This window comes from Filicampus tigris, chromosome 13 (genome assembly GCF_054856515.1).
Source record: "Filicampus tigris isolate MCC_2025a chromosome 13, RoL_Ftig_1.0, whole genome shotgun sequence".
In the NCBI taxonomy this organism is placed as follows: domain Eukaryota; kingdom Metazoa; phylum Chordata; class Actinopteri; order Syngnathiformes; family Syngnathidae; genus Filicampus; species Filicampus tigris.
The window spans coordinates 579,186-1,141,010 of NC_141229.1; the positions used below are offsets into that span (position 1 = coordinate 579,186).

The following is a 561,825-nucleotide window of genomic DNA, read 5'->3' on the forward strand; positions in this document are numbered from 1 at the left end:
ACTTCCTGATGGTTGCTTATTGCATACAAGTGCAAATAAGTCCAGGTGAGGCAGGCAGCCCCTCCCTCCCTGACTGTGTGTACGAACGAGCGCGCGGGTTCACGTTGGCATCATTTTCTTCGGATGTAGCAAGAGTCAAATATACCGTGCGGTGGAGCGCACGTACAATGATGCATATTTAAGCATTCCTACCGCGCATTTCAACTTTCGTTTCCAGACTGATTCGCGTCACCTTCAAAGTGACATTACCAAAACGCACCCTTTCCAAGTGGGATTTGCAATTGTTGGGCACATCGATCAATATCCCGAGACCAACACTGCGACTGTAACCACAGCTCGCAGATTTGTGAACCCTGGTGACTCTGATGTCACGATCGTGATCTTGAGCCACTTGGGCCACTCGATTGCTTTGCCCACCCCACAGTCCACTCTATAAAGGTGCTCCAGTGTATAGCCGTGTCCAGATTTTCTATCGACACATCTCGTTTACAGATGCGTGTCCGAGTCTGTAGCTATGCTTGTTTTTCAAAGTGCTCTATGAATAAAGTTGAGTTGATTCAGTCGACAATGTGGTCCAGTCAAATAGGCGTGTCGAGTCCAGTCACAAGCTCTGCGTGTGTGTCAAGTGCACACATGACATTAAGGAAGTGCAGACAATGGGGGTGTCAACATCCCAAAGAAAAAAGGCACACTCGGGAGGTCATGAGGTCCTAAGTGAGTGTTCGAAACATGTGCACGTGTACTGACAGATATGTGTTGACTTTCTTTTTTTTTTCTAAAGTGTTTTTACAGCTGCGAGTGGCAGATGGACTTTGACAAGACATCGTGGTCACGTGACTCCACCCTACACACCAAAGGCCTATTGAAAAGCATCCGATCAAGCGCGTTTGCGCCGAGTAATAGGTACGAATGCGTTTGCAATGTACAATTGGACCTAGCAAAGACTTGGCACACGTTCGGCGGTACGTGCGGCATGCACGAGCTTCGTCAACACGCCGGCCATGCCCCTTGCACATTTGATGCCTCTTTGCTTTCAACTTGTCCGACGCTTATTTGCGGAAGTCCGGCGAGGACCGACGCGATCCGAGCGAACTTTGGAGATTTCTCCAAAGCTGACACGGCTTTTTGTCTTTTCAACACATCCGAGTTGTACATCGTTCGACTGGCTGTTACGACTCGGGCGTGTTGACTTGTGCTCCCGTTAGCCTTGTGACGACGACGACGACGACGATCGGCCCCGGGGGCGCTTCCGCTCCCAAAGCAGCAAAATGGGCCCGGCGGCCCGAGTGTTGCGCTGTGCCTCACCTGATGAAGGTGGTCTTGCCGGTGGAGTACTGGCCCACCAGCAGCACCATGGGCTTGCTCTGGAAGTCGGCCGGCTCCAGGGCGGGCGAGTGGAAGTCGTGGAAGAGGTAAGTCTCCTCGAGCGGCAGCAGCTTCTTGCTGTAGAGGCTCTGCAGCCCTTCGGTGACCGTCTGGTACATCTCGCCCTCCTTGTTGCGGCCGCCCTGCTCTTGCTTCACCCAACTGAACATCGCCAGCACAAGCACGAGCGGATACAAAGGCTGAGAGAAAAAAAGGAGAAGACCACGCGCAACGGGCTACAACTTCCCTCCTCTTCTTGGGCTTTGAGGCTGCCGGCTGCGAGGACAACTCGTCGGGCTGACCGGGCCACCTGTGGACACGCGTGCTCGCGCGAACACTGCCGCCTCTGTACGGACGCTCTGCCCACGCGCACGCGCACGCACACGCGCGCCTACCTGCGGGAGGGGCAAACGGCTCCACGGCGTCCCCGCCCATCTCCTTCGCAGCCGGCCGAAAACATCGAGTGTGGAAGTCCGGGTTTGAAAATGCTCACATGTTGCCTCCGAACAGATGCGCAACTAGACGTGCGTCGCCGTTGGAAACGCATTCGTCAACATAAAAGAAATAAATTTAAAAAATAAAACATATTCGTCAATATGGCACTTCGGACATCATTCGGAAACGTCGCCACTTGTTGAAAGAGACTTCGGCGCCCCCTTCAGGTCAAAAACGTGGAGACGCACTTTTAGAGTCGACGCAGATAATACGCGCATGGCTACGCAAGGTGTGCGCACGTACTTGGCGCTCATTGCGTGTGAAATTACCTGTCAATACTTTGTCATACTTGTTTTTTTTATATGGAAAAATGTCATTTTCGTTTTCAAATGTTTAGTCAGGTACGGATTGTGTGTACGCAATGCATCGTAATTGTGATTCATGTGCAGTTTGTTAATTTTCCTATATTTAACCGCGTAGTGCTAATGTTATAACAGTGCATAATATTACAGTCGCTTACAATAATGTTAAATGACATTTTAGATATATAAAACAGAAACACCTCCCAACAAAATGCATCGTATAGTCCAGGTCTAGTCACTGAACAATATAACCCACAAAATAAAAAAAGAGTATTTTTTTAAGAGTAGGATTGGGTTTTAACGTGCACATATGCCTGTCTCCGATAAGAAGATAACAACATGCATGTTGGCAGAGTGGTACTGCGCCGCTGTAGTATGGCGTCCGACTTTAATACCAAGCAATAAAGAATCAAAGGAACAGACATGCAATACAGTAGCAACACAGTCAGAGCACATATCTTTAACAGTGCACTATGCAAAGTATATTCCTTGTTTTTGAAGCAAAAAGTTGAGGACTACTGCAAGGACTGTTAAGTACTCGATGCTGCCGTTGGTATGATTTTCCCATTTTCGACGTAGAAAACCGCCTGAGTCCGAAAACTTTGGAAAAAAAATATTGTTTTTAAATAAAAATGAAGGAACACTTTATTTTACCTCCTTATTTCACATTTTCACTTGTTGCATTAGCACAAACATAAACAAAATAACACAGAACAATTCATGTTAAAACACTCTTCAAATATATTTTATGTTTTATTGCAAGCACCAAGTATGTTATACATTTTTCTGTCCACACGATAGCGTAGTCGAGGAAATGAATCATCTTGAAGCCCCTACGCGTGTGCGAAGTATTTCCCTGCAGGGCTTGACTGCTTTATGGGGCTTCATTTTGCCATCACTAGTTGAAACACCTCACAGACGAGCGCCAACGTTGCTTTCGGGTTTGTCCTTTCCATAAAACAACATTACCGCTCGTTCGCCGCCGTCACTGGTTAAGTAGCAGAACTTTCATTACAGCGCGATTAAGTACACGTTTTCTGTTCATTGAATTAGAGATAAATTATTTATCATTCAATAATTCATAAATATATATTTTTTCTTTACTGCACATACTGCAAAATTACGTAGTCTGTTGTTGTTATCCTTTCGGCTTGTCCCCTCAAATGTATTAAATTCTTTGTTGTTATTTTCCTCAAAAAGGAACCTGACATGCATTTCCTCTTGTTTACTTTTCACAATAAAACACAGCGAATATGAACGACAAACTGCCGCCTAAATGTTGGTTGTCGGCGGCGCGATAAAGAGACGATTATTTATCAAATATAAAAAGATACACATTCAACAGAAATGCACTACAACAGATAGAGCTAGCAAGAGGAAAAAACTCCCGTCCTCCGAGCGAAGCGGCGGAAGCGGAAATGATGTCATCTTACTTTGAAAGAGCGAAATTTCAAAAGTATTGGCCGTCCAAAAAAAGAAAAAAGCAAGACACGAGAAGGCAACAAAACGACACCAAAAATGACTACAAACTTCCGAATTCCGCCCTGAGCCTTGAAGTAGGTCCACTAACACTTATTCCATGGACATTTTTGTCTCGGTTTGGATTTTGGTGGCTGCAACTTTTGCCCGTTTACTCTCGTTAAAAGAAAGGATGGTCGTAACTGGATGCAGTCAATGAATGTTGAGAAGCAGTCAATGAAAATATTTCGCATGTGTTTTGCTCTAAAATGCTGTTTTAGCCTACAACTTCGATACTGCATTTAGTTTGATACTCTAAATGGATATTCTTACCTCTTGGTTTAGCTTTGATTAGCTATAAGTGTTTACTTCCATTGATGCATAACATTGAATTTTATTCCGGGTTTTTGTCTATTTGCGGCAGCCTTTGTAATGTTTTTTCCATGAATGATTTTTTTGTTGTTGTTTTTTGCCTGCACAGCATCAGACTTGTGTTTTCAACCCATGTGTGAACTCTGACCCCGGAGTAGAACAACATGAAGAAGAAATCGAGGCGCTCGCAGGAAGTGGTCACCGGCCCCAAAATGGTGGTCCAGCGTGAGTATGGAAAGAGGGACCAAAATATCAATTATGAACGACAACAACAGCAAGCACAACATCTCAGTTTAGTTTCAGAGGTGGCATCTTGAGAGGAGAGAACAAAGAAAACAATAACAAATGAAAAAAAAGGGATGACGAGAGCCTCTGCTAAGTTTGACAGGTGGCAGACAAAGTGAGCAACAAAAAGCGCCTTGATGTTGTGCTGATTTATGTTTGACTTAATTTTGTACTGTTTTTTTTGTGTGGTTTTTTTTTCAACTTAATTTTGTTCTTGCTTTTACTTGGACTTAATGTGTGCTCTTTATTTTACGCTTGATTTTAAATTCAGTGTATTTTAATTTTTATTAGATATTTTGCTTTTTTTCATCATGGCCAAAGTCAAATTATAATTCTCTTATTTGGCTTTTGCCTCGATTTTATGCTGCGTTTCACTTTATTTTACGTTTGACTTTGCTTTTTGACTTTTTATTTTTTTACTTAAGCTCGCTTGACTTTTGACTTGGATTTTATATTGACCAGATTTGACTTTACTTCCCTCTTTCACTTTTGCTGTCATTTTTACTCTTCATTAAATTCTGACGTGATTTATTTATTTATTTTTGGAGGCAGTATGTTTGTCTCTTTTTTCATTTGAATTATGACTTTGTGTTGTACTGTTTTTCGCCAAACATTGTTGCCTCTTTTACTTTTTACTTGTTTTATATTTTTTGATTGACTGATTTTTGCATTCAATATGTTTGACTTGATTTGATTTTTGCCCGGATTGTGATATTCAGTCAGTTTGATTCGATCCCCCCCCCCCCCCCCTTACTTTTGTTCCCTCTTTGACCTTGGACTTGATGTTTTTCTCTTCATTGGATTTGACGTTGCGTTTGACTTGATTTTGTGTCGCGTCCCCCAGGTTGCGTTCTGTGCCGAAGCAGTGAGGACGACCCCGCCTTGTTTGGGGACAAACTCACTCTGCAGGAGGACAACATCTGTGTGCACTACTTCTGCTTGGTCAGCATCACGTTGCATTTGCTCTTCATTCATTTCTAGACAAAGACGTCCTGGCGTGAAGGAAGACCTCGGATGAGACTTTTGACTTGATGCGCTTCTCCTTCTCCTTCCAGCTGACGTCGTGCGGCGTTTACCAGCGAGGCAAAGACAGCGAAGGCGTGTTGGGCTTCCTGGTGGACGACATCAAGCAGGAGATTCGCCGCTCGGCGCGATTGGTGGGTTTGGTTTGCCGTGCGCCAAATGCCCCGCTCACGCCGATTTGCCGCCGCTCTTCCAGACGTGCTGCGCGTGCAAGAAGAAAGGCGCCTGCGTGGGCTGCTGCGTGAAAAGCTGCCGAAAAACGGTTCACTTCCCGTGCGGACGCAACAACGGCTTCGTTTCGCAGTTTACTGGAAACTTCCCGTGAGTCTGGCGTCATCGCACGTCGGCGAGCAAAATGCGCTTGTCGTCCATCCGGTGTGTGTGCGTGCGTGCGTGCGCGCAGGTCTTACTGTCCCGACCACAGCCCCTCTCAGTCTGCGTGCGTGAGCTCCAACCTGAGCCTGCCTCAGTCGTGCTCGGTGTGCTTGGACGCCATCGACGGCGACCTGTCCTACGGCGTCCTCAAGTGTCCCTTCTGTCGCGCCAGCTGGTTCCACAGAGACTGTGTGCAGGTAACACCACTCTAGGGCTGTTGTCAGCTTTCTCACGTAGACATTGATGAAAAGCACACAAAATAAGGAGATGAAGGGAGGCACTCACTTTGAATTGTCGGCTTGCAAGGAGAACGGAGAAGAAGTGTACAATACAATTCTTGAATGCGCTCTAAAACAGTCTCTCCGGTTTGCCTTTAAACATTTTCTTGCTGTGTACCCCAAAAAATAAATGATCGTTTGAATAATCGTGACTTCAATTATTAGCCAAATAATCATGATGATGATATTTTTTTCATAATAGAGAATGTGTGTGTGTGCGCGTGCGTGTGCGTGCGCGTCAGCGGCAGGCACACAGCGCTGGTCTCTTCTTCTTCAGATGCACGCTGTGTAACAACAAGGACGTGTACCAGCAGGAGATGTTACGCATGGGCATCTACATCCCCGAGAGGTACACCACACTACACAACACAACACAGCAAAAGTAAACGGCCAACAGCAACATAACAGACAAGCTAGCACAAAAGAGAGAAACACAAAGGGAAAATAGCGGCGAGCAACATACTTCAAGACAAGCTAAGACAAAGAGAGGAGCCACAACAAGGGACAGCACCATCAAAGGCAGAACACAAGGCTGGCAACGCAGCGACGGACAACGTCGTTGAAAAAGAGGCACGGCGTTGAAAAAGAGGCAACGCAACGTAACACGAGTTGTCGTCGTCGTCGTCGTTGTGCTGCAGAGATGCGTCGTGGGAGTTGGAGGCCGACGCCTACGCCGACCTGCTGGAGGTCTACATGCACTGCGACGCCCGCGCCTGCGTCTGCGCCAACGGACGCGCGCACTCCGCCAAGACCGGGTGAGTGAGGCAGGAGGCGGCTCGCTCCAAACATCAAAAGATCCGCCCGCCCGTCCGCTCGCTCGCTCGCCCGCCCGCCCGCCCGCCAGCAGTCTTAAAGCCGCCGTCGTCTCCCTCCGCCGCGCTCAGGTGGTTTGCGCTGATCCGATGTCTGCTGTGCGGCTCCAGAGGGACGCACAGGAGGTGCTCGGGGCTGCGGGTGGACGCCGCCGACTGGGCCTGCCCCGAATGCGCAAAGTCCACCCTCGGAAAAGGTGACAAAAGCTGCTACTCCGTTCACATTGACCCCATATGACCCCTTTCGTACTGACATCTTCCCCTTTTTCCTACTCCTTTCACACATGAGATACAGACAGTATGTGTTTATCCCCGCTTCTCACTCAAATAACACTCGGTGAAATACTACCCTTGGTCTTTGCTCGCACGACAATGTACCCGTGTCACACCGACGTGTGACCCTTTCACACTAATCGAAACTATAATACAGTACCCCTTTGACACTCAGACTGAAATTCAGCCCCTTAACAAGCAAATGTGAGCCTTTTGGCACTCAAATGGAGCCATTTGACAGCGACGTGTGACATTTAACAAACCCGCAACTCGCAACTGATCATGCTGGCGTGCCGTATAGCCTTGGGCAAGCACGTACATTTCTTGCACATTGACACGTCGTACCTCTTTAACACCGATACTTAGCCCTTTGACAAAGACGTGAAGACGCTCCTCTTTGGCACGCACGTATTCACCCTTTCACATCAACTGACAACGAGCTCCTTTCACCTGACATGGCACTGTTTCGACATTGACATACACCCCTTTCTTTCACCCCGACACTGACCTCTTTCATGCCACCCCTCTGACACTGACTTTTGGCTATGAGAAGTGCCGCTTTCTCTCCGATATGTGAGCGTCCCTTTCATAGCTGATGACTCATTTCACACTGCCATCCATGCGCACGCCTTTTACCCCCTTGACACCTTTTCACACGGGCGCCAATGTCGCCCGTTTCACGCCGTCATGTGGCCTCGTCTGCGTTTGTGTCCGACAGCCTCCCGCGTGGCCCCGAGGAGGGCCGCCGCGTCCAAGCGGCGCCTCCCCGCGGCCGTCAGCTGCAAAAAGCCGTCGCGCGCGTCTCCCGAGGGGCTCCTGCGGGCCGAGCTCCGGGTGGAGGCGGTCGGGGAGGGGGCCGTCGGAGTGCGCCTGCTGCCCGGCGACGTCGCACACCCGCGGTGACTCCGCAAGTCTTTCAACTCAAAGACTGCAAGACTCAACAAAACGGTGCCGTCAACACGCATATTTGGGGTGTAGCTTTTTTTTGGGGTTTTTTTGCCCCGGCCTCCATAATCTCCTGACAAACTTTCTTGCTAATGGAAGTTGAAGTACTTTGAGGAGTTTCGTTGGGACAAAAGCGGTCCTTAGGGATAAAAGTAGTCCTTTGCCACCATCCTCTGGTATCTATCGGCAATTACAACTGTGTGTTTGAATTGTTGAATTTCTGTTTTCCTGTCTCGTCTGACTTGTTTAGAAGTAGGTGTGTGTTTACGCCAGTAGTTTGGAAAGCAGGAAAGGCAGACCTCAAAATCAGTGTTCTCGTACTGGCCTGGGGCAAAATAATTTGCAAGAAATATTAGGCCCGACCGGTGGACGCTAAAACAAACACACGCCTCCCTTTCTTAACTTTGGGCCAGTTGAAAGCACTCATATGAATATGACATCTTATGAATCTGATGTTCCTACGTCTTTTTTTTTTTTTTTCACCGAAATGTGTAGGATGACTGGAATCTTCTTTTTCGTTTTACTTTTAAAACAAAAATAAGACCATTGATGTACTTTTTGAAGAATAACAGTTTATTTTCGAGAATAAGATGCTGCATCAAAAGAATAAGGTTAAAACATGACTTTCCCCACTTGCTAAATAAATGTGACTTCAATATCAGAATTTAACAACTTTATCTTGGAAAAATACTACTTTATTCTTTGAAGATAATCTCTTTTCAATGTAATACACTACATCTTTGGTCTTTTAAAAAGTACTTTTCTTTTTTTTTTAACTTTATTCTCATAACCATTGTCTTTGTTATTGTAACATTACATTTTTCCCCAGAATCAGCATTTTTTTTTTTTTTCATTTCTATTTTCTACAGCATTTTAAAAAATTTGGTTCTATGTCGATTTCTCTTTTCGGGTCTTTTTCCAAGTTAGTGTGTTTGAACTTGTTTCCATTTTGCATGTGATTTTGAAGCTCTTTGTAACTGCGTGCTTCAAAAAGTTCTTTTCAAATAAATCTTTCCTTGCCGATAAAGTTTGAGATTTCCGCCAAGGACCACAGGAGGGATTCATTCTGTCTGACGTTTCTTTTTCAAAGTGCTTATAATTACGTCATGTCCTCATCCAGTCAAGTGGCACATTATGTATATTGTGTATTTGTATAATATACCTTTTTTTTTTTTAAATGCCGGCAAAGGGTCGTTCACCCAAAAGTCAGCGGAGTGATATATCTCTGTAGTTTCTCGCGATGGTTTTGGCAAACGGCGTCAGAGTGACGCCTCTGTGCCTTTTTGCGTCTTTGTGCTGACACGTCATCGAAGGGCCACAACATCCAACATGGCGGCGTCGGTCCGTGACAAACAGACAGGTCTGTGCGCCTTCCAATGCCTCGTTTTCACATCACTTGAGACTCATCCTTCGTCTGCAGCCGCCGTCGCACTTTTGACATTCAAACTGCCAAGCAGGACGGACGCCAAATTTGAACGAGCCTTCGGCCTCGTTTGTTGTGGGAATTCGCTTCTGTTAGCTGTGGCGCTCCTGGTTTCGCATTGACGTTTCGTCTCCAAAGAGTTGAAATGGCCAAGACTGGAGCGAAACTTTGAGGATGAAAGTGAAAGCAGAAAATGCCGCTTTTGCTCGTCGCACGGGTCCCCAGAGGTCGCCCGCGTCCCCTAGTTGCACATTGGACGACAGCAAGGCTCGACAAAACGGAAGTCATGGCGCCTCATCAACGCAAACATTTCACTTGATTCCGTGTTTTTGCCGATTTCCTCCAAATCCCATGTCAATTTAAATGCTTTATTTTTTCAATCGGTGTGTAATTCCTGCCTCCCGAGCTGCCAATCGCGACGCAGCTGGACTGAGCCTCGAGTCAGCTGACCAGTTGCTTCTGCAGATAGCGAAATTTAGATGACGAAAGTTGTTGGGGCAAACGTCAAGTGATTGCGGCGTATTTCTACCCGTTGAACGGTTTTGGGGAGCGCGCTCAGTCTGGTGTCTGTGAACGGCACTTCATTTTCGTTCACCAGTGGCAGCTTTGGTGGGACTTGCGGGAGAAAAGCCGCCTCAACGCGCGTTCAACGACTCTTCCTATGTAGGATGATAAAGGCCGTTTGGGGCCACGGAGACGGTCAGTGTCGCGTGCGTCATCAAGGTGAAGCCACCGGCAGCGGTCTTGCGTTGCCACGAACGTCAATACTGTACATTGATTTTCCCCGCGACGTTTTCACGACATTTTCTGTATCTACCGCGAAAACGCCACAATGTTGCACCAGCAAGCCCGGGCGAAGCTCTACATTCTCATTTCATCGGTAAGAATGGAATGATAAACTTTCTCTCTTGAGGTCTATTTCGGAGTGCGACTCCCAAGATTGGTCTGCATCACCTTGTCCGAACCATGAAAGAAAAGTCCGTCAGGGGAAAAAAATAGCTGTGAAATGAAAACCTAACTAGAGTCAGTCACAATTCACAATCCTGACATAATAGACTGTGAATGGTCAATGCAGCAGTGACGTTTATAGTATCGATGCGAATTTCCTTAATCGATTTGATTTCGATTCGCAAGAGTTCAATTGCATTCGTTTCAATTCAATCTAATTATTTATTTCTCCACATATATACATGAAATGATGCAGAAACAGTAATTACTCAATGATTTAGTTGTTTTTTTTAATGAAAGTAACACATCAGTGTTGCTACCGAATTTTACCTCATCACACAGCTTTGCTCTTGTCCAGTTCATCTCGCTTACCACTCACTTTAAATCCAAAGCGTTTCTACCCTTCTGCCTTCAATTTAGCTGAGGTTTTCAAACTTATACGATACAATGCAATTGTATTTATATAGCGCATTTCGTAACGAAGCACATGTATGTCCCTTGAAATGAATATCCTCAATCATTCCCTCTGACGCCAGCCGTCACTGTCGGCACACTGTGCAAGGTGAATGTGTTGTTGTGACCTTTGTGCTCCAGTGGCTCTGAGGCGCATGTTGAACTTCAACACCCCTCCTGTGAAGAACGCCACATCCGAGCCTGTATGGAAGGTAAACGAGACTTTCTTTGAAAGAAATCTGTGACTACGCTGCATTTAGAACAAAATAGTTGAGCCCTGCTTTTGAGCCCTGAGGTGCGCATATGAGTTGCCCTGTTTGTAGCTGTCTCCCTGCTGCCAACGGACGCCATCGTCGGAAGCAGGATGTGACGTATGATTTTCTTGTTGGTGACCTCTGCTGGCGCCGATGCCATTTCCAGTAGGGAGCCACTTTGGCCAAAATAACCCCCTAAAGTGACGTGAAATGTTCATTTGAAAATGTCGTCGTTGCAGCGTTTCAACAAAGAAAGTGCCATTTTGCCGGATTTTCTTGATTTTGCGTTCATAGTTGCCGGGGCAACTTTGCGAAATCCTGGAGGGACTGGTCATTATCCTAAGCACTACATTTGTTTACAGCAAGAAATCATACATGAATGTATACATTTGCAGCTTTTTAAATTGTATTTTATAATAACACATTTGATCCATTTTGTTTGGTCCAATCGGAAGGTACTTGCTGATTTATTTGTCTTTGTATTTTTGACTTTGAAACATTTTCTTGTTTTGCACCCAAAAAGAATGATCGTTTGAATAATCCTGATTTCAATGATTACCAGATTGACCGTGGTTCATTTTCTTTTTTCATAATCGAGCGGCCCTGCATCTTACGGTATTTTGAAACGGTTAATATGGAGACGAGTGCATAGGAAGCATCCCGATTTTTGTTGTTTATTTGTGCGTTTGCTAGGTGTTGATCTACGACCGCTTCGGTCAGGACATCATCTCGCCTCTGCTGTCCGTCAAAGAGCTGCGAGACATGGGCATCACGCTGCACCTGTGAGATGCGCGCGGAGCCATTTTACGAAATACTTGCGCTGAAATGTTGACCCCCCACCCTGCGTCGATGACGCGCGGTTGCCTTTGTGCCTTCAGGCTGCTCCACTCGGACCGAGATCCCATTCCCGACGTGCCGGCCATCTACTTCGTCATGCCCTCGGAGGAGAACATCGACAGGATGTGTCAGGTGCTCGCATCTCCTTTGATTAGTCACCGCGTGACTCAAGTTGCGCGGCGCAGACTTTTTTTTTCCTGTGGCGCTCGCCATTCGCTCCATGAATTGCCTCATCTATTCTCTCCTTGGTGACGCATTCACTTTATACCTCACATTCATTATTATTCATTCTTATATTATATTATATTATAATTATGTTCTTATTATAATATATTATAGGACATTAGATGTTATTTTAAATAAGATGATTTCTATTGGCAAAGACTAGACCAGAACAGTTTTGAGCATGTTCTCATCCACGAAAAGCAATTCATATGGTAGCCGGTGAAAAATTGGCATACTTGCTTTTTTTTGTTTCGTTGATGTTGTTGTTGTTATTGTTTAAAAACCTGTCCTCTTTTTTTTGTTGTTTTTTTTATGAAAGTCCCATTTCGGCTGAGGTTAAAGCACTAAAAGTTTTCTGTCTGAAGCATATTGCTCATGGTAAGTAAAAAAAAAGTGCCATGTGTCCTGTAGGTGGCGCCAAAGACAAGACTTGTCAGTCAACTCTGGCGTGCAAATCAATTTTGCCATACAAAGGAATTGAAATACTGCAAATCAAAAAGTGATGTCTGCAGATTTTGACGTGTGTGTCTGTGTGTGTGTGTGTGTGGCGCGTGCAGGACCTGAGGAACCAACTGTACGAATCTTACTACCTGAACTTCATCTCGGCCATCAGTCGAAGCAAACTGGAGGACATCGCCAGCGCCGCCTTGGCTGCTAACGCTGTCAGCCAAATCACCAAGGTTGCCATGGTTACCATCCATTCCACTTAGCTGGGTCCCTCAAACTATATTACTTAGGATGAAAAAACATGCAGTATAGCGTTTGTGTGGTTTTTATTCCGACCCCCCCCATCGTATTTCAATGGGTGCCCTCTGAAAGGGTTTTGAAATATGCGTGCTGACGTAAGCAATGTTATTTGTGTTTGTTTGCACTACTTTATATCTAGCACAGAACATGCTCCTCAAATAACTCTATTTTGCAAAGGGATTGGCTTGATACCCTGCTCCCAATTGGACCGTCTTTGTGACTAGCGTGCGTGCGTGCGTGCGTGTTTCAGGTGTACGACCAGTACCTGAACTTCATCACGCTAGAGGACGACATGTTCATCCTGTGCCATCAAAACAAGGAGCTCATCTCCTACCACGGTGACTTTTCTCTCGCGGCCGCGCTCGCGTGAGCGCCGCGCCGACCACCGTTGACGTTTGGCGCCCTTTTGCCGTGTGTCCCCGCAGCCATCAACAAGGGAGACGTGCAGGACGCCGACATGGAGGCCATCATGGACACCGTCGTGGACAGTCTCTTCTGCTTCTTGGTCACTCTGGGTGCGTGCCTGCCCGCTAGCTCCTCGCTAGCTAGCATTTCTTTGCGCTTGGCTGACCGTTGCTCTTGTGTGTTTGCGCAGGCGCCGTGCCCATCATCCGGTGTCCCCGTGGCAACGCGGCCGAGATGGTTGCCGTGGTGAGGCGACTGGCGCCGCGCACGCTTTCGCCCCTTTGGCGGTCGGCGGACCGGGAGAAAACCCGCTCAGGCGCGCTTTTCTCCGGGTACCCCGACAAACTCCAGCCCAGATTCCAACCTCTAATCTCTCGGGTCCTGCGATGAGCCCATATTTCCCGGAACCTGCGACCGGTCTTGTACGCTTGTGGACAATCGGGGTGTAGTCGCTCGCAAGGAAACTTACTGAGTAAATATTACGGGTGTAACAAAAACCGCTTTGAAGCGGGAAACCCTTTTGTCATTTAAAAAGTGCGAGCGCATCGACTCCTTCCACTTTGAAATGTATCCAATCGTCTTTTTATTGGAGGGATACAGTGTATCTGGGAAATTGCAATCGGCACATCGACAGTACTGACAAATTCATTCAAATGTGTGACGAATACCAACCAACAAGTCGTTTGAACCGAGCCATACGACATTCAGTCGAATCGTCATCTCGCTGAGTCGAACCGAAGAGCGACTCGTTCCACTTTGGAATCGAACCGTCCTTGAATCCTTTTGCAGCTAACGTATTGAAAAGCGAAAAGCCTATGGGATGGTCCTTTGGTGGAGGGATGCGCACCCCTAGCAAATTTGTTTTTGGATGGTTACACAACTGGGACCAAGTGACCAGAACTCTGCTGCGGGCTCACCTGAGTTCATTCTACCATATATAAGGGGGGGGACCCTTTTTGGGGAAAATGAGCCCCAACCAATTTAAGGAACAGATGCAGACACTGCATGCTAACCGTCAAGCTGCCTCGTCTGAACAAGGTTAGAATAGTTGAACATAGTTTTTATTTCGTTTTCCTTTTTAATTTGATGTACAACCCCCATCACAGTTTTTGGGGGGTGTGGTTGTGGATCGGATGAATGGCAAGTCCAAGTAACCCTCGCGGCCACCGTGTCTCGCAGAAGCTGGACAAGAAGCTGCGTGAAAACCTGCGCGACGCCAGGAACAGCCTGTTCACGGGAGACAACATGGCCGCCGGGCAGTTCAGGTAAGCGGCGCTGGCGCGCGCACTTGCGCAAGGGCCTTGAGCAGCGTGCGGTGGCGGCGTGGTGACGGCGTGGTGACTTCTCCCGCGCGCAGCTTCCAGAGGCCGCTATTCGTCCTGGCCGACCGCAACATGGACATGGCCACGCCCCTTCACCACACCTGGACCTATCAGGCGCTCATCCACGACGTCATGGTGAGCTGCCAGTCAAATGGCCCAAAGACTATTTGCTTTTAATTAGTTACATGTATTGTCCTGATTAAGATTATTTACTAACATTGATCAAATGAAATAGTTTACATTTAATTTTTTATGTCTTGATTGAGTCATTGGTCATTTAATTATAATTGCATTTGATCCTCAACAATCAGACTGAATTATTCAAATGTTTTTAGGGTTGTTGTTTTTTTTCATTTATTTCATTTTATAATGGTTAGTTTACTTATAGTAAATAATACAAAAAGTAGTCAAATGTGCGTTTAACCATTTTTAGTTCATTTTATGAAGTAATTGCTCAATTAATTATAATAAAAGTACGAGATGGGGCAGAATTATTTCATTATTCAAATCAACTCTTTTATTTCTCTTTTGTTTAGCTCATGAAATATCCGGTTTGTTTTGGCAAAATGATCAATTTTGCATTTTCCTTTATTTCACTCCATAATTGATCAATTATTATTAAATGTGTTTTTTTTTTTTTAATTTGATTTAACCTTTATTTTGAATAAATATTAGCTAAATACATAAATACACTTGGATAGATCAAAAGCGGAATCCATTCAATTGTAAATGCTAGAAAAAAGATAGTTAAGAGTTATTTTGTTCTTGATATAAAATCATTTGTTTTTAAATGTATTTTTATTCATTTATCTCATTATGGGTTAGTTTGTTGCAAATAATAGGAATATTTGTACAATATACCAGTCCATTTAGTAATTTTGTATTCATTGATTGTTGGGCCGGCCAGGACTTCCACCTCAACAGGGTGATGCTGGAGGAAGGCGCGGGGGCCGAGGCGTCGCCCGCCGGCGCCAGACCCAAAAAGAAGAGCCGGCGCACGTACGACCTGACGGCCGCCGACAGGTTCTGGCAGAGACACAAGGGCAGGTGAGTGTCCGGAGCGCCGGCCGGAGCGCCGCCGGCGTTTCTGAGCGCGTGTCCGCATCGGCAGCCCCTTCCCGGAGGTGGCCGAGTCGGTCCAGGAGGAGCTGGACGCCTACCGGGCGCAGGAGGACGAGGTCAAACGTCTCAAGAGCATCATGGTGAGAAAGGCAGACGCCGGCGTGGCCGTCAAACCCTCTCTGAGCCCTCCGTCTGCGGGCAGGGCCTGGAGGGCGAGGACGAGGGCGCCATCAGCATGCTGTCCGACAACACCGCCAAGCTCACCTCGGCCGTCAGGTGCGTAGCGTAGCCTCCTTGCTGCCAAGACGCTCGTAAATCAACTTTCCCCGTTGGAACGTCTCGACGTCCCTTGCGGACTCCCAAAAAGCACCGGCGAAACGTGTAAGAAACAAAAAACAGGACACAATACCACCGTTTTTGTCACAGTCTTTTTTGTTTTGCTTCAATTCCGTGGCCATTGTGCTACTTGCCTAGGCCACCAGTAGGCCTCCATACTACTCGCGGACTTGATGATGAAGCAAAGAAGACTGTCGCAGCGGGGTTGCATCGGACGATTGACCCCTATCGCGATCGGCCTTTTTTAAAAAGCCGCCGGCCTATCATCATAATTCCATTTCAAACGCTGTTAACTTCAAGGAAGTATTTATTTCAAGTTTCAGGTCACTTTGGAGATTCTACGGACCATGGGAACACTACACGCATTTTGCTTTGATTTGAAATCAAACAGAGAGAAGGGAAATGTGCGCATTTCTGTCATTTAGAAATTTTGGAGAACTTTATGTACTGTAGAAGACTGTAGTGAGCTAGTTTCAGTTTTCATTTAGTCACTTTGTGCACACTTTTTTACGACAAAGATGTCTATTGGCAAACTTTAATGATGATAATAATAAATATCAACATTATGTAAATCTGAAAAATTGTTCAATAAACGCGCGTAAAGGGGAAGTCAACCCAAAGGGTTTTTTTTTTTGTTTTGTTTTCTTACCAATATGCAGGCCCACTAGTTGAAAGAAGGCATTCTGATGAATATTGCGTTTGTGGAATAAGACTTAATCCAGCCACTTGGAGCCATCTCCAGCCATTTTGTCACTTCTGTCCACGGAAAATGACAACAAACTGCTCGGGTAACCACCAATCGCGGCTCGGCTTCAGACGACAGGTCAGCCGGGATCGGCCGGTACCTGAGCCCTGAGCAATTGCGATGTCGTTTTCAGTCGACAGAAGTGCCAAAATGGCCGCCCCCACCCGAGATGTCTTCAAATGGCTGGACACGCAGACGGTGCAAATGCCTCAGCATTTGCTAGGCCTTTTATGCTTGCAATGTGTTTTGCGCAGTTCTCTGCCCGAACTTCTGGAGAAGAAACGTCTGATCGACCTGCACACCAACGTGGCCACGGCCGTGCTGGACCACATCAAGGTACAAACTGGCACCCGGAACGCGCGCGGGCCACTTACGCGAGCGTCGCGGAAGGGCTCTGGCCTGCAGCGAAACGCGTCCGCCAAGTGTGCCACGTCGTGGCGCCCGCCTCACGTTTGAGATCGCAAGTCAGGCCCAGAGGCTTTGCGTGCCCCCAACTTGTTGGGACGTTACTTTGCAAATCGTGTTCCAACCGGGATGTCACCATATCCAAATGTCGCCAACCTCACGATATTGTGGGGAGGGTGGCGAGCAGATTGCCCCCCCCCCCCCCCCGCCCCCTCACGTCTGGCGGCGTCCTCGCTGACGCGGCCTGGACTAATGTGCCGCCGCCACATTTTGTTGCTCGTCAGTCGGCGGGACGCCGACAACATGTGCCGTCTTCTCACCTGTCCTTTTAGAGTCGGAAGCTGGATGTTTACTTTGAGTATGAAGAGAAACTGATGAGCAAGTCCACTTTGGACAAATCTCTACTGGACATCATCAGCGACCCGGACGGTACGCGCCGCGCACGCACGCACGCACGAGCACGCACGGCCATCCTTTGATACCGCTTTTGATGCCTTGCTGGGTTTTTTTTTTTGCGACTTGTCAGCGGGGACTCCCGAAGACAAGATGCGCCTCTTCCTCATCTTCTACATCACAGCTCAGCAGCCGCCTTCGGAGGTAACGCGTCTGCGTTTGCACGTGCACGTGTGTCTGTGTAACTAGACGTAACGACTTTTTTGTCCATGTCCATCTGGTGTGTGTTTGGGTCTGGCACTCCTTTTGTCTGTGTGTGTGTGTGTGTGTGTGCGCACGTATCTGTTTATGGGCGTGTGTGAGGGCTGCACATTATATGGAACAAATATCATCAGAAAGACACGCAATCACTTTGTTGTGGAATTGTCTGCGTTTATCTGAATTTGAGCAGTCAGGCGCAAACTTGCGTCCGCATGGCCACCCGATCGTTGGACGTGAGGCAGGGGAATTGCAATTCGCGAGCGAAGGACACATTGAGCTTGCTCATTTTGCTGCACGGAAAAAAATAGCATTCTCTCGTTTGATAATGAAAATGAGGGCTGCTCAATTATGAAAAAATTACGGACCGCCATTATTTTGGTAATAATTGATGGACCTCAAGACAAATCGATTTCTTTCTCGGTTCCTTTTGGACCGCCAAAAATTCATCTAATGACTTATTCTAAAATGAAAAGGTGCAAATTCTAAAATGAAAAGGTGCAAACGTATCAATTGAAGTATGATTTCCTCGCGCAAACAGCGCATTGGAAATGAAGGCACATTAACAATGTTTTTTTACGACGATGCCAATTTTGTGAGCGTCGAGTGTAATAATGCTCATTGGAATTGAATTTGGATGAGTTGCGCGGCCCTACTAGAAATGTCCTTTCTTTGGCTGGATGTTAAATATGGACATCACTAAAGTCACCCTCCGTATCGCTTGTTTTTCCGATATGGCGTCTGGCTGGCGTCAGTGTTGTTGCGTGTGACTGTCTGTCTTTTTGTGCGCTTGTGTAAAAGCCGCAAGAGTGCGCACGGTCTCGGTCTCGGTCTCGCCTCCGAGTGACGCTGATGACCATCGCAGGCCCGTCGGCGGCGGACGTGGGCCAGCCGCGAGCGAGAGCCGCCTTGTAAATCTGGCGGACGGACGGCCGCTTCCGGGCCAAAGCTTTGCTAAGCGCAGCGGAATGTGGCACGCGTAGCCGCGCGTCGTCACCGTTTGCCCACCTTTTCCAAGTACGCAAATGAGCGAGCGCGACGTTGTGTCTTTGTTTTGTGCCCGCCCGCAGTCGGACTTGGAGCAGTACAAAACGGCCCTGCGGGACGCCGGCTGCGACCTGTCGCCTCTCACCTACATCAAACAGTGGAAGTGAGTCGCGCGAGTGAGCGTTTATGGACGTGTGCTGTGTGGCAAGTATGGAATCCCATTTCATACGTTTCCAGGTCCGGCCAAGTTTGTCAAATGGAAAGTATCGTATGGAAAAAAAACAATCCAGGACTGTTACTACAGCTCTGTTTGATACAAACAAAACAAAAATGATGAATTGCTGGGGGGAAAAAAAAAAAAGATCCCATATTTTTCAGGCCTTAAGGCAAATCGGATTGCAAGGTGCGGGTCTATTTTTCAAAATCAGGGCAAACAGCAAAACAATGAAATCAGAGAAAATCAAAGCGTATTCAGAAAAGCTCAAAGCCTGAGACAACCCAAAAGTCTTCAGGGCCTTTTTAAAAGAGTCTGAGGCTTTTTTGGAAGTGTGCCTTGCAGTCCCCAAAAATACTCTGTGTGTATGTGTGCGTGTATTATACATTATATATGAAATCGAGATGTATAATAATAAAAAGGCTACACATCAAGTACTGTGAGGACAGAAATGAGCCAATTTCAAACAATACAAAGTGATTTGACGGAGGCCTTGATTTGCTGACTCCGACACTTTTGATGAATGCGACGCTGCTGAGGAATTGAGAATGGGGGGGGCGTAATGAAGGGACAGAAGCGGCACAAAGAATTCACCGCGTACAGGAGGAAGATGAAATCTCCTCAAGAAAACAACAAAATGGATCTGATTTTGCTCTGCAATCAGCAACGTTCGCTCACCTTTTATACCTTCCATAAAAGAAAATAAGGAATTTGGACATCTCAAATGGCAAGCAGCCTGATGATGAGTATGACTTTTAAAAACACGTGTGCGCGTGTAATGGTGCGCGTGTGCGCTTTGCATCCTTTCTCCATGTGGCCGCATGGAAATAAAGTTAAAGTTTCCCCAGAGGCGACGTAAAGATGTCGAAGATAATCCGAGCAAGGACGAGTTTGTGGGCGGAGATTTAGAGCGGACGACCTCGCGCGTCCTCACTCGGACGCGTCCTCAGAAAACCTCGCTCTCAGAAAGCCTCTCAAGGCTCTGTCCTTGGGGTTATTGATGCTTTCGGGGCTACCTGCTAACAGGGAGCGCTAATGCTAGCGCTCGTTCTGATAGGTTTTTTGGTTCGCTTCAGAAGTGCAACTATTAATCGACGGTCAAGTTAATCAGCAACTATTTTGATTGGCAATTAATACTCTAGTGATCTTAAATTCACATTAAGGATGTAACAAATCATTGGACATCAATTTAAAACTGCTTAGAATATGCAATGATGTAAAAAAAAAAATTAAAGAATCGAGATGGAAATTTTGATCACAAAAGGATTTGCAATGATAACCGACAAATCTATTGTACGCTTGCGGTATTTAACTTCATATTTAGTTCTGCCACTATCGAGACCAAAATGTAGCCCAATAGTCGCAATTATTATTTGAGTTTCAATTTTTTTTTGTAAAGTTCCCAAAAGGTACTGCTTGTAACAAGGACAAACGCGCATGACGCGCTTTGTATTTTTGTCCCGGTGCGCAGGGCCTTTACCAAGATGGCCGGCGCTCCCGCCAACTACGGCAACAGCGGAGTGAAGCCCATGGGGTACGTTGGCCTTCTTCAAATAACAACAAGCATATTGAACCTGATTGCCGGCCTGACCTTGTCCTCCCGTTCTTCCTCCCGCCTCTTCTGACCCGCGATCCCCCCTGGCCCGCTCGCCCCCACTCAGTCTGTTTTCCCGCGTGATGAATAGCGGCTCTCAGCTGGTAATGGAGGGAGTGAAGAACTTGGTGCTCAAGCAGCACGTGAGTCGAGCCTGACAGACAAGCAAAACACCTGCGCAAGTCGTTTACACTCTGCCGCCGCCGCCGCTGCCGCTGCTGCTGCTTCTTTTTTCCGTTTGCGACCTTTGTTCTTCTTCAAAGTGGAAACTGGCCCACTGGCGTCTGCGCGCATTTGTCGTAAAAATGTCAAAAGCTGAGAACAGCGCGATGATGTCAGCTTTTCAGACGGTTTCATGTGATCACCTTGACGTCTCGTCAATGGCAAATACTTGGGGGGGAAGAAATGCTCTTGTATAAAATGTTCTTTTTTTTTTTTTTTTTCAAACTACATTTTGTCTTTTTCTTCGTTTTGTTTATTCAGTGACAAAGGATCTTTCGCAGATCTTTCGAGTGTTTTCATGAGATAAAAAGGCACGGAAGAAATGGCTGTCATTGAAAAGATCGCATTTTTTTAAGTAGTGTTTTTAAAATGAAAAAAAAAAATGTTTTCCAAATTGTAATTTGTTGAATGTGTGAAGATAAAAGATTTGATTGAAGACTTTTTTTTTTAATTGGGCAGGGCAAAAAAGCTCCAACTGTGGATTTCAAGAAAAGCAATATTGTTAGTTTTTTTTTGAAGAATAGTTTTTTTTTTTGAAGAAGAAGAAGAAGAAGAAAAATAATATGTCGAGAAAAAAAGCTTTTTAAAAAAGATGGAAAGTTGCAACTTTATTCCAACAAAATTGTATTTCATGAGCAAAAAAAAATCAAATCAAATTATTCCAGGAAAAAAGAATGTTTCCAGCTCAAAGTCTTAATTTCTATTAGTTGAAATGTTACGCCAGTAAAATCTTTGCTTTCTTCATTTTTGGCGGGGAAAAGTTGTTCTTAACGTTGTTTTGTGATTTCCAGAACCTTCCAGTCACTCGAGTTCTCGACAACCTGATGGAGATGAAGTCGCACGCTGTGAGTGTAACACGCACACAAACACGCGCACGCACACACAAAAGTGTTGTTGTTGAAAGGAGGACACGGGGCAAAGAATTTGGACCGAGGATGAAAGAATTTCCTTCACTACGAATGTGTACGTGCGTGTGTCGTTTTTTTTCTGCTTGACTTCCTGTGCTCATGCTAATCCATGCTAGCATAGCATTGTGGGAGGCTCCGCCTCCTGGCTCGCAATCATTTCAATCGCGCCATCTTTTATTTTGGTTCCCATCCAGGAAACGGACGACTATCGCTACTTTGACCCCAAGATGCTGCGCGGCAGCGAAAGGTAGCACACGCGCAAGCGCTTCCTCTTTGCGTCACAGTGATGTCATGTCGCCGTTGTGTCTCCCTCAGTTCCATTCCCAGGAACAAGAACCCTTTTCAGGAGGTGAGACCATCAATTGCTTACTTCATCGATTGGGCAATTAATAGACCGAGTAAATCGTAAATGCTTTGCCGTTGTTGTTAGCGGGCACATGAAAAATAAGGAAAAGTGGGGGGGTGACAAGAGCACTATTTTTCAAGAAAAAAATAAGTTGCATGGAAACAAGACAGTATAACAATTTTCAAAGTAAATGTACAGGAACATAAAAGTAAAAACTCCTGAAAAAAGTTGTAAAAATTCAGAGAAAAAGTCAAAATGTTTAAAAAAAACAAAGGTTAAGCAATTCTAGTTTTGTAAAAATAAATAAATTCATTAGTTAATCATAATTTCTGAAATGAAAAAAAATTAAGTGGTAGAAAAGAAAAAATTGAGAAGTATTTTTAAAGGGGGAAAAAAGCTCTATAAAGAAAAATATAGTACGTATTCATTCATTCATAGTAAAATTGTAAAGTAAAAATGCAGTACAAAAATGTATTACATTTTTTTTGTTTTTTTTTACAAAACTAAAAGGTTTGCTTTTAACCACATTTTGAACTGTTCTGTGACTTTTTTCAAATTTTTGAAAATGGCAAAAATGAAATTGCTGTCGAATGAATCTGGCCTAGTTGGTGACTGTGTTGTTGTTTTTGTTGTTGTTGAGGCCATCGTCTTTGTGGTGGGCGGAGGAAACTACATCGAGTACCAGAACTTGGTGGACTACACAAAAGTACGTCACCTCATGGCCGCGACCGCTTCTCTCAGCGCACACGCGCGCCAACCACTCATTCTACTGCTCTGTGTGTGTGTGTGTGTGTGTGTGTGTGTGTCTGTGTGCGTGTGCGCGCGTCAGTCAAAAGCAGGCAAGAAGATCATTTACGGCTGCAGTGAATTGTTCAACGCCTCGCAATTCATCAAGCAGGTGAGTCGCAGCTTTCCTCACCATGTTTTGATGGGCAAGGCTCCTGAAATAGCCTGAACATGGGTGTGCGCGTGTGTTTGCGTGCGCGTGTGTTTGCAGCTTTCCCAGTTGGGCCAAAAGTGAGGCGACAGACACCGAAGAACATTTTTTATCGTGTGAGGATAAGCCCTTCAAGAGAATTGTTGAAAGGGTGAATGGATGAATGGGTGTTTTCTGTCAGCATAAATACAGATGAATTTGAAATACAAAAGAACTTGACCAACTTTTGTTTTTTTAAACTCTGTATGCTCTGGAATGATGTGAGGAACCCCCATCTGTCAATCACATTCAGCCCCCCCCTCCCGCCAGCTATTTACCAATGTGTGGAAATAAATTTGTTTGCGTCACATCAAGTTCAAACATGTCATTGTTTGTTGCACACAAGCACGCCAAGCACGTGACTCTTATTTTATATATTACACAACATTACATTTGCAAAAATGATCCGATTTAATAATCCCGTTAATCCGGGCTCAGTGTCAGACATGTTGTTGTTGTAACCTCGTGACCCCGCCGCGCCACTCGTCAGAGGAGGCCGCCAAATGGCTGCAAGCCAGCCGGCTAGCTAGCGTTAGCATGTTGACGAGGAGGAGGAGGAGGAGGCCGGCTTCCCTTTCATTGCCAGTTTTCATTTCCCGACGAAGACCAAGATGAAGACGCGTCCACGTCCTGCTGACCGGGGTGAACTTCCCGTCCTGGAACCACATGACAGACATTCCTGGTTTTGGTCTCGGTTGGAGACGCAGCAGGGGCAAATTCTCCTGCCTCCGCAACAACATCCTGTCTCGTGTTGATGATGTCATCGCGCCAAATGTCATCTGCGCCATCACAAGAAGCACAGCTCAAGAAAAAAAATTGTTTTAGTGTAATTGGACAAGAATTAAAAGTAATTTTAATCTAAAACGCTTTTCGTACTTAAAAGGAAAATGAGAACAAAAATTATGTGGAGAAATTTTTTTTCCATTTTGCGAAGTCCTGTTAAAAACAATCATAATCTTTCCAGAGTAAAAACGACGAGTGCACGTGCGTGTGTTTGTAAATTGGAAAGTGTAGTGGGCGGAGTTACAGCATCGTCCAATGAAAAGCAAGAGCAGGGAAGCTGGCGTGCTAATAAATCGTTAGCCGAGTCGCATCGTTGCCTACTTTTTTTTTTTTTTTTTTTTCTGGCCAAACAAGAAAAATAACAAGAAGTTGATCAAAGAAGCGTCCAGTCGCCTGCGTTGACTTTTTGTGTATTTTGGGGAACTGACGACTGCCGACCTGGAAACACGCCAAGACAACAAAACACAACTTTTCATTTTTTTGTATTGATATTGTGACAGCAAAATATAGAGCCCTTTTTGTGTGTTTTTTTTTTTCTTTTTGAAGTTTACGTCGATGATTTGCTTTCAACATCATTTTTTTTCTCATCTTGACTTGAAGACGTTGAACAAGTTGAGCCGTTGTTTTTCTTTGTGTGAAAGGCCAGCCTACGTGCGCGCGCGCGCGCGCGCTCGCTCGCTCGCTCGCTCGCTCTTATTTAAGGGCCCAGTCAGGCTGTCCTCTTCATCGTGCTCTTCATCTTGCCAGGATTCTCATCCCCTCGTGGACTTTTTGGGGGATTTCAAACACACAAAGCGGTGAGTGCCATGTTTTCCTTTCTTGCTTTTCGAGGCGTTGGAGTGTGACGAATGTTTGTCGTTTGTCATGTTGTGATCGCGTCGGAGGTGCCTTCTCGCTCGGCTGCTTCATTTGCATATCATTTGCATATCAAGTGACGGAGAAGAGGACGGCTCCTTAGCCTCAAGTCTGACTCGATGTTTTGCACTTGAGTCAGCAGCAGATGTGACATTTGTCCTGAGCGGCGTTTTTGCCTCTTTGTTTTTGTTTGTTTGCTTTCCAGGCGGCGGCGGCGGCGGCGGTCCTGATGTTTGTGCTCCTTCTCAGCGGTACCTGGCACTTGAAGTGGACTCAGGACTGCGTCCTCTTGCGCTGTCTGTCCTGCACCCTGGCCTCCAGTCTTCTTCTCTACGACTTGTCTTGCGAAGCTCTTTCCACACTTGAGCGGACTGTTCTCCTCCACTGCGCTCTCCTTTGTTCGACTTTGCTCTGTCCTGTCCCGTTCCACGCTGCTTCCATCCTATTCTGTTCTGCTCGCTTCTGCTATTGTCCGTTTTGCTCCTTCCCACCCTGCGATGGTTTGCTCGACTCTGTCCAATTCCGGCCGTGCATGATCGACTCCTTTGCGCTCAGTCACATTCGCCACTCTCGCCCGTTCGCTCGGTCCTCTTCAATTCTCCTTTGCGTCGATCACATTCGCTTGGGCGGACGATTGTCCCATTCCTTTTGTGACTTTGTCCCGCAGGTGTTTTCTTCCTGATGTCGTGGCGGCCTTGCGAAAGCTCGGGTGCGTGCGCCGCTCGCCTCGTTCGTTTGCCGAGCGTGTTTTGCCGTGGCTTTGACGTTGCCGTGTGGTGCCGTGCTTCCCGCCGGTCGCGTAGCAGGGCGGCCGGCGCTGGCCTGCGACACCCGCGGCGCCGAGCTGAACCCGGCGGCGGCGGCGGCGGGCGGCGTCCTGGTGTCGTGTCCGCCCGACTGCGCCCGACGCACAGCCTCCGTCTTCGGCAGCCGCGTCTACGCCGCCGTCTCGTCCGTTTGCGGCGCCGCGCTGCACAGGTAAAAGTTTTGGCTGGGTGCTGCATGAGTGCATGGGGTGGAGTGCGAACAAATGAATTTTCTGTCCTGCGTCTGGAGAGCGTTTCATTGGCGCACGCGAGCCGCCTTGCCGTCCTGCGGCGTGACGCGGCGTGACGTACTTGTGTGCAGCGGCGCCGTGGGAGCCGGCGGCGGCGAGGTGCTGGTGAAGCATCTGGCGGGACGACGCCACTACGTGGGCTCGCTGGCCCACGGCGTCCGCTCGCAGGGCCTGTCGCGCTGGAGCGCCTCCTTCAGCCTCAGCGGTAGGCGTCGCCGGGCCGCGCTTGCGTCCTGTCGCAGGGCGCCAGAGAGCACCCGACAATGGGTTTTTTTCTTAGCCCGACGTTGTTTCTCACGCGTGTGCTGCAGAGCCTGAGGGCCAAGGACCGCAAGAGCTGATCCGCGACTCCGGCACCACCACCAGGCCGGCCAAGAAAGCTGTCAAGAAGATGTCTGGGAAAAAAGTTGGGAACAAAGGTATCCTTGTCCTGTCCTTTTACGTCTTGTCCCGTACCATCCCAGCTTGCCTCCTGCCATGCGCCCCATTTTGTCCTGGCACATCTGTGCCCTCTTGCGTCCAGTCCTGTCCCTCTTGTCCTGTCCTTCCCATCCCATGTTCCCATGCTGTCTCACCATGCCCCGTCCCATCCCGTGCCTTCTCCTCCCCGTGCCATCCTGTCCTGCCGCGTCCCGTCCAACCCTTTGATCTCCGGCGCCTGTCCCCTCCAGTCCCGTCCTGTCCGCCCTCAGCCTCTTTTGTCGCTTCCTTTCCCATCCTGCCCCCTTTCCATTGCGTCCCATCCTTGCGATATCTTGCCCCGTCCTGTCTGATCCCGTCCTGTGCCATCCAGACTGCCAGATGGACATCGCGGTGGTGATGGACAGCAGCTCCAACTTGGGGCGGCGGCGCTTCAACCTGCAGAAGAACTTTGTCACCAAGCTGGTGGCCATGTTGAAAGTGGGCGTCAACGGACCCCGCGTTGGCCTCGTCCAGGCCAGGTCGCACGCACGAACATGGCGACGCTCGGTCCCCGCACGTATCGCTGTGCCGGTGGTCAGCCGCCGTTTAAAAGCTCACAGCTTCTGTTGCGGCCGGCCACTTTTATGATCCACACTTGTGAAATAACACATTAGCTCAAAATATTATGACATGTGATTAGGTATTAATGATGTCTCTCTCTCTCTATATATATGTGTATAGTGTATATACTGTATATACTGTATATCTCGATATATATGTATGTATGTACATGTGTGTGTGTGTGTGTGTGTGTGCGCAGTGACATTCCCAAGACAGAATTCCTGCTCAGCAACTACACACAACCCAAAGAGCTTCAGTTTGCCATCAAAGAGCTCACACACCTGGGAGGGGACACCAACACAGGTGCTATTTCCGTCGTCACTGCGGCCGGCTGGCCGGCCGGCTCGCTGGCTCCTAACTTCCCTTTGTGGATAGTTGCCAAGAAGTCTCCACGAAAGCCACGGCGTTTGTGTTGAGCGTGCGTGCGTGCGTCCGCAGGCAAGGCCATCGCGCACGCTGCCGAGACGCTGTTCACGCAGCGGAGCGGCGCCCGCCGCGGTCGCCCTCGCGTCATGCTGGTGCTGATCGACGGCTGGCCGTCGGACGAGGTGGCGCCGGCGGCCGCCGCCGCCCGGCGCTCCGGCGTCAACGTCTTCCTGGCGGCCGTCACCAAGCCCGCCCCCGACGAGCTCCCCGCCGTGCCCGACCGCGACTTCGCCAAGAAGGTCGGCGGACTCGCCGCTCGAGCGGGTCCCCGCCGCGCCCGGGCCCGCCCTGGTCACCAGTCGGTCACGGCTTTGTTTCAGGCGGTGTGCAAAGACAACGGCTTCTTCGGCTATCAGATGTCCAGCTGGTTCGGGACCACCAAACACGTCAAACCTCTGGCGCAGAGACTCTGCTCGCCGGACGGACTTCTGTGCAGTACGACACTTTGGCGACAGCCGTAATCGCGCAACTGCCGCACGCCACGCAACCAAACAAAACTCCATTCAAATGCCGCGCTCTCATCATTCCAGACATCTGAACTCCGTTCCGACATGCGATCAACACGCCCGCCAAACGCCGCCGTTCTTTTTTTTGTTTTGTTTCGTTTGTTTGTTTTGCCCGCCGCAGGTCGTACGTGTTACAATTCGGCCAACATCGGTTTCCTGATCGACGGCTCGTCCAGCGTGGGCGATGCCAACTTCCGGACGGTCCTGGACTTCCTGGCCGCCGTCGCCGGCAACTTCGACATCTCCGACGCCGGCGCTCACGTGGGTGAGCGCGCCGTTCCGGCCCACGCGCGGCCGTCTTAGCTTGCCGCTTGGATACGTGGATCCCCCTGCGGCCTTTCCGCCCCATTTTCTCCCCCATTGCTCGCGGCGCTGACCTCTGTCCGCTCTGCCGCGCGGCGTCCAGGCGCCGTTCAGTTCACGTACGACCAGCGTCTGGAGTTCGGCCTGCGGGAGCACGCCAGCAAAGATGGCGTCCTGGCCGCCCTGAGGGCCGTCCCCTACATGAGCGGCGGCACGGCCACGGGGAGCGCCATCACCTACGCCGCGCAAAACCTCTTCAGGTGACGCCCGCCGATCGGCGCCCGCGATGGGTCGCGCTCCGACTCCCGCGTGATCGGCTTCTCCCGCGGCAGGCCGACGGCGGCCGGACGCAACTTCCTGATCGTGGTGACTGACGGCCAATCGTACGACGACGTGGGCGGGCCCTCGCTGGCGGCCCGGAACCAAGGTGTGTGTGTGTGTGTGTGTGTGTGTGTGTGTGTGTGTGTGTGTGTGTGTGTGTGTTTGGGGGGGGGGGGGTGCATGCCCTATATGTCCACACAGAGGTTGGTCAATAGAGGGCGCTAGAGTGCCACGCAAATAACAAACATTTTCCAAATGTATGCAGCCCATATCTGATTTGAGATGAGCAAGATGAATCGATTACAGTAAATGATGAGTGGCAATGTTTCCTTCATGTCTTTTGCTCTGATTTTTCTGGCGCGTTTCCGCTCCTGGGCAGCAGCTGTTTATTATCATTATCATAACATTTCAATATTTTGGGGGAAAATGGATGATTTTGAATAATATTTAGGATTACGCATGGTGTTGTGTTGAACTGGTATATTGTTATTGTTTTTTTCACAAGTGTGCCGTTTGTCTGGTTTGCTCCGCCCATGCTAGGCATCAGCATGTTTGCGGTGGGCGTGGCCTGGGCGCCCATGGGCGACCTGCGCTCGATGGCGTCGGAGCCCAAAGACGAGCACGTCTTCTTCAGCCGACACTTCGGCGGCCTGGAGGACCTCGTCGACGACGTCGTCCGTGCAATTTGTCGCAACTTCGATGTCAACAACTGAAACGCACGCGCTGTACATACCCCGTGACATCATCGCCGAGTCACCGCATGTAGTGAAGCGATTGACAGGCGATTGGCACATTTGAACACATTTTTTTAATCCCTTATTTCATATTTTAAACTTCAGCAGTGTGTGGCGATCTATTGATATATTTGTTCTTCTATATTTATTTTTACTTGTTTACAAATAAAAACTTTTTTTTTTATAACATTTTTATTGACAGAATATTCAATTTTACAATTTAATAACATTTCCTTTGTCAATATAATGATGAACAATGAATGGCAACAGACAAAAAAATATGTACAAACAATCAGAAGTCCCAGTGCAATTGCATCCTAAAAAAAATGTTGACAGACTGCAAAGAAACCTTTACTTTTCATGTTTTCTACAAACTTAAAAGACTCAATGTAACAATCAATATCAATAATATAAAAAACTTAAAACATGGAGTAAATGTCAAGAATTTGGCTTTGTGAATCTGAACTTTCCCTAACAGAAAAACGTGTCAGTCACGCAAGAATGAATCCAAAACTCTGCTGCCCTCTTGTGGACAAACTCAATCAGGGATCGTCAAAAGAGTGTCAATAGGATTGATTGGTCTGCAACCCAGTGGCGGAGCTAGACTTTTATCCTTGCGGTGGCCGGGGGGGGGGGGGGGGGGGGCAAGGCTATTTCAGGGGGTCCACACACTAGAACAATACATTTGTTTCTCGACTTATCAATTGCAATCGTGTGTCAAATGTTGAAATGTACAGACTAAGCACACAGGAGATAAGATTTATGTATATATAATTTGCAGTTTATCAACGATGCAGAAATGTAAAACAATTTGGCAACAATTTTTCAATTATGCAAAAACCCCCCATGTATAGTAAGGTGTTTTTTGGTGAAAAAAAACTGACCATGTACAGTAAGGTGTTTTTTTGTGAAAAAAACGGCCGTGTATAGTATGGCGTTTTTTGGTGAAAAAAAACGGCCATGTGTAGTAAGGCGTTTTTTGGTGGAAAAAACGGCCATGTATAGTAAGGCGTTTTTTTGAAAAAATACGACCATGGTATGGCATTTTTTTCAAAAAAACGACCATATAGAGTAAGGCGTTTTCTGTGAAAAAAAAAACGACCATATATAGTCAAACGTTTTTTGTGAAAAAAACAACCATGTATATAGTAAGGCTTTTTTTTTTTTTTTTTTTTTTTTTTTAAATACGACCATGTATAGTAAGGCGTTTTTTTCAACAAAAAACAGACCATGTATATAGTAAGGCGTTTTGTTGTGGAAAAAAAACCCCGATCATTTATAGTAAGGCGTTTTTTGTGAAAAAATGACCATGTATAGTAAATGTTTTTTGTGAAAAAACGGCCATGTATAGTAAGGCGTTTTTTTTTTGTTTTTTTTAATACGACCATGTAGATAGAGTAAGGCGTTTTTCAACAAAAAAGAAAAAATTAATTAAATAATAATGACCATGTATAGAAAGGCTTTTTGGGGTAAAAAAGGACCATGTCTGGCCCTTCCCTTTGGAATGACCTCCCATTGGATGTTAGGCAAGCCCCCTCTCTGTCCATTTTTAAAACCCGTTTGAGGACACATTTCTATTCTTTGGCTTTTAGTCCGACCTGAAACTGACAAATTTTGGGCGGTTTTCCGTTGATGATTGTATATAGTGTTTTATGTTATTGATTTGACTTTGTTTTGAATTTATTGATTGACAGCCGAAACAAAAACGTGTGAGGCCATAGACACAAAACGCGCATTTTAGCTGTCATTTACAAGCTGCAGATCTGTATAGCACTAAACAGATCTGCAAAGCATGCTGGGAGGCTGATGCGCTACAATATAAATAGCAACCCCAATGAATTAAATAATAATAATAATAATATTGAACGGCTGTTGGAAGCTAGACGCCATGAGTCTTCTCTCCTTAGTTTTGCGGTCTCGGACCGGAAGTCAGTTGAAGTCAGCACCAAGATGGCGGACGGCGTCCGCAGCGGTCGCCATGGAAACGAGACGCAAACATTCCAGACAAGAGCGCGTGGACGAGGTAAGCTGACGAACAAGCGCGTGTAAAAAACATTTTCGTCATTATTTTTGACATTTGAAACATTTGACTGCCAGTTGCAATTGTGTCGTTCATCACATTGATTAGGCACACAAAGTTCCCACATTCCCACCAAAGGCTCTAAAATATTATTTTATTCCTTAAAGATAGATAGACCAATTTAGATTGTGTTTAATCCTTTTTCCGCTCCCCCAGTAATTGATAAAGATAGTAATATAGTAGTAATAATAATACAGTAATTGAAGTTCACACAGTACATGCATAACCCGGTACACTAACACAGTACATACGACTGTATATACTGAACTGTATGGCCATCTTACTATATGACTCTTTTATTATTATACTCATATACAATTATACTCAAAGTCTGTGATATAATATAATATAATATAATATAATATAATATAATATAATATAATATGCTGACATCAAATCTCGATTGAACATTCTTGCTAAATGAATCAAATTGAGCATTGCAAGTTTCTTATTAGACAAATAAAGTGCTCACGCAAGCATAATGGGAAAAAAATAAAAATCCATTTGTGAATAATTTGTCGTGCAGCTTTCCAAGGAGGACGAGGAAGAGGAAGATGCCCAGGAAGGCGAAGAAAGGAGGTGGGGTGTCGGAGGAGGAGGGGGAGGAGCTACCGCTGCGACGTCATCGAGCCAAACAACAACAACAGGAAGTGAACAGGAAGAGGGAGGAGCTTCTCACAGTCTTCCTCACGGTAGGAGGGGGGGAGGAGGAGGAGGATTCCGGTGTCATGACGTCATTCTCGCGATGACGTCAGGACATGAAAATGTTCATTCAATGAGATGGACCATGATGATGATGATGATGATGATGATGATGATGTCACGATGTGAGAACGATGATGCCATGAAATGAGACGGCGATACCTGAGAACGCTGATGTCATGAGATGACAATGCGAGGATGACGTCGTGACCATGAGGCATCGTCACGGAAATGAAATGAGCTCACGTGAGCATAAGAATGAGATCATGTCACGCCATGACGCCTTTGTCCAAAATACATGATGACGTCACGAGCGCGAGGCCGCTCTTCACGCGATGACCGCTCGATTATTGAACGCAAGGCCCTGAAGTGGGCGTGTCTGTGGCCACAGGTCAAAGTTCAGCGGGAGGAGCAAAACTCGCGCGTCAATCACGCGAAGCTGGACCGGGCCTGGCGCGCCATCCTACGCCGGGCGCGCTCGCAACAGTTGCGCCATGACATCATCATCTTGAGACAGACCTTCGAGCGACAGCTGGACGGACTGGACGATGTCATCCAGGTGTTAGCGTGCTAGCGGCTAGCCACATAAAACATGTGTGTCACTTCCTGTTTGTCTCTCGCGACACTCGTTTGCCTCACATCTCTTGGTTTGTTGCGTCTTACGTGTCCGGCTTGATTTCTCGCCACTCTTCCTGCTTCTTTATGTCACTTCCTGATACTGAACACCTCACTTCCTCTTTCCTTCTTGCGTGACTTCTTGTTTGTTGCTTGCATGGCTTCCTGTCTTCCCGTTTCTTCCTCTTTGTTTTGTAAAGCACTTTCTTTTTGTTTCTTGCATCTCCTTTCTCCCTTGCCCTCCTTTTTGTCTCTCGCGTCACTTTCCTCTTTTCTCACGCCACTTCCTGTTTTTTGTGGTAGAGCTTATCAGGTGACCTCGAGGAGGCGGAGCGCCAGAGTTGCCGCGTGCGTCGTCTTCACCTTCACCACGTCGAGCGTTTGCGGACTTTGCTGGACGAGCGCGTGGCATTTGTGCGGCACGGCTGGGAGCAGAGTCTGCAAAACATCGGACGAGGCTTTGCGGAAGAGAGGTGGGTGGGCGTCGCCCCCCGCGGCATCGCCTTCACGCAAACACTCGTGACCAAAATCGTTCAGCATACACGTCATTGTTGTGATGACGTGCTGGGCGGCACGGTGGATGAGCGCTTCATTAGCGGGTCTGCATTACAGTTGCGGGTGCGACCGTGTTCCCTTTGACAACGGCGCAAACGCCCCTTTCTATCTGCGCCCGTCCAGCAAAATGCCAAAAGGGAAAAAAAAACCCAGCAAAAACAAAATGCTCAGTTCAAATAACGCTAACATGCCGTAGCAACGACATGGTGGCGCAGTCCCAGCATCAGCGCCGGCGCTGCGAGGATGCGGCACTCGTGTTTTTGCGGCGGCACAAGCAAGTTATGCGCGAAGTGCACGCCGCGTACGGCGACATCATAGCGGCCCGGCGCGACGCTCAGCGGGAACGGGTACGTCAGCGAACGCAAACTCCCAACGCCTTCTTTGTTTTGGGCGGCGAATCTTAGAGGCGTTGTTGTTGCGTCCCGCCGCCAGGTGGCGGCGCTGCGCAACGCCGACGAGGAGAAGCTGGAAGAGAAACGGCGTCAGAAGCAGGAAGCGCAACAGGAAGCGGAGCAGACGTGCCGCCCGGCCCATCTTCTGATGTCCAGAAACCAAAAAGTGATCGACGACACCTGCGAGGACGTGACGAGAGTGCGCAAGCTGCAGGTGAGGCCTCGCCGAGCGTTTTGGAGCGGGAGCGGCGCCGCGTACCTCACATGAGCCGCCCCGGGCCGCCGTCTGGTGTCCAGGCCGCCGTCGGCCAGCTGCGCGTCAAGCTGAGCGCCTTCCAGGCGCAAACGGCGTCCGAGGTGGACGCGCTGAGCAAGGCGAGCGATGAGCTAGCGGCGGAGACGCGCCGCCTTGGCCGCCACCTGAGTGAAGCTCGCCGGGCGTCCAGGAATCGTCTGACCGTCCTGGCGCTCCGGACGGACGCCGCCGCACGCAAGTTGAAGGCGGTTGTGGCCAAGGTGGGCGGAGTCTTGTCGCCGCGGTCACAGAGAGGGCGGCGACGTCGCTGACAAATGTTTCGTCCGCAGGGTGAGAAAGTTCTGCAAGCCGGCTCTTTGTGCGGCAAGAAAGACGACGCAAAGACTTCTTGGCCACACGGGGGCGACGCCGAGCGGCTGGCAGCAACTCGACCGACCAAGGTTGCAGTGAAGGGTTCCAAACTAGGGTTTGAAACGAGGGAGAGGGTTTGAAAAGCAGAGTATCAAATGAGAATTGGGGTTTAACGGTGGGCTTTCAAACTATGTTTAAGGGTCCATAGTAGGGTTTCGATTGGGGTTCCAAACTAGGGTTTGGGCTTCAAAGTAGGGTTTCAAACTGCGGTTAGGGTTTTAAAGTAAGGTTTCAAACTAGGGTTAGGGTTTCAAAGTACCCCAATCAAAGAAACCCTACCCTAGTTTGACACTCTTCTTTGAAACCCTAACCCTACTTTGAAACCCTAACCCTACTTTGAAACCCTACTTGGAAACGAGAACCCTAGTTTGAAACCCTACTTTGAAACCCTAACCCTACTTTGAAACCATATCCCTAACTTTGAAACCCTAACCCTACTTTGAAAACCTACTTTGAAACCCTAACCCTACTGTGAAACCCTAACCCTAGTTTGGAACCCTAGTTTGAAACCCTAACCCTAATTTGAAAACCTACTTTGAAACCCTAACCCTACTTTGAAACCCTACTTTGAAACGAGAACCCTAGTTTGAAACCCTACTTTGAAACCCTAACCCTACTTTGAAACCCTAGTTTGAAACCCTAACCCTAATTTGAAAACCTACTTTGAAACCCTATCCCTACTTTGAAACCCTACTTTGAAACGAAAACCCTAGTTTGAAACCCTACTTTGAAACCCTAACCCTACTTTGAAACCATAAACCTACTTTGAAACCCTAGTTTGAAACCCTAACCCTAGTTTGAAACCATACTTTGAAACCCTAACCCTACTTTGAAACCCTACTTGGAAACCCTAACCCTACTTTGGAACCCTAGCTTGAAACCCTAACCCTAATTTGAAAACCTACTTTGAAACGCTAACCCTACCTTGAAACCCTAACCCTACTTTGAAACCATAACCCTAACTTTGAAACCCTAACCCTAGCTTGAAACCCAACTTTGAAACCCTAACCCTAGTTTGAAACCCTTCTTTGAAACCACAACCCTAGTTTGAAACCCTACTTTGAAACCCTAACCCTAGTTTGAAACCCTAATCCGAGTTTGAAACCCTACTTTGAAACCCTAACCCTACTTTGAAACCCTACTTTGAAACCCTAACCCTACTTTTGAAACCCTAACCCCTAGTTTGGAACCCTACTTTGAAATCCTAACCCTACTTTGGAACCCTAGCTTGAAACCCTAACCCTAATTTGAAAATCTACTTTGAAACGCTAACCCTACTTTGAAACCCTAACCCTACTGTGAAACCATAACCCTAACTTTGAAACCCTAACCCTAGTTCGAAACCCTACTTTGAAACCCTAACCCTAGTTTGACACCAAACTCTGAAACCCTAACCCTAGTTTGACACCCAACTCTGAAACCCTAACCCTAGTTTGACACCCAACTTTGAAACCCTAACCCTAGTTTGAAACCCTAACCCTAGTTTGAAACCCTACTTTGAAACCAGAACCCTAGTTTGAAACCCTACTTTGAAACCAGAACCCTAGTTTGAAACCCTACTTTGAAACCAGAACCCTAATTCGAAACCCTACTTTGAAACCCTAACCCTAGTTTGGAACCCTACTTTGAAATCCTAACCCTACTTTGAAAACCTACTTGGAAACCCTAACCCTAATTTGAAAACCTATTTTGAAACCCTAACCCTACTTTGAAACCCTACTTTGAAACGAGAACCCTAGTTTGAAACCCTACTTTGAAACCCTAACCCTACTTTGAAACCCTAACCCTAATTTGAAAACCTACTTTGAAACCCTAAACCTACTTTGAAACCCTAAACCTACTTTGAAACAAGAACCCTAGTTTGAAACCCTACTTTGAAACCCTAACCCTACTTTGAAACCATAACCCTAACTTTGAAACCCTAACCCTAGTTTGAAACCCAACTTTGAAACCCTAACACTAGTTTGAAACCCTTCTTTGAAACCACAACCCTAGTTTGAAACCCTACTTTGAAACCCTAACCCTAGTTTGAAACCCTAACCCTAGTTTGAAACCCTAATCCGAGTTTGAAACCCTACTTTGAAACCCTAACCCGAGTTTGAAACCCTACTTTGAAACCCTAACCCTACTTTGAAACCCAACTTTGAAACCCTAACACTAGTTTGAAACCCTTCTTTGAAACCACAACCCTAGTTTGAAACCCTACTTTGAAACCCTAACCCTAGTTTGAAACCCTAACCCTAGTTTGAAACCCTAATCCGAGTTTGAAACCCTACTTTGAAACCCTAACCCGAGTTTGAAACCCTACTTTGAAACCCTAACCCTACTTTGAAACCCTAACCCTACTTTGAAACCCTACTTTGAAACGAGAACCCTAGTTTGAAACCCTACTTTGAAACCCTAACCCTACTTTGAAACCCTAACCCTAATTTGAAAACCTACTTTGAAACCCTAAACCTACTTTGAAACAAGAACCCTAGTTTGAAACCCTACTTTGAAACCCTAACCCTACTTTGAAACCATAACCCTAACTTTGAAACCCTAACCATAGTTTGAAACCCAACTTTGAAACCCTAACACTAGTTTGAAACCCTTCTTTGAAACCACAACCCTAGTTTGAAACCCTACTTTGAAACCCTAACCCTAGTTTGAAACCCTAATCCGAGTTTGAAACCCTACTTTGAAACCCTAACCCTACTTTGAAACCCTACTTGGAAACCCTAACCCTACTTTGGAACCCTAGCTTGAAACCCTAACCCTAATTTGAAAACCTACTTTGAAACGCTAACCCTACCTTGAAACCCTAACCCTACTTTGAAACCATAACCCTAACTTTGAAACCCTAACCCTAGTTTGAAACCCAACTTTGAAACCCTAACCCTAGTTTGAAACCCTTCTTTGAAACCACAACCCTAGTTTGAAACCCTACTTTGAAACCCTAACCCTAGTTTGAAACCCTAATCCGAGTTTGAAACCCTACTTTGAAACCCTAACCCGAGTTTGAAACCCTACTTTGAAACCCTAACCCTACTTTGAAACCCTAACCCTACTTTGAAACCCTAACCCTACTTTGAAACGAAAACCCTAGTTTGAAAACCTATTTTGAAACCCTAACCCTACTTTGAAACCCTACTTTGAAACGAGAACCCTAGTTTGAAACCCTACTTTGAAACCCTAACCCTACTTTGAAACCATAACCCTAACTTTGAAACCCTAACCCTAGTTTGAAACCCAACTTTGAAACCCTAACACTAGTTTGAAACCCTTCTTTGAAACCACAACCCTAGTTTGAAACCCTACTTTGAAACCCTAACCCTAGTTTGAAACCCTAATCCGAGTTTGAAACCCTACTTTGAAACCCTAACCCTACTTTGAAACCCTACTTGGAAACCCTAACCCTACTTTGGAACCCTAGCTTGAAACCCTAACCCTAATTTGAAAACCTACTTTGAAACGCTAACCCTACCTTGAAACCCTAACCCTACTTTGAAACCATAACCCTAACTTTGAAACCCTAACCCTAGTTTGAAACCCAACTTTGAAACCCTAACCCTAGTTTGAAACCCTTCTTTGAAACCACAACCCTAGTTTGAAACCCTACTTTGAAACCCTAACCCTAGTTTGAAACCCTAATCCGAGTTTGAAACCCTACTTTGAAACCCTAACCCTACTTTGAAACCCTACTTTGAAACCCTAACCCTACTTTGAAACCCTAACCCTACTTTGAAACCCTAACCCTACTTTGAAACCCTACTTTGAAACGAAAACCCTAGTTTGAAAACCTATTTTGAAACCCTAACCCTACTTTGAAACGAGAACCCTAGTTTGAAACCCTACTTTGAAACCCTAACCCTACTTTGAAACCATAACCCTAACTTTGAAACCCTAACCCTAGTTTGAAACCCAACTTTGAAACCCTAACACTAGTTTGAAACCCTTCTTTGAAACCACAACCCTAGTTTGAAACCCTACTTTGAAACCCTAACCCTAGTTTGAAACCCTAATCCGAGTTTGAAACCCTACTTTGAAACCCTAACCCTACTTTGAAACCCTACTTGGAAACCCTAACCCTACTTTGGAACCCTAGCTTGAAACCCTAACCCTAATTTGAAAACCTACTTTGAAACGCTAACCCTACCTTGAAACCCTAACCCTACTTTGAAACCATAACCTTAACTTTGAAACCCTAACCCTAGTTTGAAACCCAACTTTGAAACCCTAACCCTAGTTTGAAACCCTTCTTTGAAACCACAACCCTAGTTTGAAACCCTACTTTGAAACCCTAACCCTAGTTTGAAACCCTAATCCGAGTTTGAAACCCTACTTTGAAACCCTAACCCTACTTTGAAACCCTAACCCTACTTTTGAAACCCTAACCCCTAGTTTGGAACCCTACTTTGAAATCCTAACCCTACTTTGGAACCCTAGCTTGAAACCCTAACCCTAATTTGAAAATCTACTTTGAAACGCTAACCCTACTTTGAAACCCTAACCCTAGTTCGAAACCCTACTTTGAAACCCTAACCCTAGTTTGACACCAAACTCTGAAACCCTAACCCTAGTTTGACACCCAACTCTGAAACCCTAACCCTAGTTTGACACCCAACTTTGAAACCCTAACCCTAGTTTGAAACCCTAACCCTAGTTTGAAACCCTACTTTGAAACCAGAACCCTAATTCGAAACCCTACTTTGAAACCCTAACCCTAGTTTGGAACCCTACTTTGAAATCCTAACCCTACTTTGAAAACCTACTTGGAAACCCTAACCCTAATTTGAAAACCTATTTTGAAACCCTAACCCTACTTTGAAACCCTACTTTGAAACGAGAACCCTAGTTTGAAACCCTACTTTGAAACCCTAACCCTACTTTGAAACCCTAACCCTAATTTGAAAACCTACTTTGAAACCCTAAACCTACTTTGAAACAAGAACCCTAGTTTGAAACCCTACTTTGAAACCCTAACCCTACTTTGAAACCATAACCCTAACTTTGAAACCCTAACCCTAGTTTGAAACCCAACTTTGAAACCCTAACACTAGTTTGAAACCCTAACCCTACTTCGAAACCATAACCCTAACTTTGAAACCCTAACCCTAGTTTGAAACCCAACTTTGAAACCCTAACACTAGTTTGAAACCCTTCTTTGAAACCACAACCCTAGTTTGAAACCCTACTTTGAAACCCTAACCCTAGTTTGAAACCCTAATCCGAGTTTGAAACCCTACTTTGAAATCCTAACCCTACTTTGGAACCCTAGCTTGAAACCCTAACCCTAATTTGAAAATCTACTTTGAAACGCTAACCCTACTTTGAAACCCTAACCCTACTGTGAAACCATAACCCTAACTTTGAAACCCTAACCCTAGTTCGAAACCCTACTTTGAAACCCTAACCCTAGTTTGACACCAAACTCTGAAACCCTAACCCTAGTTTGACACCCAACTCTGAAACCCTAACCCTAGTTTGACACCCAACTTTGAAACCCTAACCCTAGTTTGAAACCCTAACCCTAGTTTGAAACCCTACTTTGAAACCAGAACCCTAATTCGAAACCCTACTTTGAAACCCTAACCCTAGTTTGGAACCCTACTTTGAAATCCTAACCCTACTTTGAAAACCTACTTGGAAACCCTAACCCTAATTTGAAAACCTATTTTGAAACCCTAACCCTACTTTGAAACCCTACTTTGAAACGAGAACCCTAGTTTGAAACCCTACTTTGAAACCCTAACCCTACTTTGAAACCCTAACCCTAATTTGAAAACCTACTTTGAAACCCTAAACCTACTTTGAAACAAGAACCCTAGTTTGAAACCCTACTTTGAAACCCTAACCCTACTTTGAAACCATAACCCTAACTTTGAAACCCTAACCCTAGTTTGAAACCCAACTTTGAAACCCTAACACTAGTTTGAAACCCTAACCCTACTTCGAAACCATAACCCTAACTTTGAAAACCTAACCCTAGTTTGAAACCCAACTTTGAAACCCTAACACTAGTTTGAAACCCTTCTTTGAAACCACAACCCTAGTTTGAAACCCTACTTTGAAACCCTAACCCTAGTTTGAAACCCTAATCCGAGTTTGAAACCCTACTTTGAAACCCTAACCCTAGTTTGGAACCCTAGCTTGAAACCCTAACCTTAATTTGAAAACCTACTTTGAAACGCTAACCCTACTTTGAAACCCTAACCCTACTGTGAAACCATAACCCTAACTTTGAAACCCTAACCCTAGTTCGAAACCCTACTTTGAAACCCTAACCCTAGTTTGACACCAAACTCTGAAACCCTAACCCTAGTTTGACACCCAACTTTGAAACCCTTACCCTAGTTTGAAACCCTACTTTGAAACCAGAACCCTAGTTTGAAACCCTAGTTTGAAACCAGAACCCTAGTTTGAAACCAGAACCCTAGTTTGAAACCCTACTTTGAAACCAGAACCCTAATTTGAAATCCTACTTTGAAACCCTAACCCTAGTTTGGAACCCTACTTTGAAATCCTAACCCTACTTTGAAAACCTACTTGGAAACCCTAACCCTACTTTGAAACGGGAACCCTAGTTTGAAACCCTACTTTGAAACCCTAACTCTACTGTGAAACCATAACCCTAACTTTGAAACCCTAACCCTAGTTTGAGCTGGGTTAGGGTTTCAAACTCGGGTTAGGGTTTCAAAGACGGGTTAGGCTTTCAAAGTAGGGTTTTTAATCCAGGGTTGCCATTCAAATCGAGGTTAGCTCGGTTCTAAGTCTCCGCCGCATTCGGCTTCATATTTGACGCCGCGTAACGTCGGGCATCGGGGCGGGATGTTCCATCACTTCCAATTTTGCTCTTTTTGCATCACGCGACGCCGTCGACTTGACGTTTGCGCGCAGACGTTTGCCCAAGTGGATGGTCTGATCGGCCGCCTCAACGGGGCTCTGCTGCGGCGAGACGCGCTGGACCGACGTCTCGAGGAGCTGCGGCGTGACAACCGGCAGCTCAGACTTGAGCTCGAGCTCCGCCTGGGCGCCTGTGAGGCGCCGGGCCGAGGCCCCGCCCTCCCCGCCGTCACGGCCGCCGGCCCCGCCCTCGGCCCGCCGCGTCGTCACAAAGTCCTAACGGGTGAGGCCGCCGGGCGCCTTTTACTTTGCCGCCGCTACTTCCTGTCAATGAAATCAAACGGCAGTTGGAAGACTAGAAAAAATACTTTTTTTATTGTGGCAATCATGCAGGACTCCAACAGGAAGTGGTAACGCGCCGCGTGGTTCGACGTCAGCTGCTCAGCACACCATCCGTCCCTCCGGTTCAAAAACAACAACAAGCCAATGGGGAGGCCTCTGATTGGACGCTCATGGAGTCTTTACTTCCTTAGAAGGAAATCAATCATTGGTGACAATGGCGGCAGTGAGCCACAGGGCGTGGCTTCCGGCACCCCCAACCCCCCCCTGCAGAATTGTTGGAAAAATAAATACAAATTTCAATGAGTTGGCAGTTATTTCCTTGAGACTCCTCCCCCTCCTTCCAGCTTTCATGATGTTATCACAGGAACAGGAAGCAAGCAGACTTTAACAACCCGCCGTCGCCGATGCTGTCGCGGGACGCTCGCCCCACCGCTCGGTGACGGCGCTCAGGCGCGCGTCCTCGCGACTGGCCGGCCACCGGTTCAGGGCGCAGTCCACCTTTCGCCCCGAGTCAGCTGGGGTCGGCTCCACCTCTCGCCCTCCCCCGGCCCCGCACAGCATGAAACGCGCTTTGACATCATCGGTGACGGAACGGAGACTTCTGATTGGCCGGCTGCCCCTGAGGTGGGCGGGGTCACGTGACCGCCCGCCGTCAAAAGCAATCAGAATCATCATTTTAGTTCCGTCGGCTTTTGCCAATGAAGGGGGACCCCCGATTGGCAGGGCCGGAGACCCCTATCCTGTCTCGACCAATCAGGATCAATCTGGTTTGATCGGGTCAGAACTGATCATCCGTTTAAAACAAAAAACTTTTCTTTTTTTTTGCCCACGTGTTCCGGAAGTTTGGCGAAAAAAGCTCGCCGCCGTCGTTGTCGGTAAAGAGAGGCCGAGGACCGCCTGCCGACGGCAGCGTCCGATTAGACGACAAACAGCCCGTCGGTGGGATGGGTGGCGTGGGGGGGATGGGCTTTAGTGTCACGCGGACCGATGATGTCATCGGTCAACGGCGCGCGGCGGCCGTTCGGCGTCGCCCCGGCGAGGGTCGCCTGCGGGTGGGGGGGGAGGTGGATGGGGGTGGAATAGGGGGCGGGGTCGGGGGTCTCATCAAGCGTCCGGCCTACACGTAAACCCTGGCGAGGGCGTCGGCTCCGGCCGAGGCGATGTAGGCCTTGGAGGGGTGAAAGGTCACGTCGTAGATGGCCTCGTCGCTCTTCTTGCGGTGCGCCGTGATCTCCTGCACGCACGTCTTGGAGTCCAAATTCCACAAGCGAAGCGAGCAGTCGTGACCTGAAAGCAAAGCGCGGCCGTCAATCCGCCGGCCGCGCCCGCTGGGCCCGCGAGCCGCGCCCACTTTGGCGAGCACTTACTGCCAGACAGCAAGTAGATCCCGTTGGGATCCACCGCCAGGCTGGTGACGGCGTCCAGGTGGGCCACCATGGCGTGGATCGCCTTACCTGCTCAAACACACAAACGTGCGCCGCAGACACACGAGCAACACGCGCACACATCGTATAAACACAAATGCACACGGACACACACGCACAGTATAGTGACACAAATACAAAAATATACAAACGTGCACGTACGCACCAACATGACAAGAGCACGCGTGTGCACACACACACACACACAGTATGTACACTCTCGAGCTGCAACTAACGATTATTTTCATCAACGATTCATCTGTTGAGTATGTGGTCAATTAATTGAAGATTGGGATTGAAAGAAATTTGGATTTTCCCGACCGGCAGGAAACGCAATCACTTTTGTATGATCGGGCGCGCGCGCGCTCGCTCGCTCGCCTCGCCGCCGTCGCCTCGCCGCCGTCGCCGATGGCCTTTGCGGCACCGCGGCAGAGGACCAAACAAACGGGAGAGGCGTTCCTGGCGAGCGGCTGAAGCGGCCGGCGGGATTTGGACAAGTTCAGCTCTCTCAATCCCCAATCCTCCAGCAAAAGGAAATTAGGCGCTACTGGACGGTGGACGAGCTGGCGATGAAGGCTCGCACCTCCGACATTGGCTCACCTGACTTGTTGTCGAAGAACTTGATGTTTCTGTCCTCGTGCGCCGTGATGCTGACGGCCAGCGTGGGATGACTCACCACCTTGTAGATGTGATGGCAGCCGGGACGGCCTGCGCGCCACACCGACGCCTCGCGTCACATCAAAAGGGCCTCGGCGCGGCCCCGGCGCGGCCCCGGCGCGGCAACGCTAACGCTTGCGGACGCTTACTTGCTTGGCCCTTGAGCACCAGCGCGCTCTGGGACGTCTCCAGGTCGTAGAGCACCACGTCGCCGCTGTCGAAGGACGCCACCATGTGGGCGGGCTCGCAGCCGTTGAAGTCCACCGACGTGGGGACGCCGTGCTCTGCGCGCGCACACGTGGCGGGTTAGCGGCGGGTTCGGGCGAACGGGCGGCGGCGGCGGCGGCGCTGCTGACCCGCGGCGGCGTTGAAAGTGCTGACGCAGGGCTTCTCCTCCCGAGGGTTCCACAGTTTGATGGTCCCGTCGGCCGAGCAGGACAGGAGGCGGTCCTTGACGCCGCTGTAGGCCAACGCCCACACGGCGTCCGTGTGGCCCGTCCACGTCCCGGCCAGCGCGCTGCCGTCTGCCGATCGGGGGGGGGGGGGGGGGGGGGAAGCGTCGCGCTTGAAAGGTGTCGGAGCCTCTCCCACCGAGTCGGCCCGTACGCGACCCGACTCCCCAAGAAGCGCGTTTGCGCCGTACCGTAGGTGTCGTAGGGGTCCACGTCGGAGCCGGGAACGTTCCACCACTGGATGGTGGCGTCCACGCCGCCGCTGAAGCACTGCTCGCCGCCGGGCGTGACGGCCAGCGACAGCACGGGGCCGCTAGAGGGACACACGGCAAGGTCAGGCTCGCGAGCGGTCCGGGACGGCGGCGGGCGGGCGGGCGGGCGGGCGCCATACGTACGCGTGGGCTCTGAACGTGTAGACCGGCTCCACATCCAACGAGGCGCTTCTGCACAAACAAAGGTGGGGTCACATGACACGCCGCAACCAATCACGCCGTCACCACTCGGGATGGAACCATTCACTCAAGCTCCGATTCGATTTTCAGTTCCCGATTTTTGATTCCTTTTTTTTTTTTTTTTTAAATGGCTCCCATGCGCATGTGTGGCGCCGCAGCCATCCGCAAAAAAAAAAAATGCCAGGACACGCCCTAAAATGAGGTTTGAATTACAGGTGTCCAAATGCATCCGTGATCAAATTCATCACCGACTATTTGAAACATCAAGTGATGGTTTGGATTGCCTCGAAATTGTCCAAATGCTCAGATTTCAACAGTCATGAATTATTCTCACCTGTTTGTAGTCTTTTGTGAAAGCAGACAGATTTTTTTGGTCCGTCGAATCAAATGAAGACATTTGCAAGCATCCGCTTTTACTTTGGGAAAACGACGCTAAAAAGCCGTTTCAAAAAGGTGGGCCAGCACAACATTCATGTTGCCTGCTTTATTGTTGTTGTGTTTTAATCAATGCCAAATAAACTACAAGACTTGGCTAATAAACAGCAAATGCTTTTGAAATACACTTTCATGCAAAACAAAATTCTATCCGATATTTTTTACTTTGAAACATTTTCTTGCTTTGTACCCCAAAAATAAAAGCTGGTTTGAATCACGGCGATTTCTATGATCATGGAGCATTGCGATAAAACGGCGTGAAAAACGCGGCGCAAAATGCCGCTTGCGGTCACGACGACGCGGCGTGGCAGCCAGCAGAGCACTCAGTGACACACGTTTTCCCAGAAGGTCAAGTGAAGCGCGAGGGCGCCAAACGCGGGCGGACAAGGCCGGGTTACTTTTTGGCGGCGGCGCTCTTGGTGAGGTTCCACAGCTTGAGCGTGTGGTCCTCGGACACGGTGAGCAGGCACGGCTCGGCCGGGTGGAAGGCCAGCGCCCGCACGCCGTCAAAGTGGCTGCGCAGCGTGTACTTGGGGTTCCACGTCTTACGGAAGGGCGACTCCTGACTGGACGCCAGCTGTGGGGGGGAGGAGTCAAGTCAGATGTGAAGAAATACACACTACACACACACACACACACGCCGGGGTCAAAAACAACAAATCCATCAGATGACTGAGCGCACGACACTTCCATTTTGGAGCGTGGATGTCAGGGGGAGCGCATTTTGTTGCCCGGGCTGTTCCCCGTCACTCACGTCGTAGCTGAAGTCGACGTCGTCGTTGGTGACGCTGAGGTCGGCCAGGTCGCCCAATCCCAGCGCGCTCTCCAGGACGCGGTCGGCCCCGCCCATCAGGAAGTTCTTCCCGCCGCCGCCGGCCGCGAAGGGCAGCGGCTCGGCTGCGCGTGACAAAAGGGGGCCGGCCTTAGCGCCGGCAGGCGTCGCATTGGTTGGAGGGCCGACGGCCGAAGCGCGGCTCACCCCACTCCGTCCCGTCTCCGGAGCTGCGCGCCTCGCCGGCGCCTTCGCCGTCCTCCGCCGTCACCAGGAAGTCAAACTCCTTCAGCGCCTCCTCCGTGTCGGCGTCGTCCTCCTCCGACGCCAGGCCCTCGTTGCCCACCTGAGGACCGAGACCCACGTGAGCGCCGGCCGAGGAAGAGTGACAGAGGGAGGACGGACGTGAACATGAGGAACCGAGGAGGAGGATGACCACGGAAAGGACAAGGATGAAGGTCAGGGGAGGAGGAAGATGAGGATGACGATGAGGAAGAGGAACAGATGGAAGATGACGAAGATGACGAAGCCGACCTTGTTTTTGTGTTTTGCGCGATGTTTGACGTCATGGCCGATGCGGTCCATCAGCTCCTCGTCGTCGTCGCCGTCGTCGTCGTCATCGCCGTCGTCGTCGTCGTCGTCGCTGTCCTCGGCGTTCTCCAGGAAGTTGAACGTCTCCAGAACGTCACCGGGACTCCTGCGCGCGCGCACACACACACATGAAGCGCGGCGGTGGCGGCGGTGGCGGCGGTGGCGGCGGTGGCGGCGGCGACGGCGGCGGCGGCAGCGGCAGCGGCAGCGGCGGTGGCGGCAGAGGCGGGGGGCGGCGGCTACCGTTGGGCGTCCTTGCGACCGTCGTCGCCGTTGATGAGCTGCTGCAGGTCCTTCTTCTTCTTCTTCTTGTCCAGCGAGCCGTTGGGCTCCGCCGCCAAGCCCAGCAGCGAGCGCACACGCTGCGTGCGCACGTCCAAGATGGTGTCCGTGTAGCCCACTTCCTGCAGGTACCTGCGCGAGCGCACGCACACGCACGCACGCATGAGCGCTCCCCGCCGATGTCACCACCTGATGATGTCATTCGTCCTACTGTCTCAGCAGCTGCCGTCCCTGTTTCCACGTCAGCTGACTGTTGGTGGGAAGCGCCGACACCTCCGACGAGTCTTTGGCGTCTGTGACGCAAACAAATGACACACGATGCAGGGACACGAGAAAAACCGACACTCTCCCGTAAACACACGCAGGGACAGAAACACACGCACACAATACGTAAGACACAAACTAGGCCCGGCCGATATTCTGCGTTTTGACGATAATGGATCGATTTCAAACGGTGTTGAAATCAAAAGAAAGATCTGCGCAAGTTGGACTTTTCTGTCATTTTGGACAACTGTCGAAAACCACGCCGAGCTTTTCTTTCAGTTTTCATTGAACTTTTGAAGACGGGCTGACAACCCCGAGTGCTCCCTCAACTTATGGCTAGAATTCGATGCATTTGGTAAAAAAGCGCATAGAGCTAATAATAACAATTTGAAACAAATCGACTTTATCTGCAAATCTGAAAAGAAAAATTCTATAAACATGTGCTTAAGACATTCAACAACGTTAACAATTTTAATTTTCTTTTTTACTGAAAATGATTATGGGCTCCACATACCAGTTATCGGCCTTCTTGACTACTAATTGGTATCGACACTGAACAAAACATAGCCAGCGCAAACGGAAAAACAAGTGAACACAAACGCCACACATTGACACAAATACACAAAGGCGCACGCGAATGCGTGAAAGCAAACAGACACCACACCCGCTTAACATCGGAAGGCAAGGCAAGCACGTAACCACGACAACCAGAAAGCGAGGGGGCGGGGTCGAGAGAGGTCACCTGACTCAAAGCTGGGCATCTTCAAGTCGCCTTGATTCAACTCGGTTCCGTATTTCAACTTGTGATACTTGGCCCTGTGGAACGCCAACATGCACACAGTCACACAACGCCACGCTACGCTACGCTAATCGGCCTAATCACGCACGCGCGCACCTCTCTTGCTTGAGAGCGTACTCCAACATCTTGATTCTTCTGACCAGGTCATTCTTCAAGTTCTCCTGACCTTTCCGCTCACCCTGCAGGAACGCAATCCTTGCCTGAAAAACACACAGCTGATGATCATCTCACACACACTCACACACATGCGCGCGTCAGTGTGACTGCAGCTGCTTCGGAAAGACGACACTAACGGCGGTTATTTATAAACACGCGCGCACACGCACGGGTGCCCATAGCAACAGGTGGACCGAGGGGCAAAGCAGAGGTGGGCCGGTTGCCATGGCGACCGGCTAAACACACAGGGAGCGAGCACGTGCCGCCCGCCGCGGGGGGATTTTTGCGTCGTGGCTCCTCCCGCTCATCGGATTGGTTATTCGATTAATCGTTGGCGTCCGCACCTCAACTATGCAGATCACGATATAAATATCTCCCAACAGTCATTTGGGAACAGAGAATTAGTCAGTGATCCCCAACACGGGCAGTTATTGAGTTGGACTCCATTAGATATATCAGCTGTAATTCCATTAATCGTTTCATCCCTCAAGTATTGTCTCCTACTGTATATATATATTTTTTTAATCATATAGCAGTTGGTAAGTGAAGAAAAACAAAAAGCAATCAATAAATCAATAACCAATCCCTATTCACTACATTGAGACGATTAGGAAGATTTTAAGGTCCATAGTCCACTCAATCAAACATCCCATATATTGTGAAGCAAGGAGCCCTTTGCAATGTACGTATTTTTTTAATGTGAGTATCAATGCATCACTGAATGAAAAAATCGTCACACTTGACTAATGGGAATGTAGTAATTGATATTTCCATTCGTAAATCATACAACGAAAATGTTTTGGAGTGAGTGACGCTTTGCCTGTCAGACAGGCCCAGCTGTTGCTCGGTTAGCGGCTAGGCTAGGCTAGGCTAGGCTAGCTCGGAGCTGGCGTGACGAACCAAAATGGTTTCGCATGTACAAATACCAGGACATTCCTCCACAACATTCGCGTCTCGTTGGAAATAAGTCAAACTCGAAGCCGCGCCGACGACGTGGAGACGTCCCAAGTTGAACGCCTTGACACATTCCGTGTTGAGTGTGGGGACGGGACGTCAAGCTAAAGGCTAACGCGGCTAATCTCCGGAGGAGCGAACAAGCTAACGGTGACCCAGCGCGTAGCATGTTATTTCAAGATTTCATTTTAATTTCGAGTTTGGTCGTCGCGTGATGTTTAACCCGTAGATGTGTATAGAAACATATATACATATATATGTATGTTGAAAAAATGTTTTTAATACATGGTGTCGTTCAAGTCGACACTTGTTATTCGTGGCCTGACCGTGACCCAACGACTTAATACGTTCAATAAATAGCACAGATCCAATGTATATCTCAAGGTATTTTCATGTCTTAGATATTGATAAAGGCTGAAGTAGTCGCTGGCCTACTTGGTGAGTGTTGTCACATTAGTGAGAGTAGTGTCACTACTATTATTAGTTCATGATGTTGACACGGGCTCCATTGAATGGACGTCAGCGGCGCCCCGGCCAGTGGTCGCGTCTACTTGTCCGCCCGACCCAGCGTGGCTCACCTGCAGCTCGGCCCGCTCCACCTCCCAGTGGGCCCGCTCCATCTCGAAACGAGCCCACTCGTGTTGAATGTAGTGCAGGATGCCCGGGATGGTGTACTGTTGCTGGGGCCGCGGCAAGTCGTCGCTTTGCTGCGGCCCCAGCGTAGTCCCTCCGCCTCCGCCGATGGCCGGGTGAGCTCCTTCGGCGCCCCCCGGCTGGAACTGCTGCTGCTGCGGCTGCTGCGGCTGCTGCGGCTGCTGCGGCTGCTGCTGCTGCGGCGGCGGAGGTCCGACGGAGGCTCCTCCGCCGGGGTGCTCGTCCATGTCGGCCTTGCTGGAAAGTATCCGCCAAGAGAAGCAAATCCCCGCAGCGTGTCCGGCTCGAATCCGTGGGCCAACCCCGGCTCGGCTCGCTGGCCCCCGGAGGACTGCGGAGAGGTGAGTGCGGCTTATGACGGAGCTGCTGACTGAGTAGAGCTAACCGGCCGCCATTACTGAGCGGACGGAGAGGGGCCTGTCGCGGTGCATGCCGGGAACGCAACTGCCATCGAGCCTTGTTCAGGGACGCAAGAAACAAAACGGACATCGCGGTGCTCCCGAACCTCAACAAGCGATCGTCGGGGATTCGGGTGTCTCTGAATTCACTCACGATTTTAAAACACCATGTATATCTATGAGATTTTTTTTATCTTATAGGTTTTTTTTTTTTTTCAAATTATTTTAGGGTGGGGGCTGGTTAACCGTAAGTCGATGAACATATGGATGCCAAATTTCTTACTGTGCGTATGCCATGAACGCATCGCAATAGAGCTAGCTTGGCACGCGCTGAAGCTTCGGCTTGTTGTGCGAGCAAAATAGTCAACATTTTAGCGGAGTAATTTACACTATAACCGATCCCTATTCGTAGTACAAACTATCGAATGTCTATTCTGGAACACGTTAAAAGGAACTCGGTACAAGCTCGATTGTTGCCGTTTTTGGACTCAGCTGACGAAACACATGTAGCTGCTAAGATACCAGCTGACCGCAAGTTGAGAGTATTTGTGGAATTATTGGACGAAAGTGTCAATAATTATAAAGCATTTCACTGAAAAAAGGACGCAGTCAGACCCATAATTTGTTATTAGAACCAAGGCAATGTCGTACCTTATGCTTTTTATTCAAACGCTTTATTTTTAAGCTGGAGAACTATATGCATAAGCACTAGAACTATACAATTGTAATGGTGCAGTATTTCAAAAATGAATATAGACTAACAAAGAAAATAGCAAAACTACATGAAACGTCACTTCCGGTTATATGTCATCAGGTGACATCACGGTAAATGTCAGAAGGCTTCAGCTAATCAGCGTTGAGCATGATCACCTTTGTCCTGATGGTGAACCGCCAGGGTCAGACCCGACTCTGCAGGTACTACCAACCCGTCAACATGAGTCGCAGGACGGCATTGGAGGCCAACGTCGTCCGCGCCTGCCTGAGCCGCAGCCGAGACCAGGTGATCTTTCTGCCCACAATTTGCACTCAGCTGATGCCAAATCACTGCTTAGCTATAACTCCTGTGGTGTAATATGATATTTTTTTTTGGGGGGCAGATAATAAGGAATATATGCCTGGGAGTAGTTATATGTACTCTCTACGGGTATTGCCGCACCGTTTTTGTTCGATGCTAACAGTTCGCATGTCAGTGGCATCTTGCATTGTTTTTTAGTTTTTTAGTGTTACGCTAAGCGGACTTTCCTGAGGGAACTCTAAAGTTGCTTTAAATACACGTCATTCTCTTGATAGTTTTTTTTTTAAGGCATAAAAAAGTAGTATTGAAGAGGATTTGAAATTCAGTGACACTGGTCAGTACAAATGATTGACCAATCTAAAGTGTTGAAAATGGCTTGCTTGTCTTTCATGATGCAATGTTGATGGTTGAACAAACTTAAAGTGATGATTTTGGAGGTAGGAGGATTCCGCTCAACGTCAGCGATGTGTAATATAATTAAAAATTATATTTAGTAACATTTATGAATTAAGGGTTGGATTCAGCAACAGGTGGAATGTTTTCTGAAACATCATAGCTATAAATCACAGCACATAGTAGAATCCATGTTGAGGAAGCTTTTATTGGTCAAACTTAAAAAGCCAAAATGGCTTTCCATTTGCTTTCCATCTGAAAAACAATGTGCCCGAAAAATAAATAAAATCAGCATCGAAATACCTTTAGGGACATAAAGGCAATGTGATGTTAACCATTGTAATCTTCAGCAAAAACGTTGCAGTGCCAAACAAAATGGAGTGCTGCCATCTAGTGGTCAACAGTATAAATACACCAAAAGACACAGAAGGCGGGGCAAAATTGAGTTACCTCTGGCTGGATTTTTGGACTTGTGGTCACCTCTCGTCTGTTCTGAATGTTTTAACGCGGCCGTCTTTCCCAGTGTTCCTTCGTGGAGTACAAAGACTTGAAAGTGGTTTTCCGCCAGTACGCCGCCCTCTACATCGCTGTGGGCGTCACCGAGGACGAGGTGGGCCGCCCTCAACTTCACGCGTTGGCCTAGCTTGACCTTGACTCATATGCTCACATGCCTTAGCCTAGCTTAGCACAAGGACTGATGGTTTTTCCGTCTCCCGCAGAACGAGTTGTCCATCTACGAGCTAGTCCAGAACTTTGTGGAGGTTCTCGACAAATACTTCAGCCGCGTGGTGAGTTGGAAAAGATGACATCATACCCGAAGGTGGAGCTGTGGTTTTCCACTTTCTGTTTTTGTGTTCTCCCCTAACAGAGTGAACTGGATGTATCCTTTCTGATCACGTGACCTCAAAGTCGCCCATCAAAAGGGTTTGTGCGCTCCTTGAGTCGCTGGCATCGCAGATCATGTTCAACTTGGACCGCGTTCACATCATCCTGGACGAGATGATCCAGAACGGACGCATCGTGGAGACCAACAAGAGCAACATCCTGGCTCCGATCAACGCCCTGGACAAGATGGCCGACGGCTGACGCCAAAAGGAGATGAGGGGGAATTCTTTTCCCCCCTTTTCATCGTAGACACTTTTGACGTCTGTGCGTCGCTTTTGAAAATGACAAATATTGGATCTCTGTCCTTCTCTCTGTGCCGGCGTCGTATATAGACAAGCAGAATTAAGGCACAATTAACCTGTGGAGTCACAAAAATGTCACACTGTTTACTAAACTTGTGAGCAATTGGGGACAAGATCATTATGTCACAAGTTTTTCTGTTCAACATCTATTTTGTTTGCATTTACTGTAATTAATAAATGACCCTTTTATTGTAACATGGGGATGATGCTTTCTAAATGTTTTTTATTACGGTTGCTTTGTAAAGGCAAACGTAACTGAGCACAAAAGATTGCACGCATAAAATGTGTAGAAACTGAACCCCCCCCCCCCCAAGTGAGGCCAAAATATACTCAAATTTGGACATGAAGGCATGAAATAGCAGTTTGTTGTTTTCATATAATAGGCATGAACAACTTGGATGTGTGGGTAAGCAAATGCAGCACACCTTTGGTTTTCTACTTGCGCTCCCAGCTGCCCAGGAAGGATCACTTGAATTTTGTGGCCACAAATGACGATTTTGGACCGCATCAATATTATGGCACACAATTTAATTGCTGCCACGGTCAATCACACTGAAAGCACTCAAATGTAAAGACTAAAATGTAAAACATTAAAGTATACCAAGGCTGCCTGTTACTTTGCAAACATTTTAATGATCCTTTTTTTTTGTCGGAGCAAACACATTTTTGAAAATATTTGTTTAGCTCAAACTGCAACTTGAGTTAAATAAATGTTTATAATATACAAAGAAAATACAGGATTTTTTTTTTTTGTTTTCGTTTCCCCCTCACACACAAACAAAAGAATGGACGAGCAGTGTTTGTGTCTCTGGAAAGAACCAGCACGCACGCACGCACGAAGCAATCAAACGCTAAAAACAAAAGCCCCCCCCCAAAAAAACCCCCAAAAATGTGTTCGCGGGACAACACGCACACAGCGGGTGAATGAGGACAACGGTGGGAAGGCGGCGGGGTCATGCGGGTCATCAGTTGAGGTGGAAGCCCTTCTCCATGGTGGCGGCCAGCAGACGTTCCCTCATGATGTCCTCGGACGAGTACTCGGGAAGCTTCAGGTAGTGAACGCACGTGTTGACCGACGGGTAGCTGGAGTCCGTGGCGTCCACCTGAGGGCAAAGGCGGACACGCCGCGGACCGGTGAGTTCCCGCGGAGCGGCCGGAGCTTTTCGCCGCTTACCTTCCTGACGATGGTGAGGCGGGGGTGCAGGTTGGCCAGGCCTCCGGGGGGCAGCGTGGAGCAGCCGGTGGTGAACTGCAGGAAGGCTTTCCTCTCGTCCGACGACATGCCGCACAGGACGCGCACAAAGCGCAGGAAGCCGGCGCTGAAGGCGGCAAAAACGACAAAGTATGAAACCTTCGCAACCGAGCGACGACCGCGACCATGAGGGCGTTGTTGGCACCTGTCTCTGGTGTAGCCCAGCTTTGGCTCAGTGTAGTTGATGATGTCATCAGACGTCCACGAAGGCGATTGGTTGCCGCATAGGATCATCTGAACTTCTTTGTGGCTGAACGAGCTCAACTTGTCCATGGGGAAAACGCCGTTGAAACCCTCTGATGGCAACGCAGCACAACACCGACAAATGAACAACTCACTGACTAAATAAGCAAGTCAATCATGAAGTAGGAAATTGGCAAAGTAAGCAGAGCTAAGTATCCCGCTAGTTCAAGTAACTAGCCAGCTACTAAATGACCAACAAAAAACAAACCCTCACCAACTTGCGACAAAAAGAAGGATCTAAGGCACAAACTACGTCACTAAATGACTAACTAAGCAACTACATAGGCCACCAAGAAATATGTACAAAACAAAGTAACTACGGGTAAAAGCAAGGGAGTAACTAACCAAGCAGGCATGGGCCAATATGAGATTGACAGTATGGCGACCACGAGCAAAAATATCCCGACCGTATACGACCATATTAAAGTAACTGCTCTAAAATGCTTTTTCCTCCCCCTCGATATACGGGAAAATAAAAGCAGCATTTTTTCAAAACAAACTATCGAACATGTTAAGATGAAATAAATAACTTCATGTTAACACTCTTCTTCTGTTGTAATTCTTAGTAAGTCACAGTGTCTCCTCACTGGTGGGCTATTTTTAGAGCGGGCTACTCATGTTGACCTTGGGGCTAACTAGTAGCCGCTGGCACCATTTTGACTCAAGAGTGCAACAAGGCACCCGCGTGTGCACAATGTCTCTGTTGTCTTTCTCCCCGCTCCTCCTCCTCCTCCTCCTTCTCCTCCGTGCATAAATGCTCAATGCTCGCCGAGAATGGGAAAACCGAGTCAATTCACTTCAAAGAAACGCCAGGTTAGCTAGCTAGCTAACAACAAACCTTAGCCACTTAATTACCAAACTACGAAATATTTGGAAGTCAATAATTACATAACTCAGTAAGTAACCAAATAATCAATGAAGTTGGTAGTTGAATTAGTGTGTGTGTGTGTGTGTGTGTGTACCTCTGAAGGCCTCCATCTGTTTCTGGATGCCCGTGTGCATGCAGAAGTCAAACATTAACTCCACGTAGTCCTCAGCATTCTCCATGGTCACCATCTACACAAACAAGCGCGCGCCGTTAGCATGATGATCAGCGTTACCGTGGAAACCGGGAAGCCACCAGCGTTTACCTCGTCGTCTCCGTTGGGTTTGAGGTCCACGGCGGAGAAGCCGTGAACTTTGGAAGAAGGACAGAACTGGAAGTTCAACCTGCGTGGGTCAGGACACAGGAGTTAGGCCACAATTTTGACGGACAAAGGTCAGCTAGCCTAATGCTAACACACAACGGAACACGCCATCGATGGGCTAGCGCGGTAGTCCTGACCCGTTCAGCAACAAATCTTTTTTGGGGGGGGGGTTAGACGATTTGAGAAAGCAGCGAGTCAAGATTTGAGGGCGTGTGCACCAATCAGAAGTGGTCTTACTCACCCGAGATCTTCGATGCTGAGAGGGGGTCCGGAGCCCAAGGGGTTCCGGAGCATCAGGTCCTGCAGTCGCGTGTTCTTCTCGTCCTCGGACAGAACTTTACTGGTCAGGATCTGCCGTCTTTTCACCGCCAGGTCCTTGACCTCCTTCAAGAAGCTGGCCCTGTGATTGGTTGAAGGGAGGATGTTGCTCTTAGGCCTTATATTGTGATTATGCACAAAATCATCTTCAATTGCAAATCTGATATAATAAAAAAAATAATAAATAAATAAATAAAAAAAAAGCTACCATATTTTCCGGTCTATAAACCGCTACTTTTCTCCGAGGTTTTGAACCATGCGGCTTAGTCGGGTGCGGCTATTCAGTGGATTTTTCTTCCGTCGCTCTAACCGGAAGTACAAGACAGTGGTACCTCTACTTACGAACGTCTCTTCATATGAAATTTTTCAAGTTACGAAACGCCTCAACAGGAAAATATTGCCTCTTACGAATACAATTTCAAGATACGAAAGGTAAAAATACAATTATGGGCCGCCACTCGCAGCTCCGGAGTTTCCTGAACGCAACATATTCATAGCTGCTCTGCCATTGGCTAGCCTAGCATCTTCCTGGCATCCCAGTGGCTAAGAGGGACCGTATGTGTCTATGTGTGCAGATAGACATGTGATAGATATGTCTATGCAGCGTCCTCGTCAGTCGAGTCGCCTCTCGGGCGTTCCGATAGTTTGACGTGAATTGGAAACGAGGAAAAGAAAAAAAAAAAAGGAGAAAATCGTTTTGTTTTTGTACATACAAACAAAGCAAGAGATAATAGAAAAGTATGAAAGGGGGATGCGTTTGGTTGATCTCGCCAAAGAATAACAGGCGAGGGCGCTATGCATTAGATTAGGAATTAGTAAAAAAAAAAAAAAAAAATGAGCTCATATAAAAAAAAAAAAAAAAAAAAAAAAATCAAGAAATCACAGCATCCCACAATCAGAAAAAATGTTGATTGTTTGCAAATGTCTTATTTGGATTCAACACGAGTATGATTGATGAATCAATCTGTTTTCACGGAGGACGACAAATTGGAGAATGATTACTGTTGCGAGGCTCAAGTCAGAGCGTTTGGGCAATTTTAAATTCAACAAGGTCAAAACGATTCATTAATCAATGAATTCATTAAAATAGTTGCCGTGTGACTTTTTTTTCTTCTTCTTCTTTCTGAAAATGACATCGCAACCGCTCGAGGCTCAGGTAACCACCGATCACGGCTCAGCTTCAGAAAACGGCTCGGCCGCGATGGGTCGTTACCTGAGCCCAGAGCGTGCAAACATCATCTTGAAAAAAAATCATGTTTGGGTCGACTTCCCCTTTCAGCGAAATCAAGGCCAAAGTCACACAAGTGTCGTCGTACTCATGCTGGCTGCGTGCAGCCGAGCGAGCCTGATTCGGCCAGTTTGACGGCGTGCCTAGCGCCGCACGAGCGGCGCTTGTTTGGCTTGTGGCGGAAATGCAAAAGGCCAGGTGACCTGTGCGGGTTGACCAGCTGGAAGTCGTCCCAGGTGAGGATGCCGTGGTACCAGGCGGGCGGTTTGGGCTTGGGCGGGTCCATGATGAACTCCGACTTGGAGTCGTCGTCGTCGTCGAAGCTCCCCACGGAGAAGGTCTCCTGGCTCTCCTCGGTGGACGCCTCCGAGCGCACGTCCGACGGCGGCGAGCGCTCCGGGTCGGCGGCGCCGCCCTGCGGCGAGTAGAGCAGCTTGCTCATGTTGGACTTGATGTCGCCCATGCAGAGCAGCTTGAAGAAGGGCCGCGAGATGGGCAGGTCCACCAGCCGGTTGTCTTGGATGCACTTGGCCAGGAAGACGCCCAGGAAGCGGAAGAGCTTGCCGATGCGCTCCAGCTCCTCGCTGTCCTGCGGGAACGGCGCCGGGAAGAGGCCGCACGAACGCTGCACGTAGTAGCCCGGCGGCTTCAGCCCGCCGCCCAGGTCCACCTGCCGCGAGGCCACGGCGACACGCTTAGCGGCGCGGGATCGGCACGGCGGGCCAATGCGTTTGTGCGAGACAGTGAATGTGTACAAAGTTTGACATCAATAGTTCCTTGAAGTTAGCACTGTTTTCAATGGATTTGGCCATCAGATTTGGGAAAAACGATATTGGGCAGAATGCAGACTACGGGTGGGTGCGTGCATGCGTGCGCGCGCTGGCGAGCTGACCTGTCTGGACTCGTCATCGGGGAAGTCGTCGTCGCACAACCAGATTCCCAAGGAGGTGGTCTGGAATTGGGCCGCCACCAAAGCGTAGAACTCCAAGGTGGGTCCCAGACCGGTGCCCTCCTCTCCCTGGAACTCCACCTGGACAACGCACGCAGGTGCGTCAAATGCGGAAGGCGCACGCGGGCGAGTTTGGGCTCACCTCCAGCACGGACTTCCTGTCGGCGTGAATCTGCATGACGGCCTCGGCCCACTCCATCATGGCGTCCCCTCGGGGCACCTTGACGCGCTCGTGCTTGAGGCGGCCCACGCGGAAGTCGCTGGGGTCGTCCCTGCGCACCGTGGCGGACGCCCGCGACCGCTCCATGGTGGCCTCGCGACGGTTCTGCAGCCACACGATGGCCCTAAGCCAGCAAAAAAATGAAAAGAAATTGCGTGAGGCACCTTTACAACGGCAGGCGGGCAGGTTGACAGGCGCGTGAGTGAATGTTACATTTCACACAAAACGTGCTCTTCCTTTTGCAACGCAATGTGATTTTTCAAGTTGACCTCCTCCTCCCACACACTCACAGTCCAACTTGAAAAGATTCTGCATCGAGGGCATCGTGACTGCCAAAGTCGGGCTGCGCAATTCATCGAAATTCAGTTACAATGACGATTGGTACACTCCACAATTACAACATTGGCGTCAGTGTCAATGGTAGTAGTAAATGGGCTGTCACTTTTCTACCGCGCTTTTCTACCTCGGGGACTCAAAGCGCTTTACACCGTACCTCATCTACCTCCTGATGACGCAGCATCAGGAGCAACTGGGGCCTCAGTATCTTGCTCAAGGATACTTGGACATGGTCACAATGGCCGGGGATCGATCCCACAACCTCCGGGTTGGGAAACGGCCACCCTACCACTGAGCCACGCCGCCCCCTAAAAAAAAGGATCATTATGCATTTCTATCCAGGCTCAACTTTGCTGAGCCTGACGGTTTCCATGATTTCCAAAATAAGGCCAACTCCCCTACTACCCGACCCCCCGTTTCAATTCAATGCACAGCGTTTGCACCCAGCACTTCAGCAGCGACATGCGGCTTCCGCGCAAAGGGCATCCCGCGGTTGTCGTTGGCACGGCGCGCCGACGCAAATGGGTCTTATTGCGATTGCGGCGCCAGGGTCTCACCTGGAGGCTCCGAAGGCAGTGCAGGTGAAGAAGAGCTGTCGGGTCTCGAAGGGGATGAGGAAAGGACACTTGGCGGTGAGGCGCTCGCACCAGTCGGGCAGCGCGCCGCTGGCCAGCGCCAGAGGCTCCTCGATCTGCTGCAGGATCTTGGTGGTGATCTTCTTGCTGGTGAACTCCTCCGCCGCCGCGTTGAACTGCAGCTCGTCGGCGTCTGCGCACGCAAAGTCACGGCCGCCGCCGCCGCGTTTAGGTTGCAGACGCTCTTCACCTTTCCCGCCGGTGAACATTTTGCCGCGGACCGGATCGGATTCTCGGCCGACAGCGAGTCGCCTAATGCCGTTTTAAAAGCTTTCGATTGTACGTGGGAAATAATGACGTTTCCAAATTCATTATAGACAAAATATTCCCTTTTTACCGCTGAAAACTGCAACATTAGGAAAGTTACCCTGGATGTTGTGCCCTTCAAATACTAAATTGAGGCCAAAATACTCATTTGTGTACGAAGGTGTAAGGTTGCGAAATACTACACCAAGTCGCGTCCCCCAAAATTCGAAGGGGTGGCCACCAAATGCGAAATTGCGGCCGCAGTATACTAAGCGGCGGTGAGCAAATAGCAGGTTGTGCGCACAAAGTACACGTTTGGGCGCCCACCTTCTTGCAGCGTGCGGGCGTTGTAGGCGGCGTCCCCCCCGATGATGTAGAGGATGCGCAGCAGCTGCAGCACGTCCTCCACGCCGCAGGCGTTGTGAGCCGAGCCCGCCTTGGCCTGCGCCGCCTCCCGGCCGCAGCCCAGGATGTCGCCGCTGCGCTCGCTCGGCGAGGCGCCGGGACTCAGGCCGCCGCCGCCGCGCTCGCACAAGTCCTGAACGCAAAGCGCCACAGCGGGAATTCACAGTTTGGAACTTGGAACTCCGTGGCCAAGCGCACACGCACTCTCCACTTCAATCAAGTGACATGCCGTTTACACTTTACAGCCGCCAACGACAGCAAAAATCAATCAATAAAACTTACACCACCGTCACCATTTCATTGTTGGACTCGGGTGGGGTTGTTAAAAAGAAAAAATTGGACCAAGTAATACTCACAAAAGCTCATTTGTGGACCGCAACTAACAGTTAATTCAATCATCGAATCCGTGCATTATTTTGACGATGAGTTCAACTAGATAAAATGGGATTTAAATTTGACACTGCAGAAAAAAAAAAGCACAAAGAATGATGACGGTCCATACGTCAGAGGTTCTCCAGCCACGAACTGAAAGCTAGGCCGGCTGCTATTTTTCAAGCGACTAGACAAACACTCACGACAAAAACAAAAAAGGTAAGCGGAGCTGCAATGCTAGCGCCACCCAAAAATATTATTCACAGCTGCTTCCTTTTTTTCTTCTGAAAGAAATTGAGGGAGGCGGCGTGTGGAAATTACCGTCTTGTCGCTTTCCTTCTCCTTGTCGGCGTCCTTCAGCTCCCTGTACATGATCCTGACGCAACGACAAACAATGAGGACGCGCGGGGCGCACGGGCCACGGGAAGCCGGCTTACGGCGCTCTCACGTGTAGGTGGGCTCCCAGATGCGCCGCAGCTTGTCGGTCTTGACGGCGCCGTTGCACGAGAGCTGCAGCAGCCGCTGCACGTAGTAGAAGATGGTGGACTTGTAGCTGGCCAGAGGAAGTTCCACCTCGCGCGCCGTGCCCAGACCCGCCACCTGCGCCCACGAGACGGCTTGAGCGGGGCCGTCCTGTCCGAGCCACCCGAGCGGCCTGTGACGAGGCCTTACCTTGAGGGTGAGGGCCAAGTGAGGGGAAGGAGCGCACTCCACCTCCTCCAGCACCTCCGAGCGAGGGGCTCCTGAAAGCCACACGTCCGTTAACGCAGACGCATTCCGCTCGCACGTTTGCCCGGAGCCGAGCGCAGAAAAGCTGCTTTTTGTCAAAAACAAATGGGACTGGTCCAAGGGGTTTTCCCTTTTGCTGTCGTGACACCTTAAAACGGACCTTTTTCTTTTTTTCCCCACCTACCACAACACATCCTCGGTTTCTTTTTTTTTCTTCTTCTTCAAATTCACTATCATCAACAACAACAACAACAACACAGCCACAGAGGAGCACGAGTGCCCGTTATGACTCGCATCCTCGGTTTCAATCTCAAATTTCCAAACGAGTTCCAGCACGCCGGCTCTTCTCTCCCTTCCCGGTCATCGCGACGTGACGAGATTGGCGTCCTAATCTTTGGCTTTTTGTGGGATGCTCTTACCCGGCGGGGGGATCTCCAGGTCGGTGGTCTGCTGCACGTTGGTTCTTCCGGGCCGCGGGTCAAAGGCGGGAACCAAAGCCGAAAACTGCCTCTTGAGGACAAAGTCGTCGTCCCAGGTCCTCCTGCGACCGCCCTTGGTCTCGTACTCCTCCTCCTCCTGCGGGACGGCGGCGGAGCACACTTACTTCCTGTTTGCTAGATCACTTCCCGTTTTTTTCCGTACCAGGACCTCCTCGTACTCCTGGTCCTCCTGATTGTCATCCTCGTTCTCGTCGTCGTCGTCGTCGGGCTCCGGGAGGTCCTCCTCGTCCTCCAGTTCGGCCAATAGCGTGTTAGCGCGGCAGCTGTCCAGGAAGTCTGCACAAAAAGATGCATTTAATCCAAAGAAATTTTGAATTATTATTTTTTTTTTCCCCTTAAAGTACGACGGAGGGAGTCTTTGAAATTTCATAACACCTCATATTAGGAAAAAAAGCAATTTTGTCGGACGTCATGTACGATTCACTCAAACCATGATTCGATTCGATTATCATCATTTCGAGATTACAATTTTTGTTCAAATCTCTTCTTCTTAGCAAAATGAATGACACATTTTATGACAAAAATGTCTGCATTTTGTCCTTGTTACAAAACAGTCACTTTTTTTTTTTTAACTTTACAAAAAACAAACTGGAAAATGAACAAATAATTATGACTGTCAACATTTTTGTCTGGTCAGCGTTTCGTTAGTGCCGGAACTGAAAATAAATACATGTACAACAGATTCGACGGTTACCACTATAAATCCTTTTGCGACCCATTCTTTTCTTTTTTTTTTACATCGATGCATATTTCAAGCAGTTTAACGCAAATTTTATTCATCGGCACATCCCTAGCAAAGGCCGATGCTAGCGGGCTAATGCGGCTAAGTGCCCCACGAACTACATGTATAACAAGTGCAAGTAGAAAAAATGTACTTGATTAGCGCAGTGTTGACAAGAACATCAATGAGCCACAAGGAGTGAGACGCTAACTGGGCTCTCATTTTGCTGGACTGCTGCCCGACTAGACACAAACGTGAGACCACCTTATTGATTGCCTTTACATTACATTTAGTCTTCGATACATTTGTAATATTAGATGATATCAAATATGTTGGGAAGAAAGCAAGCCTTTTTTCTATGAACACACTCTCTAGGTACAGCTACACAACGTGAAAAATGTTGCGTTTTTCCTAGATCCTTGCACAATATGGGGCGATTCTGGAATAAAAAAAGTGTAAATGTCATGACAGCAGTGTCAGAATACTGGAACGATGTTCTTAGTGTGTAATGACTATGGATTTTAACCGTTGAGAAAGGCTCAATAATCCCCAAATTCTTTTTCAATTCTAGTAGAAATATTTCATGGGCATTTGTGGAGGCTTTATTGGCGTCGCCTTCTACAACTATTTTAAACGTCGGTCTCAAGAAAAAGCTCCAGTTTTGAACTAGCATCGGTGACAAGCGAACAGTTGCCGTGCCAACATTCGGCAAATGGCGGATTAGGCCGCAATAATAATAATAATGATGATGATGATGATAATCATTCCTAGCCCGACTGACCGTAGAGCGAGAACTCTGCCTCCTGCCCCGTGTCGCTCTCGCTGGACGTGGACGTGAGGCTGGCGGTCAGGGTGTTGCTGAGCATCTGTCCCACTGACAGGCCGGTGGTTGCCGTGGCGACATTGTTGCTGCTGGTGACGATGGACGTGGACATGGTGACGGTGGAGGTGGTGCCGGTGGTGGTGAGGTTGGGGAAGCTCTGGGCGCCCATGAGGGGAGACGCTGGCGACAAACACCACAGACATTGGCGGAACTGTTGGCATCGTAAGAATCCCGAGCCCCCTTCACGTTTCGCAAACAATTCAAAGTCAGCCATTTAGGACGTCTTTCGACAGTCAGCGAACGAAACGTTTCAACTCGTCCTTGCGCATCTTTCAACTCATTCCGACCTACAAGCGTTCAGCTCATTTAAAGCATATTAGGAACCATTTTGCAGCATTCCACTAACTCACAGAAAATGTCCAAGCTATTCATTGAGTCCTTCTGCATTTCTTGACAAATTCAAATCATTCAGCTTATTCAGTAGATGCTTTCAAAATTCCCACGTTTCCAAAGAGAGCGGGGCGATTTTGCTTAAAAATTAAATCCCACATTCTTTTCACCCAAAATTCGATTTACGACTCCCCCCCCCCCCCCCCCCCCCTCAAAACAACTTTTGCTTCTATTTGATCCATGAACTCCATTTAACTAGTTTTTAAATCGTCCGCAACAAATAATGCGGATTTTTAAAAAAAAAAAACTAATTTCTACAGTAAATTCCTCAAATGAATTGATATCTTGGACCTACTCCTTCCACATTTCTCAAATGCTAAAAACGTCAACATGGACAAAAAGACCTCATTTATCCAGAAGTTCCTCATTTTTCGTCAAAACTTTCCCAACATTTTAACCACTCCCCTTTCAAAGCGTTCCGCTCGTTCTTGATAAGGAACTACTGAGAGTAGACATAGACCGTCTAGTCTTTCTCAGGGCCGATACCAATAATTAGTAGTCAAGTGGGGCGATGATATTCGTTTTTGGCAAAAAGGAAAATATTGGCGTGAAAAAATAAAAACAAATTTAAACTCTTAGGTTTGTTGAGAGATCTTTAAGCGTATGATTGAACAATTTTTAATTTCTGAATGTTGATCTTTTTTTAACGATGTTTGCCAATATCCATCTTTGTTAACAAATTCGAACAAAAAGGAATTGCGCAGGGTCGTCAGCATGTCTTCAAAAGTGACATGAAAACTGAAACAATAGCTCCCTATGGTTTTCTACAGTCACTAAAGTCCTCCAAAATTTCAAAACGACGGACGTGTTCAAATTTCACTTCTCTTTGTTTTGATATCAAACAAAAACAAAAAGTGCATAGCGTTCCCTGGGCCAGTAGAATCTCTTATCAAGTTCACCAAAAATCGAAATACATAGGTCCTTGAAGTTAACAGTTTCAAATTCATTTATTATGGGCCATCAGATTTTTTTAAAAAGGCAGCCGCCGATATCCGTCAAAACGCTGAACATCGAAGCGGATAATCTGCCCGGTCGATGAATCGGTCTATCCCAAATGAGAGTTGCGCATTGTTATCCACTTTGAGGTGTTTTACACCTCCACACGTAAATGAAGAGAGGTTTTGCATATTTACGTCCCCTTCCGCATTTGGTGGCCTATTCAAATCATTCCTACGTCAAGCCGTGCAACTCCGTCTTTGCGCATTCCGACGCTCCCCCTGACAAAACGCAATTGCCACGCCGTCGGCATCGGCGACTTACTTGCTGTGCTGAGGACGTTGCGGCCCAGCGTGTTGGTGTTGTTGTCGCTGCTGCTGCGACTCAGGTTCATGTTGTTGGTGGCGTTGGTGCGCGACATGTTGGGCGCGCGGCGCACGAAGGACTCCATGAGGCTGGCCTCGCGCGACGACAGGTTGGGCACGCTGGCGCTGGAGCTCATGGGGGCGCCGGCCGCCAGCAGCGAGCTGACCGACAGGCGGGCGTTGGCGGCCGAGCACAGGGGCCGCTGGGAGGGCGCGTCCTTGCCTGGGGACTCGGAGACGGAGCTGACGTCGGGCGAGCTCACGCTGACCAGGCCCATGGAGATGGCCGCCGGGTCGCTCGAATCTTTGGCGTCGGCGCCCGCCGCGGAGGGGGCGGCGCCGCCCTCGGCCGGCGCCGCCGCCGCGGGTTCCTGCCGCTGGCCCTCGGAGCCGGCCCCGCCTACTGCGACGCCGCCCGCCCCGCAGCCTTGGTCCGGGAGCAGCCCCTCGGCCCGCTTGTCCGGCCGCGCCCCGGCGGCGGGCGGGCCGAGGGAGGAGCCCGGGCTGATGTCCGAGGAGGAGGCCACGCTGCACACGGAGCTGTTGCTGCCCTTGCGGCTGGACGAGCCGGCCGCGCTTAGCGACGAGGCCCCGCCCTTGTCTGGACAGTTATTTTTCACCAGACTGCTCCACGAGGACGGCGCGGACGCGGCGGCGCCGCTGGCTGCCGGGGTCGGGGAGGGTCCCAGCGCGGCCAAGGCGGGGCCTGAAACAGCGGATGAGACAGGTTTGGGTGACGGCGCTGAGGCAGCCGACTCAGGGTCGTACCCTGGAGCAAGCTTGAGGTCAAACTTCCCTTCGGCGCCCATACGGTAAGAGTTTGAGCCGCCGGCATCCCAGGTTACATCAATCCAGCCTGGATGGACAGAGACATAGGAGGACACGCACGCATGGATGTCAGAGACCCGGCAGAGACGGCGAGAGAGAGAGAGAGAGAGAGAGAGAGAGAGAGAGAGCGAGAGTGAGAGAGAGTGCGAGAGAAAAAGGGAAAGAGAGAGAGAGAGAGAGAGAGAAAAAGAGGAAAAAGGCGGATACGGCCAACAAACAGCACCGGACCACGGCGCCGGCCTATTAAGACCACTAACATAGACATACGCGTACGCCCGACTCAACCGTTGGCATTCTGAATTTCAGATGTGACCGATTTGCCCACAAAATTATTATTATTATTATTATTATGATATTACAAGTCAATTTTAGTTGAAAAAGCCACAACTGAAAAAAGTGCCTTGAGATACGAGTGACCTGACTTGAGAGTTTGCCAACATTCAAGCCGACTATGGCCCTATTTTTGGACAGTTGGGTGGTGTTATTTTTTGCATTCATATTTGCATCTGTGGTTATAATAACCAGAAACTAGTGTCTACATTTACTGCATCAGAGTCATTTTTTATGACCCATAATGGCAAGGACGAGAGAAAGTGTGTTACGGTTTGTTCGCAGCATGCCACAAAGTCAACAAATTGTATTGGCAAAACGATATGAATGCCAACTGCAAGCAAAAGTCCTTTTTGTGGCCCGAGTGCAAACCGCTCGCCAGATGGCTTCACGGCGTCATCTTCAACCATCGTGCCACACCCAACATGGCGTCGTCGACGTGCGCGCGTCTATGGGTGTGGCCTTAAACCAACGAGCGGCTCAAGCGCCATTTGGGTCCGGTGGCAAGGAACATGTCAACAAACACAGCGAGCGGGAGACATTTCAAGTCATCATCATCATCATCATCCTCCCTGACAGTGAGCAAGAAGAGAAGCCTCCAGAGACAAGCGCAGCGGGCGCGCCGTTGGCTCGTTCCAGCACATGACCTCAACAGCCAATCAGCGTTTTTTTGTTGTTGTTTTTGTTTGTTTGTTTGTTTGTTTACGGCTTTGCAAACGCATGCCAAACCTTGATCGGCGCCCGTCTTACCGTTGTGGGCCTCCCCGGTGACGGTGCCCTCGCCGGCCGGGTTTCCGTCTTGGTCGCGCCACTTCCAGTCGATGCCGCGCACCACCCGCGCGCCCGGCACAATGTACTTCATCACCTGAGAGCGGAAGAGGCGGCGCTGCCGGCGCAGGTTGGCCTCGGCTTCCTTCACGGCTTTGCCTGCGGGGTTCACCGGTTAATTGACGGACGCGGCGCGACGCGGCGGCCAAGTCGACGGCGCTCGTTTCGGGGCGCGAGCGGGCCTGTTTGTGCGCTCACCTAGTTGGTCCTCGCAAACGGCGGCGACGGTGCCGTAGAGCTCCAGCCCCGACAAGGACAAGTAGTGCGTCTGGGCGCTGGCGTTCTTGCCCATCTGCTTGATGCGGATGTGCCTCCAGCCCTGCTTCTCGTCTTTGGACGGGTCCAGAGGCCACGTGGCCGTCGACCTGAACGCGGGCCACCACAAACGGGTCACTGAGACGGCTCGCGGCGAGGCGGCGGTGGCCGGCGGCGGCGGCCGAGAATGCCCACCCGGGTTCATTGAGGCTGCAGTCGTCCACGTGTGTGTAAAGCGTGCTCCAGTTCTGCCCGTCCTTGGATACCTGGAAGAGCCAGTTCCTCAAGGCCGAGCGCCCGTAACCCCTGGACGAGCACAAAGGAGCGGGTGATGAGGAGCGCCGGTCGGCGGCGCGGGTTTGGAACCCGGAGCAGCTTTTCATCCGGGATGAACATGGCCACATTCGTCTTTCCCTCAATTCTGACTAGAAAACCGCGGCCGAGCTCGACTGAGGGATGCTCTCGGTCGGGTGACGGGCGGTGCCTGGCTTCCTTCCTTCCTTCAACTGGCGTTCACACCAAGGAGCCAATCTTTGGCTCATCAGACCAAAGAATTTCTCATGGCCGGAGAGGCCAACAGGTGCTTTTGGGACTGCCGTGCGCCTTTCCAAATCATGGCCAATCAACGGAATCGACCAGAAGCTGTGGCAACCTCTCAAGGATGATCAGTGGAAACACCCAAGTTCAATTATGAGCTTTATGTGCATGTGACTTCTTAGCTTTGGTTTTCTTTCTCCTTCATTTTCAAAAATGTCTCTTTTCTCTTGCAAACATTGTCATTAAGGGCTGTCTGTCACGTGCAGCATGTTGAGGAAAAAATGAAAGTGTCATTTTGGTAGGAGGCCGTACCGTAGCAAAAAGTGCATCTCTGAATGCTTGAGATTCTCAAGGTTGACTTTTTCGGTTTCAAAGCTTTGATATCGATTCTAGAGCCGCGATTATCTTCATGGCTGGCTGATTTGAGTAATCAATCAGAATGAATGAACCATTCCTTTCAATGGGGAAAAATGATGATTATTATTATTTTTTTAATTTAGTGGAAAAAACAGACGAGCGGCGCCAGCGTTTAAAAGGCGCGTTGGAGTTCCCGCCCGCATTCGGTCTGTCCGCGTACCTGGCGTGCCTCAAGGTGTAGGCCGAGGGGATGACCCAGAGGCCGAGGTCGACGGCGAACCAGGCGTTCTTGTCGTCGTTGGTGTGACAGTTGAGGGCGGAGCTGTCCCGGCTGAGGATGTCCTCCAGACGGCCGTAAGGCAGGTTGCGCCCTTCCGACGACGTCACCACCACCAGACCGTAGGCGGCGGGGTTGACCCACTCGTAGGCCGTCCTGAAGGCCGGCGGGTCGGCTTAGCGAGGGCCCGTGCGCGAGAGCCAGCCGAGGCGGCCGCGCCCACTTACTTGGCGTTGGTTCCCACCCAGTAGATGATGCCGTTCTCGTCAAAGTCGTGCTGGTGTCTGAAGGTGAAGGTCTGGCCTTCCCTCAGCTTCCTGACGAAGACGAAGGAGGAGCGCTCAAAGTCGTACCACTGCTTGGCCACCTGCGCTCACGCCGGGGAGGAGAGCGAAATCAGAGTCGCGCAAGGCGGCGCCCGGCGGCGAGGGCGGCGGCGGCGGCGTCGGGCTGACCATCTTGAGCAGGTACTGCTCCAAAGACTCCACGGTGGCCAGAGGTTCCATCTTCAACATGCGGCCCGTCCGGTCGATGAGGGCCGTCTCGCCCGGCGCTCGCTCCAGGCGGAAGCGCAACCTCCTCGTCAGGATCTGCAAAGACGGCCCATTACCACGACGGCAAGGATTCAAAGTGCGGCCGCTGAGCCGGCGCCACCCACCTGCAGGTTGTAGGAGGAACCGGGGGTGTCGTACAGGTGCAGGGGAAGACGCTCGATGGACTCCAGCACGGCGATCAGCTTGCGGATTAAGGCCACGGCCGGTCGGCTGCGTGCGGACACAGACGCGCGTGACTTGGCCCGAGGCGCCGCGTTGGCCTCAAACGACGACGACGACGACGTCCTTACCTTTCGTCGTCTTCATTCTCGCTGAAAGCCGCCTTGAAGACGTTGATCCTCTCCATTAAAGGCTTGCAATCGGGTTTCGGGTCCACGTCGACGCTCTGGACGACAACAGCACAGCCGTCAGTAGGGGCGTCGACGAATACAGCTTACGCAATTCATCCAAATTCAACTAAGATTATTGGTTACAAAATTGACATTGTAAAAAAAAAAAAGATTATTAATATGCAGTTTTATCCAACACACTTGCACTTTTGCAAACCCTACTTGAATCGATACATTTGCACTTTTTTTTTTTTACATTTGGTAATAAGTCATTTGATACATTTTGTTGAGTCCAAAAGAAACGCACACAAGTAGTGTTTCCCAAAAATGTATTGGGCTTTACCTTGAAACATTGTCTTGTTTTGTACCCCAAAATAAATGATTGATTGAATAATTGTATAATAATTATTCCCAAAATAATTGTGATTCATATTTTTCTGCATAATCGAGTCGCCCTAGGTTACACTAAACCAGTTTAAGTTTAAATATCTATTTTGTAAATGTTTTGTTATAGGCAAAGTTGCAGCAACTGCTGCCATTGGCACTTTTTGAAATTTGTGTTGACACACTATCGTTAACCGGGTTGCCACTTTAATAAAAGTCAAAGTGGGAAATGTAAATCCTTGCTCTTTCTTGAGTTCTGCAATTGTTTTTTTTTTAAAAAGGCCCCAGTCTTTGAGCCAATGTAGTGATGCATCCGAATCTAATCAAATGGTGAGGAACGGACACGCCCCCCGTCACCGTGTGTGCGTGTGCGCGACTGACGTTGTTGAGCACAGTGAAGAGGGCCTGAACCAGGCCGCTGCTGCACATCTCGTAGGGCGAAATGGTGTTCTCGTCTTTGAGCACCACAATCAGGTTCTCCAGGGCCGTCTTCATCAGGTCCCTCCACGTGTTCTCGCCTTCGACGCACTGACACACACACACCCGCGCGCGCGCGCACGCTGCATGAGCACGTCCATCGCGGGGAGCGGCCGAGGGCGTCGGGCACCTGTCTGTTGGTGTGCAGCTCCCAGGAGGACTCGAGTTGCGTGGCGATGTTTCGCAGGGTGACCACCACGCCCCTGGGCATGCTCTCCACCGCCTTGAAGTGGTCGTCGTACAGCTCCCGCGCCACGCTCTTGACTTTCTGCTTGGTCTTCTCCAGCTTGGACTTGAGCTTGCGACCCCGCTTGCCCGTCCAACCCGTCACAAACTCGGAGCCTGCGCCAAAGGCCGAGCAAGTTAGAGGAGGAGCCCCTCACGTCGGCTTTTGCGTTGCACAGCGCGTTCGCATTCAGAATGCTGAAGTTCGTGGTTTGGCTCAAGTGATTGCCATTCGCCAATCGTTCAAAATGAAGGTGCGTGTTCATATTCAATTTCCACACTTCTTACAACCACTGAAATATTGAACAGTTCAGATCATTCCTCACCCTAAAGCGTCAAGCCCGCAAATAGAGGCGTCTCAAATGACCCCATTTTTTTGGGGGGTTACCGACTCAAGTGTTACTGTTCAACGCATTCCTCGTACGCCATAAAGTCCAACATTTACAAAACACAAGGATTCGTACATTTTGTACTGAATCCATGTCATTGCCAAGGTCCAGCTCATTCCCATTCCCCAAATTTCACAATAAAAGTCCCAAATGAAGACATTTTCTTTCTCATCCAATTCAATTGGCCCAATTCAACCCATTCCAACTCTCTGGCACCCACCCACACAAATGGCATCTTCCCGTTCTGCAAGGCGACGGCTTCCGTCGGATTGGATCGGATCGGCCGGCCAAAACGCGGGCCCTTTGAAATTCTCCTCACCTAGAGACGTCTCGGCGGTGAAGGAGTGTTTGGTCCCCCGGTTGGACTCGAAGACGAAGCCCGGCAGGTCCTCCTTCAAGATGGTGGCCTGCTGGCCGTCCGAGTTGTGGATGGCCATCTCGCCGTCCTTCAGGCACGTCAGCGACCAGTTGCCCACCGTCAGCTTGGCGGGCCCCAAACTGGACAGGACGGGCTGGCTGGACGTGACGGGCTTCACTTGACTCCTGGCGCGCTGAAGCTTCTCCAGGAACTCGCTGCGAGACTCTGGAAAGGCAGGCGCTTCAAAGATCAAATCGCTCAAGCGGCCGGCTTGCGGGCGGGCGAGCGGCCGGTCGGGCGGGCGGGCGGCCGGTCGGGCGTTACCGGAGCTGTCCGAGCCGCCCTCGGGGCTGCCGCTGGAGTACATGGTGGCCAGCTTCCCGTCCAGGATGAAGCGGAACCAGCCGTTGGAGCCGTTGGACAGCTCCAGGGCGGCGGCGTCCGACCAGATGTACAGGCAGTCCCGCCCCCTGATGATGGACCAGTCCCGCCAGTGGTAGGGCTTTCCTTGCAGGATCTCCCGGGCGTCCTCCTGGGCTTCCTCCTCCTTTGCGCACACACTTGCGAGTCAAATTCGGACTATGCAAATTACTAGTCGAGCAATCTGCGCAGAACGAACCAAATGTGCATTGGGATGAAATCGACACGAAGCGTCACATCGATTAGCACCTCGTTAGAGACGGAGCGATACGCTTTTTCAGGGCCGATTGCGATTATTGGTCGTCACGGGGGTCGACAGAAAGGAAAAGATTTATTGACTGCCAATATACATCTTTGTTGTATAATTCTACGAGAAAAGGGGAGCTCGCGGAGCCATCAGCAGGTCTTCAAAAGGAAAACAGGAAAATGTCAACAAAAGCTCCATATCGTTTTGTACAGTAACGCAAGTTTCACAATGACAGAAATGTTCAAATTTCATTGATCCTTGTTTCGATTTCAAACAAAAATAAAAAAAGGGCAAAGTGTTCCCAAGGTCGGTAGATTCTCTTACAAAGTCAATCAATAGTCCCTTGAAGTTGACACAGTTTTAAAGGGATTCAACATCGGTTGTTGCAAAAAAGCCGAGGGCGATATTCGTCAAAACGGGGCCCGGACGATAACGGGGTCCATACCCACCCTGAATCGCAAAAGAATCTTAAAAAGGGCTTGGCGAGCCCACGGTGGACAAATCAAAATGGAAAAAAAAAAAAAAACGGAATGGAAAAGTGCTGCTTGACTTTTCTTGTCGAAAAGCAAAGTAGTGAAAAGTCTCCGAGGCTACCGGCTGCCGCACCTTCTCGGGTTTGAGCTCGTCCTCGTTCTCGTCGTCCGAGGCGGGTCCGGCCAGCGTGGACACCTTGTTGATGACGCCCAGGCGGGCCAGCTGGTCCAGGAAGACGTCGCCTCCTTTGTCCACCAGGTCTCGGATGATCTGCAGCGCCAGCAGGTGGCCGTCGTCGTCGTCCTGGGCGGAGAAAGGCGCGTTTGATTGCGGCCCGCTCCGAGCCGGCCGCCGGATGCGGCGAATGCGGCTACCTCCTGGTCCAGCACGGTGGCGCTGATCTCCACCAGAACCGTGGGCAGGTTGTGGCCCGCCTCGCCGTCGCACACTTCCTTCAGCAGCGACTGGCCGCTGTAGTGGACCATCTTCCGGATCAGGGCCAGACTGGCTTTCCTGAAGCAAACAAGCACTCGAGTGAGGGAACGAACACACCGACAAGTCGGGTGAAGGCGTGAGTGGCCGAGCGGATGAGTGACGAAAAGCGTACAACGTAAATGCACGAGCGTGAGATTCAGTTGATGACAGAAGGGATAAGTGGACAAACGCGTGAATTCGGCGATTGAAAGCGCCAGGCAAATGAGTGAGCATCAAACGTGAGATGAGTGAAAGCGTCAAGGATGTGTGAACACGAGAGAATGCATGAAAGAGCGAGAGTCGCCAATGAGGAAGTGATGCCGTGAGTGAAGACGCGCATGCCTGAAAGTAAGCGTCACCTAATGGAAGGCAGCATGGTTTGCTGGAAGGTTTGTGCAAAAACAGGCAGCAGTCTCTTCAGGTAGATGGGCGCCATTTCGGGGTCTCCTTTGGGCTCGCCTCCTTCCTCCTCCTCCTTGTTGACGTCTTTCTTCTTCTTGTCGTCGCTCTTGTTGACCGGACACATCCAGTCACCTGATCACGCACGCACGCACGCCAGTGTTCATTTCTTTGAAGTGATTTTTCCTCACCATGGGGTTATCATGAGCTTTTTGCACGACGTGACAATGAGGCACTCTAAAGGAGCTTGGCCAATTTGCCCCCCTCCTTGCGCTCCCATCTTTTGGATGCTCCATGTGCACACACTCACAGACAACGAGGCACACTACCCGTTAGGGGTGTAACAATTCACTCAAGCCCCGATTTGATTTTCAGTTCCCCATTTCCATTCCATTTTTTAAAAGGTTTTTAGCAAAAATGAATGACTCGTTTTAAAACCCAATTTTTTTTCATTTCAACATCTGCATTTTGTCCTTGTTACAAACAGAAACCTTTTCTAACTTTACCCCCCCCAAAAACCCTTGAAAATTAACTAGAAATTTTGACCGTTTACACTTTTGACCCACCAGTGTTTTGTTAAAGCCAGAACTTAACTAAAATTTAAAAAAATGTGCAATAGGTTTTACTGTTATTACCAATCCTTTTGCGATCAAAATTTCAATACCGATTCTTTCATTTTTTTAAAAGGATGCACATTCCAAGCAGTTTAAGATCAATCGTTACATCCCCACTATCCATGCAAAAGGGAAGAGCTTAAAAAAACTGTGCGCTATATCATTGCATTGGAGAACTAAATCAATCAATCTCATCCTTTTTTTTGTGTGCACATTTTCACATGTACACGGAAGTGACCAATTTACGGTAGATTTGGGCAACCCGACGCGTGAAACGTATTCAAGTCCTTCTAGATTTGACAGTGACGGATTTTGCCAAGAAAGGTTTTTGGGCAGGCGGCGACGTCGTCAACACTGACCAGGAGACTGCAGTATGGCCACCACCTCGCTGTGGCCCCGCTCCCTGGCCTTGTCCAGGGGGGTCTTTCCGTCCTCGTCCCTCAGGTCAGGATTGGCGCCGTGACGCAGCAGAGTCTGCGCACGCACGCACGCACCATTTAGATCAGCGGCTGTTGACCGCCAGCGGCGCTCATTACCTTAGCGACTTGCGGCCGTCCGAAACAGGCGGCGTAGTGCAGCGAAGACGACCTCTGTCCTCGGTTGACATCGGCGCCGCGCTCGCACAGAAACTCCACCTGACAGAGACCAAGGCCGGCGGGATCAACGGCGGGCTCCTCGGAACTCTTGCGCTCAACTCCAGCCGTCGCTTACCATTTCCTGCGTGCCGAAGGCAGACGCCCAGTTGAGGAGGGTCTGGCCCACGTCGTCCATGAAGTTCACCTCGAAGGCTGCCAAAGGAAAGAGGGAGTCGGTCCTGCGCCAATACTGGCACCCGCGCGCCTGTCAAGTCCTGATCCATAATTGGCTCACCTCCCGTGTCGATGGCGTCGATGAGCGCGTCCGTGTCTTTGCTGCGTATGCAGTCGATGAGCTGTCGGTGGGATCGTTCTCCCGAGCTGTCCAGGCGGCGCAGGCAGGGGATGCGGCTGGAGGAGCCCGCCGTGGACTTGGGCAGCGCCTTGCGGCCCTCGAACAGGAGCACCAGCAGCAGGTCCACCAGACGCATGGTGTCCAGCACGCAGCGCTCGTCCCCACCCAGGGCGCACTCCATGGAGTTGGGCAGCGCCGAGCGGAGCAGGTCCTGCCGGGAGGGGGCGGGGCTAGCATCAAAAGAGGCCAAAGGGCTCCGAGCGAGCGGAGCGCGACCGGGACGTACGTGCGTGACGAGCGGCGAGCCTCGGCACAGCGTGGACAGCAGGCTGACGATGGTGGACACCTGGTTGCTGAGCTTGGAGTCGGGGGCGGAGGGGGCGGCGCCGGCCGACGGGCGGCCGGGCTTGCAGGCGGAGGAGGGGCCCGGCGCGGCGCCGCCCGCCGCCGCCATGCGTGACAGCAGCTCCTCCGTCAGGCCGTGTTTGGCCAGGGGGGCCGGGTCCACGCCGCGCCGCGTGAAGCGGTCGGCCAGCGAGGCGAAGCAGCGCAGGGCGCCGTCCGACACCTGAACGCCGGCAAAGGCCGTTTTCACACAGACGCAAAATACGCACGCAATCTTTGCACATTTCTTTCCTTACTCAAATCAAAGTACTTGCACTTGGGAGCCATTTTATTTCTCTTTTTTTTCGGTTTTGTCTTGCTGCGAGTTGCGCCGAAGAGCGCCCTGCGGCGGCGGCGGCGGCGTTACCTGGTGGTCTTCGTGCTTGAGGAGGCTGGACAGAGACTCCACGCAGGTCTCGAGGGAGGCGTCCTGGGGCTCCATCTTGCCGCAGAGGCGCGACACCACGGCCATGGCCGAGTGCAGCGTGTCCTTGTGCACCAGGTGGCCGCTGTCCCGGATGAAGCTCAGCACGCAGTTCAGGCCGCCCGCCTCGAACACGGCGCCCGACTCCCTGGTGCAGATCAACTCCAGGACCTGGTGAGCGCACACATGCACTTTGCCGCTACGGATGGACTGGAGTGAGCGGCGCAAGCGCCCAAACTTAGCAATGCAGACCACTGCGTAATTTCCTTTCTTGTACCGCCAAAACATGGCATGATTGTCAAGGAAGACGACGGGGAAGCTCGCGATGATAAATGGTCCCGACCACTGAGTGCGGCCACGCATTTCGGCCGGCGACAGACTCTCCACGCGTTGCTTTCGAGCCACGGATGAAATGAGAAATATTTGCCATGTCATCGCGTTTTATTGAGTACAATATTATGGAGTGACATTTTTCTTTGGTAAAGGACACATTCCATTAAAACAACCTTGGTTGTATTTCTCTGGAGAAGGCCGATAGTTAATGCACGAAAGAAAAAAAAATAATAATAAATAAATAAATTATATATATATATATATATATATATATATATATATATATATATATATATATATATATATATATATATATATATATATATATATATATATTATATATATATATAAATATGTATATAAAGTATAAAGTAATTTATAAAAAATAAAGTCTGAAGAGATGAGTCTGAAAAGACAGTATGTGGGGGTGCACTGTCTTACGATTCCCAAAAAATGATTATTATATTTCTTCACATTCAAACGTTTTTTCGGACGTGGCGTTTTTACGGCTCAAATGTTGCCAGCTCACCTTGACACACTGCTCGGCCAGGTCCCTGCTGGTCCTGTTGTTGAGCTCCACCACCACCAGGCGGTTGCACAGCGCTTTAATGGCGCCGTCCACGCCCACGATCCTGCGCGTGCACTCGGCCGACACGTCCAGGTAGTACGTGATGGCCCGAGCCGTCACCTCCAGAACGTTGTCCGGGGCGCTCTCGTCCAGGAAGATCTTGCACAGGGCCGGGAGGAAGGTGCGCGGGGGGCACCTGAACAAACGCAGCGCGCGTGCCCGTTAGCAAGGTCGCCCGCGCACGCCACGGGTAGGACCCCAAGGGTTCTCCAATTGTACGCGTCGCCTCCCCGCGTTAAGACGGACGGACGAGACTTACGTTTCGAAGCATCGGTCCACGTTGTCGGACATGAGCAGCAGCATGCAGAGCTGCTCCAGCGCGATGAGCTGCATGTCGCGCTCGTCGCCCTGACCCATCTGGAGCCACTCCAGCAGGGTGTCGGGGTCCACGTCCGCCATGGCGCCTCGCCGCTGAAAGGCAAACCACCAAACAAGCGCGCACAAAACACACGCGTGGGCTTTGCGCAATCATTTCAAAACAAATAAATACACTTGGAACGGTGATGTCATTTTCAGTCGACAGAAGTGACAAAATGGCCGCCCCCTGAGATGGCAAAAAACGGGGCTTTTACTGCTTCGCTCGTATTCCACAAACGCAACATTAATCCGAATGCCTTGTCTCAACTAGTGGGCCTGCAAAGAACATATTCTTGAAAAAAAGATGTTTGGGTTGACTTCACCTTTAACAACAACAACCCCAAAAAAAGGGACAATTCACATGAATTTTTTCTATAAAATAAGAATAATAAAAAAATAAAATAAAATGTTTTTCAATTTGAAAAAGTGAGCTGCCCACTGACCTGGACGGCCGTTGGCTACGCGGTGCGGCTCTCGGCCAATCAGTGCTCGCGGTGGTCTCGCTGTTTGGGATTCATCCAAGCAACCAGGAAGGGGCGGCAAGCGGCTCTCGCGGGGGATCGCGGCACATCAAGCGCACGCCTCTGGCCGAGACACACAAACATTCCATCGGCATCGAAAGGTGTCGCAGGCTTTTATTGCGGCCGGCAAATCAGCAGTGGCGCGTGCTGGCAGTTCAGGATGGCGGCTTAGTTGATTGCGGGCCAATTACACGCTAATGCCCGGAAGAGCAGCAACAAAAACAGATCCGCTTACCATAAGCCCCCCCCCCCCCCAACTAGCAGATGCCAACCTTTTATTTTCCTCTTTCATTTGATCTGAAAATATACCCTTGATGGATCCCCCCCCCCAAAAAAAAGGTATGGATGAATGATTTTCAAGTCATCTTTAACCTGGCCTGGCAGAAACCATGACGAGGCAAGCGAAGCCAAGGACTGGTTACAAAGAAAATTGCAAGTTTGGTAACCCAACAATGACTATGATTTTGAGTATGTTTTTTGCGATTGGAGTCAAATGACTCGGGGAGACGTCTGTTTTGCCCCACACTCATGAAGGTTTTTGGTGGCAAATATCCAACACGTTAGATACTCAAGATTGTCGTTCCCGACTCATTTTGGCCCAGATGATCAGGACAAATCCACCCTTCACACACCTCAGACAGAAGTGATAATGTGGCATTTGGTGTCCTTGATCGGGAAGTGGCAGCATACAGGCGAAAAGAGCCTGGATTGTCTTTGTGTGCGTAACGAGGCCAAGACTTGCCCAAAGCCAGAACTCGCAGGGACCAGGACAAGATTAAGACATTTGGGAGTCGAGTCAGTGCTCTTGAGGCTCATTTCCGTTGCCTGATTGTGTGTTCAGCACCATTTCCAATATCAACTTTTGGAAAATACAGCAAGATCAAGACAGTTCTGAAAGTTTGAAACTCCGAGCCAAGAAAAAGGTCACACCTCAACTCTCACAAATTGGTGCAGTTTCACCAATGTCACCGACTGGTGACTTGGACATCGTTTGTCTCAGGAAAATGATACTTGATCTTGAAGAGATCTAGGTGACAGTGCTGGTCTCGTGGAAACAATTACGCTTACAAGCTTATATCTACTTCCAGAAAGCTGCAGGACAACTTGCTCAAGTGCCCTGAGCGAATCAACTTTGATGATGATGATGATGATGATGAGCTTATGAATTCCACAGCAGCCACGCAAAGCCACCAGCCGCAGAAACTGAGCTAGTAGTGCTGGCAGATTAACATCATGTCCCAATAGCCCCATGAGACGTGACTATTGGTCACAAACAAGGTCCAGCGGTGTAGTTTTAGCATGTTAGCATCTCGGCCCCCTGGGCCACTAGCACCAACAAACAACAACAACATAATGTCAAAATGGGCAATGTCACGCCGCTTAACTAAACCCCGGGTAGTGGAAAACACTCGAAAAGGCCGACGAAGACGATAGGACACGTTTGGAATGTGTTTCCACGCATATTTGAGGGGCGAATTGCCTTGTGTCAGCCGGTTAGCTCATGGCTAACACCAAGCTAGCTTAGCCAGCACTGAGCTGACTTAACAATTTTCTACACTGCCACGGAAAATTCATCGTATTCGTGATTAAAATCCACGCTCGTGTTTTACCGAAGCCGCGGCCGTCGCCGAGGACGACAGTGGCCGCCACGAGTCCCGCTCGGCCGTAGCGGTCACCCCCAACAAGCCGCAAGACGACAACACGCGCGGCCTCACACTCGAGCCTCGGGCCTCGAGTTCCAAGAGAGCCGACAGGCCGCGACGCAGCCGCGGGATAGCAGACACGAGCCGACCCGGTCCGGGATGAACACTCACCCTGGCTTTTCTTGGCGTGTGTGTGTGTGTGTGTGAGGGGGCGGAGGGGATGGAGGGTGGGGGCGTGGGTTCTTCGCTCGTGCCGCGGGGAAAGAAAAGTATCACGGACACCCGTGGGTCGCGTCCATTTCCAGCGAGGTGGTCCAAAGAGGTCAGAGTGGACCGCGGGCCGGAAAACAACACGCTAAAAACACGCAAGTTCACGCGCGCCAACACACGCGCACCGGGAAGAAATGGAGTGGAGCCCACGGGCGGTGTGACGTTCAGGTACCGCCTCTCCGCTCGGAAATCCCATAGACGTAAACGGCCGTCGGCGTTCAATCTGTTTTCATTTTTATCAATTGTTCCGAGGCATGTATTTGTCGTATTGCCTTTCAAATGCCAACTATTGGTATTTGCGTGACATTGTGTAAACATTTAGCATTACGTTTTCTAATTTGGGGGTGGGAATGAACTGGTTTGGATTGATAATCATTAAAAACGCATCTTACTTCCAAGAGGCGTTACTTCATTATTATTAGCATGTATATTTTGTTGGGTAAAGTATCACATCCACAAATGTACATTTCTAAAATCAATCACGTCGTTAAAATCATTTTTGATTAAAGTTTATAATTATTTCAGGTCTCTTAATAACAAATCAGAAATGTAGTAATTGAGATCCATTTAGAAATATTGAACAAAAAGGTCTGACAGTTGTCTTTTTTTTTTTTTTATATATAATAGAAAACATTTTTTATCTGTCGTCTTGGGGTTTCTTTTGTGTTTTTTAGTCATATAAATGTCATTCATTGTAATCTATTTTTTACTTTAATAATGTGCAAGCTATGTAAAGTGTAATGACAGAGGTCTGTACATTTATCAGTTACAAAATAATCCCAGAAAGGGAGGAAAATATCTTCTTTCCAGTAAGTTTTCACCTTTCAATTCTCTATAGTGTAACAAAAATAGTTTGTCCGGCGTCATGTTGAGGTTCGGAATGGGCGAGTACCGTTAACCAGGTAGCGTTATCGGTGCCAATACCAGCCTAATTTAAGGTACTGGCACTTGTGGAGGCTGACGATACCAGCCACGGATACTTCAAGCTAACAAAATCCGACATCAAGTAAGCCCTCCTCAGCAGTAGGTAGCTAGCACTATATTACGGCAGTTTGACACATCAGAGAATCCTCATCTGCTCCAGAAAGAAAGGCCTTTGTGCACAATTTTGTGTCAATGTGTTAAATTACATTCTACACACAGTATCAAAAGGTACCCGCGGTTTCGGTACTCGGTGACTAATCAAAGTGAATACTCATATTGTTATCAGTCTGTAAAAAAAGCGGTATGGAACGTCCCTAGTTAGAGTCATAATTGATCATAAAATACAGTAGTTATCATTAACCTCATTGTATATTATCTAAAGAATACTTAACCGTCCTATCGATAAAAAAATACCAATATGCTTGCTAAAATTTGACTCCACCTTCAAATGAAGGACGCGGATTTGCAAAAAGGAAGGCATATTGTGAAACGACAGCTTTACCAAGCGAGAAGTTTCATCGACGGCGCGTAAATTCCGTTTTCACCAGACGGTGACGTCTGGAAAGTTGTCAAAGTGATCAGACACCAAACTCCCAGAGTCAAATATTTCCTCGGTTGTTTTATCTTCCCACTTTATTTCAGCCCGGTGCAAAAAAATAGCTGTTTCTTGAAGTAATTGATTGAAAGGTCAAGTTTACATTTTGTACACAAGGATGTCCAGTACGCATATGATGGAAAACTTTTCAGAAGACAAAGACCACACACAATAACAGAGATCTCAACTTATGGTGATGATTTTTCATTTGTGTCGAAAAGTGCCGAGGGCGAAATGCTCCTTGCGGGCCGCCGTACGACGGCCATCGGCCACTTGTTGCTTAATGTTGCAGTACATGTTTTGCAAGTCCACTAGTTGTGTTGTAAAAGTCCCAACGGACAAACTGTGTGCTGTCCGCAGATTTAACACGCTCATGGGAAAAACACTTCAAAGAATACAAATGGACAGTTTTCTGAAGCGTGCGCGTCTTCATGGCCAGTCCTTCACGGGGTAATCAAACTTTGCCATCATGCTCCGCCCACGTCACGGCGCAGGTAGACAAGCTCGGGCATTAACCGAGCCTCGGCCACCTTTCTCGTACGCTCGCTTCCGAGACTGGGTCTCGTTTGGGCAAATGCCCTAGTAGGACTTTGTCAAAGTACGAGCACTGGAATTGGACCAAAAATGATTTGAGCGCAGCACGGATCCTTGCGACATTTTCCATGCGTCCTATCACGATAGACACGTCCACCCAATATTGTGTGGATTGGCAAAGCCGAGGCCGCGGCTAGTTTTTTTCTTCTATCCTTCCAGGGGCGCTAATGAGTTGGAGAGCCCTAAATGTACACGTGTAACCGGTGGTGGCCTCGCCCCATCTGTCGCCACATCTCCAGCTTGGAGTTGGCGAGTTTCCGAGCGTGTCAAAGCGTCTTGCACAAGGCAAGACGGGAGGGGGCCCGGCCCGGCCCGACCCGCCTCACAGGAAGTTGGTTTTGAGCGTGATGCTGGGCGCCGACTTGGCCGCGCCACGAGCGTCCGCGCTAGCTTTAGCGCTGTCCCGGCTTCCCTTGAGGGCGGCTTCCAGGCGGGACTTGAGGCGAGGAGACGTCGACACCAGAGACCTGACGCGGGAAACAAAGGAGAGTTTGGCCTTTTGCTTTGTGCTAACACAGCGGCCTCGGACAGGGAGCAGCGACGAAAGCGCGGTGCGCGTTGTCGCGTTTGGTCCCGAGATTCGGCCACAACTTCAAAATAACGAACGTTGCGAAGAACGCGAATGAGATCTGAGCGATTTCTGCGACTGTATGGGAAGGCGCCAGGCCACCTGAAAACGGCCGAGTGTTGGGGTCCCAAACGCATGAGGTCCTTGAGCGCCGCCTGGTGGAGCGAGCGAGACGGCGCGGGGGCCGAGCTCAGCGCGTTCTCGTCCAACAGGAAGGAGATGAGCAGAGGCAACAAGATGGCAACCAGCGGAGCACCTGGCGGCACAACAAAGGCCATCTTTGGAAACAATTGGATTCCACTCCACATCGGGTTTCGTACAAGAGAGGACCGACACAGTGGCCTCCAAGCACGTCAGCAAAAACAAAGCATCATTCACTCATACGTACATGGGGAATTTGAATTATTGCGGACCACATAGCAGAGACGGAATGTGCGGACCAAACGACGCGCTTGCGCCAAGCGTCACTGCCGACCGATTGCCTTTGTGGATGGCTGCAGCGCCGCACTCGCGCACGCAGACAAGCGTGGGAGCCATTTTAACAGAAGACAATGGAATCATAAACCGGGACGTGAAAATCGAATGGAATTGGGGCTTGAATGGTTACTTCCCTGATATATTGCGCACACTGAAATGTGTTTTAACTAAGCCATGTCGAGGCTAGCTCGCATTTGGAGGCTACGTGGCGGCCCGAGACGCTGACGGCCATATTGCCGTTCATGCCAGAGCCCGGATGAATCCAAGGCAGTCTTCGCGGCGGTGTACAGGGAGCTTTGTTGAGTGGACTATCCACAGTAGTTGACTGAAACGGCTCATTCAATGGCGCCGAATCACTACGCATTGTATTTTTTAACTGGACTAAACAGTCGACTCTGGGACAAAAACAATACTCGCGCGCACTATCAAAGGATTTTGATGAAGTCGAATCATCGGTTCAATGACAAATCCTTTTGGAACACTACTCGGGTGCCGCCAGGCGGTGACAAATGAATTGAAATTGAAGCGGAGACAAGTCATCGCCATTCTCGTTTGCCCTCCGGCGCCGCAAACTTACGCCGGGCCGCCTCGGCCGCCTGCACCAGAGCCTCGAACGCGGCCACGCCCGCCAGGATCGCCCGCAGCTCCTCCGGACTTTGAGGCCGGCGCCGCCCGGCCTTCTGTCGAGCGAGAGAGCGCACGTTCCGGCTTGAAGACCAAAAATCCTCGGGGCCGGCAACCCCGCCCGCAGGCGTACCTGAAGGAATCTGAGCAGCGGCGGCGCCAGCGTGCGGATAAGCGGCACGGAAACTTCCGGCGGCGCCCTGAAGAGCGACGACAGCAGCTGGAAACATCGACAGGACACCTGGACAAAAAAAACAAACAAACAAAAGTCGGCGCTTCTGAGGGAAAGACTTTAACCTCGTAAAAATGAGGCATTAAAAAAAAAAATCACGTTTATGAGAGTAAGGCAGTAAAATATAGTATGTTCATAAGAGTCGGGCTTCCACGGGTTTTGTAAGCGCTCAATGAGGGTTGCCCTGACGTTGGGGTCCTCGCGGTCCATGGCGGCGTCAAAGCGCTGCAGGGTGAGGGCGCGCAGAGCCGGCGCCGCGGCGCACACGTCCGGCCCGGCGTCCAGCAGGAAGAGCGTCAGCGCCGTCAGGAGGGTGGCCTCGTCCGCCGCGCGCCACCCTGAGTGCCACGCGTGCAAAATCAGCCGCCGCCGCCGTCGCGCACGCGCGGGTGGGACGGACGCGCGCGGGCACCTGCGTCCCACATGTCCAGCAGCGTGCCGAGAGCCGAGCGCAGGATGCTCGTCCAGGCGGCGGCGCTTTTCTCCTGGCGACTCGGCGATGACGCCAACACCGTCTTGAGGGCCAGCAGCGCCGCCCCGACGCCCGCCTCCAGAGCCTCCGGGAGGGGACGCGCGGGGAGTTCACACTTCTCTGCAAAGCGCACACACACTCCACGTGTTACTCTTGCCAGTCAATTTTGCGTGTGTCATCAGTGTGTTTTTGTTCACCTGTAGATGCATGTTAGCAGGTCCCCAGTGTGTGTGTGTCACCCATGTCTTTGTGTGCATGTGTTGCCTTCCCAGTTAGCTTGTGCTTGTGTGTTAGTTTGCAGCACGTGTGTGTGTGTGTGTGTGTGTGTGGCCATATATATGCGTGTGCGTACAACAGTAAATGCAGTCGAGTACATTTGACTCCGAAAAAGACGCTTTGGCCCCAGTCAAAAGAGGGTTGGAAAAGAATCTTATTCAGAGTCAATGTCACACAGGAACACATTTGGAGAGTTATTTACTTGGGGAAAAAAACGACACTTGAGAAATTTGACGTCAATTTGACAAGGCGGGTTTTGGAGTCTCGCACGGTAGCACTCGATTCCAAGAAGTGACACAAGGCTTGAGGAAGGTAGCGACGCGCTTCAGGTTAGGAAACGGCCAATGGACCGCATGAGCCTTGTCACACCTACTGTGAGCTCGCCGGTTACTGCTGTGACACCCGCGCGGCCCCCGCCTCCCCCTCCCGCCCCAATAGTTTGTGTGACTTAAAAAAAAAATCAAATAAACTCACACAGTGCAAGCAAAACAGACTCAAAAAGTCTCCTTGTAAAACTGACCTGGAATTTCTGAGCGAAAACAACTCGTTTTGTTTTTTTTCCACGTCAATAAGTCTCCAAATGTTTTTCCGTGTAAAATTAACTCTGAATCTGATTGTGTGCATTTGACTCGTCTTTTTGGAGTCAAACCTACTCTCCCAAATTGACCGCACAGGTAGGTGTGCGTACTACTAGCACGTGTGTCTCAAATTGTCTTTGTCTACATGGAGGCAGTGCATGCGCGTGTAGCGGGTGCGCTACCGTGGTGCTCGCTGGGTTGCGCGACCATCTCCCTGAGCACCCCCAGCAGCAGGTAGAGGATGGTGGGCAGGACGGACACGCTTCCTGCGCGACAAGCGGCAACTCAAACGGCATCGTACGCATGGCGAGCGTTCCATCGGCGCGAGCGCGCGTGCGTTTGTCACCTTCGGGCGAGCAGACGGACGGCAGCTGCGAGAGGACGCGCAAGGCCGACGACACCAGGTGACAGTCGCTGTCGCTCAGACGCCGCCGCGCGGCGCCGCCGGGACCTGCGGGCGCGCAAAACGCGCACGTAAACCAAAAACGCGTACACGTGCGCGCAAACATAGCGACGGAACAAGAAAACACGCACAAAAGCACAAATGGCACACAAACGTGGACGGGAACACAGACGCAAGCTAGGGCTGCTCGATTATGGGAAAAATGTGATTATTTTGCTAATCGTTGAAATCACGATTATTCAAACAATCATTTCTTTTTGGGGACAAAACAAGAAAAATGTTTAAACGTTAACAATCTCAAGTCGAGCTGGTTCCTCTTGGATCCAACTGAATTTATAAAATTAGTTAGTCTGGAATAAAAACAAAATGTAGAAGATTCTCTTGTGTAAACAAACCCAGTGCATTGGATAAGAAACAATACGTATGATGGTTTTTTTTTTTACAATGATGCCACTGGTGGAGTGTAATTGAATTTCAATAAATGGCACAGCCCTAACGCACGCATGACATAACGTACATAACATACACAGATGAACAAAAACACACACGCAGACAACACAAACACACACACACACACTAGATTACAAAGAGCAGGACCAAGCAAAACACACACACGCTTTAGATACAACAAGGACAAGAAAGCGCACACGCACAGGCGCCGCCGGCCAGTTTGGGGCTGAGGGCGGGCATCTTCCTGAGCAGCACGCCGAGGCAGATCTCCAGCGCCCCCAACACCAGCGAGCGCCCCGGCACCAGGCCGCCCGTGTCCCGGCCCTCGCCGAACTCCGGCAAGGTCTCCTTCTCCGACGCGCCGTCGTCGGCTGGGGGGCCGAGGAGGGTGGGGTCAGAGCAGAGGGGCCTTTTTTTAAAATGTATTTTTTTTTATTCCGCCACGCACGAGCGGCCGAGGCGGGCCCCACCTTCGGCGCTGCGCCGCTTCTCCCGGACGCGCTCCTGCGTCGCCGTCACGATCTGGCCCAGCAAGTCCAGCGTGGCCGCCTGGACGCAGGCCGACTCTCGGGTGACCGCCAGCCTGCGGAGCACGCTCAGCAGCTCCACGCTCAGCGGCTAGACGGGCGCACGCACGCCAAACGGTCGGTCGGTCGGTCGGCCGGCAGGCGCGCGGCGCGGCGCGGCGCAATCGCGACGGGCTGACCTGGTCGCTTGCGACCTTGGCTCGGGCCCAGGGGACGTCCAGCAGCGCCTGCAGCGCTTGCAGACAGCAAGTGATGTTTTCCATCTGCTCCTCCGAGTGAGCCGAGCACAGGAAATGCACGCTGAGGCCTGCCGCAAACACACGCGCGCATGGCGGGGTGGGCGGGTGAGTGCGCGGCCAGCGCGGGCAGCGCGGCCAGCAGGTCAGTCCTGCCGCTCTTACCCAGGATGAGGTGCAAGCGCTCCGTGTTGACCTCCTCCGGACTCTTGGCGGCGGCGGCGGCGTCGGGCGAGCCGCTGCGCCCCATGGAGGTGGGCGTGACCGGGCGGGACAGGCTGGCGGGGACGTCGTCGCATGTCACGAAGCCTGAGGATGCGCAAAGCGTGGCCGGCGCGCACACGCGGACGTTCATGGGAGGAGAGAGGAGAAGGAAGAGGCGCGGGGATGACGAGGGGTGAGGGGTGAGGAGGAGGAGGTGGGAGGCTGGAAGGAGGCCAAGGCCAAGGGGAAGAGAGGAGTCTTGAGGAGGAGCGGAACAAGGGAAGGGGGAGGAGCAAGACGAAAGGGGGGAAAGAGGGGGAGGGAGGCGAAAGGAGAATAAAGGGGAGGAGTGATGCGAAGGAGGAAGGAAGAGGCAGGAGTGGAGGAGGCGCAGGAGGGAGGAAGTGGGACAAGGAGGAGCTCGGAGTGAGGAGCGAAGAAGTGTGGGAGGGAGGGAGGGAGGAAGGAAGGAAGACGAGGAAGAGGAGCGATGAGGAGGCCGGCGGAGGAGAAGGACCTGTGCCGCGCAGCCAGAGCGCGGTGGCGTGCAGTATGGAGGGCCAGGCGCAGGCGTAGTGAACGGTGGCCCGCTTGGCCGTCTCCGCAGTGTAGAAGGACCCTCCTGGGGCAAGCGGAGGAGAAGGCGTCAAACGTGAGCACCCGGGGCCTCCTGCTCCTCCGCCCTCGAGCGCCAAACCTGCCGCAGGTGCCGGCGAGTCGTCCCGGGCCAGCGTCAGCGCGCTGTAGTCCTGCAGCGCCGCCAGCCACAGGCGGCTCAACTTGGGCAGATCCGACTGGAGCAGGGCCAGGAGGCCCGCCCCTCCCGACCGGGAGGGGCCCTCGGGGTCCGCCCCTCCCGACCGGGAGGCGCCCTCGGGGCCCGCCTCGGCTCGGCTCCCGCGGACGGCCGCCGCGTAAACCTGAGAGGAGCGCGGTTAGACCGGGCCCGGCCGAAGGGCCGGCCGCCTCGGCCGGCTCACCTGCGCCCAGGCCTTGAGGAGCGCCAGGGTTTCCATGGCGACCGCGGCCTCGTTGTAGAGCCGCGCGCGGGCCGGGCTTCCCGCCTGGACCTTGGCCAGCGGGGACGCCAGCAGCCGGTGCACGCGCCGCACGTCGCGCGGCTCGCTCAGCGCCCCGCTGGAGATCCACGCGCCGCACACCTGCGCGCAAGACCGGGAGTGGGGAGGTGGGGCGAGAATGAGCAGAGGAAGCCGAGGAAGGGGCGGCGCAAGAGCAGAAGGGGAGCGCCAAGAGTGAGCGAGGGGAGAAAGCCGAGGATGGCTGTCAAACGGGGAGGAGGAAGGAGGCAGAGGAGTAAAAGGAAGAGGAGGAGGATGAAAAAGGAGGAGACGAATTGGGGAAGCGGAGGACGGGTGAGAAACAATGAGCGAGAGGAGAAGGAGCGAGAAAGAGGAGTAAAAGGAAGAGAAATGAGGAAGAGGAGAAGGGAGCGCGGCGTCGGCGACCTGACAGGCCTCGGCGGTGACACTGGGAGGCGCGTCGGCGGCGAAGGCCGGTCTGAGAGCGGCTGCGACCTGCAAAGACACTCGGGCTGACTGGGACAGCCAGGTGGTGGTGGCCCCGCCCCCTCCCCGCCCCGCCCCGCCCCGCGACATTACGTTGGCCCGGTACTGCTCGAGGAGGGCGTGGCCGGGGAAGTCGGGCTCGCCCGCGTCCTTGAAGGGCGCGATGACGACGAGCAGCGCGCGCAGGCCGGCCAGACGCAGACGCTCGCCGGGGTCGGTGGCCGCCATGAAGGCCACGCCCACCAGGTCGCCCAGGTGCAGCACCAGCCAGTCTGAGCCCGCAAAAGGACAACGTCAGCCGGCAAACGGGCCCGGTCGATTGGTGCCATTCCTTTTGAATGGAGGGGACGGAATTTGAATGGAGGAGTTTGGGCTTTCTTTGAATTTTGGACTTTCAACTGGAAATATTGAAACACGGTCGTTTCAAAAGAGTTTCAATTCAGGAGATTGATTTGGAAAGTGGGAGATTCCTGAGTTGACATTTTTGACAAGTTTTTTTCACCATCAAAAGACACAAGTCTTCCACGGCGTTCTCACCGGTGGCGTCGTGCCGGCGTCTCTCCTGCGCCAAGGCCAGGTCAAAGTGGGCGGGGTCGCCCCTCTGGCACTGCGCCACCATGCGACACACGCACTCCACGGCGAAGCGGCGCGTGGAGCGGCGCAGCGCCGCAAACGGGCCCGCCGACCGCGCCCCCGCCCGGAAGGCCGACGAGTCGTCGGCGTCGGCGCCGGGCTCCGCCTCCTCCTCCTCCTCCTCCTCCCCGTCCTCTTGGGCCACCTCCGCGCCGGCGCTCCCATCTGCCACGAGCCCAACAAACAGGAAAGCTCCACCAAGCTCGCATTGACCACATTTTCTTTTGCGTACGTTTTCTCTCCTTTTCCCGTGGGAGTTGTTACTGTTGTGGGTGTGGACAGTCAAGCCATTTTGGGAGCCTAACCGCACTGATCCAAATGTGTCAATGTGCATGCTAGTGCCGCGCAATTCACCGGGGGAGGCAGCCAGGACGTCCTTGCAGAGCTTGAGCCAGCGTCCCAGCATGCCGGCGGCGACGCCGGACGCCATCATGTGGATCAAGGTCTCCTGGATGTCCCGCCGCAGCGCCGGCTCCCGCTCCTGGTCCAGCAGGGAGAAGAGCGCCGCCTCCAGGCCCGCCTCCTTGATGGTGATGTCTGCACCACAGGTCAAATGTCACTTCTACAAGTATTTCAATTTACTTGAGTGAAATGGCGGAATTAATGTGTAAGAAAAATACAAGTATATTTCGACTCAAAGACTGTTCTAATAGCCTCCTTTGATCCTTGGGCACGAAACAAACTCGTGAATGATATGCTAAAGACGTACAACCAAGGCAGTCTTTGAGTTTGCAAAGTGTGCAAATTATTGTGGATTTCTCCCAGCGAGCCGTCGAGCAACTTTTTCGAGTCAAACGACGGCAAAGTCCGTCTTTGCGACAGTGACTCTCCTCAAAGCTTGGCTGCAAAGTGAGCCGAGGTCAGCCGCCACAGTCAATAAAACAGAGTTAACTGAGTTCATTTTCATTCATTTCATGTTTTTCTGTGTTATAAAATCTCAGTCAACGCTTTAACTTTGACAGCCCTAATGATATATATATTGTATATATGAATGTGTGTGTGTGTTATAAACTAAATAGCAGAAGGGAATAAGGTGACGCGTGCGCGTGTGTTCTGACCCAGTTGCGTGTGGTGGCGTCTCCGCGTTTCCTTGAGCTGCGTCGCGGCGAGCCGGCACACCTCCAGCGCCTCCCGCTGGACCAGCTGCCTCAGGCACGCCACTGCCGCCCGACGCAGGCACAGGTGCGGGCCGCACAGGTTGGCCTGGTGCGCGCACACGGCAGGTTGGTCGGGGTTACTTTTTCGACACACGAGAACGATACATTTGCACCCTTTGGACGTTTTCGTTTGATCATTTCATCAATTTTGTTTGGTCCAAAAGGAACTGACTTCTTTATATTTTTTACGCTGAAACTAGTGCTGTCAAGCGATTCGAATTTTTTAAAGTAATTCATCGGTAAAGCTTCCCTAATTGAGCAGGATTTTTCAGCTGCAATTTTTTTACGAAGCTTGGAACTGATATTTACCTGAGTAAAATCTTGGGGAAAAATAAAAGTGTGTTTTGAGACTGTTCTAGTAGCTTTTGTCTCATCCTTGAATATGATTCTTTGCCTGTAATATACAACAGTCGCACTAAAAGATGTACAACTAATACGGCGCTTGAGTTTGGCTTTGCAAAGTGCACTAATCATTTTGGATTTGTCCACTGAGCCGTCAAGCAACTTTGTCAAGTCAAAACTACGGCAAAGTCCGTCCGTCTTTGCGACGGTGACTCTGCTCCTCGTTGGGCTGCAAAGTGAGCCGAGGTCAGCTGCCACGGGAAGTCAGTAAAACACAGTTAATGGAGTTCTTTTTTTTTTTTAATCCCTTCAAAAATTGAAATTCATCTCCATTGTGAACGCTTTGACTTTGACAGCCCTAGTTGAAATAATTTCTCGTTTTGTACCCAAAAGTAAATGATCGCTTGAATAATCGTGATGTCAATTACCACCGAAATAATCCCGATTCATATTTTTGTCATAATGGAGCAGCCCGAACGGCCGTCTTCCTCTCAAATGAACATCCCTCCCCCGACGTAGCCGAGCAACATGAAATTTGCAAAACGTGTCTCGTTGGGATTAGGCCCACAAAGAAAGCGTCCAGAACCCAAGAGCAAAAAAGACAAAGGAAGCGTTTACACAGAGTGCAGGCACGAGGCTGGCCATGTGGACGTGCTGCGGGCAGAACATGTGCAGCTGCTGCAGGCAGGAAATGGCGTTGGTCTGAACCAGACAGTGGGGCGTGGCCCGCATGGCGCCGCAGGCCAGCAGACAGGTGGAGCGCAGCGCCGCCGCACGGGAGCCCTCGCCTGAGCGACAGCAGACGCAACGCAACGTGGACAGCTAGCTGGCTGCGGCGGGCGGGCGGGCCGGCGGACGACGGAGCGGGCGGGCGGCCGGCCGGCCGGGCCGGCTGTCCTACCTTGCAGGTCTGGGCCCAGGCAGGCCAGGAGGGCGTGCAGGCAGCGGCCCAGGCTGCCCTGCACCTCGGGGTGGGTGGGCGCGGCCAAGAGCAACAGGCGCAGCACCATGGCGACCGAGGGCTCGGCGTGGGCGCGGTACAGACCGCGCGACAGGTCCACCAGCAGGGACAGACCGTGCAGGGACCACGTCTGACCGCAAATACAAACAAACAAAAAAGCACAGGTGTCGACGTGACCCACTCGGGCGCCGTACCTGCGTGAAAGTACCTCGACGATAGCGGGGCAAAAACGTCAAGCGGTCGAATAACAGCTGACAACTTTGAGTTTGAATCATTCAAAAAATGACTGCAAGGACACTCATGAGAAAACGTTTTTACAAACACTTTCGAACAATTGAAAATGAAACATCTCAAATCAAACGTGCAAGACCGCAAGGAATCCTAAAAAACAGTCAAGGAAGCCCTGCGTTTAAAATCGAAATGTTCTTGTATTAAAGTGGAAGTCAAGACAACTATATCGTCGGCAAGTAGGCGTGTGCCCACCTGAACCTCAGGTGAGGTGGCGTCCTGACTCAGCGTGAAGATGACTCCCAGACACGCAGACAGATGCTGAGGCGAGCCCACGCCTCCCACGTAGCGGTGCACGGCCCCCAGGGCCAGAGCGCAGCCGCCGCGTGACGCCGCGTCCCGAGCGCCCTTCAACCTGGAGGCGCCGCGCCCACGCCGTGAGCTTACTGAGGGCGGAATGGCGCGCAAGCGGCTCCTACCTGTCCAAGCAGAGCAGCGAGACGGAGACGGTGAAGCCGGCGTCCCCGACCGCCTGCGCGAGCCGCGCCAGCCCCTCGGCCGCTGCGCAGCGCAGGGCGGCGCGGCGGCTGTCCAGCGCCCCCAGCAGGAGAGACATCGCCGGGACACGGGCGTCCTCTGAGCACAAACAACCCTGGATGGTGCTTGGGTCCTCGAAAAAAAACAACAAAAAAAACAATCAAGAGAATGCAGTAATAGCGCAAATAAAGGACATGTAAAGAATTCAACTGGTTTTGCCACATTTCTTGTGGAGAAAAACCGCTATGTTTTTTTTCAGGGCCGATACCGATACAGATTATTAGTAGTCAAGGATGTTTTATTTTCAGTAAAAAGGAAAATATTGGTATCAAAATGTAAAAAAATGAATACAACTCAACTAAACTTAACTTTGATGAAACGTCTTAAAGGATGTATTTATTGAGCAATTTGTCCGGTTTGCATAATGATGATTTAAAAAAAAATATTACAGCAAATTGTTGACAATATCATTATTATTATAATACACTGTACATCTTTGTTATCAAATTCTAGCCAAAAGTTCAGGGAGCACAGCATGTCAGCATGTCTTGAAAAGTTCAATGAAAACGGAAACAATTGCTCCATTTGGTTTGCGACACTAAAAACGTTCACATATTTTCGTTTTGATTTTTAAATTGATTTCTTATCGGTCGTCAGATTTTAAAAAAAGGCCGATGCCGATATTCGTCAAAACGGCAACTATCGGCCCGGCCGATAAGTCGTCCCTCCCTGATTTTTTGCTTGAATTCGGTGGACATTGCGCTGCACCTTCTGCTGCACATGCGTGGCCGCAAGTGGGCAAGATGATGTTAACATACAGTAGTACGCTCCTCCGTCAGTCGCAGTAACATTTGTCATTTTCTTGCAGAGGATAAAGAATATAGTCCCGTCAGTATTGGTAATATTTTTTGTACAAAGTGTTGCTCCTCCTTTTGTGTTGAAAAATCCATTACTTAAAGGGTTGTAAGTTAGAACACTGATGCTATTTGTTCGCCTGCCTAGGGGATTTTGCCTTGTTTGTTAGCATTAAGCTAAATGGACTTACCGAAGGCAAAGAAAGCCACACGTTTTGTTTTTAAAATACACCAGTGCCGTTGTTTGATGTTCATTTTGAGCCTAAACTTCAGCTCGTATCTCAAGCGTATGGACTCGGAAAACGGTGTAGTACCTTGAGCAGACTACAGAGGGCAGCGCAGACTTGCGTCTGGACCACGTGCCGTCGTTGACTCTTGAGCTGCTTCAGCGTCTCCGCAAACTGTTCCAGAATCTTCACCCTGGCGCGCACGTGATGCATCACACCCAAAAGGGATCCGTGTTACGTTGGACGAGGACGTGAGGCAGACAAACAAACCTCTGGGCGGAGATGATGTGCGGGAAGACGAGTCCGAAGAGGCGACAGGCGGCGGCGGTCAGGGCGGCGGCGGCGGGAGGGAGAGGGGCGGGAGCCTCGTCGCCTCGCTCGCAGAGAGCCAACGGGTCGTCGTCCAGGGATCCTTCCGTGGCGTAAATCTGCGGCACGTCATGGCGTCAACATAAAACGCTGCAAAGTTTGGCGGGCGTCAAAGGTTTTGCGTCTCGAGTATTCTACCGAGTGTCCCGGTGCTAAACGCTGAGCCCACAGCAGAGAAGTGGAGGTGCGACTCCCTCAATTGATTTATTATCGGCCATCAGATTTTAAAAAAAAACAAACAAAAGAAAGGCAGTTACCGATATCGGTCCAAATACTGAATAACGGCACCGATAATCGGCCCGGCCGATAATCGGGTGACGTCCGTATCACACGGTGAGCAGAACAGAAAAAGGGCCAAACAAAGCGTTTGTTCCGGGTGAAAGAAAAGAGTCCATTGTTTGTTTCGGCGCCGTGTTTCTCGGATGTTCCTTGCAAAACGCCTCACCTGATCCTCGACGCATCTGCGGTTGCTTTGGTGGAGGGCGGGGCCGAGCAGCGGCAGGTCGTCGCGGTGACAGAGGGACGGCAGGAAGGTGAGCTCCAAACACGGCCGGTTGAGGTTCTCCGGGGCCAGCAGATCCGACAGCAGCTGGTTCATCACCAAACCCAAACTCTCTGGCAAACACGCAAAGAGCCCGTGACGTTCGAGTGCGAGACGACGACGGCGGCGGCGGCGGCGAGACGGCAAGACGGCGGCGCCACCTCGGTAGACGTGCGGCGGCAGCGCGGCCAGCAGCTGGTACACTCGCAGTCGGTAAAGCGGCGCCCGCGCCGCCAGGCGGGAGCCGTGCGAGCCCGCCAGGACGGGAAGCCTGCAGACAGCGGCGGAGGGTCAGTGTTGCTTCCGGCTCCGACTCGCTTTGGGTTGGGTTGACGAGCCGAGGCGGACCGACTTGGGGAGGAGGCCGACGGCGCACGCGACCGGCGTGAGGAGGTGGGCCGTGACGTCATCCGTCAACACGTCCTTGCAGTGAAGCAGCAGCTTCTTCATGCCTGATCTCACACACGCACGCACGCACGCACGCACTCGTTCGACGTGCCGCCAACAACAACGTGTGCGCGCGCCCGCGCCACGGTTATGATGGTGACCAAGGCAGTGGTAAAACGTCTAGCGCTTTTCTACCGTGGGTGCTGAAAAGCACTTCGCCCACCTACCGATGACACTGCATCAGGAGCAACCGGGGGTTGAGTATCTTGCGAAAGGATAATTGGACATGATCACAATGTCTCTTCCGCTGAGCCATGCCGCCCCCCGATAGTCAACTCCATTGTTACATTTTCCTTATTACCCTGACTAAAATGAGGACTTTTTGCCGACTAAAACAAAAAGACAACGAAACAAAATGACGTCTCCTTGCACTAAAATGCTCGGCTAGAACTTGACTGAATAAAAACTGGATGAGGTTGACTGAATGGGACGAAAATCAACAGGTGTGATTGAAACTGGACTAAAACTGAGACTCAACTTATTATATACCGAACCCATCCATTACCTGCTGTTTTAAACAGCAAAGTTGCTGCCGTGTTAAAAGGCACCGTTAGGAAAGAATCTGTTCCGGTACATACATGTACATTTACAGTTAAAAAAACTTAAACTGTAAATATTTCAACATAGATAGGTGCGGCTTATACGTGTTCTTTTTCCTTTTTTTAAGTAGAGTGGGTGCGGCTTATAGTCCGGAAAACCCTTTTCCCAAAAATGACAAATAATAAACGTGCTCTAAAAAAAAAAAGTCAAAACGAAATAAAAGTGCCATTATATTATGTTATTCCAATGAAATATTCCAAGCCACGATAACCCTGGTTATGTGTGTGTGTGTTTACATGCAGCGCGTCCAATCACTGACCGGCGAGCGCCCCGGCTCGGCCCTCCAGCGTCACCTTCCACGTAAAGTAGTCCCCTCGCCTCAGCTCCATCTCCTGCTCCCGCAGGGAGGCGGGAAAGACGCAGCGCCACAGGAGGAGGAGGCGCGGGAGGTGCTCGAGCACAACGGCTGGCCCTGAACACGCACAAAGGCAACGCGTTTACATCATCGTACCTGCAGGCGCCAAACTATTTCAAACAAACGGACGCAGCGTCTCCGTTATGAAAACAAATATTCGGCACCAACGTTTTGGTAATAACTGAAATCACGGTGATACAAACGCTCATTTGTTTTGGGCTACAACAAAAGAAAATGCGTAAACGTAAAAAATGTAACGACACAGTTCTCTGAAACACTCTAATGATGCAAGTTCCAAACAAAAGCTCAAAAACTAGTTGTTACAAAATTTAAAAAGGTGCAAACGTAGCAATTCAAACGGTCGCACGAGAGCTCGTTTAAAAAGGACGGACAAAGCAAAGGCGGAGGTAGCCTTTCGTCCGTCCCTCTACTCGTCCCTAACCAGGTCCAATCACAACTCGGCCGTTTTCTGAAGCTGAGCGGTGATCGGTCGATACCTGAGCCCCGAGCAACTGCGACGTCATTTTCAGTCCACAGAAGTGAGAAAGTGGCCGGATTTTGCCGCTTAACTCTTCTTGACTTCTCCTTTAAAAGCTCTCATTTTTAAAAGGTTTTTTTTCTCTCCGATTTTAGTTTGAGTAACTTCCTTCATTTGAATAGCTTTTGCAAAGTTCTCCGCAATCACCTTCAAACACGTTTCAAATGTACGGAGCGGCAAATTCCCTTGACGGCCCCTTTTGGGCGATGCACACGCACGGTTTGTCTGACCTTTGCGCGACTTGCCCATCGAATAAAAGAATCAACAGATCAAGTCAATGTCATGCAAAGTCCAGTTCCAAGTGACGTGCGCCAGCTACCCAGAGTGCAGAAGGAGGCGACGAGCAGCCAGCCGGCCTGCGTCCTTTGCAGGGAGATGCGACTGTTCTGGGAGGCCGAACGCAGCAGGTCCTCAGCCAGATCCAACACCAGCTACGCACGCACACGCAGGCAGGCAATTTAGAGCGCCGCGCCGCGCCGCGCCCGCGTGGCCGACTCGACCCGGCGGCGACCTACCCTGCCCTTGGCGTGCGGGATTCCCAGGGGGCAGTGCTGCACGGCGGCCACCAGGGCGGCCACGGCGGCCGCGTAGCCGGACACGGCCTCGGGGCAAGACTTGAGCGCCGCCAGACGCTCGGCGCAGCGATCCAGCAGCGGCGAGCACTGGCACGGCATGGCCGCGGCGACGCAACGCAGGCACCAGGCGGCGGCCAGGCGGACCGAAGACGTCGGGTGGAGGAGGAGCGACGTCGCCGAGTCCAGGAGGCCTGCGGGCACACGCAAACGCAATCGTACACCGCAAGGGTCCGAAACCTGCGACATTGAGATACAAGTGAGCCGCCTCGCAACTTTTCAGAAACAAGCCGTCGTGCTGTCGGCTTTTTTTTTTTGTTTTGTTTTTTTGGTCTCGGCCTGCAAACAAATATGGTGTACCGCTGATGATTTGGGCTCCCGCAAAGAAATGAACCGGATCGGTGGCCATATTTGTGTGGCAGAAGAAGGTTCGGTCAAGCGGTCGTCAGCCAACCGCTAGGGGGCGATCACACGGATAAGGCTTCCTTAAGCTGCCTAAATAACAAGCGAGCTAATAGCGTTTGGATTCAGAAGTAGGGATGCAACAATGAATGGAAAATCGATTCAAAATCAATTATTAATCGAATACTCTATTGGAATGGAATCCGGCCATCTCAGCGCTCACAAGACCTATGCGGCAACACGGAACAACACACAACATTTGAATATACTCATTTTGAGTGCTCAAAAAGCATGTCTTTCCATTTTTTTCCATTCCAGATGCATAGCACATTTGGAACGTGCCAATCAAACGACACACACATCATTGCGCATCGCGTGTGTGGATGGCTGCCGCAGCACACTAGCGCGCCGACGAGCATGGTGGCCATTCATACAAAAAAAAAAAAAAGACTCAAATTGAAAATTGGGAACTAAAGCACGGTAGGTGTTTTTTTAAAAATCCAATCGAAAATCGGGAACTGAAAATCGAATCGAGGCTTGAGTGAATCATTCCAGCTCTATTCGGCAGCAAAACTCACTGGCATCATCAAAGCACAAACATGACACCCGACTTTTCTAAGAGCGTGCGTGCGCGCGTGCCAGACCTGTGCTGCCGTCAGTCAAGAGGGGCGCGGCCGTGGAGCCCAAGCCTTGGATGAGCGCTCCCAACTCCACAAGGCAGCAGACCAACACGTGTTGACCGGAGGTGACGTCCGCACAGCCCACCGTGGCCTCCGAGCTGCCATCGGCCGCTGCGCCGTCTTCACACACAAGCGCACACTTTTGGCATTCATTGAATTGAGCAGTTCAACACATTTGAGTTGGTCACGGTTGTTTTTACGGAGCCTCGAAAGTGACATGGGGGGAGGAACCAAAATATCTTTTCAGAGCTTGTTTGGTAGCGGGGGAAAAATGTAAATTCAAAAAAGGAAAATCCCAGAAGAGCAAAAATAAATTGCTCACTTGATTTTAGATTTATTTTTAACCCATTTTCAATGATTTGGTGGAGAAACTTGCCAATTTGCTGCTTAGTGCCCTTTCTGATTCATCCTGAAAGGCCAAATGATACAACAGTGTTGCTTTGGCGCAATTGTGGCTGCCAAGGAACTATGTTGAAGTGAGAGGAGGAGCTGAAGCCCTGCCCCAAATAAAACTAGTGCTGTGGCGCATCTCTATGCCATTACAAAGCTTTTTTTGGCTTGGTTGATCACGTGCGTTTTTTCCCTCTTGCAAGTCGAGCGATAACCAGGCCGGCCGGCGTCCCATATCCTCACCGAAAGCGTGCTTGTGCGCCGCCACGGTGGCGCACAGGTGTCTGGCGGCGTTGGCCTGCGCCTTCTCGCCGAGGAGCGAACCCAGCGTGCTCCTCAGGATGAAGGAGACGCAGCGGCGGGTGACGGCGGCGTCGCCCGGCGTGGGCGACGCCCTCACGTTGGACGCCAGCGACGTCAGCAACGGCAGGAGAGACGCAAAGTTGGCCTCCAGCCAGGCGCCGCCCATCACCGACACGAAGACCACGCACGCCTGCGGCGGAGGAGGACGATGACTTTTCCAGCGAGCACCTCCGGGAGGAAGGGCGGAAAAGGACGGGCGTTGCCGCGGCGACGCACCTGCGTGACGCCGATGCGGACCTCCCTGCTCACAGAGCTGGTCCCCTTCAGCATGTCGCCGCTGGCCCGCAGGAAGCCGGCGCCGCCCCTCACGAAGCCCACCGACAGCACATCCGTGACCTCCTCCAGGGCGCTGCGGCCTCGGGCGCTCTGTTTGGGGGCTGCTGGGTGGAAAGAACACAAAAAAAAAATCCCAATCCAAGTTGCTATTTTGGGAATGCCCACCTATTCACTATGCAGCAGTGCCTTGAGACACGAATCAAAGGAAAAAAATCAAAAAAGCAAATCCCCCTCCCAGTGTAATGGGCCCAGCGGATAATCGCTATGTCGCTAATTGCAATATTGCAAAAAAATGGCCATCGGGGATGATGGCGAGCTCATGGACGTACCGCCGTGTTTTTTGGGCTCCAGCGCCGCCGCCATCAAAGTCCCCAGCAGCTCGGCGACGGCCAGGCGGGCGTCGCGGTCGGAGCCCTCGAAGGCCCGGAAGCACAGCGTGGCGGCGTTCTCCAGCTCGCCGCTCCACAGGAACGCCGCCTCGCGCTGCAGCTCCAGCAAGCACTGCCGGAAAGGACGGCGGCGTTTTTAAGGCCGCCCGCGCCGGACGTCGGCACGCGGCGCTCACCTTGGCGGCGGCGCATCGCACCGCCATGGAGCGGTCCGTCAGGCAGGTCCTGGCCGCCTTGTAGACGTCGCGGTGACCCGAGACGGCGTCCGCGCCCAGACCTCGCAGCATCCTCTCCAGCGACCTCATGATCTCGTAGCGGCCTTGGGACTGGCGGCAAGCATTTTGGGAGGGCAACATTTGACAAACCGTGGCGACATACGGCCTGACCCCGTCTGTCGGCTCAACTCTTGGCCATGAAAACAAACCGTAAAAAAAAAAAACACAGACAACCGCCGTTGATTGGGAGTAGGGACGGGCCGGGCCGAGAATCGGTATTGGGACCAATATACCAAAATTGGCCTTTTTGAAAAATCTGACGGCCGATAATGAACCCATTTAAAACCGTTAACTTCAAGGAACTATTTATTCAGAATTTCAGTTCACTTTTTAAGTGGGCCTACTAAGCCTGGCAACATTAGGCCAGTACACTCACCTCGGCGTGCTTGAGGGCTTTCAGTAGGTTGGCCAGCGTGTCCTTGAAGAGGCTGCCCAGCATGCGGCCCAGCTGCTCGAAAATGGCGCCGAGGCACGCCACGGCCGCCCTGACGCACACACAAAGACGTGACAACGTCTGACGGAAAGACGTGCGCCGCATTCTGCCGCGCCGCGCCTCACAGTCTGTTGGGGAGCGCCGACGGCGAGTCGTCCTTGACGCGGACGACGTCGTTGCAGCTCTCCACCAGTAAGCTGGACGGGACGGGATCCCCCAGGCCAAAGAGCAGCGCCAGGCAGCGGGCCAGCAGCCGGCGGGCGGGCGGGCCGGGCGAGCCCACCAGAACGCCCGAGAGTTGCTCCACCAGGCGGCGCTGGTTCTGTTTGATGACGGCCTGCGTCACGGGAGACTTTGTCAACGTCTAAAACAGCTGACATTCACTTCGTATGGACCTCAATGCTTGCTTTTGACACGTGCTGGCGTTACCACACACCTCGTCATCTGAATGCGTGAACCCGCTACGGCTACGTGAAGGCGTAAATGGCGCTTAAATTGTTCTGCCTCTGAATGGCAGCATGAAAGGAAGGGTCTAGGGTAGGGATATAACGATGAATGAAAAATCGATTCAAAACAATTAATCGAAAAATAGATTTGAATGGAACTCTGACATCCGAGCACTCACAAGCCCTATACAGCAACGCCTAACAAAACACAACATACCTAGGTCATTAGAATATACTCCAAAATTTAGAGCCGAAAAACACACAATGATAAATTGATAATGGGTGAGGGGTATCAGTTACTGATTTGGTCCATAACATCAGTCAGATGTTTACAAATGTCTTATTTGGATCTTCAACACAAAGGTAATAAGTCTGCTTTCATTGAGGACGACAGAAATTGGACAATATCTACTGTTGAGACACTGAAACTTTTGTGGATTTGGACAATTTTCAGCTCAACAGGGTCTCGAAACAATAAATCGAGAACTATACGAAAAATATGAATTTCTGACATTGAGTAAGACCTCCTCGCCAATAGTTGGCACTACACTGTGGCGGTTTGACGTGTCATCGTGCGTGTCAGAAATCTGATCCTGCCCTTTTTTTGCACCGTTCCTGTAATGGAACAAGTTACCACCCTACTTGGATGGCCTGTGAGTCTGGTGTTCAACTTCCTATTTGCGCTCCGAGAAGAAGTTGCACTCACCCTGTCGCTGGAGGGGAGGAGCTTCTTCAGGCGGCTGAGCCAATCAAAGATGAACTCTGCTCGCTGATGTTCACTCAGCTGACTGCATGCGTCTTCATCGAGCAGGAGACTGTGGACGCTCGCCATCCTTTTCTTCTTCCGCTTCCGCCGAGAGCAGCAGCCAGCAGCCTAACAAAGAGCCTTCCTGCCTACATTTCCCACAATTCAGCACACACGGCGACTTGATGTCAACAATTGGACTTCTTTCACGGCGAGTTGGCCTCAACGCCTCATGTTGCAAGTTAATTCAGTTTTCCATCCATCGGCAGCATAAAAAAATTCATCGTCTCTATTTTGACATCATCATTTATGAGATTTAAATAACGTCAAAGTCTCAGGCCAAGCGGATTGACTGTGGGCACATCTCCATTCCACTCATTCATGTCTGATTAACAACAAAATGGACGCACAAACGTGTCACTAAATCTTCTCTAAACTCTGTCGGTAGTGGACACAAACACACAACTGAACAGGACAACTTTTGTCAACTTCTTCGAACGGACAAGCGCAACTAGGGTATGTTAGCATCGAACGGCTAACCGGGCGAGCTAAGGACCAAAAGTTTTCACACAAACAACAAAAAGAAAAGAAGAAACGAAGATGTGAAATTACCTGCGGGTTTTAATAAAATTTATACAATCCCCACGTAGGTGGTGCACAAACGTTCGAAATGAACACTTCTGTTTATTTCTCGTTGTTTTGACGTTGCCGTTGGCTAAAAGAGGGGCGGAAGTAGCTTGAACTGGAGCATCTACAACTTCCGGATTCGTTTTGCCCCTTCAAATTAAAACTTTGAGTTTAAGTTGGAAAGCCCTCGAAACATGAAAGAATAAAATATAATACAGCACTACTACGAATAAATACAGCACTACTACGAATCAATGTTAGGTGTTGTAACTTGTGTTTGTTTTGGAGTGTGTACATACATAACTGATTTATTAAAAAAAAGTCACTTTGACCGTATTTCATTTTCTTTATTTTGTCATTTAAAAAAGTGGACCCGCAGAAATGAAGTCAATTACCAAATTTGCTTGTGTACATGCATCATATCGCGTGCGTACATAATTCATTCATCCATAAAACCTCAAACTTGAAAACATTTTGTTGAAAGAAACATTACACAAGTATATGAATTACTTGAAGTCCCTTCTTTCATTTTAATATTTAAGCAAATACTTTGCAGGTAATGTAAAAATGTATCATAATTGCAGTCAAGTTCAGTCCTGCCGAATTTCTAAAGACCATAACTCCAGCAACAGCATATATGGCAAAAGTGAACCATTTGGGTTGAACAACTGACCAGTCAATTTATAGAAATTATTTAAGAAAACAACATTTAGGGCAACATAAGGACTTAGTTCCCATAAATAATGTCCTTATAATCACAAATATTAACATCACCCTTTGTTAATGTGGTCGCTTCGAGCTCAGGGATTGTAATCGATAGCCGAACAGATGCGAGCGCGACCTGAGAAGCTTCTCGAACTTTCTACCGTCGTCTATTGGTTCCGATGCAGCCAAACGAGCTGACAGTCGGGTCAGTGAGACTCGATGAGCGGACGGTCTAGGGCGGGGACCGCAGCTAGCTGCTAGCAGCTAATTAGGCTACATCCACAACTCGAGCGGTGGCTAGCGCTAGCAGCTAAAGCTACATCCGGGAACTTGTGCGTTGGCTAACGTTTGCAGCTAAAGCAGCAGCTAATACTAACAGCTAAAGCTAAGCTAAGGCGGGGAAGAGGGCTGGCGGGCTAGCCATGTTCGGCTGCTTGGTGGCCGGCCGCCTGGTGCAGACCGACGCGGCCCAGGTGGCCTCGGACAAATTTGTCTTCAACCTGCCGGACTACGACAGCGTGAACCACGTGGTGGTGTTCATGTTGGGCACCGTGCCGTTCCCTGACGGCATGGGCGGCGCGGTCTACTTCTCCTTCCCGGACCCCGCGAGCGGCGGGCCGGTGTGGCAGCTGTTGGGCTTCATCGCCAACGACAAGCCGAGCGCCATCTTCAAGATCTCGGGCTTGACGGCGGGCCAGAGCCGTAGCGGGGCGCATCCCTTCGGCGGCGTGGCCTTGGCCGAGCCCTCGGTGGCGCAGGTCGGCGTGTCGGTGGAGCCGCTGGAGCAGCTGGCGCAGCAGACGCCGGTGTCCGGGGTGGCAGCGTCCACCGCGGACACGCTGCGACTGTTCACGCAGAAGATGCTGGACAGTTTGTACAACTTCGCGTCATCGTTCGCCGTGACGCAGGCGCAGATGACGCCCAACCCCAGCGAGACCTTCGTGCCGTCCAGCTGCATCCTCAAGTGGTACGACAACTTCCAGAGGCGCATGAGCCAGAATCCCAACTTTTGGAAGAACTGAACAGACGGACCGGTTTTCGCTCGCTCGCTCTCGTTGAAGGACAACTTGGAGACATCCCAATCTAGCGAAATCTCGTTCCATCCATCCAGTACCGGGTCGCGGGCGTGCTGGAGCCTATCCCGGCTGTCTTCGGGCGGTAGGCGGAGTAGACCCTGAAGTGGTTGCCAGGGCAACGTGTTCAACTTATTGTGCCAAAAGAAGTCTAGCAAGCTGAAAGACGGTTGTACTTTCCACATGTATAAATTCAGAGTTATAATCTGGATGATGAGATTGTTCAAATGTTTGGTGCAGCGGCCCATTTGAAATGGCTTTGTTTCATTGTAGTTTGTTTGCAAAGATTAAATAAATCTATTTTGACGGCTTTCATCTTGGCTGTTTCACACTTCATTTTTTAAAATGAAGCCCCTGAAGGCAAGTCTCTGAATTCACTTAACAGGGTCTTTTAAAGAACTGCCCCCACCCCCACCTATAAAGTAGGTGTATAGTCTGCTTTAAAATGTATCTGGAGTCAGATGATTTTATTTCGTGCAACCAATTGACAAAATAAAATTGGGTAAGTAATGCACAGTATTTTTTTCAGTCCATGTTGGCTTTCACTAAATGCTGGATCAAACCAACTCCAATTCTGGGATGTTTCAACTCCCATTTTTCTCGTCCCTCCGATTGGTCAAAGATGTTGAGCGCCATCTTCAACTGCCTCTCTCCTTCCTCAAGATAATTGCGGACGTGCTAACCAGTCGTCCACCGTGCCGCCACTATTAAAACCGTTGGATTCAAAATATCATAGAAACTTGGGTCAAATTCAGCCAAGTAGTCATGTACACTCGTAACTGCCTGGGTAAAAAAAAATGAGACTGACCCGACTTGGGTGAATTTGACCCAATTTTGGATGGTTGTTGAATAATTATGAAATTCTGTCCTTATTTGTCCCACTTTATGTCGACTAAATTATGCTTGATCTTTTTTTAATTATGATTTATTTCACTTTGAAATGAAAGAGTAGACGCCATCCAAAGTGTTTCGTTATTCCCTCGTCGTGTTCGCCTTTCTCGTCCTTTCAGCAGCATCGGCGCTCCAAGTGCGTCGTTAATTGCTCCTAATTAGTCGAGGTGTAGACAAGCTACGCTAAACTACGCTACGCGCTCGGACTCCGGCCGATCGCAACTCAAGAGTCGACCGTGGCTGACTTTTGCTCCAAGTCGGGACGTCCCCGGCGCGGTCGTGCATCATACAATTGACCGAAAGGACAATACTTTACTGTGACGTTAATTTCACACTTTGAACTCTTACATGGCGACTTGAATCAAATGTGATTTAGATTTTTCAAACCCCATTTAGCAGCGCTTGAAGGAGCAATGAAAATGCAGCAAATCCAGAAATAATCCAATATTGTGATACTGACCGATGGATGCCAGAATGAGTATTGCAATTAATATTAAAATGAAGATTATTTATTGAAACGAGTAAGTACTGAAGAACATGGAAATGAAAAAAATACTGAAATAAATAGGCCCTACTCCATGTCAGATTTAATTTGTCTGGCAGTTGGGTATCTTTTAATATACGGTAGAGCTTCACACGCATCATCCTTGTTTGAAATAATGCAGAACTACTGTGCGTGTGCAGGCAAGTGCCAAAATGAAAAAAAGGGCAACTATAAAAGTAAATAATGAAATGAATGCTGCCATACCTCATGACATATTTATTAGATATGTATTTAATTTAGGCACTCTTGGTTCTCCATGCTAAGAGGTCAAGCACAGCTGCTTTGGTCATGTTTGTTTGTTTTTTTTAATTTCCAGGTCAGTGCGAGTGTGACACAGGCTGGCTGGACAACGTGTTTTTTTTTTTACATTGTAGTGTAATAACAAAATAACAAACTAAAATTACAATTACGGTATATATACATCGAAATGAAATAAGGGACAATGTCCACATCTAATAGTGAAAATGTCCTTTGCTTTTGTATGACTCTCACGGCCAATTGGACGGGACACTGTCGCGGCCAATGGGACGGGATACTTCCTGGATAGCAAAAATTTTAATCATACTACTCATATAATCGTATCTTATTCTAACAGGATTTGTTTCCCAAACGAAAATTGATCATGGCTGCCACTGTATGACATGTGAAATATGTGAAATCACAAAGTTAAATACGTTGAACTTCTGAATGAACCACAAGAATGAAGCTCCAGAATGCACAGGAATGAAGCGCCAGAGTTTTGTTGGAATGAATGAGCAAGTTTTCTCTATTTACACTTATTTATCCATGATAGTAATCTTAGTAGTTTGCCTTTGACTGCGTCTCCATTTCAATCCAATAAACAGCATTACAAAAGTGTGCTGCGGCTTACTTGCCATTTTTGTGTACAGTGACCCAATTAGTAGAAGCTAACGAGCCATTGCTAATATGCGCTAAGCCTGAAGCTCCGCTTATAATTTGGTTTTTGACATTGTGTTGTTACTGTGATGTCAATCTGGCAAAATTGAGGTGGAATTTTCCAAAACTAGAGATTCACTTAATTTTACACTCGAGAGCCAACTATTTGCCGACGAGTGAATTTTCCAAGCTCCAAGCAAACGGCACACAAGGTAGCAGTACAGAGTGTTCTCCAGAGGTTTGGAGCCGGAGTGAAGTGGAAAACACTGCAACAATGGAAGGAAATCCCCACAGAGACCGAGCGCTTGAGAGTCAGCAGTGGTGGACGCTAACATTTATGAACCAGCTTCAAACTTTTGTCTCTTTAGGACGCAATTTTTATGAAGGGAAGCTAGCTAGAACAGCATCGGATAAAACAAACAAGTCAGAGCGGAGAGGGGGGACATTGATTCCTCCAGAAGGGTATCGATCCGGAGGAAATGATGGCAAAGGGAAACAACGCTACGTAGATAAGCTATGCTAATTTTAAAAGGGGGGAAGGAAGCATGACTGCAAAGTTTCCTCCAGACCGACTGGACGCAGTTGTGCAAGAAGCAGAAGCCGCTGGGGGGAAACGCTTGGAAAGATGGCACATAATGAAACTCATCCCTTTCTGGAAATTCTCAAATCCTTTAATACAGGTGAGCGTCGCTGCTGCTGCTGCTTGTGTTTTTCATCTAACACCTCATTGTTGAACACTTTTGCAAATAGTTATTTGGAGGATGGCTGGCTGGATGTTGACCTCAATGACCATGCGGTTCTTACTGCTTCGTCTAGCAGCTACTGTAGTTGTAAATATATTTTTAAACTCTCTGATGTTTGGTACACCAAATATTCACAGGTTTGTTTTTTTTTTTAACAGAATTAGAAGAAAACACCTTTATTCTTTTTTTTAAACTCCTGTTATGTTGCAGGTGAAATAAAGATTTTTTTTCAATGTTGAGTCATTTGTTTAGGTAAACCCAAAAAGTTTTTGGTGAATTTAGTACCATTTTATTTCATCAAGCGGTTGCACAAAATAACATTTTTCAGAAGACATCTACTTGAATAGTCCAAATGTGGCTCGGATGGGCTGCAAAAATATATTGAAAAAAAAAATCACAGCTAGCAAACCCTGCGAAACCCACACAGCAGCAGAGGTGACTGAAGGTTTTATGTAAGATGCCAACTATAGCGGCAGCGTCACAATAGTCGAAAGACGGGTGGTGGTAGGTGACGTGGGCTGTATACGCCGTTTACAAATTTAAAAATCATTTCAAAATAATCATAAAAAGGAGAAAAACAAAACAAATAGGCGGCAAGTCATTTCATGTGGGCAACTGTGCAGCTTCCAACACAGCCTGCCATTTTCAGTGTTCATTTGTATTTTCGACTGACTTTGCGGCCTCCATTTACAGTCAGCTTCATAAACACGCTGCTGACAAAAGTAGCAGAATCAATTGGGAATGATCTGATCATATTCGGCCAAACACTTCAGAACTCATTGGACAGCGCTTCACAGTGTAGATGGACAATATCAGCTGGACATTCCGGCTAGCTGACGGAGCGGTCCGTCTATCCGCCTATAACGGACGTCCATTTTGCCGGTGATGAACGGGAAATAAAAAAAAATTTAAAAAAAGATGGATTCAGCATAAGCGGAAGTGGATTATTGCCCGTCTATAGCCTGACATTGATGGTTATTGTTTCGTTTGATGCAGATCACTTTGCTGCTTGATTTGTGTATTTGACATCAGGCATGTTTTTGGTCAGCTAATAGCATGCCGCGTGACGTCAGGGCCACACCATAGACTCTTGCCAATAATGGATGCGCGCTCGCGGACGACTCCTGTTAGTGCTGCTTGTATTCTGCCCGTTATCTCCGAAAGAAAGATGAGGCGTAAACATTGCTGCTATGGAACTTGCAGAAGCAACTCCAGACACTACCACCATCCACATGTGAAGGATGCATTCTTTATTCTTTTCCCCGAGCCAAAAACTCAGAGGGATGAATGTGAACGATGGCTCAACTTGCGCGGATGTCCAAGTTTAACGGCAACTTTGGTTGGGGGCCGGCCAAATGGTTTTACAGACGACAATCCGGCCTATCCCTTGCTTTTTTTTTTTTTTTTTTTTTTGGGCATGTGAGGGCTTGTAAAGCTCTTGAACAGAATGATGTAGATACACAAAATAACTGCATAATAGTGTCCATCTGTTCGAATACGGCGTTTTTTGGGGGGAGGCGGGGTTAAATGGATAGATGCATAGGCGGATCAAAATTGGGCAATAGTCGGTCGCAGTCTGTAGTCAGAAACGCCAACGGAATTCCGTTTAAAGTCAAAGGGGAACCGCCCCGTAGGCGGGTTCTGTTTTATTCCGGCCGAACAAAATGGCGGATAAACGGACGGCGGAGGGGTACCCCGCTTCTAGGCAGAAGGCGAATTTTTAGAAAAGCTGCCCAGCTCTGGACAATACCCCAAAGCATCCTACGAAAGCAACCGTTTAAAGAAAAAAATCTGCGTTGGTTCCGATTTTTGATGAATCCACGACTTAACCAATTCCGCCTAAGATTCTGTTGCACTGTCTTGGGTTATCCAGGCGACATGATCCTGGCCTTCTGCTTGTCGGTGCTGGTGGGCCTGCTTCTGGGCGCCCTGGTCTACGTCCTGCTGACGTGGGCGTCCCGCCGGCGAGCCAGCGCCCGCATCACCCGACGCTGCCGCAAGAAACGCGGCAAATCCTCCCGCTCCCAAATCCCGCCGGACGGCCAGCTGGGCCTCTACCGGAGCACTTTCCTCAGCGTCTACCGCCAGCCCTCGCTGGAGCCGGTGGGACCTCTGGGGAGCAAACCGGGACCCGAGACGTCCACGTTTCGACCTCTGCCCAGGAAAGGCAGTCTGGAGATGGGAGAGGACACCCGGCGGGTCAGCCCGCCCGAGGACTCGGCCGAGTCGGCGGCCCTGGTTCCGAACAAGCGCCACTCCTTCTGGCTGGGCGGCAACGGACTCAAGGGCTTCCTGCCCTCGCAGACGCCGCCGCCTGCCTACAACAGCATCATCCACGCTTTCCAAGAGTCGCGCACTTGAAGCCGGCCACGGCAAACCCAAGCGGTCAAGACTTTGGCGATTCTATTATCCAAAGTGTTGCTTTCAAGACCCCGCGATGCTCAATCCAGAGATTTGTTTTCGAAATGCAGCAGTTTTACAGCAGAGGGACCTGACGCAAACCGAACAGCATGTTTTTATGAACAGCTTCCGCTAGCTTAATGCTAACCGTTAGCATCGATTTGACAAACAAAAAACAACAGATATTTGAAGACAATTGTTGGAGCGACACGTGTAGAGTGATCACATAAAATCCACGGGCATGTATTCTTTATCCCCCACGAAAAACGACCAATATTACAGCAAGTAGTAGCAGGAGAAGAAATCTTCATTCATTTCAATGAGGAAAGATGACTTGAGATATGGATGTTTTGAAGGTGGACGAATGCAACTTGTATCCCAAGGCACAATTGTATGCTATACATGTATAAAGATCATTTCTGAAAACGTGCGCAATGACTGACAACTATGTTAGTGCTCACTTGTGGCGTTCAACTGTTTTTCACCATTTCAAGTTTCCCAGATTTTGGGGGCGTGGCCAAAATGGCGCCCAGTGACGCACTTCGGCATGCGGCAAGAATCGCTCAGGGTTGCTCGAAATGCCGTCAGATTTTGAAGGCGTACTGTTCAACGTATTCGCAATTGAATAGTGAAAAATTCCACACGCGTGAGTTTTTAACACTTGGCATGCACGAGGGCAGGCAAATACTGTATGTTGCCGGTCAATTTTGACCAGGGCAAAGAATATCGTGTCTGCAACACAGGATGTATTCATACCCTGTCTGACATTACACGAGTGAGTTATCCTTCATCAAATGTTCCGGAGAAAAGGGGAAGAGTATTTTTATGAGCTACATTGAGTGTAGTAGGCGCCGATGTCAAGGCACATTATTGATTATGTAGGATCATTCTGCAGTTCTCTTTTTGGACCATTTCCAGATTCATCATTTCTACACTTTTCTGGACTGTTTCAATTTCCGTCTTGAAGACTGTCACTACTGTCCCACAACAACAACGACAAGTCTGGAGAAGATCACACGATTGCTGACTGAATTAGTCCAAAATTCAAAATGAACAAAGTGAACTTACAAAGCCATCCCCCAAATCATCTCAATGTGTCCAAAATAGCAGCGCAGATCAAAGGTTTGCGGTCTGCATAGTGAGTCGAATGTCAGAGAAGCTGAAGCCCCCCACTGAACTTTAGCAACAACTTTTCCTTCTGTATCATTCAAAACCGGAGGATGTGCCAAGTGGGATACGTTGGCTCTGTCTTTACTTCCTTCAATTCGTTTTCACCAGCGGTTGCCAGTTGTGTGACATCGTTCCCCTTCTGTAAACCAAACTCCAATTAAAAATGCTGTCTAACTAGATTGAACCTGCAGGCAAAAAGCGCACCCCATGCACTCGCATTTGCATGCCATTTTTCGACTCAACTTGCAATTCGGCGCGCTTTGAACGCGTCTACCTGCCTGATGGCAACCCGCTCGGGAAGCAACCCCCCAGCAGCCCCCCCCCCCCTCGTGCAGCAAACGGAGGAGCGGACTGCAAGGCGACACGCTCGCTGCAGCCGTGCAGCGCCTGGGTCGGCATCGTCCGCATCACCACACCGGTACGTGCGACTGCGTCGAGCTTGTCCTTTGAATGCACATTTCCAGCCTTGAAGCGAAATGGCGCTCGTCTTTTTGGGGTCTATTTTTGCAGCGTTAGCCGATCCCGCTATTTTTTTTTTTTTCTCCCCTACTCACTGAAAACACGAATGCACGGAATTGCTCCCAATGATTTTTTGCACACGTAGGAGGTGAAAGTGATGATCTGCATTCTTTGGGCTGTGTGATGATGTCAGAATGGGATGAACAGGCAGGCTGTGTTGGTAGGCATGGAGACGGGCCAATTCTGTCAATGCGGGGCTGCTGTTGCATAGAGACACATTTATATATATATATTTTTAAAAAAACAGTGACTCAAGGTTGATGCTGCGGAATGACGATTATTCAACACGAGCGACATCCCTGTAGGCTGTTTGCTGTTCTCCCCCCCCCCCCCCTCTTATCTAATAAGTGTCCATTGCAACAGGAGAGAGAGACATGGGATGGGCCAGTGGCGTCAAACTCTGAGCTGAACGGTCACCAAGCCCAAGTGTAGAGCGGAAAGTCAGAAAGAGAAAGAGAAAGGCAGCACATCGCATGCAGCGTCCACCTTGAAGGCTTTTCATCTGAATGGAAACATGGACGCCTTCCACGGAGGCTTTTTGACTCAACATGTCCAGAAGCTATGAGGTAGGTGATTGGCACGCTATTCTGCAAGCATCGTCGCCGCACAGTCGCCTGGATCCAGCCCGAAAAACAAAATTGACTCAAGCACAGGCTCGGCATTGCCCGCATTGTCGGTTGAATACGTCAGAGAACAACAGCATTCAGCCGGTTCTGCGTAAGGTTATGCGGCTGTCGTCGGTTGGGGTTTCAAATTAGGGAAAAAAAAAAAACCCACTCTAAAAACATCCATCCATCCATTATCGATAGCGCTTCTCCTCACAAGGGTCGCGGGGCGTGCTGGAGCCTATCCCAGCTGTCTTTGGGCAGTAGGCGGGGGACACCCTGAATTGGTTGCCAGCCAATCGCAGGGCACACAAAGACAAACATCCGCCCTCACAATCACACCTAGGGGCAATTTAGAGAGTCCAATCAACTTACCATGCATGTTTTCGGAACTCTAAAAACAGTTGGGTTAAAAATAACCCAATTTGTGGCAAAAGTGGACCGATCCGCTACAACGTTTTTGCTGAAAACGACCCAAAAAATGGGTCTATTTGTACAAAACAACCACCCAAAATTGGGCTGTTTTGTACGAAAAAAACAAAACAAAAACAAAAACAAGAAGGTGGGTCAAATTGACCCGATTTGTGGATCGCTCCGTTTTTGACTTGACCCAAGTGCTTGACTTGAAAGCTAACCCTTGTTTGAAATCCCAACGCAGAAGTGAAACCCAAATTTGAAACCACAACGTTGGCTTCAAACTCTAAATCAAAAGCCTAACCACTGTTAGACCAAACCTATCCCTAGTTTGAGAGGCCAACCATTGCTTGAAACCCCGAGCATGGCTTCAATCCTCCAATAGAATTTCTAACCCTTGTTTGAAACCCAAGCCTTGGCTTCAAAGCCAAATTTGACAGCCTAAGTAAGCCGTGCTGGAAAGCCACGGCTAAGCGCGGCTTCGGAGACCCGAGCGGTCAATTGTGAGGCAGCTGTAGCGTTGTCCGTCGCAAGTGTGCCTAACGAAGTGTCCAGTGAGGCCGGCCTTAACCATCGGGGCCTTGGGCGGCGTGTCTCCGTGCAGCCGGGCCACTCAGTAGGGATGTTGGCGGCCGTGGAACACGGTCCCATCCTGTGCAGCGACTCCAACATCCTGTGCCTGTCGTGGAAGGGCCGCGTGCCCAAGAGCGAGAAGGACAAGCCCGTGTGCCGCCGGCGCTACTACGAGGAGGGATGGCTGGCCACGGGCAACGGCCGCGGCGTGGTGGGCGTCACCTTCACCTCCAGCCACTGCCGCCGGGACAGGAGCACCCCGCAGAGGATCAACTTCAACCTCAGGGGACACAACAGCGAGGTACGACCGAGGCGCGCTCGGCCTTCTGCCGTGAAAGCACCCGCCGAACGGCCTGCGAGCCGGCATAGAGGAAAAGGGTCACGGCGACCGGCAAAAATGAACAAGCAGAGGGCTAGCGCTGACGGAAAAGTGCGATGATAACCGTGGAACATATAAATGGAACGAAATTGACAAAACCCAACGGCGGGTACCAAATGAACAAAAACGGTAGCAAAATGATGGGTAGCAAAAAATGACGAGAACCGTGGAACAAAAGAATCGACAATAAGCATGAAACAGAAAAGGTAGCACGCCATCCGAATGACGACAAAGAGGAAAAGTGTGAGACGAAGCATAGAGCGAGAAAAATGAACAAAAAGGTTGGAGTAACGGCAAAGCTGTGACAAGAACCATCGAACGGGAGCCTGCCGAATGCATGGGCAAACGCGAGGACAGGGAATGACCTCATCCCCCACAGCAGACGCTAGGCTAAATAGCATGCGTGTGGGCTAACGAGCCCAAAGTGTCCGTTTGCGGCCGCAGGTGGTGCTGGTGCGCTGGAACGAGCCCTTCCAGAAGTTGGCCACGTGTGACATGGAAGGAGGAATTTTCGTGTGGATCCAGTACGAGGGAAGGTGGTCGGTGGAGCTGGTCAACGACAGGGGGGCCCAGGCAAGTGGCTCGCTTCGGCCGCGGGGACCTCGCGCGCTCGGGTTTTGGGTCCAAAACGGAAGCGCCGGTCAACCCTCTGCTGCGGGCAAAAGTTCCGCGGCCACGGGTCGCGCAGCTTTCTGCTCTGGTCCACGTTCAGCGCAAATGTTGACTCAGGTCAAAATTCCCGCCTCAAATGTCGACAAAGATTTGTCGCTACACAAGGCCTTTTTTCAACTTTTTGCTCCAGACAAAAGTTCCAGCGCCAGGGAGCAGCTTGACAAAAGGTCAATGGCGACGTGACCGACGACCGTGCGTCAACATTTGCGTCCGATATTCCGCTTGCAAAAAGTGGAATTCCTTGGTTGACACTTTTGCACCCTCATGGTTTGCTTTGCGCTCCTGGGCTTCGGCAGAGGTGCCATCGGTCCAATGTCAACATCGGATGTGGTGACTGACCTCCTCAACGTTGCCTCAATGTCGGGCTTGTTTGGCCGCCGCAGGTCAGCGACTTCACGTGGTCCCACGACGGCACTCAGGCGCTCATCGCCTACCGCGACGGTTTCGTGCTGGTGGGCTCGGTCAGCGGGCAGCGCCACTGGTCCTCGGAGATCAACCTGGAGAGCCAGATCACGTGCGGCATCTGGACGCCCGACGACCAGCAGGTGCGCGTGCGCGCGCGCGCGCCTCTCATGCGCTCTCACATGACATTGGCAAAAGCCAAACGCTCTCCAAAGCGCCGGAATGCTCCCACACTAACATCTCACCCAAAAGCCGAAGCACTCTCACACGCCAATACGGAAATGCTCTTTCGCATGCGCGCAACTAAACTGCTCTCACGCGCCCACACTAGTACTGAGATGCTCTCACGCACATACACCGCCGCTGAAAGGCTCTCACATTACGACCGAAATGTTCTCACACATGCTACTCCTGAAATGCTCTTACACTGCTATTGAAATGCTCACATACATACTACTCAAAATCTTCTCCCACGCTACCGAAATGCTCTCCCACATTGGTCAAACGCTCTCACACATACGTACGACCGGGTACCCTGGAGCTGTCCCAACACGGGAGGCGCGTTGCAGGTGTTGTTCGGCACGGCCGACGGCCAGGTGATCGTGATGGACTGCCACGGCCGCATGCTGGCGCACGTGCTGCTGCACGAATCCGACGGCATCGTGGGCATGTCCTGGAACTGCCCCGACTTCCTGGTGGAGGACAGCACCGAGAGTGACACCGACTCCGACGACAACTTCCCGCCTTTAGGTGCCCGCCCGCCCGCCCGCCCGCCCGACCGACCCTTAGCGCTTGATCCCCGTAGACTTAGTGAAGCAGCATGCGGCTTCATCGTAAGTCGTCTTCCCGCAAGCGACGGCATTTGCGATGGCGCCGCCGTCCTGGCCGGTCGCGTCGCGCGCATCCCACTAACATCGAGTGTGGCTTGATGTCGATGCGTTTAGTGCGGCGAGTCAAGCCCTTGTTGACGGTCACCTTCTTATCGGGGGAAATCAGCTTGATGAACAACTACGATGACCTGTCCCCCGCCGTCATCCGCTCGCGCTTGAAAGGTACGTACGACCACATCGGAGCACCACGCATCACTTTTCTTCCACAATTTCTGCCCTTTCCCGCCTTATTCCAAAATACAACCCAAACGGCCCGACTGGCGACTTTTGAAATTCAAGCGATCGTTTGGCCGATTAAAAAAGACCCCGAAAAATTGGACTTAAGATCCGAGTGTTGCACGGTGGCGGTTTGAACGGACGCAGCAAGCATCACGAGGCGGGGTTTGTAGCCGTCGCGCGCATCTACGCATTGGTCTTCATTTATGTCTGGAAGATTGTCACACTGCCCCCGGTGGCCGCATCAGGAGCAGCGCAATGAATTGAACGGACGCAGCAAGCATCACGAGGCGGAAAGGGATTCTTCCCTTTTGATTCCGATTAATTCACTTCTATCAATATGATACGAAAATGTCATGTTATGACTATTAGGAAAGTGGGACGGGTGGAATTTGAAAAGTTTTCTTCCTTCCTCCCCACTCCTTTTTTGCACAGCACGCGTGAAGCTTGTTTCGTTGCTGCTAGTGTGCACGGTGATGGCGTTTGGTCGCTTTTGCTTTGTTTGTTACAAATGCGTCTTTGCTGCTGTTGAGCTTCTTTGTTTTGGCCCGCTCCAAAACAAACAAGGAAAAACAAATCAACTTATTCCGTCGTCGTTTGATGAAGTCCCGTCTTATCAAGTGCCATTTTCCTGAGCGCGTTCCTTCATTTGAATGGGGAAAGACTTGTTTTTCATTTTGTTCACGTCAATAAAGGCTTTTGTATGTACAGTATGTACTGACTGTGTTGTTGAATTGTGAGGGATTTCATCCATTTTGTTCTCCGGCTGGAGCATGGAAAGTGGAAGAAGGGAAGCGACTTTGGGGACGCGCTCAATGTTTGACTTGGAATGTGCTGTTTTTCTTTGCCTCCCCGCTGACGTTTGAAGACGTGGAGGCGCAGTGGTGCTCGCAGGGCGACCTCCTGGCCGTGGCCGGCATGGAGCGACACGGGCTGCCTTCCGACGCCGGCGTGAGCAGGAACGCTCTGGTTAAGTTCTACAACGTGCAAGGGGAACACATCTACACTCTGGAAACGCCCGCGCAGGTAGCAAAGTTGCGCACCTTTGCACTCCCTTTTAGCTCGCAAGTTCTTGGACGCCACGGTTTACACGCAAGCCCAGCCCGTGAAAACTCTGCTGCTAATCAAAACAGCAGCGCCTATTTAGCCTGTAGGGATGTCGGCGCCTTGGCAGTGAGCAGAAATGGATGTCTTGCACCAGTGAGCAGAAATGGAGCATTGAAGTTGTTGAACCCTGGTGCTTTCAGAGGCCCATCACCACCATCTGCTGGGGCCACCGGGACTCGCGGCTGTTCCTGGCGTGCGGGCCGGCGCTCTACGTGGTGCGCGTGGAGCACCGCGTGGCCAGCCTACAGCTGCTGTGCCAACAGGGCATCGCCAGTGCCCTGCGCGAGGAGAAGGACGTGGGCAAGCTCAACATGCCCTCGCTGCTCTGCTCCTACGTCACCAGCGCCTTCATCCCCACCATCAAGGTGCCGGCCCACGACGAGTGCCCGACCACCGCATTATTTGTGCAAATCGCGTCTGCGCCTCGGCTCGCTAAAGGGCGGTCGGGATTGCGGGGTTTTTAAACATTTTTTTTTTGCCCTAGCCCCCGATTCCGGACCCCAACAACATCCGAGACTTTGTCAGCTACCCCACGACGGGCAACGAGCGGCTGCACTGCACCATGAAGCGGGCGGAGGACAGCCCCGAGGCGGGCGGCCCCTGCTACACCCTCTACTTGGAGTACCTGGGCGGGCTGGTGCCCATCCTGAAGGGCCGGCGCATCAGCAAATTGAGGCCCGAGTTTGTCATCATGGACCCCAAAACTGACAGCAAAGCCGGTGAGTAGGGCACACGTGACTAAAAGCGCGCTGGATTTCCTTTTAGGAAATCGATAGGAAACAGCCATAGGTTAGCCCATTTTTATTTTTCAAATTCACTACTCGGCGTTGTAATTGTTTACAAGAACAAAATTGTTCAGGTGTAACGAGACGCACACCTTGGGATCAAAAATAACCCCATTATGGGTCAAAAAGGGTCACTTTGACCTAACTTTGTTTTGTTTTGCATGCAACAACCCCCAAATGGGAATGGAAGAAATCCCCCAAATTGACCCAAGTAGTGTTGGACTTGGGCCCTTTTTGATCCATATTTGGGTTGTTTTTAACCTAACTGTTGTTAGAGTGATATTTGTTGTTGTTGCTTTGATGTTCTTTTTGCTTTGGAACTGCCCTGTCCTCTTTGCTCAGACTTTCTTCTTGTTACGTTATCAAGACTGACCTGAACTGTGGCAAGGGAAGACTGCGGTTCTTTAGACCTCCTTTGTGTTCCTTTGTGACCTCCTGGATGAATTGTCGCCGCGCTCTTGGGGTCATTTGCGTAGGCCGGCCACGCCTGGGAGGGTTCATGTTTTTTCCATTTGAGGAAAATGGCTCTCACTGTGCTGCGCCAGAGCAAAGAAAGCTTTAGAAACGGCGTTGGGACTTGTGCTTGCAGACTCGTCTGTTCTTGAATGTCCCCATTCGGTGGCAACCTTTTCAGCCCTTTAGGCCGACTTCATTTTTGTCAAACCGGTTGTGTTGAAGTGATTTCTTGATTGAACAGGTCTGGAGGGTGGGTGCGGTCAGTGAAAATGAACTCAGCTTTCTGAAAAAAAAGAAATTAGCCAGTTAATTCATGATTTAACAAGCAGGGCAAGTTTTCTTGAGTTCTCTCTCTCTCTATCTGTCATATATATATATATATATATATATATATATATATATATATATATATATATATATATATATATATATATATATATATATATATATATATATATATATATATAAATAAAATATATGAAAAACAATACTCTCATTAAATGTCATTTTGTGCCAAGGACAACGAATGTGACGTGGATGTGCCCGGTTGCCTGGCAACCTTACAGCCATGCCAAAGCAAGGCTCTGAGAACTTGAAAGCTTGAATGTCAGCTCAGCGGAAGACTAAAAAATGTTTGAAAGGCTATGCACGTTCTCTCTTCACACTGCCTGTCATTGACCTTGCACAGCAACAAGCTTACTCATGATGCCTTAACTACTTTTGAAAAAAAAAACAAAAAAATGTGGCGGTTCCCCCTTAGAGGAGGTGTGCGTCAACCCCATGATCTCGTACGCCGACAGCTGCAACTGCTCCGACTCCAGCGACGTGGAGCTGAGCGACGAATGGGTCGGCAAGAAGTCACCCAAGTTCTCCCGGGGAAACAGGTGGGCCTAACTACAAGGCACGTATACGTACGCTGTAACTGAACCCTGACGTGAATTACGACTACTGGGCCTAAGTTGAAGTTTTCAACGGTGATCTGGGGCATTCACGAGTTGCAAAGATAGCAAAGCCCGGAGCGAGTAGGAAAGTTTGACATTGATGAGATAACGGAAAGTTCAAAATAAGAATAAGAATAAGAATGCCTTTATTGATCCCACAGTGGGGAAATTTTCATTCCATTCTGTTTGCTCCACAGAATGAACCTGGAACCGCGCAAATCTCCTAAAGTGTCCCGCGCCCACCAGGAGGGCCAGCGCTCACCGCGCTTACCGTCCAAAAAGCCTCTGGTTCGATCCCCCAGCCTGACGCGCCGGGAGTTTTCCATGGACGGTCTCACCGAGGTATCACACGCGCTACCTGGCTGCGCATAGCAACAACAACAAAAAAGTACTAGGGCTGCTCAGTTTACGACCGAGTTCCGTCCTGAATTGGTAGAGATTTGTAAAGAAGCAACGCGTTTTTAGATGACCAAAAGAGAGTATGGAAAAACGTATCTGCGGGGTTTTCCCCCACCGGTCTCTTTGTTAGCAGGTAAAATGCTAACTGGGTCTGGAGAGTGACGGGACCGCCTTTTAAAGCTTGCTTTGACAGTCTTTTGAGTCCGTACGGTTTTCCTCAATGACGCCGCACACCACATACCACGCGCGTACACACCTGGACATTGTAGGGAGCACATACGCACATGTGGCGGCTACACGCGACACGCTATGCCGAAATGCTTCCGAATGCCTTTGTATTGTTGTGCGTTACTCTCCTCTCAGGTCTCCTCTTAATCAGGTGAAATGCATGCTCTTTAGAATGGCGGCTGACTGAAAGCGTCCACGTCTTCCCCGTCTGTTGTTTTGTTCGCTGTGCTCTGCAGCACAGTTACTTGGCTCAGGTCACATCCAACATCTGGGGGACCAAGTTCAAAATCGTGGGACTGGCTGCGTTCTTGCCCGCCAATCTCGGCGCAGGTAAGTGTCGTAAAAATGCTACGCAACTTTTTGCTTCAAGCTTAAACGGAGCCACTACAGCACTTCGGTTCGTCGACCGAGTAAACGCTAACGGTGTGAACTGTGAACTGTAAACTGTAAATGATGATGCGCCAATGACGTGATTGTGTTTTGATTCGCATTGGTTTCATGCCATTTGAAAGTACGTTTTGTTGGATTGACTTCCAAAATAACATTGCCGCAGTAGCCTTGATGTTTGGTAGCGAGCGGCTGAGCAGTACTTTACTTGTTCACGGAGTATATGCGATGAAAGCACGCGGCAGTTGCCCTCCGTTTCATGAGCAATCTCAAGGATGGACTTATCGCATAGCGTGTCTATCCATCTACTTAGCACAAGATGGCAACCAGTTAGCCAACGTGCTCGAGTCTTGATGCGTTTGTGTGTGTGTTTCAGTCATCTACAAGACAAGTCTGCTTCATTTGCAACCACGGCAGATGACCATTTACCTCCCGGAGGTGCGCAAGATATCGCATGACTTCATGAGCCTGCCCGTGTTCAACCCCAACGTGTTCAGCGAGGACGAGGACGACTTGCCAGGTTTATCATGTATCAATACCCGATCGGTCTTTTCCGTGCGAAAAGCAGAGGTGGCAAAAGAACTCGTACTCTGAATTGAAGTAGAAGTACAGATACTTGTGTGAAAAAAGACAAGTGCTGATTCAACTGGTAAAAAGTAAATACTGTAAGCACTAACCCTGAAAGATCCGTACCAAAACAAAGTCTTTGTACGCGGTCACTTCCACTAACAGTCTTCTCCCCCCGTGAAGTGATGGGCTCATCGTCGGGAGACAACCCGCCCTGCACCGCCAACATTCCCATCGCTCCCATCCACAGCCCGGCGCAGGCCATGTCGCCCACTCAGAGCATCGGCCTGGTTCAGTCCCTCCTGGCCAATCAGAACATTCAGCTTGATGTCCTCACCAACCCCACGACCAATGCGGCGGCATCTGTCTCCGTTCCCGTTTCCGACCACAGCCGAGACCCCCCGGTTGCCGCAGCGTATCCCGTCCCGGCCAGATACCCAAACCCCGGGCAGGTGATGTTCAACGGGCTGGAGATGGGTCCGCTTCTGCCCGGTACGCTACCTCCCCCGCCTCCGCCTCACCATCTCCCGCCGCAGCCGCGGTCCCAGCCGCCTCGCCAACAGCAGCTGCAGTCCAGGCAGCAGCAGCAACCCTCGCAGGCCCATCAGCAGCAACGCCACCATCTTCAGCAGCAGCAGCTTCAGCAGCAGCAGCAGCTTCAGCAGCAGCAGCTTCAGCAGCAGCAGCTTCAGCAGCAGCAGCAGCAGCAGCAGCAGCAGCAGCAGCAGCAGCCTTCGCATCAGCAGCAGCACCAGGTCCAGCAGCACCAACAGATGCCACAGAACCCAGCCCCGGTGGCGGCGGGGGGCCACCCGTTTCAGCAGCAGCAACAGATCCAGCAGCAGCAGCAACAAATGCAGATGCAGCATGAACAAATGCAACAGCAGCAGCAGCAGATGCAGCAACAGCAGCAGCAGATCCGCCAGCAGATTCAGGAGATGAGACAGCAACAGCAGCAGCTCCAGCAGCAGCACCAGCAGATCCAGCAGCAGCACCAACAAATGCAGAGGCAGCACCAGCAGATGCAGCAGCAGCTGAAGATGCAAATGACGCTGCCCCCGGCGCCCACCGGCTACCCCGCCATTTCCCTACAGCAGATACGTCTCCTGCCTCCGCTTCCTCCGCCGCCCACCGCCGAGCCCGGACTGGATCGAGAGCACATGTTGAAGCCAAGCCTGCCCCGGACTTTACCCCCTTCCTTTAGTACCAGAGATGGTGGATCTGTGGAGATTCAGGTGAGGAAGGTGAACCCTCCTCCTCCGTACCCGGGTACGGTGGCGTCTGCGGCGGCCACGGTGGAAGCCACGGCCCAAACACTGGTCGCCAACTGCGACGGCCCCAGCATCCTGGCTGCCGACACCTGCCTGAAGAAAGAGGACTTTTTGCTTCAGCCGGTGACCATACAGTACCCGACGCCTCTCGGGTACGAAAGGATCACGACGTTCGACAGCAGCGGGAACGTGGAGGAAGTCTGCCGCCCCCGAAGGCGCCTCATCCGCAACCAAAACGCGTACACTGCCCACGGCTCGGCCACATTGAAGGTAACCTCCTCGGAGAATAAAAAGATTCATCTTCCCTACAGTTCGGCAACACTCAGCCGTCTGTCGGTCCCGCGGTACTCCATACCGAGCGGCGACCCGCCCCCTTATCCTGATCCGGCCAATCAAGTGCCAGCTACCCTCGCTCCTCCACCACAGAGATTGGAAAGCAGTCTGATCCATGCCACGCTGCGCCGCGACCGCCGCGACATGACGCTCAAAGTCCCTGCCATGATGGACAGCTCCAGGACGCTTCCCACCAAGGCCAAGATGAACAGCACGTTGGGTTTGACCTACCAGCAGAGGTCGCCCACAGCATTGTACACGTGCACGCAGTGCAGCAGCAACAGCAGCAGCAGCACCAGTGTTAGCGTTAGCGGCGGTGGCACATCCAGTAGCGGCATTGCGGGCGGAACGGTGGTCAGGCAGGACTTCCCCCCGGGGAAAGGAGCACACCATAGCACAATCATTGTGCACTCCAAAAGTGCCTCCCAGTCGTCCTACAGTCTCCTGGCTTCCATGGACACCAGCCGCCACAGAACCGTGTATGTCAACTCCGCTTTCACAGAGGACGAGACTCTGAGCCAGCACTGTCACCTGGACAAAGCCGTCCGGCAGATGACCCTCGGTGACGTCGGCCTCGCAGCAAGACGCCCCCCGCCTTACCAGTGGGACGCCTCTGCCGCGGAGGAGTTCTGGCTTGCCCCAGAACAAACAATGCTGGCTCCCCCGCCGCCACCTCACAAACCCCCTCCTCTCATCCTGGGCCAGGCCCAGCACTTGGACGTGACGCGGCTACCGTTCGTCCTTGCGACGAAGCCCCCGTCCAGTCCCGGCACCGGCACACTCACGTTCCCATCTGGCTACCAGATATCCCTCTCTCCCTTCCCTCCCGGTGTGGGCCACAGTAGACCCCCCATGCAGACCTTACAGAACCCCCCACCTCAATGTGCTCCAGGCGAAGTGGTTCTTCCCGTTCCGTTTGCTCAGCAGGACTCCAACTTGGTTTTATCGACAGGGTACTCCACAAGTCTGGCTAACTTGGCATGCTGCCCCCTGCCCCCGATGTACCCAGGGTCCAGCTCCTGCGCCGGGCTTCAGCTGCACGCTGTCAACCTGCATCCCTGGAACCCGTACCCCTGCCCGCCACCCATGCAGGACCCCCCCGCACCCCCTCTTCCAACCAAAACTCATCAGATATTAGAGAAGCCCATTCTCTCGCCGCCCCCTCCGACTGCACCGCCACCGCCACCCCCTCTGCCTCCACCACCGCCACCCTCAGAGTTACCCCCCTCTAAATGCGCCGCAGAGGATCTGCCGGAGTCTGGCAACAGCTTTCCGGAGCCATCGTCCCTCAACGAAAGTCCTGCGGCGCAGGAGTCGGACCGCTTCAACAAAAAAAGCCGCAAGAGACTGGACAGCCGAGCCGAGGAGGCCAACGTGTCCTCGGTGTCTCGAAAGGACGGTCGCGCGCTGTCGGATTTCAACTCTCTGATCGCCAGCCCGCGACTGGGCAGCAGAGAAAAGAAAAAACCCAAGGGAGCCCGGGAGCAGCTCAACAGGACCAAGAAGATGAGCCGGGCTGCCAATGAATTCCAGGACAGCTCCGAGAGTGAGCCGGAGCTTTTTATTAGCGGTGACGAACTGATGAACCAGAACCAGAGCAGCAAGAAGAGCTGGAAGAACAAGCGTAGCCTTCGCATGGCCAGCGAGCTGGAGGAGATCAAGTGCCGCAAGGCCAACGAACGGGAGGACCGCAGTTTAGGCAGCCAGGGCTTCGTCTATGTGATGGCCAACAAGCAGCCTCTGTGGAACGAAGCTACGCAGGTTTACCAGCTGGACTTTGGAGGACGGGTCACGCAGGAGTCTGCTAAAAACTTCCAGATTGAGCTTGATGGCCGACAGGTAATTTGACGGATGGATGGATGGATGGATGGAACTCATAGCTGGTAGAATCTAGAATCTAGAATCTAGGTAGAATTTTTTTACACCTCTGCTCCTTGGTCCAGAGATCCAGGTTTCATTCTCTGTCTACCTGCTACGGCGGCTATATTTCCCTCCCACATTCCAAACATCCATGTGAGGCTAACTAAAGGCTCTAATTGCACCATAGGTTTGGATGTGGGTGGGAAGAGTCTTCTATGAACCTCGCATGCATATTTTGCTGATTTGAGGAAAACAGAGGAGTTTTTGGGAAGGAGAACGCAGATTCAAACTTGGATCTCCCGACTTTGTGGCAGCCTTGCTAACCATACATAATTGTAATGCCAACGACTGTGTGTCATCTATTTTGCAAAGTGTGATGGATGAGGCACATTCTTGACCTTGATTTAATGTGAAAGTTGGAAAAGTTACTAGTGGTGACATTTGCTTATTTATGTACATCCTGACAATTATTTTTGTAAAAAACAAAAAAAAAAAAAAAAAACCACATTTTTAGGTGATGCAGTTCGGACGCATCGACGGGAACGCCTACATCCTGGATTTCCAGTATCCCTTCTCGGCCGTGCAGGCGTTTGCCGTGGCCTTGGCCAACGTGACTCAACGGCTGAAGTGACATTTTGGGGGGGGGGGGGGGGGGGTTGAATGGCACTGGCGCATTCTTACAGTATTTGTTGTTCCAGCAGCTTTTTGGGCCATTTATCACCATTTCCCATTGTTACATTTATGACATGAGCACTTTGACCCGGTACGATGAATGTTCGAAATATTCTATGAAAACAAGCCTCCCTATGAAAATAAGCTACATTTGAACTAACCGCACCTTCTGAATGGAATTATAGTAAAGTTGAATTATAGATAGGCCAACTATAGCCGGAGTATTACAAATTCCACACTGAGATGCAATGGCATTGTTTGGGTATCTTATGAAAGAAAATGTGAAGTTTTATCAAGAACGCAAATATATGAAGTAGATGTTTTTTTGTGTTTCACCATTGTCCACACACTATGATGATGATGAATGTATTAACGAGTGTCAGAGTTTTTTTCGTATATTTTTCTCGATACATGTTACTTCTACAAAGTGGTGCACACCCTTATTAGTGGAATCCGGAAATTGTTACTATTCGTCTTTTGGGGGGCCTTAACATGCTCAAAAACATTTTTACAAGTGTGTGTATCCTGGTGAAATTGTTTAGAGGTCCCTGAAGGGGGTTCGCCCCCATCCAGAGACTCACTCAGTAGCGCCCCCTTGACTTGAACAGTTTGAAAAAACACTCCCTGACACCAGTTTCAAAAATGGACACAATATTTGGTGGACATGTCTCTCATATCTGTTTTGGCGAAAAAACAGGACTTGTACTTCGAGGAACTCCTACACTGAAAAAATGGTGTGTTGAATTTACTCAATTTCATTTCATCAGGTGGGTGCACAAAATAAAATCATCTGGATCCAGATGATTTTATTTCATGCAACCCCTTGACGAAATGAAATTGAGTAAATTCAACAAAAAAATGTTTTTTGGTGTGTACTCGGAAATTTGCACGAATAAGCCCCAATAAGACCCAAGCAGGTTTTCTAGGCGTTAAATTACCATTCAACCACAATTTTTTGGTTTGTTATTTTGTGCTTACACCATGTAATAATGATCGTAATTGCTCGCAAGCTTTAATTTGAATCATTTCCAACCATGCGTAAAGTTTTCACGTAAAAAAAAGAAAAAAAAATGGACAAAAACCAAGAAGTGGCTTTATGTTGTCATTTTTGGCCGGGTGCTTTTGAGGCTACTTGAAATATTCTATTTGAATGTGTCAATCAGTGCTATTTGTCTGCTACCAACCGCAAAATAAGATCACATGCTGCAGGTTTTTTTTTCAAGTACAGTGTTCCCCCTCGATTCGACCCCGTACAAAGGGGTTCATAATGCCTATAGATTTTTTTTCCCCTATTAGACAATGCTTAAAAAAAAAAAAAAAAAATCAGTGAATAGATGAATATGTGGTGGAGCACTGTACAGTTTTTCCGCATTCATTTATACTTTTGCACTGACAAAGGTTTATTGATGATGTCAGCAAAGAAACATTACAACAGGATTCAACATCAGATACTCATGCATTTTGGAGATAAACTGTTAGATCCGGTGCTTAATGTACAAAAAAAACTCATGTGATCATCACCTCGAAAAATTTCTATTTAATGTCATGCTGCTCTATAGATTTCTGTGACTGTGTGTGTGGTAGTGATCTGCAATATCGATTTATGATGTGTTGTTAAGTTTTATTTCTCCTCTTAATTTGTGTTAAAAAAAAAAAAACATATGAGATGTGACCATAGATTTACATTTGACATGGACCCATAGGCTGGAAAAAATAAAAGCAATCAATAATTAAGTAAATAAAAGATTTATTCCAAAAGTTTCACATTCCACTTTGTCTTATTAGATTTCCAAATCTAAATGCTGGAGCATTCCAAACCTTCCATTCCAAAAAGGAAATGTTTGTATGGTTGCGTTTATATTCAGGTATTATTTTTTACAGAATGTTTTTAATCTTTTTTATATGGAATTTAACTTAATTCATTACCTTTTAAATTAATGTAGTCTTCATTTGTATAATTATATAACACCACTTCAGAAATATAATCACATTGATGCACATTCATTTATTTATACATGAAAAACCCCTTAAGGAATGAATAACTGTTAAAAACTAGTAATGACCAAGGTAGTTTTGCAAAATTGGAAGAAAAAAAAGGGGAAAATGTTTAAATGCTTGTTTTTCATTGTAGATTGATTAAATCTCATTACTATGACATTATTTTTTTTGTTTATTTAATTCATTTGAAAAGATTATCAGTAATTAATATATTCACCGATTTCTATTTTTATTCATAACACAAAATATTTCAAATACATATTTCATTCACCTATTTGAAGTACTTTGTTCAAACGTATTAGTTTTATTTCAGAATGCATTTTTAAACATTGTATATAACATAACAATATACTTCATAATGAATTTAAAATGAAAGAAAATGAACAACTGTCAGCCCAAAAGACCACTGAATTGAAAACAACGTACGTTCACCTTTAATGTGAAGTCGCCATGCCCTTTTAGTTTGAAAGCGCTCCCGGAAACAGCCGCTGAGTGTGTTGTGTCTTAACTTAGGAAGTAGAAATAAATCAAGTGATATTGAACGTGGGCGTGCGAGTTTGCGTGTGTGCTTGTGAATGTCAGCCAAAGTCCCGTTTGTTTCTCTTTTTGAACATCGCAACACTCGGACACCAACCCGCTGGAAATCGTTCACAAAAGGACGAGAATGCAGTCTGAAGCGGAAGCTGACTGTCAACCACAAGGTTGGTTACTTTTACAGAAGGCAATCTAATAAGGGGCAGCGTGGTGATTATTAGCGCCGCATAGTTTTGAGTTTGCAGAGCCAATCCGGCTTTAATACAAAAACATCAGTGGCATTTATTGTCCACAGTTTGAAATTCTTGCAAAAGATTCAAGTTATTGCAAGAACAAAAAAGGACTATTTTAAAATGTGTGTGTGTGTGGGGGGGGGATAAGTTATATTATGACAACAATAAAGTTGGATATCATAAATTCCTTTGTATTTGCATATTCACCGATTAGTGTTGGCACCTATGCTGCGGTATTCACTGGAGAAAAAAAAACCCTCTCCTGCTCGCTGTTTTTGTGGTCAGGCCAAAGACGGTCATCCCTCGCCATATCGCAAATCACATTTTGTGGTTTCAAAGAATCGCGGATTTTCAAATTGCAGATAGCTAATTTTATAGTGCGGATTTTCACTAGCCAGCACCTGTACAAGATGACACAATTATGAGACAAAGTTAGCTAATTTGACATAGTTTCTTACCGCTAATTAGAACATTTTGACACAGCTGCCGTGCACTGGAACGTAACCATCACAATTAACGGGGGAGTACTGCATTACTTTAGCGCCATCTGGTGAAATCATGGAGTTGTTAGGTTTAATTCATTGATAGATTGTGGCTGTTTTTGTCTGCGTTTGAGATGTCCTGTTTTGCTGGCAGTCATTTAATGCATATTAGGATTGCATAGGTTGACAAATGATGGGAACATTTTTTTAAGTAGACGACTACGCAACGGAAGCCCTTTTATTTAATGCGTCATTCGTCCTAGTGAAGTTTAGTCGGACTCGCCGACGGACGGCCGTTTAAAATTAGAGGCGGACCGGCTTATAGATGGGTACTATTAACCCCCCCGGAAAAAAGGCGAATGACAGACGACGAAAGGGTGCCCACCATGCAGACGGATGACGAATAAGGGACGCCCAATTTGTAGCAAAATGCCCAACTCTGGGCGGGCGTGTGCTCGAGGCTTCATTGTCTAAATAAAGAAGCGTGTGCACGCTACTGAGTCATTGCGGGAGAAGAAAGTAGAACAAAAATTGGAGATGAGGAGCTCTAGCTAGTGGCTCGAAAGGGATCAGCAGTCATCCGTTGTCTGGACTTGGTTTGGATTCTGGGCAAGTGATGTTAAACGAGCTACTGTAAGAGCATATTTTGTCAGTTAGCATTTGGTAAATTTGATTTCATTTAAATTTCTGGAATTAGATTTTTTTCCCCCCTGATAATTTGATCCAATTAATTGTGCAGCCCTAATATACAAGCTTGAAAATGTTCTTTGAAAAAAGAGGAATCGAGGGAGCCTACGGCAAGGATGACAAAGCAGCAGACCCTCACCTTGATATCCATGGCGTCCGTCAACTTCAGCTCCATGATCTGCTACTCCATTCTGGGACCCTTCTTCCCCATCGAGGTAAATGGTACAGAAAGGCTCTCTGAACTCTCCCAAGCCTAACCGCAACCCCAACCCCAAACTATTGAAACTTAAAAAAATATATTTGTTTATATTATATTTATATTGAATTATACAAAACGTAACTTTAAATTACTGTAAAGAAACAATTCAATTATGAAAAAAAGTCCAAATCTATTTGTAACAAATGTCCAATAATTTATTTAAAGGGAAATTGCATTTTGAGCACCCGCTCCGTGGCGCCCACCCAGGCGGGCGAGGGCTAAGCTAATTGCTGGAGAAAATTGCACATAATTTTGCCTGAGCACCGTGATTGGCCACCACAACGTGACCCTGCGCAGGATGTGCGTCAGTCACATACTACAAATGTGGAATGTGGAGTAGATCTCAAAGATTACCGTGCACTGAAGTAATGGAGTACTCGTGCTCGGCGGAGGCAATTACCGCTAATACACATGTGAGACGCATGATAAAAGCTCCCGGTGTATTGCTCTTTTATTCCCCTCGCTGGACACCGCGGCATGGCAGGAGGTCAGTTGGGGCTACAGTCAAATGGATGGATGTGTGCGTGTCACTCTGGTCGGTCAAGGGCCTGAAACGAGCTTAACTCATTCACTGCCAGACATTGTCAGACCCTCTTTTACCCTAACGTTTGAAAAAAAAATTCCTGGGATTGAATGGCTGGACTGTGAAAAAAGACATTTGTCAATGGCAGTGAATGAGGAAAGTAATTAACAGAGACTGCGTTTGTATTCAAGTGGGTAAAAAAGGTGCCTCGATAGAACGTAATAATACGCACTCTCAAATGAAAATGAAAACAAAGAGAATTACATGTTCATTGAAAACAGCCAAACAACTTTGCCACTGCTAGCTTGACGCGAAGACATAATGGAATACGCAACAGACTGGCTAACAATTAGCATCATATCATCGCTGTGTTTATAACATTGGATATTTGAAAGCAAAGGTGCAGCAGGACGTGTAGGAAGGCGATGTGACAATACTCACAGGTTTGTATTCTTTATCCTGCCCCGGTCGGCACAGCAGGAGGAGCAGCATAGTGAATTTTTGCATCTGATAAAGATGCCCAAAGTGATTGTCGTCCATACGATGACTCACACCTTGAAAAAAGGTAAGTCGGGTCATTTGTATCTGGAGGCACCACTGTACCTTTTTCAGGAATCTGTATCTGGATTTTGAAATTTGATAGACTAACGGTGTAAGAAATGAACGATTTAGAAAAAGAATGCAATGGTTATTTTTTTCCCCCCTCGGTATTGCAATTTCAATTGAACTTATTCACTGCCATCGACAAATTGACTTGTCTTTTCACAGTCCAGCCATTCTATCCTTTGAAATTATTTATATTTTTTAAAAAAAAATTTTCAAACGTTAGGGTGAAAGAGGGTCTGAAAATGTCTGGCACAGAATGAGTTAATACGCGATTACTTTTTTCAAGGCCTTCTTCGCATATGCTTTTTTAACTAAAGACAAGCAACACATTCATTGTATGTTAAACAAATGGCAAACAAACCACTTAATATGACTTATCGGTGTAGCTTTGTTGTGACCCAAGTACAAATTGATAAAACGACAATTAGAGAATGAGCTCCAACGACACATTTCAGGCTCTGAATCGTTTGCGGAATTGATTTAAATGAATATTTGTGGCCAGGCAGAAAAGAAAGGCGCATCTCAGACAGTGGTGGGCGTCATATTCGGCTGCTACGCTGTGAGCAATCTGATTGGCTCGTTGATCCTGGGCCGATATGTAAGTACAACATGTCCCCGCCGCCGCCCCCCCCCGCATGTAATGCGTATGATTGGATGCGCATTCAGTACATGCACGCTTATTGTAATGCGTCTTCATGTTTTTTGTCTCTCTATCAGATCGTTCAAATCGGTGCAAAAATGATGCTCATCGTGGGACTGTTTGTGTCGTCAGGCTGCACCATTCTCTTTGGGTGACGATTGCTTTTCAGTCGGAATTCGTATCGGATTAAAACGGGGGTTCTCAACATTTTGAATCCAGCGAGTTCTTTTTTCTTCAAGGAAAAAAAGTCATTATCTTTGAGGAAAAAATACATTTTTGGGGGATAAAAAGTTGTTGTTTAAAAAAAAAAATAATAATAATAAAAACGTAAAGTAATAAAGTTTGGGGAGGATAAAAAGTCAATCTTTCGAGAATTGCGTACTTAAAAAGTTGCAATGTTGACAAAGAAATAAGTTCTTTTTTGCATGCAGTCATATTTTTCCAAATTAAAGTTGTAATGCTATCAATAACTTGAGACCCCTTGGTTTAGTATGTTTGTTTCAATATTGTTAGCCAAGTAGCACAATTGCTCAAGTCATTTTTAACTTTGTTACCAAATCAATCAAAAATGGAAATGTCCTTGCTCGAAACGGTTTCTTCTTGTTTTCCAGACATGTTCAAATATGACTTAGGCAATTATGCTATGGATATGTAGGTATGCATTTTTCTTTCAATGATATGACTTCATTTATTCCAAATGAGTTTGCGGTCTCCCACCAGAGCCCAGTTTGAGAAGCGCTACCTTAAAGGACTGCTATTATTTCTCTTGGCAGGCTGCTGGACAGAGTTCCCGCCGGTCCCGTTTTTATCGCCTTGTGCATCATCGTGCGGTCGGTGGACGCGGCCGGCTTCGCCGCCGCCATGACCTCTTCCTTTGCCCTCTCGGCCAAAGTATTCCCAAACAATGTGGCCACTGTTTTGGTGAGTGTGGACGACCCTTTGTCTTAGTCTGGCATGTTGTTTACACTGCGCGATCACGAGCGCTAAGGTTTCAGAGCTGCTGTTGCATTCCCCGTCAGCTGCTGCCTTGGGAAACGCTCACGAGTGGAAGCATGTAAGCGCTACTGTGTGACGCACTAACCAGTCGTGTCTGATCAATAGACAAGCTATTATGGGGAAGCAGTAATGACTACGCAACAGTTTGAGCTTAGAAATGAAAAATTCACACCATCAGCAACATTTGGAAGGCTTCAAAAGCAGCAGCAGCAGCAGCAACTCATTTAGCCAGCTAGCCAGCTGGCTCTGATCAGTAGTGAAATCTGTGATAGTTGAATTGCTGCAGTGTGCAGCCAGCGCGCCACAAAGTTTGTCATATTTCAGTTTATATGGTAGCTTGTTCAACCAGCAAGCTCGTCAGGTCTGATCAATTGGGAATAGGTGATGTGAAAGCAGCGACGACCCAACAAAGTTAGCGCGTTAAAAATCCATGTGATCACCAAACTTCATAAGGCTTCAATGTCGCAAGCAACCTGTTTAGCCAGAAAACTGGTCAAAAAAGTAAGAATATTTTTTAATATCAGCATAAAAAAAACAAACTTTTAGGGACCCATGAAGCCGTTTCTCAAAATGTTCTGTTGCGCAGTTTAATTGGTTGATTTATATTTAGTAAGTAAAATACAAATGTGGCGTGTATGTTTGTTACATAGTTACGTTATTTACCGTTCATAAAATAAACAATACACTTCATTTTAAAATGGAATTTTTCATTTGTTGTAAGTCAAATTTTGAAAACTTGCAAAAAAGTTATACATTTAACATGTTTAATTGGTTAATTTATTGTAAATGATTAAATATTAGTAAAACATTTGATTAAATTGTGTAATTCAATTCAATAAACTAATACAATAACCATTTAAAATAATTAAATGGTTGCTCTATGTAGTAAAAACAAAAACAGTTGTAGGTATCCATTTAATTTTATTTAATTTGTTATAAATGAACTATACATATTTAATCTATAAAATAAGAAAAAATGCATATATATTTATACACATGTACACACCTCCTTTGCATGATTTCTGACTTCTGACCACATTTGAACTCTTGGGGTTGCGCTGTTGTCTTCCTGGTGTTTCAGCGAGAATGTCGGCTGCCGCTCTTTTCCTTGCAGGGAAGTTTGGAAGTGTTTACGGGCCTGGGCCTCATCCTGGGACCGCCGGTAGGAGGCTGGTTCTACCAGTCCTTCGGATACGAGGTTCCCTTCATGGTGCTCGGCTGTTTCCTGTTGATCATGGTGCCGCTCAACATCTACATCCTTCCCTCCATCGGTATAACGTTTGAGCGGATCCCGCGCTATATTGCTTTCTAGTTTAGCTAGCAAACTAGTCGGGTCTCATCAATATGGACTCAGGTGGTGGTGGCCACACAAGTTTAGCCTTAAAGCGGAGGTCAACCCAAACATATTTTTTTTCAAGGATATGTTCCTAGCAGGCCCACTAATTGAAACACGGCGTTCTGATTAATTTTGCGTTTGTGGAATAGAAATTAAGCATAAAAATGCACTCGTTTCTAGCCATCTCTGGGGGCGGCCATTTTGTCTTCCGTCGACTGAAAATGACATCACAACGACCAATCACGGCTGACCTGTTTTTTGAATCTGAGCCATGATTGGTCGTTGTGAGCAGTTGTGATGTCATTTTCAGTCGACGGAAGACAAAATGGCTGCCCCCAGAGATGGCTAAAAATGAGTGGATTAACACTTAATTCGCAAATGCAATATTTATCAGAATGCCCTGTTTCAACTAGTGGGCTTGCATAGAACATATTCTTGAAAAAGATATGTTCGCGTTGACTTCCCTTTTAAGAGTGTTGAAAATGTACCCGGCTTCAATTGATACAGCGGCCTGTTTAGCCAGCAAACTAGTCAGGTCTGATCAGAAGGGAATCCGTGGTGGGAAAGCATGGATGACATAAAGTGAGACATCATAACGTAAGAAATCCACACGATCTATTCAAATCACAAGCCTCCAATTTTTCACAGCAACCTGTTTAGCCAGCAAACTTGTTGGGTCTGATCAATAGGGACTCATAACTGCCTGCTACTTCTCAGACGCCGCTTCCTCAAAGAGCTCCTTCTTGAGACTTCTCAAAAACTTGAAAATCATCCTGCTCTGCTACGTCATCTTCACCCTGAGCTCGGGTCTGGGCTTCCTGGACGCCACCTTGTCCCTGTACGCCATAGAAAAGTTCCAACTGTCCACCGGCTACGTGGGTCTGATCATGCTGGGTCTGTCCTTCCCGTACTCGCTGGGCTCCCCGCTGATAGGTTTCTTCACAGATAAATACCCCGTGAGTATTAAAAGCCAGCTTTGCTCACAAGTCTTCCTTTTAAGCATCCATCCTTCACCTCTAGGCATCCAGGAGCTGGTTCATGGTGATCGGAGGCGTGGCCACGGCCGCCAGCTTCCTGTTGCTAGGGCCCGCCCCTTTCTTTAACATACCAAGGTACTTTGCATCTGTGTGGAAATGCAACTCTACTCTGAATCAAAGCTTTACGCAGCAGCATTTTGAGCCAACTGGAGATGTTTAATGGAGGCCTGGCTGACTCCAAAATAAAGTGCATTACAGTAATTGTACTCCGAGGATGCATTTCAACCTGCCACTAGCAATTGTTAGGCTGGAAATGCTAACGGTGCTACAATGAGCTGCGTAATTCCGCACAGCACCCAAGACATGGAAATGCTAGTTTTCCTAGCAGCGATTATGATTACAAATGATTCGAGAACTTTGACTTTTGATTGAGATGACAAAATTGAGCTTGTCTTTGGAAAAAAAAAAAAAAATAGCACAATGAAAATATGGAAATGCAAGCTTTACTAGCATTGATAACAACTGTGCTTTGACATCCTCCAAAAGATGTAGCTGATTAGCATACCAAAAATAACACGAGGTAAAACCCGCTGCTAAACAAGATTATGCAAAATCCACATGGCCTCTTTCGGTTCTTAAGTTATATGAACAGGTTACTCTTAGATAAAACCAAAATACAAACATTTTTTTTAGTTACTGTTCTGTTTTGTTTATTTGTCATTTATTTGCACTAACTGCACAAATATTACAGTAGTCATCCCGATCCGATCGTGTGATCGGAAATCTGGGCCGATTACCTGATTTTCAGCTGATCGTATCGGCTGTAAAAGATCCGATTTTTGATGTCGCAAAATTTCTAAAATCAAGAATAAAATATTTCATTAATATATATATATATATATATAAAGCAACTACGGTTTGACCTCCTCCAAAAGCTGCATCTGATTAGCGTACCAAACAAAGACTTCCACAAAGGAGGCCAAAACCTGCTGCTAAACAAGATTATGCAAAAGCCCCATGGCCTCTTTTGATTCTTATGACAACAAGTTACTGTTAGACAAAAATCAATAGACGTCCTGTTTTTTTGTTGACTTTTTTTGTAACAACTGTGCAAATATTCCAGTCGTATAATTCCATTAAGACCATGTATGCATGATGTACCTTGCATGCAACATTTTAGTCTTCTAATTGTATTCCCTCTTCAATGCTGCTCCATTGATTACTAACACAAGAGTATGTGAGTGAATGTAATCCTCCATCTCCATTCTCAGGCAACTCTGGCTGCTGGTTGTTATGCTGGGGGTAATCGGCTTTTCCCTGGCCATGACCGCCATCCCCATATTCCCAGAGGTCATCAAGTGCGCCTAGTGAGTGTCGAGGGCATCATCTGCAAAACTCGAGAGAGTTCCTTGTTTGATTGCCTTGTTCCTTCCCTCGTGCAGCGACAACGGTTTCGAGGAGGGACTGAGCACTCTGGGAATGGTGTCGGGGTTGTTCGGAGCCGTTTGGTGTACAGGGTGAGTCGGGCCTGATCAGAGCATTAGAAATACATGACGGGCAAAAATCGTAAAGCTTCGATTTATAAAGTTTTGATCATTAGAGAAAAAAAAAAAGATGTAAGGTGCAGTAGCTGCGCAACAGTGTCAGAGCATTAACAATCCATATGATCGTCACAATTCGTAATGCTTCAATTTATACGGAACAGTAGCCTGATTAGCCAGCAAACTAGTCGCGTCAGATGAATAGGAAAAAGTTAAGACATCAGGCAATGAAAGATCCCCGTGCTCTCTAAGGCTTCAATTTACATAAGAGCCTACGTATTTAGAAAGTACTGTATACTAGTATCCAGGATGGCAAAGCAACGACTACACAAAAATGTTCAAAGTCAGAGCGTCAAGAGTTTATATGATCGGCAAAATTCCTCTGGCTTTCATTTCTACAGCAGTCTGTTTTACCAGAAAAGTGGTCAGGTCTGATCAATAGGGAACCTGTGGCGAGGAAGCAGCGACTACACAACAAAGTCCGACATCCAAACATTAAAATCCATGATTGCAAAATTCATAAAGCAGCCTGTTTAGCCAGCTAACTCGTCGTCGGGTTTAATCCAAAACGTCCTGGTGTAAAAAGTGTGCTTGTGCCCCGTTTCCAGGATGTTTTACGGGCCCACCATGGGTGGCGTCATCACACAGCGGCTGAGCTTCGAGTGGGCAGCCGCCATCCAAGGAGGCTTGGCCTTCCTGGGAGTAAGTTGAAGCAGTGTGGTCTTTTGATTTATTTCTTTTAACGGCCCCTCCTTTGCAGTTCATGAGACAACCTTGAAACACGTATTTGCTGAGCTTTGTTAAAATAAAGTCGCACATTTAAAGTGTGTGATATGACTTTCCATTGGTTGATGGTGTGGCGCAATGTGTTCTCAGGCTTTCCTGCTGGCGCTCTATTACACCTGGCATCGAACAATGCCGCAAAGGTAAACAACACACTTCAACATTACAGTATATTGTATTAGGAAATACTATCAACTGCATTAAACCCTCATAAATAAAACCTTGTTTGCATGTCTGTTTTTTTTTTTTTTTTTTGCTCTCCAGGATTCCCGACAAGAGGCAACAAATGGATGAAAGACGTCCACTCTTGGATGAATAAAATCCCCGTAAAATACTTGAGTAACAGTATTTCATGAGATATTCCCAGCATGTGTGAAACAGGGTTACCTACTATTCATCAGCAGATGAATGTCACATTACAAACACTAAATGTTCTGATTACTTATCAGGACACAATTGTTATGTACAATTTCAAGGCAATGCATCTTGGGATTTTTTTGTTAAGTAAATAAATCTTGTACATATGTACATAAATGCCAAGCAGTCAGTCGGCTCCATTGTACCTTTATGTACAGAGCATCAAAAAAGTATTGGCAGTTGGAATACTTTCTGGATGCACTGTGAAAGACAACAAAGGCAACTCAAATGATAGTAAAACGTTTAATACTGTATTTAGAAAAAGATCAACTCTGACATATATAAACTTTTTGTAACAATATTTTTTGGTCCCTGAAATGTCTAAGTAATACATGTGTAGAGTGCAACCTCCAAAGTAGAGCGACTTGAAACTGTCAAGATGCGTGATTTCATGTGCTGGCTGAACTCCACAAGTGATAACAACCATAGAACAGGAAATAGACCTTATTGCCACATTGAAAAGATGCTCTGGGGGCTCAGTGCAATACAATCAATTCATTATAAATGACATTTTTTTAATTACATGACTTTTACCAAGCACATGCTAACCTTAATAGCATGAAAATCATTAAGTTTCAATTACCTATGTATATGAGAAGACAAATTCATTTTAGCTGTACTATACACCTTCTAAAGTTAAAATTCCAAAATTTCGTTGCTCTACATTATTTCCTACGGGGGGGAATTGTTTTGAAATCAGAACAGTGCATTGTGTAGCTCTTTAGAACTGCCACTGTCCAGAAATTCAGCCCCTATGTATAATAAATAATGTCAACATGGTTGACCTTTTCAGACATTTAATACAAAAATAATAGAAAAAAAGTGATTGTCTTCTTTACAAAATCATGACAAAAAAAGTACCGTCATGGGTCGAGTCGCACAGCAACACTGAGCCGCTTAGTCGGTTTCTTCGGGAGTGGACGTCGAGCTGGTCGGACTTTGTCGGCCGACTCTGTTTCGACATCCGGGTCGGAAAACGTGGCCTGAGAGGACGCTGGCAGTGGTGGTGGAAGCCTTTTCACATTCTTTTTGACTTTCTTTTTCTTTTTAAGTCTGTACCAAGAGGAACATGTAGGAATTAATAGGGCTAGACCAGTATGGATTTTTTTCGTTTTTTGCCGATTCTACGATTTGGAAGAATAAAATCCTGATAACCGATTAATTGGCCGATAAATTATAAAAACTATAATGAATGAAACGCACACCTTTTTTGGGGGGGTCGGGGGGGGTGTCCCTTAAAGCTTACAACAAATATATACGGTCTATTACAAGCAGAACATTTGACTGTTTTACAATACTTTTTAAAGTATTTGTTTTCATTAACATCGTCAGTGCTAATACGCATCAATGAGTCAACGCATACGACATTAATATAATCCAAAGTATTGTGAGTTTCGTTCTAATATTTTCAGACTATGATTGATATTTACAAGTATGCAGGGTAGGCTGCAAGTGTGCGTATTGGGATTGGGCCTCTCTGCTTTCACAGCCTGGTCCATCACTCAAATCTGTGCCCCAAGCAACAACAAATCACTATTGTTCCTCACCGTGAAAAATACACTAAAGACGGACTACAGAGGAAAGACGAATTAAATACATGGGCTTCCGACTATGCTTAGTTGGTCTATTTTAAAATGTTTCCCGTCGTCCGTCACAGGTGGATGGACTGACTGGTCCGTCAGATAGACGGATTGCCCAGCTCTGGTGGTTTGCGTTGGTGCTACAACTGCACCGCATCATTACCGAGAGCTGTTTTGAATCATGTGCATACATAATACAAAAGAAAGGAGCCTTTAAAAGCAATACGGTACTTACTTGGCTTCCACCAACTCTGGCTCGGTGTCGGTTAGGGTATGCTCAGAGAGAAACCGAAGTTCCCCAGAAGGAGTCATTGCAGTGGAAATCTTGGATTTGCACAGGACGACACATTTATTAACGATTAAGTTCCATTTTGAAAGGTTAAATAATACCTTCATTTTGGGGAGGAAAAAGAAAGACAGTTTAACCTATACACGACAGATGCATAAAAAGAAAAGTTTTTAAAATACAGCATGAGCCTCCACTAAATGATTGCTGTGTCATCTGCGATCAAGAGCTGCCATCTTGTGGCTTCTACTTCTACGAGGACACCACAAAGCCCGCAGAGGCTGTTTGACGAGGATTCAACAAAAATGCAACATAGCATCAAGTACGCTGTGAAATCAACTCACCCTGGTCGGAGTCGTCCTCTCCACGGCTGCGTCTCCCACCGCTGCCTCTTCGCCAGAGTCTCCTATGAGCGCAAAATAGCTCAACATTGTCATGAAAGTGCATCACCAGAAAACAATACCATATAACAGCGTTTATTGGGGGGGGATATGTTCCACATCCACCCACAATCCATGAAAATACACATTTTTAAATGATATTTTAACCCCTGCCACACTCCTTAGAGCACACTGTAAATGAGTTTCAACCCCGAAAAAAATGCAAGAATAAAAGGTCCACAAAATACGGTACGTTTTTTTTTTTTTTTTAAATAAATATGGCCGCTCTGTATCACAGACCTATTGTGGGTCGGTACACAAGATATCACCCCCAATAAAGGGGATCCCCTGTAGCGGAACAACACCGTATACGACGTACTCTGATCTGCGACGTAGGCGACGAGAAAGTAGCCCTGCTGCCCGTCCGCCAGGCTCCCGAACCACCAATTGTCATTATCCTTGTAGAGCACGCGGATGGCGTCGCCGCGCCGCAATGTCAGCTCGTCCGAGCGGTTGGCCTTGTAGTCGTACAGCGAGACCACCTACGAGAGAGCCACATGGCAGGTGATCGCCACAGAGCAAGAGTCGTCTTGCATTAGTAGCACAAGTCACAGTGGACGCTTACCACATGCTGAGACGAGTCCGCCGGAGGCTCATAGCTAGGAAGAGACTGTGGAATGATAACTATTAAGCAGGACATATTATGCAAAATACATTTTTAAATGGTGTTATGCAAATACAATAAAGCTCCCACTGATTTGCAATTCACAAGAATATTTATATGCCACTGTATCAAAAACGTAATAAGAATGGCTAAAAGGGTAGTAGTAAATAGTACATGCCGGCGTCCTCGCACTTCCGATTTTTAACTGAAATAACCTCGTAAGCCACTTACTATATTTTCAGGGGTAATGTCGTAAAATGAGTTTGAAATGAATTTAAAGTGTTCAGGCGCTCACAGTTTGTTTCAACTCTGAATATAATATTACTTGCAAATTTTCACTATTCGTTCTTTGCCGCTGTCTGATTTTATGACGTACTTCCTTCTGGGGTGCAAAAATCTTTAGACATTGACTCTTTTTTTTGACAAATTGACAAGTGCCGTCGCTACTCTTCAACACAATAGATAGGACCAAGGTGCGGCGCATTCCAGTGCCCCAAACTGGCCGTCAATCAGCGACAGCTGGATGTGACATCGACTACACGGTGGGAGGGTTGTTCTCAGTTCTCAGCGTGGAATTTTGCAGAGTAAATCTTCAGTGATCTGCCAATTCCTCAAAATGTGATGTAGCAGTCCGGCTAATTTACATAATAAGGAACCCAAACAGAGTTTGTGCTTCCATGTCTTGGCAGCTAGAGTTCGAAAACATTCGCTGGAGTTCGAAAACATTCGCCATTTTCAAGCCTTATCTGGACAACACGGAAACACTGTCATGTCAAAGGCAAAAGTTAACGGAATTGCTGTGTCGTTGGATGCTCAGATTAGCGTACGAGTATTGCTGCTCGCCATTGTTGGCCCCACGAGAGAAAAATGACTGAAAATGAAACATGCCACAGACATGTTGCAACTGTTTTAACTGTTAGCTTCCAGACCCAACCATAATAGGTAATAATCTGCCCGTTTCCTTTCAAATGGCATCCTCACCGTCTGAAGCCTGAACGATGACGTCCCCTTTCGATGGAGCCCGACTGGACTGAAGCCGCCCAAGAGAGGAGGGAGCGAGGCGTTGGATTTGATCTAAGGGTGGAAGGGGGGGGGGGTCATGAGTTCCATAGAGAATGTGCTGCTATTTAGATAACGCACTTGACCTTGATTGATGGCCGGGATTTTATACTCTTACCAGCCACTAATACCATGTTGTAAAATAAATAGTTTTGACAGTGTCAATCACAACAGTGCAACCTCATTAAAATTGTGTGTCCCTAATGAAGTGGCCAGTGAGTGGGCAGCATGTCGTAGCCTTCACAATGGACTACAAGGGGTTAGGAAGTAAAAATGAAAATATGTACCGTGCTGACGTCTGAAAACAGGCTCCTTCCTGTCACTGGGAGACAGAAAATAAAAATGTAAGTAATTATTCACATAAAACAAGGGATGATGAAAGTAAACCAGGGATTTTCAGAATGTGGGTCCAGGGAACCATTAAAACAGATATTATGAGAACAAAGTCATATTTTATTAAGAAAAAAAAACAAGTTTAACCTTTATAAGAACAAAGACGTCCAAGTATTTTGCCGGGGTAAAAGGTCATAATCTTATGAGAATGAAGTCATATTCTCCCGTATCTCAGGTAAAGTTGTAATCTTATGATTTTGAAGTCAAAGGCAAGCAAGTCATATTTTATTAAGTGAATTGTAATATTGTGATATTACGTCTTATTATGGAAAAGATTACTTTAGTTATTGTATTTCTTCCCTAAAAAATACTTCTCCAAAAAGTAGGTCTTTAATCAAGTCATACACTCTTTGCTTTCAAAAAAACATTTGAATTCATGCAGGCATGTCAGATTTATGCGATGGTTCTGTCACCAACATATACAGTAAGAGCTTTTTAAATGGCTTAAAGTTAAGGTAGGGTATGTTTTCTTTATTGGATCGCCTGTTCTCACTTGTAGGTACGGTAAATGCCGGTACTTTTTTTTTAATGATACCACATAATTATATTGTAATTCTGCAGCCCCCGAGGGGTCTCGTTTTAAGATCCACCAAAGTAAGGAGTACCTGGTTCAAAAGATGAAGACCTGCGATTTGGATCCTTCCAACAAACAAAAAAACAACAACAACAGAGTAACATTATACGTTACAAAGTCTGAAACGGGGGAAGGAAGAGGTTGTTCTGTATATTTACAAGGACGGAATCCATCTGCTCTTTGACTCGCTGCATTTTCAAAGCCAGTCTAGTCGCTTGGCTCAACTGGTCCATGGAGAGGGAGGCCGGCGTGCTGTGAAGAGGCTCAGGCGTGTTTGACGCCGGCCTGAGCTCCTTCGTGCCCAGCGCATCCAATTGGGACACTGTAAGTGAAAAAAGTTGAGTGTGTGGGAGGGTGATGGGGAAAGAAAAAGTAGCAGCCTGGGTAAGGGCTGGACAACTACTCGGTTCGAATGATTAATGGGAGGCGATCGCATAGTCAATCGTTCTGAACATTGCCCACAAAAATGGTGCTTGTTTATGTTATGTATCGACATGTTGACAACTTTTGACCCACGGTGTGCGCTGCAATTATATTGTTGTACATTGATGTTGTTAATGTTAATTCTCAAAGTAACATATGTTGACGCACTTATTTTCACATTGGCTGCATAGAGAAACATTTCTTTCTATTACAGGGAACACCACCTAGTCCTGATTGGCTATTCTATTGTCACCTATTTGCGTTTTAAAATAAAATACAGAGTGAATTTCTTTGAAGGCCATAAGCGGCCAGTTGTACCTTTGCGGTCATGCAGGTACAGTTGCACGGGCTGGCCCTCCCCAAAAGCGCAGAAGGCCACCATGTTCTCGTGAGGGTGGAAAGACACGCCGCGCAAGGCCGAGCTGTAGCAAAGCTCCGAGTACACCGCCACCTGGTCGCCGGATTCGGCGTTCCAAACGTACGCCATTCCGTCCTCGCTGCCCGAGTAGATAAAGTTGCCACACGGCGTGAAGGTGCTGTTGATCCTCTCTCGCTGGTTGGTGGCTCCCGTGTACTTTTTCATGGTCATACTGAGACAAAAAAACAAAAACCTTACTGCTGTTACTGTAAGAGCGACTAGCAGAGGGTCCTGACTAGCAGGCAGCCTAAGTGGGCTGCATGGGAATGCAAACATAAACATTACAACAATGATTTCAACAACATGCAATGATAACGCGAAATAACAATGTTCATATTTCTCAACAGGTAATCTGCAGCAATTTACTTGAGTATGTATAATATTTATTATGGCATCTATTTTTTCCATTCTCTGTTAACACAAGAGAATTCATATTTGTGTTGGGTGGTTATTGTATTATTATACAGTGTTCCCTCGCTACTTTGCGGTTCGGCATTGCAGATTCACTCTATCGCAGCTTTTCATAATGTAAATCCTCACGAAAATAAAATGAAAAATAATTAAAAAAAAAAAAAAAAAAAAGCTCAACCTCTCGCAGAAATTCACTTATTGCATGGGGGCCTGTGACGTATCACCCACGAAAAGTGAGGGAACACTATTTTATTATCAAAATAAAGACAATAATTTTAAACCAAATTAGCAACCAACTCAGAGAGGAAATTTCTAAAACGTCGCATTATGATTACGTTTCCATGATTTATTTGCAAAAATAATACAAATATTATTAATCAATAAACTATAAAAATACTTTTGTACAAATAAAGGCCTGCCCCAAAACACACCCAGTATTCTCTACAGTTAAGTAACGTTAAGACCATCCTGCCACTAGATGATTCAATATTAGAACTGAGCACATTTTATATTACTTCATCTACAATTGAACCAGATTCTTCTTAGTACTTTTGTTAATACTGATATATTACTGTCAGTTTTGGTGTATTATGAATCGTTATCAAGGACATTGTTTGCGTGCCCATCCCCTGCTGCAGTTTATGATCCTTACACTGTCGAGTGACAAAGGGTGTTGACAAAACCAAATGCTAAACTTACATTCTCAAATCCAAGTTCCTGAGGACGTTGTCTTTGGCATGAATGAGGAGGCAGCGCCCGTTTGGATGCACCTGCAGCATGTTGATAGGGATGCCCTTGAGGTCTGCCTCGATGTGAATCTGTAAAACGACCACGTGAAGCGTTGAGCACACACGCTGCAATCACGGCTGGGCGATTCATTGATTTGTAAAATCTAAAAAAAGATGTCAATGTATTTTTAAGGATGTTTTTTTTAACCTCTCTCTGTAGTTCAAAACTCATCTCCACTGATGAGCGTTGCTTACACTAACGACATAGCTATAAACAGAAGAGCTATGGTAGTCTACAAAAGCAGCGTTGCCAACTTACCATGTGATGGGAACATTTAGCTACTTTTCCGACCACTTTTGCACTTAACTATTTTCCCCCAAAAGGGGCTAGCGACTTTAGGTAAAAGTCAACATGACCAGAATCATTTTAAATTGTTCTCAGCATGACAAGAAAATATGCCAATGTCAGGTTGTCTACAACTCCACATGAAAAAACAAAGACAGCGAGAGCGCTGGCAAGAGACAAATGAACCAGTCGAGCCGCGCATTTTACGGCTCATTTTATGGCTCATTTTATGCTGTTTAAGTGTTCATTAAAAGGTTATGTTTAAATACATGCTTTGACAAAAGGGACATTTTTCCAAGAGGAAGTATTTATTTATTTTTATTTTTTTTACATTAGCCGTAAAAAAAAAAAAAATAAAATAAAAAAAAAAAACAACAACAACAACAAAAACATCCATTTCTATGAAAGGGAAATTGATGCAAGTTAACGAGCAGGAAAAACACATTCTGGGAAAAAAAGATTTCAAAGCTGCTTTTGAATCAGCAGAAATAAAGCAAATCAAGCTGAGAAGGGAAAGAGGTAAAACTTTTTTTTTCTATATGCAAAGAGGAGGAAAAACAATCAAAATGGGAACTAGGATTTTTGGGTGAAATAATTAAGACATTTTATTTTAAAGGCTCACCACCCAGGCCTGTCTGAACAAAGGCGTGGTGCATTTATTACCTTCTCCACACACCAGTCACGCCAAGGCTGCTGCTCGCCATCGCTTACTGAAGTCTTCCACATGATGACACTTCCCGTGTTGTCTGCCGAAAACATCCTGTGTCCTGGAATTTTGCAGAAACAAACATCATTTAGGGTTGAATTGAATAGATCATTTTATGTTTGTAAGCTAAAGACGTCGGGTTATTTCCAGGTGGTAGAAAAGTGACTGACGACCTGAACTGAAACACTGACAAAAACGTGTTGCGCCGGCAGATATATCATACATTATATATATTTTTTTCCCCTAAGGCAGAGATGGCCAACTGGTGGGCCGCACTCTGAGTGTGACATCATGGTGAAACATTCTCTACCTCCTGCGTCAAAGCAAATGGAGTTGATGAAAGCGCCGTGGGCTTCAAACTCGCGCAGTAGCAGGCCGTTGATGTCGTCAACATCGAGCCTCCACGCTCGGACCACGCAGTCGTAGCCGCCGCTGATCACCAGATGCTGCGCCGCCGGGTGGTACCGGGCCGTGTACACGAACGACGGGTGCGGTAGAACCTTCCGTGCGGTCGGGAGGAACTGCTCCACATCCCACTCCCTGCAAAACCAAGTAACAGTACCAAGGTGTATTATAGGGACATGTCCATGGTTTGATTTAATAGTGGCCTCTGGTCTAATAGACATCATACTTCAATTAACCGCCAGTGTGTACACAACACACCTCAACACTTAAACACCTCACCTCAAAAGACGCATTTCCACAAAATAGTGGCCTTACCTCCTATAGACATTGTGTGACAATGTCGTCCATTTGAAAAAAACAGACACCTCAAATAACAAAATATTTTCTCAAATAGCAGTCATCCCTTGAATAGATGTAAAGCTTCAATTAATTGCTGAAGAAATAAACACCACATCAAAAAAAAAAAAAAAAATTCTCATCACTCCTCAAAATCATCCTGATGGATGCCATGTAACAATTAGTCAATGGGTGTGTCATCCATTTTGACATCTTACTCTTATGGATGCTCTGCTTTAATTGCTGGCCAAGCAGCAACCTCTGCTTATTTCCTCAAATAGTGGCTTTCGCTCTCTAATACAAGTAGATGCCATGCCCCAATTAGTTGCTGGGTGAACCTTATAAAAACATCTCACCCTAAATAATCAAATTTCCATATGTGGTGGCCGTCTCTCCTACTTACAAAAACTCCTCACCTCAAAAAATAATATTTCCTCAAATGGCGGCAGTCCTTCTTAAGAGATGCCGGATGTGTCCTCTACGCAAGACAAAGAATGGCCTCCTCAAATATTGTTCACATAAGTAAATTTCGTGTGAGCATCGCACCTGACGGTTCCATCGGAGGAGACGGACAAAAGACGTCTGTCGTCAGCGGACCAGCAGAGTTCGTAGACGATTTTCAGGTGGCCGCTGAAGGCGGCCAAGGCTTTCCCAGAGGGAATCTCAAACACTGCAACACAAACGACATTTATTATGTAAGTGAAGATTAAGGTAAATACAGATGAGGTTCTTGTGCGGCCTGTCACTCACCTACAACAGGGAACAAATCTCTGTCGGCACATGCGGTGGCGAGAAGCGTCCCGGCGTGAGAGAAGAGCACCGTCAAGCAGCCCATTTGTCCTCCACGGAACACCAGTACAGGCTTGTTGGGAATCCGACACACCTTTAAAATAAAGCCCGGAATTTAACCCTGGACACCCAAAACGTTTTTTAGAAACAACAATCAACAGCAATTTGCAAATGTGTAATTTTTCAGTAGAACACGTGCTCTTTCTGTAGTGCCCTAAGATGGCGCCCAAATGTCCTGCTCCATCTAAGGCTAACATTTCCCTTTGGGGTCACCATTTAGGTCTTAAACTATTATTACTGGCATTTCAAAAAAAAAAACATTTGAGGGTGCGTCTACTATTGGCAAACTTTGTATATTTGCTTCGGGTCCTGGTCCCTAACCACCACAAATTGCGAGGGTCCACCGTATTCTTGACACTGACCTGGCCGGGAATTCTGCTCCATTTGAACGCTGGAGCGCTCTTCCCTTCCGCATGTGTCGGGGATGTCCTCTTGGTGGCGCCGTCCTGCAGCTCGCTGAAGGAGGTGCTTCCTCGCTCCTCCTGCAGCGCCATCATGGAACGCACGCTGGGGTCCACCTAAATGTATTTCAGAAACAATGACCACGAGGGATGCGTTTCATTTTTCCGTAAATGGCTGACACAAGCATAGGGTGGCTATTTTTGTCTTCTTACGCGCTGAGGAAGTCTGATGCCTTTCACTGTGACGTAGAGGGTGGACGTGTATTTAACACGCGGGTAATGCCGCCACCACTCCACCACTTCTATGGTGCGAGGCTGCCTCTTGGCCGACGTTGGCGGGCAGTAGAGCTGCAGGCGGATTTTGCTGCCGGTGTTCAGCACGCCATTGGCGCCAACTGGCTAAAGGTTAAAAAGAATAAAACGAAAAAAATATATAAGCAAAAAGAGGCATATGCTGCATTTTTTTTTACAGTTAAGAGCATGTGTGCACAAACGTTTGTACTCAAGGGTCATGTTTTTAAAAACGTTAACATCTTATTTTGTAGGGTAGCCTTTGAACTTCCTGTTCAACTTATTGAAGTCGTGCGGGTGGAAGTATGCAGTGCATAACAGTAGCAGATAATCAATGGCACTTTGGACTCTCGAAGTGAGTGAGTGTGTGACCGTCAAGTTGGAACATTTGTGAGATCCACCCATATGCAACGTCACACCAAAGACCCAACTAATTGTATACAAGCAACTAAAAATCAACTTTCCACGACAAATTCCAAGAGCAAAGAGGAGTTGAAGAAAGTACCTTCAGGAAGGCCCAGGCAATCTTTCTGAATCCTCGCTCATGGATCTCAACATCAACATTGGCTTTGGCTTCCTCCATGGTTAGAAAGTCCAGGATCTTGGAAGGAAGGGAGGGAGGAAGTAAAGATGGAAAGAAGGCAACCAATTATCACCTGAAAAAAAGGCTCTGAAGTTTTACGTGTGGAGGAGCATTTTGTGTATGCTTCACCTCAAAGAAGAGGACCACTTTTGGTCTCTCAGGGTCCCGCCTGACAAAGTGCGCGAAGGGCTCGTTGAAGATGATCTGCTCCTTCCACTCGGGGACGACTGACTTGTTCTTCTTGAAGTCGAAGGGCTGAGTCATGATGGGAAGGATGTGGTCCACGGTGTCTCGCTCGTAAAACGACGACACGGGACGATGGCTGAAGGGTAAACATAGTGTTACATTTCCATCATTGTGTTAATATAAAGGGCAGTTCAGAATATTACACAACATGACGTGAAATGTTGATTTTTATTCTATACTTGACAATTTATTCGAAAATTTAAAAAAATGGAAAATCAGGTGAACGTGTTCACAGCCTTTGCCAAGAAGCTCAAAATTGGTCTCAGGTGTATTGCGTTTCCACTGACCATCCTTGAGATGCTTTTTCCATATTAATTAGAGTCCACATGTTGTACATTGTTGATTAGACATGATTTGGCATTAGACATGGAAGGCACGTAAAAGTCTATATAAGGTTTTATTATGAATACATTTGCAAAATTTGCAGAGCACACTTTAACATATCTGGAGGGATCTGAAAATGGCTGTGCACCAGGGTGATAATAGTTTGGGATTTTAAAAAAATTAGAGTTTGTTTTTACTTTGTTTTGACGGCTGTGGCGTGTAATAATCGTAATTAAATTTGGTTTAATTGCACAGCCCGGTGCACTATGTACCTTAACTAAATGGGACCCTTTCTTACCTGTCTTTCTTCTTGACGTACTGGCCTGTGATGTCATCCACCACGTGGACCTTCACCATTGGATGCGAGATGCGCAAGTCCGTCTTGAGGCCATCTGTTCGGTGCACGTACACCCCCAACACCAGGCCGTCATTTTCATCGGGCTCGGGCTTCTTTGGCACCTCACTGGCGTTCCATTCCCCCGACGCTGAAAAGATTGGACAAAACTATGTCAGCAGTGTCCACAATATTAGGTACATGAAAATGCGTGTCAAAGATGTGATGGTTCATTGAGCGAATGGCAAACGCCATGTAAAAAAGCCACACAAGAAAAAGCGAGAAGCAAACTTTTTCTGCTTAAAAAAAAGAGAGTATACACTTTCTTTTGGTAGGTTATATTGCTACAGAAAACAATATATTCTGTGGGTCTAGAAAGATTTGAATGAGACGCATATGGTCCGGGTGCCTCCTGGACACCTCCCTGATCACGTGTTCCGAGCTCAGCCTGGGAACTCCTTGGGGATTTCCCTCGAAAGAACATGACAAAGTGGCTGGGGAGCGGGAATATAAAATGTACTATTTACTTGACTTTGTCCTCTTCTGCTTCTTCTTCCTCCTCTCCTTGGAAGCACTTTCCACATCACCGTCCTGTTCATGCTCCCTGATGGACAGAAGCTCAAATAATCAAAAAATGTATATGAAATATCAAAAGAGCAACATTTATCAAAGTAAAATGATTAAAACTCACCCAACATCCGACTCGGTGGCAGCAGATTTCAATTTCTTCTTTTTCTTCTTCCCTACGTCCTCACTCAAGTGTGTCTCTTCGTCCTCTGGCGCCATCTGCTGCTGGTACTCCTGCAGCAGCTCCTCGCCGTCCTTGTCGTCAGCTGACTTGGTGTCATCTTTCCGTTTGCCCTTCTTACTCCCACGTCCCGCCTCCTTCTGTACGCCATCGGCTTCCGAGCCGGCGACTTTGTCGGGCAAAGGCCGGCTGGGAAGCTCCCTCTTAGTCTTCCTCTTGGCTTTCGATGGTGGGGCGTCCTCTTCGTTGACGTTTGGGGCTGTTTCACTCTCTCTGCTGTCGCGCTGCTGATGATGTGCGTCGTCGTCATCGGACTCCCCGCCCTTCTTGAGACGGAGGTTCTTGAGAGTCTCAAGCTGGAGAGAAGGAAAATAATTTGTTAAGCATTTTCTGGAAGAATAGACCACCAATGTCAGGGGGAAAAAGGCAGCAGCCTCGAGGGGGGAAAAAAATACAGGGACCTAGTACTGACAGGAATAGTGAATACTTGACCAAATAAAGGCCTATAATTGCCAATAGGTTCCACAAGATGATGGCAAACCACTATTATTATCTAAATGAAATTTCTCAAATAACTACAACATAGTTCCTTGGCACCACGATGCTGGAAATCACTACTTTTCTCTAAATTAAGTTCCTCAATTTATTCCAACATAGTTCCTTGGCACCAAGATGTGGTAAAACACTACTTTTGTCTAAATGAAACTCCATAATTTGATTTGACATTGTTCGTTGGCACCAAGATGGCGCCAAAGTACAATAATTGTATTGCTTTGGGATCATACTTTGTTGTGTAGTTACAGTTTGAACTATCAATCCATGAAATTCTAAACGGGTCTAGGACGGCATCAGTTACTTGCCGATTTTTTTATACCCGCATCAGGACTCGGTCCCGCACCTTTGTATGCCTGTATATCAAACGCATTGTCACTCGTTATCAAAGTTCAACTTAACTGTTCAGTTGTTTTTACCATTTTACGAACGTTGACTTCTTTTCACACCGTCTGATGAGCAAACAGCAGACAAATACACGAGGAAAACGAATTACCACAATGCTCTCTTTGTTTTCTGTGTGTTTCTTCTTGGACTTTTTCTTATTTGGCTTCTCAAACGTTTCATCCAATCCATCCTGGGTCGCTGTCCAGGTACTCTCGCCTGTAATTACGTGAATGTAGCACATTCAGACACAACATAACAGATTAATTCTAGTATGTTAACATGGACTCTGATCTTTAAAATGTGTGTATAGCAATTTGTTGACTGTATGCACTATGCCTCCAAAAGTCTGTTTTTTCACCTTAGTGTGAAATGGTATGACAGAGAACATCTAACAGAGAAGTATCAAAGGTGGTACACCAACAAGACTGAATCGTAGGAATAAACAATGGAGGCGACCGCAAGACTGTCTTAACATGAAAGTGTTTGTTTACAAGCGGTGCCATCGAGAATGCGAAAGCTTTTGTTTGCTACACGGAAATACGTGTCACGTCACAATGACGCGACATTATGAACTTGTACACTTGGAAATAGAAATCATTTTGGGAAGCCCCACAAAATATTATAAAAAACAATATATAAATTATCAAAACTTACCTGCAGGCATCACCGAAGTCTGTCATTTAGCTAGCTACGTTAGCGTGCTAACGTTAGCGTAGCTTTACCGGGAGGGACGTCATACGTATGGTCAAAAGCTTGTCCCTTTTGGCGCTCAAACGAGCTCCCGGTGAACTCTGACCCAGCTGACGTCCAAAGTCGGTCAAAAATACATTTTGAATATTAAGATAAAAAAAAACCACGACAACATGCGTAAAGAAGGAAAGCCCGCGCGCGGAACTGCCCGTCAGTGATTCTTGGGTTCAGTCGAATCAATCAGTGCATTTACAACACCGTTTACCGTCACTAAACTATAGCATACGAAGGGGTTCCGAGGCCGTTTCGCTTTTCCCACCCCTCCACAACCTCGACAACACTCAGTATCTGTTTTATCGGCGTGACGTTCCGGTACTTTCCCCCGTCTACGTGAGGTTTATTCGGCCAAAAGTAACGCATCATCATAAGCAAAACACTTTAGCGTTGACATGGCTGCGCGAGCGTCGCGTTGCCTTTCTTCTTCGTCTTGTGTTTTTCTTCCTCCTCGTCCTCCTTTCTGTACTACTGTCCCCAGCAGGACTCGAAATGTAACTACAAGTCAAACTACACAAGCTACTGTTGCCAGGCCTGTGGTTTTCAAACGTTACGATGCTGTCGAACAGGTATTAATTTAACGATTGACTCTAAAAAGACACATGGGTATCTGTTTAAAAGTGATAAGTATTCTATTTGTACCTATTTTGACCATTTTACTCCTCATTTTTTGGCCATAATCAGGTTTGGATGGTGACTACGGAAATAATCATACCAGGTTCCTTTTTTTTTGGTTTGAAGGTTAAAAGGTGGCAAAGCAGTGGTCATATGACATACAATACAGGCAGGCATCTCATTTAGTGAATTTAATATAATTTACAGTCAACAAAAACATAAACAAATATAGCATAAGTTGTACAGTTTCTTTAAACCAATTTGCTAACAAGTGACAAAAACTTAACATCATTAAATATTGATTTGTTTTATACGCTTTCATGTAACAAGAATAAAATACCGTGGGCCACCTTGATAAAGATTGCATATATTATTATTATGCAAAGCCACTGCTACTTGTGCAAAAATACATCACTTAAAAATAGCAAAGTCTTTGGGTACTACTTTAGGTTCTTTAGCAGCTTGTAAATGTGTGTTTGCTCATACTACAGGCAGGATTGTATGTTATCGTTCTAACTGCACAAAAAGCGCTTCTACAGCAACAAGGACCAAAAAGTGTTTTATGATACACAGGAGACCACAGTGGTCACGACTGTTATGTGAAATCTCGTGAGGGGAAAAAGATACTGTAATTCTGCTGTGCTGAATTGATCCTTCAAAGACACTTTCCTTGAAATCACACATAGAAGAGGTTGTCTGTTATCGCTCCTCAGAGTATGGTGTCTTCCGTGCTTGTCTGTGACGTTGCAGCTCATATGACTTCTGAGGATAAACAACAGCATGGAGATAAAAACAGAACCAGCAATGAATGAGAGAAATTCATAATTAATCACCCCAGAAGAAGGCTAAAGTTTGAGTTATGGTCATGGTTAAAGGGTTTGAGGTTAGATTTAGGTTTAGGAGTCAGGTTTCAAGTCAGGATCAATCGATAGGTTTTGGATTATGGTAATGTTTAAACAGTTTGGGGTTACAGTAGGTTTAGTATTAGGAAAAAGGTTTGCGCTCAGAGTCAAAGGTTAGGTTTTGGGTTATGGTAATGATTAGAGGATTTGGGGTTAGGGAGTTGTGTCTAGGTTAGGGTGATGGTTAGGGCTTAATTTTTGGGTTAACTAGTTAGTTATGTTTTGATTGGAGGCAAGGTTTAGGGGTTTGGTTCAGAGCCATAGTTTGGGGTTAAGTGTTTAGGAGGTTCAGTTAAGAAGAGTAAAGTTTAGATTTTGGGTCAGGGGTTAAACCCACATTCACACGAGCAAAGACTATTAAAAAACATTTCTGTCTTTGGATCTTCTCCCGTAGTCTCACCTGCACGTTGGTGTGTCTGGACGTCTTCCAGACCCGTGAGAGTCCGGAGAGACCTGCGCTCTTTGAAGGCCACCACAGGCACCATCTCATCATTGGCGTCCCTGTCACCCATGACCGTCTGTGAAGGCCTGGAACCCGCCGGCGGCTTGACGGCATCCTGCACAGGAGCCTCATTGTTCTCCTTCGGTAAGATGCTCACCGTCCCTGATTTCTGCGGGTACAAATGAAAGTAATCAGGCGGTTTGGGACAACGAGCTGCAATGTTTGCGTGTCACAAGACCCTGCTGGGCAAGTCTTACCGTGTCAGGAGAAACTGTTCTTCTGGTTCTCCGCATGATCTCCTCCAGTCGCTGCAGGGGGCCAAAGAGCGTTGAGGGTCTTATGGTTGCATTTGGAATAACATTCAATCTCTTTGTCAAGACAGATAGGCTTGTATAATTAACAGGCTTAGCTCAGACAGTAAGGACTTTCTTTCGGTACCAAAGGTTGCCAGGTTCAGGTACCACCAAGGTGTTGAACCTCCAACTGCGGAGGGTGGATGTATTTTAATACTACCACAACTACTACCACTGCTACTACTACTAATGATACCAATAAAAACAACAATAACTGTTGTCCTCATGCTTGCTTTTGTTTTCTCCTGGTACTTACTTTGGCCTCCTCCTACATTCCCAAAAACAAGCTTCTTAGGTAAATTGAAGACTCTAAATTGTCAATAGGTGTTTATGATATTGTGAATGGTTATTGAAATTGAAAAAAATAATCACCTTTTTCCTAACTTGGCGTTCTGCTTCCTCTTTCTGTGCGAGCAGCTCACGCTCCTTCTGAACCTGGGCCTCTTTCTCCCGTTGTTTGGCTTGTTCCTCTTCCCTCTGTAGCCATCATAGTGTAGTTTTAATCAGATGCGAGTAAGTCAAATATGGGCAAGTCAAAAGGAAATCTAAAGTAACCTTCAAGTTTCAAGCAAGTCCCAAATTGCTGTGGAAAAAAAATCAAGCAATTAGGACCTGGCTGGCCAGCAAATAGTGAAGATCTGCATATTGTTGATGCCTATTTAAATAATAACCCCCCCCCCCGAGAAAAAAAGGAAAAACATCTGTGAATATGCAAATCCACAGGTGCTGAACCGCAAATATGCGGGAGTCGACTGCATTATAGAACGGTCACAGAGTTACAACTAACCGTGAAGCAAAAGACTTAATACTCACAAATTTAAGTTTCATTTTTACTTCATTTAAAAAAAAAGTAGGTACAGTTCAAATTAACGTTGGACCCCTTCAAATAAGAGTTAATCAGGGTTAGAACCCGGATTTTGTGCCAACCCCTTGATGTTAGGGATAGGGTTGGACCCCCTATAGGCTTGTTGTACTAGGCCTGTTTTGGGTTTAACGGTTAGGGTTAGATGATCTCCAGGGATGTTGGGTATGTTTATGCCGCCCACCTGCTTGTGCAGAAGAGCCGCTTCACGCATGGCCTGAGCTCTCTCCTCCTCTGCCCGCCGATGCTCCTCTTCCTCGCGTTTTTGCTTTTCAGCAATCAGACGCTCGGTCTCAGCCTGCTGCCGGGCTCGCTCCATGGCCCTGCGGCGCTCCAGGTCCTCGCGACTGCGCCTGGACATTGAGGCCAGGGGAAATTAATCGCATGGGTCAGGACTGAGGCTCCAGTTCAGCGCTTACCTTTCAGCTTCAGCCGCTGCCAAGCTCTCCTGCTCCTCTAGCTCCCTGAGCAGCCGAGCCTCTCGCCTCCTCTCGGCCAACAAGTGAGAGGCCACCTCTGGGTCGGTAGTACCATTCGAGGGCCTCAGCAGGGGTTCGGGGGGAGGAGAAAGCATCTGGGAGGGACCTGATGTGAAAAAATACAACCTCTGTCATTATCATCACATCTCATTCAACCCGAGTCCTGGTCTGAGGTCCACAAGCCTGATCAGGGGTCCAATCCTCCTTGAGCTAGGAATTTGACCCTAAAACGGGGGATTAACTAAATTCAACCTTAACCTCAACCCCATAACCTATTTAATGAAAAATTCCGGATTTATTTGCAAGTATCTTGGAGCCACCTAATGAGGGAATGCAATCTCTGTCATCATCACATCTCATACAAAATCCAAGTCCCTTGTTGGAACTCACTGCCATCTCCCGCAGTTCTGCGCTCAACTTCCGCCTCGGAGTTCGGAGTTTCAAGCGAATCCTCCATTTTGTCTCCAGTGGAGGCCCTAGCAGGCCTGGAGTTGCCCGGTGACAGGGCAGAATTGCAAATTGGAACGTCCTCTTCGGGAACCGACTCGAGGTCCAGTTGAAGAGGGATAGATTGCCGCCGGCTCGATCGCCTGTGAGCCCTTCCAAAGGAGATTAAAAGATGTTTCGCGTTGTCGTGGCGTTACATAATTTGTGTTCACCTACCGTTCTGGAGAGGGCGACGGTGCTGTTCTGCTCGTTTTAGTTGCAGCGTTGAGGTTTGGAGGTGAACGACCTTGCGGACCCTTGTTTGGAGTCCTCTTGTTAGCGTTGTGTGGTGTAGTTGCTTTGGGCTAAACAAAAAATAGTAATGACATGTAAAAAGACTGATATTCCTGCACATAAACTAAGAACTATCTATGTCTATCAAAATGTTAACTTTTCTTAATCAAAACTTATAGTTCATATCAAAATGCCACCTGTACACTGCCAGTGCTTCTTCTCTGGCTGTGGCTGGGACTCAGATGTGGTGGTGGCCTCTGGCTCTGGGGTCTCAGGTTATGGCTTCTCTGGATCGGAGGTCTCTGGATCTGGGGTTTCTGGTTCTGGAGTCTCTGGACTTGGGGTTTCGGGACCTGCGCTTTCTGTTCCTGTGGTCTCTGGTTCTGAAGTTTCTGGGCTCTCTGAATCGGAGGTCTCTGAATCTGGGGTTTCTGGTTCTGGAGTCTCTGGACTTGGGGTTTCTGGACCTGAGCTTTCTGTTCCTGTGGTCTCTGGTTCTGAAGTTTCTGGTTCTGGGGTGTTTGGTTTGGGGTTTTCTGAATCTGGGGTCTGTGGTCCTGGAGCTTCTGCGGGGTACTGCTTGGGCTGGTACTGGTCGTGGAGTAAAACGAAACTGCACGGTGACAAATATGAACAACTGAGCCCGGGTTCATTGCCATTACCGTTGGGAATGTGCAGCAATTGTTAGAAGGAACAAGAGTGGACAGAATGGGAATGTGTGTGAGGAGAACGGGAAAAGAAAAGCATTAGTCATCAAAAAGCGCAGAAGAAGTTAGGGTATTTTGTTTTAGCAAGCCATTCCCGTGATGCAGTGCATGCAGCTGGGGTCAGTACCTTCTTCTCCCGACTGACCGACAGCACTCTTGCTCCGGGCCAGATAAGAGCTGGTGGGGGTTAGCAGGCGACTCACCAGGTTCTTCTCCCATGCGCTGAGCACTATGTGACGTGGAGCTAATGTGTGGATGGAGCAGCGTGGAGTTCAAGATCAGACGTGCCAGGAAAAGTTAAGCCACATCAGAATAGAAAGTTTAAAAACGCAAGAACACACACACTATGTTGGATTCCTGTGTTACCGTTTTTAGCGGGCTTCCTGGTTCTCACGTTTTGGCTGAAACTTTGTTGGGCTCTTTGGCTCTTTTCCTGGGTCCGGCGCACAGCAGATTCATTTCGCTCCTTATATTTGGAAAAAGACGGTCACCTCCTTATAGTATGGACTGTATGTACAGTATTACTTACAGTAATCCCCGCTATACCCCAGTTCACGCTTTGCGGTCCCGCGGGACCGCAGGTTTTTTATACGCGATGATTTTAGACTGTTTGCAAAATATTTATCAGTTAGTCATTACCCTTAAACTCTCTCACTCTTACTTATAGTGTAATGAATTATAAAATCTATTTGCAGATTTGAAGTTATCGCCAGGGGGTGTATGTGGCGGTTTGGAACATAGTTTTCATGATGGAGGGGGTTTACTATAAATTAGCCTCATTGTTATTGTACAGGTGTGCCTTATGTGGGTCTAATAAAAGGTAACAAGATATCCACTTGGTGTAACCCTAAACTAACCATAAGATCGTGTTCTTACCCATCTATCCCTGAACCATAAATCTAGGGTTCAATCATTAATTAGTGGCCTCATCCTCACCATAAAATCAAGGCTCCAACCCACTAATTTAAACCTCAACCCTATCTCCCTATTTAATCGGGGGCCTAACATAAATGATGAGTTTCACCCGAACCCTTGCCCTGAACCAGGCCGATAAACAACCCTAATCAGGAGTCTATAACTACCAAAATACGGGGTTTAACCCAAAATCAGGGGTTTTACTCAGACAACTACTCCAATCCTATGTGTAAATGACATCTAACCCCTTGGGTTGTAGGATTATGTTTATGATAAAAATGGGAATTTGAGAATGGCAACATGCAAGGTTTTCAACTCAAAGAGACGTCCCTGACACTACATCACTGATGACTGGGAAGCTATGCTAACTTCACACTTTAGCTCACGAACAGCTGCTCAAACACTAACTAAGCTTCATGTCTGTTATGTGTTTTATTGAGAAGACAAAAGTACCATCATACAAGGGCAATACATTGACTTGTTTTGAAACCAACTAAAGGAAGTACAACTATGCCGTGCAAGGCGGCTAATGTGGGAATATATGATATGACTAAGCAAGTTTGCTTGGCTCGCTTATCCCAAGTTATGACTTGACTGGACTTGCATGAAATTTGTGGGGACTGTCACTTGACTTGAGTTGCTAAATCTTTACCACGGTAATTTAGGACAAGAGTCAAGGCCATGATTTGCATATGATTGTGACTTCACTCGCTTTTAAAGAACTCACTTTCTCCTCCTTGAGATGCTGCTGTCGCTTCTCCTCCACGGCAGCGCGCCTCCTGTCTTCCTTGAGTTTTTGCGCCTGAAGCTTCTTCTGGCGCTCCTGGAGCTGCTGCTCATAGTGAATCTTGGCCCGCTGCTCCCGCTCATACCTGCTGTGCACCCGTGAGGCTTGATTTGGGAACCACAAATGTAGAAATGGAGCCACTCACTTTCTCATAGTCGCATATACAAGGGCTTATCCGAAGCAAGCGGCCACATACCAAGTAACCTTTGTTGCTCCTCTCTCCTTTCCCGAGCAGCTTTAAGCCTCTCGTCCACATTTGTTCCACTAGCCGCTACAGTGACACAAGGACAACATTTTCCAGAGAAAAAAAAAATCCATCACTGCTGCTTCAAAACAGGGCTGGCGTATCTTTTCCCTATTTCATTTTTTAGTGAAAGGGTTAAACCACTGGACTAACCCTAACCTTAAATCAGGTGCCTAAGCCTTACCCGAAACCAGGGAACTTGTCCTAAACCAAAATTGGGGGTCCGACTCTCTAATACAGAAGACTATACAAAATCAAGGGACTAAACCAGTTGTCCTCAATCCTGTTCCACAAGGTCCGCTGTCCTGACAGTTTTTCATCCCTCCTTGCTGCAACACACCTGATTCAAAGGATCAAGAGGGGACAGATGGAAAAGAGGCAGGACAGCAGACCTTGAGCAACTGGATTGAAGACCCCTGGACTAAACCCTAACTGTAAATCAAGGCGCTAAGCCTTACCCCACATGAAAGGACTAATCGAGGAGTCCAACCCTAAGACTAAATCAGTGGTCAAACCCTAAATCAGAGGACTAATGCTAACAATTTTCACAGACTAGAAACTAAAAGTCAGAAGGACGTTTTAGAGTTTTACTGGGGTCACAGCGCGCTCCCGTCATTTCGATCATTTTGTGTAAGGTGGTCATCTCAGCTGTTTTAGATCAGTCTTTCCCTAGTCTTGGCGCTACAACCATATCAAACGTTTGATATTAGCACAAGTTTTCCGGTCTTTGTGGTGACGCGACACAACCAACAGCCAATAGGTGAGCTGTAACAAAACAGGAAACACGAGATCACGATCAAAACAGGAATCACGAGAACGGCATAGACAAACACCGGCGAAAATGTGACCGCTCGGGAGAACACGATCATCCAGAAAGAGGAGCGGATTGTCGAGCTTTGGTCAGAACAGCTCAGCCTCTTCGTTGTCCGGTCTACCATTTTGTAGCTTGATGGGAAGACATTGCACTGTGGGAAAATATGCCCAAAAAATCTAGTTGTAGTCTTGTAAATAGTGACCTTGAAAAATTGACAGTCTTTGTAAAATCTCTGTCTGAGACTAGGCTGTGACTAAAGACTCAAACTATTCTTGAAATGTGACCAGGTGGTAGATGATAGTTTTCCAAGGTTCCTTTCCAAATCTTCTCTGTCTTCTGCTATACAGGAAGCGCTACCCTCACCAGGGCTCTGGATTGAGACCAATTAGGGATCCCGGCACCATGATACTTTTGGGGAGAATATCTTGCTCTAAAGAGATGTTTTATTGGGGCGGGCCTAGGTTAGTGACTTATGCCCATCAGAAATAGAATGGAAATAGCTGCAGATGATAAGAAAACTTCTTGAATGTTAAGTTTCAAAAGTCATAACCAACACTGACACAGCACGACAAGTACTATTTCTTTTGAATAAGTTAGCAGTCCTGTAGAATTGTGATTCAAATAAATCAACTTATGATGACAAGATTGTTAGTTAACATTCACCATTCAATGTAGCAATTTTCTTTATAAAAAAAAAAAAGTATACCTGTAACACTGTGGTGTTTACTGTGATGCAGTGGAAAATGGAAAGTGGGTGCAAACAAAAAAACAAAAAAAGTTGGGCGCACCAGTGCAACCAATGTCTGAACCTAATCCATTACAAACCTGAACCAAAACCCTAGTCAGTGGTCTAACCCTCACCCTAAATTAGGGGATTAACTCTGGACCAGGGGACTAATCTTAACTCATCTGTTGACTATTCCCAAAAGAGTTTCGAAGGGAATTCAGCATCGGACCCCCGAAAGTGGCCTGGAATCACATGAGTGCCTTGTTGAAGGTGCTCTAACGCCCGCCTGCTGTTATTTACTGTGCCGATGCAATCACGCAGGGGAGCTCTGGCGATGGAGCATCCTGCATGCATGTACAGCACTGTGCAAAAAAGCCTCAGGCCATCACTTAGGTTGGACGCTATGCCATCGTCAAGCCCAGTCGTTTGTGGGTTCATTTTTCAACCAAGCGAAAAATGGCGACAGTCTGACATCATCATCTGGAGTCACGCAAGCTTGTTTGGACTCACCTTCTCGCGCCGTCCTCCCCACCGGACCCTGCCACGCACAAGTGATGCTCCTCTGCGCAGGCATGCTGGCTATGGAGCCTAGCATACCGACGCTGGCTGGAGCTTCACACGCCTCCTCTGCTTCCTCCTCCTCCTCCTCCTCCTCCTCTCTTCTTCCTCCTCCTTTCAATTTCTATTTGAAGGAGCCCGGGGGTCCGACGCTGCCCCGCTGCATCAGCTGCTTGGCCATCAGCGGGCCGAACAGAGCTCCTCTTCTTCCACTTGAGAGATATACTACTGGACCGCGGTTATAAAAAGGCCTTCCTCCTCCCTGGTGTGCTGCTCTGCTTTACTTTCACTCAGCGAGGACGAAAAGGGGGGGTGGGAAAAAAAAGGCTGTGTCACTTTAATAACTGATGAGGCTGGAAATGGCCACAGGGATGCAGTGTTTCCCCTCGTCTGCAACGTCATGGACGTTACCATGACAACAGAGATTCGATGACGTCAGCGGCTCAGCTGATGAAGCGGACAGATGTGTCGTTGTTGTTGTTTTTACCCATGATTCTTCTAGGCTCTATTTAAATACTTGTCGTCTGATTAGATCCAATACAAGAACTGGATTTTGTTTTCATTTTATTTTCTGATACATACGTTTGACTCCTCCTGAAAATGTAAAAGGTGAAGTCAACCCCAAAATTTTCTTTACACTCAAATGTTCTACGCAGGCTCATCAGTCTAAACACGGCAACATGATTGATATTGTGTTTGCGGAATATGAGTAAAATTCACCCGTTTTTGTCCATCTCAGGGCGCGGCCATTTTGTCACTTGCTATCAACTGAAAATGGCATCACGGTTGCTCACGGCTCAGATAACGACCGATCATGGCTCAGCTTCAGAAAACAGGTCAGCCGTGATTTGTTTTTACCTGAGCCCTCAAAGTGCTCAGTCACTTTAAATGACATAAAAACAACAAAGAGATGTGAAGTGAAATAGTAGTAATATTGTATGTTTAGATTCATTTCATTTTTCATTTGAATTGTTACATTCATTATTTTATTTTAGATATCATTTGAATTTTTTGATCATTTAAAAAAATATTCCATAATATTTTTTAAGTGTTTAATTGATTAAATTATGATTATTGGCGCGGCACGGTGGGGGACTGGTTAGCACGTCTGCCTCACAGTTCGGAGGTCGTGGGTTCGATGCCGGCTTCGGCCTCCCTGTGTGGAGTTTGCATGTTCTCCCCCGTGCCTGCCTGTGTGGCTTTTCTCCGGGTACTCCGGTTTCTTCCCACATTCCAAAAACATCCATGGTAAATTGATTGGACTCTCTAAATTGCCCCTAGGTGTGATTGTGTGTGCGGATGTTTGTTTGTCTCTGTGTGCCCTGCGATTGGCTGGCAACCAATTCAGGGTGTCACCCGCCTACTGCCCGAAGACAGCTGGGATAGGCTCCAGCATGCCCTTGTGAGGAGAAGCGGTAGATAATGGATGGATGGATGGATGGATGATTATTGACTTATAAAATATTCTTCTAAAAAATTCTTTATTTTTCGCCATCCATTTTCTGCGGTGCTTATCTTCTTCAGGGTCGCGGGTGATGTGGAGCCCATCCCAGCTGACATTGGGCGAGAGGCAGGGAACACCCTGGACTAGTCGCCAGCCAATCACATATTGACAACCATTCACATTCACACCCATGGACAATTTAGCATGTTCATGTGCTAACCACAACCCCACTGTGCTGCTCTGTATTCAAACAAGATGACCACGATATGAGATTGGATTGTGCAAGTGTACCTAATGAAGTGACTTTTTTTCCTCCACACACACAGATTTGACCAAATCCATCCTGGGTTGAGTTCACCTCAGGTCAGCTGCGCCTACCATGGATGGCGGTTTTGAAATGTGTCGACACCTGACACCGTGGCGGTCATGTGGCCTACACGGAATCAGTGGAGCACGAATAAAGGAGCCCTGGACTTAAGGTAAGATTGCACGCTTGGTATTAAGTCATGAAGGTCTCGGTCCAACCATGAGTGATCAGTTAAAAAAAAACAGAACAGCACAAATTAACGACTTAAAAACACAGTAGTGGGAAGTAACAAAAAATAAAAATAAACATTAGAATGTGGAAGTGTTCAGAATAAACCACTTTATTCAAAGCTAAGAGTTACAATTTCAAAGTGCACTGATTTAACGCCAAATAAAGTTGAACATTTCTCAGTTGTTTGGTCTTACTTCCCCGCTTTAAAATATGTCTTTTCTTTTTTTCTTCAATTACCTTGGTCTTAGGGTCACAGATGGTGTAGGGGTTCACACGCCTGAGTTGTGTGCGAGCAGCGTGGGATCGGTTCCCGCTCATTGGCGGCCATTTTGTCACTTCGCTCGTTACCTAAGCCCCGAGCAGTTGTGATGTCATTTTCAGTCGATAGAAGCGACAACATGGCCGCCGCCTGAGATGGCTAAAAAGGGCTGGATTTTGCTGCTTGACTCATATTTCACAAACGCAATAATCATCAGAATGTTTCAGCTATGTGTAGGATGACTTCCCTTTTTTAATAAATAGAATAAGAATATAATTGATTTCATTATTTTTTGGCATTCAAATTGATTACCAAATATTTTTTACGTACTTAGTTGAACTTTCATTCTTGAACTGATAAATGTTTTCGTTATAAACTCTTTAAATGAAGTACCTTGTTTTTGCGTGGTAGTCTTGTTCAAGGCCATCAAGTGAAACGTCTACTTTAATCAATTCAGGGACAAGCCATATTGTCATCCAAGCATCAATCTTAATGTAACTTGGCCTACGCTTCTCCTTCATGAGCGAAGGCAGGACAGCCTTTGTTGACAGCTGCCTTCACTGTTGAGCGCCATTGAACAAAGTAATTAAGAGCACAATCCCTCAAGAGTGTCGACGCTCTCCTGGAAGCATCACAAGCTAGCAGCATGTATGTATACATAAATGACAACTATTAAATAGGATCATTAGATGTTCAGAAGCAGTGATGACACTATATACCCGGTGTGAGCATGACAATAATAATAATTGTGCATTTGTGTGTCAGTGACTGACTGACTGGCTGGCTAGCTGGCTATGAGTGTAACGTGTGAATAATTGACTGATGTTTCACTGGACACCAGCAACTTAAGACTCAACGTGCATGTGTAATTGATGAGATGATGACTTGGACCCAGGCCGCCTTCAACGCGGGCTCCCATGTGTAACTCTATCACCAATTTTTCCTTTTACACTCTCGTTGGACTTTTCCACCATTTCCTTTGTGTGTACAATGTTCCATTATTTTCATCCCTTTCTTTAGTGTTGATGGACTATGACACCACAGAGGCCAGTGCACATTCAATTTGTCCCCAAATTCCCTTTCTAAAACATCTTTCATTCTTTCAAAAAAATCTTCCCAACTTTAGCTTACATCCCTAAAACTTGAGAGCGACCATGGGTGTATGTAAGTGTTTAATATATGACTTGTCCAGGGCTCCAGACTGCCCCTAAATGGCCACTTTTCCCCCCTAAAATTTCAGACTTTGGATTTAATCTTATACTTGCACGTGTGTGACTAATACATTTGTTGATTTATGTTTTTTTTAATTTTGGAATGTTTTTGCGTTGCTGACAAACCTCGGCTCCGCGCTTCCGTCCATTTATGCGGAATATTGTGAAAATGAGTAGACATGTGACTTTGCAAGTCAATTTGTGATTCATGTTCGCCTCTAAATTTTCTACTTGCCCCTCCTACAATTTCAGGTAAGGGGCCGGCTCCGAGTAAACCAAAAAATATTCTGGAGCCCTGCTTGTATTTATTGATGCGTGATGGTGTTGAATACTTTGACTGATAGCCTTCACCGTCACAATTCTTCTAATATTGCTATTTTGCCACCGGGCTCTTGTCAAGTCGTCTTTTGTGTGAGCGGCGCGTGCCGATTGGTCACTCGGCAGCTCCAAGTTATAGTTAAAAGTGTCGAGTTCGGCACTCATGCACTATTCATCGTGCGCGTATCGCATCTCTCCGAGACTACTTGTCAAGCTCATTCCTATTGCGGATTGCCTTGTGTCAAAAACCTCCAAAATGTTCATGTAGACTTATTTTTTTATTTTTTATTTCTTACTTCATTTCAGGGGAACGCTAAAGTCTTGGAAGGGAATCTCCGTGTCGACTAAGCATCACTGCATTAACTGGTATGTATCGTCCATACACTTGACCTACGACTCCAAAACATGTAGGGAGATGGGCAATGTGTTTTATTCCATAACTGGGTTATCTTCAGGTCATTTAGTACATTAAGCAGTCTACAAAGTGCGCATTAATTCATAGTGTCCATGGTTATTTTGTATCATTGTTTTTTTTTATTTCACAATGCATGTGAAATGTATCCTCTGTAATGATCACATGAACTCATTTGAATAATTAAAAGGCCTTTTCACGTCCGGAGAAGGGCGCGGCAACCCTACAATGGCATTTTTGTAGAACGGGTTTCCAAACTGAGACTTTGTCTTGCGGGCAACTTTTTGGGGTCCCCGGTTGCTGTTATAATGATTGGCAAAGTTTTTTTTTTAATGACTATGTCTGTTGTTATTTTTTAATCATCATCTTATGTTCTAATCCAGTGGTTTGCTCTCCAGCGAGTACCACCTAAAAATTCCCTTGGCTCTCCAAATCCCACCAAAATGGCCAGCATAGATCCAAGTAATCTTCAAAAACGAGGCAGAAGTTTTAGTCCTAAAGAAAGTATCTTTCGTAATATTGTAAACCAGTGTCACATTATGGACAATTGGAACATCATATACATATGACAATACTATATGTGATAATATATGTGCTTGGATACTGTATTGTACTGCTTAATACAATGCAAATTCGGTTCAAATGTATATCTCATGTAAATAAAAATGACAATGTTTAAAGATTAAATGCAATTGAATTGTCTTGTTGTAAATTCAAGTGAACTGAGTAAGGCTGCCCCCCCTTTAATTTGCGAGTAAAACTTTGAGATACGAGTGCTAGATGTTGGCAGCAAACTTGATTCATCTCATTTGAAAACGAGTGTCACTATATTGTACAAGTCTGAAAAAAAGAGACTTCAAACTCTGGGCGTTTCCTGCCAAATCAAACATTAAACAGAGGATTACACCTGTATTTAAAGCAAACGCATGACTTTGAATGTCAACTAGGTTAATGCTAACACACACTGAAAAGGGCCATAGACAGGCTAACAAATAGCATGAATAGTCACGGTTAAGGTATGTAACTCTTTGAGCAGCGGACATTTGAACACAAACGGTGAAACAATCCATGTCGCCGGGCAATATGACTCGCCAGGATGTATTTGTCATGTATGTTTGGTTGTATGGTCTGTCGGTTGTTTTGGTACACCTATCACACTTTGAGAATCACTGTTCTAAAAGATGGACATTTCCGTCAAAACCAGGTAAAGTGCAGGGTTTGAATCATGAAGCGCGGTAAGCACCGTGGACACAAGCAGGACAAGAATGGAGGTATGGACCAATGAGAATGAAAATGGCAGCTTTGAGCGCGCGCACACACTAATCAACGTGGTTGTTTTTGTTTAGATGAGCCGGCTATCCTGGAGACACCCAACCTGGACCACCAGGCCGCATTCATGGGCGGACGCTTCGACCCGGACGCCGTCTCGCTGGCCTCGGTCACCGCCGTCACCAGCAACGTGTCCAACAAGAGGTCCAAGTACACTTTGAACCTTCTGGCTTCATACTGGACATTTTTGTCCGCCTCGCTTCCTTTTTTTTTGAGAACCATTTTATCTGTGTTGAAGCAAACGGAATGAAGCTTCCCACGGGTGGGGATTTTTTCTTTTGTTTTTTTACATTTCCATTTTATGCTTTTGAAGTCAATCTGATGCAGCAATCTCATGTTGACATGGTATAATTCACCTTTTGGCTCTATTGTGACCTCATTTGGCCAATTAAAAGCCAGCCCAAAATGGCCACGCACGAGCTGATAGGTTAGTAAAATTGAACAAAGCGGAGAAACGCAAATAAACACCAGTACGCAAGCAAACGTAAAATATACTGTACGAATTGTTCTGTTGACCGAGCTCAATGATACACAGGTCCAAACCTGACATCAAGATGGAGCCCAGTTCAGGACGGCCTGTGGACTACCAAGTAAGACTAAGGATAACTTATGGGCTAGACAATATTAAAGCCTTAACATAAAATCTTTTTTTTTTTTTTTGGTGTGTGTGTGTGTGCGCAAAGATCCAATTTCTCATTCACCTTTGGACATTGCGTCCCGACTCCGCGATTGTGTTTTGATTTGCGTCTGATTGCAGGTGAGCGTGACCGTGATCGAGGCCCGGCAGCTGGTGGGTCTCAACATGGACCCCATGGTGTGCGTGGAGATCGGGGAAGAGAAGAAGTACACGTCCATGAAGGAGTCCACCAACTGTCCCTATTACAACGAGGCCAGTTGAGCTGTTTTATTTTTAGACGTACAATGAATACATACCTGCTCACATGTTAAAAAAACAAAACAACTTTTTAGGGGGGATAACTCTGTAAAGAGGGCTCATGGAAATTTCTACCCTGGGGAAAAACAATATACATATCCCGTTTATATATAAGAAGCCATCGGCCGTTTACTTGCCCCACCCTGCTAATCGGACCTGCCGCGTTACAGCCGCGTGACACGCGGAGATCCGTGTAAACATCACGTGATCTATCGAGATGGAGTTATCTATTTAGCACAGTATTTGCAATTGTTTTCACACTTAAAGCAGCATCTTGATAAAAAATGAATCAATACATACATACCAATGAAATACGAGTTAGAATACAGATCCGAACGTAAAAATGCCTTGCGATCAATAAGTAAACAACTCATACTAATGATATCTCGTGGCAAAATGAATACAACTTTGATATGCTAACATTTCGATTTTCATTTTGCAGTATTTTGTCTTTGACTTCCACGTGCCTCCGGATGTGATGTTTGACAAGATTCTCAAGTTGTCTGTAAGTGCTTTTTCGTCACTGGTTTGCTTATTGGGGAGACAAAAATATGAAAATGTCAAACGTTTTCATTCTATCATCTCCAACAGGTCATCCACTCCAAAAACCTCCTGCGAAGCGGAACGCTGGTGGGCACTTTTAAAATGGACGTCGGCACCATTTACTCCCAACCAGGTGATTCAGTGAAGGAAAAATGATCGATATTTCTTTTATTCTTATTATGGCGATTTGTTGTTGAGATCTGACTAAATGAAGCTCCTCTTCTCACTTCAACATACAGTAGTTCCCTGACCTTAAGATGGCGCCACAGCAATATTTTTTTCTCTTGTCCTCTTTGCTTATTCAGAGCATCAGTTCAGCCACAAATGGGCCCTGCTGTCCGACCCGGACGACATCACGGCCGGGTGCAAAGGTTACGTCAAGTGCGACGTGGCCGTGGTGGCCAAGGGGGACACCATCAAGACCCCGCACAAAGCCGGCGAGTCGGACGAGGACGACATCGAGGGGTAAGCTCATCAAATCAACTACGTACGGAATTTTCCGTGCCGCGTTCCGGCTGACCATGTCGTGTGTGTGTGTGTGTGTGTGTGTGTGTGTATTTGATTTTTCTCGCGGCCAGCAACTTGCTGATCCCGGAGGGGGTCCCGGCGGAGCGCCAGTGGGCCCGCTACTACCTGAAGGTGTACAGGGCCGAGGGGCTGCCCAGGATGAACACCAGCATCATGGCCAACGTCAAGAAGGCCTTCATCGGGGAGAATAAAGACCTGGTGGACCCCTACGTGCAAGTGCAGTTTGCCGGCCAGAAGGTACCACGCTCGGCGGGGAGAAAAAGTTGTATATTTTTGAGGAATTCATGACTTTTTTTTTATAAAATAATTCCCAACTTTTTTTTTTTTTTTAAGTTGCATGTTTGAGGATTAAAAAGTTGTTCAAAAGTGTTTTCAAGAAAAAAACCAAAATCTGTCATTTTTGCGAATCAAAATATGACTTAAAAACAAACTTTCTATGTTATGTTGGCTTGAACCCCAAAGTTGAAACCCCAACCTTTGCTTGAAAGCATGATTTGAAACCTTAACCCTTATCTTGAGACCCCATCTTAAAACCTTGAAACTCCAATTGAAAAAGTCTTGAAAAGCCAAATGTACAACTCTAACCCGGCGGGTTTGTGGCCCAAATGTGAACTTCAAACTTGAACCTTAGCTTGAGACCCCAGTTTGAAACCCTCATTTGAAACCTTAAACCCAGAGCAACGAACTTGAAACTTCAACCTTGGCTTGAGAACCAAACTGGAAACTTTAAGCTTTGTTGAACGCCTCATTTGAACCCTTCCCATGCCTGAAGCCTAACTTGAAACTTGAATCCTGGGTCCATACTCTCATTTCATTTGAAACTTGAAATTTGAAGCCTAATTTGAAACCCTAACTTTAGCCCGAAAGCCTAACCCTGGCTTGAAAGCCTAACCCTGGCTTGAATCCCTCCCGCCCCGGATGTCACGATCACGTCAGACAGTATAGTATGCCCAGGCAGCCCAACACGTTCCCATTTGACTGAAAGCCAAAGAGACAAGCCAAGCGTGTTCCCAGGGTAAGACGTCGGTTCAGAAGAGCTGCTACGAGCCCATCTGGAACGAGCAGATCGTGTTCACCGAGATGTTCCCGCCGCTGTGCAAGCGCATGAAGATCCAAATCCGAGACTCGGACAAAGTCAACGACGTGGCCATGGGGACACACTTCCTGGATTTGAGGAAGATCTCCAACGACGGCGACAAAGGTGAGGGCCGCCAGCTGGCGTTTTGGCCACAAAGCGGCCAGAACGCCAAACTCAAGCAATCGATCATTTCTTCCCTAATTTCAAACCCCAATGATTGCTTGAAACGAACGCTAACCCTGGCTGAGTTCAAACTTAACTCGAACTAACTAACTAACTCTAAAGTCTTATTGAAAACCCTAGCCTTGACTTGAAACCCTAACCTCAGCTTGAAACCCAAACCATGGCTTGAAACCCTACTCTGAAACCCCAATCTTGACTCCAAAACATCCTTTGTAACCCCGACTTTGACTTAAAACCCCAATTCTGGCTCGAAACGTTCATTTTGGAACCCTAACCTTAACTTGAAAGCCCAATTCAAAACCCTAAATCTGCTTGAAAGCCTAATTTGAAACCCCAACCTTTGCTTGAAACTCTATTGTGAAACCCTAATCCTCCTCTTGAACAGTAATAATATCTTAAAACCCAAACCTTTGCTGCTGCTGCTGTTAGGGCCAACAATGGCTTGACACCTCGAATCTCTAAATTGGAACCATAACCCTGTCTTAAAGCCCTAATTTGATACACTAACCTAACACAGACTTGAAACCCTAACCCTGGTTTGCCACTCTCACTTGAAAGGCTGCCTTTTTTTCTTTCAAAAGCTAGCCTTTGCTTGAAACGCTAAGCCAGACTTGAAGCCCTCCCTAACTTGAAACTCAAACTTGAGAGTCTAATTTGAAAGTCTGTCTTGAAACGTTCATTTGAAAGCCCACGCACCCCAGGCTTTGAAACCTTCACCTTTTGCTTGAAAGCCCGTCTCAGGCGCGAATCGCTAACTTCAAACCGTGAGCATTTGGTTGAAAGTCTCATTTCGAAGCATTGGCCTGACTTGCAACCCCACCGGCTTGCAGGCTTCCTCCCCACGCTGGGCCCCGCCTGGGTCAACATGTACGGCTCCACGCGCACCTACACGCTGATGGACGAGTACCAGGAGCTGAACGAAGGTCTGGGCGAGGGCGTGTCCTTCAGGGCGCGCCTGCTCATCAGCCTGTCGGTGGACATCCTGGACCCGTCCTCGCCCGAAACCTCCAGCTCCACCGAGGTGCAGCTGGAGGGCATCCCCAACATCTCGGAGGTGCGCGGCGCTACCTCGACTTTCAAGTTTTGTCCAGGTCTTTTTTTTTTTTTTTTTTGCATAGCCACGATTTCGGTGACGAGCGGGCTTCAAATACGCCGCCGCTTGAGTGAAGCGGAACAAAGGAACGATTTGAAGCGCAGTGATGTTCTCCTTTGTGGGCAAGGAGAGCCACAGACGCCGATGCAGTTTCAGCCGTTTCTTGACTGAGACAAGAAGTCAAACAACTTGGATACAAAATGACCGCCAGTTTGTGTGTAATTGCGTGAATCTGAACCTTTTGTGTGTATTTTCACTGCGTTATTTGGAATGATTTGGCATTTTCGCATCGCCCTTATTGCCGCATTATGCGCTTGTATGTTTGACAGAACGCGACGGGGAAGATTGAGGAATTCTTCCTGTTTGGCTCCTTCCTGGAGGCCACCATGATTGACAGGAAGATTGGTGACAAGCCCATCAACTTCGAGGTCACCATAGGTACTCTGTTAATTAGCCTCATTTCAGGCAATTTTTATTTATTGCAATTTTATTTTAGTGCATTTTATCTCACTGTTTGTAACAATAATGAACCAACTGTAGTTTACTGGTACTCAATGTCATTTCATGCTATTTTTCTTTTTGGTACACATTGCACATGTGTTTTGGTCATGTAATTTACTTCAATTTCAAATAACTGAAATCTTTTTCTTTTTTTTTTAACTCCCGGATTTTCTAAATTTCGTTGTTTTTTTTTTAAGGTCACTTGCTCCCTGGTGAAAAAAATATGTAGGAACAATATGCTGAATGAAATCCTTTTAACTCAACTTTATTCACGGAGTCCTTAAAAACAACAAGAACTAACTGAAGCAAAGTGCTGTACATAAATAAAAGGAAAACAATTAAAAGCAATAAAACACAAAGAAGTTAAAAAGAATAACGCTAATAATGACAATAAATAGCTGACTAATGAAATGATGCTTTTTCATCTAAATACACCTTTATATTAAGTCATAAAGCCATTCGGTAAAAGAGAACTCCTGCAGATTACACCAATTGAATGGAATGAAAAAATGTAGTGTTGTTGATGGTCAATGTGTGTCCCACCGGGCAACTTGTGGAATTCTAAAATGAAACAAATTGTATTTATTTTACGTCACTTCTTCTCAAACACAAAATTGACTTCCGTGTATCCGGTTCTTATGCTTACCAGCAGCTACTTTTAGAGTTTTCAAAGTCATAAAGAGAGATTTCTAGAGTCGATTCCTCTTCTCACTAATGAAGTTCAATGAATGAAATTCTTTGACTTTCCACTGGAACAAAAAGTCAATTCAACTCAGTTCATCCCAACGCAGTCGATGTGGCACTTTAGTTGAAAAAAAGGAGCTATGCTTCCCGGCATGTTCCCGAACGCCCCGCTGCCGCTCCTCAGGTTACTACGGCGACGAGCTGGACGGCGTCAACCAGCCCAAATCCGGAGGGAAGAAGAAGGCCGACGGCGAGGAGGAGACAGAACTCATCCGCGACTCCAGCGAGGACGAGATGGACGACGACGGCGACCTGGCGTCCGTGGCGACCACCCCGCCCATGAAACCCGTCGTCACTGACCGGTCGGTCGGCAGCAAATAACCTTTTGACTACACTAGCGCTTCTGAGCCTAACCTTTGCTTGAGACCCTAATCTTGGCTTGAAACCCTCATTTGAAATGCCACCCTTTGCTCCAAACCCTTCATCTGGGCTTGAAACCTTTGTTTGAAACCCAAAGTAGAACCCCCCCCCCCACACCTATTGATTGGAACCCTAACCAAGACTTGAAACCGTAACCTTGGCTTGAAATCTTACATTGAGAACCTTTGCCCAAAAGCCCAAATTGAAATCCTAACCATGTCTTGAAACCCTAATTTGACACCCATCCCTATGTTTGAAAGTCTAACTCGAAAGCTCAATTCCAAACTTGAAGCTTTGCGAGAAACGCTAGCCCTGTCTTGAAACCCGAATATGCTTTCCAACCCGAAAGCCTAACATGTACCTCTGTGTTGAATTTTCCGCCTTCCAGCAACTACTTCCACTTGCCGTACTTTGAGCGCAAGCCGTGCATTTACATCAAGAGTTGGTGGCAGGACCAGAGGCGGCGGCTGTACAACGCCAACATCATCGACAACATCGCCCACAAACTGGCAAGCGGCGCCGTCGGCCACCTCGGCCACAAGAGATCTTTTGACACGCTGGCGCTTTTGTTGTCGTCGCAGGAGGAAGGCTTGAACGACGTGCAAGAGATCATCAAGACGGAAAAGGCCTATCCCGAGCGCAGGCTGAGGGGCGTCCTGGAGGAGCTCGGTCACAGATGCAGGTCCGCACATACGCAAAATCGCCGCCAACACTGCCCACAGAAGAAAAGAAGAAAAAATGAGTCCGTGAGTTCAGCGCAGAACTTTTGTCCTTCCAGTCAGTTCCTGGTGCTGGCGAACACGGACCAGAACCTGTCGGGCAAAACCAAACTGGACAGGGAGCGGCTGAAGCTGTGCATGGCCGAAGTGGTACTGGACTTTTTTTTTCTATTCGCTTTCATTCCACCTCATTTTGGTTTCGTCAAATGACAAAATGACATTTCAATTCAACGCAATTTGGATTCATTCGGAAATGACATCAAAAGTCACATGACTGACATCAAATTGTATTGGAATGTTGGTGTATTCCAGTTGAATTTTTGTTTTGGGGTTATTTCAATTGAATTTAATTCATTTCATTGAATTAAACTATAATTTCAAGTTAGATTATTCAGTTCTATCACATTTATGTTTAACGTACTGGCAAGTGCAATTTGAATTTCGATTGTTGAATCAATTTGATCAATTGGGGTTTTTTGGTTTGTTGTTTTTAAACCAACTGATTGAAAATGATGGACTGATGTGAAATGGATTTAAATGTGATTCAATTGAAATTTGGAGAATGTTATGTTAAATCACATTTGAGTTGAGTCTATCTCAATACTAATGTGAATTTGGATGAATTGTATTCACCCATCCGTTTTCTCCCGCGTTTAAATGTAATTTATGAAATTGTGGCTGGAATTGAGATTTCAAAACAAATTTTGATTTAAAACGAATGTAAATTGAATTGATTTCAATGACACTCTTAATTTTGGGAGGAGGATCACTTGCCGTCATATTTCAATTGAATTTAACGAACTAAATTCCATGTAAATGCAATTTCACGTCATCGAATTGAACCCAATTTTCAATGATTGAACGTCACAGAGTGTGTGAGACTTTGAGTGTAGCAAAGGCGCAGGGAGATAAAAGCCGCGTTAACGGTCAACCTTTGCCGTGGCAGGAGGCCATCGGCCAGCAGGCCAAAGCCATGCGCTCTCAGGTGAAGAAGAGCACGGTGCGAGAGAAGGTCAAGCTGACGCAGCACGTCCTCCAAAAGCTGCGATTCCTGGCAGATGAGGTAAGACGCGTGACCGTTACACAAAGGACACTTTGTTACGCTGGAGCCCAGACAAAATGACCATTCGAAGACGCCCCAAAAAAAGAACTCATTTTTTCACCAAAATCAACTCACTCCAAATTTGAATCTTATTGAGGTACCATGCATATTTTACCATTCAATTCAAAGTGCCTTACATAAAACATTAAAAGCATTCCGTAAAGAGAAAAAAGCAAGTCATATTTAAATCAGCTAAAATAATTTGATTAAAATGATTAAAAGCGAGCATCGGTCTTGAGAGTTAAGGAGAGATTCATGAGAATGCCGCCGTAAAGAATCAGGATTTTAAATGAACTGACACATAATAAGCAAATGCTGCTTCATTTACACAATCGACCACCCGAGGGGTCTGGATGCTTCATCTGAAACGGAAACTTTATTTCACTGGACCCCCGGACCCGTAGTCAAGGTGGAAGGATTTGGGAACAGTTCCAAACGGCAGTCCGGCTTCTGCCAACAACAACAAATTGTAAAGGAAAAAGCCTGCTAGAACAGCTGTAGTGGATTTGGGGCTAATCAGAGGCACTCACACTTGATATCCGAGTATAAGTAGAATGAAAAAGAATCTGGTTAATGTAGTGGAGCAAGAGTCCACATTTGCGTCCCAACGTTTGGTGTTGCGAGTTACGTTCCGGAGACGGCAATTGAGGGTGCGATGCGTCCCGGCAGCCTCAACACAGCGTCCCGGACGTTTTCATTTGGATGATCAGCAACGGCAAGCGCATCGCGTACGCTCGCGTTCCCTCCAAGGACATCTTGTACTCCGGCATGGACGAGGAGCGGGGGAAGGACTGCGGCAAAGTCAAAACCATCTTCCTGCGGGTGCGCTACGCACACACACACACACGCACACACACCTACACACCTACATTGTTTTCATAAATAATTGTTTCATGATTAATTGAATGTATAGTCTAATATTTAATATGATGTATTATTACATTCTTTTACCACTGCATTGTTTTTACAATTTTTAAAAAAATTTATATTTGCTTCATTCCTTTTTGGTTTTTTTTGTTGGTCCTCTTCAAGATCCCGGGTAAGCGCGGTTTTGGCCCCGCGGGCTGGACCGTGCAGTCTAAGATTGAGATTTACTTGTGGTTGGGTCTGAACCGCCAACGTAAGGACTACCTGTGCGGACTTCCCAACGGATTCGAGGAGAATCGGCTCTCCAAAGGGCCCGGCGTGGCCCTCTCGCCGCCCTTCAGCCTCACATACATGAGTACGACGCCTCCGCGTTTTTTCTCCACATTTTCTCATGCGACAGCCTCATTTTCATTGAATCATTGTTTTCCATTGTTTTCCATTAAAGACTGCAGCAAGCGTGTGGAGCAGGGTGGCATGGCCACTTTAGAGCGCCTCGTCACGGCATTATTAGCGTTGCAATTGCCATAAAAAAATCTTTGTTTGCTTTTGAATTCTGAAAAAATGTGAATAAGCGCCGGTGTAGAATTAAGAAAAACGATGGAGGGGCTGAGGCGAATAACACTGGTTAGGTTGAAAAAAAAAAAAAAAAGCTGTGAGTAGTAGTTCGTAGAAGCAGGATTTGATTTTTCCCTTTTTTGAAGTCAGTTGACCGCTAGATGGCACTGAATTCGACACATTGGAACAACTGCCTCTGTGGCGTGTCAAATTTATTAGACATTCAATTGTCGCTTTTTCAAGGACTTTAAATAAAAATAAAAAGTTTATTTCTCAGGGCATTGAATGGATGGCAACTGGACCGCTCTCTTTCAAGACATTTTGCCTCTCATCCGAAAAGGCTTCAATAAGCCCGACAAAGAAATGAGCAGGATGAATGAGAATATCACAAATACAACACCATTTTTCAAATAGAATGTTACACTATGTCAAGTTTATTTGTGTGTGTGTGTGTGTGTACAGTGAAGCAAATCTTCCAGCTGAGGGTGCACATGTATCAAGCTCGCAGCCTCTTTGCTGCCGACAGCACCGGGCTCTCGGATCCCTTTGCGCGCGTCTTCTTCTCCACGCAAAGCCAAGTCACTGAGGTGAGCATGTATCCAAATGAGACGGCGAATTCCGTGACACCAACGGTGTCACCAACCTTTTCGAAGCAAAGAGCGACTTTTTGGCTGCTGATTTGTGCGAAGAGCTATACCGGTTTGATACACACTTCTGAAATCGCAAATTTGCCGAGCTTACGTGTAATCATGTTATCATTATTATACCACGTTATTCTTAGGGCTGAGGAAAAAATCGGCTAACTGCTCAGTCCATCGCCAAAATTGATTGTCAAAACAATTCTGCCTTGAAACGAGAGGCGGGGTGATTAGCCAAGTAATTGACGATAGGCTAATCAACATCTAAAAAGATCACTAGTTAGTGGTAGCCCTATTTCTAAATGACATTCATTTATGAGAAGACTCTGATCATGATCATTATTTCTCACAATAATTAGGAAAGGCGCCAGACAGCGCCCCCATTGTACTTAGATGAAAAAGAGAAACATAAGGGGAGAGAAAAAAAATTCATGTCCCTAAGTATGTTCCTATAAGGGGGGGGGCACAGTATGGGTTTGGAAAAAACAAACCAACAAACAGACAAAAAAAGCCTCTTTAACCCTGCAAGAAAATGCGTGTCCTGTCACTGCTGAGCCATTTTTCGAGCAAGCCCGCAGGCTCCTCGTGTGGTCCTTGGGGGCGACTACCTTGGTGACCCCAGCTGTAAGAATTTGCATTTGACCTCCCTTACGATCAAAGTCAGCCAACGTCCTCACTCGACACAATGATTCAGTCGTAATGTGTTGCACAGAAGCTAAGTACAAATTCTACCCGAATAAATGTTTCAAAACAACAAGTTGGAGCGGATGAAATTTGAACTGTGCTAAAACGACTGTAGTCGGTTTGCAAAATAGTTTCGGCCACTGTGCCGATTTGATTGAGCGATTCTGGATGTTTGGCACAGGTGCTGCCGGAGACGCTGTGCCCGACGTGGGATCAGCTGCTGCTCTTTGACAACGTGGAATTGTTTGGCGAGGCCAGCGAGCTGCGAGACGACCCTCCCATTATCGTCATCGAGCTCTACGATCAAGACACGGTGGTGAGACTTGCTCTTTTGCTTTCATGACTTCGAAAGATCCGAGTCACCCGGAAGGCACATTTACAGACACTTCATGAGGTACGCACCCGCGAGATTTGACAGCTTCAATGACATGAGAACTCCCCCCCCCTCCCCCAACTGCTCGGAATACATCGAGACTAGATTTGAATCTAGTCGAACTGTACGTCATCATTGCTTGAATTTTGCCGCGTTGTTGAGCTACGCTCGAATCGCGGCTTCGAATGCTTTGACCCTCCTTTGTAGCCCAACAATTGATGAAATATTTTTCTGTCATTTTTGCCGGGCAGGCGTCACTTTCATTTTCCTTTCGGCTTTTGGTTTATCGTTTTGATTTGAATTTCTTTTGTAGGTATTTATTTTTCTTTTGAATTTGATTTCAATTGCCTTTTACAAAAATCACAAATATTGATTTGGGATTCAATTTAGTTGTACTTTGTTTTTGTGTTGTATTAAATATGTATTGTATGATATATAGGGATGGGCGAGTAGCGATAGCGGCCTTATTTCAAGGTACCAGTACTCGGCTGTTTTCTCATCAGGAACTAGAAATGAGAATAATAGAAATTTGCCATTAATTTCATGCAATTTGAAGGAAAATTGCTATATTGGGATATATAAGTCTTTCTTTAAAATGATCGTGGTCATTGGTCATTGATTTATGGGGAAAATATTATGTATCAAAAGTACTAGGGGTATCGGTACTTGCTATCGGTATCAGTGACTACTCAAAAATTGAGTACTAGTACCGGTACTGGTCTTGAAAAAAAGTGGCATCGAAAATCCCTAAATAAATATTTAGTCGGTTTTGATTTTATTGAAATTGTTTTTGGAAGTTGTTTTTATAAAATGAAACTAAAAAGAAAAATTCAATAGAAAGTAAAAAGAAAAATTCAATCAAATGTAAAAAAGAAATATATTTGATTTAAAAATCACACAAAGTAATGAAATGGAAAAATTACAATAAAAGTTTAAAATGAATGAAAAGAATGTTCTTCTGCTCAGATGCACAAGTCTACCCAATGAAGTGTCACGTAGCAGTTAACTGTTCAACGTGTTGAGCTTTTTTCGATGTTGTGGCGATGACGTCATGTTTGCACTTGTTTTGCATCACTGTAGCCAAGCATTTGCATTTTGCTGATTGCTGCTTTTCACGTTTGCTTTCCGACAATGACGCGATTGTTTGGGACGACCCTTTTGGATAAGTAGAGTGTGAGACGTCTTGATGTCGTGACACTGAATTCAACGTGTCGTTTGACAAAAGGCATGCAAGAGGAATAAGAAGCACACCGAGTGACAAAGCAGTCCTGGACTCACTTGTGCCTGTTGCATTCCTTTGAGGGAATTTTGTGTTGTTGTTGTTGTTGTTGTTGTTGTTGTTTTCCCCTGTATGTTGACCAAAGAGAGTCCTTATAACCACTAACTGCAAGAGAGGTCATCACACCCATTAAGGCGAAACAATGTGTTGGCAGCCGTTTAACTGTTTTGCAGTTCACTGGTTATTTTTTTAACCTGCTCCCCCACCCCCTTGATGTTGGAAATAATCACAAAATGGCAGCTTCAAACCAAAACGGCTGACTGCCTGTGTCCTTCCAATCATGACTTTTTTATGAGTTTACTGGTGGTAGACATGTCTTCCAAATTTGAGGTAGCTATCTTAATCTGGGTTCAGAATTTTGAAATAATATCTATTGTGGTGCATTATTGCTCGGTGCGTCTTTTCAGGGGTGGCTTCTTCTTTTTTGCCTCAATCATTGTTATTGAAGTCTTTGACTGGTTCTGCCAGGGTAAAGCCGACTTCATGGGCAGAACTTTCGCCAAGCCAGTGGTGAAGATGGCCGAGGAGCACTACGGACCTCCGCGCTTCCCGCCTCAGCTGGAGTACTACCAGATTTACCGAGGGAACGGCATGGCCGGAGAGATGCTGGCCGCCTTCGAGCTGCTGCAGGTCAGACAGCAACTGAATGCCACCCCAAATCTGCTCACGTAACTGACCTTTGTTCCCAGGCAAGAAATGTCACAACAACAAAGCGTGTTCTCATCACAATTTCCGCAGATTTTGTGCAAAAAGTATGCATTGTACAAGTCATTGCACATTTTCTCACTGTAGAATGAAAACAAAATACTAATAAAAAACATTAACATCATATCAAAAAATAGTATGGCAAAAGTGGATCGTTTTTTTTCTTGTTTTTAAACACGTTTTTATAATTAAATGGAATAATATTTCCTGCCCCTAACTGCAAAAAATACAAATACAAATAAAAATGTAATCTTTGGGGATTGGCATTTCCACTGCAGTATGTCTGCCATGTTTCAAAGTGGATTTTTTTAAAAATTGTTTTGCTTGTTGCTTGTCAAATTTCACAGAGCTTATTTCTAACTCTGCTACAGACCAGTGGAAAAATTGCCTGCAAAAGTGGCAAAAATACATCTGGCATTTTCTAATTTCTCCCCCAAAATATTGTAGGAGGGCCATGTTCTTTTCTTGTTTTTATTATATATTTGTATACATTTTTATGGGAAGCAATTTCTTAGAGATAAAGATACAATCCAAGCTGGTACTTTTCTTCTTAATTGTTTAAAAAATGTTTTGAATTGTTTTGAGCCTTTTTTGACTGTTTTTTCTTTTTGTCAGATTGGCCCTAACGGCAAAGCTGACCTCCCGCCCATTGACGGTCCTGCAGATACGGAGCGTGGCCCGCTGCTTCCCGTTCCCATGGGAATCAGACCTGTTCTCAGCAAGTACAGAATTGAGGTATGCCAAATTAGTAAATGGACATATTTGCGGGCGTTTGATTGGAACTTAGGGAATTGATGTCGTCCATTCAGGCAGCTGCTCTTGTGCTCTTTCTAATAAATGAAGTCGGGTACCGATTTGTAAGCTATTATGACTATTTTCATCAGGGGCGTCTGCTCGTTTTTTCTCTATGAGTGGCAGGATTTGGTGATTTTGGTCCCTCATGTTATTGACTGCGTGACTGTATTGTGACTGGTTTCCCTGTGCTCCTCCAGGTCTTATTCTGGGGATTGAGGGACCTGAAGAGGGTCAACCTGGCTCAGGTGGACCGGCCCCGCGTGGACGTGGAATGCGCCGGGAAGGGCGTCCAGTCGGCCCTCATCCCCAACTACAAGAAGAACCCCAACTTCAGCACGCTTGTCAAGTGCTTTGAAGTCGTACGTTCTTGGCCTGCAGCGTTCAAAATGTTGGGACATAGCATGTTAGCGAGGGAGCGATTCGAGATAGATAGCTGAAGAAAGACATTCCAAATATTACAAGAAGAAAAAAAAATCCGACTTTTCTGAGATTAAAGTCGTAAATCTGAGTCATACTCTTTTGAGATGAATGTTAAAATGGCAAGAGAATAGTCATAAATCTACATGAAATACTCGTAACGTTAGAGAATAACATTGAAATGTTAAGAGAATAAAGTCATACATCCACATTCAAAGGTATCAGTTACAGAGAATAACGTTGAAATGTTAAGATCATAAAGTCACAAATCTGTTCAAGTCAATTTTCCGAGAGCCGTGTTCAGTAGTGATGAGAATAGTCATCAAGCAACGTTAAAAAATGTCATTTGTCTCGTGTCGTTTTGGAGATATTTGGGGGGGAGGAAGTTGGAAAATTACGAGAATCAAGTCACAAATAAAAAGTCAAACATTTTGGAGAAAACCGTTGAAATGTTCTGCGAATGAAGTCAAGAAATCAGTGCTTCAAAAAGTCATTATTTTCTGCAACTAAGGTTGAACTATGAAAGAATAAAGCCATAAATCAAGCTACCGGTATGAGCCAAACATAGGAAGACTCTGGTCTATAAAAGTGTGACCCTGCATAATGTGCATGCAAAGTATTGCACATTGAAAGTCCTACTTTACCAATTGAGTACAAATTGGCGGGTATAAATAATGGATAACAACGTAAACCCTACCAAGCGTGATCATCTCGTGCTGTGTAATCCCCGTTTTGTGTCTGCCAGGATTTGCCAGAGAACGAGCTGCTTCACCCGCCTCTCAACATCCGCGTGGTGGACTGCAGGGCGTTTGGCCGCTACACCCTGGTGGGCTCCAACGCCGTCACCAGCCTCAGGAAGTTCATCTACAGGCCCTCCGACAAGCGGGCCAACAACTGGTCCGCCGCAGGTACGTTTGGAGCCAGCCAGCCAACACAGATGCATGGGATTGCTCCCATTCCCGGACAAGTCATATTGAGCGGCCACTTGTTGCTAGGCAGATTTCATACTGCTCCGTCATCATTGCCCCAGAGACGGATGCAATATTTGCATCTTTGCGAGTCACGCCCGCTTGGCTGTTTGGCAGCCAATTGAAGGAGTCCGACAATTTCTGTTTTTGCGTTAACTGTTAAATCCTGCTCTGTATTTACGTAGTATGAATACAGCTGATATAATAAATGGCACCGTCTTTGTCTTTCAGAGGAAATCATCGTGGTCAACATGCAACCTGAGCCCAATTTTAAGAAGGTGGACACAGTGGTCAAATTAGATTCGGTAAGTTTACACTTTTGTTTGACCTTATTTTTTTACTTTTTGTGAAAAAATAACTTGACATCTTAAAGTCTTCATTTTCTGAGTACAATGTTGAAATGTTTAGAGACCTCGTCATAAATCTACAGTGTATTAAAATTGGCGTCATTTTTCAGACAGCGGCGTTAAACTGTTCAAAGAATAAAGTCCTACATCTGCGTTAAAAAGTCACAGTTTTCCAAGAAGGTTTGAATATTGCAATAATATTCATCAATCAGCGTCAAAGGTCTTCATATTCAGTTGAAATAGTATGGGAATTAAGTCAATGTGAATAAGTCATTTTGGAGAACAATGTTGAAGAGCATTAAGTCAAAAGAAATGTGGTGGTAAAAAGTCATCATGTTCCAAGAATTGCATTCAAATGAATCAAAGCTATCAAAAGCCAATCGTGTGAAGGCGCTGTAATATCATGTTGAATCATGGATAATGTCCTGTGTTTTTTTGTAGTGCTCCGACGCCGTGGTGAAGGTTGAGGTAAGTCAAGTGCTGCCCTTGCGTTATGGTTTGTACGTTAAATATGTAAACGCATGCGTGTAAAATGCAAGTAACTGTTGAACGAATGCGTTCCCGGCACAAAAGGATGACGACAAGGATGCGAAAGGGAGAAAGAAGAAGAGGAAGAAGGGCGACGAGATGGAAGATGACGGCCTGGACGAGAGCATGCTGGACTGGTGGTCCAAGTATTTTGCCTCCATTGAAACCCTGGCGGAGGTAGCACATGATTTCAGATGGATTCTTTGTTGGACACGAGTGCCATTTCAGGCCTTTATTCAGTCTTGATTCGTCTTAGGCGCTAAAGGCTCAAGAGGGGGCGCTGTCGGGTCCAGAAGACAAAGAGGACGCAGAGCTGCTGGCAGATGGTGGAGGTACAAAGAAGTCGAATTCATTCAAACCTACTCCAGTAGACAGTCAAAAGCAGCATTAGGTTTTGTTTTGTTCTTTTTAACTCTACTCCTCCTATTTGGATGAGAGGCAGCAGCTTTTCTCACTTCTACGTGTCATGAAGTGAACATTATTGGACCGCAAACAATTGTTGAGAGCATCTGAAAAAATAGGTCCAATAATTCAAAGTTGTAACTACGAGAATAAAGTTGCAATATTTCAAGAATAAAGCCATCAGTCAACATTTAAAAAAAAAATCTTCATCTTATGAGACTAAAGTTGAGTCTGGTAAAGCAACCGCAATATTAGTGGTCAAATGTTACAAGGACAACATTTTAAATCTGAAGAATTAAGATGGAATATTATGAGAATACGGTTGTATAATGAATATGTAAAAAGATGCAAGATGTAACTCTGCCTTCCTTGTTTCAGTAGCGAGCGGGCCTTTGCCACACTCCCACAATGCATCCAATGTGTGTCGCGATGCTGACATGAACCCGAATCTCACGCATGTGGGCCAACTTTTGTTTGCGCCCTTAACGCGCAACCGTATGCCGCCATGAAAGTTGTCAGTTTGCAAAATTGGGACACGCTTCGTTTTGGGGAATGCAGTTGAACCTCCAAATAGGATCCCAAAATAATTGTAGTAGGAGTCCTGAAAAAAACCAAACCCAGAGTACAATTCACAATGGTGAGACAGAGCTTTGCAATTTGTTGTCAAGCTCAAAAGCAAGACACTGTGCACTGTGTGCAGAGACAACGGCACTTGACAATGATGTCGTCATCCGCATCAAGATGGAGTCCTGCATTTGCCACATGTCGACCAAGATTATTCACATAAATGCTCAATAAAAGTGGACCTAACACAGAACCCTGCAGAGCAGAACATCCTGTCCAATACACTGTGACTGATTGCTACCCTTAACAGGGCACACCAAAAAATGACCCAGGCCTGAACTGAAAGTGGAAATCTGCCATTTTCGTTTGGAAGCAGCCATTTTGGGTGAATTGCAGGCCTTGAGCAACTCTTACTAGGGAGCTGGACCCTAATCGGAAGCACATATCACAGATGGGCGACACTAAACGGTCAAAACGCTTTTTTGTCGTTGCCATCGAACGTGCGTGTCAAAGTTTGCTGATCGTTTGGAGGATTTGCCATGAGAAAAATATCGCGGCCTCGACTTTGGGGGTTCCTCTGTGAGCATTCCAAACCAAGCGGCTACAGTCAATTGGTCAACGGTCGCCGACAACTTTCATGCTGGAATTCATGTCACGGGTGCTGTGCTCCCTTTTTCCCTCTCCCTTTCTCCTCATTCACTCTTCACGCCGAACTCAGACATCAAACCTGACGACTCTCCTGTAAAAGGCAGCAGGAGGGCCAAAGGCAAGAAGGACAAGAAGAAGGCCACCGTCGACCCGGCCGAGAAGAAAAAGCCAAAGCTGGACGAGCTCAAAGTAGGAACCGCAGACGCAGCGCCGTCTGACGAAACTCTTTTTTGTTTGTTTGTTTGTTTGTTTGAAGTCTTCTTGCATTTGTCTCCCAAGGTGTATCCCAAAGAGCTGGAGAGCGAGTTTGACAACTTTGAGGACTGGCTGCACAGTTTCAACCTGTTCAGGGGAAAAGGCGGCGACGACGACAACCAGAACGGCTCGGACGAAGACAGGATTGTTGGCAAATTCAAAGTAAGCTCGTTTGGAAACAACTTCTTCTCTTTGTGACAACATCTTCAACTGGACAAAAAAAGAGAGCCGGCACATCGTTTCTGTAACTGCTCATTCACGATTACCTACTAGTGCTGAACATCATTGTTAGTTTAAAACGGGGCCTTTATATTATGACACAAAAAGCAATCAGGAGTTGAGCTGCAAAAGAGAGTTTTATGAGCGGAAGGCTGCAATATTGCCAGAAAAAGCAGACGTAATGATGAAAAGAAAGACATAACGTGGAAAATATTTCAATATTACGCAAACAAACTTTAGCAAATTGAAAAAGATGTACTTTGTGGAAATGTTGTCATGTGACATTATAATAATGTCTGTGAAATCAGTCAACTAATCCTGAGAATAAAGCCCGAAAGGAATGTGGCAAAAGTGGCAATTTCACAATCATCAAGTCAAACTTTTACGGAAGTAGTGAAAAAAGTTGTAATTGCAAGAACAAAGTGTCAGTATTCCAAGAATGAATTGGTGCAGACACAATCAAGCACAAGTTGCGTCTCTTGGTTCCTTCTTAGTTGGAATACTTTGAGTCTGATCAAAATCGCAGCAAATTGTTCAGATTTTTGGGGGTTTGTATTTTGTGAAAGGGCTCGCTGTGCATGTACAAAGTGTCGGACGAGCTGCCCCCAGACTTGGACTCCAGCATGGGCATGTTCCAGAATATCCCGCACAACGATCCCATCAACGTCCTGGTGCGGGTTTACATCATCAGGGTAAGGCGGCAACCACACTAATTGTTAGCGCTAGCATGCTGACGCAGCGCCACACAGTGCGTGTCCGCCGCACAGTTCCGAGGTTCACGGTTTGAATCTCGCTTGGGTGACCACTCTTGTTTGGGTCGCTGAATACTCCAAATTGTCAACAGGTGTGAATGCGGGTCACTTTTTAGAGTGGCTTTGTTATTTTTTATTTGTATTATTTTTATACGACTATTTGACCTTCCGTCAGTAAGACCGAAAAAACAAAAATTCAACATAAACCTCGGTGGGTGGCTACAGAGCAAATAAATTTTTTTTAAAAAAACTCTCTGGTGGCAGGCGACCGATCTTCACCCGGCGGACATCAACGGCAAAGCCGATCCATACATCGCCATCAAACTGGGCAAGAATGAAGTGAAGGATAAGGAGAACTACATCTCCAAGCAGCTCAATCCGCTCTTTGGAAAGTAAGGACAAAAGCCGTGTGACGTGCAAACCACCCTTCTTGTGTGGCTCACTCTTTGGTCGGGCAAGGTCCTTCGACATGGAGGCCACGTTCCCCATGGACTCCACCCTCACCGTGTCCATCTACGACTGGGACCTGGTGGGCACCGACGACCTGATCGGCGAGACCAAGCTGGACCTGGAGAACCGCTTCTACAGCAAGCACAGGGCCACCTGCGGCGTCACCGCCAGCTACGCCACGTAAGCCGCGCCGCCACGGCCACAAGCAATTGACGGCATACGCACTTACCGTTTTGCCAGAGTCGCGCCACTCTTCCATACGGGCAGACGGCGCGGCTGCGCGTCAGCGCCGTATCCTGATTTTCGTGCCAACGCAAGCCTCCATGCGCTTGTTTGGAGATGCGGTTCATCTCCCTGCGCCGCGCTGAGCGTTCCGCAGTATGGAGGGTGTTTCCTTTGACATGCCCCCAGTACACCTGACAATTTGGTGGCTGAAAGTAGACTGCACTTTATGCCTGCTACAACCGCATCTAACCATTGGCACAGTATTTTGCTTCATTTGATGAAGGTGCGGGCAGGTGCCTTCTGAAATCCGCAGATTCATTCAATTCATTGAATGCATTATTCTTATTATCATCTAATTGGATTTTCTTCAAAGTCAACCCACTGGCCATGCCAAAGAAAAAATACCAAAGCTGAGTCTAGCCCGCCCCTGCGTAGATTCACACCGTGCCTCGCGCCAGACGTAACATACAGTCCGGAGTGTTTGTGCTCCGTAGGCACGGTTACAACATCTGGAGGGACCCCATGAAGCCCAGCCACATCCTGGCCAAGCTGTGCAAGGACGGCAAAGTGGACGGGCCTCACTACGGGCCGGGCGGGCGGGTCAAAGTGGACAACCGCGTCTTCATGGCGTCCACCGAGATCGAGGATGAAAACGGTGAGGCTTCCTCTTTTTTTGCCGAGGAAATGCTGAAGACCAAGAAACGTCGTTGCGCTCAGGTCTGAAGAAGCAGACCAACGAGCACCTGGCGCTGACCGCGCTCAAGCACTGGGAGGAAATACCGCGGGCCGGCTGCAAGTTGGTGCCGGAGCACGTCGAGACCAGGCCGCTCCTGCATCCGGACAAACCGGGAATTGAACAAGTAAGCCATCGCTCATCTCACATCGTGAACAGTTTTCGGCGCCTTTTGCTCATCGATGACCGTTGCGCTCAATTTGCATCCTCAGGGCAGAATTGAGATGTGGGTGGACATGTTCCCCAAGGACATGACGCCACCTGGTCCCGCCCTGGACATTGCACCCAGGAAACCAAAGAAGTACGGAACAAGCGGACTTACCTTTATTTTGTAATACTCACCCGGCAGTCATTTAGCTGATTTTTTATTTATTTTTTACTCCAAATTGATTAATTCAGGTTAGTTCTCTTTCATTCAGTTACCGCATTAAATGTCAGATTAATTTACGGTAAATCTTCAAATGAATTCTACATTTACATCTTGATTTTCTCATTAGTTGTATTGTATTATAAATACAAAAAGATACCATTTCAAATCGTTCCATTTAAGGTGTCTTCATTTCGTTTCTTTACTCATTGTTTAAATCATTATAATTCAAGTATAAATCATTTTGAAAAGGGGACTACTGCATCTATACAGCATGTATACTGTCACTCCAATGAGTGTACCTGACTTGTCTTCGAAAAGGCTTTGTCAATGCATCTTGAGGCGTCCATTGAAGTCATTTTGGTTCCGCTTCAGGTTTGAGCTGCGGGTCATCATTTGGAACACGGATGAAGTGGTCCTGGAGGACGACGACATCTTCACCGGAGAGAAATCCAGCGACATATTCGTCAGAGGGTAAAACTACCACTGAGCACCGTGGGGTTTTTTTAGGGGGGGGAGGAGTATTGACTTGTTTTCCTCGTGTCCAGCTGGCTCAAAGGGCAGCAGGAGGACAAGCAGGACACGGACGTCCACTACCACTCCATCACCGGCGAGGGCAACTTCAACTGGCGCTTCATCTACCCCTTCGACTACCTGATGGCCGAGGAGAAGATCGTCATCTCCAAGAAGGAGTCCATGTTCGCCTGGGACGAGACCGAGTACAAGATCCCGGCGCGCCTCAACCTGCAAGTGTGGGACGCCGACCACTTCTCTGCCGACGACTTCCTCGGTAATCTCTGCTCAACTGTCTTCTTCTTCCGCGATGAACCAAAAATGGGAAACTATGAAAAAACAAATGGCTTAAAGAAAGGAAAGTTACCAAAGAAACACGAGTTACTACTTCTTTGTTTGAAATGAATGCAGTCTATTTCAAAGGATTCTTTATCTTGAGTTGGGCGGATTGAATATGGAAGGAAAGAAGGGAGGGAGGCAAAAGAAAGGAAGAAATGACAGAAAGGAAGGAAGGCACTAACAAAAGGTTGGAAAGAAGGACCCAAACATAGAAAGGATGGAACCAAGGACGGAAGAAAGCAAAGAGAAGGGACAAAAGGGAGGACATATTAAGACAGGCTAGAGAGAGAAGTAAGGAGAGTAAGAGTGAAATTTAAAAAAAGAGGAGGGAAGTAAGGATGAAAGGAAAGAAAAAAGACTGATGGAAGGAATAAAGGCGTTATAACCTTTGTATTGTGTTGGGGTCAAAATTGACGCATTTTTCAAATCAATTCTGGGGTCAATTTGAACCCAACACAATACAATTGCCGGAGGAAGGAAGTAGGAGAAAGAGCGAGAGGTCGACAAAAGAAGGACGGGATGACAGAAGGTTGACAGAAGGAAGAGAGAGTGGTGAAGTCCAAGAGCCACAATTGCAAAGGAGTCTTGACCTTTAGTTGGGTCCCTCCTGCGGTTAACCTCCGCCGACCTTTGTCTGCCTCCCCTCGAGCCGTTTGCCATCCCGGGCCCGCAACACGTTCAACCCATGCTAACAGGTGCGATCGAGCTGGACCTGAACCGTTTCCCGCGCGGCGCCAAGACGGCCAAGCAGTGCACCCTGCAGATGGTGACCAACGAGGCCGACATGCCCACCGTGTCCATCTTCAAGCAGAAGAGGATCAAAGGATGGTGGCCTTTTGTGGCCCGCAACGAGGACGACGAGTTTGAACTCACGGTAGGTTCACAGCTGCCGCTGCCAACAAAGCGGGTGTGGATCGCATCATCTCGGTCCTCTGACTCAAGTCGGTCAAACAAAATCATCTGATTCTGCGGCCTTCGTGTGAGTCACCATATTGAGCCGATTCAACGGAACCATCCAGGTCCGCCGCGATTGAGGTGTTTGCAACTCGGCCGATTCGGCCGCGTTACCAGTAAATTCTGGGAGCCAAATCCTCGGATTCTGCCGTGTTCCTCCCAGTCTGTTAACTCGAGTCATTCACCCGATTCCCCTGAAGCATCCAAATCTGCTGTCTTTCCAGTGACTCCGCTAACTGGAGTCAGTGGACCAAATCATCCGAGTCAGCGGTATTCCCGTTGAGGCCGCTGACCTGAATTCAGAAACCAACTCACCTGAGTCGGCATGGTTTCTATTGATCTGCCGACTGCAATTGCTGAACCCGAATCATCGGAGCGCACGGTGTTTCCATTGATTCCGCGAATGCGAGTCAGTGTCCCAAATCGATAGATTGCGGGGCGTTTCCAGTGATTCTTGATCGGATTCATCTCAATCGTTCATCTCAGTCAACAGATTCAAATGAATCATCTGAGTCTGCAATGTTTCTATGAGTCTGTGTACGCGAGGGCCCATTTCAACGGAATCATCCGACTCTGCGCTTTGTCGCGTCAAATCACCCGAGCCTGAGATTTTTCTTCTGGTGAATAAGTTCACTCGAGTCAGTGAGTCCTCAGTGTTTTAGTCTGCTAACATGAGCCTGAATCATTGGCTCGTCCAAGTCTGTGCGTGTTTGCAATTTTTCTCACATGAGCCATGTTTGTATTTGTCTTTCCAGGGCAAAGTGGAGGCAGAGCTTCACCTTCTGACCGGCGAAGAGGCGGAGAAATGCCCGGCCGGCGAAGGACGCAACGAGCCCGAGCCTCTGGAGAAGCCCAAGTACGAAGGAGCTTCTCTTTTGTCACCAAGCAACCTGTTGTGGTCTCGCCTCACTGTAAATAGACAACTCAAATGGTCTACGGCACAGGTTTCAAACTCTGGTCTTCGAGGGCTGCGTACCCGCGTGTTTTACATGTTTCCCTCCTCCCGCGCACCTGATTCAAATGCTCAGGACCATTCTCCGGCTTCTTCCTTGCTCTACAATGAAATCAACAGCATAAACAGTACAAATAACGAGAGTCTGCCATCAAATCATAATGAGTCCAATTTTGTGTCGCATAACAAAAGCACGAGAACATATTCAAGGAATCGTTCTCGGAATCGTAGGCATACCATTTGGCAGAGGTGGGCATTTTACTCAGGTTTGCCAATCCGTCAACCGTCAGCTGCCTGGCTACACGTAGTCTTTCGTCATCCGTCTATTTTCAAGCCGAAACAAACTGGAACTGTCTGTCGGTCAGTCCAAGTCCGTCATGTTATTTTAACCGCTCTTCCGTCAGTAAACATTGTCAAACCAGAAAAAAAAAAAGGCCATCCATCTATCAAGCCATCCCTTATCTGAACGGATTTGATTCCAATGGTTAACGGAGTGCACTATGTGCATCATAATAATGTGTCGGCTTATCTGCCCAAACAGCTATTCAGTCCCTTTTTTTTCCGTTTCCTGTCAGCAAAACGGACAAACGAACCGGTCCGTTGGTCAGACGGAATGCCCGCCTCTGCCATTTTGGCCGCAACAAAGAGTTCACTTTGTTAGGAATTGGTTAGGAACTGATCGGACCTGGTTAGGATTCTTTTTACTGTCTGTTTGGTGGAGGCTAACGGCCGGCCGGCTGGCCATCCGCTTTGTCTTGCATTGTTGGTATGATGCTGATATGGTGTATAATATGCGTGAATAATACCTATAATACGATTGGTATGGTATACCGGTTCGATATGATGGTTATGGTGTGATAGGATACAAACGCAATATTCAGTATGATACGACACCATGCGGTATGCTGTCCCTAATCATCTACACGGCGGGGCCAAAATATAAGAAGCGCCGCTCAGGTACACTTCAATGCCGATAATACGATACGCTACAAGGTGCAATGGAGTTGGTCAAAATGTGATATGAGACAATGCGATGTGTGTTTTCTGTTCCCGCAGCCGTCCCGACACCAGCCTTCTGTGGTTCCTCACTCCCTTCAAAGCCGTTAAACACTTGGTGTGCACGCAGTACAAGTGGCTGGCCATCAAGATTGTCACGGCCCTCCTGACGCTGGCCCTGCTGGCCATTTTCCTCTATAGCATGCCGGGTTACATGGTCAAGAAAATGCTGGGAGCCTGACAACCTCGAGAAAAAAAACAAAAACAAAAAAACAAAGGTTCCGGCAGTTTTCACTTCTAACCCGCTGGCCGCTAGCTGCCTCTTTCACCCCTCCTCCCTCCCTCCTTCTTCACCCCTTCGTGATTATGTCCCCGGCGTTCTAAACATGACGGAAAGGAGTCAGTAACACGAGATACTATCATGCCATACAATATGGTATGATATCAAATGATGTCTTTTATATGACACCTTAAATACAGTACATTACGGTATGATTCAACACTGAAAATATGGTTTGCTACAGTATAGTGCGATATGATATGATACAATACAATTTGATAAGGCATGATGCAATACGATATAAAACACAATTGAAAGAAGCGAGTCCCCCGAGGAAACTCTAGTATAAGCTCAGACGGGGATGGGATTCAAACCCACGCTTGAAGAGCACAACGGATGAGTAGGCCATCGCCTTAACCTCTCGTCCTTTTACTGTCCGTTTGGCAAGGGCTATGGCCGACTTGTCACGTGGGATGTTGGAACGTTTTGCTAATGTGTGCTGAGTTGTAATCGATACAAGACATGATAGGTATAATACGCCGTGATATTTTTGGTACGATACAGTTGTCGTGACACAAGACGATACGATGCTATCTGACACGAGTTGCTAAACTGCACTATGATGTAATCTACGATACAATACCGTACGTGACGATATTTCCCGTACCTGTTAAAATTATACAAGAATTTAAAGCTAAACCTCGACGAGGATGGGATTTGAACCCATGCGTGCAGAGCACAACGGATTAGCAGTCCGTCGCCTTAACCTCTCGGCCACCTCGTCCTGTACAATGGTGCCATGTGCGGCTAAAACAAGCCATGCGACGAAAATTGACCACGCTAAAATTGCCGTGCCACAAGACGATGCGATGCTGCACGACATGAGGCGCTACAGGATGTGACGTTATGACGTGTACTGTACATGTTAGTATTCGAAAACATGCGTCCAGAGCACTGCTTTAGCAATCCAGCACCTTAACCTCTTTGCCACCTCGTCCTGTACAATGGTGCCATGTGCGGCTAAAACAAGCCATGCGACGAAAATTGACCACGCTAAAATTGCCGTGCCACAAGACGATGCGATGCTACACGACATGAGGCGCTACAGGATGTGACGTTATGACGTATACTGTACATGTTAGTATTCGAAAACATGCGTCCAGAGCACAGTGCTTTAGCAATCCAGCACCTTAACCTCTTTGCCACCTCATCATCCCTACAATGTTTTGATCATACGTTATCTACGGTGTAGAATAAGCCACACAACATTTAGTACGTATAATATGCTCCCATACTTTTGATATGATACAATTGTGATGTGACGTCATGATATTTACTGTCAATGTTAATATTAGATGACAATTTCAAGCTAAACAACGACGAGGATGGGATTTGAACCCATGCGTGCAGAGCACAACGGATTAGCAGTCCGTCGCCTTAACCACTCGGCCACCTCGTCCTGTAAAACGGAGCAATGTGCGGCTAAAACAAGCCATACGATAAAAATTGACCACGCTAAAATTTCCGTGCCACAAGACGATGCGATGCTGCACGACATGAGGCGCTACAGGCTGTGACGTTATCGCGTATACTGTACATGCTAGTATTCGAAAACATGCGTCCAGAGCACAGTGCTTTAGCAATCCAGCACCTTAACCTCTTCGCCACCTCATCATCCCTACAATGTTTTGATCATACGTTATCTACGGTGTAGAATAAGCCACACATCTAGTACAATACAATTGTGATGTCATGATATTTACTGTTGACGTTAATATTAGACGACAATTTGAAGCTAAACAACGACGAGGATGGGATTTGAACCCATGCGTGCAGAGCACAACGGATTAGCAGTCCGTCGCCTTAACCACTCGGCCACCTCGTCCTGTAAAATGGCGCAATGTGCGGCTGAAACAAGCCATACGACAAAAATTGACCACGCAAAAATTTCCGTGCCACAAGACGATGCGATGCTGCACGACATGAGGCGCTACAGGCTGTGACGTTATCACGTATACTGTACATGCTAGTATTCGAAAACATGCGTCCAGAGCACAGTGCTTTAGCAATCCAGCACCTTAACCTCTTTGCCACCTCATCATCCCTACAATGTTTTGATCATACGTTATCTACGGTGTAGAATAAGCCACACATCTAGTACAATACAATTGTGATGTGATGTCATGATATTTACTGTTGACGTTAATATTAGATGACAATTTGAAGCTAAACAACGACGAGGATGGGATTTGAACCCATGCGTGCAGAGCACAACGGATTAGCAGTCCATCGCCTTAACCACTCGGCCACCTCGTCTTGTATGAGGTCTGGCTGATACCCGCACAAGTTCTAATACGCTACAATACAATATTGAAATGTATAGTTAAGATATGTTGTGATCAAAGACAGAGAAGAAATGCCACGAGTAGTACCGTATGATATGCTATGCCAACTGTATTTAGTACAATGCGATTATTACACTGCCTTGCCTTAACCTTGTCTTATGGTTCAATGGAGTTTGTAAGGCCCGGTATACGCGTGTGTCCGCAGCCGACCGGACATCGCGCTCCTGTGGTTCCTGATCCCGCTAAAGGCAGCCAAGCACCTGGTGTGCGACCAATACCGCTGGCTCACCATCAAGATCGTCTGCGCTCTGCTGCTTGTGGCCATCTTGGCGCTCTTCCTCTACAACATGCCTGGTTACATGGTGAAGAAAATGTTAGGAGCTTGACTTCATCCTTATTAGAACAATTGTTGAGTTGCTGTTTTGTTTTTTTTAATGTTTTTCTCTGAGCGAGCAAAAATCGGTTAGTTGTAGACATTTTGACAAGACTTGCGTTGCTTTGAAATGTGGTGTTCTGTCATGTGCTGCATCTTTCAAGTGTTTGGCTTGGGCGCAAAATGGATATTTTACCACTTAAACTGTGTTTTTCTCATGTTGTTTGTATGGGACAGGATCAAGCTGGACTGCTTATTGTATGATATTTAAAATTTGTGAATAAATTCAAGATGCTTAAAAGAGTGCGTTTGTTATTAAAACGCTACGATTTGTCCCAGCAAAACGTTGGCCGGCATAAAGGGCAAATTCTTGAAAATGATGTTAGTATTCATTCTTTATTTTGTCATTGAGTCCCTCGTCCTTTGTGGGCGTCATTGTCGTCCAAAGCGTAGTGCGCTAGTGCTCATGGCCTCAACATTGCAGTGGTAGTGCAAATCCTCACTTTGCTGTCACGCTACCGGCCGTCTATATGTCTCTATTCACGGAATAAACATAAAAAATAAACCAAGCTTTGAATAACTTTAAGCATCACTGTCACCTACTGTAGTGGATGTGTAATTACACTTCCGTATAGCAAAAATTAGCACCCCATTTTTATTTTCCATTTAAAGGACTGTTTTAATCCATTTTCATTTCTTTTTCTTCCGCCCGACCCGTATCCTTGTATCCCTCTTTCCCTCTTCCACTCTCTTTCATACAATTAAGTTTGCCTCACTTTGTCAACAATCCTCCCTTCTTCCCTTTCATGCTCTGCTTGTATCCTTACTTAATTCCCTCACTACATCCATCCTTCGCAATGTTTGTAATTGTTTTCCTGCACCTCATTTAAAAAGTGTCTAGCCATGTTTGGTCCACCGTGCACGTATGGCAGCGGCAGCGGCAGCGGCAGCGGCAGCGGTAGCGGTCAGTCAGGCACCAGCTCGGACACCTCAGCCCAGGACTGGCAGGCGGGCAGGCAGGCAGGCAGCACACCGGCGGTCTCCTCCGCGAATGGGCGAGAGTGGCCGAAGCCGAGCAGCTAGCGACATTTTCGGATAAATCCAGGTACGTTTCGTCAGCTCGCTTCGTCAGTGTGTGAGACTATTTGGCCTCGTAAGACGCACCGCGAGCTGTTTGGATTCATCTTGTGTGTGTTGTTGTTTTCACGTGCCAAAGTGAGTGAGTGAGTGAGTGAGTGAGTGCTTTCAAGGGGAAGCTAACAGGCTAACTAGCGAGCCGAGGGAGTGTCCGTCTCCGGCATCCGTCAACGCCAAAACACGCGTTCGATCAATTCAAGGTTCATCCAAATGAAGAAACCCCCCAACCACCCCCAAGTAGCCCATTTCTGTCATATCAGCGATCAGCGTCGTTACTGTTCCTTTTCATTGTCGATGATGAACAAATAAAAAATGTATTCTGGGTTGGCAGGGTTGCATTAGCAAAGCTGCTTTTAACCATCTTTAAATACACCGCATCTTCATTCGCGTTTGTCAAACAAAATTTGGACTGTAAGTCATGATGAAATTGCTCTTTAATTGCCTCACGTGACAAGTGTATCCCTAATGAGATACTATTTTGTGTCATGTGCAAGTAGTTGTGCCAAATGTTACGTGACGAACACTCGGATGATGCTCAACCAGAGACAAAATATGCAAATCCCCCCAAAGACAAATCAATTACCAGAAGCGTTTGGCATATTTTTGTCAAAATATCCAAGAATAAATCATTATAGCACACTTTATGCCCCCAATTTTTTGTCTTGCTGAACTGAAGATAAGTGGTTTGGATAATGGATGCTTGAATGAACTGAACCTGTTTTGTTGGGGACTGCTTGTCCTGTTTCATGTAAGCAAGCGACTGTGGTCCCCACCCCATATTCTGCTGGCCTAGTTATGACTATGGATTTCATTACCATGACAACTTGATTGTTGGTTTATCTCTGCTGGTTAAAAAAAAGGCAACTACCGTTATATAAAGAAAAACATTTAGCATGGGCGCCAATTAAACATGGGACCAATATCCTTTGCCTTATTTACAATAAATCAATGAACTCCTTATTTAATGAGATAAAATAATTAAAAACCAAAATAAAAATGAGTCCATGAGTTTAAATTGACCAATTGTTTTTTCAAAACTCTCCCAGGACTCTTGCTAATGCACAGTAAATGCTCCGAGCGGCGTGGCCAATTCACGGAGGAAGCAATCGAAAGTCGGGCGGGAGCCCTTCGTCGATCCAAAATGGTGGCTCTCGAGCACATGATTGTGCTGAATTGATCAAGCCGTGACTCAGCCGCCCGTGAGGACAAATGTTGTGCTTCCCGGAAACTGGGCCTCGCACCCATTGCAGAGGGATGACGGCACAAAAAGGAACGAAAAGGCCGAGGCGTGCAAGTCAAGTTAATCCTGGCTTTGTCTGGCTTTTGTTTGGCCTTTGATGCGCGTCTCGTCTGCCTTTTGTCCTCGAACTGAATGGAGCCGCGCTGCCGACAACCTGTTTGCTGACACTTTATCTGCTGGAAGCGCAATTGTTTGTCGTTGCTGTTAACGTGGTCGTTTCAAGTGTGAGCGCAGTCTTAGGTGCTGACCAAGTCGAGCTTTCCAACGCCAAGTAGCAGTTGGGACACGCATGGTCATTGGTTCATAAGTCTTGAAGAGTTTTGGACCTTCCAATGGAAATCAGTTCTATCACGCAAACCCGAAGACCAATGGAAACGTTAGTACAGTTGTACGTTGGCGTGCCAGTTTTGTGGTTTAGGGCGGCAAATAATGTCTTTCATCCTTTGATGAATTTGACAAATTGATCACAATTCAGTGACTAGACTTTGTTTTTCAAAGTAAAAGCCGCTTTTTGCAAATGTCTGATTTTGATTCAACACTAAGCTCATCGGTTTTCTTTCACGGAGGACTCTTTGCATATTCACTGTTGACGAGACGAACAATCTGAGGATTTGCACAATTTTAAGTTGAGTCTAAATGATTGATTGATGGTCAAAACAGCTGTTCATTTGAGAATTGATTCATTGCCTGACCTCTCATATGGTTAGCGTGTTGTCTCGATTCTTTGCGTATAATGTTAGTACCACATACCCCTGCTGTTATAATAAGAATAATCCAAATAGTGGGAAAAATCCAATAACAACTGCCACCCCAACCAAACAAAGAAAAAGGAAGAGGCTTGTAATTGCCAATAGATACCACAGGGTGGCGGCAAGGAACTCAAAACGGAGACTGGTAGCATGCATCTAGCATGGGCGCAATCATGAACTCATGTTACATAAATGACTACATTGCCATTAACAGTCAGTAAAGTCACCTTCTGGCTACAAACGCTTGGACTGGGCTGTGAATGTGTCGGCTTTAGGACCCAGCACCTTTTTGTGGAGCCTAGCGCCCTCCCTTTCTCTCTTTCGGCACACGCACACACACACCCCCACACACACACACACGCACACACACCCAACACACACACGCTGATGCGCTCAGTCTGCTTCCAGCCTCTGCATTTACATCGCAGGCGTCAAGTGCGGAGTGCCACTGGCGCGCTTGCCCAGTCGTAGCATTTTTTGTCTTCACCAGAGGCTGGTGGACTCGGGAACATGCCACAAACCAGAAGGAGCACCTTCGGCCGGGTGAGTGCGTGACACAATTCCTCCGGCGCCGCCCACTCTTTGTTCCGCTTGGGACTCAGGTTGTCAGGACCCTTCGTGCGCCAGGTGTGTTTTATTTTGTTAAGGGCCTCCGAGGACTTGTTGTTGGTCATCGCAGATGACGTGTCACCCGGTGATGATGTCACTGGTCGCGCTTCTTTTTGATGACCTGTGGTGACTTGACGCTTGTTTCCTGCCAGTTCGCAGCATTGTGGCTTCCATAACAATCTCCAGTAGCGCATCTTAGCTTAGCCATGACACGGCGTTCTATCTCTAAGATGTTTTTCACCCGTTGATAGTACAGTAGCGTCCAGAACAATTTTCAAGAGCGCGCCTTAGCGTAACATGGTATAGTTGAGCATATTCTAGTTGAAGCTTGCTTCTTCTCATTCAGCACACGTGAACTTCCATAACAATCTTTAGTAGCGCATTTTAGCCTAGCATAGCGTGTTATCAATAGCTTCCATCGTCAGGAGTACAAAGGATATCAGAGCATATCGTCGCTGTCCTGTGAAAAAGACTTCTGACCATTTCTTTCTATTTTCTTATTTTTACGTGAATGGTGTTTTCGCATTACAGACATGGCATTAACGTGAAAATTCAAACTCTGACCACAATGGGGACATAAGTGTTTTTCACAGGACAGCGACGATATGTAAGATATGTATGTGGCCCCTACAAGAACACAAAAGCACTATACTTTAGGTAAAACAGCTTCCATAACAATCTTACGTGGCACATATTAGCATAGAATATCTTTTTTAGGCAAGCCTTCTTCGTATCACTAAAATCTCATCAACAGCATAGCTTTCGATATTCTTGCAAAGCAAAGCAGAGCATCTAGCCAGTTTCGTCCCTTCACAGAACCAAACCGCAATTTGTCAAGGTGTAAGTAGCACAGCGTCCATAACAATCTTGCTTGGCACATGTTAGCATAGCCAAATATGGCACAGCAGCTTGAAGACGTTTATTCCACTAAAACACCAAATTCACTAGTATTCTCCCTTTAGGCTCCAGAAACATCAACTATCAGGGTTTAAGTAGCACAGCGCCCATAACAATCTTGCTTGGCACATGTTAGCATAGCATAGCATATTAGCAGTCCCCGTCCCCTTCGAAACTCCAAAATGTTATTTGTCAAGTTTTAGGTGACAGCTTCCATAACAATCTTGCACAGCCCTAACATTGGAGCAATTTTCTTTCATGTGAGTTGATTCTATTATTATTATTATTATTATTATTTTCAACCGTTTTTTTTTTTGTTAGCCTTGGGGTCGAGTGACGCTAAATAATTCAGTTATCCTCATCGGCGTGCGAGCTGCCAGCAGCACGAGGCTAACGTGTCGTAGCGACGCCCGGCTCACTGACCACGTCGACATTGCGTATATTTGTAGAAGCCTCATTTGGTGGGTTGGCCCATCGCTGCCATGTGCTAGCATGTCTGCCATATTGGATGTGGCAAAGCTCAGCTGTAAATGAAGTCAATGCTGCTAATTCATCAATATTTGGGTAGGAAAGGCACTAAAATGGGCCTTCCTTCCTTCCTTCCTTCCATCACATCTGTTTTTGATTCGTCCATTCTTTCCCCTCAGACCTGCGTTGATCTTATTTCCTTCTTCCTCCTTTTTCTATTCCTGCATCCTGGCATCCCTCTTTCCCTCCGTCTCTTGAACCGACTTTTCTGCCTTCCTTCCATCCATCGCGCTTGTTTTTACTCATGACTCCTTGCGCCTCAGATGTGTCTTCCTCCTGAACTACATCCTTCCTTCATTCCTTCCTTTCATCCTTCCTCCAGTGCCTCCTTTCTTCCTCCATCACCTGTTTTTTGCTTTGAGCATACTTGCATCATTTCCGATGTGGCTTGAACCGACTTTTCTGCAGCCCTTCCTTCCGTCACAACAGTTTCTATTCATGTATCCTTTCACCTCGGACCTGCTTTTTCTTCTTTCCTTCATGATCTCCTTCATACCCTTCCTGCCTTGCCTGTCTCCTTCTGCCATCACACTTTTTTTTAAATGCATCTACATTCTTCCTCCCTTAACTCATTTTTTTTCATTTCAGACTTGCTTTTTTCCCTCTTTCCCGCCTAACCTCCTTCTGTTTTTTTGCCTTCCCTCCTTCATTCTCAGACCCACTTTTTATTTGGACTCCTTCCTTTTCCTTGCTGAAGCTGTCTTTTCTGCCTTCATTCCTTTGCTACTACTTACCAATACTGCTTGTGAATTTTAGTTTTTTTCTTGCCTGTAAAAAAAAAAAAAAGTATGGCCAACCCTGTATGTTCCAGATAGGGAAGCACCAAAGGAATGCAAAAGTATTTTCTAATGTTTTCATTCATATCCATCTTACTATGATACTCACGTATGTCTATTGTCTATGGGCTTATGCTGGGCCATCCATTAGCCGCCGTGGTTTTATCTTCATTAACATTCCGCGAGGGATTGGCGCCCAACAAAACATTCTTTATGATTTGTATGTTTTTTTTTTGGTATGGTGGATTTAAGCTCAAGCCGCAGTTTAGCAATGGTTGTTTCTCAACAAGGATGTGGTGGATGTTGCACCGAACGTTACTCAAAGTGCAACTGAAAAGTATTCTGGCAAGTCTGTAAAAGTGAAGCAAAATTTCATGAAGACATTTTTCATCTTGTATTTTATGTCGAATTCTGAGTAAAGGAAAGAAATTCACGTTGGATTAAGGCTGTAACATAAGCGTGACTACTATCTCAGCCTTGTGTTTTAATGTGCAGCAGCAGCAGCAGCAGCAGAGGGCCTGCTTGTATTTGAAGGAGAGTCCGAGGCGGCGGGAGGGTAAGAATAAAGTGCTGAGTCACCAGCGCTCTCGTGGATGTTACTTCCCGATTGGGCGACGTCACCGATGCTAACCCAGTAGGAGCGTGGCGCGACCATCCGCGCGTGGCCCGTCCGGTGGCCGAAAATGACGCTTGGCCTCATTTCTAGCGCTGGGAGTGGTGGAGCCTCTTATTCAGAGTACAAAAATACATTTAAGAGGAGAAGTAACAACTTTTTTGACCGATCATTTCAGAAAGTCATACCATGGCACATCACATCATCCTATAGCGTAACATAGCATCTTGAAGCTGGTTTCCGTACCCTCCGATGTAGTGTTATGCTCAAGACTCAAGAGACGAGACCAAGATCATAAAAAATATTTTTTAAATCATGACAAAGTCAAATAGTATTTACATTTCCTTCAAAAAAAAAAACAAAAAAAAACCCTAACCTTTGACGGGCAAAAACACGGTGTCTGCAACTCTTTCAAAGAACAAAAATCTCATTTCCAATTTTTTTTCAACTACATTTTGGGGAAAAATACTAAATAGAAGAGTGGGGAGGGGTGAGCAGTTATCCACAGAAGAGGGAGAGAGCAAGACAAAAAAAGACACTGACAACACTGACCCCTTTTTGCTCCTAGGGTCATTTTTGTTTTTAATTAGTGCCAGCAGGTCCTAGTTAGCCCCAAGGACAACATGAGTAGCTCACGGCTCTGTTCTAAAAAGAGCTCACTAGAGCTGTCGTTTTAATAAAGTGACACTGCGATATTTTTACTCACGGTTGTCATACCGTCACAATCGAATATCCGCCCGCGCATGCCTAGTCTCGACGGGAAATCAGTCCGGCTGCTCTTACCACAAATTGTATCATCGGATCTTTATGCTCGTCACAGCCCCCTTCGGAACTTAAAAAAAGAAAACAAACTTTGAAAATAACTTGGTTGCCATGACAATCTTGCCTCTTGCCATAGTATAGCATAGCATCCAGTTAGCATGGCATGTAAGCACAAATGGCGTATGCCGCGTCTCCCACGCAGACGGCCGGCGGCCAGGCCAGGATGAGCTCGGACGGCGGCGGCGGCGGCGGCGGGCGGCCCCCCAAGGTGGGCTCCCTGGTGGAGGTGATCGGCAAGGGGCAGCGCGGCACGGTGGCCTACATCGGCGCCACCCTCTTCGCCTCGGGCAAGTGGGTGGGCGTCATCCTGGACGAGGCCAAGGGCAAGAACGACGGCACCGTGCAGGGCAAGCGCTACTTCACCTGCGAGGACGCCCACGGCATTTTTGTCAGACAGTCGCAGGTACGAGTGTCTATAGGATGGGGGGCGAGAAATATTTAGATGCATTACTACTGCAAAATAGTCAATAATAATACTAATAAATACTACTATCCAAAGTAGATTTAAACAACAAATAGAGTAAACGTTTTTGAAAATACATGTATTATTCATTACAATTAGTTTGAACTTGATTGACATTTTTCTTAATGGTTGCAATTGTTTCAAAAAATACAATTTCAACTTTTACTTTTCAAACTTATTTCATTTGCGCTTTGAAATACAAAATCACAAATTTTCCTTTTTCTAATGTAATTACATTTATATCATTTTTATCATTTGAAATATTTGTATTATTTTGTAAATACGACAGAAAAGGAAAAAAATACTCTCTTGATTAATTAAAAGTTTAACTTTTTTAACGTAAAAAGCAATTGTCAAATGTACTCATAATTGAAAAAAAATACTTATGATCCATTCAATTCCGTGACTTCCACAGCCGTGTATCTCTTAAAAAGTCTGAAAAAGACCAGCTTGTTCAACTTGTTGATGGTTTCCTTTTTGTTTCAGATCCAACTAGTCGACGACGGCGCCGACACCACGTCCCCAGAGACGCCCGAGCCCAGCGCCACCAAGGTGCCCAAACGAGGTAACGCTTTGCCCTCTTGACCTCCTGTTTTATGACACAACCTGGTCGTCGTCTTTTTTTTTTTTTATAGCTTTATTGTTTGCACCAGGATCTTGAACGTCCGTGTTCGTCTTTCTCTCCCCACAGACATCCTGGACACGTCCAAGTCCACCAAACTGGTGAGTCATATAAAAACACACACACCAAAAATGTTTCCGTCAAATCGAAGTCATCATTACTAAATGCTTGCAAAGGACAAATGCACACATACTGAATTTTCTTTTTTTTTTCAAATCCTGATTGGATTTGAGGGAGGTGTTCCTTTTATTTTGACTGTTTTTTTAGGAGGATGACTAAATGCCAAGTTGGGGTAGCCACTATTTTCGGATATTTTATGTTCTCACAATACAAAGAGAAATATAGTCAAATTGTATCACTGCAATGTACCCTAATGCATACTAAAAGTGTCCATAAATTGTAGAAAGACCCCCCCCCCCCCCCCCCCCCACAAGATTACATTTGCTGCTGACGCCTATTATTTGTGCTACATTGTAGGGAGTGATCCCACCAGCAGAGGGAGACGTTTTAGCTCTAACCAGACATGATTCCGTTCCTTGTGGTTTTTCTCACCATAATGCCCATATTTGCATACAAAGTATTTTCATCTTCAATACCACACCAATGCGCACCTCCAATTTACTATCCTTTAGCCAACCTTGGTGGCAAAAATCGACTGTACACACACAAAAACAGGCCCTCATACATTACAGTATTTGATCCATTTTTTTTCACTGATTCTTTTGCTTGCCATTAAAAAGCGCCTCTGCACCACTAGCGCTACTTGTACCACAATTTGAGAATCACTCAAATAAGACGATATGAAAAATCATTAAAAATATTCATGTGTGATGTGTTTTTTGTGCACGCATGTTTTTGTTCGCAAAGGTGTCCAAAGGGTACTGAAAAAGAGGAGGCCGCACGGGTTGAAGAGCGAACAAATCACAGACAGACAAAATTCAATGCCAGCTTAGAATGAATTTAATCCTGCACTTGAAAAAAAAAGTCTGTTGGATTTCCATGAAAAAGAAGTACGGACACTGCTTGCACAAATGAATAGGGTTTTATTTTGTGCAGTATTCCTGCTGGTCATGTTAACGTGTGCAACCAATGTCCATATTTTTGGAATGTCAATCCAGCCGATTCGTTTTTCCCGTGTGCGTTTCATGACATCTCCGATTGCAGCGAGATGCTTGTGCGTGACACATGCACACGTCAAGCTTGTCTCTTTCTTCCCTCCGGCATGCCACTGACCAGCTTGACTTTAACCCCTCATCCGCCTTCCTTCCTTCCTTCCTTCCTTCCTTCCTTCCTTCCTTCCTTCCTTCCTTCCTTCCTTCCTCCCTTCCACAACGCAGCGAGGAGTCAAGGCCAAAAAGGTGCGGCATGATTCCCTCGCCTCGCGACACCGTCTTAACCGCCGTGGTAACCGTGGCAACCGTAGCGCCGGCCACCCTCTTTTGTCCGCACCGCTGTCAGCCGAATGACAGGAAGAGGCTGCGCCGCCGCCGCCGCCGCCGCTTCCTGTCACGTGACCACGCTCTCAGCTCTGGCCTGCCTTTCGGTTGACTTTGTTTGTTAGCTTGTTTGCTTTTTTTTTTTTTTTTGCTTTTTGTTTTATGCAGTTTGGCCGCAGCTTGTTGCATAGCAGAGCAGACAATATGGTATTGATACGATAATATTCGATTCAGCGATGATGTTGATATTGGGAGGGAAAAGACATATTGGCAGTATATTGTGGGTGGCCAGACTGAAAATATGTATTTTATTTTTAAATGTTTCATGCTCATTTTTATGATTAATGTAATTTAATCATCTAATGCTAGTAATCAAAAAAAAGCATTTAATGTGTCAGTGAAATTGTTTATTTTATTGTTTACACTAAAGCAATTAACAAATATTAAATTCAAAACTATACATATTATTTGCCTTATCAGGAAAAAAACAGCTAAATGAATGCTACAAATATAGTGGTCCCTTGATATAGGAGTTTAATTCATTCCGTGACCACATTTGTAACTCAAAACATCTCAAATCATCTTTCCCAATTAAATTGAATGGAAATTCCATTAATCTGTTCTAGCCTCCCCCTCACAAAAAATGTCAAATGTTTTTCATTAAATAGATAGCTGTCTATCATATTGTAATTTATAAAACATTACAACAAAAGACAAACATTCAAACATTTGCCCCGCCCTCTCCCAAAAAATCAGCAGTTTCTGCTGATTTTTCTGACTGTTGTGAAGTTAAACAAAAACCGCCAAATGTTTCGGAACTTGATACCTTTCTTGGAAGCGCTAAAGGAGCAAAAAAACTGAAGTTATTTTATTAATGATATATTTTTTAGCTCATTCAGTACCAGACTTTTCAGACCCTCTGTGAAATGACATGTAAACATGTCATTGGGATAGAATGATTGAATAAATTGTTCGATTAATCCAAAAAAATCGCTTTGTCCACAGAATAAAACCCAACAAAAAAAACATATTGGTCGTGCCCGGCTCCTGATCAAGCAACTGTTCGGAGGGCGGGGTTAACGGTCCACTCCATGACGATTCCTAAAGAGCTGTGATCATATCCCCCTGATCTTTGCTAATCTCCTTCTCACAGCATGAGCGAGCCAACTCTAAGAGGATTAATTCAGACGAGGATGATGATGCTCCCATCAGCTGACAAACCAAAAATACTTGCTCGTTTTTGTGTGTGCGCGTGCGTGCTCGGTCAGGCAAGCCTAAAGAACAAGACGGCTCCATTACAGCTCATCCGAGGGCAAATGTGTTTTGTTGAAATATTAAACAACTTCCTGCCAGCAAACGGGCGCTGCACTTGGGGCGTGTCAAGTTTCCCCGCCAGCGTAAATCACAACGTGGATGACAGGAAGTCATCAAGACAACTTGGCCTGGCTCGCATGCTGCCAATGGCAAGCAAAGCGGGAATAAATCAATCGCTCAGGACTGCGGCTGCCAAACGGGCCAAATTGCCACACTTTTGCAGCAAAGAAGAAAAAAAAAACAAGTAGTGTGTTTTTATGTACTTGATGTATTTCTTTCAACAATGACACTACAACTTTATGAACGTTTGCATGTAAATGTGGCAGATTCGAGCCATAGGCTGGCTGGTGTCCATCTGCACTTCCTTGACAGGTGTAACAGTTCACGTATAAATACAGTAAAAATAGGCTAACTAAAGCAATTACTTTGTAACATTTGAAATGTTGGCGGCTTTTTGTTTAACTGAAAGGTTGCTTGATATCTTTCCATGTTTTTGATATTCAATTGTTGAATAAAACACAAATGTTGTGTTTTCTAGGGATGCTCGATACCGCTTTTTTTTTTCGCAGACCGATACCAGTACAAGTACTCGCTTCTGGAGTAGTCATCAATACCGATACCAAGTACGGATACCACTTGTACTTTTAATACAACATCTCTCCCCCCCAAAAAAATAATGCTAGGTTAAAGAAAAGAAGGACATGAAAGAAAGACCTTTATTTCCCAAGATCGCAATTTTGCTTCAAATTGCATGAAATTAGTGACAATTTTCTGATCTTCAAAATGACAATTTCTTCTTCTGTCTGAGCATAAAACAGCCACAAGAGGGTGTCGCGCCTACCTTGAAATGAGGCCGGTATCGGCTGCGATACCGATACCTGCTATCGATTCCTACTCAACCCTTGTGTTTTTTTTCAAATAAAAAAACAATTCCCTCTATCTGTTCACTTTATTATCACTTTTCTATTTTTTAATAAATAAATCTCGAACAAGATATCACCCAAGATTGTTTACGTTAAATGTTAAATGTCATTTTCAACTCCAAAATAACAAAGTAGCGTATCTTCCGGTCCATCTTCAAATTTTCTGTATATTTGCAATAGTTGGTAACAGTCAACTAAAAAACAAATTCAAACAAAAGTAGTGTATCTTGTAATGTTCAAATATTATCCAATTTAAAAATCCGATTGACTTTGTATTTAAAAAAATGGTCTAATCTCTTTGAACATTGTAACTTTTTCTCGTTGCCTTCTGATGTGGGTCGTATTTAATGTCATCGTTCCAACAGAATCTTTTCCAGAATTTTTTCAACACGTCCTAGCCACAAGCACTTTACATCGGAGATCACTTGTCGCTTCAGCTATGAAAGGGGGACATCGGCGTTGCTAGGAGATGGAGGGGCCGGCGGAGGGGGTGGGGGGGGACGGTTGTTCGTTTGTTGTCTCGCGTCCGCGATGTCGCGGCTCATTTCTCCGCTTTTTTCTTCTTTTTTGAATACATTGTCTCTTTGTATCACCAACCCACCCTGAGCGGTTAACTGAGCACCGCCCCCACCCCCCGCTGTGGTCGCCGTGGCGATGAGTGGGTGAAAAGGCGGGGAGGGGTGAGGGCACGCGCGGTGATGTAATGCGGGAGCAGGGCATTGGATGAGAGGGCCGGTCGGGTGGTGGGGGGCGGACGGAAGGTTACCGGAGGCGAGGCGGCGAGATGTCAGAATGCTGCTGAGGCGGCGGGATTAGGACGAGGACAAGAACGAGGACGGGAGGCTGGGGGAGACACCGCCGCGGCCATTTGCAGCGCTGCATCTTGCCGACCTGCCTTTTTCTGTCCGTCCGTCCGTCCGTCCGTCTGACTGTTGGTCTGTGGTGAACGCCTGGTGTCTTCCTGTGTGTGTGTCGTCCTCTCTTGCAAATATGATGAGGCAGACAGCGGCTCCTCGAAAGGTACAGACCGCCCGCCGTCTTGACGCTCGCGCGCCGCTCATCCGGTATTTCAATTTTTGCCGGTATCGCCCCCCTTTTTTCTTCTTTCTTTCTTTTTTTGGGTCAGGTTAGTCATGGTGTGCGGGGCACAACGTTGGGGCTTAAGAGGCTGTCAGCTCTTATTTGGCAGCGGCGTTAGGTCGGGCTCAATTCCGCTGAATGGTCTCGCTGTAATCCAATAAAGCATCCAACACGACGGGCGAAGGGCAAGTCGGCGAGATGTGGAAACTTTCATGCGTTTGGAGATGAGTCGGCCCCCCAAAAAAGCAAAGAATCAAAAGCTCTTTGATTCTTATCCCTGCTTTCAGTTTGATCTTGAGCAGCAGCAGGATCCTGCAGCGGCTGATTGCAGGGCTTCAGCTAAATCAGTTGAATTCAATTTGCTTCGCTCCAGAAGTGATGTCATTGTCGGTTGCATGGCAGAAAAAGAGACAACCGAATAAAGTAAGTTCTGACCATATTTCTGTTCATCTGTCGATGCCAGTGACATAAAGTGACAGGCAGGGCTTCTAAATGTTATCAGGAGGTACAATCAACCTGTGTCTCATCCACCTGCTGCCACCCAATGCAAAACAATCGAGCGTATTGAACAAAATAGACCCAAAGTCAATTTGTGAAATTGGGAGTAAAGACCAGTCATGATTATTTCAGTACGCGTAACATTGTTGTGACGTTTTAGTTTGATGCTGTCCCGCCAACGTTTTCCAACGTGACATCGGCCAAAATAATCAGCCAAATGTTTGCCGATTGTTTTTACCTTGATGTACTCCAACCATTTATAGCACTTGTACACGAGTAACGCCGCTCACATTATTCATTTCACATAAACCTAAACCATATCCTTGTTTTTCCTTGAATATAACGACATTAAATTTAACGACAGAACATTTTCCAAGCAATGCTTCGGTGAGCAATGCGAGTTGTGCAAGGAATTGTCACTATTTTACATATAACCTAAAGTCACGCTTTGTGTCAAGAGAAATCAAAACATAAATATGGCACATTCAACTACTGGTAACACAAAACATACGCACGAAACGGATTTAAACGCATTGTGTCACGCGTTGCATTCGGGGAACCAAAAAGCCACTTTTTTTTTTAACGATATATTTCCAGGTGACTAGTCCATCCCGCAAAGAGCAAAAATGTCGCTATAATTAACACCAACTGAAATGCATTGGGATAAAAAAAATGTTTTTATGCATGTTATCTATTTAATAATTAAGCGACCGAATCATCTGTATTTTTCCCTGCCCAAAATCCGCATTGGCCTGAAATAATCCATACGGGTCGGGCCCTAGAAAATGGGAGCTAAATGAAAACGGGGCTGAAGCGGCCGCAAAGCAAGGAGCTAGTTGAGGTTGGCTGGCGTGTCATGACGGCTTTTGCGGCGGTTGCGCGGCCTTCCCGGCCGGCCGGCCGGCCAAGCGGAGCGAGCGCACAATGCGGCCGTTCGGCTCGCTGCCACTGGCGTTGTCCTTTCAGATGCTCCGGCGGAGCGGATCCGTGCTACGTCACCTTAACAAACTAGCATGGCCGGGACCTTTCCCGTTTGTTGTGTTTTTCTTTCTTATTTGTGTCTACGAGCTTAACGTGCGCTTCGTGATCTAAGAACGGAACAAAAGGGGGCGATACCGGCGGAAATTGACACCTGTCGGAATGTGTGATTCAGACTTTACGTTTGACGTCACAATCGCTGAGTCTGTGGCTCAGCCAAATTGCCATGGTAAATATTCAGTTAGTTCTGGGAGAAAAACAAGCACGTCACAGGATAAACACTCAGGATGACCATTCCATAATGGTACTGTACGGCTAGCATGTTCTAGTCCGTAGGCGAGCCGTTCCTCCTGTTTCCTCTCTTGCAAAGCAGTCGTAGAAGGAGAAGAGAGCGCCTTGAATGGCTTGCCTTCAATGACTAACCCTGCCTGTTTGTTTCCTTGCCCTTCCCGTCCGTCCCGTCCGTCCCGTCCCGTCCCGTCCCTTGCCTTGCCTTGCCTTCCCGCCTCTTCCTCCTCCTGCGTCTTCTTCCTGGTCAGAGCGCGGCCAGAAGGCCCAAGGTGAGCCCTCTTGCCACTTTTCAGGGCTTCCCCTTTCGACCGGCTTTGTGATTTTGTAAACGTTTGTGCCGCGTTTGACTTTGGAAACAGACAACTAGGCCAAGTCAATGTACATGTAAAGAATGTTCTTGTCTTTCTTATTTAGAATGATAATAAGAATTCACTAAGTTCCAGTATTGATTAGATTCCATTTGAAAAATCATTTTCCACTATTTGGTGGCATGCCGCGAATGATGAAGCTGCGAGAAACTCAAGCCTCTGTCCAAAGCTTCAGTATTGCTTATATGAATACTTCAATCTGTAAATATAATAACCAACCTCATCCGATGTCATGAAAACACATTGAAATCCCGTTGTCTGGTTTAACGGCACAATTTGCCGTGTTTTCCCTCCAGCAGCCGAGCCGTCCCGCAGGCTCCGGGGGGAAGGCGGCGTCCGGCTCGGCGGCGGCTTCGGCCGGCGAGATGAGCAGCAGCGAGGCCAGCACGCCCGCCCAGACCCCGCTGGCCGCCCCGCTCATCCCCGGCCTGCACTCGCCCGGGAACGCTCCGCCGCCCGTGCCCGGCAAGGTCTCGCTCGTTTTCTCTCCAATCTCCTTCCTGAGACAACTCGCTTCTTGGCTTCCCCTGGTCCATGTTCAGTGTCGTACACAGCATATTACCAAACGGCACGGCGACAACCCTTGAAATAGGCTGACTTCAAAGTTGGAAGACAGCTGTGACGCTAACGAGCGGACCAACCTTGGTTGAACCTTGAAAGTCCCTTTCGTCAAATTATTTGGAATTTTTTTTTCCAGTCGTTTTTGTCTTTTTCATTGTTTACTTTTCATTCCATTTTGATTCAGGACTTTGTTAGATTCAAGTTATTTCTGTGACAACTTTGGGTTTTGCTTTTCATGACCAGATCGGCACCAACAACTTTGTCTCCGTGTGCGTCTGACCGCCCACACCATTTAAAAAAAAAAAAATTATGAATATTTATTTATTTAAAAATTGAAATGAAAAAAAAAAAAAAAAAGATTTGATTTTGGAAAAAAAAATACACAAAGTGTGAGGTTGCTGGCGTAGTAGACCAGTGTGACCAAAAATATTGTAAAAAGTGAGAATCTTGCTTCAATCCTGAATTGTACCACTTCTGGGGTGAGGAATTCATGTGAAATTTTGAGGCTTTTCTCCAATTTGGTGTTTTAAGTCAGCCTCTGCCTAATTGATATTCCAGCCCTCACCGCAGGAGGAAATCACCATGGCAACACAGGTTCATTGACATGACGCGCTCGCACTGGAAATTGTTGTCACTTTTCACAACCTGTCAAAGGTGTGACTGCTAAAAATAGACATTTGGTGTGGCATCCGGCAAACTTGACATGCGGGATTTTGTGCAAATGAACAAATAAAACCGATGCTGTGTGTACCTTTGCATGGCTATCAAACAAGCTGAATGTGTTATGTAGAATGCAATAAGGTTTGATTTCATTGTTAGTAATTGGCGTTCATCATTATAAAGTTTAAGCCTTAGGAAAATAACCCCTCCTGACATTTAGATGAAATATAGGACATTAAATGTAGATGAAATCATGTCCGGTAATAATCAAAATGTCAAAATGATGACATTAAGATCATAAAAAAAGCAAGAACGCACTCTTGCATGGAAATTCGTTTTTATTACTCACGTATTTTTCACTTCGCATCCTTTCGTCTTCTCAAAAATCGACATTGCGCCTTATCAGATGCGTCTTGTGCCTGTCAAATCCAAAATCAAGTTGAATAAAGGTTAATGTGCAGAAATTCACTTTATAATCCGGTGGCCCTTCTATCCCGCTCGCTTTTTACAATCCGATTATAGTCTGGAAAATCCGCTAGTTAACTATGACATTTATTTTACTGTTAAAATGCTAATATTGAATTTTTTGTTATTTTGAGGAAAAACAAATCCCGTTTGGGTGTGAAACGTGTGCGTGTTTCAGGAGGAGGAGGCTCTGCGCGCTCAGGTGAAGGACCTGGAGGAGAAGCTGGAGACGCTGAAGGCGAAGCGCACCGAGGACAAGGCCAAGCTGAAGGAGCTGGAGAAGCACAAAATCCAGCTGGAGCAGCTGCAGGAGTGGAGGAGCAAGATGCAAGAGCAGCAGGCCGAGCTGCAGAAGCAACTCAAGGAGGCCAAACGGGTACGGGAAAAATCCAGCGCCACGTGACCTGACCTGACCTGACCTGACCTGACCTGACCTGACCTGACCTGACCTGACGTGACCTGACCTGACGTGACCTGACGTGACCTGACGTGACACGACCTGACCTGACCTGACCTGACCTGACGTGATGTGACGCCACTGCTGGCAGGAGGCCAAGGAGGCCCTGGAGGCCAAGGAGCACTACATGGAGGAGATGTCGGACACGGCCGACGCCATCGAGATGGCCACGCTGGACAAGGAGATGGCCGAGGAGCGCGCCGAGTCCCTGCAGCTGGAGGTGGACTCCATGAAGGACAAGGTGGACGAGCTCACCATGGACCTGGAGATCCTCAAGCACGAGATCGAGGAGAAAGGTGGCGTCAAGAAAGCTCCCGACGTGGGGAAAAAAAAAAAAAAGAAATGTTGTCAGCGGGGTCTTGTTTTGTGTGCGTTGCTGTCAGGTTCTGACGGCGCTGCGTCCAGTTATCATGTCAAACAGCTGGAGGAGCAAAACGGGCGATTGAAGGAAGCTCTGGTCAGGTGTGTATTCAAACAGCCCTAAAAATCGACACAAATACGCCCGATATTTACCAATTGTTGTCTGTCTTGTAAGGTTGATCAAATACTAAAGGTAAAAGTCACGTAAAACTATTAAATCAGGCCGAAGTCACAGTGTCTCATCACCGGTGAGCTTTTTGTAGAGCAGACCCTCATGACTCGTGTTGTCCTTGGGGCTAACTAGTGCACGCCGACACTATTTTGGATTTATTATGACATCCATGTTTGCACTGTTTCTTTCTTTTTGCCCACTCCCTCCTCCGTGCGTAACCTTGACTTTTTAAATCCACGGTAAACCGTCAAATCGCCCCATGCCTACCTGTAATTTAATATCTTTATTGTTGTAAGCGTTTAGGGAGAAAAAAAAGGAGAAGCTGTGTCAGTCATGATATATTTTTTCGATTCACCAGCCAATGAATCTGTTGTCGGGATTTTATTCTGCCAAAGTCAGCGTCGGCCTCCAAACAGTCCAGATGGGTAAGGCGCCACTCACTAGTTTCTCCCGGACTTCAGGATGCGAGATCTGTCGGCGTCGGAGAAACAGGAGCACCTGAAGCTGCAGAAGCAAATGGAGAAGAAGAACGTGGAGCTGGACGCTTTGAGGGGCCACAAGGAGAAGCTGCAAGAAGAAATGGCGGCGGCCGAGAAGACCATCGACGAGCTCAAAGAGCAGGTCCGACTCGCCAACTCGCCTAAGAGCACAATTGTCAAGTCATTTGGGAAAACTCCCAAAAATCAACTAACCAAATCCGCACAGTCTGTAGCAAGCACATCGGCATTGCTATTGATATTCAGGCCAACGTAGGCTTATCAGGCGAACGTTACACAAAATCTCTGACTTTTATGCGTTTTAGAGTTTCTTTGTTTTTTCGCTCACTTTATGATCACGTTAGCATAAGAACTAGAATTGTTCGTAGGTAGCCCTCATTTTCCTGCTGGCCGCTCTATCCGCTCTGGCTTTTTTTCCCAATACTTAAAAAAAATATTTATGGGTTGGCTGTTGTTTTTTTTTTGGGTTTTTTTGTGGTATTTTCTCCCCACTGTCTTCTCCTCATTTTTTGTGGAAACAAAAATCCCAATACATTTCATTGAATGCCAATTAGAAAAAAAAAATGAAGTGGAAATGTTATGAGAATCAATGAGTCGTTTCATAAGGAAGGAAAAAGGTCAAATATTCCGATAATTTGTAGTTGTTGTTTTTAATGATGCTAATCAGGTGGATGCAGCTTTGGGGGCCGAAGAGATGGTGGAGACCCTGACGGAGAGGAACTTGGATCTGGAAGAGAAAGTCCGCGAGCTGAGGGAGACCGTCACCGACCTGGTCAGTGCACTTGCACTTGTCGCAGTTGAATTTGCCTGGCTTCTCATTTCAAGTAGCAGTCACAAAAGATTTTCCATTACTTTTAGTTTTGATTTCATTTGGATTTTGGGCTTATCAAATTCAGTTTGTTTTCATGACTTTTTTTTTTAGTGCTAGTTTACTAATTCCTATGACTTTTTCTTTTTGGTTGAGTTTTTATTGACTTAAGTTTGACTTTATTTACAGAACCCAAGGGGGCCATACGGATGTACGCCTGCCAAAATAAATGACGAAATTTCACAAAGTTTTGTACTTACCTCTAAATTCCACCAGAGGCCTTGATTTGACTAAATTAAGCGCCTCCACTCACTTCAACATAATTCAATTGTCCACATAGTGGCACAAAGCAATCATTTTTGATTACACACGGCTTGGACCTGCCTGAGCACAAAAACGACAAGAGGGGAGATTTTCAACACAACCCCCAAACAAAAAAATCACTGTTCCGCTAAATTTGTTTGAATTAGTTTTGTAAACAAAGATGGCTGCTTCAGTTTTTTTGTTTTTTTTTGGCGTCTTTGGCCCGCAGGAGTCCATCAACGAGATGAACGACGAGCTGCAGGAGAACGCGCGCGAGACGGAGCTGGAGCTGAGGGAGATGCTGGACCTGAGCGGGACCCGAGTGCGAGAGGCCGACAAGCGGGTGGAGGCGGCGCAGGAGACGGTGGCCGACTACCAGCAGACCATCAACAAATACCGCCAGCTCAGCGCTCACCTGCAGGTAGCGGCGCGCCGACTTCCTTCCGGCTTTGCGTCCCAGCCCGCTCGGGCCGCTTGACTGGAGTGGAGTCGGCGGGCTGACGTCGACGCAGGCGTCTGCCGCCGAGTCCTAATCGCTCCTGTTGCTGGCCGTTGACAGGAAGTGAACCGAGAGCTGACCAGCCAGCGGGAAGCCTCGGCCGAGCTCCAGCAGCAGCAGCAGCAGCAGCAGCAGCAGCAGCAGCCGCCGCCCGCCGACATGTTTGACTTCAAGATCAAGTTTGCCGAGACAAAGGCGTACGCCAAGGTCACTCGCTATCTTTGACACTTTCTTCTGACCTTGAAAACTCCTCCGCGGCCATCGGCGACGATGGATGCCAAATACGCAGTGGAACTGGGCGGGATGGCAGCAAATGAATTTTCAACAAACATATTCACCATTCTTTGCCCACTTTTATCAACAGAAACTTGATAGCATGAGCCTTTGTAAGGAGCTCCTTTGAATCGCTTCAATTACACCTTTAAAGCTAACACGCACATTTCCTGTAAGTTGATTCATGTATTTATTTTTGGACCATTTTGACAGTGTGCCACTAATCACCAAGGTATAGTTTTCCGCATATTGAGCGTTGATCAGTGTTTTGGGGGGAATTTGTAGGGCTCAATTGCTATCATGAGTGTCAATTCTACAGCAATTTTGCCTATTCTTGGCGTATTTGCGTCCTCCGCAAATTGCAGCGGTTGACCGTGCTGTAAATGAACAAGTTAAACAGATTGGGTGGATGGTGACCTTTTTTTTTTTGTTAGGCGATTGTCTCCAAAATTCTGATTGCGTCAGGCCTAATTACAATACAAGAAGTCAAATAATATTGCGTCCTTGATGCTGCAATAGCATACAAGTACGATAGTATGATCGTATATGCTGTGATATGACGCAATGCAAGAAATTGTTGTGTCTTTGCTGTTGTGTGTGCGTGTGTTTAGGCCATGGAGATGGAGCTGAGGAAGATGGAGGTGACTCAGGCCAACAGGCACGTTTCCTTGCTCACCTCCTTCATGCCCGAGTCGTTCCTGCGCCACGGCGGCGACCACGACTGCATCCTGGTGCTGCTGCTCATCCCCAGACTCGTCTGCAAGGTCTTCTCTTCTCATAGTTTACTACTTGTCACATCGTGGAGAGTTTATTTTTGCCCATTTTTTCCTCAACATTTATTTTTCCCTTCAAATGGATTCTTTGCCGTTTTTTTTACAAACACGCTTATTTTCTTTTCCTGTTATGACTTTATTTCGCGCATACGGTAATTCATAGTTTAAGATTACGATCAATTTTTCTCTTTATTTTGATTACACAATTTTTTGCATTAAATTACTTCTAATATGTCTATTTTTTATATGAAAATGTTTTCATATTTTCATTTGCATATTGATTTTCTTTTAACTTAAATTTGCGCTGTTCTCGTAACAATGCACTTCTTTTCACGCATAATTAGGAAAATATTCTTGTAAATGATTATGTGTGTGTGTGTGTGTGTGTGTGTAGGCGGAGCTGATCAGCAAACAAGCGCAGGAGAAGTTTGATCTGAAGGAGAATAGCGCGGAGCCAACAGGCCTGCGGGGGTCGGCGGGCGAGCGGCTGAGTTTCGCCGGCGGTCTGGTCTACTCGCTGAGCCTCCTGCAGGCCACCCTCCACAAATATGAGCAGTACGTTGCGGGGTTCTTCCTGGCCGGATATTCTTTCTTGTAGCGCCTTCCGACGAATGCCCGTGCGCGTGCGCGTGTGCCTCAGAGCGCTGCGCGAGTGCGGCGTGGAGGTGTACAAAAAGATCGGCTCTCTGTACCCGGAGATGAGCGTCCACGAGCGCTCGCTGGACTTCCTCATTGAGCTGCTGCGCAAGGACCAGCTGGACGAGACGGTCAACGTGGAGGCGCTCACCAAGGCCATCAAGTACTACCAGGTGACTGACTGACCACGACGACGCCCAAAACGCGCAAACGCCGCGCTGCCGGCTTCCATCACAGTAGGCGTGTTCCGCAAAGTATTTTGCAAAACATTCAATTAGGACTTTGTCCTCAACTTTTGCCCTTTTGGCTTGTAATATTATGACTTTACGATCATTTGTTGTCATATTAGCACTCAAACTTTTTTCTGATTAAATACAAAAGAATTCTTTTTTTTTTTTCCCCCTAAACTGTAAATTTTGGGTGTTTTTAGAGTATTCATGAAAAAAAAAAAAAGGTGAAAAGAAATCTTGTCATCTTACTATGGTTTCCTCATTAAAAAAAAAAATCTAAAATTGTGACAAAAAGTCAGATTTTTTAAAAATTATTGTTACTGTAATAGTTTTTTCTAATAGTTGTAATTTAAAATAAATAAATACAGTATATATACAGTATAAGAACTTCATATTTTTCTCATATTGCATTCTTTGTAATATTATGATTATTCCCTCCTAAACCTCCCAACTTTATTGTAATAGTTTGAACGAGAAAAAAAAGTAACGCATAGGTTTTTGCTTATGACTGCTCCCTCCCCCCAAATCACAAATTCGTTGTTGTCAGATTGCCTTTAAAAAATGGCGGCGACTTTTATCATTTTTTTATCGCTTACTTCTTCTTGTAAAATGTTGACGTTGAAAAACCCAAGAAAATGAGGACTTTCTTCTCATGACATTACAATGTATTTGTATTTTTCTTGTGTAAAGTCACAAATGCTGACGTAATTATTCCTATTTTGAAAAATGTTGTAATATCAGGACTTGGATGCGGATCAAAGTACGATTTCAGTCTTGTCGTAACGCTGTCGTTCCAGCAACTGTACAGCATCCACCTGTCGGAGCAGGAGGAGGATTGCACGATGCAGCTGGCCGACCACATCAGAGTGAGTCCCCAAAGCGCGTCGGCGCACGCCGTTCCTTGCACGTTGCCGCTAACGGCGCCCGCGCGGGCGCGGCCGGCGGCGTAGTTCACGCAGAGCGCGCTGGACTGCATGTGGGTGGAGGTGGGCCGCCTGCGGGCCTTCCTGCACGCCGGCCAGGAGAAGGCCCAGCTGGCCGTGCTGCTCAAGGACCTGGAGACGTCCTGCGGCGACGTGCGGCAGTTCTGCAAGAAGATCCGCCGACGCATGCCCGGCACCGACGCGCCCGGCATCCCGTCGGCGCTCGCCTTCGGCCAGCAGGTCAGCAAACCACTGTCGAGCCGACAAACGGACAAGCGCTCCTTCAATAAAATGCATCTGTTTTTTTGGAGGGGCGCACAGTTTTCTCCTCCCCCAAAAAAGAAAAACTGTCCATATATATATATATATATATATATATATATATATATATATATATTTTTTATTATTCATCAACAATTTTTTCTGAAAAACGTTAACATATCTTGGGAAAAAAAATGTCCCAAAAATGTTGCCTTTTTGTATGTAACTTTTTGCTATTTAATTTTAAATGTTGTATGTTTTTTTTAATAAATAAGATGTTGACTTTGATTTCGTATTACAACTTTTTATTCCCTTGAATTTGTATTTTTTTTTCTTTGTCATTATGTTATTAATGATCCATGTGAGGCCCCTTCCAAACTAACATTGCTCACAACATTGCGACTCTTTTTGAAGTATGTTTGTAGTGTTAGTATTTTTTTTTTCCCTAAAAATCCAACTTTGTATTTTAAAATGAATAAACAAGCAAATTAACAATGATGGAAAAGTTATTTACAAAAATGCAACATTCTTGGAGGAAGTTTGCAACCTCCAAATGTCGTATACGTCAATTGAAATTGACATTTGAATTTTCTTCAAATGAGTTTTTTGAATGGATTTTTTTTTGTTGTTTTTTACCGGTAAACCTTTTTTCTTGGGGAAAAAATATTCCCAAAAATCTTTTTAAAAGTGTAGCACTTTTTTAATGAAAATTTACCTTTAACTCATTTACCGCCAGACATTTTCAGACTGTCTTTTGCCCAAGCATTTGAAAAAAAAGATATAAATAAGTTCCTGAGCTTGAACGGCTGGACTGTGAAAGGTCAATCGATAAGTCAGCGGTAGTGAAGGAGTTCATAAAGTTGTATTTTTGTCTGAACCATTGAACTTGCGCAACTAAAAAGAAGCAAAGGTTCCCCCTAAAATCATCCGCCGTTTTGTTCTGGCCAACGTGTGCGCGCAGGTGTCGGAGACGCTGCGCGAGTGCCGCAAGCAGCTGACGTGGGCGGTGGCGCTGCTGCAGGAGGTGGCGGCGGCCGGCGCTCAGATGATGTCGCCGCTGGCCGAGCAGGAGGGGCTGGCGGCCGTCAAGCTGGAGGACGTGGCCTTCAAAGCCGCGGAGCAGGTCGGCACGCCGCCAGTGCTGGCTTTTTTTTGTTTTGTTTTTTTTTCTCTTCAAAATGTCATCTTTCATAATATTCAAAATGATATTCATTTTTTTTCTCAACCAAAATGTTGACTTTATTTTCATATTTCCCCTTTGAAATCAAAACGAAACGGAATCGATTATTAAAACATTTGTTAGCGGCCAATCTTACTCATCGATGATGGCAATCGGCAGCATAAAACCCGAATGGTAGAAGGTGGTGTGCTAATACCGCAATGTCGTCGTCGTCGTCGTCGTTCAGATTTACGGGCGTCCGGGCGCCAACCCGTATGAGTGTCTGCGTCAGTCGTGCTGCGTCGTCATAGCGACCATGAACAAGATGGCCACCGCCATGCAGGAGGGAGAGTACGACGCCGAGCGGCCTCACCCCAAGGTGACTCGATGCCTCCGGACGCTTTGTTTGGGGTGAGCCGGTGATTCACCTTGGTTTTTTTTTTTTCCCCCATTTATTTTAGGCTGCGCCTCCCGCGGAGCTGCGGGCGGCGGCTCTCCGCGCGGAAATGACGGACGCCGAAGGTTTGGGGATGAAGCTGGAGGACAGGGAGACGGTCATCAAGGAACTCAAGAAGTCGCTCAAGATTAAGGTGACAAAAAAAAAAAAAACCCCGAAAAAAAACCCCACTCACCCTCACGTCTACTTTTTGTCAAGACAATCATCTTGTCAAATTACCAGCCAATATTAATTGGAAAATTACAAATGAATTGTTGCAGTTCTTTTTTTCTTCAAAAATTCCAACTTCAAAATTTCAACTGCTGTCGATAAATCAAAGTTGCAGCGGTAAAATATAACTCTTTTCTCCCCCAAAATAAAGTGCAGCTTGAAAAAAAAGGAAGTAAAGAGGGGTCACTTTTGTCTTTTAAGATTTTTTTTCTTAATTCAGATCTTAGTCTTGAATAAAAATTAACAAATTAAAGGTCTTGACTTTTTAAATGTTTTTTTCATCAAGAAAATACTTTTTTTTGTCGAAAAATTAATTTTTCAAAAGATGTTTTTTTCAAATGTGTTTTTCTTCATAATTTTTTTTCTTGAAAAAAAGAAACAATTTTTCCTGAAGAGTAGAACTTCAATGAAACTTTCTTACCTAAAAAGAACTTTTTTTTGAGAGAATGCCATTTTCTATGTAAAGTTTTTTTTCCTGAAAAATGACCTAAAAAAAGAATTTGTTTTGTGGAAATTTTTTTCTTGAAAATGTTTTTTTTCTTGAACAAATTTATGATTTACTTTCAATCCAACTCATGACACAGAATGTTTTCTTGGCCAAAACAAATTTTTATGAGGAGAAAGAGTGAGGAGAAAAAAAAGGTCATTTAAAAAAAAAATAATAATAATAATTCTTGTTGGGTACATATTTTTCTTCATGAAAACCTTTTGTTTTCATGAGAGGAATTTGGCTTCCATCTCCTCTAACTTCAGTTTTTTACGATGTGCCACTTAAGGAACGCGGCGGCGTACGAATGCGTGTCTCTGACGTCTTTCATCTTTTTCAGGGCGAAGAATTAAGCGAGGCCAACGTGCGGTTGAGCCTGCTGGAGAAGAAGCTGGACAGTTCGTCCAAAGACGCCGACGAGCGTGTGGAGAAGATCCAAACGCGACTGGACGATGCTCACAACCTCCTCAAGAAGAAAGAGAAGTCAGTTGACTTTTCACCGGCGGGCGGATCGGCCCGCGCTCGTGCACCAGCTCAATTCCGTCCGTCCCGCCCGCCCGCAGGGACTTCGAGGAGACGATGGACGCGTTGCAGGCCGACATCGACCAGCTGGAGGCGGAGAAGGCCGAGCTCAAGCAGCGAGTCGGCGGACAGGCCAAGGCGGCCGGCGGCCCGCCCGGGCTCCCAGGTGACGACGCAACATGCAACCGTTGCGAAAACACTGAAATCAAATTGGTCAAGAGAGATAGAAAAACATCGTTCTTACACAATTTTATTTAAACAAAGTATATTGCATTCTTAAGAGTAAAGGTGCATTTTTTTGGCCCCCAAAAAATAGAAGAAAAGAAGATTTTTTTCCCCCTAGTTAATACTCAAATTCTTACAGGAATGAAGTTGTTTTCTTGCAAAGTCTCATTTATTTGTTGAAAGAAATCTTTTTTTTTTCAAGAAAAAGTAACCTGTAACCTGCACTAATCTGCATTTTTGGCTAATGAAGTTGCAATCCCTTAAGAATTAAGTTGGCCATAAAAAAACCCGATAAAAAGTATACATGGTATTAGAATGAAGTCATATTTGTACACAAAAAAGCAAGTAGTGTTTTAAAAAAATTTCTTTATCGAGACGTTCAAGAAAAAAAAAATCTCCGTAAAAAGAAAAAAAAATCAAGAAAAATGTGTTCTGACAAGGTTTAAGTCCCTTTTTTTTCTTGAGTTAAAAAAAAAAAAAAGTGACAGCGATGATGCTGGCTAATATTTTGCTGAGGCTGAAGGGTTGCGTGCAGTTTTTCATGTGCATTTTTTGTCCCCTTTTTCCCAATCTCCCTCTCTGCCTCTCTCTCCCAAAATGTGCAGAGGAGCAACAAGGTAGTGGCATGCAGACGTGCATGTCGTCCCTTTGGTTTTGCACGCTCATTAATTCATTCCTTTTTTTTCAGTCATTGGATCTTTTTATTGATCCGATTCATGTTGTGGTTGCCCACTCACATCCAGAAAAAAGCACTTTCTTGAGGGCAAAAGATGGATTTTACACAGTGAAAAAAATTGATGTTTTTGGACTTTTTTTCCCTCTACAAACTTTTTTTTTTTTAATCAAAAACCTTTAATCTTACCAAATGTTTTCAAATAGGGGAATCAGATTTAGTTTATCATGATTTAAATTTTTGCTCTTTTTTTTGTATTTTTCAAGACAAAAAAAAGGAAAATAGTTTTGAAGGCAAGTTTTAATTTGGCAGAAAACGGTTGCGATACTTCAAGAATGAATTCACTCCGAATGAAAAGCAATTTTTAAAGGGTATTTTTCCAGCTTTTGGAACTTTTTTTCAATAAGAACAGTCTTAAAAAAAAGAGAAGCTCATTTTAAAGAAGAAAGGCATATCTTTTCTGGAAAAGTCATGACGAAAAAATTATTACGTCAAGAAATGTCAGATTTAATAACCTCTCATTTATCGCATGGGTCATTTAGCAAAATTCTTAATATTTCTTCATAATTGGAGTTTTAATCCAATGTTTGTCCTTTTCTTAATCTCTCTACTGACATGCTTAATGTGCAGAGGAAGAAAAAGGTACCAGCCTACAAATGTGCATGCGGATGGTTAAAAAAAAAAAGAAAATTTGCACGTCCAAAGAGTTGATGTTTTTTCTTCTTTATTTAAATGTTTATTATGAATGTTGGCATTGACAATCTTAACCAACAGTGACCCTTTTGAGGACAAAATATATATATATATATATATATATAGTAGAAGAAAAGACTTATTTCCAAGTCACATACAGTATTCCTTTACGGTCATTTTTCCAAGACTATTTTTATTTCAAGAAAAAAGATTTAAGCTCACAAAATACCGTAATAAAGTTAAATGACCTTTTTTTGTAATTTACAAAGGATTTTTTAATGTATTTGTTATTATTATTGTTTTTTTGCATGAGTAAAGTTTTGTTTTTGAGATTAGATCAATTTATTTTATGTTTCATGTGTTAAAAGCTGGGGTCCTTCAAAATTGAAGATTCATGCAAAAATAAGAATTTTTAAAAATGTAAAATAGTCATAATCCATTTTTCTTTTCTTTTCTTGTCACTGTTCAAAAGCATTTGGTTTTAAGTTTTAAATCTTATAAAAATCGTAAAATATATCATTTGAAATACTTGTTCAAGATTTTCGCACTAAAATGAAAGTGAGAAAATAAAATGAAAATTTTTAGTAGAAATGGAAAAAAAAAGCATTTTCTGAAGAATCCTATTTTTCAGGGAATAAAAAAATAAAATAAAAAATGTATAATTTTTGGTTTATTTTTCCCCCCCAAGAAAACAAAGTCATTCAACCATATTTAGGTTGTGTCCGTTCATTTTGCAAGTCCAAAGATGTCCATGTTATTTTTGTATCGGTATTGTTGTTGTCATTATTGTTTGTTTGTACTGCGCCGCGCCCGGCAGCGAGCCCGTCGTGCGCGTCGGGCGCGGGCTTCCAGGTGGTGGACTCGCCGCTGTTGACGCGTCAGCTGGAAGCTCAGCGACTTTGCATCAAGCAGCTGAAGAACCAAAACAACTGGCTGAAGGTGAGCGGCAGCCACGTGCGCGGCGCAAGAAGGCCATTGCTCTTTTGAACGACGGCGCCCCCCGCAGGCGGAGAAGATGCGCAGCCAGCTGGCGGCGCTGCCCCCGCTGCGCCTCACCAAGCTGCCGTCCCAGGACCGTCCCGCGCCGCTCTCCGGCGCCCTCTACAGGAAGACGGACCAGCTGCTGGAGACTCTGCTGCAGATGAGCGCCAACGTCAAAGTGGTCGACATCACCGGGAAATGTCCTGGTAAGTCACGTCATAAGAAAGTTTCAGATTTCTTCTAAGAGCCACGCAGTTTTAACACAGCTTTTTTAGACACTCCTATTTTGGATGCTTACATGATTTTAGTTTGCGCGCAGAAATGAAAATATTCCACCAAAAACACCTTGGTCCAAATTAGCCCCCCTGATCGTGATAGTCAATTGAATATCCTTTTTGTGGAAAAAAATAATCATAATGACCATGTATAGCAAGGTGTTTTTCGTGAAAAAAAAACTGATCATGTATAGTCAGCCGTTTTTTTGTGAGAAAAAAACAATCATGTGTTTTTTAAAAACCATGTGTATGTATGTATGTATATATCCCAGTTCTGACATCATTCTTGCAGTGTTCATTTGAATTTCAATGTGGTTGAATTGCATTGACTGAGCGTTGATGTCCGCAGTGACGCCGAGCGCTCAGCTTCTGGAGCAGACGGCTCGCTTGCAGTCGCTGCGAGACACGCTCGACAAACTCAAGGTGGCTTAGGCTTAGGGTTAGGGCGCACGCAACCAAATGCGCACGCGCACTCACGTCGCGCTTTGGTTCCAGGGCGAGGTGGCCCAACATGTGGTCAAGCAGCAGCCCGGCGCCCGGGTGCCGTCCGACTTTGCCACCTTTCCCTCCGCCTCCTTCGTCAAGGTCAGTTGTCGTCTTTCGTCGCCAGCACGACGTTGCGCCAATAGCTCATGTATCGTTTGCGGCGCATTGACCTGTAAATCGGGAAAACTCTTTGGGCGTGAGCTTACACCTTTTAGCTGAATGATGCCCAATCCAAGTTGCTGAACGTTGCCGAACGTTGCTGCGCGCGTTTCAGGCCAAGGAGGAGAACGCGGGCTCGTGCGTGCTGGTGGGCCGGGTGATGGTCCCCTGCCCTCGGGGCCAGGAGCAGGTCCACCGTGTGCGACTGACGCAAAGTCAACTCCACCGTGTCCACGGCCTCCTCTTGCGCAACTGAGCCTCCTCTTTGTCTTTCTCATCCTCGCCTGCCGCTTCGTGGCACTACACTACAAATGTGGATTTTTTTTTTTATCTTGAAGCTAACTTTGCACATCAGCGCAACAAAACATCAAGTTACTGTTGTCCAACAGCCCTTCTGTGACTCCTCCAGTGTCTCTGATCCAACTTGTTAATGAGACATTAAAGCTCAGCCTCCACTTCCCCGTGAGAAGATCCCGTCGGATGTCTCCGGGAAGCGGCCGCCGAGCTTCGAGCGTCATCAACAGCTTGTAACACTGGAGGAGTCCCGCAAAGGCGCCCAAGTGGACGTCCTCATGCATTTTGCACTTTTAAAAAGATATAGATTTGAATTCATTTCATTGGAAGGCAGCACGCTTAGCAAATCTGTCTCACAGGTCTGAGTTTGGCGGTTCCAATCTCGCCTCTCGCCTTCCTGTGTGGCAGCTTCCAAATGACTTTTTTTCAGAGCTTTTTTTTTTTTATTTTTTAGCTATAACAAAAAATTACAGATGTTTTCCATGTTGCAGTTTTTTGTGTGTGAGTGTAGTGAGTGTGTTAATGCGATCAATAAAGTGCAGCTTGTCAACCCTCAGCATTTTTTCTTTGCGAACCTTTTTATTATAAACATTACAAATGTTTTAAAAATGACATCAGTGTCACACGTTACATTGTGGTTAAAATCACCAAAGGTTTTCATATTGGACCGGCTTGCGGTTCTCCAGGCGACGTTTGGTGAGTCTCTGGGAAGACAAAAAGTTGCCACACAAAGACAAACATTTGGTATGAGAAAGGCTCAGGTTTTGTCATATTTTGGGAGTAAAATTGTTTTTTGTTACTTTTTGGGGTGGGGGATGTGAATATATAAAAAGAACCTATTTCCTTCAAGAGGAAAAAAACGTATTAAAAAAAGAATCATTCCCGCATAGAAGAAAAGTCAAGTATGTTTTTTTTTCCTGTGAGAAATGCGTACATTTGCTGCGTGTTGGTGTGTTTATCCACCTTGTTGAAGATCTGCAAGTTGAGTCGGTTTAATCGGAGTTGCATGTCTTTGCGCTCCATCTCAAGCTTGCGGAGAACCTCCGGAAGTCCTTCGTACAGCCTGGACCACAAAACCGTTTGGCAAGTCAAGAAACGTTTCACCAAAACCAATGGACGGGGGCAGCACTTCTTACAGTTTGGTGCGCTGCATCATTTCCTTCCTGGGCACCGCCCTCCTCAGCATGCCGCTGCCTGCAACCGCAAAAAAAAAAAAAACGCCATAATTACACTGACTGAGACACAACAACATGAAAATTATTTTATTACTATTATGATTATTTTATATTGTTAACGAGCAAAGCCAATTTTGATTTTTCAAATGTACAATTTTTAAGTTTGTTACAAAAGCATGTTAATTTTGAATAAAAAGTTTGATCCAAAAAATGAAAACAGTAAAAAAAAAAAAAAGTTGAAAAAACAAACATTCTTAAACAAACATGTTTAAAAATAGCTTTAAAACATTGAAAAATGTGTTGGGGGGGGGAAATGTGAAATTTAGATAATTGTTAAAATGTATGGATAAAAAAAAAACTTTCAAAAATGTGTTAAAAACATCAGTTTGAGTTAAGAAGCAAAATCTGAGTTTTTTTTTAAACTACAAAATGTTTAAATGTGTAAAAAATGTAATGTAATAGGAAATGAGTTTAAAAGAGAACATGTACCAGTAACTTAAAAATGTAATGCTTAATTTCAAATACCAAATTTGACAAACGTAAAATAAAATGTGATTATTTTTTTTGTTTTAATATTTTGAAACAAAAACTGATTACAGATGGTTTCAAAGTTGGCTTTTAAAGAAAGGTTAAGCTTTCAAAATACAGTTTGAAAATAGGGGTACAAACTAGGGTTTATGTTTTAAAGTGTAAAAGCCAAAGGAAAAACAGGCATCGTTCAAGTGCACGTTAATGATGTGATGCGGTGACCTGGCAGCGCTGCATTCATCTTTCGCCAACTCAAGATTTGAGCGCGTTGACGTGAGTGCGAGATGAAGTCGGGCCGTCGTGTGGCCAAAGCTTCCTGCGGGGGGCGCCATACACACACAACACAAACGGGCACAACGGTGGTCCATCAACATGCCAAAACAATGAAGCCCAGCAATTAGCAACTTTCAACATTTCTGAAAAGCGAACACTTTTGTGTTCATTCAAAATACGGGCCCACCCCTGCGATTTTTCGGAGGCCGATGCAGAGTCCCAATTTTGCCAGATCAAAATTTCCGCTTTTGGGGGGCTTAACACTTTCAACAACAAAGATATGAATTACAAAGTACAACATTTGACTGTTTTACAATATTTTGACCTTAAGTGTGTTTAACTTTTACAACAAAGGAATTTTCCCGTACAAAAAAAGCCATTTTTTTTCCCCCGTTCTTCCCAACGTGAATTTGAAGGGTAACCTGCAGAGAAGTGACTCGGGGGCAGCCATTGGAGGACGCGAGATGTGTGATGTCATCGTGGTCAAGTTGTCGCGGCCTGAGAGGCTCTCTGGCCGTTTTAGCCGCGGCGTCGTACCAAACCGTACTCGGGCCGGGTCGCGCCGCCTCCAGCTCGTCCGGCTCGTCGTCGTCGTCGTCGTCCTCGGGACGGTTCTCCTTGGACGAGTCGTCCAGCGGGATGAACCACCACACGGCTGAAATGTCGCACAATGATGATGTCATCGCAATCAATCAGGCTACTGGTATGATTGGCCACTTTTTTTTTTTTTTTTTTTTTTTTACAGATACAGTATATAAATACACAATTTTAAAAAAATGCTATTTTCCTACAAAAATACAACTTCTCATGAGAAAAAAAGGACATTATTAAGATTTTGAAAAACACGTTCTTTTAAAATGATTCTATTTCCTAAGGTTTTCGTATATTTATCGTAAGATTGAGACTAAAAACAAAAAGGAACAGGAAAGGAATTTTCTTAAAAGAACTTTAGAACTGATTGTTTCTATATTTCATAGAAACGTTCTTGTTTTTTTCCCGGGAAACACTCAACTTTGTCCTTGTAGGATGTGCAAAAGAGACTTTTTTTTTTCTTTGGCATGATGATAAATGCAAATAATTGAGCGCACGCGATGCCGAGCGAAGCGTACCTTTGGGCATCTTCGGCGGCGTTCGAGTCTTCTTTTGCTTGAGGGAGGTGACGTGAGCTTTTTGCGAGCTCCTCCGCGCTCGGCCCGGCGGCGGGAACATGGTTCCCACGTCTCGTGTGCGAAGGCGCGTCGCGTTGCACACGATCTCAACATCACCTACGGGGAAAAACGTTTGACTCATTATGTTTTAATATCAGCATTTTTTCCTGGAGGTGGCTACTTGCAGCGCATTTTTGGGCCGTCTGCTGATCTAAAACGGCGCCGTGTCACAAACTGTTGAAAATCGCCCCGAAACCAAGTGATTTTTTTTTTTTTCTTGCCCACGACTAGCGAGGAAGAGAAAAAGCAAAAATGAAATACTAACAAACGTTAGCACAAATTTAGGAAGAACAAAAATTTGACTACTAGAATAGTTGAAATCTTAAGGGGAATGTGAGAGAGAGAAAAAAAAACGTCCAATCTTCTGAGAATAAAATCTGCAAAACTTAAAAAAAGAAAACTTGATAACGTTCTTTTTTTTACATCTGAGAAAACTTTTTTTTTTTTTAAGGATTAAAAAAGTAACTTTTTGAGTAGTATTTCTTTTTCAAGAAAAACGTCACAAATAATCTGCAATCTTTCTGTTCTGTAAACAGGGAAGTAAGTCCATCTATTCGGAACTTTCTTGAGCAAAAGATCCCAATGGACTTTTCATTTGCAACAATTGCAGCATTGCGCCCTCGCGACCAGGTGGCGCTGTGTCGAAAGCAGTTGGAAGCCGCTCCTAAAACCATCAAAGAAGACAAAACGCATGACATTTTACCAAATGAAAAATAGGCTACAGTGTTTTCTGTCTGTGAAATGTGTAAAAAAAAAAGAAAATGTTCCGCTAACATTTGATTGGGTCAAGTTAAATTGAATTGACTTGACTGTTTAACTGTACACACATGACGGCTTTGGTATTTTTAATTTGTATTTCAGGAAAAAAAAAAAAAAATATATATATATATATATATATATATATATATATATATATATATATATATATATATATATATATATATATATATATATATATTATGCTATGCGTGTAGCTACTTCACCCCAAAAAAAAAATAATTACTTTGAGTGGGAGGGGGCGTGGCTTACACACATGCGCAAATAATCCGAACGATGCCCTGTCTGCCTCACTTTGAGCCAGGACGAACCTTGAGTATGACTGATGAAAGCGGGCAGGCTCTTTAGGTTTTTCTTTTTTTTTTTGGTTACCTGCTTGGACGCCTCTACTGACGGGCTTCTTGGAGGTTCTGTGCTGAGGCGTCTTGGCGTACGAGCCCGTCGACGACGACTCGCCGGTCACCTGCCAAACGCAGCATCGCGTCGTATGTTACGATACAGTAAAAATGCATTGATCATTTTTTCTTTTTTCAAGCAAATGGTAAACGTACATTGGATGCCTCGGTGCCGGTGGTTTCTGAGGGCGCGGCGTTGAAGCCCCGCCCATCCCACTGCTCCCGCTGCTTGGCCACATCGCTGTAGAGTTTGTGGAGGCGGGCGGAGGTCTTGCCACTTTTGGGGGTCTTGGAGCTTTGAACGCGGTGGGCGCCGAAGGCCCGGACGAGGCGGTCCGTGTCCAGCGTGGACGTGGTGGTGCTGGACTCGTCTCTGTCGGCCGGACAAAGAGCGCAGGTGTCGCGCGGCCGCCGCGGCCGCGCCTGTCGTCAAAGAGGACGAGAGAAAAAGTGGCAACGACAACAATTAGAGGACCAAAATCTGAACTGTAAATGAACAAAAGTATCAATAAACTTTTTTTTTTTTTTTAAAAAAGACATTTGAAGAGAATGTCATTTTGGGACAAAATGGTGAGGCAAAACACGATTATTCAAGGACATCACTGCAAAAATTCATTGAATTATTCTAAAAATCTAATACACAAATATTTTTTAGGTGATGAATTTTTTTTCGCGAAAATTGGAAAATCCTTTTAAGTAAAATTCTCATCAAACTACTTTTTTTCAGAAGTGAAAACTGACTGTTTTCATACAATTGTGAGACTCCGATTCAAAGAAAATCAACTTTATTTTCATGTCTAAAAATAACATTTGACAATTGAGGTGATTTCCTGAAATGTGTTAGCAGCTAAAGTGCGGGCGTCACCTCGGTCTCGCCGTAAAAGGACTGAGCCGGCGGCACTTCAGCGCCCCTGGTGGTGAGGATGAGATCGGACAGGCGCTGCAGCTGCTCCAGTAGCCACGCCTCCCTGTTTGCGGGAGCGAGCGGCAATTGGGCCATTTCCCGCGATACTCCGCCTTCTGTTCTGAAGCGCTCCGCCGTGGAGGTTTTTTGCTGGCTCCCATGAGCAAATCGTTGATCTGCGCCACCTGGAAGCACCAACACACACATAAGCCGTAGTCATACGTGGGCTGCTCTGTAAACGTCAATTCATTCTTATTTGCTAGGAGGGTGAGCAAATGTGGACGGCGCGCGCAAGCGTGCTCTGACCCGGGTGCGGCGGGTGCGGCGGCCGCGGCGGCGGCGGCGGTTGCGCGTGGCCCCGCCTTTTGCTGTAGATGCCCTCGGCGTGCTTGATGGTAACGCCGCGGTCCAGGCCCGGGTCCTGCTGGCCCAGAACATCGGCGCCGAACACCGGCGGCACCGCGTCGTCCAAACCTGCCCGGGAGAACGCACAGGTGATGCTTGGGGGCGGGGCTTAGGTCTTCCAGCCTTTGTGCAGCGCATCAATAATCAAGCGGTGCCCGTTACAAAGCGGCAGCTGCCAAGCGCAAGCTTTGTTGCTAAAGGGGGGCCACGTTTCAGTTGCTTTTTTCTTTTTCTTAACTGACAGATGGGCCAGCTCAGATCGGGTTAAAAAATTTAAAAAAACAAATACATAATTCAATTTTTTTTTTTTTTAATGCGTGTTCATTTTAACAACACAATCACTCTTTTGAATGTATTCTTTCTTATGAAATTATAATTAGCTTAATGGTAAACAAAAAAAACATGTTCATGTTCAATGAGATGAATAAATAAAAATGACTACATGAATGCAAAATTTCAATGTGATTACTTTCAAATTGAAATGATTCATTTTCATGTATTATGGTTTTATAATTAATTTCATTTGGATTCATCTGTATAATTTAATTCAACAGACAAATGAATCATTTTTTAAAAAAGACTGAACGTGTCAAATTGATTCTTTCAATAATTCATATTCATTTTACATTCAGCTACATTTTAATTGAGAAATCTTAGAAGAAGAAAAAAAAGAAAGAAACAGTGCTAGTTGTAATAGACCAAATATTACAGGAAATGGAGGGTAAGAAATTGAAGAAGGTGTCCATCCTGTTGAGGAAAAGTTTGTCGCGTCAGCTTACCCGTGCGCGAGCTCTCCATGGTGGTGCACGAGGACGACGCGTCGGCTTCCACGTGAGGCATGAAGAAGAGCTCGTCGGTGCCGCGAGGCTTGTACGGACGCAGCGTCGCGCAATCGTCCCTGACTTGGACAACAAAATAACAAGCGGTCAACGGGATTTGGTGGAAGCAATATCTCAACTCTTCGGAAGTGTACACATTTTTTTATATTATTTTGGATTATATCTTATGATATTTTTTATCATTTTGATATGATTTGGATATTATTTATTTTACTTGTCCAAAACCAGAAAACGTTCAGTAGATTTTTCTACCTTTCATACCAATCTGCGGTGGGTTATCAAATGTGGAATCAATATATTACAACAACAACAAAAAGTTCTTTTTTTTCTCATACAAACTATACTGACAATTTTGGACAACTTGTGCAAATAATGAAAGAAGGGCGACAGTTCCTACCTGGTGTTTCAGGTGTGTAGCTCCTCATGATGCTGCTGCCGGTGAGGAAGTGATGACGATGAAGATGATGAAGATGAGGAGGCAGAGCAGCTGTGGGCCGTCGGCGTTCGGCCCACTCGGGCGGGGGCCCGGCCAGGCCGACGCCCTCATCCGCGCTGCTGACGGCGGGCGAGGAGCGCCTCAGCGGGACGAACCCGTTGGCGGGAGCCTCCGCCGACGAGGAGGAGGAGGAGGCGGAGGAGGCGCGGGGGGCGGGCTCGGGGGCTTTGGGCGAGAGGGTGAGGTGGGCGCGCGACACGTGACCAAACGGGATGGTGGTGTCCTCGGCCACCCGCCGCTGGCGGGACGCCTCCTTGGCGCCGTCCCGCTCGTCCGGGCCGCCGCTCGACTCGGCTTCGATGGCGTCGGCGCTCGCTTCCTCCGCCGGCGATGACTTCCTGTCCACGTGATTCGAATCATTTCATGAAGACATTTGATATGAAACTTGCGTACGAACCCTGCGTCCGGCTGCGGGAGGGGCTCGGGCGAGGCGGGGGCGGCGGGGCGCCTGCGGGCGGCGATGGTGATGGACGTGTGCGCCTTGGCGTCAGCGCCGGCCATCTGGCGCTCGCCGGCCTCCGGGTGGGCGCGCTGGGCTTCCGGGGGGGCGGGCGCCCACGCGTCCGAAAGGGGCGGCGCCGCCGCGCCGGATGGCGCCGCGCTCTCCGTGTCTGTGCTGCTCTCGCTCTAGAGGGGCCACAAGGTGACGGAGGAGCGAGCGATGATGCGGCGTTGGGGCGCACTGCAAAGTTTGTCAACTCTCAGATGCTACCTGCAACGCCGCACCTGATGTGCATATCGAAGTGCCACATGACACAAGTCCCATGAAATCATTCCGACTCACTGAAATGCTTACATGACAACATTGGTGAGGTGTAAATGGCAAAAGGTGCGTGCGTTTGGCGACTTTACACTCCTTTTGTGTAAAGTGCCAGTGTGCTTATTATTTGTCTACCATGTGTGCTGCCGCGTCACTTTGTGCTCTGGCGTTATTTTGCTAATGATACTGATGAGCCTCATGTCAAGGAGCTTTGTTCTGTTCTGTAACGTGTGTATTCTAGAAGCGCGGTGTTTGTTGCTGCCATCTTGTGGTATCTAAGCGTGATAACAACCCCCTTTGGCGGAGTGTCAATTATTTGGGGATTTCGGCCAAAAAATGATCAGCTTCTGGCACTCAATCGATTTCTCCGTCAAACCTGAAAACACACGTGCCGTGCCGTGCCGCTCAGGTGTCATTTTGTAAACGTAATCTAATTCTGCTTTGTTTTTTCGCCAGCTTTTGACATTAGTAAAGCTATGGGAACATGTTTTGACAGCACAATGCAAGTTAAGAAAAGAGGGAAACTAGTTTGTGTGCAGAGATGTTTTCTTTCATTGTTATGATTTTGGTTTCAACTGACGGTAAAAATTCTTGTCATTTTAGTACTGCATTTTTTCTCATGCCAAAGTGTTGACTCAGTGCTTCTACCTCTACCAGAGACTTTTAAAAATATATTTATTCATTTTAAGAATCTGTACTTCATAAGCACAGAGATTGAGCACTTTTGTCACCTCTGGTAACAGGACGCACAAAAAATATACCTCAAGAAGCCTTGCCAGAAATTGAATAGGATTTGCCCAAAAATGAGCACTAATATGATGTTAGAAAAATGGGTAATGTTAAATTGCCAAGCTTTTTTTTTTTTTGCCTTGTTTATAAGTACATGTCTGCGGCGTTTCGTAAGCATGGCGATGTCCTCACCGTCACAAAGTTGTTGGAGAGCATCGCCGCCTTGATCTCTTCGATGCGTCGCCGATCCTCTTTGTCCAACTCCAGCGAGTCAAAATGGCCTTCCGACAGTTGCCGGATGAACTGCTCTGCGAGGCAAACGCATCTCGTTATGTTTGTCACGAGTAGAGTCTTCCATTTTGCTATTTTAATTTGATGACGACAAACTGTCAGCTCTTGCCGAGATGTCTTGTACAAGACTCGTAAAGTGCCCCCTACTGACAGAAATATACACTTGCGCCAACTCTGCTCTCGTCAAGTGGCGAGCGCGGACGAAGGGTCTCACTTTTGTGTTTGGGGTCCTCCCGGTCCGAGACGTCGGCATCCGAGGGGCCGCCCCGAAGCAGCTTGGACACCCTGACGGTCAGCGAACTCTGACCGCTGTCGTCGCTCATCGCCGATTGATCCTCCGAGTCTTTCGGAACTGGCCCGAAGCCGGCCGGCGCCGGCGGCGGCGGCGGTGACGCCTCATCCGGCACGTCGGGCGCACGTGCGGGCTCCTGGTCGTCCAGAGCTGGCGCCGGCCCGACGGCTAGCGGCGACCGAGGGCCGGCGCTGCAGCCTTCCGGCTCGGCCCGTCGAGGCGAATGCGCGTCCTGGATCGTGCTCGCGCTCCCCGTGCGGGCGGGACCTTCTTCGGGTTTGGGCGAGCGGAGCACAAACAGCGAGGAGCGAGCTCGGGGACCTGAAATCTGACCAGAGTGGGGACCGCGACGAGCGGGATTGGGGTCTTCTTGGGAACCGGGGGCCGGCTGCTGGGTGTCGATGAGCGATGACGATGTCTGCGAGGTCTGCGAGGCGGCTCCCGGAGGAGCGTCCTGGCTGACAGCTGACGACGCACTGGAGTTCAAAAGCTCCACTTTAGGAGGGCTGCCAGCTGGAATTCAACAATGACAACTTATTAGGGTTCAAGAAGTTGTGAGTTGAAGATTGTACTTGGAAATAATACATCTTTCGACGAGGGCCCGGCCGATATGGATTTTATTTTAGCGATGACGATTTTTGGCATAAAAAATAGGGATTACCAATCAGCTGATTAATTAAAAAATGTAGAACACATGAAATCCCCCCCCAATGCATTTCAATGGGCATCGATTAGATGTGGATTTTGACTCATTTCGGACCAGCCTGGTCCTTATTACCCGGTGCTGACTAAATATAGCGTTAAAAAGTATCAACTTTATTTTCGGCTCCCAGAATTGATTGTGTTGCGCAACGCATTGAATTAATGAAGTGAAAAGGACATTCATCTTTGTTTGTTACCAGTAGTTGAATGTGTCACACATTGATGTTGAACTATGTTTCTTTTTTTAAACAAACTGTGACTTTAGGTTGTAACTTGCATTGCTCACCTAAGCAAGCGTAAAAAAAATAAAATAAATAAATAAAAAAAAATCAGAGTTGCTTTGTTTTGAATGACAGGTCCATCCCAACAAATGTCAAAGGGTATTTAAGGGTATTTACAAGGGTATGGTATCGATTTTCCAAGGGCCATAATAGGTTGATTCCTACTTCGATATGCATGAATGTAAGATTACTATGTGTGTAATATTTATTTTGGTTCCCGTGGCCCAAAGTCAGTCAAATTAGTCACGCGGTTTGTATAAAGAGCAACAACTTTGTTTACCTTCCGACGACGGCATGCTCTTCATCGGTGTCCCTCCCGCAGAGTCCTTGATAGTGCTGAGGTCGGTGGGCGAGAATTCCGGCTCCCTGATTGGTCCCCTGGGCGCAAACGGGGTCAAGATGTCGGCGGGCGACTGCTCTATGCCGAGGTTTTGGAGATACAACTAGCAAAGACCAAAAATGGAGCACATGTCAAAGACTTCTTCAAGTGCTTTGATGTTTCGCACTTTAATCCCATGAAAATAATGTCACACATTTTCATGGCCTTCATGTTTACTATTTTCCTTTGACTTCCTTTTAAATGAGGCATATTGAGCACTTCTTTTTTTAAAACAGTTCAAATCAGGCCTGACTGACACGCTTTCGTCAAATCACCCAAAGGATCAAGAAATACAGCACGCTTATGCAAATGAGCCCCGCCCCCTCAACTGATGGGCCAATCCAATCCGGAGTATGGCTTTTGTTTGTCGGAGCTACGGTACAATATTATTTCCAACTCATCTTAATTCATTACACTTAAAAAGAAATGGCTCACCTTCAATAGTTTGCAATAATAAACTGTTTTGGGATAACAGTTTGTGTAATATTTGCAAATGAAACTTTTCACATGGTCAATTAGAAACATCGACATCAACATGACGAGACAATTCTTTTTGGTTTTCACGTACTGGAATCCTCTCTTCGATGTTGAGGTCTGCCCGTTTGGACGGCGTAGTAGGCTGGGAGGTCCAGTAGGGGGCGTAGTCATCCACCTCCAAACTGATGACAGAAGAGGACGCTCCCAACTTGGAATTCGCTGTTGCGTCCGAATCCAGGGACACGTCGCTGAGGGGGTTGGCATCGGGACCTGAAAAAAAAAAAAGCTATTCATCGCTCTGTTGTAAAGCTGAACAAATATAATGGACAAAGCATTATGACACAGTCAAATGTTCTGCCTGCAATTCATATCTTTATTAGCAGACCAGAAAAAGAAAGAAAGAAAGGAAGAACTAGAGCTGCAGCCATCGAATAATTTCAAAATGGATTATTCTATCTTGAAACTGAGTATTTGGGCAAAAACAGATTTTACTTTGAGGAAGAGATTTTTTTTCAGTAATTTAATTATGAGATTTATTCAATTCATCGTTTTATCCCAAAAGCTAATACGGTAACTAAACTATGATTAATCATTTTCAGAAAACAAAAACTAGCAAACCTGCACTGAAAACAAGGCAACTAAATATGAGAAACAAAAAGTCAAAACAAAGTCAAACTAAAACTACTGAAAAAAAAAAAATAATAATAATAATAATAATACAGAAGTATACTAACCTTGTTGGCAATTCTCGTCGCTGGAGGGGATGACGGAGAGTCTCCCAGATTTGACAGCAGACTTGTCCAGGAGCTTCAGAACCCCCGGCGTGGACTGCGAGTGCGGCAGGAAAGTCAAGTAGGACGGTTCAGCGGCGCCACACTCGGGTCCCGGGATGCCTTGGGACATTTCCGGAGTGGACTTGTTGCTCTGGGACAGCAGCTCTCGGTACAACAGCTCGCTGGCGGCGTCGGGTAGCGTGCTGCGAGAACCGGAGGTGATGTGACTGACGTCGGCTTCCCGCGGCGTTAAAGTGCTCTCGCCCTCGGAGGTCACGGTCTCCTGGGCCAGAGGGCGCTGAGACAAGGGGCCCTCATCAAACTCGTGTCCCACAGAAAAGTCAGGAACTGCACTAAGAAATCAAAACACAATCGAAATTGAAAAACAAAAGACATTGTGACAATAATGACTAATCGTTCTCATATGTCAAGGTACCACAAAACTGGAAAGGAAAACTGTCAGTGAGGGGCAATGCTTGTCTTGCAGCAGTGACAAGTTAACCAAGAACTAAAAAAAAAAGTGGAGTGAAGTAAAGCTTCTATTTTTACCTTAAAAGCAGGAATTCTGTGTCACTTTTTTGGAATAGGGAGTATTCTGCCACACTGGCTTCTTCGGCGGTGTTCGCGGGCAACAGGGCGAGCGCCGGAGACAAAGCGCTGTCCTGGAACTCTGAGCATTGTCACAAAAACATCAGATCCTTTTTTACCCAATCCCCCAAATCTAGAACAAAATACTTGAAGATTGTAAAAGCTTTCCTACGGAGCTGCAAATGCGGAATACTGGTCTCCAGTCTGCCATTCTTGTGATAACCATACTGGAAACTTGCCGCTTTGGCCACTTTGCTTGCTGCTGTTCCAAAAGGCACACTCATGTCCTCATCGTAAGACAGCTCGGCAGACTCCCGTCCTGCTCGGAAACAACAAACGCGGAAATATATCACAACATTTAGATTGTGTTACACAACCCAACAAGAAAATTGTGAATGCAAGTAATCTATTCTTGTAAGCGTGAACTGATTAAAAAAGTTAATTATTCATTAGAATATACATTTGTTGTTGGAATTTCATTCTGCCAAGTATCGGAATCTGCATCAGTCTAAAAATAAATAAATAAATAATTTTTTAAAAAATCTGTATCAGTCGGGCCATTCCCGTTACTTTACAAGACCAAATTGATTAATATGCCAGAAAAGCACAGATGAAGATTTCAAATTTGAAACAGCATTAGGATTTAAATGAAGCATAAGGCATTTCTTAAGAATTTGGAGGCAACAAAAAAAGCAGGAAAACTGCAGGAAAAAAAATAACATTTTATTAGGGTCCATATTGTCGTTGTTTTGAATGAGAAGATGAGAAGGACAATTTGTTTTGAAAATTACATTATGTTTGCATGCGTGCTAAGTTAACTGATGTCAAAATTGAAAACCAAATAGTTGTGGCCTTCTAAGCTTTGTATGAGCCCCCTTACCTTATATAATAGTGCCCTCAATGGCCCTCATTTACTATTACAAGCCGTGTGTCCGCACCACTTTGTAAGCAAAACATGCGTATGCACGTTTGAGCATTATCGTATATTTTTATAACTGAAACAATGAGCAATTATTACAACAGGGGAAATAACAGTTATTTTGCTGATATTAAAGAAGTAATTAGGGGATGAACTGCGTGGAAGTGAAGAAATACTGCAATAAATCAAATGAATGATTAAAGTTATTAGGATTAAAGTATAATATAAAAGTATATCCTTATGGGTAAACATTTAAGTGGGACATGGGTCCTACGTAATAAGATGGAATCGATTGATCGGTACTTATGAAGTGTAAAATGTGAGAAAAAGCTCATTGTAAACATTGCGACCTAAGCTGACGTTGAGATCATGCGACAGCAATGACGTAATGGACTGCGCGCCCATAAAGTGTTCCTTGTCAAATGACTGCTATTCATTTGTCCAGAATCCCTAAATGGTGATTAGAGAATGAGTGAATGATCCGAACTAAGCCTCTATGCGTCAAGCCATTGAGTCCTTACAGTATGTCCTGTTGTTTTCCACACTTTTTATTGATGCCACACCACTACCAATTCGCATATATCATCCGTGTACATGCTACGACCTACCGCTGACGTTGCGGCTGCAGAAAAAGAAAGGTGAGGCTAAAACGCCCAAATGTAGCATGAAGTGACAAAAGGCACTATTTTAAAACGAGCCGCTAACAACTTAGCCAAAGAGCAACAGGTTGCTAACGCCAACAAGCGTCGCTCGAGCGTCCGAGACAACTGATAGCTGTGATGACAACGCCTCCTCTTGAGTGATAACTTTGTGTCACCAAATGTGATTTTGGTGACCTCAAAAGAGGAGAGCCCTCTAAACGCGTCACCTAAACTAGCTACCTAACGCGGCTAGGCTAGCAACAAAGCTAGGTTAGCTTCACTGCTCGCCCGCCTTTTTGGCCGCGGTTTTGTGCAGCTCGGTAGGGCAAACACAAGACGAAAGCACACGACAACGCCCGAAATGAAGAACATTAAAGATCATTTGAAGACCAACAAATACCTTTAAACAGCACACATTTGATGCGATGACAGTTTTTTTCTTGATTGTTTGTATTTCCGCAACTATACGCGCGCCTCCTGACTCCACTTGTCGGTAACCAGGGAGCGTTGCTAAGGGATTTGCAGGTAGGTTAAACGCTGAGAAATGTTTACATGCTGACCTCAGTATAACAAAATATCAGCCATTGCTGCACTATAATAATTCCAGTTCATCAGAATTATTCGGTTGTTTTCGTTCCAAAACGTAGGGGGCTTCTTTTTTTCTACTCACGGCGAACAATTGTGCGCATGCGTATATCGGTCGAAAACAACGCGCACCTTTAAAAAACAAAAACAAAAGTAGTCTTATAATAATAACATTTTGCGTATTTTATTTTTTATTAAAGCAAATATTAACAGAATATATTCATGTTTTATTCTGTGCTACTCACCGCATCAGAAGTGTTAGTGCTGTCATCGTTACCTGTTGCCAATAGATGCTCCATTAATTTAATGTCAAAGTGCTCTTTTGATTTATGTTTTATTATTGTAAAACTTTGAGACAAGCTTTACAAATTGCAGGCTGTTGATGTACTGAGTACTGAGTTTTGACTTTGACTTGTCAAGCAAGCGCCTCCAGGGGGCAGCCTCTCCCCAAGTGTTGTTTGTCTTCAATTCATCCACTCATTCATTCGTGTGTTTTAAATATAATGAAACAAACTGATGAAAATAATAATAATAATGAAAGTAACATGCAATGGGGAAATAACAGTACTATAAATGTCTAAAATTACCATTTTTATTTTGTTTTTGAGTTGAAAATTACATTTCATAACATTTTCTTTTCAAAATGTAAAAAAATGAAATTTAAAGAGCATAGGTTTTTTTATACCTCCCTTTATTTAAGGGAAAAAAATGTAATTACTATATCAGACCCATGACCATTTTAATTCATAATTGTTAATTTCTGAGTTATAAATGAGAGATAAAATATTATTTTTATGAATTGGTCAATACCTTAACATATGGTTGGTGTATATGCCATAATTTATGTAACGTTAAAGCAGTTTTCACAGGTAGTGCCTCAAATAGTGACTGTTGCCGCGCGATTATCTGCATTGAAGGAAGCACATTCCTTCAGTTCAGGAAGTGCACAGTTTAAAAAGCTGTGAGATTTTATTTCAAGTGTCTCCTGTCGTAAATCAGTGGTTGATGGTGACATTATTTTTCCCTGCTGTGGCTTGAAAAAAAAGAAAGAATTACAGCACTTTTTCAGCCCTTGGTGTCTATTGGTGGCAGGTTTTGACCCCCCCAACTTCCACCCGGCAACAATTACAAGATTTACAATGTCGGGACAACTGTTTTGCTATTATGTCAAATACGAGCTGACAGGAGAAAGGAATGATGGCAGCGCAATTATTTTAGCGGGAAGGAAACGTGGCGAATGGAGAAGCTAATCTTTTAGCTAACACACAAAAACATTCTGGAGTGCTGCTAAAGCAAATTTTCCTCAGGAAATGCAGTCGTCCTTTGCTGTATTGCGGCTGACTTATTGCAAGTTCGGTGCATGGCAGATTTTTTTTCTTCGACAGTACAGTTATCCAACTGCATGTTTCCGTTACGTGAACCTCGTTAGCTAATTGAATATAGCCTGACATCGCTAGTCAGAACGAATCGTCATCCACGACGGCTCAACAAACAGAAACAAAATAGAGAAATTAAAAGCAGTCTTAGCACACCTGTGGATGACCTCACCTGACACGTCACTGCACACCACAGTGGCTATAGCTTGGAAATAGCGCCTATGATTACGTTCGTGTCCACGTCACAGAAACAGAGAAGCCCCGCCTTTTAAAGGCATGCACACTGTTTCTACGATGTTGGATATGTGGATGGTGACCCAAGGTGGAGAAAAATAATGCCACCTCACATGTATACACTGTATTGGTTGATCGATGACCATGAAGACTAAACATGAAACATTAAAATAGGCGTATCATAAAAAACAATAACTCATGAACACATTGCCAGAAATGAGAACGTATTAGATGAAAAAATTCACCGATTTGACGAAAAAGTACAAACGTGAAAAATGAAAAACATTTTAGGGAAATATAGAAGCCTGTGAACAAGACATCCTCCAGCAACTTGCTGCTTGTTTGCTTTTGGTAATCGGTTACTGTACTCGTTAGCATTAGCGTGCTTTTGGTCGGAGACGTGAAAGAACACGGTCAAACCAATTTTTACAAGACAGTTGATCGGATTTCCCCTACATTGTCCTTGTTAAGAGCCATCATGCATATGCATCGCACGCTATGCCAGCGATGCGAGAAAGGGGGGCGCGTTTTAATCCGCGGGAGGTCTTTGCAGAAAAAAAAAAAAAAAAAAAGGCCACAGCTGATTGCCCGAGTCAATCTCTTGCCGAACAAAAGACGAGGCGGCCACTCATCAGTCTGCCTTTGAGGACAATGAAAGCCAAGCAATCAATCCCCTAATTGAGTTTTGAGCCACTGCTACGCGTTAAAAGGGGAAGGTCAATTTCTCAATGGGACGATTGTCGCGCTCATTTCACAACGCCGCAAAAGTAATCGGGCCGGAGACGAGAAGAAACTTGCCACTCTTTGACTCAACAATCCAAATGGATATTTGGAAATATTTTCCTTTTATTATATATAGCTTTATTGAATTTTTTAGTCTCATGGAAAGTAATACGGTGACCACAGTTAGTGGCGGGGTGGCTCCCGAGCGCCCTCTATTGGCCAAGCGCCGCTAGTGCAGATGTCATCGTCCTACTTAATTCGCAAAGTCGACTTCAAGCCCACATTTCGTCTTCCAACTTTTCTCGCCGAAAAGTGATGTGGCATTGGACAGGCAGTGGAAAAGTCTACTGACCACCGAAGCTAGAAAATTCTAAAGTCGACTTTGAAGCCGCATTCTGGATTAGTACCTTTCTCACAGCGCAGCAACAAAAGGAAATAAATATTAGAACAACACATAAACATTGTCATGAATCACATCATCATCACAAAAATTGTAACAAATGTTTGATGGTAAAATGAAGAAAATATTTTTTAAAATCTTCATTGGAAACAGACACATTTGAAGATTTTTTTTTAATTTATGTAAAAATGTTTGAAAAAATACAATGACGAGGCTCTAAGCGCCTCAAGATGGCAGTAACATGGTGTCGCCAACTACACGACTTGTATTGACTTTTATATTCTTCTCTCTCAAGGCAGGAGACAAAAACCTCCACAGTTGGGGAGAAGAAAAACAAAAACAATCATTTCCTCTGCAGCCATTTAATCCTCTGGGTGTCAAAGGCCCGACACAAAGTGGACAAAGGCGTGAATAAAGCAAGTGAATCTGAAGATTAAGCAGCACAAAAAAGAGAGAGAAAGCGAGAGAGAGAGTAAGTGGACTTCTTTGTGTCAAAAACGGATCCTTGATCTGCTTTTGAAGTGGCGTGAAGAGACCTGAGACTTTCATCTGCTGACATCACAAAGGCTCCGCAACACTTTAGCCTCGCCAAATGGGAAAAAATGCTATTGCATTTTTGTGTTTTTGTTTTTGTTTTTTGAAAGGTTCTGATGATAATCTTGTTTTATTAATTAATATAAGAAAATGCTGTAATGTGCGTGCCAGGCCAGTAGTTGGCGATGTCAGTCTTAATAGCACTTTAAGTCATTTAGAAGAAAGGCCATTTCAGGTTTGTTTGATGTTGTATGTGTGTGTTTTTGTGATGTTCTGATGACTTTGTCAAAACAATCCCAATGCAAATAAGAAAAAACAAAATAAAAGGAAAAAAATACTGCAATGTGCATGCCCGGCCAGTAGTGGGGCCATTTCATGTGATTGATTGATTACGCGGTTAATAATTCAATGTTGAGTCCCATTTCCACTCCTCAGGAACAAACACACTAGACAGCAAATGGCAAAAGAAAGTCTGAATTAAACTGGAACACGAATAAAAATGCGAGTAGAATTTCGCTACATCGATTTTACGTCATAGAAGAAGAATGAATGAAAACCTCGTCAAAACGATCCCAGTTCAAATGTAAAAATACGGAAGAATGCTGTAATGTGTATGCCAGGCCCCTAGTTGGTGATATCACATGACACGTGGGTTTAGAATTTGACAAAACTGGACAGAGTGGGTGCAGATGTTTTGGTTTTTTTCCACATCAAAATGTGAAATTTTATCACGTTAAAATGTGAAAATGATCGCGATAGAACACGAAATTCATCGCGTAAAACAGGAAACGTATCGCATCAAAATGTGACATTCATCAAGTACGGTAACGTGAAACTTATGTTAAAACGTGAAAAAGTATTCACTTTTAGCCACTTTTTGACGCATTCTTTGGGGTTTTAGCTCCAGCCTTTTATTTTTTTCCCCACTGTTTTCGTCTGGCTGGCCCAGCGGTGCGCAACCGACAGGCAGGCAGGCAGGCAGGCAGGCAGGCAGGCAGGCGGTTGGGCGTTGCGAGGAAATGATGAAGCCTCCATTTGCATTACATAATTTCATGTTTTATTCAGTCTTTCGGAGGAGTCCTTGGAGGGGAAGCAGGCGTGGAGATAAGCGTTAGGGACATGACCGCCTCATGCAATGTACACGGGCTTAAACCACCAATCTGCACATATTAAGTGCACATGCACTCTTCTTTCACAGTGAACCCTTGCCTATTTATGTTTTTTTTTTCCTATGAAACCTAGCAGCTCACTCATCTGGAAGGGATTTATTTTTCATGTTCAAGGATGAGTTTGAAATAGTGTGTGGTTTATTTAGGCTTTAAACTACCTATAGAAGTGGTAACTTGAGTTACAATTGCCCAATTCTTCGAGTGACAGGTCACTCAAATTTCATTTATTTCTTTACATTCTCCTTTGTCGTCTACAATAAAATATCATGGAAAAAAATACGCTGGGGGGGTTTGTGTTTGTTTTCTTTTACAAACCATATAGCATTGCATTTGGAAAGACCATCAGCTTAATGCTAACACACAATGCAAAGCGTTATAGAGGTATAGAAGGTAAAAAATAGCATCGGTGTCGTGGTAGTGATAAAAGCCTTTAAGCAACGGATAGTTGAACATAAACGGGTCAGTGTCAACTCTCAGGCATACATTTTTATGCTCTACAAAAAAAAAGCTAGTTTTACTGACGCTCACTTAGCAGTCTTTATCCGGATGTCACACTAGAAGAAAAGTAAGTACAAAGTACAATACTTGTAAGTAAGTAACAAAGTACAATACTTGAGCGCTGTTTTCTTATGAAAAACATTTTTGAAAAAAAAAAGTTTTGTTGGTGTTTTGTGGGCGGCTACAACCGATTAGTCAAGGCTGCACTGTATTTGAAATCCTCTGCATTGGTTTCTGCCAGGCAGCACAGAGCCGTCGTGAGGCAGTCCAATGAGTGCAATCAAACGCATGAGACACGGCACGGCTGCTCTCAGCAACTGGACACTCTATTAGTGCGCGTGCGCGCGCGCGCTTGCACAAAGCTCATAAAGTGAACGAACGCCCGGGCTGAAAGGAAAATAAAGAGCCTGGCATCTAATCATAGACAATAGAGCGTTTCATGAAGCCAGATAATGGCCAACGCGCGCATGGGGCATTTCATTAGCATAGATAATAACGCGGGAATATTTCGATGAGTGATGGTTGGTCGCCGTGGCAACACGGATCCTGGCAAACAAAAGAGTTGGGAATGTTTGCCAGGGGACGCAAAAGGAAGGGCGCGCATTTGTCTTCAGGTGAGCCTCACTTTGTCTCGCCAGGATCGAAATGCTAATGTCAACGGAAAAAATGAATACAAGTCCATCCCCGCATGTACATCAATTTGAAATGAAGAATGAAAATGACAGAAGAGTCTAAAAGGTGACCTTGGGAAATGAGGTCACATTTACGCCGTCAGTTTCAGGGGAAAACGCGGGGCCGAGGACTCAGGCAATTGCAAGCTTTTGACTTTTTCATTACAACACAATTTATCCATCGAGCGCCACAATTTTTGACCACCAGCCGTTCACAAAAAGCTACTCGGTAAGTCGGCTTTCAAAGCGCCCCGCACCATTCACACGTGATGTAATACAAAGTCTATTGTTCGCAAAAAGCTGACTTTGTCTACTTTGCCTACATCTCGCCTCATCATTTTTGGTACGCAAAAAGCTGCTCAATAGCAGTCAATCGGTGCCCCTTTTTGTCAGGCGCCACAGACGAATGCATTCGAATGCTCCACGAGCCTGAAATCAAAAAGTCGTTTGTTGACAAAAAGCAGCTTGGCTACTCTGCTAATGCCAACACCTTCACTTTAGCGCTCCTTGTTTGTCAAACGTTGCAAACAGATGCCTTCCGATGCACCAAGACAGTCCGACAAGATTCAAAACACATTTATTTTGATCACAACAAGCTGCTTGATAAGGCAACTGACCAACGAATAATGCCGTCGCGCCATTCACCCAAGCCAATTGGCCACACGCACTCCCCGACGAGCTGAAAGCAGATGGCGGTCCAGATGGACGTCCACATTCTTCTAAGCCCGACGGTCCACTTTAGCGGGAATGCGGCGCCGCCATCGACCTGTGCCACGCGGGGAATTTGGCCTCCCGTTTCGCTTTCGGGAGCTCTCGTCCCTCCTGCTTCTTTGAATGTGCTTCGTTCACTTTTTGTTGTGATAACCCAGAGATGGCACCATTTGCCTTGGGTGACTTTTTGTTATCTAACCAAAGGGAGGGCCGCGCCGCCGCGGGAGTGGTCAGAGCCGACTTTAACCACGGCTCCTTTCATTCCCTTTTAATGCACTTGAGTCTCGACGGAAGCGCATCTGCGCTTGGAAACCGATTTGTCGTGTTTGATGCCTGGCCGCTGTTCACATATTTATCAATCAAATACCTGGCCTTAGAGCAGCTGTCCACACTGGCGCCAGCGTAAGGTCTGCATCGACTTTGCCGGGTGCACCTCCGAGTCACCGTGTCACAAACACGCTCAACGAGCCCTGCGCCGATTGGAAAATCGGGATCCGCCGGCGTTCGCGCCACGGCAAAGGTAACTCCGTGTCACCGATATGATTTTGCCTATCAGAAAGCAGAGATGGCACCATTCGGCCGGCGCGACTTTTTGTTAGCTTTTGGTCTCAATTCCCATCGGTGGCCCTTTTCCCTCGCAAGTGACCGGCGACGTGTACGATCGTCGTTAGAATTGAAAGCGAGTCCACCGCAGTATGACAGCGAGCCGCCATCACGGGAATTCGCCGACGCGCGGCGGCAGACTCTGGTCTCGGCCGTCGGTAACTAGAGCCGCCCGCCGGGCTGCGGCCGGCCCATCTGGCCGGCGCCCCGGCTGCCCTTCGGGGTCCCATCCGCGCTCCCTGTGTGTCACGATTTTTTTTTTGTGTGTCAGGAAACTCCTTTTCATCGAACACCGCACCCAAATGAATCGCTAACATGGCGCGCAAATCAGCAACGTCCTTTTTGGCTGTTAATGCTCTTAAACGGCCCAAATTGGACCGGAACCGTCGGCGTCGCTCTCGCCTGCTCGCCGCCTTTCAAGGCCGGGCCCCGGCGCGCGGGACAATGGCGTCACTTCAAGGCACTGAGCACGTCGGTGGAATTTGGCCAAAGGCCTCATTAAAAAAGGATCGGCTCTTTGGTGGGAAGTGCCGTTAGTTAACTCAACAAAGGTGTGGGAGGCCGGGGGGGGCTGTCACTAATCTCCCTCCGCCTCATTGTGCCGATCCGCTCGGAAACGCGCTCTAGCCTCCTCGACGCTTCCCGCTATGATCTCGGAAGTGTTTGAGCTTCTGAACCTTGAATTCGCCACCTCATCCGACCGACGGGGCTGTTATGATGGAGCCCGTTGAAGTCTGCCCGGCAACAGGTGACGGCGCAAACGTGATGTGGCCAAGAAAATGGGGGCGTGGGGGCGGTTAAGCCAAAAGACAGCTGGTCACAGATGGTAAATATGTTTGGAATGATAATTACAATTTGGAGACCGTGCGCAATTTCAAGGGAAAATCGAAGAAATTCGAATCAACGATTTGAACATTCATTTAAGCTCATCTACCAATCGGTTCTTTTGTTTCAAATCTCCAACGTGACCTGTGAGCACAAACAAAGACCTTCACGTTATTAATATTCCAGCATGCAGTCAGTTGAAATTGATCCCCATTTTCCCTCTGTCGCCCCCCTCCCGCCCCAATCTCATCAGGAGGATGCGTGTGTTTAAAAAGATAAAAGAGGGGGTGCTGCAGAATGAGGGTTAAGTAATAGCCGGCGACAGAGCACTTGATGTGCCTGAAAGGCCCCCCGGGCCCCGCCCCTCCTCAATTCCCCGTCGACCCGGGCATGTTGGCGGCTCGCTGATGCTGCCGCCGGTGACACCCGCGCCCGTCTGGGTCCCCATTTGGGGATGTGCAGATGGAGCAACCGTTAAGAGAGGCACTTGCGTATTCCCCTGTGGGTGGTGGGGGTCTTCACAGGGTGGTCAGAGGTGAGGGATCAGAGCCCCCTCCCCAACTGACTCTCCAGCAAGCCCTCCGTGTGTCTGGGGACGCCCACGCAAAGATGACGCATTATGCACTTGATGCAATTAATTTGGGGGGTGGCTTGTGCGAGAGTGACGCCGGCACAGGCGCACATTGATTTGGTTCTTTGCTTTGGATAGTGGCTCTTTTCTACGTGCATTGAGAAATGTATTGTTGCAAATGAAATGTATGAAGAGCACCGAGATTTGCGCATGTTGATTTTGGTCCATATGTAAGAAGTGTGACCCCCAGTAGCGCGGATGAAAAATGGTGGCATTTTCCAGATTATTTTGCTACATACCGCCCTGCTGACTATTCTCGCTGCTGTCCACATTCACATCGGGTACAAAATAGCGACAGCGCTGCTACGGTGAACATGGAATGTCCCAAACTTTGCAGGCTTCAAACTGCCTTCTTGTCTTCTCGAAGGTCGAATGACATGAAAAGACACACAGCGTCTCATCGAAAGATGTGTCTTTTGACCGCAGCCAAGTTGGTTATCAAGCTCAAGTCATTGTGTGCGACTGACTGCTTCACTGGTAGATCGCTCGCGCTCAATGCATATTCATGAGCGGCCTGCTGTGGAGAGCTGGAAACAAAAGGGAGGTTGTGAGGCGGGTTGGAGGGGGAGGCGCAGCAGGTGCGTGGAAGGGGGAGGGAGGGCTCATCGCTTCGCATTCACTCACTGTAAACGCACCGTCAAAAAGGACAGCGTGTCGGGGAGGCCCGACAAGCCAACAGCCAGCAAGCCGGCGGCGGCGCAGCCGTCCGTCCGTGCGTGCGTGCGTGCGTGCGTGCGTGCGGCTTTTGCAGTTTTGTTTGCCTACGCTTGACATTTTCTACTTTGCCTTCCGCTAAATCTGGTGCAAGCCTCTTTTCATCATAATGCGTCTTGTGCCCAAGGAGGAGTCTTATGGGAGAGTAACTTGCGGGTCCCGACTGAGACCCCTGTGCGCGCCGCCGCCGGCGCCGCTTCCCCCAAAACCACGCCCCCTTCACCCCGCTCATGACGAGCACTTAAGCGAGCCCGCGCGTTGCCTGTCCCGCATTCTGGAAGCGGCAACTGCAGCAGGAGGAAGCAAAATAGTGGCGAGAAGACCGTGGACAAGTGGACAAGCTCCCGCAATTACGGCCGCCCATGCTGACACTTTTGCCCGCGCGATGGATTTGCTGGAGCGCCGCTACTTGTCTCCGTACGACTACACCTTCGATTTCTGGAACGACTACTTGGGCTTGTCCACCCTCGTGGCCCCGACGCCGATCCGGAGCCCGGCGTGTAGCGGCCCCAACTCCATCACCCAGTCGCTGAAAGCCACGCTGGGCTTGACCGACTCGCCCTACGAGCTGCGGGGGCGCCTCTCGCCTCTCCGCCGGCGGCCGCTCGGCGAGGCCGGCCACGGGGACGACGGCGACGGCCCCCCGGGGTGTCCGGAGGCTCCGGAGCGCGGGCGCAAGCAGGCCGCGCGCGGTAAGGCCGAGCCCAGGGTGTGCGTGTTCTGCCGGAACAACGGCGCCCCGGAGGAGGTGTACGGCACGCACATTCTGAAGACGGCCGACGGCCGGGTCGTGTGCCCCATCTTGCGGGCGTACACTTGCCCGCTGTGCAGCGCCAACGGGGACAACGCGCACACCATCAAGTACTGCCCGCTGTCCGCCAGGGAGCCGCCCGGGGGCCACGGGATGCCGCTGCACGCCAAAGGAAGCTGCAGAGCGCCCGGAAAGAGGCTCAAACTCTTCTCCTGAATTTCAACGCAATGTCATCCGGAAAAAAAAACCTTCATCGCGGCTTGCAAGCAAGTTGGTTTTTTGGTTGTTGTTTTTGGATGGCTAGGAAGTCACCAATAACTTGGGGAGTTTGGGGAAAAAAAAAAAAAAATCACACATTGTTTGAACATTTTGCCTATCGTTTATGTAGGTCAAATGTCTGTAATTTGTTATTCCCTTTTGACCAAAATCATGTTCAATTCGGATTTGATTCGGATTTCGACAGAATGTAAATGGGACATGTTTCAGATGGGTTACAAAAGACAAAATGTATAAAAGTCATTTTATGGGTGAAAAAACACACGAGGTTGAACGTGGTGTACGCTGAAATGGCAAACTAAATTGAATCCACATCTGATTACACGTTGGGACTGATTCTAAGTGCTTCAATGTCTTATAAGAAACACAATGTATAATCATCAGTCTACCCACTTGTATATTTATACAAGGGTATGATGATCTCATTTCTGTAATATGTTTCATCCAATTTGAAAAAAAAAAAAAAAAAAAAGGGTGTTATGTGTACACTGTAACGTCAAGCAAAATTGAATCCAGATCTCATCGAGTTTACACATTTGGACCAAGTGAAACTTGTTCATATGGTTTACAGAGACAAAATGTTATAATAATAATAATGAAAGGTGTTAGGATCTAATGTTAAACCGAGTTTACTCCAGGTCTGATTTAGATTGTTGATTTATGACAAATGTAAATGTAAAATGTTGATGTGGTTTATAAGAGACAAATGTTGTTGTTTTTTCTTAAATTCAAATCTTATACAATTTGGAAAAAAAACAACTGTACCACTTACTGTAATGTGATGTCAAACCAAGTTTAATCCATATTTGATCCAATTTGTATGTTTCTGCCAAAAATATAAATGTTAAAATAATATATATCCTATCAATCCAATTGAAATACGTTTGTGATGCGCACCCTGGGTCAGAAGTTGTAACGTTAAACCCAGTTTAATCCGGATCTGTTCCACATTGCACGTTTGGACTCGATGTAACATGTTCGGATGGCTTATAAGAGCAAGACAAAATGTTTGAATAAGATCTCAGTCCGATTTGATCGAAGCCTGCCATGTATACGAAAGGTAAGCAGCAGCAGCCGCGTCAAACCAGATTCGATTCAGATGCGACATGCCAACGTGACATGGAAAATGTCATTGAGCGTGTTTTGATATTCACACTGCAGTATCCGGTTGTGCGCCTCTGTTTTGTTCTTGTGATCTGTTTTGTTTTTGTGACGGCTGTTTCGATGTCGGACTGACTGACTGACTTCAAAGGCTGACACGTGTCGCCTCTGCGGATGGAGATTTGAAAACGAACCAAAGCGCTGTACAGATAAATGATGACACGTGCTGCACTGAGAGATCAATGTCTCTCTCACAACACTTTCCATTCCCGGGACTACTATTTCGTATTTTTGTGGCGAGTTTTGTACCAAAGCAACACCCGTTGACGTATTTAGTCTCATGGATGTCTTATATGCAGCATTTTGACTTTTTGCTGCCGATCGTCTTTTACATAATCCGATGTCAAAACGGCAGAATGTAGACGTTGACAATGCAGTTGACAGATTGCTTCTCAAATATGCTCCGATGGCTCTTGTCAATGTCTCAAAAGGGTCTCAAAGAGCAGCATTCCAAAGTCTCTATGTGTTAAAAGCCAATGATGTGCTTATTTTTTATCATGATCTTATTTTTTACCCAAGTGGGGAGCAGGGCGAATTTTCACTGTACATAAACTCTGAATAAACAAACAAAAACAAAACAAAATGTGTGCTTTTGTTGTGAGAGAACCACAAAGACATCCCCCACAGTCGGATTACATGCAGTGATGGGGCGCCACCTAGTGATTCAAATGAGTGACGACTGATATTAGATATGCCTCATGTGTTTCATTGAAATGATTTTATGACTTTGTAATTCAAGTTTAAGTAACCCTCCTTATGTTTGTTCATTTAAAAAAATGGTCATGGGGCAATGCGACCAGAAGTATAGTTTAGTCATTTCAAAAATAAAAAGAATAAATAAACAGAATCGTAGAAACTCCCCAAAATATTTGAAAAAAAAAAAGAGACGAATTTGTCATTACTGCCCCTTTGAGCCCATTGCGGAACTGCCTGATAAATATATTTCATAAATATGAAAACGAATTCATAAAATATAATAAAAATATATTCGTCAGTGTCCTGTGAAAAACATGTATGTCCATTTTTATCCCATTTCTTTTTCATTTGTACATTAATGGGGTTTTTTGCGTTACAGGCATCCCATGAATGTGAAAAAAAAAATGTAAAATGAACATGCATGTTTATCACAGGACAGAGATGGAAAAAAGGAAACGACCATCCTACATTATCTGGCATTTTAAAAACAGTTTTCCCCAAAGTAAAAGGGGAAGTTTGCAGGGCTAAAACTTTCAAGTTAATAATTAAACAGAATTGAAAAGAATTCAACAGTCTTTGTCACACTTTGCACTAACTCGGCGGCCATTGTGCTGCTTCCTCTGGTGTGGCCACCAGGGGGCACTGCAAGACAAACAGACTGAAATGCTGTGCATGGAGAACGTACGGCACTAATATTCGTTATTCTTCGCAGAGGATAAATAATATATGTACGGTTACATTGCCTGTCCACGTGTTGCTCAACTGTTTGTGCTCAAGTATCCGTTGCGTCGAGGCTTATAACACAACACATACGTTAGCTATCGCCCGCGCCTAGTGTTTCCCATTAGGTGTAATGAAAACACAGAATGTCACAAACTCAAACAGTCTTTGCTCCATCCCCACTACTTTCTGTGCCGCGATTTGCTCAGAAAAGAAGTTTTTTTGTCTGTCCTTTGCTCGCACGGCTGCACCGGAAGAGAGCGTCGAGAGCGACCTCCGCTGCCTTCACTGCAGCAGTCCGCTATTGGCCGACTGGCTGCTGACATCATTTGCGCGTGCGTGCGTGCGGGGGAAGGGGTGGAGGTGGGGCTATGCGTGCGCTCTATATAAAAGTCTGAGTTCTGCAGCATCCCCGAGCTGGTGCAGTGCACAAACGCTGGCTCATGCTCACTCATTGTGTGCAGGACGAGGGGGACTTCTTCTGAAAACATCCATTTCACTCACAACAAAACAAACAAACCATCACCATGAGCTCGCCCGTCTTCTACCGTCGACCGTGGGACGACTTGAGAGGCTCCCGCTTGAAATCGTCCCCGTCCTGCCCCTCGCCCGCAGCTCCGGAGTCGCGCAGGAGGCTCCCGGAGGCGGCGTGGCCCGGCGCGGCGCTCGGCTCGCGGCTGCTGGAGAAGGAGCAGCTGGGGGAGCTCAACGACCGCTTGGCAGGCTACGTCGAGAAGGTGCGACTCCTGGAGCTCCACAACCGGGCGCTGCTGGCCGAGCTGGAGTCGCTGCGGGGGCGAAGGAGCCGGCCGCCGCGCCTGCGGGGGCTCTACGAGGAGGCGGCGCGCGCCTTGACCGCCCGGATGGAGTCGGAGAGCCGAGAGAAAACGCAGATGGAGGCGGAGAGGGAATACCTGAAGGAGGTTCATGAGAGGGTGAGGGGATGCTGCGAGGAGGCGGTCCGGCGGCGGGAGGACGCCCAGGAGGCGCTGATGCGGGCCCGGGAGGAGGCGGGACGGGCGGCGCTCGCCCACCTTGACGCCCAAACCACCGTGGCGTCCCTTTGCGGCGAGATGCTCTTCCTCAACAAGGTCCGTCGCTCTTTTGCGGTCTTCTCACGCGGATGCTTGGCTTCAATTGCAGTGCATCTGGAAGACTTTTGCGCAGCACTTAGCAAAGGCGGGATAACAAAGTGTCAGGTGTTCGTTCCGGGTAGCCGTCCAAATGTGGTACTTCAGAAGGTGGAAAGGTCCAAAAAAAGAGTGAAAAAAAAAACGCCGCATCGGCAGAGATCTTGGTGACAAATTCCTCGTGTGTTTTTAACGTACTCGGCCCGTAAAGATGACTCGGATTCTGATTTCTAAACATTGCGTCCCACCTCTGACATCACAAAAGACGGACAAACAAAAGAAGACCGAGATCGGGATGAAAGAGTGGGCTAATTTTTCTATTCTTTCAAGACTTCAACTCCGACCCTTGTCTCGAGATTCGCAACCAGTTTCCGATGTGAAAATGTGTCTGTGGTGTCCTGAAATTCCTCTTTCCGATGCCTCCGCGAGAAAGAGCTCCCTCTACAACCGCGGGACACTCCTGAGAAATATCATTTAAAATCTGCACATGGCGTACGTGTCGTTGCTAAGGTCTTTGCGGAGGAGACGGTGGAGCTGCGGGCCCAGCTGGAGGTGGCCAACGTCAGCGCGGCGGCGGCTGCGGCGGTTGCGCGGCCCCACCCGGGCGAGGAGCTGCGGGACGTCCTGGCGCAGTACGAGCGGCTGGCCGCCGACAACATGCGAGCCGCGGAGGACCGGTACGGGAGCACGTGCGCGGCGGCGGCGGCGGACGCGGCCGACAGGGAGCGCCGGGCGGCGCGCGCCGTCCGGGAGCAGACGTCCGAGTACCGCAGGATGCTCCTGGCCCGATCCGCCGACATCGAGGCTCTCAGAAAGGTCGTCGAGGCGCTCGACAAGCAGCTGGGAGACATGGAGGAGACGCAGGCCAAAGAGGTGGACGAGTACCAGGTACCAGCTTTCCCACTAAATTCTCGTCACAGGGTCGATTACGTAGATTACGTCCAGGAGACGTTTTTGAAGACAAATCTTTGTTCCTTTCACACAGACGCCATCGCAAATCTCATGATCGAACCCTCCAACATTTCCAGCTCGACTTTGTTTTCACTCTTCCATGTTGCTACCTTTCACAGACGGACCCGCAAAAAAACTGTTGCATCAGCAAAACTCCCAACAAATCCATCGTGCCGCTGATATTATCCCAGAAGGCAGAAAACTCCCGCGTTGACTTGGCCCCTTTCATCCCGTGCTCGTACCTTTCGCACAGAGATGCGAGCGTCAACGTTCAAATGTCACACTTGGCTTTCGGCTTTCTGCTAATTCCTTTCATGCAGCCGGGGTGACAAATGTTTCGGCTCTGGTTTTAGCCCCCAAAATTCCAAGCTCATCTTTGTCCTCACTGTTCTGTGTCGGTACAGAGAGCCGGAGAGCGAGATCCCTAAAAAAAAAATCCGCCCTGCCTCTGATATTGCCGCAGAAGGTGGAAAATCCCCAGGTTGCTTTGCGATTGGATGAATGAGTCGGGTCAAGAGTCAACATCAAGATTCAACTGTCGTTGCGGCGCGCTAAAGTCGACGCAGGTCCTACTCTGTAGAGTCAAAATGTGAATTCCATCGGCTGCACATTTAACGGGATGGGCATTCCAATGTAACAAGTTCTTCCTTCGTAAATCCGTCCCAACGTTTGATATTCCGTTCTCAGACGAGGATCGACCAACTGGAGCGAGACATTGACGACGCCAAGCAGGAGATGGCGCTCTACATGAGAGAATATCAAGACCTGCTCAATGTCAAGATGGCGCTGGACATTGAAATCGCCGCGTACAGGTGACACACTTTCACCTAAACAAACACGTACTTAATTAATACTATTGATCTTTTTTTAATACTACATTAAAAGTCAATTTAACCTGAAAGTTATATTTGTGTTTGAAATTGCTATATTGAAGATGTTCCTAGACAAAAAAAAAAAAAAAGTGGTGAATTCAAGAAAGGAAATCTAGCGATTCTATTCAAAAGAAAACAACTAATTGTTAAGCCATCCCTTATATTGTGGTTTTCTTATTATTTAATAAAAGCCTAGCTTCAGGTTCCTGGGATGAACCTACAAAAATTGCTCCTCAAAATGAGAAAGTTGCTCCTCAAATGAAGTCACCCATTCGCAAAACTGCTCCACAAAGAAGAAAATTCTTCCGAGGCGTGAAATTGAAATGTTCTTCTTTTTATTTTAGGGGGCTCCTGGAAAGCGAAGAGCTGCGGCTGTCGGAGCCCTACCTTCCCGCCGTACACTGAAAACATTCCTGTCCTGTTTCCAAGCCATTATCCCCATCACGACAAACGCGCCCTTGTGCTAAAAAGCAAGTGAGAGGTCCACCACAAGTCCCCCTTCTTCTCCACACATTCTGACTTCAAGAAAAAAAAAAAAAGAAAAAAAGAAAAGAGTACAAAACGTCCGCACTGCATGAAGCATCATTATTGTTAAAGTCCAAGCAGCAAACTTTGCACAAGCACTTGAGCAAGTGTTTGTAAAAGGCCACAAATGGTGCTTGGACTTTAATGACTGTGTAGTAGTAGTTGAGCCAGTGACCCTAAACTATTTAATTACATCTTCTTCTGCATTTACGCTCACATTAACATTAAGAGAAAAATTCTAAAGTAAATGCAGAGAAGGCCTAATTGTCGCTGGCGTCTTCTATTCATTATAAAGTCTTTATTGTTTAGCTAGGAATTCATGCTAAGCTAAGCTCAAACATGAAACTGAATGAAAACTAACTGAGACCGCGAGCAACAAGTGCAATAAAGAAGTAAGAACTGATTTATGACTCACTTTCTATTTGACATTATATATACTTGAGAGTTTTTCCTGGCTCAGATTGAGGCAGAGGCGGTTCCATCCGACCATGACGTGCATGCATTCCAGAAAGTCAACTTACTCGCTTTACAGGGAAGATACTTACAGTTAAGAGTTCCAACAAGAATGACTATTATCACGTTAAATCACGCATTCATTTGTTAACACTAGAGCCACTTTTTCCAAAGTGTTACTGCAAAGAGCCACATTATACATATGGGCGAACATAAAATAGACCACCACATGAGGTCACAAGATAGGCTAGCTGTGCTGTGCATTTGTGCTGGTCTAGCTGTTTTGTTTAGTTTTTTGTGGGGGTTGCCATTATATCACAACAAAAAAAGTGTTAAAACGTCCTCTGTTGAACTTCATATTCTTAATCGATTTCAATTGGAGTCTGTAAATGTTGCAAAATATGTCATCTTTTGCAACTGATATACAAGCCACCGTTTCCCTTGGTGGAACTACATTGAATACAAATATTTGTGTAATCAGAACTAAAAATGCAACCACCATATGAAAAAAATACAAAAATACAAATCTACAAATCAGTAACCAACAATTGAAAATATCTCATACTAAGTGAGCGTGTGGCTGCTTGTGTGGATGCTCTGACCTGGTGATGATGAGCTGAGATGAGATGAGCTGAGCTGAGCTGAGCTGAGCTGAGCTGAGCTGTGCCAGGGCTGCCGATGTGATGTCACAGCTGAGTACTGTACTGGCCTCATCGTTGACTCATTTCTTTCTATTCAAATTCGGATGAATTATCCTGTCCCCCTGCCTTTACATTTTCTACTGTCCCTATGAAAAGAATAAGTAGACTTCCATCACACAGCGTTATTAGAACCCATTTTCACCCTAAAAATGTTAGGTCAAGTAGACCACTGTAGATGAAAGGTTGAATACAGTATTCAAACTTTACAGCTAGTTACAATAATAATGAATCTGTATTTGACAGCGACAATGCAGTCGACAAAGTGATGCAAATTGAGTTTTGAGCTCATGCTAATTCTCAACTCCGGGCCCGAGATTCACAACATTGCAGAACAATATAAAATGTAGAATAGAATAAAAATTCCAGACCGCACTGATCCATAATCAATATTCCAATATTGCATTTACAGTATGTGACATAAAACTTTCACTGAGTTACAACGTTACAGTGCAATATACAATAAAAGAGTTGACACGCTACAAGTTACTTTCTGCATAGCTGCTGTATGAGCTTTCTGCCTGTAGGGGGTAGTAACAGACTATAAATATACTGTAACATTTATTTTAAACTTGTAACAAAACTACCTGAACCCAAAAATGATTTTGAACAGTAACTGACAAAGAAAGAATAGTGAAACTTACTTTACAAAGGGGGCTCGACTGTCAGTCACGGTTTACCCGTCTTCTCTTATTTTTCTTTTTAATTTGCCAGCCGTGTTAGTTTGTCAGAATTCAAACCAGTCCGCTTCAGGCCAGGGTGACTCTTCTTCCCCTAGTAAAGTGTGGATTAAAACACGTTGCGGTACATATCGCCAACTACTGTACCGGAAAGACATAGCAGTCAATAGGCGGTGTCACTGATTTCAAATGCAAAACTCACCCGAAACTCCAGATGGCGATAACAGTCTCCCTCCAGGAAAAAAGAGTCTTTCGCTTCCTGGTCAGAGGACACACGCAAGATGGCCGCCGCCTGCGGACTTGAATGTTGTTATTCTTCATTGTCATTGTGACACATTTGGACTGGTTCAACTTTCATACAGCGGCTGCGTCGGACGACTGACAAGCCCGATAAACGACCTCCGGACGGCGGCATTGGCGATGTTCCCAAGCGTGCGGATCGCACGGCTGCTGGTGCCCGGCCGTGCCGCGCTGGTGGAGGCGCAACGCGGACGAAAGTCGCGCACTGACCCGGTGGCCAAGTCGAAGATGGGGCGAATTAAAGTGCCTCCGCCGGTGGACCCGGTGGAGATGGTCGTGCTGCGGGAGAGATACGGCGACTACAAGCTCATCATGAGGGCGCTGCGGTACCCACCCGCACTCGACACCTCGCACCTGTCTTACTTGGATAGCATTTTGGCTTTTTATCGTTGTCAATGCACTCATGCTTAATGCTAAGCGCTCGAACGGGGTTTGAGAACGTTTAATTTCAACATGGCAAGTCTCATGCGTTTGAATTCAGTAATTTTTCTATGATTTATTTTTTAGAATAACGATAGAAAAAATACATATATTATGCAGCTTGCCTTAATTTATATGGCTTTTGGCTTTTCATTATAAGTTGCGAAAGTTTTGTTTTTTTTGTAGCTTACAATAAAAAAAAACACTTTGGCCTTAATTTGCTGCCTGCCTCTTTTGTTGTGGTCATTTCAGTGTGGATTTCAAGGAGGAGGTGCTTCGGAGGAAATACGAGGAGGAGACGGGCTCCATGGCGGAGGAGCGATCGCGGCAGGAGGCCGAGGAGCACCGCAATCTCATGGACTTGAACCGCCAAGAGAACCTGCGCCTGCTGCAACTTCGGTCAGCCTTGATGCAAACGCAGAACACGCGAGACTTCTTTGGAAAACCTCTTGTGGCCAAACATGTTCATATGCACATATCAAAAACTGTATAACCACCAGACAGTAATGTTGTTGGTTTTTTTAATTTATTTGATTGATCAGCCCCGATGTAATTGATCAAATCCAATATAATTCAAATATAATTATTAAATGCCATGCTATTTGAATTCTAAGTCTTTCATGAAACACACTAACAAAAGTGTATTATTTTTCACATGATAAATTATAAAAAAAGTTTTTTTTTTTAATTATCCTTATTTTTTTATGGAAAAAGTGCATTCCTTTCTTTGGTTGAAAAACAAAAAAGACCCAAAAAATCCATTTCCACAAAAGTAACTTTTCTGTTAAAAAAAATAATCACAAGGAAAATTTCTTGAACAAATGTCATCACAATTTGCAAACCACACTGCAATACGTCTGTTTTGTAACCTTGTTCACTTGAAGGTTTAAACTGTGCAATACTGCTGACACCCTCAGTACTTGGAGGTGAATGCACGCATCTTTGCACATCACAAAATATTTTTTAAAAATGAACTAAATAGACTATAACTACTGCCAAAGTAAAATACAGTCTTTTTTTAATGTAAGACTATACCCACGATTAATAGACAAAATTCCGGTCGATTATGATTATTATGTAATATTGGCCAATAAAATTACTTTTATAAAGACTTTTTATAGCCACTGTAAGCAAAGTTTGGGTGCCACTCAAAAGAAAATGTCCCGCAAAATGTAACAGCCAAAAATGTGTTTCAAAGACGTCTACTCATGACAACAGTTTGGCGTTGTCAATTTTCCCGAGCTCGTTTGTGTTTTTCCAGAATTGTGAGGATCCAGAAGGAAACGGAAGAGGCGGAACGCAAGAAGTCGGAAGAGGCTCTCCTGCAAGAACAGCAACAGCAAGAATTTGTCAAGCAGAAAGAGGAGGAAATTGTGCAGTTGCAGGTCCATTTTTTTCCCCTTAATTCCCACCAATAGATTTTTCCAAAAATCCAGAAATCTTTCATGTTGGTCATATGTTGTTGTTTTTTTCGGGCCATAGGAGGATGCAAAGAACTTCATCACGTTCGACAACTTGGACCAACGCATCGAGGAAGCTCTGGACAACCCCAAGAACTACAACTTTGCCGTGGACAAAGAGGGCCGAGTTGTTAAACAGACGGTGTTGCGGTGACAACCTTGCACAAATACCGAGCTCATCGTTGAGCATCAAACAAGGTGGACGCTTCCAGCAATCCCGGGACTACTCACGAAAAGCTCTTCCGTGATCATTTCTTGATGGCTGGCTCTCGTTGTTCACGTTCTGATTGTCATTTTTCAATGTAATGCCAATAAATTCATGAACACGCATCTGTTGTATTACTTTAGTTTAGTGCGATGGTTATTCATTCGTTACGCTAATTGCATAGTTGCCTAAGTCTTTTTTTAACGTTTTTGGAAATCATCAAAGGTCCAGCTGCCTCGATTCAATCTTTACAGATACCCAACACTGGATGAATTTTTAGTGAGCACTTTTTTTTTTCCCATGTTGTGACAGTAAGTTAAAAAGGATTTAAGAAACATGCTGTTTTTTGAAATAATGTGATTTTTTGTTTAGTTTTGGGTTTTTTTCCCCGAAGGCAAGCTGACATAAAAGCAAAAGTAAAACAGATTTTGTAGAAGTATGTGACAAGGTTTACTGGCATGCCAAAACAAAATTGGGGCTCGGGGGGTTGTTTGCATAGTAAAAGCAGAGGGCATTTTATTTCAGGCAAAATGCTCAAAGGAATTTTGTAAAGTCAACTAAAAATGTCATTTTACAAAATGCATTAACATTTTTTAAAAAGTGTTTGCTTCATTTACACAAATGTTTTTTGAATAAAAATATATTTGCCCTGATTTACCCGCTGGGATAGGACCCAGCACTCTCTAAAATTTCAAAATAACATTTGCACCCATAAAAATTCAAATCCCTAATTTACCTTTCTTGGCCACTTAAAACACTTTTATTACTTAATTACATTATTTCATTTGTATTTGAAAATAATTTACAAAACGTGTTTTAAATAAAAAATGAATATACTTGTTCCACTCATGTGCTCTTACATTGCATTTTTCTTCATAAAAAGAATGTCAATTCCCTGATTTCATATTTAAAAAATATAAATATTCAAAACTATATATATATATATGCCTTGCTTTTACAAGTCAAGTAAATCATTCCACCTAACCTTACTGACCTAAGCAAAAAATAAAAATAAAAACGGAGGGCGCAGGTGCATGAGCTACATGGGCATCCTCGACTTTGAAGCTTAATGGGATTGCAGTAACGAGTTCACAGCTAAGCGCTTCTTAAGTGGATTGAAATAAACTCTGCACGCATGCGAGCAACACACGCCGGCCAAGATCGACCGACCGTCGAGTACACTTCGGCTCATTCCAAACGCACCTCGTCAAAGGTCAAAGGTCACGTCGCACGTGCGCACGAGTGGCGGCCGGCCGGCCGACAGAGGGCGCTGGGGCACCGCCGCACTGCTGCTGAGTCACCTTGAATGAGACTAAAAGAAAGTCATGAAAATCTTGACAGGAAAACCCTTCAAAAGAGATGTGCGTCTATTTCTAGATGAGCAGGATAAACATTCGGCAGTTATTGATGAGTACAACCGATTTATTTACCAATTGTCTCATTTTATGATGCGCTAAGACGTTTCCCCTCTCAAAAGTTCATCAGGCGCAGTAGCTTCTCTTTCATGAAAAAGATTGGGCCAAAGTCGGGCGCTGATTTTTAGCGTTTGGGCCCCTCCCCCGGGCGGTGATTTTTAGCATTTGGGCCCCTCCCCCACCCGCCCGTATATCAGAGTCAGCCGACGTCATCGCCGATCCTGCTGCGGAGTTGCAGGCGCTGGAGAATGGCACGAGAGACTTTTAGTAACTGGCTGGAGTCACTTCAAACGGCATCTTTTGAGACGACAACGTACCAGCAGAAGCTCCGTGTGAACAAGGCGGCTCCTGTGCTCCTCAATGAGACGTAATAAATTCAAAACACTTGATTATGACCAATGAAGCATCTCATTTAATTGAGTGCAGCAGGTGGGACTACGTCAGTGTACATACAGCCTCATTTCTTTATTTTTGTCCAATCAGTTGTCATAAAATCCTAAAAAAACAAAACACAGCATAGTACCTCTCAAGATAATCCTGGGAATCTTTAGAGCACCTTTTAACAGGTAATAAATACATTCACAAGAAGAAGAAAAAAAAAAAAATTGAAGTACTGTAGAAACAGCTCTAACAGGGATTTTCAAAGTGGACGTTTTTCCACACCGGAGCCTCGTTACGCGGAGGAAACAAATGACGGCCATTGCACAAAATGTCCGGCGCGACGTCTCCGTCCATCCATCGCTTGTTAGGATTAAGAAATCTGGTTGTTCAACTGTCCCGGGTACTTCTCAAACTTTCTCTCCTCCTCCTCGCTGAAGGCGTCGCCTGCGGACCATGGTTTTTGCAGGTTTGAGCAAGCGACAAAACGAAGACCTCAAAAAAGGCGCCTGGCTTTTTGGGGGTGCGGCTTACCGACGTGGCAGTTGTGGAACCAGATCCGATGGCCGTCGTACTTGCAGTTGCACTTCATGGCGTTGTTGGTGAAGTCGCTCTCGGCCACTTCCAAGTTAGGGTTTATCACCACCTAGGTGGCCCAGGACAAAAAGGCCAAAGTCAGCTTAGATGAGTGGATGAAGAAAAATCCACCCAAAAAACGCTACCTTGTCATTTTTGCAACACCCGATGGGATTTTGTATGCGCCAAGTGAGTGAACAACTACCCTCACGCTAGTTGGAGAAAAGTTTTGGGACGCATTCCACTTCAAGGAAAAAAAGAGCTTTGAAAAGTGAATGGCCATCGAGCATTTCCCTGAGGAACTCCTCCACTCCAAATTTTATCTGATTGATTGTTAGACTGATTTTTAGTACATGATTTACTATTAATCAAGTCTTTTTCAGGAGAATGCAAAATGTGGTGGTGATCTGTGAGGTATGTTTTTTAAGAACACGACTAATCCAAAACGTCACTCAGTAGCTCCACGTGGAGAAATAAACAAAAAAAAAAAAAAAAAAAAAAATGCCCCAAGACCAGTTTCACCAATCGACAGCAAATTGGTTATGCATGTCTAGCATAACAGGACGCACAAAAAAAGTCTCAAAGAACCATCCCCGAAATTAAACGGGAAGTCAGCTGTTTAAATTTGAAGCAACCATTTTGGGAGAATTCCCTCAGAAGTGCCCCAAAATTAGACCCACCACCAGATTCACCAATTGGGCATACTTGTCCATCATGACAGGATGCACCAAAAAGGACCTACGGCCAAAACTGAACAGGAAGTCGGCCAATTTGGCTGGAAGCATTTATTTTGAGCAAATTCCTCAGTAGTGCTCCCAGGAAAGCTTGGAAAAACAAAATCCAGCCCTGGCATCACTTTCACCTAGCTACACGAAATCGGATAGCAAAATAGCAAAATAGCAAAACAGAACGCACAAAAAAAAAAAAAGTGTCAAGGACCTGTGGCCAAAACCGAACAGCAAGTCGGCCATTTTGGTTGGAAGCAGCCATTTGAGACGGCGAAAAGGCAATTGGGCCAAATGAGCCCCAATCGGCGGCAGACGGGCGATGCTAAAGCGGCCGATGCTAAAGCGGCCGATGCTAAAGCGGCCGATGCTAAAGCGGCCGATGCTAAAGCGGCCGGGTATGCGCTCATACCTGCATGATGTAATTTCCGGGCTTGACGTCGGTGATGTCGATCCACTGGCAGTCGATGTCGTGGCGGTACATGTCCCAGCAGCCCACTGTGATGCCCTGGTCGCCAAAGTTGGCGCACTCGTAACGCTTGGAAACACCTGCGTGGAGCATTGGCCACTTCATTAGGTACACACAACCGCGTTATCTTAGCGGCCGGCGGCAAGGGCCCCCCGGGCGCTTGGGTGCTCTCGTGCTATCGGAACCTGACGGCTTTGCTTCTAGTTTGTTGCGCACATCGCATCGAGAGCGCTTCCGTGCCCATTTGGGAACTACAGGCGCGACGCCACACATTGAGATTTTCATATTCGACGGCTACGAGTTTCCGCGCACCTTCCTGGCAGTCCGAGTCCTCCAGACAGAAGCTGGCTTTGTGTCCTTCGGCTACTTTGGTTCCGTTGGCGCTCAGAAGGTCGTAGTGGGTGAAAATGTCCATACTGTGGTAATGTCTGAGAAAGCATCATTATGCTAGTAAGAAAAAGTCACCGAGCAATCTACCAGTGAAAATCCCCAATTTAGATTTTTCGTTTTACCCGTGACAGGCGTGCCACACCCACGAGTGGCGTCCAGCTTTGGGCTTGAAGTCGGCGCGACCGATGTTGTGGATCTGTGAGGAGAAGCGCAGCAGGCGGCGGTGACCGTAGGGCCAGTTGGCCTTGGCGGCCGTCTTGGACAGGCAGTCCTCCTCCGCCGCGCAGTAGAGCATGTGCAGGGGCCGGTCCTCCAGGTAGACCGACTGCTGCACCAGCGTCGCGTTCAGGACCAGGTCGGACGCCGCTGCGCCGCAAGCCGGAAACTCATTTTAGTCGCATTGTGGCAGATTTCACGCACACTGTTAATTCACCCATGTTAAATCAAGCGGAGAGCTCATATTTTCAGATCTTGACATTTGGGGGCAAGTGAAGCGGCGCCCCCTGAAGAAGATCCTGAAGAATGTACATACTAAAAATAGACTCAAGTCGAATTTGAGCAAAATCAAACATTTGCCGATTACAAATAGTAGACGCAAACTAGAGACAAATTTCAACAAAACCTTTCAATAAGTCACCCCAAATTTCAGTTCAAACCGATGTCACTGTACCCCGATAGATTTCAGCAATTGTAAATTACACCCCGCGGATAATAAACGTCACAAAGAAAAGGGAATTTGCCCGGAAGATCGGCCTCCAAAAATCGCACAAAATCTCGCACGGTGAACTGATGCTGCAAAATGTTGCAGGAGTCCAAAACCGCTGCGTGATTTTGCTTTGGGGGACACCAGTGCCCTAATAGATGTAAGAGATTGTGAACATGGAAAATTCCAAGTCAAGTCAAATTTGACAGGAAAAAAGTTGGCCAAAACTTAGCACTTCAATTTTGCAAAAATGGAATTTTCACAGATTTTCAGGGAAATGAGGATCTGAAGTCACACAAATTTACCGTTTGAATGTGGCATACCTGAAAAGAGATCGGCAATTTTGCAATTGTGGGCCGAGTGGGGCAGCGCCCCACCAGATCCCGAAGTTTGCGAACATTCAACACAGACTGCTCTGCAAATCAGACTATAAAGTCGCATCAGACGGCACCGTTTGAAGAGTAAAATTAAACTTGTACTGGAGCCTTGTTTTAAACGTACTTCCCGCAAAAACGTGTTTAAAAAAAAAAGAACAAAAAACCCCGAAAAAGGTTCCCTTGCCACTCACTCTCTGAGCAGATGACGCCGGCAGCGAACTTGGCGGCAGCTTTCTGGCAAGTGAGCGTCTTGTGTCGCTGGCACTGCGTCAGCGACATCTCGTTTCCTGTGCACTTGACGCCGCTCAAAATCATCTGCGTCACGTTGCTGCTGTCCCAGTACCACGTTTCCTTGGGGGCGGGGCAAACACAGAGCGGCCATCCAATCAGAGAACGTAGAAGACACACACTCAGGAAGTCGTCGCTAGATTCGGACAGAAGACCAGGGGTGGGCACTTGCCTGCTCAAAAGCCCACAGTAGAATTTGGAAACAGACAGACAGGCCATATGGGTCGGCGATGGGTTACGAAGAAAAAAAAAAACAAATCAAAATAGGTGTCGAAACGCTTCATTTTCATAATATAATAATAATACAATAATGCAAAAGTGTCAATGTGCAGTACATCGAACATTTTTTGCTTGACTTTTTACAATAAATAAATGAACCAATTTTTAGTTAACAAAATTATTTTAATTTTTGTTTATTACTCTTTGTTACTTTATTTACAAAACTAAATATTAAAATGTTAAACGTATATTCAAACATTTTTTCCACAATTTTTATTCAAAATAAAGTAAGCACTATTTCATAAAATAATAATACTTTAACGTATGTATCGAATTATATTTTCATTATTTTTTATTTTTTTCAAATTTACGGTTGACAAATGATTCAACCAAATAGGCTAAAAATATTGTAAAATGTGGATGACTCTTTGTTGGTATTTTACACGATATTACTTAATTATTGGCAATAAATTAAGCAAACAATTAATACAAATGGTAAATGGACATTTTCTTGCAATTTTTTATAATACATTTTTTTCATTTAAAACAATTTGACATGTTACGTCAAATGTTTCATTTTATTCTATGACTCGTAGTAAATAAATGAACCAATTATTCAATATGAATCAATTACAATGATGTCAAATGTACATGTCAAATTGTTGGTTACTCATATTTTTCATTGTCTTATTTTCAATAAATAGGTCGAATAATCATTTGAAGAGATAAACGGCAACGTTTTGGGAAAACGCAACCAATACGACGGGACTGTTGTTTGAGTGGAAGAAAGGGAGGGGCGCATGTGCGCTCCGCCCACCCCTGCGCTTGACGTCGGCTGGTCGAACTCCCAAAATAAGATTGGCGCTTGTATCGCGAAAGGTGGCGGGCGATCATCTTATTTTGGAAGGGAGCCACGGCACTTACGGTGATGGCGTGCATGGAGTAGCCCAGGCCGAGCTGCCCGCACGCCACCATGGCCTCCCTGGTGCTCCAGCCCGCGCTGCACACCGTACCCCACCTGGAGCCCACCCGAACCTCCACCCGGCCCTCGTACGCGCTGCGGCCGCCCACTAGCCGGATCTGCGGACCACACGCCCTGCTGGGAGTCACTCAGACATCGCGGCGCAAGCACTTCCCGGCCCTGACTCGCCAATGCGCCAGAGCGGTTAGCATCATCCAAAACTCAAATGTTCAAAATTCTAATTCAGAAGGCACATTGGAGTTTGAAATTACAACGCTGAATTCTTTTTTTATGCTTACAGTGTCAGAAGGCTGATTGCTTTTGTGCCATCTGAAACTGAATTTGAACTTAAAATCTACACAGATTTTGGTGAATTTTTGGAGATCATAGGATTTTGTCATGACCATTTTTTTTCCAAACAAATATTGCAATGGTTAAAAAAAAAAAAATTGGACGTTCAAACTCAGATGGCACATTTTGCGTTCAAGCTGTGCGGCAGGCGGTCCAGTTAGGATGTCAGTGTGGTTTTCTTTTTCTGCTTAGATCAGGAAGGCCGCGTGAGGCCAAGTCGGGATGCGTTTCTTTGCACACCGCAAAGAAAAGTTGTTAGTTATGATATACTGTCATACTTTAAGCAGAAAAAAAAGGTTTTTAGCGATCAAAGCACCTCCTCACACAAACAAATTGAACTTCACTTCCCGAAGCTAAAAAGCTAGCCAATTTGGGGGCACGTGGGGAAGTGCCCCACTAGATACTGTACGTCAGACTGCAAACAAAATTCCACTTTGACCAGAATTTTCAGCAAAGTTAAGACTTAACATTAAGTTTAGACTGACACGATGTGAGATGCCAGCATACCTCATAAGAGCTCGGCGAGTATTCATTTGGGGGCAAGCGGGGCGCTGCCTCGCTTGATCCTGCACTTTGCAAAAATTGGGACCCCAGAGTGGAACAAAAGTCCAAATTTGTCAGGAAAATCAGCCTACATTTGGATGACTCAAATAAATTCAGACAGCATCGAAAGACGGTCTTCATTGGATATTTTGCCACACTTGTTTTCAAAAAAAAGGAAAGCCTTAACAAGGGCTGAAAAGATGAAAATCATCGTCGCTCTGATGGCGACTATTTGAAACGCCAAAGTCAAAGTTGACCGGAATTGTACTTATTTTTTTTACTATTTAACGAGCATTTAAGATGAAACGTCATTGTTTGTCACGTTGTGAAACGACAGCATGACAATTCAAATGAAAAAAAAAAAAATGAGTTTGGTCAGGCAAAATTCTGCCTTGCACCAAACAATGACATGAGCAGAGAGGAGTTTGATTCGCTTTTTTTTCCTGTGAGAGGACTTTCATTTTGAAGGTGACAGGCTTGCGACGTCAGGCGTTAGCGACCTACTTGGTTAGCCTGGTTAGCGTAGCCCAGGCCTAGCTGCCTGCAAGCCACTATGGCCTCCTTGGTGGTCCAGGTCTCGCCACAGATCAGACCCCAGCCTTCCGTGCCGTTGGCGTCGGCGCCCAGGACCTCCACGCGCCCCTCGTAGCCGCTGCGCCCCCCTCCGAGTCGGATCTGTGCGCCGGGGCCCGGCGAGGGTTACGACAAAGGTCCGTGGGATCGCAACCAAAACCTCTTTTGTTTTTGGCATCATCCCGCTGGAGCCTTTGTTAGCAATTACATGGACAAAATCAGCAATTTCAAGTTGGAAATTGTCCATGTTGAAGCCTCATCACTGCTATCAAAACTTCTTTTACTGACAAATTCAATTCGGTTATTGAGGACCAACACAATATCGTGGAGCAACCACGTGTTAGAATCTCTTGGAAAGTCAAAAAGTAGAAAAGTTCATCTTGACGCCAGTGAGGAGGCCATATCAGTTCGTTAGTGTGGTTTTTGTTTTTTGTTTTGTCACATTAGTAGACCAGGAGCTCGATTGGGCGTGACCGTGTCTCAAATATTAGTAGCAACAAAGACATTTTCCGGCGTGAGCAATCAAAAGAGGTGCACAGGCGCCACGCGACTAAAGTGGCTGGCGGCGCTCTGACCGACTTCTCCAGGCCCACGTAGGGAACGTTGCAGCGCACGGCGGCGTCCTCCGTGTGCTGGCAGTCCTCCGACGTGATGTTCTTGAACGGGCAGTTCCAGATGGAACGCTCGTGGCCAGAGCACTTCACCTCGTTCATGTAGATGGGACCCACTCCTGGGGGGCAGGGGGGGAAGAAATGTTTATGGAACGTTTACAGGCACTGGGAAAACACGTTTAACCAAGACCGTGAAAGCGTGAGCAAACAACACATTTTGTGGATAAAAAGAAAATGTTGTCCTAGATTTTGCTGAAAGGAGTAAATGAGGAAAAAAATCCCTTCCTTGATCAACCCAGAGCGGAAATTCGCCAAGATTTAGGCTTCCCATGATGGAATTATGGCAGCTTTCAGACATTTTTGGCCAAGTTTTTTGTTTTTTTATACACAAAAGCACATTGCAACTTTGGACAAAGGTTCAAGGGATTCAAAACATGTTATTCCATTTTTTGCAGATTTCTCTCTGTTGTAAAAGCATACAAATACTTAAGGACTAAATACGGTAAAACAGCCAAATGTCCCGCCTTTAATTCATTCACGAGATCGTTTTTTTCATTCATTGTTCGATTAATCGGTGATTGGGATTTTATTCTGACAAATATTGGAATCGGCATTGGCCTCCCCAAAAATCCATATGGTTGAATCCCCCACCCCCCAAAAATTCCGGTTTCTGAGATTTACGGAATTGGAACAAAAATTCATTCAATGATGATGGTGAAAAAAAAAAAATCTGCAACATTTGTGCTTCCCATGAAGGAATTGTGTCAATTTTCAGACATTTTGCAATGTTACATGGGCTAAAGTTTAGGGATGTCCTCTTTATAATCTCTGGGGGAAAAAAAAGTTTTGCTAGCTCCCCTGAAAAGGGGAATTGGAATAAAAAAGCTTCACGTTTTGAATTTGAGAACAATCTCTTGATGGGATGATGGAAATGCCGGCGCTTGTGCTTTCCCTGAACGAATTCCTTCATTCATCTCATTGACATGTGAATCCTGGTCTCTCAGCATGAATAGTCAAGTGGAACTGCTGTATGGCAGCATTCCTTCACTGCACACAAAAAAAAACTCCAAAGGAAAATTCCAGAGAGCAATGAGGTCCGTGAGTTCAAAGTTGGGGTCAGTCTCTGGGGTCAGTCAAAGTCTGCAAAAGTGTGCGTGCGTGCGTGCGTTTGGACGGCCCACCTTGGCCCATGCGGCCCCCCGTCATGGCCTCCTTGGCGCTGCCGAAGCCCAGCTCCCGGCACACCACGCTGGCCGACTGCAGGTTCCAGCGGTCGTCGCACACGCTGCCCCACTCGCCGCCCTTCAGCACCTCCACGCGGCCCTCGCCCAGATGGGCCCCGCCCTTCAGCCTCACGTTGCTCTGCCCCCCCCCCCCCCCCAAAAAAACCCCCCAAAAACACAGGGACGCACACAACGGCCACATGTCAAGACACGCAACGTTGTGGCGCAATCACATGTTGACGTCTACGAGTCACAGTGCGGTGGGCTGTCACGTAAACATGAAGTCAAAACAACATTGCGGAGCGTCGGCGCCCTTACCGAAGTTTGGGCTTTCTTCTTGAGTCCGCCGGGCCGCTGCACAAAGAGCGGCCCCGGCGTGCAGCTGACGACGGCGGGGGAGCCGCCGCGGCACGCCGCCGTGCCGTTGGGCCCGTTGAACTCCATGGGGCAGGCGGCCAGGTGCACCTCCGTGCCCGCGCACGCCACCGAGTGCACGCGGTACACGTTCTTCTGACGCTCCAAAAACAACCTGCCGGGCCGCAAGACGCATTGGCAACTTTGAGGCCGTTTGACCGTGGCTCCACTTTCACTTTGTGCTCGACTTGACCATGCGCCGATTTCCCCCTCACATTTTACCCAAATTTCCATCGGATTTGACCAAGACTCCTTTTTTACCGTGGGTACATCTTTTTTTAAGCATAGTCCAGTTTCACCACAAGTTTGTTTTTTCAAATCATGGGTCAATGTTTCCGATGGCTCAGTTCTTCCCATGAGTCCATTTTTGCCATTGCTCAGTTTTTAACGACGAGTCACATCTTACCATGAGTCAATTTTTACATTTGGAACATTTTTACAATGAGTAAATATTTACCATCAGACTTTTTTTTTTTTAATTTTACCTGTGAGTCAATTCTGATCGTGGGTAAATTCTTAGCATCAATTCATTTCTTGTTGTTGTTCTTTTTGTCATTTTTTTTTTGACCGTGAGACAATTTCAGTTATCGGTAATTGTTTGCATGAGTCAAATTTGACCATTAGTCTGGTTTTAAGATGGGTCAATTCCGTGACTCTTTTTTTACAAAGTCTTTTTTTTTTTTTGTCCATTGGTCAATTTTACTTTGAGTAAAAAAAAAAAATTAAAAAAAGGAGAGAAGAGGACAGTAAAAAAAAAAGTGTCCTACACGGGACATCAATCTCCTCTAATGCAAGTTCCTAAAAACTGTTGAAAGTGCGCTTGTAGCCGCGGCGACACGGTTAGCGCTCACGTTACCTTGGGCCGGAGCTGCTCTGTTTAGACTTAGCGTTAGCGTTAGCTTTAGCTGTCTGCCTGCAAGGTAAACACGGGTTAGACTGCACAATTTTAGCCCACGGCAATAAAAACAGGACACACATTTCAAAACAAATGTGTCACTTTAAACATGTTGGCCACGTGTTTTTTTTCCCCGCGTTGTATCCTGATGTAAACGGTTCGCAGCCATCGTTTGTTGAAAGCGACACATCCTTAATCAATGTGAACGGCATGGATTCTCAATGTGCTACTATGTGACAAGGCCGCTAGTGCTAACTGTCAACAATGATCCACTCATTTAAATAACAAATGCCATTCATTTAAACAAAAGGGCCATTTTTGCTTATCTGGAGTAAATTCAATGTTTTAACATGTGTCAATTTGAACCATAACTCATTTTTCCTCCAAAGAATTTCTATTACCTTATGTAAATTTATACCCTGAGTCCATTTTTTTTTCCACCATGGGTCAATTTCAAGTCAATAATTTTGAACATTGGCTAATGAGCCAATTTTACCAGGGGTGTATTTTTATATTGAACCAATTTAACCATGGGTCGTTTTTTATTATCGCTCAGTTTTTACCATGGTTAACTTTACAAGAAAATATATCAAAGTATTTTTTACCATGGATTTTTTTCTTTTTTACCATGAGACAATACTACCATGGGTCATTTTTACAACGAGTCAATTGTTTACCGGGGGTCAACTTCTACGATCGGTCACCATAGGTCATTTTTTACCACGATGAAAGCTTTTTTCTTTGTTTTTGTTTTTTAACCTCGATTCAGTTTCGCCTTGGTTGAATTTTTATCGTGGCTCTGTTTGACCATGAGTACATTTTGAATGAACTACATCAGTATGTTTTTTTATTTGTACTATGAGTCAATTGACTACAAAGTTTCTGTTACAGGTGAATTTTCACAATACTGAACTCCACCATGGTTGATTGCTTTTTACCATGGGTCAGTTTTTACAATGTTACATTTTTAACATGAATGAAATTTGACCATGGTGTGTTTTTTTTAATTCAGGAGTCATATTTTAACTACAGTTCTTTTTTTAAATTCGACGTAAGCCGAATTGTACCTTGGTTCAAGTTTGATCCCGAGTCAATTTTATACCATGGGTCATTTTTAGGGGTCCTGTTTTGGATGGCATTTGTATACTTTTGGACTAAATGAGCCAACAATGACCTACCAGGAGAACATCGGAGGGTTCTTCAACAAGAATACTAGAACAATGACAGTCTAAATTCATTCCAGCAGCATGTGACATTGCCCACCATTGTCCATTAAATTGGCGGAGTGGTACAAATTTGTACGTTTTGGAATCTGAGTTATCACTTCTGATGCTACAAAGTTGGTTGTTGTTGAAGAACCTGTCGCGAGACATTTCCTGCATGCAAACGAGCACTAGTCTACTAGCCAAACACTCACACAGAAGAATAAAAAGCGTTTAAAAAGCGACATCAAAAGTCAACTTCAACTCAATCAAAGCCACCATAAACAAAATGCTTAATGGCACGCGAATCTGCTGGAAAGTGTTAATAGCTACTCTAAGAAGGAAAACAGAGGACGGCCGCGCGCGGACAGTGCGGCGGGCATGTTTCCCCCCCCGGCGACAGAGTACCTTGCACCTGCCGGCAGGTTAACCTTTGACCCGGAGACCCTCCCGGTGGCGCGCTTTCTCAAACGTCTGCAACAGCCACATGCGCTCACATTGATTACAGCGGCGGCTTCTAACAGCATGTTTCTTACTCCAAGTAGGATTTTCTTACAGTGTATTGGTCTTACACTTTCATACAGTGTACATTTGGTAGGGTGTACGTTTCTTGCGTTTCTAACGGCGTGCGTTTCCTGCAGCGGGGCGACGAGGGGTCATCGTCGGGGAATAGAGACGCCGACATTCCACAGGCCGCCGGCGTAAATTGAGGTCAAGTATGCAGATATTCCAAACATTTCACGTTCGGCACCCAACTTTCCGCACGAAGGCTTATTCACAAACTCAAGCGAACACTTTTTTTTTCCCCCCATCTGATAGAATTCTAATGACAGTAGCAATACATCATCTGGCAGCTGTAAAACTCATAGTTGATGTTACACTGTCCGCCGATAGACGATACATTGAGTCTTATGTCGTCATGGCAACGCAGGCTTTTGCTTTCTGAACGGCCTGAAATATAATCCCGACCAGCCGAGACTAACTTTACGACACTGATCACATTATACCGTAACGCCATTTATGTTAGTTTTGATTCTCTCAGCTTTTTTTTAAGTAAACAACAATTTCAAAAAATAGATTCAACAAGGACTTGGAAAAAAAAAAAATGCACCAGGCGCGTGCAAATACACCCCTTGAAATTTCCGCTACCAACCCAGGCTAAACCTAGCTCCTCCCCACATACAAAAGTTGTCTGTAAATCACGATGCATCACCTCAACATGCTTCCTTGACATCAATGACTGTACTATTTTCCTATCCATCTAAACTTCTCAGTGACATGATTGCAATTAGAAGAGTAAAAAAGGTAGAAAAAGGTCATGCCATGGTAAAAGTAAAGGGAAATGAATAAGTCAAGGTCAAAGTAATTGTAGCAAAGCTCATGGCAAAAGCCCGTAAAAGTGGCGCAAAAGGCCAAATATAAAGGCGCAGGCAAAATGTAAGTGATGATACTTAAAACTTTCTTTGACTTTTCTTTTTTTTCTATTCCACCACGACCGAGGTCACCAGAAGCGGCTGGTGAGCAAACTCGCTCGGATGTACAGTAGCTTAGGCACAGGATGTGGTTGGTTCCCGCGAAGGCTTCACACACACCTGACAGACAACACGCACACGCACACACGCACGTTTTCAAATAAAAGCCTTTTTTTTCCTCTCTCTCCAGGACACCTGGAATGTGAAAGACAAATATCCTCATAAGAGGCCAAATTTGGAGTCTGCTGCAACTCCCATTAAGGAACTTGAGGAAACAGTGTAAGCTACACTTTTTTTTTTTGGGGCGTGTGCTCCGATTACAACTGACTTCGTGATCGTTTCCATTTCTGCAGTCAAACAACATAAAAACAGAACCAGCCTTGCGAGTGGGGGCAACGCCCTAAAATGGAAGCGCCACAGAATTCGTCGATCATCATCATTATAATTACATATTGCGAACTATAACAAATACAATGATCTATTTTCGCCACGTCGCCACGCTAAGCGGCGCCACCGACCTGTAGAAGTTCTTGTTGAACTTCCTCTCTTGCGGGAATCCCAGCATGCCGCAGACCACACGCGTGTTCTTGGCCGTCCAGCCGGCGTCGCACACCTGCGCCCAGCCGTCCTTGTATTTGACCTCCAGGACGCCCTCCGCGACGGGCAGACGCTTCTTAGCCGCCGCCACCACCGCGCGCAGCCGCACCTCCTCCAGCTTGTTCTCGTCCACGTGAGCCTGCTCAAAGGGAAATTACAAAAAAAAAGGCCATCGGCCCAAACGCCTCGGTAAAGTCACGGGAAAAGTCACGCTCTACACGTGTTAGTCGTGGTCAAATTAACGGGAACGCTAAAAGTAATCGTAACACTTCCGTCGAGGTCAAAGCGATGGCAAAGGAAAACGTTTGGGCAAATGGAAGGAAGTGAAAGAAATGATCAAGCTATAAAAGGACCTAGTAAAATATAAAAGTGATTATAAAGGTAGACGTAAAACTTCAAATGGAAAAGTTAAGTATTGGCAAGACTGAAAGTTAACACGACAAGAAAAAATATTAAAAATACATGGCAACATTGGTGGTAAAGGTCCAAGTAAAACAAAAACAAAAAACTGGGAAATGTCATGGAAAAATAAAGGTAAATGTACGGTAAAAGTAACGGGCAAAAGAAAGCAACAACAACAACAGTAAAAGTAACGGTGGGGGTACAAGACAACAAAAGAAGATCAAAGCAAAGATGAAAGCTAAACGTAAGGTTAAAAGTCAAAAAGAGGAACAGTAACGGTAACAGTAAGTAAAAGTCGTGGTAAAGCTAGCGGGAAAGGCAAAGGTCGACGTCCTACTGAAGGCCAAAGTAAGCGTAAAAGGAAGCGCGATCAGTCCAAGCAAAGCGAGCCACCTCGATGACGTTGGCGTCCACGAATCCGGCGATCCTCTCGTCTTTGCACACCACGCCGGCGTCCTCGTCGTGAGTGCAGTCGCTGTTGCCCCAGCCGCGGGATTTGCACGCGGCCACGCTTTGCTCGCCGCCGCCGCACTGCACGTTGTCCAGCCAGATCTTACCTTCAACACAATTACAACAACTGCACACGCTTGCTGCTTGCTGGCCGCACTCTCCAGACCAAGCGCCCCCCGAAATAGCCTCGCGGGCTCTTCCCGCAAACTCATCCAAGAACATTTGTAGGTTTAGCGACAAACTGTCCAAATAAGGTTGGAGACTTTCCTGTCAAAAAATCCAAAATTGAAATGGCCACTTGTTGCGAGGCAGACCTTATTTCATGACCGCCCCGTAGGCCAATGAAAAACTGTCACACGATCTGAGATTCTGAAATTTGAGTGAAGTTGCTGAGGTTCCTTTTTCGCTGGCTACATCAAAGTGTCGGACCGCTGATCGCTGTCAGGTCGACTTCATGGGGCTCCGGCATAACTGCCCCAAAATACACTTTTCGTACATACAAGGTCAGATGCTGCATAGTTCGAGGCCAAGCGTGATTACATTTTGGCTAGCCAGCACAATCGCGCCCACTATTTTCTCGGACACTTCACGGAGCCGCCACTTGTTGCTAGGCGGAATTCGTGGGGCTCAAGTACAACTGCCCATCATCCCAAAATATTTCAGCTTTTTTGGTATACATAACATCCTTCCGAATTGAACTCATTTTTCCGGAGAGAGCTAGGCGGTATCGCTCCGATTCCAATAGTCACTTAGCGCTAGGCGGACTTCACAGGGCGCAATCCTAAACGCCTCACCCAAGTAGATAATCAGAGTGCAGTTGCTTCTAGTGGAAAATAGTGTCGGAGGGGCACGTCTTACCTTGCCCTTTTCCATATTTGGCGCTGTGCGTCCATCCGGTGGCCTCGACGAATCCCAGCTGTCGACACAGCACGTTGGCGTTGGAGATGGAGAAGTCGTCGTCGCAGACGGTGCCCCACTCGCCCTTGTAAAAGAGCTCCACGCGGCCCTCGTTGTGCTTGCGCGGGAATCCGGCCAGTCGCACCTTCAGCCTCTCCGTCCGGGGCTGCGGGGCCGACGGCGACGGGCCGAGGCCGCTGGGCGCCGCCGGCGTCTGGGCGAGGCAGCGGAGCGAGCACGAGGCGAGCAACAAGAGGAAGGACAAGTGACGCCTGCCGGCCCACATTCTCACACCTGCACATCCAACACGCAAATTAGACTCCACTCAACTTGAAATGTCACAAACAAATGGAACGCTACCTTGACTTTCGCACGCCCCGACTTAGGAGTTCGTCACGTTACGAGCCGTCGCTCGGTCGAAGTTTGAGACTGTAAAACAAAGAATTACACATTACGCAGAACTTGGTTCTGTGAAAGTCCGCTAGCTTAATGCTAACACATAATGAGAAACGCCACCGACGGGCTAACAAATGTAGCACAATGTAGCTAAAGCCTTAAAACAGTTCAAATGTGTTTTTTCCTTTCCGTGATAATCCACAAAAGTGGAATAAAGGCAACTAGGCTCTTCTTGTTTGTTGAATTTGATGTATTTTGTTCATGTTTCCCACAAACGTTAAAAAATGATTTAGGCAATTATGCTCATGATATTCGTTACGGTCTGTGAAAATCACGATGCAAGAACAGTCTCATTCTTCATAGCCTATTCAATGGCATTAGTATTGTTTTTATAACGTACAATAGTGTAGAGTACAAAAAAAAAATTGGGGGGGGGGAACAAAATGCAGATTGAATAATGAGTCATTAAATAACTTATAAAGTCATTTGCAAGACACTGGGAGTAGCTCGTATGTCTTTTGAAAGACAAGTCCTGGAACCTTTTCTGACACAAGTCGTGGAACAGGAAATGGAATGCACGTCGTTGTAGACCTGTTCCACGCTACATAAACGTGCTATTGACGACTTTGTGTGTGTGTAAGGGGGGGGGGGTGTACAGGGGGGTCCGCACAAATCCAGTAGTGTGTTGTGTTTGTACAGAGACCACCAGACGGGAGGCTCCCGCTCCAAAACATGACTGACTGAGACTTTTTCCCATCAGCAGACATTTTAGGGTGAAAAAAAATTCTCATATACATACAGTATATAATATACTCATACATTTGGATTTTTATTGAGATAAACAGTCTTCATATTACAATAATTGTCTTACTTAAAAAAAAGAAAGGAAGGTCTTTTCTTTTCAAGTCTGAGTTGAGTTTGAGTTCTCTAAATGAAAAGTCTTTCTGTTTTTCTTGAAAATAATCAAAATTTTAGCACAATGAAGTTTGAGGGTTTTTTTTTTTTTTTCCCAATGGAAAAAAGTTCCTACTCTAGAAGAAGATCAAAGTGGCACGATAGCAAGGCAGACAAACAAGCCATTTTCTAATAAGTGAATTTCAAAACGCTCTGCCCACCCCAAATGACGACTTTAAATCCTGGGAGTATACTTTTAAAACATTCACAAGGCTTTTTTTTTGGGTTTGTTTTGTTTTTTTGCCACCTCAACGAAGCCATCGGCGCATGGTGTTTTGGTGCCAGAGGTTGCTGACCTCACCGACCGCACGGCAGCTGCACGTCTTTGCTGCTCGAAGCAGCAGCCTGACTCAACACCACAGCGGGGACATTTCACACGTGTGTGCGCCTGAGCGTGCGCGTGTGCGTGGACCGTCCGCGTCGGGATGAAAGAGGCAACGCCGGTTTCCAGAGGCCAACCTCTCCGACAAGACTGATTCACTGGTTCGTTTGCAGTGTGGCAGACGTAGCGATGCATCATGGGAGGTGTGGTCTTCATTCATCGAGAGCCTGAATTCACATTTGTTTTCGATATACATGATAAGAGTTGCTAAACACGTACAAAGGCTGAGAACTATGTGGGACGTCATTGTGGAGAACGACACTATATCAAAATTTGTTTACGTCAGAGGTCATCCGCCACAACTGGGATGTGCAGTTAGCTAGCTAGCTATGCGTCCGCCCCAAAAATGCGTTTCTCGCGGCGGAATGAAAGGCGAAAGAATAAGCTTCTTTTTTTCTTTTTTTTAAAAAATCCAATCAGACAGCGAGCGTGAGGTTCGGGGCTTTGGGCTGGCGTGGCTGCTTTCAGGTGCCTCGTTGTCAGCTGCGGGTACGTGCATGTCACGCTCAGCAAGGCGGAACCATTTTTTCAACAAGTCCTTCGTGACAGCCAGTGTGGACAGGGGCTTCGTGCTGGTGTGGCCGCTTTAGAGCGCCTCGTTGTGGCAGGTGTAAAGCCCTGCAACTATCCAATGATATTCCACTCACTGGAGTATTTCAACTAAACCTCTATTTTCTTGGCTTAAATATGTAGTTTTATGTTGGCCTAAGAAAGATGCCGCCACACAAGAAACCTAATTCTGTATACTTTTTCTTTTTTTTTTTTATTCATTCAAATTTGTGAGCAACTTTGCTGTGGTGAGTGAAAATGACAAGACATTTTTATTTTCACATTTTAAAGACATTTCACATTTTTTCCCTTTGAACTCCTCCAAACAGGGTCCTCTCACGGCCTGAGTAATAGTCCACATAACGGTCCTCCCAAAATTCCTTGTACCAGGGTTAAATTGCGGCAGTCCCAATAACAAAAATAGAAAGTATCATTTTAACACATTTCACAGAGTAAATTGTAAAACATCTGTCATATTTGAGTCTGATGTTTTGAGATAATTCCAACTACTTGAAAAAGAAAGTCAGTTTTACAAAAATAAAATATTTCTGGATGAATTGAAATGAATTTTTTATAGTTCGGACTAGTCATCATTTTCCTGAAGCCATATCTTCGGAGTACACCATCAGAATAAAGTTGTATTTTTCAAGATGTATTTTTGAAGCAAATCATAGAATCCACAAAAAACAACTGGTTTTTCTCATATTTTTTTGCCAAGGTTAGGACAATTTTTCAGATAGAGCCGTATTTTTATATCATTATTTTTTAAACAAAGCTGCATTTTTCCATATATAATCGGCCTGATTATTAGGATACTTTTATTTTCCTGAGAGCAAGCATTTCCACCATTTTCATTCAAGACAACCTTCTTTAAGTAGCAAGAATAAAGTCTGACTTGTTCCATCATGACGTCATCGACAAAAATGTTGAGGATGCCCGGTGGAATACTGTCCACCCATAGCGGTCATTTTCATTTCATTTCATTTCGTGCGTTGCTAAAGTGACACTCTATCGCGAGTAGCTCTAATCTGTCGACTTTATAGAAACACACTGCTCACTCTTAAGAAGTTAAACAGCGTCTCAGTTTTTCTTCCAATTTTGTGCATGTAAAGTTGCGTTTTTATGCTGTGTACGTGCGTGCTTACCTTACTGATGCAAAGTGACGAGCGTGTTGCTGTTCCACTGCTCTTGTTTTCTTGGCAGGAAAAACAAAAGGTCCAGAGAGTGGTGGAAAAAACGGGGGAAAGAAACCTCACGTGACACTTAAGTCTTGACACTTGGCTCCGTCTAATTACTGGTGCCGTTAGGGGGGGGGGGAGAAAGAGAAGAGTTCGAAGTGTGAGGGAGGCACGTCGTCGTCTTCTTGGTGGTGTCTGCAAATTGCCAGCTGTACAGCTTGGCCGACGAAAAGGAGCAGCAGCGGGAGGAGGAGGAAGAGGAGGAGGGCTGGGTCTAATTCCTGGGAAGCAGACACACGGACTCTTTCACGGCTGTCTGGCGCTTGCATAATGGCAAGAAAAAAAAAAAGGTAACGTTACCTAAAATTGATCACGTGACGCACGAGCAGCGGACACTTCCCCGGGACGTCATTTAATAAGATGCAAAAATGTTGCTATTAATGCTGAAATGGACTTCGTGATTTTGAAACTCTTTTTCAGTGCTTTTTGATGCATCTCCCATTCCATGATGTCATGCTCTATTTTAATTCAACAATAGTCACTCACATTTGACAATACTCAAATGTTTTTTTTTTCCAAAGAAAAAAGTGAGATGAAGCACATTTACAATTAAAAAACGTTTTTTTAAAAGGACAATCCTACAAAAAATAGTAATATTATTAAGAGAATGTTGTTTTTTTCTGGATAACATCCGGTTTTATTTTTATTTTTGAAAAAATGTCATATTTCTGATAAAAAGATGGATTCTTGCACACTGCGCAAACATTTTTTTTTCGAATTTTTTGTTTTATTAGAGATGAAAGTAAACGCTTTTTTTTTTTGGTGCTGATTCTGAATCTGTCCTTGTTTTTTTCAAGCACATCAGGTTCTCATAACAATTATACAGTAATAATGTGTAATAAAGTAATATGCTTAGTACTTTTTATGAATTAAGGGTTAGGTTCAGCAACAGGTGGATTTTCTTGTCTTAAACATCATAGCTATAAATTACAACGCATGGTAAAATCCGTATTGTGCAAGCTTTATAGGGCAAACAAAAAATGAAAACATCTCAAAAACGTGATTTGTTAGAAAAAGTTTTTTTTTCAAATCAGTGCTATAATCTTATAAATCAAAGTCGTCGTAATATCACATATATATTTTTTCCCCGTGTCCTAATCCCAAAGAAACACTTTTTTTTTTGAATGAAAAGTGCTATTGTGTCAAGAAAAATGCAAGTGCCAGTAATAAATTTTTTTATTAGGGAATGATGACACTTGAGTGGGAAACCTTCAAATCAAGCTCTTATATTTTCCCCCTCTCCAAAGTCACAGTAAATAAAAGCGATTGTCACATGGCAGGCACTTCATTTTTTTTTACGGGCGCACACGTCCGCAAAACGGACACATTTCCACACAAATGCGTGTGTCAGTGTCCTCGCCAAAACGAGTCCAAGTGGAGGGATCCAACGCTCTATCGGCTCCTGTTTTGGTTAGCAACAGTCAGAAAATGGGCTCAGTAGTTAACGGTTTGTCAACGATACTATGCGCTTGGAAGGTGTCGAGACTCTAATTTGTTGATGTAGCAAACATGAATATAAACAACACGATGCGGCGATTACTTGGACGCTAAAGACGCCGTCTCAAGTGTTTTGGCTAGCAACAAAACATCACACAAATGTCTCTTACTGACATTATTACAGCTACTGCTTGGTTTTGGTGGAGTCTATTTGGGTCGAGCTGTTTGAATTTTTGGTGCAACAAACATTTTTACATTACACATGAAAACTTGACGTGTTAAAGCCACAGATTTGTTTGCATTTTTATCTGATTGAAGTACATTGCTACTGTCTTTTCTATGAATTCATGCTTCATTTGCATTTATTTTAGCATAAGCCTAACATATACTTTTAAGTGCAAGAAATCTACTGTGACACAGATGAATTCATTGCTTGCGTTTGGTAAAAAAAAAAAAAAAAAAAAAAAAAAGACCTAATAGCAAAATAATCATGTTAAATCACAATTGCAATATGCTCTCATTTTACACATTTAACACCAGGTCCACCTAAAATCCTCCCGGAAGCAAATTCATGTGAAATAATCTATAAAAAAAAAAACAAGTAAGCGGACCCCATGTCGGGGTTTACAATTGAAGCGATTTTAAGCCAAATGTGGTGATTGTCGTCCTGAACGCGCAGTGGAAGCGCGTCGTGATCCTGGACCGTAAAGATTTAAAAGTGCAACATTTTGTTTTGCTTTGCAGCAGCTTGACGTCGTCCATGCTTTCCTTTTTTTTTCCCCTTTGGCTGCTTCAGGACGGATGGAGCAGTTCCAGCAGAGCTCCGACGGCTCCAAAGTAACCCTAAAAAAATATATAATAATAAATATATATATATATGTATGTATGTATGTATGTACACATCTGTATGTACACGTAAGAGAGCAAACCTGAAGAATTTGGATTTTGTTAGTATGTTAGCTCACCTCGTGGCGCAAGAAGAGTGCTTTGAGTTGGCCTTTGGACCAGTAGTCCATTGCGTAGGCCAGCAGCTTCATGGACAGCGTGTTGACGCGCAGGAAGTTGCCCACAAAAACCACGCGCTCGATGTTCTTGGGTGGTTGGCCAGAGGTCGGGAAAGCACAATTGTTGGCTTTTAGTCTCACCGTTAGCTTGTTTGACATCAAGGAGTGATAGATGCATGGCAATGGAGGAGAACATTTCCCCAAAGTGGTCAAAAAATAAATTCAAAGATGCCCATTTGGAATCAAAATGGCAGACTTCTTGTTTTTTCTATTCGTACACGTCTTGTCATGATGAACTCACTATCAAAAGACTTAATAATAGGACAATGAACTTTTTTTTTTTTTTTTTTTTTAGTACTACAAAAAATTGAAAAAGGTTGTGGACTATTTTTGGATATACAGTAATGCATTAAAAAAAATCAATTATTTCGAGAACAAAAATGTATTGTAAAGAAAAACAACACCAAAATTCTGATTATATTACACAGGGTACCCCCCAAAAGGGAGGGCCAGCCTGCAAAGTGAAAATCTGCGTATAAAAGGGGCTGATACGTATAAATATTCAAATTTTTGATAAAAACCATATAACGTTGGTAAATATTCAATATGTATTTTATATGAAAAATCTGGGTGGGGGGTTATTAAAAAAAAAAAAAAAACATGGCGGGTGTCCACTGAATGCAAAAAGTGAAAATTAAATGTTATGCTAGTCTTCACAAAGAATGCAACAAATGTCATTCTTTTACGACTTAAGTCCTATTTTTGGACATGAGTCATTTTTCTAAGAAAAAGGTCTTTTTCTGTTGCATAGTTTAAAAAAAGAGTGGCATTATCTCTAGAATAAAGTTTTGAAAAATTTTATTGATTCAAAAAGTTGCATTATTACAAGCTTTAAAGTCACCATATTATGAAATAAAGTTGGAATATTACAACAATATAGTTGCAATATCAAAATAATAAATTCTAACATGTCACACAGTGTTGCAGTACTGCAAGAATGTCATGTTTTTTTTTTCCCATGAAATAAGAGATTTCAAAGAATGTATTATTTTTTCCTAACCCTTTTACAAAAAAAGTTCATATTTTAGAAGGAAAAAAAGTCACAATACTACAAAAACAAGACGTTACAATATTCTGAGAATAAAGTTGTTTACTTTGTGTGGGAAAAAAAACGAGTTGTACTTTTTCAATGAAAAGTCAACGGTAAAAAAAAGATAAATAAAAATGTCCCAAACTTCCAAGCGCGCACGAGCCAAATGTTCAGTGGGCCATCTGGGCTCAATATTGTTTGACAATATTGGACGCCATTTTGTTTTTTTAAACACGAAGCACTGACTTGGCTAGCTTAAAGACAAATAAATGCAATTAGTTGTCTGAAGCTGTCAACCCTGGCGCCTTCATAGCCCTGTACAATGCTGCTTGATCAAGACGCCACATGGCAGCACCGTAAAGAGGCTGAAGGCACGCAGGACACGCGTCCGTCCACGCTTGTCACTTAGCCTCGCAACTCACCTCGTTGAGCGCGCACATGCGCGTGATGGAGCCGATGTTGTTGGTGATGGTGACCAGCGTGGCCCTGGCCAGGTCCTGCTTGGACACAGACTCGCGCTTCTCTTTGGACATCATGTTGCCGAAACTGTGGAGGCCACAAAAAACGGGGAAATGTTTTAGAGCGAATTCCCCCCCAAAAAACCTAAATATTACAAGAACAAAACAGTCTTTTTTTTAAAATCATGTTTGTCCATAAAATGGCATAACACAAGAATAAAGGCACAATATTGCAAGAAACACCTTCCCAGATAATGTTTTAATGTTACGGGAATAAAATTGTCTTTTTTCTGATTCAAAAAAAAGTATTTTTGTACGAGTGACATTTCTTCAAGCAAAAGTCAAGATGTTCACATTTTTGAGAAGTTTTTGACGAAAAATCTGCCGTCCGACAAGTATTTCATCGAGGAAAATGTCACAAGAATGAAATTGTATTTTTTCCAAAAGTCAAAATGTTAAAAGACATTTTTTTCCTTGGTGATCATGTATATTTTTTTGAGGGGGGACAAAGACGTGCAAAATAATGTGCCGATTTCTCTATGAAAAATTGCAGTCTAACGAAAATAGTCCCCTTTGAATCTTATGAGTTGTATTTTTCAACCAAAAGTCATCACTTTCAGGTGGTATTTTCAAAACAAAAGTTGCAATGCTGCATGACTTAAGTTTCAGGAAAAAAAAATTGCTTTGTCCGCTTCACGTGTTTGGACACATTTGTCCAAAATTTCCTGACCGTTTCTCGCCGTGTTGTCGTTTTTCGTTTTCAGGGTCAAAACCTCCCGCAAAAAGGGTGGGGGTGGGGGTGGGGGGCGGAGCGATTGCGTACCTGGAGGCCACGGCCCAGCCCGGCAGCCCGAAGCGCTCGTAGTCGCCTCCGTAGATGTCCCGGACCAGTTTGTCCACGCGGGTGCTCTCGCCCTGCGACGCCATTTCCAGAGCCTCCTCGAAGGTGGAGCAGCCCGTCAGTAGGCAGCACAGGCCCAGGAACGTCCCACCGCCCAGGCTGCAAAAAAATAAATAAATAAACACCGCCGTTACCGCTTTGTACATGAAACCGGGTCCAGCGCAGGTACTGCAGTGGCAAATGGAATGGCGGCTAAATGTAAAAATGGCTAAATGGTGTTTTCACGACTCCTTTGCCCAATGTGGCGAGACCTTTTACACCGATGCGCGTTGCCTTCCCCTTTTAAGGCCTTGCTTTGGGCAAAACCCTTGGGATGACTTTGAAAGCTTTTGAATGGCCCACGCAAAGCCCGTCAAGACATCTTTTCCAAAACAGCCGCCATCCTTGCACCCAAAAGGGCCAAGTGACCTGGTCCCGGTGACGCGCTTGTAGTTGTTCTCCGAGTAGACGGCCAGGATGCTGACGCCGGAGCCGATGTTGACCAGCAGCAGCGGGTAGGGGTTCTCCAGCGCGTACGGCCGCTGCACGCAGCGCTCCGGCTCGGCCGGGTTCTCGAAGTAGTAGCACTCGGACGGGCCCGCGGGGACCGCCGCGTCGATGTACAGCACGCCGCGGATCAGGCAGTCCAGCTCGTCCAGCTTGTGCAGCTGCAGGTCGGCCGTCTGGATGGGGGGGGGGGGGGGGGGGGGAGAGATCATGCGACGTCGGCAGATGCCACATTGACTTTTTTTACATCAGGGGGGCGGGCTCGTCATTTCGGTTGGATTTAATATACCATTACGATGATTTGATTTAACAGTTTTTTGATCGTTATCATAAAATACTGATAACTAGAAAATAGACAAAAAATGTTCAAATGCCTGTTAAGTATTTGAACGCAATATGAAATTAATTGGTAAATTACTTCATGAATTTGTGACTTTCCTGTTCACAAAAATTATTCAGCAATAAATTGATCTGAAAAAAATAATAAGATTAATAGGTAAATGAGTTTGTTAATGCAGGCCTGCAGATATTTGTAGTTAATGCGGGCTTGTTGATGTTTTGGAGTTTTATGCACAAATTGCTTTTAGAATAATTCTTCATAAATATACTGAATTTTTTATCTGATTGTAAGTTTCACGTCAAATTGAAATGTTTGAACATCTTCATGAAATTAGTATGCTTTTGTTAAGAATGATTTAGTATACAAATAACAATGTATTTACTCATAAATACATTTTTTGATCAATGTAAAAACAATCTAATAAGTGTTACGAATTCAATTGAATCCAGTGTAATTCCAAGTAGAATTTTAAAAAATGAACAGGCCCTACACATGACTGTTTTTCATTGAATCTTTTCCGTGTTTTTCATTGAATGTTTTCCGTGTTTTTCATTGAATGTTTTCCGTGTTGTCTTTTCGGTGCGGCGCAAAATCCAAATGGTTGTCGGGGCGTCCCCACCGTGCGGAAGTCGGCCTCAAACTTGTAGGCGCCGCCGCCGGTGGCGCAGAGGCTGGTGTGCAGGCTGGAGAAGTGCTTGTTGCGGCCCATCTGCAGGAAGGCGGGCAGGTCGTGCGTGGGGAAGCGGATGAAGTGCAGGTTGCCCGTGCGGCCGCACAGCGTCAGCTCGCGCAGCTCCAGGTGCACGTCGCGGATGCCCGTGGTGCCGTAGGCCGTGTTGGACGTCAGGTAGCGGCGGATGCTCTTCAGGTTCTCCACCTCCTCCTGCTCCTCCTCCGCCGTGATGTCGCGGGGCTCAAAGTACACCAGCTTGACCAGCGTGCCGCCGATGTCCATGCCGAACCACGGAAATGCTACGTTTCGAACGACGACATCCGGAAGGTGAGGTTTTCCAATGGAAACCCGACCATGAATGAAATATATGACACAGAGGTTAATAAACATTAGAAACAAGATCGAAGGGCCGCGTGGGCCACTGCCAGTTGCCGATCCTTGGTCTGTATACTCCCACCGTGTGTCAACTAGCTGAAAAGTTGGAATATTAAACTAACCATTTACATTGGCGTATTTTCCCTGACATTTTTTACGCTGAAAGTGGAGCTTTTAGAACAAATACAATACCATTTTATTTATATAGTGCATTGCATTAAACATGATGTCAGCCTACAAGTAACAATAGGTTATTTATTGTGTTATCGTTTTCCTAAGGTGTGTAGAATATTAAAAGATTGGGGTGGGGGGGGGGGACAAGATTTATGCAAATTTTATTCAGTATAAAAATGGATGTTGATTGTTGATAAGGTGTTTCCAGTTTTGTGGACCGTGAGACAGTCTTGGTGTGATGATCATCAGAGGACCAGTGTGTACCGCCAACGCCATCTTGTTGCAAAACAGCAACAGACTACAAACACTTCATAACGCAAATATTACCTTTGTAACGCCATGTTGGCCGTTACTTGGCACATCAAAGCCCGCAAATTCAAGCCGACATTTTCCCTTCGTTCATTCATGTGTTTTAATTCTTCAAAAAATGCGATTGACTAGTTTTTCCAACTAACATCATAACAGTCTTCTTCCCAGTAAATTAAAAATGAATTAAACAAAACAACATTTAAAGGGCACGACAAAACTTACGCGGCCTGCTCTTCTTCACCGAGTCGCTGCGAAGCCTCGGCGTCGCGTCGGTAGCGCGGCTGGGCGACGGAGCACGTCCGGACGCCGCGGCCGGGGCCGCCACCGCCGCCGCCGCCGGCTCCTTGTCGGCCTCGCTCCAGAGATGACAGCCTGAGCCCGGCACGTCTGTATCGGAGCGCGGCTGCTTCTTCGTGGGCGTTTCGTCCTCGTCGTCTGCGTTGCCATCGTCGCGCTGGTGGTAGCCGTTGGTCGCCATTTAAAAAAAAAAAAAGGAAAAGGAAGAAAAAAGAGTGAGGGTGGGCCAATTTAGGACATAGATGCAGTTGTTAATGGTAACGGGGACGGGGGACTGATGATGTTTAGGTGAGCACAAAAACAGCCGAGGACGAAGATGCTAATTCCCAAACTGAGCTAACTAGCTAAATTAACGTGGGTGTGGTCATCACATGAGTTACGGGTGAGGATCCAATCACAACTCGAAACATGGCCAAAGACACGCCCTTCGTTACTATAGTAGCGTCACTGAGGCAAAATAGTTCAATTACAATTTTTGTTGATTTATATCAATTGGAAAATAGTCATATAACCCCAAAACGTCCAATATATTTTTGTGGTCCCTTACTTGTTTCCAGAGCTAAATATTACATACACACCATTTCCCATTTTAAGCGAGTTTTCATTTTGTTTAAAGAAACAGTAAATGATGACATCATTCAAAACACTTCATCATCATTTGCTTCGTTTTTTTCCCCCTTTTGTGATTTGCTTTATTTCGTCTGATACCAGACAAGCGTTGAAACAATCTTTTTGGAGCAACATTTTTCACAGCATTAACTTGCATGAAATACAAATAAGCACTTTATCTAAGCACAATCCTTGATAATTCGCACGGTTTAAATTGAACAAGTTAATGCAACAAAATGAGCACTGACTCTGCTTTTTTAAACCATCTCCTCTGTGTTCACAGCCATGTTGTAGGTGCAAGCCAAGCAGTGAAGACACCCTTTGGACCACTGAAGCTGCTTAAATAAAATAGATGTTTATTTAATTATTGAATGAAATCAACAAACCAAAACATGACCATCACCATGACTTTTTGGATTTCCAATTTTATTATCATACTATAGGCTCTAAATACACAACACTATGTACAAAGAAATGGCTTCAAAACAGGACTCTTATTTTATGTATTAACATATTCTCCAGAAAGCAACACCAGTACTTCCAGTTTTCACATTGTTACTGCTTCTTTTTACACTTGTATAGCAGCCAGGAAGGTCAAACGACTTTTTATACTGACAGCAACAGTTTAACCTCGCAACTCACCATTACCATCACTTGATAGCAATGCTGGACTCAAACTGACGGTTTGTTTGTTCTACTATGAAAAGTGGTTAGCTTCTTTTTACACGTGCATGACAATCAGGAATGCCATTTAAAAATGTGACCCTGAAACTGACTGAAATATTTTGGGATTTTTACTTTGCTATTAACACACACTGTACCTACTTTGACTACAAACGTGAACTATTTAGTCAGTCTAATATAATAACAAAGTGCAGCCTTTAGGCACACATTTTCCCACCCCATACAATATTGACGCTTAAAAATGCTACCATGAGAAAAAATGCTAACCATTCATTTCAAACATGGCATTAAAATGATCACGCAGTGTGTTCTTAAGGTACCTATTGAGAGTATCCGGCATAGTACGATAACATATGTTCAAATAAATACAAAATAGTATCTAAAAGTGCTGACTCTAGATATTTGCTAGCATTTAGCCTTAAAACCGTCACATCCTTTCAAAAGAATAAGGCACCCGTAATATGGTCTCCTTCGAAGCGGCGATTCCCAACCGCTGTGCTGCGGCACATCAGTGTCGTTATGTGTCGGAAGAGGCAAGTAGCTGGATAAAGTAGCATTCATTTTTCGACGGTGCGGTCATGGGATTCCACAGGAAATCATCAAATCTGCGCGTAGTTTACGACAATAGCATCATTCTTTCTATGTACAGTTTTGGGGACATTTTTGTCTGGTGATGTGCAGTGAGACTTTTCCAATGGGGAAAAAGGCTCAGAAAGCGGTTGGGAAGCTCTGCCTTAAGGAGGAAATCCACCCAAACATATTTTTTTTCAAGAATATGTTCCCAGCAGGCCCACTAGTTGAAACATGGCATTCCGATAAATATTGTGTTTGTGGAATAAGAGTTAATCCAGCCGTTTTTAGCCAGCTCTAGGGGCGGCCATTTTGTCTTCTGTGGACTGAAAATGACCTCACAACTGCCCAGGGCTCAGGTAACGACCAATCACGGCTGACCTGTTTTCTGAAGCTGAGCCGTGATTGGCGGTTACCTGAGCCCCGAGCAGTTGCGATGTCATTTTCAGTCCACAGAAGTGGCAAAATGGCCGCCCCAGCGAAAACGGCTGGATTAGCTGTTATTCCACAACTTGACTCCCCCTTGAAAGTGAACGCTCTCCTCCTCAATGCTTGAACTTCCACGCCACCAAGAGCGCGCAGGCGCCCACTCCCAGCGCGGTGGTCACCATGAACTTGGCGTTGGCAGCCAGCGCTCCGCGAGGGGCCGGCTTCTCGGGCTCGGGGCACAAAGTCGTCGAGTCGGGCTCGCGGACGCTGGCCGCTTCTTTGGCGGCGTCACCGTTGACCACGCGCCCGCCGTCCAGGTTCAGCGCGGACGGCTGCTGGGAGACGTGCACCACGTTCACCTGCACCTCATCCTCATCGCCATCGCCATCGCCATCGCCATCGTCATCCTTGCTTATTTGCAAACGGTCCGTGTCACCAGAATACGGCTCCGCCGGCGATCCGGATCCGGCGGCGGCGAAGTTCGAATCCTCTTGCGGCAGGATGCTGGTGAGCGTGCGAGGCGTGCTCGGGCACACCGAGGAGGCGTCGGGCACGGCGGGCAAGACGGGGCTTGCCGGCGCACTTCCTGTCGGCGTACAGTTCTCCGCAACGATCTGAAAGCGGACGAAAGAAGCGATGAAGAAGGTGAGCAAAAGTAGTGTCATGTCGCACCTCTGTTACGGCTCTGATCTTGAGCGACAATTTGGATTATAAAATAATGCCGGTAGACAAAACACCGCACTACAAGTGGGTGTCCAGTTTTCAAGCTCACAAGCCTGTCCCGGAATTTCAGCATTCTCTAGACACGCGGCCTCCCACCTCTGTCACGGCTTTAATACGTCCAATGAAGTATATCGGCTGCCTTATAAAATAATGAAGCGGGAGAAATGAGTGTCACGTCTATGACACACACCGCAATGATATTGTCCCACAGTGTAACATTGGACAGGCGCCGCCAGACACGCTTAGCTTGCGCTCGGTCTGACCGCAGCGTTCGGCTAGCAGGACTACATTTCCCATAATTCTTAGAAACGGGAGCAGGAAGGAAGTAGTTCTAGTTCCGGTATAATGAGAACGTGGATGCCTGCTAGCGATGAGATGCTTGAAAGTAAATAGGAAGGAATTTGAATTCAAAACGGCAAACTGAAAAGTTGACATCCATACACACAGACGCTTTTTTGGGATAAAGAATTTGAAGTGTGCCTTATCACGCCAAAAATACGCTATGTCACGTAATGCTTATGTTGTGTCAAAAGGGCCGTGTTCTTCTCACCTGCAGAGGCGGAGCTTCCGAAATATCTTCAGGCTGCGGGATAACGGCGGCAGGAGTGAGTTTCTCAACAGGCGGGGCAGTTTCCTGCACCGGGGGCTTTTCGGGGGTCGAGTGAGTGTCGGCCGCATCCAAGTCGACGGGACTTTCCGGCGGCCCTTCAATGACATCGCACGATTGCGCAGCCCGGGCGGGTTCAAACGGCGCGTCGCAGCCGAACGAAACCTCTTCGGGCGCGGCTCCGGCAGCCGCCATGTCCGATTCGGAGCTTTCCTCCGGTTCCGGGTGGACCTGATCCGGTCGCTCGGCTCCTTGCGGAAGCGAGGGCGGGGGCGTGGCCTCGGGGGCGGAGGTGGCAAGCGGAGGCTCGGACGCAGGCGGCGGCGCGGGCGCAGGAGTTTGAGGAGGGGAAGGCGGCGAAGCGGCGGCCCCAGCCGGGCCGCCGCTCTCGGGCCTGGGGAGAAGGGGGGGGGACGGAGCCGGATGGATGTGAGCCTTCACCTCGGTGGTCGGAGGAGATCTGGGGGCCGAATCTACACAAACAAAGATGAATTCATCCGCCAAAAAGTCCCACATGAGCACAAGTTACACGTCAAAGTATTTTGAATGCAACTTTTCTCCTCTTGACATGCAGCGATTAATGAGAGGCACCACCTTGTCTAATGGAAATAAATGACTAGAAAATAACTAAAACTTTGCACGATGAAAATAGAAAGGCTAGAAATGACCCAGAAAGTTAAAAACCCCAAAAAGTCCCACGTCGCAACATGTGTCATACAATTATTGCGGTCACTTTTCTTTTTTCGACAGTCATAAATAATGAGCGCTAGCACGCGCGCTGGAAGCAACGACAAAGACTCAAACTAATCCACAGAGTGAACAAAATCGGGGCACACATCATCGCCCTTGTAAAGTAACCGTGTCATATAATGAATGCGATATTGCTTCTTTTGACGGTTGTCATTTATGAGCGTCACTTTGGCCAATGAAAACAGAAAGCGTGGAAATGATTCATAAAGTTACAAACGTACCAGAAAGGAACCTGGCTTACAATAGTTTGGCATTTTTCATTCTACTTCGTTTTGACATTTTTTTTCCGGTTTTAATTAAGTTTTCACAAGCTGTTTGATAATGTGTATTATTGTTTTCAGTCATTGTAGCGTTGGTTTTAGTTGTTTTTTTTAAATTATATGTAGTATACATTAAGTGCACCATTAAAAAAAAAAGGTCAGTAATTGTTGTGTAATAAAGTAAACAAAAATTCTCAAACAACTGTTTTCACCTTTCTTCTTCTGCACGGACGTACATCAATACTGAAAAAAATACATTCAAAATGAACGCCGAAAGCTCATGTAAGAATTGATTTGATAAAAAATGACTTTTCGTTTTAGTTCGTTTTATTAACGTAAGATGTTGCTTCAGTTAGTTTTGGGGGGTTTTTTTTCAAGCATTTCGTCTTTCGTCGCAATTTTACTTTTGAGTTATTTCTTTGGTTTCCGTCAACTATAATAACCATGACAGGAACATGTGCAACGTAGTGAGTGCCCCATGAAGAATGCCCTCGCTCCTGTCGAAACGCACCGACGCTGACCACCTTGCGCAACGGCGACGGAAAGGCGAGGAATAATCCAGCTCGATAAACGACGCTTACCGCCGCCGCCTCTGAGCCTGTCGTACTCCTCCCGGATCTCGGCGGCGATGTTGCCGTGCTCGCACATCTCCAGAGCTCGGATGAAGTGCTCGGGCCAGCTGTCCCGCCTCTTCAGGCAGTCCAGCAGCAGCACCATGCCGTTGAAGTTGCCGCACATCTCCCGCTTGGCCTCGATGGTCTCCTGCCGGCGCGCGTCACAAGACAAACACGCCATTGGTTGGAACACATTGGAACATTGTTGATAAAAATAACATTGGGCGAGGCCCGGCCCATTAATCAGACAATATCAGCAAAATATTGACACAATGACACATTACATAAGACAAAGATAATGACAAGCAAACTTTAAGAGTTTTAAATATATATGCAAAAATCCCCCCCCCCCCCCCCCCCCCGACCCCAAAATAACCCTGCCCATTTTTTTTCTCGCTGCTATAAAGTTAAATACAATTAGACAAAGGAGCATAAAACAGTCAAATGATCTGCCTGGAAGTGCAAAAGGACCAAAAAAATGTTATTTTATTCATTTTGGATTCTTTGAATTAATTGGCCCATTCATCTGTAGTCGGAATTTTACTCTGCCAAATATGGGGATCGGTATCAGCCTCAAAAGCGTCCATCCCAGTCGGGCCGCAGTAATGAGCCGCATGCTGCTCCGCCAAGTGGAAAGACAATACCTCATCAATGAGCTACCTGCTAATATGCTAACGGTTGAGTCTAGTGATAACAAACATAGAATTGTTCATACAACTGGAACAGAGGACACGAAAAGAACCTTAGGTAAGGAGGCACAAGCTGCTTCACCACGTCTAAAGACAGTATCTAATCATGTAGCAGCTTGCTAATATGTCAAACACTGAGCCACTTTTTGAGGACAAACGTTTGTTTTGCTCTGGTGAATTTCCAGTCCTGTTGTCGCCTTGTAATCGGATAACGTCTTCAGACTTGGTGAAGCAGCATGTGCCTCCTTACCCAAGCTTATTTTACTCTCCCGGGCCCAAGTCACCCTAAGTGTAAACAATTGCATGTTTGTCCAAAACGCACGAGAAGCGGCGCACAAGGTTCTCACCCGGTCGTAATCGGTCAGACACGGCAAGTGGACCATAATCTGTCGCACTTTGACCTTGCTGACGATGGTGGGCATGTTGGTGCGCAGGTAGCCGTCGTACAGCTTGTCGCTAGCAAACGACATCTGGAAGGAAAACACAGTGTTCAATCTTGAGGATTCACCTGCCGATAAACATTTGCTCTCAATTGAAATGAACGCCCTTTTTAATGGACTATATGAATATAGTGCGTCCACTTGAGTCCGAATCAAACATCCTCTCAAGGAACTGGCGTAATGTTACAAGAGGATCGGCACACCACATCGCTGCCACATTATTCCAAGACGCTCACTTGCACTTTCATTTTCTGCTTCCTTCAATTGTTAGACATGAGTTAAAAAAAAAAGAGCAAACAGCCAAGAAAATGATGTCAAAGACACGTGGTGTGGGGGAGTTTTTCCCCTCACTTTCCACTTTTGGAGCCCTCTGAAAGTGAAAGTGAAAGTAAAAGTGAGCATGTGCCATCAAGGAATAAAGTGAAACACACACACACACACAAAAGAACTTTAGCCCAACACAAGGCCAAAACCTGTAGTGAATTGCACGAGCAACGAGAAGGTGAAAAAAGCAATATGTCACTTATTAAATCACCTATAGCGCCAAATGGAAACGTCACAGCTCTTTGTTGTGTGTCCGCTTCCTTTTGTTTCCACTAAACATTTGGAAATGTCACCAAATTCTGTTGTCACTTTCGCCTCAACTCGCCTGGATTTAGGTAGTCTGGGGTCACTACACTAAAATTAGGCAAGTGTAGAAAGATTTGAGTGCGTGTGTGTGTGTGTGTGTGTTGGCATGACAGATTGCAGATTAACAAGGAAGCACACACACATGCAAGGAGGTGGCAACTCCTCGCACAAGGGCAACGGTTGACCTCTGTGTAATATTCCAATAACAAGTTTTGCGTTACTATCATTTTCATGTCACTCTGTACCTTTATTTTTTGTAATTATTATCACAAAAAAACATCAACACAAAAAACGGGTTTGACATGGTAGATAATTATAACCCGACGCTTCTTAACCCCGTTTAACAGGACATCAGTGACTCACACCGATACTGAACTGCGAGAAATTCCACTAAAAGCAATTTTGGAGTATATTCCCATATATTCTTGGGAGTTTTTAGGTCAACACGGAGCTGCTGACCCCACAGCGCCGCAACTGCTGAAGTCGCGGCAATAAAACGTCGTCACTTGTTCGACGCGACGAGTAGCTGACAACGTGAACAGTCAATCGCTAAAGTGTTCCAAGCTCACCTTTGGCGTGCGTGGGCTGCTGCTGCTGCTCGGCGAGTGTCACCCGAAGACCAAATCCTGCACTAAAACCGAGCTGCTCCTTTCCACGCACATCTGCCCCGGAACCACCCTCCACGCCTTCCCATTGGACAAAGAAGCCGTCCGTCTACGCGAGGGCCAATCGGCGAGGAGGCATCGTAACAGCGGGCGTGGCTTCAAGGCTCCTAATCCAACGTCAATGCTCTGCCATTAGGATTAGATTTGATCTCGATTTCTGCTTTACATCTGTCTCTAATCCCGTCAAGATAATCCGAGCACACGGACAAGGATGAGGCACACTAGCAAAACACAGTTACTCATAAATATGTTGTGCTTTGATTAAAAATATAACAACAATAGCCCAATTATATTGCGAGCCTACAAGAAAATGAAAAGTAACAACTATCTACCACCATATAAAAACTATATAACCTATTACAAAAGATAAATTCAAAACAACGTGTTGAAAAACTAACTGTTAGTTACACAAACATTAAAATATTAGCAGTATATTTTTTCGTGAGTTCCATGTTTTAAAGATATTTTGTACACTTTTGATGGATTGACTGAAGATGAATAGAATGAACGCGCATTTTCTTTCAAATAAACCGGTTTTTGAACAAGCCGGTCCCAGCTCCTTAAAGTTTGTGTAATTTTAAAAATATATCATATTCATAATTTTTCAATACTGATTTAAATACCACAATCATTAAAAAAAATACATACGTTTCTTAGCACTGAGTGTTTGAAAATATCTTCACCTTTTATGGTAAACTCATTTGAATGCATAAAACTATCTTAAAATGATGTTACATATTGCATTCTTATGTAAGTAGCTAAACAAAATACAAAGTACATTTATGAGTTATATATTTGAAAATCTGTTTACTCATTTGATAAAATTGTGAAAATAATTTAGATAAATAAAAAAGGACGTCAGCCAAAACAGAAATTTAGTACGCCCTTAATGTCTGCAGTACTCTTCTGTAACCACAGGATGGCGCCAAGCCCCCACCGGAACATTGGAGACGTGAATAAGACGTCGTCAACGTTCACCAGCAATAAACAGGATCCACACGGGAAGGTAGGTTGACGTCATCGAGCAGGATCAAATATGGCCAAGTGGTGAAATGTAAATGATGATGATGATGATGATGATGATGATGATGATGTGTGCCCTTTAGAAAGAGGACTCCAATTAGACGGCTTTGCTTTTCCCTGCCGAGTATCTGTCACTCACTTTGTTGATTTAACTCTTGGGATCCATTTCATCAGTATAATGGTGTCAGAAGTGGGACAGTAAATCGTCATCGCTACAGTTGTGTACATGAGCAGGATACTATCTAAATGTCGTTAGAAGCGTTCTTGGAAAATTGGTGTCAGAAGTGGGATAGTAAACTGTTGTCGCTATAGTTGTGTACACAATCTGTCTACCAGAATCATTGTCCATCTTCTTCAACCCAACTGAGCTGGTTTGAATCACAGTTGCGGGTACTACACCTCAGACTGATGCTGTCAGAAGTGTACTCTGCATATAGGTGTTAGAAGTGGGATGAAAAAACTTTTGAGTCTACAGGTGCTTCACCTTGGACTGTGTCTGGAGTGACCTCAGACGGGAACCAGAAGTGCTCCAAAAATTGTGCCCATAATGTCTTCTGAATAACCAGAGCTGGGCATCGTCTATCCGTCTTCTGGGCGCTATTTCCGGCCGACCCACGTGGTCCCGGTCCGTCGCTCGTCGGCGACAGCTAATCGCCGTCGAGAACATCATTTTCACTTCACACAACAGACACACACACGAACAGCGTGGCAATTGGTGAAATAAAAACAAAAATGGGGCACGTCATTGCATCTGCGGGACCGAAAGGTATACGACACTCTTTTATTTTTTTCTTTGTCTGGCTGCGTGTCAGGTGTGGGGCACCTGCGTGTGACGTGGTACCGGTAAAGTCCATTCTCGGCGCCATTTGGCTAACTCAGACCGACCGGGCGGGTCTGAAATATAGACGGGAACTCATAGACGGACTAAAGCATAGACGAATGCCCAGCTCTGTGAAAAACAATGTCCTCAGACGTCACAAGTGTCCACTGACAAAAGTCAGAAGTGTTCTTTAAAAAAATGGCAAATTTTGAAAAAGTTCAACACCTATTTTTCCCAAAAATTAGTGTCCCAAAAATTGCTGTCCGAAGTGTATGCAGAAAAAAATGGTGTCAGAAGTGTGATGCCCAAAAAGTTTTTGGGGTGTGCAAATGCAATTGTTTTGATGTTTTTCCACCTTACTGAAAAAAGATATTAAAAAAATCAGATATGCCCAAGCTATGGAGAAGGCAAGTTACCTTGACCTAAAATCCTCCAAGTTGCTTTCAGGGCAAAAAGCAAACATTTGTTGCCATGTCCTAGTTAACAAAAGAAAAAAAAAATCCTTAGCGGGACAGGACAGGAAAAAAAAAAAAAAAAGCCACACGGAGAGCTCGGGGCATCGACGCGTCCGTCACGCTTGAGTGAGATGCAAACCAAGAAAGCAGACGAGCAGCAGCGGCGACGTCGCCACAAGAGAGCTCGACGGACGCCCGCTGACCTTTGGCCTTAAAACGCCTTCATCATATTTGCTTCATCCGGACCAAGATTGCTTTACAATGTTCTTGCTTTTAGTTTTCCAAAAATATGCTGCAGTTCCCATAAAATTATGCCATTTTTTATCTGGGGGGGGGGAGTCATTTAAATATCTCACCTCCACCTAAAAAAAAGTCACATGACATTATGAAAACTGACTGGAAAAAAAAAAACATTTTGTTCTTTTTAGGATTAATACAGTTCTCTCTCTCTCTCTCTCTCTCTTTATCAACAAAAACTTTTCTCAAAGGGGAATCTGTTCACTGAGTTTGGTCATGTGACATTCGCAAGCTGAGCCGTGATCGGTTGTTGTCTGAGCCGTGAGGGTGTGTGATGTAATTTTCAGTGGACAGCCAGCAGCAACATGGCCGCCCCCTGAGATGGACAAAAACGGGGGAGGATTTGCTGCTTCATTCATATTCCGCAAACACAATGTTAATCAGAATCTACTAATTCTGACTTTTTTGTTATACATCTTTCTCTTCAAAATAGAATTTTGTTCATCTTAGACGTTTTGATGGAAAGTTAGGATATATTTTTAGATAGTTGTGAGAATTTCTATAATTTTTGTAAGACTGACATTTTTCAAGTTTTTCCTGTGATTCCCGTAAAGACTCTAACGTGTTTCTTGAAAGATAACATTTGAATTTTGTAACGTTCCGACAAAAAATGTTCTTTCTGTGGAGAGGGTCAAGAAAAACAAATACCACTTTTCTTTACTTTTGTAATCTTTTCTTCCCCAACTCTGCCCTTCAGCCGGAAAATGACGACACGCCGCTAATGCTAATACTCCAGAATCCGCCAACTGAGAGACGGCACCGAAAAGCAACTCAGCGGCTAATGTAAAGATGGAATACGCCGTAGCTTAGCTTAGTGGGACCTGCCCCTCAAGGGCACGTTTTGATTCATGCCAGCGTCGCTTTATTAGCAAGTCAAGCGGAAGGGACGCGGCATTGTAGCTTAGTAGCGTACTGAGCTATACATTAGCTTAGCTAGCGTGAGCCTTGACCTGCCCCAGAAGAAATAGGAAACAAATATGGTCCCCTGTCAGCGAGTTAACCCAGACTTCAATATTTGTAAAGTACAATTTTCCACTCTTAAGGTTTACCGTGTGTCAAATAGCTAAACGCTGAAGCATAAAACTGAAGTGGCCAAATATGGTTCCCTGCACGCGAGGTAACCCAGCAAGTGTTATGACTCAAAGACTTGCAAAAGCATTCTTTTGTTCATACAGACAACAAATTTTTTTTAACCACGTCACCTGAGGGGTAAAGCCGGAAGAATAACAACAACAACTACCAAACGGCTGATGATCGAGCGTAGCATGTGTGGAGTGTAAAACTCGAGAGGATGATAAAGTGAGGAGGTAGCGACCCCGAGGGCAGACGCTCGCGGCAACCGTCCATACTGTCAATGAATAAATGATGTGCCGCCACACAATCGCGGTCAAGAGCTTTTCAGGAGGATTTTTTGGGGGGGGAAGTCATAAATTCCGCCTTCCTCCTCCACCTGTAACCTTTCGTTTCACTCGAGACTAAGAAAATGTCAAAGCCGGCGCGTCGCAGCCGCGGGGCTCAACACTTGGCTGCCAAACACGCAAGGCCACTAAAAGCTCTTTTTTTCCCCTCCCTTTCACAGCCCAAGAAAGGTTAGCGGCGAGAAGACGCCATGCTGACCCATTTTTACACCCTTTAAGAAGGCTTGTCAAATACTCATTTTGAGAGATTCACCATGTGTCAAGTAGCCAAATACTCCAGCATAGTACTAACATGGTTCCATGACTATGAGTTAACCTAACGAATGTACTGTCAAAACATGTTTCCGTAAATGGAAGTGTATTTTGCATCAGAGTTCTACCGTGTGTCAACTTGCCAAATGCTGCAGTATGAAATTTGAGTTACCAAAAGGGGTTTCCCGCCTGAGAGTTTAGGCAGCACATGGAATCATACCAGGACATGTCCAATCCTCGTTTGTTTGTGTTTTCTCTCCAAAAATACTTTCATGTAACTGCACGTTTCCAGAAAGTTGTCAAATCCTCGTTGCTTGCATTCACTTTTTACCACGTGTCCACCAACCAAATAGTCTGCTTTGAACTGAGCTTCCGTTAGCAAATATGATTCTGTAGCACATGTCAAAATATGAACATTTTTACCATGCGTCAAGGATGCAAACACTCACTTTTAGCAAATATGGTTCCTTGGCTGTGAGTGAAACCAACACTTTCAAGGGGTTTACCATGTGTCAAATTAGCCAGAAATTCCATCCTATACCTGAAATTGCGAAATATGACCCCGACTACAAGTTGACCCAACACGCGTGGCAAACCAAACACCGGGGTTAGCCTCTTTTTCATATGGTTGGTTACCTGTTTTACCACGTGTCAACGAGCCAAATTCGCCAGCATAGAATTCAAGTTACCAAATATGGTAGTAAATGAAACACTTGGACTGTCATATTTTTTGGTCAGTTTTAAGGGGTTTGCCATGTCAACTAGCCAAATAATTTAGCATTTAGTTGAAGATACCAAATGTGGTCCCATGAGTACAAATAATAACCCAACACATATAATGACTCAAAAACGTTTTGGTTCTTTTTATTAGCATCTTTTCATTCAACAAGTTTTACCAAGGGACAAGTAGTCGCATCATATTCCAGCATGAAACCGGCCCTAGGAACCTAAACATTACAAGCATAACTCAAAACAACTCGGAGCACATTTTGCAGCATGAAAAAGATTTTTGAAAATGTCATTATAAGAATAATAAGATAGATAACAATGAAAGTATATGTTACATTCTGATTGGCAGGAATAGACACACAAACTACGACATCAAGACTACAACTACGGTGTAAAAGTTGCTTGTTAATAGTTAAAAAAAAATGTATTAAAAAAAAGCACACATTGAGATTTTCTTTCGAGCTACAGCTGCCTCGCTCTCGCCATGTCATCGCCACGGACGGATTTTGACCCGCGAGATTAGCGGCGAATGCAATGAAGAGATGTGATATTTTCGATATCTGAAAAAAAATTGGATTGTGTGTTTATCTGATTAAAAGGTGATCTCATCTCGGGTTACAGTGGATTTAGATGAGATGACTGAGTCCATATAGTTGATCATGTTTTGTTTTTCATCCGCATTGAGCCTTTTAGTCGGCTGAGGGTTGCACACATTTCAACTTTTGTACAACTGGGGCATCCAAAATCCAATCCGTTTTGAAAGAAGAAACCGATTTTTAAAAACAAGATTAAACTTTTTTTGTCAAATGACATACAAATAAAATGTTGGCTGTGACATGATATTGGAGAATTTTTTTTAATTCAAATGAATAGAATTACAGTCAAAGTGATGACTGTTCCTTACGATCAGGTGCACTTTTTGTGCAATGTATATTGACTGCAATATTTTTTAATTAAGGCGAACAGTCCACAAATTCACAGTATATTTCTAGAACGTTTTCATGGAATCCAATTTTTCAACTATTGGTTGCAATTGGGTCCACCTTTTTTTAAATGAGAAAAAATATGTCACATGATAAAATACATATAAAATGTTCTAGCGAACGTGACAAGAAAGCAATTTTTTTTTGTCGGTCCGGCCAAGTTTTGTCAACAACGTGAAGTGCCCCCCTCTTCGTGGCTTGTACATCCCTGATGTGGACCCGAATTGCTGTCCATTCAAAGCATGCGGACATCTTCAAAGCGCAACGATCACATTAGAGCATTTTCTCTTCTTTCTCCCATGGGATGGGGTCCTGCTCCTCCTCCACCTGCGTGTTCCTCCGCCCCGTCCAAAAGTGCTCCACGTCGGGGAAGGTCTTCTCCGCGTCTGGCCCTGCGCCCGCGTCCCCGTCCCCGGCCCCGGCCCCGGCCCCGGCCCCGGCCCCGGCGCCGCCCCCGCCCCGGCCCCGGCCCCCGCCCAGCTCGGCTCCGTTGCCCTCGGTCGCCTTGGGGGCGCGGCAGGCGGCCGCCGTGCAGATGGCCAGCAGGCCGCGGCGCACGTCGTCGTACATGGCGGCGAGCAGCACCGGCGAGAGCGCGCTGCAAGCGTACACCAGCACCTGCGCGCACAGGAGCACGCCCGCGGGGGGCTTGTGGTAGCCCAGCCGGACCCAGGTGAAGGTGCCCCACTCGGGCAGCAGCATGAGCCCCAGCGTGCTGCTCAGACACAGCAGCACCAGCGTCACCTTGCTCTGGCGGCGCGGGCTCGGCGCGTAATTGAGCGCCCGGTGGAGGCTCTTGGTGTAGTAGGCCACGGTGAAGAGCACCGGGGCCACGTAGGCGGCCGTGGGGTACATCTTGTAGAAGACGGCCATGAAGTGCGACGCGCACGCCGGCATCTGGGACACGCACACGACGCGGTGCGCGCCGCGCGGCTGCAATGCGGCGAACAGCATCTGCGGGATGGGCAACATCATGGACAGCAGCCACACCGACGCCACGGCCCAGAGGATCCAGCCGCGATGCGAGGCCCCCCCGCCGGCGACGGCGCCGGCCTCGGGCGTGTGTTTGGCCCGGGTGCTGACCGCCAGGAGGAGCGTCTTGGCTACCAGGCACGAGTGCTGGAACCAGTCGGCGGTGACGCACGCGAAGCGGCCGAGCACCCAGGCTTGCTTGTAGGCGGCGAGTGCGCGCACGGGGGCGCACAGGACCAGGAGCAGCGCGTCCGCGGTGGCCACCGAGGCGAGCAGAGCCTTGGCCTCGGAGCCTCGAGCCGCGCGGAAGTCGCGCGCCAAGACCAGCAGCACCAGGAGGTTGCCCGCGGCGCCCGAAACGCACACGCCGGCCAGCAACGCCGGCACGGCCGTCCGCACGTCGTCGCCGTCGAGGAGCTGGACGCCTCCCGCGAAATCCACCCAAGTCCCGTTCGGATCGGAATCCATTTCTTGCGAACGTTGGGAGGGGGACGCCGAGCGGGTGCAGCGAGCGCGCGTCTGAGGCGAGGCGGGACAACTTGCACTATTTACGGCGCTGCCATTTCGGCGGCGTCGACGTCATGGCGCCAATGGGAGCGCGCGCCGCAGCGTGACGCCCGTTGCGTGCTGCACGGTGAGCGCGTGCGTCATTAGTGGTGGGCGGGCGAGCCGTGACGTCGCGCAACGTTCATTCGGCAACATAATCGCGATAAACACATGTGGTGGCGCAACACACATAGTCATGCAGCAAGTGGCAAAAGTGTGGATGTTCATCTAATTCGTTGCGTGGGAAATGAATCCCGGCACTGAAAGGGCCGGTGTTGAATGCAATGCATCCTTGGGAAATGCGGGTTGCATCCGATCCTTTAACGAGGAACAGTATGGCTGCTGATCCCAACACCAAGAAACGTGTGTGTAAATGAACTGGGCAAAGTGCGGGCGTTGAACCCTTGAACCGGAAAAAAATGGGGCTGCACTTTCAGTGGGATAATTGTGGGTGTTAACGGCTTTTACTCAGGTACAAGTGGGTGTGGAAGCCTTCAACCTGCAGGAAAAAGTGTGGGTGTTAAAAGCTTTCACTGGCAAAAATGCGGGTGTTGAAGACTTTCACTGGGAAAAGTGAAACCTTTTCACCTTTAAAAGTGTGGGTCTTGAACCTTTTTACTGTCAAAAGCGTGGGTGTTGAACTTTTTCACCGGGATTTGCGTGTTTGTGGAATACCCGTTCATCAGGGTTCAATGAAAATGTCAACAGGCTGAAATTCCTGCACTTGCGTTCTTGCTGTTCTTCCGTTTGATTATTTGAGTTGAAATAAGCTGCTTAATTGAGTTGAGGGGTCAACTCAAAGCCGCAGACGCTCAACTGCGACGTTTCGCTGGAGATATTCGCAGTCTTCCAAGCGTCATCGTCAAGGTCGCGTATGGAGCAGCTGTCAGAAGGGCCGTTGCCACGGTTACCGACCGCACACGGCGAGGTGTTTGTCGAAGAGCATCTGGGGTGAGCGCGCGGGTGCGCCGGGACGGCGCGGAGAGGTGAGGGGGCGCCCACTCAAAAGCTGTCACCTCGATGGAGAGGCCCGGTTGCTAGGCGACCGCGTCGGGAGCTTCGGTGGCGTGATGGAGGAGGAGGGCAAGGCGAGTGCGGAGGTGAAGGTGCCTGGGGCGGGGTGTGACCCACCACACCCGCATTAGCTGCCAGCACTTGAAGTTCATTGGAAGAGAAAAAGAAGAGGAAAAAAAGCTTGCAACACCCACACTTTTCCCAGACAAAGGGTTGCACACTATTCGCTGTCAATGGGTTCTAAACCCATGTTTTGAAAAGGTTCAATACACAAATCTTTACTAGTCAAAGGGAAGAAACATGGGCTAGTTTAGGGACACCAACACTATTACCACTGACAGGGTGCAACACGAACATTTTGAAAAAGTTCAACAACTATTTTTCCACGTGAACAGGTACAACACCCAAACTCTTTCCAGTCCGAGTTATACACCCATCTAGGAAAAATGTTCAACAGCCATCATTTTCCAGAGGGAACAGTTTCAACACCCACATTTCAAAAGCTTCAACACCCAAATTTTTCCCAGTCACAGTTCAACACCCACACTTGGAAAGAGGTTCAACACCCAAACTTTTCCCAGTCAAAGAGTTCAACACCTACATTTTGAAAAGCTTCAACAGCCATATTTTTCCAGGTGAACAAGTTCAACACCAACACTTGTCCCGAGCAGAGTTCAACACCCAAACGTTTCCCAGTCAGAGAGTTCAACACCTACTACACTTGGAAAAGGTTCAACAAACATGCATGTTCTTCCAGCTGAAAGGGTTGAACAGCCACGTTTTGGAAAATAAATCCTAGCTCCGCCATTGCTCCCCGCCTCCTTGTTTCCTCGCCTCCTTGTTCCCTCGCCTCCTTGTTCCCTCGCCTCCTTGTTCCCTCGCCTCCTCCCCCCTTCGCCCACTCACTCCCGCCCTTCCGCAGGCTGAACAACAAGACCGCAAATGTGGGACACACACACAAACATGAAATAAAGTCGTAATGTTGCCTTTGGACGTCCAGACGGAGAAGTGCACTAAGTACTTTCGATACCGTGGGGACATTCAAGCATGTTTTTTTGTTGTTGTTTTTTTTAAACACAAAAGCTCTTTATGACTATGAAAGGCAACATTCAATATATTCCCAAAAATATGGCTGACTTTGGCACCAACACTTTTCCCGCGCTGGACTCAATTCTCATGCTTATTTATTCCCAATGTAAGTGTGCAATACCCACACATTTTCCAGTGAATGGGATGAGCACCCCAATTTTTTCACAGTGGTCGAATCAACACACACACCTTTTGCTGTTGATTTTTTTTTTTTTTCGGTGCGAGTGTGAACGGCAACAACAATACAGCGAAGGCCCGCTAGCGAAAAAACACAGATGATTTCATGACGCCCATTGAAATGCATTGGGGCAATTTAGAACAATTTTTGGAAACCCCCCGAATTTCTTCAAAACCATTTCCACAGTTAAAGGGGTTAGAATTGGTTGGGGATCGCTTAAAACCCACCAAAAATATTTGAAAAATATTGAAAAAAATCCGCAAACATGCGACGGGTGCCGAAGCGCAAGTACCGCTGCGTGATGGTCGCCTCAACCACGACAGCCAAATTTAGAGAGGATGGGTTTGTATTTGAAAATGAATGCATGTGTGACGAGCTCGTGATTTCCATCATTGTCTCGTTTTTTTTTTTTTTTTTTTCCTGTCAGGCAACACGCAAAGATCTAAATGAGCGGGCGCCTTTAGCGAAAGGGCAAGCTCCCCTCCCGCCTGCAAAACAGCAAATAATTGATGGCACCCTGTTGGAGGGAGCGACGTGGGGCGCGTGTGCTTAGGGGGCTTTGGACTTTTTCATCAAAACTAAACAAACGAAAACGCTGCTGCCAGCTAATTTGAACATGCTGAAGTCGTGCGTCAATTGTGAAGCGAGTCCGAGACTAAAGGGGACGCTGCAGCAAAAAGGGACTAGTTCTCAATGTCTACTCGAGAAAGTCTTGCTCAATCAAAGGCTGATTGGCTGTCCAATATTGAGGTGGCTTGGTGCAGTTCCAAACGGAGCCGGTGACACCAACCGCAATTCCGATCAACAGCGCCTTCAAGTGGCAGAGAGGAGAAACTGTCAGTAATTTGGATGATAGGCATTATACATTCAGTACATAATGCCTGTCATTTTTTTCTTCTAAGTCTTTGAGGGAAAAAAAATGTATCGAGTTATGCGTCTTCTTTGAAACGAAATCACATTTCATAAATGGCTTAGGCTTTATTCAAAAAACAAATCTCATCATAACCGTAGAATATACTTAGTTGTCTTGTATTATATTGTAACTATAGCATGAAACGTTGCTTTTGTTTTATATTCCACATTTTATTTAAACATTCCAAAAGGGTTGTATTTTGTATCATACAATTTGTTTTGCTTGTTTGCTTTGTTTTAACTTTTTTTTGCATTTTATAACAATAAAGGTTTATATTTTTTCCACTTTTATTTATTAAAAATACAATAAAACATTACAATGGTAATTCGGTATTTTGGCTTTTTACATGTATAATGTTAATGTTTAATATAGTCAAAACTTATTTACGTTTTATGCCAATTAAAACTATTTTGAAATATGACAAATATAGTTGTAATATTTGATTGTATCATTTTTAAAATATATATTTATGACATTTTGATTTATTAAATTACACAATGTTTTTGATATTTCATCCTGATTTAAAAAAAAAAAAAACATTTTCAAAATACACACAGGAACTCAATTTCCTTGCTGAGGAGTGATAACATGACAAGACCACTAGAGGACAGCAGATGATTAAATCTCTTTATGACTGTATGCAAAACAGATCAAGCGTATCTGAATGCAGAGTATGGTACGCCTGTAGGGGGCGGAATTGACGAATGCAAAAAAAAATAGCATCAGGAAAATTTAAAGTTTAAAAAAATTCCATGTCACTTTTTTTTTTTTTACTCATGCATTTTAAGAAATTGTAATAACTACATAATTTTTTTTATTATTTAATTTTCTTTTGTTTTTGGCAACATTTATTGTGTTTTTCAGAACAAAGCCAAAATCTTGCGAGTAAAAAGTAATTAATTTATGAAAAACAGTGTTTTTCAGAACAAAGCCAAAATCTTGCGAGTTAAAAGTAATGAATTTAGAAAAAAAACAATCTTTTTCGTGATAAAAAAGTCACGAAAATCACCAAATCATGTTAAATGTAGAGAATGCATTGATTAAATCAACAAAATAAATCGACAGATTAATCGATTATTAGAATAACCGTGAATTGCAGCTCTAGTTATGATTGTATGTTAAAACTGTAGAACCTGCGGCTCTCCGTGACTTTTGAAACAAAATTTTACATTTTAAATTACTTTTTGTAATTCTTTCAACGTTAAAACAAACTTTTTTTGTTGTTGTTGCTCTGAATATGCATCACAAGCGCCGACATTTGGCGCAAGATTTATTGAGCTATTTGACCACCAGGCAAAGTGTGGATAAATGCGACAAAATAATTGTGAAGAAAACAGAATGTTTAATGCTCCGTCAACTACATTCTAAACAAACGCTCACATCTCACAGCCCTGATGTGCCGATGAGCAAAAATGGCATTAACCGGTTCAAATAAATATAGTAATTGGCTATTATTTTACAAATATAGAGTATATTTTACATTGTTAGTTCAATGAGATAGGTTGATTTTCCCCAAATTTGTAATGGACGTCAATTATTGGCAGTCCCTATCTTGACCCTGGTCCACTGTATTGCGGTTGTGTTTTGTAGTAGTTAGGAAATAAAATGGACATGTGTCAACATGCCGTACCTAATGTAGTGTCTACGGCGGCGGAAACACAAGCGGGAGTCAACGCCAAAGGCATCGAAGATGTCACGGTGTCAAACTCAAAGGCGTCCGTCCACGCGCATTCGTTGTCCAGCTTATTTGTCAACGCGCCTTATCGATTGATCCCAAGGCAAACAAAACGCGCCGGCTCGCCTCCTGAATGCCAAGCGGGTCGCGACGTCTCCGCGGTGCCTTTAATCCCGATGGCGAATGGCAGCCGGCGGCCACCTCGACCCTCACCGCGTTTAGAGAGGTCGGCGACCACGAGGCGAGAGCTCGGCGTCATTTCAAAGATTAGCCGCAATCGCAGACGTCGTCCGACGTTGTCATTTGCGTACGTTGTTCTTACGATTATCATTACGTCACATATCACAAAAGTTCTGTCACCCACTGTGGCGTAGCATGCTAACTTTAGTACGTAAAAACTACCTGAGACTCGAAAGGGTTGTTTTCAATGCCATCTAGTGGTTTGCTAGAGACACACGGCGAATATACACAATACACTACTTGCTAGAAATTTTTATGAAAAAGAGCAAAAGATTACAATTAAAAAACTAAATAAACAAAAGTCCGGTAAATACGACATTTTTACCCCGTGCCCCCAAAATGTAGTATGTGATCTCAGATGATTATGACTTTTTTCTCAACAACAACAAAAATTGACTTGAATCGTCTCCGTTTCAGATGTTTTTCTCAAATACGAAAATTAAACAAAAAATACTCTAGCGAAGAACATATTTTTCCGCCGAAAAATGAAATATCAGTAGATTCTATTTTTTTTAATCTGACTTTATTCTCCTACATTACAGATGTTTTTTTTATAAAAAAAGACAAAAAATCGCATCAGTTTCAGATTTTAAATAAAACAAAACGACTTTATTTGTTAAATTACATTTTTTTTTATTTTTTCATGAAAAACATTGACTATTCACTCAAATGTCTGATGTTTTTCTCCCAAAAGTACAATTTAAAATGTGTATGGTTACAATTAAAACAAAAAACAAAAAAAAAATCTGTTAAAGGTGTTGTACCCTCCCCCCCAAAAAACGATGTAGAGTCATTTTTAGCATTTTTTTTCTTGAAAAATATTTTACATTGTCCTCCTAAATTTCCATTATTTTCTTGAAAAAGTTGCGGAAGAATACAACTTTCCAAAAAACAAAATTCTCTTAATTTTGTAAAGATAGTTTTCTCCCATTTTTGTTCTTGTTCTTTTTTCTGGTAAAATTACAAATGTATTTTTATTGAAGTGTTGACATTTCCACCTTGCATTACCCTCTTGTCCTTTGATATTGTGAGGAAGTAGGGGCTGTTTGTTGGTGGATGTCTATTTTTTTTATTGGGGGGGCGGGGGCGGGTTGTGTCACTGGCATGCGCGTCGCAAGTCGCTCACGTATTGTTTGCTTCCCTCCGACATTGAACTCGGTTCTTATTTCCCCGAGCAGATGAAGGATAAATTGTCTATTATTTGCCCTTTTAAAAAGTCAGCGAGATAAGCCCCTGTGCCGTCATTTGGCCCCTCGGCCTGCGGGGGCGCCACTATGCAGAACGCCGCCCCAATTACCGGCGCCTAGTTTGCCGTAATGACTTTCCAATGACGCTCTTGATTGAAATGTAACTGGCGGGGCCGCGGGGCTCCACAAAAAAAACAATAAAGGGGGGAAAAGTTGGAGCAGGTACGGGGAAAAAAAAACTTATTAAGCCGCACGGCGCTGGCAGCTAGCATAAATTAGCATATTGAGGGTAAATATGCAGACTATTGACGATAATAAAGCGGGATTATTCAATCCAATGAATGTTAAATAGATGGAGGCAAGGCCGCGCGCCTCTTATCTGCTCAAAGCTTGCCTTTATTTTAATGGCTTGACAATTGCGCTTATTGTTCCCATTCCGGGCTTTGGCCGTGCCGCCACATTCCCGGGAGATTTTTTTACGATTTTATTTTTTCCCACCGGTCACGTGACGTCAAGTGGCCGCTTGCTAGCTCCTGTTTTTCTGGGCGGGAGCGTCAGCCTCGGGCCAGCATCAAGATAACGTTTTCATTATGCACACGGCCTGATGCACACGTAGATTATATTCCAGTGTGTGCGTGTGTGTGTGTGTGTGTGTGCGCGGGAATAAAATAAACATCTTTTCTTGCGCTGCTGAAAGCCCATAAATCAAAAACATTTGACTTCTTATTGTGTGCAATAAGACTTTAATCAGTTTGTGAGTGTATGTGTGTGCGTGCGCATGTATGTCAAAGTTACACACACAAACACACACGCAAACATTTTTACTAGAAAATATAGCTGTATTTTCAACTAACATTTGGGCTCTAAAAGCGAAGTTAGTAATACTTCCCAAGAAAGTGACATTTTATTCTCCTAAAATAGTTTTTTTGACCAAAAATATAACCTTGCTTTACTAAGATTATTTTTGGGGGGCAAAAACATAAAAATGAAACTTTTTGTCACAAAAAAAAAAAAAGAACGGTCTCGTAGCATAATTGCCTATGCCATTTTTACCTTACTGTAACCTACCAAAATTTGTGTTCTTTTTTTCCGTGTTTTTAGAAGATCTTCAAATAGGACATAGGCAACTATGCTATTTGACTAACAGTATGCCTTTATTCACATGAGGTTGTGATTTTCTTGGAAAATCTACAAAATTGTTGTCACAAAAAATCATTAGCCAAGTAACATAATTGCATGTCATTTTTATTTTACTATTAGAAAAAACGATTATGACTGCGTGTATCGGGGCCTCTCTAAACAACAATCCCACTCTCCTAAAATTAAGTGTTTCTTGTAAAATATACTAGGTTACTCCTAGTCCATTTTTCTTGATCCCAACAAAAAAGGTCCGTTAAGATGCAGATTTGATACTTGGACTAGCCACAATTGTAAATAAGAGCCGAGGTGGAACGTGACCAAACGCTAGAGTTAGCTCACGCTAACGTGGCGCTAGTGTATTGACAGTGTGTCTCTTTGACCGCGGGTCGCTGCACAGGGTTAGGTTGAAGGTCACGCGGGTCCCCGGAGAGCAAACGGTGGCCCCGCTAATCCCCGGGAGGGCCACAGTTGACCGTGACGGCTAGCAGCACGTCTGGATTGGAGTGTGAAAAAAAAGTCACTCGCTAACAATACTAACAATGTTAAGAAGCTGCGTGTTTGTCAAGCGATTTAGCCCGACGTGCTAGTGAAAATGATGAAGCCAGCATGTAAACAAAGCAATCCAACGTGCTATTAATTCAGCTAAGAGAGGCCATGACCACAAAAGTTAGCAAAGACAGTTTATGTTAGCATTAGCGTTATTGTAGCATTTTCATAACCCACGTAATCATCTTGTAATCTAGTATATATTTCAAGAAAAACTAAAACTATTGTACGTATTTGTGAGAAAAATGCCATTTTTTTGAGAAAACTGATGTATTCTTTTTGACAAAAGTGTCATAAATGTACAAGCATAAATATGTTTTAGTAGTAAAACTATGTAGAATAAAGTCATTTTTTGAGAAGTCATTTATTTGTTTTTCTTTTTTTAGGAAAGTTACAATCCTATGTGAATGCAATTATTTTCAACCACAAAAAATATCGTATCTTTTCCCAAAATTTATCGGAATGTTACGGTAACTTTGAGACAGCAAGAACTGTGAGGAAAAAGCTTCTTTTTTTTTTCTTTGTCAAGAAAAAGAGACCACAATCTTCGAGAATAATGTTGTAGTCTTATGAGATTTGGGGGGGGCTGGGGAAACCACAACGTTCCCAGTTTATTGAGATAATTGTTGCAAATTTACAAGAAGGATGATGGAGTTTTTTTCCATGACAGAAACATAAACAACTAGTAATCTAGTATATTTTTCTGTATAAAACGTAATATAAAGGAGAATTGGGTTATTTTTTCGGGGAAGAATTTTTTTTTAGGAGACTAAAGTTGAAACGAAAAGAAGATAATATATAGTGAAAACTACAATAAACAATGTGTAAATAACTCAACCATTTGCAAGCTATGAATTGAAAGAATTTGAATGAATCTTAATCACAGCATCTGTATTCATAATGCTGGCAACTTGTAAGGCTCAATACCCATGGCGTGCGTTGCGCTTTTCTTAAACGCGACAATTGTAGCTGCATGTTTGCCGAGCGCCACAGAGTTCATTGCTTCATGGGGCGTCAACGAGAAAGGAAGGAGATGGTCTGGGGGTCTTCGCAAATCCTCACTTTATACAAGCAGCAGGAGAGAAGACCCTCGTGGGAAATGATCTCTGCCCGGGCAACGACAAACACTCAATTACGGGGGGCTTACCGGCGGACACCCCGATCCACCCCCCATAGCCCCCCTCTCTCCCTCACGTCCCTGGGGGGCATCAAAGGACGCTGGTGGTTTGAGGGGGTTATCGGGAGAGGGGGCTGGGGGTAGTGTTCCTTGCTTTTCTTGCGCCATATTACCTCCGCCATCCCCTCCTGGAGCGCACACCGTTTATGTCTTCATTCATCATGTCGTGCGTGTAGCTAATAGAGTGGCTCCTCTGTGTACCTAATAAAACGACAAGGCACACGAATAGGCAATAAAGACAGATCGAGAATAGATCGATCTATGAGAGATAGACTCAGACATACAGAAGGATATAGAATAGATAGCATGCCCAAAAAGTTGTTGGGGTAAAAAAATCTGAGGGGGGGTGGATTTTATCTTATTTTTTTACAAACCCAAATTCTTAAAAACAAAACAAAAAAACAATAAATATTCAATAAACGTTTTCCACGTAAAACGGGGGGAAATGGGCGAATCCAAAATATGAAAAAATATCGAAAAAGAAAAAACCCGCAAATATGCGAACATGCAGGGGTCAACTGTAGTTGTAATCTCACCACTCACCACTAGATGGCAGACATGTCTTGGTTGTGCTTACACTGGGTCTTACAGTATATTGTAGTATACTACAATGTGAATTGGCCTAATAATTATTTGCAGATTACAAACAGTACCTCAAAAATATTCAAATTTTGAGGGAGTTTATTCTTGTGAAAAAAAAAAAATTACAAAATGACACCTTTTATACTTGCGTCAAAAGTGAAATTTAATATTACGAGCACGTTTTGCATGTATTTTGTCCATTTAAAATAACATTTATAGTATAGTCATTATTTTATCAGAAAATACATTTTCTAAGATAAATACAAAAAATATTTAATCCATTTTCCAATATTAATCCAAGTAGTAATAAATCATCGTTGTCTTTCATCATGGAAATGTTTTAAATTCGAATGGATTTTTACTGCTGTTTTCATTGCAGAAATGTGTTGCAATATATATAAAATACAAAAAAGTTAATTCAATATATGTATTAAATACAAAAAATGCACCATACAACTAAGAACTATAATTCCTCATTTAAATTTATGAATAAATTCTTTTCTAAATCCTATAATTACGCTTTGTGTACTACTCCATTTTAACCATAGAAAAGTATCATAAGAACAGAATTGAATTGTCTCCACATTCAATACAAAATAATACGTAACAATAATTAATCATTTTATCATAAAAAATAATGATTTCAGAATTAAAGATATACTGCATTTCATTTATGGGTCTAGAGTAACATTTACAATTCACCAATAATAGACCAATAAACCGTAATAGTCTTCTTTCATTTCATTGAATCATATATTCATAATGTTATGAAGATAACATTAGCATTACCAATAAATGATGTTGCACTTTGCTACAGTTGATTCATCGATCATTTGATTTATGTTAATGAATCTACAGTATGCATTAGGAACTGCATTTCATTTGGTCCTGTCTTAGCACAGACAAATGCCGTGCAAAAATGCGGTCCACCACCAACAGGTGGCGTTACACACATTTAAGACAGCCAATTTTTTTTTTTTTGCTTGTTGTTTGCTTTTTCTGGTGGCTGCCTAAGGAGTGATTGACAGCTGGCCGGAGGTCCTCGGGCCGCCGTTTAGCAGCTAATTAAAACGTAAAGCAGACAAAGCGCATTTAAGTCTGGTGACAAAGGACCAAGCTCCTTCTTGGTCTTCTGCACAGCTGCTAAAGCAAACGAGACATGAGACACATGAGACGTGACTCCGACAACACAAACACGTCCAGCCGCCACAGCTGTTCCAGCGCGCAGAGCTGGCCTCAGTGGCCTGGCGCCATCACGCAGGCCGCCGCCGCCTTCAGGCGCCACTCGGAAACGTGCACTTTGCTCAATGCTCAGGTAGCCGAGTCCTAGGCTACCATTTTCATTAGGCCGGATCGGGATCCCGGCCGTTATGGCATCAAATATCAATATCAGCGGCCACAGTACCGATAAGACTAGATCAGATATTGATATCTTAAAGTACAGTATCGATACAACTGGATCAATTACTGATATCATGGTCCCAAAAGTTACAGTATCGATATGACTGAATTGAATATTGATATCAGCGGATACAGTATCGATACAACTAGATCAGATCAGGATATTCAAAGTTACAGTATTGATGCAACTTGATCAATTACCCATATTTCGATCCCGACTGGATCAAATATCGATATTATGACATATAGGCTATACGGGATCAATATGACTGGATCAAATATCGATTTTGTGATGCATCTTTGGCTATAGTTTTGATATGACCAGACCAAATATCAATATTGTGATACATTGTAGGCCACGGTGTCGATATGACGAGCTGAAATATCAATATTATGATATACTTTATTTTAGGCCACAATATATATCGATTTCATGTCGTAACATAAGCTACTGCATTAATACGCTGAATCAAAGACTAATATTGCGAGTTATTGTAGTAGTTTTGATTGAGTGTTGATTGGACTGGATCAAATATAACTATTGATACAACCAAACTTTTAATTATATATATATATATATATATATATATATATATATATATATATATATATATATATATATATATATATATATATATATATATATATATATATATATATATATATATATATTGTCTGTTTAAGTATGTTTTATACTCCAGCGCATGTCGTTCTCTGTACCCTTGCGTAAAGGTCGATGGAATGCGTTTGATGATATCGCAAATTCCATTTTTCCTGCCGGCACCTGAATGCAGCAGGTGATTATTATTGCTATGCTGCTGCTCCTCTGTGGCTTGTGGCGCTGAGTTAATCTCTTCTGCCTCGATAATACACACACGCACGCACGCACACACGGAAATAAAAGTCCTCCAGCACTTCCTTCTGATCACCAGCCCAATCATTGCCATTTAATTGGCTGGTGGAAGCCATTTTATCACGTGCGACAATAATGTCGCTTTTGATATGCACGATTGATTTTTTTAATGGCCATTTCCCATGTAAATCCACTTGGTATAAAAGGTTAGCTTGTCAAAAAAAAAAAAAAAAGCACCTGTTCTTTATGTGCTTTATGAGCCCCGCGAGATACTTGATCTTGTCGCTGCAGCCTAAATATTTACACATGATGCCCAGTAAGACCAATAAGACCAGTAAGGCAGCTGCTCGCTCAGTCTAAGCCATTGAAGATGATCTATTCTATACATTTATGTTTTGATCACACCCAAGGAGGATCAGCGTCTTGACAGCTCAAAATGTAGCAGGAAATGACGCCACTACGACAGAACTGAGTTACTTCACCACCCACACGCAAAGACGAAAGTAGAGTTCTCGGCAATTTATCCAGGCCCATCCGTGTAGCATGCCAAGGTTCAAATTTGACATCGTCACGACAACGCCGCTTTCGAAGGACATCTGGAAATGGCAAAAAAAGGACCCTAAAATGGCCACTTCAATCAAAATGACAGACTTCCTGTGTTTTTTCAGGCATGAGCTACTGGGATTTTTTTGGTGGGTCTACTCATGTCCATCAAATTTCATGTTGCTAAGTCAAACTGGTTTTCAGGGCTAACTTCTTTCAAACTCTTCTACCCAAAACGGCAGACTTCATGCGTCTCAACAAATATGGCTTCCTGAGACTTTTGTGGGTCTACTCATGATAGACATGCCGAGCAAATTTCGGGTTGTTAAGTGAACTTGGCGTGGCTGCAAGACGAAATACCGGTATTCATTTTTATAATTAATCAGCCAAAGTGGCTGATTCAAACATAAAGGATAGACTTCCTGTGTCTTTTTTGGGCATGGCTTTTTGACAATTTTTGTGAGTCCACTCATGGTAGACATGCCTACCAAATTTCATGTTGCTAAATTAATTTGGATTTGGGGGCTGAATTTTGTTTTCGATTCTATAGATTGGCCGGAATGTGGAACTTGAAGTATTTTTTTGTCGGTGTAAAAAGCACCCTTCTTTTGTTAAGCCCTTTGTATGTTTGATTTCTACTAAATTCTCTTTCCTTAAACAAGGTGTATGTGTGAGTGTTTTTTGTGGGCCACCCTCCGCAGCTGTCTCGGGACGTACTGGGGACGGGAGCGTTTCATTACGAGCGTCGGGGGTGAGAAAGTGAGCCCTGATTAGCTTTCTAATTAGCCACTTTAAACTCTAAGTAGGCCATTTGCACTCAGCACTCCTATGTCTGTTTCTTTTGGCTGTGTGCGTGCGTGCGTGCGTGCGTGCGTGCGTAGCAGCTGCTTTCTCTCGGTGTCTTCATCGGTATATTTGTGCGTGTACGTGTGCATGAGGATTACCAGCGGTTACGTAACAGCTGCGCCATTCCGATCAGCGTCCCGATGAGGGGATGATTGACAGCCGGCCTCCCGGAATAGAAGCCAAGCCGGGCCTCGGAGCGCTCGCTCGTCCGTGTCGGAATCTCTGCGCCGTCCCGCCGATAGGACGGGATGAAGTTGCTAATGAGACAGATTAGCTTGTCAGAGGAGACACTTTAGCCAGTCGCGGGGCCTCTTTAGTCCACTCAAGTCTCTCCTGACAAGTCAACGGGTCAACACTGACTGATGCGTCTAATGGCACGTTTCCACTACGGGAACTTCAGACAGAACTAGCGACTTTTGAAGGACTGACGGCGCAAGAGTCTTGAGTTAGTTCTGAAGAAGATCCCGGTGAGTGGAGGTGGTACTTTCAAGAGGTCTAGGAACATTTGGGACAATGTTCTGAACACATTGGAAAGGATTGATTCCGGGATCTCCCAAGTACAAAGAACTAGTTCAGTCCAGGAAAATAAAAACATAGCTGACCGGTTACTATTAGTTCCAATTACCATAAGTGAAAAGAACTAAAAGTTCTGCTTAATGGCTTATTTGAAACTTTACCCCAGACTAGGAACTTTTGGACCATGGTGTGTTGGGGACGTGGGAAGTCTCGTCTGAATTAAGTTCCAGGGAAATGTATCGGGGGCCATCAAGAGCTAAAAGTTACTTCAACTGGTGGAAATGCAGCTTCAATATGTTCAGCCCTGCAGACCCCCACCCCACTCAAAATTACCCCAAAAGTACAATTCCCAGTGTCCCATAAAAACTTTGGTGTGTCTAAGTCTTTAAGTTCCTTTGGTTGAAATAAGCCGTCAATACAATACAATTTTATTTTTATAGTGCATTTCATAACAGCTAGGGCTGTAACAAAGCACTTTACAAGCAGAACATATGCGACTCGAACCTTTCATAATTCCAATAACCCCAAGTATGGGGGACTAAAAATTCTTCGAACTTTAGATGGAAATGCTGCACACAGGAAGTGACCTCTTGAGGTTATGTAAATAGAAGAGTGCCGACCTCCACCAAGGCTTAACAATATTGAGGAGACCAACTTTTGACTGATTTATGGAAAATGAGATAGAAGACAGGAGTTAAATATACGTAAATAACATAACCCATCACAAAGAGTCCATTTTGAGCTTCCGTTGCGATTGTAATTCCCCTTCATGTGCAACAGAGGGCGCAAGAAACCCTGTACTCAACGTTGCAGATTCATGACATCATCTTAAGAAACCCAAATAAAATAAAAAAGAAAAATTTGACAGTCTGTTTTTTTTGGGGGGGGGAATGTGTGATGCAGCCGGAGTACACAGGAAGGCCTGAGCTGAGATTTGAACTTAACAATTGCGATGCAGACATGCTATCCACTAGTCCACCGCGTTGCCCTTCACTTGAAACAAAATTCCATCAAAGTCAACATTGCTGCAATTATCCCCGCAAGGTTGCCGTGTGATTTCATTTCACACCGGGAAAGGTCAGATGTATTTTTTTTTTTTTTTTTTTAATTCTCGTTAACTGCCGCTGCGTTTTCTCGCCTCGCACTGAAACTCATTTATTTCATTTACTTCCAAATCTCATTTAACTTAAATGAACTTTCTGCCAGTTCACTGTTACGTGTTAATTTTTTTCATTATGTGACCGCTGCGGACTGATAGATGAGGAGTTCCAGACGTGACACTGTTTTTTGTTTTTTTTAAATGACTGCCACAATATACATAAACATAACAGAATGCTATTTTGAGGCCACAAAATACTAAATACTCTTCTTTGTCTGTATTATACTTCTCCTAGGTGGCCGAGTCGCTCACACCAGAGGAGCAGCACAATGGCCATTAAATTGAAGCTAAAAATTTGTTCTTGTTATGTTTTCAAAAAACACATTATTGAGTGCCATTTTTCTCATTAAAAAAAAAAACCACATTGCACATTGTTTTTGGGAGTATCTTAAACTAAGTTATGGCATTTCTATTCATACTGAACATGAAGAATTTCAATTGTTGGGTTTACTGTCGTCACCTAAATGGAACATCTCAAGTGCTTCTGTCAAAATAGCCACCGTATATTCACCTGCCCCGCACCCCCGTCGCCCCACAACCCCACCATTTCCTGTCGACACACTTGAGCTAAAATGTGGGCGACAGCAAAGCGAAGTGATAGGACAAACAAGGTTGCAAATGTCAACAATAGGGCCTTCAAAGCATCACCTGCTGTGAGTGCCAGTCCAAATTAATAAATGTTCTCGCTTTGACACGGAAACATTTCGTCAAGAGGCAAGAGGCGCAACTGGTAAACCATTGACAAGTTCCAAAAATGACCCAGGATGTTATCTAGCACAACAACCTTGCTTGGAATGTCAATGAAAAATCAAATAATTTTTAAGATAATACCTTAAGTACTTCACCAAACACGTTCTAAAATAATTTAAGTCTTTAGCTAGCCCAAGTCCTTTTATAGTCTTGCTCTTAATAATCAATAGATGAGTTGTACCTGTGCAGAACACAGAATTTTCAAGATTACCTCAAAAACTGCAACATACATAACATAAACTTTATTACTCCAACAATGGGTAAATATGCAACATGTTCCAAAATGACCCGAGGCGTTAACTAGCACAACAGTCTTTATTTGGTAGACTTTCTTTCTTATGTTTCTTATCCTTATTCAAAATAAATCACAGAGTATTCAAGATAGTACCTCTAGACGACAACAAACAAACATGTTCCAAAATGTCCTGTAATCATAGATAGCTAGTGGCTGAAACTTGCAAATCAACAGATTTGTTGCCCAATTACCTAAAACTATCGGAAAATTTGAAATATAACCCCTTGCTTGCTTTCTTTGTAACTGTGGTAAAATGCCGTCCTTAAAGGTTGGAGTGTGTAGTTTTCAAGCTGCTAGCAAGATTTGAATGTAGGATAATTTCCCAAAATGATATGTTATTGAAAATATGCTATGCAGCCATTAAAAGGCCATTAAAAGCCATTAAAGGTTGGAGTGTGTAGTTTTCAAGCTGCTAGCAAGATTTGAATGTAGCATAATTTGCCAAAATAATTCCCAAAACGATATGTTATTGAAAATATGCTATGCAGCCATTGTCAAACTAATATTATTTTTTTTCTTAAAATTATCATCCTATCAGTACTCTGCTCGAACAAGTTGGTTTAGGTTTTATCCGTGTAGCTGATTGCACTTTGAAGCCATAAATTGTTTTTTTTTCGTGCAGTGTACCGAACACACTGAGCACCGTCCCATCCCTAGTACGTATTTGTGATCAAGTAACAGAGAAAAAAAACATTCACCGACATTTACAAACTTTAATTAAAAAAAAAAAAAAAAAAAGCATCGCTAGCAATACAGCGTTAGCCGCAAGTGTGACGAAGGGAGAATATTAGTGTTACGATAACACTCAATGTTATGGGTTTGAAGTTATATTTTGCGGAATGTACGATGGATTAAAAATCTAAAGATGTAATCATACACTTACCCGTGGTGCGGAATAATTGTTAATTCCATATGGCTTAGGAGTTCGATCATGTGTGCGTGCACGGCAAATGATTGACATATCGCTCAATCACTGTCCTTTTGTCTCTGATCGGCTATTCTTGTTGTGCCGTGACATGTTTTAAAATAATAATTAAAATTAAATTAGAGGCCAAAAATGGGTAAGAGAGGGATGGTGCAAAAAAATATCCTTTTCTATATATTAATATGGCACAACATAATATTGTATGTTAGTCATGTTAGTCTGACATGTATATGTCAGGTCATACAGACAGTTTTAGCTCTAAGGACAAAAAGTTGTGTTTTTTTTAAGATAAAAACGTGCCTATAAAATGGAAGACAGCTGGGATAGGCTTCAAGCTGTATCGATAATGGATGGAGATACATAGATATATAATTTATTATTATTGTTGTCTTTTAGCATTGGATGCTCATGTACCTAATGAAGTGTCCAGACAAGTGTGCACGTGCTGCTGCAGGACCCGGAAGTAGAGCATCGGATGGAGGAGGAGGAGGATGAGGGCGGATGGCGAAGGCGTGACGTCGCTGCCCGCAGAGAGGCCCACTCCTCGACCGGCCGGGCGGCAGAGAAGCAGCAGAAGCCGCGGAAGAAAAAGAAGAAGAACAGCCGCCGGACCACGCAAGCTGCACCCTGCACGGCGGATGTGAAAGAAGGGGAGGAGGAGGAGGAGTTGGCGGTGGCGGTGGGGGACACGCCAGCCACCTCCACCAGGCTCCACACACGGTTGGACGAGGAGGGAGGGAGGGGGCCTGGGGGGACATGGAGCAGCCATGGGTGCCCACACACGTCCAGGTGACGGTGCTCCGAGGCAGGGGTCTGCGGGGCAAGGGCAAGCACGGCACCAGCGACGTGTACGTGGTCATCCAGCTGGCCAAGGAGAAGTACTCGACATGCGTGGCGGAGAAGACCACCGAGCCCGAGTGGCGCGAGGAGTGCTGCTTCGAGCTGCAGCCCGGCGTCCTGGAGATGGACAGCGGGCCGGAGCTCGTCCTCACCGTCATGCACCGCGCGGTTATCGGGCTTGACGTGTTCCTGGGCCAGGCGCTTATCCAGCTGCGGAAGCTCTTCCACGAAAGTCGCGGCGTGAAAAATCAGTACGTACGACTTTCGATGATGTTTTCTCCCACCTTCCGTGAACGCATCACGGCTCTCCTCATCTACGTTTGGGGATGTCAACATATTGCTGCTGCATCGACACACCCTCACATCACCACCACCACCACCCCTCACACACACACACACGCACACACACACAAACACACGCACACACAACATTCTCTACCTTCTGGAACATTCTAGAACACACAGTCGTTTGTTTTTGTTAATGTTGTGTTTGCTGTTGTTTTCACTGTTTCCCCAGCAGGATTATGCCGAGTCCCCTGTCCCAATTCTAAGGATTATCTCACAGTTTGGTGGTCCCTCTTGACTAAAAGCTTTTTTTACAGCAGTGTTTAACACACACCAAGTAAAAAAAGCTTGGGGCCTTTCCAGAGGGTTCCTCCCATGTGCAGTCCGTTGTTTTTGTTTACATGACCCATCAAAGGCCTATCTCTTAATATCATTCCGAAAAGATCATTTAACACATCAGTGAAATAAGCAAGTTGACAGACGTCACCGAATAGCAGGGGGTGTCCAAAGTAAGGACCAGGGGCCATTTCGTTGGAAACATTTTCTAACTTTAACAGTAAAATGCCACAGCCCGGAGACCATTTTGCAGCCCACAGCCTGATTAGTTTATTTAGGTATGAAAAAAAAATGGCAGACTTTTTTTCAATTTCTATCATGCATTTTGATCAGTGAAACTACTCGGGGGGGGGGGGGGGGAGTTTGGGGGGGAGGCTAATTATGTTACGGCTCTCAGAAAAGTGACTAAATATGTTAGGTTACATTTTACTTTGAATCAAATTTGAAATCATTGTTTCTCATCACCAGGCGAGACATTTCAAGCCTGAACACACCCTAGGACAGGGGTGTCCAAGTCCAGTCCTCAAGAGCCACAATCCAGCCTGTTTTAGGTTTATCCCTACGGCAACACACCTGTTTCAAATAATCAGCTCATCAGCAAGATTAGCAAAAGCCTGATAATGAGCCTGATGATTTGAATCAGGTGTGTTTCCGTAGGGATGAACCTAAAACAGGCTGGATTGTGGCTCTTGAGAACCGGACTTGGCCACCCCTGCCCTAGGAAATTAAAATGGCACTCCCCAGGGGTCATTTTCCTGCCCAGCGGACTATTTAGCTTATTTCAAGTAAACCAAATGGATGACTTGCCGTTCAACTTTGGACATGGGTACTTGAGACTTTCATGCGTCCCGCTGCAACGGACCTGCCCACCAACTTTCACGTCGGTCGGTGAAACTGGTGGTTTATTATTGCTCTGACGTTTGGTTGCTCCACAGTGTTGTGTACATCCATGTTTACATTCCAGTAGACTCTGACTGGCTGACTAGCGGTCGCTCCACAATCTTGTGTGTCCATGTTTACTTTTCAGTAGACTTGTGAATGCTCCATAATGTTGTGTGGAGTATAGACTCTGACTGACTGGTCGTTCTACACTATTGTGTGCATAAGTGTTTGCATTCCAGTAGACTCTGATGTGCAGTCACTCCACAATGTTATATGTATTAGACTCTGATGGACGGTGGCTCTGCGATGTTGTGTGGAGGAGACTCTGACTTCTGGTCACTCCACAGTGCTGTGTGCATCCATGTTTATATTCCAGTATACTTTATCAATTTATCAGCTTCTAGAAGTATTCGCCGTGGGACATGGAGGGGCTTGTGACTTCCTGTTTTTGAGAGATGGGGAAGCAGATGCGCTGTTACGCTCTGCAGCTCCTGGACCATTTATTTTTTTTAAAAAAAGACAACAAAAGGCTTGCAGAAGACGCCTCCGGCATGGCAGGCTAACTTGTGTGCTTGTGTGTGGGCAAAGTGGTGCAGTAAGATGCACCTTTTCTATGTGCTGCACTGTCTGTTTTTAGGAACCACGATCACTGGTTCATTTCTACACAAAAGCTGCATTTCTGCCATCTTTGCTTGAGCAACGCTGATGCTAAAACAACGCTAACAGCAAAGCAATTTGCTTCTTAATATTGTTTTATAAAAAGCTAAGAAGAGGTGTGCTAACTTAAGCTAAATGTCACATGCCAATGGTAGGTGCTAGCGTTTTTTGGCGTTCACGCCGTGTGTTCAGTTAGATAGGCGTTCCAAGTGATTGTTACATACCACTGCCTGTCATTAAAACAAGTCAAGAAGCAGGTTACATTGTCTGTAGATGCTGATGCTAATGTTAAAACAATGCTTACGACAAAACAGAGTTCTCAGTGCTGTTTTATAAAATGCTAAACACGCTTACTTAAAGTAATGATCACATGCTATAAATGGATATCCAAGATATATTACTCATGGAAATGACGAATAATAAGGTTTGTGTTAGATATTAGCCACCAAATACAGATTAAGCTCCAGTAAGCTTCAGCTAACTGCTGTTTTGTTTGCTACCATCTGAACCAGCTAATGTTGTAATTTTTAATCTAACATTTCAAACTAATTCACAATTTTGGTGAGTTTTTTTTTCATGTTTAATTGGGCTTTCCTGCCATTTTGTTAGCATTCACAGTTAGCAGACAACATGAATCATATATCATTGTTGGGACCATATATATATTTTTTCTTTAAACTAAAACGCTCAATGCTAACGTTAGCTCTGATGCATGTGGTTCCTCTAAAATCTTTTGGATGAAGGTGACAGTGTTTGCTTGTTGCACAGATTGCACACAGCAACAGTTTTTGTTATGAAAAATCATTTTAATGTCATTCTGAATGCTTCTTGGCACGAGGGGGAAGTAGGCCAGGAAGAGAATAGTCCCGAGTCGGCTGCTGTTTTAGGAATGTGAACTCCACCTTGGCTGAGGGGAGTTACCGTGCTTCTATTGTTGGAGGGGAAACTTGAGTCCATGCCTCGCAGCCTCGCACAGTACTGCTCTGACTGAAGAACTCCTCAAACACATAAAAACAAATATATAATAATAATAACACTATTGTTGCGTTTTATGCCTCCGTTGAGGCTCACTGATTGACTCTTTTATGGTTTACTCCCTTGGGTGCACCAAAAAAACATTAGGGTAGGGTAAAGGTTGGGGTTGGCACAATAGCACATCAAAACATGATTAGCGCAATGACTAACATTAAACTGCAGTAATAAAGTAGACCTGTAGCAGGTTTTATTCTCAAAAAGTATGGTTAATATTATTGTTGGCCAATGTAACATTATGCACAGTTTGAAAATAACCACCGCACTTAAATATAGGAAAATAAAAACTGTGCTTGAATAATGATTCAATTAAAATATGTTTGTTTTTGTTAAACCAACTAATATTACATGTTAATGACGTATTGCACTAAAACGTCAAACATATCTGAACTCTACAAAACAAAATGTAGTACTGGATTAAAAAGGAGGTTAAAACATTATAACATTACGCACAGTTTAAACTGCGACAGTTTGAACAATTTAATTCAGTGATTGTTTGACGTACCACAACAGGGAGCCTGTGTACCACTACAAGTGGTACTAGTACCGCACATTGAGAATCACTGGGTTAGGGCTAAAGTGGTTTGAGTAAGGGTAGAGGAAGTGATGATTTTGAGATTAGGTGAGGATTTGTGCATTAGGGGTTATTGTTAGTTATTAGGTTTATAGATTTAAAACTTCAGGGCTCAGGTTGGTGTTAGGTTTGGGCCGAGGAGGGGTTGAGGGTATGGTAAGGGCCAAGGGTTAGGTTTAAAACATGTAAATTGAATAGGGTTAGCCGGGCTAAAGGGTTGGGCGTTAGGGTTAGTGGGATTAGGAGGTCTGGGCTAAATGCTGGATTTTGGGTATTAGAGGGTGATAGTTAAAATGTGAATAGGGCCGAGTAAAGGGATTGGGTTTGAGGGTTTAGGGTGAGTTGAGATAGGGGGGTCAGGTCTTGGATAGGGTGAGTGCTAGGGATGGGGTTAGTGCTAGAGGTTTAGATTGAGCGGGCTGGGGTTTAGATTTAGGGTAGATTGAGGAGTTAGGTTAAAATTGGATTTAGGGGATTAGACTTCAGGGTTGGATTTTAAATTGTTTTGTAGTTTAAAATAGAACTGGTTGGTGTTAGGTTAGTGTTAAGGTTCAGATTGTAATCTTCCAGTGCTAGAAGTGCTAGAAGGTTGTTGTTGTGCAGCTATGAAAAGTGTCTGCATTCCCATTTGTGTGTGAGACTCCACCTCAGAGCAGATAATTGTTTTCGCTGGCATTCTTCACTGTTTGTGTGTGTGTGTGTGTGTGTGTCTGTCTGTGCCAGTGAGTGCACGGTGCTGACATGGAGGTCAACATTAGGAAAGAATAATTACCCCGACTGGTACGTATTACTTACTTTTTGGGCTATTTTCTTGACGTTAATCCTTTCAAGGTGCTACAATTGTGACTGACTTCGCGAAGAGACGAATACGTAATAGAAAATCTTATGTCATCAATTATGTGATCAAGGTGAACAAAACATGCAAGAATATGGTTGAAGTATGTTGTGTTAAAAGTTAAACGGTAGCACAGTAACTTCTTTCAAGCTAAATACCACATGCAAATGGACTAGTCATATGTAGTTAGGTGTGGACTAAACGTGTGATATCAAGCGCTGTCTATCAAAGTGTGCTAACCTGTTAGTCAACTATGGTAAGCGGGTTGGTGTTTGATAACGTGCAAAACATTAGCTTCCCTTTTGCATCCAAGCTACAGCTAATGTGCTATGCTTATGTTTGCTCATCTATCCAATTTTAAATTGTAGCGTGCTAACATGGAGCTAATTACCTAGATATACTTGATTTATTGTGTGAAGTGGGAATTATGTGACATGCGTACTATCATTACTTGTGGGGCGTTAGCCTCTAATTGTGTCGTTTACTCAATCATGGTAGCCTGTTTAGTGAAGGAGGCTAACGATGTGCCACTAATCATCAGCGCACCCTGTTTTAGAAGAAATTAAATAGTAGCATGCTTACTCTTTACGCTAAATGTCACATGCTAAGTGTTTGTTAGATAATTCAATCTTAATTGACACAAAAGTGTGTACTAGGTCTTAGCTGTTTATCGTTTGTTACTTATCTTGCTATCTGAACTTGCCAACAGTCAATCATTTTTCAGTTTTTGCAACCGTTTTTTTTTTTTAAGATCAAATCTTTAGGCATCACGAGTATGTCAACAAAGTGTATTTCATTCACTCTATTTTCTACTTTTAATTGAGCTTTATGGCCATTTTAATAGCATTCCAATGGTAGCAGGAGAAGCTAACTCATCTTAGATCAAGAAATAGACTGTTATGCATGCATTTTAGATGTTTTTTTTTAGTACAAATGTTGCTCACATTGTCTATTACGAAAATATTTTAATAAGCAAGTGAAATAGAGCAACATGAAGACCACATAAAGTCTGTCTGGTTGCTTTTTTCTTTTTAATGATGGCAATCTGATTTGCAAAAGAAAGTTTATTCGGACTCGCCGACGGGCGGTTTAAAATTAGAGGCAGACCGGCCTATATACGGGTACTATTTTTTCCCCCTGGAAGAAAAGGCGAATGACGGACGACAGAAGGGTACCGATGCTCCAGACGGATGACGAATAACGGTCGCTCAATTATTAGTAAAATGCCCAGCTCTACACATAACATAAGCTAAAGCACCATCAAAACCACCAAAAGATTCTTTTGCTGATGAAGATACTCTGTTGTGGTTATTACATACAAAGGCAGGAAATAAATGTGGTTTATTTACATGTTGGTTTATTTTTGCAGTTTTGTTTTCAACGTTTGACTTGTCGATGTAATCCTACAGATATCTGACCGTTCTCGACTTTTTATAGAGACGTAAATGGCAAAGAGTTGTGGACATGTTGTGACATGATTGGAGCTTTGTGTTCGTCTGTGGTTGAGATGAGGAATAAAAACAACAGAAAAGAAAACAAACAAGAAAAGCACCAGCTCTCGGTTTCGTTTCTTGTTTTTTGTCTTCATAAAAGTGGGGACTTTTACTCAGTCCTTTCTTTGTGTTTCCAGTGAGTCGACATTTCACTCCACCTATCATTCCTTCTGCTGCAATATTTCTTGTTCTTCCACACCAAACTCATCCAAAGCACACGCTAATCATGCCATTGTTTGCCTTGTGTTTATTTCTATTGTGCAAGGTGGCAGTTGGCATGAATAACTGGCGAGTGGAAAGGAACATTGCGCATATGTGAAGCATTTGAAACTGTGAACACCCCCTATTGTGCATTAATTCTTGTCGTGTGTATTTCTTTTCGGCATGAGGTGATAGTATAACATTAATTGCATGGCATGCACATATCCATTTTTTAAACTGTATTTTTTCTAGTTGTTTATTTTGGGGGTAATTGCAAAAACTCTCACATTACAGTAAGTTTGTGTGTTTGACTGCAATTTGTGCAAGGTGGCGGACTTTGTGAATACCCAAGGAGGGAAAGTCCACCAAATTTGTATGTGTTCCAGATAACACCTTTTTTGCGTGTACAAGGATGCCAAAGCTTTATAGTGTGAGTGATGGTTGCCTCACTATTTCGCACAGGGAGTTTAGTGAGGTATTATGGGATGTGTGGCCAGACACACACATGCACACTTTGGCTCTGCTTGGCTGGGTTAACCCCATTCAAACCAACAATACACGTATTCACTTCAGCCAGTGACCCACTTTAAAGTGATGCACCAAAAGTGAGCACAGTAGCAGAGAGGAGAAAGACAATTGTGATTAACGGTGCATAACTTGCACTGAAAGTTTTTTGCATTATGAGCCGTCGCTCTGTCGTCATTTTTTCCCCCCTTTGTGTTACGAGGCAACATTTTACTCATGCGTGAGCTTCAGATGCACTGCGTGAGCTTCAGATGCACTGCAGCTTGAGTGAGTCAAAAAAAGAGTGCCACACTCATAGCTACTTTTTCAGCTGTTTGTTGAGCAGGACCAACAGCCAAACCCACAAATATAAAATGAAAACACTCACAAGGAGCATGGAGCAGATGTTAGCTGTTCCATGAGATGGCGCCAAAGTCATACTTTTTATTGCTTTGGCCTGAGCCCAAATGATGGACTTCATGATTTCAGGGAATCACCAAGGATAGGTCCCCCCACCAAAAAAAATCTGCAAAAAAAACAGAATTTTCAAATGCTGATGTTGCTTTCATGGCATTTCTGTATACGTGTGTCCAGGTGGTACCGACTCAACTCCAAGACCGGCAAGAAGGAGAAGGAGCGAGGCGACATTCAAGTCAGCGTCCAGTTCACGCGCAACAACCTGACGGCTAGCATGTACGACCTTGTCATGAAGGACAAAGGCGGCGCTTCCACTTTTAGCAAACTAAAGGAGCGCATGAGGGGCAAGAGGCGTTCCAGTGACGACGACTCCAGCTTGGCACCCGGTGCCACTGGCCCGCTGTGCCGCATGCGCCAACGTCTGCCCAGCGACGGGGGTGGCGAGGAGGACTACGAGGACGACGAGGGTGGCGAGGTGAGGCGCAGTAAGATGAGGACCTTCTTCCTGCGAGGCAAGCTGAGGAAGTCGTCGGACACCCGCTCTAGTACGTCCTTGGGCTCCGAGAGCAGCGAATCATCGTCGCGCGGGGGCAGTCTCAGTCCCACCGCCGGCATCAGCGTGGTGGTCTCCGACCTCTCCAACTCGCCCAGCAACAGCAGCAACCTGACCGCCGACAGCCCAGGTGACATAAACGCAGAAAATACACAGTACACGATACACGTTGTTAACGTACATCATGTGGGGTAATTCAAAATCTTTATTGGTGTCAGTCACTCACGGGTTTTTGCTATTCGTGTGCTTCATCTGTATCATCCACGAATAATATGGGGTTCACTGTATCCAATTTGGGGCTAATGATGCAGTCAAAATTGGTAAGTTTCAAATATCCCACTTGGTTATGATGCGGCAGTTGAAAAAATGGGAGCGTTTTGTATTCCACTAACTGTGTGTAGTGTTTCCTCATGACCTTGTTTGTCTCTTGCCATCTCTTTAGAGCACACGGCAGACACGTCACCCAAGTTGTCTCCCCTGCGCTGTGACTTTAGTGATGAGATCAATGAAATCACCATAGCCGTGCCTCAGCTCCCCGCGGGTGTCAACGGAGCACACAAGCTGCAGTCCCGGGATCAGGCCTCGGAAGACCCGGAAACTTCTTTGGGCCTGGGTCACCTGCAGAAGACTTTGCCTCTCTCGGTGTCGTTGCAGAACCTTCGCCCGCGGGCCTCCGCCGATCCCCTGCACGGCACCGTGGGCGATGGACGACGTTGGTCCTTTGACAAGGCCGGCGAGGAGGAGAGTGCTGCCATCGCAGCGGCCATGGAGAAAAAGTGCCCTGCGCTGGCCAGAGAAGACAATTGCGAGGAGGTCGAACATAACTCTGGCACTGAGGGCAAACACAAAAGATGGTTCGGGTCCAAGGAATCGCACAGTAAACCAGGGTGAGTTTCCCAAGCTATACCAGTGGTGATCCGTGATCCGGTACCTGAGCCTTCAGTGGGCATTTACGCGGCTTAATCCAACTCCTAATTCCACCACTATCATGTCCCAACTATACAAAGCTTCAATACTCCAAAAAAACAACACGTTGTGCCATGTACATCATCTGGAGCAGTTCACGATCCATAGTTATCTAACATGACAGAAACATCAAAGCATGTTGAAAAAATCCATTACACTCACAAGAGATGCCAATTATGAAGTGTATTGTGTTGTTTTGTGTATTGTGATCTGGTTTGATAGTCAAAGTAGACTGCGACAAGATTCATTCTGACCAACCAGAGGACAGAAAAATGCTGACGTCAGTGCTGTGAGGATGAATTTGAAATCTGATCTGATCTGGAACAGTCCCATTGCTAATATATTTGAAGTTTCATGGTCAAGCACTATGGATCCTGAAGGCCCTGGGCAGATTAGATTGACATGGCCGCTCAGAGACTGAATTCTGATTAGAGGCAATTAAATCACGTGTACAGCAAGCAGTGCGCCAAAGGGAAACACTCCAAAATCATTAGAAATTATGCCGTTACGGTTCTCCACAATATTTACAAAAGATCAGATTGAGTGTAAGAGCAAAAGCCATTGCTAGGCCTTCAGTTCAGTTCAGTGTGAAGCACCTGCACTAATCAAGAGGACTGTGTTCGCTTCCTTCCACAGCCCGGGGGCGCCTCCTAAATTAGACCCCACCACTGAGCCACCCCTAGACCCTCTCCACCACTCTAACCCCTTCTGTCCCTCACCACCCATGTCACCCAGCAACCCTTTCCTCTTGCCCGATCCTTTCCACGATGCCTCGCCGCCCCCTCTGCCCTTTCTTTCCAGTTCCCGTCCGCCCATAGAGCAACTCTTTCCAAAGGCGAGTCATCCAGTCGCCCAGACTTGGAACAGTGAAACTACCGAAGACGGCGTCGTTGGCTTGGCCAGTGTTGCACCTACAACTTTCGGGGGCAAGAAGATACTTTTAAGCAAGAAGTCTACAAATCCGTTTACATCTGCAGACGAAGCGAAAACTGATAGAGAATGGGACGATTCCTTCGATGAGTTTGCCGCTTGCAGGCTGCAAGAGCCGAAAGACCAAAAATCTGACAGCTTAGTCAGCACCCGTCCGAGGGAACTTGGCAGTGATGAAAGGAGTGAATCCCTGAATACCAAAGGAGTCACACTGAGCAATCACATGGCGAACGGCGGCCACCTGCACTCTCTGGACACGATCCCGGAGGATGCAAGCTTTGAGTATGGCAACGAACTCTTTAGAACTTTTGCTGTCTCTTCTTCGGAGTCGCACCCTCGCCCTGAATGGCATCCAGCTAACAGCACCACTAACATGCCTCCCTGCTTCCAAGATCCAGCTGGTTCATCGGGTATCGGTAGTTCCGTTGAAGATGATTTCCTCTCCTGTTTCTCTTCATATTCGGCATCAGAGAGGTTCTCAGCATGTTCTTCAGAGGAAACTGAGCCACAGAATTTCAAGATCTTGTCCAAAACAGCTATTCGTCCAAAGGGTTTTAGTTCCACAGATGACATTTTGACTGATGCAGCCCAAGAAATTGTGATTCAGAGTGAAGATTCAGAATGGTGGGATTCGGACGGGTCATTAGTCTTCACACCACCGCCGACCATATCTACCGCAGTGATGACAAGTGTAGAAGCTGCACACATGCAGACTCTAGAGGACCTGGACCTACAGCCGAAGTCCAACTTCTCTCCGCAGTCTGACAACAACAATGATGAGGTACCTCAAGGTGAATTCAGTGGAGAACCACCTCTGTACATCGGCACCTCCACCCCAGGAACTGTCCATTCCTCGTCTTTTGAGGACCCAGGAATGCTGGAGGGTTGCAGGGAGTCTCCTGTACCATTCAGGCATTTTGGAGATCTTGACCAGAGTACCAACAGCTTTCTCCAAAGTGTCTACGTGACCGCAGACTCGCAGAACTACCAAAATTGCTGCTCTCTTCCGCCCTCAGAATGTTCTGGGACTTCCATGCCTACTGAGAAGTCCCCCTTGGAAAACTCAACCTTCTCTGGGGAGCTAGGACAGACTTGGGAAGCCGACGTTGCTTCAGTGAGTCCAGATGGACCAAAAAAACAAACTGACCGGTTGGCCTTGATGCTGGAAAACAGACCAAATACTGGTGAACCAGGTTTCACAGCAAGGGATGACTGGAGTTCTCAAGTTCTCCCAGCAACAGACATGTTTCTGAATCCTATTGAGGACAATGAATTCACAGCTGTCGATGTAGCGTTTGTAAAAAACCTTCCACCACAACTTCCCGAAATATCCCAGAGTGCCAAGAGCTTTCGCCAAAGCCTCGATGGCAACTTGCAGTCCCACCAAAACCAGCATGGCATATACGATCCATCAGAGATTTTCGACTCAGAGAAATCCACCTTCTTTGGGGAACCAGATGAGATTTCGGAATTTGCCAGTGTTTCAACTGGCCGAAAGGGTTCTACCGAAGATCCAAACAACCAAAATGACCGGTTGTCATTGGTAATGGCAGACAGACCAGGTACTTTTGAGCCAGGTTTCGCAGGAGGTGACGACGGGAGTTCTCAAATTCTCCCTGTGAGTCATACAGACTCGTATCAGAAGCCCGCTGGAGATGATCAGTCCACACAACTACCCAAAATATCCCAGAGCACCAGGAGCTTTGACAGCAGCTTGCAGTACCACCAAAACCATAACGGTGTACCTGAGTCCATTGAGAGGATTGATTCGGAGAAATCTACCTTATGCGGAGAGCTAGGAGAGATTCCAGAACCCACCGGAATTTCAGTGAGCCCTGGCGGTTCTACCAGCGGACCAAGTAACAAGGACTCATTTACTCTGGCGACAGAGAACAGACGACATACATGTGAGCCAGATTTCACAGATCCTTGCGACTTAGGCGTCACAGCAAGGAATGATGGGAGTTCTCAATTCCTCCCTGCGACTCCTACGGACTCATATCCGAATGCCGTTGAGGGCGATCAGTTCACAGTTCGCGATGATGTGTTTGTGAACCAACCTTTGCCAGAAGTCCCTCAGTTAACCCAGAGCACTAGGAACTTTCTACAAAGCCTCGACGGCAACTTTCAGTCACATTACGGCATTTCCACACCACCTGAGAGTGTCGTCTCTTCCTCCTGCGGGGAGCTAGTAGAGATTCTGAATACCGCCAGTGCGTCAACGATTCCAAAGGGTTCTTCCGATGACTCAAAAAAACAAGCTGACTGGTTGTCTCCGGTGACAGAAGACAGACCGGATACTCATGAGCCAGGTTTCAAAGATACTAGTGAGTCAAGTTTCATAGCAGGCGATGGTGGTGCATCCCAAGTGTTCCCTGTGACGTCAACAGACTCAAATCCAAATCCTGTCGGGGGGGATCAGGTCACTGCTTTCGATGACATGTTTGTGAAAAACCCTCCACCGAGACTTCCCAAAATATTCCAGAGAACATGGAGCGTTCCTTCATTCCTCTTATCTCAAAAGCGTTACGGCATAGCCAAGACCACTGAGAGGCGAGGCTCAGAGAACTCCAGCTTCTTTGGGAAGGTTGGAAAGGCTCCGGAAGACACCGGCGCTTCGCTGAGCCGTAGGGGTTCGACTAGTGGACCAAACATTAACACACACATCACCGACTGGTTGACTCAAGTGATGAAGGACAGGCTAGATACAGCTTTCACTGGAGGTGACCACGGGAGTTCTCAAGTTCTCCCTGCAACTCCAACAGACTCGGAGCCCTGTGAGGTTCTTGACAACATGATCGTGAAAAACCCGCCGCCACAACCCCCCCCATTACACCGCACCCAGTCTGAGCGCACGCTTGGGCTCGACTTGGACACGAGCTTTCCGCTGTCCTTCTGGAACGAGTTCTACGCCACCCAGGCATTATCCACATCCCGTGCCTCCCCTTCCCTTTCAACAGTCTCCGCCCCTCCACTAACCCGTCAAAGTAGTTGCTTCCCCTCTTTCCTTTCCTCCCTTTCGGATGCCTCGCCACCGCCCGCCACACTGAACCCTCGGGAGTCAGAGGAATGCCAGCGGCAGCGGCAGCAGCACGCCGCCCATCAGGAGCTCAGGTGAGGTTGCTCGTTCAGGTGGAGGAACTACCTTTTCGCCCTTACTTCCACTTTTCCAGACTTTTCTGGCCCTTTCAGCTGCTTCCACCTGCGTCTTCCTTTGTGCCGTTGACTCCGAAGGGGATCCTCTTGGCGGTGGTGGTGTGACCTTCTCATTTTTTATCTCTCAGTTAACACACGCTCACTAATCCTGCTGGGACTTCCTCCGTGGGTATCTTGTGCGTGTGTGTTCTGTCCCCGTGGTAATGGGAGGGGAAACACTGCCTCGGGCCAATTAGCAGTTATTATTTTGCCCTCCGATTCCTAACACAAGCCCTCTCCCCACCTCCGCTCCTTCCCGTTGTGCCTTACACACACACCCACACATGCACACACACACACACCCCCCCCCCCTCCTCACAGGACCTGTTCTCACATTGGTTTTTGCCCCCCGCTCCCACCCCCACCCTCAAAAAGGTGTTGTTGTGTCACCGATAGCGTTTCCGTTTCGACCTGGGGCAATAACACACTTCTTCACACCTTTCTACTTGTTTTGAATAAAGGCATGCAATTAAAACGACTTTAACTTTTCATTTTCACCGCTTTGAGGAGGTGCACCTGCCTAATCTTCTTCTCCTGGTGAACGTTCTCATATTGTGCGAGGTTGAACTGTCTGGTGCAGTCCTGGGGGACTCAGTGATTGCGCAATATGTTTAAAGGAAAATGTCCGCAAAAAACACGATCGGAGCTATGTGAAATGTAGGTCATTGAGCCAGGAAAGAGTCGTTGCAGTGCATGCGAAACTGTTTCGTCCGTTTTACATATGCAATGCACATTTGTCAACTAGCTAGCGAATATGAGATTGAGCCTGAAAATATGGGTCTTTTAATAGGTGTCGTGGAGCTTTCTGGGTTTCCCCCCGGACCTCTCTATCGTACCGGCACCGAAAAAACTGAATATGAATACGAAGTTGGCAACTTTGTCACAAACAATCAAATCAGAAATGACCAACTAACATTGTTTTTGTATTTGTGTTTCTCGAGATAACACGTTCGATATTAAAGATGCTTGTTTGAAAAGTTTACATTTAGGGTAAGGCTACTTTTAGAAAATTAAATGACATTTTCATAGATAAGATGTTTTTGGATGGGGGGAAAAAAAATCACTCAAAATGATTGTTTCAATGTAATTTTTCGGAAAAAAACAACAACCAGATATTCTATGACATTTTCAGATTAAAATGAGGATCTTAATGATTCTACATTATTATAGACTGGTAAATTCTCTAAAAAAAAAAGAGTCATAATAATCCTTCAATGTGTACATTTTCTAAAACATTCTTAGAATATCCACTTTTTCTAAAAAAAAACATTCTGTTCACAAAATTCTAAAATATTGTAGACATTTTCTACAAAATGTTCACCTAAAGTCTCCACAATTCCCCTCAAAGTACAAAATGTTCACAAATTTTACATTTTCATCAACCTTTTTTTAAATGTAAGAGAAACTACAAAATATTTAGATCTCATCAAAAATCAACATGTTCTGAAGCATTTCTACCAATTGTTCATAAAAACTACACAATTATCACAAAACAATCTAAAAACCTATCGTGAAAGGCACAAAAAGTCTTTATATTTGTTTTTCATTAAAACCCTTTTTTAAAAACCTCCCAATTATTCAATGCAAATTCGAGTTTTCATTCAATTGTTGTTCCTGTGATATCAAAAATGGGGTGACGAAAAGGAGGCCATTGCCACCTACGGGCCTGGCATGCACACTACGACATAGGGTGTGGCGGTCGCTTTTCCAGGGCCGCGAAACCAACCTCCGCAACCACGCAGACCGAGCCCCGGAAGCCCTCCGAGCCTGTTTTAACGCGAACCTCTTGTGGCGTTCCCTTGCAGCTCCCACCCGGTGCGGCCCCTCAGCGGCCCGCCGGCTGAAGGCCGCTCGGTCCTGGAGAAGATCAAGTCCAGCATCCACCCTGGCAGGAGCAGCCAGACCGGCGAGAAGGTCAAATTGAATTCCTCAGGCTTTTCTCGAATATGCGGTGCATTCGGAAAATACTCGCAGTGCTCTGCTTTTTCCACATTCCCCTTCCTGAAAATTCTACATGCAACACCCATAACGACGACATGAAAACAGTTCTTGGAGTAACGGCTGCATTTTGTAAAACCGACCTTATTGTACTGTTGATGACTAAAGAACTGAAAAGTTGGAATTTTTCCTGGTGATTGGGTAGATTTTGGAGTACTGTATATATGTAATCATAGAACACAATATTCTGTCGGTCGAGAAAAATCCGTCAAAATACTCCAAAACGTCTGGCAAAGTGGGGTCGGCCGTGCAGAAAACAGCTGGTAGTGACTGAGCTTTTTATAAGTTGGCAAAAATCATAAAAACTTTCTTCACACGATCATTATGAGGTGTTGTGTGTAAACCTCTGAGTGAAAATTGAGCTTGTAAAATGTTGAAATCAGGCCGTAAGATGACCAAATGTGGAGAACAAGTGCGCTCACATGTAGAATTGTCAGCAAAAAATGAATTGAATCCATTTATCCGCCCTTCGTCTCCAGGTCCTGACGGAGGGCGCCGGCTCGTACTACCACCTGACCCACAGCGAGCTGATCGGTCTCCTTGTGCGGCGCGAGGCGGAGCTGGAGCAGCAAAAGGCGGAGTTTCAGCAGCAGCGTGCCCTGCTGGCCAAGCGGGAGGTGGAGCTGTGCAAGCTGAAGCCGCAGGTCCGGGACCTGGAGGACTACATTGACACGCTTCTGGTGCGCATCATGGAGCAGAAGCCCACCCTCCTGCAGGTGCGATCCAGGCTCAAATGACGGCGCGCTCCCCCCGGGGAGGCTTGGATACCCCAACTGCTTTTTAGTCTTTTCACCGCTGCGCTCTCCCCTTTTGATACGAGCGTTTCGCAGGGGTTCTCAAACTTTCTGGGTCCGGGGCTCCTTGACGGGAGAGATTTTTTTTCCCCCAGGATCCTCCTCATCGACCTAACAGCAATTGAGCAGAACTACCGCGCGTACCCCAAAATGCCATAAGAACTAAGGGTTCAACGAAAACCGATTCGAATTGGAAAATCGGTTTTGATTGAGCCAAATCAAATTGTTACACTTGAAGTCGGATATAGGTGATGATACATGACCATCGTATCAGAGCTTCAAATTGGCCCAAAACTAAAGCTGGGAGGAGGTGAATGTTTTGGTTTGATTGTTGCGTGGTATTCCCTTTGATAAATGACTCGACCTAATATTGTTTCCCCAGATCCCGCTGGTTTGAGAACCATTGCATTTGATATGCTGACGTGTTGCGAATGTCCTAGCTAGTCCTCAGGTTGTTTTCAGCTCACCCGCCAGGTTTGGTTGCTTTGAAGATGGTGGCCATGTCAGCGTCCATGTTGTTGGATGCTGACATGGATGGTGGGCGGGGGAGAAAAAAAAACAAAAAAAAAAACGTCCTTTTCACCTCACCTTGCTTGTTTTGAACACAAATGAGAGCAAATGCAGAATATCCACCCTTTTTTGTCACTTTTATCATGAACTGCTGGACATTTTTTACAGTGGCATGCGGAAGACAACACAACTGAAGGCAATAAAAGTTGACAGCTTAAACTTCACTTCATTTTTATGCAGGGAAAAAAATGGAAGGGCACTGACCACGTAAATGGGCTAAATACTTGAGAAAATACTTACCATTTTTTTTTAATTCCAAATTTATTTGCAATCGCAGTTACGTCTGATTTAAAAAAAAAAAAAAAAAAAAGGTAAGTTCTCTTACCCATTAGGGCCACCCGTGACCTTTTTTCTCGTAAATGTACAGCTTTATTCTCATAAAATAAATTTTTATGTTCTTCGAAAACCCTTCTTTTTTTGGTCGGGGGGAAATGATTTCGAAAAGCTAATAATTTGTTCTGGTACGTCCATGACTTTAATCCAATAAAGTCCTCATTAAAAATCAAAATTTCGCAATACAATTAAATGCATCGTCTAGTCACCCTGGTCCCTTTGTTACAGCGGACACGATATCCATTGTTGTCGCTGTCGCTTTGATCGTTGCTCGGCAGTAAAAACGCAGACCGGGATTGGCCATAAAAGGAAGAGGAAATTCCGCCCTGCGGTGTCCTCGTCAGTACCAGCCGTAGCGACCAGCCACCACTTGGAGTGAAACTGCAACACATTCTCAAAACGTATGTGGGACGCTTGCAAGACAAACTGCGCATGGCATTGCCGCAGTGACGTGTTCGCGGACATCGCCCGCGGGAGTATAAAAAAAGCCTTTAGCAGATGCACTAGCTAACGTAGATCAATTGTTGTTGCTGGTCATTTTCTAGGCCACTTGTTGCTAGGCAGGCACGTCATAATTGCCCCTTAGGCCAATGGAAGGTAATTAGCACAGCTATTCGACTGTTTGAAGAGGGAAATTACTCCAAAAATAGCATTGTTAGCTTAATTTATACATCTCAATTTCGCAGTTGAAAAGCTGCTCTGTATTAACTAGAAAATGTGTCACAGAAAAGTCTGTATGTATGGTTGGATTCATGAAGATTTCATTGTTTGTTTTTCCACAAGTTCTCACTTGTCGCGCACTGATGAAAATCGAGCTTGCCGTTGTAATTAATCGGTTAGCTGATGCTATGCCATGCTAGCTCACAATGTTCAAAAAGTGTTCTTAGCCAGCGAGCAAATGCTTCATTCTGTCTCATTTTTTCTCATTTGTGTATCCTTCATTGTTTTTTTTTTGTTTTTTTCTTTTTGTTTTTTGTGGGCACGCGAGACGCAATGCTAACTGGCTAATGAGAGCGTCGTTAGCCGTGGCCACGCCCGCTGTGGCTTCTCAGCGTCTATAACACATTTAAGCATACAGTGTATACCCAAATGCCAAATGCGCCTTAGTTTTTGTTTTCTTTCAATGTTTTTGTTGTTGTTTTTGTTTTTTTAATCAAGCACTTCCGCTAATAAAATGCGCTGTCGTTGGGCTCGGGTTCTCAAACATTTTGGGGGAGAGACAGTTTTCCCAGGACCCCCCTCATAATCCTAATGCCAACAAAACATAACTAAAGGCCACAGGATTTTTTTTTTTTTTTTCGGAATTACTAAAAAAAAAAAAAAGAGCCAAAAAGTTCTAACCTTATGAGACTATTTTGTATATCGGACACACATGAAGGAAACGGTCACGATGGCTCAGTAAACTGCAGTAAAATTTGTTCCCCTCAGATGATAAAGAATATACTGCTGTGAGTATTATGTTATCTGTCTCCGTCATTCTCTATCCGTCCATCATTGCTGCATCTTGTGGGGAGGTCCGGGGACCCCCAGTTTGAGAACCATCGGTTTAGCTTACTGCACAATAATGAAACGACGTATTCCACGGGGCGTCTTCGCACTCCCATCATCACAATGTGACTCCTGCCAGCGGTAGTCGACGATGTACGCCGCATCGCACTTGCGCTTTGACGTCGCGATCGCCACGAGTAGACGTACAGTACACGTGACTATTGCACTTATCAACGAATACTTGGAGTGCATCCGGAAGGTTTTTGCAGCACTTCACTTTTTTCACATTTTCTTATGTTTCAGACAGAGGTGGAACAATGAATTGATTCATTGACGACTAATTCATTATCAAATGAATTGACATCTATTTTAATAATTGACTAATCGTTTAGAGATCTTGTTTATCTTAACATTGTCCAAATCCTTGGAATTTTAGCCTCTCAACAGTAAATATTCTCAAATTTTTGTCATCCTCCCAGAAAGCAAAGTGATTATTTTCGTGCTTAATCAAAATAAGACATTTGAAAACATCTGCTTTTCCATTGGACAACAATCATTAACATGTTTGTCTATTCTCTGACACGTGGACCAGATCAAGTTCGACTTGACCTTCATCACATTATAGTCGACTACAAAAAATTGTTACTTGTTCAGCCCCTTGTATGGTGTCACATTTTGTGCTAATCTACAGTACAGTACTTCAGACGCGCCATCAGGTTGAAAGGGGCGTGTCGATTCACTGCCATATTCAGGTCTCTCCAGATTCAATATTTAAGTGGGGTAACATTTATTTACGCCATTTTGGAATAAGGCTATTACATACCAAAATGTGGGAAAAGCTGTGATGCGCTTTAAATACTTTCCAGATGCACAGTTATGCCATGTCTTCCATTTTGAAAGCTTTTTATTGAGCCGAATGTATTTTGTCGTGGACTGTGCAGGCCTCTCCAGGCCCGCGTGTCAGAAAGGAGCGTTTACAAGCCGTGATGATGCAATTCTGTTTCACAAAATTTTGTATATTTAATAAAGAATATTTAGTTTTTCTTCCTCACCGTATGTTTGCTTCGAAATCTATCTCTGTGCCGTGTCTTTTGTCATTTCTCAAGCGAAATCACAAGTCACAACTAAAACCACCAAAGGGCTATGTAATCCTTCCTGGCCGCTCTTTAAACCATAATTCCTCATTTAATCACAAACTAACTTCTATGTCCCTAATAACTGTTTAGCGTCGGGAATCGCCAAATGCAAGAACTGCAGTACCCATAAAGCACCTCGCCCTTGTGAAGGCAATGTAAACTGTAAAAATATGAAGCGAAAGTGCTGTTGAACAGGTTCGTCATTAAAACAAAGTTTTTTAAATATAGAATAGTTTGACATAATACACTACTTGTCACAAAAAATCACCAAATACACACGTTTCTTGGTAAATGTAGTCGGAAACCTTATGGTCAAACCGACTGGTATCAATGAAAAGTGAAAAGTCTGAAGAACTACATTACCAACAATGCACCACGGCGATAAGCTAAAGCTAGGTGTGCTTGTTGTTAGGTGACAGAAAGAGCTAAAATTGTGGCCAGACGGCGATTTAGTTCGTCATTAAACATGACAATAGTTTGCCAGGATGTTCAACTACCGGTAGGTGTCACTGGAACCAGCCTAATATTCACGTTAGCTAGGAAACGTAGCCAAAATCCTGCTGGACAAGCCCGAGTCCAATGAAAAGCCTGGTTGAAGAACTACATACCCACAATGCACCTCGAATAGTAAGCTAAAGGTAAGCGCGCCTCGAGGAAAAGTAGTCAGAACGCCGCTGGACAAACCGAGTCTAATGAAAAGCCTGGTTGAAGAACTGCATACCCACAATGCACCTCGGATGGCAAGCTAAAGGTAAGCACGCCTCTCGTTAGCTAAAAAAAAGAAGCTGAAAGTGTCCCTAAACTACGGTTTTGTTCACATTTAACAAATTAATAGTTGATAAAAACACGAGAATATCTTATATCCGACCTTCCAGTTGCGACACATCCCATTTTGAGCAGGTAATATTTGGCAATGAAACTTTCGATCGCAATGTAGCTATATATTATACAGTACCTGTAGTAGTATTTAGCTTAAGGAATATTCTCATATCACGTTGCGTTTCTGTTGTCGTGACTGTTTTTATTTCTTGCAATAGCGTGCAAAATTACTTACTTAGATCCCAAACTGCCCCAAATAATATTCACTGGGAAGATTCCCTAACAGGCGATTAACGTTTGAAGGTAAAGAATTAAAAATACCCCCCGCCACCGTTCCTCATTTTTCCTCCTGTCCAAAAGTTTTACATGTAGGAAAAAAATAATCTTAAAATCTATAATAAACTGAGAAGTACAGACGCAACAGAAGAATGGTTATAATTGAGCATGCATGGAATTATTCCAACCATATGTATAGTTTTATCTGGTAAACAAGATGAATACGTTATTAGAAGTATTAATTGGACTTGTCCTGCTAATCAGGGCCTTTAAAACTTGAAACGATGACCCAGCATTTTTTCCCCAAACACATCCATATGTCGACAGTCACAGAACAGATTTCCATCCAAATTAGCAGTTGCTGCAATTAAACTCAAGTTAGGGACGGGCGGCGGCGGCTCGGCGCTCTGAAATGATCCCTTATGCTGCGTTATTAATAATTATAATCATGATTTGAGGGACGTTGCTGGCACCGTGATTACGGACTTTAATTGCAAATGGTGAGAGCTGATTTGGGTTCCTGACAGAGGGTGACAGGAAACAGTTTGTCAGAGGCACTAATGAGCAGGCGCCACCTGGTGTGTGGAAACATCTGGCTGCCGCTAATATGACGATGATATGATATGTTGATTGAATGACAGTCGCAGCGCAAAAAACTCAAATGATGACATTCATTTAAGATGTATTGCTTTCATTTAATACCTCATGTCTAGTGACACACCACGGCAAAATCAACTCTACATCCTGCTTATGGCAAAGTTAAGCTGAAAATATTTTTGAAACATAGCTTTTTAGTTACAATTCATGAATATAGAAAATGGTTTCTTGGATCTGCTACGACATTGTGTCAACAAGTTTAGGCTTTGTGGAATTCGTACTTTCAAGCAAACCTGCGCTGCAATTAAAAGTATTTGGATATATTTAGAATAAAGTGTTTTTTAATTGTTATTTTGATCATTTCACATCATTTCTATTTAATTGGAACATTTCTGAAATCAAATCTGAATCAGAGATGACTTTATGTGTCCCTAAATTTATTTTTGGGGCTGATTTTAAAAATGTATTCTTTTTTTTTTTTTTCCGCACATCAGGTGTTGTGAGATATTTTTTTTGTTTTTAAATTTGACCTATAAAAGCTTGCCAAATACGGATTTTATCACGCGTTGTAAATCATTCATAGCTATGATGTTTCAGAAACAAATCCACCTGTTGTTGAACCTAAACCTTACTCCATAAATATACTGCTAAATTATGTTTTTTAAATAAATATTATTATTATTATTATTATTGGTATTATTACGGAAATGTAATATGGACAAGAAAAACAAACCAGGGCAGATTCGGGAACCAGTGCAAAAAATTAATCTTGGAAAGTCTACTTGCATCTCTGATTAAAAATTTTTTTTTTTTTTTTAAGAAGTCAAAATTTGTTCACCTTTGCTTTAACTTTGGAAAAGAGTGATCAACGGTTTCACCTGTTTTCTGACATGTTACGTGACTAAACCAGTGACTGAATCAATTTATGTTTATGCATTTTCTGTACTAATCGACACTGAAGTGTAATCGACACTTCAATATTGAAATCATCGTTGGTCGCAGCCCTATTCTCCTGGTTGCTCATTTTCCAGGTTGTGTGGTGGTCATTTCAGGGCTGTGAGGAATGATGCACACGCGCACTCGCACACACGCACGCAAAAAGCCGGTGCACCCCGCCGGGCCGGGTCTCGCCTGGACTTGTTCCTAATGACGAGTGCGGAAAGGGGCCGGGGGGGCCCGGCCGGGGACCGCGGCGCTCTCCCAACCTGATGTCAACCTAATTAGTGCAAATTGGACGGCGGGCGCTCGTATTTTTGCCGTGACGGCGCCGTCGAGTGGCGCTCATCACCTTTTAGGAAACTCATTTGTCACCTCGCCAGAGCGGCCGGCGGGCCAAGCTCGCACATGCTCGTGTGTTGAGCTTCTTTGGCTGTCCCAAGAGAACAAGTCCAAATAAAAAAACATCTTTGCACGCCATCAGTAAACAGAAATTCACTCAGGAAAAAAACCCGACCTTTTTCTGTTTATTGGATATGCTCAAGAATTCTGATGTCATACCTTTTATAAACACAGTTGGGGTTTCAAATGAACATTTCAAGTTCGGCTTTAAAACCATGATCAGAGTTTCAAAGTAGGATTTCAAGACAGGTTAGGGTTTTAAACAAGGGGTAGGGTTTTAAAAATGACTTGAAGCCAGGGTTAGTGGTTTAAGTCAGCTGTCGGCGTTTCAAAGTAGGGGTTGAAGTCAAGGTGTGGGTGTCAAACAAGGGTTAAGGCTTCAAGGGAGGATTTTAAACCGAGGTTGGGGTTCTAAAAGGCTTTCAAGTCAGAGTTAGGGTTTGAAGGCCCTGCCTCGGGGTTCAATGTGGGATTTCAAGTCCAGGTTAGGAATTTCAGTTCGGGTTTAAATAAGGACTTCATGCTAGTGTTACGGTTTGAAGTAAGGGTTATGGTGAGCAGTCAGGGGTTCGGTTTTCAACCCAGGCTTGACTAAATGAATCTTATGTTATCATTAATCGGCAATTGGCGAGCAGCTCCATTAAACAAGAGCTCTGAGTGTGTTGATTAGTGTGAAGCAAAAAGCTGCTCTGGTTAACCATTCAACAAATGCAAATGTGAGGCGTGCTGGGAAACCGGAAGCACACCGAAGGCACCGCCTCTCATTCAGTCGCGCCCGCGGGACACCAACGTGACCTAAACGCACCGCTAACATGACGTATGCGACGTCACTCGCACTATGTGGAAAGTCAGCTGGACTCAAAGCAAATCAAGACAGCTTTCGTTGGAGCTCATTTTGTGCAAGAAAAATCACGTTTTTTTGTTGTTGTTGTTTTTATTAACCTAACAAGGTCCAAAAAGTGCCTCCTTTGAGAAGATGCCAATGCCAGCCGGGCAGGGGTTCCTCACCAGACCTTTAATTGGAGACCTCCTGACCCCCTCCCGGGTCCCGGCCTGCGGTTCCGCCCCCCGCGAGCGCCCCCGCCATTGTTCCCGTCGCTGCCGTGAAACCCCAAAGGCGGTCGCTAAAGAACGACTTATTAGCTGGCTTTGAGCTTGACACCTGCAAAGTTAGGAGGAAAACAAAGGAAAGCCAACCAGGCCGGCCAGCGTGAAAGGTTTTTAGTGAGCCGATAGACTGGATAGGTGACAGTAGGTCGGGTGTTAAGCTTCACACCCCTGTGGCGGCATTGAGAACAACACCCTGACACACGGGCAGCATCCCGCCTCTGGCGCGGCTCGCAAACGACTTGAGCCCCAAAGGCAGAAAAACCAGTCGCCTCCGCCGCCAATTTGCTGCCATTTTTATAGAAAAGTCCCACTATTTCAGGGCGTGTGAAATTTGACTTGAGTCCAAAAACCGGCAAATTTGACGTTACGTGTGCCAGCACAAGCTCAAAACACGGCTCTCTGAATAATGCTGCGTTTGTTCAATAAGAAATAAACAGAATTAGGTGTCAAAATTCATTGATTAAGCCACTACTACTTTCATAATCAGCTAATCGTTTTGCTAGCATCGAGTGTCGTCGGACGACTTTTCAGAGGCTGAATCCTCCAGAGGACCCGGGACGTCGCGTTGCTCAGAGTGCACCGTCGTCCGCCATATCAGAGGAAAGCTGTTTTCCAAAACACATTCGGAAGAACAGCGACCCCAATCGCTGCAAAGCGGGAAGTCGACCCAATTTTCTTCCAGTACAGAGGCCAGACGCTGCCTGTGCGGAAGGGTATCTCAATGTCATGACAGGGGTGTGAAATTTAGCACCCGACACGCCAAAACCGATCAAGTCTAACGAAGAATAGCGTGTGCATATTTTGCTTTTTCTTTGTCTTTTTTATCACCTTTCAGTGACACCGGCGGTGTCTTGCTGTGGCACTTCTTGTGGATCTGAGAGCTTGTCATGTGGTCCAACAGGGAGGGCGGCGTGCGCCCCGGGAAGCGTCGCGGCCCGGCGGGGGCGACGTCAGGTTGTCTCAGACCTGGAAAAGGTCACGCTCGGCTGGCCGCTGATTAAGATCCGTCTCCCGCCGTGCGACGGAAGCCTCCGCCGGCCCCAAGTCGGACTTTTGGCTTTCAATACCGAGTGCGCTCCGAGACGCCGATCGGCGCGTTGGCATCGAACGAGTCGTCGAAACACAGAATGAACTTTGGCCACCTTTCGGAAGTACCTCAACGAAGAAATGACTGAAATTCGAGACTGAGTCATTGAATTGGATTTCTCTTTCGCACGGAGATCACACTAAATTCGAGTCAGAGGAATCAACTTGAATTTCTATTTCGCGCAGAGGTCCCGCAAAATTCAAGTCAGAGGCGTAGACTTGAATTACCCTGTCATGCCGAGATCCCGCAAAGGTCACGTCAAAGGCACTTTCACACCAAATGCAGCAAATTCGAGTCAGCTGAATAGACTTGAGTTACTATTTCACATAAAGTGCCCCAAAAATTCCATTCAACAAAATGAACTTAAATAAATGTCTTTTTCACGCAGCTCCCACCAAATTTGAGTCAGAGGCTTGAAGTTCTCTGTCATGCAACAATCACACAAAATTCACTTCCGAGACTTGAATCCATCTTTCACGCAGAGACCCACAAAATTCAAGTCCGACAGATGTGGGGTTTTTTTCTTTCACGTTGTTTCCACAAAATTCAAGTCAGAGTCATTGATTTAACGCGACGACATTCTGTGTTGCGCAAATGGCTAATTTTCTATTGAGGGAACAGGGAGGCGACCATCCTTTACCTGTATCCGGGGGTTGGTGGGTTGAAGTGAACCTAAAAATTTGCCGGCTTCCTAATATGAGCCGTTACGTCTCTGATGTACCAATTTGGCAGAAGGGACAGCGCGTCAAAAAGGGCTTCTGATACTACGTCAAAAGCCAACAAATCTGTTGGTCGACGTCATCCCCCTGACATGCACGGACGCAAACACGCGTCTTCTTTGTGTTTGAATTCTTTCTGCAGCATTGGCCCTCGTGGGTACGCAGACCCCTCGTCCCACGATGCCCAGGGGCCGCCGGCTAGTAATTAAATTGTTTGCCTGCTTGGCCGCGCCTTCGCACGCCGTTGATCTAATTAAATCAACAGGTTTGCACGGCAGCGCAGCCTTTCTCTGCGGTAATTGGCTGCTCGTTAGAACTCTGCTGCCGCAAACAAATTGGGTAATTACCCCTAAAGTGGCGTCTATGTCAGGGCCTCGTTTTGCCGATTCGTCGTTGCGCATTGTTGTCGTTTTGCCGTGCGGCTCGGCATAATAGGTCATTAAAAAAAGCTAATTGGATGGAGCGCCAGCAAAGTGGCGTTTGGATTTTGTTTGTTTGCTTACTTAGGGCTATATTTATTTGTAATAACCTAATCAAGCGCTGGCCTGTCAATCAATTAGACGATAAAGAGCTCGACCGGAGGCAAAGGCGCCAGCTAGCGTTGTCTGATTAATTTGCCGTTTGTTGGAATTGTGACTGGCAGCGATTCGAAAGTGAATACCACGCACGACTCTTTGACGCAGTTTCAAATGTGTGCATGGCAATTAGCATATGGGGGGGGGGGTAGGCCGTAAGTTTCAAATAATTCCAACTGACTGCAGCATTCACATTAATTGATTCCATGATTCGAGGCTATGCTAGCTGATTACGATTCTTAGACGCGGTGCTCACAATTAAGCGTCTTTCACACAGAGATTCCAGCAAAATTGCCGTATTCTGTCCCAGCTGCACATCTGATACTCCCTCCAAAGTGTAGTAATACTTTCTATCACTGTATTGTAATATCAGCGCAAGTATCTGTACCGCGAGATTCCGCATACAGGGCATTACAGTTGGTAATGGCACAGCATGAATTTATCTGTCTTTGCCTTACAGAGGACCAACTAAAGGGACAAAATTGCCCTAACTGTGAGCACTTTAACAAAGTAACATCGTATCGGTATCGACCAGACGCCAATATTGCCCGGCATTGACAAAGACCCTTCGGCTCTTATACAACATCCAAGGGCAGAAATTGGCAGGTTGACTTTCCGCCTTGCTGGCGTCCATCAAGTGGCCAACACAGAACTTAGGCCCTGTCTACACGTAGCCGGGGTTTTTTGCAAACGCCGGATATAAGCCTGCGGTTAGCCCTGTCATCCACACGTCCCCGGAGATTTTTCAGTGAAAACGCAAAACTCCGGCCGCAGTGGAGAATTGCGGATATCTCCGATCCGCGTTTTGCTGTGGACGGTTACACCCGGAGATTTACGTCGTCACCTTGCAACAACAATGCTTTGACGTCATTGCGCGACTTGTGTTTTCATGCGAGTCAACATGGATCCTCGCGGCGCTGCGTTGGTTTTAGCCATTTCGATGCGCTTTTTGCTTACTTATTTGTCCGCAACCAACCACTGCTTCTTGTTGAAAGGTTTAAAAAGCAATTCTGACCTCTTGTCGGTTCTCCCGCAGGAGTTTGGCGCCGTGTGGGTGTTGGTGTGGTATATGGGTGTTAAAAAACCCCGGCTACGTGTAGACAAGGCCTAAATGCCACACCTGACTCAAGGCCACAACATTCGAACTGAACAACCCATTGCGAAATTGTTAAAATGCTACCAAACATCCGTACAATTGGTGTTACTACGTTTCTTTTTTCTTTTTTTTAACCGAACCATTTTTTGAAGTTTTGGTCATTTTATGATGCCATCTCTACGTGTCAGCCAAATCGATCCACGAGGCAATCATAATCTAGGTTGCCATATCAAGAATTGTACACATGGTATACGCATTTACACATAACCCGGCAGTGGTTCTGTACAACCCATCAATAGAGCCTCGAGCTTTGGATTGAATTCAGCTGGCAGGCGAAATAAAGGCTTTGCTCATTTGTGAAATAATCAAATATGTCAAGTGTGATCGCAGGCTCTCAGCTTTACGAACGCCAGCGTGCAAATTGTCGGGTGACTCACGGCTAATGTCAAAAAGGGCATCGTATGTACAGAGTATGTAGGTGGTTTAAATTGATCATCGGCGTTCATCGGCGCCAGACTGATCTCGATGTCGATCGCAGTTCCCCGGTCCGAAAACAAAGCCCTTCTTCCAGCTGGCTCGTCAGGAATGCGGCCATCTTTGTGAAGGCCTGACAAGCGTTAGTCCTCGACCCAGGTGTGTTTGGGATTCTTGACTGCAGAGTGAATAAGGGGGGCGGGGGAGTGGTGGGAGAGTAGCAGCTCCTCTCCTCAATGTCAGCTCGCCTTCACTGGTGTTCAATAGAGCGAGAACAAGATGATCGTACGAGGGGCCCCTTCAGTGATGGATCGCACCGCTAAGAGTAAAGTCTGAAAAGTGAGTCCGTCAAAATGCAAATAAAACTGAACATTTTGAATGAAAACAATACACTGTCTGCCTCAGCTAATATAATCAAATTATCACCAAAACAGAACTTACTACATTCAAGTTTAAGCATTTACAGCTTGTGAACTTCCAATTTGAGCAGACCAGACTAATGCAACGGTTCTGCCGAACGGTTTGTTCAGTTCGATTGTACGAATGGATCAGCCTTGACCAGGTATGCATTTTAGCTACGTTAAAAAGAAACATTTGTTTACGTGGCGTTACAGAAAATCATATGATTACTGAAACACAATTCTTAGACACGGTACGTTAAAAACGTACCAATGCGATAAAATGGTTTTATGATTTCAAAATATTTGATGTAATTAATTGACTATAATTAAATCGTTTAACAGAATGTTTTATTTTATTAAAAATTCATACGTTGTCTGTACAATTGAAATGTCATCTGTCTGTACCATCGTAAACTGATTTTTTTACTACCCGTCCACAACCACTTTTGGGTGTCGACCCAGCAGTTGAAGAATCACTGGTCTAAAGCGCTTTCAACCATGCTAGCCTTTGTTGCTAGTTATCATTTGTTTTCATATTTCGGGAATTGGAAAAGGGCCGATACAAAGCGGGCACAGCGCCACATTTGGTAGTGTAATCCAACATCAATCTATAATCGATACCTGCGCGTGCTAGATTTAAAGTCGAGCTAGCAAGCTAGCTAGCGTTAGCTAATGAACGTACTGAATGTCATCAACACAAACACGTTAAATGCGTTCATCCTACAACGAAATACACGCCACAGGTGATGTAGTCAATCAAGTTGTGCCGGAATTAGCACGTTAGCATCTTAGCCAAACAACTTCCACTCCTGACTCTGCCATTGACCCTTTGTTGGCGCCGCTTTCTCACAGGCTCAGATATGTGTGTGCGCAGCCTAATTAAGACAAGGCAGCCCGAGTGTTAATGAGCTCCCTCATTAGGCAGCAGCTCGTTCTCGTTAGGTGAAGAGGCGGAGGAGCGGCGGAGCCAGCTCCTTCACGGGAGCTCCCGCTGCGTTTGCCATCCCCGCATGGCAAAGGAGGGGTATTATCATTGGAGATGGGAAAAATCATATATATATATATATATATATATATATATATATATATATATATATTTTTTTTTTTTTTCTGAAGGCTGTGTTAGTTCAGGTGAAGGCGACGCAGCTTTGGAAACTGACAGAATTTGGACAAAGTCACTATAGTGGTCCCAAAGCACAAATAATATTTTGTGTTTTTGTGGCTTCACCATAGTCATAGTCAGAAATCACTGGATTTTGAAAGATCAGCCCCCAGAGCCAATTTGACTTAGACACGTCTAGCAAATTTCATGTTGCTATCAGGTGTATACTCGTAAAAAAAAAAAAAAAAAAAAATGTTAAGCGTGCAGGTCGGAACCACCCATTTTTGCATTGAGGCACTCTCAAGGATTGTTTCAGTTCAAATTCAGCCCCCAATACGAGTGTCTCTTAGCAACCTAAAATGTTGCTTTCTATCAAGAATTAAGTAATGAATTAAAAAGATTCCTTTTTTAAGAAAAGTAAGAATCCGCACCGGAAAATATACAGGAAGTCTGCCCTTTTGCTTTGAGGCAGCCACTTTAGGCCCATTTTCGCTACATTACAGAAGCACCTGAACTTCACGGTTTTCTGGTTTGCACTATTTGGAAGACACTCAAATCCTGATTTCACAAATACACACTAGCTGCAGACACAACCTTGCCAGTCAGTCACATCTTCTCTTGCGGTTTACGTTGGCGCGACGCGCTTAATTAAATTAATGGTCCTAATTGGTCTGTTGACGTTATGGCTTTGTGGCTAACGTAAGCCTTGTCTGTCCGTGAAGGGCTATTAGGTGTTTTGTCACTTGCGTTCTGCCGCCATGTTTTAATACCCTCGCCAAAGGAGACAAAGTGCGTCTCTCTAGTTGGCGAAGGCTTTAATTACGGCTGGAAATAGCTCCCGCAGCCATATGGCGGCAAACTCCAGACATATGTGCCGAATAGACGCCTTCCGTTCCGATGGAGGAGCCAGTTTTGCACTTTCTCACAAATATGAGACCCCGCCCACCAAGAAAAGAAAGACACCTGAATGCTCCTCCATTGTCCCACTTCACACCTTGGGCTCTGCCATCTGCCTCAACTATTAGCAAAGCTCCACTCCGATTTTTAATGTGCCAAATTGCCTCTTTTTTTTCTTCTTTTTTTTGGGCTCATTAGCGTCACGTTGAAAAATGTCTAAAGCCCTCACAATTGGTTCGGTTACACTTTCACGTCTTGTCATACAACTGCTTGTTCATGTCTCCTTCCTTCAGGTCAGCGTCAGTCGGACTTCTGTCGCCACGGCAACAGGTTGATGCGCAGCAAACACCTGTAAGTGACTGTTCCGTGGTGCCGGACAGGACTATGTCGCTGCACAGCGATGCCTTTAACTATCTGCTCAACATATCACAGAGATAGGAGGAAATCATGCAAAACAAATCCTTAGATCCTAAGCTAAAGGTAGCATACGGATCAGAAGAGCACAGCGATGGTGACAATCCTGTTAAGGAGCAGCAATGTTGGCTGTCTATATTTACGATTATTTTGGAGCTCGTAGCTGCTTAGCTTTCTAAGCTTTGTAGCCTAGGTCTTATGTTATTGGAAATGTTTTACACATACATTTTATACAAGTAAGTATATTGTTTACCTCGGAGCAGGCAAAGCTGTGCCTTTTGGCTTTGGACAGATTCAAATGCCCTAGCATGATGTTAGCATTTTTGTTAAGGCGCTAACTACAAAATAGCATTATTTTATGGGTCATACACGTACATTGCTTGGCTTGGAGTAGACCGTGGCGTGCCGGTTCACTTTTGAGGGGTTCAATTGACTAAGCGGATGACCGAATAGAAAATGGCCTCACTGTGGTAGCACAACATTAGCATTTTGGTGAGCTTGATTCAAAATCTGCATTTGTCTGGCTTAATTTGCCACATTTCAATCACACACACACAAAAAAATTTTTAAATAAAATAAAACACATCCTTTATAACGTGTTGTAACTACACCTCACTTAAAGACCATAGCTATTCGCATAATGTCACCATTTTGTTTATTGACTATACTTAATATGTAGTCATAAAAGCAATTTGGCAATTTTGTGCATGTTTACTGCGATCATGTTTTTGAAGCGCAGTAATCCCAAATGGTGGCTGTGTACTATGCTAATTAACAAAGTCGCGATTTGTCGTTAATTGCACTTATTGTCGCGTGACTGATGCGACGTGACGTTTATCGCGCGAGGTGGTGTTTGGTTAAGCAGAGGAAGGAAATAACATCTGCTCTTTAGCGCGTGGGGCTAATGATGGAGCAATAAGACAGTCGCTTCGCTTTCTCCACCTTTTCGTCAAGGTGTCTGTCATCTGCTGAGACGCGCACGCACGCACGCTCTTGTTTTTCACAGAGGATTCCCATGCTCAAATGTCGCTCTGCTGACACAGGTGACGAGAGACGTGTTGTTTGAGTCTCTGATGAATTGTTTCCTTAGCGCTCAGCAAACTGGCAGAGCTTCATTTCCAATGCATTTTAAACTCAATTTGATTTAAAGCAGCACTGGGCAAGAATTCTACTTTAATAAAAATTTTCCACAACTCTTTTGATGAAACATTGACTTACAAGTAGTTGAATGGGTCTTTTGTCATGCCCTGGGGGGGTCTGTATAGTTTTTCCTGGCACTAAGCAACTTTGAGGAGGATGGGAGCAACCCCGGGACACAAAGAAAATACAAATGTCCTGAAGCATTACGGCATACGCACTTCCTCCTTTGGCTATAATGACTGCGGTCGAGTCAAACGTCCACGCGCTATTACTGGTGTCATGGCAGAAGCCCCAAAACCAACAAAAAAACAAAAGTATTGTTTGAACAAAATTAGATTCATTACCTCATCGCTATTCATCTCTCACACAGCCACTGGAAATAGAAATGTCATTCAGTCCAATTTGCAGGCCAGCGAGAGCTCAGGATTTCACGACACTACGCGCTGGCGCGCATGGGAAATGCGGTTGACTTTTGTCAAAACACTACCGCTTTTGTCCACATGGCGCCGCCATAAACAACAATAACTGACATATGACATAGTGTCGCTTTAAAAGATGAGATTCACCTAAGAAGCTAAGAGAAGACACCCCATTCTAGATTAGAACCATCCCCCTATATCTATCTATTCTATTCTCGTATTCTGTCTTTTCCACGAGACCTTAGATGAGATGCAAAATCCGACACCACGAATGAGATCCACGTTCAGAAAGAGAGCCGCCATCTTTGGATGAGATCTACCTCCTAGATTGGGAGACAGTGGGAGACAATCTTTCAGGATGCGATTCACCTTCAAAGAGTAATCCACACCATCTACATGCGATGTCTTCTAGAAGAGACTCATCTTCTATAGGGATACCCTCAAGCTAACCCTCCAGATCCTCAGACCAGGTAAGACCTGAGAAGAGATCCAGCATCTAGATGAGACATTTTAGATGAGATATACTTCTAGGATTAGATCATCTATAGATGACATTGACCTTCAGGATTATGTCCACCTCCTGGATCAAAGGTGGGCAATTCCGGTCCTTGGGAGCCAGTATCCTGGATGTTTTATACGGTAGGTCTCCCTGCTCCTTGTAGTCAAGATCCAACGTACAGCTGAGACCCATTTTAAATGTGATCTATCTTCAACTAGTTGTCAGTGAGTGTAGGAAAGCACCTGCGATGTTGTTTATTGATCTAGCAAACGAAACTTCTGTTCGTGTGTGTGTGTGTGTGTGTGTGTGTGCGCCAGCGTGCATACAAGTTGGATGTCCCGAAAGCCAAAACAGTCCTTCACAACACACATTTTGTGTTCTTTGTCCAAAAACTGAGAAGAGCCGAGGTGTTTCTAAGCCCCCCGTCTCTCCCTTTGCCCTCGCTCCTCTTGGTTTACAAAACAAAACATCAAGGTCAGACATCACGGCTCATCGCTAAAGCCTCGCGGTCATTAGCGACAGATTCCTTCCGTTTCTTTTGACAGGTGATTACTGAGGCCTCCGCCGCACAATGGCCGGCTACTTTCCCTCTCCGTCTGTTTTATTTGTGTGCGTCGCGACTCAGGTAACGCACCTGACACCTGCGCAACCGCCCGGCGACATTCCTGACACGTTTGTCTAAATCGCCGCTTCCCGACAACAAACCACAGAAGGCGACGGACTTCCTGGCACGTTTACGCTGTGTTGTCTCCTCATGTCAATTTGTTGAAGAGGCTCTAGAAGCGCTCAGACCTTGTTATGCCCTGGCGTGTGGGAGTATGGCAAAATGCGACGTGTTACATACCCGGCCGGGGGGGGATGAGCTCGGGAGGCATCATTTAGGACGGAGGGCCTTTATGTGGGCTAATATTAAACAAGGTTAGTAACATACCTGTATTACAATTAATGTCAAGGCAAAATGGAGTTTACATCTTAACTATTAATAGGGATATTGTAAATTAAAAAATGGCAACACTGTGGAGCATCTAGAGCTCACGGTCGACTGGAACGTTAGCATGGAGTGATCACATGGAGTCGACTGGAATGTCAACATGGACGCCCAGTGTCTTGTGGAGCGAGCGCATGTTAAAATGTGTTTCTCACAACATTGCGGCGGCGCCACCCCCGCGTCAGAGTCTGCTGTAACATAAACATGGATGTGCACAGGATTTTGTCGCAATCGCCTCAGCCTACGGAGCGACCGCACATCTGGCGTCGACGCTACACAACGCTGTGGAGCGGCCACACGCCAGGGTCTAGATCACAAAACATTGTGGTGCCACTCCACGCATGTCAAAACCAACGCTGCCGCATTTCACAGCCTCCCAGAACATAAACACACAACATTGTGGCAAAACCACGTCAGTCAACTGTAATCTTCACATGGACGTGGACATGGACCGACGTTGTGCCGCGATCATGTCGAGAGTCCACTCAAACCATTTTCACCGTCGCCGTTTCGTGTAGGAACTTCTTTACAACGTGCGTTTACCCACTTTCACTCCTCTGAGCTTCGATTGGTGCTGCTGTTTTGGTTAGCGCCACATTTGAACCTCTAGTCAGAAATTAACCATTTGTGCACGTGTCGACAATTGCGTCTTTGAACTGAGAAAGTAAAGCGTCTATTTGAGGCAGACGTTTATTTGACTGGCGGACACACCCAAATTAGGTTGTGTTCCCGGGGATAAAAGTAAACCAAGGTTGATGACCTACACAGCAGCTTTAATGAACGAACAGCATGAGAACACAATGGGTGGGGGGCGGGGGCGGTGGGTTGGGGGGGGGGGGGGGCGTCCATCTCGTCCCGGTCCACACACAAGTCTTGTTTGCGCCCAGTACGTCTATGTATACTTCATCATGTTACATAATAAATAGTGTTGTTGGTCCTCGTGAGGCAGCAGTGTTTTTGTTTCTTTTTTTTTTTTCTTCTTTTTTTTAGTCCTCCGAGGTGACATCAATGTCCTCGGAGCTGGTCTGCTTGGTGGCCATGCGCCACCTGTTGATGTGGTGGTTGCCCTTCTTCTTCTGTTGGGCGTCCGGGCCGTCCTCCTCCAGCTTCTGACGCTTGTACTTGGTCCGCCGGTTCTGGAACCACACCTTCACCTGTGCACACATGAGCCACACACTTCAGGAAGGCAATGTGCAAAGTTGAGCAATTATGTCAGGGTCTACTGGAACAAAAACATCAATACACAAAAGGTTGTAGAGTAACCACGACAGTCTACGCCACACACGTCACAGTCTACTGGAATGTAACCATGAACACAACAATATGGCGTGAACACACATCAGCATGCTCCACACAACATTGTGGAGCGTTCACACACCCGATTGTAATCCACACAACATTGTGGAGAGACCATGCCAGTCTACTGCATCATAACATTGTGGAGCGACCATATGTCGGCATCTACCAGAACATGTATACACAGAACGTCACAGATTCACACAACAGTGTGGAGCGACCACATATCAGATTCTATTACATCATGCACATGGAGGCCTGCTTGCATTTTATTCATATTTCATTTTAAACATGATCAAATCTGGTCCTGTTTTTTTGGGGGTTTTTTACGTCGTCAACTCCTCAGCAGATTTCTTCTCGATTTGCATATCATTTGCATTAAGATGCTCTCCAGTATCGTCAAAAATCTTCTTCCGCTGTTCAATAACAAGCTTCTTCCCCACTAGTCACATGTGACCTTGAAACGTGACTAGTCCCACATGCTCAAACTACCTTTTGTAAAATGGAGGAAAAAAAAGTGAGACTTCATATTCCAATCATAACTGCAATGGATCTTTCCACTTGAATGTGATGAATCTGTATTCATGTTGATATTGTTGAGGGCAATAATATTACATTGACGTGAAGCAAGTGGTGCTTCAGCTTCATGAAGACAATAGTGCTGGCTCACGAGGCGTCTTTTTTATCGCCCATTAGGCCTAATCGGCACCCACATAGCATCAATAACACGCACACCTTCATCCAATAACAGCGTTAAATATGCCACACGCTATTTTGGACTTGTCAAAGCAGCAAGAGCGAGAGTGTAAACACCGTCATTAGGACTAGTAATAAAAGCCCTGTCGATAAATCTTGCTTTGACCACATGACATGATAGCGATTCCCTTTGCACGCCATTTTGAAGGTTAGTCACATATTTGGACATGCACTCATTTACAGATGTTGAGCAGATGCTTATGTGATTTATTAAGATGTATCTTGGAGTCTTACTGTGGTTCAAATTACAATATAATTCCTGCATGAAAAATTACAATACATTCAAGAAGATAAATATTTGAGTTACTTCTCAGAGCAAGGATAGGCAAATGTTTTTTTAAACAAACAAATGAGCTAGGTTATTCATAGATGAGTTAAAATCTATGCAACTTTAACCAGAAAAGAATAGTCCAATCTCTTTTTTTAATTTTATTTTTCAGTAATCGCTTGTTTAATAAAATGTAAAACACGAAATGAAAATGTGATTATTCTACTGATAGTTTTCATTGTTTACAACAAATAATAAATAATTATTTGATTAGATAAGTGCATTAAACCAAAATGGGAATTCATTTTAATTAGTCCATTCAAATAAAATAAATAAATAAATGCATAAATAAATCTGCAACGAATATTCCAACACTCTTGATCTTGACGTAAAGGCTTGGTGGCCCGGATTTCAGAACGTAGCGTGCCATGTGTAGCCCGTGGGGCATATTTTGTCTAGCGTTGTCCTACTATAGAAATAGTTGACCATTAACTCTTCATAAAAAAAAAAACTGTAATGTTTCGATTTGATTCAAATTTAAATTATTCGTTTGTTCTTATATTCGTTTGCACTTTTTTTTATTTGTTTCTATATTATTAATAAATACAAGTGTCTACTATTTAGATTTCAGCTCTGACTATTTAATTTCCCTCATAGAATTAACAAAGTACCTTATGTGTCCAAATAAAGAGTGTCAATTATCCACTAAGCCATTATGAATCAAAATTTCCATAAATTGTTATCGTTGGCCATCTTAAAAAAAAACAACCAAAAAAACAAGTATCTTATTTCCGGTAATAGTGGCGCGATTTTGCCAAGTGTCGCGATATTTCACAATGAAAAGATTTGTCCAGTATTGATCCCCAAAAAGCGCGCGAAGAGCCGCCATGTTTGTCACCTGCGTTTCGGACAGGCTGAGGCTGCCGGCCAGTTGCTTCCGCTCGGCGCCCACCACGTAATGGTTCTTCTCGAAGGCCCGCTCCAGGCGCAGCAACTGCGACGGCGAGAAGGCGGTTCGGATCCGCTTGGGCTTCCGGGCGAACGGGCCGTGGAGGAGCAGGCTGTCCTGGGACACGTCGTGACCTGCCGGGCGCGGACGACACACACCGGTCACCGAACCGCCATTACGGCTCCTTTCCGCCTTACTGTTGAGGCGTCATAAGGCTGAAACTGAGCCGCCATTATGGCTCCGAGTCGCCGAGTAGGTGAGTTGTTGCCACCTTAGTCTGTCTCTTTGCGCTCGTAAGTGCAGATCAAAACAAATATATTTTGACGAATTTTGTGGTGAAGTTGTAAATGTAAACGTTTAAAACAAAATTGTCATGCCCAAATGTCAGGCAACTTTTTTTTTAAATCCAGGTTACCTGTGTACTAAAATGTTATTGGACGCTTTTTGTTTATCAATGTGAACTAAATAAAGTTTTATTTAACAAGTAAAGCGCACGGGAGTAGATGCCAAAGCAAAAGATAAATAAATACATTATGTGTTTCAATTTTATTGTTTTTTATTATGAGTGAAAACAAATGTTAAAAGTAACTTGCGTTTTTGAACAGTTACCGTGGTTGTAATCTAAATGTTTTTAAATCGTTTTTTAGCGCATGATGAGTAACTCAGAATAAAAATACGACGTTATGATATAGCTATTATAGCACAGTTTTATGTTGTATGAATTGAATGTTAATTACTACAATGTTTTCCACTCGATATGGCCGTTTTACATTTCTTCGTTGTTTTTTTTGCTGAAGACAAGTGATCTTGTGTGTGCATTATTTGGTCATTAAAAAAAATCTAATTGCTCATGTAAATATAAAATATTTATATTTGGTTATGATTATTATTCAAGTTCAAATAAAAACAATTATTTTTATTTTTGCTTATTTAACCATTAAGAGAATACAATTCTCAATTAGCTTTTGATGTTCGTGTTACAAAACAACAAACACACCATCCCCGACGTTGAATTGCACTCAGCTACTTAGACCTACACTAAAAATAGTTTTTAAAGTATCAGTTTTGATTGCCACTGTAAGTGAGGATTAAGTATGTATTATTTTATTACATGCATTGTTTTGCTTGGAATCTGCAGTATATTGACAACTGTTTATCATTTAAATTGCATTAAAGGGGTGATTTGATATTGATATGAACTGATTTTTTTTTTTTATTATGATTTATTATCATGCATTTCTAAAGCCAGAGTTTAGGTATAGTCTGACAGATTATGCTGTTGTGCGTGCTTGAATTTTGCATTTATCAACTATTACAAATTGCGGTATAAAAAAAAACATCATTTATTTAATCTAGCTTGCGCTGGTTTAAATCATTTATCTATTTAAAGCGATCTAATTTATCTCCATCCCCAAAGAGCGGTGTTACCTTGAAACCTGTGTCCAAAGAAGCGGTTCCGGAGCACCCAGGGATAAAAGTTGAGCGGATCTCGGTGCTGCGCGGAGCCGAAGAAGTGCGCGTGGTGCTGCAGGTGCTGGTTCTGATGTTGGTGGTGGTGGTGATGGTGGGTGTGGGAGTGGGGGCCCACGGCAAGCGGCGGGTGGCTCACCGACTCGGGGAACACCAACTCGGCCGGGTTCGGGTAGAGCGAGCGGGCAACGGCCGCAGCGGCCGCCGCCGCCGCCGCCGCCGACGCCCCCCCGGGAGCGGCGGCCGCCTGGTAGCCGCCCATCAGCGCGTCGGCGGCCGGGCCGGCGTAGCTGAGCGCCGTGGGGCGGACGGGCTCGTCGGCCAGCGGGTTCTCCTTGGCCACCAGAGATTCGATGGTGAAGCAGCGCTTCCCTGCCGGCGCGAACATCTCCAGACAGCAATAAGTATTTTGTTTTTGTTGTTGTTGTTGTTGTTGTTGCTTTTGCTTTTGCTTTTCCTGTCCCCTGCTAAATCCTCGTTTAGAGCTGCATGTCCAACTTGGCTTCTCGCGTGCAGCCTGGAGATGTTGCTTGAAAAGTCAACAGTGCCTCAAGTCCTCCTTAACGCCAAAGCTTTCTTCTTTACGCAAGGCTGCACAAGTGAGAGCGTGCATATGGGAGATGGGGGGGGGGGCGATGGAGGGTGCCCCACGGTCCCGTGTTCTGACGCTGATTGGACCACAGCACCTGCCAATCATGGCAAGTGTCGATAGGTCTTTTTGTACAAAGTGAAATCTCCGCTTTTACACATCGGAGTTCCAAAATGCTTCCAAATGAGCTTAGATGTTACATTTTCATTATTCCGCCGACCCCACCCCCACTTCAGATGCGTCCCCGTGACACGTCCGTTAAATTCGCAAGGTCAGTTAATTTCGTGAGTTTTTTTTCTATCATCTCAGCCTTGCATTTTGATCCTCACAAGTGAACAACATAAACATTTAATCATTTAGATTGATGGGTGGATTTTTTTTATCAGTGTATAAAACGGACTCAGATAATAGTCGACTATAGCAGATTTACTCACTACAATAAAAATGCTGTTTTTGAATCATTTTATTTCCTCTCAGTGATGTTTTTCTTTTTAAAGATGGACTTACTTTGCTTGCTATAGTTGCATTTTTTTTTAAATACACTTTAATCTGTTTCATTTGAGGTCATTTCAAAATATTTTTATTTCGTCATTTTCCCCGTCTAGCAATGTGTTTTCAGGAGCACGTAATGACGCTATAAATACTGTTAGTATTTTATATTTTTGTTTTAATTATTGTTACTCCTAAAAAAAAAAAATAGGCCGCCGTTGTTAAACCGTTGAAAAAAATGACATTTAAAAAAAAATTGGCGATGTCCTCGTAACCATTTGGTGTGTTTTATTTGACTATTTTTAGATGTTTCAAAACGTGTCAGCTATCTGCAATCTATTGGGAAAAACAATTTGTCCTCTATCACGAGAAGGGTTTTAAGGTCGTGGAAACAAAAGGGTGAAGGCACAAAATCCGCGAGTGATGGTTAATGATTGACTTGGGAATGTGCAGCGAGTTGCAATAGAAAATGATTAGCGTCAAACAAGTTGTTGATGAGGCGTTTAGAGCTTTAAAGGCTCCTAAACGCATCACACCACCAGATTTCATTTCCACTAGTGACGTCACCCGGGGGTCGCGATAAACATCGTTAGGAGTCACAACTTTGGACGAATGAAGCGTTTTGTCATTGAATTCACCTTTTTTATTTTGTTTATTTGAACGACGTGAACGCGTTTTTGATTCCCAACAGCCTGCAGGCATGCACGCGCGCTCATGCGCATCCCTGCTGCCGGTTAATGTTTGTGTGCGTGCGTGTTCATGTGCGCGCGCACGTGTGTGACAGGAAACAACCTGCACCACAGTTCGGTTCCTCTTCTGGCTGGGCACTTCATTGGGTACACCTTCTCGTGCTTAAACAAAGATTCTTTTGATTGACACGGCCAAACAGTGAGCTGTTCCTAATATTTTGACAAACTTGTCGAGCTCGGCGGGCTTCAATTATCAGTGGAAATGTACTTGGGGAAAAAAAGTCAACAGATGCCATGGTATAAACAAACGAGCAGTAATCCATGATGTTGGTGACTTAAGAAGCACGGATCAGTATAGTAGTCTTTGACCTTAATTGTTAAAAAAAAAAGGGAGAAAATGTAACCATTTTTTAACAAGAAAAACAGCACTGTACAGTATTGTACCTTTTCAAAACGGGTTTAAACGATTAAATCAAATGTAAAGGCAAGGCAACTTTATTTATACAGCACATTTCAAAGTACACAAGGCAACTGAATGTGCTTCATACAAGCAAAGACACAACACCTATAAACATTTACAAACAGTTCACGACATTCAGAAGCAAAGCGGAGAAATATACATTGACGATTTAAACACGCTAACAGAAGACTTTAAAAACAGTGAAAGGTAAAGGAATAAAAGTAGGTTCCTAAAATCTCCAAAAAGCCATACTGTGAAATTGTTTTTGAAAAATGCTGTCAAGCTGCATTCAAAAGCATTTTACACTTGGGGCTGACTGCACTTGCGCAGGCAAACCAGCTCGAGCCGTTTGCCTGCAGCATAACAGCTAAATGCAGCTTCACCATGTTTGCTTTGAACTCTGGTCTCCGCTTATAACCTGCCATTTGTGTGCAGCCACCAAAAAGACAGACTGAAATCTGAGTCTGCCATCAACGCCGTGGAACTCCATTTGTGCAACTTGAAAACAAGACATCGCCTCCCTTCGGTATAGCGGACTGCTGACGCGCGCCCTGCTCCGTCTCACACGCTTCGTTTTCAAGGCCGGTGTGCGTGTTTATTCCCTAAGAAGTCAGTCCAATCAAAGTCAGCTCAGCACAAGACCGGACAACCACAATTTCCTGGAACGTGAGTTCAATGTTTTGATATTTGACATATTCTAAATGCGTAGTCACAATGTGATGATAATCCCATTTCAAGTTTGCAGACTCAAGGGAAGCATAAGAATGTATTTGACACCTTCCATGCGCACAATATAATGATGCGTGTGAAGGTTATTAATATATAGTGGGAAAGAAATGAACAAAGGTGTTAATGAAGGTGCTCCACGCACCTGCTACCTGTTTGACATTAGAGAAATAAAATAAAATACTTATAACAATATCATTCTTATCAAACCGTGAGCATTGATTTGAAATTTTTCATTAACCTTTTGATTCTTTTGACATGTTTTTTTCTTTTGACATGTTTTTTGCATTGTTGACTCTTATCCATTTAGTTAAACATCGGCTAGCTTTCGTCAACTTTTAATAGTTTACCGCCATTGTTGTGTTAAATGTTGTAAATAAATGTTGGGAGATCTTAAAATAATTCCCATTGAAGAACTGGCCGGTTAAAATAAGATATGCACGCTTAATCTCAACAAATACCCGAGAATATGTTCTTGATTTAAATCAATCTACGTAAATGACACAGAAATCAATGAATTAAATGAATCAATGCGTTCAAAATGGGGAATTATTTGGAGTCCGATGTCACATGTGAGAGACATGACTTTGAGAGGGAACAGCTGCCCCCCTGTGGTGACAAAGTGTACTTGCAAAAGAAACTTTGGGGCGTTTTTCAAAGAAGTCAAGGTCACAAACGGTCAGAGATGGGAAATCCAGGTCCAAAAAGTAAAAAGCCTGCCTCAGTTTGGCTTTAGCCACAGGTGCTTCTACTCAACCGGCAGGTAAACAAGCTCAGTTGATACTCTCTGGACCTGAATTTCCCATCCCTGCAAACGATTTGCTCATTTTTATTTTTGTAATGTAACAGTATTTGTAGCACCAATATGCATTTGTGACTCCAGATTAAGATTTAATCAATCCTGTGTTGTTGATACACAGCACAATATAAATTATCAAACAACATAGCTAACTATAAAATTACTACGAATTAAAAAAAAAAAAAAAACTCAAATGTAGATCTTAAACCAAGTTTTTATTGCAGGTCTTCGAGGCCAGTAATTCTCAAAGTATGCTATGTGGACTCCCTCTAGCTCTAGTGGTGCGTGAAGAAATTACTGAATTAAGTATGCAAGCTGCACAATGTTACATTGGTGGGAACTTTTTTTTTTGGTTAATAAATCCAATGCAGTTCAGTTGCATTCAACTTTGAAGTAGTCTACAATACGCTTGCATTAAATCTTTTGAAGCTGGTTGTTTTCAAAAATGTATTTGATGAATTTTTTTTTTTTCGTTTTAACTTGTGTGCATTACAAGTACAGTTTTTATTTTTCTGCATTTAAGATCAGGTTTACTCTAATATTGAGTCTACATTTTGGGAATGAAACCTCTTTCTCGTTTTGGATGCAAATGACAACGTTACTGCGTTTTAATGTTGGCCACGATGGTAGTACATGGAGAGCATGGTATTTATTTTATTTTATTCGGTTAGTACTTTGTATAAAATCTTTGAGATGTCCTAGAACTTTTTATGGCCTGCTGAGCAAAACAAAAACAAAACAATCCGAGTTGTATTATCGGTTTTCTGGGTTTATGCTGCCATCTGTTGGTCAAACTGAGGTATGAAACCTTTTTTTCCGTGGATACGTAACTAACTAAAAGTTATTATGGACTAAAAGGTGACTGATAGTTACATATTCCAGATTGATTATATGTCACGTGTTTTAATCTTACTGCGAATCGACTGTTTAGTCAAGATTCACAAAGCGGCTCTACAGTGACTATCGAGCAAGGAATGATTTGGAAGAGCTGCAATGAAATACTTCGACTGAACGCAATACTTCCCCAAGAGAGCATTGTTATGTTGATGAGATGGAATGTGTGATGAAGTGATGAATGAACAAGTGATGAGATCGACGAGGTGTCTCTTTCATTCAAATCACCTAATTGGCCATTTTGTTTGTGTGCTCAGCACTAATGTGCGCACTCATGCAAATGTGAGCCGCTTAACGACTCGCGCAAATCCACCGCGGCCACTAAAACCACATGGCAAAAGTAGCACGTCGCTGCGTTTGTGGCACCTGCGCGACAACCTGCGAGCCCCCCCCCCCACACACACACACAGCCCCCCCCCGGCCTAAACAAACATCCATCGCAATACATTCTATTCAGAACTTCGATCACTTGTGCCCCCACTACACAGTAAATTTGAGAATGGCAAAAAGTTTTCTATGGTTTGAAGTTAAAAACTTATATCCATTATATTACAAAGTTATTTCCATTATCCTAATAGATCTATCTATCTATCTATCTATCTATCTATCTATCTATCTATCGCAAACTTAAAGTGTACAATATTTTTCTTGATTCAGTCTTTATTTCCTTTTATATCCTGATTTTTCTACGGTATATATGTAACAAATGTATAAAGTTAGATATAAATATAATAATATTTTTCAAGATTGACCTCTTTCCTACTCCCTTTTGGACTAGCAGTACATGTGTTTTGTTTTATTTGTTTTGTTGTTGTTTTTGGGCTAGGAATATTTATTCTGTGGATTTTTGTTATGTTTTTTTGTTTTTGTTTATTGGACTCCATGTTCGAAATAAATTCAAATTCAATCAATTCAATAAGAAAAATATACCTTGATATTAAAATACTGTGAAAACCACTCATTTCTGTCTTTAAAGAGGAAGTGAACCGCTAAATGTTCTTGACAATAACATGTTCTATGCACCTCCGCTAGTCTAAACGCAGCATTCTGATTAATATTACTTTTTTGAAATATGATTTAAGCAGTCAAATCCACAGTTTTTTTTATCTATCGCAGGGGGAAGCCATTTTGTCAGTATCTGTTGACTTAAAATGACATCACATTTGCTCAGGTAACAACCAAACACGGCTCACCTGTTTCCTAATTGGTTGTTACCTGAGCCCTGAGCAACTGTAACGTCATTTTCAATGGACAGAAGTGACAAAATGGACAAAAACGGGTGGATTGTACTGCCCAACTCATCTTTCCAAAAAGTAATATTAATCAGAATGCTGTGTTTAGACTAGTGGGCATGCATAGAACATATTATTGTAAAGGAAACTTTGGGGTTCACTTCCGCTTTAAATTTTGGATCTTCCTTCTCTGTGTATGTCAATGTGTCGACAAATTTAAATATCACTACCAATGTAATTTTAAAGGGGTCTTGTACTGTGCTTTAATCGACTACATTTTACTTGATTTTAAATTTGCCCCTATAATTGAAAAAAATATTTGAACATGAGTATCATAAATGTAGTTAAAATGTATGTAAGGAAAGGGTTTTGTGCTCTGTTGTTTGCTGCAGGCTTTAATAGATAATAATATATGATGATGAATGGTAAGTCTTGACTTCCATGTTATTTTCTAGGAACTTTGAAATTCTCCCATTAGAGACAAATATTTGTATGTAAATAAATACTTCTTATAATAATTGTATACAGTATTTTTGGGCTTAGTCAAAGAATAAATTACAATTCAAGTACAACATTTCAATCAAATGTTCAGTACTGAGTGTGACTTTCTATCGTCGACCTAAAAGGAATCCATAGTCCGATTTGACTCATGTTGTGCCAATTTAACCGACATGCCCTTGATTTGTCTGCTGAAAGAATTCATTGTACTGTTTCTATTGCTCTTTGTTGCCATTTTATTGGTCTCCTTTCATTCCGCGTGCTGATTGGCTGGCAGTCTGAAAGCGGTCAGGAAGTGGCGTGTCCCCGCCCCCTCCCCGTAGGAGGCCGTGTCCGTGCGTGGTCGGCCATTGTGCGGGCTCACAAAAGAGCCTGCTTCCACTTCAAACGCGGTAATGAAAGCTAATGACTATTAGATGGAGTGCGCCACATAAAATATGCTAAGCGCCATTTTGACGACGCATGAGAACTTTCACACCTTCTTCTCGCCTCCACACGCGGCGTCCATCTTGATGCGCCACCTCCATCTTGGACCCCACACATGTGCCGCTACACCATATCTTGTTCTTCTTCTTGACTATTGAAGACTCTTGAAGTGGTTCGAGGGCTCCCCCTAGTGGTGTGTGTGGGGGGGCGGGGGGGGAGGCTAAATTCAATGTTCCAGCTGGGCCTTCTGTTACAGTGGATTCCATTTTATTTAATTCAGTACAGTGCATTTGTTCAATTCAGTTCAGTTCAGTTCAGTTGTATTTAACTTTTTAGGTACAATACATTTGCATTTCATCATTTCGAAAGTTTGTTTTCAAAATGTATTTAATGTAACTTGTAGTTCTTTAATGCAATCCTAATTGAAGTTACCCTTTTCATTTTGCTGCATTCAAGCACCTTGTCAATGGCCACTTCATTAGGTACGGATGCACCCGCCGCCGACGTGCTTTTTAAAAGCAGTACAGCTCAGCAGGTTCGTCAGCAGACTAACTCTGCATATGTGCTGGGGCTGCAACTAACTGTTCGTAATATTTAGATTATGACATCTGGGGGAAAAAAATCATCTTAAATCGCGTAAAACTTGTAAGAAGTCAAAATGTTGGCGTCCCTCATGAGAGCTCAGATCAGTGAGCGTGGCAAAGGATGATCTCATTTGTCTTTTGGATTTTTGGGCATGGTCCTTATTTTTCTAGTGCCAGAAGGTCTCAAATTTATAGAAGGAGGCCAAGTAGCCGGCGGCCCCCCCGGTGTTGCTTTCCAGCCGTTAAGGTGCCCTTTGCTAATTGAGAGCATGACACCCCCACCAACCCCCTCCCCAAATCCTCTTCATCCCCTCCACTTTTTCCCAGGCCTCCGGCCGCTCCTCGTCCTCCCTCAATGGGATTACGCTGGACGCTGAGATAGCGGGCGTCATCTCATCGCGCCACTAGGGGGGGGGGGGGGGGGGGGAAGGATTGAACGCACAAATCAGATCAGACTCACCACAGCGATCTGCTTCACTAAGTTTTCATTCAACTCGATTCTCTTACTCATCGTTGCTGCCGTCCTCTTCTTCAGTCAGAGCAATAGTTGGCTAATTGACACTGGTTTACACTTGTAAAAAAAAAACAAAAAACAACAACTTGTATTTTGGTGTTCTAAAGCAGTCATTTCAGTTGGAACAACTTCAAAATGTAATGTTGACATTGATGGCGGCGATGTTGGTTAGTTCTCACGTGCAGCTTTAAGTATGGGGACAACACAGGAACTTTAGTTAAATTAGTTCTGTAAACTCATATTTCTTTGTTGAAAATGTGAGAAAGGCCAATTTTCACATAAGCAAAATATTTTGTTGAATTGCCCAACTTCAAAATTTGGGATCGAAGTTTGTTGTCTTGAAATTTTGAATTCAGCCAAGTGTTTTTTTTTTGTTTTTTTTTTCAGTGTATGCAAAAAGTGAGTTCATTGATTAGTAATTAGTTGTTTGATTAATGAGTTAGTGAGTTCCTTAGTCAGTGAGTTACTGAATGAATTTTAGTCGGTCACCAGTTAGTGGGTGATGGAGTTAGTCACCAAGTCTCGAACTAGTAAGTCAGTACTACCACAGCAATCACCAAGTTAGTTTGTCTGTGAGTTAGGTAGGTTTTCTAGTGAGTGAGTTCATTAATCACTAAGTTTGTCAGTCGGGGAGTTAATTAGTGGGTTGGTTAGTTAGTCAGCCACCGTAGCATCACGCACGAAAATGAGTGAATGGGAAAGTCAGTCGCTGAGTTAGTGAATTCACTATTCACTCCGTTTGTCACTCAGTCCCAAACACGTCAGTTACCAAGCTAGGTCGTCAGGCAGTGGGTTAGTCAGTTTGTGAGCCGCTTTGTTAGTTAGTCAGTGCGTATTTAGTTTTGAGTTAGTATGCAGATACTGCAAACAGTAAGCCAGCGATTATTTAGTCCGTCGGACAGGTCCGCGTATTGTTGTTCTCGAGTGAGTCAGGCAGCGATATAAATAGATAGCCGGTCGGTTGTATCGTAAGTTAGTCAGACATACAGCGATGGCGACATTCAGTTAAAGCGAGTTGTGTCAAATGATATCATCCAGTTGATGTCGCGTATCTGGTACGGTTCCCTGCGTGCTCCCATTGTGGTGTGATGTGGTCAAAGTGTTTGTAGTCATGTTTGCCTAAGCCGAGAGCCCCAAACAATCCCTCTTGATCCCCGAGGTGAGCGTCTCTTCTGTTTCTCCTCTTAAGAGCTCCCCGGTGCAGATTAGCGACATGCAAACCTTCCCGGCGTGTCGCCTTTGTGCTCCGTCGCCTGTGCTCCAGCGTCACCAATTAGCCGCTCTGATGGACTCCGTCCTCGCTCCGTCTTATCCCGGCACATGCGGCCGATGTGTCTCTGGTTGCCCGCGGGAGGCCCGAGAGCAGCTCGCCGTTTACGTCCGCCCCAGCTCACTTTATTAGGTACGGCTGCGCCGGAGAGCGCGGAGCCTTTGACTGCTCGCAGACAATTGAAGGAGCTTATCGACAATGACTTTTCACGTTTTGTCAGACAAATGATTGTTTGGCACAGTTGAGGTTCATTTTGCACGTCACCTTCATCTACAGCAGCATATTCTCATTTTGTGCCGTGGCTTCGATTTTCCCCTTAGCGTGTCAGCTTCACCTACTTTATCTATTTTTATCAAACAATTAAATCTATTTGCATTGAGCCACTTGGACACACGTATAGATGACCCTATCTTAAGTTGGCTTGTCAGATCATCTCTACTATATCAATTTTAAATTTGCATTGATTGTCATCTATTGTCATTTAGCATGTTAGCTTCGTTTACCGCATCTGTTTTACGATAGTATGTTAGCTTCATCTACTAAATATATTTCCTTTTAGCATGTTAGCTTATTGTCAGGTTTACGTGCTAAATGCTAGAAGACCATTTTTTAAAATCGCCGTCAAAAATATGATTGGGACACAAAGCCACCTGATTAAAAGTAAAAAAACAAGACTGAAGACCATTTGACATTTAATAACCTTTCGCTAAACTTCGCTGAAATATTTCCTGTTGTCATTCTGCGTCTTTCAAATCAAGTGCGCTGCCTGCCATCTGATGGTCCACATTGGACTGACACCCAAAATAAACAGACCTGGATAAATGGATGGCAGTGTCATCAAATCGGATCAAAAAGCCAGACAAAGCCCTGCAGTTCATTCCATAAAATATATTTCTGCGTGTCATTCAAATATACAAAGACAGCAATGGTCAAAGAGCAATGCATGGAGAAAAATTAAATATATAACTATACTTCTATTAAATATTAATAGGCCGTCATCTATTCATGGTGGGAATGTACAAGAGTCTGTCCTGGGGGCGGGGGGGGGGGGGGGGGGGGGGATGGGGGCTTTTGCTCTCAGCAGGGCTCAGGTGCGTCATCGGACACGTCCACGTCTACGTCCGAGTCTGAGAGCTCCTCCTCCTCGTCTTCGTCGGCGTGGCCCTGCGATCCGGGGCTTTTGGGCGGGGTGGCGGCCAGGCCCAGCTTGGCCAACTTGGCCTGCTGCTGCTCCAGACTCTGCTTGCGCCACTTGATGCGACGGTTCTGGAACCACACTTTCACCTGGAAAAACAAAACACCGCAAGACCGACGGATGCGCATTAGACGTCCCGCAGCCACATTTTGTCTTCTCAATAGTGCGCCAAAGCTTGATTTTTAATCTCAACTTTGCATGCTTTAAAGGCATACAAATTACAATTGCTACTGTAATTACTCTTTTTTCCCCACTTAATGTCAAAAACACAAAATACCAAAGACAACGTTACAATGTATCATGGCATTTTAGCGGTTTATGTAAGCAGTCACTGAAAGTGTCTTGACTTCCTTTCTATTTCAACCATATCAAAGACATTAAGTATTAGGAATGTCTTAAAAGTGTTTACAACGTTAATATGAAAAAAGTGAAAAATCATTTTTGAGTGCTGGAAATGGCAGCTTACTATGGACTACTCACTCAAAGTTGCCTTATTAGGGTTTTCCCACTTAACATCAAAGGGCCCTTGGAAGAAGAAAAGAAGCTATTCAAGTGTTTCTCTTCTACAATGTCAACTCAAAAGAACACTTTGATTTCTTGCAAAACGCTAATTGATCATGTAACTATAAAGTCACTACATTGTTTTCCCCCAATTAAGAACAAAGCCACAACACCAAAGACACTATAGTCAAATGCTTTATCTCCTAATATGTTAAACAAGAAACAGTTGAACTTTTTCAAATTTGTATGTAACTACTGTCTCTCTTTGAATGTTTCCCACTTCCACTGTATCAAAGACACAGTTACAATTTTCTTTTGCAATGTCTATAGCTATTTTTCATTTTACAGCAGAATTGTTGATGCTTTCCGTTGATTTACACGGAAATGCATCACATCAGCACAGAAAGTGACTTGATTTGACTCTTATCCCCCCCCCCCCCCTCTGAAGGTCATTTTTCATATCATATCAACAGAAACACATTGAAGCGCCACCTATAGAGTTTCAATGTTTTTTGTTTAAACTATAGGAATCATTTCATTGCATATTCAGCAGCAGAAACTGTGACGCTCGAAACTACAATTCTACAGCTTGCCGAAATGAACCTGTCCCCATGCACTTACTATCGCCCTCTAGCGCTACATCCTGCCTATTTATTTCATACTTGATTTTGTGTGTGCGTGTTGTGCAGTTGCTGACCTGTGCCTCGGTGAGCTGCAGGGCGGAGGCGAGCAAGAACCTCTCGGAGCCGACCATGTACTGCTGCCGGGCGAACTCCTTCTCCAGACGGGAAAGCTGCTCGCTGGTGAAGCTGGTGCGCATGCGCTTGGACTTGCCACCCTTGGCTTTCAGCGCGTGCACCTTGGGCATCGACGCCGCTGCAAAACGGTTCGCACGAAAAGGTCAGTCGAGGTGATATGAAAACCGCTTGAAAGTGAGACCAAAAAAAAAAAAAAGAAAAGAAAAGATACCTTGCGCGTAAAAGCCACCGCGACAGGACGCCTGGTAAGTGAAGGGCGGGCAGCAGTAGACGGCGGAGTAGCCGGCGGGCAGCACGTTGTACGGGCAGGGCGCGTAGGTCACCCCGGTGCCGAGGGGCAGCGCGGCCGGGTAGGGGAGCGCCGGACTCGCCCGCTCCGAGCTGCGCTCGTCCGGCCTGGCGAGCAGCGCGTCGATGGTGAACGACTTGGAAGAGGGCGGCCGCGGCTGCACCGGCGGCTGCACCGGCGGCTGCACCGGCGGCTGCACCGGCGGCTGCACCGGCGCGTAATTGCGCAGCGAGTATCCGCCGAAAGCTGCCGTGGCTCTGCTGCTCGGGATCTGCATCCTTGCCACAAGAAGAAGGTGCGAGGCCAACGCTGGGTCCTGAACGCCCTCCCTCCTTCTTTTATACCCGGCCGGACGCGGAGGTGTCAACGGTCACCCCCCCTCCGGTCGGGCTTTTGTCTACCCAAGCAGAAGATGAGAGGAGCCGGCATGCCGACAACGTATCCAATTAATTGGTGGACTAGTACAAGCTGGGATTGTCAAACATCCTCACCCTTTGAGGAAGGAGGGGGGCGGGGGGGGGGGGGTTCTTTTGAAGAGTAGGGGGACGGGGGGTCGTTGACTCCCAGCCAGAATTAGTCGGCCTACAAATTCTTGCATGGATCTTGAGTCCAAATGTAATCACGACCGCTGGGAAAGCCTTGATGTTGCCAAATGATCTGATTAGAGGCAAATCATCTTATTGAAGCCCGCGCATGCAGGGCAGCTCCAGCCCGGTGTGACCGAACGAGGAGCTTGCAGGAGCGACACTTTTTTTTCCCCTCTCTCTCTCTTTCACATTCCCACTTTAGCCGTTTAATGAGTCGCCGACGGAGCTATGAACTTGTGCACAAATACTCCATTACGTCCTTTCCTGAGAACAATGTCGGGTGAAGGGGCGTGGGGGGGGGGGGGGGGGGGGTTCAAGTCAAAAGTGTGACGTTTTGCAGCCGGGGTGTCGCTCCTCGCAATGGGCAGCCTAATGGAGGCGTCAAATTTGCCAACTGATGTTTTTCTGTTGTTGTTTTTGGTCAAAGCTGCAACCTCAATGCACAATGTTGTCGTTGACACTAGCCAAATAAGTCTGATATTTGTTGCTGGCGAGTTTGGGGGTGGGCTGGGGAGGAGAGGATGCATATTTTGCATTACGTGGAGAAGAGTGCGCAAGTCATTAGAGAAGCCTGAGCCCTCCTCTCTTTCTACTATTGAACAAAAAAGTATCATCAAGTACGACATCTTAACTTCATTCCATTTGCACATTATGATGATGATGACATATTCAGCTCGTTTGCAACACACTGGTATGGTATGCCTTTCTTCTTTTATTTTTGTCAGCATATTTTATTCCTCACCCCCTCCCCATATTTTCCATTTGATATTTCTTGAGTTTTTAATTGCACGATTGCATTTTTATTCATTTTAATTATTGCGCTGCACAGAAGTCATTTTACAAATGTGCTAATTATATGCCGTTTTTTCCATGTTTTGTGTATTGCAGTATTTTATTTATTGTATTTTTTAAAATTGTATTACAGTACTCCAAGCACAGTCATTTCATTTCAGTTATTACACTGCATGTATTTTATGCGCAGTAGGATTTAAAATCTTATCCAATCAGCACTTGATTGATCGAATTATAGCACTTCGCACTGTAATTTTCCAAGTGAATTTCTTTATTAGTTTTTGGCACTATATATTTACAGTGTAATTTATCTTATCCGATTAATTTGTACATGTTTTTTTTTTAAATCAGAGACGGTAAACTTTTCTAGATTTTTTTTTTAATTTTTGTGCAGATTCCAAATCTGCCCTTTATTTCTCCCTATTGCACTTCAGGTTTTCATTTTGAAAACTTTCATTATTTCATAATAATATTTAGGAGTTATGGGTTTACATAGGTTGCAGCAACAGGTGTATTTTTTTTCTCTGAAACGTCATATATGACAACGAATGATCAAATCCGCATTGTGCAAAGAGGTCAAACCTAAAACACAAAAATGAAAATATAAAAAAACCCTGATGTGGAAGAAAGTCAAGACATTTTTTCCATCAGCGTCGAAATACGCACGGGGACACATCAAGCCATCTCGCATAAAAATGTGCTTAGTGTTATTGTTGCATTTCCCCTTTTTTCACTTTATACACATAGTAGCATTTCATTTTTGCACAGTCCTTTTTTGTTGTTGAAGTACAACTTATTGGCGGTATTTTTCCCCGTTACCCCGCTCATTCACGTTTTTAAAACCCTTAGTCGTGTTTCTTTTTTTCAGGATAAAAAAGGCTCCTTTTTGAAATGGTAATTCTAAAAAAAGCGTCAATTATTCACGGAGTTCTTTTGCGCTGCCACTAGTTTTGCAATGTCTTGTAAAACGAAATGTCACTTAGCGCTGCAAAGTAGTATGCATGTCCATCTTAATGTTGGCATTCAGTCGCAAAAGTATTCCCATTTTGCTCAGCTCAATGCAAAACAGTGCGCTATTGCTCAGCTCAACTTTATTCAAAGTACTTCCTCCAGTTTGTCTTCATTGGCCAGCTCTCTGTTTGATCTCCTGGACTTTCACTCCTATTTGCCCCCCCTCATTATTGCCCGGCCGTATTTGGGTTTTGTGTGCTGATTGCAACTGTTGAGCAGCGTCCTTTTGTGCGGGCGTGTTTGCAGTGCGGGGCGATTGCGCTTCTAATTGCGCCTTGTGATCTCTTGGCTTTGCTTTGCTTTGCTTTGCTTTGCTTTGCTTTGCTCACCGAGGTGCTGATGCGGGTGCAGGCGAGGCGAGGCGAGGCGAGGCGAGGCATAGCGAGGCGGCCTTTCAAGTGCAGCTCTGCAGACATGGCGGCTCCTCGTTGGGCGAGTGCGCCATGTGCGCATGCGCCCTCCGCGCGCTGTTTGCTCCGCGCGGCTGGGCGACACTCGGACGAAGCAGGTAAACACTTCCTGTGCAGGGACCACCCTGCAGCCCACCGCGTCGAATTTTCAGTTTTGTTTTCAAACATAGATACAAATTTGTCTTGTAAGAAGGCACTCATACGCGTTTTAGTTCATGACAGAAGCAGCGGTGGAGTTGTTGAAGGAGGAGGTGACGGCTGGTCGGGTGTGTATTGGAGCCAGACGAGGAATACACTCGGCCCATTCAAAGGCGTGCGTGAGTGAGTGACCGAGTGACTGAATGAGTGAGTGAGTGAGTGAGTGAGTGAGTGAGGTCAGTGTGACGTCACCCTAATGGGCCATCGCGCACCAAACAGCTTGAAAAGTCATCAGCGGCGTTTGGGATGCAAGCGAGCGCGTGCACGTCCATAATGTGCACACGCAGCCAGCCCTTCATGAGGGACAGCAAAACATCCACAACGATGCAATTAAGAGGTCAGAGCTGCATAATTACTTGCAATGAAGGAAGATTGGAGTAGGCTCTTTTTCATTTTTTGAAATAGATGAATAAATGGAGTTCACAAAAACTGTAACATATTGTTTAAAAAAATGAGTCACGTTTATTTTAATTATAGTACTTTTTCAATCTTGTTCTGAAAACATTTTAAGAATATATTAATAATGAAAATATTTGTGTATTGTATTGCATTTCCATGATTTGTTTTCCCTATTTTTAAAACTTGAACTTTAAAAATGATGATTACTGTATATGAGTGCCAGCATAATATTTTGTTTTATTTTGAAATATGTTATTTGATTTTTCACTATTATTTTATATTGATGATTGTTTTCTTAATTATGTATTTTTTCAATCAGTAAATCTACGTTATATTCTTAATAATGGTATATGATTATGATATTCATTTTAATTTTAACTCTATATTTTTTCTTGTTATTTTATCTGTTTTTTTGTTTTTTTTTACTTCTTTTTTTTCATGATACCTTTATTTTATTTGGCATATTAGTTTATTATTCATTAATTCATCATTACATGTCTTCACTGATTGGCTGGTCAAGATCACATGGTTCCCGGCTCTGGATGGTGCCGGTGTACCTAATGAAGTGTCCAGTGCAAGAAAAGGGAAGAACATTGTGAAAAACTTAAAGGTACACTCATGAAAAGTTGTGGCACCGTTTCAACAGTGTGAAATTAGAATTTGCAGTCACTTGAGGAGAACAAAAGCCAGGAGAAACACTGTCATCGTCATCATTAGCCTGCCATTGTTGTCACCCCGCTGACGCTTTTGACACGCACTCTGCGTCCCTCTTGAACACGTCCACATGCGGCCATAGGTGGCAAAAGTAGCTAAGTAGAAGTACTTTTGCCTTAAGTACGGGTACAGATTTCCAGTGCAATTAAATCCATCCCATCTTTCTCTGTGTGACCCGTGTGAACTCACGGCTGACACCGAGGAAATCTAGCCGACTAGGCGTAGCTAGCTAGCTAGGGAGTAACTGCAAGTCGTAATTGTGTTGAACAACCACTGATGTTCTTATTCAGTGGTGGAGGGCTGACTTATGCCAGACGTCAAAGTGCATCACTAGCCACCGTATTAGCCACATCCCCCAAAAATCTGTAAAACTGGTGAAATGGTGGAAAACTTTTCATGCTGTATCGCCACAATTCAATACCACATAGTTTGCGGTCTTTCCGCTTCTGTAATTGTCCTCAATCAAGTCTAATTAAAAAAAAAAAATCTCTGAATCCCCTTTACAAGTTTTTTTTTGTTTTTTTTTTAATAGGCACACACACAAACAGCCCACCCGCCTGTGTGGATGACGACTTGAATACTCCAACTCGACTGTGAATGGAAGGCCAGCCAGGTCCGCTCTGTCTGGCCACCAATACACATCCCAACTTGGATACAACATTAGGTACACTTGCACACTGGCAACACTAACCCTTGACTTCCAAAATGGTCGAGTGCACTTTTGACACAGTCATTGTTTGTAATATTGTGACCATGCCAATATATTAGGAACCTCTGGATTGGGGTGCTGTTTGATTTACAAAATATTTTTTCTTGAAAAAGTGAAAATCCTACAAAAATGTAACTTCATGCGAGATAGCCGCGTGTGAAGAGCACCGACACGTCGGTGCATGTTGATGCGTCCGTTGCGTGTCAGCTATGCTGATGTTGCGTGCTTTGCATTTGCACGTGTGCCGCCGTTAGCCATTAGCCATTTGCATCGACACCCGCTACTGTACGAGCCCCTCGAGGGGCCTCTCTGAGTACCCTCAGGGCCACCGGAGTAGTGCTGGCCTCATTATGCACTTAATGAGGGATTAAACTTCTCCAGAAACGTTCCGTGAACTCACCGTGTGTATTCTGGATGTCTGAAGACATGTTTTTCATTTAGAACACATCAACCACGGTGGCCTGTATTTAGCGTGTTAGCTTAATTTCTTTTCATTTAACACTGGAATCTTTTTTTACATTTTTTTTATTTAGCATGCTAGCTTTAGCTACAGCCGAAGTGACTTTCGGCCTTTCTCTGCCAGGGGTTGCCACAATAAGTCACTTGCGCGATTTGTTCGGCACAGTTTATATGCATGGATGTTCATTTCACATGTTAGCTTCATCTACGGCAGCACGCAGTATTTTCAATTTGCGTCGTGGCTTCGTGTTGCCTCGGATTTTCCCTTAGAATGTTAACCTTTTCCGCTGTATCTATTTTTGCTTAACAATTAAATATATTTAGATCTAGCAGCTTTGCATCATCTATGTGTGTACCTGTTTTAATTTGGGTTGTTAGCTATTCTCCTAACTCAATTTTAATTTTGCATGTTAGCGTCATCGACTGCATCTGCTTTTATACAGAACGTTATCTCGGTGTACTGCGTATTGACTGTCATTCAGCATGTTAGCTTCATCTACTGAATTAATTTGTATATATTTTCTTTCTGTAGTACTGTTTCATCTCTTCATTTACCACATTAGCACCGCACTTTGTCTGTTTTACTATGTATGTATGTTTGTATGTATGTATAATGTGTTAGCTTCATCAACTACGTATAATTCAATTCAGCATGTTAGCCCAAATTCCCAATTTGAATTTTCAGCCTCATCCACAGCATTTTTTCCCCCGTACGTTAGCTTCGTATACGACATCTGTTTTCCTTTGTTTACTCTATATATTGTCACTTACGATGTTAGCTTTTGCTGTACTGCATCTATTTCAATTTAGCGTGGAAACATATTTCTGTTTCGCGTGTTAGCTTTGCCCACTGTATTTATTTTAATTCAACAAGTTAGCGTCATGTACTGCAAATAGGCCTACTTTTACACCGAACTTGGTGCACAACTATTTTATTCCATCGATTTTTCATTTGGCACGTTAGCTTTGTCTACTGTATTGTTACTGTATTCAGTAACATGTTAGCTTCATCCACAGTGTCTGTTTTCATTCATTTAGCAAGTTAGCCTCATCTACTCTTTGGCTATTCATTGGGCATGTTAGCTTCATGCCCTGGACCCGTTTGCATGTAACATTGTCTTTGTTGACTTTTTCAATTTGAATTCAGCACTTTCACATCATCCATCTGTATCTATCTAAATGTAGCATTTTAGCTTCATTGACCACCTCTATTTTGAAAACATACAAATCACTCTTTTATCTGATTTATCCATGCAACAAGGGATGACATCCCATCCGTGGCGTTCTTCTCCCATCATTGAGCAGGGAGTAAATCATTTGTGACCCTTTCGTCCCAGGTGCCGTGTGTGGAGGTTTTGGGAGGGGGGTCTGTGAAGTGGTGGAGTTGGCGGGGGGTACTGATGCAGACACCCCCCTCTAATGGAGGTGAGAATTGGCGGGTTGGACTTTAACACTTGACCTGTGTTTACACTTCCTGTGAGTGTCATTGTCCGTAAAGTGCCTGCTCACTCGCTCACATGAGGCCGCGTTGCATTCACGGACCTCGGGCCGGGCCGGGCTGGGCCAGAGCGGATATGGCCTACGGTCACTCACTCCACGCACCGCCGCGCCATCATTTCCTCTCCCTTCTTCACGCTGTCTGTTTGCTTATAGTACTTCTACACTTCCGCTACCCAGCACACGCGCAAACATGCACGCACAATCGCACAAACAGCCTCAGGCGCTTTATGGGAAAATAATGACAAAGCAATTACACACATTTTACTGCTATGACCTGGAACCAAAATTGGGTAAATTAAAAATTATCCCTAAAAATTCTCCACAAATTGCCACATAATAAGTCAATGCATTTAAAAAAAAAAAAAGGTTTGCAAATGTATAAACAAGAAAGAACTATCAAATATCTCAGATGCAAAAGTATGCATGCCCGCTTTGTGTTATGTTACAGTTGTAATAAAAAATTGATACCATTTTAAAATACCCTTAAATGCCTCATACAAAAATGATAAATAAACCTCTCAAATGTACCATGTGCAAAAGTATGCTAGTGCCCAAAATGGTGTAAATAAAAACAAGACATGTTGATGCTCCTTTTTGTGTTTGCATTGATGTCTCCATGGCAACAGCGCTTTACAGTGATGTGCATTGTATGCTTCCATGTCAATGTAAAGAGCACATCAAAGCACCAAAAACAAAGACTGGAGGACACTTTGCGCCTCATAATGGACTCCATCATGAGCACACACACACACACCACTTCCCCTCTCTCTCTCTCACACACACACACACGCACACACACTGACGCTGCACTTGATTGCATTGCAATAGAGTGAGAACTTCAGACATGGACCACACACAGGCAGACACACGGCAGCTCCTCCGGTGTCTGCTGACATCTTATGGACAAAACGGGAACAGCAACCAAGAACATTTGGTCGAATTCCTTTTTTCATTAGTATTTTTACATTTTCAGTTATTAGCAAGAGCATATCTTAACACTTTTTACATTTCGACATGTAAAAAAAATGTTATCAACCTTTCTAACCGTATAATTCAAAATTATTTTTACTCTAAATGTATTGTTTTGGCTTATTAGATGTATGCTTGTCCTTTGGCTTCGTTCGATGTTGTCAGTTCAGGTGCGTGTCATATCAAATATTTACACTGGAGGGCGCAACATTGCCAACGATTCAATCCTGAGCAGCAAACGAGGCCAGGCTTTCCTCCATATTTGTAGTTCTTTAGCAGCTCAAAGTACTGTAGATAGTAACGTGCGGTTTGAGATGTTGCCTGCAGATGGCGGTACAGTACTCTTCACTGCTGCCCTCACAAGAAAGTGGCTCGTGGTTTGCCAGCCATTTATGTGGCTCCGCATTTGGTAACAGGGCAATTGCCTGTAGATGACGTCATATAAAAGACCTTTTCAAGATAGGAAGAAAGTGGCAGTCGTCCCGTCATTTCCCGTCTCATATTTAGTGTAGTATGCAATGGTGGAGTTTGCATAGTTTGTTACATAGCTAGTCACAAGCCAGTGAAAAACGACCCACCATTTTTGTAGTTCCTTCCTGAAGTACAAATTAGAGTTTGGCATCCAATTCCACAGTTTCTATTATAACAAAAGACTGCTGGCTGTCACTACAGTAGCAAACGCATCCACCATGTTTGTAGTTCTTTTTTGTAGTCTCTTTTCTTGCTGTCATTCGCTAGCAAAATAAGTAGCAAAGATTACCCCATTTTTGTAGTTGTTTTCCTGTAGTCGAACATGCGGGGTGGGATGCAGTTCCATTGCTGTTTGGAAGGTCAACGTTACGCCCAATTAATCCTCACCAATAAAGAAATCACTCCAAGTGTGTGTGTGATCTGCTGGAGTTCATTTTAATAAGGTTACCTTTGATAACTGTTGCATGTATTAACTTTTAATCGCTGACCTCATCTATGATTAATAACTCCCTCTGTCTGATCCCCGCAAGCGAGGCGGCTGACAGATGGGCGGCCAACCGCTCCCCATGCAATATTTAACATGTACGACAACACGCGCGCGCGCACACACACATACATACATTAACAGTCACCCAAAGGGGGGGGGCAAAGAAGGAGAACAATAGTCTGCATGCACACCAGTTTGGTGGATAGGGTGGGGGTCCATGTGACTGGCCGTCTGCATGCATGGGGGCGGGGGGTTTCGCCAGGCATTCTTCACCTTTGTGCATCAGCTGTTGAGGCAAGAGTGAGTTGCGGTCTCCATCTGAAAGGCTTTTCCAGGCCTTTACTGCAGCCCGTTTCAGTTCTCGTTTGTTTCTGCGCCTTTCTGCCTTCAGTCTGCTCTTCAGAAGGTGAACTGCATGCTCTCTTGGGTTAAGGTCAGTCCAAGACCTGCCACTATTTTTTTCCCTTGTTGTTTCGCCAGTGTGTTTTGGCTCATTGTCTTGTTGCCTGATGAAGCTTCCCCGGATTAGTTTGGGCGCATTTTTCTGCTACCTCATCAAGAAAGACTGGCGAGGCCGTTGCAGAAGCAGCCATGCGAGCCCAAGGCTCCACCTTACCGCCGCCACGCTTCACACGTGAGCTTGTGCGTGTGTGTGCGCGCATCAGAAGCAGATCCTTTCTTTCGCCATATTTTGGCCTTTCCATCTCTTCTCATCAGTCCATAAAACTTTGCTCCAAAAGGTGCGGCTCCTCTCCGTACTTCTTTGCAAACCACGTCTGGCCTTCCAATTATTTTTTGCCGATGACTGGTTTGCATTTTGTGGGTGTTTCTCCCCAATGTTTCTGTCATCAGCTGCTCTTGATACCCTTGGCCAACCTGTTCGATGTCTGTTGCACGGTACACCAAAAGTCTTTCTTTTCCAGGACATTCCAAATTGTTTTATTAGCTATGCCCAACGTTTGTGCGCTAGCTCTGATCGATTTTCTCTCTTCTCTCAGCTTCAAAATGGTTTGCTTTTCTCCCATAGACAGCTCTGTGGTCTTCATGTTTGCTTGACAGCAAACACCCTTTTCACAGGTGAAACCCAAAGCCCAAAACAAGCACCATCTAATGTTTGAGCAAACAATTTAAAAGGCAGCACCTGAGCAAGTAGAAACAGCCATCGCTCACATGTTCCATTACTTTTGCTCACTTGAAAAGTGCATAGGTGTTATTGATTGACACCTGCCGTTGTTAGTTTAGCTGCATACAATGCCGCTGACTATTCTTGCTGCCTTTGGTTCACATTCACATCTGCGTTTATTTCTCCCGCATGTCCTGCATTTGCGAACGAATGTGTGACGAAGTGGAAAGGAAGTGGTGGTTCGTGACAGGCGTGTCAAGGGTGCGAAAGGCACTTGACGAGCGGTAAAGTGCACACTCAGGCCGGCGCTTTGCATTCGTCTTATCTTTCCGCAACAACTGTGTGCGTGTGTGCGTGCGTGTGGGTGGGAGCAGCGGCATTTACATTGACACGAGTTCAAACAGGTCATTAGCACAGAGCAGCCACTGCGCCCGCAACACACTTGAGCTCATTTACATCACAGGCGCTGCGTTACAAAAGTCATTTATGGGTACATTATTTCTGCACATTTGTATCACCACATGTTGAGGTTCACGCCAGAGCTAATGCAGCATTAGCTTTAGCTAGTACAAAGGTGGCAGGAAGGTGTTGTAAAGTGGCTCAAATTTGATGTCCAAGTGTGAGGATTATTTCTATTTTCTTGCTTTATGGTTTTACTTTCTGGTTGGTTAAAGGTTTTGATTGAATTATTTATTGAACACAAAATGACAAAAAAAGTGTCAGTGGATATGGGATGGACAATGCTAAAACTATTAGCACTTAGCTCTAAAGCCCCCCCACCCACACTTCTGGCCCTCCGGAGTCAAAATGTACTTGTAGACATGTTACTCACAGTTGATTTTCAAATTGGATTTATTCCGAAAAGGAAATGTTTAAGGCGTAAAGCATCTTTTGCAAAACAATAGGCTAACTGCTAGCAAATCAAGTTTAAAACAAGTTTCCTGGTTTCCATGGAGACGGATCACTTTTTCCAGATAAGCTGTGTAAACGGACCGACCCCATGCAAGTTGTTGTTGCCAAAACACCATGCTGTGTTGTTTGGGGAGTAAACTGAAATCAAATGTACAAAGAACAAAAGGCAGCAAGAATAGTCAGCGCTTTTACTTGTTTTTGCAAAGTTCGGTCAATTTCCCAGTATGTTAAATCTGCCGAATTGGTGATTTTGTTGCTCCTCTGTCCTCAAGCCCTGACAATAAACAGTCAAGGGCTGCGGCAATGCATTGGTAACAAAATGTCACCGCAGCTTAAATATGTTTATGCAGCGTCCGGTGGAACGCTGGGGAGTGGCTGGCTGGCGGGAAGGAGGAGGCGTCAGGAGGGACGCGCTTTTATTCGAGGGGGGGATGCGTGGCGCGCCAGTCTCCTCGGCCGCCTTTTGTCCCGTCCTTTCAGAGGTGGGGAGTGGAGCCTTCGGGAGCTCGTACATGTCCCGGGGAAGTTCATTAAAGCTCATTTGCACGCGGTACATTCAGTCAGTCGCGCAATGCATACGTAAATGTGGACGAAGCCTGCCGAGTGGAAGGTGAACTAGTTTCACGTTTGGATCCAAAATGGAGGCCTGTTAGCATCCAGCTAGTGGGGATACTTGTTGTCAAGCCATCTTCTCAGTTTATTCTCAGTTGAACACATTGCCGTGGTATATTTTGTCAATACCCAATGTCAATCAGTCTGAAAATTGAGATATTTGCACTGTGTAGTTGTAATTGTTTAATTATTATTATTTAAAAGAATCTTACTAGGCCTGTTACATCGTAACAGGTTAAGTTTTGTCTGTTTGTTTGTGTTGTAATCATGCAAAAACACTTTCAGATTACAAGTGTGCTCCAGTTTGTGTCCCAACATAATAGAGTTTTGGAAAAATGTTGCTTGTTTCTTCTGTTGAGGAGCCATTTTAAAATTCTGGGATTTTTACTTCCTCCAGCTGAATTTTAAATGATGATAAAAACATTTAAACATAGCTGTAATCCCCGTATATGTTGTTATATTGCGTTTGTAATTACACTTTATTAAGTTTGCTTTTAGGAGGCATTTTGAGGGGATTTTTACTTCCTCCAATGGAATCGTAGACACGTCTACATACAGATATTCCTTAATATATGTTGTTGTTTTTTATTTTATCTTCGGGTAGTAATAAAATGGCAACTGTATGTGGAAAACAAAAGACAACAGCAACGAGAGAAAAGAGGAAGTTAAAAAAAAGATACAATTTTAAAGACTTTCGTCACGATGTCGTCCTCCGCTCTGATTGGTTTGGCGGGCGAAACAAGGACGCCGATTGGCTGGTGGAATGCCGCTCCGCAGCGTCTATTTTGAACGTAAATAAGGATGCAGTCAGTCGGTCTTTGATCCGCAGAAAGCTGAGGCTGTCAGACGGGAGACATTCGGTGCCGCCGCGCTCTGACACGCAACAACCATGCCTCTTTAGCACCTCGGAAGGGCTGAGTTTTCCCATTTATCCACCCCCCTTAAGAAGTCGTCCGCTTCCATTACTTATTTGGACATGTTTCCGTAACTTTTAGCAGGGGGCTAAATGGTTAGCTCGTGGGTTAGCTTACAACTCGGGCCACCTTGCTAATTGGCGACACCAAATTCCACTAAAACAACCCGGGGATAAAAAAAATCATCCCGTCGGATATCTTGAGGAGTCGATTCAACTGGAGACAAACAACAACATGGATGCATTTTTGGGCAGCGTTCGTCCGGGCGGCGGCGGTGCGAGGAGCAGGCCCGACGACATCCCCGGTGTTTCGTCGTTGCCTCTGCCGGACGTGAACCACAAGATGGCCCACTGCAGGACTCTCTTCTCCCCAGTCCCAACCGCGGTTCACTCGCCTGTCACCAATCTAGCGCTGGACATGAACAAATTGGTGGGACTCGGGAGGTAGTTTCAGTTGAATGACCTTCCCAAATGTACAAATAACTCCGTGGTGCGTTGCTGACTTCCTTCGTGATTTCCTGTCCCACAGTCAGTGTGATACACCGAAGAGGAGTGTGCATGCGCGCCTGGAGAAGGTGTGCTCCATCGCCTCGGATGTCTCCTCCGATGCTGGTGAGTTCCAGACTAGATTTTGGATGCTGAAATTCTGTCTCTAGCTCCCATAATTATTGTGTTGGCTAACAAATGCTCTTGAAGTGTTAAATATTTCATCTTTTACTGTGTTTATTTGAATTTTGTGGCATATTTTCATCATTTTCGCATGTGGAGCATGGTAAAAAAAATAATCGTAGTTATTGTTTAATGCTTTGACTCTGGTCCCACAGGCCTCGGCATGGATTTCCCCAGTCCCATCGATACCCTGGAAATGGAGGACTCGTACGTAAAAACCGCATGTTGAAATCAATCAGCTTTCCTTCCCCGTGACCGGTCATCCACCCCAACCCCTACCCCCATTGCACCCCTTCCTAAAACCTCAACAGCTGACCGCACCAGTTTCTAATGCATCAGATTAAATCCACTTCACCAATTGTTAGGATATTTGGTGGACATATGTCATGACAGGACGCACAAAAAGTCTCATAGATCCATGCCTGAAATTGAGCAGAACTCCAGCCATTTTGGTTTAAAGCGGCTATTTTGGGAACATTCCAGGATTCTGACATTCTACTTGGGAATTTGGCTTAATGGGTCTAGAGATGTTGCCATTAATTGACAACTAATCAATTGACATCAATTTTGATCATCGGTTACTCGGTAAAAGTCATTGTTGTCCAAATCCTTGGAATTTCAGCCTCTCATCAGTACATTCTTAGATTTATGTAGTGCTCCATGAAAGTAGACTGATTATCTTTGTTTTCCCCCCAAAATAAGACATTTGTAAATATCTGCTTATTCTTTGGGAAACTGCTCAAGACTATTGCCTGTTTTCTGACCTGTTACGTACCAAAGCAGCGACTGAATGTAAGTCAATTTATAGGGAGGAAAAGTACAGTTCAGTTTAATCTGTTATGAAAATAATCATCATTTGCAGCCATAGTCTGACTAACCTGTTATTGATGTTAAACATGAAGCTGCCTCAGAAGAGAGAGTCAAACTAGGAGCCAGTAGTCAGTACGTACAAACAAAACCAAATATGCAGCAAGACTTGTTTAATTACCAGGAATTACAAAAAGCTGTTGTCTTTGAAGTTTAATGGAAAATTACCATATACCTATACCAGGGCTTTGACAAACTTGAACTAGGGAGTTAGAATTTGCTCCATTCTGAAGCAGGTTGGGTAATGTTGAATTATTATTATTATTATTATTATTATTATGGTAGTATTTAATGTGAGGTGTGACAGCAAAATGTGATCATTTTGGGGATCCACCATGAAAAAACGGTGTGTGAGGGTACCTGGAGAGTTTGTTCAAATCAGCCCCCTCCTGGTTGGCCTATGCGTTGCCATCTGGGAGTTCCTTTACAGCAGCATTTGGTCATCGAGCCCTCTTGGAGCTCCCTAACAGCTGTTTCTTTGCTAGGAGTTCACCAGGTTGGAAGCGTTGGGGCTTAATGATACCCCAGCACACCCCCTCCAGTCACTGGCACACTCTTCCTAGGCACTGTTATTTCAATGGGAGGCGGAGGAGGAGCGAGGCGGGAGGTTTTAGAAATGAGGGCAGGACACCCCCCCAGCCCCCCTTACCCAGTGGCTTGTACATTGAATGGGGCACGCTCCCCCATCCTTGCGAGACAAAAGGAGCCCTCAGTCCACGGCCGTGGCAGGCATCTGGTAGATTATCCCACGTCTGCCGAGGAGGCCCTTCCGCCGTCATGGTTTAGCATACAGGTGCTCCCCGCCGTACTTCTTCCCCACCGGTCGCCCACTTCCCGTTCCTCAATAGGCCCCGACCGCCCCAATTCCAACAAAGGTGTGTTTTATCATTCAGTGGCTCTCGAGCTTTTTACGCCAATTAGCACATCAAGTATTGTGGTTCACATTTTGACGCCAAATGTCCTCAGCAAAAATGCAAAGAATTGCACTTGGCTGTTCCGATACTTGAAGTATGAGGGAATATCTTTTCACTTTGCATTGTAGTTCGCAAGTCCAAATTCACATTTTTGCGCCTCATATAAACACATTGATAGCACAGATTTGGACCTTTTTCCGAGCCACGGACACTCTCCCCAAAAGCTTCTCTGGGCAGGACTCGCGCACATCAACGTCGGCGCTACGCGCGGCAAGGCGGGCTCGGAGCTACTAGCAGCCACCTTCGGCTGGCCGCTGCATGAGTCAAAGCTAAAATAGGAAGTGTTGACGGTCTACTTTTTTTTTTTTTGTTCATCCAATATTTTTTTTTCCTAGTGTCCCAAAGTAAGGTTTGCATAAGTGTTAATCACAAATGAGATGGAGGTTTCATTCCTGAAAAGGTATCAAAAATAACCCCCCAAAAAATGACTGAAAGTAAAAATGTACTTCAAGAGTAAAGAGTCCTTAAAAGTTAAATGCAGCTGAGCTGTACTTCAAAAATGGCTGTACAGGAACTTAAAGTAAAACTAAAAACAAAAAGTACTGAACCACTGTAGCATTATGCAGGTTGTTTAAATATAGAAAAATAAAAATCTATTGTTAAATAATGATTCAGTTTAAATGTATTGAAATGCAAATGGGGTGACTAAAGAGCACACGGCCGCACTTTGTCAATGTTTTTGTTCAATTCGTTTTTTGTTTTTTTTTTGTGTCAGCAGGTTCGAGAAGGCCATTCGGCAGTCCAGTCGAGTCCACGAGTAAGTCGGCGTCTTCGTCTGTCTTCGCTTCTGGAGCCTGTTTGTTCACGCCTCGTCAAACTGAAAACACCTGCCTGCTTTCAAACGCATTTTTACGCCTTGGTCTGCTCGCTTTCCCCTCACAGGAAAATGCCCGTCAGGCGAAACAACTCCTTACCGGTAAGTAGATGCACATACCAAAAAAAAAAAAAAAAAAAGGGTTATTTTCCTTTTCTGTGGCAGCCCGTTTAGGCAGCAAACTATAGTTTACATGTAGTTTCCAAAGACTATTTATCTGCCTTTCCGCGGCGACCTGTTGAGGCAGCAAAGTACGACTGTTTACCTTCACTTCCTAGCGCAGCCCGTTGAGGCCAAAAAGTGCACATTAGCATTGGGCCCACCAATTAAGATTTTTTTTTTCTTCTCTTAGGCGGATTCTGATATTTTGCAGGATAAAATTCCAGTGGAAGATTAATTAAAAAAAAAAAAAGGAATTAAATGACTTTTTTTGTCACTTAATTCTTACAACAACAAAAGTATGAATTTCAGGCACGTTTGACTCTTTTGCATGATTTTGTCTCTTAGTATTTAACTTTATAAAGGAGAGAAGTCAGCAAAATCAGCCTTTTTCCTGTTTTTGGGCGGGTTTTAATGTCATTATCTTTGTCTTATCTTTTATTGTGTTATAAAAAAAAACGGGCAAAAATTATTATAAATTCTAAAATAAAAATGTTATAAATAAATATTATTTTAAAATGTCTTTTAACAGGCGGGCTGTACAGTTTCTTGTCACGTTTCTCTAGTAGCTGTTAGCTTTCATGTTTATATGTGTATATGGCAGCCTATTTAGACTGGACACTAGTTGGGCCTGAATTCAATGCACTTTTGGAGTTAAATCCTTAATGCGGCCAAGTTTCTTTCTGCTATCTACTTCTACTTACTTTTTTTTGCGATCCCAAATGACTGCTTACTTTCTTTTTCTGTGGTATCCCGTTTCGGCAAATTGTTAAACTTCATTTTATGAAGCACCTGGTTCAGGCTACAAACTCCTTTTGTTTTGTACGGCAGCCTGTTTAGGCCAACAGACGACGGTTTGCTCTCGTTTTCTGTCGCAGCTAGTTTCGGCAAAAAATGGTTTACTTTCATTTTCTGTGGCAGCCCGTTTGGGCGGCAAGTGGTTCAATATCTTGTCACCTTGTCGTTTTTTCAGCTTCAGCTCCTTTGCTTCAGTCCGCCCCTGAAGGGATCCGAGTCGGATGCTAACCGCTACGGCGTATTTGGCCAGCAACCCGTCTGTGCGGACTCCTCCTCGTCATCCCCATGGGACAACAAGGAGAACATCCCCAAGGTGGGTGCGCGCGCGCTCATCAGCGGCCGTCGCTTGCCGCGGCGATGGCACGTGGCAGTTTTTGAAGCGATTGTGTTGATGTTGCCTGTCCGCAGGAGTGCTTTGAGTTCAAGAAACCCGCCCAGCCCGTGGCCCGCACCCGAGCACACTCCGTCAACGGCGGCCCCCTGAAAGACGCTTTCGCCCACCGCCCCAACTCGGCGCCGGCCCTCATGGTATGGATACGCAAAGCGCAATTTGTCGTGCCTAAACGGGTAGATTGACATGTTTGTACGACGCCCTGAAAACAAGCAGGCGTTTTTATGTCCTGTGGTCCCATCAAGACAGAAAAATACGATATACTCTTGGTTTATGTGGCAGCCCATCGAGGCAGCGTAGCGTCTTTCATGTTCTTTAGCGATGCGAGCTTCAATTTTCTGAGGCAGAAAACTATAGCACACTTCATTTTCTCTCGCAGCCCGTTTAGGTAGGAAGTTGCAGTGTCCATCATTTTCTGTGGAAGCCCATTTAGGCAGAAATGAATATACATATTTTTTTGCCCGTTGAGGCAGCCAAATGCTGCTGCTTTCATTGGCGCTAACTTTTGTGAATGTTGTGATCTCGCAGGTGTCGCCTCCCTCCGTGCAGAAGCCGCATTTGAGCGACGACAGCCCGTTGTTCCTTCGATGTTCCTCCCTCACGTCACTCAACGATGACGACGGCTTCCTGGACGTGCTGGACGACAACATGGAGGTGGGGGCTGCGTTTCCTTTGTCAAACTCAACGGCACCCGAACGCGGCACTGGTGCGCTGACCGACGTTTCCTTCTTCTCACAGAACGCCGATGACATGCCCCAAGGGATGGCCAACTTGCTCACAGCGCCCCTAGTGGCTGACGGCTTTGGAGAAGACTCGGTAAGTCCCTAATGGACACTAGCTGACTAGTTGGGCCTGAATTAAGTCTGCCCGCTGTTGTTAGACTAAAATCCTTAACTGTATTTATTGCTTTCTACGTTAACTAAGATTTTCTTTTTTTAGGCAGCAGATTGTTCATATGCATTCTACTTAAATGTACCTTTTTGTAGAATATCGTCCAATTATAGTTACCTAGTTTTTGGAGAAAATATCAATTTTTTTTAGCTTGTATCGCCCAGCCCTTCTGCCTTGATTTTTTTTTTTTTTTTTTTTTTTTTTTTATCCTCCGTGGCAGCCTGTTGAGGCTGGAAATGTTTTTTGACTTTCCAACTTGATCTTGGCGCTAAAATGAATGCCGCTTGACAAAAGGGAACCCCGTCTTGTCGTTTTTCAGCCTGCGATCCGCTGGCGGCCCCGCAGCCTTTTCCGCTCCCCATCTATGCCCAGTCCGTCCGTGTCGCGCCCTTGCGCCAAGCGTCCCGACTGCCCCAGAGACGACAACACACCCGCCGTGCAGGTCAAGCGGCGTCGTAGCCTGGCCAGATCCGAAGTCAGCACAGAGGACGTCTATTCCCCCAAGATGGTCAATACTGACGCCGACGCTCAAGACAGCGCCATCTTCTGTTTGACTCTAGCAGTGCTTTTATTGTGTGTGTGTGTGTGTGTCTGCTGTCGTCTGCAGGCTTGCATGCAGCTGCAGAGGTCCAAATCTTTCTGTCAGATGGAGATTGACAAAGTTCTGGACAAGAACGACGACACCGCCGAACTTATTGGAGACTTTAGCAAAGTGAGCAACACTCAACAGGGCCGAAAGCTGATTGCGTGCCGATGAATTTGGAAGTTAACTCTAGTTTTTCTGCTTGATGCTTTTTAGCCCTACGCCCTGCCGACGGTGGACGGAAAACATCAGGACCTCAAATACGTCACAGGAGAAACGGTAAGCATGGAGGTTGCGCATCCTCAAAGGGGCTGAGGAAATAAGCAACACCAAAAGAGGGGCTACTACCATTTGGCTGCCCTTTTTAGGCAGGTTGCTACTAAAGTGACGTTTACGTTTTTTGGGTCATTTCCAATAGTCCTGCGACAAACGCACCTGTTTTCATGTCGTCAGCATCCCGTTCAGGCAGTAGAGTAGTTGAAATATTGCCACCGTTGCTTCAAGATGAAAAACAATTTGGGTGCTAAAATAGCACGCGGGACCCCATTCTCAACTGGTCTTTTGCCCGGTTCAATCAAAAGTTTTTTTTAAAAAAAAAACCCCACAATAAAACTATGATACAGATATAGTGTGAAGAAGAGTCCTTCTTACCTTGCTGGAGGTAATAAAATGTCTTTAAGTGGCCATTTTTTCTTGCATGTTGAGCAGATGGTGGCGGCAATGAAGGGCGAGTTCAGTCACCTGGTTGAGCGAGTCATCATCATCGACTGCCGCTACCCTTACGAGTTTGACGGCGGACACATCAAGGTGAGCGCACCGCCACACTTCAGATAAGATGTGATGTCTAATATAACATATGTCATGAATGAAATAAGAATCCGTGATCATTCTCTAAAACATTTGATTTCATTAGCCTTAATAAAACAGTACTATATGAAAATGAACCTTCACGAAACCTTTAACTAATCAATGTCATAAATGAATAAAAAATAGTTTAGCTAATGAATCAGTACATTTTATATTTAAAAAAAAAAAGATTGTATATGCTGCACTGAAGTATTTTAATAACAGTAATCCCCTCATTAATTTCATTCTTTAAAATTAGTTTAAAATGTTTCACAATGTGCATCAAATGAATAAAAATAGATGAAATGAAATAATTACACTTAAATCAATTCACAGAAAAACTGCGACAATTATTTAGCATTTTCATTTTTCTCATTTTAGTGCATATTGTTCTGTACTTATTTCAAGAATAAATGGCAAAATTAATACCTTATATTGCATTGATTTATCATTTTGTTTTAATACTTCTGTAACTCCAATGTATTCACGTCTCCGTGATTTCGATTTTTGTATTTCTTAATGTTTTATTTCTCTTTCTGTAATGCTTTTTATGTAAAGCACTTTGACTTGGTGTATGAAATGTTCTCTACAAATAAACTTGCCTTGCCTTCCGTTATTTATTTCCTTCTTTCAACGTGCCCGTCAGGGCGCCCTGAATCTCTACCTGGAGGACGAGGTTGAGGACTTCCTGCTGCAGACGCCGGTGGTGGCGTCGTGCCCAGAGATGCGCGTCATCGTGATGTTCCACTGCGAGTTCTCGTCGGAGCGCGGACCGCGCATGTGCCGCTACGTGCGCGAGCGAGACCGCTCCATGAACGACTACCCCAAACTCCACTACCCCGAACTCTACGTGCTCAAGGGAGGCTACAAGGAGTTTTTCCCTCTCTTCCAGGTATGCCGAGCAGATGACATTCCAATATTCAGCCCCAAGAATAAAAATTGGGCAAAAAAAAAACAAACAAAAAAAAAAATGGCCGTATTTGGTTAACTTTACAACAGGGTTCTCTGCAGTTAATGCACAGATAAATTATGCTGTTGACAGATTTGGACAATTCAAGTTAAATGATGTCTTTAAACGATGAATCGATTATCATAGTAGTTCAATTGTTGCACCTCTCGAGAAACTCAGTCGTGGGATGACTTGAATAACTCAATCACGTGGGCTCCCCAAAATGACCCGCGTCCCCTCGGTCTGACGCAGATGCAATGCGAGCCCGAGTCGTACCGGACCATGATGGACGAGGACTTCCGCGAGGACCTGAGGAACTGTCGCCTGAAGAGTCGCTCGTGGGCCGGCGAGCGCAGCAAGCGGGGCATGTACAGCCGCCTCAAGAAGCTGTGAGTGCCCCCCCCACTTGCTTTCCCACACCCTCTTGAATCGGGCAGCTTTTTGTTCAAGGCCACCTTTTCCAATCACTTTGAGCCCAGTTCCTGCCATCACTGCCAATGTTCACTTTAAAAATGTCTCAGTACTTAAATACCTACAAGTTGGGAGTAGGTGCATTATTTTTATCCCCCCCCCCCCCCCCCCTTTTCCACACTGCCTACGCGTTTTTACAAATTGAGTTCCCCGTTGAATATGTGAACCACAATTTCAATTGTCGTCGTTGTTTTTTTACGAACATTTTCCTGTTCTCACGGTGCCAAAGACACCAAAGAAGACTTGCAGTGAGATTGTTGACGTCCTGCAGGACCGCAAAAACGTTTGGAGTGTGAAAGGAAGCGTGAGCGATTTGCGTGCGTGTTGTTGCCCAAATGTGCGTTTTTGTGGAGCGAGCGCTGCCAGTTTTGGCGCACAGCTCTCGGGAGAGCCGCCCATTAAAGATCAGTGTGAGTTTAAACTGATGAGTGTTACGCGTCCGTTTTTTCATTCTGATTGTGTTGGACTGCCGGAGTACCCAAAACTCCATTCCGTCAAATGTCCCAGCATTGTGACAGAAAACTTGTGAATCCCAATTTAAAAAATTTTTTAGAGGGAACATATTAATAAAAAAAAAAAAAAAAGGAGATAATGCAGTTGCATAAGTGTGCACACCCTCCTGTTAAGGATTAGCCAAATGCATTCCACCTCGTTAAATGCGGACCCAGCGCACACCCGCCACCATTTCAAGTGCCAACCATTCAACCATTTTGGATAAACCCCAAATAAAAGTTGAACTCTTCTAGTAGGCTTTTCCTGCCATTTCAGCTGTCACAAGCCACCGAGTGTTTCCACAGCATCCCATCCGGGGGATCTCATTGTTGAAAGGTATCCAGTCAGGAGAAGTGTGCAAAAGTATTTCCAAGGCATTCAATAAACCACGGAAAACGGTAAAGACAGCCGTCATCAAGTGGAGAAAATAAGGCACGTAGGCGGCGACAGAACCAACAACTGGACATGCCTCCAAAATGGATGAAAAGATGGACGGAAACTGGTCAGGGACACGCTGACAACATTGACGGAACTGCAGGAATTGGTGGCTAGTACTTGCAGTTTAGTACATGTGACAATCTTTTTTATATGTCTGGGCTATGAGCTCAGGTGGCAAGAAGCCTTACGGCGGGGGGAAAAAATCAAAACATTTTCCACTGTGCCTTTAATCCAGATATGTACAATTCAAATCTCAGAATTTGAATATAAGCCGTTGAGATCTTTTGTCCTCATGTGACGTTACAAACATTTTTCTCTCAGGAGTCTTTGTAGTCATTCCACTTTGTGTTCCGTGACTCAACGCCACAGCGTGACTGTCAACGCTTTTGTGTCTTGCTTTTGGCGCGCACGCTTCAAACCAGGCTACGTGTTGAATTTCTCCCTCTCAAAGCGGCCTTGGGAGTGGCCTCTGCCAAGGCACGTGCGCGCACACACACACATTCCACACTAGTGTCCTGAGCAGAGTTCGGCAGGAAGTCACGTGTAGTCAACATGTGAGCCAGGGGGATGGTTGTTGTTCACGTGCGGAGCAACTGGGCCTCTCGCCACTGGCTCTTCTCATGCTCGGAATGAGGCAGATTTCTGGCGCCACTTTTAAAAACACACTCTGTGCTTTGGAAACTGACATTTGTATAGCCTGTTAGTGAAATTGTGTTGCTTGTCCAAAATACACTAGGATGGGCAGGAGTATGAAATTGCAACAAAAACAAATTCTAAAGTACTTCTATATTTTTTAAAATACTTCTCTTTGTTTTGTTTTTTTTTTTTAATGCCACTAAAACACTTTTTAATGACTCCGTTTTCCAATCTTCCAAAGTTAGGTGTGATAGATAGGATTATGGTTTAAAAAAAAAAATACCACTTGAAAATAAATACAAAATCTAAATAAAAAGATCTTTATGGTCCCCGGTGGGCAATTTGGTATGCAACAATGTGACACAAACAAATTCATAAATACATAAAATATAACGAACACAATGTAAAGTCGTCATGACATAATTGAATACATTAAACAAACTCGATAAATACAAATAAATGAGTTAATTAAAATGTGTACTTTGGCCAATGATTACCAAAAAATGGCCTAACCCTCAATGAACTTTAGTGATTTAAAAATATATTAAAATATAAAACATGCTTGCTTCTAATATTCTTTCTAGAGACAACTTTTGCTTCCTCTGGTCCGTGTTTAGTGTGGTAGACGCCGTGTCACCAAACAGCACAGTGACTATTTGTCACCTTCTTCAATAGCCTGACCGACTGATTACATGTTTGAATCCACCCGTGATTCCAATTCGATGACACACCTCGGCCGAACGTGTGCCTTTGGCCAAATTGTCTTGGTACAGGATCGTTTCATGAGTTTGTATTTAAAAATAACTCTCGTGTGTGTGTGTGTGTGTGTGCGTGTAAAAGTGACCTAAAGGCCATGATGTCACACAGCTTTTAAATGACAATACAATCTTTCAAAAGCGATGTCACATAGAATTGGGCTGAGAGGTCGTTGAAAATAATTTGCTCTTGACACGTTGGAAAAAAAGCTTCAGGACGCGTGCGACTGACACACCGAAATTGGGAATCTCAAGACCAAGCGAAGCAAAACCCCAGAAAGGAGAAACCGAGCTCAAGTGGTCAATCTTAGCTTCACGTCCTTGGCAAGTGGAACCAGGTGATTTTTCCAAAAAGTGTTGCATGCGTGACACTATTCAATCCTGATATTGTGCTCATTTGAACTTAGTTTTGTTTGACGACTGCACGCGGCGTCTGCTGGTGCCAATCTGCAAATGGAGTCAAGCGGTCGTGTGAAAACGTCAAGCTGAAGGACAGCGACAGACGGGAGCGCGCATAATCGACGACTGTTGGCTGGATCAAGAGGTCGAGCGCACGGCGGGGGGAATGTGAACAAATCGCAGCGTGCGCTTTCTCTCTTTGCCGACGGTCGCCCTCTTCCTGCAGCAACAGGCCTCTCAGTGTGCTCGATTGGCAGCTGCACACAGACACAGTGAGCGAATGAGCAAGACGCTTTCTTGCCAAGGCCCACAAGCGCACCAAAAAGATCAAAAGTCAACTGGTGTTGACACTACGTTGCACTTACATGAACTGATGTGTGTTACCGTAGGCACATTTTCTTCTTGTCGAATTGAATCCATATTGATGTCCTGGATCTGGCTTTTTTTTTCTGTTCATGTTCAATTTGGATCGTTCACAGTGGAAGCAACGGGACAACTGAAAACAATAATTGTAATCAATGTATTTTGTTCTTTTCAAAAAGAAGGGAATTACTTCAGTGCAATCTAATATTGACCAAGTGGTCAAGATGAACATTATCGTGACTTGTTGTCATGAGTAAATTGATCCAGATGAAACCATGACAAGATGCTTGAACCGCTCCTTCAGTTTTCTTTAGTTTTATTTATTCTATTATACCTGTTTGTTATATTCCATTATTATTGTTATGATGATGATGAATATTATTGAATTTGGATGAAATAATGAAATCATGGATATGCTGGAACTGTTTCTTTCCATAATTTGTAATTATTTTTTATATATTTATTTTATGTTGTTTATTTTGATACTTTTTAATTTGATTTTTGATAATATCTTAACTGTTATTCTTCGTTTTATCATTTTAAATTAAAAAAAAATGTTACAAAATATTCCTCTTATTGTTGTTATTAAAGAATGGAGAAGATACTTGAATTTGAATGACTTTAATAAACCTCATTTCATTTACTTTTTTCCCTTTCGCTAGTCCAAAAAAATGAAATCGTGCATTAGTAAGCGCGGTACGTCGAATGGTCGTGTGATCCGCGAGCGCCATCTGGCGTCTTTAATGACAAAAAGCTGCAGAATGCGACAATTGGTCATGTGATCCGCGAGCGCCATCTGGTGGCTTAAAGATACAAAGCAGCAGAATACGACAGTTGGTCATGTGATCAAACCCGGAAGCGAGTCGCCTTGGCCTGACAACAAGAGCGGTTTGCGCCCTCGTTCTTGTTGCTTGAAATGTCGTCATCATGGTAGTCGCCTTCGTCATCCACACCGTGTGCCCGATCGGGGCGCTCGCTCCCGGGGAGAGCAGGGTGCTCTACTCCCGCGTCTTCGGACCGGACGAGGCGCTCTTCCAGGGCGGGCAGCGGCAGCGGCAGCGGCAGCGGCAGCTCAACGCCGACGAGAGGCGACTTTTGTCAACCGAGAAGCTCGCCGTGGTGGCCCGGTACGTCGGTTCTTCTTCTTGAGTTGGTCCACCAGAACCAGATCAGAACCAGGCCAGAACCACATGGACGCGAGCTACGAACGTGACGTCATCACTTGGCTCTTGCTCAGTGCTAGGTCAGGTCCAAATTTAGGAACGCGTGACAGTCATTCCAACTTTTAGTCATGCAATTATTATGAATGGTTATTAAGTAATTCTTTTTCAATACATATATTGGAATATTTTTAAACTCAGTTTGATTTGTAATGAATTTTTATTCATAACACTCATGTGTTATGTTGTTGATTTTTGCTCATTTTTATTTTTTTTGAAAGACGATACAGTATATGTAATTTATTGTAATACTTTAACTGATTTTTGCCTGATTTTGTTTTAAATTGATATATATTCATTATGATATACAATATATTATTATTTTATTGTGTTCTATTTGTTAAATACTCTTTACTTGTATATTTTTTGTCAATATAGTAAGATAGAATTCACAAAATACATTTTTGTAATCATCTACTCTTGGAGGCTGCCGATACCAGCCATTGATACTTACGGGGGAAAATTTTTTGACATGGAGTAAGTACTCCTCTGCATATTATTATTATTATTATTATTATTATTATTATTATGCTCCCTATGATATGCCAAGATGTACTGACCGGCCATTAATCAAGTAAGATGATTATGTCATTTTGTCCGGTTTGGACCAGGCAGGTCCAGAGCGCCGTCTCGATGCGCCGGGAAGCCTCGGGGCGCCCCCCGGTGGAGACTGTGCCCGGCGAGGAGGCCCTGGCCCTGCAGGAGGCCGACAGCGGCGTGCTGAGGCTGCGCTGCGGCGACCCCTTCTGGCAGGAGGTCAGCGCGCTCTGGTTGGCTGTCAACTGCTTGTCCTTCGTGATGCTGTGCGAGCCCCACGAGAACCTGCTGCTGGCCGAGGGAACGCTGCGGAACGTCGCCAGGCACTGCTTGGACCACCTTCACATGCTGGGACAAGGCAGCGAGGTGTGTGGGAACCCCAAGCGGCGACTTTGCGCATTATTATTCGTGTTCGGCAAGTACGTTTTTGACCAAAAAGGCGATGGTGAGGGTCCCTTGAATTCCCGGTTTGTCTCTGAATTCCCGGTTTGTAAATCACTGTAATGACAAACAGATCCCGGCAGATGGCAGCGTTGCATCAATTTGGATTTGGGATCAGCACAGCTTTCGAATAGAAAATAAGACTTAGGCAGTCAATTTTGGCATGTCACGTTGAATCAAAGGCGTATGTGACAAGTTTAGGCACCTGACACTCAAACGGTGCATATGTATGGTATAAACTGAGTTTGATGTCACGGTAGGTAGTCGACTGTGTATGTCACAATCAGGAGAAAAGATAACGCAGTTGCTGGAGCGCGTGCTAGGTCAAAAAGGCGGTGACGTTCAATACGAGCCATGCGATGAGTCAGCGTCGCGTGAGGCGCATTTCATCGAAGAAAAATCACAGTTTGCCATCAAAAAGGCCTTTTTCATTTTATAGTTTGAGGTCTCGCAAAAGCAAGAATTTTTAGCATCAAAGTCACAGTCCGACACGGCTGCTTTCTCTGCTTTTTGCCGACACCGACTCAAATTCGACTGCTGATTCCTAAAGATAAACCATTCGCGGATTAGCAGAAATATTTATTCATTCATTTGATAATTGGATTTGCCAGGTGTTGTTGAAGAGCAGCCGCGTGGACGTCCTGCTGAGTCGGCTTCTTCCTCACGGCCAGCTCGTCTTCCTCAACCACCGCTTTGCTCAGAGTCTGGAGAAGGATGTGGCCGCTTACATGAACAAGTGACCCCCAGTGGACAAATGTCACCGTTACACTCCCGCTAGCCAAGCTAGCGGTCAGCCACGAGCGGCTGAACGTGCTCCATTTGGATTGGCCAAGCAGGAGAATAGTCAAACTTTTGCCCGGGCGCTAAAGGAGCCGAGACAATCACGTAATGATCGTGATCATTAAATAATCCATTTTGTGTGTTTAACGTGGGAAAAACGCAACCTTTTCTCATTTGTAGTATTTGTGCGGCTCATGTTGCTTTCAGGCACAATCTGATGTCACAGCATTTTCTTCACCAACAACTCACAAGATTGTTTCAAATGTTTTGAAATGCATCAAGCTAGGCTGCTGTTGCCTTCAGGGACAGAACTTGCAGAAATTACAATTCCACGAGATATTTCATTTAATGGACTCGGGATGTGACGGACAGAAATGAGTGTCCAGTCCCCTCAAAATGCGCTTTGGTGCAGTTGTTCCAGAATTGGCCACAATTTGCCACAGCGCCATTCCAACAGACAGACTGCTAAGTGTGATTTTGGGTCGAGCCGCAGTCTGTTGTCACAGATTTACAGTAGACCAGAGCAAGCTAATAGATACAGTACATTTTTTTTCAATCTGAATTTCTTTGAAACAAAGGACAATTAACACTGGAACAGCTTGTATTGAATCCATTGTTTGTGTACAAATATACTACAGTTATTCAATACTTTTTTTTTTCTGACCGATACCAGTACGAGGGTTCACTCGAGCACTCGCCGAAACCGAAAGTAAGTATCATGAAAAAGCATCAATCAATAAAAGTGGAAGAAACCATTTTTTTGTTTCTGAAGCTGAGTGATCTTTATTCTCCACAGAGTTATGAAGAGAAATTCAAATTTATTTGTGTCAGGAATCCTCATATCGCTGCCCACCGTAACCCCACCCCTTAAAAAAAATTGCATTGCGGTCCATGTCAAAAGTTATTTTTACAATATCTTTGTACTGGACTGGGCGTGTTTATTCAATGAAAAAAAGTACAAAACAATCATTTTGTACTGTGGTGGGTGTACTGTCTTCAGACAGTTAACAAAAAAAGTTTACATTTAACGGGCAGTCGGCCCTTTCCCACAATTCTATCGTAACTCACAAAGCAACAGTGATTGTTCCAAATGTCCTTAAATCAATTAAATAATCTAGCCCGCTAGGCTGTTGTTGCGTTCATGGTCAGTCTGAAGTCACAATTTTGTCACACAAGACATCCTTAAACATCTAAAACAACAGTTCAGGCGTTCGCCACTGGAGGGCACTATGTCGCCATTCATTCAGTTTGAGCTCTGAGCTGTCTCTCTACAGCAAGATAAAAATAAAATACCCCCCCCCCCCCCCCCGCCCCACCACCACCTTAAAAAAGGGCTTGCAGACATGGAAAACAAACAGCAGCGCGGTTTGTTTTTCGGCGTGCGCTTTTTGTAATTACGTCCAATTAATGGCGCGCGGCGCAGGAAGTTGTTGTTTGCTCGCCAACAGCTGTTTGGATTAAACGGATGAGCGGGTGTCAAGTGGAGATTAAAATCGCACCCGTTTGACAAACCGGCCCAGAAAGGGGAATTGACTGGGGTGCAGGAATTGGTTGTGTCACATTTTGGGCATTTAGACGCTCATGGAAATTGAAATTATCCTTCAAACTGTGACCATCATTGAAACTAATTTAGTAGTCCACATTAAAAGGTTAATTTAAGAAATGGTCATGAGCCCCAAAAAGCTAAATTTTGAATTCAAAATGCTAGCAGAACTAGCCTGTATTTTGTTGGATTCTTTGAACGCTAACAGAATGAGTGTGTATGTACAACAGAAAAACCACGTAAAATGTTGCAACTTGTCATTGGGGGAAAAGTGGCGCCATTTGGTGGACAGGTTTACAAATTAGGCAGTCCACAATGTGTTAAAAAAGTGTTAACCTAAGATATGGTCAAGTGATAACAAAGATAAGCTTTTGTGTGCTAATGCTAACAGAACTGCTGTCTGTGTTATAACTTTGTTTTGATACAAACCAGTTCTTGATACATGGTCAATATTTATAGACGATAATTGATGCTAAAGGCTGATGCTAACAGAACTGGTTTCGTAGTCATGAAGTCATTATTGTAAGATAATTTCTCCAAGCATGGCGCGCAACTCTAAACAGTAACACTAGCACTAATGCTAATGCAATATGAGAGGTGCCCGGGCTGCTCCACCAATAACAGACTGCTAAAAATGTGCTGAAAACGGCGAAATTCACGAAGCTGGTTTTGTTTGCAAAGCTAAACAAGCTAAGGTAATGAGTCCTAAATGCTAACGCTAACAGAACGTATCTTGTTCTGAAATGAACCAAACTGAACTTAACTGACCAATTGCTCAAGCACTCCTCACGACTCTGAATCGAAATATGAGCGCTGGTGCTAAGCGCTGTGTTCCTTTCACCTGACTTTTGTGGACGCTTGCTAAACTGAGCTATTGTTAATGTCTTATTTTCCCATCTCCATCCCATCAGTTTGAAGTTCTACGCACACGAAAAATGTTTCAATGTGGAGGCTGTTCATTGAATAACTTTAAGGTCTTTTCCCCAACATAATATTTCTTCTTCTCGCACCTCATTAGACGGCTATTGTAAAATGCGCCGAAGCTCAGTGCTACCGGGACACCGTATGAATTTCAATGCGACTCTTACAATTTCACATATTTCCCAAAAAGATAAGCGGGATTAAATAAAAGTGCACTGAGGCAGATTAGGCTGTCAGTTACAGTGGTTACTGGTACACTACATTTATCAGTAACGACCCGTATCAACCAGGAAGCGTTGCAAACTAACTACACACACTTAAAAAAATGATATGCTCTGCTAATTTCATTGTATTAAGTGCCATTCTATTTGTTTTGTTTCTTTTGGTTACAAGGTGTTTCAAATCTCAGTGGTAACAACAAAATGTTATTAGTGATGAAAGATGAAAGCAGCCAAAACTATTGTGTGCTAAATGCTAATGCTAACAGAACACTTATACAATACAATACAATGCAATTTTATTTGTATAGCGCATTTCACAACAGCTAGAGCTGTAACAAAGCACTTTACGTACAAAGAACAAAATAGCCATAATACAAGTGGAATCAATAAATGAACACAAAACACTATAGACAAAAAGCCCACATTTCAGGTCTCAGGACAGAACAAAAGCCAGAGAATAGAAAAGTGTCTTCAACCGTGTTTTAAAAGTGGACAGAGAGGGGGCTTGCCTAATGGCCTGGGGTTTACACCGACAGAGATACTTTTATACTTCTTACTAGCCGGTGTACCATTTCTTTAGGGCCAAAGACACGATCACGAGCAAAGAAGCTCAGCTTATGAGTGATAAATGCTAATGTTGCTAATTTTGAACTCATCATGGGTCATTTGCCACGGACAACTCTGTACTGTAATACTAGGGGTAATATAACGCTAACACATCTCAAAAGTTGGTGATCCCGGTCATCATGGCAATGACAAAGATGCTATGCTACTTATTTATAACAAGCCAATGTAGCATCTAAAGAGGCTAAGCTAATGAGTTCTAAATGCTAATGCCAGCGAAACTTGGTGTATTCATTTTCTCATTTGATGCTATTATTAAATTACAAAAAAAGGCTATTAGAATAAATAACAAGGTTGGCTATAGAGAATCAACTAATAAATTATTCATAGGATCTGCTATTTTAAAATTCATGGATATTGTGTATCTGAAGACATTGGAAATCCCTTTTCGTGTCATAAATAAAAGCCTACCTGTTGGTATTCAGACCTTTTTTAAGTGAAGACAAGGAAATGATCATTTAAGAGGTTTATTTATGTTTGAAATATGTAAAGTACGGACCAGCATAAAATACAGATGCGTTTCAATTTTGGGGGTGAAATTGTGGAACGGACTTGATGATGCGTTGAAGCTGTGTCGTTCTTTGTTGAGGTTTAAGAAAAAAATTAAAATGTAAAATAATTGGTGTGTATAGGGCCATTGATAAAATGTAAAATTAGAGATTAAAATGTGAGTGTATAGTATTTATTTATCTTGTTCTATTGAAATTATAGGTGATTCATGGGACAGTATAGGATAGGCAATAATAAGCTTGGTGCTTCAGCCTTTTCCTTTTTCCGGTTGTCAATTGATATTTGAAATGATTTGTGTATTTTTCTTTTGTGTATTATGCGTACAACCGAAAATAAACTATTCATTCATTCATTCATTGCTTTGTTTTGTACAATCCTATTCGTACAAGCATCGCTTGGCAGCCCTAAACCATAACACAAGCGGCGATGCTAATGCTAACACAACACAACAACCATGTTATTGTGGAGCCGAAATGGCTTTTTTGTGTGTGTGTTAAATCTGGACGCTCAGAAAATAAAACACATCTTGTTGGTTCTCTGCCACCAAGCTACAAATTATACTCGAAATTTCACAGTGCAGCTTTTCCGAGAATACCTGGAGTTGTCTGTTTAGCGTCTCTGATGGTGTTACATTTACAATTTAAATCAATTTATTTCTCCTCCTCCCCGCAATTAGGTTTCCTGCTGTTGCTTTTTTATCAATAAAACCAAGACGACTTTTAATTTCCCCTCATCCGACTCGTTTAAAATCGATTCGCCACCTCATGTGGGGGACAGGAAGCCGCCTTTCGCCTTGTTCACCTTCTTTTTATCCTTTATCTGACTTTTCAAGTCAAATAAAACTGCTGTGCATACATAATATAACTTGGAGTGCCATTTTACTTGTTAAAGAAATGTTACAACCCGACAGTAAGTAAAGGTTTTACAAATAACTTTATTTTACTGTTATACATGGACAGTATAAGACACCGAATATATCTGATCGCTGTTCTGCGGTCAAACGCGTGGCCATAATCTCGATGCTGGTTGTAAACTCTTACAACCTCCCCCTCACCCCTAGTAAATTTGCATATGGCTGCTTTATGGTTGGCTGCTGGTTAAAGTGAAGTTTAATGGCCGCTAACATTCTTGTCTGCTTTGCTTGTGAACTGTGAAGGAATGATGGCAATCCTCTGCGTAAAAACCCGACTGTGTACACACAAAAGGTGCAAATTAGCCTTGAATTCAACCCTGGTGTTGATTTAGAGTGCAGTAAATCTTTGCTCTTTTATTTGCAAACCCTACCTGCCCACCAAATTAAAATAATTTGATTGTTTATTGCTGATTGTTTCAGGTATTATATGTACAGCACCGCAAGTTGGACCCAAAAAAACTCTACAAATTGTAACGTGTGTGTGCAATATATATAAGTGTATACGCACCCCTCCGCAAAAGACGATCCATTACGGTTTTCCATATGTCAGTGCGAAACGATTCAAGGACGGTTCAATTTGAAAGCGTAACCATTTGATTCGGTTCAACTCAGTGGGATTACAATTCAATTTGATATGGTAGTATATAATCGAATCATAATCCCACTGAGTCGAACCGAATCAAACCGTTTCACTTGCAAATCCAACCATTCTTGAATCGTTTCGCACCACATGTATTGAAAACTGCATCAATTTGTCTTTTGTGAAGAGATGCAAACAATACTTTCTGTGTGTGTGTGTATATTTTTATAGTATTTTATATATATATATATATATATATATATATATATATATATATATATATATATATATATATATATATATATATATATATATATATATATATATATATATATATATATACATACACACACTTTATTAAATTATGGCGGAAGTGACGCAGAAGCACACAGTGCGGCACAGTGGTGAGTCGCATCTCATTGATAGTCCCGATAAATGCACAATATACTTTGATTTGATTCTTTTATACTGCTACGGTGCGCTCAAATAGTTCCATTAATCCTTATGAGCCCACATTGCTTTCTGTATTGTTGTTAAAGTGACGTTTTGTCGGCTGAAACGTTTTCCGTGTTATATTGATTTGCTAATGCTCGTGTCTTGCGCAGATGACCATCACAGACTGAATGCAATTTCGCCATTGCGCCCACCACACCGTGTTACAGGTAATGTGCATCTCTTTTCAGTTTAACTGTATCTTGTTTTTAATGTCGTGTTTTTCATTTATTTGAATGTACTTGCGCGATCCCGCCGTTCAACGCTGCCGCCATTTGAGATAATATTACGTAGTCACGTTCTGCTACGTGTGGTACGTTCAGGGACACTCTGTAAATGAGAGTGAATGTGTTCTTTTTCTCTTTTACTGCTAGTAATTGTAGAATTGTACTCCCAGGAAGGTTGTCGTTTGTAATAGAATGTTCTGGTTAATACACTACACGATCACACTGTCATAATAAGGACTTTATTTAATATTGTTTTATAAGATCAGATATTTCTTTCTATCTTAAGTCAGAGCTATGAGGCGTGCACAATTTTGACCATCACAGACTGAATGCACCTTCACCATTGCTCCCACCACACTGAGTTGCACTGCTGCAATAAAGAAAACATCCCAAATCTACCTGAGTGTTGAAGTGACAGCGACGTGGGGCTGCAAATTGCCACACTCAGAAGTGGCCTGTTATGCACATATATCATTTTCATTCCATTTAATTATTCTATATATAATTGCTTGAATATAGTTAGATTAGCCAGTGGAGGTTGTGAACGTCTCCTCAGAGTCTCGGCAAGTCTCTGACAACAGCAGCAAATAGAAACATTGTGCCGCTTAATTAACTGATGTTGTCTTCTCTCCAAAACGTTGAATGCTGTGACGAGCTATTACGCGATTAGCATGCTTCATTACAAACCACGTCAGTAGAGCACAAAGCATTTGTTTGTTATACCCCCCCAAAAAACGTTTTCCGATGAGCTTCGGCTCAATTTGTGGCCGTTGTAGAGATTCTAGTGCGGGGGTCACCCATGTCGCTCACATGGGTAGCCCGCCGGCCTACATGCACGCACGCACGTGTGTCTGTATGTATATATGTATGTATGTTTGTATGTATTGTTCATTCCTATTGTAAATGACAACAAGAAATGTGGAAATTGCATCATGCCCTCTTGAAGTGAGCCGTATCGAATAGGAATCCCTTCGAATCAAACAGAATCGAATCCTTCCACATGAAATTATACCGTCATCGAACCGCATCGTCTTTTATCGGAGAGATGCACACCCCTAATAATCAGTAAACTTGAGACACTGTGTTGCTTCGTTAAATACTTTTCCTTCTCCCCAGAAAAATGTTGCGAGGGGCTATTACGCGATTAGCATGCTTTATTACGATCCGCCCCAGTGGAGCGCAAAGCATTTGTTTGTTGTGTACAAAAAAAAAACTTTCTGATAATCTTTTGCTCAATTTGCAGCCTTTCTGCTAGCTTTAGTGCATCACGTCGCCACTTTAAACGGCGCACCACACCCCCCTCCTCTTTCCTCCTGAGTGGAGGGAGAAATGCGGGTGCAAAAGTGCCTCATTACGGCGGCTTTCAAAATGAAACGGGCCCTATGCATTATTCATTTAGGTGCCCAAATCCCCCCGGCGAGCCAGCCAGGAGGGGCCGCGCGGGTAAGCGGTGGTTGTGAATGCGCGCGGGGGCCCTGCAGGCCTCACATAAAATGAGTGTATACGACGCTTCCTCGCTAATAACATGTCAGCACGCTCCACAACAATTAGTTATTCTGCTCATGAAATGGAGTGCATTAAGGTCCGGTTAGCACACTTGGCTAACATGCTAGTACGCCAACTGGCCTTGGAGCGGATCTACGCATAGTATAAAGTATTAAACATTCATGTTAGTTTTTTTTTTTTTTGTCGTTGTTTTTTTTTTTAAACACGTGCCAAGGAGGTTTTCATCAGCGTAAATGTATTCATTTTTTTTGTCAGTTGGAGGGCTATTTTTTTCTTTTTTTTATCTCATTAAAAAGACACATGCAAATTATTTATATTGCTGTATGTATATATGTGAATATGAAATATGTAAAAGTTGACTTTTTTTTTCCCTTGCCATTGCTTCCTGAAAAGCACCAGAGAAAATGTCAGTCTAAAACCGGTCATGTTCTGGTGCCATTGCGGGTCGAGTAATATCTAAGGGTAAAAATCAATAAAATGTTGGCAAAAAAAAGCTTACTTCAATGTGCACTGATTTATTTATTTATTTTTAAAAAAGGAGGCCAAGGATACCACAATGTAACCATAACACCCCACCAAAAATAAATGTGACAAATGTACTGAAGGTCATGAGTGATGTTGGCGATCATGAGAGCACCAAAGTGCAGTAATTCTTCAAGTGCGAAATGAGGGCTCCCTCTAGTGGTCAATCACTGAACTAAATGTACATTGTTACTTTGGCTTCAGCTGGTTTTAAGTACAGTTCGATTGTACTTCATGTTTAAATGCAATACTTTTATTCTTTAAGAAGTCTTCATTTACAAGTATTTTTGTCATTTTAATTTTTCAGCGTTTTTAATTGAATCTTTTTCAAATGACAGTCCTGTTTTTCCTTTCCCCATATTAAAGCCGTGTCAGTATTCTACCTCAACGCCGCTTGCCGAAACATTTGCTTGAAAACATCGATCTCTCCTTTGACATTTTCTGGGAGGGCAACGGTGGAGCGTTCCGCCGCGCATGGATGCACGCGTCGCTCAAAGCGCATGGCTGAACTTCTAACGCGTGCGGACGGGAGTCAGCTGCGCGTCGTCGCTCGATTGGCCGGACGTCAAAGCAAAGTATCGGCCTTGTCCGTCCGCCTTTGCAAAGTCCTCGTGGGCCCCTTCGCGGCACTTCACATAACGGCCTCGTCCTCTGCTCGCCATTTCACGGCCTCTCATCCTAATTGGACAGCAAACTCAATCGTGTCAGTCAGGCCAGCACACCTCCAATTTCTTACTCAAGTTGCACGAACAAAAACAAGCCTCCAAAAAGGCATAGGAAGTCAGCCGTTTTACTTTGAAGTGGCAATTTTAGGTTCCTTTGGGCGTTTGACGCATGAAATTTGGTAGCCATGTGTATCATGAGTAGTTCCACAAAAAGGTCTCAGGAAGTCATGGCTTAAAAGATTCGGGAAGTCTGCCCTTTTGGTTGTAAGCAGCAATTTCAGGACCTTTTTCGTAAAAAAATCTCAACTTTTCTTTTTCTGCTTGCTGCCAATTTGGAAGCATGAATACTTGACAGTTGGCTGACACAAAATTGCAAAACATATGAGCTTCCGTCATTGTGTGTGGACGGGGCAAGGCAACACCTCTTGGTTTTGTTTTCTTTTGTCTTTTTCAAAACTCAGCCCCTCAACCCATTTTCACTTAGCTATATGAAATTTGCTTGGCGTGTCTGTAGACCTAGAAAAAAGTCTCAAGAATCTATGCCCAAGGAGACTCCGAAAATCAACAATTTTGGATTGAAGCCCCCCCAATTGTGGTTCTTTATTGCCCTAAAAAAATGCCCAGGGAATTTCAGGCCCCGAAGCCAGTTTGACTGAGCAAAATGAAATTTGTCAGACATGTCGTAGACCCACAAAAAAGTCTCAAGTGTCCATGCCCGACAAGGCACGCGCTAGCTTGACGTAGAATTTGGTGGGTGCGTCCATCATGAGTAGACCCGTCAAAAAGCCATGCCTGAAAACGCACAGGCGGTCTGCCGTTTGAGTTCGGCGCAGCCGTTTGGCCCGAATGCGGCGGCCAAGTTTGACCGCAAAACGGGAAAGTCGACTTGCAGAAATGAAACCGCTGAGACCCGAAGAAACTGGAGCCAAACCGGATCTGCGAATGAGAACGTGCGATTGGCGGCGTGACCGAGAAGAAACGAGTGCAAAATTGCACCGGGAGCCTCAGCGGCGACAAAAGAGCGCGAGCCGTTACCTCGGTCGGCCCATTGTGCCGCCGTCTTGCCGGCGTGGGAAAGCTGTCATGTCGAGTGAACGTGGGAGGCGGAAATAATGAGCAGGTAGCGCGCGCCAGGGTCCTTGTAAATCACGGCGCAAAGTGGCCATGGGCCAAATACGTTTGCCATTTGTCAGCCAGGGCAAAAGCATGGCAGGGCGCGAAAGCCTCCGGGGTACCGGCGGGCGGCACGCGGCACGCCTCCGCCGGGCCTTGTCGTTTGCTTTCAAGTGTGTCCAAACATCGCACGTGTCATTTCCCCCCTTGCCGTTGGAGCATTTTGCCGATGCCCAGCTTGTACTAGGAAGACAATTGGGCGCACGCGTAGAACAAGTGTCTGACGAGTAACGTTATTGCCTTCCACCGCGGGTTGCCATTTCTGCGCATCGGCAAGTCAACTTTGGCGTACTAGTAGCACAAGTGCATGTTACTAGTGAGGCGCAACTGTGCACTAGTTGACGCTATTAGTACTATTGTGAAGCACTAGATGTTAGCTAGTCGAATTTCCTCATCTCACTTACAGCACTAGTAGCATGTGGTTGTCCACTAGGGCACAGTTTGGCCTTACTGGTGTGTGGTTGTCCAACTAGTATTCCAAAGTTGTCCTATTAGTGAGGACAAAGAGCATACTAATACAGGGACCTTGAGATGGATATCAAATAAATGTGGCCGCCGTTTGAGCAAGGCTCTTTGATGCACAAGAGTGGGAGTGGTTTCAGACGAGGCTTAGGGTTTCAAAGTAGGGTTCCAAGCCAGAGTTTCATACAAGGATTTAAGTATTAAGTAAGGGGTAGAGTGTCAAATGGCAAACTTAGCTCTTCAAAGTAAGGTTTCGATACAGGGTGGGCGTTTAATAGTCAGGTTTAGGGTTTCAAACTTGAGTTTCAGGCAACTGCTGGGGTTCGAGGGTAGGATTTCAAGCAAGAATTTGGCCTTCAGGTTGGTGTTTCAAGTCAGGGTTATAGTTTCAAAGTAGGGTTTGCAGCCAGGGTTAGGGCTTCGAGGTGGGGTTACATAATAGGATTTTAAGGGGTTAGGGTTTCAAGCTAGGGTGACAATTTAAGAGTAGGGTTTAGATTTCAAGCCCTAGTTTTGCTTTTAAAGTTGGGTTTCAAGCCATGGTTAGGTTTTCAAGCAAAGGTTTGGGCTTCAGGTTGATGTTTCAAACCAGGATTAAGCTTTCAAACCAGGCTTTCGGGCCAGGCCTACATTTTGAAATTAGGGCTTCAAGCTAATGTTTGGGCTTTCAAGTAAGGTTTCAAGTCAGAGTTAGAATTGAAGTGCAAGGTTTTGAACCGGGGTTAGGATCTCAAATGAGCATTTTTAAGACATGGTTATGCTTTGAAATAACGTTACTTTCAAGCCAGGGTTACAGTTTCAGAGTAAGGTTTCAAGCAAGAGTTAAGAATTCAAATTTCACGGCAGGTTTGCACTTTCCAACTTGAATCAGTCAGACTTGGGGTTGCGTTGATGTCGATTTTGCGTCACTCTAACGTAAGACTTTCTAACGCAGAGCGCGTATGAAATGTTAATGGTTGCTTTGCCGCGAAGGGTCAAGCCGGCCAAGCGCGCGGCCCAGTAAACGCAGGCGTGCAGCCGTCACGCGTGGCGAGGCCGTCCCCTCATCTGGGCTCCGTTTATTCCGTTGTATCGTTTATTCGTTTCAGCGCCTTACTCCACTCGGGAGCTGCGTTGCGTCACACTCGGCAGGTAAAGCCGAAGGAGCCTCCCGCTGGGGCCAAGCTGCATGAGGTAACGTCACACCCACCCAAAAAGAAATCACATAAATCCCCCCCAATCCAACAGTTGCCCAATCTCCCTTTCCGACTCAATCGCATTGATTTCTTCTCATCTGTATTTGACATTTCGTCTCTTCTGACACAACGACGTCGACGTCCACTTGAGCTTGTTTGTGAGATTGCGGCCATTTTGCTTTGAAATAACCGATTTACCATAAATCAGCCAGTTTCAAGAAATTTGCTAGGCGTGTCTATCATGAGGAGGGCCACAAAAAAGTCTTAAGAAGCCATGACTGAGAAGACACAGCAAGTCTGCGAGTCTGGCTCAAAGTGCCCATTTTGGCTTGGTAGTAGCCTAGAGATAAAAATCAAATCAAATCAGCCCTCAGATCTTAGCAAGGTGAAATTTGGTCGGCATGAGTAGAGCCACAAAAAAGTCTTAAGAGGCCAATGCTCAAAAGACTCAGGAAGTCGGCCATTTCGGTTCAAAGGGCCCATGTTTGGTTGCTAGCCTCTAAAAATTTTACACAAAAATTCAGCCCTAAAATACCGAGCAACATTAAATTCGGTATGCAAATCTATGAGTAGAGCCACAAAATTTCTCAAGATCCCCCCCCAAAAAGGTTGCCCTAGCAAAGAGAAATTGGCTAAATGTGTCTGTCGTGAGATAGACCCGCAAAAACGTCTGAAGAAGCCATGCCTAAAAGATGTCTACCATCTTGGTTTAAATTGCCAATTTTGGCTTGTTAGTACCCTTTAGAATTATACTGGATTCTGAAAATGAATGAATGGATGGATACAAATATTCATCCACCAAAGCCAGTTTCGCTTAGCAACATGAAATTCAGTCGACAAGTACTGGTAAAAAAAAAAAAAAAACTCTAGAAACCATGCCTGAAAAGACTCAGGCAATCAGCCATTTTGGTTCAAAGGCCCCTTGTTTGGTTGGTTGCACCCTCTAGAATTTGACACAAAAATGGAGCTAACCTAATGCAATGTGAAATTTGGTGTACATATCCATGATGAGTGGACCCACAAAAAAGTCTCAAGGACCCATGCATGCCTGAAAAGCCACAGGAAGTCAGTCATTTTTGCCTGTATAACTGCCATTTTGGCTCAGTATTGACCTTGAGATTAAACAAAATTAAAAAAAAAAATGTTGGTTGATTTGTCTATCATGAATGGAGCCACAAAAGAGTCCCAAGAATGCCTGTCTGAAAAGGGTCAGGAAGTCTTCCGTGTTGGCTTGTAGCAGCCATTTCAGGCTCACATTGGACATTTGCAGGGCTCCTTTAAAGACAAACTACTACTCGACATTTTGTCTGATTGCCACCAAATTTGGCCCAAATACACTAGACAGGCGGCCATGGCCAAACGATAGTTTGAATTTCTGTCATTGCGCGTGGGCAAAGCATGGCGGTAAATTTTGATGAGTCGCCACAAAATACCAAACTCAATGTCACACAAAGATATCATTTCCCACCTAGCAGCTAATTGCTAATCAAAAGTTAGCCTTCACAATACAAGCACTTGCTTGTCCCCCATTGGAACAAAAATAGTGCTCACAAAAGCGTTTTTACAAAAAAAAATTTTAAGCAGAAAGCAGTGACTCTGTTAAAGAAGACGCTTTATGCAAACACTTGAACACGCGCGACAGGAAGCGTTTGATGTTGATCCACCTGTTCTCCTTTTAAGCTGCCAGGCGCACACAATCAAACATTTTCTTCCCCACTGCTTATTTTCCGCTGATGAATGATTGAATGGCCGAGGGAACAATACGGCGTTCGGGCTGCTCGAGCGCCGTCGTTATTCATAATCTGCCAGCGGAGGTTTATTATGTCGTTGATCTAAACGAAGACGTTTTGCAAACAAGACCGGGCTTTAAACATTTATCACCTCGGAAATCGAGCGCCGCAAGGTAGCGGCGTCATCGCTAAAAGGAGGTCAACATTCACAAAGTAACAAACGCAAAGCAGAGTTTCAAGGTTGGCTTTCAAGCCAGGGCTAGGGTTTCAAACAAGGGTTATGGACTCAAATGAGAGATTCAAACACAGGGTTTCAAACAAGAGTTTCAGTAAGTCAGTTTAAAATTAGTGCTCCAAGTCAGGGTTTAGGTTTCAAATGAGGGTTTCAAGCCAAGCTCAAGTTTCAAAGTAGGGTTCCCAGTCTTGGTCAGGGTTTAAAATGAGGGTTTCATTTTGGCAATTTTTCTCACTGAACTCATTTACATCGAACGATATCACATGTTAGCGTGCTAACGCAGCTGCTTGAGGCAGATGGCAGCACCGTCCGGAGTCTGTGTTCCCCCCTGGCAGTTTTGTATGCTGCCCACTAGTGGCCTGGCATGCACACTGCAGCATGTGGATAAGCGCCGCGGATTGACAGAGTCACATGTTGGAGGCATCCAGCGACAGACATTTTGTCACACAACATGGACGCCCAATTGGGTGCAGAAAAACGGACAGACAGACGGACAGACAGGTGTGAAGAGACACGACAGGAGGAGAGCAGGAAGAACAGCAGCTTAGTCTCTTTAAGGTGTGTGCGTGCGTGCGCGCTGAAGACTTTTAAGGTGAAGATGAGCTTGATGGGTTGGGCTTAAATGTGCAGTCATGGAGAATAAAAATAAACTATTTGCATAATTTCTAAAGGAGTTCTCTAGGACAGGTTGTGGTTTCAAGTTAAGCTTTCAAGACGGGCGTTAGGCTTTCAAAGTACAAGTTGGCTTTCAAATTAGGGTGTCAAGCCGGGGTTAGGCTTTCAAAGTACAAGTTGGGTTTCGCACCTGTTTTATGGTTTCAAACTACAAATTGGGTTTTAAATTAGGGTTTTAGAATAGGATTGGGGTTTCAAAATAAGTCTTCGACTCGGCCGAGGGTTATTATTTCAAAGTTAGGTCTTAAGCCTTAGTTGGTGTTTCAAAGTAGGGTTGCAAGCCGTGGTTATAGTTTCAAAGTAGATTTTCAAATCAGTGTTTGAACATTGGGTTTCAAAGTAGGGTTCCAAGACTAGATTGTGCTTTCAAAAAGATGTCAATGATTGAGTGGGCTCGGCTTAAGTGTACAATCAGGGCGACTAATAAAAACAACTTTGTATAATGTCAAAAGATTTCTCAGCCCTTTCCACGCGCGTGAACATCATGTGTGTGCGCGTGTGGACGTGCGTGTGCGCGCGCACGTCTGATCAAAGCGGAGCCGTACGGAGGAGGACAGCGGCAGACAGAAGACGCAAAGGTGGCCGCGCTCCAGTCGTCACATCAGCAGGCCTCCTCCTGACGCTCGGCACGCCGCCAAATTGACGACAAGATGCGGCGGAGGCGGAGGCGGAGGCGCCTTTACACACACGAGGCACCAGAAAACAGACGGCAGGGAGTAGTTTTTCCTTTACAGAATGTGCCGGTTTGGGATTGTATTAAAACAAACTAAATTTAAAAAAACAACAACATAAAATTGAAAGTTTGTCTTTTACCCTGAACTGGCAGCTCGAGTTATTGCCAATTTCAATTAGACTCCATTTCCTTGATAGACAATGGGGTTTCAAAACCCAGTTAGGGTTTTAAAGTAGAATTTGAAGTCATGTTTGGGTTCACGGTGGGGTTTCAAGCCTGGGCTTTAGTTTGGAACACGTTAGGGTTTTCAAATGAGGGTTTTGAACGAGTATTTGGACCAGCCGCAGTTAGGGTTTTGAGCCTTATGTGCGTGTTCTTAATCCGTACGAATGACTAATTTGGCAGCGAACCTTTTCACTCAACGTCCAATGGTCGTCAGGGACGATTTGGACACGGCAGGTTCTGCGCTCCCCGCCGAGGGTGTTACCGGAGTTGAGGATTTGACGCTAATCCCGCCAGCGAGGGCGACAGAGCGATCCCAAGGTGTGCCTCGGAAGAGCCGAACCCCACTGACAATGGCGTCAAAAAAGCTTAGCTTTGAGGTTTCAGGTTAGCGTCATTAGCGGCTATGATGTTGCAAATCTCCCACAGGAGAGGCAAAAGCTGTTGCTCAAATGTGTATCACGGTGCCACGATTAGGCCAGCAACGCCATGTGGCGTGAGATATCTTAGTTTATGCCGTACACATCATGGGGACATCAACATGGACTACTAGTTTAGCCTTGCAAATCCCATTGCTATTCTACACCAGGGATTCTTAAACTCTGCTGTGTTTCCTTGTGTTCTTTTTCTTTTCTAACCCTTTTCAAGTCTCACTGCTGTGTATCAAGTTGTGCTTGGCACGTTTTAGCCCATCTTAGTTGGTCTTATGATTGTCTTGGTTTCTTCTCTAATTTAGCCAAGACTACTGTATCCTAACCTTATCTTTTGCCTAGCCTTTGCCTAGATCTGAGCTCTTATGTTTGCCTGCGCTAGCCATCTTATTTGCATTTCACAAAGTTGCATCTTAGCCTGCCTTTGCTTAGTTTTAGCCTATTTTGGCCTAGCTGTTTGTACCTTACCAATCGAGTTAAGCTTTTAACTTCATTAACCATCAGTACTCTATCCTTAACCTTTAACCAGGGCTAACAAGCTATTACGTTAGCCTATCCTAACCTAGGGCCATGCTATCTTAGTTTATCTTAGCTTTTATCATCTAGCTTTTAATTTAGCCTGCATTCTCATTATTCATCTTACATCTTTAGTCTTTAATCTTGCTGGTAAAATGTTGTCAGCCGCTCCTCAAATTGGGTAACCTCGTTTGAACTCACTCATCATACCAGGGTGCTCACTATCAGCTCCTCAGCAGAGCCTTTTTTTTTTTTTCCCTTCTACATTTTTTTTTCCGCTATAAAATTGGTGGAGGCAGATTGTGCTAGTGTGAAAGCGGCAGCCGCGATGGAGCTTTTGTAGCCTAACGAACGGGTGTGAAATTAGCATGAATGGCACGGTGGTGGTGGTGGTGGTGGTGCCATGTGTGCTTCATCCCGCTCCCCGTCCTCCATCCCGCACCCTTATTACCTTTCACGCCTCCCTGGCTTTTATGTAGGCGATAAATAAAGAAGTTGCTCTGCCCCCACGTGTTACTCTGCTTTAGGGCCCGCTGGAGCAACGCTAACATTACGCTCGCCTAAATGCTACTTCATCTTCACCACTTCTGTGGCTCACAGATTAGCCTTGTTTATCTTAATTGAACTTGGTTGAGCCGCTCCGTGAGTTGTCACTTTTTGTATTTTCCTGCCTACTTTAGCCTACCTTAGTCTATCTGCTCTGAGATGTAGCGTATGTTTGTGTGTTTTAGTGCGTGTTTTGCACTGCTTATTCGGGATCATTTTGGTGCCTAGGTTCTTAGCTTGCCCAGTATTGCTATGTTTGGTTTAGCCGATCTGAGATTTACTTGTTAGAATATTGTAGCCTAGCAGAAGTCCATCATTTGAGCAGAGCTGTTTACTTTAGTTTGGCCTGCTTTTTCTTACCTTAGTTTATATTAACCTAGCTCATTTTTGATGATCTTACGGAAGCCTAGCCTAGTTTGTTTTAGCTCAATAAAATCGAGTTAATTTATTTTCTTTTACTTTAGCCTTGTTTACATATCTTTGCTATCCGTATTATCTTACTTGAGCCTATATGTTAGCCTATCTTCGCTAATTTTAGCTCAGTATGTTTTAGTAAAGCTTTTCTCATATGTCTTATCATAGCTAAGCCTACTTTCTTACCTGAACCTACCTTTTAACCTTTATCCTGTCTAATCATCTTATTTTAGCCAATCTTAGCCTAGTTTTAGTTTGATAAAGTCTGTCTTAGATTTGTTGATTTTTACCCATTTACTTTCTTTTCCAAAATCTTTATAATTTAGCTTAGGCCACTTTTGTTTTTGTTTAGCTCGCCCGAGTTCAAGAGTATTTCATTTTATTAGCCCGGCTAAGTTTAGTTTGCCTAAATTATTTTATGACAAAGCAAGTCAATAAGAACAGCCACATGATAATTCAAATTAGCTATGTAACCAACTCATGCGTTTGTGTTAGGTCGCAGCTGGATGCCGTTTTTCCTCATTTTGTGTCCACACGTGCGCTCATTTATTCGACACGTGGGGACTTGTAATGTTTTAAAAGATGTGGTTTTACCTCCACTTTTGCTTTTAAAAAAAAATGTAATCTGTGAGTCATTATGAGTAATTTATTGAGTCGGCTGTCACAGCAGCGAGCACCTGCCGCCTACATGCCAAAATCCAGTGAAATTTGGCAGGGCCGCTGTCAGCGCGTCGGGAATATGCAAATCATTAGCGCCTCCTTGTCTTTCCTCGGCGGGGACGCGTGGCGACGTGGGCGGCTAATTATTTTTTTTCCCCGGCCTCTTCGGAATCACTGATTGCGCGTCTTTCGAGGCGTCTTTCGCGGCAAAGAGAAAAAAATAAAAGGTGGCGCGGGCTCGTCACTTTCTAATTAAATGTTTCTTTAAGCTCATGCTGCCATGAAAGAACTCATTATTTCCCCTTTGGCCGCCGCCGACCTCCCCCAAGGCCTGTTTTATCCCAATAATAGAACCATTCGGTTCCGGTCAAGATAATGTTCCTCGACAAGCGGGCGGAAAATTAAGTTTGCCGTCAAACGTCGGCCTGACAGCAGGTCGTTTGTCACTGCCGCTTCTGCCGCGACCATTGTTTTTTGTCGATTTGTTTTGTTTGAAATTTGACGATTGTGATCAACAGATTTTGAGCGCCACCAACACTGAACTCAACTGCCTTTTGATTGATCAGGTGGCTGTAAAGGGAATGTACCAGAACTCTACATTTCCATGTTACTTTTTACCAGCCTGTTGCTGTGCCGAGCATGATGGTTGTAGGTTGGTGAAGCGCCACGTGGCTCATTGCCCAAGGTTATTCTTGTACTCCCAGTCACAAGTAATTGTGCAAAATTGTATGTGCTCATGTTTAGGGGCCACGCTGGTGAGACTAACTTGCATACCGCATTGCGTTCTCGACACGACTTCTTCTCTCCCTTTGTTAAAAAGATGTCGGTAAGTTCTAGATTCTAGAACATTCTCTATTCGGGATCCAGTGCTGTGGAATATCTTACTCGTGGAAATGAGTGTGGCTACGTTTGTAGAAATGTTTTCATCTCAACTTTAGGCTTATTTCTCCACGCTCAAATTTGGTTAAACCCGCCTCTTATCTTCTGGATTTTGGCCTGTTTTACCGCCGCTTCTCCTCTTTGGCTATGAGGGACGGTTGGCTGTTGCTGTGACGACGACTGCGTCATTGTACAGCATCATTTCATGTGATGAATGTTGCCCACTTGGCGTCAATCCATTCTCAACGTTTCTTCCTTATTTCCCCCCCAAATTGGGTTTTCTCAGAGTTTTTCCTAGCCCGCATTGGGGTTGCAGACCAGGGGAAGTCGTTGATCTTGGTGAACTGTGGGCCTGTGAAGCCCTTTGACTCTCTTTTGTGAGTAGAAGCCAGAAAGGCGACTCTTGGTGTTTCCCTGGGTTGCCAGTATTGATCAGTAAGCGAAACGCCGACGCGTTCCAAAAAAAACAAACAGGGCGGCATATTGCGACTTTGGCAGGCTGATGGCGGCGTGTTGTTTGGCGGAGCCATTACGCCCACAGAGTGACGAGACGAGTGGCGGCAAAGTGGCAGCCGGTTAACCGCACACGGAATCTCTCTGGTGAATAAACACCACTCAAAAGTGTGAAAAACAGCCAATGAATAGAGCAATTTTGTGCCTTTTAAATCGGTTATATGGATGTATTAACGCGTTGGCACAAGCTTGTGTTTAAAGACTGTGGCCATATATGGTCGTGCGGACACCTTCCACCTTCAACTTTCAAAGCACAGCGCGAGGCCTGAATAATGAATGACTGGTGGTTTCATCTCAGTGCCCAAAGTCGTGACTTCTCACCGACGACTTTCCATCACTTTTAATGATGTTGTCATAAGTTTGAAGTGCCCAAATTAGTAGTCATTGTCTGTCATAGGCCTCTAAAAGTACATGTATTCACACACTGCTGGGCCAATGGCGAGTATAGTTTTTGTTACTATGACAACCGGCCTGGGTCTAGGGCGTTGCGACAAGGCGAGCGACTTCTACGCTGCGGAAGCGGCGCCTCAATGACCACCCATAAAGATAAAGTATTTTCACTGGCGGATGCAACTCTTCATTCGCTTCAATTAATGGGCAGATCAGTGCATGTGGCACAGGCAGCGGAACCACGGAACGTAACCCTTCCCCGCAGACCCCCATCGACATTGACAAATGCTCTGAGCAATGTGCAATTTATCAGCGCCTAGCGCTACTGGTCATCTGTGTAGTAAAATTCAATGCAGCTCGGCTTACCTTTTGGTTTTGACATGATATCATTTCACACAGTGTAGTCTTGCCTTCACTTCAAAATGGAAGAGCTTTGCCCAGCCTACAGTGGCTGACAAACTCCAGTGTGGGAGTGGTTACATGTAAAGTTGCAGAAGCGGACCCCCTAGTGGGGGAAGGCCAAAGGCTTTTCATTGGTGGAGGCAGTACTTCACCTCTTACATTTGTCAATTAGTGCGCAGATTCATGTACAGTAAATTCAGCAGACAGACAGATGCCAATTTCACCGAGCAATGTGCGGCTTAACAGAAGCTAAACTGTGAATCAAACTAATCTCAATGCAGCTTTGCTTGAAGGTGTCTCTGGATCTTTGCCCAGCCTAGCTGCTAAGTCATGGGTGGAGGAAACCGGAGTGGAGGTAGTCATTATGCACATTTGACATAATATGTCCCGTTTAAAAGCTTTCATCGAGGCTGCCCCATCTTTTAGGGCAACTTTTGAGAAAAGCCAAAGAAAAAGCAAAACGCAGTTAATGATGATGCTTTTAGATTGCTGAACAAGCAGTCGTGCACGAAGCAATGACATTAGGCATTTCCCTGTTAGCAAACCAGGTCAGAAAAGAGTTTTTATTGGCCACACCTGCTGCTCACCTGAAGCGTTAGCGGCTAATTGGCTAACGACACAAGGAAATCCCCCTTTAATTAGCCGCACCGGATGGCGTGACGCCACCGCGCCGGGTGGACGCTGACGCCAGATTTCCCGCGACGGCTATTCATTTGCTACTCGCCAGCTTATAAAAACGGAAATGTTCCTCCAGAGAAATTCCCCATCGTTTACCTTCCCGCGGCTGCTAATTAGATTAACGACACCTCGCATCCCGAGGAGCCCTGCGGCCGTGGGGGGGCTAGCGGTTAGCTTAGCGACCGCCGCGTATCGACCACGGCTGGCGTTGTTAGCTGAAGGCGACTTAATGCAACGCTTCCCCAGGGACGCTTTGAAAGCCAGTCAATATTTACGGGAATTGCTGCCGTGGGCTCTTCTCTAATTTGGCGTCCGCGTTGAGCCGTGAATGCCCTGGGGGAGGTATCGCGTGTGCGCGTGTGTGTGTTGGCACTTGATGGTGCGCATTGACGTGACCTTTGTCACGGTGATGTCGTAATTATCAGGCTTCGGCCGCCTGGATTAGAAATCAGAGCAAGACCGAGAGGCAGTTCTCCTGAGTATTTAGTCGATTTTTTAGCGTTGTGATACAATCCTGCCTTTTTTTTGTAGAGCTTGTAGCATGTTTCGCATAGCATCTACGTTTTGTTTTTGGAGTGTCCTTTTTCTCACACGCACTTGGCAATGATGCAACAAACACTTTCTACAACATTTTTGCCAGCTACAGTAATTACTATCATCACTAATTAATCACTTCATGTGACTTTATTTTTAACTCAAAAAATCAAGACAATTGAAGTGTTGTATTTAAATATTATATATTTATTTTTATAGCTCTATGAATCCTGTAAGGGAAAATCAATAACTTGGTGTCATTTGTGTCGTTTTATTTTTGACATTTTTTTTTTTACCTTGTTTTTTATTTTGATAGCTAGACCTGCTTTAGTAATGCTGTAAGCTAAATTAAAGAGATCGTTTTTATTTTTCCCCTTTATTTCTTTTCACCAGATTTTTTTCAGTTTATTATATTTTGATGGATATCCGTAGGACTTATCTTAAATCATGTTATTACATTTCATATTGGTGCGTTTCATTTTGATAGGAGGACCAAATGATGAAATGTGATAATTGTATTGAGTTATATTTAATTACTCAATTTAATTGTAAGGAATTTTATTTTAACACAGCGTGAAGCCGTGCGTGCTTGTAGCGTATTTCACCACGAAGCCTAACCGCGTTGACGGCAGCAAAAGAGTTCCAGTTAGATTTGAAACTTTTGCTTCAAACTACGGAAAACTTTTTTCTCATCATTTTAAAATGGCTTACCTTAACTAGAAGGCCGAATTGCATTTTGGCCTATGGTAGAAAGCTGGTTGCTCATTTGTGCCTTTTGGTGCTGTAAATGATACAGTAAATCCTTGTTGTGGCAAAAGCTGCATGCTTAACTACTGATGCACATTAGTTGCCATGACGGCTACTTCTTCAACTTCTTCTTCTCTCATTACCGCTCAAAGAAAGTAGAAGAAGAAATGGGGAAAAAGGAGAGTGGGGATTACGGTGGAATCCGAGTTCTACTGTCTTGGTCTCGGTTTTTGTCAAATAAATGATTAATCCTCTGAAGGAAATGAAGATCTTATTACATTTGATGACATGTTTACATAGAAATGTTCTGCCTCTCCTTTGTGTGAATTGACTTGAGTGCGTGCGTGCTGTCCTTCTGTGTGGTGCATTTGGCTTGGCACGACAGTGTCATCTACCTGATGAAAGTGTAAGCTTATGTAAGCCGGCCCTCATTAGCAGCGTGCAGGTAGGCAAACACATTTGCTCTCAGCATTGAAGTGAAAGTAGAAACACGGGCAGCTGGAATGTGAATCCACTTTTCAACGCTCTGTGTGTGCTCTTGCATGTCGCTAACAACGGAGCCTTCCTCCTGCGAGCGTTAGTAAGCGAACAGCAGGGTCCTCCGTGTGGCGAGCTGATGTCAAAGTTGTTATTTCGGGACGGCTCCACGGAGGGCTGTTGGTGTTCACATGCGGGTCCGAAGAGAGAGCTCGTCCGGAGCGGGAGGACAAAAGTGCAAAATTTCAAACCCTAGCCCTTCCAGAAGGAGATAAGCGCCAGACCTTTGGACATTGGTTTCACCTGAGCTAATTGGCTAATGCTAACATAAGCATGAATTCTTTTTTTTCGAAATCACTTATGGATCTAAAATTCTTTCTTGTGTTTATATTGAGATAAAGCCTTCCTTTTGATCCACAATGATAGATCCTGAATACCTTCTTATAGAAGCTTTCCAGATTTCCGCTTTGTCGACACTTGGAGATCTGGAATTCCTCCATAGAGACACTTGTAGACCCAGAATCCATTCTTTTAATCACATGTAGATTCAGAATTCCTTCTTATAATCACTTCTACGTCTAGAATTCCTTCTGGTAGGCACTAAGAGATCTGCAATTCCTTCATATAGTCACTTGCAGACCCAGAATTCCTTCTTGTAATCACTTACACACCAAGAATTCCTTCTGGTAGGCACTTGGATATCTGGAATTCCTTCGTATAGAAACTTATAGTCACAAGAGTCCCTTCTTGTAGACACCTGGGGGATCAAGAATTGTTTCTTTGAGTCTTTTATAGATCCAGAATTCCGTCTTTGTCACTCCTTGATCAAGAATTCTATGTTGCAGACTCTTAGAGGTCACGTATACATTGAGAATTCATCTCTGGAGACACTGAGAGATCTGGAATTCCTTCATATAGTCACTTGCAGACCCAGAATTCCTTCTTGTAATCACTTACACACCAAGAATTCCTTCTGGTAGGCACTTGGATATCTGGAATTCCTTCGTATAGAAACTTATAGTCACAAGAGTCCCTTCTTGTAGACACCTGGGGGATCAAGAATTGTTTCTTTGAGTCTTTTATAGATCCAGAATTCCGTCTTTGTCACTCCTTGATCAAGAATTCTATGTTGCAGACTCTTAGAGGTCACGTATACATTGAGTATTCATCTCTGGAGACACTGAGAGATCTGGAATTCCTTCATATAGTCACTTGCAGACCCAGAATTCCTTCTTGTAATCACTTACACACCAAGAATTCCTTCTGGTAGGCACTTGGATATCTGGAATTCCTTCGTATAGAAACTTATAGTCACAAGAGTCCCTTCTTGTAGACACCTGGGGGATCAAGAATTGTTTCTTTGAGTCTTTTATAGATCCAGAATTCCGTCTTTGTCACTCCTTGATCAAGAATTCTATGTTGCAGACTCTTAGAGGTCACGTATACATTGAGAATTCATCTCTGGAGACACTGAGAGATCTGGAATTCCTTCATATAGTCACTTGCAGACCCAGAATTCCTTCTTGTAATCACTTACACACCAAGAATTCCTTCTGGTAGGCACTTGGATATCTGGAATTCCTTCGTATAGAAACTTATAGTCACAAGAGTCCCTTCTTGTAGACACCTGGGGGATCAAGAATTGTTTCTTTGAGTCTTTTATAGATCCAGAATTCCGTCTTTGTCACTCCTTGATCAAGAATTCTATGTTGCAGACTCTTAGAGGTCACGTATACATTGAGTATTCATCTCTGGAGACACTGAGAGATCTGGAATTCCTTCATATAGTCACTTGCAGACCCAGAATTCCTTCTTGTAATCACTTACACACCAAGAATTCCTTCTGGTAGGCACTTGGATATCTGGAATTCCTTCGTATAGAAACTTATAGTCACAAGAGTCCCTTCTTGTAGACACCTGGGGGATCAAGAATTGTTTCTTTGAGTCTTTTATAGATCCAGAATTCCGTCTTTGTCACTCCTTGATCAAGAATTCTATGTTGCAGACTCTTAGAGGTCACGTATACATTGAGAATTCATCTCTGGAGACACTGAGAGATCTGGAATTCCTTCATATAGTCACTTGCAGACCCAGAATTCCTTCTTGTAATCACTTACACACCAAGAATTCCTTCTGGTAGGCACTTGGATATCTGGAATTCCTTCGTATAGAAACTTATAGTCACAAGAGTCCCTTCTTGTAGACACCTGGGGGATCAAGAATTGTTTCTTTGAGTCTTTTATAGATCCAGAATTACGTCTTTGTCACTCCTTGATCAAGAATTCTATGTTGCAGACTCTTAGAGGTCACGTATACATTGAGAATTCATCTCTGCAGACACTGAGAGATCTGGAATTCCTTCTTTTATACATTCATAGAACAAACGTTATTTCTTCGATCCAGAAGTCATTCTTGTAGACCATTAAGAGATCCAGAATTCCTTCCTGTAGATGTTCAGAGATCTTTGTTAGTAGTTAACTTTTTTCAAAGTTGGAAAAAAAAATGTCCTGGAGGGTGACTGACCCAGGAAGGGATTATTGCCATTTCCCTGAGTTCCCGTGGGACAAATTGGAGATAAACTGGCATCCTGGAGTGGATTGTGTTGCGCCCCGCTGTATAATGCATTGCCTACTCTCTGCATGTTTAATGTTTGACTCGTGAAATGTGAAAAAAGTGCTGTCTGAAAGTGATGATTTCCACTGGGAACACATTGAGAGATCCCGCCAGTGAAAAAACACGCAAGGTTGATGTCTCACGCAGCCCGTTACAACATTTTAAAATAGGAAACAAATCAACTGGAGGCTCGTCGGAGGAAACTTTTTGGCAAGGCGATGACGAGCGACTCCCTCCTCCGACTTGTTTTCCATTAGCGGAGGAACACTCTGGAGACGCGAGGCGGGAGGAGGAGTGCTCGCACGCCCAGTTGGACAAGACGAGGAGAGTGGTGTAAAAAGAACCAGAAGAGAGGCAGCGAGAGCAATAAATACCTCTTGGCGCACACACAAGATTCCCTTGCGATTCCCCCCAAAAAGCAGCTTGCTTGTTGGCAAGTGGTGCGTGGCCATCGGCTGAAGTACGGATGGAGGAGGCGGAGGCGGAGGCGGAGGAGGATGAGGGCCTCTGGAGATGCTCACTCATTGCACCATGCTACTTGACTTGTCTGCATTGAAATATCTTGAATAGAGAGTCACGTGGAAAACGGAGAAACGTGCTGCGGGAACATTTGTCTGAAATGCTTGAAAAGTGTTGGAATAGTCAGAGATAATCAATGGTCATTTTATAAGGATAACCTTGGATTTTTTCATTACAGTAACATCATTAAATATTTGTTAAAAAACACGAATGGCCTCTCGACCCTGGGGAAAGACATTTTTGCTTTTTGAACGACGACAGCAATGTCGATATTAAACGCCATACACAGGAATTCGGTTCGACAAGATACAAGATTGTATTCGTACGAAAACATTAAGTTTAGCTTAATGAGTTGGATGAGTAAAAGGATCAAATATGTCTTGTGCCAAAACTGAGGCGGCTAAACCGTGGCTCAAGTCAAATGTGAATAAGTGGCTAACATTAGCATATGTACTTACGATAGGGCGGGTGTTCTCATCTTCGGCAATCGACACAATCACCCCAAAAATTCAAATCATTTTGATCATTTTCCTCAACAAGAACATTTTTTTTCAATTCATACTGTACCTGCTAGCTAGCTGCTAATCTGAACTAGGTTGCCAAATTGTGCTGTTTTCTTTCAGTTTTAAAGCCCAGGTTACATGTGGACACTCATTTACACTCACGTATAAATGTATTTGCATGGGTTTATAGGTTTGATATGAAAAATAACCTCAAATTCATAGTAAAGTTCATAGAGTCAAACGCTAATAGTCACACTTTGTAGACACGTTCGGACGATCTCATCCAAAAATCAATTGTTAGCTTCTACATTTCAACCAGAGATTTCCAAACGAGACACTATGTCACCATTTCATTAATGTATAAAGTACTTTTTTTTAATTAGATGAAAAAGATAGTGAACAGACAGAATTTATTCAAACAGTATTTAGAACAAATGTAGAACAACGTAAAATAACACAATGAATTACAAAAAAAAAAATGGCCCTTCAGGAATATTGACTAAGCCTTAAAATGTCAACATTATATTTTTTAAGTCCTGATCCTAGTAATGGTGTTAATATTATGAAGTTTATTAATATGCATGATCAAAAGATGACGTGATTGATTGCCGCTTCGGTCCAGTGGATGCACGGCTAGTTAGTATCGGCTAATCCTGACGTCATATGGACAGGCTGCGCAACCCCCGCTTGCATCTTTATGACCTTCCACATCATTACTTGGGTGGTAGTTGTTCAAATGATTCAACAAGATTGTTGTCTTTCCCCATTTTTGAGGCCATACCTTGCGCAACTTGTCTTGTCAAAATAGCTTCATCTTCGGAAGAAAATTCAAAGTCACGTCTGCCCATCAGCTGCGCGTTTAGCTGCGCGTTGGGCCATTATTGACTTTTCCCTCTTATTTTCTGTTTACTTCTTCGTCTTGAAAACCAAAGTAGAGCAGGAAAAGGTCGACTGGTTGGCTGCTGTCACGCTCGATTCCGTCGCGTCTGATCGAGTAAATATGCTCACAGCTGGCCACCGTAATATCACCATTCCCAATCATAGAATGCCCCGAGCCTCCATATATTGCCCTTTGGAAGGTAATTGACAGGATGGGGGAGTGTGCGGGGGCTGACGTATCCCTCTCCTTCTCCTAACCTGGTACCAAATGGCCCACGGACAGGTACCGGGCGATGGAGCGGTGTGTTGGGGCCATCCGGTCAAAAAGAATCCGAGTCAAAAATGGTTTGGAACCTGTATCGTTGAAATTCAAACAATGTCCAACGCTAGGTGCCGCTGTATAAAAAAAGATGACTATGGAGGCTGCAGTGCACGTCTTTGAAACTTTTCATTGTCAACGCCGGCGACTCGACTCCTCTTGGTGATCGATAGCGGCCCACGGGAGTGTTGGGGGGAGGGCGCGGTGGCGTATTATTTAATGGCTTTGCAAGCGACTCTGCGAGCTCCTCGGTGCCGCTCCTCCCTCGAGGTGTCAGAAGGGTCATTGCGGTAATGGAAAAGCTTTTTGTTTGGCTCGGCTTGGCCGCGTGCTCGACATGGCCGCCGTACAACAACAATGAGAGAAGAGAAGTGGCGGGGTCAGATCAATGCCTCGGGTCCCTGTTTGATACCTCAGCTTCATCATTAAACATCTCTGCCTCTGAAGTTAGCTTGCTTTACTTCCCTTTGAAACACTGTTAAATGTTCTAAGAGTCTAAAAACGAGTTAAAGCACCGGGCTCGACAGAGTGTTTGCCGCCAGAGTTAGGTGGTGGAGAGTTCAGCCTGCTCGTCAGCTTCTTGACTGGAGTCCTAATGAGGACGTTTACAACAATGCTAGAAAAAAAAAACCCAAAAAACTGCCGCGCCTCTATTCATCTGCAGCCAGCGACTCGGCTTCAAGGCCTCGCTGCACTTAAGAGACAGAATTCCTTCTCAGAGATGCTTCAAGATCCTCAATTTCTTAGTTACTCACAAATATGGAATTCTTTCTCAGAAGCACTCATAGATCCAGAATGTCTTTTGTTGTCACTTATCAATCCAGAATTCCTTCTTAGTGTCACTTATAGATCCAGGATTTCTATTGTAGACTCTGATAGAGGCGATCCAGAATTCCTTCTTGTGGATGCTCATAGAGCACGAATTATTTCTTGCAGACATTTACTGATTGAGAATGAATTCCCTCTCCCAGACACCTATTCTTTTATTCACGTATCGATTCAGAATTCTTTCTTCTAGACACTTCTCGATCCAGATTACTTCAGCGAGTACTCACGGATTCAGAATTCCTTCTTTTAGACATCCAGAGTTCCTTGTGCTTGACACTTACAGACTGAGAATTGCTTCTTCCAGACACTTATCGATCGAAATTCCTTCTTCCAGATACTTATCGATCGAATCTTATAGATTCGCTTATAGATCCAGATTTCCTTATTTGTCTCACTTTGTAGATCCCAAATTTCTCTTGTAGACTCTTATAAATCCAGAATTCTCTCTCGTCGATGCTCATGGAGTGAGAATTGCCCGTTTTTTCCATTCCAAACGTTTAATGATCCAGAATTCCTTCTTTCAGGCATCTATTGATCCAAAAATCTTTGTTGTGTTCACTTATCGATCCATAAGCCCTTCTTAGAGTACTCACAGATTCAAACTTCCTTCTTGTAGACACTTGGAAATTGAAAATTCCTTCTGGTTGCTTATAGTTCCAGAATTTTGTCTTAGTCACTCACAGAGCCAGAATTGCTTCCCGTTGACATATGGCGAGCCAAAATTCCTTCTTAGAGTCAAGGATGGATCCAGAAATCCTTTTCGTAGTCACAGATGGAGCCAGAATTGGATCTGGAAATCCTCTTAGTCACTGATAGCTCCATAATTCCCTGTAATAGATCCAGAACACATCCAAAATTCTTCCTCGTACTTACTCACAGATAAAGAATTCCTTCTCCCTATGGAATTTATAATTCATTCTAAAGTGGTGTCGTCATATAATGGGTCCAAATCCAAAAGATGCAACATTTGTGCTCTGTGTGGGTTGACACCAGTGTCAGGCGGTGATCCTCATGAGTACTGCTGAAAAAAAAAAAAAAAAAGAGGTTCTCTACTACGGCGGCTAGTGTGTGAAACATTGATAAATGCGGAATGTAAATATTGTAGTGATGCTCTGCTTCACATGATGAAAAAGTGGAGCAAGAACATCACACGCACACAAGCACACGAGTACCTTCAAGGGGGTCGTCATTAGCGCGGAATATGAAAACAGAGCCGCGTGCGGCATGCTGACGAGCGCAGCTTCAGCGCGCTAAGCGCGGAGACTCGATTAGCATGCGTTATGTGACATGGCCGCTGCCGCTGCTGCTGCTGCTGCTGCCGCTCCTGCCGTGATGAGAGGCGCCAGCGTGGCTGCGCTCCCAGCTAACCGCTAACTGCTCTTCCTTTAGCTGGTTGCCCCAGAGCGCTTGCTAACTACTAATACTTGTTTGACGGTGACCTCTCAACCCACCATGGAAATGCCCTTTTGTGCCTTCTTGTCATATGCAAGACATCAAAAAGCCTCACTAGTACATTGTTGTAGCTTACACCTTGTTGCTAAAATGGCTGGAAAGAAGGAATTCTGGATTCATACATTTCTCTTTGAGGCTATTCGGGATCTGTAAGTCACTCTTAAGAATGAATTATGTTCATTTAACGTCTACAAGAATGAATTTGTGATTTCTTAGTGACTCTATGAAGCAATTTTGGAAGTAGAAGAGTCTGTAAGAAAAGATTCTGGCTCTATAATGAGGAATTCTGGCTCCATAAGAGACTCTACGAAATAGTTGTGGCTCTAGAAGAGACTCGAACAAGGAACTGATTCTGACTCTATGAGTGTCCACGATAACAAATCAAATTCTTGGGCCATAAGTGAATCTAAGAATGGATTCCTGGCTCTATAAGTAACCTCCAAGATGCAATTACGGATCTAAAGTGAGTCATCAGGAATTCTGGAATAATTGGTGAGTATATGAATGAATTCTGTCTCAAAGCTGAGTCAAAGGTCTGCTGCTGTCTCCAAGAAGTTTGACGCGTCGAGAAAAGTCGCTCCAAGAAGGAATTCTGAATCTACAAGTGACTACGAGGAGTCATTTTCAAACTATTGGTGTGTCTAAGAAGTAATGCAAAATCAACTAGTATCTGCAAGATGGAATTCTGGGTCTGGAAGTGACTGCAAGAGGGAAATCTGGGTATCTAAGATTCTATTGGTTGGAATTGTGCGTCGAGAAGTTACCCTCAGTGGGAATTCTGGATCTGTTGTGCGCACGCAACACCCACCATTGTGTCTGCGTTATTTGTCTGAATACAAAATCAGAGAGGTAGAGAAAGAAAAGACATCTGTATTCAAAGAAAATGACTTTATTCCGGAAAAAACAAAGAAAAAAACTTCATTCTTATCTAGAATAAAACCTTTTTTTTTTTTTCCAAATACACCCAAAAATGACTTCATTCTTGTACTATTACGCCTTCTTGAAAAAAGAACTTTATTCTGCAAAAGGGAAGATAGATAAATAGTTAGTGTAGATAAAGTAATTCCCACAGTTGGGAAAACAAGTCTCGGAAGGCGGCGAGGGTCTGATCAAGTGGATGGAAATGGGATGGAAATTAATGACGGAGCAAAACAAACAATTAGAGCGTTTGGGAAAGCAAAGCCGCGCCGGCCGGCCGGCGGCGCTAACGAGCGGCGTGGGCGGCGCAAGGCGTGTTGAGAGGTGCAAGGTGGAGGCGGCGCCTCCCTCAGGTCGGCTCACGGGAGGGGGGGGGGGCGGAGTTTTGGATTCGCGTGGGACCAGAGTGTCGCCCATCGGGTCGTATTGACCTCAGTTAAGACTGACTGCAGCAATCCACTAGTGTAGCAGTGCATTTAGTAGCACGGTACTTCAGAAATACAGAGGTGTAGTAGTACTCGAGTGTATTCATATAATAATAATAATAATAATAATAATAGCCATGCAGTGGCGTAATCATTTAGTAGTGCAGCGGGCGTGATTGGTCCAAAGACGTCCTTCCTCCTTCCTTGTCGTCTTGCCTCTTTGCGTGCGCTTGCTGGAGGCAATTAGATGCCTGCGGGAAAGAAGAGAAGAAGCGAGCGCGCCACTTTCCTCCTTCTTTTCCTCCCTCCCTCCCTCCTTCCTTCGTCGCTCCATCCCGGGAAGGACCCAGCGCAGTCTGCCGCTCGCGCGATATATCGACCGGAACCTAATTAGACCACGCTCGGGCCCCCTGCAGTGGCTGGCGCCGCACACTAGTGCGGTCTTCTCGTCCGCTGTAGTGATGTGCTAGTGGAGTGGAGCAACTCACTAGTGTAGTCATTTAGTTTAGTGCGCTGATACACTAGTCACGTCCTCTAGTCTAGTGGAGCAACGGTAGCAAGGGTAATCTTCTAATGTAGCGTAGCAATGCACTAGTATTGTAATTAAGGATTGTATGATTTCCATGCAGTAGTCAAGTACTCTACTGTAGTGGAACTGCAGACTAGTATAGTAATCTAGCGAGTGCAGCTGTGTACTAGTGCAGTAATCTTGTGCAGTGGAGTAACATACTAGTGTAGTGACCTAATGGTAGTGGGGCTGTGTACTAGTGTAGTAATCTAGTAGAGAGTAGTGGTATACTAGTGTAGTAATGTAGTGTAGTTGAGTTTTGCGCTAGTGCAGTACTCTAGAGTAGTGGAGTAATACGCTAGTGTAGGCATCAGCGCTGTACTGTTGTAGTAATCTAGTGCAGCGGAGCTGTTCATTAGTGAAATAATCGAGTGGATTTGATCTGTGTACTGGGGTAGTAAACTTGTGTAACTGTACGTGTGTAGGATGTAGTAGTGCGATCGTGTAGTGTCGCAATGCAGCGGTGGAGTAATGCAGTTGAGTGATGTAGTACGGGACAGTAGTGTAACACAGTACTGGCTGTGGCGTCGTATTGCACGATCTTGCAACGCATTAGTGCGTGTCATGAATGCACAGCGTAGGATTTCCTTCAAAGAATTCCTGTCATCATTCGCTCCGTAATGATAATGTAGTAGTTCCGGCCAACCATACCCTGCAGCTTACGTGAACACTACGCGACTGCGCGCACGCGTTTGGCCGCCGTGTGATGATCTTCCAAAGTGTGCTTGGCGGTGTCCATCGTCTGCCGTCGGGTTTCTTTCGTTTGCGCACAGCGGCGAACAACTACATCAAGGCGCGCTTAATGCCAGGACGCGCGCGCGGCCTACTTTATGGTTTTTAATGCGACTTAGACAACTTTGGCACCAATCAAGAGTTTAGGGAACACTAATGACTCCAAATAGGATTACAATTGTCCTTTATTGTCATGGACTTTCACGAGCGGAGTCATGTAGCGACATCGCACTGTCGTGGTGGAAAGTACTAGTTCAGTTACATCATTCGGTAGTGTAGCAATGTAGTCATGCCGCAGTTCAGCCATATAGTCGCGCAGTAATGCAGTAATGTAGCAGTCCAATAGTGTGGTAATGTCGTAGTGCTTCAGTTCAGTGATATGCAGTACTACTGCAATAGTGTAGTAGTGCAGTAATGCAAAAATGTAGTAGCCCGGTCAAAAAGTAATGTAGCAGTGTAATAACAATTCTTTTGTTGTGGTAGGATTCTACTTCCTGTTTCTGTTGCAATGTGGTGAGCTTGACGGTACTCGGCCAACGGCATCAAAAAACACAAAAGTTGGCACATTTCAGGAATATTTAGCGCAGTTTTTCCGCTTTTATTGTGGTAGGTTTTTCCACTTCCTGTTTCTGTTCTGTTGGGAAGATTCTCAAGTAGCATCAAGCAAGTGTTTGTAAACAAAACAACTGACTGGTGGTCAAGATAATTTGAAGCAATGTTCAACACTATTGCCAGTTTTAATTTTGGCAGGTGGCTACTTCCTGCTTTCGTTATATCTTGACCGGACTCTCAGACAGCATATTGGGAAGCTTTGGACGAGCAAAAACACTTTCATTTGAACGTATGTTGCTTCTGTTCATCCACGTTTAGCGCCCTTCTGGAATTGTCTTACCCGCCGTTGGCTCCCGATGGGAATGTCACTTCCCTTTAATCACGTTTCCGCGACAAAGTTGACCTGGTATCATTTGCAACGGTTCCATTTCCTTTCTTTCCTGGTGTAGCGTGGCCGTTCCCTCCGGGGACGCGAGCCTGTACCAAGACAACTCTGCTTCATAATTTATACAATGGACTCACACAACGTCAGCGCTAGCAGCCACTCATCTCCACCAGAAACGCGCAGGGAACCAGCCATAAAACCAGCCAAAAAAAGATTCTGCCTGAACCGCTCACGTCATAAAAATCAACATCAGCAGACCTAAAACCGATAATGGTAAGGCGTCGTCTTTTTTGCGACATGTAGCTATTGTTTGTTGCTCGTAAAAGGCTCCCGAAATATACACGCCCGTAGAGCTAGACTCAATATTGGTACAGTCCAGTCTTCATAAAACCACAGAACGTTACGGTCTGGTTCAGTTCGGAAAAGTAGGCAATTTGTCATTAGTATTAGATGCCCCAAATATCCCAATCTCAAAAAACACTAAAAAAAAAAATGACCGAAACCACAGTGAACAAAATCATACCAAAGCAAACCGTACGACAGCTGACGAAACGGTACCACGACAAACCGAACCATGACAGGGCAAACTGCACCCTACCATGTCAAAACAAACAGTACTACGGCAAACTGAAGCCTATGACAATGAGCCAAACAGGCCTAACACAACCTTACCACCGTCAACGGAATCATAGCATGGCGAACCAAACCAACGTGTCGAACAGTCCCACCACAAACCAAACGGTACCACAGGATTGCTGCAAACTCGGCACATCCTTGTTCTTGTGGAACAAAAGTCGCCTGTTACCGATGCCAGCAGAAGTTCTGTTCATGGATGTGCGGACGTCTTAGCTGCTTTCGTCTTGCTAGCTTGCTACTTCCTCTTTCTGCTAACCAGGTCGGGTTGCCGCAGCTGTGCTGAAGTTGTGAATGAATCCGGACAAAAATCAGTTTCAGCGGCAACATGCGCATTTCAAATTGCGTCAATCAGCAGAGCGAAGGCAAGCGCGCAACCAATCAGAGAGGCGAGAGACACAAAGTGGCACATTGTGACGCTAATGTGTTGTAATTGTGGCCTCGGACCCAGGAGGCTGCTTGATGAATGATGCATGTGCATCTTTATGCATGCGCAGAGGAAGAGCGTATGTTGGAGAGCAACTTCGCCGAGTGTCATCGTGGTCCCGGGCTTCGCTTTCTTCCTCCTTCAAACCGATCACTCGACCTCAAAATCAAAGTCTTTTGTCCACAAAAAGACACTTCAACTGAGAGTCTTGCTCAGCCAACGGGAATGCGACGGATACAGGAAGTAGAAATGTCACAAGTAAAACTGGCAACAGTGCTAAACGGCGCTGTTACAGACGTGCTCACACAAGTCGGGTAATGTCCAAGTTAAAAGCCTTCGTCCACAAAAATAAAAACCGTACCAGCCCAACCGTACCGAGACAGACTCAACCATACCAAGTAAAACCGAAGTGTACCACGACAGACCAAACTGGACCAGATGAAAGCAATCTGCCTACAATGAACCAAAACATACCCTGACAAACTGAACCGTACTGCAAAGAACTGAACCGTAACCGTAGTACGCCAAACCCAACCATAACATGACAAACTCACTTGTACCAGGACAAACCGTATTATGATAAAACTGAACCACAACACAATGAACATGCCAAAACATGCCATGACAAACCGGACCATACCACAACTAACCAAATTGCACCACAACAAACCGAATCGTACTACGACAAACTGAACCGTACCGCGCCCATCCCAACCATACCAAGAGGAACCGAACCGCACACGACCAACTGAACTGGACTATGACAAACCCAAACTGTACTACCAACCGCACGGTACCGCGACAAACCCAGCCGTACAGCAAAGAATCAAACCGTAACATGACAAACCGAAGCGCACCAAGAACCAAGTCATACCACGACGAACCGAGCCGGACGACGATGAACTGAAGCTTCCAAAGCCAAAGTCCGCCAGGGTATGCGCAAGCCAACATCCCGTGAGGCACTAAACCTCATCGTGACCAACTGAACTGTACTGATACACCCGACCGACCGTGCTGCAACAAGCCCAATTGGACCAGCGCGAGCCAAACCAAATCAAACCATGACGAAATGAACCACACCGGGACAAATGGAACCGCTCAGCCACTAACGGAACCAAACTACACTAAACCAGGTCATACTTTGACAAATCGAACGGTAGCACAAGGAACCAAACCATACCACGAGAAACGGAACTGTACCACAAAGACCAAACCACACCACAACCAAGCGAACACCTACTACGACAACCCGAAGCGGACTCCAGTGAATTGACTCGAAGCGAACGACCAACACAATTGTCTGAAGGTCACCTCCGTGCTTTCTCCAGATTTATCCCGACATTCCATGCTTTTTGTCTCGGAGTCCCGGCCCATTGTTTTATTCCCCCGACAACGTTTCTAAAAGCCGAAAGAGGACAAAAATCTGCAAAGCCTCTCGTGTATGTGAGTCTTTTTTTTTTTTTTTTCCCCTTCCCCTTCCCCTTCTGGTGTGTTTTATAGCACCGCAGAGGATCGATAGCGCGGCGGCTCTATTAGACGGACGGCGTCGTATTGAAGGAGAGGCGTTCGAGAGCATCTGGATGATAAAGATCCGGAGCTGCCTCGCAAATTACGGACGGCGCGCTGTGACAAAGGCACGCCGTTACATTGCAGCGCGACATCCTCACGGACAGCCCAACGCTGGACCGTCTTCATGGACGTCACTGAAATATTGTCTGACTTCCAAAATGTAGCGAAAGCCAGATGATCCGATTGTGTGCAGCGTCTTGATCAAAGAAAATTGAGGAAATTCAACACACCATTTTTTTCCAGACGAGTTCGTTCAATTTCACCTTTTTGCATACAACTACAACTTGAGTCTTGTTGATCTGTTTCTCATGAAATTCATTTTTTTTCATAAAATTCTAGGTCAAAATAATAAAATTACATTTTTTCCCATATTTTTTTTTTCTTGCAAAAATGAGTCTTGCATCATAAAGTACAACTGTTTGAAACGCAACCATTTCTCTTGTGAATTTACCTTGTATAATTAGAAAAAAAACATTCTTTTTAATAAAACTATTTTTGTAATAAAAAAAAAAAAAAAAAATGGGAGTACAGTATTTCCCCAAAAATCGTTAAGTGCAATGTAGCAAAATAGATTTTTCTATTTTACCGTTAAATAATAGTTGGAAAAATCATTCGAAGAAAATTTATCAGCGATCATTTGCGAGTTGACTAATTTACCTTTCTTGACTGCAGCTACCTGGAGTAGAAACCAAAATAGACATCGGACACTTGCTTTGGTACGATTCAAAATTGATCGACATCTTGCTTCAAAATAATTTCAAATCAATAGAGTCCTTGAAAGTAAAAAAAAACAAAAAAACTGCTGGGAAACGTTTTGCTCGAGTATTGCAGTGTGTTGTGACCAAAATTCTGCTTTGTGACGACTGAATGAATTCTAATTCAAAATCAATCACCATCTTGCTAAACTACAATTCAAAATTAATCGGAGGCTTGGTGACAGTAAAGGTCCGCGGAGGAGCAGTTTAGCGATGCGGCGGACATCTCTCTGGCGAAAACACTTTGGGGAAAAAAGTCATTTGTCACGGGCGTGAACGACGTTGGCGGCATCGAAATGGATGGCGGCGGCACGACGGATTGCGCCGTTGTCGCTGTCGGCGTCAGCGTTGTCGTGGCGGGGGCCTCCGTGGCCATAAATTCCTGGGCCCAGAGCGAAAGCCGGCCAGCTCGGGCTTTATCTGAGAATGATAAATTTGGCGCACTTGCGCGGCGGCGGCGGCGGAGGAGGAGGAGGAGGAGGAGAAGAGCGCCAGGGAACCTTGAGCTGATGGATGGCGGCCGGAATGACGTCGGGAGTGAGGAAGCTGTCCTCTGGGTGGAGAGCGCACGCTTTCTTTGCGTTCTTTACGGCCTCTGCTTCACAACGTCCGGGAGGAAACTCATCTTGTCTGCTTTTCAGGAACATTTGGATCATTCCTCCTCTTCGACGACACGCGCTCACTTTATATTGGGAACAAATCATCAAAAGTGTCTATTAGTGTGTAATATTCCCAACACAACCCAGGATGCATTGCGCGCATCCTTTAAGAAACTACACACGTTCTCTGTCTTTTCAGGCATGGATTCTTCAGACTTTTTGGTGGGTCTTCTCATGATGGACGTGCCAACCACATTTAACAGGGATCAGTGAAAGTGGCTTTGGGGGCTGAATCGTTAACAGCGTTCTGAAGCGCGATGATCAAGACACGATGGTCATTTCAAACTAAAGCGGTAGGCTTCCCGTGTCTTTTCGGGCATGGTTTTGGAGACTTTTTTTGTGGGCTTCATCATGAGACATTTACGCCAAATTTTACATGGGATGAGTTTTGAAATGAATAATAAGACTAAATGATCACTTGAAACCAAAATGTCAGACTTCTTGTGTCATTTTAGCCATGGGATTCAATATTTTATTTTTTTGGTGGGTCTACCCATTGTAAAAAATGCTTATCAATGTCATGTTGATGAGCAAAATTGGCTTTGGGGGCTTGAATTGAAAAAAAAACTATTCTTGAGGGTGCTACTGAGACAAACGGGTCCAAAGTGAAACTCGATTTGGTGGTTGATTTATTTATTTCTAAACGTATGCTTCAAACCAACATGGCTGCCTTACTGTGTCTTTTCGGGCATGGCTTCCAGAGCCTTTTTTTTTGTCAGTCTTCCTATAACAGACATCTACCAAATTTGATGCAGCTCCATAAAATTGGGGCAGAATCATTTATTTATTTCTGCTTCTCCAGGGCGCAAGTGTGCCAAAATAGTCACCTCCAACCAAAATGCCAGACTTCCCGTGTCTTGTTAGACTTGTGAGTTTTTCTTCTTACACGATAGACACGGCGGCCGACTTTCACCTTGCTTAGTCAAACTGTATTTTTTGCATTCAGCAGGAAGATGACGGCTTTGACGGCCACCATTAGCGTTGTGCTGATAGCGCCATTTGGCAGCGTCACTCCGCTGACAATAAAGCGAGCTCCATTACGTGCAATAAAGCCAACGCTTTGCCATCCATCACGGCCAAACGTCTATTTTTGGAGCCAATAACAGCCCAGCTAATAAAACCGCGCAAGCAGAGCGGCGTTAAACATGGCCGCCCATCGTACGTAGAGGTCACGGGGGCGTCAAGGATCTGCTCCGTGGCTTGAGAATCACAGGAAAGAGAAGGTGGAAAAGAACACCTGACATTTGCTTATTGGTTAGGACTGAGGGTGCCTTCCTTCCTGTGAAATAAATGGTATGACCTAAAACAATTGGCCAGATTGCACCCCACAGATTTTTTTTTTTTTTCTAGATTCAGCCCTCAAAGCCAGTTTGACTTAGCATCAGGAAATTTGCTCGGCATGTTTATCATAAATAGACCCACGAGAAAGTCTCAAAAGCCACGCTGAGGCCAACACAGGAAGTCTGCCATTTTGGTTGGAAGTAACCATTTTAGTTTGCTACTAGTGCCCTGTGGAATTCCTTTCAAAATTCAGGCCTCAAAGCTAGTTCGACAGAGCAACATGAAATTTGGTAGGTGTGTCTATCATGAGTAGACCGACAAAAAAAGTCTCGAGACACCACGCCCAAAAAGACACAGGTAGTCAGCTATTTTGGTTTGAGGTAGCCATTTTGGCTCATTAATTCAGCCCCTGGAACAAGTTTGACTTGTCAACATGAACATTAGTAGACATGTCTGTCACAAGTAGACCTCCCAAAAAGTCTCGAAAGTCCAAGCCTGAAAAAAAAAAATGAAAAAAAACCACAGGAAGTCTGCCATATTGGTTTGAAGCAACTATGTTGGCTCAGATAGAACTTTTTTTTTTTTCTTGAATTCCGCCCCCAACAGGCGTAGCGGTTATGTAGATGAAGCTGACACATGTCAAAGATGAGGAAAAAAAAAAAAACCCAATAAGATCTCTTTGGTGCAAGGGCGTGAAAAGGTTGCGTCGAGTTCAAATTGGCACAGATTGTAATTTTTCTCTCCGTCAAAATGATTAGAAAAGACAGCGTGACCACGTCAAGAAGCTAAGGCTCGTGACGTAATGTGCGCGGAGTGATCGGCGGCCCTCGGACGAGACCATCGCTGTTTTCCTTGAATCCAACTCTCAGAACATCAAAGGTCCAATTTAGTGGGGACATTTTTGAATAGGAGAAAAAATGCGGGCAAATAGAGTCGCCACCTCAGAGGCCTCAACCTCATTTGTTTGGGGTTGTGATATTTGTGTCGCAACCAATTAGTGGCAAGATTTCGCCAACTGCTATACAACAAAGAGTCTTGATGTGGATGTTGAAGTCAACCGCCTCGCCGCTCACTCTGAACTTGACGTCATTCAAAGTCATTTGCAACTTTTGCCGCGGCGCGCTGTGCTGCCTTGCGCCTCCGCACACGACCCTGACGGTTTGTGTACAAATAATTGGGACTGGGCCTGCCCACCCAGTGTGAAATCAAACAACCACCTAAATCTTTGGTGAGCCGCCCATTTCGGAAATTGCGTCCGCGAGCGAGCCGCTCTCCGTTTTGCTGAAATGTGACGACAAAACGCGGCGAGGCTGGCCGACGATCCGCAGCCACTTTGCGTGGGGCCGACGGGCGAGCCACCCGGCCGTCGTGCCGCCGTCACGCCGCAGAGTGAGAGACAGAGGGTAAGCAGAGCTGCACTGAGTTTTGGCGGGCGACAGGACGGCCGCGATCGCGCGGCACCGATCGATCGAGTCGTCAATGAGGTGGCGGATGCGTCGTGTGCCGCATACGCTGGAAAAAAATCGACTCCGTTTTATTTCGTCAAGTGGTTGCACAAAATAAAATCATCTGGATCAACTTCAAAATTGTATCCGGCTGCAGATGATTTTATTTCGTACTTGCTTTTGTCACATTAAGACACCTGGGTACTGTTTTACATAGTAAGGAAAAATATCTCCTTTAATGGTGGTCTTATGTGGGAATGTGGTCATGATCCGGAGAAACCAATCACGTGCATGGATCAAAAAGTCAACCTTGAGCGAATGCTTATTTTTCCCACTTGACTTATGTTTTGGTTTAAAAAACAACCAAACAAAAGAAAAACTTGTTTTCCTTTACTCAGCAAAAAACTTTGCTTTTGGCTCCTACAACAAAATGTTGGGCCAAACTTTGCGCGTTGGTCTGGGTGTTGTTGTATTCCAAGCAGCTGCGCTGCTTGCGGCAGAACGCAGGTTGATTCAATTAACTGTCACTCGGACGCTTTTCTAATTAGTGAGGAGAAATAATTACGCCGGCGTCACATCCTTCAGGGATTCCTTTGCGCTCCAGCGCAGACGGGGAAAATGAAAAATGACGGATCCGGAATACCGCTGAAAACTCAATCACCTCTGAGAACGCGCCCCGACCCTCGGAAGCGGCGGCGGCAAACAGGCGGAAGGAGATTGGATGCCAACGTCACTCATTGGCCCGTGCACACCCCCGCCCCCGCCCACCCGTGCCACTTTGCGGGCTGTCGCCTGATATTTTTTTCTTTTTGCTGATGGGGGACATTTTCGAGCACTAATGAAAATGTTTTTGCTCATTGCGTCATCATATGAGGCCCTTATAAGTTGAATTCTAGGGAGCCTTTATCAAAATCTTTCTTTCATGCGTGCTCTACAACAAAACTCAAAAATCTCGACAGGTAGTATGAAATGTGTGGCAGGTGATTTGCCAAACAAACAGAAAAACTTTTGATGACTTAGCGTTACAAAGTAATCAGACAAGTTTTGTCTTTTGCAAGTGTTTGCCGATTATGCGATGATGTTGATGTGCGCGTCGCAGGACTTTTGCAGGAAACGGTCCAACGCGTAATCGACTCGCTGTGATTTATTTTGAAGATGACGACGAACAACAGAACTGATTGGGCTGCCGGCCACGTTTGAACAGAGGAAACAATTTCCTGTCTCATTGAGATTTCCACATTGAAAACTTGACGTCTATTTTGGTCTTGTTCTTTGACAAGCTCCTTTGATGGAATTTGCCACAGATGATCAATCAAGCGCACGTAAGTGTCAATCTTTCTTGCCGATGCAGCCTAGCGTGGCCGTAGCATGGAGTCAAATGATCATTTTGAAGATTCGGCCAGTCGGTTACAATTGCGCATAGCGGAAACCGTCAGTGATCGCAGGACTCTTACTTTGAAAAACTCCGAACATGGAATTAGCCCAAATTAGCCTCATTCAGAAGTCGCTATCCTTGACAGATGAGCTACCGTAAATTTCCAAGCTTTTTTTTTTTTTTTTGCCTATGCCGTCTCATCTGGGTGGAACGCTGCGTCGGAGTTGGACGTTTTGTCATTTTGAGGATTGGCCGTGAAAAAGGGACGCCAAGGCCCCTTCCTCGCTGCTCGCAGATTTAAGTGAGAAGTATTATTACTGCTGCATTCTCGTTGGCACACCTGCTCCACTGGCAACTTTTCATTTGGACTCAACACAATGGCGCTAATCTGCTCCCACGTTTGGGCGAAGCTTTTATCCGCCGGCTCAGCGCGAGCGTCTTTACCCGCCCGCCCACCTGCCTCAAAATTCAATTTCGGGATTCATTTGTTGAACAAATTTAGTATTTTTCAAATCAGCCGCTTAGCAGGCCAATTTCCCATTGAAATGTATGCGAGGCAAATAGCAGCAAGCGGAGCCGTCGCAGCGCTAATCTCCTTGCTTGTTATTTACCAAGGCAACACTCGCTCGCTCACGCACGCACACACAAAATGCACGTGCTGAGTCTCACACACACACACACACAGCAGCAGTTCATCATAGTGTGTGGAAATGATCAAAGTGTTTTACATGATTAAAAAAAAAAAAAAAAAAAAAAAAAAAAGCCTTTCACTCCAAAAGTTGACTCAACTCAGTGGTCGTCGTAATAACTAGTGTGAGACCCAACCATTTAAAAAATAATCATTAAAGAAAAAAAAATTCATAGGCATGTCTACAAAATGCACATAAGTCTCAAGAAGCTATGCCCAAAAGACACAGGAAGCCAGCCATTTTGGTTTTTAGGAGTCCTTCAAAGACTCAAACCTGACAAGCTCATTCTTTTTTTTTTTTTTTTTTAATTCAGCTTCCAAAGCCAGTTTGGCTTAGCAACGTGAAATTTGGTAGACGTGTCCGTCATGAGTTGACCCACAAAAACGTCTCAAGCCGGTCATTTTGTTTTTTTTAGGGGTCCTTCAAAAACAAAAACTTGGCAATTTAGTTACAACTCAGCAATTTTCATTTGGAAAATGGAGGCCCCAAAGCCAGTTTGACTTGGCAGCATGAAATTTGGTGGACATGTCCACCATGAGTCGGCGCATGGAAAAAATCTCAAGAAGCCATGCCCAAAAAGAGACAGGAAGCGGGCCATTTGGGTATGAAGTGACAAGGGTCATTTTCCAGGGGTCCTTCAAAGACAGAAACTCGCGTCTCTCAATTTGTTTTGGTAAAGTGGTTGCACAAAATACAATCTGGATCCAGACACATTTTCTCAGAAGACTACTTCTCAATTTAAAAATGAAATTGGGTCCATTTGATGAAATAAAACGGGGTAAATTCAACACAGTTTATTTCGGTGTAGTTCCAACTGGGCTCGTTCCTTTTTGGAAAATTCTGCCCGCAAAGCCAGTATGACTTTTGGAGGGCATAGCTGCTCTCTTTCGACAACAGCTAAAAAAGTCAAGTCCCGATTGAAAAAACAAACACAGGAAGTCAGTTTTTGTGGGGGTGGCGGTGGGGGGGGGGGGGGTTTCGATGCTGCCATTTTATGGTCAGTTTGAAAATTCTCCAGGGGTCTTTCAAAGGCAAACTCATCCAAGCGTTGCCTTTGCGCGCGCGGGAAGCGTAAGAAGGTCCTGACCGAGGAACGCTTTAATTAGACCAAAGCCTGGCCCGATATCAAATTCTGCTTGAAGCCAGCGCTAAGCTAACATATCAAGATGCCAGTTTGGCTAAAATGTAGCGCTTCGGCACAGTAAATAGGCCACAAAGATGCTGAATAATAAATGTGTCGTAGCGCAGAGGCGGCGGTGCGCTAATGAGCCCATCGGAGGAAGGAGGAGAGGCTGCATGGGGGCCGGCAGCCCGCCGGAGAAATGCTTCACGCCGATGTTCTCTTGACAGCCGTCAGCCAGCTGATTAGTCCATTTATTAGGACGCCATCCCGCCTCTTTGTTTCCTCCAAGGACATTTTTTTCGCCACGTGACCAACGAGCAATCCTCCTCAAGCGAGGCGAGAGAAGACGAAGGGGTCGCGTGTGAGCGATTACAGCGCGGATGTGCTATGCATACTTGCGAGGTCGCATCCACACCTAAATAAGTTGTTTGCAAAGAAAAAAAGAGAAAAAAAATCCATTTTTCTCCCGAATGCTAAACTACTGGGAACCAGTCCAATCTTCTCCCTGTAATCGTACCTTTGTTGTTTTGAGCGTTAAGGGACGAAAAAATATGATGACAATCCACAATTATGAATTGTATACTCTCTGAATTGATGGATGCTTGATCAGTTATCGGAATTTTGTTCTGAAAAACATCGGCATCGGCCTCAAAAACGTCCATATTAGTCGGGCCCTTTCAAGAGATTTCAAAATGAACGATTCTGACACACGTCAATACAACAAAATAATCACGGTCGCATATTGTCCGTCCTCTGCGAAAAACGACAAATCTTAACGCTTAAGCTGACTGAGCGGCGGTTGTGAAAGTCTTTTCCGTGATCCAAACTGGTGTGGCGTCATCTCGACCACTCTGACAAATCCCTCCGAAGACCGTACCCGCGGCGGCGGCGGCGGTCGCCAGTGCGGACGGGAGTGGCTCATCGAGCCTCCGGGCGGTTTCTGGCGCTGGGACGCTTGCGGCTGCCTTTGCCAGCGCCGACACTTTCCATTTGCAGCGCCGGCGTGCGCTTGGTGTCTGGCGCCTGCCGCTTCAGCGCCATCCTCGCACCCCCCCCTCACGCCTCGCGTGCCAAAACCGTCGAGGGCTCGGGGGAAAAAAAAAAAACACGACAAGTCAGTTTGGAGCTGCCGTTACAAAGCCGAACCTTGGCTTAAAAGTCTAATTTGAGACCCAAATTGTCAGAATGCTTCAGAACTTGCAACCCACATCAGGCTTCAAAACCTTATCCATTTGAAACCCTAATCCTTGCATGAAACCCCAATTTGAAACCCACACCTAGACTCGGAACCTTAACTGTGACTTGAAACCCGAATTGGAAATGCTAACCCAGGCTTAAATCCGTCTTTTCAAACCCTAGCCCTCATTTTAAACCCTAACTTCAAATCCCATGAATGGGCTTCAAATCCTAATTTGAGCCCCTAACCCTCTTTTGACACCCCATCCTGAGTTTGAAACCATAACCTGAAACCCCAACGCTTTTGTGAAACCTTACCCTTGTTTTGGAGCCCTAACCTGCTATTGAAACCTTACTTTGAAACCCTATCCCAGTTTTGAAACCCTAACTTTAAACCTAAGCCTTGCTTGAAACCTTAAAGTGAAACCCACTCAGACTTGAAACCCTAACTGTGACATGAAACCCTCAATGTGACTTGAAACCCTAATTTGAAACCCAAACCCAGACATGAAACCCTAAATGTGACTTGAAACCCAAATTGTTGCTTGAAAACCTTCTTTGAAACCCAAACCCAGACGTGAAGGCCAAACCCAGACTTGAAAACCTTCATTTGAAACCTGGGCTTGAAGCCCTAACTGTGACTTGAAACCCCAATTCGAAAGCCCAACCCAGACTTGAAAGCCTAAATTTGTCTGGAACCCTAATTTGAAACCCCAACCCTCAGTTGAAAACCACATTTGAAGCCCAAATCTATCCGTGACTTGAAACCTTCGTTTGAAGCCCTAACCCTTCTAATTTGAAATCCCAAGTGTGACTTGAAACCGTAACTCTTGTCCGCGAGCCAGCGACTGAGCTGCAGTGTTTGTTGACATTCCCATCCGCTTCCTGTTCCTGAGCCCATATGTGCCGCGCTGTGTTTGTGTACCATACCCCAAAAACAAAAACCCTGCCAAACTTGTGTTATCGATTCAGTGTTCCCTAGGGCGGGCGGCGGTTTGTCGCGCAAGCTGACAGCGGTCCGTCTTTTCTGTTGGACTGCTTTGTTTTTGTTATTGTTCCTCTCTGTGACTGCTGCTTGCACAAAAAAAAAAAAAACGGCGGTGGCGCCGCCGTATTTGGTCGCTTGAAACTTTTGTTGCCATCAATAATTGAGCAGCCGAGTCACGACCTCCCCGCTTGCGTCTTGGCTTCGGGACCAGCGGTCTCTCTCCGCTTGGGATTTGGGGATTTTGTCAAGAGCAGGCCGGGTGAGGAGTCAAGTCCCTTCAAACACTACCTTGGAACCTCATGCGAGCTGCAGACTCAAAACCCCGAATGCTCGCTGGAAACCCTAACCCAGGCTGGAAATATTAATACCCAAACCCTGACTTCAAAACCCAAATTGTTGGGCTGAAACCTGGACCCAGTCTTAAAACCGAGCCTTGACTGCAAAAAGCGAACCCTGGCTTGAAACCATCATTTCGAATCCAAACTCTGTCTAAAATGACCCCGAACCTATCTGGAAAGCCTAACCCTGATCTGAAGTTCTTGGCTCAAACCCAAATTTAAACCCTAACCCAGGTTGGGAACCCTAACGCCACACACAAACGCTGACTTGAAACTTGATTCTTGGCTTCAGACCCACATTTGAAACCTGAACCCTGCCTTCAAACCCCAAACCCCAATCCTGGCGCGGAACCCATTTTTGTCGTCTAACTCCAATTTGAAACCTGAGCCGAGGCTTGAAACCCTCATTTTGAAACCTTGGCCAGGCGTGAAAACTTAAAACTGCCTTGAAACCTGAAACCTGGCTTCAAACCTTTAACCCTTTTACTTGAAACTTTCCATTTGAAAGGTGGCACTCATGCCAGTTTTTGGTTGAAACCCTAACCTAAAACCATAATCCTGTCTTGAAACCCTAATTTGAAAGCTTAATCCTGCCTCGTATTTCAATTTTTGTCTTTCAACTCAAATTCGAAACCTGCCCCAAGAGTTGAAACGCTAATTTGAAACTCTAGCAAGGCTTGTAGCCTTAAATCTGACTTGAAACCGTAAAACTGGCGTGCAACCCTAATTTGAAACCCTAACCCAGGTGTGCAACCCAATTTTGGCCTTCAAACTCAAATTTGAATCCCCAGCCGAGGCGTGACGCTCTCATTTGAAACCCTAACCGGTCTTGGAACGTGAACCCTGTCTCCGAACCCCAATTTCAACCCTAAGCCTGAGTTGAAACCATACATTTGAAACATTAGCAGTGGAAAGGATCAACATTTGAAGCGCAATTCCGACGGGAGCGGCACGGACGATGATGCGTCCTGTCAGCCGGGAAATGTCATTGGACAACGTCAGGCTTGATCATCTCAGTACCAAATGGTCGTTTCCCGCTCGATGCCGTGACATTTCCCCCCCCCACCCCCCTCGCGCCCCCACGCCGAACCCGCCCCCCGTCTGTCGGTGCGGCCTGAAAGCGAGCGGAGCGCGCAGACGTCTTTGTGAGCCCACCGGGACAGCAAACGTGAGCAATGAGACACACGAGGGCCCACAAGGGGCCGGTCAGGCCGCCGCCGCCGCCGCCGCCGCGCCCAAATGCAAAAAACGGCACTTCAGCTCCAGGCCCGCCGGCGGCGCTGATGCGCAGCGCAAACAGCTTGAAGAAGATGACGAGACACAAAACTGGCTAGAAATGCTCAGTCGAAACTGGAATCTGCACTTGGAACACTGGTTTGGAAAGCCCACCTTTCTTTGATAGCGCAATTGTAAACCCTATTGTCTAGAAACCTGAATTTGAAATCCTAACCATCACTTCCAACCGTCATTTCATAACCTGGCTTTTAAAGTCTCCCCTGGTTTTATAAGCCCTCATTTGAAAACCGAACCGTTGCTCAAAACTGTCATTTAAAAGCCTCTCGCTTGAAAGCCTAATTTGAAACCTTAATCCAGTTTGATTTCGTCTTGAAACCATCGCTTGTAACATGAACTAAAAATTGAAACTCTGACCTTGGCCTGGAACCTTCATTTCAAAGACGGTGCTTGAAACTGTCATTTCAAAACTTGAAACATGAAACCCTCATTTGAAACCATAATGTCTTGAAACCCTTATTCGATGGCCTAACCATCACTTCAACCCCAAATTTGAAACCTTAACCCGGGTTTGAAACTCTCGAATGTGCTTGGCTCTGTCATTTTGAATCCTAATTGAAACCCTAATTTGAAAACTTAGCCTGATTTTCAAACTCTAATTTGGTGTTGAAGCCCATCATTTAAAGCCTAACCATGACTTGAAACCCTAATCTGAAACCTTAACCCTGCAGTCTTGAAACCCTCCGCTGGGCCTGAAAGCCTTGTTTGAAATGCTAACGGTTGCTGGAAACGGTCATTTGAAAAGCCTGACCATGACTTGAAACCTTAACCCAGGCTTGAAACCCCAACTTGATCTTGAAATCCTACCCCAGGATTAGGTCGGAGGCCTGAAAGCCTTATTCATGCTTGTAACGTGGGTAACTTGAAACCCTACCCTTGGCTTCAAAGCCTGCACTGAAACCTTCAGTGCACTCCACCCGGTCTTGGCACCCTAATTACAACACCTGCCTTGAAAATGACGTCGTTATTCCTCATCAAAGTAAGCGCGACAACTAGCTCAAATTGTGACGGGGAAAAATGTCACCCTAATGCGCCTCTCGTCTTCTTTTTTGCGGGGTGGTTTGTAAATAAAGTTTTGTCCCAAATCTTCTTGTCTCGCCCACGCGCCGGCGGGCCGCGGCTGCAGTTGTGACGCCATCCAACAGAAATAGACTATCGATTCCACTCGGATGGCATTGTGCGAGCGGGCCGGGCCGGGCCGAGGCGGGCCGAGGCGGGCCGAGGCGGGCCGAGGCGGGCCGAGGCGGGCCGAGCCCAGCCCGTCAGCCAGCCAGCCAGCCAGCGCGCGGAAAAGAGAAGCCGCGTGTGCGCGTGCAGGAGGCGCGGCGGAGGCGCGCACAGGCTCGCGCGCGCGCCACTGAATCATCCGCAGTTTTCCACGCGGAGCGGCGCGGCGCACGCAGGTGGCGGGGAAAGCAAAGCAAGGAATTTCCACGGATGCTGAGGAAAAGCGCTGAACGCCAACGGCTTTTTTCTTTCTTTCATTCCTTTTTTCTGTCTTTGTCTCCCTCCTTCTTTCTTTCTTTCTTTCTTTCTTTGTTTCGGTGCGTTTTTGTCGGCTTTTGCCCCTTTGTCCAAAGTTAGTTGAAATCCCCACGATGTTCCCTTCCTCCACGGCTGCCGTCCTCCTCCTCCTCCGCCTCCTCCCGCCGCCGCCGCTGCCGCTGCTGCTGTTGCACTCGTGCGGATTTACCTGCTCCGCCGGTTTTTAGCTTCGCACCGCTCCGCGCAGACCACCATGGACCTCCTCCTCCTCCTCCTCCTCTTCCTCGGACCCCTGCAGCTCCTCCTCGCCCTGCTCGGTAAGTTTGCGCGCGAGGAAAAAAAAAAAAAAAAAACTCGTGAAAACTCGAAATTGTCACGTTGCGGGGTGAAAGTTGCTCGCGGACGCTCAAGTTGTGGATTTGATCCGCGCGCGCGCGCGCATGTGATGCAAGTTGAGCAAGACGGTGTGGAGACGAGCCCGTGCGCGCGCGCGCGCGCGGGCTGGCTCGCTCGCACCTTTGCAGCGGAAAGTGCGCGGAGGCGTGTGCGTCAGTGGAGAAGTGCACGTGTGCACAACGCGCGCGCGCACACAAACAATGCAAAAATGGAGACGGTGTTGCGTGCGTGTATGTCATCAAGACACGCGCGCGGCATGCACTACTAACACGCGTACACACTAGAACACGAACACACAGTTGTTCAACACAAAGATTGAGACGCGGTGTGCATACGCATGCACACGCGCACGCACATTGGACCCCTCAACACGCGCACACACCCACGCACCCCCACGTCCAAGACCGAGACATAGCGCATGTTTATGGATGTGTGTGTGTGCGTGTCTTTGTTGTGTGCACCTTTGCAGCCCAAAGTGTGTCTTGCTGTGTGTGCGTCTGGATCATTAAGACACACACAAGTTACATACACTATTGTTGTGTGTGTGTGTGTCAGCCGATATTTGTGGTGCAACTCCTTGCAACAACCGGGATGCGTGTGCGCGTGCACAAGTATGCACCTCTGCAGCCGAGAGTGTGCGCGTGTATGTGGACAAGTGAATGTGTGTTGTGTGTATGCGTGCGTATGTTTGCATCATTAAGACACACACAAAACACTATTTACATGCACAACAATACACTCTTGCATGTTGTGTGTGTTTGTTTGCATAAGACACACACACACAGGAAAACACACAACGTGTATGCATGTAGACACACAACTTTGAGAGTGTGCGTGTGTGTTGCGTTTGCACGCAACAGGCACCACTAAGAACCTGCACGCCGTCACACACTTTTGTCCAACACAAAGATTAGCGTGTGTGGCTAAACTAAAACACACGAGTTACATGCGCAACAAGGCACAATTGTGTGTTTGCGTCACGGAGACACACAACAATAGAATGTTGTCCTCATCATGGGCGCGTGTGTGCGCGCATGTAGGCGGGCGGGCGCATTGGCATCCTAATGTGGCGCTTACGTAGGTGCGCGCGCGTCTTGCTGGATTAGTGCACGTGTGCTGCGTGTTTGCGTCATTCACGACAAACGGCAATTTACGCGCACAATATGAGCGCGCGCGCTAGTCGGCATGCACCTTTGGCGGCTTACATAGGGGTGTGTGTGTGTGTGTGTGCGTGCGTGTGTGTGTGTGCGTGCGCGCGCGCATCATTCAGTCTCAAAAAGACACGCACACACCGGTTGATTCCGAGATCAGTGAGTAAATTTTTTCACAGTTTAGGCTAATGACCCAGCTTCTGTCGAACTGGAACATCTTGATGTACGTTATTTTTCTGGCTTTGATCTATCGCGGCGTTATTTTGGTCATAAATCCGTCTTCTCCTTTGATCGTTAGCTGTTGTATTAGGATGGGTGTCTTAAATCAGCAGTCAGCACTTTCCTCTTAGGTCAAAGATAAATATCCAGATGTACCGTATTATTTATCTGCCTTTCATCTTTTCATTTATATTAGGGTCATAGATCCGCCAGTCCTTTTGAGTTTCAAGGTTTAATCGTGCAACATTCTGCCCTGTGATCTTTGGCCTTTGAATTTGCGAAGGGGTCCTAAATCACATCTAGCGCATTCCTGCGTAGGGTTCATAACTGCTCTTATGTCAGAAAGCGATGTACAGAGTTACAGAGTCAAAGTTAAGAGTTACAATCCAAGGAAAAGAAAAGAACAGTCAGATGTACATTTTTGTCAAAGATTTTGGGGGTCATACAACAATGGGAAACAGTCCTAAATCAATGAACACATTGCTGTCTAGGGTGAAGATGAATTGATGTCAAACAGATATGTGATATTGATGTCACATCAAATTTAATAGCATCCAAATGTATGTCAGTTACATAAGGTCTTAGCTAGTGATGCATTATTTGGGTCATAGATCAGCCTATCCTTTGATCTTTGGACGTTTCATTGGAGTGGGATCATACCAAAACGTGTCCTAGAATGATTGGGAGTTGTATTGGGAAAGTGGTCTCAAATCAACCAACACATGACTGATTAGGGTAGGCTACATTATTTTTCAGTTTTTTATTTTTTTCCTGCTTTTGGGGGCCGTGGATTGAGAATGGGCTCATACATAAGTACACAAACTTTTCGGTGTCATCATTCACTGCACTTGATGTGTAGGCGGTCATAGATCAGTCTTTCCTTTGATTTTAGTCGCGGGTTGTGAAAGGGGTCATAAATCAATCAGCACATGTCCCGTTGGACATTAGGTGGGCTCATTATCCTCTGTTGTGGTCCAAAGCATGCCGGGAGTAAAATGTAGCTCTTAAAACACAACAGGAGTCTCCCAATTGGCGGTCAGAACACAGTGAAGAGTTTTCCAAAGGGCGGGCGGCAGAAAGGCTGGTGTGCTAAACTGTTTGGGGACCTTCGGGATCGATTCATCTCAGCAGGTTAGTGGCTCAACACAATTGACGGGTAACAATTGCGACGCATTAAAGCCGACGGTCTGAAAAAGGTCAAAGAGAAAAGCTAGCAATCATCAATCATCCCTCTCGTGTGTCTGCGTAATCTCGCCGCCGCTACATTTGGAACAAAATGTCCAGGATGAGTTCAAAGGGCTCCAGAAAACGGGCTGAATGACTCCCCAAATTGCGGCTTCAAACCAAAATGGCAGACCTGCTAGCATGGATTCTTGAGACTTCTGGGTTCTTTGTGCTTGGTGACACTGGCTTTGAGGGATTTCAAACATTTCAACAAATTAATGCATAAATCACGAGCTACAGTTTTGTGTTTACCGGCTGGCCGTCAAGTTTGCCGCACACAAACGACATCGAAAACCTTTTTTTTTTTTTATTTTGCAACTGGCAATCACCCACCGTCGTCTAGTACAGGATATGACGTTTCAAATTGTGCAATCAGACAAAAAGCTTGTCTTGGCTCTTTCCAATCAAACCGTCGTCCGACCCTGTCCGTCCTCGTCCTGTTAAAGCGCTCCCGTCCTTTCATTCCGTGCACTCATAAACGTTATTTGAATAAAGCTCATTAACTGGCTAATTCCCGATGCGCATCCACTTACCGGCTGGGGGTATGGTGAGGGGATTGAATTGTTTACAACCGTTTCAACCAAGATAGCATTTGGCTGCCGTCGTGATGTGATGAAGATGATGATGATGATGATGCGGACCAGAGCAAGCCAGGGGACATCACGAGAATATTTAAGATGGAGTAATAACACAATGCTATTATAATTTATTGCAAATCTTTTGTGTATTAATGCAATACGTTTTCAGTTTTGATGAAATAATTCTTGCAACATAACGCCACTTTATTTTAAGAGGAAACAAAGACTTGCACATCCGCGCCGTTTAAATGTACGTTGGTGCCGGTAGAGATTTTGACAGTGTCCCACACAAGGACATACAGTTTGTTCAGAAAGCAAAATTGCTATGCCGGATTACACGCACAAGACAGGCTGGGCGTCTTTCTGTCAGTCGGTGAAATGGCGTCCTTGACTCCTGTGGCATTCTCCATGGTATTACATGTGTTGAACCACTAGAGGGCAGATTATGCCTGTGCAATGTGACTGCCGGGAAGCGCATGAAAAGCGCGTGCAGGCGGCTCCCGTGGTATCGCAGAAGAGAACGGTGGTCTTGCTTTTTAAAAGTCGGTACTTGACCCGGTTTGGGACAAATAGAGGGACGGACGAAAACCCACTTTCGTCCTTTTTAAAAGACTTCTCATCCTTTGTCCGACCGTCTACAAAATGGGTGTCCGTTCCATCCCGTCGATGTAATTCCCATCTCCGGATTTTCCAACCATGCCGTCGCGCTGTGTATTTTTTTTCTCTCCGTTTTTTTAACATAACTCCGTTTTAAAAGCCAAATCCTTGACATTTAAAGCTTATTTCCGTCCGGCTTGTTCAAGCGTTGTGCTGTGCGTCGCAATCGCGTCGCGGCCAAGCAACTCTCTTTACGTAAAAGCAACAAGAACGTCGGCAATTACATGCAAAGTGGCGGCCCACAATGGAGATAAACATGCTTGGCAGTGTGAGTGAATCAAAGTGCACCGGCGACAACGGCGGCGGAGGATTTTATTTTATTTAATTTAATTTTATTTTTTCCCTGCTGCTTATTATGTTAAAACCCTGTCATTTTCCAGCAGCTTTTATCCAAGGACAATTATGTCAGCGCGAGAATGAGGCTGCCCTTGCTAAAGGATATGGCATTTACTGGCAGAGGCCCGCATTTAACTTTGTCATGAAAAGGCTGCTGGCTGATTGTGAGGTGCCGAAAAGGTTGCAATTAAGTACACGCGCGGCAAGTTTGTGTGTGTGAATGAGACCGACTGGTGAGGTTTCAAGGTCTACGTTCGACTGCTGCTTCCAACGGCCAGTGTTTCATAGCAACGGGTCTAAGAAAGTATTACCCACAGCAGTGCCATAAAAGCTGGCGTCGTGCCGGCGTTTTGTGGATGGTGTGATCCTGACGCCGGAAGACCTGTTTTGGGTTCATGCGCAACCCTGCGCAGTGCACGGCAGCTCAGTTGGTTTGAGTTACGTCGCTCCATGTGCGGCAGGTCTAACGTGCAAGTGAACATGTGTCATTAACACAGCAGCGGTTGTGTGATGAAGTGCTGCCGCCGAGAGTGGAAATTCAGTCTGCGCTTTTGCTCTTTTCCAGGAGCCTCGCGAGTCGAGTTCTACAACGAGTAGCCGCTCACCTAGTTGCAACGCCCTAGCTTAGAAGGTGGGGAGAGCAGTGGCTCATTTGCATGAGACAAAACTGTCTTTTGACGTTGTCAGCCACTGGTTCAAGTTGCTCAGTTTGGGGGGCAGTTTTTTCCCCATGCAAATACAAATGTTTCTTTATTTCTTTATTTTCAAACCATGGTGACAGCGTGAATAGCTAGAGCGTCGCAATGAAACGGGGGCTACACTGTGTTGCCCAACTTTGCGGCCAATGCTACGCCATTTTTTCCAAAAAGCAACAAAGATAGTGACTGTCGGGGATGAATAAGATAACACAACACTGTTAGCTTATGCTAACATATGCTTCATGGTTATTAATAGTTTACAAAATCCAACGGAATGACTAAAACTAGCACTGAAAAAACTTTTCATAAAAAAAAAAAAAATATATATATATATATATATATATATATATATTTTTTTAAATAACTATGTTTACCAAACTAAACAAATTATACTTGTAATGAAAACATCCTTCATGTCCTCTTGGTCAATTAATTTCAGATGAGCTTTTGTGGTTGTTTTTAGCATATTTATTTTGGTATGACTGTACAACTATACGGAAGAAGGAAGTTCAAACAGGTGGTGGGTAATTGTAACATACTTTATTACGCAATACTGTGCCTTAAAAAAAATTGCACTTAATAAATACTCAACTAAAATAAAGCATTTTCAAAATAAAAATGAATGAAAAAAAAACAATTAAAAAAAAAAATAAATAACTGAATCTGGAAAACAAAAGTTCAAACGAAATAAAAGCATACTATAATGAGTAAAATGACTATTTGTTATTTTGGGATTATGGAAAATGAGAAGGGCTCGCTCCAAGACACATTTTCAGAAACAGGCAGAAAATGAGAATAAAAGATTAACTTGCTTGTTTAATTTCACACTTGATGGCTGGCCAGGCACTCCAGAGACCAAACTGTTTGGATACAAATAAAAGGTGAGCTTTAATTCTTAATGCGCTGTGTATTTTGGGAAAATCATTTCAAAGTTTTTATGAAAAGACATGGGGGGGGGCATTTTTAAATTGGGGGCGCAAAAAGCGCAAGATGTCTGCTTCAAATATTGCCAAAGGACATCAGGAAATGAGCCGTCGGAAGTGGCTACAAGTCTATTTTGGTGCTATTTAGGCCAGGCCGCGTTGAAATGGGTCTTCCTTGAAAAGTCAGGCGAGCGTGAGGTGCGCTGCTCAGACCTTGAACGTGTTTCGCCTCCGCAGCAAGAGTCTGGAATCAGGTCAAGTGCTCGTTCCTTCAAAGCGCAAATCAGCTTTCCCAGGCTGCGCGAAAGGGGCAACACAACTGCCCTTTAAGATCTGTTACGTCTCTGATACTACCTCCAGATCCAGTAAATATGTTAACTCCCAATCCTGTGTCCTTTCATACAGAACAGTGACACAAAAGAGCAAAAAAAAAAAAAAAATCTTTGATTGGCAGTGCTTTCGAAAGGGGCTGCAACAGTCACCATGATGCCTGTGTGACGCATCCGATTGTACCTCCAAAGCATAGAAAGGCCTTCGTCAACCCTCATCGCGTGTACTTTGACACAAAACGGGTGATGCAGGAAAAAGACACCCAAAAAGTAGCCTGACAGGTTGTGTGAAAGGGGCTGGAAAACGTTCACCTTGCCTCGGGAAATTTGTGGGTCTACTTCAACTCCTTGGTCCGTGTCCTTTCACACAAATCAGCAACATATGAAAAAGATGAAAGGATATCAACTTTGACAGGTGTGAAAAGCTCTACACAGTCGCCATCACACCTCTGCGACACGTCTGATACTACACCCGAAGCCGGTAAATTTGCAGGTCGACTTCAAGCGGCCATTTTGTGTCGGTACCTTTCACACAGAGGGGGGAAAAGAAAAAATCGTGCTCTGACGGACAGCTTGAAAGGCATTACGAAGTTGCCATCTTGCCTCTGACGCTACGTCCCAAGCCGTGAAATTTGCGGGTCAGCTTCAGCCCCCATTCTGTGTCCTTTCACACGGAACAGCGACAGCAGGAAAAGAAAATGTGCCTTCTCATATTGGCAGGATTTAACTCCTCACTTCTTGTCATTTCTGTCATATTGCGTTCTGGCTGCAAATCCTATTCAGCGTTCCGCCTTTTGATGTTTTCCCGCTCCCTTCCTGGCATCCCTCTCGGGGATAAACGTCATTCTTGCACAACAAATCCCTCATTTGGTCTTTTAGTCCCCCCCCCCCCCCCTTGTGCGGCGTATCCCATATGGAAGGACGGGTTACCGTCACGATGGTTGCTCATTAATTCAGCTCGCGATATCAAGCGTGTCACCTCCGTGCAAGTTGGCGGGTCGGAGTCCAAGCGTGTCAGCGCTATCACTTATCGGGGTTCATTGCGGCCTGGCGTCTTCTCGCTCGTGTTTGTCAATTTCACTTGGGGTGGAAAATATAATTCGCTTTGATCTCGTCTCGGCCGCTGATCACCAGTGAGTGACGCATCTGCAGTTGGAAAAAAAAAAAAAGATGCAGCAGCATTCATAGGAAAAACTTGATGTTTTTTGACCTCAGAATTTATTCGAGAGGCAGGATGGTGGCAGTTTAGACCGGCAATTCTGGCAGAAGAACATTTTGGATATTTGACTGACTCTTTGGATTCATTTAACGCTAACATGGAGAGAGAAAAAAAATCCTTAGATAAGACGTGAAAAAAAATCCTTGGATAAGGGAGTGAAAAACGCTACTACCAAACTATGTTCCAATGGGGGGAGGGCACAGTGTGGGATCTGGAAAAAAAAACACCTCAGCACATAGCGACACAAAACAAGAGACCTCGAAGATGTGCGCATGTTGGAGGAATGTGAGGAATTCAAGCGTACACAGATTTAGTCAGTATTTTAGACCCCTTTCACACTGTGAATCTTCAACATTTAAGGACGCGCAATCCGTGTTTTAACTTGAGCCTTGAATTAGCTGATTTCTGAGATGCGTAACAGAGGATTGTTTGAGACAGCCTGTGAAAGCCGAACTTTTGTCGTTGTCGTCTTTTTCCTGTGTTGCTAATATGTGCGAAAGGAAACGGAACGGGGTAGAAGTGCAGCCAAGAATTTTCCAGAATCAGAGGCAAGGTGTCTGTTGACCTGCTTGAAGCTGACTTTTGACTGGCTTTTGTCACCGTTCTGCATGAAAGGTACTGACACTGCATGGGGGGGTTGAAGTCCATCTGCAAATTTCTCAGAAATTCGGATTCAGTCATACGGTTGGAATGGCAGGGTAAGCCCGTTTCACATTGTCCGCCAAAGCCGGCATTTTCCTGCCTTGGTGTTTGGTGGGAATGGACGTAGGTGGAGGGATGTCGAAGTCCATCCACAAATTTAGCAGCTTTGGAGGTAGTATCAGACATGACAGACGGTACCTTTCTCAAAGAACGGCGATAAGCGGGGACAAAGAGTGTTACAGCACAGCCGCCATTTTGCCTTTGATACCGTCTCTGAAGGCTGGAAATTCACGACGTGACTTCACGCAGGGGTTCCTCAGGGAAATGTCTGAGGTCCATTCATCTTCGTACAAAGGCTTTCCCTGCACATGACTTTAACGCACCACCTAAACACAAACGTAGACGGCGGTACGAGCCGTGTTGTAATACGATACGGTGGCTTTGGCGTCTCTTCACTTAAGCCAGCGCTAAGACGGGGGGGGGGGGGCGACGGGGACGCAACCCCTTCTTATTCGAGCCGGTCGGATCATCTCCCTTTTCGTTAAGTCCCTAAATCCTCCGCGCCGAGCTCTTTATTGTTCCACAGCCGCGCTTCTTCTTGAGCTTGAATTCAAAGGCGCGCGACAAGCGTTAATAGCGCGCTGACATTGGCTATGGAGTCAAGCGCCGTGTGACACCTGAACTTTCTGCTTCTGCTTATCTGACATTCAAGTCACCGACACGGAGAGATTAGCCCCTTTCTCGCTAACAAGGCTTAGCCGGAAGAAAAATGCATGTAAACAATGCGGAAGGCATAAAGTCCAATTAAAATCTCCTCGGGCAGCACCTTCATCTTCGTCGACGTGCGGGTCAATGCGTCGACCGACTGCAGCCAGACGCTTTCTCGCAGAGAGCCACGGACGCTTGACGCCAATATCGACGTGGATGCCTCATTTAGCCGACGCACAGAACGGTGACGCCGTGCTTTTGTGAGCAGCCAATTAACGCTACTCTGTTAGACAAATTAAAAGCGCAGCACACCATCAAGTCCAATAGGATCTGTTTAGTAGCAAAGGCTTGATGGTAGCCGTTTAGCCCCTTTCACACAGGCCATAAAAGTTGTTGTTTTTTTTTCCCCTCCTTGTTGCACTGCTGTGTGACAGGACCCGGAATGGGGTTGAAGTCAGCACGCTGGATTCTGAGCTAGTAGCAGAAGGATGATGTACTTGCACAGCCCATTTCACACAGCTTGTTTCTTGCCCTATGTCTCATTATTCTGTGTGAAAGGACTCCAAATGGCGGTTGAAGACGATCCATGAATGTCCTGATGTATCAGAGGTGGATTTTTTTCCCGCCTGATTTTTTTCCCGTGTCTGTGGGAAAAGACTCCGAAAAAAACATTGTAGTTGACCCTCGACTATCCTGGCATCTGAGGTGGTAACAGAGGAGCGATGGTGGATTTGTATCCCCTTCCACACTGTTGGTCAAAGTTTTTTCCAAGAATTTCCCTGCATCACTGTTTTGTATGAAAGGTCGTGGAATGGGGGTTGAAATCAACATTTCACAGATTCTGAGCTAACAACAGAGGAATGGTGTAGCTGTGTTGCCCCTTCCACACTTGCTGTGAAAGATGTTTTTTTACCCCTCTCTGTCTCATTTGTTGTGTGTGAAAGGAGTCCGGATGGGGGTTCAAGTCGGTGAATGTCCTGATGCATTAGAGGTGGGTTGGCGGTAGTAACAGAGGCTTTCACACTGCCACTTTCATTCCAAAATGTTTCTGTCTACTATTCTTTATGAAGGGACATGAAATGAGCGTTGGAGTCAACATGCAAATTTTCCACATTCTGAGGTCGTAACAGATGCATGATGTAGCTAAGTTGCCCCTTTTACACGGCCCGTCAAGGCTGTTCCCCCCCCCCCCCCCCCCACTCATTGCACTGACATGAAAAGGCGGTTTGAAGTTGAGTCGCAAATTTGCCGGTGTCCGAGGTACTTTCAGTGGTGTAACCGAGGCGGGATGTTGCCCGTGTAGCCCCTTTCACACAGCCTGTCAAAGCTTTTACGTGCCCCTGTTCTTTCTGAAAGGACGAGCAACGGCTGGAATTCTACCCGTGAATTTTGCAGCTTTTCCGTGTTTTTCCTCCCATGTTACCAATGTTAAAGAACAAGGAATGGGCATTGAAGTGGACCTTTGGCTTTCCTCGGAAATACGCGCTCCCCGAGAGCTCTATCGAGAGCCTTTCACGCTGCACTTTGATGGCGTCTGCGGTCTGACTGGCGACCCGTAGCAAACGCCAGTGGTCCCGCAAGAGAGGAGAGGAGAGTCTCGGGTGGTCCGCCAGGCATCGATCGCGTTCTTCAAGGCGATGGGAACTTTTTTTTTTTTTTTTTTTTTTTTCAGCTTGATCAGCAACCAGAACAAACAAAGAACACGACTCGCTCCAATCTTTAAAGAAGCAGAGTGGCTCAAAGCCTCCGAGAATCTATTCAGACCCTTTGACGCTGAATTGAAGTGCTGAGTGCCCGCAGAAGGTGACGATAAAATTGGCGAGGCTGCACCAGCAACAGCAAAGCGACGCGTTTCACTTTGCTGAAATCAGTGAAAACTCCTCCACTGTTGTCAGCGTTTGTATTCGTCGACCGCGATCCAATGGTTTACTTCCACAGACGGAAATATTAGTGAAGCGCGTGTGGAAGAGGTTCTCGTCCAGTTCAAGCTTTTACAGAAACTGTCATGACGACCAAGACGATAGTCAAAGATTTGAAATCCGCACAGCTTTTGAGTTGAAGATAAAGATTTGTCCGGTCCATTATAAGGCAGAGAAATGCCGACACGTCGCAAGTCGGACAAGTTAAGGAGTCATTTTGACACAGAAAATCTTTTTGTTTCTAATTCAGCTGTTTTCCAAGCTGACACAGCCATGCTTGAAGTACTATTTTCAACAAAGTTATTGAGGAGGTGGGGGTATTGATGAAATGATCTGAAAATGACCCACATGTATGCTGTAAACTGAATGTCTCTTGCAGAGGTTATTGGAAAGATATGATGACGGAGTGAATGGTCAACGCCATGTAAACTGATGTGCATCTCCAGCCATGCGGTGAATCAGTGTCACTCTTGGTGCATTTCTTTATCCCGCAAAAAAAAAAAAGAAAAAAATGTTTGGCTGTCAAAAGCTCTTTCTCAGTCTTTGTTTTGTTGTTTTATAGTTTGAGGTCTCACAAAAGTAAGAAATATTCACCTCAAAGTTACGGCTCTGCTTGACATGTTTCTTTTCGCAAAAAGTGTCTTTTCCCACTTTTTGGTCACAAACTGGTGTTTTGGGTGACGCCAACCTACGTCCTACTGATGATGACTAAAGAACAGAAAAAGCTACAAAGTGTTTTTCTGGCGGAAAAAAAGAGAGTACCGTATTTTTCGGACTACAACTCACCGGGGATGTTGAATCACATTTTTGGGGGGGCTTTATTTGACAAAAACCAAGCGCAAGAACAGTGGAGCTGGCAATCGCACTCAAAAACTCCATTCCCTAATGGTGAGTGCGTTTGGAAATATACGCTGAGCGGTCATTGCTTCACTCCGACCATTCAGAAACTCAGCGTGTTGTTCAAATGTGCCAGCTGCTGATGGTTTCAGAACATAGTCTGCGTGTGCGGAAACTAACGGGAGGGGAGCGTATCCGCCTCTCCAAACACAAACACTCTCAGGCCGGTGTTCGAGCGTCAGAGTGAATTTCCTAACGCACCCCGTGTTGACGGCTGGAAATCTCTAAGAGGGAAAAGTTGTTCTTTTTTGTTGAATATGACTTGCCGAAACTATAATTCCGCGTGGCATTGTGGTCTTGTGTGGCTCTTGAAAGATGACTCAAAATGCTTTGACAGTACAGGGAAGTGCGCTTTGAAGTTGGCCAGCAGTCAACGAACTACGTTGCCAGTTTGCAACTTTTAATAGCCTTTATCGGCATTCATGTGAGAGTTAGAAAGGTAGAAATGCGACCGCACCGCCGTGGTGCGCCGTTGTTGTTGTTGTTGCCAAGTCACTATTTCATGTCAAAGGACCCGCAATGGGGCTTGAGGTCGAATTTTACGGCATCCGAGGTGGAATTAGAGGCCTGACATAATGGCAGCCGCGTTGCCCCTTTCACACAGCCCGTCAAAGCCGCTTTGATCTATTCCCCGAGCGCACGCACGAATCAAGACGTACGCGGATCACCTTGTCCAAGGTGGATCCTGACGATGCTCCGGAATTCGCGTACACTCCGGGTGGCGTCCCGCCGAGATTGCCTCCTAAATCCCGCCAGTCAGGCCCGTCGAGGCGCCGGCATGCTTGGCTTAGCGCGTCTCGTCCGTGGCTTGGCGGGCTGACGCTTTTGTCTCTCGTTAGCGAGCCCGCTGAGCCGTAAACCTACGGGAGGGGTGTGGGGGGGGGGGGGGAATGTGCGTGAGCTTGGGGAGGGATAAAGTGGCAGAAAGTGGACTCCAGCAAAGGGATAGTTTCTTTTGAACGGACAAAAGTGCCCGCTAATATTACACATCTAGCTATCTACCGACCAGCAAAGCGTTTACATACCAACAGTAGCCAGACCTTCACCTGTGTTCTTTTATACACACGCATCACCGTCCCTTCCCATGTATCCATCTCCTGAGCAATCTAACCTTCAGCCCACCTTCCTACCTACTTTCCTAATGCATCTGTCTACCCAGCTATCGAGCCACCCACATCCTTCTGCTAACCAATTTAGCTACCCGTCTCACGCTTGACCCATTCAACAATCTACTAGCAATTCTATTCATCTACCTGCTCATCTATCTACCTACCAACCCATCTGCCAAAGTACCAAGCAATCAACTACCTCGTTACCTATCTCCGTACCGACTCATCGACCTAGTTAACCACCCAATTATAGTACCCATCTATCCAGTTACCTACTTACCTAATTACCAGTTTATCCAACTAGCTACCAAACCATCTTTTCAATGACTTATTTGCCCGCCTCCCTCTCTATCCATCTTTCCTGTTACGTACTCACCTATCCATCTATCCAGTTACCTACCTATCCAACTAACTCCTGACCCATCCACCAACTGCCTATCTACCCACCTACCGACCAGTCTATCGAACTAGCTACCAGCCCATCTTTTCATCGACGTTCGAAGCGACCCATCTCCACTACTACCTATCTATCCAAGCGCAAAGAGGCAGATGCTTTTGAAGGGACAGCGGCATGCGCTAATGCCGGCTAAGTAATGGCCCGTGTCTACATTGCGCCGTAAAAAGCAATGAAGCATCACCTTTTTGCCAGTCATATAATGCGCCACCGTCGCAGTTTTAATATCCCGCCTTTTGTGGGTCGCTTCCCGGCCATCACCGTAATTAGCCCTGGCGGAATCGTGTTTGTTGCTGACGTTGAGCGGACAAAACGCGGGGAAACAAAATGACGTATCGGACCTGCTGGGAAATCTTTACAAGATCAACGACGTTAATTATTCATGTCTGAATCCCGCCAGTTTTTTTTTGTTTTTTTTAGCATGCAGCTGCGTTAGTGCATGCTCCGCACACGTTAAGATGTTTTCTGATGGCCTGCTGGGTTGAGACGCACTGTACAATTACAAAGATGTGTGATACCTAAAACTGCCACCCGACGCTGTTTATTTGAAACCAAGCTACCTGCTACCATCTAGCTAGCTAATGACCTACCCATTTGTCCATTTAGCTACCTACCAACTGACCTACTGACCAATAGAACATTTTACCAACACCTGCCTACCTCTCATCTATCTAACCACCCACCCATCTGTCCTTCTACCAATCCACATACATACCCATCTACCATACTACAGTATATACCCATATAACCATAGACCTATCTACTGACCCACCTATAAATCCATCCACTTACCTGCCCATGTACTGATCTACCAACTTAGCTATCTACCAACCCATCTAACAATTTGCCCAACTACTCACCCACCTGTCTACCTACCCATCTATCCATCTAGCCACCTGTCCAACCTGCCGATGTACTGTATACGTTTACCCACCAATCAAACGATCGGCCAACTGAGCCACTGACTTACCTACACTTTAAAATAACCCGAAACCCCAAAACCATTTTTTTTTGTTCAAAACAACCCAGAAAGTTTGGTCAAATTGACCCAAGTAGCGGGTTGATCCATTTTTGACATATCTCTTTGTAGAGTTTACCCACCCACCCACCTACCTGCCTGCCTGCCTGCCTGCCTACCCACCCACTTAAACATTTCTTGCTGTTTATTCCGGAGGTGTGGCTAAAAATGTGGTGGCACACAGCTGCAGTGCCTCATGAGCAGGTTTGTTCTGCAGCAGTTCTGCGGCGGCGCAGAGATGACAATGAAACATTGATCAAGATGTCTTTTCAAGGTGAAAAGATCTCACTCCTTCTTCACATCCTCGCATGCTCACTCCACCTCCAACTCCCCTGGGGAGATGGAGGGAGATGAGTTAGTGAGCTAGAGGGTATGTAGAGAAGGAGGCGGCGGGTGAGCCCAAGGAGCAGGAAGTTCTCAGAATGGAAGCCAAAGAGCTTTTCTCTCCCTGGACACTTTATTTTATTTTTTTCACATTTAACTGCAAATACTTCTCCTTCACAATAGGTCACTTGTACTTTTTACTTTCTTTTTTATTATGTCACACATTAAGCTGCCTACCCATGTGTCAATCAACCTACCTATCCATCTACCTACCGACCTACCATTCATCTATCGAGCTACTGGTCGATCAATCAAAATAACAGCCTTCATTTCCATTGGGACAAACCTGATCTTTCTATCTTTCCATAAAGTGGTAGCTATAGGTGTCCCAAGACTTTTGTCCATTCACTCAGTGGTACAATATGAGCATAGCAGGGCAGCTTCTAATTTTTGAGCCGGCTGGACCGGTTCCAATCGCTTCACAATAATCTCCACAGATAAACAATTTCTGCTTGTGTGTGTGTGTGTTGGTTTGTGTTGTGCCTTGCTTGTCAGGCGCCACGCAGCAGGTGGCCATAGTGCGCTCACGCCGCTTCACTTCTGTTTTGACAGATATTGTAAATCATTTTATTACAACATTATTACGACGATTAGTATTTCTGTGACTGGAGAGTTAGAATTATTTCCAAGATTAGGTTGGTAGAACTAACAGGAACATCGATTATAGGTGGGTACTGTCGGTAATTGCAGTAAATGATACATAGGTAGGTAAGTAGATAGGTTTCGGTAGATGGATGGATGATGGATGGTAGGTAGATGGTTAGATGGGTACATACATCAGATGTGATTAGGGAGGTGGCTAGTAGATATGTACTGTTGCTAGGTAGGTCGACGGATAGGTGGGCCAGTAGCAGTTAAATGGCTAGGCATGGTTATTAGAAAGTTAGATGGTAGGTGGACAGGGAAGTGGTTAGCTAAAGAGATAAATGGGTCGCTACAAGAATGATGGGTATTATGTCAGCAGGTAGATAAGTAGGTAGACAGGTGACTGTTGGGTCGATGGTGAAATGGGTGGACAGCAGGTAGATCATGTGAGCTACTTGCATAGGTAGGTTAGCAGATAGATTACTAGTTAGGCAGAAGATAAGAAGGGTGGGTAGATAGAGGGTTGGTAGATACTGTAGGTAGGTGGCTCGATAGATGACAGATGTGAGTAGGTGGGTAGGAAGGTCAGTAGAAGGATGGAGACCAAGAGTTGTACATCCTTCCTTGCGAGAAAAAGGGGAGATGATCACAAACATACAATTGTGGGAGGCAATGTGCCCGTTTTACTTTCCTAAATGTTTTTATGTAAGTTGTCAGGGATCAAGCAGCAAAGCTTTCCGTGAGTAATCCCGGCCACTGGAAGGCGCTCATTTGCATATTCACCTGGCAGAGCATGACACGCGTCAAACCTCCCAGACGACAACGCCACCGACGCCGTGAAACCCTCCGCGTCGACACTTTGCTGCTTTCACTTTGCTGCAACGTGACTAAATCTCCGCCTTAAGTACGTTAGCCACCGAGTAGCGCCTTTGAAGTCCCTGTGCTGCTTATTCGCATGCACACAACCACACGCGCACCCCCCCCCCCCACACACACACACACACACACGTGGTTCAAAGAGTCAGAAATGTTTTTATCTGTTTGTTGTGAGGCTGCTTTGAGGCCTTTGAAGCGCGCTAGTTTAGCTTAGCCTCACAAAGATGGCAAATATCACATCATTTACTACGAGCACGTTAAATGCTTAGGATGCTCAAGCAAACGTGATCTCAATTTGCACTGAAACCCTCAATATTTTGCTTACATACACCTAGGACAGACTAGCGTGTCGCTAACAAATAACTACCAAGTATCTGATAAATAACATCTCGCTAACCAACACTTAATATCAAGCTAACTGACCAACAACGTGCCTGACAATTCATATAGCTAGCAATTAATTAACAATTAACATTCAGCTAGACGTGAGTTGAGAGCTAAACATTAGCTGTTTGTTAGTTGTCTGTTAGTTCGACATTAGCTTGGAAATGTATTGATTTTAGCTGGTGGCTAGTCATATTCGCTGGATTCTGTACATTAAGTAAAAATCAGACATACAAATATAAGTCTAAAAATAAAGACAGTTAAAACGATAACATAAAATCAGTAAACACAATAAAACACTAAAACAATGACGAGTCCTGTGCTGAGTCCAAAGCCAAAGAATAGAAATGTGTTTTAAGATGAGTTTTAAAAATGGACTGAGAGGGGGCGTGCCTAACGTTTAGCGGGAGAGAGTGGCAACGGAAATGTTGGTTGTTAGTAATGTTAGCAGTAATGTTAGTAGGCATTCCTTGTTGGTTGGGTGTTACTTGTTAGGAAGACATTAGCTTGACAGTATGTTTTTTTCTTGACCTTGGTTGACTTGGTTGGTGAGGTAAACATTAGCTAGACATTTGTCGTTAATTAGCTATATTAAATCATAGACGGACATCAGTTATTTAGCTATATGTTAGTTGTTAGCCCAACATTAGCTGGTGAGCAGATGTTAGTTGTTAGCTAGGCGTTTGCAAGACATTAGTTGTTTATTCATTGCTAGCAAGTTGTGCATTAAACATGAGCTTGTCTTCAGTTATTTTTTTTAGCTAAAAGCTAGTTGCTTTTAACTGTAAGGTAGACGATAGACAAAATTAATTAAAATAGTTTTGATAGCAGAACCCCCATGATGAATGACGTGTGCTACTGACATTAAAAAAATGAAAAGGTAGTGTGTTGTACTTGGCGGATGTAAAAATAAAAAAAGGTCTTTGCCAATAAAAAAAAGGTCTTAACAGGATCTCATTAAATCTGAAATGCAAACAAACTTGACTTCACTTAATTGCTTTTTTCTTATGTCTATTTCAACATGATGATGAAGATGATGATGCGACAGATTGCTTGGCGTCCTCGCTGCAGCTGGGAGGTCTGACGGGCGCTTAGGTGGAGAAAAAAAATCAGACAGTAAAAGCATTTTCCCCCCTGAGGATGTCTCTTTTATGATTAAAAACTACACACGTGTTCTCTTTGAGGACCTGAGGACCCGTCTTTCATGATTAAACACAAACACAAACGTGTCCTCTTTGATGCACGACGGCCACGAAAGACCACGTTAGACTTAATGGTCGCCTCACTGTCAGGATAGCTAACAATTAACGTGTAGCTAGAAACGAATCATCTGTCGAACAACTAACTACTAACTAACCTGTGGCTAACAGCTAACATCTATCTTACCACCAAATATTAATTAACATCTTACAGCGAATATCTAGCTAAAACAAAATATTACAGGTCAGTTTTAAACTAACATCTGGATAACTATAGCGTGTATGAGTATCTATGACTTACTTCTAACTGACAATGAAGAGGGGCTAGCCAACTTGACCCTGACTGAAGTAGAAGTTCCCGTCCGGTAGAAAAGTGCCGACATTAATCTTTCCAGACGCAGCACATTCAGGACAAAGCCGACACTTTCTGCTGTACCGACGAGAATACTTGTAGTTTTGTTTCAAATAAAAGCAAATGGATCTCCTGGTGACCTGTTTATACACTTGTTTTTGTTTTTCTTTTCGTTTTTTTGTTGAGGAGTTGCAGACAAAAACACCCGAGGGCAGAGAATAAAAATAATCAGTCTGGCATGTTGATGAGGGAAGAGGGAAGGCAGCACCAGATGGGAAAACACAGACAAGAGAAGACAGACGGACAGACGGAAATGACACTCACATAGACACATACACATTGAGCGGTTGGGCTCCTCATGGCTCACGTAGCGTAGCATGAGAATGTTGCGGCAAAGCAGTCGGCATATTCATCACTCCAGGACAGAAAGTGGGCCACCGACGTCCCGAACGGTTGCTGTCGCCCGCCGCTCCCTGGCTGCCAGCCAATCACATAGCAGAGAAAAAGAGGGGGGGAAAAAAACCCACTGAAGGCTTGATTGACAGCCACACTGACACACGCAAAAACCAAAGAAACTAAACTTAGTAGAAACTTCGTAAAGTTTCAGAGCCAAACACCAAATTCTAACTCGCTGTTAATGACTGGCAGTTAACTAACATGTAGCAAACAACAACTAAGAGCTCGCTAACAATAAACTAAAGTCCAGATAACACCTAGTAAACTAGGACGCTGTGAAGCGGGCACTTGGACACTGTCTTTCCCTCCTGATGGTGTGTCTGTGTGTGATACTATTTTATTTTATTCATTTATTAACATGTAGCTAACAATTGGTAATAAGTAAGTAGTTAGCACGAAGGATGTGTGTTCCCTGAGTGTATCGTTAGCAAAGTGACCTTTAGCTCATGAATATATTCAAAGTAAACTAGCATCTAGCTGTCCAGGTCAAGACCACTTGGTCCAGATAGTACAGATGGTGACAAGCATGATAAATAGAGTCTGCACTCTAACACTAACCCAGGGTTAGGGTTAGTGTGACTGTGCTCCTTTTTATTTCACGGTACAGTACATGCCTTCGTTGCAAAGGAGGATTATTGAGGGTGCTACCGGGCTTCCAATGGGGCTAGAAGGGCTACCGAGTGGACGTGATCACCTTGATAAGGATGCTCAAGGTTCAGTGCGTTTTAGCTAACAGGCGGGACTCCGGGCTTCACCATTGAACTACACTAATTGGCCACATTGGAGCCGATATTGTGGATACTCTGACAGCTCCCTCCCCAAGTTACCTACATGTTAGTTCTTAGCTAGCCTTTAGTTGTTGGCAAGATCCTACCTTTTCCTTGTAATGTTAGTAGTTAGCTGGGTGTTGGTTACCATTTGTTAGCAGGATTGTAGTTGTTAGCTAGACATTGGTTGGGAGTTAGTTTTTAGCGTGCCATTAGTTATTACCTATGTATTAATAGTTAGCTAGCTTAATAGTTGGTTAGACATTAGTTATTCGTTAACAGCTTGATATTTTTGGTTCATTGTTGCTCCTACCTTAGTTGTTAGCTCACCGTTAGTGGTTTCCTAGTTTGCTAGTTTTTTGTTGTTGGCTAGACATTACTTTTTGTTAACTGTTAGTTCTTAGCCATATGTATGTTGTTAGCAAGACGTTTGTCGTTTGTTATCGGTTAGACATTTTGTTGCTCGCTGTTAGCGGAAAATTATTTGTTGGTTAAATTTTTATTGGTTGTCGCTAGATGGTAGTTTTTCGCTAGATTTCACGTATTTAATATTTTTCTTCTGGCTATACGTTAGTAGTTCAGTAATATCTAGATGTTACTTATTTGGTAGCTGGACTTCAGTTGATAGTGTTAAACTGGATGTTAGCTGATCTTAACGTTACTTGTTAGCTGGATGTTAGTTGTTAGCTACATATGAGTTGTTAGCTAGATGTTAGTTGTTAGATACCTGCTAGTTTATAGCTAGACATTCGTTATGAGGTATTAGTTTGCCTATTGTGAGTTTTCGCCGAGATATTTGATCGTTAGTCGTTAGCAATACGTTAGTTGTCAAATCGACATGACGTTAGTCGTTAGCTAAAACTTAGTTTTTAGTTCGACATGAGTTGTTGTTTGCTCAACATTAGATTATTATACCCATGTTTGTAATTACTTGAATAGAATTTCCTATTAAACGTTTAAAGGTTTATTATCGTTGTTTGTATTGTTATTTATTGTTGCGCTGCGCCGGTTGTGATCCAATCACGAACACTCCTCAAAATAATGGTCGCCGTGGAAGGAAGTTGACGTGATGCACGGCCTGCTTTCAAGTCTCATCGCAGCGTTTAGTTAAGTTTAGTGCCACCGCAGGGGAACATTTCTTTTCCTTTCTTTCTTTTCCATTACGCTTTCTCTGAGAAGGAAGGAAACTTCTCCATCCCGTTCTTTGTCGTACTGTACCAGGCAATGCTGTGCACACTTGTAATGATTTGTCAGGAAAAAAATGCATCATCGAGTATCGTCATGTATCATCCCGCAAACAGCTGCGGGAACGCACGGCTTCTACTTCTGATTCTTTTCCTATCATGCTCTTATGTAAATTGCAGCTGTGACAAAATAGCCGGTATTCATTTTGTATCAGTTTTGTTTTGTCATGAGGCAGTACCTTTTCATTGGTTGTTAAAAGATTACAATTGGTGTAAATCATTATTAGAGTGAATCGTAATTAAAGTGAATCATATCGCCAGATATTTGTTGTTAGCTCAATGTTGGTTGTCAGCGAGAGATATTTTTTATTTTATTATTATTATTTTTTTAAGCTATTCCTTAGTTGTTGGTTAGATGTTTGTTGGTAATGCCATGTTAGTTGTATGTTTGCTATTAGTTGTTGCTCAATGTTTGTTAGCTATTGATGTTTGCAATTTCAGTGAAACTTAATTCGAGTGGATTGTATTGCTAGGTATTTGTTGTTAGATGTTATCTTGACGTTAGTAGTTTTTAGAAACTGAAGTGAATCGTATTGCATCACGTTGGGTGTAGCTTTACTGTGTATATTGCATCATTGACAGAGCATCAAGGCGTGTAGCAACGATCTCAATGATCTATCTCAAAGTCCGGTATGTAGCAATACAATTCAGTGAGAAATAAGAATCGTACGTCACGATATTTGCATTGCTGTCCAGTGTCCATCAGTCTTGTTTGAAGATTGTCAAATCTTCGGTCAGCAAAGGAGAGTCTTTCATTTCAATCTGACGTCTAGCTAATCGCTGCACGCTCCGTCCGCTTGACTTGAGGACATATGATCCCGTTTCCATTTAAATCAAATCAAGCCCTGAGTGGGAAAACAATGCAGGGGACACGGCGCGTTAGTCCCAACAGCTGTGTTGATCGTTAAAAATATGGCGGCGTTGTCGTGGGCCATACAAGGCAAATAAAGCCTGTTTACTGCACGGGAGGCATTTCTTTATTGATGCGTTCTAGAGATTGTCCTCGGCAGGTTCCTTTTGTATCTTTTTCCTTTTTCTACCAAGTCAACATGTCCCCACTTTGACTGAGAGCGCAGTAAACGTCAACAAACTAGCACGGACACTCGGCATGAATCAGCTCCTGTCTCAAAGACTAGGCGCTTAGCGCTAGAGTCTACTGGCAAATAAGTATTTATCTGCTGTTAGCTGGAAGTTATTCGCTGTTAGCTGGACGTTCATCTCGTTAGAAATGTGTTAATTATATTAGCTTGATTTTAGTTGGCTAGGTGTTATCTTTTGACTTGGTATTTATTGTTAGTAGTATACAATAAAAAATAATAACTAGGAAAATAAATGGTACAAATGACACTTTCCTAAGTTACTGTATGCAAGCGCTAAGATAATGATCGGTTATGCGTTGGCTAGATATTTGATGTTAACCACATAACAAATAATATCAGCCAGGAGTAAAAAAAAAGGGGAGAAATGACAATTCCCCCAATAACTATATATGCAAATGCTGAGCTGTTGAGATTAAACAACTCGCATAGCACTGCTTAATAGCCTACATCAGAACATATCATGGCAATCCTCAGATAGGATGCAAATATTTCCTCTCTGAATTCATCAATGAACTTCCCGATCCGAGTCGGTCCATTAAAGCGGGAATGGAGCCCCTGGAGAAGTGTGTAGCCATGTGTGCTCCCTGGAGATAATTGGGACCTTTTCCCAGGTGATTACCTTTCCCAGGGAGTTAGCATCAAAGCGAGGCCGCCGCGGTGGCCTGTGCGCTAATCTTTACGGATCAAGTGAACTCACAGAATCAAACCCCCCACCCGACCCTTTCGTGTCGCCTGCTTCCCCCGTGGCGTTCCGACCCAACCGAATACGATGTCGCAGCTCAAAACTGCCCTCGCCGGTTCATTTAGATTGTGAAGATTAGATGAACGTCCCCGTGTGGACTCACGACGTCAGTCGATATCCACGCGTGAGGGATTTGCCTGCCGGGGAAAAATACCCTTCAGGTGTACACATGGGACTCGGGAGCAGTCAGAATAATGATTGTTTGTTTATCTTCTTGCAAACAGAGTCGACTATTTGGGAAACGGCAAGAATTTGGGCTTGGAAAAGTGGTGGCACGCACGTCATTCCCAAACAAGCTGCACATTTTGTTCTTTGAATGATTGGGAATCCATTTAGCGATGGCGCTGCCATTACACGCATGAAGGAAAAATGGTAATAATAGTTACAACGAGAATAAGAACAAGTAGAATTCCCTCCGTAATTGTGTGTGAATGCTGAGATGAGGGGTTGAAAAGACAATAACTTTGGTTAATACGGTAATGTGATGACAGAGCAGTTTGATTTGACCCTTGGTAATTGCTATGATCTCATCCCTCCCAAGTGCAATGTTTCGGCAATGACAAAAAAACAAACAAACTGCACTTTAATTGGGTTAGGATCCGTTAAGCCAATGTGCTTTTATGAAATGTGTAAGCAAATAACCAGAAGAAGTCAAATGACGTAGTTGAATGTCCAGTAAGTTCTGAGATGAGGATTTGATCATGCATCGTAATGCAATCGAGCAACCTGATTGGACGCATCAATGACATCACTGCTTACGCTACGTTCCTGACGGCCACGGCAGCCCCGTTGGCCCCATTTTGGCCCTTTTTCCTCCTCCTGTTCCCGGCAGAACCGAGCGAAACCCCTGCCTGGCCCGGCTTCCAGAGTCGGCGTGAGGGCGGGGGGTCACATCTATACAGCCGTTCAATCAAGATTTAATATTAGTTTTCTGCCAACAACTTATTCCACATTCGGACTCACCAATAGTATCCATTTGTGGACAAACATGAAATGAGCAAATTTGGACATAAAAGCTTTCTGCCCGACAGTGAAAATTGCTTCTGGTCACACTACGGACTACTAGATTCTTGCCCTCACCATGACTTCATTTTGTCAATATAAAGTGTACCTGTGGTGGTCAGAAGGAAACATATACAGTATATGGTTGATCCAAAAAAAACAACAAAAAAACTGCACGCAAACGCGTTTTTGGTTCCACTGGTTGTATTAAAGAAAGCTCACGGAACCTATTTGTCGAGATGATATGACGGCTAATGCGCGCAGCCGTACTTGCCTGCAAGAAGCGGAGCCGTGACACAGCGACGTTGTAAACCGTCTTGGCCGGACTGTCTCTATTCATTGCGGCATTTTCTTGCTCACATTTTTTTTCTATGACCACTTATTAGGCTCACCTAGCGAGGGCGTAAAAACAAGAAAAGACAGATTTACATCCATAGGCAAGCAATCTTTCATATCGCTCAATAGCAACCGGTGGGCGTAAGGGTCAACGACTTTGACGACGTCGCATCCGTTCCCAACAAAAATGGCAACATCCGGTATTTGTCCAACTTTACAATATTGTTCTGTTTCCCCATCAATATCTGGGCCACCGGAGGCAGTCTAAAGATCTCGCTGGGCATACGTGGCAACGAAGGCCCGGCATATTTGCCCATCCCGTCGCCACATGTTTTGTCCACCATGGCGTAAAATGGGGCTGCTGTGGCCACCAAGAAGGTCGTGCCAGTGCAACTTTATCTGTCGAGCTCACCTTTGCAAGATTTGCCCTTTGTAAAAGTTGTAGCACACCATTCTCAAAGAAGATGAAGATTTTGTCCTAACTTCGACCGGAACCCGTTTAGGCGCCGCTCTTAAGTGCAAAAAAGAAATCCGGCTAATAATAACAACCACAAGCATATGTGTGTCCTTGTAAGTGGGTTTGTGAGTGCAGCTTTAATGAGGATATACATAACAATATATTCCCAGTTGTCGTTAGCGATCCGAGCGCAATCGCAAGCTTTGCTCTTTGTCATTCTGGTCGTCTCCCGGCTGACATGCGCTCGCGGACGCGGCACTTTGAATGCAAACTGTCCGGCTCAAGGCCTTTTCCCGGTGCGCCCGCCTCTGAAGGCAACGCTGGAGCCGGGGCTGCATTATTCACCGGCGCGATTGAAGCGGAACCCTCACGAGAGCCGGCGGCCCATTGGAGGACGTGCACTCGACCCGGCCTTCTGCTCCGCTCGCGCATCCTTTGCCGTCGATAAATCCCGGCGCCGCTGAGCCGCATGCTGAGCAGCAACCCGCTCTTCCGCTTTTCTCCCCGTGGATGACTCCGGGTAGGCCGCGAGCTCGCTTTACGAGCGCGCGGGCGGTAATACAGTAATAGATGTGTGCAACCGCATCGCGATAAAAGCAGCGGCAATGTGCCCTTGACGTAGCGGTTGCCCGCCTGGTGGACGAGCTAAACATAGAATTTTACACACATTTCCTGCAGCGCTGCAACGGAATCGCTTTGTATGCGGCATCATTACATTTGTGTCTGACGGGAAGAGAAAGTGCGGCGGCAAATCATTTTTAGGGTGGCATATGACTCTGAATATGACATATTCAATTTGGGGGAACGTGCTCGAGGCATGACATCAAAGATCCTTTTTGGGTGCGTTTGAACTGATAAAAACGAAAAACAATAGCACACATCCGGATTTAGCCGCTCATATTGTTCTCTGAACGCACCGGAATCCGTTTAAGCGACAGTGCTGCTATTAAGAACGAAATCGGCTATTCTCTTGGGAAACTAAGCTAAAACTGAACATAGTACTTACTTTATCGAAACATCAAAGGAAAAAAATGAAGAGAGAATAATGAAAACTAGCAGCCCCTATGTCCCGATAAAGCCGTACATGTTGGTCTTTAATTGCGTTTGTGACGGCGCTGCTATTAAGGGACGCCGGTATTCAGAAACAAATCTAAAGCAGAACATACTTGCGTTATCGATACATCAAAGGGAAACTATTTATGTTTGAACCCCAATGGCACCCATGCCATGATGAAGCCGCGCATTCGGATCTTTGATTGCGTTTGAAACCGTTTAGTGACGGTTTTGCTATTAAGCTCAAAATGAGCCAAGGAATATTCATAATAACCAGAAGAAACGCTTCAATTGTGTCTAGGTGTGCCTTGACGTCAGCTAGTATAGTCAAGTATAGCGCTGCTCTTAAATGCGTTAAACCATAAAAAAAAAAAATTTAAAAAAAGGAATATGGACAGGAAAGTGAAGACAAAGGAAAAGCAGAAAAACGAAAAGCAATTGCAAGCGTCTCAAGACATCAATGGATTTTTTGGGGTGTGCTGATAATAACGAAAAATAATAGCACGCGTGTACTCATTGAGCCACTCATTTTGTTCTTTGTATGTGTTTCACTAGGGCTCCACTATTAAGCGTGATGCGATAAAAACCAAACAAGAAAAGGTGGAAATGGCGATCGATCCGAATGCTTGTCTTCAAACCATTTTAACGCTGGTTGATACTCCATCATAGCAACACAACATCACAGCTTTCCTGTCCAACCAAAGGCTACTTTCCACGATTCCGGAAACAGAGGGTGTTTTGGGAAGAGCGAAAACGAGGCTGACTTGTTGTTTTTTTGCGCAATCCACAAGTGTCCGCTGTGTGACGGACGTGCTTGAACATCGAGTTGAAGCGCCTGAGAAGGTGGCAGCTCCTTGCGGAGGACGAGCTGTCAGCACTCAGGCACTCAGCGGCGCACCGACGGGGCGGGCGGGGTGCACCGTCTGCAAAAAAACATCCAAAATTCACACGTACACACACACTCACACCTTGTAAGCCGACGGTAGAATGCTGAGATGCGCGGTCATGCAGGATTAAAGCACAGATGTTTTGGGGATACTTTAAAGCCCTAGAAAAAAAAAAAAAAAAAAAAAAAGAGTAATGTTTCGAGAGTTTTCTCCGCGGTCGCTGGGCGCTGATGAATAATTTCTGACTTAAAAATCCAACCACCTCGCACATGTTTTTTTTTTTTTTTCTGCACCCATCCCAGCCCACGGTGACTTGACTGATATTTTATTTAGCTTGTTTATTATTTCATGTTAAGCACACAGCCTAGAGATACACGCGTAACAACTGAGGCGCACCCGCTCTCCTCCTTACACACCCTAAAAAGTTTGAAAGGGCCTGTTTCTAAGTGTCATGCTTAAAAACGCTGTAAAGCGAATTCAGAGATTTGTTTAATACATTATACATGTGGTCTCTTTTGTGTCAACTGCTAAGGGACTGCCAATGTAAGCGAGCTGTGTGCTAACTTCAGCACATTTACGCAGGTATTTTAGTATCGTTCATAAATGTGCATTTTTTGCTTTTAAATAAATAATACAAATGGAAAAAAAAATGTTGGTAGATAATTGCTGAAAACGTCCAAAGACTGCGACGTGCGTTTTTGTGGAGTGTTGGCATTAAACTGTTTTTACCATTTCAGTTTTCCTGATTACGTTTTTTTGAGGGGCGGGGCTAAAACGGTGCCTATTGACATACTTCGGCTGGGGCATTTAAATGTAATTGTTTTATTGAAAAAAAATATGTATATATCTTGGGTGTAAAAAGAGTACAAATACATAACTGTTATACAATACCACCAATATACTTTTGTTTTCAATATTGCACACCCCCTAGAGTGCAAACCTCGTGGTTTGGGAGTCCCCGGTTTAAATGTTATTGTTTTACTGAAAAAAAGAAACTGTTGGGCAAAACACAATGCAAATGTGTAATTATACCAGTCCGCCATCACACTTTTAATCTTGTGCACCCCCCCGGGGTGCTCACTCACATCAGTTTGGGAGTTGCTGGTTTCGATTGTATTGTTTTATCGGAGAAAAAAAAATACTCTTGGGAAAATCAATGTAAAAGTGTAATTGTTATATATACAAAGGTGCCATTACACTGTTACACTGTCTCGCACACCCCCTGGAGGGTGCTCGTGCATCCCGCAGTTTGAGAATCCCTCGTGTTGATTCCAATGTTTATTGTTTTATATTAAAAAAAAACAAAAAACACTCTGAATAAACATAATGTAAACATGAAATTGTGATACAAAACCACCATTGCGCTTTTCGCACCCCACTAATTGAGAATCCCTGCCCTGCCGTAAACAACGTATGTAAGGATAGAATGTTTTCCTTGTGGCAATAGCACAACTTTGGAAAGAAGAGGCACTTTTGTGGAGTGCTTCGAGGACCCGAGTCTTAATTGGAGCGTAGCGAGCTGAGCCGGCGGGCGCCCACTCGTCTCCCGCGCCCACGTTCTTGTTCCTGCAAGGTGGTAGAAAAAGAAGGTTAAGTCTTCAGGCCGCCGGCTGCTTGTGGAATATGCTGTAAGCCTTGACACGCAGTTTGACGTCGCATTGTGCGCGCTATCGTTTGTTATGGCGCTCGTACTGTATGCGGAGCGGCCTCAAGAGCTTGTGAGTTTTTGGAGCTGTTAGAGGCAGTCGGAAGAAATGTGGAGGACAGGTCTGCTTGACAAGGATCCCTGGAAATGCTGAAAATGACCCTAAAGTGTCCGCTTCAAAAGAAAACGAAGGGCTCACTGGGTCTTTTTGGCCATAGGTTCTTGACACTTTTTTGTGGGTCTACTCATGACAGATGTATCTTCCAAAGTTCATTTTACTAAGACAAAGTGGCTTCAGGGGCAGAATTTTTTCCTTAAAAAATCCGGAGGTAACTACACATCTAAAATGACCACTTTGCTTCAGGAGTTAAATTGGAAAAACAACCTGGAGGGACCCACAGAGCAAATATGACCGCTTCAAAATATCAAATTTCCTGTGTCTTTTCAGCCATGGCTTCTTCAGGTGTTTTTTGTGGGTCTACTCCTAGCAAATTGCATGGCGCTAAATTGAACTGGCTTTTGGCGGCTGATTTTTTTTTTTTTTTTCATTCCAGACGGAGCTTCAAAACAAAATGAGTTCCAGACTTCCGGCGTCTTTTAGGCATGGCTTCTTGAGACTATTTTTGTGGGCCTTCTAATGACTGGCTTTGGGGACTGAATTTTTACTCGTGAACCAATTGTGAGTCATCAAATTTCCCCCCTGCGCTTCGCCGGCGTGCAAGGTCAAAAACTCAAATGCTTTAGCGTCCATCTGTCAAGTGTCCACGGTTCAAATTCAGCAGCAATCAGACAAAATCTGGAGCATACGTTTGCCTTTGACAAAATGACCACATCGCCGAGTCATGTGATGAGCTGGTTTGGCTCAGTCCTGAATCTTGGCACAGTCGCACGATCATGACAACGCAACTTGCCTGTGTGTTCTCCGTCTCTGACGGCTGCGTCAGCATTGTGACGCGTGTCAGACCTAGTTAGCGCGTTAGCTCGTCCGTCCGGACGGCTTCTCTTCATGTCAGCAACTCATCTGACTCTTTGGATGACCTCCACTGTGCTTTGCTTTAAAGCTACTGTAATTTCCCAAGTATTAGATGCCCCTCTGATATTATCCGCCCCCCCAAAATCACCCTTAAAAAGCATTTTTTTCCCTTGTACTTGTGTATAATATGGTCCCCCACTTTTCTGGGGGGCCGATAGACTAGCAAACGATTCAAAAAGTCTGTCGGCTCTTTATGACTGTACTTGAACTGATATTTCTCATGGAACTATACATTGATGCGCAGAAATGAGAACAGTTCATATATATAGTCTGCAAAACAAACCCTAAATATGGGAATGGTAAAGCTCCCAAATTATTACAAATGAATAAACATAAGATAAGATAAGAGCACAGAACATATACTTACTTTTCGCCATGAACTCAGTGCTGAGAAGAATATCACCGGGGTAAGTGATACGAAGTTATAAGGCAACAAGGCTCGTATTTAGCCGAACCGTTGCGACCGCACCGAAAACAAGAAATGTAACAACGCAAGACAACAAATTCTTATTTTATTATACAAATTTTGCATGAGATACATTTGTAACATTAGACATTCAATATGTTGGAATGAAAGTACGACAATTTTTTTTTGTACGTAACCCAAGGTGCACCTCTACACAATGTGAAAATGTTTTTTTCGCTGGACCCTTGTACAATACTCCCCATGGATTGTGCATCGTTTTTGTTTGTTGTTTTTTTTAAATGCGTAATATCCATGTGAAACTACGCTATGTGTTTGTTTAAATGTGTCAAAAGGTAACCTATTGATGGAAAGGTTTGGGATTCTGGCTTGTGCGCTGTTGCAGTAGCAAACCTTCCCCGATGATTGTGCGCTGTTGTTAGGTGAAAATGCGAACATTAGGCTACCAAGACGAAGTCTCCGGATAGTCGGTCAAACGCTTCAGTATGCTCCAAATTGAGCAAAATTCTTCCTCTCATGAGCCTTTCTAGAAGGTGAAACAATTGCTCCGATAATATTTGTCTCGGTGTCTGTGCATTTGAGCAGATTATGGCCTGTTAGTAGCGAGCTGCCCGAATGTCACCTTTTAAAGCCACAAACTGTCAATTAAGACGTCTGAGACGAGACGTGGTCCCTGGACGCGCTGCCTCACCTTCGGAGGCGACACAATGGCGTGTCATCATCGCACTTTAGTGACTTTTAATGAGCTTGACATTTGATTTATGCACATCTCATTAGATTGTCTACACTTCATGCTTGGACACTTTAGGAGCATGTTTCCAATCAAAATTTGTTTCTGTTTCTATGAGTGATAGGGCCCACAGATTTGGGAAAAAAATTGTTAAAGTAAAGAATTATCTTAATATAATTAACTTTTTTATTTGTAATTATGTCTATAAAAAGTTAGTATAAAACTATATAATAAACTATAAAATAACTATCAAAAGTTATTTTGCTAAGATCAAAAGTAATATTTCATTGACCTTAAAAATGTAAAAAAAAATAATATATATATATATATATATATATATATATATATATATATATATATACAATACAATACAATACAATTTTATTTATATAGCGCATTTCATAACAGCTATATATATATATATATTTTTTTTTTAATGACAAATCTGTGTTTCAAGAATAAATGTGTCTTTAAGAAGGTGTAAGAGTACAAGAATGAAGTATTTTTCTTTCTTTTTTTAAATAAGTTGCATTTTTTTCCTCCATACATTTTTTTTTTTTTCAAAAATAGTTACATTTTTCCAGAGTCAAATTTTTTTCTGTATCCGTATTGTGAGAATTTGTTCAACTTTGAGGGATTAAAAAATTGTATAAATGACGGTTTATACAAAAATATTCAAGTTACTTGAAAAATATTTGTTTTCTTGAAAAAAAAAGACGGACTATATTCTCGAAAGGTTCCGACTTTCTAGCAGTATATATATGTTTTTCTTTTCTCATACTCTCGAGCGTACACAATTGTCTGTCTGTGAACACGAGCGTGCGCCATGTTTGGCGCCTGCGCGACGGCGGCTGCCATATTCGACAGCGTACTGCATTCCGTACGTTTGCGCTCGACAAGCTCATCAAAGACTTTCATCCTACTCCAAAAATCACTGCAGCATTTTGTGTTTATAAATAGTCATTGAGAACTTTTGACACAATTTGTGTTATTTCCTACTTGCTCGGAAAGGTGTCTTTGAGTGTGAAACACTCACAGCAGCAGGTGGAACAAATTCCAAGTATTAAAAAAAAAAAAAAAACATTGAAGCGGAATGAAAGTGCATCTGAGCTGCGACGCCGAAGCAAAGCAGCGGAGCTGAAAGGAGTCGGCGGCGCAGAGCCGTGCTGGAAATGGAGGTCATCGATGTGTTTGTTTGGGGATTAGAACCAGATTACCACTCTAATTCCCTGCTAGAGTCTGCATAATTGAAAAAAAAAGATGCCGCGAGGAAGAAAAAGAAGAAGAAGGAGGACAATCAGTCCAAGTTCAACATCAGAATTCTGCCTGCAGGCTCTGAGAAAAACAAGCTTTTTTCCTGCTCTGACACTTTGTTATGGCAGGATTTTTTCATTTTTTACTGTCAAAAAGATCAGGGGAACAACAGCAGAGGTGAAACTGCAGGGAACGCGGTGGCCAATGTCCTCGGATGCTTGGAAATGAATGAAGCCGCCTCGTGATCATAAACACGTCATTAGGGCTGCAATTAAGCATGATTTCAATCATTAATTAAGCCGTCCATTCATTTTTCGATTAATTCATAGAATTGATGAATCCGAAACTGATTCCCCCCATCTATTATTCCTAAACAAGACATTATTTCAAACTGGCAGTGCCAAAATTGCACAAACATAAAATGATTATGGTGATGGCTGTTAGATTAGAGGCAAAAATGTTTGCAAATGTCTTATTTCGATTCAACTCACAAATAATCAGTCTGCTGTCAAGGAGGCCGACAGAAATCGGAGAATATTCACTGTTGAGAGGCTGAAATTCCAAGGAGGTCTGAAAATGACAAACCGATGATCAAAATAGTTGCTGATTACTTTGATAACCAAGTAGTTGTGGATTAATCGATTTGATTACCGCACCTCTGCATACAACTGTGTACACCCACTTGGAGCAGAGAATAGGACAAAATGAAATATTTATACAATTAGAATGAAGTTGCCATTTTTCAAGAATTTAAATTTTTAAAACGTGTGAAACAAAGTTAATATTGTGGTACTAAAGTTGTAGTTTTAGGGAAAAAAGATGTGTTTAATTTGCAGTACCGCAAATTTTTTGCTCCTTACTTCGCTCTTAAAAAAGATGAAACAAAAATATGATTTTTAAAAATCTTATAACCGTTGCAGTTTTCTCCAAAAATGCTTTTAATTTCGAAAACCTACAACTTTATCGAGAAGACATGACGATTCCCCCCTTACAAAAATATCACTTTTATCGACAATAACAATTGTTTACAGCTACTTGCAAACAGTGTACAAGAATAACCTAATGAGCCACATGCTGCTTCACCAAGACATTATCTGATCACGTTGTGGCATTAAAAACCAAAGCTGCTGGGAATGATGACTACAAGGAAAAGTTGGAATGGCAGAGCAGTTGACTGTATGATCTTTTTGCTAAATTTGACACGTAACACGTTACCAATTACTGTACTGAGAAAATATCGCAACTAACGATATACTGGACCAAATCTGCGTCGATGGTAACTGAGAAAAGCAGAACTGATAAAAGAACAGAAACATTCAAGTGTGAAATTGCAGATTAGCTCATGGTACGATCATTTTGCCATATATTACTGACTATATCGATATATTCGATATTGTAATAGAGCGACAATAGAATCGATGCACTGGAAGAAAATTGGGTATCGCTGGTAACAGGAAAAGAAACCTCAAAAGAAAAAGAACGTGACATCCAATGTTATGGATATTTGATCTTGTGACTATATGTTGCACTGCGCTATCGTCACTGCTCATTTAGAACACATTTGATGGCAGGACGGATTCAACTCGATCGACGGATGAAATGTGCGTCTTGATCAGGCCAGCCGTGCGATTGCTTTTCATGTCTCTTGACTCAAACGGGCATTTTTTTCTTTGCTGTTTCAACCGGTAAATGAATATATATGAAACGCATTAGCTCGCATTAGCATTAGCATTAGCTTTCAAATCAAATTGCATTTCCGAATGGAATGCGCGAAGGATTGGCGAAACGCTCCTTCGAAGAGAAAATTCAAAACACAACTTTCGCACATCCCTGTACCGCTCAACTGTCAATTCTGATAGTTAGCTAAACGGATTGGGTAACAATCAAAGGACAAAATGTGCCGCTCAATGGGACTATTTTTCATGCTTCTTGTATCGATATTCAAACTGCATCACAGTATTGAAATGTAGTCCTATATCTGTTCTTCTCCCGCCACAAAGGAGGAAGAGGTTAACGTTTGACGTGGACAAAATGAGAAGCGGGGTTTTCCCGCCTTAATCAGCGCAGGCAAGTTGATGGATGGCTTTAGTTTCTCTCCACAAGCCGCATGAGACTTTTCAAATGGTGGCGATGTTAGGAGCGATTAGCTTCAAGTTTGCGCGCTAGCGGCGACACGTAGTGCAAATATATGCGCAAAGGTGCGAGAGGAAATAAATGCCTCATGCGAAGACGAAGCGTATATTATGGCCTGGGGGTTCCCAGTGCTGAGGCGGCGTTTTCACGCAGCTTGAGCTGTCATTGAGAGAAATGGACTCTTGTGGGACTTATTGCACGCGTGATTATTGTCCCTCACGGCGCCGTCACGGCTCTAGTATACCGTGAAAAAAACCAAATGTTGGACAAAGACAATAAAGTCATATGTCTTAGAGTTAATTAGCTCTTTTTATGGGGAGGAGGGAGGAAAAAAGCTGTAATGGTCATGAACAATGTGGTACAAAGAAGAATGCTGTAACTGTATGAGTTTTTTTTCCTTCTTCTTATAATTAGATAAATGTTATTTCTTTGAGGAAAAACCGTTGTAATTTGAATTAAGAATATGTTTTGGGAAGAAAGTAGTGATTATATGATTTTTCTTTTTTTTTACTATACTAAGAGAATGATTTCAATTTTCGGGGAAGAAACAAGCTACGTTTTTGGAGGTAAAAGGAGGAATCATAATTAGGAAATTGTTTCGAAGAAAGACAATTGTACGATTGTAGTATATATGCTAAGAGAATAAAGTCACATTTATATTAGCAAATAAGATCATTTTTTGAGAAACACGTAATTCTAATCAAGAATATGTTTTGGAGAGAATAAAGTCGTATTTGTATGAATCTTTCTCATAGTAAGGGAATAACATCAGCTTTCTTTGAGGAAACAAGCTAATGTTGGAGAAAAAAGTAGTCATCTTAAGAATATTTTTTCTAAAGAATGAAGTCAAATTCGTACGAGAAAAAATTATTACATGACGAGAATTACATTGTTTTCATTTGCGGTAACAATCATTTTTTGGGGGGAAAAATCTAGTTATCTCAGGAGAATAGTTGTGATCTTACATTTTTGGGGGCGAGAAAAAAGTGTACTCTTACTGGAATGGTGCTGTTGTTTTTGGAGAAGAAAAAAAATGGGATGAATAAAGCCTCGATTGTGCGAAAAAAATATCCTGCAAGAATCAAATCTTGTTTCTTTTCCCAAACAAGCACATTTTTCAGGTGGAAAAGCGCGATACAAATGAAAGACCACCACCAAAGAAAAGTCGAAATTGTCAGTTATACTCGAGAAAAAAAAATTCAAGGCAAAGTTCTTAGAAGGCATTTTTTCACAGGTCATGTTGCACGTTCACATTGTTTTCCTAAAATATCTTGAAGTATGACTCTTTTTGGTCTTCCTTTTATCCCCCTCAAAAAGGCTTCCATTGCTGCCGTACAACTGCAAATTTCGCTCCAACTGATACTTGGCATCACGCACTCTTCAAATTGCGCACAAAACACCTGTTGAGTGTAGAAAATGACAAAAGGTTTGTGAGAAATCGGCCTAACGCGGTTGAAAATATCGCTCGCTCGCTCGCCTTAACGGGCTTCTCAAAAGCGCCTGAGCCCAACAATCGGCGGCGGCGGCGCTTCCCTTTCATGCCGTCTCTCTGCTGCTAATCCACAATATTCCCAGGCAAAATCCAATCCCGTTGAACGCCAGATGATTGGTTGCCATATTAGTTGTTGTTAATATCCCTCAGGTGGTAACATTTGGCAGCTGTGTAATAGTGTCAGCGGGCTGCTCGCCTCTCTCGCAATTTGACGGGCGGGAGAAAGCGAGACGGACGGACGGACGGACGGACGGACGGACGCGGACGCGCCGATCGATGGCGACAAACAAATTAGAGCGCGAGTGATTAAGCCGCTCATCGATTGTTGCATTAAAACGCCGGCGAGCGGCCGAGTCGGCGGGATTGCGCGCAAAGATCAAAATGTCATCTGGAACGCATCGACCCCGTAAGACTGCGGGAGAAGTTCAAACGCACGTTTGCGAGAGCTCCCCCGCCGTTTGCGTGGCGTCACACGGATTGCCGCGATGCATTCGCCCGCGTTCTAGTCTTCAACGGTGGCCCCCGACGCGCTGGGGCACTGGGTAGCCCTCAAGGACCACTTGAGGAGGTTGAGTTGAGGCTTATTAGGTTCGGGCTACCCTACCCTTCGCCGGTGAGATGGTCGAAATTAGAGATGGGCAACTGCAGTCCTTGAGGGCCACTATCCTGCATGTATTTCGATGTTTCCCTCCTCCAACACACCTGATTGACATGGTCAGCTCGCCAGCGAGCTCTGCAGAAAACCGATTAGCATTCTGATCATTTGAATCGGGTGTGTTGAAGGATGGATACGTGCAGGATAGTGGCCCTCGAGGACCGGAGTTGCCCCTCCCTGGTTTTGGAGTTGCTATTCAAAACAACGACAATGAGAATGCCCACTTTACATCGGAGCCGCATCTAACTTGTTTTCCTTGCTACGTATTTTTAAAGGTGCCTGCATTGGTGTAAATTTGCAAAAGCGAATATTTTAAAACTGTATTTAGTCAGTCAGTACCGTAGTGCATGACCAAAGCATAGCGTTCATGAAGACAAGCTAGCTGGCCCAACGACGATGACATTTATCGACAAATAATTTGGGCAAATTTGTTATTTGAGGAGTGTGTATGCAACTTTGCGTTATCAGCACCGAAGAAGTAGCTCTCGGTTTCAAAAAGGGTGGCGACCCCTGCTCTTCAAAGTATCTACTTCTAGGGCCCACCAATTAATCGGCCGGCTAATTGATATTAGTTCTATTGATATCGGCAAAAATGACGTTTTTTCAGAATTTTTTTTCATACCCGCCCCAAAAAATTTCAATCCCGCACTGTGCCCCTCCCTCAATTATAGGAACAAAGCTTGGGACTTTTGTTGTTGCTGTTCCCTCCCCCCTTTTACTGTTTGTATAAGAAAATGAGGTCCGCTTTTGGCGGTCCGTCAGGGTTCTCCATTCCGTCTCCCTCTGTTGGTCATCGTTTTTTTATGTCTCTTGGACATAACTATTCATTGAATTTCACTTCTCTGTCCTCGTGCACGCGCAATGAGAATGAATTTGATTCCATTTCCATTCCGATCAATTCAATCCCATTCCATTCCAAAGCAAATCTCGAATGTTTGAATGTTGCAGTCTTTCCACCGGGTGCCATTTGGCAAGTTTGTTACATCTTTTCACCCCCTGTCATTATTGTTTCCAGAACATGATTGATTTTTTTCTTTCTTTCTTTCTTTCCCACAAATGGGTCTCAGAGTTCAAAGGTCGCTCCTCATTCTGCGCTGCCGGGCGCAATTTTGAACCGACTTTCCTCCACATCGTCGCTCGTCCGCACGGGGCAGCAGATCGATTGGATTCATCCGTTTCCTGTTTTACCAAGCGTGTCCTGTCCTTTAATAGCGTCGTCATATCGCGCTGACTCCTGGCTCGATAAGCGGATCATCGGGTCGCGGGTTCAGCGGCCGCCGCCGCCGGTCCGTAAAGGTCACGTGAGCGGGTGGCCGGGGGGGGGCGTCAGCGTTGACGTGCTTCCTGTTGAAAGTGCTGGCCGCCGTTTGGGCGCCTCGGTGATGCGGAGAACACCTCGAGAATCGGTAGCCGCTGTGAAAAGCGCTTAGCGACCTGACAAACACGTTTAGTGCGGCCGTCGGCGCACCGCTGGCTCTTTGTGGGAGCGCTCCATTAAGACTGACGGCTGCTAATTCACATGAGGATTGGAACTCCTCGGAACACTGTAAAAAAAAAAAACATTAGAAGAACTTCAAAAGATTTCAAGTAATCCGTCACACTGAATATATGTCGGTTTCCCGTTCATGCATTAGCATTTTCATAAACAAGCTAGGAATGTGTTTTTTATGAAAAATAGCACCCCATAATAATGTACTAATGGATGGATGGATGAATAACGACATGCATAGTGACATGAACATATATAGAGATTGTCACAGCTCCCAGTACGCGGCCGTCATTTTAGTCCTTCTTCACAGAGGAGAAAGAATATATGCCTGAGGATATATATTTTACACATAAAAAATATCGGTTGCTAAGGTGTTCTAACACTATCACAGCGATGTGAGTTTTGTTAGTCTGTCTATGGGCTTTTGCATTGTGCGTCAGCATGAAGCTAGCACATTTCCCAAGGCAAAGTTATGTGTTTGTTTTAAATGCACGTGTAATTCTTTTAATTGTATTTCTAGTTTGACCGCAAACTTCAGCTGGGAGCGCACGATCCGGATATAAATCGGTCGTTTCTTATGCTACATGTCCGTCACAAAGACAAATGCCGCTTAAAAATTGTTTGTCGACGGGATGATGGGCAGCTGGGCTTGCCAAAGAGGTGGGCGCCCGGGGTCGCCGCCCCGTGCCCCCACACAATGCTTGCAAACAATAATAACAACCAGGAGACAAAAAAAGGTGGGAATAACAAAATTCCCTTATGTGAATGCTCAACTTGAACTCATACATTTTCTGTCTGTGATTTTCAGTATTTTGGGAATTATTACCAAGAGTGCTGTAATTAAATGGAAAAAATGATAATTCATAAAAGATTTTGTCGTTAATCTTTTTTTTTTTTTCCCTGTCGACCTGTTTACTTCTAATAAGTGGTCGTCCTTCGCCGTAATTAAAGACGCGAAGGAACCCGGGCGGCTTGAAATGACGGCTGGCGTTCGGGGCGCATCCCCGCTGAGACGTTTGCCGCGCTGAAGTTGGCGTGAAATCTTGGAAGGCTTGGCGCTCACAGGACAAGCGGCGGGTGAAGATACGAGTTCACGCCAGGCGACGCCACGCGGTGCCGATTAGCATTCCGCCACAAGTCGGGGTGACGCAGCAGCTTAATGAATAATTTACTTGATTCATCAAAGTTGCTGTGAGAACACTCTGACATCCACGGCTACCTTTTCTTTTTTTTTTTTCTTGTTTTTTTTTTTTGCTTCTCGCCTTTTTTTTGCTTACATCCATTAAAAAAAAAAGTGCTAGCTTGGCAAAAGAAAAAATAATGCTCTTTTGAAAACGTCAACTCAAATGACAAGCAGTCATGCGCAAAGAATTTAAAGGAGGAAGATAGCCAAAATGAAAAAAATGTATAAGTCTTTTTCAAGGTACATCAATGAAAAAAATAAACAAATGGAAAAAATACATGTCATTTTTAATTAATTGATAAGGGGAAAAGAAATGACATAAGTTGAGATAGATAAATATATTCCTCATGAACATAGTAATAGTAATTAGTAAATTATAATCACACCTAAAAATAGATTTAAAAAAGGCAAATAAGTACTTCTTATGTTATATATATTTCTAAATAAATACACTAGAATATGGCATATGTAAAAAAAAAAATATATATATATATATATTTTTTTTTTATATATATATGTATGTATATATTTATATATATGTATATGTATATACACATACATCTAGTGGTCAACAATGGATTTACACCCAAAATAAACCGAAGGTAGAACAAAATGGTAAGAAACCGTGACAAAAAAAAAAAGTGAATGAACTAGTGGGACCTTGAATCCTGAACCCGCGATGGAGGCGTTTTTACTGTACTGTGTTTTGACCATCACTGGCACATACAACGTATTCTTGCGAGTAAAAAGGGAGGGATTAGTACTGTACAATATTGTACTCTCTGCAAACATCCAGGAATATTGCCCCGTTTGTGCTCAAATGTGTACATTTTTAAAGCTTTGTACTTATCGCAATATTGATGCTTATTGTGCGTTAGCATTAAGCTAGGTGACTTTAGTCATGTTTGGGTTAAATGCACAACATGTATTTATACAAAGTGTCGAAGTATCCTCTTGAAAAAGTTGGCTCGCTCCAAAATGGAGGTGCCACTTTATATAGACATTTATTTTTGTAAGAATACGATTTTTGTCACTTAGCTCTTCTTTATTTATGCTCCGTCCGTCATTGAGTGGGAGGGGAACGGTAAGTGTTTGTCATCCTTCCTGGAATGCCGTCTTACGGCAGTTGCCCATGGATACGGGGGGGCGGGGGGGACTTGCGGTCGGTCCTCGGGGTCTATTTTGGAAGCACTTCCTGGCAAAGTGCCTCGCCGGGGAAGCGAGGGCCAATCACAGCAGAGCGGGAAGGCCTCAGCGTGACATCGGTCGGCCGGGTTACGGGAAGTGACTTTTTCAATGACTCCTACCTGCAACATTTGCCGCGTGCACCCGTCGAGTGTCAAAATGAACAAGCAAGTAAAGCTCTATTTTGAAACCTCAATGCTACTTTGAAACTTGAATTTGAAACCTTAACCCAAACTTAAAACCCGAATTTGAAACCCTACTTGGGAACCCCAACCCGACTTCAAATTCTACTTGGAGACCCCGTCCCTACTCTGAAATCGAAAGGCCACATCACTGACGGTAGGGAAAGACGATGGCATTTTTGGCAGGCAGGACAGTGGACGGGACACTGTCAGCTTTCAGTGGCTGTTATGTGTGTTAGGAAGCGCTTTTTTGGGGGGGGTTGTTTTCCTTGCTGGGCTTGTTTTGTTGTCGTGTGACACCCGCGCAGCTTTTCTTCCCTAATCAATATTTCATCCGCAGTCAAGTGATAACATTCCGGTGTTGGCTTTACAGGCGGCACAAGTGGCTGAAATAATCGATGTTGTCGGGGGGGTAAAAAAAAAGAAAAAGAAGAGTTGTTAGCGTGCGGCGGGACAACGACACGAGTAGATGTGTGATTTGTCACGTAACAACTTGCGCTACTGTGATTGTGGAATAAATGTCAATAATCGTTAGTCAAGCAAATACATTTGTTGTAGACAAAAATCTAATTTTATCCTCATAAGATTCAAATTTTGGAGACATGGAGAAATCTAGCTGTGTGTCATCCGCATAGCAAAGATGACCAACATTGGCATTCGGATACATTTGACCCAAAAGCCGTGTCCAATTTAGGAAATGTCTTTAATTTTCACGTTAATGTGATGTCTGTAACACGGAAACCCCATTCACGTTAAAATAAGAAACGTGAAAAAAGTGGACATGCGTGTTTTTCACAGGACAGCAGGACAGCGACGATATACAGACTGAACGTAAGGGCTCCAAGGAGTGACCCCAGAGGGACCCCGCGTCGTGGCCATCCGATCACATTCAAAACTTCCAATCGTCCAATCGATCAAGAACTCTTTTCCTCCTGATTGAGTTGTTGTTTAATCACGAAAGAATACTAAATGAGCAACAATTGGTTCAAAACATTTTTATCCAAACCGCAAACTTGGAAGCCGTGATGGAGGGCGGGCTTTGCCGTACAGCGTTTTTTTTTTTTTTTTCCCTAAAAAAAATAGAACTTTGGTAAGATTACGACTTTATTCCTCCGAGTATTCTTTAGTGTGGCCCAAATACTGCTTTGTAGAAAGCGACAAGGCGTGGTCATCAAAGCCCCTCCCTCCGTCCCTGCAGCTTTCCGTCTTGGCTCGTATTCCCCGCAGGCGTCATTGGGAGGTGCAGAACTGGGCCAAACGACCACTTGAGCGCAGAACATCCCGTTCTGCTTCGACATGAAATTACTGCTTGCCGACAAATGACACATACAGCCTTCTCTCCAGTGGAGGCACAGTACACACACAAGCACGCATGTACACCCCCCCCCCCACCCCCACCCCCACACACACACACACAGAGAATTCCCCCACCTGCTCAATATTTCATCAGCGCCGGTCACACAATACATCACACACAAACCACATCACTTACACACCGACCGGCTGGCGGTTCTTTGATTTGGACATTGCAAGGCCACATAAGTAGTCCTCTTGAGGTTTGTTTGAGCAAAGCAATGCAAGGGGGAAGAACAAAAGACATTCAACTTTTTTTGTCAACCTCATTGCAAACTCAACAACCTTGACCGTACAAACTTTAAATAGTGTTTGGCTTCTTTTTCATTTTTATGGATCCCCCCCACGCACCAACCTCATAGATAAGCTCTGATGAAGAATCTGGGCTGCTCTGGCTCTTTTTCTCACCATAAATTGAAAACATTTGTCACCCCGCGCGGACCTGTGTGGCATCATTTGGATCCACGGCAGCAGACGCATCGCAGGTTCAAGTTTCTCTTGCTTAAAGTCGGGTTCGCACACTGAATTTGTACTAAGAAAAAAGAGCAATTGTCCTGTCAGGGCAAAAACACCATTTGTCTACTGCTGCTGCGAGGTTGCTGCACCGCTGCCTTTAAAACTTCCACTTCAATTGGAAAAATAGTACATAAACACATTTCCTTGCTGTAGAAATGGGAATATAAACTCTCATATTAAATTATAGTCCATTTTGCAGCCTTGTAAACAAACATATTTTTTTATGTGATCATATTTCCCACGCTGGACTGACTCTGAATGCCTCATGCTGTTGTTGTGTTTATTGGATAAATCACTCTTGTTAATGCAACTCCTTTCTGTTGAAATAGAAACGATTCTATTAAACTACACGGCGTGACTATTATGCTAACAAGAGTCTGCAGTGCAACGTACTAACGTTCAAAATGTTCCTCCGAATGTAAGATTGCCCACGCTCGAGTGGTCTGTGAACAGCTCGTGCCGGTGTTCTGCCAGTTCATTGGATAAAGAGGTGTCAATCACTCTTATTGGCGAATCGGTGTCAAATTTGAATCCACGACGTCTAGCCTATTGGAGTGAAGGCTCAAACGCGTCCAAAAGAACTTTTTAAGCCTAGAGAGTCTGTAAATGTATTTCATTTATTCAGTTCCCAGTTAAGATTGTGCCTTGAGTAATTATGTATGAGAGTAAAAAAAATAAATAAATAAAAATAAAGGGCATTTTTGTCTCGTTTATACGGAGCCCCTCTGGTGCCAGGGTATGAGAACAAATATTTTTTTGCTAATCTGTACCCACAGTTTACCAATCCGCTTGCATTCGGCCACCCTATGATGACAAAAGGGCGATTGCTTGTGGCGAGCGAAAAAGGTTGTGAATGAATTTGACGCACGAAAAATGAACATAAACACGTTGGCTAATTGTAGCCGTTCGCAGCTGCTAAAACTGCTTAAGCAACACCATAGAACTCAAGCAATAGTATTTCCATTTGATATAAGGGGGTGAAAGTGAAAATAAACCTTGCCATGACTGCTCTAAATGTGATTCACAAAGCATTGCACTACGCTCTAGAAACAATATACTTGAATACAAAAGAATTGTATTTACATTGACAGATATACGGCTGTGTACGACGGAACGCAAGCGGTTTGCTAAACTGGGGGTACAGATTAGCAAAGAAATATTTTTTCTCATACCCTGGCACCAGAGGGGCTCCGTACGTTTACGTCCAGTAATTAGCACAAAACGGGTGGAGAATGTGGCTAGTGCAGCTAGCAGGTGGCTAGCGAGGCAAAGGACGCATGCGGGTGGTAACGTTTGCTTTTTGGTAAACCTGTGAGTATAAATCTGTTATCAGCACATTTGTTGACTTGTTTCTTGTTTCTGTAGAAATATCACATCATTTAGGGTTATAATCTGCCACTCTATTTGGCAAATGTTGCAACATTTCCGACTCTCAAGTGGTCTGTGACGTCTCGTGCGGGTGTTCTGCTTGTTTATTGGATAAACAGATGTCAATCTCTCCTATTGGCAAATCGAAGACAAGTGTGAATCCGCAATTTAGCCAATCGGAGCGAAGAGGCGGAGGTAGAAGTGAAACGTATCAAAACTACATTTTCAAGTCGAACTGTAAATCATATTAATTTGTTTGGTTCGTTTTTCACTCTAGTTCAGATTGTGCTTTGCGTAAATATGTATGAAACTAAAAAATGTGCATTTTTGTCGAGTTTACGCCCAGTAATTAGCACAAAACAGGCGGAAGAATGTGGGCAGTGCAGCTAGCAGGTGGCCGGCGAAACAAACGACGTGTGTGGGCAGTAAAGTTTGCTTTTCGGTAAACTTGGGAGGATAAATCTCTTATTAAGACATTTGTTTACCGTTGTCCTTACCGTAGCAATACAAACAATTATCGAGCCTATCAGAGTGAATAGGCGGGGCTAAACAGCGATGGATGTTTCATTTGTCAAACTTAACTTTTCAAACGTAACAACTGTAAATTAAATTCATTTATTCATTGAGTTTTTTTTTTTTTTACCCGACTTAAGATTGTGCCTTGAGCGAATATGTGTGGGAGTATTTATTTTTTTGTCTAGTCAAGTAGTTAGCACAGAAAACAGGCGGCAGAGACCGCAGGGAGCGCAGCTAGCCGGTGGCTAGCTGGTGGCTAACGAAGACAAACGGCGCGTGTGGGCAACAAAGTTTGCTTTACGGCAAACTGTGAGAATAAATTGTGAAAAAGTCTTCTACAATATTTACTGGCAACGGGCCGGAAGCTTACTCAGGGCTGCAAGAGAGCGATTCAGCCCCGGGCTTACTTTTCACGCACACACACACACACACGCTTTCTCTCCTTCTCCCCATTGCTGTGTTTTCAAGTGTATTCAAAGAGCTTTGTACTGCCTTCAAGGGGAAACATTTCATTTGATTCAAATAAGAAACGTATGCTCACAAACCACCCTTCGTATTATGTACTTCCTTTGATTCCGCAGTATGGATGGGGGAAAAAAGTGGTGTGTAGCAGTTAGCAGACATTTTGTAGTGGCGACTATCACCATCTACAGGAAGTCAGATGCTTTAAGGTTGTTCCGCCTTGCTGGAAGTGTCTTGACTGAATGCCATTCTAGGCAACAGCCTTTTCCGGAAATGACTTTCTTCCGGCTTCTGATGGGCTAACATTTTGTTCACTGGCGTAGGCAGGAGTGGAGTGAAACTTTTTTTTTTGGAGGCGGTGGAGGTCCTTCACTGAGTGGCGTTTTAGTTGTTGCTGTGCCTTTTCTTTGGGCTCCTGATTGGCTAACTTTTTTCATCACTGTATGCTAGCCTGCTTTAGCTTACAAGGCTACATTGTAACATTTTATGCGAGCAAGCGCTAACATGAAAGACAACTCAAAAGTTTTATTTGAGACCATTCTGGCTCCTTCTTTGCCCATTTTCTATTGGGTGTTACCACCACCACCAAAAACTGTGAATGATTGTCCGGCCTTGGTGAAGGCTTCTGATTGGCTAATACGGCTCTCAAGGCTAACACGGTAGCCGCTGTCACAAGCGTTCGAAAGATTGAGCCGCATCGTGGTGACAAACATACAATTGTTACTTGGAAAAAATCACCTTGGGTATAGAGCACCATGCTGCTACACTAAGTTTTGATTTATTCATTTTCATCCTTTTCGATTCTTCAGAAGGGTGCACGTGACGAATGTCTTGAGAAAAACGAGCCACATGCTGCTGCACCGGGTGTACATTTCCATTAGTGGACGCTGGTTGGCTGTAGTGCAGGCGCCAATGCAGCCAAGTGCGTTTGAAGCTTTTGGGACACACTTTTGGACGGTGTGCTTGCTAATGACTGTATTACTTGAATATTTGTGTTTGTTTGCAATTCAGACAACAACAAGGCAGGCACAGACGCTCTCAGTATGCTCGGACACGCAGAAAAGCTTCCCCCCCCCCCCCCCCGCTTCGTGTTCGGAGCCTGGAAATCCGCGGCCGAATCCGCCGATTGCTTCTGACATCCTAGAGAGTGGCTGGACCGGTCGTTTGTGCCTGACTCCATCTTCCTCTGCTGGGGCCGTTTTGGCTCCGCTTGCCTAGCGCTACCCCCCACCCCCCCACCCCCCAACCGCCAGCGCCGCCACCCTCCCCTCGCTCGTTAAAACGACGCCTCCGGCTGCAAAGGCAGGACCTGCCAGTGAAACGGATTCATACCCTCCTCCTCCTGCCGTGCTGTAGCGGTGCAAAACTCGGACAAAAATGCCCCCGACAATGGACAGAACAGCCGGAAAGAAAGTGTTTCGATTCATTTTCCATTCATTCACGTATTCGCGAAGTCATTTTGTGTGTGTGTGTGTGTGTGTGTGTGTGTTGCCAGCCGAATATTGAATTTTTAATCGCCTTATAAATGTCACAAGATGGTAGCAAAGCGCTTGTTTTTTTTATTAGACAAGGCTATGGCCCGACACGTTGAAGCTCCTGCCCTCACTTCAACATTGTTCCTTGGCCCCAAGAGGGCAACATAGAAATATGTTTGTATTCGACATGCTTTTGACATCAGCACAAAAAAAGCGAAGCATGGATTATAGATTCCAACCCCCGAAAATCTCTGAATTTGCATATGCCAAATCACAAATCTGCATTAAAATGTCACATATCAGGCTGAAAGTGCCGATCTGGCAGATCATTTTGGAAAAAAATGTGCATGGCAGTTGTTTTGGAATGCCCACCAACAGGAACCCATCATGAGTAAAGTTTCAAATGTGGCTGTAAGGGTCTACTTGCATTAGGGTCAAGTAGGGCAGCAATTTGTGTGTCATTACAGTTGCAACCACGAATCGATTCATGTAATCAACTATCAAATTTATCAACAGACGGATACTTTCTTTATCTTAAAATGATCCAAATTCTCGGAATTTCATCCTCTCAACAAAAAAAAATACCGTGCACTGATTTCTGTAGCCCTCCATGGTCTGGAGGGGAACACGTCATGATTTTAAAAAGGAAACAAAATGAGAATCATACAATTTGTTTTTCTTTTTTTTTTTTTTTATTGCTTAGTGAAACCCTTTCTCCCTGGGAGTAACCTGCAAAAAAAAAAAAAAAAAAAATGTGCCTCACAATTAAAAAGTTGCTCCTCAAATGAAGTCACCGATTCACAAAAGTGCTCCTCCGCACAGGAAAAAAAAAAGTTACAAAGTTTGAGCCTTGGGTGCATGATTAATTTGTTCATGAGCAAATCTGTCAATACGCGTTATCATCATCATACGAAGCGGAAATAAAGCTAAAAACCAGCCGAGCGTCGAGGAATCCGCCTGCCCGCGTCACAATCAAACAAGGGCCAGAGGCGGTGTTGCCACATCAAAGTCTATTTTTTATCTCTTGCCAACAACGCCCGTTAATTAGCTGCTAATCGCTAATTAATGCGGTGTAAATGTCTGGGCCGCGGCATCATGATAACGCGCTAATGATGCGGCGTTACCAAGGTTTTATCTGTTAGCCCGTGTCAAGGTTAGCGTGTGCACCCGTCTAAACGTTAACCCTGCTAATTGTCGGCTGACGGGCGCATCGCAGCACCCGCGGCTTCAAAGGCCCACCTTGTCGGAATTTTAATAGGTGGGTTTGTGACGCGTTGAATTGGTGGAAAAAGCTCATTTTGGGGGGGAATTCGAGACGTGACAAACTAAAGGCGGCAGGAAATGTTAAATAGCACACGTACGGGCTACCGACGGTCGGTAAACAGAGAGTGGATGAAAAGGTGACTAAGCATACATACGATACTTCACGCATGATGGCCGCGGTTTGAGCCACGGAAAAAAAAGAACACATTGTCGTTTTAACAGCAACAGGAAAAGCTGAAGAATCGTACATCGAACTGGCCCAGTGTGACAAAAACATGCCAATTGGGCAGTTTGGCTCGAGGTAAAAAAAAATCACCCACGGGAAAACTGCCGTTTGCCTTATAATATTACGATTTACGACAGTAAAGCTAAAGAACAAATAAAATTGACACAGTGGCCTGAAACACGTTCGAGACATAGAGTGCAAGCTTAAATAATGCCTTATATTCGTACACTTCACTAAACGATAACAACGCCACCTGAAAGGTTTAAGAATGTACATCAAACAGACCCGCACGGGACGCATACGTCACATGGAAACATATTTTTGATAGCCACGGTTTGACCCGTGGTTAAAAAAAAAAAATTGGAAAAAGATTTCTTGCTTTACAGTTCACAGTCAAAACCACAAATGAATTGAAACTTGTTTTACAAATACGAGAAGCGTAACCTGAGATGAACTCAATGTCATTATTTACCAAAATAATCGCAAAAAAATGTTTTGTAGTCTGTCAGAAGCGGGGGCTTACCGCTGTGCCGGAAATAGACGCTGACACCGGGATGCCGTCGGGAGAGCGGTGGGTTAAAAAATAAATAAATAAATAAAAAGCACATTTACGCTCAAAGAAGCGCATTCAAACAGGCACGCGAACGCAATTGCACATCCAAATTCGCTCAGCGTTTTGCTCCGAGGGGAAACATGAAGTCGGCCAGGTTATTCGGGAGGTTTTGACAGACACAAACAAAAAAACAAAACCCCAAAATATGACTGAATAATGAAGCAACTGCGCGTTTACATGATCAAGAATGAATCAGCAATTGATTAACGTACATGCTGAGCTCAAGCCTTAACGCCATCGTCGTCACCTCTCTGGATTTTCTTTTGCTTGCGCCTCCAAAATGTCGCCTTGTGGCAGGCGGATCCAGGTGAAGCAGCATGTGGCTCATTAGCCCAAAGTCCGCTCCACGTCAACAATTGCATGTCTGTCACCGCGAGGCGCCTCCGTCTTTATTTATGGGGAATATTGCCGGCGCGTGGATCCTAATTCGGCCTCGGAATAAGCGCGTCCGCGCTGATGAAAGACTTCAAGTTTCCCAACTTCTTCTTCGACTTGTGAGCGCGTCAGCGAGATGACATTGTTGTAATAATGAATGAGCTCCTCGTAATAAGGATGTATGAATGCACGGCGCCCTTATCACTTTTTAATCAGCGCTTGCATTATTCACCGCCATATAAGCGCTTCTTCATTGCTCTTGGGTCAGATTTATTCCCTTCCCCCCAAAAAAAAAAAAAGAAGGAAAAAAAAAATCTCCCCGTCATTATCATGCAATTTCATTTCAACCACTCCACGACGCTAATTGCGAGTCTGCCGCTTCCCTCTTTTGTTTCTTTTATCAGCGACTAGTCACATTTCACTGTCATAATGGCATCATTTTCCGTAATGGGATACGCCAAAATCAACTCGAGGGAGCTTGCAAATCGTAAAATGCTCGACTGCCGTCGGGGCAATATTTCCCCCTCATGCTGTAATAAATGCCGGGAATGGCCACGCGTTGTCGTCATAGTGCGAGTCAAGTCGAAGCAATTTGTGGCGCTTAAGCAAGAGCACCTTCTATCTTTGTCTTCCGTCAAGTTACCACGCGTACGTTGTTGCACAAGCCGTTTCATACACTAGGTCACTCAATGTGCTTCGCGTAATTAGGAATAAAACATTCGAAAGCATTTACAAACCAAAGGCTTGAAGACGTGTCCAAGCAAAGTAAAGACATTTTTATAAAAGTTGCTTTTTAAAATGACTCCAAAAATTGATTTTGAAACGAATTGTCAAAGACCTTCGTCATAGGTATCAGGGGGAGAAAAGCAGAGTTTTGAACCCGGATTGAAACACATTGGCACACGGGGCTGACAGGTTAGGTGCCAAATGGAGGAGAAGAAAAAAACAAACAAAGCTTTACAAAAGTGTTTTGGGTGCTTTTCCGGGTCTGGAATTGTTTTCCGTGAGCAAGACGGATTTGCCATGCAAGTGACTTGAGTTTAGAGCAAAAGTAAGTCGCGCTACCCCCGTGTATTCAAAGAGTGTTGTTTGAAATTGGCCAAGAGTCACACTCGCCCTAGAACGGGGCTGAGCAGCTCCGGTCCCCCAGGGTCGGTCGGGCCGCTTTCCTGCCCCTTTTCCAGCCCTCCTTGCTGCAACGCGCCCGGCCGGCCGCTTTAAACCATCAGCTCATCAGCGAGCTCTGAAGAAGCTTGATAACGATCGTGACCTTTCGAAACAGGTGCGTTGCGGCTGGGACGGATGGAAAACAGCCACGCAGGGCAGCGGCCCTTGAGGGCCGACTTTGGACACCCCTCTACGCCGTGGAAAGTGCTGGGGAAAAAAACCAAATCCATTTAAAAAAAAAAAAGTCTTTCAAATAGAAGAGCTCGGCATGGACTACCTGTAAGTCATCGAGGAACGTGTTGCTCGCTGTTGGTTCGAGTCCAAAGAAGTCTTACGGGTCTCAACGGTGTTTTTCCATTAGTGCGTGTGTGCGCGTCTCCATGGCAACCGCAGCTCCCAGCAGAGCCGCTGAGTCATCTCGGTTAAAAACGCTATTAAGGAAATGCAATAAAGGGCATTCAAAGCGGCGGCGGCGGCGGCGGCCGTCACGATGACCAAAATAGTCTCTCCTATCAGATGCTGATGATGCTGACCGGCGGCGCGACATGGAGGAAAACTCCGTATCGACCGTTTGCTCAATCGCACAATTCCTTTTCATTTATAACTTGCTGCTACCAAATCCATACAAAAAATGCCAATTTACTTGCTGAAACACATTTTTTTTTTTTTTTTTTTTTTTGGTGTGTTTTATAATTCCAGCACGACCCTCAATTGGCCTTCCTCGACGCAAGACGATTTGAAAGCAAAAAGCGCGACAGCGAGAAAAGCGCGTCGGTCGCCGGACGCCCACCCGGGAAGGCGACGACGGAGCGGGCGGCGAAACTGCCATCCGGCCGTCAAGAAAAGTCCACGCAAAGCAGAAGTTGTGCATAGAAAGCTTCCGCCAGTCAAGCGAGAGTCGCTCGCTCGCTTGTTCGCTCGCTCGCTCGCTCGCTCGCTCAGTCGCTCGCTCGGTCCACGTGCCAAAACAATTCCCCCGCACGCCGTTCACTCCGACCTTCACAAATATGATGATTCCATGCAAAGCATATGCAAGGTGACATCGTGTCACTCGTTTTGCATGCAAAGCAGAGAATTTCCCGCATTGAAAAGCGCGCGTCTTCCGCACTCGGCCCCAACTCATTTACATCGCAAACGCGCCACGCCATCTCAACCCTGCGGCGTTTTCCTTTTTTTTTTTTTTCCTCCTTCTTCGTCTTCCGCAATCATTGTTTTGCCGCTGCAGGTGGCGGCAAACGACGTAGGTGGTCGGCGGGGGCGTCAAAGGTAGAGCTCAAAGGACCCGCCAGATTGGGCTTGGAGGGGGCGGGGGCGGGGGCGGGGGGCACGCCAGGCAAAGGCTCCTCGGGTGTAGGGTGCAAATCTTGTTAAATGGCTTGTAATCCTCGGTGGAGCGCGATAACGGCGGCGCCGCGCCAGATAGCGAGCGATAACACCTTGAGAGCCAGCCTCCTCCGCGTAGCGCAGCTTCAAAGACACAAACTCACAAGCGCTTAATGAAGGCCCAGAGGAAGACCCCTCGGAACGCGCTCCGCTTCTTTGCCCTTCTTTCGAGGCCAAACAAGATGAGGAGCAGTTTGACTTTGCGACGTGGAATTTGGTAGACGTGTCTATTGTGAGCAGACCCACAAAAAAAGGCCCGTGAAGCCGTATCTGAAAAGAAACAGGAAGTCAGCCGTTTTGACCCCAAGCAGACATTTTGGCTCGGTAGCGCCCCGTAGGATTCCCTTTCCATTCACCCACCAAAGCCGGTTTGACTTGAAATTCGGTACGCTCGTCTATTATGTGTAGACCCACAAAAAATGGCTCTAGGAGCCATGTCTGAAAAAGTCAGCCATTTTGCTCTCAAGCTGTCATTTTTGCCCCGTGGGTCCCTCCACATTGTTTTCATGATTCAGCCCATGAGGCCAGTTTGGCTTAGCAGCATGAAATTTGGTAGGAATGTCTGTCATGGGTAGACCCACAAAAAATGTCTGCAGTGACCAAAAAGGCACAGGAAATCGGCCATTTTTCAACCTATTTTTTCATTTATGACCTGTAGAGCTGTTTTTAAATGCAACTCCCAAAGGCAGTTTTACTTACTCCCGAGTAGACCCACCAAAAATTCTCAATGTAATGCCTGAAAAGGCACAAGAAGTCTGCCATTTTGGTTGGAAGCAGCCTTTTTTTTTTCAGTACTGCCCTGGAGATTTTCTTTTCTTAATTGAGCACCCAAATACACTTTTATTTAGTTACTCATGAATAGACCCACAAAAAAAATCTGAAAGTAACACTCAAAAAGGCACAGGAAGTCTGCCATTTTGGTTAAAAGTGATCTTTTTTTCTTTTCTTTTTTTTCCCCCCAGTACTGCCCTGGAGAATTAATTTTCTTAATTCAGCACCCAAAGATAGTTTCGCTTAGCAAACACCAAATTTGGTAGTCATATCTATCACGAGTAGAACCACAAAACGTCTCATGGAATAATGTCTGAACAGAAATAGAAAGTCAGCCATTTTGTTTTGAAGCAGTCGTTTGCCCTTTTGAATTTTTCATTCGGTCCCCAAAGCTAGTAAGACTTAGCAACATGAAATTTGGTAGGCATGTCTATCATGGGGAGAGCCTCAAAAAAGTCTCAGAGAGTAATGTCCCAAAATACACAGAAATTGTCCCATTTGTTTTCAGTGCTAAGTTTGTTTTTGTACATTTCCAGGGGTCCTTCAAAAGCGAACTTTTTGTGCACCCTTATTTGTCTGCAAAGGCAAAAAAACATTTATATTTTCGCAAGTTTTCTAACCTCTGGAGACAAAAGACAAAAGACAAAAAAAATGATGAATGATGACGGAAAAAGGAAGAGGCGGATGTTATGAATTATAATAATGTGACATTTAAAAAAAGAGTCAGACAACCTTCAAGCTCAATCACTGTCACCAAAGACTTAATAAACGTCGGCGGCGGCGGCGGCGTTGAGGTCCTTCAATGACCACGAAGAATACTAAAAACATTCGCATCAGTCTGACACGAGCCTCGTATTCTTCACTTTTTTGGGGGGGGTTTGTTTGACTAATAACATCATCAAGTTGATTGAATTCTGTTTGCTCTTCAATGAGCTCATCATTTTTAAATGCTGCAGCGCCTTTGTGACTTAACCAAGCCAAACATGCACAGACGGGATGGGAGGAAACATGCTGATTAGTTTCTTATGGAAGCGCACGCGCACACGCACGGGTAGAAAGAGCGCTCACACGCTGTCGTTAAAAGTACAGAGACTTTGAAAAAGATTTTTTTTTTTTCTAAAAACGAGCACAGTGTCAGAAAAGTAGCGGAGTACAAAAGTCAACATGAAATCAATTGTAATATTGTTCTACAATACCGATTTTGATCATTTGGCACAACGGGGAAAAAAGTGCAACAAAACTCTGATTAGAAAGAATTTGACGGGGCAGTGTCATCTGTCTCCGCCAGAGGGGCCTTTGTTATCGCATTGAAAAGAAGCATGAGGGGGAGACTGCTCCGTTGTGGGAGTGGTCACAGCCCACTATTGTCAGGGCCAATCAAAGCGACTTTTTTCATTCTGTTTAAAGTGGCACGAGAGTCTCGACATGGCGGAAGCGCATCTGCGCCGCGAGATGCCAACTTGATGAATCAAATGATGTGGCGTTAGAGCAGCTGTCTACCACGCGCTCTGAGCAGGCGTAAGGTTTCGATTGATTTTCTGCCACCAGATTGTCACTCCGCCAGGCGCATCTCCAAATTGGCAAACACACACAGCGAGCCTCGCTCCGATTCGAAAATCAGGCTCCACGGCTTTTGTGCCACGACGCGGATGGGCAGTCTATGAAAAAAGAGCTTTTGGTGAGTGCTGTGAGTGAATACGGTGTTCGCCAAAACCGGCAGCTAATAGCAAGGAATTGACCCCGCCACCCCCCACGGCCCCCCAAAAAGGTTGATCGCTTCCTGTGGATACCACAAGATGGCAGCAAAGCCTCAATTTTCTACTAGACGAGGCTCGTCCCCTTCAGCATAGTTCTCTGACACCAAGATGGCGCCAAAGCAATAGTTTTATATTGAGATTAGGTACGTTTTCCAGCTACCTATACTTGACTTTTTCACTTTTGGTACAACTTTGCACTAGGGCTCCAACTCACGATTAATTTAATAATCAATGAATCCGTCGATTAATGGACGAATCAGACTTTTTAAAAGCATGTTGTCAACTTCCATCCATCCCTTTATTCAAAAACAGCACATTACTTGAAATTGACGGTGCAGAAATTGCACAAACTAAAAACTGTGATTCGATAAGGTGGGAAATGAGCAAAAAAAATGGTGATCATTGTTTTCCAAAATTAAAGTAAATGTTATATTTGGATTCATCACAAAAATAATCGGTCCGCTTTCACGGAGGACAACAGAAATGGGAGAATATTTACTGTTAAGAAGCTGAAATTCTGCGGGATTGGACAATTTTATGTTTAAAAGAAGGTATCGAACAATCAATCGATTATCTGATCGATTTTTGTTTTTGGATCATCGATGAGTTGCTTCAATTAATCGTTGCCCTTCTACTTGGTACTTTTTACGTCCTACATTTGAAAACAGACATCTTTACTTTCTACACTTTGTCAAAAAAGGCTCGTTAGTCTTTGCGAATGATGACGTTTGACATCTTGGGTGATGTCACGGCTCAAGAAAGACATTTTGGGTTCATCTTGAAACGTTAGCCGAGAGAAGTTGATCCCAAACGTGTGTACGGCGAATTCCCTGCGTGGGCCCATCCACCAAAGCTGCCACTTTGTTTTGACTGCAGCGCAAACACTAGCGAGTGGTTTGGAACGCGCGGCGGGATGAATGGTGGCATTACATCCGGGCCCAGTCATCCTGTCAGCGGCACGGCCCCCCTCCCCCATTTTCCCCCCCCCGATGGATGGCGCGTGACAAGGCTCGGAATTCATGAATAATAGAGCCGCGCTTCCCTCGGGCGGCGGCGCCGCGCATGTAAATAAAAAACGGCGGACGGCGCGTGACGAGCCCAGCGCCCGAGTCGCGGCGCCGTCGGCCCCGTCGGCTTGTTTGCCTTCTGATTCACTTCATCCATCATGGACGCTCGCGCTGGCTTGCGCTCTGCCGTCGGGACCACTCGCGTCGTCGTCGGCGCCGGGACGGTCGATTTATGGGTTAGGATGCCAAGGTTGGAGGTTCTCGTTTGGGTTTCAACGTTAGCTTTGTGGTCCCGAGCCAGGGTTGTTAGGGTTTCAAATGGACGACTCGAGTTATACTTGAAAGACCCCGTTAGGGTGTCAAACAATCGAAAAAAAAAAAAAGTTGGTTTTGACCCGAGTGCATCAAATCGAACCGAATCGCTCAACCTGAAAATATATCGAGTTTCGTCTCAAATTGTCTTTGATTGGAGAGAACTGACAAGTTCATTCATAAGTATGTAAAATGACAACAAGAAACATTTTGCACCTTATTGCCCACTCGAACTGAGCCGTACCATTTCGAATCGAATCGTAATCCACTCAATCAAGCGGATCGAATTGTTCCACTTCAAAGTCGAGCCGACCTCGAATTGCATCGCGGCCCGCGGATCGAGATGGGTATCGAATCATCTATTATTGAAGAGATATGCACACCTCTAATGGTTAGAGTTTCAAATTAGGGTTTCAAACAATGGTAGAGTATGAAGATAAGGTTGGGAGTCAAAATCAGGCTTTCAAATGAGGGTATGAAGCCAGTGTTAGGATATTAAGTCAGGCTTAGGCTTTCAATCAAAGTTGTGAAAGCCCGGATAGGGTTTTAAACAATCGTTACGGTGTACAATTCGGGTTTCGGGTCAGAGTTAGGGCTTTGACCAATAAAATTAGGCTATATGGAGCCAAGGTTAGGGTTTCAAATTTAGGTTTAAAAAGCCAAGGGTGAGGGTTTCCAAATTGTCATTTGAAGACATGGTTAAGGTTTCAAATGAGATGGTCAAGCCCTGGTGAAGGTTTCAAGCAATGGTTGCAATTTCAAATTAGGGTTTGAATTGGAGTTAGTTGTTTGAATGAGCGTTTGAAGCCAGGTTGGAAAGAGTTTGTTTGCGCTTTAAATGTAGCGTTTTAAGACAAGGCGAGGGTTTGAAACAAGGCTTGAAATTGGCCCCGGTTAGGGTTTCAAATTTGAAGGCAGCGTATGTTTCAAGTCAGGCTTTAAGGTCTCAATTTGCTTGCCCGAGACTGACTTCCGGTATCAAGCAACGGTTCGCCACTGACGCCTGGCCTTGTTCCGTCTCCGCAGGTGCGGCCCAGGGCGCCCCGCCGGCCCAGGGCGCCCCGCCGGCCCAGGGCGCCCGCGACTGCCTGAGCGCCGGCGACGCCTGCTCCGGGGACGACGGCTGCAGCCCGCGCCTGCGCACACTGCGCCAGTGCGTGGCCGGGGACGGCAGCGTCAAGCTGGGCCCCGGCGCCCGCAACCAGTGCGAGAACGCCGTGACGGCCCTCATGGCCACGCCCCTGCGCGGCTGCCAGTGCAAGCGAGGCATGAAGAGGGAGAAGAACTGCCTCAGCATCTACTGGAGCCTGCAGCAGGCCGTCCTGCACGGTCGGACCAAAGCGCCCGCGCCCGCGCCCGCGCCCGCGCCCGCGCCCGGGTCGTCATTTTGCGCCACTCGCCTGCTTCCAAAATGAGCTGACGTCACCCGTTAGTTCTTCGTGGCCTTCCATTGTTGCGTCTTTAGGTCGCCGCTGCCGCGAAAACGCGGGTTCCTCAGGCCGTGGATTTATTTCAACTGGATAAACCCCTTGAGATGAGCCATCTGAATTTAGAGCGGGTCCAACATACAAACTCAAACAACAACACGACACATAGAACACATCTCTGCCCACAGTGACGCTCGGACGCTCGGTCGCCCCCCCCCCCCCCCCCCCCTCTCCAGTCATGTGCCATTGTTCGGAGCTTCCCTTTCATTTATTTCCTGCCATAAAAGTTGAAGTGTGCAAAAGGACACTTTGAAGAAGCCGCGATTCATCAATAATTGTTCATTCTTTAAAAAAAAAACAAAAACAAAAAAAAACAAGCGATCATTGCGGTGGAAATAGCCGAAAGAGGAGGAGGAGGAGGGAGAGTGGCGATTATTCCTGATGGTCCGCCCACAGTCACGGCGCTCACATTCATCAGACGTGGCCCGGCGCAGGAAACGCTGCCCACCGTGACTTTGAGCACGTGACAAACTACCGCTTTGCACTTCGCTCGCCTCACTTGTCACGTTTTCGTCAGCGCGCCAATAAGAGCATTTACGCATTTTCCCGCCGCTCTGCCGTTAGCGTTGAGCTAATGAGCTCCCGCCGCCGCCGCCGCCGCCGCATGTTTGAGATGCGGGGTAGGGTGACAAAAGGGAAGACGACCAAGCAAGAAAGTGGCTTTCAAATCAAGGTTAGGGTTTCAAATTAGGGTTCACTTTTCAAATGAGGCCTTCAAACCTAGGTTAGGCTTTTCAGTTGGGGCTTCAAATTTGAGTTGCAAGCCAGGGTTAGCCTTTCAAATTGTGCTCCCAAGACAGCTTTAGTCTTTCAAATGAGTGTCGGGCTTCCAAATGAATGTTGAAAGCTGAGATCAAGATTTCAAAGTAGGGTCGCAAACAAGAGCTCCCGTTTTGAAATCAGCGTCAGAAGGCAAGGGTAGGGCTTCAAATTGCTTTTTGCGTTCTTCTCTCAAGTCAATGTTGGGGTGTCAAACTAGGGTTTCGAGAGAGGGCGGGGCTTTCAAGTCAGGTTGAGTGTTGGAATTCCCAACCAGGGTTAGGGTTTCAAAGAAAAGCTCAGGTTTCAAATGAGCGCCCAAAGGCAAAGCTCAAGTGAGGGTTTCAAGGCAGGGCTGGGATTCACGTTTCCATTTTGGTCTTGAAATGAGAGTTGGAACGCACCGATGTTAATTTCGCCCAACGTACTTGCGTCGTCTTTTCCCTTTTGTGCTGCGTTTCCTTCCTTCCCGCACTCTCCGATTGTTTTGCCTTTTGTGGACGCCATTGCGCTTAATGGTTGCCGTGGCCATGTGACCATGGACTTTTTTTCCATTTTATTTTTTGAAAACCTTTTTTTTGGGCAGGCCTGAGCCTGGTGGAGGACTTCCCGTACGAGCCCGAGGAGCGGGGCTCCGACTACGTTCGCTTGGCCTCCATCGCCGCCGGTGAGTTTTCGGGCCTCGGGTGTCATCATTTATTGACAAAGAAAATCGCGCGCGCGCGCTGCAGGCGGGTGTGCATGCGTGTGCGTGTGGCAGCCAGCCGCAGGCCACGCTTGCTGGCCGCCCCCTCAGGCTGAGGCGAATGACCGACCGCCCTAGCGAAACGCGCGGCCGCTTGGCTTGCCGACAACACGGCGGGCGGAAATATTGCGAGGCGGACACGCCGGATTTGATTGGATCGAATGGATCGGCTTTCGTTCGAGGGCGTTCGCGTCCCAAGACATTTTCGACAGTTGGGGATACGCGCTTGTCGCTTTTGAAGGCGCCGAACGTAGAGTATTTTTTTCCTCTGTACTATGTACAGGCTAAAATGAGTGTTCCTCATACTTTTTATGTAGATGTAGGTTGGTGTGTATATACGTGTGACCTCTGTGATCTTTGCTGCCGTAACACTGAAAATTCCCCCACCGTGGGATCAATGAAGGCATTCTCAGTTGGCCGACGTAACAATCGGAAATCAAACAAAGGAGTCTCCGAATTTCTTTACGATCGGAGCGTGTTCTCGATTCAAGGCAAAAGCGAACGCCGTCAAATGTGTTTTCACGCGGACTCATCTTCAAGTCCTTTGACGAGGGCCGTGACTATTGAAGATTTTTAGAATCGATCGCCCTGTCGATGTTTCTAGCAATGATTTTTTCGAGCGTATTTGCGTGGACGTCGCCTCGATAAAGGAAGTCGGCGGCGCTCAAGAGCCGCGCGAGCGTCTCGTGTCCGCACTTTGTCGATCGGCTCCTCCTCTGCCAAGTCGGGGGGAATAACTGATGCCGCGCAACGGGTTGTTAGCTCGCTCTCCGGGGTCCATCCATATTTTATACGACAGCTCGGAGAGAGGCCCGGCGCGGCGCGGCGGCGGAGGAGGCCGCAGGCGGCCGCAGGCGCTTTCCGCACTAATGAGCGGCGCTATCTGCCATCATGGCCGGATTGACTAGCAGGTCACTCGGGGGGGATGGGGGGGGGGGGGGGGGGAAATGACGATGGGGCGGCTGCTCGCGTCAGCCATGTATGCTTATATGAGCGCGCGACATCATTAGCGGGAGAGTTGAGGGTGGCGCAGGGCACGGCGGGCGCAGGGTGAGGCCAGGGGGGAAGACGGGCAGGGTCGCTCGGGGTCACGTGGCCCGCACACACTCAATAGCATCGCTGACGGAAATGGAGATTTAGTCACAGATTACTTTGTGTCGTCCTTAAAATGTCTTTTCGATCCAAAAAAGGCATTTTTTCGATTTAAAAGATGCGAGTGCATCGAATCGAACCGAACCGCATCGTTGCACTTTGATGTATCTTTGAAGGAAATGCTGCCTGTGTCAATACTGACAAGTTCATTCAAATGTACGTAAAATGACGACTAATCTCATTAGACCCTCTTGAATTGAGTCGTACCGTATCGAATCGTAATCCCACTGAGTCAAAGCGAATCGAATCGTTGCACTTTCAATTTGGACCGTCCTTGAAACGTTTCGCTTCCCACGTATAGAAAACCGGATCGAATCATCTTTTTTTGAGAGGTGCACGCCGCTAGTAATGCTAATCTGAGTTTTTAAATGTTGTTTCTATGAATTGTTTTGTTAGTTTTTCACCAACAAAAAAAAAGAAAAAAAAACGTTATCTTCAAGGCTATTAAGTATTTGGCTCGAATTACTTCAATCCTACATGGTAATGTCTTTTTAAAGATTCATCTGTTTTATCATTTATTTATGTACAAAGACGAATATATATTGTGTTCATTAAAAAACCCAAAAACAACTACTTTTAATGTCATGTCACAATATCAAGAAAATAAAATAAAAAACACAAGCTTATTGCTGTCACACGAAAACTAAAAAGGTGGCAATCGGCACAGCTTGAATCGAGGCAACTAAACTCCCTTCTTGTTTGTAGATGTTTTTTGGGTGTTTTCTTGTTTTCCAAGAACATTCCAAAATGACTTAGGCAGTTATGCCTCGAATCAAACCATTTGCGGGCTTTTTCACACGGACCGAAAGCAAGGTTCTCTTGACCCGTTTCTTGACTTTTTGCGGCTTACGTCGGCAGCTGTCAGGACTCGATTTCCAGCACGTGAGTGGCCCATTTGCTAGAAAGGTGTCAAAAATGACACCGCTATTATGCCGGATGCTAGGATACGGCAGCGATGAGGCGGGATGACGAGTAAGGCCTCCGTGTCGGACCGCGAGCGAAGAGCCACTTTTCTCTCTGCATTAAGCCGGCAGAATGATATATTCAGCCATTACAAGTGGGTCGGGAAAGCATCCAGCCAGCGCTGCGCCTGCCACATGCAACATTTACGCACTTTTCATGTTCTATTCATGGCCCGGCACGGCTATTATGTATAATCAACGTGTTGGCTCAGTTTGAGCTCCTTTTTGCATGCGGGAGGTGAAGGGTGTCAAGTCAACAACATCTGCGGCCGCGCAGTCAAGTCATTGCTAAACATTGGCTGGGATTTGACGGACGACTCTCCGAGGATAAAACGATCGCCGCCGCCGCCGCCGCTTTGGTTTCAAGCGCCCAGTTGCGCTGGACCTGCGAAAGAGGACTCTGCCCAGTGATTTCGGGCCGCTTGCGACCAAATTTCACACGTAGTCGACAGATGGCCAATGCCGGTTTGGGAGAAATGTACGTTTTTGTCATTGTGTGTGGGGAAGCACGGCGGCCAACTTTGATGACTTGTCTAGCCCGGAATTTGGTAAAAATTCTGCCTCTAGAGCCAGTTTCACTTACTAGCATCAAATTTGGTGAGACCCGCAAAAAAGTCTCCAGAGGCTTTGCCCAAAAGAAAGTTGGCCATTTTGGTTTGGAGTGAACACTTTGGCCTGAGACAACCCTCTAGAATTGAACAAAACAATTCTGCCCCAGAAGCTAGTCTCCCGTAAGTAGACCCACAAAAAAAGTCCGGTAAAGCCATTTTGGCTCGGTATAACCCTCTAGTCTAGGACTTAACAAAAAGAATCATCACCCAAAATCCAGCATCCCCTTAGAACATGAAATTAGGTAGGCGTGTCTATTGTGAGTGGACCCACAAAAAACAGACCCAAAAAGACACAGTTAGTTTTGAAGAGGGCATTTTGACTCAATATCACCCTCTAGAATTTGATAAAACAATTTTGCACCAAAGGCCAGTTTCCCCTAAGACCGTGATATTAGTTAGGCATGTCTGTTGTGAGTAGACCCACAAAAAAAGTCTCTAGAAACCATCCCTGAAAAAGACATAGTAAGTTTTCAAGTGGACATTTCGCTGGATAGCGCCCTCGAGAATTGAACAAAACAATTCTGCCCCGAAAGCCAGTTTCCCTTGGCAGCAGAAAATTCGGTAGGCATGTCTGTCAGGTGTAGACCCACAAAAAGGTCCCAAGTCGACCATTTTGACTTGAAGCCTTCTCGAACTTCAGAAATTTAGAAATCCAGCCACCAAAGCCTCTAAGAACATGAAATTTGGTAGTCAGATCATCGACTCGCAAAAAAACCATGAAGCCACCTGGAAAAGACACCGGAAGTCCCCCGTTTTGGTTTGAAGCAGCCCACCCAAAAGCAACCGGCGATGAATCTCTTCAGGGTGCCGCCTACTGTTTGAAACGTGCATATCGTCGTTGTCCTGTGAAAAACACTGATCTCCAATTTTGGCAACTTTTGAAATGTTCACTTTAATGCGATGCCTAAAAATAGGAAAACGAAAAGAAAGGGAGATGAGCGTTTTTGACACACGACAGCAATAGGCAAAGCTGAGCCACGTCTCCCTTGCAGAGTCTGAAGTGACGACAGTCAACCGCTGCCTGGACGCCGCCAAGGCCTGCAACATCGACGAGACGTGCCAGAAGCTGCGCACCGAGTACGTGTCGTCCTGCATCCAGCCGTCGGCCCGCTCGGGCCCGTGCAACCGGCCCAAGTGCAACAAGGCGCTGCGCAAGTTCTTCGACCGCGTGCCGCCCGACTACACGCACGAGCTGCTCTTCTGCCCGTGCACCGACACGGCCTGCGCCGAGCGCCGCCGCCAGACCGTGGTGCCCGCCTGCTCCTACGAGGACAAGGACAAGCCCGGCTGCCTGGCCCAGCTGCGGGTCTGCAAAGCCGACTACGTCTGCAGGTGGGCGTGTCCGTCATGAGTAGACCCCGCAAACAAGTCTCGAGAAGCCGTGCCCGAAAAGTGCCGGGAAACGGACATGTGACCATGGAACAAAAAACAAGCGCGATCGCCTCCCGTAGCCGCTTTGACTTGGCAACTTCAAATTTGGCAGACATGTCCGTCGCGAGCCGACCCGCAAAAAGGTCTCAAGACGCCGCGCCTGAAAAGCCGAGCCAGACGTCGAAATGAAAATGACCGCGCTTAAGTTGGCTCTCTTTCATTACAATCCGTAATCAGTGCTACACGCTAATGTTACAATTCGGACGACCCGGAGCCTGCTTGACGTAGTGACGTGAAAATTTGCTTGGCGCGGCTATCACGAGGAGACATAAACAGGAGGGCTGACATTTTGGTTTGAAGTGGCCATTTTGGATAAGTGGAACAGTCAGCTGGGTTTGACTGAGCAACATGCAATTTGGTAGACACGCACAAAAAGTTTCAAGAAGCAATTATGGAAAACACACGGGAAGTCTGCCATTTTACTTTTAAGTGGCCTTTTTGGCACAGACGCAACCTCTAGATTAGCATTATCATTATTATTAGTACTAGTCGTATTTGCGTGACTTTGCGTCTTGGACTACTCAGCCATAGTGGACATGACAGTGTACTCTTTTGCAAACTTGTCTTTGGCAAGCTGACGTTTTTTTTTTAGCAAAAAACGCCTTACCATATACCCTTACTATACATGGTATAGTTTTGGCCCCCAAAAAATGACCATGTAAAGTAAGGCGTTATTTTTTTCTCCAAAAAAACAAACATGTATAGTAACGCGTTTTCAAAAACCAATTACTTTGTACAAATTTGGAGTAAATTCTTCTTTTTGTTTAAAACAGGTATTCTTCCTCACACGGGAATTTGAACCAGGGCTCAAGGATGTATTACTCTGCGTCTTAGACCAGCCATAGTGGACATGACAGTGTCCTCTGTTGCAATTTGCCATTGGCAAGCTGACGGTTTTTTTTTTGTAATGGTCATTTTTTTGTCGCCTTACTATACATGGTTGGGTTTTTTTTCAATTAAAAAAAAACAAAAAACGACCATGTATAGTAAGGTGGTGTTTTTTTTCGCCAAAAAAACACCTTACTACAAGGTTGTTTTTTTTCGCAAAAAAACAGGACCCTAAAAAGCCTCCTGGAACTTTGTAGACATGTCTATTATGGGTAGAACCACAAAAAAAGTCTCAAGAAACCATACTTAAAGAGATACATCATTGTTTTGCGCAGTAGCACCCTGTAAAACTTGTAAAAAAAAACAAAAACAACAACAGATAACATTCTGCCCCCAAAGCCAGTTAGACTAAGAAACACGGTAGATGTGGTCATCAAGACGAGACCCACAAAAAAGTCTGAAGAAGCCATTATGGAAAACACACACAGGAAGTCTTCCATTTCAGCTTGGTCGCACCCGCTTTACAATACAATTGTATTTGTCATTCAGCCCCCAAAGCCAGTTTGACTTTGAAATTTGGTTGTCATGTCCATCACGCGTGGATGCACAAAAAAAAGTCTCGAGAAGCCGTGGCCAAAAAGACATCGTTGGTCTGCCACTTTGGTTCGACTCAACCTATTTTGGGGCCATTTGGGTCATTCCCATCGCATGCCGCTGCTGGCGGCGTTTAATCCACCTTTTCAAATGTTGACAAAGAACTTCACCTGCCCTCGAAATGCCACGTGGATGAGCTGCCAAGACCGTGCTAGTCTTGTCCAATCAATGATGACGAAGATCCGTGTCGCCTTGCAGTCATTGCTTCATGACGACGACGACGACGACGACGACGATGATGATGATGATGATGATGATGATGATGGAGAAGTGTTTTGTTGTCGCCGTCCGTCCGTCCCCGTCTCAGGTCCCGCTGGGCTCAGTTCCAGTACGACTGCCAGCCCTGGCATCAGAGCTCCAGCGGGTGCAAGCAGGAGAACCACGCGGCGTGCCTGCTGGCGTACACCGGCCTCATCGGTAAGACGGGCGAGGAGCGGACAGGCGACTGCAAGCGCTCGGCGGGACGGACGCGGCGCCCATTGAGTGGGCAAAAAAAAACAAAAAAAAAACGAAACCTTTTTTTCAAAGCGTAGTCCAGCATGTTTACAAGTAAAGCGTTGCGCTATCGATAAAAAGGAGCCATCGGTGTGTTGGAGCTATTGCAGCAATTTTGGGGGGGAGAAAGTCTTCAAATGTTTGGAGGTCCTTTCACCTTTATGGGCTTTTTTGACGCCACTTTGTTACTTTATAGAGCCGGACTGCAAGACGCTCTCTCTCTCTCTCTCTCTCTCTCTCTCACTATCTACCAGGGCTGCCAAATACAAATCTTAAAAGGCCAGAGAGATTTGTTTTTTATTTGACATGAGTCAGAGTTCCACATGAGATATAATCAAAAGAAAATGTCCTTTCCATTCAAAACAACAAGTCATGAGATAAATAGTTGAATAAAACTAAACCTGGCCCCCCTGTTATAACTCCAAAAACAATATATCAGGAGGGGGTGAGAACAAGAGAGAAGGAAGTCTGGATTGCCGCACAATGCTCGCAACGTGTGCCAGCGCACGCGCGTGCGGCTGGAAAGAATACGCACATCGACGTTGGCGTGACGACACTGGCAAACGACGACCATCCAAATTGTCAGCAACGTTGACATAGTTAGTCCGCCACAGCAATCGATGCGCGGCCACCTTCACTCATTAACATCACGTTTAACACTCCAACAATGCATTTTGCTGCAAATGCTAATTGCAAATGCTAACAAGACACTTCTAGTCAGTGTTGATGAACATTTTTCGTTTGAAAATGAGACGATGACGACATGTAAATGCCTTTCCGAGCAGATGACAACAAGTATGAACATTTATCTTTTTTTTTTGGTCAACAAATAACGAGACTAAAAAACCCGCTAAAGGTGTTAGCATCTGACAAGCCAACCGTCACCGGGGATGCGGCGAGGATCTTCCGAAGCCACTTTGAGACTAAGCGAAGCAGCCGCGAGTGGATTAGCGTCATCCTCAAATCCGCGCACACTTACGTCATCACAAACACGACTTGCCGCTGTTGCTAACCCGCCGCGAATTACAACTTCATCGTCAAATTCAACTCGGTATCGCTGGTGGTACTCGTGCCGCACTTTTGAGAACTTCTGGTCCTGCTGAACGTACCGAACGCCTTTCGGGAAATGAGTTTACGCGCGGAAAATTGACACGTTACCCTTGAGACCGTTTTTATTTCAGTTGACTGGAAGTTTTCCTGGCCTATAATCTGAATTGGCCAGGTAAAGCTTGACCGAAACCAAAACAACTTCCACGAGAAAACTAAGACTCAAAAGATTTGGGCGAAAATGAATCCAAACTTGTGATCGAAAGTAGCGCCGATTCAAGTAGAATCAAACTGGCCACAAAGGTCGGAAACGCTTCGAGGCGCCGCAATTTCAGCAATGTAACAACAGTTCGGAGGCCGAAAGTATGCAGCCGTAGATCCGGTGCGCGTGCATCCCGCCTTGACTTTGCAATCCCTTTGTGCTCAAAGCGCGGCGGCGGAGAAGAAAAGCCAGACGTGTCGAGCGCTCGTCCCGACTTATCAAAGCTCCATTATCGCAGCCCGACGAGGCACAAGCCTTCCATACACGCGCCGCAAAGCAAGAGAGAAGCGCCGGCCGACCGGCGCGCGTGTTGGCATCGACCCGTGCGCTAACGCCGTCAAAGAAAAGACAGGCTCGGATCAAAGAAGGCCGAGTCGGTAAAACGCAGCCGGGCGGCAGAACATGCGGGGAATAACGAGCCGTCGGTCGGCGCGCCGATGATGTTTTCACCTCCTTTCATATTTCAAACGTGTGTGACGTGTTGTCGCCCCCGCCAGGCAGCACAATCACTCCCAACTACCTTGACAACTCCACCTCCAACGTGGGACCTTGGTGCTCCTGCACTACCGGCGGACACCAGCGGGAGCAGTGTGCCGGCTTCCTGGCCTTCTTCCACGACAACGTCTGCCTCAGTAAACACGCGTCTGACTTTGGGGTTGAACCAAGTTCCCAGGCTGCGTTTTTCGGCCGCGTGACCTCACTTGAGACGCGACTCGGCCGCCCGCGGTTTGGCTTCCAAATTGGAGAAAGACAATTGACAAGGGTTGGCATCCTTTGACGCATTCAAAGGCTCCTCCTCACGTAGCCTCCGTGGACCGCACAAACCGTGGGGGGCCAATTTGACCGGGCTGAATTTGGACACCACTTGCGGTCGACTCGCACCGGAAGTGATGTCACGTGGCCGAAAATGCGAACCTGCGAATTTGGACGCAGCCAGTATCTTCACGTATTTGTTCAGCGTGCATTTCTCAAACGATGACAGCTCCGCATCCAAACAACAACGTACTGTGGTATGTTTTCGTTTGTTTGCATTTTTGTCTTAAATCTGGCGGTGCACGACGGTCGAAATAATCACTGATGAAAATGAAAGCTGGCCATGGAAGGAAACCGCGTACATTTTCCGCATGTCGAATGGGCGTCGCCAGTCGCGACATTTGCTCACTGTTAGCTAGCAAATCGGCGCTCCGAGCACCAACGGGAAGTGACATCTTCATCTTCTTCCGAGTACAAGAGCGAGGGTTGACAATGGAAGTATTTCGCAATACCCTGTCAAGAACGCGATGCTTTACTTGGCGTGGGAGTTCATCGGGAGCCAAGAATAGAGCCCAATGCATTGTTTACGTTTTTATAATCCGCCCCCGGCCAACATCCGGTTGGAGTTTTCTAACCATGAGAAATGGTGACTACCGCCGCCGATGGTATGGAAGGGGATTACGTTTTATGCATGCGCAGAAGCTACTTTCATGGTCAGCGTCGCGGTGTGTTTTTCCTGTCACCTGCAAGTTGCCACATGTTGCTAATGCTCGCAAATGGCATTTTCATTTTCATTTTCATTTCTCGCGGTTTCAGAGAAGGCCATGCTGGCTTTTGGCAACAGCTCCGACGTGAAAACGGGCGGCGGCGGCGCCCCGAGCCCGGCCGCCGACGCCACCGGCGCGCCGGCCGTTTCTGTGGAAACGGCGCAGAACATCCTCAGAGCCCAGATTCCCACTCAGGTTGGTGGAAACGGCACCGTTGTCCGTCCGAAACCAAGCCGCCGTGCTTTGCTACTCGACACAGGGAGAAACATTTGGGACACTTGCGCAGTCGCGCAAGGAGAATTGCACAAACAGTTACTAATTAAAGTTGGTAGAAATTCACAAATGCATGAAAAAGACACTAATATTGATTTAACGGTCATTTGACAAAAGCACAAAATATGAACCTAAAATGCACATGTAGTTGGAAAACAAAACAAGCAGAAAAAATGTAAAACAAAAAAACCCTAAATATTTTAAGTACAACATATAAAACAAGAATATTAAAACCAAATATTTGAGAAAAAGTAAAAACATTACTACAAAAAATCTCGCCAAAAGAAATGACTGCACATAAAAATCTGCATATTAAGAATGAAAAATACACAAAGATTGGGGGAAAAAATTCAAAAGCAAACCAAAGTTGACCCTCACCCCACCCAAAAGTGAAATATTACAACAAATTCAAAATATTGTGCATAAAAACGATTAAGAAAGAAAAAATAATATTAGGCTTAAAATACATCATAATATCAGAAGACGTACAAAAATATTACATAAAAAACATACTAGAATAAAAATTAAAAATATTGTACAAAATAAAATAAGCAGACTTAAAAATTCCTGAAGAAATGCAAAAATAGTCAAAGCTATTAGAAAAATAATGCGCAAATATTGGACACAAATAAACACAAACACTTATGAATTAAGAAAAAAAAAAACGTTGCGAAGGGATTGAAAATGTATTAGAAACAAATGTTGAAAGAAAAAACACGACTATTGGTCCAAAAATATATTTGAAAAATAGTACAAAAATCTTGGACAAAGCATTCAAGAGGTAGGAGCAAAATTTCAAAAGTATTAGAAAAAGGACATAAAATACATTTGATAAATAATATCAAAATATTAGACGGAAATACAATGAAAAATGTGTGACGTCGATTTGCCGAGCCCAAAAATGTCGACTCGCACCAGAGACGTTTGCGACGCCGACGTTTCAAGGCGTCGCCGTCGGAAACACACACACCTAAAAAAGTTTCTGGATCAACGAGCAGACATGTTTGTTGTTGTTGTTGTTGTCCTAAACGAGAAGTTGTTGGATGTCAAGCAGAGCTAAAAATAAACCAACGCGTCTGCGCTGAACAAGTGGGCCACTGGCTCGCTTCCACACCAAAACAAATCTCCCAATTTGCATGTTTGCGCCTCAAGTCCCCGCAAACGCCTCGCTGTCCTTCGCTCATCTCACAATTTGTCTTTGTCTGGGACGCTACATTTGCGTCACAACAAACCCACAAAAACAACAAGCCTATTAGTCACCATGCATGTCTGAAAAGACAAAAACTAGCAAGTTGAAAGTGTTCGTACTCGCAGCACTTGACTGGGCAGTCAGCATTCACACAAAATAAAGTCTCATTCCTCCCTCTGGATTAAAAAAAAAAAAATAGATTGATTGAAAGTCATTGAAAAAGTCACAAAAAAATGAAAATATTAGATGGAAAAACAAATATTAGAAAGCATACAACTACAGTAAAAAAAAAATGTTTTAAATGAGATTAAAAGGACGCATATATTAGAAGACAACACAGGAAGGAAAAAAAAAAACCCAAAATAAAATCCCCCAAAACTATGAATGAAAATAATGCTTGAAAGCAAGACAATTAGACAAAAAAAAAAATCAAGACTTGTAAACATACAATAAGACAATACTTTTGAAATGTTGAATTGCAAACAGTAAACTATATAAAAACAAGTACAAAAATGATTAGATGAAAAATACAAAATCATTAGATATGCATTTTTTTAGAAACAACAAAAACAAGATGCATTTGAAACATTTCTGAAAAATACATTACACAAATATATGAAAATAAGATATGACAGGGGTGATTTTTTTTTTTTAAATATGAAAACTAGTTAAAAATGATGAACCACACACAAACATGACATAAAAATACAAAAACAGCTGACAAAAAATGGTATTTTATAAAATGAAAAAAAATTAATGTTATACATTGTAAAAAGAAAACCCCACAAATACACAGCAACAACAACAACAAAAACACAAATATGATGAAAAATGACTTTTCTAAGCACATATTTGTTCGATGAGAAATCCCAAAATGTGAAATGCAAACCCAATGAAGAAAATGTGAGTTGATGCGTAACCTTGCGTGCGGCTGTCCCCTGAAGGTCAACGGGAACGAGCGCCTTTGGGGCGACTCCACGCTGGCATCGCCCGATCTGCCGGAGCGAAACGGTGGCGCGCCGCCCGACCGTCCTCTCCTGCCCGTGTTGCTGCTCGCCCTCTGCTGGCTCCCGATGACGCCGCTTCTCCTCCGCCGCCACTAGGGGGAGGCGCATCGCCTCGCCTCGCCTCGCCTAGCCTCGCCTCGCCGCCAGACAAGGGTGACTCTGCACTTTTCCCACAACCGTGAAGTGCGCCGCAACATTTCCCGCTTTACCATGTGACTCACGGAGGACGGTTACCGGAAGAAACTCAAATTCAAAACAATTTTTGTTGTTGTTGTGGAAAGATGACTGACGTCGGTTAGCGCCCGTCGCGATCAGTTAGCGCCCGTCGCTAACCACTCACATTGTGTCGTCGTTATTGTCATGTTGCGGCAAAAATAATAATAATTGCGCAACCTTTTGTGGACACTTTTTAATGGACGAAAACAAAACAAGAGTTTGTGTTTGTGTGGATTCTATGGGTATTTTTTTTTTCTTTTTTGTGTTCTTGGCGTACTCAACCATCCTTCTTCCTCACGTGTTAAAAATACAAAACAAAAACAAAACACAAGAAACACTTTTTTAAAGACGTTTTGGTCCAAACTGCTAAAGCACAACAGCGCTTAGGGTCGCGAGATTACGGGAATTTGCAAAGATGGAAACTTTCCATGGGAATTTAATGAGAATTGACAAAATTGAAAATCCTGAGTAACGCAAACAGATTTCATGCAAGTCGACTGAAAAGTTTTCAAGTTACAAGATATCGCTTGGGCCATTATTTATTTATTTATGTATTTATCTATGTTTGCTTTATGTTGCAAAGCACAATTTGAGTTTGCAGTGATTTTGAGTTACACCACGACTTTTGTAAACAATAGAAGAAAAAAAAATCAATGAAAGTACTGTGATGCCCTTGCATGTGGGCAAGGAGAGCAATCCTTTTTGCATGGAAAACAACGTTTCTATTTACTGTATGCCTGAATGTCACAATTCCTACTTAATTCCCATTGAAAATTTCCCATTTGAATTTCAAAAATTCCCCAGGGGAAATTCACATGGAAATTTATTGCAAACTTTCTGGAAATCCACTAGAAAATGTTTCCACCCGAAACAGTGCTGCTGCTTTCCCAGAGCACAAAACAACAACAACAACAACAAACAACAAAAACACCACTGGGGCCAATTTGGGAAGTGGTTTGGCCTCCAAGACGACAACGAGCTCATTAGCATCACGAAATGGGCACTAAAGAGTTTTTTGTCTGGAAGTGTCCCACACTTTTGTCACCTGAGTGTGTTTTTGGTTTTGGAACATCAAAACAAACTTTGCTGCTGGTTTTGAAAGAAGAGGAGATTGAGGTTGCCGTGACAACCAGAGGATGATTGACAGCCGAAGAAAAGAACTGAAGAGTCTCTCTTCTTGTGTTGTTCAGCACTTTCACTCAATAAAAATCTAACGTCCAGTGACTGACTGGTGTCTTTTTGGCCAACGAAAACAAACACATTCCAGCATTTCGATGTAGTTCTTCCAAATGCATTTAAAAATGTACGCTTTTATAACCATCCAAAAATAAATATACTTTTATAATTATTCTTTTTACGTATTCTTTTTGCAATTTTATTGGAGGATTTATTTGCTGTATAAAAATCAATACATATTTGTAACCGACCAACAATTTTAAAACAGTAGTTTAGAATTTGTTTTATTCATTATTTGTAATAAAGATTTAAAAATATATTTGACTAATTACAGCACATTTTCATCAGAGAGGGCTTTGAGTCGAACGTACTTTTGACGCCGATTAAAAAAAAAAAAAGCACATCAGGATTGAGATATTTTCATTTTTTGTTCTTTGTTTGACCGACAGTATAAAAGCATGCGGCGCAATATAGATTTGATCAGGTGTTGTGTGTCATAGCGATGACATTTCAGAAAAAAAAAATCCACATTGCTGAACCTAAACATTCATAAGTGTCACAAAATATGATAAAGATATGAAAGATATGAAAATCTGCTGCTATAGAAAAAAATGAGCAGCAAAAAAGTTTACTTGCATTGCTGATGAAAAATGTTTGTAATTTCTTGACCAGTGTTATCAATTTGATTTTTTTTGTTTACATTTGTAATGTAAGAATCTATTTTATACACAGTTCTTGTAGTTTAATTCAAAATGTAACATTTTAAAAACGAATATTTGTAAACAACCAGACATTACAAATGTTTAGTAGGACTTACATCTTACATTATAAATTCTGCATTTATACATAAAATTTGGTTTAAAAAATATATTTTAAATGACTTGTAATTTCATTAATTCATTTTCATACATATACAGTCACTTATATTTATCTTTAATTTCAAAATAAGTTGTATACTTTTATCATTTGTAATTTATCCCAAAATGTATAGATTTGTCATTTTTCAATCTTGATATGAATACCTAATGAAGTGGCTGCTTCATTTTAGTACATGAAGAGCTAATTTTGCATTTGCATGTGTGCATTTCATTAAATAAAGACAAAGCAAGCAAAAGCATATTTGTCTGTTTTTATTTTCACATGTAATCAGTCCAAAACATTGCGTCTTCTTCTTTATGTACAATCAGTAAATTACAAGCTCTCTAGTTCACTTTTACAACATTAGCATAGCATCGTAACTCAGCTTAGCTCGCTTGCCGTCTTTATTTACAAAAGATGCTAATTAATAAACGCTAGTCATGACGTCATTCTTTGTTTTTTAAAGGAGCATAAATTACTCTGTGTTTAAAAGCATTCAACAAAATGTCATTCACAATACTTTCCCAGTATGTACAAAAGACGTGTTATTATTAATTATACATATGAACAAACTAGTACATTTGAATGCCGCTAGATGATGACCAACAAAAAGGGGGCGACGTTGTTCAGCTGCTTTAACCAGTGTGTTACCATATAAATACGCGTTTTTATATTTTAGACTACAGAGAGCAAAGAGCGCAGCCAGTGTTTTTCACTAAAAAAGTCAAGATGAGCACAAGTCATTAAATATTTGCTGTACAAGGACACTGGCCCCACCCCCCCCACAAAAAAAAATGAAAAATCGTCACTTGGTTCACTCTTGGTCAAATTGTGCTCCTCCCACGTTGCCTTTTCTCGACATCGTAGATTACCCTTTATAAAAAACACATTGTAAAATGAAATGAATTTGTGCCCACGCAGGAGCTGACAGGAAGGGACGTTAGTGTTTTAGTATACTGCATATCCAGTCGCTAACTTATGTACGCGTTCCCTTGCAAAAAAGCTCGCATCAAAAAACATTTTTTTTAAATCAAATAAAAACAAAAAAAAAACGCCTTTTGATGCAAACAACAAAACCGAGATGATTCTCCAACGTCTTAAAATAATTCAGTAGAGAGCAGACAAACCACATTTTTCATTTGCACACAAAATCAGCCATTCTTATTCTTGTGTAAAGAATAATCGGACAAATATCGTGTAAAGTCTGTCAAATTCTGTAATAAATGCAAAACAAAGATTAAAGAAACAACAGTTCAACGTAGTGGATATTTTAGCACTGCAGTACAGATGAGTTTGTTTTACGCAATTACAATAGACTTATTCTGTGCAAATATAACACCACTGATTACAATTGAAATATCTGAAAAAGCGACATTCATTTCTTAAAATGATTCAGTCGAAAGAGGACAGGCTCGTAGCCAAACAGTCATTTTCATTCTTATAGAGGGATCGCTAACGAACATCGTTACATCAATTTACATCCATTTTTTGAAAAACAAGTGTGAAACGCTAGTAAAAAAAAAAAAAGTGAAACAATTTCATTTTCAATGTTATGATGACTTTTGTGTGTTATTGCAGCTCTTCCATTTTGAGTCGGTGGTTTGGCTCAGCTTCAGAAAACAGGTCAGCCATGATTGGTGGTTACCTGAGCCCTGAGCATGTTGTGACGTCGTTTTCAGTTGACAGGAGTAACAAAACGGCCGCCCCCAGAGATGGCTCAAGGCGGCGGATTAACTCGAACAAAATCTTGGTCAGAATGCCTCGTTTCAAAGTCGTGGGCTTGCACAGAACATATTCTTGAAAAAAAGATGTTTGGGTTGACTTGTTCTTTAAGGATCGACGTCGTACGAGAATTAAACACATTCAACATCAAGTAGGCTAAATTTGGGATGACGCGTGTTTTGCTGGGGTTGATTTTGTCCGAATATCTCCGCAGGGAACCTTCCAAGCATTCCTGATTGCGTTACAATTACCTTTTGCTGTCCAACATCCCGATTTAGGCTGTGCGACACAAAATAATGCACGAGCAACATCAAATTTAATGTTCAATGTCAAGTACAATAGAGTTTGGACTAAAGTGTTTTTTGTTTAACTTCGAAGCATTCCCAATGGTTTCCAAAAATCCTGCTGAGAAAACCAGCAAAAAAAAAACAAGACAAACAATTAAATTGCTTTTTCTTCCCATAATTAAAAAACTTTGCGGTGTTCTGACCTTTTCCCCCCAAACTTGTAATCCAACCTTTAGCTCATTGAGGCCTTTAGGGCAAACTCCATTATTTTGATTATTGCTCCAGTATGTTATGATTTTCTTTTTCTTATTTACTGGTTTTCTCTCAGGGTGAAAAGTTAACAGCGTTGTGTTTGCTCTTGTGTTACTCTTTGTCCGACACCTGCAGCCGATGTTTGTGCGTGCCACGATAAGGATGTTGCCGGATAAAGAAGAAGGGGGGCGGGGGGGGACAAGCTGTCGGAAAACCTCAAGCCGGGAAAATAAACCTGCTTTTTAAACCTTAAAACATGAACTAGCTAATACTAATTTTAAAAATGTGCGTACATAAACAAAATTGGGGAAAACAAACTGGAGACAAATTAGACACGCTGCTGCTAAACATGCAAGTTATAAAAACGTGGCTAGCCAACTAAATCTTTGTCTTCATTACGTGATTATTATTTTTTTTTAATGATGGAATAGCAAGCGTAAGGAGTCTAAGGACGTTCACTTTATCATGTTTTCCATTTGTTTTTAAATGTTAAATTGGCAACGTTTTCTGATGGCAAGTGTTTAACCAGCGCACCTTTAAACACACACCTGATCAAGTGGCAAAAAAAAAACCCCAAAAAAAGGATCCTTGAGAACATGCTAATAAACAAAAAATTGGTGAAATCAAAAAAATTGTTTTTTTCAGTGCTTAACTTTGAAAAAATAATAACACTCGAGAGTTGACTGGCGAGCGAAAAACGGGGACGCGACGTTAATTACGTATTTTTAAACTTACAACTGCTCAAAAAAACCGAAAGCTGATGAAAATTCAAAACTGGGAACGCCACCAACAAAAAAAAAAAGGTTTCTTAGCTTTTTGGGTAAGCTTTCATATTTTCTTTTAATGGGAAAGCATTAAAAACTGGTGAGCAAAGTGAAGGAAACAAGCGACGCTAGTTAGTGATGTATCATGGTGGGGGCGGCAAAAAAAAAAAAAAAAAAGAAAAACGAAATTCGTGAGCACGCAAATAAAAAATTGGAGGTAGCAAAAAAGTTGACTTTTTTGGGTAGTGGATGTGTCATTTTTGAAATGACTAAAAACGTCGGCCACTTTCAAGTGTTTTAAATGTAAAATTGGTATAAAAAAAAAAATCTATGAAAAAAAGGCAAACGTTTAACTGGCGAGCAAAAGTGGGAGAAACAGACGCACATTCTAGTGTTTTTAATCAGTTCGCTTTAAATTAAAAGTTTATTTATTTAAATTAAAATGAAAATATATTCTCTTACAATCTTAGCAGGCAGCAAAAAACTAAACCAAAAACAATGCTAACAATGCAATTTTTTGTGTGAAGCTCTTTTTGTTTTTTTGACAAGCAACTTTCAAGCGCTAACCGAAGCTGGCAATGAAATGGCGTGCGTCAAAACCGAGCCATGTTTCAGCATTCCGACGCGCAGCGGCGTTTTCAACACGACATTCCCCAAAAAGACGCTCCCAAACTCTCACAGACCTCCAGACATTTTGTTAGCTCGTTCTGTCCTGGCGTCTAATCCGTCCGTGTACAGCAGCAAAGGAAAACTGAAACGCTACAACATACCTTGTTTGTTTTTCACGTTTGAAATCAAGAGCAAAGCGCGAACAAAACCGACAATTTGAGCATTCGACAGCGTTTAAATTTGACAAAAATGGGTCAAATTTGCAATTGTTTTTTTTTTTTTTCAGTCAACCAATGTTGGGAATTGGTTTGAATCACATTAGAGGCTAAAAGGCGATTTCTTTTTTTCCCCAGGATTATAAACGATGTTTCCGAGCTAACTGGCGAGCGAAGCTGGAAGTGAAATCGAGTCACAAATGAGCAATTTTGACATTCTGACAGCGTTGTGCACCGCAACATTCCCCAAATCAACCAATTTTTTCCCCCTTTGACAATGTTTAAGAGGCGGAATTAGTTGGAATCACCTTAGCTAAAATGTGTGTGTGTGTGTGTTTTTTTTTTTTTTTTTTAAATGAACAAAAACCTCATTCAAGAGCCAACTAGCCGCTGAGCGAGGCCGGAAGTCAAGCTGAGTCGCAAAAGAACAAAGTCAGCATTCGGACGGTTTTCAGTCACAATATTCCCAATACAACAAAATGTTCAAATTTGTGGGGTTTTTTTTTTTCTTAGACAACAAACGCTGAAGAAGTGTAATGAATCAAATGTGTGGGTTTTTTCCACTTAAGAAAAAAAAAAAAGCGCTCAAGAGCAAAGTGGTGAGTGAGGCCAGAAGTCAAGTTGAGTGGCAAATGAGCATTTTCACACGCTGGCGATCTCCAAAACCGACAAAAACGTGTCAAAGTTGGCGCGGAAGGAGAGCAGCGAGCTGGATTCATTCCCATTAGATGCTAAAATGTGACTTGTTGTTGTTGTTTTTCTCCCCGTTAAAAAACAACCAACCGAAAGGGATCATTGTTAGCTGGCATGACTACATTCCTCAAAAGTCACGGGACCGAGCCGGCGCAACCGGGAGCCGGGCAATCGCCGCGGTTACCTGTGGAGGCGGAATGCCTTCCTTCCGTCCATTCCGTCAGATGTGACGGCAAAACGTCCGTCCTCCAGACGTCTACTCGGAACCAAACGGACTCTTTGAGGAAGCGTGCGGGGGGGGGGGGGGGGGGGGTGCCCGGGATTCCTCAGGGATGCTACTCGGGGCTCCGTCCAAAATCGCTGCCAACCAAGCCCAATGTCACAAAACAAAACAAGAAGAGGAAAGGAAAGCACGTCGAGTCGTCTCGGATGGAGATGAGGTGAACGTCTCGTCTCCTGTAGCAGCATGAAGGCGGTGGGCTCAAATGTTTCTAATCCTGCATCCCGGCATGCAGCTCTTCCGGGCTGACGCGGTGCCGTCTGAAGGAGGGAGGAGGCGGGACTCGGCCGCTCGGAGGTCAGATGCAGGTGGAAGGCTGAGCGCTGGGCTGCTGCTTGCGGCTCCTCGCGCCGCCCGACTTCTCCTTGAAGCCCAAACACATCTGCTGGGAAACGTCCACCAGAGCGCTCGCCACCGCCAGACCTGAGCAATCGCACGCAAATAGGGGGGGGAAAAAAAAAATTAAAAATCACATCGAATATCTACATCATGATATATTTCAAACAAGGTCCCATGAAGCTCGTTGCGTGGTTGTGTTACCCGACTGTCCCGGTGGCGGAATTCCTCCGCTGCCTCGTGGCAGACGAACGAAAATGGAAAGCACGGCCGCTTTGTTGCCAAAACACGGCTCCAGCGCGATCGGCTTCGGAACGCACTGCACACAAACGCAACAACGTTGCCGTTATTGGACAAACATTTTCTCTGCCAGTCACACTTTTGACACTTGGACACCTGAGGACTCACCGGCATTTTTTTACCCAATATTTTCACAAAGACATTTTTCACATTTCTGTTTCTTATCATTAACCCCCCCGGTCATTGCATTTGTGGTGGCCGTACGCCGATGTCGGCCGTCCGATGAATCCACCCACTTCTCTCTTTTTTTCTGCTCGTCTTCTTATTGATCCTTTGTCGAAAATATTCCACGCGTCCGTCTCGTTCCCGTGTATAAGGTGTCCAGGTTTTTGTGCTGAGTGTCAAACAGTGTCAAAGCGGCAGGCAGGCGCCGCCCCGTTGTCGGGATTTCACGCGTTGGCATATTCAATGTTGACTTTTAGCAGCGAGTGTGCGGCGGTGGTAAATGCCTTTGCTTGAGCGCGCTTGTTGTTTTGCGCTTGTCGTGCCTGAAGGCAGCAATAAAGGAAAGGATCAACGCCTTTTGTGTGAATTATTCAACGACTTGCATTCACATATGATATACGTTTTGATTGATTATTTTGCCTTTGCCACTGGGAATTTTGCCATTGTCTTATTGCATGTGCGCTCACTCCTGTTGCGGCGCATCCCTCCCTCAAGGTGTTCTTGCGCATCCGACTCATCCGAGTATGCGGCAGATGTTCTGTTTGCTGCCGCTTGTGTTGTTGTGCGGTGACCTCAGCGCACCGACGCCATTTGTTCTTCAAATGGAACATTGTCACCATCGACTATCTCAATGCGTGCGCCCATAATCTCATTGGTCTGGATTTGAACTCGTTTAGCCTCTGTCGGCTAGCGGACGCACGCACGCACGCACTTCACTTTTTCACTTGCCCCATTTCACTCACTCACCATCTATGCTCTCACTTCTAAACGTGCTCACACTCTCTTTTTCATTCACTTCTTCACCTATTGACTTGCTCCATGTCACTCATTCACTGCCTCAACTCTCTCTTTTCCACTCACTCATTCATTCATTCATTTGCTGACTAACTCTTATTGCGCGTGACTCCTGCTTTTTCCCCATGGCCACACGCTTGCATACACAGTCAGTTGTCGTTTCTTCCATGAATGTCGCGTTTCACTCAATCGCAACAAATGTGTCTTCTTTGCTTTTGGGACGCACAAGCTTGTCCGTCGCCTTCGCCGCAGCTAGCAGACGACTTATTATCTATCCAGCGCAGGCAGAGCGAGGCGTCCTACTTCAATTAAGCTCCAGTTATTAGCCTCCCCCCCCCCCGCACACACGCCGCCGCGCCTCTTTCATCACTAGCCGCTCACAAATGAGCGTCGGGAATGGCGATGAGGCGTCTTGGCGTGATGATGACTTTCCGTCGCTTCAGTTTGTCAACACGCATAAATGAACAGCGGGGAAGAAAAAGAAAAAAAAAAAAAACAAGAAAAACGGGGTTTAGCTTGTTGAGCCGGAAGCAATTCCAATCCTCGATTGGAATCTGCGCTAACCAAAACAAGAGATCAAAGATAAAGCCGTGAGGACATGATGATTCATCAATTATTCATTTATTGGTAAATTGGTTAGTTGAGTGGAATTTAATTGAGTTAATGTTGATATAAACGGCTCAATTAAATAGCAATTTTGGGTGGTTTGAAGCCTTCGCGGATCGGCAACAAAATCAATGTTTCCTAATTTATCTCCGGAGTTTGTAAAAATGCACACTTGACATGATTTAAGGCACGAGCCGTGGCTACAAACAACCGGAAAGGGCAACGCGGCCACAAATCAACTTCAAAGCAGTCGAGGAAAACAAAGTCGAGTGCCTTGATGGGTACCTAAAACGGGTTGCCCGGGCGCTAAGAAGCTAATGCTAATTGCTAATGCTAATTTCTAACGACAGAGAGTGAATGTATTCAAGTTCAATTGGACACGTTGGCCACAGTAGGACTGCAAATAATGCTGTGGAAACATGTTCATTTGAAGCTCATTTTTCAATTTACAACCAGAACCATTTGTACGAAAAAAAAAAAAAAAAATTATTAAAATGACACCATTAGGACATCAGTTCTTGCTAAAAACGCGCTCCCAGAAACTAGAAATGCAGTTGATGAGCCCCAAAGTTTGACGGCAAAACAGGTTACCAAAGAGTTTGCAATAAACAATATGCTAATGCTCATGTTAATTTGCTCACAATGTAAAACGATGAAAATGACGTTATTGGGGAACTAGCAAGACCGTAGTGCGGTGGTTTAACGAAATGCAGTGAAAAGCGTTACTTCAAAGGTTATTATTGTTTATAGTACTTTATGAAATCATTAATATACTGCAGTTAAATTGAATCTGCAAAAAATAGACATTAAGTTGTTGGGGGGTTTTTTTTACCTTACTTACCACGCTCGCTCATATTTTTCAATGATATCAAGCTTTAAATTCACTGACATAAAAAAAAAACGCCTGGACAAATTCAATTTGGCAAAAAAAAAAACAACGAAAACGCGAGCACAAAGTACAACAGACGTCTGCGCTTTTACTGTGTCGCAACCAACGTGAACTGATGATGGCCGGCCAGTTGTTGTGAAGTTTGCTGTCGCCATCTAGCGTGAAGTGTCTGAAGCTCAATCGTTTTTGCCCCCCAGGGCTCCAACAAAAAGCAAAACAAACAAACAAAAAAAAATCTTAAGTTAAGTAAGGCACTGTACCGCTAACAGAAACTTGCAGTTTAATTCCAATTAAAAGACTAATTGGTCAGTAAGCGAGCATTCTTTTTCGATCACTTGTAGCCACGAGCAATGCACAAGGCTTGTGTCAGCTTTGGGAGCTTCCGCCGCCACTTTGGACAGCAATTTAAGGCCACCAACAACTTTTAATGAATGCGCGCGGGCTTTGCGTGGCGTCGCCTTTCAAACGCCACGGCGGCGGCGGCGGCCTGATAAACGAGCGGCGAAACAACGGCGACGAGCCTCCGAGAAGCTCAATCTGAGGCGCCGAGCAGATAGGACGGATGGACGGGCGCGCGGACGGCGTGCGGCCCGGCGGAGGCGCGGGGAAGGGCGCGCGGACGGGAGGATCTAAATTGGATCTCGGCTGGCGGGAGAGCGGGAGAAAGGAGAGGAGAGCGCAGGCGGAGGCAGAAGAAAAGCCAGGAGGCGGAGGAGGAGCGGGCTGATAGCGGCGGCGAGCTGCTGTTTTGACTTGCAGCTTGTTAAATACACACACACGCACACAAACAGAAAACACACATGCTAGAGCGCAGATAAGGCCCACACAGAAGAGCAGACATCACGCGATAAGATCAGCAAAGGGTCAGTAAATTAGAGGGAAACACCATGTGAAGTAAACATGCCCGCCCGCCCGGCCGGCCGGCCGCCCCGAGCGACAATACAAACAAAACCAAATCATTCAAATGATTGCTTCAAACCAAAAGGCCACGTCTCCTTCGGCATGGCTTCTTGAGACTTTTTGCTGGCTCTACTCATGCCTGACACATTTTGGGTGGGTCAAGGCCAGGGAGACTGGCCTTGGGGCTGAATTTCCCTCTTAAATCCGAGAGGGCGTAACCGATCTAAAAGCGCCGTTTCAAACTAAAATGGCACATTCCGCCTTTCTTTTCAGGCATGGATTATTCAGACTCGTGACAGCAACATGTCATGTCGAAGAAAAACAAGCTTTGAGGGGTGATTTTTTTTTTTTCTTGGTACAATTACAGTGGGCTCTACAGAGCCAAAATGGTGGCTTCAGAGCAAATTTAGCAAATTGGCTGATTTTTGAAAAAAAGGCTTTTTTTTTTAATTCTACAGGGCGCTACGTAGTAAAAATGGCAGGCAGACCTCCGGTGCCTTTTCAGACATAGCTTGCTATACTTTTTGGGTGGCTCTACTCAAGATGGACATCCCTATTTCATGTTGCTAAGTGAATTGGTTTTGGGGGTTTGAAGGGTTACGCTGTAACCAAAATGGCTGCTTCAACCTAAGACGATAGTCTTGCTGTGTCTTTTTTGGGTTTGAATTTTGTGGTTCTAGTCATGATAGCAAATTTCATGTTGCCAAGTGAACCTGGCTTTGGGGGCCGAATTTTGGGGTTAAATTGTAGAGGTTGCCACCGCGACAAAATGGCTGCTTCAAAGTGAAATGGCAAGCCTAATGTGTTTTCAAGCATTCTTTCTTGATACTTTTTTGAGGGTCAACTCATGATGGACATGCCAATCAAATTTCATGTTGCCAAGACAGGAGCGGGATAATTTTGTCAAATCATAGATGATGCTACCGAGCCAAAATGGCAGCTTCCAAATAAAAGGGCAGATTTCCCATTTCTTTTGGGGCATGGCTTCTGCAGACTTCTTTTTGTGGGTCTACTCATTGCTGATATGTCTACCACCAAATTTCACATTACCAAAAAAAAAAAAAAAAAAAAAAATCTGGCTTCAGGGACTTTCCCAGACGGTGCTCGCGAGCCAAAAGGGGTTTGAACCAAAACGCAGGCTTCCTGTCTTGTCATCTCACCAAATGTCATGTTTTTTGTCACAAAATAACAAACGCTTCAAGCTAACTCAACTTAAATCCATCATTTCCTCACGCGATCCGGTCCACATCGACACTCCCGCTTGCACAAACTTGCTTTTCTGTCTCTGTTCCCTGGACGATCCAACTTTCTCCACTTCCCCTTCGACAAACAACATCTGCTACCGAACATTTTTTGCTTTGTAGTGCGAAAGAGAAGCGGCACGCGGCACAAACAAACAACAAGACCAGTGCTTTTTCTTGACTCGTTTTCACTCCACACCGCCTCCTTTGGATGAACTTGCGTTGACGTCTTGTTACACAAGTTTTATCAAGTTTTTTCATTTACGCGTCTTGATGTACTCGTCTTCAAAATCATAAACAGCAATGAGGACAAAGGGCGTACAACAGAAATAAATATGACGGATCAAAAGAATCCACAGCCCCCCAAATTGTCCTCGGCACATGTTTACAAGGTTATTGTCATCAACGGGGAGCGAGCACAATCTCGAGAAATAATCCAGCAAGTTAAGAGCTCACCTTGACGTTTCCTCCAATCAGGTCTGGCGGCTCCTCGTCCGTCTCTAAGGCGACGTTGATGGTGGCAAAAGGCCGGCTGGCCATCTGCTGCATCTCCCTCAGCAGTTGCTATGGCAACAGAGGAGAAGATCTAGCGGTTAGCCATGCGCGCTAGTTGCTAACGTAAACAATCGTGGGATGGTATAGCCGCTCGGAATTTAAAAAAAGGAGTAAACAGTACTAAGTGGTTGAAAACATTATCGTTTAACTTCCTGTGTCTGGTTTGCTGTTTCTTCATTATGACCCCCACCCCCCAAAAAAATGAACAGGAACTACATGAATAGAATATTTGGATAACAGTTCCCATGCCCCGAACACTCAATGGTCCTCCAAAAGTTTCTAGTTCTGGGGTAAAGTTCCTGCCGTTAAAATAACCCAGAAAGCATTTCCACCTAAAGTTCCCGGAATTTTTAGTTCTTCATAAAGTTTCTGGATCCAATAAGATATGTTTAGCAGAGTCCCAGAAGGATCCTGAACCTTTCAAAAGTACTACACTCCTTGAACAGAGTCTTATTTAGGCCCCAGTAGATTACCCCGGAACTAAATTCAGACAATAGTTGGCCAGGTCCACAGGCACAAAAATTCCTAGTTCTGACCCTAGTTCCCCTGGTCCAGCACCCAATGGTCTTGCAAAACTTCCTACTTCTGCTCCCGCAATCCAAATACGCCAAAACTGCATTCCCATTTCCAAGTTCCAGGAACCTTATGTACAGTAGTTCCTGGAACTATTATGCACTCTCATAGTTTTCCTGGACCTTAACAGTCAGCTCTTCTCTTTTGGCCCTGAAACTGAATTTAGACAACAGTTCCTGTGATCCAAAAATCTTCCTGTCTCAGAGGTAAAGCCACTAAAAAAATCTTTATCAAGTACTGACAAACCTCTCCTGGATGAGCGCACGTTTATCCAGATCTGCACTGAAATGTACTTCCTCTTTGCTTAAGTGTTTTTTTTTTTTTTTGGTGGGCTTTAATTGAATCTCAGCTGCCTGCCAGTCAAAAACTGATAAGACTTTCCCGCATGTCGACGCTAGCAGTTAGCTTATCTGCTAGCGTCAATGTGGAGGTTGGGCGTGGGAGGCACCTCATTCCGCCTGGAAGACCGGGGACTTTGGGAAGGGCTTCCATGTGGGTGATTGATGGCTGCTGATAAGTTTAATGAAGTGGCAGCCGGCGAGCGGTTAGGGACAAAACATGTTCACGTGTCAACCTCAAGTCCTCAAATCGCTATAACTGACACACGTTTACTAAACGTCACACATGAAAAGACCCGATTGGAAAATTTTTGTTCCAGGAATTACATTCAGTTGTAGCGAAAACCACAGACATGTCTCAACTTTCAAGTGACCCCAGTTCAGAGGGGTTTTTTTTTTCGCAAGATACGAGCCATCACTTGGCAAAGTTTTTGTCTTGAAATGCGAGCAAAAATTTGAGTAAATTACCACAACTGTGAATTTGACATCAACAAAAAATATACATACATATAGTGTGTGTAGCAATCCCCAATTGAATTTAACTACACAACCAAGCAGATTCTCTAACCAAAGTCTGCTATCTTAATGCTAACACACGATGCAAAACTCTGTAGACAGGCTAATGAAACTAGCATTGATGTTGCATGAGATAAGCAACAACTATTTGAACACAAATGGTGGCGCGACATGTAGGCCGACAACGTAACAATACTCACAGGTAGAGTTAACCCGATCTGATGAAGCCATCAGAAATCGGGGCCGATCACGAGATTTTCAAGTGATCTGTATTGGCTGAAAATGATTGCATTTTTAAAAAATTTTCTTCATTTCTAAAGTCAAGAATAATAGAATATTCTTCATCATCTGCAAACCAAGTAATATAACTGCGTCTGACTGAGTCACTTAGTTGTGAAACTCATCTGAGCATTTTCTTTTTAATCTTTCGGTCCTATACTCCCCCTGGTGGCCACTGCGCCCACACCAGAAGGAGCACAATGCCGTTGGACATTGAAGCCTGCTTCAAACGATAATGCTTGAACTAAAATAGATTACATTCCACTTAATTATGTTGTTGTTACTGTATGTTTTGATCAATTACAACATGTTGGGACTGCCAGAACTATTCTGGTTCCATGTCGCAACAACTGAAAGTCCCTGGAACTTTAGGAGGGAACTACAAGTACAAAGACTGTAAAAGTTGCTGGAACGCAAGGTGGAACAAACACGCTGATGGCGCTAACAAAACAAGCTAAGTGTGGCAGGCCAATGGCCAACTATTCTAAACAATCTAAACATGAAACAAAAATGACGCTGCGGGCTAACGGCTTGTTCTCATCCTTGGGGCTAAACTAACCTACGATAAAAGAAGATAGAATGAGGTTCTCGCTTTGGAAGGAACTCGGCAATGATGATGGATGCGCGGAGGGATGCGAGGGGGTCACCTGGGGGTGACGGAATGGCGGATTACAAGCTACACCAGCCGGTGGAACGTGTCCAAATGCTAATGATATGCTACATAAAGTAAAGGAGTGAGATTAGCAGGATTAAGATGCGTCATGGGAGCCGTGAGAGACAAAAAAGACACGCGTTCACACGCGTCAAACTAACAGACGTCATGCTAACAGACACGCGTCAAAGTGAAAGCGGTATAGCAGGCGGCGGGGAAGTGAAGGAAAATGGACTGAAAATGCTCGTCAAGTACATCAAGAAAGAAAATGTTGCCTGCCTCCTAAAAAACATTTTTGTAAAGTGTTTTTGGTTACAAGAAAATGGCACTCTCCCACATTGCACTGTATTTATTTTGAACAGTGCACTGTGTGTCATGTGACAGGGGTTCTTCGCAAAGGATAAAGAATAGCGAGCATCATGCTGTCTGTCTATATCCATTTCTCCACTGTTTGTGTTCAAATATCTGGTAGTAACGCCATGACTATTGATGCTAATCGTTAGCCCGTTTTGTGCTAGCATTAAGCTAGCAGGGGCATTTTTGAGGCAAAGTTGTTTGGTTGCTTTACATGCCCAATGTGTAATTGTCTTTGTTTTATGTTGCGTTTTAGTCTACCCACGGCAAAAATTAAGCGAGCGGAGATGCTGTTTTCATTATGATGCTGATTATTTGTAAGCTGGGTAATGTTTTCAAATTTGCGCCGAATGGTCGACAAACAGCTGGACTCCAACTTTTATTTGCGTGCAGGTTATCCCGAATGAGTCCTCGACGGGTGAGAGGCGAGGCGCAAAGAGGAGGGGTGAGCTCCGAGAGGTGACCTCTGAGAGGCTCTCCACACCCGACGTGCTGCGCAAACAAATCGAGTTCACGACACGCAGCGTGTCGCCGGCTGTTTAAAAAAATAAAAAATAAAAAAATACGACGGCGGCCGCAGCTGCCGTTCTGCCGGACCAACCTCTCGTCTCCGTGACGCCCAGCAGCTCTGCTTGATTTTCCAAACCACGGCGGCCACCAGCAGCAGAGACAGGAAGCAGCTGCGGACACACAGAAAGTCGCGTCACTGACGCAAATCCAACGCCTACAAATTAAGCAAAGCTGCTTAGAAAAAAAAATCGTAAATAATGCGCAAATGTTTGGATTGAATGATGAAATAAAACAAAAACAAAAAAAGTGCACATTTTAGTCACATTTCAAATCATACCGCAACATATTGGACACGCAAGTAAACACCTTCACACTGACGGCGATGATGTCACTTGTTGGCGAGCAGACTCTGAGGCCATGCTGACAAACGTGTCGAACATCAGGCACTTAAAAAAAAAAAAAGAAAAAAAGCCAACCAACATCCTTTTGCACTTTTACACAAAATCCCCCAGAGGAGGTCTGACAGGTGATGACGACGCATCATGTCACCTTCTGAGTCAGCAACGCACACACACACACACACACACACACACACACACACACACACACACACGCGCATAATGTGTGTAAGGCCACCATGTCCAATAGCCAAAAGAACTTGCTACATTTCCATTTTTTAAGATAGCAACTTTAAACTTTATTGCACAAATAAATTCCCTCGGTTATGACACATCAGAAGTGTGTGTGTGTGTGTGTGTGTGTGTGTGTGTGTGTGTTCAAACACATCAGAAGCGACGACATCTCTTGGCAATCCCAAGCTCGTTGGGAGAGCGTCACGCCTTTTTGATGATTTCCTGCCACCGGTTCCCGCCGCGCCGTTCAGGCTCGCACCTTATACAACTTCAGCGAGGGGGGGGGAAAAAAAATGACCTCTCCGTGTTTCATTTGGATGCATTGGCAGGAATAACAAATAATAAAAAAAAGAGATATTAAAAAAAAAAAAGCAAGAGCCTATATGAGAAATGTTGACAAAAACACGTACGTTGGGTTCGTCTTATAATAAAAACACCTTTGATGTTTATGAAAGAATGAATTCAGACACGTTCATGTTCCTTAATGTTGCACAAAATGTACGCAAGTCAGACTCAAAATTGTTTTGAAGGTAACTGTAGTTGTCTAATATTTTATGCTTCTTCTTTAGTTACAAAATCCTCTTAAATGTTCACAAAAACACAGACTGGGTTCATTGATTGAACATGAAAGGGTCTTTGATGTTATTTTAAAACACGCATGTCAAGTTTCTAGAAGATGGGAAATTCATCTTAATTGTTTACAAACACATCAGTCGTCTTATATGTGTATGAAATCGCCAGATGTTTCCAAAACGTATTTGTGACCAATTGCAGAATATATTTTCTTCGACGTTCACAAAAACAACTACAACACATTGAAGACTCCTTATTGTCCGACGATAAATTGAAGGATGAATCATCGTTGATGTTTACTTAAACACTCAAGACTGAATTGTATTGGACATTAAAAAAACAAGTTTTGAGAGAGAAAAAAAAAAAAAAAAAAGATTCTTGACACTGTCTTTGATGTTTGTGAAAAGATACGAGGGGGGTCGAGCCTGAAGCTTTAGGGGATACCGAGTGAGTTTGCTCCCTAGCAGAACGGACACAGGCCAGAGAGAGAGAAAAGCGAGGAGAAGAGCCACGGGGCAAACGGCAACAAGAGCAGAATATCCAGAATCCCGCCCGACCAAGATCAAGCGGTGGGCGGGCAGGGTCAGCACGACCTTCTCTGCTGCTCCGAAAAAGAAGCACTAACCTACATTGACAAGCTAAAGTTCGTTTCATCATGCGTTGACCATCATTTTTTGGGCCAATCAGATTTCAGCCTCTGTGTTGCCATGTCAATTTCGAATAAGTCGTGCTTGTCCTAACTAATTTCAAGTATAGCGTGAAACCTCGACTTCGAAAACTAACTTGACTGACGTAGCATTGTCAATTCGACAAGGAAAGAGTGTTCATGGCTGCATTGCCAACGCCACGGCGCATGGTTGGATGTGACGGCCATTAAACTGCTTGCGGTAACCATGGAGAATGTAAACAATGTGTCGTTGCGCGGTTAGACGCCACATTAGGAAGGGAAGGCAATTTTTCAGACCACAAAGTCTGGCTAACGCTAGCACCAGAAAGCTCTGGTAACCAATTGTTCTGTATCGGAGAAGAAAACGAATAGCTTGAGACTGTCGCTAACTTCCTCCGGACTTGTTGCATCACTGCAAGTTTTTTTTTTTTTTTCTTTTTTTTTACATGTTAAGCACCTGGATGCTGAGAAAAGCGCTATCTACATTTTTAAGATACCCGTATGGGCAAGCTGGAAGCATGGCGAAAATACTGTACGCTAATAGGCTAAATCATTGCGCAGCAATTTGCTAGCAAACACACTGTTATTTCTTCTTACTTTTTTCTATAGTGGACAGTATTTATTTTCCCATACACCAATCAAAATACGGTACGTATAACTTGGTTTTGGGGCCGTAACGTACGACTTGTATTTACATTCATTTGAATAGGAAACATTACCTCGATTAGCGAACAAAGTAGGTCAAACGGCGAGATATTTGTGCGAGTCAATAACCCACAACAGGTTCAACTTAAAAGTCCGTAAATGGATGAATTTGCCGAAACACAAATATGTGGCGTTCATTGTATTTTATTGAAATGTTTTGTGTTTTTGTCATCTTACGACCTCCATACTGATTGTTAACTGCTCCAGATACTAAGCAAGTTGCAAGCTCTTCTACTGCGTTTCTGTCTAATGCTAATGCTTTCTATCTATTCTGTGACGTGATCGCGGTGGTATTAAGAGGTCCATTAAGACGGGTAAATCCCCCCCCCCCCCCCCACACACACAGAAGGCCCAGGTACCATGTGAACCAAATTTTGCCTGCCTGCCTGTCGCAAAGTGTTTAAACGGTTCATCTTCAAGCTGCTCTTGGCTGCTGTTTACCTTGGACAGGTTCTCCTCTAAGCGCCCTCTCGCGCCGCTAATTAGCCTAGCGCCGGCGTAACACCTGACAGGACGGGGGGCGGGGGGATGGGGGGTTGGGCTTTGTCCACTCGCCAACTGAGGTCTGAGTTTAAAAAAAAACAAAAAGAAACTTTTCTTGAAGGGAAATTATTTTAGAGGGCAAAGAAACATGAAGAAAAAAAAAAAGTCTTCTTGAATACAAGTTACGAAAAAAATGAGAACAAAAAAGTACTGGTACTTGTCGTTGTTTAGGAAAGCGTGTAGATTTGGTTCCTAGAATACTAAACAGCAGAGCTGTGCACTCCGCCTACGTGCCGAACCGGTCCGCATCTGACGGACGCGATAAACGGGGAAACAAAATAGTCGGACTGAGCATAATAGGATGACCACTTTTTTCTATCCATGTAATGGTCTATTTTGGCGGTGACGTGCACATTAGGTTTGTTTTTTGTAAATTGTCTTTGATGTTGATCCAAACAACCTCCGTCAGGTTCATTGGAGTCGGAATTGTTCGGCAAGCGGAGGGCGCCGTCTCGGTCCATTTTGAAAACTCATCTTAAAAGCCATTTTTATTCTTTGGCTTTCGACACGCCATTGCTTTATTGGGTTTAATATGATTGTTTTAGCTGTCTTGTTAATTTTTACTTCACGTAAGGCACTTTGTATGCAGCTGTGGTTGTTTTTTTTTTTGAAGTGCTCTACAAATAAAGTTGAGTTGAAATGAGGTTCTCTGAAGACTGCGAATAGTCTGGAAAACTTTTGTTTATGGTGAGTTCAGTGAAGGCTAAATTGCCTTTTAAGGTTTACAAGAACTGTAACCTGCAAATTATCCAAATGCCGATTTCTTTTGACCTCGGCGCCGGTTTCTCACTTGCTAGCTTATATTTTGTGAGCTCAGCACTGATGTTATGCGGAAAGAGTCGGAATTCATTGGGCGCTTTCCTGGGCTCTTAGCGTTTTTGGAAAGTCAATGAAATGATCATAATTGAGTTTGCGGCACACAAGTGAACTTGTACTCAAACAGCTACCACCCGTGTGTGCGTAGTTTAGTGTAGCGTGTGGTAAAGAGTTGTGTGCATGTGCACAAAGGTGTGCAAACGAGCGGCACTGGGCTTCCCATCGGGACGGCGTCGTGCTAAAAATACTCCTGCCGAGTCTCCTGAAACTGAGCAAACCCCCCCCCCCTTTTTTTTTTTTTTTTTTTAATGGCAGCCGCAGTGCGCCACGACAAGTTTCACTCTCAGGGGAAGAAGAAAAGGAAATTTTCTGGAACATCAGGCCTCACCGCAGGATCAAGTTTGAAGGAATAAACACAGCAGGAGCAGTAAAGACAAAAGCTCACACTTCACCTGACTGCTAATTACGACGCTACAAGCACCACAACGCCGACGCTGGCTGGAAAACCGCACTTTCAAACCCCAACTTGACACCTTAAAGTAGGCTTTAAACCCTACATTGAAGACCTGAAGCCTTAATTAACCCTTCCCCTGTCTTAAAACCATACTGTGCAACCCCATCACAGCCTTGAAATTAACTTTAAACCATAACCCTGGAATTGAAAGCCAAAACTGAGACTCAAGTCTCAATTTGAAACCCAAAACTTTTTTTAAACCCTGATTTAAAACCCTACAGTTGTCCTTGAAACCCGAATCCTGTCTTCAAAATCCTAAACTTTGCTTCAAAGTCAAATTTGAACCCCCCAAAACGACTCCAAATCCTTATTTGAAAACTTCAAACTCCGCGCCGAGAGGAGCCAGATGAGGTGGCTCGGGGTCGCCTCACTGGTGAGGCGTTGCGGGCATGGGCCACTGTTAGGAGGCCCCGGAGACAACCCAGGACACGCTGGAGAGACGACGTCTCCCGGGTAGCCGGCTGGGATCCCCCAGAACACGAATGGACGAAGTGGCTGGGGAGAGCAAAGTCTGCGCTTGCCTGCTCAAGTTACTGCCCCTGCAACCTGAGCCCGAAAAGCGGAAGAGGATGAATGGCTGTATGGCTGAACTTGAGACACTACTTGGAAACCCTCAGCCTGTCTTGGAACCCTAATTTGAAACCCTAACCCACTCTTGAAACCATGATGTAACACTTGTCTGACAGTGTCAATGCAAAGTAAGCATTAAGTCAGAATGCTGGTTGTAACGTTGGATCTTTGTGTCCCTAATGACGTGTCCATTTGGCTTTTCCTGGCCAAGGCGCACGCAAGTGTGTGCGCGCGTGTGTGTCGAGCGAGCTACGGCACACACACAATCAAGCGCACAGTGGACACGCCTCTGCACTCAATCTTTCGCAGTCATTTTTAAAATCAATAACACATTAGAGCACTTCCTGAAGAGATGCCACGCGGACCACTGAGCCTTCGACACAAACGCGCACACACACACACACACACACACACACACACACACACACACACACACTCGACCTCTGAACACAAAATGCACACGCAATGGACCCCCCCGCGCGCGCACACACACACACACACTTGTGCGGTGTACTTGAACTTGTGTGCTGACCTGAAGAAGGTGACAAAGAACTGAACGAGGTCCATGAAGTTGCTGTGCTGCGAGAAGGCGATCTGTGGATGAAACAACACGACATCAGCATATCTGGAGACAAAGGCGCATCGATAAGATTAAGGAAGTAGCGTATGTAACCTCCAAGTAGAACAGCTGAACTTGATTTGGGGTTAACTAAAAGAGGGTTGACAGGTTTGCGCAGACTCCCATTTGGAGACGGGTTCAGTCCGAACACAGACACAATCACATTTATAGAAGGGTGTGCGCACTTTTGCAAACACACGATCTCTGTTGTTTATTTTGAATTCTCTCTGAAAAGCCTTATTTCAAAACCTTAGCCCCGATTTGAAACCCTATCACTGATTTGAATCAGTGATTAGGGTTGAATCCCGAAGTTGAAACCTTAACAGCGGACATGTTTGGTCCAATGGCAGATGTGCTATTAGTAGCGTAGCTGCCAACAGGTTTGTGGGACTTGCACAATGTGCGTGCGTGTGCACGTGTGTGTGCTTGCTCACTTGCGGCGGGCAGAAGAAAAGTCAATCATGACAAAAGCAATTGTATTGACGACTAGCTCCTTAATCAAGGTTGCCAGGGGCAACAATGGAAGTGTGCCACTAATCCTGTAGTACCCAACACCCCCCCCCCCCCGCGCAAGTGAAAAGCCTCGCAACAACGGCGACACCACAGCGCACCACTCTGGCAGCCTTGTGGAACTCCCCCGCCCCCGCGCCCCCAGCACCCCCTTGCCACGACAAGTCGTCAGCATTGCTGCTTTTTATTCGTCAGCATAGGCGGGATTAGTAATAACAATGTGGGATTAGTCCATGAATATTTCATGGAGCATAAAGGTATTTATGTATGGATTTATATGGAGGTCAGAGTGCGCTGTTTAAAAGGAATGGGGGGGGGGGGTGAAGTTGAAGCGTTTCAACAACTATTTTCCACGTTAAAAGAAACAGGTTACAGTTACAGGATGCAGTGTCTGTTCATTTCATCATTTATTGATTTGTGTTTTTCATTTCTATTATTCATTTGTGTTGTTTGGCCATTTTCTCCATTGTACTGTGTTTGTTTTTTACCATTTTTGTTTGTTTTTCTACTTCTTTTGTCATTTCACTTTTTTTAACGTAGTCCTTTCCTTTATTCTGTGTAATTAGATTTTTTTTTAATTATTTTAAATGAGCTAACTTTAATGAACAACTCAATAGCGGTACTTGCATTAGTTAACTATCCAGTCAACCCCCCTCCATGACTGCTTCCAGGTTGGCGGTCATGCTATGTGGCATTCTTTTTTTTATTTTTGTACAGTTGATAACCATTTAGGTTGAACTCTTTATACTGGGTGCAATTCCACAATGGACAACGAGCTTGTGGCATCCTCATCTAGTTTGAGACGACGTTTGTGTATATTTGAAAGAAGAACAGAGCCAAGTTTTTCTTGAAAGTTATTGAACGCTGTAATCCTGCTTTTTACACCTACAGAAAGCAATGACTATAGATTATTGGTGTACTGTACTTTATATATTTTTTTAGATACCCTCAAAAAAATCAAGTGCCATTAATACTATAAAAACATGCCCAGGAAGTACTCAAATAGAGAATTTCTATATTGCAGATTTCACTTATTGCGAGGGCGTCTCAAAAACTGTACTAACACATTCGCAATCATTTTCTAAACGGTTCCAAAGGAGTCTTCGCATTGTTTTTTACGTTGCCAACCGAAATGAAGCCAAGTTAATATTCGACCAGCTAGTGGTGAGCTAAACTGCGAAGCGAACGTAGCTTACCTGTCTTGGTGTGTTTTACAGCGCTGGAGGACGTATTTGTTGAGTCGCGTGTTGCCATTCTCGTTTTCCCGAATCGATCCAAAACATAATCCTCAAATCCAAATTCAATAATCTTCTTTTGGAAAAGTGAAACTGTCTGATGGCGGTTAAGGCCCGGCGCGTTTGGTCACAAGCACAGCAGCCGGACTAGAAAAGTTGCTGTGCAGAAAGCGGCCAAACGTGAAGGGCGGAGGCCGGATTTGCTGGGAATGTCAACGGGGCGAGCCACGTTAGCCGGCGGCGAACACACGCAAAGTGCTTCCGCCGAGGCATGAAGACGCGCATTCACGCCGGACCGCACAGTGCACCAGCGCGGACAAGAATCCTATTCATGTGCTTCAGGTGGACGTTCCGGGCCAAAACAAACACAGCCGCCAGGAAAAAGAAGGCCAGGTCGTTTGGACGCTCGCGGGACAGAACATTAGGGACAAGCGGCGAGAGCCATTGCGAGAGCCATTGCGAGAGCCATTGCGAGAGCCATTGCGAGAGCCATTGCGAGAGCCATTGCGAGAGCCATTGCGAGAGCTGCGGCCAATTATTTAGACAACAGATGCGACGTGCACCTGATAAAGTGGCCTCTGTGCGTGCACGCGTGCGAGGGAAATCGTGAATCATCCAGGGCATTTGTAAAGTAAACCTGAAATGAAAGTTTTCTGCCTCATTTTAAAGCTCATGTTTTCCTCTAATATTGACTTGTTCATCAAGTGTATCATTGGCTGCATTCTTCCCATAATTATAAAAGCACATACGGCGGAACAAAAAAAACGTTATTTATCTTTAGTGAAGAGGTTTTGGGGGTCATTTTCTTTCATCTTTGTCATGTTCTTTTATTTTTTTTTGCCATTTTCTTCCTGTTTCTTTACATCTATATTTATTTTTCTGTCATTTTTTTTTATTCCCCCAAATCTTTTTTGCTCATTTTATTTTTTTCTCATTTCTTAACTTCTTTGTCATTTATTTTCTCTTTCTTTTTTAATCATAATATTTTATATAGATTTCTTAAAAAATATATTTGGTATTTTCTAAATTCATTTATTTCTGTAAAGATTTGTCTTTGTCATTTCCGTTTTATTTTTTCATTATGATCATTTTTACTCATTGAACCTCTTTCACTGTCATTTTATCTTATTTATCTGTGTAGATAGTTGTTTTTATTTTGTCATTTTGTTTGTCAAACAGTTGTTTTGTCATTTATTTTTTGTAACTATTTCTCAATCAGTTCATTTCTTATGGTTATTGCATCTTTTTATGTATATTCCTTTGTCAGTCAACTTGTTTTTCTTTTAAAATGAAAAGACTAAAACGCACTTTGAGATCTGGTTGAAGAGATCATCTGGTGACGGCAAACACAATGCCGACGGTCGCTCGCGCCGAGGACGTGATGGAATGAAGCGGCGACGCTAATGCTAACGCTTCAAGTTTCCTTCGAGCTAAGGCTGCGACCTCCTCACCTGTATCTTGATGGGCCAGGTGAAGTTGCTGACGTAGACGAAGAAGGTGATGTTGGGGCTGTTGCGGAAGTCAAAGTTCTCGTTGGAGAAGCTGTCCTTGAACTCCTTGATGTTGCTGCGCGACACGATGGGGATCTCCTCGCCGCTCTGAGTACCCGCTGGATGACAAAAACGATAAACGTCAAACGCACGTTTGCAATTAGTGGCTTCAGATCCATTGAGAGCCTACCTGTGAAGCTGGCGGCCCAGGTGATGTTCAAGTTGAAGTTCTTGGACGCATTGATGAACATGTCTAAGTCTCGGTTCGGCTAAAGAGAGAAGAGATGACATTTTGATTACGGGACACCAGGCGGCGCAAAAAGTGCAAGAGAAGGCGTCGGCGTCGACGACGACGACGACGACTCACCTCCTCGGGCGTGGCCACAAAGTTGATGGCCGTGTAGTAGCGGTCGTCCTCCTGAGACAGGCTGAAGGTGAACTGGTAGTCGATCAGCAGGGTGTCTGTTTGAGGTGCATTTTCAAAGAGATTATTTATTTTATTTTATTTCTTTTTAAGAAGTTTGCACTTGTTACACGGCCGTGAGACCATGCAAATGTCTACTTTAGTTTTGAATGACAAAGATGGAGTATTCTCAAGACAGGAGATGTCCAAGTCGCTTTAAATCCTTAAGACTTAAACGTTACGAGGTTTGAATGATTTGTCTAAGTTTGCACTTTTTTGCATGGCCGTAAGACCATGCAAACGTCTCCCTTTGCTTCTAGTAACCAAGATGCTGCTCTTCTGCAGACAATTTTAGAAGACACACGCTGGAAGGAGCGAATGAAGACATCTACTCAAGGCCATGAGACCATGCAAATCTCTATTTTGTTTCAAGTGACAAAAATGTAGCTGTTCAGAAGAGAAGGTAGGTTGACGTCACTTTAATTCAATGAGGCTTCAATGCTACATGGATTCAATTATGATGTTTTTATTTATGTTTGCTTTTGTTGTACAACCGTGAGACCATGTAAAGGTCCGTTTTGTTTCATGAGACTAAGATGTTGTGCTTCCGAAAATGCTCATTTTTTTTTTTAATAAAACGGAAACATGACAGGGACTGACTGAAGACAACAATACAAGTTTGCACTTGTTGCACGGCCTTAAGGCCATGCAAATGTTGTTTAGTTTCAATGAGAAAGATGTTGCTCATAGGAAAATGAGGCACAGTCAAGTTGCTTCAAATTCATAAGCATGACAGGATCTAAATTATATGTATCAAAATTGCCACAAGACCAGGCAATGCCTATTTTGTTGTGATTTTTTCTTTTGGTTTACATTTCTCATTTACTTTACAAAAATGTTCTTTTATTTTTTTCATGCATATATTTGTCTTTTTATTTGTCTTTTGTTTTGTAATTTTTTTAAAGTGAATATTGTGTCCAAATTCTAAAGTTTGTTTTTGACATTTTCATTTCTTTGAATTGGTCATGTATTCATGCCTTTTTTGGGTAATCTTTCCAAGCACTTGGAGATCTAATCTGTGGTGCACAGCCTGTACGTAAAATGTGTTATTATTATTATTATTGTAGTAAGAGATGATTTTAATGGAAAATAGAGTCGGTGACCGCCACCCGCCTGCAACGTATGAGTATGAGTCAGTGTTGTAGACTGTTATGTACGCCGACCCTCGGGCTTGATGAGATGCTTGATGCTAACCTGCTGCTGCCGCTATAAAAAGAAAATGACTAGCCGGGAAGAAATAGCAGCTAAAAAAGAAAAAAAGAAAAAGAAAAAGTTTCATCGATTGACTTTCAGTGGCACTTCCAATTGCAGACGAGCGCCATCTGCTTCTTGTCACGTCTGCCCGACATCAAAGCCGACGAGGGTCGCTTTGATTCAAGTGGAGCGTAAGTACGCGTTGACCTCCGTGCTCGCCTGTTAGCGACGTCTGAATCTGATTTGCCCCAAGACGCATATTCGACTGAAGAAAATTCTCACGGCACACCACCGAACAAAACCTAGGAGCACTTTCAGTGCATTTAATTATTGTTATTCTTTTTAAATCTGTAAGCCAATTCAAAAAGTAAAACAAGTTTATTAATAAATGTATTAATTATTCATGAGTTTTCACTATTCGCAGCAGGGCTCATTCCTTTTCTGTACTTCTTTGACACCAATTATTTGATTCCTATTAGCCAAGGCTTTGTCGCCATCTAATGGCAAGTCGGGGCTTAAAAGAAAGAGCACTAAAATAAGTCCAAAGCTGCAAAATGGTGAGTTTTTCAGTTAACAGCAGAAGAAGAAAAAAAATACGGAGTAGGGCTTCACTGTGTACTGAAATAATGATGACATCGTCTAAACGTACTCACAAAATGACTCGCGCAGTGTGAAGTCGAGGCCTGTTTGGTTAAACAAAGCGTTCATATGAATGGCAGAAGGTGCAGACACAGTTTCACTGGACCTTCTGGCATCTCATAGAAGATCATTTCATTGTTCTACCTGTCACCATATGTCACTGGCATAGATAGATGAACAAAGAGTTCATCGATTGCGGTTGGGGAAAAAAAAAAAAAATTTTTTTTTTTAAATCAAGTGAAACTGGATCATTTCCCGGCACAGCGGTTGTGAATGACCGGCCTGATTGGTACGTACAGTAGCATGTGCCTTTCAGAGGGTTGCCTTGGTAACGGTTTTCCAGCTCGCACCTGGAACACACAATAAAAACTGATGAACAACACTAACGTTATGAAGAATGGACAACAAACATCATGCTTACTTCATTCTGCTCTATCCAGCCAAAAGACCGAAGATGACCATTAAGTGCGTGCGTGCGTGTGTGCGTGCGTGCGTGTGTGTGTGTGTGTGTGCGCATAAAAGTAATCACAATCCATCCACAGGCATTAATGAACAGATGCATAATGTTCGCGTGCGCGCGGTCTTCTCGGCGTGTGGCCGGGGAAAGTCAAGCTGGGCCCGCTGTCCATTTGATGGCGCTTATAAAAATGACAATGCCGCGCCACAAACTGGCCCCGCTGGGATGCAAGCGGGCGGGACAACGCCAAAGACGGCCACGCATGACAATATGCGCCACGATCAGAGTGAGAGGACAACACGGACAAACGGCGAAGAGGGGAAAGAACTCGGGCGCGACCGATTCAGCGCTCAGACGATTCTATGGGCTGATATTACCCCTTTTCATCATTTCCAAAGACACTCGTGTAAGGTACACAAAAACTACTGGATATGCTGTAACTTTAAAATATTAAAGGGGAAAAGCAAATCAACCCATTTGGACAATGTCATTCGCTCAAATATAACAAGAACCAATGAGATCGATAATGCAAGAGGGATTGCGAAATTCTTAATTCCCACCTCCCAAAATAGGCAACGTGGGAGAAAAAAATAAAATCTCCCAAAAAACAATAGATGACAAAAATATATGACTTATTCTTCTGCCTACGCTGCTCCTGAGACAAATAAGGCTCCACTAGCGCAATTTTAGGTGCCCCCCCCCACAAATAAACAAGTAAATTTCTTGAGAAGTCATCATCTGATCTTCAAAATTCTGAAGTGGACATTTGAGTGACATTTGTTTTGGGGAAATGTTGTCACGCTGCTAATACAAGACAGCACATTGACTGAGCAGCATGGCGGATAATGTGAAAGAAAATATGGGGGACAAAACGATAGAGAACAATAGAGAAAAATGATTTGACATTTTAAAGACACTAGGGGGAAATACCCGCTTTAAAGGGGGATAAACAACGGGGGAAAACAATAGCGAGGGAGGAAAGTTGGACATATCGAACAAGGAAAATTTGGAGGATGAGGCCAAAGACAAAGATATTTTAAGATATTTGTGCGCTGGTTCGACTTACAGGTGGCAGCGGTCTCCTTTGATGCCCTTGGTGGTACAAAAACATTTGCCATTGCTGGGGTTACACATGCTGGCGTGGCCGTTACACTTGCACGCTGTAGCAAAAAAACAAACAAAAGAAAATCCCTCAAGTTCATTTGAAATAAGTTTGCGGTTGCTTTGAAAGAGAGTCCTACTGACGCTGGCAGGTGCCGCCGTTGGTGGGGTCTCCGTAGAAGCCCGAGATGCAGCTCTCGCAGTGGCGCCCGGTGGTCAGGTCCTCGCACTTCTCGCACACGCTCTGGTTGACGCAGCGGCTGTGCCCGTTACACTGACACGCTGACAGGAAGAGCAACGAGGAGCAGTTGTTGCCCCAATGCCAAAGCGCACGCGGCGGAAGGATTTTTCACATTGCCACAACGACCAAATCCTGCTCGCACATTCTGCGACCGATTCATAGGATTTCAACTTCAAAAAAATTCCGGGCATAATGCCAACTATTTATCCCATGCTCAAAGTTGTCCAATTTTCCACTCTAAAATGACCAAATATTTGACGCATTTAAACTCCCCTCATCACATTTCCTCGACTGATTTGAGCCACATTAAAATGTTCAGCTCAATCAGGAAACTAATTACCACGTTTCCAAATTTGAAGGCCCACATTTCTTAGCGCGGTTTTACCCTGAATGTTCACATCTTTGCGTTTTGGGCTGGGGAAACAATCCTCAGTTATTCACTGAAAAAAACTCACCTAACACTCGTCTGCTGTATGCTGTTTTTGTGCTTTTGTCTAATACAGGACAGGCCATAAATAGGTACACAATTTTTACCTTTTTTTTTATTTTTCATTGACTGTAAACCAACTTTTGGAGACCTGGTATAAAAGTATTGCTTTTAGTGCCAAGGAACTATGTTGCCGTGAGGGGAGGAGTTTCCTTCAGTAAGGCCACAGTAGAAAAGTAGTGCTTTGGCACCATCCTAGGTAATTAAAAATCTCTTGGTAGTGCCCCAGGGCCATAATTACCTCTATTGTTTGTCAAAAGTGACTTTTTGGGGGCATTAGATCATCTGCTCAAGAAGCTGACCATCACTGCTAAAATCACTTATTGGACAGATTAAGCAACTCTAACCTGATGTTCAGCATTTGACTCAGTGTTTTGTGTTTCCTGCAATAAAATATTACTTCATATAGAATATCCTGTGCAACAAACGAGTGGAAATTTGGAGCAGAAGTCGACGGGCTGTTCCCACCTGGGCAGTGTATGAAGGACCAGTTGTAGAGGGCCTCGCCGGGGCACATGCTGGCGTTGAGGGCGGGCGGCGGGGCGGCGGGCAGGCCCGGCAGAGTGGAGGGCGCCGGCACGGCGGTCTGGAAGGGTCCCCGGTACGAGCCCTCCATGCACTGGCCCTTGCCCGTGTTGCTGGCGTCCGTGCACCAGCCGCAGCCCGGCTGCTCCAGACATTGGCCGCACGTACGGTAGCCCGAACAGTTCTCGGCTGTCGGCGCAAAAGAGAATTTACAATCAAAGCTGCTCGCAATACGTGCCGTTTATTCACGTGCAAGACCACTTGACCGCTTTTCAAAGGGCGTGAGACAAGGGTTCAAGGAAGTACATTTGAATGCGACAGCACTCTTCAGAGAGGACTCAAGATGCGTCACATAATGCGAGTAGTCCAACAAACGTTGACAACGTTTCAAGACCACGAGGCCAAGTTTTAAGACCACCTCATGGCGATACGGCAAATGTACAAGGCGGTGTGATTAAATTTGAAAAAAAAAAAAAGGGATGATGAAGTTTGCATGGCAGTTTCAAGACTCTATGCTCAAGTCGTCAAAAGGGCCAAATTTGACGACACAAACAAAGACAACTTAAAAGCATCTATAAACAAGAGTTTATACCTCAGAGCCCGACTGGGTTTATATGCCATTAGCATTTCTTTCTCACGTAATCGGGACCGAAACCATTCAGCAATTTTTAGACCCGTAGCAGAATTTTCAAATTTGTTCGTAAAGCCTTTAGGATGCCGCTTCAAATTTTGCGAGGGTGTGCCAAAGTTTTAAGATGTTACGGTGAGGTTGCAAGACGTCATGGCAAAGTTTCAAGGCCGTGCGGAGAGATATCAAGGTGGCTCGCGCATTTTCACGACGAAGTTTCAAGATGTTACATCGCGTTGGAAAACGCTCAACGACATTTCAAGACTTGACAAGCTAAGATAAAGTTTCAAGATAATCTGATCAAGTCTTACAAACGCTGTGACATATTTATTAAACGATGAAAGACTTAAAAGACATTAATGGCGAAATTCCAAACAATGTGACGATCCCGCACGCCAAAGTTTCAAGACAACGCGGACATTTTAAGACTGCATGACTTCACGAAGAAATGACAAAAGAAGATACAATAAAGTTTCAAAACTCTGATGAAGTTTCAAGGCGATATGCCAACTTTTTAACTCATTCAGTACCGGACATTTTCAGACCTGCTTTTATTTTAACGTTTGAAAAAAAAAATAGAAAAAAAATATATAAATAAGTTCTTGTGACTGAATGGCTGGACTATAAAAAGACACAAACAGTAAATATGTCTTTGGGATTGAATGAGTTAAGATGCAATCGCAAAGTTTCAGGAAAGTATGACTTGAAGACAACAGGGCGAAATTCCCAAAACGGATGGCAACGGTACGCTAAAGTCTCAAGACAGGATGTTGACCATTTAAGGCGGTATGACATGCTTTCGAAACGGTGCGCTGAGGTTTGCAGGCAACTGCGAAGTCCGGTGGGTCTTACGTGGACACGCGCTGGAGGTGTACCACTCCATGCACTGGCCGAAGGGGAAGGAGGCCACGTAGGCGTTGGAGTCCACGCACTGCTTCATGTTGCTGCACCACATACACTCCGAGCTGCCGCTGGAGCACTCGCTGCACGTGGCGCGCGTGGCGCACGGCGTCCGGCACTGTTTGGCGCTGTGGTTGGCTGTGGAAAAGCGGCACGCTGACGCGGTTAGCACGGTGAGCGGTTTTGCAACTTAAGCTACAATGTGGCGTAAACGATCGAATGGATTCACATTCTTAAAACACTGGAACCTAACACTTTTAGGTCTAACGTTAACCATGCTAAATATTGTTGCATTTCCACAAAGTGGCCCGGTTTGGCACGGTACGGTTTGTACAAATCCAAGAAACATCACAACTCAACCTTAAGGTAACGCCAATCATGCTAACTATCGTTACATTTATGCTATGTAGTGGTAAATCCCGATGTGTCCTGGCGCTAGCTGTGTAAGCTAAGCACTGCTACTTATGGATGATTTTAACAAAGAAGAGGAAGTTGACCCTACAAACGTATCAAAGTGAACCGAACCATCGCGCTCGGTGGGAACGGGACTTTCGGTTAGGAGACATTTCCGAGTTTAGAGTGCTATCGGAACGTTAGCCGGTGTGAAAAAGCTACTGCAATAGATCCACGCTACACCTGCACCCAAAATGCAGCGACAGCAGTCTGCAACGCAAGTGTCGAGAGAGGGCGGCTCCTCGCACACCGTCCAGATGACACTCCAGATGCGCGCAGTGTCATCTGGAATTATTCTGCCCACATGGTCAACAGGCAGGGCACATTCTGACAGGTTAGCTAGCATGTGACCCATTCGAAAGACTTCCTTTCAAGTCAAATGAGTGAACGATTGTGATTAGCAATGTCGTTCCCGACCGGTTGTGTTTGATGAGGCAATTAGTCGATACTGTTGTTGGCGGAGTAGAGCACACAGGCCCCCAGCTATGCCGTTGCATTGAGTCACGAGCTGTTAAATAACAATAACAGTGTCAACGGATTGTTTGCGAGAGTAAACATGCAGTCAAATATAAATAATACATATGTATTTATACACTCACACACACAGCCATATACTGGTCTTGTCAGCTATTATTCCACTGCTTTTAGGGATGTTTTCGTTTTTTGCAGCGGTATCACTCCAGTACCGGTACGGAGGTACGTTATTCAAGTAGCGTAGAGTATCAAATTCAGAATTTGGGTGACGACACAAGCCACAAGGGACAATTACGGGCCCACCAAAAAGAAACATTAACATTTGGCGTTAATGCTAACCATGGCACAAAACAATTTAGTATGTTGCGTCTTGGCCGTGTACGCGGAATGACCTAAGCCATGAAACTTTTACTGCTTGGTGGAAATTGAGGTTTTGGTTACGGGTTTGTAACATTCGCCATTGACGCAGTCCAAATTCATAATCTAACAGTCATGTACTAGCCTGCAAGCATCTTTGGGTGTTCCGTGGAAATGGTGTGCCAGAGCACAGATACCAAAACAGCACTGCTTGGTGGAAACGCAGTTTTTGCCCGAGCAGCTAATTCCGAAGATTAGCCCCTTTTGATCAATTAAAATTCCCTCTCCTAATTTGCAGAAATGAGCGTAGCGTAGTAGCGTGTTTCGGCGAACTTACCCGGCCGCTCACACAGACTCCCGTTGACGGGGCTGATGCAGGTCTGTGCCTTCAGTCCACTGGAGGCGGGCTCTGCCAGGTAGCCGCAGAATCCGGCGTCGCTGGGCTCGCCGGGCAGCCACTGCAGCGACGTGTTGGTGAAAGGCGACATGTCCTCCCAGCACCAGTACGACACGTTGATCTTGCGCAGGCCCACCCAGGGAGTCACCATCGCCTTGTACTGCGGCACAGGGTTCGCGCTTTCAACACTCTAGTCTGCCATTTTAGGGCTGGATGAATTTGATGAAAAATTCAAAAAAGCTTCAACACGGCAAGGCAAAGTTTTGATGAGGGTAGTATGACGGGTTAAGACGTAGTATGAGTGTTTCATGAAAGCAGAGCCAAGATGTTATGACAGTTTTAACATGGTTTAATACTGTTTGCGTCAAGACTATGTGACAAAAGCTTTCAAGAATGTCAAAGTCAAAAAGGCCACCATGACATTTTAAGAAAGTATGCTCATCTTTTAATGTTTCAAGACGGGATGGCAAAACATCAAAATAGGATGCGCAATTTTTCAAACGGTACTGCAAAATTTCAAAACTGTGCCTTACGATATCAAAGCAGCACGGTGACGTTGTCAAGATGGTAAGGCAGAATATCAAGACCAAACGGAAACCATTTCAAGGCGACTTATAAAATATGACAGTTTTCAGACAATTTAAAATTTCTGGACGTTATGCTTCAGAAAGTTTTATGATGGTATGCCGAAGTCTCACGACGATGCGGTATGATGACGTTTTGAGATGGAATTCTGAAATCTCAAGACCAGAAGCTGACTTTTTAAGCAAGTATGACAACACTTCAAGACGGTATGATGACGTTCTAAGAAGCGACGACTTCAACACGATATGCTAAAATTTCCAGGCGACATGACAACGTTTCATAGACGAAATCCCAGTATGACAAGTTTTCAGGACGTGAAGTTTCAAGCCATTGTGTTCAAATATCAAATCGTATGAAGAATTTGACAGCAGCATGTCAAGGGGTCTCTCGTCCTTGAAGAGCTCTACATTCCAGAACATTCCCGCAATACGTTTATGGAGGTTCGGTCCAATAACGACTAAACAATAATAACAACAACCGGCCGTGAGGAAACTTTGCCTCACCATCAATTTCACAGGCTGAGCCGAGCGCGGCGATAAAAGCGCGCTATCGGCAAAGCATCCCGCCCGCAAATCAATTTCCATGGAGCATGCGCGTGTGTAAACAAAGAAAAGAGCTCCATCTCGCTCAAACGCCACTCCAATTACACTTTCTCCGGCACAGCCATTCCACTGCAATTCTGGGATTGATTGATCGTGTCTGGAAGGGGCGCTAAACGTGCCGTCAATATCCCCAATTCCGCAACTCCAGTGCCTTGATGCCTTACCAGCACAGTCGTGATCACGAGACGTTTTACAGAAAAACGTTTCAAGACGGTTTGGTGACATGAAAACGTTGTGACTTCAAGACGGCACGGTGAAATTCCAAGTTCTGAAAACGTTTGGAGGCAAAAATCAAAATGGGTAAGCCACACACTCGAGGCAGAGTTTCAAGACGTTGAGATGTGGTTTTAAGATGGCATGAAACGCTTTTGGGACGGACGGCATGTTGACATTTCAAAACGGTACGACTTCAAGATGGTACGGCAACGTTTCAAGACAGCATGGCGAAGACGAGATGGCAAAGGTTTACAGACGGAAGGACAGCATTTCAAGACTGATGGATCGTATCGCCGTCGGCGCCTTGATGCCTTACCACCACGCTCATGATCTGCAGCTCCTTGAGGACAAAGTCGACCTTCTTCTGCGTGGTGAGGGAGGCCAGCACGGCAGTGTGGCCGCGGCACGCCAGCTTGGCGTTGTCGTAAGAGTCCTTGGCGGTCAGGAACTTCAGGCACGAGTTGCCCACCAGGTGCCAGCTCTCGCCGCACACGTTCTCTGCAATGCAACGCCTGTCAGTATAAAACGTGTCGTTCCATGGAACCGAACTGAATCAAACTGCACTGCTTGAGGACTGACATTAAAGGAACAGCAATGTTAATGTACGCTCACCAAGCTACTGTACGCAATACGCATGATGTTATGCTAGTTACGTAGCTTGTGTCATTCAGCACTCCAAACCGAACCGAACTAAAGTGTGCTGCTTGGTGAAAATGCAGTTTTTGGTTACGAACTAAAGTAGAAGACCAGCCACTCTTGTTTAATTAAAATTCAGAGTCACCACTTCAAAAGACTACAAAGTTAGCGTCGGTCCACGGAAATTATGTATGGGAGAAAAATGAACCGAACTGTACTGCTTGGTGACGTTTTTCTTGAAGATTAGCCGCCCTTGCTTATACCGTACCAAAGGGAACTGATCTGACCTTCTTTATGGAAAAAAACTTTTCGTTACAACCTGCAACTGGTAGCATAGTTTGAATTGTTAACATTATTCGATGCTAGCTTTTAGATTGTTTTTTTTTAGATTCGTCTCAGTTCACCAGCATTCCACACAGTTACCTGGTAGCGAGATACATTCCTGGTTGCGTGTTTCCCACTGGCAGTTCTGGTCTAAGGCGCAGCTCTTGCAACTGGTCTTCTTGTTGCAAACGTAGGACGGGTTGTCTTTAGGGCAGCCGTCAAAGTCCAGCACAGGACCCTGAAGACAAGACCCAAGTGGCACAACATTAACATCGCAAAGATATGAGGTGTATGGCAGGGATGGGCAACTGGCAGCACGTGGAACCTTGATTTATTTTAAAAAAAAAAAAAAAAAATAGGATTTTTGGGGTGGGGGGGTTGACATGTGTCCTCTACTACAGTGGATCCCCAAACATTTACAGCTCAGCACTCGCAAATTCATTTATTAGTGGATTTTTTTCATATATATAAATGAAGGTTGGGACGATACACTTTTTTCCCAATCCGATACGTATTGTGCTACTTCAATATTATGAAAACAAATATTTTTAAAAAACTGAGGCATGTGTTTCCAAAGTTTTAACTTGAGTGCCATTTGACATTTATTCAAGTGTCACGATTCAAAAGTGCATGAAATGTTCACAGAGAGCAATAAATAAAACTCCATTCATTGCGATATGCTATTTTTTGACCTAATATATATGCACAAAATGAATTTTTGCACTTAATGTTGGTTTCTTGTTCAGCCATTTTGTGTCTTCCACGAATGCTCATTTTTATTCATGAGAGCCCTTTACACTGGGAAGGAGAAAAAAATAAATCCACAAAAAGTGGTTTTTTTTTTTTTGATTGTTCAAACTCTTTGTTGTTGAAGGCCGGCTCTTTTTTACATGCACTGAGAAATGTATTATGACAAATTAAAAAATATATTAAGAGTAAATATTCTGTCCATATTCAAAATGTCATTTTTGTAATACATCTGGTTGGGAAGTGTGTGGTCCTATGTGGGGCCGCCCCCCAGTAGGGCTGATGAAGAATTTGGCCCCCCCCCCCCAACATTTAAGTTGCTCATCGCCGGTGTCGTGTAGGTGTAGTGGTGATTGTTACCGAGGCGGCGGTGCAGTTGCTTCCCAGGGAGACGCACTGAACAGAGCACCACTGGCAGCCGTTGGTGTTGGCCGTGCAGCTGTAACAATCCGTGTACTGGTCGCAGCGCTCGTTGTCGGCATCTGGGAGGCGAGCACGTCAATACGTTTCAGTAGTCGTGCCAAGACGGCACGTTTTCAAATGGCATGAAGTTGCAAAAAGGTTTCATGACTGCATATTGAAAATGTTCAAGCCAAAGGTTTGAAGATCAATTGTCGTGCGGCTTTGGCTTGGTGGCACCACCTACAGGATCTGGTGTTGCAGGACACGGGCAACTGCTGCTGCTGCTGCTGCGGGTTGGCGTTTCCCTCCCAGGGCAGACAGGAAGCCTGGCTGCTGTTCCACAGGCAGTGGAGGCCCGCCGAGGCCTGAGCGCACGAGGCGGCGCTGGAGAAGGCCGAGCAGCGCGGAGACGTGTACACCAAAACGTCGCTCAGAAGAAGACTGTTGAAGCCGCCCAGCACGTACATCACCCTGCGAGCGGCAAAAAAAAAAAATATATATATATATATATATATAAATACAAGTACATTTATAATTGTTTATTTCAAGAATAACATCAAAATGAGAATGACATGCAATTTCGGAGTGCCGATATATTTTAAGCTTGGATTGCAAAACTTTGAATTCTATTAGTAAAATAACGTTTACATTTTACATTTTTTTTTATTCTGCAAATGATTCTTTTTATTTTTGGTGTGATAAACTAAAAACTACTATAAAAATAAAATAATTCAGTCTCATTTTTTATTTAATTTATAAATTGTAATGAATCGATTATTTCATAAAACAGACAATTGTTTGTATATTTTGCTGTGTTAATCTTTTCAACAAAATTAAGCCTTTAGAGACATGGTTGTATGTAAAAACATTTCAACGGATATTTTTGTATGATGTATTTTTGCTCAATAAATTAAGCGTGTCAACTGAAAAACTTATAGGATAATATAAATACATACATGCAAAAAGGTTGACTCATTTTAAATTGTGTTTACATACACTTAAAACAGATTTTTTTTTTTTTTAAATAAAAAAAACCGCACTGTATATTTATGACACCAATATTTTTTAACGATTATTTCCGATAAATCAATGACATATTTAATGTGATAGATACATTAAAAAAAAAAAAAGTATGCACATTTTGGCGACAATTAATCAATTCTAAATGTGTGTCTCGTCCTTGCTGGTCGACTCGCTGTCCGGGCTGCCGAGTCATTGCGCGCCATCTGGCTTCTCACTGGCAAGTTTTGCATCCGCCTCACAGCTGCAAGGACGTCAAGTGATGAGTCAAAAACGACCTTGGGGTCGTCACGACCAGCCGAGTGCTAATTAGCCGAGAGCTAATCTTGAGAAAATGTGCAGTCGAGAGCCCTGACAAAAGTCTCGCGCAAGACAAATTGAGATCATTAAAATGTGCCATGACTCACATTACAAGTGATTGAGTACCAAAAAAACAATTCAAATGAAGACGCCATCACAAAATTTGAAGTTGGTTAACTCATTCTATCACAATGTTTCACAGAGGTTTGGGATGTTACATTACATTTCGATTTGGCTTTATTTTCGTTTCTTTTTTTTTCATTTTTAGAGCTGGTTTTGTTAATTGTTATTTTTTGGAAAGTGCTTTGTTTTAGTTTCGTTTATTCTTATTTTATTATTGTTTTTTTAGGTATCGGGTTCTCGTAGAGGCTGCCGATACCAGCCACCAATAGCAAAAAAAAAAAAAAAAAAAGCATAAAGAGGAGAGAATCAGGCTGGAGCTTAAGCGGAGGTTTTCAAGGTAGTTCGACAAATTTCCAAGACAGCATCGTGACTTTTCAAGGCTCAAACTTTTTACAACCGCCTCTTATGTAGTTAACCCCGAAAACTGTGGCACAGATGTCGCTGTGGCTCAACCTCCAGTCTCCTGGTGTAAAATATTCATGTTCGCATGAAGGAATCTCCACATGTTTGCATGACATGTTCATATGTCACAAAATGTCATGCATGCATTATTCACACACGCACGCACGCACGCACGCACGCACGCGCACACACACCCACACTTGATTTTACTTACACACATTTTGAAAAAAAAAAAAAAATCACAGCAGGAACATACACATAACATTAATATTGTATTTGATGTATTATAGATTCACCCGTCACTGGCGACCGCCGAGTGGCCGAAGCGGTTTAGGTCGTGGAAAAGTTCAGGCCGGGGCAGCGGCGTCCACTCGTCACATGCTGGAAATAAGAAAAATGATCATAAGATTCATTCAAAAAATGTCCAGATGTCTGAAAGCTGCTGCTAAATTGAGCAAGTATCACTTGTCATCCACTGTACAAAGACCAACAGTGCCACTTGGTGTAAAAAGGCAGAAGTGCAAGCAATGTGAGTCCAATGACGTCATTGGTGCAATGTCAAGCAAGGCCTTTTGAATGCAGCATTCTGATTGGCTGGGGCTTGTCCAGAAGAGGCAACCGGCAACAGGGATGACCACAAAAGCGCCATGGACTTTTACTTTTTGCTGGCTGTTCCAATAAGATGCGTTCAGACGTGTGCCAAAAGTAAAATACATCTCAAAAGTCCAACAAATCTTAGCAGGGTGCTCTTTCGAAAGAGATCGATTCCCCCGAAACTGAATTTGGATATTAGTCCAAAAGCACAATATTGCTGCAAAGAAGATCGCTAGTTCCAGAGTCATCTTTTTACAGTCGAAATAAGGCGCATTTTGGTGGCTGGGCGATTATGGAAAAAATAAGAAACATTATTTTCATTGATATTGAAATCCCGATGAATACCGACGATTGTACCAACCCAGGCTGTAGGCCATGAAGTCAGAGGAGAAGCACTTGGCGCCATGACTCATGGAGGTGTCGTTGTGCGTGTTTCCACCAAACACCAGCATGGTCCCGCTGACTATGACGGCCGTGTGGAGGTAGCGGAAGAAGCCGCTGTCCTTCAGGATGGTCCTGCCGCAAAAACGGCCAGACAGCCTTACCGTATGGATCCGCCCCCCGCCCCCTACAACCACAGTGGTCCACTTACCACTTCCTGGTGTCCACGTCCAGCCGGTAGAGGTCTCCCGCCAGGCCGCACTTGTTGGCGCTGAAGGCCTTGTAGCCTCCGTGCGTGTAGATGGCTCGGGTGGCGTCGTCGAAAACGCTGCTGTGGCCGTAGCCGCCCTGGATCAGGGCGCCGTCCGTGGGCACCGCGCTCCACTGGTTACGGTCTGCAAACCACGGCGAACCGTTTTAAAACTCGATGACCAGGCCACGACCACGCTTGAAAACTGCATGGCCGTGTCGCAAGATGACGTTTCGAGACTAGAGGCCAAGTTTCCAGGCGGTGCGCCGAACCTTGAAAACCGCGTGACCGGTCTAACTTACGAATGTTGTACTCCTGCACCAGGCTCATGTATCCGTAGAGAGGACAGTGTCCAAAGAGCACCAGCATGACGGGGGCGTCTCCCTCCTGCAGGGGGGGCACCACGTGGGCCGAGTGTCCCACCACGGCGTATTGCTCCTTGGTGCGCGGGCTCAGGAGACCCCAGGTCTGGTTCTGGACGTGGAACACCCACAGCTGGCTGGACACGTTGCCCGTGGAGTCCATCTTACCGCCATACATGTACACTTTGCCCTGTGCAACGGGAAACATTTCACACTTTTTTTTCCAGACCTCTTTGACGTTGGCACACCCCCTGTCTCTCGTCAAAGCATCCTCAAAAAAAAGTCCAAAAATCCCAAACTTTTTAAGTCAAAATGTCCTTAACTTCTTAAGGCACGCACACCCTTCAACATCCCAACAAAATTGGTGCACCCCCTTGAACAGTGCACACACTAAAAAAAAAACATGTCAAAATGTCTGAAACTTTTCAAGTTGGCACCCCTTTCAACATCTCAACAGCCCAAAAATCCTTTCAAGCCCCTTCATTCTGAGAGAGTGGGTGCACCCCCTCTCCAAAAAAAAGTAAACATGCACCAACTTAGGTTGTTGAGTGAGTCTCCCACAAAATGTCACACACCCTCTTCAACACCCTGAGACAGTTTGCACACCCCATTTCCCCCCCAGACACACCCTTGAAAAAGGTTTTTAAAAAATACAATAAAATAAAAAGCTTTTCAAGCTAGCCAACCTCTTCAGCATCGCCAGACTTGGTGAACGCGTTTCCCACAGCGAATGTTCACAAACCTTTTAAATCACACCCCCCCCTTCAACATCCCAACACAGTTGGTGCACCCCTTTTCACCACGCACAACATCCAAAAATTAAAGAAAAAGTCCTATAATTTTTAAGCCATGACCCAGAGATGCAAATGTTTGACAACACACCCCTTTCAACATCACAACACAATTGGTTCACCGCCTCTCGGGCTGCAAAATTTCCAAAACCTTTTTTAATGCACGTAACTCCTTCAACGTCCTGACCCTCCCCCCAAATACAAAACTAAAATTCCCTAATTTGCGAAGGCCCACACCTCCGTCAACAGCGTTAGAGATTTGGTGAACCCCCTTTCGCCCCTTCAAAATTTCCCAAACTTCCTAAGGTCATAAATTCCCATTTTAACATCGCAAAACAGTTAGCGCACCCCCTCTCCTCCACACATTTTTTGTCATTCAACAGAAGTGAAAATTCCAATTCTATTTCGAGGAAAAAAGCCTGCGAGAATTGCAGTGAAGTTGACTGTCCATATTAAAAACATTTGTTTAACTTGCCTGCCACGTCAAGTGCCCTCAATAATCCTCAGAAGGTCAACCATCAAAACTGGTCATCGTGACTCACTTGGACTTACCTGGTAGAGCGCCAGCGAGTGTCCGTATCGAGGCGGGACGGTGTTGACGGACGGCTCCAGCGTCAGCCACGACTTGCTGCTTAAATTAAACCTACGACGACAAGCAAATCAAACTTCTTCTTCTCCTCCTCGTCCTCACGATCGCGATTGTCAACTCGATGAGGATCCCCACTCACGCTTTGACCATGTGATAGTCGGAGGCGTTGAAGACGTATCCGCCGATCACCCACATGACGCCCTGCTCCACCACCGCCTTGTGCGAGGCCCTGGCCAGGCCCGGCTCGGAGCGGAAGGCTTCCCGGCTCCAGAAACCCGAGTCCGCCGGGACGGACACGGAGCAGTCGGGACCTGAAGGGAGGTCAAGAAAACAACAAGGACTTTGATTTGGATCATCTGAAGGAACGTTGGTTCTGTTAAATTGGGTTCTGTTATGTTAGATTGGATATTCTGTAAGTGGCGCAATCTGAAGTGTTTGTTCTGGTGACCAATTTTATTTTGGTGGGGCTGTACTTCCAGTTTCAATCTCATTCCGATTTTGATGACACTCTCAGATGGTATCAAGCAGCATTTTGCATACACTTTTTTTTTTTTTACTTTCACTTTTGGTTCAGCCATTTTTCACATTATTGTCGGGCTTTATTTTAGAATGTTGCTACTTCCTGTTCTTGTTGCGTTGCCATTGCGGTGGCATGACTGTTTTTTTTGTGACAGGATTCAAATTTGGAAATGTTGTGGCTGGTGTGAACGCAGTGTTGGTTATGGTACTTGATGCACGTTTTAATTGTGAAGCTTTCTAATTCCCGTTTCAGCTTTTTGGGAACAAGGGACTTTCAGTTTGGATCTTTGTGAGCAGCGTTGGTTCAACTATTTTAAAATCACAGTTACGTTCTATTATGGTACGTTGCTACTTCCTGTTTTTGTTCCATTCCATTGTGGCTGGTGTGAGAGAAGTGTTGGTTCTGGTTCTTTTTTCCCCTTTTATTTTGGTAGGTTTCTACTTCCTGTTTTCACCATATTCCTGTTAGTTTTATGGGTTTTTTGGGGAAGAAAGGACTTTGACTTTGGATCTTCTGTGACTGGATTTCGGCGACAGTGTTGGTTCTGTTCAGCTATGTTTATCATATCATCATCATCATCATCATCATAACCGTTAGATGGTTTTATTTTGATAGGTTGCAACTTCCTGTTTTTGCTCCACTTCCATAAGTTTGAAAGGATGTTAATTTGGATATTTTGGGGCCGGTGTGAGGCCATGTGTCGGTTCCAGTTCTTATCAGCCGTTTTATTTTCCAAGGTTGCGACATTTCTGTAGGCTGTTGGTACACAGCAGCTATTTTTTGCGTGCGATCAAAGCACTTTGATTCGGATGCCCGGTGAGCATTGCGGGCGCATCGGAGCGGCGGCCTCACCTTGCCACCCGCGAGAGCAGTCGCACGTCTTGTCCCGGCAGCGCCCTCGCTCGGGGAACCCGCAGTTTTCGGGGCAGTAGGGCACGTCGCAGGCGTCGCCCTTCCAGCCGTCTGGGCACTGGCACATCGGCGGGCCCGTGGCGTTGGCCAGGCGGCACTCGCCCCGACCCGAGCAGTTGTTGGGACACGTGTTCACCCTGCAAGCGAGGACACAACCACGCGTTGCTGAAAAGCAAACTCGGAATATAAGATCACAGGGCGCCTGCTGAATTATTGACGCTCACATCTGCTCTTGTGGAATCTCTGGCCTGCTCTTTAAAGAGTGGAACACGCGGGCCCGAAAAAGAAAACGCCGCAGGGGGAATTGTGAGGATTTATTTGTGCAAAACAAAACTCAACTTTTGACCTCCGGCACGAAAACAAACCTCGTCCAATTCAGGTCGATGATTAACAGCGTGTGTGCTTCAGACACAACCTTTACGCACCTTTAGTTCGACCATACTTCATAAGTGACTTCATTGTGTCAGGAGAATGTGACACCGTGTATTGTATTTCATTCTTTTAATTTCTTTTTTTTTTTCAAGTTTGAATGTACTATAAAATGTACGATGTGACTATGCAAACACACAGAGTTATGCACGACAAGAGTAATTATGATAACACGGAGTCATACACTAGATCGTTTCAAGTCTCCACATTCCAAACAACCGGTGACGCACCTATGATCGTCACGACAAAAGGAAAGCGACGCCATTCTGTGTCGAAATGAAAAGCGCCGTTCCGCGTACACAAAATGGCGACCGGCGGTGTCCTTCAATTCCTCACCTGTATGAGATGTTGAATCCGGTCAGGTTGTAGGCGGCGTCACTAAAGAAGTGCAGCAAGGCGAAGCCAGACTGCGAGGCCACCTCGGGGACTGTCTCGTTGCTGTAACTCTCCGGAATGATCAGACCGCTAAAACAAATCAAATCAACAGTTAGTGGAAAAACTTCCATTAGGTGCGAGGATGGGAGTACCTGAAGGCGGCCAGCAGGGGGGCGTAGATGGAGTCCCCATCATAGACATAAAGGTGGTCCCAGCTGCACTCGGTGGCAAAATGTTCAAAGCGTAAGCGGAGGACGGAATTTGGACTGAGAAAGAATGAAAGGATCAAATGTGAGCGTCCTGGTCATTATAGCCTGGATGAATACATTAGCTTAACATTAGCTCCATGGCAGCGTATGTTCTCTTATCCTCCTTGACGAATATGTTAGCTTCCCGTTTGCTCGTATGTTCTCTTAGCCTCCTTGACGAATATGTTAGCTTCCCGTTTGCTCGTCCCCAGCAAACAACTTCAGCTCCATGGGAAATATGAGCTCTCCGTTAGCTTCCACCTAGCTTCCTGGCTGGGTATGTAAGCTTCCTGTTAGCATCTTGGCAGCATATGACATGTAGTATGCTAGTTTTTCATTAGGTGTTCGCTACCTCCCTGAGAGACACTGGTCATGGACAACGGCATGGAAAACTTTGTTCGCTTTCTATAAGCTCCCCAGAAAGGTATGCTAGCATCCTGTTCAGACCACAAGACAATCTTATAGGATCATCTTTTAAGACATACAATAATCTGACGTTTGTCGTCCTTTTCGTTAGCTCCCTGGCAGGATATGTTAACTTTATGTTAGCCCAGAGAAATGCACATTAGCTATTTGGAAGCGAATACCATATTGGTTTCCATTTAGCTCTCTGGCAGACAAGTTTAGCTGCCAGGCCAATGACGATAGCTTTTTTTTACTCATTAAAAAAAAAAAAAAAGTTAGACATCCAGGAGTTTTCAAATGTGTCCGCAGTGTGTTGATGAACTGACTTATGGTCCAAATGTTTTCCATCCACAGAAACACTTGAACCACAACTTCAGTATATCTTTGTCGATTATTCAACTATCAAAGGATCATAGCTAGTGTACAGTGGCTAAAAAAAAAATCAAATCAAAATCTACACACCAATGCTCAAATGCCAGACTTTTGTGATATAAAAAAGGAGACAAATCATTTAAAAACCTTTGCAGTCATTCATTTGTTTTAACCTGTACAACACAATTTGAAAAAAAAAATCTTTTCAAGGGGGGTGGTAAAAATAACCAACTGTAGCTGTGTACCAAATTAACCAATCGCATTCAAACTCATTAAACAGGAGTCAGCACACACCTGCCAGCATTTAAAGTCTCGGATTAACAGAGTTCAGATGTTCTACTTGGCTTTTCCTGACACGTAAACCCGTCCGACCAAATCTTAAAATCACATTCGTCACTGTGACCCATTTTTCCATTGTTGTATTTTTCATCTTTTGATTGCCAGTTGAAAAGGGAAGGTAGGAACGAACATACAAACGATACACAGATGTGACCGGACTCACCGTCCTTCAATGAGCCAAGTGCACTTGGTCTTGTACTTGTAGTTGCCAGGTCCGTCTGATAGGAAGCCAGAGGGCGCCGTCAACCTGGAAGCCAAAGACACATCGCTCGTGGGAAACATTTATGGACTAAAGTTTTCATCCATCCATTTGGATGAAAGCTTCGTTTTTTTTCTTTTTTTAATCGACTGACTATCTATGCCGTCGGGTGAAGATGATTTGCTTGTGGAAATAAATGGCACTTTTTCTATTAGTTAGTTTCTTCTTTGTTTCTTTTTCGATGCTTCGTGTCATGTCCATTTCTAGGTTCCGCGTCATTTTCTACAACTAGCATCCTTTTAGTGTTCTATATTTTGTGTCCGTCTTCAGTTCGTATCTTCTTGTCTTCTACGGTATGTCTTCTCATTGGGTTGTCTCTCTCATTTAAGGTTTGTTTTCCGTTGTTTTCTTCTACAGTTTGTGACTTTGTGTCTTTTTCTATACATTTCAACTTTTTATTTTTCTACAGTTCACACCTTTGTTGTCTTCTTGGAGCACATGACTGCCCAAGCCTATTTCTTCGTGAATTCTGTTAGGCACAAAAAAACGGAATTTGCGATGTTTGTTTTCCCCACAATATCGTGAGCGTTTTATATCTCGCCAACTTCCCCCCAATATCGTGATAATTATTGTATCGTGATATTTGGATATCGTGACATCCCTATTTAGCATCCTTCCACCTTCACGTGGTATAGTTTTCTTTTACAGTTGAGTCTTCTTCAATGTCTTATGGTTTGCGTCTTTTTCTAAAGTTGTTAACTTAATAGCCTTCTATGTTTTGCGTCTAACTTCTAAAGTTTGCCTCTTCTTGTCTTCTTCGGTCTTATAAATAATTAAAATCTTGGTTGCGTTTTTTTCTTCCTAAAGTGTTTCTTCATTGTCCTCATCTTTTATGGTTCAAGTCTTCATAGTCTTCTATAGTTTGGGTATATTTTTTTCTACAGTTAGCATCCTTTTAGTCTTCTACGTTTGGTGTCTGTCTTCTAAGGAAAATATCTTCGAATAAGGTTAGTATCTTGGTAGTCTTAAGTTTACATTTTCTTTTCGACATCAGTTTGTGGCTTCGTCATCATCTCCAGTGATTCGTTTTCATCGTATACAGTTGGCGTCTACGCTTCCAGTCGTTTTTTACAGTTTATGTCGGTGTGTTTTTCTTTTAAGGTTAGCGTCTTTGTCACTGTCTTCTCCGATTTGTGACTTTCTTGTCTTCTGCTGTTCGCATCTTCTGCTTCGGTGGCTGAAGTCTTCATTGTCTTCTAAGCTTGGCATGCTTTTAGTCTTCTAAGTTTTATGTCTGTCTTCTACACTTGGTGTCGTTAAAAGGTTGGCTAGCGCCTGTCGTCTTCTATGGTTTGCATCTCAGCTGTTGTATGATTTACATCTTCGTCTCCTACAGTGTGTCGCTTCGTCAATGTCAGCATGTATTTCTTTTATAGTTCGCTTCTTTGTTGTCGTCTTATGTTTGTGTCTTCCTCGTTTTCTCGGCTAGGCAAGGCAAGATTTATATGTAGAGCACAATTCATACACAAGGCACTTCAGTGCTTTACAGCCGCATAAAAGTACAGGAGGGCCAATAAAATCATTCCATAAAATATTCATCCTCAACCCTGTTGCATTCAAAGCCTGTCTTGGTATGGAGCTAGCCGATCATTAGGTTAGCATGGATTACCATTAGCGACGTCCGAAGATGTTACTTCTTTTGATTCAAGCTAACCCTTGAGTGCTGTAAACATGACCCTTGTGGGCCTAAGAATGAGTTCACCAACTACTACCCTTTGGTACGCAAGCCTTTTTTTTTTTTTTGGGTGTGTTTCCATAGCACTTTTTAGTACCCTGGTGTTGGGTTACCAAGCACAGATAGACTTGGGCCTTCCTGCCTTGTACTTGAGCAAACCGGCTTGGTGGAAACAAAGTCGGCGAAAAACTAGCCTCCATTTTAGAACATTTAGTTTCCCCTTGCCGCTCACTTAACGACTTCCCACTGTTGCTTCCCACCAGGAAACACAAACTCCCTCAACGGGCCTGACGCTCCCAGTGTGGCTCCGAAGCCAACGCGGAGTCAACTGAACAAACAAATGGCGTTACTGCAATGCCGCGACAACGCTTGAAATTCAAACAAAATGAGGCATTTGCCTTTGAGAGACTTTCAATTAGACACTCCAAAAATACAAGAATAAAAGTTGACCTGCTCATTAGAGTACAATAAACACGTTTGTGTTGAAGTTGGGCAATTCGGGAAAAAAAAAAAACCCAAAAAATACATAAAACCATGGTTAACGACATTAATGTCTCACCAAAAGAACTTGTTCACCGCTTTCCCGTTAATCAGTGTCAGTTATTGCTGACTCAGTAACACAAATTTTTGTTGGGATTATGAGAGTTAATTAGGCCATCCAGCTCTCTTATGACTCTGTTCCTTCTCATTTCTTTATTACTGGTCAGTCAGATTTGGCCGTGATCAACTGCAGTCTGTATTCTGGCGTGGTCCCCCAACATTTTTAGCACGCTGTGGTGCACCCCCCTGCGCAAGGACTTGATCAAGGTGTGCTGTCAAATTTTAGACCCATTTCCAAGATGCTTTTATTTCAAAAATTCTGAACAAAGCGGTGCACACTGTTGAAGTTTTTTTGGATGAACATAATGTCATGGATGTTTTCCTGTCAGAGATGCTGCGCCAAAGCTTCTTTATACTCTGCGTTTTTACTGCCGAGCTGCGATCAAAAAGACAGCGACAACAAACGGACCCGGATGACTGGACGATGCATTTAATTGTATTGCGAAATCGATCAGGAAGGTGGCGGCGAAGGTGCTACGTGTAGGCTTCTTTATACACACATGTGACATAAGAGCCACGCCGCTGCCAAACTAGCTTGCTTCGCAGGGTGGTGGATCCCCTCCTCCTTGGTGACAAATAAATTGCCCTCAAAAGAACCGAGCCGGGGAAAAGTGTACGTCGTGTACACTTGCAACATGTAACATGACGGACCAATCACGAGAGAGAACGCGCGCGGCGTCATATACGCGGCAACAATTTCGGACGCGTGCGCGTCATGTGTGGCCGACATGTCGCGCAGCACCGCGTCGGTCACGTGATGCAAATGCGGCAGTTGTCGCCCGCGACGACGCAGGAGTAGAACGAAGCCTTAACACAGAGTCAGCCCTGTTAAGAGTTTTTAACGACATCGTCCTGGCTAATGACGCTGTAGACTGTCGGTGTCTTGTTCTGTTGGACCTGAGTGCAGCGTTTGATATGGTGGAGCACAAAGTTCTGATGGCTCCTTTGCAGCAGCAGCTGGGCATTGGTGGTAGCGTTCGAGAGTGATTGGCTTGGACACTACTTGGTAGGCAGGGCTTTTTGTGTTAGCCTTGGTTGCTCTGAGTCTCACTTTTCCCCACTGTCGTATGGTGTTCCACAGGCTTCAATTTTGGGGCCCCTGCTCCTTTCATTGTATACTGCCCCTAGGTTCCATTTTAAGAAGGCATGGCATTTCCTTTCAGTACGATGTATGCTGATGACAGTTAGATCCATGTCCCACAAAAAGGACGGTTTCCCCTGAAGGCCACTTTTGACCTGTCTGGAGGAAAACAAAGGCTGGATGGCACTGAACTTCTTGAACTTCATCGAAAACAAAACCGAAGTTTGGGTGTTTGTTCTCAGTGGCCCTTGTACATCTCGCCCAGCTGACTTGGGCCGCCTAGCATTATATCCAAGTCTATCTGGGTTTTAAATTGGACAGTGTTTTTAAATTGGATCAGAAAATTGGTGCTGTTGTTCGATCCATTTTTTTTTTTAGTCATAATCTATAATCAACAATCACCTTTAATAATCTAGGATCCAATTCTGTTGACGTTTAATGAAAAAAGTTCAAATACCAAGGCCAAGGTTTAAGGCTTTTGTAATCCCACCAAAAAAAATTGCCACAACTTCCAACATCTTGACTGATAATGTATGCTAATCCCCCCCACAAAAATCTGTAAGAATAAAGTCAGTTTCTTCGAGAATAAAGCTGTAATTCAAAATCTCAATCTTATGAGAATAGACGTACTTTACCCAAGATTATTATAATTATTATTGATGATGATGATTATTATTGAACTATTAATTAGAATGCAACAAATGTTAAGTTTACGTGATTCAGGTGATAAGAAGGCGCCGCCATGTTGCTCAGGTAAGACGAGCCGCGTTTAAATCCCTTCAACGTATCGACGTGCGCAAGTAGCGGGTCACCAGAGCGGCTCGCAGTCGCACCGTCTGGCGTCTCGGCCGGTGCCAGTACAGTACCTGAATCTTCCTCCGCAGTGCTGGCACTGGTCCCCGACCCAGCCGGGGGAGCACACGCAGCCGCCCGTCGCCGCGTTGCACTCGCCGTTCACGCACGGCTTGTCGCACTCCTTGGCCGCCGGCGCCGCCGCCGCCGCCGCCGCCGCCGTCGAGCCTCCGGGAAGCCCCGCCGCCGCCACGAGCACCACAAGTACCCCGGCCGCCAAGTTCCGGCCTCCGGGGCCGGCCAGCGACCAGGCCCGCCGCAGAAGCCGCGTCGTCCCGAACATTTGTCTCGCTAAAAGATGGCTGCTCGAGCCCCCCCCCAGACGCTCCGCTAGCTTCGCGGTGGGCGCCGACGCCGTCAACCGCCGTCCGAACGCCCCAGTCAGGTTAATGGAGCGGGAACGCGTCGGTCGTGGTCGTGGAGGTGACGAGGCCGGGTTCAGGGTTCCATCGCGGGCTCCATGTTACATGTTGGGACTGTTTGTGTTGCCCTGCTCGCCGCACCGAGCCGCATCTTGACGTCCAGAAGTGACGTCATGGCAGCGGAAGTTCCAAAGAGTGGAGGTGGGAGGGGCGGCGGGGGGAGGGGCGACGGCGGTGGTGTTGGGGATTGCGACGCGCGCTCACCTGGAACTTTGCAGCGACCACAAAAAAATGATCGCAAAAACGGCAAGAATACATTCAGAGAGAGAAAAAAGCTGCAATTTTATGATAAAATATTAATCATGAGGAAAAAAAATGTGTTACCTGAAAAAGCTGTCATTTTCAAGAAAGAAAGTCAAAGTACTCAGAAAAGAGCTGAAATTTCAGACCCTCTTTTACCCTAGTGTTTGAAAACATTTGAAAAAAATATAAATAAGTTCCTGGGGTTGAATGGCTGGACTGTGAAAAGACATAAATATGTCATTTTTGATACAAAAGAATAGAGTTGTAACTTTGATTAAATTGTAGCTATGCTTAAAAAAGAAAGTCATCTTGCAATATAAATTCTTTATTTCTCAAAAATAATTCTTATATTTTATAATAATAAAGTTGTAATTATTGCAAGAAGTCATAATTTCCAGAAAAAAAAATGTTGCTTTTTTTCGAGAATGCAGTTGTAATCTTAAAGAGTGTAAAGTCGTAATTTTGCAAAAACAGTCATCAATTTCTGAGAAAAATTCTCAATTTTACAAATCGAGATAGCAACTTCATGGCAAATTTGCCGCAACTAGCAGGAATGCAAACATATACATATATGTATATATGGTTAATGAAATGATGTAAAATCCAAACAAATGTGGCTTTATGAGGAACAAAGGACGACACATTGCAATTTATGTTTTTTTTTCTCAACAGTTTTATTAAAGTCAGACTTGTAAGAAGTCATATTCTCTTGTTAATAAACGCCAACCCCAAACGGATTGATCAACAGCATTGAACATAAATAAAAAGCTAAATCAACATATTTACAATTCTGTATGAACAGAAAAGAACGTGTGCCTTTTCACCCCGAGGAACATCCTTTTTTTTTTTTGTCTTTTTTTATAGCAAAGTAGGACCAAGCTACTTGTGCCTTCGTATTTTCTTTTCTTTTTTTTTCTCCTTCTGTCAGAGCCAAACAAAAGGCAGCAAAATCTCGGCAAACAGAAGAGGAAGAAACAATGACGACTTGACTTGGATGATGACGATGATGTGGTGATTGTCCGCAACATTGTGTGCGTGCCTGACCCACTTTAGAAAAACAGCGCGGTAGGGCCCGGCACATGAACATCCCTTGGCTTCCAAAAATGCCAGGTAACAATTAGAACAACAACAAGAAGAAGAATAATTAAGAATTAAAAAAAAAAACAATTGCGCTTATCCCAAAAACGTTAGAAAACAACAATCATGGGAGCACACAACGGCTCATGTGACTCTCAGCACTTGGCGAGCACGTGACGTGACCGACGTCAGGTCCAGGATTTCGCTGGCGGCTTCTTCGGCCCACACTTAACACCGCAAATATTACAATCAGAATTACAAAATGAAGTCATACAATTAGAAGAAAAACTTTGGAATATTCGGAGGGAAAAAGTCCCCCCCCCTAAGAAGGGAGTCGTAATGAGAAAAAAAAAATCCAGGAAAAAAGTTCAGAGAATTAAATCTTAATCTTACATTCTATGAGAAAAAAGTTATAATTTTACAAGCATAAAATTGCGATCATTGGGGGGGGCAGAATTTGACAAGAATTTGGTGAGGGCAAGTCATTATTTTACGAGAACGACGTTTATATTTTAGGAGAAAAACTTCTGTGACGTTAAGTCAAAATTTTCTGATAATTAAATTGTGAAAGTCCTACTTTTCCTTTTCCAACAATAAAGTGGTGATTTTTTTCGAGAATAAAACTGGTAAATTGTGAAAAAGAGGTTGTAATTTTAGAAAAAAAAAAATCTTATTAGTTTCCCCAGGAGAAATCCATATGAAACAAATAGTCAGAATTTTACTTTTTGTGTAATCGTAATCATGAAAAAAAATAACTGTATGAGGAAAAAGTAAAAGAGTTAGAGTTGTCGTAAAAAAGGAGAAATTGGCAATAACCTTGCAATCTTACAAGGAAAATTTTTCAGAAAGTCGCAATTACGTTTTTTTTTTTTGTAAATCATAATTGAAAAAAAAAAAAACCATAGTAAAATTCAGACTTTTCATCATAAAACTAAGAACTAAAAACTTGTTTTTCCACCATTATTCTCTTCAATTAATTAATTTCAGCATGGCTCGAAATACTTCCTCATACTTTGTGCCTTATCCACATGTACACGGCTGAATTTATAATAATAATAATAACAACAACAATAATGGCACTTGGAGCGGTTTCTGAAAGGAAAAAAATTCCACTTCAAAAAAAAAAAAAAGATATTGCAGGTTGTCATGTACATACCTAAGCACTAGGGGGCACTGTAGGACCTAACTCGAGGCCATTTTGTAATTGGAGAAGAACAAAACCAAAAGAAAAAAATGAACCGTTTAGAAGAAGAAAAGAAAAAAGGAAAAGAACAGCAGCCTTCTTGTGGACAAGGAACACAAAGCTGCAGTGAGAGGCGGGCGATCGCTGCAAAAAGTGAGCGGTCGCCACACTCCAGAGGTCACGCTGAGACATTCAGACAACTGCATGTCCTGCTGACTGCTATCGTCCTATTTACACTTCAAAGCGGAACGTGGCCTTATGTACACCCAACAACAACCAAGACCGTAGGAGGCCTTTCACACCGAACCGCTCGCTGTCAAAAAGACTCAGCAAAAAGTCGCAATTTTGCCAGAAATTTGTGAGAATGGGAAAAATTGGGGCATTTTCACGCAGA

At 45.1% G+C, this 561,825-nt stretch overlaps 32 protein-coding genes, 4 long non-coding RNA genes, 4 other non-coding genes and 1 pseudogene across 88 annotated transcripts in view; 21 read left to right on the forward strand and 20 right to left on the reverse strand.

The window, feature by feature from the left end:
- Window positions 1–2,006, reverse strand: part of ehd4 (EH-domain containing 4) — a 12,672-nt gene extending 10,666 nt beyond the window's left edge. The window contains exon 1 of the mRNA XM_086048576.1: window positions 1,306–2,006. Within this exon, the coding sequence (XP_085904702.1) occupies window positions 1,306–1,535 (230 nt within the window). The 5' untranslated portion in view covers window positions 1,536–2,006. The remainder of the gene's footprint in view (window positions 1–1,305) is intronic.
- g2e3 (G2/M-phase specific E3 ubiquitin protein ligase) lies at window positions 628–9,039 on the forward strand. 4 transcript variants are annotated; one of them, XM_086048579.1, is made up of 13 exons: window positions 628–714; window positions 782–903; window positions 1,206–1,412; window positions 1,542–2,715; window positions 4,102–4,217; window positions 5,122–5,219; window positions 5,333–5,434; window positions 5,497–5,621; window positions 5,704–5,872; window positions 6,196–6,302; window positions 6,592–6,708; window positions 6,838–6,962; window positions 7,757–9,039. In XM_086048579.1, the coding sequence occupies exons 5-13, from the start codon at window positions 4,157–4,159 to the stop codon at window positions 7,939–7,941; spliced, it is 1,089 nt and encodes a 362-aa protein (XP_085904705.1). In that variant the 5' UTR covers window positions 628–714; window positions 782–903; window positions 1,206–1,412; window positions 1,542–2,715; window positions 4,102–4,156; the 3' UTR covers window positions 7,942–9,039. The 4 variants fall into 4 exon arrangements, with proteins under 4 accessions (XP_085904705.1, XP_085904703.1, XP_085904704.1 ...); XM_086048577.1 differs by having other exon boundaries at window positions 782–1,412; XM_086048578.1 differs by having other exon boundaries at window positions 678–2,715.
- A 145-nt stretch (window positions 9,040–9,184) lies between these two features.
- Window positions 9,185–23,357, forward strand: scfd1 (sec1 family domain containing 1). The gene is made up of 25 exons (XM_086048570.1): window positions 9,185–9,343; window positions 10,949–11,019; window positions 11,755–11,843; window positions 11,940–12,030; window positions 12,681–12,803; window positions 13,121–13,208; window positions 13,296–13,385; window positions 13,466–13,521; window positions 14,455–14,540; window positions 14,633–14,732; window positions 15,505–15,644; window positions 15,709–15,799; window positions 15,862–15,935; window positions 16,995–17,076; window positions 17,478–17,574; window positions 17,672–17,742; window positions 18,867–18,946; window positions 20,469–20,531; window positions 20,659–20,734; window positions 21,605–21,658; window positions 21,916–21,968; window positions 22,037–22,070; window positions 22,708–22,773; window positions 22,897–22,965; window positions 23,065–23,357. The coding sequence occupies exons 1-25, from the start codon at window positions 9,313–9,315 to the stop codon at window positions 23,086–23,088; spliced, it is 1,899 nt and encodes a 632-aa protein (XP_085904696.1). The 5' UTR covers window positions 9,185–9,312; the 3' UTR covers window positions 23,089–23,357.
- A 1,216-nt stretch (window positions 23,358–24,573) lies between these two features.
- Window positions 24,574–29,240, forward strand: coch (coagulation factor C homolog, cochlin (Limulus polyphemus)). 4 transcript variants are annotated; one of them, XM_086048575.1, is made up of 14 exons: window positions 24,576–24,623; window positions 24,887–24,932; window positions 25,349–25,390; window positions 25,485–25,659; window positions 25,810–25,943; window positions 26,050–26,157; window positions 26,532–26,679; window positions 26,961–27,064; window positions 27,200–27,426; window positions 27,508–27,622; window positions 27,815–27,958; window positions 28,100–28,256; window positions 28,329–28,423; window positions 28,858–29,240. In XM_086048575.1, the coding sequence occupies exons 2-14, from the start codon at window positions 24,911–24,913 to the stop codon at window positions 29,028–29,030; spliced, it is 1,644 nt and encodes a 547-aa protein (XP_085904701.1). In that variant the 5' UTR covers window positions 24,576–24,623; window positions 24,887–24,910; the 3' UTR covers window positions 29,031–29,240. The 4 variants fall into 4 exon arrangements, with proteins under 4 accessions (XP_085904698.1, XP_085904701.1, XP_085904699.1 ...); XM_086048572.1 differs by having other exon boundaries at window positions 24,574–24,623; window positions 27,200–27,622; XM_086048573.1 differs by lacking the exon at window positions 24,576–24,623 and having other exon boundaries at window positions 24,908–25,390; window positions 27,200–27,622.
- A 2,422-nt stretch (window positions 29,241–31,662) lies between these two features.
- On the forward strand, window positions 31,663–41,532 carry LOC147136997 (dynein regulatory complex subunit 2-like). Its single transcript, XM_086050260.1, has 9 exons — window positions 31,663–31,823; window positions 32,225–32,392; window positions 32,752–32,921; window positions 33,200–33,350; window positions 33,436–33,609; window positions 33,693–33,911; window positions 33,981–34,091; window positions 40,942–41,170; window positions 41,281–41,532. The coding sequence occupies exons 1-9, from the start codon at window positions 31,686–31,688 to the stop codon at window positions 41,418–41,420; spliced, it is 1,500 nt and encodes a 499-aa protein (XP_085906386.1). The 5' UTR covers window positions 31,663–31,685; the 3' UTR covers window positions 41,421–41,532.
- strn3 (striatin, calmodulin binding protein 3) lies at window positions 41,235–49,565 on the reverse strand. Its single transcript, XM_086050259.1, has 16 exons — window positions 49,046–49,565; window positions 47,454–47,557; window positions 47,301–47,374; window positions 46,506–46,587; window positions 46,256–46,426; window positions 45,956–46,118; window positions 45,629–45,767; window positions 45,404–45,546; window positions 45,048–45,226; window positions 44,158–44,205; window positions 43,954–44,075; window positions 43,667–43,834; window positions 43,460–43,594; window positions 43,254–43,361; window positions 42,597–42,683; window positions 41,235–42,516 (listed from the first exon to the last, which is right to left on the reverse strand). The coding sequence occupies exons 1-16, from the start codon at window positions 49,346–49,348 to the stop codon at window positions 42,347–42,349; spliced, it is 2,196 nt and encodes a 731-aa protein (XP_085906385.1). The 5' UTR covers window positions 49,349–49,565; the 3' UTR covers window positions 41,235–42,346.
- On the forward strand, window positions 48,181–52,309 carry ap4s1 (adaptor related protein complex 4 subunit sigma 1). Of its 6 annotated transcripts, none has more exons than XM_086050266.1 (6): window positions 48,181–48,195; window positions 50,334–50,519; window positions 51,451–51,537; window positions 51,647–51,715; window positions 51,796–51,807; window positions 51,885–52,309. In XM_086050266.1, the coding sequence occupies exons 2-6, from the start codon at window positions 50,382–50,384 to the stop codon at window positions 52,011–52,013; spliced, it is 435 nt and encodes a 144-aa protein (XP_085906392.1). In that variant the 5' UTR covers window positions 48,181–48,195; window positions 50,334–50,381; the 3' UTR covers window positions 52,014–52,309. The 6 variants fall into 6 exon arrangements, with proteins under 6 accessions (XP_085906392.1, XP_085906391.1, XP_085906390.1 ...); XM_086050265.1 differs by lacking the exon at window positions 48,181–48,195 and adding an exon at window positions 48,196–48,212; XM_086050264.1 differs by lacking the exon at window positions 48,181–48,195 and adding an exon at window positions 48,272–48,617.
- A 418-nt stretch (window positions 52,310–52,727) lies between these two features.
- hectd1 (HECT domain containing 1) lies at window positions 52,728–78,435 on the reverse strand. Its single transcript, XM_086050258.1, has 43 exons — window positions 78,177–78,435; window positions 76,285–76,425; window positions 75,744–75,895; window positions 75,386–75,620; window positions 74,467–74,694; window positions 74,002–74,283; window positions 73,656–73,926; window positions 73,497–73,573; window positions 73,322–73,420; window positions 73,145–73,259; window positions 72,132–72,306; window positions 71,673–71,811; window positions 71,431–71,601; window positions 70,482–70,704; window positions 70,119–70,382; window positions 69,316–69,527; window positions 69,090–69,236; window positions 68,286–68,380; window positions 68,100–68,205; window positions 67,897–68,031; window positions 67,669–67,808; window positions 67,385–67,597; window positions 66,466–66,576; window positions 66,214–66,380; window positions 65,938–66,114; window positions 63,989–64,885; window positions 62,237–62,458; window positions 60,877–61,010; window positions 60,654–60,810; window positions 60,178–60,248; window positions 59,954–60,105; window positions 59,827–59,881; window positions 59,056–59,266; window positions 58,405–58,615; window positions 57,434–57,635; window positions 57,235–57,372; window positions 56,546–57,012; window positions 55,038–55,196; window positions 54,740–54,818; window positions 54,572–54,665; window positions 53,512–53,662; window positions 53,289–53,433; window positions 52,728–53,217 (listed from the first exon to the last, which is right to left on the reverse strand). The coding sequence occupies exons 3-43, from the start codon at window positions 75,881–75,883 to the stop codon at window positions 53,080–53,082; spliced, it is 7,605 nt and encodes a 2,534-aa protein (XP_085906384.1). The 5' UTR covers window positions 75,884–75,895; window positions 76,285–76,425; window positions 78,177–78,435; the 3' UTR covers window positions 52,728–53,079.
- Window positions 78,436–79,805: 1,370 nt separating this feature from the next.
- On the reverse strand, window positions 79,806–102,236 carry heatr5a (HEAT repeat containing 5a). 12 transcript variants are annotated; one of them, XM_086049037.1, is made up of 41 exons: window positions 100,334–102,233; window positions 99,683–99,870; window positions 98,656–98,867; window positions 98,474–98,582; window positions 97,999–98,148; window positions 97,763–97,934; window positions 97,374–97,537; window positions 97,038–97,287; window positions 96,369–96,524; window positions 95,266–95,516; window positions 95,070–95,181; window positions 94,117–94,269; window positions 93,163–93,262; window positions 92,972–93,081; window positions 92,715–92,884; window positions 92,171–92,328; window positions 91,988–92,093; window positions 90,762–90,952; window positions 90,538–90,697; window positions 89,995–90,184; window positions 89,712–89,881; window positions 88,653–88,797; window positions 87,949–88,131; window positions 87,499–87,759; window positions 87,055–87,233; window positions 86,902–86,970; window positions 86,416–86,595; window positions 86,133–86,355; window positions 85,953–86,057; window positions 85,397–85,540; window positions 85,175–85,302; window positions 84,939–85,086; window positions 84,666–84,839; window positions 83,962–84,066; window positions 83,798–83,881; window positions 82,702–82,881; window positions 82,389–82,627; window positions 82,191–82,298; window positions 82,011–82,113; window positions 81,059–81,212; window positions 79,806–80,855 (listed from the first exon to the last, which is right to left on the reverse strand). In XM_086049037.1, the coding sequence occupies exons 2-41, from the start codon at window positions 99,806–99,808 to the stop codon at window positions 80,711–80,713; spliced, it is 6,267 nt and encodes a 2,088-aa protein (XP_085905163.1). In that variant the 5' UTR covers window positions 99,809–99,870; window positions 100,334–102,233; the 3' UTR covers window positions 79,806–80,710. The 12 variants fall into 12 exon arrangements, with proteins under 12 accessions (XP_085905163.1, XP_085905168.1, XP_085905164.1 ...); XM_086049042.1 differs by having other exon boundaries at window positions 84,672–84,839; window positions 97,374–97,534; window positions 100,334–102,232; XM_086049038.1 differs by having other exon boundaries at window positions 84,672–84,839; window positions 100,334–102,232.
- On the forward strand, window positions 101,158–102,441 carry hikeshi (heat shock protein nuclear import factor hikeshi). Its single transcript, XM_086049044.1, has one exon. The coding sequence runs from the start codon at window positions 101,476–101,478 to the stop codon at window positions 102,073–102,075; it is 600 nt and encodes a 199-aa protein (XP_085905170.1). The 5' UTR covers window positions 101,158–101,475; the 3' UTR covers window positions 102,076–102,441.
- Window positions 102,442–104,767: 2,326 nt separating this feature from the next.
- Window positions 104,768–108,031, forward strand: myct1b (myc target 1b). The gene is made up of 2 exons (XM_086049739.1): window positions 104,768–105,138; window positions 107,075–108,031. Exons 1-2 carry the CDS (start codon window positions 105,084–105,086, stop codon window positions 107,560–107,562), a joined length of 543 nt encoding a protein of 180 aa, XP_085905865.1. The 5' UTR covers window positions 104,768–105,083; the 3' UTR covers window positions 107,563–108,031.
- A 1,034-nt stretch (window positions 108,032–109,065) lies between these two features.
- tulp4b (TUB like protein 4b) lies at window positions 109,066–124,209 on the forward strand. 2 transcript variants are annotated; one of them, XM_086048635.1, is made up of 16 exons: window positions 109,066–109,189; window positions 109,654–109,856; window positions 110,914–111,183; window positions 111,706–111,834; window positions 112,317–112,478; window positions 112,905–113,085; window positions 113,280–113,387; window positions 114,310–114,467; window positions 114,689–114,913; window positions 115,033–115,267; window positions 116,550–116,673; window positions 116,928–117,072; window positions 117,594–117,687; window positions 118,121–118,264; window positions 118,495–121,754; window positions 122,290–124,209. In XM_086048635.1, the coding sequence occupies exons 2-16, from the start codon at window positions 109,839–109,841 to the stop codon at window positions 122,404–122,406; spliced, it is 5,370 nt and encodes a 1,789-aa protein (XP_085904761.1). In that variant the 5' UTR covers window positions 109,066–109,189; window positions 109,654–109,838; the 3' UTR covers window positions 122,407–124,209. The 2 variants fall into 2 exon arrangements, with proteins under 2 accessions (XP_085904761.1, XP_085904762.1); XM_086048636.1 differs by lacking the exon at window positions 109,066–109,189 and adding an exon at window positions 109,223–109,378.
- Window positions 115,387–149,074, reverse strand: ahi1 (Abelson helper integration site 1). 3 transcript variants are annotated; one of them, XR_015089225.1, is made up of 27 exons: window positions 148,538–149,074; window positions 147,993–148,099; window positions 146,888–147,300; window positions 146,724–146,800; window positions 146,161–146,347; window positions 145,422–145,614; window positions 145,215–145,310; window positions 144,632–144,817; window positions 144,380–144,535; window positions 143,919–144,051; window positions 143,715–143,838; window positions 142,738–142,967; window positions 142,385–142,488; window positions 141,347–141,465; window positions 140,137–140,408; window positions 139,554–139,717; window positions 139,427–139,460; window positions 138,716–138,750; window positions 138,351–138,443; window positions 137,331–137,375; window positions 137,085–137,247; window positions 136,670–136,731; window positions 136,275–136,363; window positions 135,321–135,512; window positions 127,605–127,717; window positions 115,960–116,072; window positions 115,388–115,869 (listed from the first exon to the last, which is right to left on the reverse strand). XR_015089225.1 is itself a non-coding variant. In XM_086048637.1 (24 exons), exons 1-24 carry the CDS (start codon window positions 148,545–148,547, stop codon window positions 135,323–135,325), a joined length of 3,282 nt encoding a protein of 1,093 aa, XP_085904763.1. In that variant the 5' UTR covers window positions 148,548–149,074; the 3' UTR covers window positions 134,689–135,322. The 3 variants fall into 3 exon arrangements, 1 of the variants encoding a protein (XP_085904763.1); XR_015089224.1 differs by having other exon boundaries at window positions 115,387–116,072; XM_086048637.1 differs by lacking the exons at window positions 115,388–115,869; window positions 115,960–116,072; window positions 127,605–127,717 and having other exon boundaries at window positions 134,689–135,512.
- slc18b1 (solute carrier family 18 member B1) lies at window positions 124,959–134,381 on the forward strand. The gene is made up of 13 exons (XM_086048638.1): window positions 124,959–125,146; window positions 126,472–126,596; window positions 128,272–128,367; window positions 128,487–128,560; window positions 129,183–129,330; window positions 130,520–130,676; window positions 131,459–131,697; window positions 131,762–131,853; window positions 132,990–133,085; window positions 133,161–133,235; window positions 133,868–133,961; window positions 134,136–134,185; window positions 134,307–134,381. Exons 1-13 carry the CDS (start codon window positions 125,110–125,112, stop codon window positions 134,359–134,361), a joined length of 1,338 nt encoding a protein of 445 aa, XP_085904764.1. The 5' UTR covers window positions 124,959–125,109; the 3' UTR covers window positions 134,362–134,381.
- A 344-nt stretch (window positions 149,075–149,418) lies between the features above and the next one.
- LOC147137007 (uncharacterized) lies at window positions 149,419–158,094 on the reverse strand. Of its 3 annotated transcripts, none has more exons than XM_086049270.1 (14): window positions 157,705–158,093; window positions 155,606–155,680; window positions 155,350–155,513; window positions 154,074–154,173; window positions 153,835–153,951; window positions 153,198–153,613; window positions 152,944–153,071; window positions 152,671–152,879; window positions 152,221–152,386; window positions 151,986–152,154; window positions 151,312–151,416; window positions 150,844–150,894; window positions 150,545–150,755; window positions 149,419–150,004 (listed from the first exon to the last, which is right to left on the reverse strand). In XM_086049270.1, exons 1-14 carry the CDS (start codon window positions 157,787–157,789, stop codon window positions 149,994–149,996), a joined length of 2,007 nt encoding a protein of 668 aa, XP_085905396.1. In that variant the 5' UTR covers window positions 157,790–158,093; the 3' UTR covers window positions 149,419–149,993. The 3 variants fall into 3 exon arrangements, 2 of the variants coding, with proteins under 2 accessions (XP_085905396.1, XP_085905395.1); XM_086049269.1 differs by having other exon boundaries at window positions 153,198–153,637; window positions 157,705–158,092; XR_015089277.1 differs by lacking the exon at window positions 149,419–150,004 and adding an exon at window positions 151,495–151,522 and having other exon boundaries at window positions 150,659–150,755; window positions 153,198–153,637; window positions 157,705–158,094.
- Window positions 157,538–190,813, forward strand: otofb (otoferlin b). Of its 2 annotated transcripts, XM_086049267.1 has the most exons (46): window positions 157,538–158,361; window positions 158,492–158,588; window positions 159,523–159,675; window positions 161,829–161,888; window positions 163,139–163,205; window positions 163,281–163,407; window positions 163,799–163,853; window positions 164,021–164,152; window positions 164,640–164,702; window positions 164,789–164,873; window positions 165,046–165,205; window positions 165,319–165,505; window positions 166,283–166,469; window positions 167,360–167,583; window positions 167,952–168,060; window positions 168,992–169,169; window positions 169,616–169,736; window positions 169,809–169,909; window positions 170,006–170,096; window positions 170,893–171,009; window positions 171,718–171,870; window positions 172,081–172,270; window positions 172,933–173,057; window positions 173,974–174,108; window positions 175,913–176,074; window positions 176,765–176,884; window positions 177,142–177,303; window positions 178,107–178,269; window positions 178,561–178,634; window positions 179,118–179,144; window positions 179,250–179,381; window positions 179,461–179,536; window positions 180,889–181,007; window positions 181,098–181,235; window positions 181,859–181,984; window positions 182,309–182,436; window positions 182,504–182,674; window positions 183,214–183,374; window positions 183,437–183,579; window positions 183,665–183,753; window positions 184,195–184,293; window positions 184,368–184,609; window positions 185,367–185,545; window positions 186,381–186,481; window positions 187,634–187,851; window positions 190,404–190,538. In XM_086049267.1, exons 5-45 carry the CDS (start codon window positions 163,160–163,162, stop codon window positions 187,812–187,814), a joined length of 5,379 nt encoding a protein of 1,792 aa, XP_085905393.1. In that variant the 5' UTR covers window positions 157,538–158,361; window positions 158,492–158,588; window positions 159,523–159,675; window positions 161,829–161,888; window positions 163,139–163,159; the 3' UTR covers window positions 187,815–187,851; window positions 190,404–190,538. The 2 variants fall into 2 exon arrangements, with proteins under 2 accessions (XP_085905393.1, XP_085905394.1); XM_086049268.1 differs by lacking the exon at window positions 187,634–187,851 and having other exon boundaries at window positions 190,404–190,813.
- On the reverse strand, window positions 188,556–188,637 carry trnas-gcu (transfer RNA serine (anticodon GCU)). Its single transcript has one exon. It is a non-coding gene; the product is annotated as a tRNA-Ser (tRNA).
- Window positions 189,231–189,312, reverse strand: trnas-gcu (transfer RNA serine (anticodon GCU)). The gene has a single exon. It is a non-coding gene; the product is annotated as a tRNA-Ser (tRNA).
- trnas-gcu (transfer RNA serine (anticodon GCU)) lies at window positions 189,657–189,738 on the reverse strand. The gene has a single exon. It is a non-coding gene; the product is annotated as a tRNA-Ser (tRNA).
- Window positions 190,088–190,169, reverse strand: trnas-gcu (transfer RNA serine (anticodon GCU)). The gene has a single exon. It is a non-coding gene; the product is annotated as a tRNA-Ser (tRNA).
- Window positions 190,814–191,508: 695 nt separating the features above from the next.
- Window positions 191,509–220,970, forward strand: LOC147137013 (dynactin subunit 1-like). Of its 11 annotated transcripts, none has more exons than XM_086048565.1 (30): window positions 191,509–191,676; window positions 198,085–198,345; window positions 198,892–198,970; window positions 199,097–199,128; window positions 200,365–200,385; window positions 205,796–205,816; window positions 206,212–206,385; window positions 207,780–207,977; window positions 208,150–208,354; window positions 208,442–208,520; window positions 209,052–209,211; window positions 209,755–209,859; window positions 210,428–210,619; window positions 210,758–210,904; window positions 211,582–211,734; window positions 212,138–212,298; window positions 212,384–212,552; window positions 213,407–213,475; window positions 213,560–213,772; window positions 214,755–214,916; window positions 215,200–215,331; window positions 215,414–215,542; window positions 216,447–216,589; window positions 216,670–216,794; window positions 217,459–217,470; window positions 219,037–219,158; window positions 219,226–219,406; window positions 219,825–219,898; window positions 219,971–220,060; window positions 220,236–220,970. In XM_086048565.1, the coding sequence occupies exons 2-30, from the start codon at window positions 198,106–198,108 to the stop codon at window positions 220,374–220,376; spliced, it is 3,729 nt and encodes a 1,242-aa protein (XP_085904691.1). In that variant the 5' UTR covers window positions 191,509–191,676; window positions 198,085–198,105; the 3' UTR covers window positions 220,377–220,970. The 11 variants fall into 11 exon arrangements, with proteins under 11 accessions (XP_085904691.1, XP_085904684.1, XP_085904685.1 ...); XM_086048558.1 differs by lacking the exon at window positions 191,509–191,676 and adding an exon at window positions 194,086–194,240; XM_086048559.1 differs by lacking the exon at window positions 191,509–191,676 and adding an exon at window positions 194,086–194,240 and having other exon boundaries at window positions 206,215–206,385.
- A 4-nt stretch (window positions 220,971–220,974) lies between these two features.
- alms1 (ALMS1 centrosome and basal body associated protein) lies at window positions 220,975–253,342 on the reverse strand. Of its 4 annotated transcripts, XM_086048553.1 has the most exons (23): window positions 253,036–253,342; window positions 252,798–252,927; window positions 252,058–252,242; window positions 232,859–233,005; window positions 232,648–232,768; window positions 232,060–232,451; window positions 231,417–231,595; window positions 230,750–230,912; window positions 229,409–229,999; window positions 229,096–229,211; window positions 227,812–228,041; window positions 227,316–227,752; window positions 226,859–226,981; window positions 225,981–226,148; window positions 225,636–225,859; window positions 224,927–225,193; window positions 224,748–224,838; window positions 223,500–223,655; window positions 222,813–223,045; window positions 222,340–222,433; window positions 221,551–221,608; window positions 221,378–221,477; window positions 220,975–221,118 (listed from the first exon to the last, which is right to left on the reverse strand). In XM_086048553.1, the coding sequence occupies exons 3-23, from the start codon at window positions 252,167–252,169 to the stop codon at window positions 221,059–221,061; spliced, it is 4,062 nt and encodes a 1,353-aa protein (XP_085904679.1). In that variant the 5' UTR covers window positions 252,170–252,242; window positions 252,798–252,927; window positions 253,036–253,342; the 3' UTR covers window positions 220,975–221,058. The 4 variants fall into 4 exon arrangements, with proteins under 4 accessions (XP_085904679.1, XP_085904682.1, XP_085904681.1 ...); XM_086048556.1 differs by lacking the exons at window positions 252,058–252,242; window positions 252,798–252,927; window positions 253,036–253,342 and adding an exon at window positions 236,380–236,422; XM_086048555.1 differs by lacking the exons at window positions 252,058–252,242; window positions 252,798–252,927; window positions 253,036–253,342 and adding an exon at window positions 236,364–236,383.
- LOC147137015 (uncharacterized) lies at window positions 234,022–238,441 on the forward strand. The gene is made up of 2 exons (XR_015089219.1): window positions 234,022–234,243; window positions 237,860–238,441. It is a non-coding gene; the product is annotated as an uncharacterized LOC147137015 (long non-coding RNA).
- On the forward strand, window positions 243,883–246,691 carry LOC147137016 (nanos homolog 1 pseudogene; annotated as a pseudogene).
- Window positions 247,921–251,405, forward strand: neff2 (neuronal intermediate filament family member 2). The gene is made up of 4 exons (XM_086050502.1): window positions 247,921–248,615; window positions 249,165–249,542; window positions 250,293–250,417; window positions 250,822–251,405. Exons 1-4 carry the CDS (start codon window positions 248,052–248,054, stop codon window positions 250,880–250,882), a joined length of 1,128 nt encoding a protein of 375 aa, XP_085906628.1. The 5' UTR covers window positions 247,921–248,051; the 3' UTR covers window positions 250,883–251,405.
- Window positions 253,066–255,343, forward strand: mrps26 (mitochondrial ribosomal protein S26). The gene is made up of 4 exons (XM_086048569.1): window positions 253,066–253,459; window positions 253,806–253,952; window positions 254,815–254,938; window positions 255,036–255,343. The coding sequence occupies exons 1-4, from the start codon at window positions 253,254–253,256 to the stop codon at window positions 255,165–255,167; spliced, it is 609 nt and encodes a 202-aa protein (XP_085904695.1). The 5' UTR covers window positions 253,066–253,253; the 3' UTR covers window positions 255,168–255,343.
- Window positions 255,344–257,022: 1,679 nt separating this feature from the next.
- On the reverse strand, window positions 257,023–275,154 carry loxl3b (lysyl oxidase-like 3b). Of its 4 annotated transcripts, none has more exons than XR_015089288.1 (16): window positions 274,776–275,154; window positions 271,710–271,778; window positions 271,311–271,643; window positions 270,396–270,559; window positions 269,522–269,739; window positions 265,339–265,549; window positions 264,979–265,159; window positions 263,762–263,916; window positions 263,118–263,288; window positions 261,683–261,854; window positions 260,443–260,602; window positions 259,294–259,537; window positions 259,094–259,209; window positions 258,725–258,861; window positions 257,546–257,657; window positions 257,023–257,458 (listed from the first exon to the last, which is right to left on the reverse strand). XR_015089288.1 is itself a non-coding variant. In XM_086049439.1 (16 exons), exons 1-16 carry the CDS (start codon window positions 271,633–271,635, stop codon window positions 257,385–257,387), a joined length of 2,547 nt encoding a protein of 848 aa, XP_085905565.1. In that variant the 5' UTR covers window positions 271,636–271,639; the 3' UTR covers window positions 257,023–257,384. The 4 variants fall into 4 exon arrangements, 3 of the variants coding, with proteins under 3 accessions (XP_085905565.1, XP_085905564.1, XP_085905563.1); XM_086049439.1 differs by lacking the exons at window positions 271,710–271,778; window positions 274,776–275,154 and adding exons at window positions 266,291–266,347; window positions 267,940–268,005 and having other exon boundaries at window positions 261,683–261,838; window positions 271,311–271,639; XM_086049438.1 differs by lacking the exon at window positions 263,118–263,288 and having other exon boundaries at window positions 261,683–261,838.
- Window positions 275,155–276,026: 872 nt separating this feature from the next.
- On the reverse strand, window positions 276,027–282,781 carry pank2 (pantothenate kinase 2). The gene is made up of 7 exons (XM_086050288.1): window positions 282,338–282,781; window positions 281,204–281,556; window positions 280,167–280,420; window positions 279,681–279,857; window positions 278,822–278,945; window positions 277,271–277,396; window positions 276,027–277,148 (listed from the first exon to the last, which is right to left on the reverse strand). The coding sequence occupies exons 1-7, from the start codon at window positions 282,591–282,593 to the stop codon at window positions 277,098–277,100; spliced, it is 1,341 nt and encodes a 446-aa protein (XP_085906414.1). The 5' UTR covers window positions 282,594–282,781; the 3' UTR covers window positions 276,027–277,097.
- A 645-nt stretch (window positions 282,782–283,426) lies between these two features.
- Window positions 283,427–290,102, reverse strand: mavs (mitochondrial antiviral signaling protein). The gene is made up of 5 exons (XM_086050225.1): window positions 289,987–290,102; window positions 288,695–288,817; window positions 287,626–287,806; window positions 285,978–286,507; window positions 283,427–285,318 (listed from the first exon to the last, which is right to left on the reverse strand). Exons 2-5 carry the CDS (start codon window positions 288,815–288,817, stop codon window positions 284,821–284,823), a joined length of 1,332 nt encoding a protein of 443 aa, XP_085906351.1. The 5' UTR covers window positions 289,987–290,102; the 3' UTR covers window positions 283,427–284,820.
- A 5,093-nt stretch (window positions 290,103–295,195) lies between these two features.
- LOC147137022 (G protein-coupled receptor 151) lies at window positions 295,196–297,973 on the reverse strand. Its single transcript, XM_086049715.1, has one exon. It carries the CDS (start codon window positions 297,497–297,499, stop codon window positions 296,333–296,335), a length of 1,167 nt encoding a protein of 388 aa, XP_085905841.1. The 5' UTR covers window positions 297,500–297,973; the 3' UTR covers window positions 295,196–296,332.
- Window positions 297,974–306,099: 8,126 nt separating this feature from the next.
- LOC147137023 (uncharacterized) lies at window positions 306,100–315,844 on the reverse strand. The gene is made up of 3 exons (XR_015089293.1): window positions 314,565–315,844; window positions 311,060–311,218; window positions 306,100–306,937 (listed from the first exon to the last, which is right to left on the reverse strand). It is a non-coding gene; the product is annotated as an uncharacterized LOC147137023 (long non-coding RNA).
- rab11fip5a (RAB11 family interacting protein 5a (class I)) lies at window positions 315,071–334,545 on the forward strand. Of its 3 annotated transcripts, none has more exons than XM_086049529.1 (6): window positions 315,071–315,697; window positions 322,840–323,345; window positions 323,658–324,102; window positions 324,818–328,225; window positions 330,112–330,220; window positions 330,784–334,545. In XM_086049529.1, the coding sequence occupies exons 1-6, from the start codon at window positions 315,363–315,365 to the stop codon at window positions 331,039–331,041; spliced, it is 5,061 nt and encodes a 1,686-aa protein (XP_085905655.1). In that variant the 5' UTR covers window positions 315,071–315,362; the 3' UTR covers window positions 331,042–334,545. The 3 variants fall into 3 exon arrangements, with proteins under 3 accessions (XP_085905655.1, XP_085905658.1, XP_085905656.1); XM_086049530.1 differs by lacking the exon at window positions 315,071–315,697 and adding an exon at window positions 319,617–319,992; XM_086049532.1 differs by lacking the exon at window positions 324,818–328,225.
- Window positions 334,546–335,306: 761 nt separating this feature from the next.
- LOC147137025 (uncharacterized) lies at window positions 335,307–353,390 on the forward strand. 2 transcript variants are annotated; one of them, XR_015089375.1, is made up of 6 exons: window positions 335,307–335,376; window positions 345,410–345,467; window positions 347,335–347,559; window positions 347,621–347,728; window positions 349,567–352,101; window positions 353,263–353,390. It is a non-coding gene; the product is annotated as an uncharacterized LOC147137025 (long non-coding RNA). The 2 variants fall into 2 exon arrangements; XR_015089374.1 differs by lacking the exons at window positions 349,567–352,101; window positions 353,263–353,390 and having other exon boundaries at window positions 347,335–349,367.
- Window positions 349,376–353,774, reverse strand: emx1 (empty spiracles homeobox 1). Its single transcript, XM_086050031.1, has 3 exons — window positions 353,274–353,774; window positions 351,795–351,979; window positions 349,376–349,730 (listed from the first exon to the last, which is right to left on the reverse strand). Exons 1-3 carry the CDS (start codon window positions 353,701–353,703, stop codon window positions 349,563–349,565), a joined length of 783 nt encoding a protein of 260 aa, XP_085906157.1. The 5' UTR covers window positions 353,704–353,774; the 3' UTR covers window positions 349,376–349,562.
- Window positions 353,775–355,989: 2,215 nt separating this feature from the next.
- Window positions 355,990–372,573, forward strand: LOC147137027 (uncharacterized). 2 transcript variants are annotated; one of them, XR_015089373.1, is made up of 7 exons: window positions 355,990–356,068; window positions 356,150–356,208; window positions 364,871–365,081; window positions 367,952–368,126; window positions 368,241–368,563; window positions 369,872–370,003; window positions 371,845–372,573. It is a non-coding gene; the product is annotated as an uncharacterized LOC147137027 (long non-coding RNA). The 2 variants fall into 2 exon arrangements; XR_015089372.1 differs by lacking the exon at window positions 355,990–356,068 and adding an exon at window positions 369,146–369,235 and having other exon boundaries at window positions 356,123–356,208.
- On the reverse strand, window positions 363,440–365,711 carry noto (notochord homeobox). Its single transcript, XM_086050030.1, has 3 exons — window positions 365,151–365,711; window positions 364,879–365,057; window positions 363,440–363,769 (listed from the first exon to the last, which is right to left on the reverse strand). Exons 1-3 carry the CDS (start codon window positions 365,503–365,505, stop codon window positions 363,563–363,565), a joined length of 741 nt encoding a protein of 246 aa, XP_085906156.1. The 5' UTR covers window positions 365,506–365,711; the 3' UTR covers window positions 363,440–363,562.
- A 4,796-nt stretch (window positions 372,574–377,369) lies between the features above and the next one.
- cdc25b (cell division cycle 25B) lies at window positions 377,370–386,331 on the forward strand. Its single transcript, XM_086050563.1, has 15 exons — window positions 377,370–377,938; window positions 378,024–378,106; window positions 378,319–378,370; window positions 380,723–380,761; window positions 380,887–380,920; window positions 381,951–382,088; window positions 382,184–382,303; window positions 382,695–382,820; window positions 382,905–382,982; window positions 383,377–383,565; window positions 383,665–383,769; window positions 383,857–383,919; window positions 384,349–384,447; window positions 385,133–385,378; window positions 385,688–386,331. Exons 1-15 carry the CDS (start codon window positions 377,730–377,732, stop codon window positions 385,826–385,828), a joined length of 1,722 nt encoding a protein of 573 aa, XP_085906689.1. The 5' UTR covers window positions 377,370–377,729; the 3' UTR covers window positions 385,829–386,331.
- Window positions 386,332–389,827: 3,496 nt separating this feature from the next.
- On the forward strand, window positions 389,828–392,722 carry ap5s1 (adaptor related protein complex 5 subunit sigma 1). The gene is made up of 3 exons (XM_086049652.1): window positions 389,828–390,116; window positions 390,821–391,112; window positions 391,799–392,722. Exons 1-3 carry the CDS (start codon window positions 389,917–389,919, stop codon window positions 391,925–391,927), a joined length of 621 nt encoding a protein of 206 aa, XP_085905778.1. The 5' UTR covers window positions 389,828–389,916; the 3' UTR covers window positions 391,928–392,722.
- Window positions 392,723–397,643: 4,921 nt separating this feature from the next.
- On the forward strand, window positions 397,644–510,284 carry gfra4a (GDNF family receptor alpha 4a). Its single transcript, XM_086050003.1, has 9 exons — window positions 397,644–397,683; window positions 397,885–397,941; window positions 495,449–495,751; window positions 497,255–497,335; window positions 501,131–501,470; window positions 503,359–503,468; window positions 505,353–505,487; window positions 506,425–506,570; window positions 508,782–510,284. Exons 1-9 carry the CDS (start codon window positions 397,644–397,646, stop codon window positions 508,938–508,940), a joined length of 1,371 nt encoding a protein of 456 aa, XP_085906129.1. The 3' UTR covers window positions 508,941–510,284.
- Window positions 510,285–511,351: 1,067 nt separating this feature from the next.
- atrn (attractin) lies at window positions 511,352–559,049 on the reverse strand. The gene is made up of 29 exons (XM_086050363.1): window positions 558,521–559,049; window positions 554,203–554,286; window positions 552,828–552,941; window positions 552,637–552,765; window positions 551,812–552,008; window positions 550,579–550,750; window positions 550,403–550,493; window positions 549,000–549,249; window positions 548,659–548,842; window positions 548,428–548,582; window positions 547,769–547,853; window positions 545,872–546,098; window positions 545,586–545,707; window positions 544,578–544,716; window positions 543,835–544,016; window positions 542,056–542,275; window positions 540,387–540,572; window positions 538,850–539,095; window positions 537,798–537,935; window positions 537,619–537,712; window positions 536,393–536,445; window positions 534,167–534,261; window positions 533,990–534,068; window positions 533,761–533,918; window positions 530,478–530,539; window positions 525,017–525,095; window positions 521,605–521,712; window positions 516,457–516,571; window positions 511,352–516,339 (listed from the first exon to the last, which is right to left on the reverse strand). The coding sequence occupies exons 1-29, from the start codon at window positions 558,787–558,789 to the stop codon at window positions 516,215–516,217; spliced, it is 4,158 nt and encodes a 1,385-aa protein (XP_085906489.1). The 5' UTR covers window positions 558,790–559,049; the 3' UTR covers window positions 511,352–516,214.
- Window positions 559,050–559,820: 771 nt separating this feature from the next.
- eif2ak3 (eukaryotic translation initiation factor 2-alpha kinase 3) overlaps window positions 559,821–561,825 on the reverse strand; it is a 32,111-nt gene continuing 30,106 nt past the window's right edge. Inside the window, exon 19 of the mRNA XM_086049803.1 lies at window positions 559,821–560,475. The gene's annotated coding sequence lies outside the window, so the exon portion shown is untranslated. The remainder of the gene's footprint in view (window positions 560,476–561,825) is intronic.

What these genes read in the sequence shown, in the direction of transcription:
- g2e3 (XM_086048577.1), top strand. Translation starts at nt 4,157, where the DNA reads ATGAAGAAGAAATCGAGGCGCTCGCAGGAAGTGGTCACCGGCCCCAAA. An exon ending in CCCCAAAATGGTGGTCCAGC is followed by an intron (nt 4,218 to 5,121) that starts GTGAGTATGGAA and finishes CGCGTCCCCCAG; the next exon opens with GTTGCGTTCTGTGCCGAAGC. An exon ending in TTCGCCGCTCGGCGCGATTG is followed by an intron (nt 5,435 to 5,496) that starts GTGGGTTTGGTT and finishes CCGCTCTTCCAG; the next exon opens with ACGTGCTGCGCGTGCAAGAA.
- scfd1 (XM_086048570.1), top strand. Translation starts at nt 9,313, where the DNA reads ATGGCGGCGTCGGTCCGTGACAAACAGACAG. An exon ending in ATGGCCGCCGGGCAGTTCAG is followed by an intron (nt 14,541 to 14,632) that starts GTAAGCGGCGCT and finishes TCCCGCGCGCAG; the next exon opens with CTTCCAGAGGCCGCTATTCG. An exon ending in CCGTGCTGGACCACATCAAG is followed by an intron (nt 17,077 to 17,477) that starts GTACAAACTGGC and finishes CTGTCCTTTTAG; the next exon opens with AGTCGGAAGCTGGATGTTTA.
- coch (XM_086048572.1), top strand. Translation starts at nt 24,911, where the DNA reads ATGTTTGTGCTCCTTCTCAGCG. An exon ending in GGGAGGGGACACCAACACAG is followed by an intron (nt 27,065 to 27,199) that starts GTGCTATTTCCG and finishes GTGCGTCCGCAG; the next exon opens with GCAAGGCCATCGCGCACGCT. An exon ending in GCTGGCGGCCCGGAACCAAG is followed by an intron (nt 28,424 to 28,857) that starts GTGTGTGTGTGT and finishes CGCCCATGCTAG; the next exon opens with GCATCAGCATGTTTGCGGTG.
- LOC147136997 (XM_086050260.1), top strand. Translation starts at nt 31,686, where the DNA reads ATGCCCAGGAAGGCGAAGAAAGGAGGTGGGGTGTCGGAGGAGGAGGGG. An exon ending in TTCTCACAGTCTTCCTCACG is followed by an intron (nt 31,824 to 32,224) that starts GTAGGAGGGGGG and finishes CTGTGGCCACAG; the next exon opens with GTCAAAGTTCAGCGGGAGGA. An exon ending in CAGCAACTCGACCGACCAAG is followed by an intron (nt 34,092 to 40,941) that starts GTTGCAGTGAAG and finishes GTTTGCGCGCAG; the next exon opens with ACGTTTGCCCAAGTGGATGG.
- strn3 (XM_086050259.1), bottom strand. Translation starts at nt 49,348, where the DNA reads ATGGACGAGCACCCCGGCGGAGGAGCCTCCGTCGGACCTCCGCCGCCG. An exon ending in GGACGGCAGCTGCTGAGACA is followed by an intron (nt 46,427 to 46,505) that starts GTAGGACGAATG and finishes GCGCTCGCGCAG; the next exon opens with GTACCTGCAGGAAGTGGGCT. An exon ending in GGTCGCAAGGACGCCCAACG is followed by an intron (nt 46,119 to 46,255) that starts GTAGCCGCCGCC and finishes GCGCGCGCGCAG; the next exon opens with GAGTCCCGGTGACGTTCTGG.
- ap4s1 (XM_086050266.1), top strand. Translation starts at nt 50,382, where the DNA reads ATGATCACCTTTGTCCTGATGGTGAACCGCCAGGGTCAGACCCGACTC. An exon ending in TGAGCCGCAGCCGAGACCAG is followed by an intron (nt 50,520 to 51,450) that starts GTGATCTTTCTG and finishes CGTCTTTCCCAG; the next exon opens with TGTTCCTTCGTGGAGTACAA. An exon ending in TGGGCGTCACCGAGGACGAG is followed by an intron (nt 51,538 to 51,646) that starts GTGGGCCGCCCT and finishes CGTCTCCCGCAG; the next exon opens with AACGAGTTGTCCATCTACGA.
- hectd1 (XM_086050258.1), bottom strand. Translation starts at nt 75,883, where the DNA reads ATGGCGGACGTGGACCCCGACACCCTGCTGGAGTGGCTCCAGATGGGT. An exon ending in GTGGACCGATGCTTCGAAAC is followed by an intron (nt 75,621 to 75,743) that starts GTAAGTCTCGTC and finishes GCGTTTGTTCAG; the next exon opens with GTGCCCCCCGCGCACCTTCC. An exon ending in TCAAGCACGAAGACCACCAG is followed by an intron (nt 74,284 to 74,466) that starts GTAACGCCGCCG and finishes GCCGGCGTTCAG; the next exon opens with GTGTCGGACGGCGCCCTGCG.
- heatr5a (XM_086049030.1), bottom strand. Translation starts at nt 99,808, where the DNA reads ATGGCGAGCGTCCACAGTCTCCTGCTCGATGAAGACGCATGCAGTCAG. An exon ending in CCCTCTGTAGTCTGCTCAAG is followed by an intron (nt 90,953 to 91,987) that starts GTACTACACCGT and finishes TTTTTTTTCGAG; the next exon opens with GACCCAAGCACCATCCAGGG. An exon ending in TCGAGCAGTACCGGGCCAAC is followed by an intron (nt 86,971 to 87,054) that starts GTAATGTCGCGG and finishes GTGTCTTTGCAG; the next exon opens with GTCGCAGCCGCTCTCAGACC.
- hikeshi (XM_086049044.1), top strand. Translation starts at nt 101,476, where the DNA reads ATGTTCGGCTGCTTGGTGGCCGGCCGCCTGGTGCAGACCGACGCGGCC.
- myct1b (XM_086049739.1), top strand. Translation starts at nt 105,084, where the DNA reads ATGGCACATAATGAAACTCATCCCTTTCTGGAAATTCTCAAATCCTTT. An exon ending in TCTCAAATCCTTTAATACAG is followed by an intron (nt 105,139 to 107,074) that starts GTGAGCGTCGCT and finishes TGGGTTATCCAG; the next exon opens with GCGACATGATCCTGGCCTTC.
- tulp4b (XM_086048635.1), top strand. An exon ending in TCAACGACAGGGGGGCCCAG is followed by an intron (nt 111,835 to 112,316) that starts GCAAGTGGCTCG and finishes TGGCCGCCGCAG; the next exon opens with GTCAGCGACTTCACGTGGTC. An exon ending in CCATGGACGGTCTCACCGAG is followed by an intron (nt 117,073 to 117,593) that starts GTATCACACGCG and finishes TGTGCTCTGCAG; the next exon opens with CACAGTTACTTGGCTCAGGT.
- slc18b1 (XM_086048638.1), top strand. Translation starts at nt 125,110, where the DNA reads ATGCAGTCTGAAGCGGAAGCTGACTGTCAACCACAAG. An exon ending in GACCCTTCTTCCCCATCGAG is followed by an intron (nt 126,597 to 128,271) that starts GTAAATGGTACA and finishes ATTTGTGGCCAG; the next exon opens with GCAGAAAAGAAAGGCGCATC. An exon ending in TCTTCACAGATAAATACCCC is followed by an intron (nt 131,698 to 131,761) that starts GTGAGTATTAAA and finishes CTTCACCTCTAG; the next exon opens with GCATCCAGGAGCTGGTTCAT.
- ahi1 (XM_086048637.1), bottom strand. An exon ending in GGAGCAGAATTCCCGGCCAG is followed by an intron (nt 144,052 to 144,379) that starts GTCAGTGTCAAG and finishes TTTATTTTAAAG; the next exon opens with GTGTGTCGGATTCCCAACAA. An exon ending in GTCTTCATCTTTTGAACCAG is followed by an intron (nt 138,751 to 139,426) that starts GTACTCCTTACT and finishes TCTGTCTCCCAG; the next exon opens with TGACAGGAAGGAGCCTGTTT.
- LOC147137007 (XM_086049269.1), bottom strand. Translation starts at nt 157,789, where the DNA reads ATGCTAGGCTCCATAGCCAGCATGCCTGCGCAGAGGAGCATCACTTGT. An exon ending in GAAGCACTGGCAGTGTACAG is followed by an intron (nt 153,072 to 153,197) that starts GTGGCATTTTGA and finishes TTTTTTGTTTAG; the next exon opens with CCCAAAGCAACTACACCACA. An exon ending in CGGCTCTTCTGCACAAGCAG is followed by an intron (nt 151,417 to 151,985) that starts GTGGGCGGCATA and finishes TGATGGCTACAG; the next exon opens with AGGGAAGAGGAACAAGCCAA.
- otofb (XM_086049268.1), top strand. Translation starts at nt 163,160, where the DNA reads ATGAAGCGCGGTAAGCACCGTGGACACAAGCAGGACAAGAATGGAG. An exon ending in ACAACATCGCCCACAAACTG is followed by an intron (nt 169,737 to 169,808) that starts GCAAGCGGCGCC and finishes TTGTCGTCGCAG; the next exon opens with GAGGAAGGCTTGAACGACGT. An exon ending in CGAGATCGAGGATGAAAACG is followed by an intron (nt 183,375 to 183,436) that starts GTGAGGCTTCCT and finishes CGTTGCGCTCAG; the next exon opens with GTCTGAAGAAGCAGACCAAC.
- LOC147137013 (XM_086048558.1), top strand. Translation starts at nt 194,208, where the DNA reads ATGCCACAAACCAGAAGGAGCACCTTCGGCCGG. An exon ending in CGTCCAAGTCCACCAAACTG is followed by an intron (nt 199,129 to 200,364) that starts GTGAGTCATATA and finishes TCCACAACGCAG; the next exon opens with CGAGGAGTCAAGGCCAAAAA. An exon ending in GCACGAGATCGAGGAGAAAG is followed by an intron (nt 208,355 to 208,441) that starts GTGGCGTCAAGA and finishes CGTTGCTGTCAG; the next exon opens with GTTCTGACGGCGCTGCGTCC.
- neff2 (XM_086050502.1), top strand. Translation starts at nt 248,052, where the DNA reads ATGAGCTCGCCCGTCTTCTACCGTCGACCGTGGGACGACTTGAGAGGC. An exon ending in AGATGCTCTTCCTCAACAAG is followed by an intron (nt 248,616 to 249,164) that starts GTCCGTCGCTCT and finishes GTCGTTGCTAAG; the next exon opens with GTCTTTGCGGAGGAGACGGT. An exon ending in ATTGAAATCGCCGCGTACAG is followed by an intron (nt 250,418 to 250,821) that starts GTGACACACTTT and finishes TTTTTATTTTAG; the next exon opens with GGGGCTCCTGGAAAGCGAAG.
- alms1 (XM_086048553.1), bottom strand. Translation starts at nt 252,169, where the DNA reads ATGAGGCCAGTACAGTACTCAGCTGTGACATCACATCGGCAGCCCTGG. An exon ending in GAGCATGCCGTCGTCGGAAG is followed by an intron (nt 230,000 to 230,749) that starts GTAAACAAAGTT and finishes GTTGAATTCCAG; the next exon opens with CTGGCAGCCCTCCTAAAGTG. An exon ending in CATGGAGAGCTCGCGCACGG is followed by an intron (nt 226,149 to 226,858) that starts GTAAGCTGACGC and finishes TCTCCCGGGCAG; the next exon opens with GTTTGGACGACGCGGTGCCG.
- mrps26 (XM_086048569.1), top strand. Translation starts at nt 253,254, where the DNA reads ATGTTCCCAAGCGTGCGGATCGCACGGCTGCTGGTGCCCGGCCGTGCC. An exon ending in CTCATCATGAGGGCGCTGCG is followed by an intron (nt 253,460 to 253,805) that starts GTACCCACCCGC and finishes TGGTCATTTCAG; the next exon opens with TGTGGATTTCAAGGAGGAGG. An exon ending in AGGAAATTGTGCAGTTGCAG is followed by an intron (nt 254,939 to 255,035) that starts GTCCATTTTTTT and finishes TTCGGGCCATAG; the next exon opens with GAGGATGCAAAGAACTTCAT.
- loxl3b (XM_086049439.1), bottom strand. Translation starts at nt 271,635, where the DNA reads ATGTGGGCCGGCAGGCGTCACTTGTCCTTCCTCTTGTTGCTCGCCTCG. An exon ending in TGGACGCCAACGTCATCGAG is followed by an intron (nt 269,740 to 270,395) that starts GTGGCTCGCTTT and finishes CCCTTTGAGCAG; the next exon opens with GCTCACGTGGACGAGAACAA. An exon ending in CAGAGCAGCTCCGGCCCAAG is followed by an intron (nt 265,550 to 266,290) that starts GTAACGTGAGCG and finishes GCGGCCCGGCAG; the next exon opens with GTTGTTTTTGGAGCGTCAGA.
- pank2 (XM_086050288.1), bottom strand. Translation starts at nt 282,593, where the DNA reads ATGGCGACCAACGGCTACCACCAGCGCGACGATGGCAACGCAGACGAC. An exon ending in AAGCGCGTCACCGGGACCAG is followed by an intron (nt 279,858 to 280,166) that starts GTCACTTGGCCC and finishes ATTTTTTTGCAG; the next exon opens with CCTGGGCGGTGGGACGTTCC. An exon ending in GGCTGGGCCGTGGCCTCCAG is followed by an intron (nt 278,946 to 279,680) that starts GTACGCAATCGC and finishes TGGCCTCCACAG; the next exon opens with TTTCGGCAACATGATGTCCA.
- mavs (XM_086050225.1), bottom strand. Translation starts at nt 288,817, where the DNA reads ATGTCGTTTGCTAGCGACAAGCTGTACGACGGCTACCTGCGCACCAAC. An exon ending in GTCTGACCGATTACGACCGG is followed by an intron (nt 287,807 to 288,694) that starts GTGAGAACCTTG and finishes GCGCGCCGGCAG; the next exon opens with GAGACCATCGAGGCCAAGCG. An exon ending in CGGAAGCTCCGCCTCTGCAG is followed by an intron (nt 285,319 to 285,977) that starts GTGAGAAGAACA and finishes GTCCGCTTTCAG; the next exon opens with ATCGTTGCGGAGAACTGTAC.
- LOC147137022 (XM_086049715.1), bottom strand. Translation starts at nt 297,499, where the DNA reads ATGGATTCCGATCCGAACGGGACTTGGGTGGATTTCGCGGGAGGCGTC.
- rab11fip5a (XM_086049529.1), top strand. Translation starts at nt 315,363, where the DNA reads ATGGAGCAGCCATGGGTGCCCACACACGTCCAGGTGACGGTGCTCCGA. An exon ending in AGTCGCGGCGTGAAAAATCA is followed by an intron (nt 315,698 to 322,839) that starts GTACGTACGACT and finishes ACGTGTGTCCAG; the next exon opens with GTGGTACCGACTCAACTCCA. An exon ending in GCAGCCAGACCGGCGAGAAG is followed by an intron (nt 330,221 to 330,783) that starts GTCAAATTGAAT and finishes CTTCGTCTCCAG; the next exon opens with GTCCTGACGGAGGGCGCCGG.
- emx1 (XM_086050031.1), bottom strand. Translation starts at nt 353,703, where the DNA reads ATGTTCGCGCCGGCAGGGAAGCGCTGCTTCACCATCGAATCTCTGGTG. An exon ending in CTTTGGACACAGGTTTCAAG is followed by an intron (nt 351,980 to 353,273) that starts GTAACACCGCTC and finishes CGCGCCCGGCAG; the next exon opens with GTCACGACGTGTCCCAGGAC. An exon ending in TCAGCCTGTCCGAAACGCAG is followed by an intron (nt 349,731 to 351,794) that starts GTGACAAACATG and finishes ATGTGTGCACAG; the next exon opens with GTGAAGGTGTGGTTCCAGAA.
- noto (XM_086050030.1), bottom strand. Translation starts at nt 365,505, where the DNA reads ATGCAGATCCCGAGCAGCAGAGCCACGGCAGCTTTCGGCGGATACTCG. An exon ending in CGGTGGCTTTTACGCGCAAG is followed by an intron (nt 365,058 to 365,150) that starts GTATCTTTTCTT and finishes ACCGTTTTGCAG; the next exon opens with CGGCGTCGATGCCCAAGGTG. An exon ending in TGCAGCTCACCGAGGCACAG is followed by an intron (nt 363,770 to 364,878) that starts GTCAGCAACTGC and finishes TTGTTTTTCCAG; the next exon opens with GTGAAAGTGTGGTTCCAGAA.
- cdc25b (XM_086050563.1), top strand. Translation starts at nt 377,730, where the DNA reads ATGGATGCATTTTTGGGCAGCGTTCGTCCGGGCGGCGGCGGTGCGAGG. An exon ending in AAATTGGTGGGACTCGGGAG is followed by an intron (nt 377,939 to 378,023) that starts GTAGTTTCAGTT and finishes CCTGTCCCACAG; the next exon opens with TCAGTGTGATACACCGAAGA. An exon ending in ACGGCTTTGGAGAAGACTCG is followed by an intron (nt 382,983 to 383,376) that starts GTAAGTCCCTAA and finishes GTCGTTTTTCAG; the next exon opens with CCTGCGATCCGCTGGCGGCC.
- ap5s1 (XM_086049652.1), top strand. Translation starts at nt 389,917, where the DNA reads ATGGTAGTCGCCTTCGTCATCCACACCGTGTGCCCGATCGGGGCGCTC. An exon ending in AAGCTCGCCGTGGTGGCCCG is followed by an intron (nt 390,117 to 390,820) that starts GTACGTCGGTTC and finishes GGTTTGGACCAG; the next exon opens with GCAGGTCCAGAGCGCCGTCT. An exon ending in TGCTGGGACAAGGCAGCGAG is followed by an intron (nt 391,113 to 391,798) that starts GTGTGTGGGAAC and finishes TGGATTTGCCAG; the next exon opens with GTGTTGTTGAAGAGCAGCCG.
- gfra4a (XM_086050003.1), top strand. Translation starts at nt 397,644, where the DNA reads ATGGCGGAAGTGACGCAGAAGCACACAGTGCGGCACAGTG. An exon ending in AAAGCCGACTACGTCTGCAG is followed by an intron (nt 501,471 to 503,358) that starts GTGGGCGTGTCC and finishes TCCCCGTCTCAG; the next exon opens with GTCCCGCTGGGCTCAGTTCC. An exon ending in CCACGACAACGTCTGCCTCA is followed by an intron (nt 505,488 to 506,424) that starts GTAAACACGCGT and finishes TCGCGGTTTCAG; the next exon opens with AGAAGGCCATGCTGGCTTTT.
- atrn (XM_086050363.1), bottom strand. Translation starts at nt 558,789, where the DNA reads ATGTTCGGGACGACGCGGCTTCTGCGGCGGGCCTGGTCGCTGGCCGGC. An exon ending in CCCCTGCTGGCCGCCTTCAG is followed by an intron (nt 552,766 to 552,827) that starts GTACTCCCATCC and finishes GATTTGTTTTAG; the next exon opens with CGGTCTGATCATTCCGGAGA. An exon ending in GGTGCAGGAGTACAACATTC is followed by an intron (nt 548,843 to 548,999) that starts GTAAGTTAGACC and finishes CGTGGTTTGCAG; the next exon opens with ACCGTAACCAGTGGAGCGCG.